At 43.9% G+C, this 528,595-nt stretch overlaps 2 protein-coding genes and 1 pseudogene across 3 annotated transcripts; 1 reads left to right on the top strand and 2 right to left on the bottom strand.

The window, feature by feature from the left end:
- The first annotated feature begins 43,973 nt into the window (after positions 1-43,973).
- trappc8 (trafficking protein particle complex subunit 8) lies at positions 43,974-148,402 on the top strand. Of its 2 annotated transcripts, none has more exons than XM_056276306.1 (29): positions 43,974-44,193; positions 47,851-48,060; positions 48,528-48,617; positions 53,503-53,677; positions 57,046-57,199; positions 73,351-73,450; positions 76,371-76,624; positions 79,500-79,615; positions 83,821-83,971; positions 87,793-87,893; positions 90,469-90,574; positions 92,407-92,538; positions 104,275-104,499; positions 106,823-106,928; positions 109,263-109,457; positions 110,011-110,186; positions 111,313-111,387; positions 117,096-117,201; positions 119,691-119,848; positions 125,612-126,051; positions 129,091-129,244; positions 130,216-130,312; positions 135,464-135,532; positions 135,623-135,681; positions 139,845-140,051; positions 140,438-140,539; positions 144,486-144,628; positions 146,797-146,886; positions 147,171-148,402. In XM_056276306.1, the coding sequence occupies exons 1-29, from the start codon at positions 44,037-44,039 to the stop codon at positions 147,409-147,411; spliced, it is 4,389 nt and encodes a 1,462-aa protein (XP_056132281.1). In that variant the 5' UTR covers positions 43,974-44,036; the 3' UTR covers positions 147,412-148,402. The 2 variants fall into 2 exon arrangements, with proteins under 2 accessions (XP_056132281.1, XP_056132280.1); XM_056276305.1 differs by having other exon boundaries at positions 76,368-76,624.
- Positions 148,403-172,625: 24,223 nt separating this feature from the next.
- Positions 172,626-177,173, bottom strand: LOC130109769 (uncharacterized protein K02A2.6-like; annotated as a pseudogene).
- Positions 177,174-219,323: 42,150 nt separating this feature from the next.
- LOC130109768 (cadherin-2-like) lies at positions 219,324-450,471 on the bottom strand. Its single transcript, XM_056276750.1, has 16 exons — positions 450,454-450,471; positions 449,979-450,117; positions 268,780-269,009; positions 265,286-265,459; positions 263,092-263,247; positions 259,348-259,492; positions 258,956-259,128; positions 257,415-257,552; positions 257,072-257,257; positions 254,637-254,890; positions 251,865-252,007; positions 236,951-237,184; positions 235,675-235,908; positions 230,365-230,504; positions 222,604-222,759; positions 219,324-219,530 (listed from the first exon to the last, which is right to left on the bottom strand). Exons 1-16 carry the CDS (start codon positions 450,469-450,471, stop codon positions 219,324-219,326), a joined length of 2,727 nt encoding a protein of 908 aa, XP_056132725.1.
- Between the last annotated feature and the right edge of the window lie 78,124 nt (positions 450,472-528,595).

The raw sequence follows: 528,595 nt of genomic DNA, 5'->3' as shown, positions 1-528,595 counted from the left end.
CGGGTGAAAAGTTTCAAGTTGTACAAATTATGAGGGTGAGGATCCTCATCCTCATAACTGTGGACGTAACTTGATATGTACAACTGGAAACTTTTCACCCGTTTGCTTAAAAATTCTATAAGCCACATAATCTTAAAAGTATTATTCAATAAATTAAAATCCAAGACTTCAAGGCCAATTTGTTCTTTATGTGGCGGGGGATTAAGACGAAGAAAAGGGCCAACAATGCCACCTGGGGAATTGCACCCCAGGAAATACTATCTCTTTAAAACCAGAATTAAGGATTTGGAGTTTAGCCAGGTGAACAGATTCGCTACTGAAGAAGGACAGAGACGTGGTTCAAAAATATAAATAACTTTGTTTAATTAATCAAAACAAGGACCGACCGGAACTGGATCTGCTAAGGAAATCAACAAAAAAACCGATTAAAACCAACATGAAGCCATTGAATCTTTATTACAAATAATTTATAAAAAGAATCTTTTAATACAATTGAGAAAATTTAAAAAAAAGCCACTTTAAAATACCAAAAAATGCCCAGCCTAAACAAATAATGGTAACCAAACAAGAAAGCTAGTCTGAGGCCAACTGTGGAAGGCAGACTAACTGAGGAGTGCCCAGGGGTGCTACCAATACTCACCTTCCGTGCAGCGCAGCAAACCCACAGCAAACTGCTGAACTCTCCACACGTGTCCCGGTGCTCCTACTCACGTGTGCGCGCACGCACACACACACACACGTGAAGGGACCTCGCCACAAGTGCCTAGCCTCCCACAAGGTGACACTCAGGCCGCTGAGGGAAATAACAAAATAAATCAAATAGGTCAACAACAAAAAAACAAACTAAAGAAGGGAAAACCCAGTTAGTAATGAAATAAACTAAAGCAAAAAGGAACCAAGGCAAAACAGCAGCAGGTGAACCACCTCTAGCAGGGGACCTTGACACCAGGAAATACTGCTGATAAGCATCACAACAGTGGCAGCAAACACTAGGGGTTCCATGCTAGAAGTTCAGGAACTGCAGCACCAACTACCAGATACATCCGAGGAAGAGAGAAGGCAAAAAAGGACTGCACAGGTGGCTTAGATAACCTGGCCCTGATGAGGAGATTGGCTGAGGGAGGAGTCGGGCGTGGAGCTGCATTCACAACCACTCAACCTACCAGTGAAGCATTCCCCACCACAATCTACCCCCGGTTCTTAAATCGTCGTCCCGACGATTGACACTTATTGCCAGGGTCTAAAAATAGCAGAGTATATAGGCACAGATACCTGAGAGTTTGTAGCCCCTATTGCTCTACTCCCTGCTGCCTGGGGTAGATGATGGAGATTTGGGTGCCTCCCAGCATTAATACGGGTGGTTCTTCCTCGGGCTGCATCGCTGGTGCCTGGAGAATCAGTAGTATCAGTCAGTGGGCTTGTATGCGAAGGGGGCACAGTCATCTTGGGCTGGGTTAACAGAGGGGTGGCATGAGCCGGCAAACGTTGTTGCCTGTCCACTGGCACAGGAGTTGGTTCCTGGGCCACCACAAACCATTCACCATCCTGTGAAGAGTCCTCCACCGAAGGGGGTTCCATCTCTTGCGATGGCTCACTAGAGGGGCAGACAGTCACTTGATCCAGTTTACTTTTTAATAATGAACGATGGACATGCTTTACCTGCTGAAGATTGTCCACAGGGGCAATAGTGTACACTGATCCTCCCACTGCTGGGGCCTTCACCACCTTGTACACTATAGAGCTCCAGATGTCCTGGATCTTGTGACGGCCCTTAACACCAACATTCCTAAGGTATACCAACTGACATTCCTGCAGGTGGACATGTCGCACATGTTGGTCATAGTGCTTCTTACGTTGATCAGCTGTGGCCTCCAAGTGTTTGGTGGCACCCTCAAATGCATGGCATAGCCTGGTCTGATGTTCCACGATCCAGTCATGGGTGCTGCCGGCCACAGGTTCCTGCACTCTGCCCAAAAGGAAATCAACAGGCAACTGTGGCTCTTGCCCAAACATCAAAAAGAATGGTGACTCACCGGGGACTGATGCACTGTGGTATTGTATGAGAAAGTCACTTGGGGCAGGTAACACAACCAATCTCTCCTTTTGGTGACAGGCAGGGTGCGAAGGAGGTTGTGTAGGGTGCGGTTGAACCGCTCACATTGGCCGTTACCAGCTGGATGGTAGGGAGTGGTGTGACTTTTCTCGATGCCATACATACTGCAGAGCTGTTGGATGAGATGGCTCGCAAAATTCCTGCCTTGGTCAGAGTGGAGACAGCCAGCCTGGCACTCCAAACTTGCAGAACCACTCATTGACCAGCACCTTGGCCACCGTAGAAGCCCGTTGGTCATGAATTGGGACTGCCTGAGTGTACTTTGAAAAAAACATCTGTCATGACAAGGACATTCTCCATTCCATTTTTGATGGCTCTAGCACAGTGAAATCAACAGCTAGTATTTGATTTGGGCGGGAGGCAAGCAAATGGCCCATGTAAGCACAGGCAGCAGGTTGAGTGTCTTTAGCTACCTGACAACGTTCACACTCCAGGCACCACTGCTTGATGTCATGGTGAATTCCAGGCCAATAGCACTGCCGGTGGACCAGATCAGTTGTTCGTTCAACCCCTTGATGTCCATGTTCATTATACAGCTGATGCAGGACCTGGCTCTTAAGTGACGGGCAGCAGGGCTGAAGAACTTCTCCTTCCTCTGGGTGGCAAACTTGACGATATAGCACCCTGTGTTGTTCCACTATCCGGTCCCACTGCCTGACCAGCGTAAGAGTTTCCTTGGAGACCTGGCGACGCTCATCTACATCAGGACCCTTTCTCCTGGTCCAGAATCTCCTAAATTCCTTGATGGTGGGGTCAGCGTCCTGTAAAACAAGCAAGTCAGATTTGGTGTGACAAGGGAGAGCTGAAATGGTGGCCTGGGTAGCCAGAATTGCCTGCTTAGTCACAAAAGCCTGCTGCAGTGGCTCTGGGATGAGGATGCCAGAGGCTACATAGTCTCTTATATTTGTACTGGCGGGGTGCTGCCGAGAAAGAGCGTCTGCATTCCGATTACTTCGGCCAGGCCTGTACTTCATGGTAAAATCAAAGGCAGCAAGTTGTGCAGCCCAGCGTTGTTCTGTAGCCCCTAGCTTAGCTGTGGCTAAATGACTGAGAAGGTTGTTATCGGTGTACACCACACATTTCTGTCCCAGTAGGTAGTCTCTGAATTTTTCAGTCATGGCCCATTTAAGCGCCAGAAGCTCCAATTTCATAGAGGTATAGTTGTTCATGTTACGCTCTCTAAGCCGAAGGCCACAGCTAGCATACACTACAGGTCTAACCTTACTGTCCTGTTCTTGGGAGAGCACAGCACCCAGTCCATTGTAGCTGGCATCAACCTTCTAGAATGAAGGGTAATGTGAAGTTGGCATAGGCCAAGACGGGAGCAGCCACCAACCTACTTTTAAAGCCCTCAAAGCTAAGCTCACACTGCAGCAGGTAGGCTCTTCTCCGCTGGTTTCCAGGACTTTGTGCCAGTCAGTTCAGCTACTAGGCCATGCAGAGGGGCGGCTAGATTTGCAAACCCTTCAATGAAACGTCGGTAGTAGCTTGCAAATCCTAGAAAGGAGCGCAACTCAGACACATGGTTAGGTCGTGGCCACTTTGAAACCACTTTAATCTTGCTAGGATCTGTGGACACACCATCCCGTGATATAACATAGCCCAAATAGCTTACCTCTGGCTTGAAGGAGCGTTTCTCCAGCTTAGCTTTGAGACCTTCTCGCTGCAAGCGGCCCAGCACAGCATCCAAACGCTCCACGTGTTCTGCTACAGTGGAAGAGAAGACAACACATCATCCAAGTACAGTAACCATGACTGACAGTGCTGGTCTCCAAAGATCCTCTCCATTAGTCTCTGGAAAGTACTTGGGGCGTTGCACAACCCAAAGGGCATACAATTCCACTCAAACAGCCCAAAGGGAGTGCAAAATACAGTCTTTATCTTGTCTTTTTCTGTAACTGGTACCTGGTTGTAGCCTGCAGCAAGGTCCAGGGTGGGGAACCAGCGGGTCCGATAGGGCATCGAGGGACTCTTCAATACGGGGCAAGGAAAATGCATCCTTGCGGGTCTTGCTGTTCAAGAGCCGGTAGTCGACACACAAACGAAGGCTACCGTCTTTTTTCTTTACCAGCACAATGGGAGAGGCAAAGGGGCTACTACTTTCTCTGATAATCTGTGCCTTAAGGAGCTGGTGGATGTGGGCCTTGGCTGCCTCATACTCTGAAGGAGGGATCCGCCTATATCTCTGACGTACAGGTACCTCATCTACTAGAGGAATATCAAGAGAAATGAGATTAGTGCAGCCTATGTCTCCATCATGAGCAGAAAAGATGCCACTATACTTTTGCAGCAAGGACCTGACACGACACTGCTCCAGCTCTGTGAGAGCTGTTAAGTCAACTGCAGCAATCTTTTCCTGCACCGAAGTGGAAACAGTCTGAGCGGAAACTGTGGCTGCTACTACCGCTTCCTCAAGACCTGTAGGTAGGCTCACCAGGTGAGCACGAGTCAGTGTACCTAGCACAATGCGTGGGTACAGCAAAACATCCTGGGTCCCTACATTGACAATGGGGATGTAAACAGTACCCCTAGTCATGCTGACCAGTACTGGGGATGCTAACAACCCTGCAGACAGACCTTGACTAAGGGGCTCAAAAAAAGCATCGCCTGATAGGTAATGTTGGGAGCAGGTAGCTGCCACAATCTTCATAGTACCCCCTGGGACTCTACATACCCTCCGTCCTTTCACCTTTACACAACCTGAGCGATCGGGCGGGGGGGGCATTCGCCTGGGCCTGATAACATTGCTGGAGGGCCTGCTGAATTGTGGTGGGAGCCTGCAACACAGAGGGTAAGTTAAAGAGGGCAGGGCCATGCTGTACAAACAACTCCTTGTAACATTCCTTAATAATGTTCATCCCAAACACACCTGGTACTGAGGGTACACTGTGTGGGGGATCCTTAACCACCAACACTCCCCCGGTTGGCAATCACTTTACCACATAGCTGTACACCCAACTCAAAGTAGCCTATTGCTAGCCTCTTAGCAGCATTTAGCCTTAATCAGTTGCAAGAATGGAGTTTTTCTGGGCCCCAAGGTTCAAAATGCTGTACAAAGAAACTCTCAGTCACGGTTGATACCATTGACCCCGTGTCAACCAGACATGGAACGGAAACCCCACACATTAGTGTGGTAATAGTTGGGCAAGCTGACACCAAATTTTCTGAACCATCTGCTACGGACTCTGAGCCGCCCCCACCTGAACTTTGGCTCAACAGTTCAGGGAGTGAAAGTTTCCCTGGTTTGAAGGACAGTCCCTATCACAGCTGGCGTGCGCTGCTACAGGGGCTGGCTGGGGCTGCGCAGCTACATACTCTCTACGACACTCCCTGGATAAGTGACCAGGCTGTTGGCACCTCCAACAAATGGCAGTTCTCTTGCAATGATTCAACTGAATTTTGGGGGCATTATTAAGGGCTGCAAGACTTCTGGTAAGCTGGTTCAACTGCTCTTGCTGATTTCTGAGAATTTCTTTCAGTTCATTTAGCTCAGAACTGACTAAAGTATTACTTGTCTTGCTATAGCTGGCATGGTCGCCCTGGACTATGTGCTGGAAACCAATTACAGAGGGGACAGAATGACTTCTACCTCTCCACCCCCTGGCATCCTTTCTTGCTCCCACCTAATGGCCTCACTGCGGACATCTATCAAAGTGTCGATAGGGTGACCCCGGACAAATTGTTTAAGTTCCCTGCGTAGGGAGCAGTCAAACACATGCTCGACAAACTGGTCTCTGAGTAACACATCTTTGTTTACAAGACCATTAGGAGCCTTTTTGACCACTTTATCCATTAGACACATTAAAGCATGAGAAAATTCTTGCAGTGTTTCCCCCTCCTGCTGCTTTCTGGAAAAGAAGTCTTCCTGCGAGGACACATATGATTTACTACACCCATACAGTTCTTGTAATATAGCCAAAATTTTAGCTGGATCTTCCCTCTCCTCCTGTGACCGGTACTTAATCTCTTCCCTTGCCTCTCCTTCTAAATGATCATACATGAAGAGTGCTTGCTGAGATGAGAATAAGTGTCAAGCCCGTATACAACCCTGGACCTCTTCAATCCACCAACAATGCTCAGGCCAGTCCTACCCCTGAACAACACTTCCTGTCTCTGGGAAGATAAATCAGTCTCTCTGCTACTGGGACCTGGACTGAAGACTGCCCAGAGGCTGAAGCACTTGATGTGGTGGTGGACCCAGGCTGGTTGGTTTCCCGTTCCTGCCGCATCCTTCGATTCTCAGCTTGCAGCTGTGTGACCAAGTCTTTTAGCTGGGCAAGTTCCTCCTCCATGGTGGGACACAGAGCAGAAGAGATCAGAGCACGGGCCTGCAATTCAGGGATCCGTCCAGGACTCGCTGCTGTTTTACCCACACAAAACTCAATACAAGTAACTGAATAAACCAACTGGGTTGGAAGAAAGAAAAAAATCTACACGTCTCTGCCTTATCAGTATCCTGCCGACAACGCCAAAATGTGGTGAAGGACTAAGACGAAGAGAAGGGCCAACAACGCCACCTGGGGAATTGCACCCCAGAAAATACTATTTCTCTTTAAAACCAGAATTAAAGATTTGGAGCTTAGCCAGGCGAACAGATTCGCTACTGAAGGACAGAGACGTGGTTCAAAAATATAAATGCTTTGTTTAATTAATCAAAACAAGAAACGACCGGAACTGCTAAGAAAAAAAAAATCAAGAAAAAAACGATTAAAACCAACATGAAACAATTTAATATTTATTACAATAATTTATAAAACGAATCTTAATAAAATTGAGAAAAAAAGCCACTTTAAAATACCAAAAAATGCCCAGCCTAAGCAAATAATGGTAACCAAACTAGAAAGCTAGGCTGAGGCCAACTGTGGAAGGCAGACTAACTGAGGAGTGCCCAGGGATGCTACCAATACTCACCTTCCCTGCAGCACAGCAAACCCACAGCAAACCTCACAGCAGACTGGTGAACTCTCCACACATGTCCCGGTGCTCCGACTCACGCACACACACCCACACACATGCAGGGACCTCACCACAAGCGCCTAGCCTCCCACAAGATGACACTCAGGCCGCTGAGGAAAATAACTAAAAGAATAAATCAAATAGGTCAACAAAAAAACCAAACTAAAGAAGGGCCAACCCAGTTAGTCATGAAATAAACTAAAGCAAACAAAAGGAACGAAGGCAAAACAGCAGCAGGTGAACCACCTCTAGCAGGGGACCTTGACACCAGGAAATACTGCTGATAAGCATCACAACAGTGGCAGCAAACACTAGGGGTTCCATGCTAGAAGTTCAGGAACTGCAGCACCAACTACCAGACACATCAGAGGCCGAGGAAGAAAGAATGCAACAAAAAAAGAGGACTGCACAGGTGGTCACAGGTGGCTTAGATAACCTGGCCCTGATGAGGAGATTGGCTGAGGGAGGAGTCAGGCCTGGAGCGGCATTCACAACCACTCAACCTACCAGTGAAGCATTCCCCACGACATTTACTACCTCTGATAACTTCTTTTTTAAGATAATGGGTTTTTTCCCCTCCAAATGAAGTCATATAGCAACTTATCCAATTCCTTAGTAACATCTGTTGGGACACTCAACGACAATGATAAATATACTGATATAGAGATTCCTTCTGCGTTGGATAGCAGAACCCCTACCAAATATGAAAATATCTCATTAACCACGAATTGGGTTTCAATTTCGTTTTGTTTTGTTTTTTTTGTCAATAATAGGATCAAAATTGAATTTAGATCGTCGTTCCAAATTCTTACAAATAACAATACCCAAGTAAGTCGCTTTTTCTTTCATTGGGATCCCATAACAATCTGACAGAACACAGGGTTTAATTGGGAATAAGACAGATTTATCCAAGTTCACCTTTAAAACTGCAACAGTAGTAATGTTATGTTTCACTCCCAGAACCCAAATGCACAACTCGGGAGGCAGGGAGCAAGCTGAAGCCCAGTGGGCGATTTAATGAATGAGAGAGCGTAGCGCAGAGGAATGGAGATGCGCGGCGAGTCGTGGCTTGCTTGAGCTGGCTTCCGGAATCCCAACACAGTCCTTAGGGCAGAAGGAGCAAATAACGAGGTTGGAGGTAACAGGCAAACAGCACAAAAGTAACTCCTTGAAACTTGAACGCGAACTTGAGACGAGAACAAATGAACTAGAGCCATGAAACAAGAACACGAGAGACGAGCTACGTTACCACGGAGATCATAGCTCGAACTCGCGCTGTTAGAAGTGCAGACCAGGTTCTTATGAATGAGTTGATGGGAGATGGAAGACAGGTGGGGTGATTGGAGATTGGGACCAGGTGTGGGACGAGGACGAGCCTCGCTCGTTACCGCTGGCTCTTGAGGCGGGAGCGCAGTGTTATGTCTGCACACACCGACAGTGCTGCATTTGATTTGGTGCTGTTCTATTGTGCTGGGATCGATTGGTGATGCCTGCAGGCTCTGGGTTGTTTGATCGGGTCTGCCTTTGATACTGTGTCAGTCTAAATAAAGAATGCCACGGAGAGGTTGTGTCGAGCGACAGCGCTGTGTCCTGACGTGATTTAAAAATGCAATATTGGCGACGAGGATGGCTGATATCTCTCTCCCACCACCTGCCCTCTTCCTGGCATTACCTGGCGAGCCTCCGGTACCATGGACTCGCTGGCTACATAGTTTTGAAAATTACATCATCGCCTCAGGGCTCGACGACGTGAGCCAGGCTAGGAAGACGGCTCTGTTGCTACACTGCTTGGGAGCAGAGGGTCATCGTGTGCTCGGGACTCTGGGGAACGTCACAAGCTTTGCCGAAGCTGTGGGACTTATGAGCACCCATTTCGCTGCTCCACAGAGTGCCCTCCTTCGGCGATTTATATTCCGTCAGCGACACCAACTGCCTGGTGAGTCTGTGCGGCAGTACGTAGCTAATTTGCGAGGGCTAGCTAGCTCATGCAAGTTTGGCGCGCTTCAGGACGAGATGGTTCGCGACCAGCTAATCGAACACACCAACAACGCAAAGGTGCGTGAGACTCTCCTGCTGGAAAAAGACGATCTGCTGCTGTCCAGAGCAATTACCATCGCACTACAGGTCCCTCTACTCACGGCCGCCCCTCGGGACGCAACCCAACCAGAGCGAGGCGGGCGCCGACTCCACTGGGGACGTCTTGCAACTGCAACGACGGCGTTCTCGGCCCCGCCCTCAACAGTCCTGTGGTAACTGTGGGTCTCGGTCTCATGTTTCAAGGGCTCAGAACAGCCATGCCCGTGGCCAGACATGCCGTAGCTGCGGTAAGCACAATCACTTTGCCAACGTCTGTCGATCTTCCCCGGCTGGGTCAGAGGGCCACACCCCCCAGTCTTCAACCGCCGTCATTCACAAGGTGAGCTCTGGGCCAGTGTCATTCAAATCATGCACAGTCAACATTAATGATGTGTGCATCCCCCTGCTGTTGGACACCGGTGCAAGTGTGTCTCTCCTGAATGTTGATACCTACAGTCAATTTTTCGGTTCACTGCCACTGTCCGCACCCTCAGCTGTCCTCTGTGGGTATGGTGACTCCAAGATCGATCTGGTTGGCTCTCTCCAAGTGACTGTCCGCTATGGAACCAAGCTGGTGCCCAATGCGGTTTTTCATGTGGCACGCCGTGGGGCCAACCTGATGGGCCCGGACCTGTTCTCCGCTCTGGGGTTCTCCCTCTTAGACACAAGGGGGGCAGCAATCCTGACTGTCGCCACACCTTGGCAGCAGAAGTGGCCATCGCTGTTTATGGGGCTGGGCTGCCTCTCCACCTTCACCCATCAACCTCTCCTCAACCCTGCTGTGAAATCTGTCATCCAACCACTGCGCCGCATCCCGTTGGCTCTCCGTGATGGGGTCTCCGCCGAGCTGCAACAACTGCTGGAAGCTGGCATCATTGAACCGGTGGACGCGTCACCTTGGGTCTCAAACCTCGTGGTGGCTAAGAAGAAGTCGGGGGGCCTGCGTGTCTGCGTCGATCTACGTGCAGTAAATAAGGCAGTGGTCCCTGATAAGTATCCACTGCCCACCTCAGAAGAACTCACTGCTCAGTTCTATGGCTCTGAGGTGTTCTCCAAGCTCGACCTCAGACAGGGGTACTTACAGGTGCCCCTCCACCCCAGCAGCCGAAACCTCACAGCCTTTGTGACACATGCAGGAGTGTTTCGCTACACCAGGATGCCTTTCGGTCTCAGCTCCGCCCCTAGCTGCTTCCAGAAAATCATGGTCTCCGTGCTGGCTGGCATACTGGGCGTGGCCATTTATCTGGACGATATAGTGGTACACGGGCCCACCAGTGAAATCCACGACAAGCGCCTCAACATGGTCTTCGCAGCCCTGTCCAAACACAAGCTAACTCTCAATGCTGAGAAATGTGTCCTCTCTGTGCCAGCCATCGACTTCGTGGGGTTCCGGCTGTCAGCGAGCGGTGTAACTCCACTACAATCCAACGTGGACGCCATTCAGGCCATCCCTGAGCCCAGCTCGGCCGCCCAGGTCGCCTCCTTCCTGGGTATGACAAGTTACTACCTGAGGTTTCTTCCCCAGTACTCTGCGACCACAGCCCCCCTGCGCCAGCTGCTGCGTAAGGACGAGCCATGGGTGTGGTCAAAGGCATGCAGTGACGCTATGCGTGATCTCAAGACTCAACTGACTTCACCACCAGTGTTGGCTCACTTCGACATCTCCAGCTCCACCTTTGTGACCTGTGACGCATCAGCCACAGCGATAGGGGCTGTGCTGTCTCAAACCCAGAACGGTGTGGAGAAGCCCATTGCCTTCGCCTCCCATGCCCTCAACCTGACCGAGCAGCGGTACTCCGTGGGTGAGCGTGAGGCGTTAGCCTGTATCTGGGCTTGTGAAAGGTGGCACCTCTACCTCTATGGCCGCTCCTTCACCCTCAGGACAGATCACCAGGCCCTGACAGCGCTGCTGTCCACATCTGGGACAGGCCACAAACCCCTGAGGCTGCACCGCTGGTCTGACCGCCTCCGCCAGTACAACTTCAGCCTGCAGTTCACCCCAGGCAGAGACAATGTTGTCGCCGACCTGCTCTCTCGCTATGTCTCCACCCCAGCTCCACAGACGGACACTGACTGTGTGGAAAAGGACATTGTCCAAATGCTACACACACCCCTCCAGGCCACTGTCTCTCTGCAGGAGCTGAGGGCAGCCTCCGAACAGGACCCTGTCCTCTCCCAGCTCCGCACCTACATCCAGAACGGCTGGCCTCACAAGGTCCTAGAGGAGCTGGCTGCGTTCGCCCGAGTCAGACAGGAGCTCTCCTGCTGGAACGACACCTGCGTGGCATGTGGGTTTTGCACAGTGGTCCCAGCTGCTCTCCGTGCACGTGTTTTGAATACGGCGCATGAAGGCCACCTGGGCATTGTGAAACTGAAACAGCACTGCCGAGACCTGGTGTGGTGGCCGGGGATAGACAGAGATATTGAGGCTCTGGTGAAGGACTGTTCTGCCTGCCTTGTGAGTGGCAAGACTGGCCACCAGGCTCCCCCACCCCTGCAACCTCTCGCCTGGCCCTCTCAGCCCTGGGAACACCTGCAGTTGGACATTTGTGGTGAGATCCATGGAGTTCCCCACCACCAACGCTTCATGGTGGTCGCCTACTATCTACACTCAAAATGGCCTGAACTCACCACTTCCGGCACTGTGACCTCACAGATCATCATCGACTTCCTGGACTCTCTTTTCTCTCGCTGGGGCCTCCCAAAGGCCATCACCACTGACAACGGCCCTCAGCCGGTCTCTGCTGAGTTCACTGCTTATCTCGAAAGCAAGGGCATCCGTCATATACGCACTGCGTACTACCACCCCCTGGCCAATGGCGGCGTTGAACGTTTTCACCAGTCACTGAAGAACGGCCTCAGAGCACACATGGCCCAAGGGTGCTCTTTCACGCAGGCCATCCGTCACACTCTGCTGCACTATCGGGCCACACAGCACTCGACCACAGGCGTCTCCCCAGCCTCTCTCATGCTAGGCCGGGAACTGTGCATGCCCCTTGACAGGCTCCGCCCCTCCACACCTCAGGCACCTCCCTCTGGGGTCAGAGCCTCAGTCACTCGTCAGCAGACGCGGATGAAGCAACGGTTTGACCAGTCAAAACGAACCAGGGTGCCAGACATCAATGTGTCAGACTGGGTCAGGGTCCGCAGGCCCCACAGGGACAATAAAATGGCTTCATACTGGTCCTCTCCTCTCCAAGTCACCCGTCAGCTGGGCCCAGCCACTTACCTCCTCAGCGATGGCACTCGGTGGCACTCCAGTCGTCTACGGAAGGTGTCAGCTCCGCCACACACAGCTGGTGACACAACCATAGCCATTCCCTCAGCATGGCGAGACGCCCCGGGGCTTCATGCAGCTCCTACACGGGCCCCAGACATTTCTGGGCCTCAGCTTCCCCTGCCTTCTCCCTCCCCACCTCGGCTTGCCCAGCCTCAGGCCGCCCCGCGACCTGTTCGCACACGTTTACGCCCTGGCCACCTAGAGGACTTTGTGTCAACCTTTCATGTTTGAAATCCTGCCGGGGGGGGGGGGGGGTAAATGTTATGTCTGCACACATCGACAGTGCTGCATTTGATTTGGTGCTGTTCTATTGTGCTGGGATCGATTGGTGATGCCTGCAGGCTCTGGGTTGTTTGATCGGGTCTGCCTTTGATGCTGTATTAGTCTAAATAAAGAATGCCACGGAGAGGTTGTGTCGAGCGACAGCGCTGTGTCCTGACGTGATTTAAAAATACAATACGCAGCTCTCTGGCAGCGCGCGCCGAAGTCCCGGGAATGTCAGAGCCCGGAGAGAGGGAACGCGCAGAGCGCGCCCTAGAGAGGGCTGAGGTGGAGGCGGGGCAACGGAGGGGGCAGTAGAGACTGCCGTAACAAGTAAACTAATTTCTACAAGCCACTGCTTATGAAACCTGGCTTTTGTCTTTCAGAAAAATTGCGGTATCATCTGCTAGTTGACAAAGTATGAAATTCTTCCCCACTGCATTTATTCCTAGGAAGGGTGATTTGTTTTTTGGGGGTTTTTTTTGCTTTTTTTTATATGCATAGCCATTGTTTGGGTAACTAACAAAAATAAAAAATGGAGATACCGGACAGCCTTGTCTAATACCACGATGAATGTTAAATCTTTCTGACGTGCCATACATTAACTTCACAGAGCTGGAAGAGCCATTATAGTGTCTAAATTGCATTTTGAAAATATTTTCCAAAACCAAAAAAGGAATCGCTTTAAAGATAATCTCATGTTCGACTGTATCAAAAGCCTTGTAGAAGTCAATAAACAAAATAAAACTTTCATCAGATATTAGATTATTATAATCCATCATATTCAGTATTAGATTATTATAATCCATCATATCCAGGATCAAATGAATATTATCACTAACACATCTCTTTTGCATAAAACTGGATTGGTCTTCAACTATAATCTGATTTAATCCTTGTTTTAGTCTCTTAGCAAAAACTAAAGCAAATAATTTACCATCACTGTTAAGTAGACTAATAGGTCTCCAATTTTCAATGTGTAGTCTATCTTTGTTTGTCTTGGGAATTAATGTAATGACCCCTTGCTTTAGCGTACTATGCACAGAGCCGAGTTGGAATACTAGCACTAAAGGGCTGCTGAAAAAAACTGAAATTAGCATACAAAATGTGGGCTGGAATAGCCTACATTTTGTATGCTAATTTCAAGCCCATTTACATTAAGTTTCATGACTGTTGGAGTTTGCATTCATGAGACATGACCCAATGTGTCAGATATGTGCCACACCCAAAATATTATTGGCTGCTAGTCACCAAAAAAATTATAAACCAAAATCGACATTTTTTGCACATTTTTCGGTTGGTGACCATGAGATGACAAAAGCCAAAAAATCTAGTCAGATTGAAATTGCCGTGGCCTGTATCGATTGATTCATCTGGTTCCAAAGAACACCAGGAAAAAGATTTGTTTTTTTCTAAACCATACGGTTCAGAAGTTAGAAGTAAAAACATAAATATGTTTATTATAGTCCCAGCATCTGGCTGATTGTTGGATTTCTTTTTGCAGTAGATTTTTGCTTGCTTACTTGCTTATTTATTTATCTATTTATTTATTCATTCATTCATTCATTCATTCATTCAGCAGTGGGTGAGATTTGGAACTTATCTACCAAGCTGGGTTATTGTAGGTCTTACCATTTCTGAGATCAATATAGTTTTGGGGGGGGGGGAATAAACTGCACAATAACAATGGGGTTCAAGCACTGAGTGGACGGACCCCTAAAAAGAATTTCTCTGAGGCAAAGGTGTCAGCTGCTGGAGTTCTAATACTAGAACGACCAAGCTGGTCATTATGACCGTTTTGGATTTTCGAACTTTAATAACTTTGTGGGGGTGGGGGGGGGGGATACAGAACCTGCCGCTCACGGAATGATTCTAAAATTGCATGTATTTGCATTAAAATGAGTTTAGATCAATTGTACAAAAAAAAGTTATGATAGGATCTACCTAAAACAACCATGATCTGTCAAAAAGACAGCGCGTAATTTGCGCGTCCTGTCACTATTTGTGATGTGTGTTGGGGCGTCATTTCCTTCGTGAAGTTCGTTGCTCTGTCCTAAAAACACACTAGCGCCCTCCAGAGCTGACAAATAGTGTAAATTATATTTTTTTATTATTGCCAACATGCCCTGTGATGGCCTGGCGGCCTGTCCAGGGTGTCTCCGCGCCTGCCGCCCAATGACTGCCGGGATAGGCTCCAGCATCCCCGCAACCCTGAGAGCAGGATAAGCGGCTTGGATGGATGGATGGATGGATGTCTGGTTACAGACGCACCATGACTACCACCTGCATTATTTACAGGCGTTGGACAGCAGCTATTTTAAATTGTTTGAAAAATAGTATTACAGTTGTTAAAATGTAAATTTTGGTGTCAGTTAGTTTCATAACAGACATACTGAAATATGTAATGCATTAATATCTCATCAGGGTATTTATCTTGACAGAATATAGAGTTTAAAACCCGTGGTGGTCAGACCCATGGTCGTTCTAGTAGTTTTTAAGTGCCGGTCATTGTTTGGGACTGTTTCAATATTTATTTTCAGTTCTTTTTTTTTTTTTACATTTCACGTTTTATAGGCATTGTTACGTTTGTTAGATTAGCAATATGTGTTGTCCGTCTTGTTTTTCAGGTAATATTTTCATTTTTTCAGTTTTGCTATTCAAGTTTGACCATGTCGCTCTGAAGTTTAAATTGTTTAAAAATAGTATTATAGTATGTCGTTTCCTAACAGGCATACTAACATATGTAATGCATCAATATCTCAAATGGGTATTTATCTTGACAGAATATTGAGTTTAAAAACCGGCCGCCAATTTGACCACCCATGGTCGTTTTAGGGAAATCCCGGTCGTTCTAGTGTTGATAATGTGCCTGAGTGCAATGGCCACTAATGAGCCGATTGAAAAAGGGTTATTTGATACCCAGCTGGCTCTGTGCACTGTAGAGAATTTATTTATAGTTGTACAATAATTGAAATGTAATTTTGATAATTTTACAGTACAATGGAGCGACTCATGGATATTACTGCCAGTTGCTAAAAATCCAAGCACAGGAAGCACTGTAATAGCATGAGATCGCCTTGTTTGCCTTTTGAAATCTGTCTCTAGGATGCTGCAAAGTGTAGATAGCGGGACTTAATGTCACGTATCAGGAAAGAACCCAAAAGCAGACGGGACAACCAGGTAAGGGAAGAATCAAGTCTTTATTGAAGTGACCGATCTCAGGGGTAGAGCAGGAGTTGGCTCAGTTGCAGGTAGACAGGCAGGCAGAAGTCCATGAAAGGTGACGTTCCAGCGAAGACTGGTCCACAGTGGAGGCTTTTTAAGGGTGATGGCGATCGCTTTGATGTCAAGGGAGAGCGGCGATTGCTTTGATGGCCAGCTGGTGTACCGGGGTGAAGGGGGGGTCAGCAGGTGTCAAGGGCGATCGCTTTGATGTCAAGGGCGAGAGGCTGATTGCTTTGATGTCAAGGGAGAGAGGGCGTGACTAGCTGGTGTACCGGGGTGAAGGGGGGGTCAGCAGGTGTCAAGGGCGATCGCTTTGATGTCAAGGGCGAGAGACTGTGACAGTACCCCCCCTCCGAGGGGCGCCACCGGGCGACCTACCAGGCCCGTCACGGTGCGTCCTGTGGAAGTCCCGGATGAGGTTCGCATCCAGGACAAGGCGACGAGGGACCCAACACCTCTCCTCCGGGCCATATCCCTCCCAGTCCACGAGATACTGCAGGCCGCGACCGCGGCGACGAGAGTCCAGGAGACGACGAACGGTGTAAGCCGGATGATCGTTGATTATATGAGGAGGTGGGGGCGATGGGGGCGGAGGAACTAGAGAGAGGCTGGTAGAGACAGGTTTGAGGCAGGACACATGGAAGGAAGGGTGAACCCGGAGAGTGCGGGGCAGCTTCAGACGGACCACAGAGGGGTTAATGACTTTGACAATGGGAAAGGGACCAATATACCTGGGGCACAGTTTTTTAGCGTCCGATTTCGAGGGTAGATCCTTGGTAGAGAGCCATACCTGGTCACCGGGGGAGTAGTCCGGAGCAGGGGTGCGATGACGATCCGCCAAGCGCTGGTAACGGCCGGAGGCCCTGAGCAGTGCAGCACGGGCTCGCCGCCAGGTCCGACGGCACCGACGGACATGGGCCTGGACAGATGGAACCGGAATGTCTACCTCTTGAGAAGGAAAAAGGGGAGGCTGATAGCCGTAAAGGCATTGAAAAGGGGACAACCCAGTAGCAGACGATGGCAAGTTGTTATGGGCATATTCTACCCAGGGAAGTTGTGAGGACCAAGAGGATGGGTTGGCAGACACCAGACAGCGGAGAACAGTCGCCAATGCCTGGTTGGCCCTCTCGGCCTGGCCGTTGGTCTGAGGATGGAACCCCGATGACAGGCTGATGATGGCACCGATGGCAGAGCAGAAAGCCTTCCAGACAGCAGAAGTGAACTGGGGGCCACGGTCAGACACTATATCACGGGGAAGACCGTGGACCCGGAAAACCTCCCTGACCAGCAGATCCGCAGTCTCTCGGGCCGAAGGCAGTTTAGACAAGGGCAAAAAGTGAACAAATTTACTGAAGCGATCAACAACAGTCAGTACAACGGTGTTACCGTCGGAGGCGGGCAGACCAGAGACGAAATTCAAGGACAGATGCGACCAGGGACGGTGTGGAACAGGCAGGGGGTGCAGCAGACCGGCACTGGCCCGAGTGGAGGGCTTATTCTGGGCACAAACAGGACAGGCAGAAACAAAAGACCCAGTATCCTCTGTCATGGAAGGCCACCAGAACCGCCTACAGAGGAAGGCTAGGGTACGGGTTACTCCAGGATGGCAGGTAAGTTTGGAAGAGTGAGCCCACTGCAACACACTGGATTTAACAGCATCTGGAACAAACAAGCGCCCGGGGGGACCGTTACCTGGGTCAGGCTGAGTCTGTTGTGCTGCCATGACCTCCCTTTCAATGTTCCAGGTGACAGCCGCAGCCGCAACCACACAGGTAGAGGAAACGATGGTGTCAGGTTGGAGCTTGGGCTCAGACTCCTCCCCATGCACACGAGACAGAGCATCGGGCTTGGCATTCCTGGAGCCAGGTCTGTAAGTCAAAGAAAAATTAAAACGACCAAAAAAGAGCGCCCACCTGGCTTGGCGCGCGGTGAGTCGCTTTGCTGACTGGATGCATTCCAGGTTCTTATGGTCAGTCCACACTATAAAAGGAAGCTCATACCCCTCCAGAAAATGTCGCCATTCCTCCAGTGCCAGTTTCACCACCAGGAGCTCACGATGCCCCACATCATAGTTCCTTTCAGCTGGGGAGAGACGGCGAGACAGGAAGGCACAGGGGTGTGTCTTGCCATCCTCACTGGAGCGCTGAGAAAGGACCGCCCCCACCCCAATCTCAGAGGCGTCCACTTCTACAACGAACTGCTTGGTTGGGACTGGCTGGATGAGGATAGGAGCCGTGGTGAAGCGGTGCTTGAGGGCTTGGAAAGCTGCCTCTGCTACAGGGGCCCACAGGAACTGTCTGGAGGTGGAGGTAAGAGCGGATAGTGGGGCCGCAACGCGGCTGTAATTGCGGATGAACCGTCTGTAGAAGTTGGCAAACCTGAGGAACCTCTGAAGCTGCTTACGGCTGGTCGGGCTTGGCCACTCAAGAGCCGCTCTGACCTTGGCGGGGTCCATTCTCACCTGCCCATCGGCCACGATGTAGCCCAGGAAGGTGACTGAAGGGGCATGGAATTCGCACTTCTCTGCTTTTACGAAAAGGCGGTTCTCCAGAAGCCGTTGAAGGACTTGGCGGACGTGCATGACATGCTCTGACAGGTCTCTGGAAAAAATCAGGATATCATCCAGGTAAACAAAAACGAAACGATCCAACATGTCACGTAGGAGGTCATTGACCAGACTCTGGAAGACAGCTGGGGCATTAGTGAGACCAAACGGCATCACCAGATATTCAAAATGCCCCAGGGGGGTGCTGAAGGCAGTCTTCCATTCATCTCCGTCTCGAACCCGGACCAGGTGGTAAGCATTGCGGAGGTCTAGTTTAGTGAACACTGTGGCTCCCTGGAGAGAATCAAAAGCAGAAGTCATGAGGGGCAGAGGATACGTATTCTTGACTGTGATGTTATTGAGGCCTCTATAGTCAATACATGGCCGGAGGGTCTTGTCCTTCTTGGCCACAAAAAAGAACCCCGCACCAAGGGGTGACGATGAAGGGCGAATAAGACCAGCAGCCAAGGAGTCCTTGATGTACCTCTCCATGGACTCCCGCTCAGGCTTGGAGAGGCTATATAGGCGGCTGCTGGGGAGGGGAGCGCCCGGCAGCAGGTCAATAGCGCAATCATAGGGGCGATGAGGAGGCAGGGAGAGAGCTTGCTGCTTGTTGAACACGGCTTGGAGGTCATGGTACTCTGGAGGCACCAGTGACAGGTCAGAGGTCTCAGAGCTTGACACCTGACAGGGGACAGACTGAGGCAGAGCAGACTGGAGGCATATGGCATGACAGACGGGACTCCAACTTGAAATTGTGGCCGATGACCGATCAATATGGGGACTTTGCTTAACCAGCCAGGGATGACCAAGTATAATGGGAACAAAGGGAGAATTGATAACAAAAAAACTTAACTCCTCTTGATGGTTTCCCGACAACAGGAGGCACACAGGCTCGGTCTTAGAGGTTATCCGGGCCAGGAGACGTCCATCCAGGGCATTAGCTTCAAGAGGCTGGTCCAGACTCACAGTGGCAAGACCTAGCTGCTTCACAACACTTGCATCCAAAAAGCTTTCATCAGCTCCAGAGTCAATTAAAGCCAAAAGTTTAGTGGACTGACCTTTAAAACTGATGGTAGCTTGCCACTGGGTACGTGGACGAGGAGACAGGGGGCAGACCGTTGGGCTCACGAGGATCCTCCCCCTCCCTCGTGAGCCTGCTAGTTTGACGGAACGGTGAGGGCAGGAGGCGAGAAAGTGACCAGGCTGACCACAATACAAGCAGCTGTTCTCGGTGATGCGGCGTTGACGCTCCTCCGGGTTGAGCCGGAAGCGGTCGAGTTACATCGGCTCCGAAGCTGGGGAAGAGTCACGCCTCGGGCTTTCTCGGAGGACGTCAGCCTCAGTCGAGCGAGCTCGGCCCCCAGAGTTTGGAGGTGTGGCCCGTGGAAAGCTGTTGTGACCAGGAAAGCGGCGCGTCCTCTCTCGCCTCCGCTCCCGGAGACGGTTGTCCACACGAATGGCCAGGGTAACCAATTCCTCCAGCCCTCCAGGCTCGGGGTAGGAAACCAATTCGTCCTTTATGGATTCGCTTAGCCCGTTGGAAAAGCCGGCCTGGAGGGACTCGTTGTTCCATCCGCTCTCCGCTGATAGCGTACGGAACTCAACTGAGTAGTCGGCGACGCTGCGGGAACCCTGGCGGAGAGAGATCAGTCTTTTTGAAGCATCCTTTCCCCGCACGGGATGATCAAAAACCTGGCGAAAAGCAGTGGTGAACTCAGCGTAGGTTGAGGAAGTGGAGGTCCGCATCTCCCACACCGCTGTAGCCCAATCCAGAGCGCTTCCCCGGAGAAGACCCATGATGTAAGCGACTTTGGCCCCATCCGTGGAATATGACTGGGGCTGCTGGTTAAACACAATCTCACACTGCATCAAAAAAGGGCGACAAAGTCCAAAATCTCCATCATACTTATCGGGTGGGGCAACCCATGGTTCCTTAGCCGAAGTTGATGGCGCTGGGGATGGCGGAGCTGGAGGGGCGGATCCCAGGCTAGCGGAGGCACTAAGTTGGGTCTGGATTCCGGAGATCTTTGAGCTGAGCCCACGGAGGGCGTCAGCCATCCCCTGTAGCACCTGGCTGTGCTGGCCGAGGACCGATTCCTGGTTGGCTACAGCCTGGCAGACCATGGCCAGGTCAGTGGTGGAATGGTCTGCTGGGTCCATAGTGGCTGGAACGTACTGTCACGTATCAGGAAAGAACCCAAAAGCAGACGGGACAACCAGGTAAGGGAAGAATCAAGTCTTTATTGAAGTGACCGATCTCAGGGGTAGAGCAGGAGTTGGCTCAGTTGCAGGTAGACAGGCAGGCAGAAGTCCATGAAAGCCGACGTTCCAGCGAAGACTGGTCCACAGTGGAGGCTTTTTAAGGGTGATGGCGATCGCTTTGATGTCAAGGGAGAGCGGCGATTGCTTTGATGGCCAGCTGGTGTACCGGGGTGAAGGGGGGGGGGTCAGCAGGTGCCAAGGGCGATCGCTTTGATGTCAAGGGCGAGAGGCTGATTGCTTTGATGTCAAGGGAGAGAGGGCGTGACTAGCTGGTGTACCGGGGTGAAGGGGGGGTCAGCAGGTGTCAAGGGCGATCGCTTTGATGTCAAGGGCGAGAGACTGTGACACTTAAGGGAATAAAAACCGGCTTAGACATAAATAAACAAGAATATTCCAGTCCCTTAAAATGAGCTCTCTTCAGAACACTCTTGCCACATCCTCTAATAATACAAGGTCATCGATTCAGTGTTCACTTAACTAAATGTTAAACATGTTAGCAATCACATAAGCCTTAAGTCACATAAGGCTTTTAGTCATTCTAAACATTTTACTTTGCTTAATAAGCATTTTAAAAACTTTTTTTCTCACTTAAATAACTTTTTTCTGAAGCCTTTTATTAATCTTTCTCAACGTTTCCGTATTGGAGAACAAAGCGTGCTCATTCATATAAGGCTATTTACTGATCACTTTAATGAAATAAAGCTGCGAGCGGTGATGAGGGGCCAAGCAATCCAAGACCGGAGTGTCCGGGGTCTATGGCCTACGTCACGCATAGTATGCGCGCGCATTTTGGCAGCAAAATCACGTGATCACTGTTTACCAACTGTAAAAGGGTCTATATACCAAGTTTGGTATCAATACACTTGCTGAGCTATGACCTCACTCCCAATTCGATTGGCTGCAACTGTCAAACAGTTTCGAACATCAAACAGCCATATGTTAACTTTTTTTAGACTTAGTCTGAAGATCACCTGAAGTAAATTTGGTGAAAATTGGACAAAATGTGTGGCCTGTAACGTTTTTTACATTATGATTAAAAAAAATCATGGGCCAAGGTCCCCATGGGCCAAGGTCCAGCCACCGGACGCTCGCCGGCGAGCTCCCTTTCCTGGTCTGGCTTCAGGAGGGGGCCCCGTTTTCCCTTTTCTAGGCGAGGTGCCTGCAGCTCTGCTTGTGTTCTTTCATTGGGTTTCTTGGGAATCGCTTTTTGTCTGGCCCCTCCCCTGGGACCAATTTGCCTTGGGAGACCAACACAGCTCCCAGGATTACTGAGATACCCAAACCCCTCCACCACGTTAAGGTGGCGATTCTCGGAGGAGCCAAATCAATCATGAATTTATAAAAAAGGAAATAATATATAAAACGTATCGCTGATCACAAAGAAGGAGGTGTATCTGGTATAACTGCAGACACACAGCTCAGTTCCTGCAGAAGGACACTGTCGCTACATGTCATGAAGTCATGCAACAACTTTATTAATGTAACCTGAAGTAAACCACATAGAAACAACAATATCTCCCACACATCCCAATGATGAGCAGTGAATTACCTTCTTGTAAGCCTGGGCAATAATTCAATATTATCATTAAGTGTCTGTCAATGACATTGGAGCGATATGAAATCTGGAGATTGTCATGTCGTGATACACAATTTTACTGTCTAGATTAATCATGACAAGAATCTTTTACTTAGACTTTCTCTCAAAAGTAGGTTTGATATATTTTAGCGAGCGTTATTAGAAAACTAATTCTGGTAGTATATCGTACTTCACATTACCAAACTGCTCAATGTGATGAACCTCATTTAGATTCTTCAATATGGTGTTTTGCATACGCAAACAGATATCATGATATGTACTGATGTCATATAAAATGTATATGATTATTCTGATAATATTTTCCATAGCAGCAGTATTCCTTTTAGTGTTGTTCATTTTAGTTGGGGCTCATTGTTTTCCTCTACAATTACTCGTTCCTCTGCTGTATTTGCAACAACTGCATGATTCCCTGCCATTTATGCATTTTCAACAAAAAGAAAGGTGTGTCTTTTAAGCTGGGCATTTTGTTAGACCTGCAACTGGTCCCTGCAGGAGCTCTGCTCCTCAGACTGGTACAGTCTCTGCTCTCGCCGTTGTGGATCCTCATACATTTAGCATGTGCACAATTTCTTAACCTGGTCCTGGGCACAAGAGAGCGAGGCGATTTACAACGAGCCCAACTAAACCGGTCTGTGGAAAAAGGAGCAGAGAGACCAATGGTAAAGAAGATTCCTACCCAGACTGCAAGAGGGTCAAGACTCATGGTTAACTCTGCAGGATGTCCTGACACAAATGTTGTTGTCATTGTAAATATTAATAAATCTATTAAACAATTAATATGGGTTCCACTGTATTAGCAGTTTGTAGTTCAGTCACTGATTAATCTTATGTCGAGAGTAAAATGTATGGTTCTTTATGCCGATCCCTCAGAATAATCCCTCACTAATTTTCCACCCCGTGTTTCTTTGACCCTTGTTGTACAAAGGGAACAAACAAAGGGATTAAACTACAAAAATAAAAATGTGTGGTCGTAGGAGGAGGTGAAGTAGTTGAAGGAGAATCAACGTTAACATTAAAGAGCAGAGGCCGCTCATATGGCCGAGCGGAATAAACCGCCGTTCTTGCAATTCGCTCATCAGGTGACGGGGAGATTCGTATCCCAGATTCGTATCCCAGATTCGTATCCCAGATTCGTATCCCAGATTCGTATCCCAGATTCGTATCCCAGATTCGCCCTAACCGGTCACGGCCAGAGCGTCCACGGGGTAATGCTACGTTCAGACCAAGGGCGGCGCGAATTTTTTGGGGCGGCGCGAATGCATGCAAAGTCAATGGGAGGAGGCGAATGGGCGGAATAATTCGCGGAGAAATTACGGGCGGCGTGAATTGGGCGAATCGAGCGACGAACGCGCCTTCGCGGGAGTTCAAAAATGTCCAACTCGGGCGAAGATTTCGCCAGGCGATAGCCAATCACCTTCAAGTAGGGTTAGAACCCGCCTTCATGTTGGGAAAGAATACAGGCCCCTACCCAGAATTCCGGTGAAATTCGCCAAGCTGGGCACGTCTCCGGTTTGCGATATTATGAACCCTACATAGGCCTCGCCAAAATCCCGTTTCTGGCTTTGTCACGTGTGCGCCACCGTAGCAACGCGAAAATATGTTGTTATGGGGTTAGCGCTCATCAAGGAAACGCTGTACACCCACAATTTAACCTGTCTAAGTTATCCACAATCAACATTAATATAATACCAATAACGTATCCAAGGAGCAGAGGCAGACCTTGTAACCTAAAATTGTTAGGTTAGTCAACTTAAGGCTATTCTTTCCCTCACAATCATAATTTCAACCCCATGGTTCACTTTTTAGACGATTCATAAGTTATGTAACTTAATATTTTGATTATTTTTAATCAAAACCAAAAATAATCTAGACTTCCTGCTTAATTTCGTTTTCAGGGCAAACACTTAAATCATAAGACAAACATCCTAGTCATGTCTTTCACTTCATTTACCAGAAAGTTTACATTTTCTACTATTAGCCTAGGCCTATAGTGTATAGTGCACAGTGTTGTATAAAGAAGGCCTGCTGAAAAGCTATAGGCTACTTGGGTAAAAGTAATGAAGTATCAGACATCGAAACTACTCAAGTTTCAATGAGCAATGAGGATCATGAACAGAGGAGAGCACAGCTAACGTTAGCTTTGCTTCGCACCGAGTTGATAGTTGATTGTTTCCTTAGCAACGCAGCGGAAATCCGGCGTCCGTTCGCGAGATTTGGGACAGGGTACGGGATTTTGGCGAGGGCTATGTAGGGTTCATAATATCGCCTCCGGTTTATGCTATGAACCCAAACCGAACGCTGACGCCGGTTTCGGCGGCGCAAGTTGATATAAAGCAGAGCCACCGCAACTGATCTCTGTCGCTCATCCATGATGATCACAAGTAAACACAAACTGCTAGTGTGTGGTATTTGTTGTGTGCGGTCTAGCAAATTTGCTAGCAGCGTTGGTGTAACTAGTCTGCTTGTTGTGACGTCAACACAGCGAATTCGCGTTCTGTTCGAACACACCTGGCGGAGCTGGCGGCCAAACTCTGGCGAACAAAGCGGCGCCAACTCTCGCTGCCTTTGGTCTGAACGTAGCATAAGGCATTCATTAGGCTACCCTTATCCGAGGGATAGTGGGTGTAGATCGGTGTAGTGTTCGGGGGCTCGTTGTTCTCCAGCGACCCCTCTGGCCCATCTGGGTGCCTGCAGCCAAACAACTGAAAGCATTCTCCCTACGCCTCCTTCGCGGCCTGAAGGTAATGTAATCCATGCGAGGCTTCAGCGTGTAAAATAGCGAGAACAGCCGACACGAGTTTGAAGGAAGCTGGTGTTACAACTATCTCCTTCCTGTGTAAACTTGAGCCAGGGGAGTTATTCGACAAGAGTTCCGGCCATATGCCATTGGGTTAATCGGTTGGGATAAGGAGAAAACTAGAAATAGATTTATTTAAAAAAAAACATTGAAGAGCAGAAGTGTAGCAGTAGGGCAGGTACAATAAGGATTTGGTAAAAGAAGCAGTATAAGTAAGAGGAGTAACGTCAGTAGTATTAGTCCTTACATCCATCTTTCCACACTATTCATCCACCTATCAAGCCAGTCAGTCTTCTTACATTACTAAAACTAGCCTACATCCATACATATTACACTCTACATTTCAATCTTACACCTTTCTCTCTCTCTCCCTCCCTCCCTAGTCCCAGAAAGTTGAACCAAACTGATTCTCCCACTAAACGTTGTGTCCAGATGAACTGATTCAACTTTCTGGGATTTCCTGACCTGGATTACTGAGCATGCATCAAGACATCTCCCACCCTAGGTTGTCTATAGCAGTGTTTCTCAACCGGGGGTCCGCGGACCCCTAGTGGTCCGTGGTGTAATTGCAAGGGGTCCGTGAAAATAAAATATCTTTAAAAAAAAGATCCTATGACATTTATAGAAATAGGATTATTTTACTCAAATGTGACTGAGACCTTTATCTACCTAAACTATAAAGGGTAACAAGGACTTTTTTCTCTAATTACATCTGTTTCACAATTGTAATTTATTGTGTTTTAATAAGAGATCTCGCTCCCGTTTGCATTGTTAAAAGTTACTGCATAAAAATTATGTTGTTACATATATCTGAAAGTTACTGAATACATATTCTGTTTTGTTACATATATCTGAAAGTTACTGCATAAGAATTCTGTTTTGTTAACTATATCTAAGTTACAACTGAAAGCTCTTATTTTTGCCCCAAAGAGTGAATAAATGCTATAATGCAATTTAAAATGCAGTTTCTACTGTTTCTACAAATTGCAACCCCCCTCCCCCAAGATCAGGTGGAGGGGTCCTCAGGGTAGATCAAAAATACGCAGGGGGTCCAGGACCCCAAAAAGGTTGAGAACCACTGGTCTATAGTGAGCTGCTACAGAGGCTGCAGTCGAGGTTGCAGGAAGTGTTTCAGCTAGTGGTGTGTAAAAATTAGGTATACTCCAAGTTAACAGTTCATAGGCTTTAGTGTCGAACTGTAAGTATCTACAACTGTAAGTATCTACAACTGTAAGTATCTACTGTTATGTAAGACTGCGTGCCTTACGTAACACTGACTACAGCTAACATCCACTGGGTGGTGCTATAATACCACCCATAACATCTCCCTTTCCTTTAAGTAAACAAAACAATTCTTGAAATAACAACTTGTGAACGTCACCCAAGACATGGTTATAGCTAGATCTCAAAAACAATTAAACAGCCTGTCTATCTTCCCCTTCCCTTCAGCCACTATCCCCAGACTGCCTAAACATTGAACATTTGAACCAGTCCATGTAAGCTTATAGGTTCAGTCTGTTGGGAGGCCGTATCTGAAGGCCATATCAAGAGAGAGCAGGGGAATAGGGTGACGATGGGACAGCAGACGTGTCCAAAGTCTGTGGTGGGCCCGGAGCCCATGGACTGCTGTAGAGCCTGCTGGAAGAGGGTTGAGAAGAGAACATGCATGCCCTCTCACCCACCGTCATTTCACTCTGTGGCTGAGACCCACTGCATTCAGATGAAGGCCCCTCTGCGCCAGCCCTAGTGTTTTGTGATGGCCTTGGCTCTGCCATACGTAGATCGACTCGATTGCGATGATACAAGGAGCCCTCGACCTCTACCAGATATGACCGTGGGGCCACTTTCTGCAGACACACTCCCCGTCGCCAGATGCCAGTCCTGTCCTCTGGTAGTGGTTTCATCCGAACTGCTTCTCCCACTGCGAGTTCAGGAAGTCCTTAGCAGTCCTGTCGTAGATGAGTTTCGAGACTTGTTTCCTGTGCCGCAGTTTGCCTACGACATCCGTAATGACGCGTGGCTCAAGAAGTGCATCAACCACTGGCAGAGCTGACTTCAAATGCTGTGCCATCAGTCGTTGGGCAGGACTGCTGTCCATACCCTCCGTTGGGGTGTTTCTCCATTGTAAGATTGCCTTCCAGGCATCCTCACCATCCAGTAGTGCTTTCTTGTACAGGTTCTTTGTGCTTTTGACCGCTGCTTCCACCTTCCCGTTGGCCTTGGGATGCCTTGGTGAGGAGGTGATATGGTCAAACCCCCACTCCACAGCGAATTGGCAGAACTAAGTACAGGCGAACTGGGGCCCGTTGTCAGAAATGACCCTGTCAGGTTGCCCATAACGAGCAAATTGAGCCTTGCATCCTTTTATTGTTGTCTCCGCGCTAAGGTCTGGCAGAACATCAATCTCCCAGAAATCTGAGTAGTGATCAACTACCATCAAAAAGTCTTTCCCACTGTGTTGGAAAAGATCCAGACTTACGATTTACCAGGGGCGTGTGGGTACTTCATGGCTCAGCATTGTCTCCTTTTGCTGCTCAATCGCATACTCATTGCATGTAGAGCACTTACTGACATAATCCTTGATTTCACTCTGCATTCCAGAACAGTATATGGCCTCCCGTGCTTGTCTGTAGCAGGCCTCGCCACCGATGTGACTGCCATGTACTCTGGCAAGCATCTCAGGACCCAATGATTTTGGGATCACCACTCTTTGCCCCCTAAATAAGACTCCGTTCTGGACACTTAGCTCCTCTTTGATAGGCCAGAACTCTCTGACTGCCTGCTCTGTTTCACCCTTATCAGTGGGCCAACCCTTCAGGATAGTAGACTTCACAACTTGCAGCTGTCTGTCATTGTCTGTGTTTTGCTGTATCTGTAGCAGACTTTTGTCTGTGACATTCAGACAGTCGGCCATATTTATATGCTCAATTGCCAGCTGCTCGTCCACCATACTGAAGGGGCCGTGCCTATAGTCCCCGGGTCCTATATTCCCCGGGTCCTATGTTCCCCGATCGGGGAACAGAGGACCCTTTTGAAAAAAAAGGGTCCCGTATTCCCCGTTTTCCCCTAAAAAGGTCCTATAATCCCGGTTGCAATAGACACCGGGGAACATAGAACCCTCTTTTGGAAAAAGGGTCCTATATTCCCCGCTGTTTCCAGGGGAACATAGGACCTTTTTCCAAATAAGGGGTCCTATATTCCCCGCTATTGCCAATCGAGGAACAAACCGGGGAACTTAGAACCCTTTTTGCAAATTATTTCCTTAACGGGCCCAAAATAATAAAAACTGGGGTCATGGCTGAGTTGTAGGCTATGACAATCTATTCCTCCGCTGATTAAATTAGGCCGTATTACCATTGTTGGCTGTTGTATATCGCAGGCCACCTTGAGTGCGTATCCAAATTCGGCCTAGAGGAGGCTGTAATTTGCTTTATTGTTATTTCTTACCAATATTTACTGCAGTAGGCCTAGTTAGTTGGCTCTCCGGCTCAGCATGGACAGTCGGCAATCAACACAAGTTTGTCTTGCAGTAGGCCCGCCTACCAGTATAACCTAGCCATTTCCACCTTCGCTCAAAGTTCAATTTGCACAGCACTGGAAACTTCAGCCACTTTCTTGTTACTTGTGACTTTAATGATTAACTTTTTAGGCAGAGAACTTAGACCAGGACTTGGAATTTAGGACCAGCACAAAGTATCCATCAACGGGGGCCGCCTACCTTACACAATACGCTAATTGCCTAATAATAATAATATGTGCTTCTCAAAAAACTAAAGGCTTGTGGAGGTGCTAAACCAAAAACATGAATCAAAGACGAACATCAAAGGATGTAAGGTAACACTCACCAAATGGTAAAAAAATAACAGAGGCAGTCCTCTATTTCACCATTTTATTGTTTGGCATCAGTCCTTGAGGTTTCTGAAGAAGACCACCCGGCCAAGTTAATGACTGATGCCAAACAATGAAATGGTAAAATAGAGAATTGTGTCTTTTTTTCATTTGATGAGTGCTACCTTACATCCTTTGATGTTCTTCTTTAATAATAATAATAATAATAATAGTAATAGTAATAATATCAATAATAATAATAATAATAATAATAATAATAGCCTAATTATAAAAGAGTCCTGATAACAAATAACAATTACAGGCATAATACTATCAATAGTAACACTGATAATAGGCTATTAATAACAAAATGCTTCTAGTAAAAGCTTGGCTGAAAAATGGTTGGTCTATGGCAGAAGCCCCCCAGAAAAGGCATGGTCTAAAACAAAAATCTCCAAGGCCTAACTAGCCTAACGTTAAGGCTTTTTTCTTCTTCAAAAAAGCAAAATGAGTAGTCCTACTCCATTAGGCTACTCAACAAAGAGGGGCTAAAACCCTGGATTTGACGTTGCCGACGCTGCAGGACCCTTTGCGCATTATAGATCCTTCTGATTGGGACTGTTGGCTCCTTCGCAACTTCTGCAATCACCCCCTGTCGGAATTCTGCACGGTGCACCATTTCTCCGTCAGGGGGATGCACGTGTTCCCCAACATCGTGCACAATAATGTTAGCATCCACGTCCTCCACTTCAAATCTATTTGTGATCAGTGGCACTCTACAGTTCCACCTCCAGCACCTCCATCTAATGGTGTCTTGATTGGTGCGGTGCTTCTGATATCTGAAGTTCTCATGTACCAACACTTTGCCCCCTCGATCACCATCCATAACCATCGCCATTGTTTGTCTTCTTGTAGGCTAGTAAGCACATGACAGTGAGTCCACGAGTTATCGCCGATAACAACCGATTGTTGTAAATTGTTGCAAGTTGGCGGTCGGTTTAGACATTGGTGAATTTCGATCATGTGGTTTAGAACGCCAGGAAATTTGCGTACCGATGACCACACATCCACAAGTTTTAAATATTTCCAAACTCGAAATCATGTGTGCATTTGGCTATTTATAAATTATTTTTCGAGCAATATGTGTGTTGTGATTCAGCTTTAGCGTTGTTGAATAGCCTTTCAGTCATATTTTGTCAAAAAGGCGTATTCATTAGCCTAGGCCTATGTCCCGTTATTTCTGTAGCATACAGCATCTTAGAATCTTAAGAGACCAGGCAGATATTGTTATTATTTTATTGTTATTACCATGCTATATTAGCCTACTTTATAATTATAAATATTTCAATTATCAAATTTTTAGCATTTCTAATATAAGGCTATATTGTTATTATTATTATCATCATCATCATCATTATCATTATTATTATCATTATTAGGCTATTATCATTATTATTATTATTATGTTATTATTATTATCATTACAATTATGATGCTTAAAGGGCGTTACTGAGCAGATGGTTTCTATCTAATATCTGTCAGATGCTTTTCCCAATAAGCTGGTGTGGTTATGATGGGAACAACGGCTTTCTAGGGAACATAGAAGAAGTGGGTCGGAATTGGCCTATTGTCGATATCAGCCAGCTTTCGCAGGAGTCTATCCCTGGTACAATGCGCTAGACCTCTGGGAGATGGACTGCTGAGGACGGAACACAACACCTATCCTCAGCTCCCAGCACTTCTCGCACAATGTGATACTCATACGCTGAGTTGGCGGCACCCGGGATCGAACTCACGACCTTGCGATCCATAGGCGAGAGCTCTACCGACTGAGCTATGCCCGGGTACAATTGCCCAAGGAGCATAGGCTTACTATATTACATTCAGACACAGACGAGCCAGCTCACCTGCTCGGCGAGGCGCATTTTCCTCGATAAGTGACACATTTCACGCATAAATATCAGAGAACTACCGGGGTGGGTTATGCGCCCAAATATAGGCTATAGCCTAATAAGTTGAAATTGGTTTAGTGTCGAAAGTTTCCACATACTTTAGCCAACCTGGACTTTGTGAATTCGTTTTTGTGATATAAAAATAGAAATCGTATGATTCATTGTCTTCTTAATAATCTGCCCTAAATAATGCATTATTGAAAATGCACTTTTTGCGCCAAACAGCGTCAAACCTGCTGACCGGGGAACATAGGACCTTTCTTTATAAATAGGGTCCTATGTTCCCTGGGTGCCCTAGGGGAACATAGGACCCTTTTTATAAAGAAAGGTCCTATGTTCCCCTGCACATACAAAACGGGGAACATAGGACCCTTTTGGGGAAAAGTGGGGAATATAGGGCCCTCTGTATACAAAAAGGTCCGATATTCCCCGGTCTTATACAAAGCGGGGAACATAGGACCCGGGGACTATAGAACCCGGGGACTATAGGGAGGACCCCATACTGAAGACTGTGTGCTCTGCATGCATAGAGCCAGGGTGTGTTTTGGAAGTGACAGCCCTGCTTAATGTGTCACTCACAAACATGTCCGGTCCTGGTATGTAGCTCACCCTCAGGTTGTAATTCTGAAGAGCCAGTAGCATGCTCTTTAAGCGCTTGGGGGCATTGAGGAGGGGCTTGCTGAAGATTGCTACGAGGGGCTTGTGATCTGTCTCTGCTGTGATATTGGCTCGGCCATACAGATAATGATGGAAACGCTGGCAGGCAAATACTATGCTGAGGCATTCCTTCTCTATCTGCGCATAGTTTTGCTCTGTAGGCGTGAGTGCCCTCGATGCGAAAGCAATAGGCTGTCCCTCCTGCATAAGACAACAGCCCATGCCATGCTGGCTGGAGTCACTCTACTGTGACGGGTTTTGACACATCATAGTATCGCAGCACAGGCGTCTGTGTCACAAGCTGTTTTATCTCCCTGACAGCTTCATCATGCTTCAGCAGCCAGTGCCAGTCTGTGTCCTTGTCTGTGAGTCTCCGCAATGGCCCGCATACTTCTGAGAGCCGCGGGAGAAACTTAGCCAAGTACGTGATGAATCCGATGAGTCTTTGCACACCCTTGACGTCGGATGGGGCTGGCATGTCCAATACCGCTCTGACTTTCTCCAGGTCAGCTTTTAGACCTGCAGCAGACAAGATATGGCCACGGAACCGCACCTCAGACACTCTAAACTGAAGCTTCTTGACACTGAGCCGCAGTTTCACTTGCTGACAGTGGTCCAGAAGGGCTACCTGCTTGTCATCATGGTCCTTGTTTGCCTCTTCCTTGCTGTCGCCACAACCAAAGACAAGGATGTCGTCAGCTATAGGCTCCACTCCCTGAAGCCCTTCCAACAGCTCATGCTGTTTCCTCTGGTAGACCTCTGGGGCTACTTTCAACCATCTCTTCCAGCCCCAGGGGGTCCAAAAGGTGGTCGCGCGGCTGCTAGCCTCATCCAGTTTACACTGAAGAGAAGCATCTCTTGCATAGACCAGTGTGAAGACCTTGGCTTTGGGCAGCTAATAGAGCACATCCTGAAGTGTGGGCATGAGGTAATGCGAGCGCCCGGTTGAGATGGTGCGGCTGTAGACATATACGCAGCTTTTCTGGTCTTTCGACTATGACCATATTGATGATCCAATCCGTGGTCTCACTGACTGATGTGATATGACCCTCTCTTTCGTATCGGTAGAGCTGAGCCTTCACAGTTTCCTTCATAGCCACCAGAACATTGCGTGGTGCACTCTGCACCCGCTGAACGGCTGGAACCAAGTCGAAATGAACCTCTCCAGGGAGTGCCACCACAGTACCAGTGAAGACATCCTGATATGCTCTGATGACTGTACTTCTGGTCAGCAGAGGTGTAAAAACCAGGTCCAGAAAGTAAAAGTCCAAACCATGTATTTGCGCCACTCATGCACTACACCAGCAGATTCTAGTCAACACCACTCCTCAACTAGGTAGGGAAAACTAGCTAATGAAATCAGCTGGTTTAGTAACATGTTGGAGCAAATACATGGTTTGGACATTTACTTTCTGGACCTGGTTTTTACACCTCTGCTGGTCAGAGGCGGGGTGAGGTTGTCGTCCACTGCATTGAGCCCTGCTACTCTGAGCTCCTCTGGGATGGTGGAGTGTATGAGCCCCATCTCCTCTGACGTGGACCCTGACAGTAGTGGCAACTGTCGTGTATTTACGACCTCAAAATCCAGCTTGTATTTGCTGCCCCGTACAACACACTCAGTGCTAAGGACCCCAAATAATGGCAGACCTTGGTCTGAGTACATTTTCAGTGTGGTGCTACTATGCTTTAGTTTCTCTCTGGGAGCCAGCCTCTTCTTGTCTCTGAGATTCATGACGTTGCATGTAGCTCCTGAGTCAAGCTGGCATCTCTGTAGTTTGCCATTTAGGTGAAGATTGACAAACCATTTCTTGCCTTTTGTTCCCACTGCACCAATGCTTTCTGTTGCATACACATCATTTGTGTCCATGACTGTGCTGTCTTTATCCGTGTTCAGACCCTCAACTGCGTGGCGTTTACCATCCTTTTTCTTATTTTTATTGCAAACTCTTGCAATGATTGGCTGTGCCACAAGCATTGCAGGTCTTGCCATACACTGGGCAGTGTTCTCTTCCCCACTCATGTGCTGTGCCACAGTATTTGCATGCGGAGAGGCCCCCACCTTGTGATCTGGGGTGCCCACTCATTTTCTCAGTAGTACTGGCTGATCTTTTGAATGTTTTTTTCCCTACAACATTGACATTGTCCACGAGTGATCTCTCCTGCTCCATGGATCTCAACTGCAAATCACTCAGCTCTATTGCTCTGCATGCTTCAATAGCACTGGCTAGAGTCAAGTGCTTTTCCCTTAACAACCGTCTGCGTGTGCCCTCTTTAGCAATGCCGATGACTATTCTGTCCCTGATTAAGTCATCTCTTAGGGCTCCATATTCACACGTGGAGGCTTTCTCCGACCCTGAGTCGTGTCACAAAACAGTCTATTGTTCCACCTTCCTCTTGTTTACAGCAACCCAAAACGTAGCGCTCATAAATCACATTTTTAGCGGGTTTGAAATACCTTTCCAATGAGTCCAGTATGACGGTCGCGTCTTCTTGCTGTGCGTCGGTCAGATTTAAGGTATGTTTGTAGACATGTCGACATTCAACTCCCATGAGACTCCTCAGAGTCGCCACCTGGACCTTCTTGTCCTAGTCCACCAGCCCTGTGGCTAAAGCATAATCTTCATATTCTGCTCGGAGGATTTCCCAGTTCGCACTCAGGTTGCCACTGAGCTTCATGGGAGCAGGCAGGGGTATGGCGGCGGCCATGGCTGTTCGCTGCTGTTACTGCGGTACGGCTAGCTAGCATTAGCAAACCAAAAAACTTGCAAAACTCGCTTGACGGCTCAATATCCCTTCAGCCACCAAATCGCCAAATCAAAGGTCCACTTCTGACACCATATTTGAGCTAGTGGTGTGTAAAAACGAGGCATACTCCCAGTTAACAGTTAAGGAGCTTTAGTGTCGAACTGTAAGTATCAACAATACAGAGATGAACTCGCGCACGCAATGTTACGTAAGACTGCATGCCTTAAGTAACATTGACTACAGCTAACATCCACTGGGTGGTGCTATAATACCACCCGTAACAAAACCGTCAACTAGTAGCCCGTCATTACCTCCACTTCCTATGCAATAATGAGCTTCACCTCATGCTTTCTTTTGCTGGCGACGTTGACTTCCCGGATGACGTATTGTCAGAATTCTACAGATTACTGGATCTCATTGGGGATAAAGTTGAAACTCAGTAGAATAGATAGATAGATAGATAGATAGATAGATAGATAGATAGATAGATAGATAGATAGATAGATAGATAGATAGATAGATAGATAGATAGATAGATAGATAGATAGATAGATAGATAGATAGATAGATAGATCATTTTATTAGCCACACGACCAAGGCCGGTGGAATTTGTTTTTGGTACACATGTAGCAGTGGAAACAGAGAAAGTTCAGGGAGATAGTGGAGCACCCAAAATCAATATCTCACTGGAGACACTGAAAAGTTTTTCAGATCTGCAGCTGTCCATAGCTTGATCAGCCAAACCACTGTGTGTCTCCCAACGTACAGTGTCAAGGCACATGAGAGAGTCCGGACTATCCATTACAGACCTGTACAGTACCAGAGCTTGATGAGGTAATATTACCTCATCAAGCTCTGGTACTGTAACATTTGCAATAAGGCAGCATCCAAATGCAGGATACATGATGGTTGAAGGGCAGTTGATGGCAGTGGGCAGCCGAGTTCAATGAGAAAGAATAATAGAGTCTATGCTGCAGGTTGATGAAGCAAGAGTCCTCTCCCGTTTAGCATAAACAGGGTGTGTGGTAAGGAGGACATATTCAATGCCAGGTCCCCTCTCTTTGGTCCATGGATTCCTACCACGAACTAACTAGTTTAAGCTGCAAGTTCATTTGTCATATGTGAAAGCATGTTTACCCCTGTTCTCATAATAAAATGCTTGTAAATCAATATCACATGCTAGAATATGTAATGACATCACAGCGCTAGAGGATCTCCACCAAGGTAGAAGACCAACCACGAAGGGAGTTGAACCCTCAATCTTCTGATCCGAAGTCAGATGCCTTATCCTTTAGGCCACGTGCTCTTCTCTACAAACAACATCAAGATTATAAAGACAACCAAATTTAGCTAATTTAATATATGTTGACAAACTGACCCAACAATAATGTTGTTTTGTCTCCTAGGTATAACATCTTGATATTCGGCAGGAGAGATGGATCATCTAGAAAAGTAGGCCTACACACTATCCATGTGTCTGACTTAACATTATGTCATTCACTCCTTGCCACATCAGTCCATCCACGTCCACCCATTTGTCTCAAAGGATTTCATTAGTTATTTCTAGTGTTTCTTTGCGTCGTCACTCAAACTACAAAGCTAATTTACAACTAGGTTATTATTATTATTATTATTCCATGTGTAACCATGCAGTGTTTTATTTTGCAGATGCTGTAATTAATGCTAGCAGCTGGTTACACAGCAGCAGTAGTCAGTGCTAATGATATCACGTGACTTTGTCAGTTAAGCCATCAGATTGGTGCTCAGTTTCACCTGATGGTGCATGCCTGAGAAGCTTTTACACACATCTGGATGTGACAAACAACAACTGTGCAAGGACTGCTTTTAAATTCTTCTATGAGTCCATACCAGTCTGTTGTTTTCCACTGAGGTAGTTTTGTCATCAAATTACATCAAATCAGGGATTTGATGTAATTTGACTCTTTTTAATTTGACTCTGTGTCAGGGATCTTGTCAAAAATGACAAGATCCCTGACACAGAGGTCCTCACTCGCTCAAGACTGCCAAGTATACACACCATCCTCATGCAATCACAGCTTCGTTGGGTGAGCCACATAGTTCGCATGCCAGACCACCGGCTCCCAAAGAAACTGTTATATGGTGAACTCAAGCAAGGCAAACGCTCCCATGGTGGTCAAAAACAAGCATTTCAAAGACACCTTGAAGGTTTCGTTAAAGGCCTTCACCATCAACTACAATACATGGGAACAGAAAGCTCTGGACAGAGGAGAGTGGTGTGCAGCTGTCTGAAATGGTGCAAACACATATGAGGCTGCCAGGACTGCTGCAGCAGAGAGCCGCAGGCAGGCCTGGAAAGAACCTCCCAGCAACCCTCCAGCTACTCCCACTATCCCATGCCCACACTGCCAGAGAACATTCTGGGCACAGATTGGACTAACCAGCCATCTTCACACCTACAGAATTCGGCCCCTACAGGACGACTACATGGTCCTCGTCGCTGCGACGGTTGAACAACTACATCAAATCATACCATGTTTAACATTTCAATTACACATTTAAAAACGTTTTTGCATAAACAATTACAATATTCGCTACATCAAGTCTAATGTATTTACAGAGCACATTTATAAACAGCCCACGCTGACCAACGTGCTGTACAGAAACGCACTGACCTGAGCCCCTGAGCAGCACATCCCATAGGTGGTGGAGCGGTTATTATACCACTACCTGCGCCCGTGCTGCATGTGGTTGCATGCCAGCCGTATTGTCTGTGGAGGAGATTTCCAGTAGGCTGCTCTGGAAGATGGGTAAGTTAAGTGGCAAATGCTTTAACTGGTACTGAATTAATTAACTAGAACGCACACACACACACACACACACACACACACACACACACACACACACACACACACACCTAGGGACAATTAGTACGGTCGGGTCACCTGGCCTATATGTCTTTGAGTCACATGACCTACATGTCTTTGTTTCACCTGACCTACATGTCTTTGAGTCACCTGACCTACATGTCTTTGTTTCATCTGACATACATGTCTTTGAGTCACCTGACCTACATGTCTTTGAGTCACCTGACCTACATGTCTTTAACTCACCTGACCTACATGTCTTTGAGTCACCTGACCAACATGTCTTTGAGTCACCTGACCTACATGTCTTTAACTCATCTGACATACATGTCTTTGAGTCACCTGACCTACATGTCTTTGATTCACATGATCTACATGTCTTTAACTCACCTGACCTACATGTCTTTGAGTCACCTGACCTACATGTCTTTGAGTCACCTGACCTATATGTCTTTGTTTCATCTGACCTATATGTCTTTAACACACCTGACCTACATGTCTTTGAGTCACCTAACCTACATGTCTTTAACTCACCTGACCTACATGTCTCTGAGTCACCTGACCAACATGTCTTTGAGTCACCTGACCTACATGTCTTTAACTCATCTGACATACATGTCTTTGAGTCACCTGGCCTACATGTCTTTGATTCACCTGATCTACATGTCTTTAACTCACCTGACCTACATGTCTTTGAGTCACCTGACCTACATGTCTTTAACTCATCTGATCTACATGTCTTTGAGTCACCTGACCTACATGTCTTTGAGTCACTTGACATACATGTCTTTGAGTCACCTGACCTACATATCTTTGAGTCACCTGACCTACATGTCTTTGTTTCACCTGATCTACATGTCTTTGAGTCACCTGACCTACATGTCTTTGAGTCACTTGACCAACATGTCTTTGTTTCACCTGAGCTACATGTCTTTGATTCACCTGACCTATATGTCTTTGATTCACCTGATCTACATGTCTTTGAGTCACCTGACCTACATGTCGTTGAGTCACCTGACCTACATGTCTTTCATTCACCTGATCTACATGACTTTGAGTCACCTGACCTACAAGTCTTTGTTTCACCTGATCTACATGTCTTTGATTCACCTGACCTACATGTCTTTAACACACCTGACCTACATGTCTTTGAGTCACCTGACCTACATGTCTTTGATTCACCTGACCTATGTCTTTGATTCACCTGATCTACATGTCTTTGAGTCACCTGACCTACATGTCGTTGAGTCACCTGACCTACATGTCTTTCATTCACCTGATCTACATGACTTTGAGTCACCTGACCTACAAGTCTTTGTTTCACCTGATCTACATGTCTTTGATTCACCTGACCTACATGTCTTTAACACACCTGACCTACATGTCTTTGAGTCACCTGACCTACATGTCTTTGATTCACCTGACCTACATGTCTTTGAGTCACCTGACTTACATGTCTGTGAGTCACCTGACCTACATGTCTTTGTTTCACTACATGTCTTTGAGTCACCTGACCTACATGTCTTTGAGTCACCTGACCTACATGTCTTTGTTTCATCTGACATACATGTCTTTGAGTCACCTGACCTACATGTCTTTGAGTCACCTGACCTACATGTCTTTAACTCACCTGACCTACATGTCTTTGAGTCACCTGACCAACATGTCTTTGAGTCACCTGACCTACATGTCTTTAACTCATCTGACATACATGTCTTTGAGTCACCTGACCTACATGTCTTTGATTCACATGATCTACATGTCTTTAACTCACCTGACCTACATGTCTTTGAGTCACCTGACCTACATGTCTTTGAGTCACCTGACCTATATGTCTTTGTTTCATCTGACCTATATGTCTTTAACACACCTGACCTACATGTCTTTGAGTCACCTAACCTACATGTCTTTAACTCACCTGACCTACATGTCTCTGAGTCACCTGACCAACATGTCTTTGAGTCACCTGACCTACATGTCTTTAACTCATCTGACATACATGTCTTTGAGTCACCTGGCCTACATGTCTTTGATTCACCTGATCTACATGTCTTTAACTCACCTGACCTACATGTCTTTGAGTCACCTGACCTACATGTCTTTAACTCATCTGATCTACATGTCTTTGAGTCACCTGACCTACATGTCTTTGAGTCACTTGACATACATGTCTTTGAGTCACCTGACCTACATATCTTTGAGTCACCTGACCTACATGTCTTTGTTTCACCTGATCTACATGTCTTTGAGTCACCTGACCTACATGTCTTTGAGTCACTTGACCAACATGTCTTTGTTTCACCTGAGCTACATGTCTTTGATTCACCTGACCTATATGTCTTTGATTCACCTGATCTACATGTCTTTGAGTCACCTGACCTACATGTCGTTGAGTCACCTGACCTACATGTCTTTCATTCACCTGATCTACATGACTTTGAGTCACCTGACCTACAAGTCTTTGTTTCACCTGATCTACATGTCTTTGATTCACCTGACCTACATGTCTTTAACACACCTGACCTACATGTCTTTGAGTCACCTGACCTACATGTCTTTGATTCACCTGACCTATGTCTTTGATTCACCTGATCTACATGTCTTTGAGTCACCTGACCTACATGTCGTTGAGTCACCTGACCTACATGTCTTTCATTCACCTGATCTACATGACTTTGAGTCACCTGACCTACAAGTCTTTGTTTCACCTGATCTACATGTCTTTGATTCACCTGACCTACATGTCTTTAACACACCTGACCTACATGTCTTTGAGTCACCTGACCTACATGTCTTTGATTCACCTGACCTACATGTCTTTGAGTCACCTGACTTACATGTCTGTGAGTCACCTGACCTACATGTCTTTGTTTCACTACATGTCTTTGAGTCACCTGACCTACATGTCTTTGAGTCACATGACCTACATGTCTTTGAGTCACATGACCTACATGTCTTTAATTCACCTGACCTACATGTCTTTGAGTCGTGTGACCTACATGTCTTTGGACTATGGGGGGTAACCGGAGCCCCCGGACGAAACCCACACAGACACGGGGACAACATGCAAAGTCCACACACGCGACCCAAGGATGAACTACCCCGGGGCTCGAACCCAGGATCTTCGTGCTTTGAGGGGACCGTGCTAACCACTGCGCCACCGTGCCACCTAATCAACATTCAAAACAAAAGTAAATGTACTCAAGTTAGACAAGAGGCCGGTCTCCATCAGCAGTCCCTTTGCCTGATGTTGTTAGGCACCCTAGGATCATAAAATAGTAACAATAAATAATAATAAGAAACATACAACATAGTTAATATACAACACAAGAACAACAAGCGCAAACAAACAAGAGAACATGCATAGAATATACAAATATGTAGAACAAGATAATATAGAAAATAACATCTATAAAAGCAAACACAACACAGCTCCTGTACAACACAGTTAAACAGCATGTTAAAGGTGTGTGTGTGACTAGCATCAGCGTTAACATTGTTGGTTCTTAACAAGCCATGTCTTGACGTTACACTTACATGAAAGCTAGGATGGGACCTCTCTCATTGATTATCTCCAATTGATTAAGTCTCACTGATTATCTCTAATTGATTATCTCCACTTGATTATCTCTAATTGATTATCTCCAGTCGATTATCTCTCATTGATTATCTCTCATTGATTATCTCTCATTGATTATTGTACTGAGTTCCATTGATGTGATGTACTAAAGGAGAAGACGGCTTGGCCAAATGTGTGTGTTTGTGTGTGTGTGTGTGTGTGTGTGTGTGTGTGTGTGTGTGTGTGTGTGTGATACTATATGGTGCATGGATTGTAAAGTGCATATTGAAAGTGATTGCAACATTTCACCACATTTAGCTCCAAACAGTATTTTAAAAGGTGTTGTGAATTTTTCCATTTTTTAAATCACTTTTTATCAGAGTCACAGCAATATTTGTGAACTTTTTATTTAACTTCAAATTTTATTTATATTTCTTGTAAAAGATAATGTAAACCTGAATGTTAACTGTTATACCTAATGTTAAATCTAAATCTAAATGTTAAATTTCCACCTTTTCTTTTTGGCTGCTCCCGTTAGGAGGTTGCCACAGCGGATCATCCGTTTCCATCTCTTCCTGTCTTCTACATCTTCCTCTGTCACACCAGCCACCTGCATGTCCTCCCTCACCACATCCATAAACCTTCTCTTTGGCCTTCCTCTTCTTCTCTTCCCTGGCAGCTCCATATTCAGCATCCTTCTCCCAATATACCCAGCATCTCTCCTCCACACATGTCCAAACCATCTCAATCTTGCCTCTCTTGCTTTGTCTCCAAACCATCCAACCTGAGCTGTCCCTCTAATATACTCGTTCCTAATCCTGTCCTTCTTCATCACTCCCAATGAAAATCTTATCATCTTCACCTCTGCCACCTCCAGCTCCACCTCCTGTCTTTTCATCAGTGCCACTGTCTCCAAACCATATAACATAGCTGGTCTCACAACCATCTTGTAAACCTTCCCTTTAACTCTTGCTGGTCTCCTTCTGTCACAAATCACTCCTGACACTCTTCTCCACCCACTCCACCCTGCCTGCACTCTCTTCTTCACCTCTCTTCTGCACTTCCTGTTACTTTGGACAGTTGACCCCAAGTATTTAAACTCATATGCCTTCGTCACCTCCACTCCTTGCATCCTCACCATTCCACTGTCCTCTCTCTCATTCACGCATAGGTATTCCGTCTTGCTCCTACTGACTTTCATTCCTCTTCTCTCCAGTGCATACCTCCACCTCTCCAGGCTCTCCTCAACCTGTACCCTACTCTCGCTACAGATCACAATGTCATCCCCCAACATCATAGTCCATGAAGACTCCTGCCTGATCTTGTCCTACAACCTGTCCATCACCATTGCAAACAAGAAAGGGCTCAGAGCTGATCCTTGATGTAATCCCACCTCTACCTTGAACCCATCTGTCATTCCTACCGCACACCTCACCGCTGTCACACTGCCCTCATACATATCCTGCACCACTCCTACATACTTCTCTGCAACTCCGACTTCCTCATACAATACCACACCTCCTCTCTCGGCATCCTGACGTATGCTTTCTCTAAATCTACAAAGACTCAACGTAACTCCTTCTGGCCTTCTCTATACTTCTCCATCAACATTCTCAAAGCAAACATCACATCTGTGGTGCTCTTTCATGGCATGAAACCATACTGCTGTTGCTGATCATCACCTCTCCTCTTAACCTAGCTTCTATTACTCCTCCCCATATCTTCATGCTGTGGCTGATCAACTTTATACCTCTGTAGATGCTGCAGTTCTCACATCGGATAATACGATGGTTATCATAATTCTTAAACATTTATTAACTTGGAAAATACTTACATTTGTGGTTTTATTTTGCTGCTTTTGCAGCGTTCGCCACCATCTTCCTGTTGATTTGCAAGGCATTCTGGTATATTTCTCATAACACTCGGTTTAGAGCGTGCCCCTGAAAAATCTCAGTTTTGAAGGCCATGTAGCCCTACCACTTCGCCCTACCCCTCTATCCCCACAAGAATCGGGACACCCTAGTCCTACGCATGAACGCATAAAAAAAAAGAAAAAAGATGGTGGCCATCACCTGGACGCTGCTTGGCCTCCCCCTCATCACATTTGTTTTTGTATGTCTTATAAATCCATGTAATTTTGTTATCCTGTTTCAATGTTGTATCCTTCTCTCACTCTGATGCGTGACTGCTTTTTATGTCTCCATGGTGATGGTGGTGGTGTGGCTCAGGTCCCGGGCTGTTCTGGTGGCATCTGGACGCTGCTTGGCATCCTCCTCATCATATTCTTCATATATCTTATAATTCCATTCTAATTCGGTTCTCCTCTTTCCGTGCTGTATTGTGTAACCTGTGTAAACACAACATCCATTGCATGTTGTCCGTCTTCCCAGATAGTAAAACTGCTGTGGCCTGGACCCGTCCCACACCCGACACTTCATCCGGCCCACATACCACGCGGAATGATGGCACTTGGGTGGTCCGCTCCTGTTTGCCAGAGCTGGGCCAGAACCAAGCCATAGCAATGCCACGTGTGCCACATATTTGCCAAAGGTGGCCATATTTGTTTTTTGATATTTGGGCCATATTCACCATTTACCACACGGGCCACTTCAGGGTCACATCCAGATCACATGTTGCCCAGAGCACCGCATCTTTGCCAGAAAAGGCCCACATGTGATTTGGCATATTTGGGCCATATTTGCTATTATACATGTGGGCCACTTCAGGCTCACATCCTGTTGTCAGGGCCAGAAGAAGACCATCGGTGCTGCATCACTGCCTGAAGTGGCCCACATCCGGATGCTGTCTGGGTTGGGAGGAGACCCTCCTCTGTTGCTCCTCCTGAGGTTTCTTCCTGGTTTTTCTCCCTGTTAAGGGTTTTAGGGAGTTGTTCCTTATCCGACGAGGGGGTCTAAGGCCAGGATGTTGTGTTACTGTAAAGCCCCTTGAGGAAAATTATAATTTGTGATTGACAAATGGAGGGGTTGGGCTAAGTGTGAAAACAAAGAGGACTGAATTCTTTTGATGTTGCTTCACTATTTAGTTCACTTAAAAAGAACTGAGTTCGGTTCCGTTTAAAAGCACCATATGTGAAAACACCTTTAGGGACACAGTACACACAGGATTGATGCTACACATTCTGGTACAGTGGGTGGCGGTATTCATCATAAAACGTTTGACCGCAACTGCCAGAAATCCCGCGAAGAAGAAGAACATCTGTGTCACATGACCGCTTCACTGCTCCGCAGAAGCGGATATATCAGTAGGAAGAGTCAATATGGCTTTTGTCTGCTAAGGATAGTTTGCTTTGTAACAGCCCGTCTTCGTGTCCGTGATGGCTCGGTGTGTCCAGTCTGTGCAGGAGTTCATCCAGGACTCGTTTGTGCCGAAGGTGGCCGTGTTATGCAGCGAAGACGCGGAGAAAGTGACTCGCAAAAACAACCTGAATTTCGCCGAGTTGCTCAGGCCCTTCTGCCGGCTAACATCCGAAGGTAAGGTGTAAGCAGTAGTGCTAGCACGATACTGCGTTAGGGCCGGGGGTCAGGGCTTTTTTAACGATTGACAGGCTGCAGGAAGGGCACGTAACTCCAGCAGCTCTAATGTCCTCGCAGGCTAACACGTTAGGTAACAAGACTACAGCGACTGTCTGACGACAGGGAGACGGGTAAGCAAAGTTCATAGCTAGGCCTGCTCTTCAGTTCCTCGGCAGACTTGTCTGAGAGGGAGGACCGACACCACAGTAGTCAGCATTTGTTATGCGATCCCCCCTTTCTTCAACTGAATGTCTTCTGGCCAGCCAGCCTGTCTAACGTTGACATACAGCCATAGCAGCCAACGTACTGCTAGCTAAACAGCTAAAGGCTAGCTCGACTGTAGAATCAGCCCACGCAGGCCCGAAGTCCAATACATTAGTAGGCAGGTCAAACGTAATCCGGCGCTCTCTGAAAAATACCAGTTAATAAGTGAAGAGTGCTTTCTATTCCTGCCTCTAGTTGCATTTTCGCATATCACACATTGTTTGAAATTTCAAGATTTAATTAGCTCAATATTTTTCCTTTCGCTTACCGTTATCAAAAAAGCAAACTTTGTAGGATGTCGAAGAAGGTTGAATCAGTTCATCTGGACACAACGCTTATTGACAGATACGTGTCATCACTCAACTAAGTGACCTGTTCAGACTGAAGATGATCATCACTTGGTGGCCTGCCTGCACTCTCTTCTCCACCTCTCTGCTGCACTCCCCATTACTTCAAGCAGTTGACCCCAAGTATTTAAACGCAGCCACCTTCATCAGCCGTACTCCTTGCATCCTCACCATTCCACTGTCTTCCATCTCGTTCATGCATAGTATGTATCCCATCTTGCTCCTTCTGAATTTCATTCCTCTTCTCTCCAGTGCATACCTCCACCTCTCCAGGCTCTCCTCAACCTGCACCCTACTCTCGCTACAGATCATAATACAATCCGCAAACATCATGGTCCACGGAGACTCCTGCCTGATCTCGTCTGTCAACCTGTCCATCACCATTGTAAACAAGAAAGGGCTCAAAGCTGATCCTTGATGTAAAGGATCTTGACCTTGAACCCATCCATCATTCCTAGTGCACTGTCACACTGCCCTCATACATATCCTGCACCTCTCCTACATACCTCTCTGCCACTCCTGACTTTCTCATACAATCCCACCCCTCCTCTCTCAGCACCCTGTCATATCAGAACGGACAGCCGCGGTAGTGTTGCTTTTTTTCTTCTTCCACAAACCAATATGAATTTTCACACTCGAATGTCTGTTTTTTCTTTCTTTCACAATTCGGTTATATATTCGAATTTGGAAAATTCATAGACAGCCCTAGCGCCTACCAGAGGGGAGGAGTTAGAACAGGTTATCACCAGGGTGCGATGGGTCTGCAGTGATGTGATGCCTGCCCATTTCCTGACTCTGGAGACGTATAAGTCCTGAATAGAGGGCAGGTTGGCACCAATGATTTTCTCTGCAGACTTAGCTGTCTGTTGTAGTCTGTCCCTGTCCTGTTTGGTGGCCAGACCAAACCAGACAGTGATGTATGTGCAGAGCCTGGATTATTGCAGAGAAGAACTGAATCAGCAGTTCCTGAGGCAGGTTTGAATTTATTGAGCTGGCAGAGAAAGTACATCCTCTGCTGGGCCTTTTGATGATTGTGTCTATTTTGGATGCCTACCCTAGGCCCTGGTGGAACCCAAAAATCTGTAGGTTTCATTGCAGACACTGTTTTGTTGAGTATGGTGGGGGGGCAGTGTTGGGGGGGGGGGCTCTTCCTGAAGTCCAGTCGTCTCCACTATTTTGAGTCTGTTCAGCTCCAGGTTGTTAATGGCTGCACCAGAGGGCCAGCTGAAAAACCTCCCGTCTATATGCAGACTTGTCACCATCCCGGATGAGGCCAATGATGGTTGTGTCGTCCGCAAACTTCAGGAGTTTAGCAGATGGGTCACCTGAGGTGCATTTGTGTAGAGTGGGAAGAGTAGAGGGGAGAGCACACATACCTGGGGGGTACCAGTGCTGATTGTCTGGGAGCTAGATGTGATTTTCCCCAGCCTCACCTGCTGCCTTCTGTCAGGAAATGTTTAATCCACTGGCACATGGGGGTTTGTACACTGAGCTGGGTGAGTTTGGAGTGGAGGATATCTGGGACGATGGTGTTGAACGCTGAGCTGAAGTCCACAAACACAACCCTTGCATGTGTCCCTGGGGAGTTGAAGTGTTGGAAGATGTAGGTGCAATCCCATGTTGACTGTATCCTCCACTGATCTGTTTGCTCAGTGGCCAGACTGCAGGAGGTTGAGCAGGGGGCCTGTGATTTCCTTCAGGTGGGCCAACACCAGTCTCATGAAGGTTTTAATGACCACAGACATTAGGGCAACAGGCCTGGAGTCATTTAATCCTGTGATGGGTTTCTTCATGCCACTGCAACCGGAGGTCTCTAGGCAGATATGTCTATGGCCAATATCTCTAAAACTCTGCAAGTCACACCAAAACGATCTAGTTGGATAAATAGCACTACATGTATGAGAAAAAACATGCATTTTTGATTTTGGGGTGAACTGTCCCTTTAAAAAAAATTGTTTTTGCCCCATATTTCCCATTCAACTGACTTAAGCATTGATAAAAATCTGGCAGGAGAAAAAGTCCTTTCTGTCTGTGTGTGCATTAATTTCCCTTATTCCAGTAGGTGGGAAAATGGGTGGTTTGTCGCCAAGTCTAAGCACCTGAGAAGGGGAGATGCGTACGCCTGGCAGAGATCTGCACTGTACTGAGTGCACTCCTCTAGTCGCAAAAGTAATAAAAGCAAACACACTAGGAAAATGTGAGATGCACCTTCAACAGCTTACGGTCCGTGTTTTGAAGAGCTCTGTAGGACCTCTTATTTTCTTTGTAATATTAGATTTACCAGTCATTTTACTGGTCAGTCTTCGTTCCAACCCTCACCTATGGTCATGCGCTTTGGGTAGTGACAGAAAGGGTGAGATCGCGAATACAAGTGGCTGAAATGAGTTTCCTCTGTAGGGTGTCTGGGCTCAGCCTTAGAGATAGGGTGAGGAGCTCGGACATCTGGAGGGAGGTCGGATAAGAGCCACTGCTCCTTCACGTCAAAAGGAGCCAGTCGAGGTGGTTCAGGCATCTGATCAGGATGCCTCCTGGGCGACTTCCTTTGGAGGTTTTCTGGGCACGGCCAACCGGGAGGAGACCCCGGGGTAGACCCAGAACTCGCTGGAGGGACTACATGTCCAATCTGGTCTGGGAACACCTTTGGATCAGCCAGGAGGAGCTGGAGGGCGTTGCTGGGGAGAGGGACGTCTGGAGTGCCCTACTTAGCTTGCTGCCACGGGGTTGCTTGCTCCTACTCCCAATAAAATAAGAGCGATTGGCAGGTGTGTGGGCATGCGAACGTTTCACACGCACATAGTGTGCAAAACGTGTGCCCTACTTGGTGCCCTACTTAGCTTGCTGCCACCGCCACCCGACCCCGGAGAAGTGGCTGAAGAGTAATGGATGAATATTAGATTGAAGAATTTTTGAACAGTCTCAGTGTCATGCCTTGCATTGAATTCTATTTGTTGAATTGAATTCATAAATCCTGTTTGGTCTGTTCAATTGTTGTTGTGTTTTGCAGGACACCTACGAGACCCCAACAACCAGCTACAGCCAGTGAAGAATATACGCATCAGTATCAACAATATAGTCACGTACCCGTCTCCTGCCTCTGGTACCCTCAGCTCTGCCCAGCGTAGACTGCTTAGCGAAGTGGTGTTATCGTGCCAGCCATCAGAAGGGGGCGGGGCCAACGTGATCACAGCAGGAGACTATGACCTTAGCTTCAATGGTGGGTGAGATATGGGACTGTTCTCCATGCTGTACAAAACAAAATGTGCCACACGTACCAAATGTAAAATACACACCACATGTATTTTTCATGCTCATGAATTTAAGTCCCAGTCATCGGACTGGAATTCATTATCGAACTCTGTTACAGTTTCTTTGGAACAAAAGCCTTTGGGAGTTTTTGTTCAAATATTTTAATTGCAAAGTTACAAGCAAAAGCGGTGACTTTAGTAGTAGCCTTGTATCTCAGATAATTACTGGTGAATTTGGATATAAAATGAATTTTCCATGATCTTAACTTAGTGCTATGGTTTACCAGTTCTTTTGCAAGTCAGACAGATATAGTTTAACTCAGAAACTCTGATCTTTGGCTAATCGTGTCCAGCAAGGTTAAAACTGGATGGAGCCTCTGGTATGGGTGGGTTGCTCTGTGCATTTGTCTTATGTCTCATTTTTGTGTGTCTCCAGCAACCACGCCTTGGTTCGAAGCCTACAGGGAGAGCTTCCTGCAGTCAATGTCTGCGTCCGACCACGAGTTCCTCAATCACTACCTCGCATGTATCCTTCTGAGAGCACGCACTCTGGAGCGTTTTTACCTCTGTTAGTCTGTTACCGCTCCTGTCTTGAGTTTCATACATACTACCACTAGGGCTGTCACGATCATGACATTTTAGTTGACAATTAATTGTCATACAAATGATCGCAATTAATGACTTAATTGGTATTTTTTTTGTCCCCCCCTCCCTTTTTTTTTTCCTCCCCAATTGTACTTAGCCACTTATCCTATTTTCTGAGCCTTCTGTCTTTCCAAGTTCGACGTATTGGGTGGGGTGGTGGATCCGTAGATGTTTTTTTTTTTAAACTTGTGGTATTAGTGCTTTTGACTGCCACCTTTTTGCTGCAAATCTGACAAATGGCCTCCTCCAAGTTCTTGGGCTCTCCTTTTTATTCGGGCTTAAAACCAACGTGTGCCACAGCGCCACTGTGCTGTTTGGCTTTGCAACTACGTCCATAATGTTGATATCAGCACATGCTCGTCTAAATGCAGTCATCGAATATTCTAGACTATTCTAGAATAGTCTAGACTATTCTAGAATAAGCCTCTTAAGATAAACAGTTTGTTGGCGCTAATTCACCACTCGTGTGCCAGGGGCACACAAAATGACATCATTACCAGAGCGCCAGTCAAACAGCAGACAGTGGAAAAGGAGGTGGAAGTAGTGATGAAATATGACATGTCTGTTACTTTCATCCAGCTGTTGTTATACAAATGAATGGAAACGATTCTGCAAAATGCTGGCAGTCAGGTCAAGTAGTCGTGATCAGGAAGTTATGCAGTAATTGTGACAGCCATAGGTACAAGCTGACCTCACCTGTACCGTACTAAGGTCCACCCAGTCTAAACATCAGAAGCGGTCTAGTTGGCTAGAGTACCCTAAAACACCTGTGTGTATGTCCTGGGTCTCTGAAATGTTAAGCTACTGTCTCTGCTTGTATTGTTGTGCCGCCAGAGCTGGTGTTGTGTTGTGGACTCTGTCCGTGATGTTTTTTAGCTGGCTAGCGGCAACATCCTTCTGTCTTCAAATTCAAGTCATTTTTTTCTCCAAACGCACAATACTGTGTTACTGGCAATGAAATGCTAAGGCATCAGTACAAATTCAAAAAATGCTAAATGAAGGGTGTCCAGGTGGTGTAGCAGTGTATTCCGTTACCTACCAACACGGGGTCGGCGGTTCGAATCCCCGTGTTACCTCCGGCTTGGTCAGGCTTCTCTACAGACACAGTTGGCCGTGTCTGCGAGTGGGAAGCTGGATGTGGGTATGTGTCCTGGTCGCTGCACTAGCGCCTCCTCTGGTTGGTCGGGGGCGCCTGTTCAGGGGGGAGGGGGAACTGGGGGAATAGTATGATCCTCCCACGCGCTACGTCCCCCTGGTGAAACTCATCACTGTCAGGTGAAAAGAAGCGGCTGGTGACTCCACATGTATTGGAGGAGGGATGTGGTAGTCTGCAGCCCTCCCCGGATCAGCAGATGGGGTGGAGCAGAGACCGGGACGGCTCAGAAGAGTGGGGTAATTGGCCGGATACAATTGGGAGAAAAAAAAAAAAAAGGTAAAGTATGACTTAAAACAGATTGTTAAATCTACGAATCAAAAAATTAGTAAAAAGAAAATAAACAATTATAGAATTGCAGTATTTACTGTTCAGTATGAAAAATGGGAAATTAAAATTAAAGTAAATTTAAATACTCAGAGAGAATCAGAGCCAAACTAGACAAATAACAAAGACTTGAGGCGTGAGTAAGTTTGTTCCTTGCTTAGTTTCCTTGTTTTTCCAGCTTTCTTTGTCTTGTTTTTTTGTTTGTTTTGATTTTTTTCCACCTTTTTTTCCCCAGTCGTACTTGGCCAATTACCCCACTCTTCCAAGCTGTCCCGGTCTCTGCTCCACCCCCTCTGCTGATCCGGGGAGGGCTGCAGACTACCACATGTCTCCTCCCATACATGTGGAGTCACCAGCCGCTTCTTTTCACCTGATAGTGAGGAGTTTCACCAGGGGGACGTGGCGCGTGGGAGGATCACGCTATTCCCCCCAGTCCCCCCTCCCCCCTGAACAGGTGCCTCAACCGACCAGAGAAGGTGCGAGTGCAGCGACCAGGACACATACCCATATCCGGCTTCCCACCTGCAGATGCCGTGTCTGCAGGTGGGAAGCCACAGTTGTGTCTGTAGGGATGTCTGGCCAAGCCGGAGGTAACACGGGGGTTCGAACTGAAGATCCCTGTGTTGGTAGGCAATGAAATAGACTGCTATGCTACCCGGACGCCCCCTTTCTTTGTCTTGTTGTAAAACTGAAACAACACCATACTACATCTGACTACAGTTAGTTGTCCATTTGTTTATTTGCTTCCATTCATGTTACTAGTACACTATAGAATCAGAACCATGTTTATTGGCGATGTAGGTTTGCACACACATGGAATGTGACTCTAGTTTCGTGGCTCTCTGTGTACTTAACATAGAATAACACTACAACACAACAATCTTCACATATATACACAAGGATTGACTTATACAGATGAAATAAGAGGTGATAAAGTGCAGTGGTGCAGATAATATATCAGAGATGCTGAAATAGATGATATCAGGTTACGTACATACATGTCTGAGGTAGATGAACATGACAGTGTACCAGTTTATGTACAATGTACAATACAGTATATACAACATGTACAGTACAGTATATACAGCATGGTTGGATTTGACAGTGTTAAGTGTTCATTTGAAAGACAGCCCGCGGATAGAAACTGTTTTTATATCTGGTTGTTCTGGGGTACAGTGGTCTGTAGCGCCTACCAGAGGGGTGGAGTTGGAACAGGTTGTGACCAGGGTGTGATGGGTCTGCAGTGATGTTTCCCGAGTTTGGAGGTGTTTAAGTCCTGAATGGAGGGCAGGTTTGCACCAATGGTTTTCTCTGCAGACTTAACTGTCCATTGTAGTCTGTCTCTGTCCTGTTTGGTGGCCAGACCAAACCAGACAGTGATGGATGTGCAGAAGACACACTGGATTATTACAGTGTAGAACTGAATCAGCAGTTCCTGAGGCAGGTTTGAATTTATTGAGCTGGCAGAGAAAGTACATCCTCTGCTGGGCCTTTTTGATGAGTGTCTATTTTGGATGCCTACCTTAGGTCCTGGGAGATTGTGGAACTCAGAAATCTGTAGGTTTTCACCGTAGATACTGTTTTCTTGAGTATGGTATGGGGGGGCAGTGTTGAGGAACTCCTCCTGAAGTCTACTGTCATCTCCACTATTTTGAGCATGTTTAACTCCAGGTTGTTATGGCCGCACCAGAGGGCCAGCTGATCAACCTCCTGTCTATATGCAGACTTGTCACCATCCCGGATGAGGCCAGTGGTGGTTGTGTCGTCTGCAAACTTCAGGAGTTTAACAGACGGGTCACCTGAGGTGCAGTAATTTGTGTAGAGGGAGAAGAGTAGAGGGGACAGCACAGATCCCTGGGGGGCACCAGTGCTGATTGGCTGGGTGCTGGATATGATTTTTCCCCCAAGCCTCACCAGCTGCCTCCTGTCTGTCAGGAAGTTTTTATTCCACTGGCAGTCTTGCAGATGGGGGCTGGTACAGTGAGCTGGGTGAGTTTGGAGTGGAGGATATCTGGGACGATGGTGTTTAACGCTGAGCTTAAGTCCACAAACAGGACCCTTGCATATGTCCCTGGGGAGTCAAGGTGTTGGAAGATGTAGTGCAATCCCATGTTGACTCCATCATTCACTGACCTGTGTGCTTGATAGGCAAACTGCAGGGGGTCTAGCAGGGGGCCTGTGATTTCCTTCAGGTGTGCAAACACCAGTCTCTCGAAGGATTTCATGACCAAAGACATTAGTGCAATGGGCCTGTAGTAATTTAATCCTGTGATACAGGGTTTCTTGGGGACTGGGATGATAGTGGAGCTCTTGAAGCAGGAGGGGACTTCACACAGTTCCAGCGATCTGTTGAAGATCAGTGTGAAAATGGAGGCCAGCTGGTCAGCACAGACTTTAAGACAGGAGGGTGACACGCCACCTGGGCCCGGTGCCTTCCTGATCTTCTGTCTCTGGAAGAGTTGGTGCATGTCTTCAACAGGGATCCTGAGTGTGGGTGGGGGTTCGGTGGGGAGGGGAGAGGGGCTGGCAGGGAGTGCAGTTGGTTGTGTATTGTGGCTAGAGAGGGTGAGGGGTGTGAAAGTTTGCTTTTCAAACCTGCAGTAAAACCCATTTAAGTTGTCAGCCAGTTGCTGGTTCCCTGCAGTGTGAGGGAGTGATTTCCTGTAGTTCGTAATGTCTTTCAAACCTCTCCAGACTGATGCTGGGTCATTGGTAGAAAACCTGTTTTTCAACTTTTCAGAGTAGCACCTTTTTGCCACTCTGATCTCCTTTGTGGGTGTATTTGTGGCTTTCAAAGAAAGTTGAATCAGTTCATCTGGACACAACGTTTATGGAGAGAAATGTTTCATCACCATCTGAGTGACCGCCTCAGTCTAAACTGACTGCAGGTATCCCCACCCTTATAAACTTACTGCAGGTATCCTCACCCTTATAAACTGACTGCAGGTATCCCACCCTTATAAACTGACTGCAGGTGTCCCCACCCTTATAAACAATACAGTGGCATAACGATCCAAACCAAAGACCAGTTTTATATGCAGATAGGCGTGACCATTTACTAGAGTTTCAATGGCCATGTGAACTATTCACAGAGGATTTGGGAATGTTTGCAGTCCACCAATGTTTGCAAAGTCTCCTGAAAGGCCACTGTATTCGTACATGTTTAGAGCAAATGCATGTGTTAATGGGTAAAAACAAAGCCATGAATTTCTCTATGTTCAAAACCCTTTATAAGCACACAATACGTAATTTCTTGTTGACTCCTTGACAGCCACACCCTCTGCAGGTCTGCTGGTGGTGTCTTCTGGTGAGGCGGTGCCAGTAGACCAGTTCCTCAAGTTGTCCCAGGAGCAGCACAGGATTCAGCACAGTGGAGAGTATACAAGCCCTAAGTGGTTCATCCCCAATACGCTCAAATATTATGTCTTACTGCATGATATGAGCGAGGGTGATGAGCAGAGGTACGTCTAATACATTGTGTTTGCATGCAGATAGGGGTAAATATGCAGGTGGGAATGTAATTAGTTTTGAAATGGAACACACACCTAGAGATACACACTCAAACATGTATACTGCTCAAAAAAATAAAGGGAACACCTAAAAACACAATATAGACCTCGATGAATGAAATATTTCAGCTGAAAATCTGTATTTATTAGACAGAGGAATGTGTTTAGAGCAAAATAACCTAAGAATGATCAATGGAAATCAAAATCATTAGCCCATTAAGGTCTGGATTCAGAATCATACTCAAAATCAAAGTGGAAAATGAGAACATAGGCTGATCCAACTTCTGTGGAAATTCTTCAAGACGATTCAAAATGAGGCTCAGTAGTGTGTGTGGCCTCCACGTGCCTGTATGCACTCCCTACAACGTCTGGGCATGCTCCTGATGAGATGACGGATGGTCTCCTGAGGGATCTCCTCCCAGACCTGGATCAGGGCATCGGTCAACTCCTGGACAGTCTGTGGTGCGACATCGTGTTGGCGGATGGTACGAGACATGACGTCCCAGAGGTGCTCGATTGGATTCAGGTCTGGGGAACGTGCAGGCCAGTCCATAGCATCAATGCCCTCGACATACAGGAACTGCTGACACACTCTGGCCACATGAGGACGAGCATTGTCATGCATGAGCAGGAACCCAGGGCCCACTGCACCAGCATATGGTCTGACAATGGGTCTGAGGATCTCATCCCGGTACCTAATGGCAGTCATGGTACCTCTGGCTAGCACGTAGAGGTCTGTGCGGCCCTCCAAGGATATGCCTCCCCAGACCATCACTGACCCACCGCCAAACCGGTCATGCTGGAGGATGTTGCAGGCAGCAGAACGTTCTCCACAGCGTCTCCAGACTCTCTCACGTCTGTCACATGTGTTCACTGTGAACCTGCTCTCATCTGTGAAGAGCACAGGGTGCCAATGGCGAATCTGCCAACCAAGATGTTCTCTGGCAAAGGTCAATCGGGCTGCACGGTGTTGGGCTGTGAGCACAGGCCCCAATTGTGGACGTCGGGCCCTCATACCATCCTCATGCATTCTGTTTCTCACTGTTTGAGCAGAAACCTGCACATTAGTGGCCTGTTGAAGGTCGTTTTGTAGGGCTCCGGCAGTGCTCCTCCTGTTCCTCCTTGCACAAAGGACCAGATAGCGGTCCTGCTGCAGGGTTGTTGTCCTCCTGCGGCCCCCTCCACGTCTCCTGGTGTACTGGCCTGTCTCCTGGTACCTCCTCCATGCTCTGGACACTGTGCTGGGAGACACGTCAAATCTTCTTGCCACAGCACGCATTGATGTGCCATCCTGGATGAGCTGCACTACCTGAGCAACTTCTGTAGGTTGCAGATACCGCCTCATGCCACCTCTAGTGGTAAGGGCACTAGCAAAATGAAAAACTAACCAAAGATCGGCCAGAAAAGATGAGGACAGGCAAATGGTCTGTGGCCACCACCTGCAAATCCATTCCTGTTATAGGGGTTGTCTTGCAAATTGTCTAATTTCCTGGTGGAAATTAGACAATTTACCAACGGGTGAAATTGATTCACAAATCAGTGTTGCTTCCTAACTGGACAGGTTGATATCTCAAAAGTGTGATTGACTTGGAGCTACATGTCATTGCTTATGTGTTCCCTCTATTTTTTTGAGCAGTGTATATTAACAGAAATGGTTATGAAAAGTAACAAATATGGGTGGTCTTTAAACTAGGAATTTTTTGAAAATCAGAAAGTAAACTGAAAATCACAAAGTAAACTTTTAACTTTTTTTTAAAAGTAAAAGATCAGTCAAAGGAGCAGAAAAGTGTAAACTATTTTGTTGTAAATGCCATACTCATTACACCTATGCTTAAAACTATCTTCAGATGTTGTTATTATTATTATTATTATTATTATCATTGTTATTAATAATAAAGAGTAACTAATCCCTAGAACATTTTTGTGATTTTGCTGACATCTATGGGTTAAAAACCACCTAAAGTTTAAAAGGATGCCAGGCTGGTCTTGGCACGCTGTGATGTAAGCATAGCGCAGTAAACACAGCTGCAGCCTGCAGCTAATAACAGAACAACCAAGGCAGTCATTATGAACGTTTTGGATTTTCAAAGTTTAATAACTTTGTGGGGGAAAAAAAAAGATACAGACCTGTTGCTCCCTGAATGCTCCTAAAATTGCATATATTTGCATTAAAATGCGTTTTAGATCAATTGTACAAAAAATTTTTTTTATGAGAAGATCTACCTAAAATGACCATGAGCAGTCAAAATGACTGCCGGTGTTTAAACTCTATATTCTGACAAGATAAATACCCAGTTGCAATATTAATGCATTACATATGTTAGTATGTCTGTTTTGAAACTAACTGACACCAAAATTCACATTTTAACAACTATAATACTATTTTTAAACAGTTTAAACTTCAGAGACATGGTTGAACTTGAATAGCAAAACTGAAAAAGGGAAAATATTACCTGAAAAACAAAATGGACAACACATATTGCTAATAAAGTCCACGAGTGTGTGGTGTATGTGTGTGTATGTGTGTGTATGTTTGTGTTAGCACTCAGCTTTTCACAGTCCATGAGTGTGTGGTGTATGTGTGTGTATGTGTGGGTGCTCTTCATTCAGTACCCCGGTACAACAGCAGGCTGGTATGTGAAGTGCTGCAGTGGAGTCATCCATGCTACAGGAGTAAACCCCTACAGGAAATCAACGTCCACAGTGCTGTTGTTTTTTGTTTTTCTTTCCCTTTTGTATCTCTCTAAGTGGGAGAGTACTGCTGGCGCAACCCTGTATGTCTGTGTTGTGTTTATCTGTTGTCTTGTTTCACCCTGTTTATTGTAAAGCGACTTCGAGTGTTAGAAAAGCGCTATATATGTTTAATTTATTATTATTATTATTATTATTATTATTATTGCCAACATGTCTGGTTACAGACGCACCATGACTACCACCGAGGCATTGCAGTATTTACAGGTGTTGGACAGCGGACATTTTAAATTGTTTGAAAAATAGTATTATAGTTATTAAAATGTTGATTTTGGTGTCAGTTAGCTTCCTAACAGACTTACTAACATATGTAATGCATTGATATCTCAGTTGGGTATTTATCTTGACAGAATATAAAGTTTAAAAACCAGCCGCCATGTTGACCGCCCATGGTCGTTTTAGGTAGGCGTGAAATCCCGGTCATTCTTGTGTTAATAATGGCTCTGTTGGATGTAGGTGTTCTGGCACACCTAACAGTAAAACAAGCAGTAACAGTAGTCAGTAGTACTTTCAGTATGGTTCTTTGGCATACCTACACATGTGTATTTTTCCCGTCCTTCCTCTCACAGGGCAGACACTGTGTATGAGGATATGAAGCAGAGGTATGGTGCTCAGGGCTGCTACCTGCTGAAACTGAACTCTCATACCATCATAGCTGGGGCAGATGAGCAGATCCCAGATCCCTGGAGTCAGTACCTGCAAAAAAACAACCTACACAGCCAGGTAAGCAGCCTAGCACTTACTGGGACGTCTAGATCCCCTCAGTGAGGAGTACCTAGTCAGGAAACCATGGTCCTGTGGGTTGTGTTCAGAAGGTTAGAGGAGGTCTGAAATGTAGTTTCTGACCAAGTCATTTAAGGGTTTGAAAACAAACAACTGAACCTTTAAAGAAAAACTGTTCTGAAGCTCGTGGGGAGCCAGTGGAGAGCAGAAATTGCAGAGGTTATTGTTATATATTTTTACAATTTATTTATTTCTTGTATAGTTTGGGTCTACTTGTCTGGCCCCTTAGAGGGAAGGGTCACTGTAAATCAATGCAAAGTTATTCTCTTTTTTTTTGGACCCCCCCCTTTTCTCCTCAATTGTACTTGGCCACTCTTCCAAGCCGTCACAGTCTCTGCTCCACCCCCTCTGCCGATCCGGGGAGGGCTGCAGACTACCACATGTATCCTCTGATACATGTGGAGTGTGAATTCTTTTGTGTCATGTTCAGTATTATGTGTGGAAATACAAATCTTATCTCTGAGGTGAGGAAATGCATTGTGGTCTCACTGGCGGTTGCACACGGGGGAGCTAGTGTATCTTCTGGTACCTTGTTCAGGAAGGCGTCCACTTTCTTGCTAGCTTCAGCCAGCTGTGTTGGTGGTGAGTCTTTGAGACACAGGCTTCCGAATTTCTCGATTTGAGTGATGATAAGCTATTCTTGTCGGCCACTAAAAACGTGTGTACAAACAGGGGTAATATCTGTGATTTTTATTTTCCGGTGTCAGGTTTCACAAAACAACTCTCTACACCGCCGTCTTTGTTGAGAGCCCAGGTCCGATCCTTTCTCTGTGTTTATTGTCCTCACAAGAGGATATTTGTTTTCAAATTTTGTAGAGCCTCACATACAGTAAATACCTGTACACATACTATACATACAGTACAACATACCAGTACACATACTATACATACAGTACAAGGACAGGGTGGCAACATGGCAACTTGGTTCAGAATGGCAGAAGGAACAAAGCTCCTTTTAAAGCGGTCTCGTCTCCAGGCGAGGGACCTGTACCTGCGACCAAATGGAAGGAGTGTGAAGAATGGATTAAGGGGGTGAGTGGGATCCTGAGTTATGGGTAGTGCTCTACGTATCACGGCTTTGCTATTGAGGTCTTATAGGTTGGGGGTAGGAAGGCCAGTCGTTATGGATGTACTGTGCAAGAGACAGACGAGCTGGTTCATATTGGTAACTGTTAATATGGTGAAGAAACGGGGAGCGCTTGATTGGTATGGGCTGAATTATACTTTTGTACAGTAGAAGAGAATGTGTGTTTCAACAGAAAGTGCCTTTAATTTACAAATGACAGAGTCTTTGTTGACCTGAGGTGGGACATGACACCAGTGACCCCTGTCTCTATCCAGGGGGTCAGTGTGAACACTGTGGAATACTATAATTACCTGGGGGTGTATATAGACAATAAACTGGACTGGGCTAAGAGCATTGATGCCCTCTACAAGAAGGGACAGAGCCGTCTCTACTTTTTGAGGAGGCTGAGGTCCTCAACATCTGCCAGACAATGCTCAGGATGTGGTATGACTCTGTGGTGGCCAGTGCTGTCCTGTTTGCTGTTGTGTGTTGGGGCAGCAGGTTGAGGGTAGCGGATGCAAACCGGCTCAATAAACTGATCCACAAGGCCGGTGACATTGTGGGGGTGGAACTGGATTCTCTGGCGGCGGTTTCTGAGAGGAGGACGCTGTTGAAATTACTTGCCACCATGGACAATGTCTCCCACCCACTCCATGACATGCTGGTTGGACACAGGAGTACTTTTAGTAATAGACTCATTCTGCCGAAAAGCACCACAGAGCGCCACAGGAGGTCATTCCTGCCTGTAGCCATCAAACTTTACAACTCCTCCCTCAGACTCAGACCGTCAGACACTCCTGAGTTAATGGTCATTGGACTGGCCCTGTCGAGTTTTGTTTGTGCTGCTTATTTTGTGCTGCTTGTTGTGTGCTGCGTTAGTGCAGTATAGATAGGGAGTTATGTGCACCACGCTTGTTAATATATTTTGTTCTTATTTCTATTTCTTATTTATCTATCTATTTGTTTCTGTTTCTATTTTCTTATCTTGTATCTTGTTAGTTTTTAGTTATTAGAGCGTGAGTGTCTGTAATAGAACTCAATTTTCCCTCGGGGGTAAATAAAGTATTCTGATTCTGATTCTTTGCTGGCAGTGTTTAGGGATATCAGTGGTGTGTTGGTCGAAACAGTCTATTGTCCAGAGTGAGTCCAAGGTACCTGAAGCAGTCCACCAGTTCCACACTCTCTTTATGGAAGAATGCAGGATTGTGGACTGAAATACAAGAGTTAGGGTTGGTAATGAGTGGCTCTTTTATAGAATACATATGCGTGAATGAGAGGGAGGACAGCGGATTGCTGAGGGAGCAAGGAATAGAGGTGACGAAGGTGTATGAGTTTAAATACTTGGGGTCAACTGGTGAAGAAGAGAGTGCAGGCAGGCTGGAGTGGGTGGAGAAGAGTGTCAGGAGTGATTTGTGACAGAAGGGTCCCAGCAAGAGTTAAAGGGAAGGTTTACAAGATGGTAGTGAGACCACCTATGTTATATGGTTTGGAGACAGTGGAACTGATGAAAAGACAGGAGGTAGAGCTGGAGGTGGCAGAGTTGAAGATGCTAATATTGTCATTGGGAGTGGTGATGAGGGACAGGATTAGGAATGAGTATATTAGAGGGACAGCTCAGGTTGGATGGTTTGGAGACAAAGCAAGAGGCAAGATTGAGATGGTTTGGCAGAGGAAGATGCAGAGGACAGGGAGAGATGGAAACGGATGATCCGCTGTGGCGACCCTTAACGGGAGCAACCGAAAGTAGTAATAGTAATACTCCTGTCTGTGCCCTTGACTGAGGCATGGCAAGATGAACTGGAGTTGGTTCCCAGGTGCTGCGTGGCGGCTGCCCTCTGCTCCTAGCTACACAGCTAGGATGGGTTAAATGCAGCGCGTAATTTCCCCACGGGGTTTAATATAGTATATCAAAATCAAAAATCAAAACGAGCTGCTCTTTTGTCTTAGTGACATTCTGTTGTGGAAAGTTATCGGAGCACTATTGTGTAAAGAGGAAAATGGGAGTGTTGAAAGCAGGGTCCGAAAATAACTTATTGGCTTATTGGCCAAGGGGACTGGTAGATGAAAAAATCTACGGGCCAAGCATATTTTTTACCGGCCAAAATAATTAGTAGCCTTTTTTGTGCCATACATACGTTTTCAGTACATAACAATGAGAGACTAAGATATTGTGTTGAATAAAAGCTTTTAAAAATGTGACAAGAGCAGATCTGAAGCAAAAATATTTTTATGTAAAATTAGTCAATGGTTAAACGATAAAATGTTACAAGTATGATTTCATGTTTTATTTGCAGTATTATTATAACTACTCGAGTGCTCCACATGTCCATCCCTAGTCCCAGACTACTTCTCACTCTACAGCAGCCACTCTCGTTGCACCGTCCATGAAGTCTGGCCTCCTGCTCCTGACAGAGTCTTGGTGCCACAGATCAACAGCACTGGTTGGGTCATACTCCCTGATCTCGGGAGATGACAGCTGCACCATCAGTAGATCCGAGAGTGTGTCTGAGTCGAGGTTGGACCGGCAATCAGTTTTAACCTGTTTCATGGTGTTGAAGCTAGCACACAGCTAACGTTAGTGCAAACAAGGTGTCACATACTAGTGCTAGCTGGCTAACGTTAGCTACAGCCAGCACTTAGTTTACTGTATAAGGATATTTTGAGATGACAACTAAATTCACTTAATCGCACATCCATTCGAAGTTGGAGAGTGGTCTCGCCTTCTTGCCAATGGCATGCACAGTCCTAAACATGTTCTGCATTTTCCTGCTGGTCTGCTCGGACATGGCTATTAGCGCCTTTATGGAGGATGTTGCAAGGAGAGACTCCGATTGAGCCTGAGAGGCATTCATACAGGTAATGTGACATCTGGAGGTCTCATGTTCTTTGATGTTTTCTACCTTCATTATCTTGTTACAGATGACAAATGAATTGCTACGGTTTTTGGCATACTGGCAACAGATGAAGCAACTCATTATCATGGTCTGTGCATTATACTCCAGCTAGCCTCTCGCACACTGCAAAAACATGAGCTTAAATACAAGAAATAAACACTGAATTTGAGGGGAAAAGTACTTAATACTGGGGAAATTATCTGTCCATGCAGCAAGATAATTTTGACAAGAAATCTTAAAATAAGTTGGTTCCAGTCTAGAAATAAGTAGGCTCGGATAGTGTTCAAAGGCTTGAAATAAGAAGGAAATGCTGGTTTTTACATAAAATTACTTAAGATCAGATTTGTTACAGCACAGTAATAAGTGAAATACACTGAATATTAGCGATTTTTTTCCTTCTGATTTTTCCCTTTTTCTCCCAATTTAGTGGCAAATCACTCCCTATTCTAGTTCAAACACCCACCCTCGTACTGTATGCGTTCGCCAACTGCCAGTTATTGCTGCTTCATTGAATCCGGCCATAGTCGGATCTGACGAGGCCGAGGCACGAACCCCGGTCCCCAGTGGACAACTGCATTGACACAAAGCCGACGCTTAGACCGCTACAGCACTGCGTCAGGGAAGTGTGCTCCAGACACAGCCAACACTAAACCATACACGTCAGAGCAGCTGGATGCTGTCAAAAAAATCAAGAGCTGTAAAGATTACTACCAAATTCTTGGAGTTGAAAAAGATGCAAATGAAGCAAATAATTCCTAAGTCATTTTTTGCGTTCTTAATTTTAGCACACTGAAAAAGGAACAAGAAATCAAATCACAAATTTAAGGGAAACTACTTAATACTAGTGGAGTATGATTATTCCGTTACTTGAAAGAAGTTGGCTCATCTTGAAATACGTAGGCCCAAACCTAAAACTAATCCTTAATCCCAGAGCATACATCTTAAAACAGGAAACTTGATTTTACTGAAATCACAACCAGGACAAGTGAAATTTCTATCAACATTATTATTGACAACTCTTTCCAAGTTTGAGCAGTGAAAATCAAAGTGTACTTTCATTTCATGATAGGTGAAGCATGTTGGGCCATTGAATAAAAATGTGTATATATATAAAAGCCTTCCGTCATTCTTAAATCAAGCAATTGAACTTGAGTTTGTGTCACTGAATCTTGAAACAAGTTAGTTTTTGTGAAAGAGAATGGTACAAATTACTACTCTAGCTAATGTAGCTTGTTTTAACAATAAATTACTCAATTGTAAGATTTCCTGACTAATTGAGGCATAAAAGACATATTCATGATCAATTTAAGAATATACCATGAATTCAAAGATACTACTACTACTACTTTCGGCTGCTCCCGTTAGGGGTCGCCACTGCGGGTCATCCGTTTCCATTTCTTCCTGTCTTCTGCATCTTCCTCTGTCACACCAGCCACCTGCATGTCTTCTCTCACCACATCCATAAACCTCCTCTTTGGCCTTCCTCTTCTCCTCTTCCCTGGCAGCTCCATATTCAGCATCCTTCTCCCAATATAACCAGGATCTCTCCTCCGCACATGTCCAAGCCATCTCAATCTTGCCTCTCTTGCTTTGTCTCCAAACCATCCAACCTGAGCGGTCCCTCTAATATAATCGTTACTAATCCTGTCCCTCTCCGTTACTCCCAGTGAAAATCTTAGCATTTTCAGCTCTGCCACCTCCAGCTCCACCTCCTGTCTTTTCGTCAGTGCCACTGTCTCCAAACCATATAACATAGCTGGTCTCACAACCATCTTGTAAACTTTCCCTTTAACTCTTGCTGGTACCCTTCTGTCACAAATCACTCCTGACACACTTCTCCACCCACTCCACCCTGCCTGCACTCTCTTCTTCACCTCTCTACTGCACGCCCCGTTACTTTGGACAGTTGACCCCAAGTATTTAAACTCAAATGCCTTTGTCACCTCCACTCCTTGCATCCTGACCATGCCACTGTCCTCCCTCTCATTCACGCATAGGTATTCCGTCTTGCTCCTACTGACTTTCATTCCTCTTCTCTCCAGTGCATACCTCCACCTCTCCAGGCTCTCCTCAACCTGCCCCCTACTCTCGCTACAGATCACAATGTCATCCGCGAACATCATCGTCCATGGAGACTCCTGCCTGATCTTGTCTGTCAACCTGTCCATCACCATTGCAAACAAGAAAGGGCTCAGAGCCGATCCTTGATGTAATCCGACCTCCACCTTGAACCCATCTGTCATTCCAACTGCACACCTCACCATTATCACACTTCCCTCATACATATCCTGCACCACTCCTACATACTTCTCTGCAACTCCTGACTTCCTCATACAATACCACACCTCCTCTCTCGGCACCCTGTCATATGCTTTCTCTAAATCTACAAAGACACAATGCAACTCTTTCTGGCCTTCTCTATACTTCTCAATCAACATTCTCAAAGCAAACATCGCATCTGTGGTGCTCTTTCGTGGCATGAAACCATACTGCTGCTCGCTGATCATCACCTCTCCTCTTAACCTAGCTTCTATTACTCTTTCCCAAATCTTCATGCTTTGGCTGATCAACTTTATACCTCTGTAGTTGTTACAGTTCTGCACATCGCCCTTGTTCTTGAAAATCGGTACCAGTATGCTTCTTCTCCACTCCTCAGGCATCCTCTCACTTTCCAGGGTTGTGTTAAACAATCTAGTTAAAACCCTACTGCCATCGCTCCTAAACATCTCCATGCCTCCACAGGTATGTCATCAGGACCAACTGCCTTTCCACTCTTCATCCTCTTCATAGCTGCCCTCACTTCCTCCTTGCTAATCCACTGAACTTCCTGATTCACTATCCCTACATCATCCAACCTTCTCTCTCTCTCATTTTCTTCATTCATCAGCCCCTCAAAGTATTCCTTCCACCTTCTTAGCACACTCTCCTCGCTTGTCAGCACATTTCCATCTCTATCCTTGATCGCCCTAACTTGCTGCACATCCTTCCCAGCTTGGTCCCTCTGTCTAGCCAATCGGTACAAGTCCTTTTCCCCTTCCTTAGTGTCTAACCTGTCATACAACTCACCATACGCCTTTTCCTTTGCCTTTGCCACCTCTCTCTTCACTTTACGCTGCGTCTCCTTGTACTCCTGTCTACTTTATTCATCTCTCTTACTATCCCACTTCTTCTTTGCCAACCTTTTCCTCTGTATGATTTGCTGTACTTCCTCATTCCACCACCAAGTCTCCTTGTCTTCCTTCCTCTGTCCTGATGACACACCAAGTACCTTCCTAGCTGTCTCCCTCACTATTTCTGCAGTGGCTGCCCAGCCATCTGGCAACTCTTCACTACCACCCAGTGCCTGTCTTAACTCCTCCCTGAGCTCCACACAACAGTCTTCCTTCTTCAACTTCCACCATTTGATATTCGGCTGTGTCTTCACTCGCTTCCTCTTCTTGGTCTCCAAAGTCATCCTACAGACCACCATCCGATGCTGCTTAGCTACGTTCTCCCCTGTTACCACCTTGTAGTCTCCAATCCCTTTTAGATTGCGCCTTCTACATAAGATATAGTCCACCTGTGTGCACTTTCCTCCACTCTTGTACGTCACCCTGTGTTCCTCCCTCTTCTTGAAATATGTATTCACCACAGCCATTTCCATTCTTTTCGCAAAATCGACCACCATCTGTCCTTCCACATTTCTCTTCTTGACTCCATACCTTCCCATCACCTCCTCATCCCCTCTGTTCCCTTCACCAACATGTCCATTGAAGTCTGCTCCAACACCATTCTCTCCTCCTTGGGTACCCTCTCCACCACGTCATCCAACTCACTCCAGAATTCTTCTTTTTCATCCATCTCACACCCAACTTGCAGGGCATATGTGCTGATAACATTTAGCAATACACCTCTGATTTACAGCTTCATACTCATCACTCTGTCTGACACTCTCTTCACCTCCAGCACGCTCTTGACATACTCTTCCTTCAGAATTACCCCTACCCCATTTCTCCTCCCATTCACACCATGGTAGAAGAGTTTGAACCCACTTCCGATACTCCTGGCCTTACTCCCCTTCCACCTGGTCTCTTGCACACACAGTATGCCTACCTTTCTTCTTTCCATTATATCAGCCAGCTCTCTCCCTTTACCAGTCATAGTGCCAACATTCAAAGTTCCAACTCTCACCTCCACATGCCTACCCTTCCTGCTTTCTAGCTGCCTCTGGACATGCTTTCCCCCTCTCCTTCTCCTTCGCCCAACAGTAGCATAGTTTCCACCGACACCCTGCTGGTTAACAGTACCGGTGGCGGTCGTTGGTAACCCGGGCCTCGACCGATCCGGTATGTAAATCTTATTTATGATCCGCATATTTGATTTGGCAAAGATTTTACGCCAACCCTCCCCATTTGTCCGGGCTTGGGACTGGCACTAAGGATGCACTGGCTTGTGCATCCTCAGTGGCTGGGTTCAAAGATAGAAACCAGTAAATAACTTTTAAAACAAGATAATTAATCGCATATTTCCTGATCTAAGATTTTAAATCTTGGCAAGCACAGAAGAATTTGCAGTGCAGCTCCTTTATCGTCATCCCTCCACTTTTCACTAAACTTTCTTTTTTTCAGTTTGGTGGTGATGGTGGCTTCTTCCTCCTCTTCCGGGCATGGTTGTCTTTTTCATAGTGGTTTTGCGCCTTCTAAATATCGCCACATAACTGGTGTTGCTCGCTAACGTTAGTTAAAAGAATAGAGTAGGCTAGTACCGAGTGTGACGGTGCTGCTGTCATTGTTCCTCTCAAGTGTGTGCGTAATGTTACCCGCCAGTAGCGTGTAGCAACATTCTAATATAGTTTGATTGGTTAATTTCTGTTATTGTTGTTGCTATGTTATTGTTCTAATGCACTTTGGTTGGTTAATTTCTGTTATTGTTGTTGCTATGTTATTGCCGTTGCTAAGGAGAGAGAGCGAGAGAAATGGGGGGGGGGTTAAGTGGTTGGATTTCACTTTTTTTGTTACTTGCCATGTGGCTGGTAGGCTTCTGAGATTTATCGCCAATCAGAAAATCTACTCGCATTTGGCGGGTGGTGAGTGTTAATTTCGGTCCCTGGTTGAAAGGCTGCCACAGAGTTGCTTTTGAGGAGTGCAAGTGTGGTAGTGTCATCTGAGCATTTTAAGTATGTGGCGGTGATGGGTAAGGGTGCAGTCATTGTGTAGAGGGTATACAGGAAAGGGATCAGCACACAACCTCGTGGAGCTCCGGTGTTGGGGATGATGGTGGAAGATGTTACAGAGCCCACTCTGTTTGTGGTCTGTTGCTGAGGTTATTTAAATGGTTTACTCCTTTTTTTATACTTATGACCAATGTCTGTTTCTTCATAACATGTACAGAATTTAACACCGATTCTGTTTAATGGTTAATTAACGCAGTACCCATTAAATTGAATTACCCCAATTGGGCAGTTGGCACATTCCTAGAATCCATCTGTGGACATGGATTTTAAAGTTTAACACTGGTCGATGTGGAAATGGTGGGCAAACTTGTGATCATAAAGAAAAAAAATATATCCTTATGGATTTTGTATTTTGTATTTTTTTTTTCAAAATTTAAGACGCAGTTCACCCCACACACATCGGTGGATCTATGTTGATTGAATGAAATTGAATTTGAGGTTTGTCTCGACTTTAAAGTATGTTCCCCACAGGTAATGGATTAATTACCATGACAGCATTCTGCTTTTCTCTCAGCCCTGTTCTTCATTTACAGTGCATCCGAAAAGTATTCACACCCCTTCACCTTCCCCACATTTTGTTATGTTACAGCCTTATTCCAAAATGGATTAAATTCTTTTTTTTTCCTCATCAATCTACACACAATACTCCATAATGACAAAGTGAAAAAGGTTTTGTAGAAATTTTTGCAAATTTATTAGAAATAAAAACTGAAATATTGCATGTACATAAGTATTCACACCCTTCGCTATGACATTCAAAATTGAGCTCAGGTTCATCCTGTTTCCACTGATCATCCTTGAGATGTTTCTACATCTTGATTGGAGTCCACCTGTAGTAAATTCAATTGATTGGACATGATTTGGAAAGGCAGTCACCTGTCTATATAAGGTCCCACTGTTGACAGTGCATGTCAGAGCAGAAACCAAGCCATGAAGTCAAAGGAATTGTCTGTGGACCTCTGAGACAGGATTGTATCGAGGCACAGATCTGGGGAAGGGTACAATTTTTTTTTTTACAGCTTTGAAGGTCCCAAAGAGCACAGTGGTCTCCATCATTCGTAAATGGAAGAAGTTTGGATCCACCAGGACTCTTCCTAGAGCTGGTCGCCCAGCCAAACAGCAATCGGGGGAGAAGGGCCTTGGTCAGGGAGGTGACCAAGAACCCGATGGTCACTCTGACAGAGCTCCAGTGTTCCTCTGTGGAGATGGGAGAACCTTCCAAAAGGACAACCATCTCTGCAGCACTCCACCAATCAGGCCTTTATGGTAGAGTGGCCAGATGGAAGCCTCTGTTCAGTAAAAGGCACATGACAGCCCGCTTGGAGTTTGCCAGAAAGCACCTAAAGGACTCTCAGACCATGAGAAACAATATTCTCTGGTCTGATGAAACCAAGATTGAACTCTTTGGCCTGAATGCCAAACGTCACGTCTGGAGGAAACCAGGCACCTCTCATCACCTTGCTAATACCATCCCTAAAGTGAAGCATGGTGGTGGCAGCATCATGCTGTGGGGATGTTTTTCAGTAGCAGGAACTGGGAGACTAGTCAGGATAGAGGGAAAGATGAATGTAGCAAAGTACAGAAAGATCCTTGATGAAAACCTGCTCCAGAGCGCTCAGGACCTCAGACTGGGGTGAAGGTTTACCTTTCAACATGACAACGACCCTAAGCACACAGCCAAGACAACAAAGGAGTGGCTTCGGGACAAGTCTGTGAATGTCCTTGAGTGACCCAGCCAGAGCCCAGACTTGAACCCCATTGAACATCTCTGGAAAGACCTGAAAATAGCTGTGCAGCGACGCTCCCCATTTAACCTTACAGAGCTCGAGAGGATCTGCAGAGAGAATGGGAGAAATACCGCAAATATAGGTGTGCCAAGCTTGTAGCTTCATACCCAAGAAGACTTGAGGCTGTAATCGCTGCCAAGGGTGCCTCAACCAAGTACTGAGTAAAGGGTGTGAATACTTATGTACATGCAATATTTCAGTTTTTTATTCTTAATAAATTTGCAAGAATTTCTACAAAACCTTTTTCGTTTTGTCATTATGGGGTATTGTATGTAGATTGATGAGAAAAAAAAGGAATTTAATCCATTTTGGAATAAGGCTGTAACATAACAAAATGTGGGGAAAGTGAAGGGGTGTGAATACTTTCAGGATGCACTGTACCTGCTTGACTGACCCTTAGAGATAGGGTGAGGAGCTCGGACATCCGGAGGGAGTTGGAGTAGAGCCGCTGCTCCTTCGTGTCAAAAAGAGCCAGTTGAGATGGTTCAGGCATCTGATTAGGATGCCTCCTGGGTGCCTTCCTTTGGAGTTTTCCGGGCACAGCCAACTGGGAGAGACCCTGGGGTAGACCCAGAACTCACTGGAGGGACTAAATGTCCAATCTGGTCTGGGAACGCCTTGGGATCCCTCAGGAGGAGCTGGAGGGCGTCACTGGGGAGAGGGATGTCTGGAGTGCCGTACGTAGCTTGCTGCCACCGTGACCCGACCCCACAGAAGCGGCTGAAGATGAATGAATGAATATTTTCATATCTTTCAAGGATTGCTATGTGAATCAAAGACACTGATGAGCTTAAAAAATGCTGTGCCCTCACCATTAGTAAGGATGGGCCTTTTGCCTCCTTTTTATTATACACTTCATATGGTTGAGGTTGATCTGACCAACTATGAGGATATTTTGGCAATATAACTGGATGTCCAGGCCAGATGAAAATAAGGTCGGTCGGTTGGCATCATCAGCTATGATGTTGGCTGCTGAAAAACATGCTCAACAGTCCACCATTGCTCTCTCCTCACATCCTCTGATGGCTTCTGTTTAATCCATTTTCGTCCAGTTTGAGATTTTGTCCACGTACGAGATTGCTGGTCTGCCTCGTCGCCTTTTGCCTTCAACTTTGCCTTGCAGCATATTTTTCATAATACTGCAGGTCTTATGACACATATCATGGCCGAAATATTTTAGTTTTCGTCTCTGAATGGTCGACAGAAGGACCATATTTGTTCCAAGCTGCTGTAGCACACTTTCATTTGTTCACTTTTCTATCCAACCTATTCTCAAACGGTGGCAAAACCACATTTCGTCAGCACTGATTTTCTTTTCATCTATTTTACGCAAAGTCCATCCTTCACTTTCGTAAATCATGACTGGCCATACCACTTGTTTGTAGTGTCTTCATTTTCAGGTTGGTTGAGATGGAGCAATCTTTCCATAAGTTATTTAGTTAGATCATTCGTTGCTTTGCCATCCCGATTCTCGTTTTGTTGTCAGTAGTACACGAACCATTTGCCGTTTTGATCGAGCACAGATACTTGACATTTTCTACGCTTTCTAAAGCCTCGCTTTCAATACACATTTTATTGTCTTGATTTCCGCCAATGTGCATGACTTTGGTTTTCTTTGCATTTAACTTTAGACCAGCTACTGTTCTGGCTTGGTTGACATGATCCAGCAAATTCTGCATATTAGTGTGTGTTTGATGCGAGTGCCGTGTCATCTGCATAGTGAAGATTTGTGATAAGTAAGATAAATCGCTAGCTTTATGCTGTAATGACTCTCTGTTGTAATGTTGTAATGGCTAACTCTGTGTTGTAGCTATCTAATGATGCCGATGGCCAGATATGTGGTCTATTTAACGTTAGCTAGCTAGCAGGCAATGTTGTCTACCCAAGCTGTGCTTTAAATTTGTTAAAACCACCTTCTTTTTAAATAGGTGTCTGAAATTCAAATTTGACCAGAAATGTAAAGCGCTTTGAGTGGCTGTTGCAGCTAGAAAAGCGCAATATAAAAAGCAATTTGATTGATTGATTGAACCTGTCCACCTACTTTGATGCCAAGCTCTTCAATTTCAGCCACTCTCATTATCTGCTCTGTGTACTCACTTTAGAGATGAGGCGATAGAATGCAGCCCTGTCTTACACCCTTTTGGATTGGAAAGAATTCACATTGTTGATTATTCCATTTGATAGGAGCTTGCAGATTTGTGTATAAACTTTTGAGTAATATAATGAGGTGTATTGGGAAACCCATGCTTACCATGGTGTTGAAAAGGTGACTCTGCCTTACACTGTCAAAAGCCTTGCTGTAATCTATGAAGGTCAAAAATACTTTTTCCCCTACTTCTCTTTCTATTAGCACCTGAATTGTGAGTAACATATCAGATGTGCCCCTGTTTTTTTTGTCGCCTTTAAATAGACCTGCACTGGGCAGCAATTGTGTAGTACCTGCAGCTGGCGGATTAGCCAAACTGTCTAGCCAACGGTAGCTTTAGGACAACAGGAGGTATGATGAAAAACTCTAGTATCTGGTATCCTGCGAGCAGAAGGCAATGTTAAACCACTGTCTATTTTATTACCGAAAACCCAAAATATGCTTAACAGCATGAAAATAAAGTCATGGGATGAAAACTCAAATCAAAACATTTCTGCAGAAATTTTCCTATAGCAAAATATTCTCTGTCTGCTCTTGAAGGGGGAAAATTTCAATTTGCTTTAGTTTTGCAATTCCGGACAAGGGAGACCAGTGGCGTACAGTAGTTCTGATTGACTGGCTCCTCGAGCATAAAAGAGCAAATATTTTTATATAGTGAATAGCAGTCTACATAGGATGTAATTTGAATCCACATGGTTATATCAGTTTCATTCACAATAGCATGATAGACTTACTGGTTCCTACAGCAATGTGAAAACAATGTATATGCATTACATGAAATACTGTCGGGTTTGGCCAGGGACATACACTCACCGGCCACTTTATTAGGCACACCTGTCCAACTGCTCGTTAACGCAAATTTCTAATCAGCTAATCACATGGCAGCAACTCAATGCATTTAGGCATGTAGACATGGTCAAGACGATCTGCTGCAGTTAAACCGAGCATCAGAATGGGGAAGAAAGGTGATTTAAGTGACTTTGAACGTGGCATGGTTGTTGGTGCCAGACGGGCTGGTCTGAGTATTTCAGAAACTGCTGATCTACTGGGATTTTCACGCACAACCATCTCTAGGGTTTACAGAGAATGGTCCAAAAAAGAGAAAATATCCAGTGAGCGGCAGTTCTGTGGGCGAAAATGCCTTGTTGATGCCAGAGGTCAGAGGAGAATGGCCAGACTGGTTCGAGCTGATAGAAAGGCAACAGTAACTCAAATAACCACTCATTACAACCGAGGTATGCAGAAGAGCATCTCTGAACGCACAACACGTCGAACCTTGAGGCAGATGGGCTACAGCAGCAGAAGACCACACCGGGTGCCACTCCTGTCAGCTAAGAACAGGAAACTGAGGCTACAATTCGCACAGGCTTACCAAAATTGGACAATAGAAGATTGGAAAAATGTTGCCTGGTCTGATGAGTCTCAATTTCTGCTGTGACATTTGGATGGTAGGGTCAGAATTTGGCGTCAACAACATGAAAGCATGGATCCACCCTGCCTTGTATCAACGGTTCAGGCTGGTGGTGGTGGTGTAATGGTGTGGGGGATATTTTCTTGGCACACTTTGGGCCCCTTAGTACCAATTGAGCATCGTGTCAACGCCACAGCCTACCTGAGTATTGTTGCTGACCATGTCCATCCCTTTATGACCACAGTGTTCCCATCTTCTGATGGCTACTTCCAGCAGGATAACGTGCCATGTCATAATGCTTGAATCATCTCAGACTGGTTTCTTGAACATGACAATGAGTTCACTGTACTCAAATGGCCTCCACAGTCACCAGATCTCAATCCAATAGAGCACCTTTGGGATGTGGTGGACCGGGAGATTCGCATCATGGATGTCCAGCCGACAAATCTGCAGCAACTGCGTGATGCTATCATGTCAATATGGACCAAACTCTCTGAGGAATGTTTCCAGTACCTTGTTGAATCTATGCCACGAAGGATTAAGGCAGTTCTGAAGGCAAAAGGGGGTCCAACCCAGTACTAGCAAGGTGTACCTAATAAAGTGGCTAGTGAGTGTAGACTGGTGTTCTTTGCATAAACAAGAGTAGTTGGCATATAGAAAGGACAATCGTCTCAAGGGTTAGGGCCCAGACACACCAAACTGACATCAGAGAACTAGCGGCGACGAAGGCCAACTGTTGCGTTGCCTCACGTTGCCTTCATCTGGGCCAAAAAGTAGCATTTGAACACACTGCAAAGACTACAGCCAATGGCCAGCTGGCATGTACGTTCTGTGCCTGCGTGAGAAGAAAAGTTCTTGAAATGTTCAGGTGAGATGAAGACAAAAAATGAGAAGAGCCTTCTGTGGGTGGCCTCTTGACTTTGTCATTTGCTTGCTTGTGTAGCTTCTGTTTCTCTTTTCATACACTGATTCACTAAGTTGAACAGCCAATCAGTGATCGCTCTCACCGACGGCCTCTGCCGCCGATTCAACATGCTGAATCAGCCGAAAAGCTGCCGACAGGAGTTCGGCTAGTGCCAACGGTGCAGGACACACTGCAAAAACTAGGGTCATAGACGCTCAGCGACGGACCAACATTGGCTGATGGTCAGTTGGCCTGGTGTGTCACGGCCTTTAGAGGAAGACTCCTATTTGGAGTAATTATCAAGTGGCAGATAACTCAGTAAGGCTGAAATTAAGTAAACCCTTATGTAGAGAGATACTCAGAACTTGGTGCCTTCCTGTCTGAAGGAAAACCTTGACTATAATGCAGATGATAAAAATATACTTCTACACTGCCAACAAAATGTCCTTGCAGTATGTACAGTAGTAAAGAGACAACTATTCCAGCACAGTTAAGTGAGCCCTCACATTGCCATGTGTCACTGCATTAATGATTGTGTGCTTACTAATGGAACACTCCTTACTTTGAAGATGCTTAATGTGAATGAGCAGTTTGTTGCTGATTTTTTATCTATGATAACACTGTTAATATAAATGTGCCATTTAAATTAATGTGATCACTTATTGTTCCAGGACTCGGTTGAGGAGCCTGCTCCAGCAGTGGTGAACAGGGCTGCCATTGAAAATAATGTCGATGCAGTTGAAGTGGTTTGGCACGATTCAGCTGAGAAAGGTCAGTTACAAGCAGGTCTTTGCTGGAATATTTTTCTTTTTCCCTCTTTTGTCCACATCAACATTTTGGGTGCATACTTGATGGAATTTATTTTGAGTCAGGATGGCAATTGGCTGCTCATGGACGTCATCCATGCTGCTTTACGCAGGTTAAGCTCACTCGCTCATTCAGAATGTTTGAAAAGGGTTGGTTGAGGTATCCTCATCAACAACTGCAACATTTTTACCAAGTATTTCTGTCCTCTGCTGGCATAAGGCTGGCTTTACAAAAATTATCCAGAGCGTTTCTTCCGTCTGGCTTGCATCACAGGATGCAACAGACACGGCGGCCTTAATCCCACAGTTACCACACAGTCCATAGCACGAGAACCTTGACTTCTGAGAGAGAGAGAGAGAGAGAGAGAGAGAGAGAGAGAGAGAGAGAGAGAGAGAGAGAGAGAGAGAGAGAGAGAGAGAGAGAGAGAGAGAGAGAGAGAGAGAGAGAGAGAGAGAGAGAGAGAGAGAGAGAGAGAGAGAGAGAGAGAGAGAGAGAGAGAGAGAGAGAGAGAGAGAGAGAGAGAGAGAGAGAGAGAGAGAGAGAGAGAGAGAGAGAGAGAGAGAGAGAGAGAGAGAGAGAGAGAGAGAGAGAGAGAGAGAGAGAGAGAGAGAGAGAGAGAGAGAGAGACAGACAGACAGACAGACAGACAGACAGACAGACAGACAGACAGACAGACAGACAGACAGACAGACAGACAGACAGACAGACAGACAGACAGACAGACAGACAGACAGACAGACAGACAGACAGACAGACAGACAGACAGACAGACAGACAGACAGACAGACAGAAGGGCAGCGAGTTGCAAAGCTTTAAGGAAGGTTTAGGGACTGTTTTCGTTGACAGGACATAAGCACTGAGAGCTGGACCCTTCCAGAAATGGATAATAAGGATTATGATCAAAATAAAGGCAAATTAGCAGTAATAAGTAGTGGAAGATTATGAGAAAAGGTGAGATTTCACTTTGAATTAAAAAAAAAATTTTTTTGTTTGCTTTCCCTTTCTCCCCAATTGTATCCGGCCAATTACCCCGCTCTTCCGAGCCATCCTGGTCACTGCTCCACCCCCTCTGCTGATCCGAGGAAGGCTTCAGACTACCACATGCCTCCTCCAATACATGTGGAGTCACCAGCCGCTTCTTCTCACCTGACAGTGAGGAGTTTCATCAGGGGGAGGATCATGCTATTCCCCCCAGTTCCCCCTCCCCCCTGAACAGGCATCCCGACCAACCAGAGGAGGCACTATTGTAGCGACCAGGACACACACCCACAGCCAGCTTCCCACCCACAAACATGGCCAATTGTGTCTGTAGGGACGCCCGACTAAGCTGGAGGTAACAGGGATTTGAACCGGCGATCCCCATGTTGGTAGGCAACAGAATAGACCGCTACGCCACCTGAACGCCCTCAGTTTGAATTTGAAGGAGCCCAGACTCTCTGTTGACAACAGGGAGACTATTCCAAAGTAATGGGAAACGAGAAGAAAAGGCTTTGCACCCTGCAGAATTTTTCAGCTCTGGGGACAGATGAGGTCTTAATGATATTTAGCATTGGGGCTCCCAGGAGCAGCCATAGTTCTTTGAAATGTTTAGCAAGATAGGGGAAGAAATGTTTTAAGTGAGACAGACTCAACTGGGGGGAACTGGGGGGATAGCGTGATCCTCCCACGTGCTACATTCCCCTGGTGAAACTCCTCATTGTCAGGTGAAAAGAAACGGCTGGTGACTCCACATGTATTGGAGGAGGCATGTGGTAGTCTGCAGCCCTCCCAGGATCAGCAGAGGGGGTGGATCTGAGATTGGCATGGCTCAGAAGAGTGGGGTAATTGGCTGGATATTAGGGATTCGGGAGAAAAACAGGAAAAAATACAGATTCCTTGTAACAAAAAGTGTATTACCTTATAAAATGTATTAATATGATTAACTATTGAACCATTAGTGTACCAATGAGGATCATATTTTACCACCTTTGTTAATACCCGCAAATTGCATGGGACCTGCAAAAAGAGCTATTAGGGATTCATTAACTAAGGTGGAATATTATCACTGAAGTTTATGGTCCAGATGAAAAACACACAACATGCGTGTCTAGTCAGTCTGCTACAGTAGAATTTCCCCAGATGCTCTGGACTAGATATCACTCCTGCAGCAGCAATTGTAACTCAAACAAACAAAACTAAATTGAAACATTTAAAGACACAAGAACAAAAGACTAACGTAGCAATATTGACATTACAAGGAGAACTACTGGTGTCATTTTTTTATATGTATATATATTTAGGCACGGCACGGTGTCGCAGTGGTTAGTGCTGTCGCCTCACAGCAAGAAGGTCCTAGGTTTGAACCCCGGGGTTGTCCAACCTTGGGGGTCGTCCCAGGTCATCCTCTGTGTGGAGTTTGCATGTTCTCCCCCGTGTCTGCGTGGGTTTTCTCCGGGTGCTCCGGTTTTCCCCACCATCAAAAAGACGTTCATGTTAGGGTTAATGCTCCTGTCTGTGCCCCTGACCAAGGCATGGCAAGATGAACTGGAGTTGGTCCCCGGGTGCTGCACGGCAGCTGCCCACTGCTCCTAGCTACACAGCTAGGATGGGTTAAATGCAGGGGAAGAATTTTCCCACGGGGATCAATAAAGTAATAAAATAAAAAACATATATGGATTTGGGCGGAAAACATGTACTATATGGCCAGAATAAATTAACAAGTTGAAAAGGGGGCAAACTGAATTCAAGTGAAAAAGTATATGTTTGGGTAAGTTACTGACATTCAGCATGCTTCTGTGACTGAAGGTGTGGCTGTTGCAGAACAAAAGAAAAACAAGATAAAGTGGCAGGGCATCGTGGGTACTGTTGCAAAGAATGAAAGTAGATTTGGCCCTTTTCCCAGCAGATGGCGTACTCAACTGTCTGGACAGGCATCCCCTTCAGTTGGACACGTCAAGTGATCCAGGGAACCTAGACACCCTCAGGATTATGACATCTGAACAGAAGAAAAGCACCGAGGGTCAAGCTGGAGCAGCAACAACCCATGGCGCCTGTTTGACCCTCAGTGACCATGACCGTATTAGACAGTTCGTCCAGGAGTTCACCTTCAGGGGCCTGCTACCACACATAGAGAAAAACATTCGACAGCTTAATGACCAGGTACACTCCTACAAACACATACGTGCATGATTTTACTGTGATAGACACACACAGGCATGCATACAAGCACACCATATAGAACACCTAAACATACTGTAACATCCATGAGACACTATTGCAGTGTTTTTCTTCCTTATATTAGGATCAATAACAAGAAATTAGAATCAAGTTCCTGTCAGCAAGGTAAAAGTGTAGGAATGTTTTCTGATATCGGGAGGAGTCTGTTGGCCAAGATCCTAGCCAGGGCTTTCCCTGTGGTGGAAAGCAAGGAAATGCCATGGTAGTTTCCGCACTCAGCTTTGTCCCCCTTCTTAAAGATAGAGATAATGAGTGTGTCCCTAAGTTTCACAGGGATTTCTTCTTTTGCCCACATTTTAAGTAGCAGGGTATGGATATGTCTGAGGAGTGTAAGTCCACCTGCCCTCAGTACGTCTACTGGTATTCCATCAGGACCAGCAGTCTTGTTGATTTTAATCTTCCTGATGGAGTTGTGGACTTCTCTTAGACTAGGTGGTGCTGTCATATTCTCCTCTAGGGGTTGTTGAGGGAGTTGTTGGAGGGCATCCATTTCAGGGCTAGAGTCCCGGTTTAAAAGGTCCTGGTAGTGCTCTTTCCACATCTCTGTGATTGACTTGTTGTCTGTTAGCAGTGTGTGCCCATCTTTGGATTGAAGGGGAGTTAGCCGGCGGTGGCTGGGACTGTATATTGCTTTAGTAGCATCGAAGAAGCCTCTGGTATCCCCAGCATCTGCAAGGTGCTGGATCTCAAGGGTCTTTGTCCGCCACTGTTTCTTCGATTCCCTGGCCCAGGTTTGGACAGCTGATTTTGCTGTTGCATGGACAGCTCATTTATTTTGGTAGCAATCACATTTTGGTTGCGATCACAGAATAGTAAGATGGCGACAGATGTACTCTTAGCCCTCCCGCCCCTCGGTTCAGGGATGGTCGTTCCCTTTTCACATAGATGGCCTCTTTGACTCCCTATTCAAACCAGTATTCCTCCTTATCAAGGATATGCACATCCTCATCCTTGAAAGAGTGGCCACTGGCCTGTAGATGGTGTAGACCAGCGTTTCTCAAGCCTCTCCTGGAGGACCACTTGTCCTGCATGTTTTAGATCTCTCCCTGCTCCAACACAGCTGATTTAAATGATCAGTTTTGTTATTAGGCAGCTTTGGGAGCTCATAACGAGTTGATCATTTGAATCAGCTGTGTTGGAGCAGGGAGAGATCTAAAACATGCAGGACAAGTGGTCCTCCAGGAGAGGTTTGAGAAACGCTGGTGTAGACTGTGGAGTCCTGGCCTGACGTGTTAGCTCGTCTGTGTTGTGCCATCCTCTTGGCCAGCGTCTGTTTGGGTTCTCTGATGTACAAGTCACGGCAATCCTCCCGGCACTTAACAGCTACACTATATTGTTCTGTTTGTGGCAGGGGACCCGATCGTTGGGGTGGACCAATTTCTGGCGCATTGTGTTTTGGGGTTTGAAAGCAACTGAGATGTGATGTTTGAAAAATACATATCTCAATTGTTCCGAAACTCTCAGCATATACGGAATCACCACTGGTTTACGCTTGGCCAGCTGTTATCCTTCCCCACTCTTCGACCAGCTGGTGCACTGTTTGAGCATCTTCCTGGCTTTGACAAACGCCCATTTAGGGCTGATCCTAAATGGGTGTTTGAGGGGGGGGGGGTGCAGCAGCCAAGAATCTCCTCTGCCTCGGTCCCAGGGCTTAGCAACTGATCATACAACCACCACCTGTGTGCCAAGTTGTGATTAGGGGCTGCCAGACTTCACTGTCCTGCCCCCGCAACATCTTCCTGATTGCCACAGGGCTTTGAACCAGAATGTTTATGGGTTGATTCCTTTGCGGGAGGATGCCTGTGTGTGACAGCTTTTTATGTGGAGAGGCTGATACGCCTGCAGCCACCACACTGTCCTTGGCCAGGGTTGGCCAGAGTCCAGTGGCATGAAGAGCCAAGATGATTGGGGACCACCTTATGTTGCAGCCTTCATTTGCCTTCACTGCCTCTGTGACCTGGAAACATCTTCCACCAGTTTCACCATTGAGGTCTGTGTTGGATTGTGCTGTCTGGAACCTTCCCATTAACCTATATGCCTTGGGCGACCCTACCAGCAGCCAAGCTACGGATGGCATAGCTGTTGGGATCATTATTACACGCAAGCTTCTCCACCACAGCAAGGTGGCAATCCAGGAGAATACACGCATGTGTATGCACACAGACAGCTGGGAGGGCAAGAGGACAGTTGATTACTCTGACTGCTACAGGGAAGAAACATTTCTTGTGGCATGACCTTTTGGTCTTGATGGACCTCAGCTGCTTGTCAGAGGGCAGAGTCTCAAATAGGTAGTGTACAGGGTGGGACGGGTCAGCAACGATCTTCCCTGCGTGCCTCAGGGTCATATCATCATCATCATCAGTTCTGTAACCTATGGAGGTCGTAGGAGCACAGCTGATGCTTCAACAGGTTGAGTCATCATGGTGTTTCAGTAGGGCGAGCACCTGGTGGTCCCTATCTCCTCTCCAGGTAGGGATGGCCGTTGGTTCACAGAGGAACTCATCCGCCCTTTGACAGGTTTTGTTTTTAGTCCTGCTGGGTGTGCCGGTTTAGTCGCCGACGGTTGCAGTTTAATGTTGTACCCAGGACGTAGGGTCATATACACACAAGCATAAATGTGAATTTCTGTGGAGAATGCTGTTCTCACAAAGTAGACATGCCTTTATTTTGTTGTTTACTAAATTATTTTAGCTGAAACTTTTGTGTTTATTCAACAAAGGTTTTCCTCTTTCCCTTTGACCCTGTTTGTTTCTTGTTTATTTACCCCCTACCTCCATCCACCAAATATGTTCTATAGTTGGTGTCCAGGAAAGGTCTGAGCCGATCTCTGTTCTCGGCTACCAAGAAATGGTTTGGCGGCGGCAAAGTTCCAGAGAAGAGCATCAGTGAATTTAAAGGCACAACTGGCCTTCTGTAAGCTCATTACACTCAATAACACATATAGTCACAGGGAGACTTAGTACTTCCACAAACCTACACAATCTGTAATAACATCTCCTCTCCTCTTTTTAATGAAAGCTCGGGTGTACGGAATGGCTCAAAGTCAATGGTGCCCTTCCTGACAAACATTTGTGCATCACTACTCTTAAGTCATCCATTTAACCCAAAGCCAAGGTGAATGTAAGAATTTCAGTTGAGGGCGTCCGGGTAGAGTGGCGGTCTATTCTGTTGCCTACCAACACGGGGATTACCAATTCGAATCCCCGTGTTACCTCTGGCTTGGTCGGGTGTCCCTACAGACACAATTGGCCGTGTCTGCGGAAAGGAAGCCGGATGTGGGTATGTGTCCTGGTCGCTGCAGTAGCGCCTCTTCTGGTTGGTTGGGGCGCCTGTTCGGGGGGGGCGGACTGGGGGGAATAGCGTGATCCTCCCATGTGCTACGTCCCCACTGTCAGGTGAAAAGAAGTGGCTGGTGACTCCACATGTATGGGAGGAGACATGTGGTAGTCTGAAGCTCTCCCAGGATTGGCAGAGGGGGTGGAGCAGAGACTGGGATGGCTCAGAAGACGGGGGTAATTGGTCAGGTACAGTTGGGCGGAAAAATGGGGGAGCCCCCCCCCAAAAAAAAGAATTTCAGTTGAATGTCTTATATCTTGTGTTTTCTTCTTGTTCTAATAATTATGCTACTACTACTACTACTACTTTCGGCTGCTTCTGTTAGGGGTTGCCACAGCGGATCATCCGTTTCCATTTCTTCCTGTCTTCTGCGTCTTCCTCTGTCACATCAGCCACCTGCATGTCTTCCCTCACCACATCCATAAACCTCCTCTTTGGCCTTCCTCTTTTCCTGTTTCCTGGCAGCTCCATATTCAGCATCCTTCTCCCAATATACCCAGCATCTCTCCTCCACACGTCCAAGCCATCTCAATCTTGCCTCTCTTGCTTTGTCTCCAAACCGTCCAATTTGAGCGGTCCCTCTAATATAATCATTCCTAATCCTGTCCTTCTTCGTCCCTCCCAGTGAAAATCTTAGCATCTTCAACTCTGCCACCTCCACCTCCTGTCTCTTCGTCAGTGCCACTGTCTCCAAACCATATAATATAGCTGGTCTCACAACCATCCTGTAAACCTTCCCTTTAACTCTTGCTGGTACCCTTGTGTCACAAATCACTCCTGAAACTCTTCTCCACCCACTCCACCCTGCCTGCACTCTCTTCTTCACCTCTCTACTGCACTCCCCGTTACTTTGGACAGTTGACCCCAAGTATTTAAACTTATATGCCTTCGTCACCTCCACTCCTTGCATCCTGATCATTCCACTGTCCTCCCTCTCATTCATGCATAGGTATTCCGTCTTGCTCCTACTGACTTTCATTCCTCTTCTCTCCAGTGCATACCTCCACCTCTCCAGGCTCTTCTCAGCCTGCACCCTACTCTTGCTACAGATCACAATGTGATCCGCGAACATCATCGTCCATGGAGACTCCTGTCTGATCTCCTCCGTCAACCTGTCCGTCACCATTGCAAACAAGAAAGGGCTCAGAGCCGATCCTTGATGTAATCCCACCTACACCTTGAACCCATCTGTCATTCCAACCGCACACCTCACCATTGTCACACTTATCACCTGTCACCTACATATCCTGCACCACTCCTACATACTTCTCTGCAACTCACGGCTTCCTCATACAATACCACACCTCTCTCGGCACCCTGTCGTATGCTTTCTCTAAATCTACAAAGACACAATGCAACTCTTTCTGACCTTCTCTATACTTCTCAATCAACATTCTCAAAGCAAACATCGCATCTGTGGTGCTCTTTCGTGGCATGAAACCATACTGCTGCTCGCTAATCGTCACCTCTCCTCTTAACCTAGCTTCTATTACTCTTTCTCATATCTTCATGTTGTGGCTGATCAACTTTATACCTCTGTAATTGCTACAGTTCTGCACATCACCCTTTTTCTTGAAAATCGGTACCAGTATGCTTCTTCTCCACTCCTCAGGCATCCTCTCACTTTCCAAGATTGTGTTAAACAATCTAGTTAAAACCCCACTGCCATCTCTCCCAAACATCACCATGCCTCCACGGGTATGTCATCAGGACCAACTGCCTTTCCACTCTTCATCCTCTTCATAGCTGCCCTCACTTCCTCCTTGCTAATCCACCGAACTTACTGATTCACTATCTCTACATCGTTCATTCATCAGCCCCTCGAAGTACTCCTTCCACCTTCTCAGCACACTCTCCTCGCTTGTCAGCACATTTCCATCTCTATCCTTGATCGCCCTAACTTGCTGCACATCCTTCGCAGCTTGGTCCCTCTGTCTAGCCAATCGGTACAAGTCCTGTTCTCCTTCCTTAGTGTCTAACCTCTCATACAACTCACCATACACCTTTTCCTTTGCCTTTGCCACCTCTCTCTTCGCTTTACGCTGCATCTCCTTGTACTCCTGTCTACTTTTTTCATCTCTCTGACTATCCCACTTCTTCTTTGCCAACCTCTTTCTCTGTATACTTTGCTGTACTTCCTCATTCCACCACCAAGTCTCCTTGTCTTCCTTCCTCTGTCCTGATGACACACCTAGTACCTTCCTAGCTGTCTCCCTCACTATTTCAGCAGTGGTTGCCCAGCCATCTGGCAACTCTTCACTACCACCCAGTGCCTGTCTTACCTCCTCCCTGAGCTCCACACAACAGTCTTCCTTCTTCAACTTCCACTATTTGATCTTCGGCTGTGTCTTCACTCACTTCCTCTTCTTGGTCTCCAAAGTCATCCTACAGACCACCATCTGATGCTGCCTAGCTACGTTCTCCCCTGTCACCACCTTGCAGTCTCCAATCCCTTTTAGATAGCGCCTTCTACATAAGCTATAGTCCACCTGTGTGCACTTTCCTCCACTCTTGTACGTCACCTTGTGTTCCTCCCTCTTCTTGAAATATGTATTCACCACAGCCATTTCCATCCTTTTCGCAAAATCGACCACCATCTGTCCTTCCACATTTTTCTTCTTGACTCCATACCTTCCCATCACCTCCTCATCACCCCTGTTCCCTTCACCAACATGTCCATTGAAGTCCACTCCAATCACCACTCTCTCCTCCTTGGGTACCCTCTCCACCACGTCGTCTAACTCACTCCAGAATTCTTCTTTCTCATCCATCTCACACCCAACTTGTGGGGCATATGCGCTGATAACATTCAGCAATACACCTTCAATTTCCAGCTTCATGCTCATCTCTTTTTCTGACACTCTCTTCACCTCCAGCACGCTCTTGACATACTCTGCCTTCAGAATGACCCCTACCCCATTTCTCCTCCCGTTCGCACCATGGTAGAAGAGTTTGAACCCACCTCCGATACTCCTGGCCTTACTCCCCTTCCACCTGGTCTCTTGCACACACAGTATGCCTACCTTTCTTCTTTCCATCATATCAGCCAGCTCTCTCCCTTTACCAGTCATAGTGCCAACATTCAAAGTTCCGACTCTCACCTACACACGCCTACCCTTCCTCCTCTCCTGCTGCCTCTGGACATGCCTTCCCCCTCTCCTTCACCCAACAGTAGCATAGTTTCCACCAGCACCTTACTGGTTAACAGTACCGGTGGCAGTCGTTGGTAACCTGGGCCTCGACCGATCCAGTATGGAAATCTTATTTATGATCCGCATATTTGATTTGGCAAAGATTTTATGCCGGATGCCCTTCCTGACGCAACCCTCCCCATTTGTCCGGGCTTGGGACCGGCACTAAGAATGCAGTGGCTGGGTTTTTCTAATGATTATGCACATCTGTGTAAATATGTAAAAAAAGAAAGTTGTGTGTTATGCACGTTTTTTTCATGATAGAAGAGGGGAAAGGACAGCTCTGAAGTTTTGCATTCCTAAAGGAACAGAGGCTCTATCAGTGTTTAGAATGTTGACATCATCACAGAAAAAAGTGTTCAGGAAAACTTAAGTATAGCTTTTTGTGATTGACAACTTGAAATAAACTGGTGTGCAGGTCATACTCTTTTGCAAATAGTGTTTTTACAGTCTGGCACCAGCGTAGCACTTGCTTGTGTTCCTTCTTGTCATCTAGGTTTTTGGTTTGTATCTTTAAAACAGAAGTTCACATGAACTAATTTCAGTGTTGTTCTTTTTACTGAATTTGAACATTTGTCATTGTGGTGTTAGCTATCCCCAGGAAGCTCCAGAGCTGCAGATCAGGAAGATGGCAGACCTTTGTTTCCTGGTGCAACATTATGAGCTAGCCTACAGCTGCTACCACACTGCTAAAAAGGACTTCCTGTCTGACCAGGCCATGCTGTATGCTGCAGGAGCACTGGTAAAAGCACCCACACATGCAAGCTGTGTTATGTTATATTTTGCAAGGTTAATTGACCAGGGCACACTAAAGCATAACCTGTGATATTGCCACAGGAGTAGTGGTGAGAATTGGTGATGGCAACAAGTTTCCCGTGCTTCCTTGCCGACCTAGAGCCCAAGTTTTTGAATTCAAGTCACATGCATGTCCCAGTGAAGCCAAATTAATTCAAGGGTTTTATTTCATTAGAAGAAATTGTATAATGTGTTTTCTTAGTTATGTTCCTACTAAGCAAGGCTCTCAATTGCCCCTCAGGAATGACGTGAGACAGAAAACACCCGAGAGTTTTGCCAAAAACTCTCCCTGCAAAACCTTGCTGAACTGGAGTATTTAAACTATTATTAAACATTAGCATTTGTCCCGGTGTCTGCCCCCCCCCCCCCGGCTGATCTGGGGAGGGCTGCAGACTACCACATGCCTCCTCCAATACATGTGGAGTTGCCAGCCGCTTCTTTTCACCTGACAGTGAGGAGTTTCACCAGTGGGACATAGCGCATGGGAGGATCACGCTATTCCCCCCAGTTCCCCCTCCTCCCGGAACAGGCACCCTGACTGACCAGAGGAGGCGCTAGTGCTGCGACCAGGACATATACCCACATCCGGCTTGCCACCCACAGACACGGCCAATTGCGTCTGTAGGGACACCCGACCAAGCCAGAGGTAACACGGGGATTCGAAATGGCGATTCCCGTGTTGGTAGGCAACGGAATAGACCACCACGCTACTTGGACGCCCCCGGCATGTAGTCTTTTATGACAAAGTTGACTGGAACAAATGCACTGAAGTGTGACTAATTGTCAGTGAAGAAAAGGGATACAGCAGACATTGTAGTTAGATAATTTCACACAAGGAAGGAGGACAGTACGGTGAAGCATTTGTTACACAATGGTGTAAACCTGAAACAATGAAAAGGTTTGGATGTCTCTTCCAGACATAATGGCACCCCCGGTTCAGCTAACGCCAGTACCGTTAGCACCTCACCCTCGAATACAACACAAACGGCACCCTTCCAACTTTTATATGGCAAGATAGGGAATGATCTTCACATTCTACACTTCTCTTCATTGTGAGTTGATGAAGCAATATCATCCCTGCTCCATTTTATGTCCAACAAGCTCCTAGTTGGGGAAACTAGTCAACGTTATAATAAATAAGCATGGTGAGATGATGGGAGTCATGGTGGCAAGATTTGTAATTAAGAGGTTACATTCCTTCCCAACATTCCAGACCCCTACATTTAGGTAGGCAGAATGCAAAGTTGATATCCGCCATTTACAGGGTATTTATTTATAGCCTGTTACTATATACAGTATACTGTAGAATTCTGGCTATAACTTAATTTTACAGTCTGTCTATTAGAGGTAAATTGGAAAATAATTGTATGTAGTTATTGGTATAATTAGACAGCAGTTATTGATTAAAAAGCAATGTGAAAATTCATGCATGTTGCAGTACAAATTAGAGGCTTATTGCTAGTCGTTATTGGGCGTTGTTATTATGGAAAGTAAAACAGTAATAGCTATTAATAGAGTTATATAACATTGACACTGCAGTGAAATTACTCTTAATTTGTCATATGTTACAGGTAATTCATACTCTTCATAGCTGCCCTCACTTCCTCCTTGCTAATCTACCACACTTCTTCTCTCTCATTTTCACACTGCACTGTGGCCGCCCACTCTTCCTAGTGTATAGGAATGGTTGAATGCCCACTGCTCCTAATGTAAAGGAAGAGTTAAATGCCCACTGCTGCTAGTGTATAGGAAGGGTTAAATGCCCACTGCTCCTAGTGTAAAGGAAGGGTTAAATGCCCACTGCTGCTAGTGTATAGGAAGGGTTAAATGCCCACTGCTGCTAGTGTATAGGAAGAGTTAAATTCCCACTGCTGCTAGTGTATAGGAAGTGTTAAATGCCCACTGCTGCTAGTGTTAAATGCCCACTGCTGCTAGTGTATAGGAAGGGTTAAATGCGCACTGCTGCTAGTGTATAGGAAGTGTTAAATGCCCACTGCTGCTAGTGTATAGGAAGGGTTAAATGCGCACTGCTGCTAGTGTATAGGAAGTGTTAAATGCCCACTGCTGCTAGTGTATAGGAAGGGTTAAATGCGCACGGCTGCTATTGTATAGGAAGGGTTAAATGCCCACTGCTGCTAGTGTGTAGGAAGGGTTAAATGCAGAGGACAAATTTCATTTCAGTGTATGCGAGTACTGAAATGACAATAAAGAAATTATAAATAAATATAAATCTTATAGATATAAATTCCAAATCTTAAATTTGTCTGAGCTAGTATACTCTTTCTGTTCCTCTGTTCCACAGCACTTTCTTGGGCATTGTCTCAGATTTGGAGCCTATTATAGTGAGCACTTTTGTAGGTCTATAATTCATTTATCCATGATAAATTATATGATATATCAATTATATAAAGTAATAATATAATATTGTATAAATTATATTTATATAATATTAATATATTAAATTATATATTGATATATGAAATTATATATAATAACTTTGTTAAAAGAAATACTCAATGGTAGGGAAAGTGCTCAACAAATAAGGAGCAAAATAATCCAGATTATATATATATATATATATATATATATATATATATATATATATATATATATATATATCCCCCCCCCCCCCTTTTCTTCTCAATTGTACCTGGCCAATCACCCTCCTCTCTGAGCTGTCCCGTTGCTGCTCTACCCCCTCTGCCGATTCGGGGAGGGCTGCAGACTACCACATGCTTCCCCCCGAAACATGGAGTCATCAGCCGCTTCTTTTCACCTGAGGGTGAGGAGTTTCACCAGGGGGACGTAGTGCGGGGAGGATCACTCTAGTCCCCCTGGTTCCCTCTCTTCCCTGAACAGGTGCCCCAACTGACCAGAGGAGGTGCTAGTGCATTGACCAGGACACATGCTCTCATCCGGCTTCCCACCCACAGACACAGCCAATTGTGTCTATAGAGACGCCCAACCAGGCTGGAGGTAACATGGGGATTCGAACCAGCAATTCCTGTATTGGTATGCAATGGAATAGTCCGCTATGCTACCCGGATGCCCAATCCCTGGCGGCTTGTCCAGGGTGTCTCCCCGCCTGCCACCCAATGACTTCTGGGATGGGCTCCAACATCTCCGTGACCCTGCGAGCAGGATAAGCGGTTTGGATAATGGATGGATGGATAATATTGTACGTTAATTATGTGATATATATATATATATATATATATATATATATATATATATATATATATATATACATGATAAATTATATGATGATGGCTGGTGTGACAGAGGAAGATGCAGAGGACAGGAAGAAATGGAAATGGATGAGCCGCTGTGGCGACGCCTAACGGGAGCAGCTGAAAGTAGTAGTAGTAGTATAATTTAGCCATGATAAGAAAACATTTTCACAGGCTTTTATGTCAGAAAAAGTACAAAGAACCTCGTTCAACCAAATACCTCGGAATTACAAACATGCATAAAACACACCAAGCCTTTTGGAAAATGTTTTCTATTAACAAATAACTCAAACAACAATACTTTAGAATTACAGAATCCTTAACAATTAATGCCTTAATTAAACCAGAGGACACGTGTTGCAGTGCTATGCCATCCATCCCAGCGAGAAGGGAGAACTGGGGCTGAGTGCTTCTACCAAGATATGCATACACTTGGTCTTTCAGAGGACTTGGGTACTTTTAAAATTGTCCTATTTGTTTCTTAGCTCCTCCTGTCTGTCTTGATTCCGTTCTCCCTGTCCGCTGTCTTCTGTCCCAGGAAATGGCTGCAGTCTCGTCATTCCTTCAAGCCGGAGCTCCACGGCCATACCCAGCACACTATATGGAGACGGCGATACAGACCTACAGAGATATCTGCAAGTAGGAATAAAGAACATTTCCTTTGTTGCCTTGTTTCAGTTTTTAAGTGAAATGTTTCTCTCGTGCAAGACTGTAAATTGCGTTGTTATTTAGTCTTTTTTTTTTAAACCGTCAGAAAGACACTTTTTTGTTAAAATGATGAGAGGCGTTAAGACAATTATGAAACACCAGTTCAAACTCGTGAGTTCTTTGGAGCATTGCCATTTAAGATTTACTTCTTGGTGGTTGGTGTTATGAAGGGTGGCAGAAATATGTTCCAAGATCATATTAGTTTCCTGTCTGCCATGATTATTGGGTTATTTTGTACTTGCAAAGACTTGGGTAGGCTGTGAAACGTAGGGGTTGTTATGTTTTCTTCTTATCACGTTAAGGAATCTTGAATGTATCTAGTTCTCATCAGCATATGCTTTCCTGGACTTTTAAACAACTTCGAATAGTCTTTTTTTGGCTCATGTCTCTTGAATGTATCCCCAACCACGTCATTTTTGTAAGTTTTTTCTACCCTGTCAGTAAAGTTGCTTCCCAGGCCTTTTTATTTTAAACACCAGAGAAAAGGTCTGCATTGGCAGCCCCAGCACACGTGGACAAATACCTACCTCACATCCTGCTTGCTCAGCAGACCTGAGAAGTTGACCACAATTCATCTTCAGGCGGCGGTTTTGCAGCGAGTGACCGATATTTGTGCCGTAGAAGAGGGACGTTCCAAACTTTTCACTGATAAATCTTCCACGAAGGTCATCAGTGTTGTCATGCTGTCTGCAGCTCCTTCTTTTACGCCATACATTCTTGACATTGTTATGTCACCAGCGCCCCTCTAAATCACTAATTTTAGCCTACATTTGCATATGGAGCCTCACCAGCTCTGACAAAACACCCTCTGATGATTGGGTTTGAGTTGCAGTCGTGTTGATTCGCTCCTTTGCTTCATCCACCTGTTTGTACATTTTATTAATATCTTCTCCTTTTTCATTTAACTGCTGAATGCAGTCCTTTGTGATGTCACGTCGCTCTTTCAGGATCAAGCCCAGGTTAGCATCATGGTTCGGCTGCATGTCGTCCTCTATACTAGCTTGTGAAAGTTTGTCCTCTTCTTCCTTGTGTTCTTTACTTTGTGCGAGACATTTCTTTAGCTGTATCTACACTTGCTTTAACATGTTTTTGAGAAAAACCGAGTTACATCGGGCGACTTTTAAATCTTGCTGTTGGATCCGACTATGGATGGATTTGATGAAGCAGCAATGCTGTCTTCGGGAGGGGGGCGGAGTCGGCTTGTGTTCGTCACATGAATGCGTCTCTGTGCGTCGGAAAAAGCAGTGGTTCGGCCTGGATTCGCCTTGTCACAGAGGTGGCAAGGCGTCTCCTTCGAGACTGCTGGTGTGGGTTCAATTTCTGCTCGGGTACAATGTCGACTCGGGCTGCTTCGACTACATATGACGTCATGGATTATGTTGCTGTGTATACTTATTTAGCTGTGTGTTTTTTACAATCCACATCGACACAGAGTTGGTTAGTAAAGGTGTGAGGGCCGAAGGCCTGAGCTACGTCTAAGGAGCAAGGTTGCAGGCTCAGGACGGGGGTCCTGGACAAGCGAACGCCTGCGAGGGCCGAAGGCCCAAGCTGCGTCTTTACATCAATCTACTGCTTCCCGCTGCTCCGAAACGGAACTAGCTCCTACCCAAGCCCTTACCCTATCAAAATGCGGGAAGTAGTGATGTCATTTGTAGTCGCAGGACCCTGAGCACATCCGGTAGGGCGAGTAGATCAAGTACTCACACCGGCTGGATAGATGCAGTTGGCGAACGTATAGAGTACGAGGGTGGGGGTTTGAACTAGACTGCCTCTAAATTGGGAGCAAAAGGGAAAAATCAGAAATAAATAAAAAATAAAAAATCTTGCTGTCGGGAACCTGTGGCTTTATGCTGCCATCACCTAGCGAGCTAGACCATGCTCAGCAGACCTGTGGCCCGCTTGCTCACATTAAATTGGTACTTTGAACTTTATTTTTTTTCTTTTTGGACCCCCCCCCCCTTTTTTTCTCCCCAGTTGTGTTTGGCCAATTACTCCATTCATCCGAGCTGCCCCAGTCTCTGCTCCAGCCCCTCTGCTGATCCAGGGAGGGCTGCAGACTATCACATGTCTCCTCCGATACATGTGGAGTCACCAGCCGCTTCTTTTCACCCGACAGTAAGGAGTTTCACCAGGGGGACGTAGCACATCGGAGGATCACACTGTTCCCCCCAGTTCCCCCTCCCCCCTGAACAGGCGCCCCGACCGACCAGAGGAGGTGCTAGTGCAGTGACCAGGACACATACTTGCATCTGGCTTCCCACCCACAGACACGGCCAGTTGTGTCTGTAGGGATTTCCGACTAAGCCGGAGGCAACATGGGGATTCGAACCAGCGATCCCTGTGTTGGTAGGCAACAGAATAGACCGCTAGGCTACGCGCTACCTGGACGCCCCTACTTTGAAATTTCTGCCGTCAGAATTGTCACAAGAAAAACATTTAATTTGTGGAAGTAAAATCAGTGTTTATATTTCCAAGCTGCTGACCCCTCCCACTCCGCCCCCTGTAGGAACATGGTGCTGGCAGAGCGCTGTGCTCTGCTTAGTGCAGAGGTGCTGAAGAGTCAGTGCAAATACTCAGATGCTGCAGCTCTCCTCATCAAGATGACCAGTGAGGTGAGTGTGCCAAGATAAGCTCTTAGTGGATTTGCTCTATAGTGTTAGCAACTGGGTGTAACCCTGGTAGTCCTTCAAAAAAACTCATGATTAATAACCTAACTCGTTTAACTGAATTACAAAAAGAGCCTTGGTTTACTCACACATGTCCAAACATACCTGGGAACATAGAACAACCATGTAGGGCAGCAAAGCACTCGGATGATCATTACTGTTTTACGTAGAAAATTTGAGTTGTGAAAATGGAAGAAATTAAAGATGAATGAAAAGAGGGAAACACTATAAAGAGGGAAATATAAAGAGGAAATATAACATGAAGAGGGAAATATAAAGAGGAAATATAACATAAAGAGGGAAATATCTTAATGCAGTGGGCAAGAGGGAGGAAATTGTATAAATTATAGGCCGGAGTGATTCTTACATTACATTGTTACTCTTTAATTGAACACTTGAAAGTGCTTCTTTTTTTTTTTTTCCTTCTCCTCAATTGTACTTGGCCAATTAAATTATTTTCCGAGCCGTCCCGGTCGCTGCTCCACCCCGTCTGCTTATCTGGGGAGGGCTGCAAACTGCCCCATGTCTCCTCCGATGCATGTGGAGTCACCAGCTGCTTCTTTTCACCTGACAGTAAGGAGTTTCACCAGGGGGACATAGCACTCCCCCCCCACCCAGTTCCCCCTCCCCTCTGAACAGGCGCCCCGACCAACCAGAGGAGGCACTAGTGCAGCGACCACGACACATACCCACATCCGGCTTCACACCCGGAGACACAGCCAATTGTGTCTGTAGGGATGCCCGACCAAGCTGGAGGTAAGACGGGGATTCGAACCGGTGATCCCCGTGTTGGTAGACAACAGAATAGACCGCTACTCTACCCGGATGCCCTCCTTGAAAGTGCTTTTTGTTTATCTGATTAACTAAATTATTTGTCAGAATAATCAATAGATTACTCCATTACCAAAACAGTTGTTAGAGACAACTCTAGATAAGAGTATGTGACGGATTAGAGACAATTTTAGATAAGAGTCTATGAGGGATTAGAGACAACTCTAAATGAGTGTATATGAGGGATTAGAGACAACTCTAAATGCGTGTATATGAGGGATTAGAGACAACTCTAGATAAGAGTCTATGAGGGATTGGAGGCAACTCTAAAAAAGAGTATTAGAGATTAGAGACAACTCTAGATAAGAGTCTATGAGGGATTAGAGACAACTCTAAATGAGTGTATATGAGGGATTAGAGACAACTCTAAATGCGTGTATATGAGGGATTAGAGACAACTCTAGATAAGAGTCTATGAGGGATTGGAGGCAACTCTAAAAAAGAGTATTAGAGATTAGAGACAACTCTAGATAAGAGTATATGAGGGATTAGAGACAACTCTAGATACGAGTCTTTGAGGGATTAGAGACAACTCTAGATAAGCGTCTGTGGGGGATTAGAGACAACTCTATGTAAGTGTATATGAGAGCTTAGAGACAACTCTAGATAAGAGTCTATGAGGGATTAGAGGCAACTCTAGATAAATCTATGAGGGGTTAGAGACAACTCCAGGTAACAGTCAGTGGAGGATTAGAGACAACTCTCGGCAAGAGTATATGAGGGATTAGAGACAACTCTCGATAAATGTATATGAGGGATTAGAGACAACTCTAGATAAGAGTCTATGAGGGATTAGAGACAACTCTGTATAAATCTATGAGGGATTAGAGACAACTCTAGCTAAGAGTCTATGAGGGATTAAAGACAACTCTAGATAAGTGTATATGAGGGATGGGGGATTATAAATAATAAGGGAGCCAGTTAAACCAGACCTGTTTCTGTTGCAGGACTCAGACCTTCGCAGTGCTCTGCTGTTGGAGCAGGCAGCCCACTGTTTCATCAACATGCGAAACCCCATGGTGCGCAAGTTTGCTTTCCATATGATACTGGCTGGCCATCGTTTCAGCAAAGCAGGACAGGTGAGCCTTTCAGGTTTACCTATTTGCCCAAAAATGTGACTGTGAAGGGGGAATGGTTGGCACGTACCCAAAAAAAAAAGACGTACCTGCTTCAGGACTACATTATGATTCTGTGATTTTGTGCAACACAGATAAACTTGACTAGAACTTTTTTAACTCCAGACTTCCACCAAAAAATGGACGTCTTGGCGTTTGTGACTTGTCTAAATGAGGCCTGCGGATGTTAAACTCAACAAGACCGCTCGTCATGTTAAATTTGATGTAACTGAGTCACGTGAAGTGGTTGATGAGAATGGCTGCTTGAGGAAGAGCTGTGTCCCGCCCTGCAAATGATTAACTTTGAAAACTGACAAAGAGCCAATTTTCTTTGACGTATTGGGAAAAGGTTGGCAATATAGTGCGATGATGCCACGCTACGAAAAATTCCACGAATCTCTCAAGAACTTGCCCTGGCGGGGTGAAGGCTAACGAAGCTGCTAACACTACCCAAGCTGACCAGAGGGCATCGCCGCCTCGCAACACATCGCAACGCACCCGTTGCTAGCGCCATCTCCAGTGAAGTGGCCAAAGGGTTTCCTAAACTCTGCATTAATCTTGGAAAAGTCTGACGCCCACGACAAGAAGCTAGAGGCTATATGGGTGACAACAAGAGCTACAGATAGCAAGCTGGCTGAATTTACCAACCACATTGCTCAAGTCGAGAGCCGACTATGCTTCCTGGAGGATGCTAACGAAAGGCAGCAAGCTAACCCCCTAGCCACAGCCACAGAAGTGGAGGCTCTGCGACAAAAGCTGGACGACATTGGGAACCGGGAGCGAAGGAATGATTTACGTTTTAACAGATTTCCAGAGGGCAGTGAGGAAGGCCCTGTCATTCCTAGGCAAATTTTTGCCTGAGATTTTGAGCATCAACTTCCCAAGTGGACTGGGAATTAATAGAGCACACAGGATTGGGTCATTACACAAAAACCCATTTCCTAATCAACCCTCGCCAGCAAGACCCATCATCGCCAGGTTCCTGAGATTCCAGGATCGGAACCGCATCGCAAAGGCTGCACGCAAGTTGGGTAATGTTATCTGGTTGGAGCACCGCATCATGGTCTTCGCCGACTACTCCAAGTTGGTTAATGAGAAGCGCATAAAGTTCAACGAGTGCAAGAAGATGCTCCATGAAAAACACATGAGATTTTCTCCCGACTATCCAGCACTACTCACCGTGAGATCAGCGCAGGGTCCTCACCGATTTGATGACCGTAAAAAGGCCCTGGCCTAAATTCGCTCCCTAGGACAACCTGGGGTTCCTTTGCCTTGGGTTAACAGCGTTTTGCGCCTCACCGCTCCAGAATGTGGGCACTGTTTAAATTACCTGCTTTTTGTGGACGTTGATTTTTCTTTTCAGGACAGAGAAACCAGGGTGAGGTCAGTAAAACCTTTATTGAATGACGTAATAACGCTACTGATTCCCATTATGTAATGTTAGATTTTGGAGATGAAGTAGTAAGTTTTATCTATACACATCTATCTTTATATATACATAGTATGTAAGTATACAAAGTATGGTGGTTCCTACTACTGGCGTCTTAGGTTAACAGTTTATTTTATTCATTTATTATTTTTTTAGTATAGACTAGTTCGGTCTAATATTTAAATAATTGCCAAAGTTCAACATGTCAGGCTCTTTGTTACTAATGGTATGGTCCCGCTTGTGTCAGACAGAGAGGCGGATGTATTATCCGCACTCCCAGATGTTGGACACAAGCGCAGAGGCGGGGTGGGCGGGGCGGCAAGGCACTTTACCGCAGCTTCAAGTTAGAGAGTCACGGACCAAACTGACTAGTTCAGGCATCTGGCTTTGCAGATGCATTTTCGTAGCTTTTATTATATGTATGTTTAGAGTTTCTTTGTTTTTTGTCTCTTATTTTTTTGTGATGGCATGCATGAATAGGTCATTATGGAAGTTACAGCAAAACTTGCATAACACTTACTTTACATTATCTCAATCAGTAGTCAAAACGGTTTGAAGTTTATGAGCTGTAACGTCAGAGGCCTCCATAACAGAATTAAGAAGAAGAAAGTATTAACTTTCATTAAATCAAAGAAATGTGACATAGTGTTAATGCAAGAGACCCATTTACTAGCACAAGAATCCCAGAAGCTTTGTACTGACTGGGTGGGCTTTGTGGCGGCTGCTTGTGGCAGTAGCAAGAGCAGAGGGGTAGCAACTTTAATTAATGAGCAAGTACAATTCAAATGCATAAGAAAGAGTGCAGATGAGGTGGGGAGAATTCTGTTGATGCTTTGTGAGATCCAGGGTAATAGTCAGTAGCAGACCGTGCATTTCAGACCTAGGCCTTAAGTGAGACGTCACCTCCTCATAATTACCCAAAGACAGCCGTCATATCGCCATGCTACAATGTTTTAGTCGCAAAAGTGGTAATCATCACAATCATCACAGTCATGAAATTATTTGACACTTTTCACTTTTCACATTGTGTGGTGACATGGTGTAACCTACAGCCTTGCTGGAAGTAATCCTGCTGAGCATATTATGCTATCAAGAAACTCAACAAATATGTCACAGCCAGGCCACTGGGCATAAAAACAATCGAACATTAAGTAAATCAACTAACTGTACAAAAAATACATTTGACTCACCAGTGTTGTCTATTTGAAGACAAAATCCATTCTCCTTTCTTTCTGGATGAAACGATCGATCACACAGTCATAGAGCACTCCTTTGGCTTTTAAATCCATCAGAATGTCCTTTTCAATGGCAATGGAGGCCAAAGCTGTGAGTCGTGTCTGTCCCGTTGTATTCCTGGAATACGTTTTTATTCTTTTAAGTGCTGAAAATGTTCTTTCAACAGATGCCATGAAAACTGGGACTGTCACAGCTAAACAAGTGAAATGCCGCACATACGTCTTCCCCGGTTGGGTCAGAGCTTCTAACTGTGGGGTTGGTCTGTCCATCTCCACAATCTTTGGTTTTCCCCAAACGATCGTCTTGAAAATGGTGTGACTAATAAATCTGCCACCACATCATTCACGAGTTCTCCTTGAGACATTATTCTCATTCACGGCTAGCTAGTTTAGCTAACTAAATCAAAAACACAAACGCTTGCTAACATTAGCCATCAACTACCGCGATGCGCTGCAGAACACAACCACAACGGTTTCAACCACAGACCTAGGTGCTGCTGCTGATTGGCTGAACAATCGCTCACGTAGGCTGTATGCAGCAAAAGCCCTATTACGCTGGGCAAGTATAAAAGAATACGCCCATCCGCTACACATCAAAATCTGATTGGTTGAGTAATCTATCAATCCGGTATTAACACCTAACTTATTTAGACAGCGGAGACCTTCACTCGAGATGCTGAAGGTGCTGGTAGGAGGAGTCTTCTCACACGGTTACAACAGAGGAAAAAAGCTGATTGGATGATTTTTTTTTTTTTGGCCGAGAGACTGCAAGCAGAGCTTCCCGAATTCGTATGTGTAGTCGAAATCGAAATGTAATGCGATATTAACAGATTAATTAGAAGATTGTATTATATTTATGAAAATGTTTTCCTTTTTCTGTGGAGTCTTAGGCCTAAAAGGCCCTGACAGTTCGCTGCTAGTAATGTTCAAACTGATAAACTTTATTGTTTTTTTTTGTTGTTGCAAATATTCACTCATTTTGAATTTGATGCCGCCAACACGTTCCAAAAAAGCTGGGACAGGGGCATGTTCACCACTGTGTTACATCACCTTTCCTTTTAACAACACTCAGTAAGTTTGGGAACTAAGGACACTAATTGTTGAAGCTTTGTAGGTGGAATTCTTTCCCATTCTTGCTTGATGTACGACTTCAGTTGCTCAACAGTCCGAGGTCTCCGTTGTCGCATTTTGCGCTTCATAATGGGCCACACATTTTCAATGGGAGACAGGTCTGGACCGCAGGCAGGCCAGTCTAGCACCTGCATTCTTTTACTACGAAGCCCCGCTGGTGTAACACGTGCAGAATGTGGCTTGGCATTGTCTTGCTGAAATAAGCAGGGACGTCCCTGAAAAAGACATCACTTGGATGGCAGCATATGTTGCTCCAAAACCTGTATGGACCTTTCAGCATTAATTGTGCCTTCACGGATGTGCAAGTTACCCATGATGCCATGGGCACTAACACCCCCCCATACCATCACAGATGCTGGCTTTTGAACTTTGTGCTGATAACAATCTGGATGGTCCTTTTCCTCTTTAGCCTGGAGGACACGACGTCCATGATTTCCAAAAACAATTTGAAATGTGGACTCGTCAGACCACAGCACACTTTTCCACTTTGCGTCAGTCCATCCCAGATGAGCTCGGGCCCAGAGAAGCCGGCGGCGTTTCTGGGTGATGCTGATATATGGCTTTGGCTTTGCATGGTTGAGTTTTAACTTGCACTTGTAGATGTAGCGACGAACTGTGTTAACTGACCATGGTTTTCCCAAGTGTTCCTGAGCCCAGGTGGTAATATCCTTTACAGAATGATGTCGGTTTTTAATGCAGTGCCGCCTGAGGGGTCGAAGGTCACAGGCATTCAATGTTGGTTTTGGGCCTTGCTGCTTACGTGCAGAGATTTCTCCGGATTCTCTGAATCTTTTGATGATATTATGGACTGGAGATGATGAAATCCTTAAATTCCTTGCAATTGACCTTTCGCAAAGTACCGCCCCAGAACGGTGCTTGTCCAATCCTACCTTAGCAACGGTTTCTATGTGAGGGAGGTCCGTCAAGCTTTCAAACAAATCAAATCAAATCAATTTTATTTGTATAGCCCAATATCACAAATTACAAATTTGCGTCAGTGGGCTTAACAGCAACACGACATCCTGTCCTTAGACCCTCTAATCGGATAAGGAACAACTCCCTAAAAAAACCCTTTAACAGGGAGAAACTTCAGGGAGAGCAACAGAGGAGGGATCTCTCTCCCAAGATGGACAGCGTGCAATGGATGTTGTGTTCACTCAGTTTACATAATACAACACTGAAAGAGGATAACAGAATTATAATGGACATAGAATTTATGAAGAACATGATGCACAGGATGCCAAGCAGTGTCCACATGCCAACGGAGCAGTCCAGACCCAAGCCACGCAACCAGCATCATCATGTAATAAAATAAAAACTTATGTGAGGAGTGGAAGGGCAGGCAGCATCCAAATGGCGACCACCATCACCACGGAGACCTGGGAGGAGAACCGACTGCACATGCATGCAAGAGAGACTCACATGACACCATTCAAACACAGAAAAAGAGAAAGGAGAAGACATCATTCAGAGAGAGAGAAAAGACATGTTAGAGAAGAGAACAGTTTGCAATAGTCATTAGCCATAATCAATTAAGTCATCAATTCGTCATAATCTATATATAAACAGACAGCAAAATGATGAAACGGTGTGCATATGGCATCTGCAAATTGGATACTAGATATCAGGGAAAGTTTGGAGGGGGTGTAATTTTCTTTCCCTTCCCAAAACCCAGAAAGCAAGAAGCGCAGTGTCGGCAATTGATTTCGTAGTATAGCAGACCCCATGGCCAGCTTAATCCATCCAAAATTAACAAAAATACCTGTCTACTCCAAGCTAAGCTTGCTACTAGCTATTATTGATAGCTAATATAGCTAACGTATTATTACTGTTACTTTTACCCACACAATGATTATTACCATTATCAACATATCAATGTATTACTGACTAAAAAAATAACATTATTAATGTATCTGATGAACATAACCAGCTTAGTCTGTGGCCAGCGATAATAAAATAAAATTATCTATCTATCTATCTATCTATCTATCTATCTATCTATCTATCTATCTATCTATCTATCTATCTATCTATCTATCTATCTATCTATCTATCTATTTAATGATAGCTAGCTCACTAACATAACTTTGTTATGCTAGTCACAGGTTAGCCAGGTTCCGCCTTTCATTTCAGAGCAAGACCCGCGGGGAGGGTCGGCTGGGATGGTCTCTGGCCAGTCTGACCTCCCCATATCCGGCCTATTTTAAACATTTCTCCCCTCTGTGAGCTCCAGGTGGGGACCGGCCATTTGGAAAAGTCATCCCGCCCGCGGAGGCATCTCGTTTGCCTTATTTTGTTGAAAATACCGGTTCTGGTCCAAAGGTAAAAAAATAATCATGGGGCGGTTCTCCTGGCCCCGGAGCATGTCCCTGCGACCCCCAGGAGCCCATACAGAACCTCTGAAAAAGCCTGGATAAAAGAACGCCATGGGGAACTTTGGCCAAAATCAACACTATAATATGGTGATGTTGACAATTGATTATTAAAAATATACCAATAAAACCTGAAATATTTAACTTACCCTACAGTGCAAGAGTGCAATTGGTCCACAATGAGTTTCAGAATTAGTTGATGGGGTTTCTCATTCTTTGATTGCAACCGGTAAGTGTTACACTCAAATACAATCGCACCCGGCAGCTTGGAGTCCACGCAAGTCAGTTTTACTTTTAATTAATATTCTGAATGTGTCCCTCCTGCATACTGTAACCCCTTCTGCCTTTCACGGGATGATATTAAGGATGAATTACTCCAAAATACATCACTTATTTGCGCTGATTTCTTCCTTCATGTTTTGGTGTTTTCTGGCTACTTCCTGGATGATTCTGAAAAGCTTGATGGGCATAGCAACACTAACTAAGGGGGGCGGGACTTTGCGAAAGGTCAATTGTAAGTTGAGAAACGTTGTTCTTAAACTGTTGGAGTGTTTGCTCACGCAGTTGTTCACAAAGTGGTGAACCTCGCCCCATCCTTGCTTGTGAACGACTGAGCCTTTCGGGGATGCTCCTTTTATACCCAATCATGACAGTCCCCTGTTTCCAGTTAACCTGTTCACCTGTGGAATGTTCCACACAGGTGTTTTTTTGAGCATTCCTCAACTTTCCCAGTCTTTTGTTGCCCCTGTCCTAGCGTCTTTGGAACGTGTTGCAGGCATCAAATTCAAAATGAGTGAATATTTGCAAAAAACAATAAAGTTTATCAGTTTGGACATTAAATATCTTGTCTTTGTAAGGTATGCAATTGAATATAGGTGGAAAAGGATTTGCAAATCTTTGTATTCTGTTTTTATTCACGTTTTACACCACGTCCCAACTTCATTGGAATTGGGGTTTGTATATTAAAAACACTACAATGCATTACTTGATGTTTTACCTTTAATTAAAGGCAATTTAATATAAAAAACTTTAAAAAAAAAACACTCATTTCAAATCTGATGACTGCAACACCTCCAAAAAAGGTGGGACAGTCGAGTGTTTACTGCTGTGTACCATCACCATTTCTTTCAGTGACCCTGATGAAGCTTTTGGCTACTGAAGACACCAGCTGGTTAAGTTTAGCAAGTGGAATTTTCCCACATTCAGCAAGAAGGTCCTGGGTTCAAGACCCGGGGTAGTCAAACCTCAGGGGTTGTCCCGGGTCGTCCTCTGTGTGGAGTTTGCATGGTCTCCCCGTGTCTGCGTGGGTTTCTGGGTGCTCCGGTTTCCTCCCACAGTCCAAAGACATGAATCGGCCATACTAACTTGTCCCTGGGTGTGTGCTTGGAGCCGCCTGTCCAGGCTGTCTTCTCACCTGCTACCCAATGACAGCTGGGATAGGCTCAAGCATCCTGAGAGCAGGATAAGCGGTTTGGATAATGGATGGATGGATGGCTCCATTATGAAAGTCTTCAGCTGGGCAATTGTATGAGGGTGTCATTGACTTTGCACTTCATAATGCACCACACATTCACAGTGGGAGACAGTTTAGGACTGCAGACTGATCCAGCACTCTGGTTTGGTATTGTCCTGCTGGAAAATGCAGGGACATCGCTGGAAAACATGGATTCTGGATGACCGCATATGTTGCGCCAAAATTTGTACATATTTTTCTGCATTAAAGGCGTCCTCACAGATGTGCAAGTTACCCATGCCATGGGCAATGACACAACCCCCATACCATGACAGACGCTGGCTTTTGGACCTGATGTTGATAACAGATTGGAATTCCTTTACCTCTTTGGCCCGGAAAAAACAACGGCTGTTTTTTTCCAAGAACTGTCTGAACGTTTGACCTGTCAGTCCACAAAATGTGGTTCCACTGTTACTTTACATGTCAGATGAGACCGAACCCAGAAAAGTCGGTGGTGCTTCTGGATAGTGTTGATGTATGGCTTATGATTTACATAGTAAAGCCATAACTTGCATTTGTGGATGCAGCGGTGAACAGTGTTGACTGAAAAAGGTTTGCCGAAATATTCCCAACCCAATGTCAGGATTTCCACTACAGATGCATGACAGTTTTCATAACGGTGACGTCTGAGGGGTTGGCGATTACACACATTCAGAAGTGGCTTTCCGCCTTGCCCTTTATTTAGAGATTTGACCAGATTCCTTGAATCTTTTCATGATATTGGGCACTGTAGCTGTAGCAGGTGAAATACCCAAAACCCTACTTCTTTGTCTTCTCTGCTCATTGCCCATAACAGGAGGATTCCAGTTGAAGTCCTTATTATTTATTTGTGAATGAGGGCAGCTTTTTATGTTATCAAGTGATTGCTGAAGTCTTGCTGAAGCCTGTGTTGGCAACGTGACACCAGACGTCTATGGCAAGGACTACAAACAATAACCGACTACAAGAGAAGATCCCCCGCAATTGGGAGTGCCGATGCATCCCTAGCGGATGACCTGAACTCCTTTTATGCACGTTTTGGGGCTAGCAAAAACAGCGATAGCTCGTTGGCTAGCAACAACACTGTTAGCGTAACCGAGATGAGTCCTACAGCTGGGGATGAACATCCACTCTCGGTGACTGAGCATAGCTTGTGGAGGGCTCTGACAAGGGTGAACAAAAGGAAAGCTTCTGGTTTTGACGGCATATCCGGGCGAGTACTGAAGACCTGTGCTAATCAGCTAGCTCCAGTGTTCACCACAATATTCATCATCTCTCTAGCTGAGTCTGTGGTTCCCACCTGCTTCAGGAGATCCACCATTATCCCTGTGCTGAAGAATGCTTCTCCAACATGCCTGAATGACTACCGACCGGTGGCCCTCACCTCGGTGGTCATAAAATGCTTCGAAAAGCTGATAAAAGACTACATCTGCACCTTCCTCCCCTGTTCCATGGACCTGCTGCAGTTTGCTTATCGTCCAAACAGATCCACAGATGACGCTGTCTCCCAGGTACTGCACACAGGGGGGCTACGTGAGACTGCTGTTCATTGACTATAGTTCAGCTTTCAATACCATAGTTCCCACCAGGCTGGCTGGCAAGCTGAGTGAATTGGGACTGAACACCCACCTGTGTGCCTGGATCTTGGACTTCCTAACCACCAGGCCCCAGGTGGTCAGGGTGGGTAGTCACACCTCCAGCTCCCTTACTCGGAATACAGGATCCCCCCAGGGCTGCGTCCTCAGCCCCCTACTGTACTCCCTGTACACACACGACTGTGGCCAGGTTCAGCTCCAACTCCATCATCAAGTTTGCGGACGACACAGTGGTGGTGGGTCAGATTTCCGATAATGACAAGAAAGCCTACCGGGAGGAAGTTGCTGCTCTATCACTCTGGTGCCAAGACAACAGTCTCCTCTTGAATGTCTCCAAAACTAAGAAGATGATTGTGGACTTCAGGAGGGCACAACAACAACAGAGGATGTACTCACCATTGAGGATTAATGGGACTACTGTGGAGAGGGCGAGCAGGTATAAATACCTGGGAGTCCACCTTACAGAAGATCTCGCATAGCACTCACACAGACACTCTGGTGAGCAAGGCAAGGCAGCGCCTCTATCACCTCAGGCAGCTGAGGAAATTCAAAGTCTCCCGGAAGATCCTCCAGTCCTACTCTGGGGCAGTGGAGAGCATCCTGATAGGATGCATCTCTGCCTGGTTTGGAAACAGCTCTGCCCAGGATAGGAAGGCTCTGCATAGGGTAGTGCCTTCAGCTGAGTGCATTATTGGTAACTCGCTCCCTACCCTGCAGGACTGATACACCAAGAGGTGCCGAACCAGAGCCTACAAGATTATGAAGGACCCTCACCACCCCAACAATGGACTGTTCCAGCTGCTGTGGTCAGGCAAGCTCCTCCGTAGTCATGCTGCAAACACAGAGAGACTGAGGCGGAGTTTCTTTCCTCAGGCCATCAGGACTGTGAACTCTGACCTTACCGGGGCCCCCTCGCTGACCCATACTGCCCCCCTCATGCTCAAGCACGCATGCACACACACACACACACACACACACACACACACGCACACACAGTAAGGTAACCGACTACACATAACTCATATTATGTACATACATACTTCATATTTCAGTACATATTCTTCAGATTTCTATTTTTAAGTGCTTTTACTGTATATATTGTGCTGTCTGTTTTCTTTTTACAGAGAGTTCTTAACTGTTGATTGTAAATTGTATATTGCAAATTGGAATGTGTGTGTACCTGTTGTACTGTGTTGTTTGCACATCTCAGAGTTCGTACCTTTTTTCATTTCACTGCACTCAGGACTTGTACTTGTGTGTACGTGACAAATAAAACTGTTGAATCTTGAATCTTGTTGATTTACAACAAGGATGCTGCTACAGACACACGTTTGTTTCTTTTCTTGTTGCTTCTTTGCAATGTTGGGAAATGTGACCTTTCAGTTGACACATCTCTTCTATTAGTTACTGTATTAATAAAAGATAATGGAAGTAAATTAATCTGTTTATTTTAATGATGGATCATAAAAAATATGCTATGTTTTAAAAGTAGCAAGTAGTTACACGGTGTGAAAAAATAAATCATGTATAGAAATCAAAAATGGTGATGCTTCAAGATGCATCAATAATCATTTTATAATCGCATCGTAGCCCTCTGAATCGGAATTGAATTGTGAGGTGCCTGGAGATTCCATCAGGTGTGGAGGTGTTTGTGAAAGAACTGGGTCTTTAGCTCCATCGTAAAGATGGAGAAGGACTCAGCAGATTGAATGGAGTTTGGTAACTCATTCCACCACCGGGGAACTGCAGAATCAAGAGTCAGGAACACTTTATTTGTCAATTCACCTTATGTACTTGCGCCCTTAAATTAAATAAAATGTAATTTCCCCCAGCTCACAGCAGTGCAACATAAAAACAGAAAACACTTCCAAAAGCTACAAGAACACACACATTCAAACTAACATACATATCAAAACTAAACAAAAATTCCACTGTCCAAGAGAACGAACGCCAGCCAGGATGCATGTCGGAACTGCCGGTCTGCATGGGCTAGCATTTAGCCTAGCCCATGAAATGTGGAAATTAGAGTTCAATAAAGAGTTTGTTGGCTGACAGAAGGCTGTTTTTTCTTTCCTGACTTGCTAATTGTGGATAAGGAAGGAAGAAGGTTTTGTGTGTGCTTGTGCGGTCTGTCATTGAGGGCTTTGAGTATGGAATTGGACCTAAATATGGTACAATGTATGGTAGCTGGCAGGCCTTATAGACGTGATACTGTTGAGTCAGTTTTTAGGTTGTAGTAGTGCCCAGTTTAAAACCTTGATAGATGGACCATCTCAGTGATACTTTTAATCAGCATATTTTTTTGTTTTTTGATTATTGTAATTGTTGTCTGTAATCTCTTTACTAATCTTACTCTGTGATCTCTCACTTTGTCTCTTTCCTTCATTTCTGCTCACTCCTACCCTTGCCGCCTGTGGGTCTCCCTCTCTTTCCCCTCAACATATAGAAGAGGCATGCATTGCGGTGTTATTGCCAGGCCTTGCAGGTGTATAAAGGCAAGGGGTGGTCTTTGGCAGAGGACCATATAAATTTTACTATTGGCCGTCAGTCCTTCACACTCATGCAGCCGGAGAATGCTGCATCGGCTTTCAGGGAAATCCTGACCAACAACAGCCAACAGACAGCCACACAACAGGGGGCCTTCCTCAGAGAGTTCCTCTATGTTTATAAGGTAACAACCACCATTATGGTAACCGCTTTCTTATTGTCATTTTGTGGAATAGATAACACATTCAACATGATGAACTGCAAGGGTTTCATATATGTTGATAGTGGAACAGATAAGCTCATATCTGGAAGGTATTGTGTATTTTATGACTAAAGCATGAAACTTTCTCCAGTGTTTCTATACACCATGAAGTTTGTTTTCAGATGTGGAAGCCCTTCAGAATTGACCTCTGGAACTCGCCAGAGGGTGAACACATTTTGGGCTGTCGAATTTCTTTTTTTTCCGCCTTTTTTGCAGGCATAAAGGCAGTATAGATCAATTTTGTTTTATTTATACGCTCCTATTACACATATATCTGTTTTAATAAAGTAAAACATGAACAAATTGTGGAACCCCCCCCCCCACACACACACACACACACACACAAAAACTCAAGAAAGTGGACTTCATACAGGGTATATTTGATGTTGTGACAACCCGATGTAGGGATAGTCACAACCAGATGTCTTGACAGCAGCACACACAGAGGACCAGGAGACAAAGGGCGCCGTTTGGCCGTGGATGGGCCTTTTAATTAACTAAACCCAAAGTTACAACTCAAAAGGTTCAGTAAATCAAACAAACACAGGTAAGTCCACTAACAAACACTCTGAGGAGCCAGGTGGCATCTCCTTAATCTTCTCAGCTCTTCTCCCTGGCTGGGGTTTTTATGGGCATCAGCTTGGCCCTTGCTGATTGCCGATACAGCTCAGCTGTGCCCAATTAGTTTCTGACAGAGTTCCCCTCAGCCCAGGTGTGGCCACTCTGCTCAATTGCTCCTAGCCACAACGTATTACATTTGACTGAGCAGTGTTGCTGTCATGTCGGCATCTCTTGACCCACCCTACAATGATATTATTAGTTCAGTATAGTCATGTGTGTCCTTTCTTTGGAGGAAGTAAGGATGAAGAAGTTGGGTGGATTTGCTAACACTACTCAACAGCTAGCTAGCTAGCTAGTTAGTTAGTTAGCTAGCTAGCTGTTGATGAATGAAATGGCACTGATGATTTCATTTCATTCATCAACAGCTAGCTAGTATAAGATGCACTTTAAATACATAGCCTATAAATAATGTGAACATTCTTTTTCCATAAAATATTGCCATAACGGCACAGAGGTAATGATGCTGAATCAGTATAGTCTGTGATCAGAAGGAACGTGATTAAATTACTCACTTTTCCAGACATCAAAATGTCACTCTTCTCTCATGTGCTCTCCTGTCACTCTTCATGTCCATGGTTATGACATAAACAAGTTAACATAAAAAAATCACACCCATGTGGTGAAGTACAGTAAGTGGTCCAGCGTCTACTGCCCTCTGCTGGTCTGCAAAGGAATTGTCATGCTACAAACTGACACACACATGGACACAAGGCCACGGCTGAGCAAATGAATATCTTTATTAGAACAAAATTGCAATTTTGTCAAAGATATACACTATTGTAACGGAGAGTAATGGGGCAAAAACCTGAAAAATGCAATGCTGAGGTCAGTGACCTCAAGGTCATCAGAGGTCAAATAGAAAGTGCTTCCACGTCTGAAATAAAACCTTGGGGTATGTAGGTTATATGCTGAAAGTTTCATGCTTTAGTCATAAAATGCACAATTGGTTTGCTTATCTGCCCCATTATGAAGCTCATTTCCACATCTGTACACAAGTTACTTACAGGGTGTCCAGGTAGTGTAGCGGTCTATTCTGTTGCCTACCAACACGGGGCTCGCTGAATCGAATCCCCGTGTTACCTCTGGCTTGGTCAGGCGTCCCTATAGACACAATTGGCCGTGTCTGCGGGTGGGAAGCTGGATGTGAGTGTCTGTCCTGGTCGCTGCACTAGCGCCTCCTCTGGTCAGTTGGGGGCACCTGTTCAGGGGGGAGGGGGAACCGGGTGGAATAGCGTGATCCTCCCATGCGCTACGTCCCCCTGGTGAAACTCCTCATTGTCAGGTGAAAAGAAGTGGCTGGTGACTCCACATGTATGGGAGGAGGCATTTGGTAGTCTGCAGCCCTCCCCGGATGCAGCAACCGGGACAGCTCGGAAGAGTGGGGTAATTGGCCAGATGCAATTGGGGAAGGGAGTTGCATACATAAGTTCGTTTGTATCATTACTTTTATTAAATTGCATTGCTGAGTATAAACAATATTAACAGAATTACAGGTGTAACTAAGTAGAAGTAGCATATATAATGTGACACCTGCGGTTAACAGACAGTACAGACATTTTATATATATATATATTTTTTTTTGTGGTCTGCTTGACAATCTGTTGTTTTGTGTTGTGTGTTTCAGAGTGTGATGGCAGGAAGTGAGGTGCAGCTACCTGAGCTACCCCTGCCGTGCATCCACAGCTCAGCCATACGCATCTATTTTGGGCATGAGCGCCGTCTTGCAGAGGGTAAAACCCGCTGATGTTCCTGCACATGCATTCATGTAGTTAGACTTGTTGTGAAACATCACTGGGTGGTGAACATGAGTTTTCTGTCTCCGGTGGCTGTCCACAGCCTCATCGTCAGTACACACCTTCAGTACACACCTTCCGCTTCCATGCTTCTCTTGCATCTATTGTGTGTATCAAGCCACAGCCTCTTTTTCAGATAGGAAAGGGACGAAGTGCAGAGAGAGGTTGACAAGTATTTTCCCAACCAGCCAGACTTCATGTGTGAAATGTGTTGTTTAAGTGTGAAAACCAGTATTCCTGTTGCTATCGGGCCACGATTAGAAAGCAGCTTGGCCCTTAACCTGGGTTGTGTTATGTTATCTTAACCTGGGTTGTGTTGTGTTATCTTAACCTGGGTTGTGTTATTTTATCTTAACCTGGGTTGTGTTATGTTATCTTAACCTGGGTTGTGTTATGTTATCTGAACCTGGGTTGTGTTGTGTTATCTTAACCTGGGTTGTGTTATGTTATCTTAACCTGGGTTGTGTTATGTTATCTTAACCTGGGTTGTGTTGCGTTATCTTAACCTCGGTTGTGTTATGTTATCTGAACCTGGGTTGTGTTATGTTATCTTAACCTGGGTTGTGTTATGTTATCTGAACCTGGGTTGTGTTATGTTATCTTAACCTGGGTTATGTTATCTGAACCTGGGGTGTGTTATGTTATCTTAACCTGGGTTGTGTTATGTTATCTTAACATGGGTTGTGTTATGTTAGCTTGAAAGACAATACAGTGACTGCAGGTACCCTACCCTTATAAACAATACAGTGACTGCAGGTACCTCCACCCTTATAAACAATACAGAGACTGCAGGTACCCCCACCCTTATAAACAATACAGTGACTACAGGTACCCCCACCCTTATAAACAATACAGTGACTGCAGGTACCCCCACCCTTATAAACAATACAGTGACTGCAGGTACCCCCTACCTTATAAACAATACAGTGACTGCAGGTACCCCCACCCTTATAAACAATACAGTGACTGCAGGTGTCCCCACCCGTATAAACAGTACAGTGACTGCAGGTATCCCCACCCTTATAAACAATACCGTGACTGCAGGTACCCCCACCCTTATAAACAATACAGTGACTGCAGGTACCCCCACCCTTATAAACAATACAGTGACTGCAGGTACCCCCACCCTTATAAACAATACAGTGACTGCAGGTGTCCCCACCCGTATAAACAGTACAGTGACTGCAGGTATCCCCACCCTTATAAACAATACGGTGACTGCAGGTACCCCCACCCTTATAAACAATACAGTGACTGCAGGTACCCCCACCCTTATAAACAATACAGTGACTGCAGGTACCCCCACCCTTATAAACAATACAGTGACTGCAGGTACCCCCACCCTTATAAACAATACAGTGACTGCAGGTATCCCCACCCTTATAAACAATACAGTGACTGCAGGTACCCCCACCCTTATAAACAATACAGTGACTGCAGGTGTCCCCACCCTTATAAACAGTACAGTGACTGCAGGTACCCCACCCTTATAAACAATACGGTGACTGCAGGTATCCCCACCCTTATAAACAACACAGTTGCATAATGACCCAAACCAACCACCAGTTTCATATGCAAATTACCATGACCATTAACTAGAGTTACAATGGTCATGTGTACTATTCACAGAGGATTGGGGAATAGTTGCAATCACAGCATTGTAAGGTGGTGACAGATGTACTCTTAGCCCCCCCCCCGCCCCCCCACACACACACAGGAGAGCTAATGCGTCAGGCGAGGACTCCACAGTCTACACCATCTACAGGCCAGTGGCCACTCTTTCAAGGATGAGGTCATGGTAATTCGCATATTTGGTCCTTATGCCGCTGTATTGTTTATAAGGGTGAGGACACCTGCAGTCACTGTATTGTTTATAAGGGTGGGGACACCTGCAGTCAGCTGAGACTGAAGGAGTCAGTCAGATGAGTGATGAAACGTTTCTGTCAGTAACTGTTGTGTCCAGATGAACTGATTCCACTTCCTGTCAGTTGCAGCTTATTCGATTGCTGAAAGCAGTGAAGATTCAGGGAAGTGGTGTAATTGTAATACTGTAGTAATCAGTGAAATTTTGTTGAGTCAGTGAGCTTGGCAAGTGAATGAGAAATTGTCTTCCTTGTCTGGAAGAACGGCTGCTGAGGTTACCCTGTGTGGCTGGAGTTAAACTAGCGGTTGTGAATACCATTCAGTGTTGCTGGAAATGCTACTGTGTTTTTGTCACGTTGCGTAAATGACTTGGAAACTCTCTATTGTGATTGGTTGATTTTTGAGCAGGTGAAAAGCAGGCAGCCACTCATGTGTCACTGGACCAGGAGTATGACCCAGAACTAGCTGCCTTGTGGTGCCACCTGGAAGAGCAAGTCGTCGCTGCGGCCAACGGGGGCGTTGTCCCAGTGACGTTCCAGCCCACCCAGTGCTGCCTGAACAGCCAGACTGACAACCTCTCCTCCCCCTTGGCCGTGGTGGAAGGTAAGAACTTCTTTCATCAGAGACATGGATGGACGGGTTGATGGAAGTGTAGATAGAAAAACGGGTCGGTTGGAGCGTCACCGACCCGAAAGAAAACTCAAGTAGAGGCAGTTGAATTCACGTACAATATTTGACATAATAAAACTGATAGAAGCTCAGAGCATCTGGGAAGACTTGCTTGATGCTATTGTGTAATCCAGATTTGCCTCCATGCAGCACCTTGATTCAGTTGTAGTGGTCATCAACACATAAATGTGCAGAAAATACTGACAAAGGAGAAATCATGAAGGAACCTGAAAGAAAAGAGTGAAAATTATCCGGGGGAAAGGTTGGATGCTAAATCGGGCCACTGGTCCTTCATTCTGAATCCAGTTTCACACCACTTGCATGCTACCAACCTAGTCATCTGGTATTGCATCCAGTATTGTCTGGAAGAGGTTGATGATGTTATTAGTGAAATGAATTCTCAACCACGTAGTTTTTATTGTATGTGTATTTAAACTTCCCAAGCCCGTTATTTATGTAGGTCCTCCGTGTGTTCTTGTTGTGCCAGAGCCAATCATAGTGGAAGTGGTTTTCCGAAACCCTCTGAAAGTTCCTCTGGTTCTTTCTGACCTCTACCTACTCTGGAGATTTACCCCAAAGCACCCCTCCCAGCTGCTGGACAACCCCACAGCGGAGCCTGAAGCAGAAGTTATTACCAATGAGAGGGATATGTTGACTTCAGGTGTAAGTTGTATTTTTAAACCTGTGCTGGGGAATACAGTCTTACACGTGTACTTTTTGTCTCTCTTACTTAGACTGGATGTACTGTGTTTCCCTTATTCTTTCATTATTATTTATGCCTTTGTCCCACTATTAAGTTTCTCTAGCTCCCTTTTCACTTCCATTTAATTGTGTTTCTAGATAAATTGTGAATCTTTTACTTTATTATATTTCATGTAAAATTAATTTGTTTCCCTCAGTTTTCATTCTGATTTTGTGTATTTCAACTTGACTCAGCAGTGTTGTCTGTGACATAAAGGTTTCACAAAAATGAATGAATAAAGACAACACTAGTAGATCTGCCCGATACCACTCTGGAGCCTCCTACACACTGTGATGGGCCGTCTCAGATGAAAGATGACCAAACGTGGCGATATCTGTGGTCGTGGCTCCAACAGGGCGGTCCCACGTGGCACTGTTAGACAGGTTCACTATGAGACAGCTTCACTGTTAGACAGTTTCACTGTTAGACAGTTTCACGGTGAGACAGGTTCACGGTGAGACAGGTTCACTGTGAGACAGGTTCACGGTGAGACAGGTTCAGAGATGCCGTTATCACGGTCTTGTGACTGAAGACAACCTGTGACCAAAGTCTGACAGGGTCAGAAATGTAGGATGACCGTCTCACAGTGTGACTGCTGTATGACCTGCGTCTGCTGACAACCAATAGACATGCAGCATGACATGACACACCGATCAGCGCCACGCACAATCTGTGCTGGCGCTAAACACAAACAAACACACTGTCAGCATCTCTGACCCAAATACGATGGATTCAACAAAACCAGCAACAAAACCAGCTGCAGCGACTACTGAAAGGACTGGATTCCTGCTCGGCGTCATGTTGCTCTGCCAGCGACGTAGAGAGATGATGTGCGCTGATGCGGCACGCATGCTGAACATTTTTATGGACTTGCGTCGTAGCCTGTGATTCAGTAGTGTTGTCATCATACAGTCTACGCACAGCACACCTGATGTCGTACCCAGGTTTATCAGATCACATCACACAGGGTGGCATGCATTAAACTTATAGGACTGCTGAAATCACACAGTCTGTAGGAGGCTCAAGACTTTCTCTTTTTTCTTGTAGGTGACAAAGAAGGATGATGTCATCAGCACTGAAGTGATCCCAGAGTTCTTCATGAGCACAGAGGAGACTAAAGCTGTAAGCTGTGGTCTTCCTTACTTTGCCCCTGTAGAGGATAAGCAGACACCCCCCCCCCCTGTTAAAATGGCAGGTTTTTGTGATGGAAACAAATGAAACCCAGATAAATCACGTTGCAACTTCTTCCACTTTTTTTTTTTTTTTTGAAATTGCAACCCATAAAAATGAAGTGAAGAACATCCATCCATCCATTATCCGAACCACTTATCCTGCTTGCTCTCAGGGTCACAGGGATGCTGGAGCTTATCCCAGCAGTCATTGGGCGGCAGGCGGGGAGACACCCTGGAGAGGCCACCAGGCCATCACAGGGCCGACACACACACACACACACACACACCAGTGTTGTAGTCGAGTCACTAAACCTTGAGGCGATTCGAGGTTCGAGTCCAAGTCCGAGTCCCCAAAGAAGAGTCAGAGTCGAGTCCAAGTCAAGTCCCCATTACCTGAGTCCGGGTCTAAGTCGAGTTCCAAGATGGGCTCCAGTGCTCCACTCTGGCACCGTAAAAAAGCTGACACAAATCAAAAAGGTCGACATGAAACAAATCGAAACAGCTGTCACCACTTCAAAGAGAGTTTATTTACTTTGTGACACAATAGCCAAACAAATGCACTCGCAAGCATGTGCACACACACCAGTGTTGTAGTCGAGTCACTAAATCTCGAGGTCGAGTCCCGAGTCCCCAGTGCTCGAGTCCAAGTCGAGTCACGAGTCCTGAGTCGGACTCAAGTCTGAGTCCTGGACTCGAGTACTACAACACTGACACACACACATGCACACACACACATTCACACCTAGGGACAATGTAGTATGGCCGAGTCACCTGACCTACATGTCTTTGTACTGTGGGAGGAAACCGGAGCCCCTGGAGGAAACCCATACAGACACGGGGAGAACATGCAAACTCCACACAGGATGACCCGGGATGACTGCCAGGTTTGGACTACCGTGGGGCTCGAACCCAGGACCTTTTTGCTGTCAGGCGACCGCTCTAACCACTGCGCCACCGTGCCACCCACATTCAAACAATTTCAGGAAAAAGAAAAATACAAAACTTAGAATAACCTGGTTGCATAAGTGTGCGCACCCTTTTATAACTGGGGATGTGGTTGTGTTCAGAATTAAGCAGTCACTGTCAAACTTATGTTAAATAGTAGTTAATATATAAATGCCATCAATTAAAGTGACTGATTAACCCCAAGTAAAGTTCAGCTGTTCCTATAGGATTTTCCTGACATCTTCTCGTTTGTATTCAACTGCAAAAGCTGTGGTCCACAAAGATCTCACAAAGCATGACGGGGATCTCATTGTTGAAAGGTGTTGATCAGGAGAGGGGTACAAAAGACTTTACAAGGCATCAGATATACCATGGAACAACATGAAGACCATCATCAACAAGTGGAGAACATATGGCACAGCCGTGACTTTACCAAGAACAGGACGTCCCTCCAAAACTGATGAGAAGAAGAGGAGAAAACTGGCCAGGGAGGCTGCCAAGAGGCCTACGGCAACATTCAAGGAGCTGCAGGAACTTCTGGCCAGTCCTGGTCGCTCCCTACATGTGGCAACAATCTCCTGTAGTCTTCATCGGTCTAGGCTGTGGGGTAGGGTGGCAAAATGGAAGCCTTTTCAAATTAAAAAAAAAAATTGAGAAAAGATATATCCAGTCTCAAGTCAAGTCAAATTACAAATGTTCCTCAGGGGGCTTGACAGCAACACAACATCCTGTCCTTAGACCCTCACATCAGATAGGGGACAACTCTAAAAACCTTTAACAGGCAGAAAAAACAGGAAGAAACCTCAGGGAGAGCAACAGAGGAGGAGCTCTCTCCCAAGACGCACAATGTACAATGATGTTGTGTTTACACAATTTACACAATACAGCACTGAAAGAGGATAACACAATTATAATGGAATTATAACATATATGAAGAATGTGACGAGGAGGATGCCAAACAGTGTCCAGATGCCAGCAGAACAGCCCAGGACCTGAGCTACGTGACCACCGTCACCATGTAGACCTGACAGGAAGACAGACTACATATGCACACAGGGAGACTCACATCACACCATACACATACACAGGTGAAGAGACAAGAAAAAAAGCATTAGTTACACAATGTACACATCAGAGTGAGATAAGAATATAACATTGAAACAGGATATGGATTTATTAAATATACAGCGCCTCGCAAAAGTATTCACCCCCCTTGACAGTCTACTACTACTACTACTTTCAGCTGCTCCCGTTAGGGGTCGCCACAGTAGATCATCCGCTGAATTACAAAAGATACTCACACATCTGTTCCTGAACAGTATTATTGTTGTGAACCCATAAGCTCTAACAACATGTTCCCAAAGCCAAATTAAGTTATGTTTCACTGACTTTTTATTAATAAATTTAAACTAAAATATATTGCCTGCATAAGTTTTCAACCCCTTGTGCTCTGAAAGCTCCAAGTTTACACAAATGACAAATTATTCCTAAAACAAACTCAGGTAAACACAATAGACATAATTAGTGTGCACCTGTAAGATATTAAAATAACGGTCTGGATTATGGGTATGAAAGCACTCTGTGTAAAGTTCATTAGCCGGGCGTGAACTCCATCAGAAAATGAAGACAAAGCAGCATAATACTGAAGTAAGAGACAAAGTGATTAAAATGCAGAAGGCAGGAAAGGGACACAAAACAATATCGAAGTGTTTGGCTGTCCCTCCGAACACTGTTGGATCCATTGTCAGAAAGTGGAAGCTGTATCACACCACCCAGACACTTTGTAGGACAGGCCGTCCCTCAAAGCTAAGTGTCCGAGCAAGACGTGGGCTGGTGAGGAAAGCCACAGATGATCCTGCAGTCACTCTGAGGGAGCTGCAGAGGTCAGTGGCTGAAACTGGAGTAAATGTGCACGAGCCAACCATATCACGGCCGCGCCATAAATCTGGTCAAGAAGCTGATGCTCAAAACTATGCATATAAAAGCACGCTTGGAGTTTGCTACCAAGCATGAGAGAGACCCGGTTAGGATGTGGGTAAAGGTTTTGTGGTCAGACGAGATGAAAGTTGAGCTTTTTGGCCAAAACTCAACACTGCTCATGCCCTAATAAACACCCTCACTACAGGCCACATGGCGGTGGCAGCATAATGCTATGGAGTTGCTTTTCATCTGCAGGCACTGGGAACCTTGTTCAAATTGACTCTGTGCATAACTAGTCCACAGACTTCCGGTTTCTACTGCAGCGGTCATGTGGTATGTGCTATTAACAGTGGCATATTTGCCTGCAAGAATTACCATGGATAAATGTCCACAACATGCACAGAATTGTCAACAAACTTTCACCTGCACCTACCAGCGAACGGGTGAAAAGTTTCAAGTTGATAAGCTGATAACGTCACTGCATCTGTGTACTCATCCAGACTGTCAGTGGCGATCTTAAACATCTCCCAATCAGATTTTTGGCCTGTATGTGGGGATCAGGTGAACCAAGACGCGGTCAGAGTTTCCCAGCGCAGCACGAGGAACTGCATTATATGCGTTTTGGGTGGTGGTGTATCAATGGTCCAGAGTGTTGACCTCTTTGGTCAGATAGTTGATAAACTGCCTGTATTTTGGGAGTTTGTGACTTAAGTTCACCTATTTAAAGTCACCGAGGACAGTAAAAAGGGAGTCCGGGTTGTTTTTGCTACATCCCTGCACCAGCCATCATAAGTATAAAAACAGATCCCTCTACCCTTAGCCTTGCCTGTCAGTTCTGTGTCGTGGCTGGCTTGGAAAAGTTGGAAGATGGGCAGCTGCAGCGCAGAGTCTGGTATAATTCCACTTAGCCAGGACTTGGTGAAGCACAAAGCTGAGGACAGAGAAGTCTCTTGTTTTTCTCCACCATCAGCAGCAGTTCATACAATTTATTGCACATTGGAGAGAAGTATCGCCGGCAGTGCTGCATGTAAACCTCTCTTCCGACAACGCACTAGCCCTCTGGGCGTACTTTCCTTTCCTGCAGCTCACTGCTCGTCCAAGAGCCACAGTTCCTTTCACCACAATGTCCAATAATTCTACAGCAGGAGCAAGAAAAGCTGGGAATAAATCCAGAAGAGTAGATTCCCTGTTGAGGATTTCTTCTCCCATGAAAACTGTCTTGTGTATGGTCACCAGAAACAACATTAAAAAAAAAAACACAAAACGGTGTGCACTAACTCACCGAGGCAGCCATACGCGGCACCATCTTAGATCATATAGTAGCCTACTAGTAGTCTATTAACTAGTCCTCTGCATCTCACCACCTCTGCTTTCTCTTCCCAGGGAAATACTTAAATACATCTGAAAAACATTAGATCTGCTCTCATAACTTGACTGTATATACACCACGGAGGCTATCTTAGGCGGTATATTTGTCTGATTTTTTTTTTTTACCTTTTGTTTTTCAGTCATCATCGATCACCATGAATTGGTGACCTGATCTTTGTAACAAACTTTTAGCTTATTTCAAACACAGTTAATTGGTGGCAATTTATCCTGTCTTTTCCTTGCCAATGTTGTCTGCGCTAGTGTGTAAATTGAGCTTCCAGTCCAGCGGTCTCTTCTTGTGCTAATTGTGTTTGTTGTTCCAACATGAAATCAGTTTGTGTAACTTTACTGTGGAGAGGAACTAAACATTCCCTTTCTTTCCCAACCTTTTGCTTGTATATCAGTGTTCTGGGGCGTATCAAGAACCACTAGAAAAAAGTGAAGAATTGTCTTTTTAAATAATTCTGCCATGGGCGGTCCAGTCCTGCTCTGGCGGCTCATGTTGTTACTGTGGCAGACTTCATGGTAGGATGTATGGGTATGTAGGTGAAACACTGCAGGATGGTAATCTCACTCCCCAATTTTTCCACTGCTGATAGCAGACCCAATGACACCGGACCTTAACAGTACACAGAGTTGGTGTCTAGGTTGCATAGCGGTCTATTCCATCACCTACCACCACAGGGATCACCAGTTCGAATCCGAATGTTACCTCCAGCTTGGTCGGCGACCCTACAGACATAATTGGCCGTGTCTGCTGGTGGGAAGCCAGATGTGGGTATGTGTCCTGGTCGCTGTACTAGTGCCTCCTCTGTTCGGTCGGGGCGCCTGTTCAGGAGGGAGGGAGAACTGGGGGGAATAGCATGAAACTCCCACGCACTACGTCCCCTTGGTGAAACTCCTCACTGTGAGGTGAAAAGAAGCGGCTGGTGACTCCACATATGTATATCAAAGGAGGCATGTGGTAGTCTGCAGCCCTCCCCGGATCAGCAGAGGGGGTGGAGCAGCGACCGACTGCGACAGCTCAGAAGAGTGGGGTAACTGGCCAAGTACAATTGGGAAGGGGAAAAAAAAAAACAATACTCAGAGTTTAAGTTTTACTAATTTAGAAACAGTTCCTGTTTAGAATTTCAGGGGGCATCCCTAGACCTGTCTGTGATCCCGCGCACACCACTGCATCTGATGCTGCTACATATCTATGTACATTACTTATTTTTCTTCTTATCTTTTTTTTTTTTAATCTCTACCTCAGATTTACATCTCTGACTGAACGGGTTTTAGAGTTTGTTTCATGTTTCTTGTGTTTAACGATTTTTAGTATTGTAGTATTTTAGACTTGCAATTTAAAGTACTTTGGAACTATGGTAGTGAAAAGGTGCTATACAAATTTAGTTTGAACCCTCACCCTTCTGATCTCTGTCACAGGCTCGCCTGAAGCTGCTGCCTCGTTTGACCGGCCAGCTCAACATCCTGGGTGTGGCTTACAGTCTGGCCGCCTTCCCCTTGACAGAGGTGGCATCTGGCACGGAGGGTAACATACACACATGCATAAAACAAGACAGCATTGTTGCTGGCGGATAATTGGCTAAATTATTCTACTCACTCAATACACGTCAACCCACACTGATATTGTTTCAATGAATTTTGATTTCTCAAAGGAGTTGCTTAGGTTTGTATTAAAAATATTAAGATGATTGTAATTATTCAGTATTGGTAGATGCACAAATGTCTGTCAGTAAATGTTCGGTCACTAAACACAAAGACAAAATCGATTTTCTTAAGACACAAGAACGACCAAGACGGTCATTATGATCATTTTGGATTTTCAAAGTTTAATAACTTTGTGGGGGAAAAAAAGATACAGAGCTGCCACTCCCTGAGTTCTCCTAAAATTACATATATTTGCATTAAAATTAGTTTTAGATCAATTGCACACAAAAAAAAGAAAAAAAAAGTTATGATAAGATCTACCTAAAATCACTATGGGCAGTCAATATGACTGTCTCGTAATTTGCGCGTGATGGTGTGCGTCATGTCAGTATTTATGACGTGTGTTGGTTGCATCATTTTCTTGGTCCTCCAGTGCAGAGAAATAGTCTAAACTGGATGTTTGATTATGTCCAACATGTCTGGTTACTGACGCCATTACAGACGCACCATGACTACCACTGAGGCGCTGCAGTTTTTACAGGCGTTGGATAGCGGCCATTTTAAATTGTTTGAAAAATAGTATTAAAGTTGTTAAAATGTTAATTGTGGTGTCAGTTGGTTTCATAACAGACATAATGACATATGTAATGCATTAATATCTCAACTGGGTATTTATCTTGACACAATATAGAGTTTAAACACTGTGGGTGGTCGTTATAGGTAGATCTTATAACTTTTTTGTGCAAATGATCTAAAACTAATTTTAATGCAAATAGTATATGTAATTTTAGGAGCATTCAGGGAGCGGCAGGTCTGTACCCCCCCCCCCCCACACACACACACACAAAGTTATTAAACTTTGAAAATCCAAAACGGTCAAAATGACTGCCTTGGTGGTTCTCCAATAAGGACGGGTCATTTAGTGACACAAAATTGAAAAATTCATTCATTCATTCGTCAAGTCATGTCGAACTTTATACAGCACATTTCATACACAGGGCAACACAATGTGCTTTACATAAAGTGACAATACAATCACAACACAATCATAAAATTGCAAACGCAGACAATAAATATGCACATCAAATGGTGTTAGTAGAATTATACAGGACTCCGTGAAGAAAATACAAATATTAAAATATACAACACACACACACCAAGGACTTAGCCATTAGCTATTTTAAAAAGTACGTTTTTTAACCTGCTTTTAAAGGTGTCCAGTGTGGGGGCCTCTCTCAGGTCCTCAGGCAGGGCGTTCCATCGAACTCGGGACGCAGCTTCCCCTGTTTTGGAGATGGTATGAGGGATGTTTCTCGCTGGTTTGTATCTAATTAGCATGTCTTTCATATGCTGAGGTGCAAGGCCATTTGAGTTTGGTATAATGCAGAACTTTATAATTGGTTCTAGTGTTGAAGGGGAGCCAATGTAGAGATGTAAGAACAGGTATAATGTGTTCATACCTTTTAGTTATGGTGAGAACACGTGTAGCCACATTTTGAATTAACTGTAGTTGCCACACACCTTATTTTGGGAGGCCGGTGAATAGTCCATTGCAGTAGTCTAGTCTACTTGTTATAAATGCATGGGTTAATTTGTCACAGTCTGATATTGGTAGAAAGCCCCTTAGTTTTGAAATGTTTTTAAGATGGTAGAAGGCTGATCTTGTGAGATGATTGATATGACTCTTAAAATTTAGATCGCCATCTGAGATTACACCAAGATTCCTAGCTTCACTTTTGCCCTCCAGAGACAGAAAACGAACCAAGATGAGCTGCAATTCTCTGTCTGAGTCTTTGCACCAAAAATGAGTATTTCTGTTTTGTCTTGGTTCGTTTGTAACAGCCGTAGATTAGTATCATCGGTACACTGGGTTAGGGCATGTGGGGGAGCAAGGTCATCAGGAGACAGGGATATGTATAGTAGTGAATCATCTGCATAAACATGGTAATTTACTTTGTGTTTCTGTATAACATGTGGGAGCATATAGAGATTAAATGGTAATGATCCAAGAATCAAACCTTGGGGTACCCCCATACATAATAACCACTTTGCAAAAGTCTCCAATGGACACAAAAGAACTGCCTGCCCTGTAGGTAGGTTCTGAACTGGTTCAGAACCAGGCCAGATAGATCGACACATTTTTCTAATCTCTCTACTCTAGTAAATATTATTATTACAGTTTACATTGGAAGATAAGTAATTACTGATAATTTTGCCCATTTAATACGATTATAGAAACAGAATCAAAATTACAAGATACAAACACACTAGACAGACAACCAGCTCACAAGTCTTCTTTATCTTCAGCAAGCCTTTTGTTTTTGAGCATAACTAACATGTCCCTTTTTTGTTTTGTTTTCTCAATTTTAGGGCATCAGACAGTGGAATCATTAATGGTTAGTGGCAAACAGAACCTGGAGATCCGGGGTCCACGGCTTAATCACACCAAAGAAGATAAGACGTTGGTTCGCCATGGCCTTGACAGGCGTCTGAATCCCATCATAACACCAGCTATGCCCTTGATGGAGGTACTCCTCACTCCAAACATGAATTAATTTACATTCAGATCGACCACAGAAATGCATCTGAGGTAATAAACTTCATAAATGTGGACGGTAACAATATTGTTCCAAAAGGACTGATGGAAGAACATTGTAGGTCAGCCTACATACAGTATGTAAGTAGTTGTATGGAAACTTCACCTTCATTTTTCCCCTTGCAAAAAAAAGGGTTTTGATAAATTAGCATTGTTTGAGGTAACTTGAATCTGCATGTTGGGACGCCCTACTGATGCCATTGTAAAGCAGACTGCCTGTCCGGGCTCCTCTTCACAACCTTCACAATGAGGCAAGTCTGTAAGATACTATGACAATCCATAGGATGATGACAGATACAAAAACAAGACACGGGTTGGAAAAAAAAAGTGGAATTAGCCTTTAAGTATCATATTTATGTTGATGGATTTTGACAGAAAGATTTCAAGAAACAGACTCAGAGCAAAAGCACTTGCAGACAAGGCTAGATGTTGGATAAATCAATATTCTCAACTTCTGCGATTTTTTTTTTTTTAATCCGATTTAGTTGAGCTTCACTATGATATTATTAGTAGGTATATTTACATTCTTCTGTAAGTTTTGTGTATATTAGTCAAAAAACAAAGTATTTTAGGGAGAAAATTGTCAGAAATTATACAAATTTGTAGAAAGGGAATTCTGAGCACTGATCACACTAGCACATTTGTAGAACACACTGAAGATGTGTAGCAAGTTTCACATCCAGTCACATTCTTGGTGTGGAATTTCAACCCTATCACATGTTTGAATTTGGGGATAATATCTCTTGAGTAGACAGCCACCCAAAAAGCTCCCAGTGGGCAGGAATATAGGCGGAAAATTATAACTGAAAGAATTTAACCTTCAGCAAAATCATGATTTTTCGTTTTATTTATTTATTTATGTATTTATTTATTTTGGACAGTAACTACTGGAAAACATTAAAACTGACTTCTACTAGCCTAACTTACATCAGGGAGAGACGCAGGACAGAGGTCCAGAAGCAGGAACATTATTATTTATTATCTCAAAATTCATAAATATTGTTTTTTGAACTTTCTTCTTACGAATTTTATTTCTGCTCATTCTATTTCAGTACCAACCAGTGTAGACTACCCCTGCATAAAATAATATGTGCTGACACTCGTATCTGGTGTACTGCTAGATACTTGTAATACCCTAGTCATCTTGTATCTGGTGTACTGCTAGATACTTGTAATACCCTAGTCTTCTCGTATCTGGTGTACTGCTAGATACTTGTAATACCCTAGTCGTCTCATATCTGGTGTACTGCTAGATACTTGTAATACCCTAGTCATCTCGTATCTGGTGTACTGCTAGATACTTGTAATACCCTAGTTGTGGTACAGCACCCGATGCTGTACCACCACCTTTGGGCAGGAACCTCAATTTTGTTGCATGTGACAATGGAATGGGTCCAAGCACAATATGCTAATTGTCCAAAGATGAGAATACTAAAACATTATGATTGGTTTATCATACAGCAATATTAAAGAGCTAGTGAACCTTTTTGAGCTGGAAACAGGTTGTAGTGACAGTTTCCTGTCCTGTGTGCTGTCTCTTGGAGTGCGGATTGGTAAAAGTTTGTGCTGACTTTGCTTTTGAGACTGAGACACTTGCCATGGTGTTGGTGGAAAAGAGGGAATTTCCAGGTGAAGGTTCTGGTTTAAAAATAAAAGTCCAGGTTTATTCCAGGTTTGGTTTACAAAGTTGTTTCAAAAGAAGGAAAAATAAAAGGATTGGTGTTAAACAAACAGACATTAGCTGTAGGTCTGGCTGCAGCCTCTCTGGCCTAACTATAAACAGCTTTTTGCTCCCAGTTATCCAATACCTGAGTGCTGACAGAGCCTCTTCCTGTAACTTCTTCATATGGGTCTGTAGGGGACACTAAAATAGAGATTAAGGGACACAGGTCAAAACAAACAAAACTAAATGATAAAAAAGATGATTTCCAGCTCAAAATATAACATGTTGCTCCTACACGGTTATTTCCCTGGGTTGGTTGCTTCAACGAAAAATGACGCCAGGTCACACAGCCAAATTGAGGAAGAAAATCTCAGTTGTTTTTTTCTTCTTCTTCTGGGGTAAAATGCACCTTACAGTTATGCACATCCACACCATCATCGGCGGTCACTCGGGGTCGAGTATGGCTGTCCTCCTTCTGGGTCCTCACATGGGCATAGAGGCCAATGCTGGAACTGCATAATGGGAGGGGACCTGTGTGTGACAGCTTTTTATGTGGAGAGGCTGATGTACCTGTAGCCACCACACGGTCCTTGGCAGGGGGTGGCCAGAGTCCAATGGCATTGAGAACAAGATGATTGCAGCCTTCATCCGCCTTCACTGGCACTGTCTTCCGTCATTTCCACCACTGAGGTCTTTGTTGAATTTCACTTATTCTAGAACCTCCCCCCTAGACCTATCCGCCTTGGGTGACCCTACTAGGAGCCAAGCTCCGGACGGCATAGTTCTTGGGATCATTAGTACAGGTAGTCCCCAGGTTACGAACGAGTTCCTTTGAGTCTGTTCTTATTTCAAATTTGTATGTACGTTGGAAGAGTTACATACAGTTCACATCTAGCGTCAATTAGCGACGTTTGTCTTAGTATATAGTATACTCCATCAGTGTCCAACCTCACTAATCCTCTGGTAGCTGAATGGGCGTGAATCCCTACAGCCATGTTCCAAAATCAAGTGGAAGGCCTTCCCAAAGGAGTGGAGGCTATCATAGCAGCAAAGAGGGGACCAAGTCCATATTAATGCCCATGGTTGTGGAATGAGATGTTCAACAAGCAGGTGTGATTTTCAGGTGTCCACATACTTTTCAGTTCAATTCAATTTATTGTCATTTAAAACAATGTGAAGGCACATGTTAAAAATGAAATGAGGGCTGCCTGCAGCTTCATCAAACAGTGCAAGACAGATACAGACAAACACAGTATAAGATATACAGAGATGAAGACCAGAAGCTAAAAATAAGTTAAAAAAAAGAGCAAGAGTACAAAGTATTTAAAAATATCCACATACATTCAGTGGGTAGCCAGGTCCAGGTGGGTAACAGCTTGGGGAAAGAAGCTGTTTTTGAGCCTGGTAGTGTGGGCTCTGAGGCCTCTGTAGCGCCTCCCAGAGCGCAGGAGGAGAACAGTCCATGCTTGGGGTGAGTGGGATCTCTGCTGATGCTCAGACCCCTTCGAAGGCAGCGTTTGTGATAAATGTCTTTTATGGCTGGGAGCTTGGTACCGGTGATATGCTGGGCCGCCTTGACAACCCGCTGCAGAGCTTTCTGGTCTACTGAGGTGCAGTTGGTGTACCACACTGAGATGCAGCTGGTCAGGATGCTCTCTATGGTGCAGTGGTAGAAGTTGGTGAGAATTTTGGGTGATAGAGGGGTGCTTCTCATCCTCCTCAGGCCCAACAATGCCTGCATTGTTGGGCCTTTTTAACAAGGGCCTGGGTGTATGATGTCCAGGAGAGGTCCTCACTGATGTGGACTCCAAGGAATTTAAAGCTGGAAACACTCTCCACTTCCACCCCATTGATGCGTATGGGGGAGTGGCTGCAGCTACTAGACCTCATGAAGTGCACAATCAGCTCCTTCGTCTTCTGTACATTGAGGACCAGATTGTTGGTAGTACACCATGATGTCAGGTGCTGAATCTCGTCCCTGTAGGCCGTCTTGTCATTGTTGGTGATACGGCCAATGACTGTGGTGTCATCTGCAAACTTAACTATAACATTTGAAGGGTGAGTTGGCAGGCAGTCGTGGGTAAAGAAGGAGAAAGGGAGGGGGCTCCGAACACAGAGGGGCACCTCTGCTGAGGGTCAGGGTGGAGAAGGTGTGGTCGCCTAACCTGAAAGACTGAAGTCTGTTGGTCAGGAAGTCCAGGGTCCTGTTACAGAGGGAGGGGTTGAGGCCAAGGGAGAGGAGTTTGGTGGTTAGTTTGGCGGGGATGATAGTGTTGAAGGCAGAGCTGTAATCTATAAACAGCATCCGGGTGTATGTGTTGTTAAGTTCAAGGTGGGTCAGAGCAAAGTGCAAGGCAGTGGCAATGGCGTCCTCTGTAGACCTTTTGGGATGGTAGGTGAACTGATGTGGGTCGAATATGTGTGTGTGTGTGTGTGTGTGTGTGGGGGGGTAATGTTTTTGATGTGAGCCAGAACCAGTCTCTCAAAGCACTTCTTGGCAGTGGGGGTGAGTGCTATGGGGTTGGTAGTCATTCAGACATGTGGGTGTTGATTTCTTGGGGACAGGAATGATAGAGGTGGTCTTAAAGCATACCGGGACTATGGATTGGGACAGTGAGAAGTTAAATATAGTTTTGGTCATATGTGTAAGAAAAAAAAAGCCCTCTCTCACCCATGGGGGGATTTTTTACAACACACACACACACACAAATCTCATTTTAACTGGTTTAACCTTTACGTCAAGTAATTACTTCAAAGTTCTTCTTGGAGATATGGCCCCTGGGGCATGCAAAGTGGTAGGTGTATCATGGGTCCTTGATTATTCATCCTAGGACATCAAAACCGTAAAATAAATTAAGTTTTGATACATAAAGGGAAAATGGCCCCCTCGTCCAGCCAGTGAATCTGAGTTTGTCCAACTTCTCACCTAAAATCCTCTCGATTGGTCATAAGTTGCATCATATTATTCAGTACTCACAATACAAAATACAATGCAAGAGTCTGCCGTCATCATGCCAGTGATTTATTCTTGTCCACGTCTTGCCTGGTCGTCATATTGTCTTGTCTGGTTGTCATATTGTCTTGTCTGGTTGTCATATTGTCTTGACTGGTTGTCATATTGTCTTGTCTGGTTGACATGTTGTCTTGTCTGGTCGTCATGTTGTCTTGTCTGGTTGTCATGTTGTCTTGTCTGGTCGTCATGTGGTCTTGTCTGGTCGTCATGTGGTCTTGTCTGGTTGTCATATTGTCTTGTCTGGTCGTCATATTGTCTTGTCTGGTCGTCATATTGTCTTGTCTGGTCGTCATGTTGTCTTGTCTGGTTGTCATGTTGTCTTGTCTGGTTGTCATGTTGTCTTGTCTGGTTGTCATGTTGTCTTGTCTGGTCGTCATGTTGTCTTGTCTGGTTGTCATATTGTCTTGTCTGGTTGTCATGTTGTCTTGTCTGGTTGTCATATTGTCTTGTCTGGTTGACATGTTGTCTTGTCTGGTCGTCATGTGGTCTTGTCTGGTTGTCATATTGTCTTGTCTGGTTGTCATGTTGTCTTGTCTGGTCGTCATGTGGTCTTGTCTGGTCGTCATATTGTCTTGTCTGGTCGTCATGTTGTCTTGTTTGGTTGTCATATTGTCTTGTCTGGTCGTCATATTGTCTTGTCTGGTTGTCATATTGTCTTGTCTGGTCGTCATGTTGTCTTGTCTGGTTGTCATGTTGTCTTGTCTGGTCGTCATGTGGTCTTGTCTGGTGGTCACATTGTCTTGTCTGGTCGTCATGTTGTCTTGTCTGGTTGTCATGTTGTCTTGTCTGGTCGTCATGTTGTCTTGTCTGGTTGTCATATTGTCTTGTCTGGTTGTCATGTTGTCTTGTCTGGTTGTCATATTGTCTTGTCTGGTTGTCATATTGTCTTGTCTGGTCGTCATGTTGTCTTGTCTGGTCGTCATATTGTCTTGTCTGGTCGTCATATTGTCTTGTCTGGTTGTCATATTGTCTTGTCTGGTTGTCATGTTGTCTTGTCTGGTTGTTCTGTTGTCTGCCAGGTCTTCTTCCTGCAGTTCCCCACTGCTCTGCTGTGCGGTGAGATCAGAAAAGCATACGTGGAGTTCAGCAACGTCAGCAGTGTTTCACTGTGTGGCCTGCGGGTGGTTTCCACACACCCAGATTTCTTCACCTTTGGTGGGATGCCGACCACTCCCCACACACCCTTCAGCTCGGCTGTAGCCGAGAACTGCTCCGCTTACAAAACACAAGCCACTTCCCCTCTGACCCAGCCGAGCTCCGCAGCGTCGGTCATGCTGGTGTCCCCACAAGAGTTCTGCCAGACATCTGGTGTGGTGTACATTCCCGTGGAGGGGGGGACACTGCAGCCAGGACAGTCCACACAGCTGCCGCTCTGGCTGAGAGGACCAGACCAGGAAGGAGTACATGAGATCAATTTCCTCTTCTATTACGAGAGCGCCGAAAAAGGAGGCAAAAAAAGGTACAGTCTTCCAAACAACTACACCAGGTAGGGAAGGAGGTGTCTCAAGAGTGCCTGAAAGTTTCGATGTCTAGCATCCTACTTTTCTTCTCATCGATGAGAAAAAAAACGTATATTAGGATTTGTGGGAAAAACATGGAACTTTTGCCCCTGGCCATAAGTCAGCATACACAGCTACTGGAACAGAAGTCAGCATACACAGCTACTGGAACATAAGTCAGCATACACAGCTACTGGAACATAAGTCAGCATACACATACACAGCTACTGGAACATAAGTCAGCATACACAGCTACTGGAACATAAGTTAGCATACACATACACAGCTACTGGAACATAAGTTAGCATACACAGCTACTGGAACATAAGTCAGCATACACAGCTACTGAACATAAGTTAGCATACACAGCTACTGGAACACAAGTCAGCATACACAGCTACTGGAACACAAGTCAGCATACGTAGCTACTGGAACATAAGTTAGCATACACATACACAGCTACTGGAACATAAGTTAGCATACACAGCTACTGGAACATAAGTTAGCATACACATACACAGCTACTGGAACACAAGTTAGCATACACAGCTACTGGAACATAAGTTAGCATACACATACACAGCTACTGGAACATAAGTTAGCATACACAGCTACTGGAACACAAGTTAGCATACACAGCTACTGGAGCATATGTTAGCATACACATACACAGCTACTGGAACACAAGTTAGCATACACAGCTACTGGAACACAAGTTAGCATACACATACACAGCTACTGGAATAACTTGGTTTCAAAGTCAAATCAGGAACAATTTATTGTCATCACATTCATGTACTTGTGTACACTAAAGAGACGACATTTCGTTTCTCCCAGCCCACAGCAGTGCAACACAAAAGACAAAACATCCAAAAACAACACCATCAAAAACATACAAAACCAGAGAGAACAAAGCAAAAAAAAAAAAAAACCACACACACACAGTCAACAACACAGTCCATTCAGTAATTTGCAGCACAATTCAAAAATGTCACTGTCCAGGAGAACCAACGCCAGCCAGGATGACTGTCAGAACTTCTGGTCTGCATGGGCTAGCAGTTAGTTTAGCCTGCCCCGCGTCCTGTCAGACCACCCTCAGCATTCCCTCTCAGGCGCAGCTCCGGTCAGGGCCCACAGGACGCAGCAGACCAGACTCCCTCAGCTGATCCAGCACCAGCTCTCCCAGCCAGACACCTTTGACACACCTCCTCGCACTCCGCATGATGACACACAGATGCAGGCAACAACACTGCACAGCTGACACTAGGCGAGGCCGCCGCCAGACCACCATGGTGTCATCTTGGTGTTATCTTGTTTATATAAAAATATTTAGAAAATTAAATAGATAAAAATAAATAAAAAACAAAGCACGGCTATCGGAGCGATCAGGGTTTATTGTGTCATTCCTGTGGCCTGAGTGAGGTGTGGCAAGATTAACTGGAGTTGGTCCCCGGGCGCTGCACGGCAGCTGCCCTCTGCTCCTGGCTCACAGCTAGGATGCGTTAAATGCAGAGAACAATTTCCCCACAGGGATTAATAAAGTAATACAATAAAAATAAATGAATCGCTGATGAGATAACGATGCCACAGAGATGCAACACACAAGGAAGACACACCGACTTCATTCCTCCATGTAAGATGGCGTTGTTGCTTGGCATCAAGATTTCCCCTGCTGCTTGTATCGGCCATGTGGTGGAGGTAGGTGTGCACACCGTTCCCACCGCCTGAATTGAGCAGCTCATCTGGCGTATGTGCCGGCCGAGACGCTTTTTAAATGTGTACTAACTCCGCCTACCTGGTGCACCACAGGTGTAGTGGTCCGCATCATCGGTGTGGTAACAGTGTGGACCCACACACTGCCATGGAGCAAAGGACAATCAGTGTAGTCTAGCCCTCTATGTCTGATGCAGAATCACAGGACGAAGCAGAAGCCTACATGGATGTCTTTATGACTCATGTGCAGAATTAGTTGTGTAATTTTCATAATAAATGTCTGAACACAACCAGTAACCACGGCAACCTCCAACCCGCTGTTGGTAGCTTTTACCATATCTATAGTGACAGTTACTGTTTTTTTTTTTTTTTTTGTGGATTCCCCCCCCCCTCCCTCTTTTCTCCCCAATTGTATCCGGCCAATTACCCCACTCTTCCAAGCCATCCAGGTCTCTGCTCCACCCCCTCTGCTGATCCGGGGAGGGCTGCAGACTACCACATGTCTCCTTCCACGCATGTGGAGTCACCATCCGCTTCTTTTCACCTCACAGTGAGGAGTTTCACCAGGGGAACGTAGTGCATGGGAGTTTCACGCTATTACCCCAAGTTCCCCCTCCCCCCTGAACAGGCGCCCCGACCGACCAGAGGAGGCACTAGTGCAGCGATCAGGACACATACCCACATCCGGCTTCCCACCAGCAGACACGGCCAATTATGTCTGTAGGGTCGCCGACTAAGCTGGAGCTAACATGGGGATTCGAACCGGCGATCCCCATGTTGGTAGGCAACAGAATAGACCGCTACACTATCCAGACGCCTAAATGACAGTGTTTAGAATTTGGATTGAAAGTAATTTCTAATACTTTTTAGATAGCTACTGTTACGTACATAAGACCCCAAGTTACATAGTTAGACGGCCATTGTGGGTTTGGGTCTCTAGTGGCTTTACTGTAGCATATTCCAGTTGAATTTGATACCACATTGTTCATGTTTTGGGAAAACAAGTCCTTCCCACTCATGCTCATTTAAAAAAAAATGGCACAAACCACACACCAGCCACTGCAGATAAGTGAAATGCTTAGAATGAATTTCAGTGATTTTTGTTTCATATTTTTCATAATAATGAACATTATGTGCTGGCGTTCAAACTTTTAAGAAGTTAACTAATTTGAAGCACATTCCTCTTTTCTCCTCATCCTTCTCTTGTCTTGACATCTCTGCCTCTCTCTCCATCTCCCTCTCGCTCTCTGCCTCTCTCTCTCTCTCTCCATATCTCTGTCTCTTAGTCACAGGGTGTTGCGTCACACTGTGTTCATCTGTGCAAGTCGGTCACTGAGTGTGTGTGCGACAGCATGCCGTAGCAATATCCCACCAGCGGAGAGCAGGGAAGAGGAAACGAACAACATGCTGGTCTTTCTCGATGTGGAGAACATCAACACAGTGAGCTGCACCACAACACTGCTGTGGCTGACATCACGAGTCCTGTTAAACATGCCTGATTTCTGGAAATACACACTTAGTCACTCTAGTGCTCTCTCTCTCTCTCTCTCTCTCTCTCTCTCTCTCTCTCTCTCTCTCTCTCTCTCTCTCTCTCTCTGGCATTCAGTTTCACTGCTACGTGGATGACACCCAGCTTTATCTATCCACCAAGCCTACCTCCACTCTGCCGCCCACTCCCTTTTCTGACTGCTTACTAGAAACTAAATCCTCGTTTTCATACCATGTCCTCAAACTTAATAGTGATAAAACTGAGGTCCTCCTAGTAGGTGCTAAATCTACTTTGGCTAAACCTGATAGTTTTTCTCTGACTATTGACAATCCTATAGTTCCTCCATCGCCTCAGATTAAGAGTCTGGGTGTCATCCTGGACAGCGCATTATCTTTTGAAGCTCACATCAACAATGTTACTCGGTCTGCATACTTATTATTATTATCATTATATCATATAAGCTTAGATAGCCATGAAAACATACACGCTTTCATGTTTTTAATCATCTCTTCTTTCAGATAGAAATCATAATTGACGGCCATTCTACATACAGGGCTGCAAAATTATCACTCTTATCAAGCAGTACCTGTGGACATCACAAGTATTCTGAAAGCATGTTCTTGGCACTGTCCTCAGATGGAGGATGTGTCACTTTGCCCAGAAAGTATTCCACACTCTGTTACCAAATAACCATCAGTTCTACACAGTAATGATACCTGCTCCCACTGCACATACTTGTGTGCAGCAGCAGCATTTGAGAGTGTTTGCATGCACAGATATGCATGCATGCAGACATACACACACCAGTCCCGTGCAGTGGTTTATACACGCAGCTTTCTGATTATGAATGATACACAGTTATGTAACAAAATGTTGTCTTTGTCTGCCTCTTTCTCCTCCTCCTCTTTATGTCTCTGCTCAGAGTGAAGCTGGTGTGCGTGAGTTCCACATCGTTCAGGTGTCCAGCATGAGTAGACACTGGCAGCTCCAGAAGTGTATCAACCCAGCCAAAGATAAAGGTTTGACACACACAGAACCTCATGCTATAGGCTTTTTTACATTGCTCATGAGCAGAGCATGCCAACTGACCAATCCTAAGCTCTGCCCCTTTTTCACATGCTCTAATCACAATTGCCCTATCCTAATCTCCGCCCCTTTTTCACATGATCTAATCAAAACTGACCAGTCCTAGGCTCCGCCCCTTTCCCACATGCTCTAATCACAATTGACCAATCCTAAGCTCCGCCCCTTTTTCATGTGCACTAAACATAACTGACCAATCCTAAGCTGCGCCCCCTTTTCACATGCTCTAATCAGAACTGACCAATCTTAAGCACAGCCCCTTTTTCATGTGCTCTAATCACAACTGAGCAGCTGCTGCTGGCGACCATGACCTCAGTCAGCGCTCCTCAGCCCTGTGTGGCTGAGCCGTACGTGTCTGACATGGGGCAGGGCTGGTGTTCAGCCAGGGAACCAGCGACTTTTTTCTTTAAGGAACTGGTCTGCATCTCCACTCATATAACCAGATGACTGTGTTAACCTGGTGTTGTTTGTACAACACAAATACAAAGCCTTACCGCAAGACAAAGCCCTGTATTAAAAACAACGTGGATACTGAAATGTTGCCGTCATCTCTCAGTAACTCTGGGGTGTTGGTGTACAGGAGTTGGTCCCGGGTCAGCTGTCAACCTAGGTGCCCAAAGTGCTTTGTTTTCAGTCATTTTTCTTTTGGTCAAAATTTAAAACTGTACTCACTGCTCATCCTTCGGGCTAGTCTGTAGTTATTTGTGATTGTTGCCAGGGGTGATGATCACAATGGTAGGTTTGGTGATTGCCTGATCAACGTCACAACGTTTCTAACATCTCACGACCGCTTTACTTTGATTTTGGATGCTGTCGCTGATCGAAAGTACAATGAGTCACAACACACCATGTCACCTACATTTAGTCGTCTGCTGTCAACACATGGAGGAAGAACACCAAGAGATAAATGCACCCGAGTATACGTTGTGTAGGCTACACAACGTATACTTAGTCAAAAATGTCATGACTAAACTCTGCTGTCGCGGTCTATTATTCCTCACATGTTTATACATTTTATCAGGGACATTGTCCTACATCAGAATCCAGTGGTGATGGGGTATTGGTGAGTGTGGTGGTGTTGATACAGGTGGTGACAATATGACCCCTGGCCTCAACATTACTGGTTCTTGGATTTTAGACTGGCAGGTAAACAGCCGGAATGGAGCAGTCCCTGCTGGCTGAGAACCAGCTTTTTGTGGTGGAAATGATTCAAGATGAGGTTCAGGAGTTTTTATATGTGCACATGATATCTTTATTAATGTGTTGATATATTTGCTACTCTGACACAGCAATCGATTTCCACTACCAGGTCAGAGATAGGCACTTGTTAACCTTAAGTGGCAGCATAAGATTTGAGTAGCTAAAAGAAAAAAATAAGTCGAGCTTGGACAACCTTGACCTCTCTTGAGGTCAAACCTTGGAGAATTACCATTTCTGAGTTTAATAGAACAATTAGAGTCACTGTATAATGTTTTGAGCATGGTGGTGCAGTGGTTAGTATGGTCGCCTCACAGCAAGAATGTCCTGGGTTCGAGCCCCGGGGCAGTCCAACCTCAGGGGTCGTCCCAGGTCGTCCTCTGTGTGGAGTTTGCATGTTCTCCCCGTGTCTGTGTGGGTTTCCTCCGGGGGCTCCGGTTTCCTCCCACAGTCCAAAGACATGTAGATCAGATGAATCGGCCATACTGAATTGTCCCTAGGTGTGTGTGTGTGTGTGTGTGTGTGTGTGTGTGTGTGTGTTTGTGTTTGCGTGCGTGCGCACGCACGTGTGCGCCCTGTGTTGGCCTTGCGGCCTGTCCAGGGTGTCTCCCCGTCTGCCGCCCAATAACTGCTGGGATAGGTTCCAGCATGGTCGTCTTGGGCTCCCCTTGCCACCAGATCCCACCTTCTCACAGTGAAGAAGTGCTGCTGGGACATGCGCACCCCCAACAACACTCTAAATAATCTCTTTGTGCAGGTATCCACCTCTGCCTCGGTGAGACCAGCAACCTGAATATGGATCAAAGTCTGGCGGCGATGGGGTGTCTGGTGACGGGAGCAGGTATGAATGCACTGGAAGCTCCTATTCAGACCCCTGCACGCCAGCGGCACAGGGCTATTCATGGTCACCAGCAACTGGGTTTGAGTTGCAGCTGCTCTCGGCAGGCCCCTGTGTGTCTGAGCAGCCCTATTTAGGAGCCACACTGCTCACCCCAACTGGGGAGGGACCTAGAAAAGGTGGCCTAAACATTGCCCACTCAAAACATCCTGGATAGGCTACCGCACCTGTCGGGACATTCCACTCTGCGGTCGAAATAAACAAAAAGAAAATAATTCCCTTTAAACTGGCAACATGGAACATCAGAACTCTGCTGGACGTTAATGCCGAAAGACCTCAGCGAAGAACTGCACTCATTGCAGCGGAACTCAACCGCTACAATGTTGACATCGCTAAACTCAGTGACACCAGGTTCCTGGATGAAGGCTCCCTGAAGGAGGACACCTACACCTTCTTCTGGAAGGGATACCCTGCAGGAGGAAAACATCAGCATGGTGTGGGATTTGCATTAAAAAACATCCTCCTACCAAGACTCACTGAAACAAAGCAAAGTAAGCAAAGTAAGTGTGTGGGCCCTGTGTTGGCCTGGTGGCCTGTCCAGGGTGTCTCCCCGTCTGCCACCCAATGACTGCTGGGATAGGCTCCAGCATCCCTGAGAGCAGGATAAGCGGTTTGGATAATGGACAGATGGCAGCATAAGAGCAATACTGATTATCTTCACTTCCAGTGACGACTGATAGAGCTTTTCCCTTTTCTGTTGAGTGACTTAGCTGAATTTGTTTTCTTAGTTTAGTTGAATTTGTTTTCTTAGTTTTGTTGTAGTATTGGCAACACTAACACAGGGTGGGTGGAATCAATGTGGATCGGTGCTTTTTGCAGCCAGTTATGCACTCGTTGGCAAGATGGGAAGACATGACTGATTTGCTTATCATTAAATTTGGGGATAGGATGGTGAAACGGTAGCTCCTATTGCAAATAGCCACACATACATATACACTACCGTTCAAAAGTTTGGGATCACATTGAAATGTCCATATTTTTGAAGGAAAAGCACTGTACTTTTCAATGAAGATAACTTTAAACTAGTCTTAACTTTAAAGAAATACACTCTATACATTGCTAATGTGGTAAATGACTATTCTAGCTGCAAATGTCTGGTTTTTGGTGCAATATCTACATAGGTGTATAGAGGCCCATTTCAAGCAACTATCACTCCAGTGTTCTAATGGTACAATGTGTTTGCTCATTGGCTCAGAAGGCTAATTGATGATTAGAAAACCCTTGTGCAATCATGTTCACACATCTGAAAACAGTTTAGCTCGTTACAGAAGCTACAAAACTGACCTTCCTTTGAGCAGATTGAGTTTCTGGAGCATCACATTTGTGGGGTCAATTAAACGCTCAAAATGGCCAGAAAAAGAGAACTTTCATCTGAAACTTGACAGTCTATTCTTGTTCTTAGAAATGAAGGCTATTCCATGCGAGAAATTGCTAAGAAATTGAAGATTTCCTACACCGGTGTGTACTACTCCCTTCAGAGGACAGCACAAACAGGCTCTAACCAGAGTAGAAAAAGAAGTGGGAGGCCGCGTTGCACAACTGAGCAAGAAGATAAGTACATTAGAGTCTCTAGTTTGAGAAACAGACGCCTCACAAGTCCCCAACTGGCATCTTCATTAAATAGTACCCGCAAAACACCAGTGTCAACATCTACAGTGAAGAGGCGGCTGCGGGATTCTGGGCTTCAGGGCAGAGTGGCAAAGAAAAAGCCATATCTGAGACTGACCAATAAAAGAAAAAGATTAAGATGGGCAAAAGAACACAGACATTGGACAGAGGAAGACTGGAAAAAAGTGTTGTGGACGGATGAATCCAAGTTTGAGGTGTTTGGATCACAAAGAAGAACGTTTGTGAGACGCAGAACAAATGAAAAGATGCTGGAAGAATGCCTGACGCCATCTGTTAAGCATGGTGGAGGTAATGTGATGGTCTGGGGTTGCTTTGGTGCTGGTAAGGTGGGAGATTTGTACAGGGTAAAAGGGATTCTGAATAAGGAAGGCTATCACTCCATTTTGCAACGCCATGCCATACCCAGTGGACAGCGCTTGATTGGAGCCAATTTCATCCTACAACAGGACAATGACCCTAAACACACCTCCAAATTGTGCAAGAACTATTTAGAGCAGAAGCAGGCAGCTGGTATTCTATCGGTAATGGAGTGGCCAGCGCAGTCACCAGTCTGAACCCCATTGAGCTGTTGTGGGAGCAGCTTGACCGTATGGTACGCAAGAAGTGCCCATCCAACCAATCCAACTTGTGGGAGCTGCTTCTGGAAGCGTGGGGTGCAATTTCTCCAGATTACCTCAACAAATTAACAGCTAGAATGCCAAAGGTCTGCAATGCTGTAATTGCTGCAAATGGAGGATTCTTTGACAAAAGCAAAGTTTGATGTAAAAAAAATCTTATTTCAAATACAAATCATTATTTCTAACCTTGTCAATGTCTTGACTCTATTTTCTATTCATTTCACAACATATGGTGGTGAATAAGTGTGACTTTTCATGGAAAACACAAAATTGTTTGGGTGATCCCAAACTTTTGAACGGTAGTGTATAAGTGTTGAATTTATGACCAGAGATGATTAGGTTGATCAGTACAGTAACACAAAATATTTAATTACCCTTTTCGAGCTGCAATTAATGATTAATTTTAGCTCTGAAAGGATTATTTAATATTTTTTTGTCATTTCCATGATGTGCTTGGGTTTTATTTCGCCAGCTTCTGCTTTTATTTTATAGCTCATAAAAGGTACTCAAATATGTTGTGTCATTTAACAACATGTTTGGGTTTTGTTTTGCCAGCATTTACCTGCGTGCAGCTTTAAGGACTTAAGCAGCTGGTCTTCATGTGCACATGGTCGGCAGGAAAACCGCTGCACCGAAAAGCCAGCCAGGCTATTTAAAAGCAAAATGGAAATGTTTCTTCATTTAAATTAAAACTCCTATTTAATGAAGAGTTTGCCTTCAATTTAATTTGTTCTGTCCTTCACCAGAGTACAAACTCACGAGCAGAGAAAGAACCAAGCTGTGCTTCAGAGCCACGCGGTGTAAACCCAGCCAAGGTACCGTCACACTCGCAGACCATGTAGGACAACTTTAATCAGCCTCATGTCTGTAAACCAGGACTGATCTGTGTGTCTGTTGTTCCCCAGCCCCCTCTCATGCTGTAGAGAAATACATTTTTGCAGACCTTAACCTGGGTAATGAACGGGTAAGTTAAACATTACTTTCCTTAGTACAAAGAGATGCCATTTGTGTTACTTTCCATTTCTTACACAATCCTGACAGTACTACTTTGCACATAATTTCTGTTTAATGTGGTGAAGGCATGGAGCACGCAATTTCATGTGGAGGGTTGGAGGTATAGGGGATTGTATTGCAGCGTTCCATGTAATAACATAGGTTTGATTCCTGGCAAATGAACATGCCACTGTAAAATCATCATCCTGTGCATGGGCCACGATTAGCATAATTTAAAAGTTAGATTTGTTACGGGTCTATTGGGTGATCATTTTAATCTGTCCAATATATCCACAGAGACTGAAATCTGTTTTTTTTTAACTGTGTAGATCATTTTATGAGTTCAAAAATGCAAAACAATGAATTTGTTTAAAAAAAGTGACTTTAAGTGACTTTTTAATTATCGCGAGCCCCTTTCAAAGATAATCATCAATAATGATGTTCTGGTGACAGTCGAGGTTCATGGGACAAAATTTGACACCACTAAAGCTACAAAAAAAATACTAAATTTGTAGCATTATTGGAAGAAACCCCATGTTTAAATCAAAGGTCTTTTTAAAAAATAGTACTGTTTCCTTAAGGACTGTGATTTGTGAGTATGATTTTGGTAAAGCCTAATCATTGAGATTTCTGTGTAAACTCTGGTAAAGAATGAGCCTGTGGTGGAGGTTGGAGGAGGCGCTAGCCAAACAGTCCTGATCTACCACCCACCAACACCACCAGTTTGTGCACGAGGAATGGACGTGGTCACTCTGAAAGTAACCAGCTAATTAGAAAACCAGCTAATTGGCTTTGAAACAATGGATATTTTACTGTTGGCGGGATAAACAGGTGCCCAGAGAAACATTGATTTTTTTTCACTGATGCCCGCTTGTGTTGCATTCAGTTAGGATACATGTCTGTGAATGTTCTCATTCATCCAGGTCATGGTTATCCAAAGGAGTTGAATCGAGTGCAACTGGACTTGGTATATATCCGTGAAGACGTTTCGCCTCTAATCCAAGAGGCTTCCTCAGTTCGTGCCTTTCTGACTAGACCAAGCTAGTCTGACTGGCTGGTGATGAGACTCAGAATTTATCCTCTAGGAGTCGTTGTCAGAGCTATAGATGTCCATGCCTCTTTGTGTCCCGATGTTTACCAACGCCTGTCGCTAACAGAGCCATAGATATGCGTGGCTCTCCTGTGCTCCAATGTCCAGCCGCACCCGTCGCCATCGGAGTTATTGATTTGCATTTGTTTAGCAGCGACGGTCGTTGGGGGTGTTAGTTTCGACTTCATTATTCAGTGGACATGAGAGTCGTTGGAGCCGTTAGTGACCAACTGTTGTTCTTGGAGGCTAGGCTTCTTGAGTCTCCTGGGTAGAGATGAAAGGACGGCATTGTAAGTGGGAGATAGGTGGTGTCGCAGACCTGGTTTTTCCAGTTTCACATAGATGGCTTCCTTCACCCCTCTTTCAAACCATCTATCTTCTCTGTCCAAAATGTGTGCGTTGCTGTCCTCAAAGGAGTGTGTCTTCTCCTTTAGGTGTAGATAGACTGCTGAGTCTTGTCCTGAGGAGTTTGGCCTTCTGTGTTGGGCCATCCGTTTGTGTAATGGTTGTTTGGTTTCTCCTATGTATAGGTCAGTGCAATCCTCATTGCATTGTACAGCATACACCAGATTGCTTTTTTGGGTGTGTGGTACACGGTCTTTGGGATGAACCAGTCTTTGTCGGAGTGTGTTGCTGGGTTTGAAGTATACCGGGATGCGGTGTTTGTTGAAAATTCTCCTGAGTTTTTTGGAGACCCCAGAAACATACGGGATGACTGTGCTATTCCTTCTGTTCCTTTTCTCCTCATTGCTCACCTGGTTGGTCTTTTTGGAACATGTTGCAGTTTTCACAGAGGTCCAACTGGGGTAGCCGCAGGTTTTTAAAGCTCCCCTCAGGTGTTTGTGTTCTTGTCGTTGGGCCTGAGTGCTGCTGGGCTCATTGTCAGCTCTGTTTTGCAAAGTTCTGATGACGCTCAGTTTGTGTTCCAGAGGGTGGTGTGAGTCAAAAAGTAGATATTGGTCTGTGTGTGTAGGTTTCCTGTAAACCCCAATGTGGAGGCTCCTGTCTTCCCCAATGTGGACGTCACAGTCCAAGAAGGGCAAACTGTTGTTCTTTACGTCTTCCCTTGTGAACTTAATGTTCTTGTCCACTGAGTTGATGTGTTGGTAAACGCTTGCACCTCTTGTGTTAGGATTTTGACCCATGTGTCGTCCACATATCTGGACCAGTGGCTCGGAGGTGTTACTCTGAAGGACTTCAGGGCCCTGAACTCCTTTTCAACAAACACCGCATCCCGGTATACTTCAAACCCAGCAACACACTCCGACAAAGACTGGTTCATCCCAAAGACCGTGTACCACACACCCAAAAAAGCAATCTGGTGTATGCTGTACAATGCAATGAGGTTTGCACTGACCTATACATAGGAGAAACCAAACAACCACTACACAAACGGATGGCCCAACACTGAAGGCCAAACTCCTCAAGACAAGACTCAGCAGTCTATCTACACCTAAAGGAGAAGACACCCTCCTTTGAGGACAGCAACGTACACATTTTGGACAGAGAAGATAGATGGTTTGAAAGAGGGGAGATATGCGAAACTGGAAAAACCATCCCTCAACAGAGGAGGAGGTCTGCCACACCACCTATCTCCCACTTACAATGCCGTCCTTTCATCTCTACCCAGGAGACTCAAGAAGCCTAGCCTCCAAGAGCAACAGTCGGTCACTAACGGCTGCAACGACTCTCATGACCACTGAATAATGAAGTCGAAACTAACACCGCCAACGACAGTTGCTGCTAAACAAATGCAAATCAATAGCTCCGATGGCGACCGGCGTGGCTGGACATCGGAGCACAGGAGAGCCACGCATATCAATAGCTCCGATAACGACGGGCGCGGCCAAACATCGGTACACAAAAGAGCCACTCATATCTATGGCTCTGTTAGTGACGGGCGTTGGTAAACATCGGGACACAAAGAGCCATGGACATCTATAGCTCTGACAACGACTCCAAGAGGATAAATTCTGAGTCTCATCACCAGCCAGTCAGACTAGCTTGGTCTAGTCAGAAAGGCACGAACTGAGGAAGCCTCTTGGATGAGAGGCGAAACATCTTCATGGATATATACCAAGTCCAGTTGCACTTGATTCAACTCCTTTGGACAGTTAGGATACAGTGTAACATTCAGTTAGGTCAGTGTAACATTCAGTTAGGACACAGTTTAACATTCAGTTAGGACATAGTGTAACATCCAGTTAGGACACAGTGTAACATTCAGTTAGGACAGTGTACCATTCACTTAGGATACAGTGTAACATTCAGTTAGGATACAGTGTAACATTCAGTTAGGACACTGTAACATTCAGTTAGGACACGGTGTAACATTCACTTAGGATACAGTGTAACACTTACGATTTTGTCGTTTGTCCTTTTGTGTTATTTGAACATCGTCTGGACGATGTGTCCCCAGTCTCTTCACTTCCAAATATTCCCCCAAAGACATTGAAGAAAATGAATGATAAGTAAATATTCCACCTCGTTCATACTAACGCCCGTGCTCACCTTCCCCTCCCCCACCTCACTGTACCGTCACTCTCTACGTCCGCTGTCACTGGTCAGAAGTCAGCGGCCCGAGGACTGAATGAATGTAGCCCAAATGATCAGCAAATTAAGGGAGCATGTCAACGACTGTCACTCACTCACTACAAAGATGAATGGAAGCTGATGCTGCTGTGTTTGAAAAATAAACCCATTCAGATATGTCCCATTTGTCTTGTGACTGTTTGGTGCTGTTGCTGCTCCGGGCTACAACAGTCTGTTCAGAGTCGTTTTTAACAATAACTTTCTCATCTGTATTGTAAAAGCTAGGGAGGGCTTAGCCCTGTTAGCCCAGCTATACCAGCTGCTCCTGGTTAGGATGGTTGGTTATGTGTGATGCCTGTCTTGTCTGTGGCCAGTGATGACTGGATATAAACGCTGTCCGTGTACAATCCCATGTGTTGAGTTCTGCATCACATCTACCTTTTTTAGGTCATTGAATAACAAAAATATCGTTGAATAAACATTTACCATCACCTCTTTCTCCTCTCCCCCAGATCATCAGTTCCACAACTCCATGTGGAGACTTTTTCTTGCGTTGTTGTCAAACCCCAGAGTCATCGCGAGACAGCGTGGCGGCAGCTGGGACCTTACCACAGTCCAGGAGTCATGGACACCTCCCAGCTACAGACCGGACCAGTGACATTGCAAACATAATTAAGAAATGTAATGAAGTGGACCTTGACATCGTTGTGCTTTGGAAGGTATGGGGAGTTGGATGGCTGTGCTAAAAATCTGTATCATACACATGACACATGTCCGTTGTGAATTATGATAAGTCTTATTTTGAGGCTGAAATAATTTGCAGTACTTCTTATTGTAGATGTCAATATTGTTTTTGCCTACTGCAACTGTAGATCTAAAAGGGCTATCTTATCACTGTATTCTGACTGATGTGCCAGTTTATTATCTTTTAACTGTCTCATTGGCTGCAGGTAGGCATCACTCTAGCAGATTTCCCGTTTCAGCTAACTGTCTAATAATGCTACCAGGTTTACCATTTCTTATCTGAGTCACACAGAAGACAGTTCAGAGTCAGTGTTGCAAGCGTCATAACAGGCTAGATGGTGCTATCTCTCTGACTCAACAGGCCTTTGTTGTTGAGGACAACAAGCAATTGATTTTAGAGGGCCAGTTCCATGTGGCACTGCAGACCATTGGCAAGGAGACCTACTCCCTAACTCACAGAGAGGTATGTGTACGAGTCATACACTAACTCACAGAGAGGTCTGTATACAAGTCATACACTAACTGACAGAGAGGTCTGTATACAAGTTATACACTAACTCACAGAGAGTTCTGTATACAAGTCATACACTAACTCAGAGAGAGGTATGTACAGGTGCATCTCAAAAAATTGGAATATTGTGGAAAAGTTCATTATTTTCCATAATTTAATTCAACAAGTTAAACTTTCATATATTCTAGATTCATTACACATAAAGTGAAATATGTCAAGCCTTTTTTTTGTTTGCTTTAATCTTGATGATTACGACTTACAGCTCATGAAAATCAAAAATCCAGTATCTTAAAATATTAGAATATTACAGAAGACCAATCAAAAAAGGGATTTATAATACAGAAATGTCGACCTTCTGAAAAGTATGTTCATTTATGCACTCAATACTTGGTCGGGGCTCCTTTTGCACGTATTACTGCATCAATGCGGTGTGGCATGGAGGCGATCAGCCTGTGGTACTGCTGAGGTGTTATGGAAGCCCAGGTTGCTTTGATAGCGGCCTTCAGCTCGTCTGCATTGTTGGGTCTGGTGTCTCTTATCTTCCTCTCGACAATACCCCATAAGCCACAGTAGGTCATTGCTGAAAGGGCTGGGCGTTCGCAGAGTATTGTATCAAAGCATATCCATGGAAAGTTGACTGGAAGGGAAAAGTGTTGTAGGAAAAGGTGCACAAGCAACAGGGATGACCACAACCTTGAGACGATTGTCAAGCAAGGCCGATTCAAGAACTTGGGGGAGCTTCACAAGGAGTGGACTGAGGTTGGAGTCAGTGTATCAAGAGTCACCACGCTCAGAAATGCCCAGGAACTGGGCTACAAGTGTCGCATTCCTAGTGTCAAGCCACTCCTGAACCAGAGACAACGTCAGAAGCGTCTTACCTGGGCTAAGGAGAAAAAGAACTGGACTGTTGGTCATTTGTCCAAAATCCTCTTTTCAGATGAAAGTAAATGTTGCATTTCATTTGGAAATCAAGGTCCCAGAGCCTGGAGGAAGAGTGGAGAGGCACAGAATCCAAGTTGCTTGAAGTCCAGTATGAAGTTTCCACAGTCAGTGATGATTTGGGTTGCCATGTCATCTGCTGGTGTTGGTTCACTGTGTTTCATCAAGCCCAGGGTCAACGCAGCCATCTGCCAGGAGATTTTAGAGCACTTCATGCTTCCGTCTGCTGACAGGCTTTATAGAGATGCTGATTTCATTTTCCAGCAGGCCTTGGCACCTGCCCACAGTGCCACAACTAACATGGTATTACTGTGCTTGATTGGCCAGTCAACTCACCTGACCCGAACTCCATAGAGAATCTATAGGGTATTGTCAAGAGGAAGACGAGAGACACCAGACCCAACAATGCAGACAAGCTGAAGGCCACTATCAAAGCAACCTGGGCTTCCATAACACCTCAGCAGTGCCACAGGCTGACTGCTTCCATGCCACGCCGCATTGATGCTGTAATCGTGCAAAAGGGGCCCCGACCAAGTATTGAGCGCATACATGAACACACTTTTCAGAAGTTCGACATTTCTATATTATAAATCCTTTTTTTGATTGGTCTTCTGTAATGTTCTAATATTTTGAGATACTGGATTTTTGATTTTCATGAGCTGTAAGCCGTAATCATCAAGATTAAAACAAACAAGGCTTGACATATTTTACTTTATGTGTAATGAATCTAGAATATATGAAAGTTTCACTTTTTGAATTAAATTACGAAATATAATGAACTTTTCCACAATGTCCTAATTTTTTGAGATGCACCTGTATACAAGTCATACACTAACTCACAGAGAGGCATGTGTACAAGTCACACTGACTCACAGAGGTATGTATACAAGTCATACACTAACTCACAGAGAGGTATATATACAAGTCATACACTGACTCACAGAGACGTCTGTATACAAGTCATACACTAACTCAAAGAGAAGTATGTATACAAGTCATACACTAACTCACAGAGAAGTCTGTATACAAGTCATACACTAACTCACAGAGAGGCATGTGTACAAGTCATACACTAAGTCACAGAGAGAGGTATGTATACAAGTCATACACTAACAGAGAGGAATGTGTACAAGTCATACACTAAGTCACAGAGAGTTCTGTGTACAAGTCACACTAACTCACAGAGAGGTATGTATACAAGTAATACACTAACTCACAGAGAGGCGTGTGTACAAGTCATACACTAACTCACAGAGAGGTGAGTTAGTGTATGACTGTGACTTAGTGTATACAAGTAATACACTAACTCACAGAGAGGTGTATATATACAAGTCATACACTAAGTCACAGAGAGATCTGTATACAAGTCGTACACTAACTCACAGAGAGGTCTGTATACAAGTCATACACTAAGTCACAGAAAGGTCTGTATACAAGTCATATGCTAAGTCATACACTAAGTCACAGAGAGGTCTGTATACAAGTCATATACTAAATCACAGAGAGGGCTGTATACAATTCATACACTAACTTACAGAGAGGTCTGTATACAAGTCATACACTAAGTCACAGAGAGGTCTGTATACAAGTCATATACTCAGTCACAGAGAGGTCTGTATACAAGTCATACACTAAGTCATACACTAAATCACAAAGAGGTCGGTATACAAGTCCTACACTAAGTCACAGAAAGGTCTGTATACAAGTCATGCACTAAGTCACAGAAAGGTCTATACAAGTCCTACATAAGTTACAGAAAGGTGTGTATACAAGTCATACACTAAATCAAAGAGAGGTCTGTATACAAGTCATATACTAAGTCACAGAGAGGGCTGTATACAATTCATACACTAACTTACAGAGAGGTCTGTATACAAGTCATACACTAAGTCACAGAGAGGTCTGTATACAAGTCATACACTAAGTCACAGAGAGGTCTATACAAGTCATACACTAAGTCACAGAGAGGTCTATACAAGTCATACACTAAGTCACAGAGCGGTCTATACAAGTCATACACTAAGTCACAGAGAGGTCTATACAAGTCATACACTAAGTCACAGAGCGGTCTATACAAGTCATACACTAAGTCACAGAGAGGTCTATACAAGTCATACACTAAGTCACAGAGCGGTCTATACAAGTCATACACTAAGTCACAGAGAGGTCTATACAAGTCATACACTAAGTCACAGAGCGGTCTATACAAGTCATACACTAAGTCACAGAGCGGTCTGTATATAAGTCATACACTAACTTACAGAGAGGTCTGTATACAAGTCATACACTAAGTCACAGAAAGGTCTATATACAAGTCCTACGCTAAGTCCTACACTGGGGTGGGAGTTTGCTACAAACCCTTGTTGAAGGAAGCATGATATAAATGTGCAGGCTGGAGTATGTGTGTAGTCAAACATTTGGTTGGGGTGCGTTGTTAGTGCGTGTTTAAAACAACATACGTAAAAATGGTTTAAGGAAGAAGGTTAAAGGTTTAAAGTAGAAGGTATCATTTTCTCAAGCAGGGAGAGTAAATCTGACTCGTGCAGGAGTGGGATAGGACGAGAGAGAGAGTCCACGGGAACAAGAGGTACGGGAATAATAATTCAACAGGGCTCATTAAAAGCCTTGAACAGTCAGTAAGTTTGAAAATATAAGTTCGAGGCCCTGGAAAAGTTTGGGAATATAACAACTGTGGAAAAGTCATGGAAATCCAACTAAAGCAGCATCAACTATGTTAAAGACTGGTTGACCAGTTAAACAGATAACAGCGGGTGGAGCCATTGCAACAGGGCTCTAGGATTTGTGTGTTGTGCATGCAGCAGTTGTCAGTATGTTACATGTGCGTCTCCAGGCTGGTTCTTGTAGGCTTGTTCCTGGTTAAAAAAAAAAATTGGATCCATTTGCCAGTACAACCATTTAATGGCTGTTGCTTTGTCCCATATGTTGTGTTGTTGTGAAGGAGGCCCAAGAAATGGTACTGCTCAAGTTCAAGTCGGAGTTGACCCCTCCAGTGATCCAACCATCTGTAGACCAACTGTCCAACCTCGTGACAACCAACCTTCACTATCCTGAAACGTACAGTCACCCATTTATGCTGGAAAGGTAAGGCACACGCACACGCACACACACACACACACACAAACTACACTGTTCAGCAACATTTCTTTCTCTGATATTAAACAACTGCAGCACAAACACACATACACACTTTGGCATCATGCTGCCATTCACTGTGTCTGCTCATACCAACTGACCCAAATGTCTTTGCCACTTGACAGTAAAAATAAGAGTTCTGTCCCCCGTACAGATCACTCTAGCTGCCTGCAGGCTTCCTGTACAGACTGCTCTAGCCGCCTGCAGGCTTCCTGTACAGACCGCTCTAGCCGCCTGCAGGCTTCCTGTACAGACCGCTCTAGCCGCATGCAGGCTTCCTGTACAGACCGCTCTAGCCGCCTGCAGGCTTCCTGTACAGACCGCTCTAGCCGCCTGCAGGCTTCCTGTACAGACCGCTCTAGCCGCCTGCAGGCTTCCTGTACAGACCGCTCTAGCCGCCTGCAGGCTTCCTGTACAGACCGCTCTAGCCGCCTGCAGGCTTCCTGTACAGACCGCTCTAGCCGTCCATTAGAAATAAAGGCAGATAGGCCTTTGGCCGGTTAGATGAGGTCTGGAAATGACCAGATAAGATGTACATTTTACATTTCTCCACAAATATAACAGCAGACTAAAATTTAAAGATAATTTTAACCCCCTCCATGATGGTCCCAAATGATGGTAAATTATACTTGTCTTATCATAGTTTTATTTATTTATTGTTGGTTTTGGCTTGATATGCAGAGCTGTAGCAACAACAGAGGTATAAAGTTGATCAACCACAGCATGAAGATATGGGGAAGAGTATAGAAGCTAGGTTAAGAGGAGAGATGACGACCAGCGAGCAGCAGTATGGTTTCATGTCATGAAAGAGCACCACAGATGAGATGTTTTCTTTGAGAATGTTGATGGAGAAGTATAGAGAAGGACAGAAGGAGTTACATTGTGTCTTTGTGGATTCAGAGAAAGCACATGACAGAGTGCCGAGAGAGGAGGTGTGGTATTGTATGAGGAAGTTGGGAGTTGCAGAGAAGTATGTAGGAGTGGTGCAGGATATGTATGAGGGCAGTGTGACAGTGGTGAGGTGTGTGGTTGGAGTGACAGATGGGTTCAAGGTGGAGGTGGGATTACATCAAGGATCGGCTCTGAGCCCTTTCTTGTTTGCAATGGTGATGGACAGGTTGACGGACGAGATCAGGCAGGAGTCTCCGTGGACTATCCTGTTTGCAGATGACATTGTGATCTGTAGCGAGAGTAGGGTGCAGGTTGAGGAGAGCCTGGAGTGGTGGAGGTATGCACTGGAGAGAAGAGAAATGAAAGTCAGTAGGAGTAAGATGGAATACATATGTGTGAATGAGAGGGAGGACAGCAGAATGGTGAGGATGCAAGGAGTGGAGGTGACGAAGGTGTATGAGTTTAAATACTTGGGGTCAACTGTCCAAAGAGACGGGGAGTGCAGAAGAGAGGTGAAGAAGAGAGTGCAGGCAGGGTGGAGTGGGTGGAGAAGAGTGTCAGGAGTGATGTGTGACAGAAGGGTACCAGCAAAAGTTAAAGGGAAGGTTTACAAGATGGTTGTGAGACCAGCTATGTTATATGGTTTGGAAACAGTGACACTGATGAAAAGACAGGAGGCGGAGCTGGAGGTGGCAGAGTTGAAGATGATAAGATTTTAACTGGGAGTGACGAAGAAGGACAGGGTTAGGTACGAGTGTATTAGAGGGACAGCTCAGGTTGGACGGTTTGGAGACAAAGCGAGAGAGGCAAGATTGAGATGGTGTGGACATGTGTGGAGGAGAGATGCTGGGTATATTGGGAGAAGGATGCTGAATATGGAGCTGCCAGGAAAGAGGAGAAGAGGAAGGCCAAAGAGGAGGTTTATGGATGTGGTGAAAGAGGACATGCAGGTGGCTGGTGTGACAGAGGAAGATGCAGAGGACAGGAAGAGATGGAAACGGATAATCCACTGTGGCGCCCCCTAACAGGAGTAGCTGAAAGGAGAAAAAGATTGTCATTTGTGATTCATTCTCGGAAAAGTTGAAAACTGTTAGCGATGTCTGGCTTTTTCAGTAAACCAAGCATTTCTAGCCCAGATAAGCTTAGGTAAACGTAGTACATGCTTGGAAAAGCTGGTAAGTGTGCTAAGTAATGTAAGACCTGTCTCTCATACTCTTTTTGTCAAGACTCTGCGTGGTGCCCGTCACTCTTACTCTGTCCAACTGCTCCTTGGCTCAAGTTGATGTCATCATTGACCTAGGACACAAAATCATTAGGTATGTCCTCTCATATTCTACGTATGTATGTAGACTTGATGTAATTTTTCTCTCTTATCAGTATCATGGCCAAAGTGGAGTGGATCTCCTCGTCTTCGTTTCAGTGATCTAATTGAATGTTGTGCTCTCAAAATCAGTGTGGACAAATGTTTACTACAGCTGCATCTCAAATTTATTTTTCTCTCTCTATCCCATCTTCCTTAACTTTACCTTTATCTCTGTCCTATATCTCTCCCCAACAACTATCTGTCTACCCATTTCCTCTGTTGCCCCTGTCCCCCCAGTTCTGAGTCTGTTGTGGTCCACAGCTCGTTCACTTGGCTAGGCCAGAGCCAGTACAAGCTGCAGCTTAAGGTTCAGGAAGTGTTGCACCTGCCGCTGCAAGCCTGCTTTCTGCACACGGGGGTGTTCAACCTGAGCATACCCTGCATCTTGGCCAAGCCAACTCACCAAGGCACCATATATGAGACGAGTCAACAGACGGCCAGTCCAGCGCTCATTATCATCAACAACATCTCAGCCTGAGAAGCCTCTCGTCCTGAACATCAGGACCACATGAAGACCCACAGCAATTAAACATCCGACAGACATGAGAACTCATGAGGACATTATAGCCACTGTGTATGAACCAGGTTTGCACCTTTAATGGATGGCTGTTGACTGGGCCTTGCTGCACATTTCCTTATACTGGAACTCTGCTCTTCTCACTATAAACACCCCACACCACAAGGCAGGGAAGCCAGCAGCTTTGTACCTGATAATGAGGTGGAAAGAGACCAATGTAAAGACTTGCATTTGGAAAAAACAAAACTTGACTCTTGAAGAAGGTCACTTGAGGTAGTAGATGTAGTGGTATGATGATGATGATGATTAACGGACATCTAGTATTAGGCCTCTGCAGCTAAACATCGTTTCATTGGAGCAGCATTTTTTCTATACATGGCTCTGATAGTGGAGGTCTCCACGTCACCAGCCTCCAACCTGCTCTTCTCATCTCCTATCTAAATGTTATCTCACCCACACCTTCTGGACCTCACATTTCCTCCTGTGGTGGTGTTTACCACACGACAGACTGTATTTTCCTTTTCTAGTGCCGGGATAAACATGAACAGTTTATTTCCTGCCACACTTCACTTTCAGATAGGACTTCACCTCCAGCCCTTGCCAGTCGGGCCCTTCGCAGGTGGACTGGTGAAGCCTGACTGACTCTGTCCAACTGATCCTTGATACTTCCCACTGACGTGTCTGTTGTTGTCTTTCTGCCTCACTGTTGGCATGTCCAGTAGACTACGGTGTCCTGACATGCACTCATCCAATTTTCTACAAACTGAGCACAATGGTCTCTCTGGACTCCACCCCCACAAACTACTACCCACCCACGTTTGATCTCTATCTTGTGATGAAGCTGTTCTATGTATTACTAAATGGATTTTCTCAAAACCACGTGTTATATTCCTATCACTAATTGAGTGTAAATAGTAAATAAATATGTAACCAATGACATGCTTTAAGATGTCCTCCAGATGATGTCCATTGTAGAGAATTCTTTGTGGACAGGATTTGAAAGGTACAGAAAGTTATTTGAAGAAACACTCACAGTGTTCACTTTATCAGGTACACCTGCCCATTAACGCAAATACCCAAACGTTGAATCCCACGGCTGCAGACACATGAAGCATGCAGACCTGCTCACAAGCCGAACTGGTTCCAGCAAACATTAGAATGGACGCAGGACCTCAGAGACTTGGACCATGGCATGACTGTGGGTGCCAGACATGGTGGCTGCAGCAACTCAGAAACTGTTGATCTGCTGGGATTTTCACACACACCAGTCTCTGAAGTTTACAGAGACTGGTGTGTGAAAATCCAGTGAGCAGCAATTCTGCAGGCAAAAACCCTTTTTAAAGAGAGAAGTTGGCTTGAACAATTCTGGTCATTCTCATCAATCAGACAAGAAGGTCTCAAACATATTTAAATAACCGCTATTTATTTAAACATATTTAAATAAATAGTGGTTATAAATATGTTTAAATAACCACTATTTATTTAAATATGTTTAAATACTGTTATTTATATAAATATGTTAAAATAACCAGTATTTATTTAAATATGTTTAAATACTGCTATTTAATTAGTGGTTATTTAAACATTTAAACAAATAGCGGTTATTTAAATAACCACTATTTAAATATATTCAAATAAATAGTGGTTATGTAAACATATTTATAACCACTCTTTATTTAAATATGTTTAAATACGCTGTTTATTTAGTGGTTATTTAAATATATTTAAATGGCTACTGAACCGCTGTTTATTTAAATATGTTTAAATTCTGGCCGCTCTGGTGGCCGAGCGGAATAAACCGCCGTTCTTGCAATCCGCTCGTCATGTGGCTGGGAGGTTCGTATCCCAGACTCGCCGTAATCGGTCACGGCCAGAGCGTCCACGGGGTAAGGCATTCATTAGGCCACCCTTACCCGAGGGATAGTGGGTGTAGATCGGTGTAGTGTTCGGGGACTTGTCGTTCTCCAGCGACCCCTCTGGCCCACCCGGGCGCCTGCAGCCAAGCAACTGAAAGCATTCTCCCTACGCCTCCTTCGCGGCCTGAAGGTGATGCAATCCATGCGAGGCTTCAGTGTGTAAAATAGCGAGAGCAGCCGACACGAGTTTGAAGGAAGCTGGTGTTACAACTAATCCCCTTCCTGTGGAAACGTGAGCCAGGGGAGTTATTCGACAATAGTTCCGACCATATGCCATTGGGTTAATCGGGTGGGATAAGGGGAAAAAAACTAGAAATAAATTTAAGAAAAAAAGTTTTTATTCGTTTGAATTAGCAGTATTTATTACAGTACTATTGGCAGGAGTGGGATGAACCCCCAAACTTGTCTTGCCCACCCAGTGAAAGGCAGGAAAAGCTACTATGTAGTTTTATTCGTGAATTTTCGGGCCTTTCTCAGGTTTGGGGTGTTCTGTACATCCGCTGAATTAAATTAATTGGCCAATAAAAAGAAATCAGAGCCCAACACACGGCGGCTTACGAATGCAGTCACAAAAATATTTGTTCTCTTTTAATAATGTTAATTAAAAAGTAAAATGACAACATTTAACAGAATGGGAACAGAAAAGCCTAAAATGGAGGTGGTGGGGGGTAAAATTACAGCAGCCATAAAAAAAGGTTTGGCAAATCCGTCCCCTTCTGATTTTGCCCTTGTTGCAGAAAGAGTCAAGCGCTTCACAACATAATTCACAGCGTTATTCACAGTACTGGAGCAGCATCTGCTACCAGACTAAGATGTCCGTCGCACAGCTGTCTCAGTTATGTGCACACTCTAAAATGAAGCCAGATTTCCTTATGAAGATAAAGTAGTCATGTCATCATTTATAATTAGCAAATGAACAGAGTACTTAAGAAAACTTTATTTCAACACAAGTGAGGAACAGCTTAGGACTGAACCATGAAAAAGAGGGCCACGAGGGTTCGAGCACCTCATGACCCATGAGACCTGCATGATCTGGCAGCATGCAGCAACTCTGTGCAACGCCTGTCACGTGTTTCAGGTGAGGCGAAGGATGGAGTTCAGCACAGTGGTGGTGACGGGGCCTCCGCGCAGTCCGGTACACTTTATAATCACCCCTGTCTGTGCACGTGTGTCGGCATGACGAGCTTTCGAGGGTTATGGATCAGTAATCAGTACTGTGCATTTTGAAATGTGTTTGGACTTTATCCTGTGTACTATGACTGAGATAAATACTGTGGACGTCTATGAAGGTTTGAAGTTATGATTTTGTTATGCTGCCACCGATGGCAAAATAACGCCATATTTTGCGTCGTATCCCAGAGGTGATTTCTGCACTCACGCTTCTGCACACACTTTGGTTAGGCTTGCACAATGTCTTAGCTACGACAATTATTATTGTTAACACAATAGGCTTTGGCAACAGGATTTGAAAGCCCAGTAAACCAAAATGGAGTCCAATATAAAAAAGTCATGGATCACGTTTGTGCGCAACAGTCCAGTAAGACCTTGTGACAAATTTGGTGAAAAGTAGAGTAGCCAAAAAAATGAAAAGAAAAAAAAAAGCTTTTGTTAATTTCCAAAATGGCAGTCTTCCGCCGGAAGTGGGCGTGTCATATGATATACGTGTCATCTTACCAGGGGAACTCGGAAATACGCAGTGAGTCTTGTAGGTTACACATGCACTGATTTACAGTGACCAAGTTGCGGTTGTTTTAAATTTTAGAAAGTTTATACAGTGCCCTCTAGCGGCGAAATGGCACCAAATATATTTGTATCAGTTTAGAGTCCAGAGGCCGCATTCATGAAACAGTTTAAGGCTTAAATCGGCTCCTAACTGGCTGATTTAGGAGGGGATCCTAAAGAAATGGGCGTGTCAGTGATGAGTTTAAGACTCTAAGGTTTATAAGTGACTCTCGAAGCATTTCAGCTCCTGAATCTGCAGAACGTCAGGCGTGGTGAGGACTCCTCAGCCTCCAACACCAGATCCCGACAGAGGCTCCTGCATGGATGCTGGTCACAGGTCCGAACTTACGTGTGATGACTTCTTCCCCTCCACAGACGACCGGTCAGAGGGGTATGAGCCTTGCTTCTAGTTTGGTTTGTGTTGGTTGCGCGGACACGTGTCCGGCTTGTCCCCGTCAGCAGGGTCTTTGTAAAGTACTTTACAATATGGAATAATGCATTTAAAAGCTCATATCACATTATTAAGTTATTTTGGCTGGTGCAGTATGTTTATGTTGTCAGAGTTGAATTGTTCAGCGATCCTGGCGTGTATACCCAGTGCTAGACCCAAATATATGCTAACTTTACGGAGGACTAAATACACAGTGGGGCGTCAGTTCTGCTCTTACCGGAATCAACGTAGAAAGAGGGACTTTATTGACAGATGCGCTGTTATATATGCACAGACCACGTGTCAATCTCTGCGCATTTCATTGGTTGTTATCATTGTCCGTCATACAGTACCTGTATGTACTCACAAAGTTTGCCTGTGTTAATACAAAAATAAAGATTTACTTCTACAATTGAGAGCACATATTTCATATATGTCAGCACCCCCACTTGCTCTCATGTTGTTCATCTTCTTAACTCAACACATCATAAGGTTTTCTACCTTGCATCATGTAACCTTTCACTTACATGGTTACTCTCCAAACATAAACTTTGCAACTTAACCAACTTAAATTTTGTTGCAGGTTTTGTTACCACATCTGCTACCATCTGGTCTGTTGGGCAGTACTCCAGACTTATTTTCCATCATTCACAGTTGACCTTACAAAGTGATACTTCATGTCAACGTGCTTACATCTCTGTCTGCTTACAGGATTTTTGCCAACGCTACTGCACCTGGGTTATCCTCGTATACCTTAGGTGGTGCGTACTGACATCTGTCAATACCTTCTAGTAGTTGTACTAGATACATACACTCTTGTGTAGTTGCGGCTAACGCCATATACGCTGCCTCACAAGTGGACAGTGCAACAGTGGGCTCCTTTTTGGTTTTCCAAGAAACCAAAGGACCATTTTCATTTAGGTTTATACAATAACCAGTTGTGCTGCGTCTGTCAGTTACGTCAGCTGCCCAATCTGCATCACTGTGCGCTTGTAGCCACAGTTTCTCGTCGTCACATTCCCTTTAACACAACTCTTTGTCAATTGTGCCTTTCAGATATCTCAGTATATGTTTTACAGTAACCCATTGCTCTTCTGGTGGCTCAGTAAAGTACTGTGACAGTTTACTTACTACAAAACTTAGATCGGGTCTCGTACATGTAGTCAGATAGATTAGGCTACCTACTACCTCTCTGTATTTTCTGGCATCACTCACCATTTCTGCAACATTAGTGTACTTCAATTTTTTTTCACAGGGTGTTGCTCTAGGTTTACAATCTTGCATGTCAAACCTTTTTAGCATTTTCTCCACATACCTCTTCTGTGACATTCTCGCACATTTATCACACTGGTCAAAATCCATACCAAGAAAATGTTTCGGTTTACCCAAGTCTTACATCTTGAATTTTGCTGTGAGCATCTCCTTTACAACCTTCAGTGCATTTTCATCACTGGCAGCAGTCATCAACCCATATTATAATTATCACTTTCTCATTTTCTGTTTCCCTTGTGTAAACACAATGATCAGCTGGATTTTGAAAAAACTCATTTTCGCTCAGACACTCATGCAACATTTTGTTCCAGTTCCTGCCAGACTGTTTTAACCAATATAATTACTTTTCTAGCTTATACACCAACTTTTCATTTGTACTGGATTTCACCTCGTAACCCTTTGGTTGTTCTATGAAAATCTGGCAATCTATCGGTGCATGTAGGTAGGCAGTTTTGACATCCATCTGAGTGCATCAGCACTCTGATACTGGTCAAGTTAGCAGTAGGAGAAAATGTCTCCTCATAGTCTACACCCATCTTTTGACTGTATTCCTTAGCTACATACCGTGCCTTGTATTTGTCAGACCCATCAATATCGTTCTTAACCGCATATACCCATCTACCCCCCACTGCATTCTTACTCTCAGGTAAGTTGGTCAGGGTAAATGTGTCATTTTCTCTGAGCGATTGCATTTCGTCATCCATTGCATTAATCTATTCCTTTGAATTAGTTGAGGTTACTGCTTCCCTAAATGGTAGGGGTACATTACACATCAGTCTGTAACAGTAATCTATGTTCGTCAGTACCTGATCGTCACTCTCCTCACCAGGTACATATTCACTTAAATAACCTGGTTTCTTCCTCACTCTAGAAGGGTATCATGTAGGCTCATGGCTGGGCTCGCCCATCTGTGTTTGGCTGTTCACTTCAGGCCTAGTTACTGGGACCTGGCTCTGAGTACATCCTGGACTCGCATCAGTATTTTGCCTGGTCTTGCTAGCCCTATTCTGCACCTCAAAGTCATCGTCATCAGGCATCATGTCAGTCTTTCTGCTGCTCTGCAATCGTTTTTGTCACAAAATTAACCAGTCTGTGCTTCTGCACTTTCCCATTGTCAGGATAATAGACCATGTAGGCTGACCTATTCTTATCGTACCCGACAAAGATTCCTTTCTCACACCTCGAGTCTAGTTTTCTCTAGTCATGCTTATAGGCATAACACACTGACCCAAACTGTTGCATCCTAGAAATGTTAGGCTGTTTTCCTGTCAACATTAAGTAAGGCGTCTGTTTTGTGTGATTGTAAAAGCATCTGTTCCTCACTGCAGCTGCTGTCTGCACTGCATAGGTCCATAACACTTTTGGCAACTTGCTCTCTATTAGCATACACCTTGCCATGTCAAACAGGGCTCGCCAGTTTCGCTCAGCTGTACCATTCTGGTGTGGTGAGTATGGTGCTGAGGTCTCATGCCTAACTGCATTCCTGCTGAGTACTGCCTGGTAATTCTTTCCCATGAATTCTGTACCATTGTCAGATCTGATACATTTAATTTTCCCGTATGGGGCTGTGTCAGCAAGAAACTTCTCTGTTGCTTGCACCATGTCACTCTTATTTTTTAGAAAGTACACGAACACTGCACTGGAATAATCATCAGTGAATGATAACGCAAACCTACACCCGCCTCTGGACTCTGTCTATTGGTCCCTCTAGATCTGTGTGTACCAACTCTAGAGCTGCTTTGGCTCTCACATCATATTCCTAGTTTGATACATTTTCTCTGAGCGCACACTTCGCAATGTAGGGTAGGTTTGTCTGCTTTGCCCTTGATTGTCATACCATCAACAACATTTAGTAATTTCTGAACATCATCGTGATTACAGTGCCCTATAATCTCATGCCATGTCTGCATATCTAAAACGCTTTACATTGGTCATCACATTCATTTACTGTGTGCAAGTAGTATAGTCTGTTATGCTCATGAATGTGGAATTGTGTACCGTCTCTGCGTCGTAGAACGTCCTTTCCTCCCCTGAAGATTACGGTCGCTCCGCTGGCAGTAGCTGCTTTCACAGAAAAGATGTCCTGCGGGTATGAGGGGATGTGCAACGCCTGTCTCAGCGTCGTGTGGTGGCGTCGCTCTCTGCTGTCGATCAAGCACACCTCCGCGTCTCCTCTGCGCTTTGCGATTCCGTTGCTCCTTGTGCCATCAGCCAACTCCACGCAGTGTGTCTCGGCCTGGAACCGGTCGTCGAATTTCTTGAACTTTGCTATATCCGTGATGATATGTGAAGTTGCTCCCGTGTCCCCCATCAGACCTCTCGTCTCGACACCGCGCCCTGGCGGGATCTCCGCGTCCCCGTCGCTGGTCAGGAATGCATCCGCCTTGTTGATCGCCTCCTCGGACACTTGTCGCGCGTCGTACCGCCGCTGTCTCCGTCTGCGGGTTGCGTTCCGATGTGTGGCGCTTTTGCACTTGTTGTGTTTACGTCTTAATACTTGAAATTAGACCATCACAATATTCACTGGATTGAATTGTAGCCGGGTGGTAAATCTGTTAAATATGTTAAATGATTTTCCACTTAAATTTAGTATAGTTTAACTGTTAATATATGTAATTGTTACACTGTCAAGCCATGTAAAATGTCATTTGATGTATTTAAATTGTGAGGCAGATTGTGAGTGTATTTTTATAGTTTTGGTTGTCATTGCATGTTTTGACCAGTAAGTGGCAGTGGCGGACTTTTATTGTAACTCCGTGCAAGTTATCCAAGTGCATCTTGGGTATTCTTTCTTTTTTTCTTGTGTGGAGCGCCTGAAGATTGCGGTGTGACGAGGCTCTGACTCCGTAGTAAGTAAGGGTAAATATCTTGTGAAATATACCTGTAACATTATTCCAAACAATATTGTATGTCGGTAATTTGACAAGATGGTTTGATTTAGACGCTACTGGAGTTGATGTTCGGTGATTTTGGGCGCGAGCCGTCGACCGCTGTTCGCCATTGCAGGCATGACAAGGTAATGTTGGCGTGAATAAAGCCACACCATGCCATTGTATTTGGGTAGTAAAGGTTTTATATGCATTTTAATTCTGTTTAAAGGTAACTGACAGAGTGAGAAGTTGCGCGATCTTCAGGAAGTTCCACATGTCTTTGTTAAACCCTGTTTAACGTACATAGTCCACTGCCGTATTTTGCACCTTATTTTGTATTTATTATTTCCCTTTTTTTAAAATCTTTTCTGTTAAACTTGCCACATCTGTGAACATTTATGAGCTGTTTGCTCGAAAGACACAGGAATGTATGCACTCAGTAAAACGATCTGCATTCGAAGGTTCAAACAATAAAATTAAAGCTACAAGAACCCCGGAAGTAATTGTGTCCTGTGTGGTATCTAATTCCACGGGCTACATAATTTTGGTACCAGGAGTGGGGTGTAGCTAAAACATTTTTTTTTTAAATTGGCAACAGAGTGGCTTATTTTTACTTAAAAAAAAATACGGCAGTGGTGAAGATTGCTGGTGACGTCCGTTGGTGTTGAGTCTGAAGCCATCCTGCTGTGGAGGTGGTGACCAGCGAGAGACGACGTGAGGGCCTCTAAGAGGTTCTGGTGCTTCCTGTTTCACACGACTCAGCCGTACCAGCGCAGAGGACTCCAGCGCTAACTTCAGCTACAAAGACCAAGATCCAGCAAGGCTCCAAGTTAAAGACTGTCCTTGTAGTATCCTTGAACCAGGTTTTGAACTAAATATCCTCATTTATACTGGACTGAGTAAAGATTAATATATCATTATGTCTAGTGATTCTGGTGATGAAGGGAGTTGACGTAATGATAATGGCCACACCTCAGGTGGCATAATGGGTATAGGTGAAGGTGCTACAAAAGAAATGCAGACCACCATGCAAGAGCTTGCCAGACTGCGAGATGAGCTCACCAGGTTAAATGGTGAAGCAAGGGCTCAGAGAGCAAGTGATAACAGTGCACCCACACGTTCATACATCTACTTTCCAAGAGAACGCCAGATCCAAGCATTTAGTGGGGAGTGTGGTACAGACAGGAGATCTGTCGAAGAGTTTATTGAAGAGGTTGAAAGGGTTTTAAGATACAGAGAGCAAACAACAGAAGAACAATGTGACTATATACTATCTCTATTGCATGGCCCTGCATTGGAAGAGGTGCGACTATGCATGAGGGGTCAGTCAATGGGGCCCAGTGATTTATACTCTTACCTGAGCAATGCATTTGGGGAAAAGCGCAGTTCCACACAGCTTTTGCAGACCTTTTACAACCGTAACCAAACTGATGGAGAAGACCTCCGTGACTACTCCCATGCACTATCCCAGATTTTGAGCTCTGTAGTGAAACAGTCCACAGATGTAATACCTAATGAGAAAACTGTGCTCAGAGACCGGTTTATCGAGGGTTTAAGAGAAGCAGCACTCAGGCGTGAACTCAGGTAAATGGTTAGGGACAAACCAGAGAGCAGTCTTCTAGATGTGAGGAACGAGGCCCTCCTGTGGGAGATGGAGGACAGCAGGTCTCATCGTCCCAGGGTCATAAAGAGCAACCAAGTTACATCAGAGGTTCCGGAAACCCAGTGCTCTATTATTAAAACAAACAATGACCAAGGTATTGCATTAAATGATGTTCGGAGAGCAGTAGCCCATCAAGAAAAACAGCTAGCAGAGTTAGGCAAAACACTCGCTGATCTAGCCTTTGCTGTAGGTGAACTGAGTAAGCGCAGCACTCAACAGACATTCCTAGAGCCCAAGCCACGACCTAGACCCCAGCCAAAGTTCACACCAGATGGTCAGCCTATCTGTTTCAAGTGTAGAGGCATAGGTCACATTGCAAGAAAATGCTCACAGGCCAGAGGGGGTCAAGGGGACGCAACACCTAGTTCTTATGTAGTGCAGGAAAACTCGCACCCTCAGTTGTCATGAGCCACACAACTCGAGGGGAGGAAGCTGGCTCACCAAAAGAGACTCCAGACAGAAGCAGGATCTTAGAGCGTGCAGTCGTAGAATGTAAAACTGTTGAGGTGAAACTACGAGGTGTTACAGTGTCCTGCTTACTTGACACTGGTAGCCAGGTCAGTACAATTTCTGAGAGTTTTTTCAGGGAACACCTGTCAGTGAAAGGTGAAGACATTCACCCGGCATTTGAGTGGTTAAAGATCACTGCAGCTAATGGATTAGACATACCCTATATGGGCTATGTGGAGCTTGATGTAGAAGCCATGGGTCTGACTATCCCAGAGCGAGGTTTTCTGATAGTTAAAGATTCTGAACACTCTTCCTCTGTTCCAGGTCTAATAGGGATGAACATTGTCAAAAAATGCAGAGAGCTAGTACACACTGAGTTTGGCACCACACTGCAGGAGAGGTTTGACTCAAACTGGAGAGAGGCTTTTAATCATCTTCATGCAGTACATGCAACAGACAGACTCTCTTTCGCTAGGGTAGCTGGTAAGGATGTAGTCCATATACCTGCTTCATCTGCTGCTACAGTTATGGCTAGGGGACTCAGGACCGTGAGTGAGGATGGTTCTTTTTTGTTGCTGGAGTCTGTGGGTGTCCCCGTTCCTGGAGGTTTGGTTGTTGTGCCTACTTTGGTTTCATCGGGCAATCACATTTTTCCAGTCCGAGTCATGAACATGTCTGATGAAGATATCTGGCTAGGGCCACGGACTAGGCTAGGGGTTTTGACTCAGGTAGACTGTGTGAAAAGTGATGAGCTTTGTGAGGTACAGTTCCAGAGAATCTCAGCAGACACTGAACAAGTGAGTATCAGTGAACACCCCGAAACACCGACAGATGTGCAGGAAATTCTCGGCAAGCTCAATTTTTGTGGTAGCCCAGAACAGCAAGCACAGCTGACTTTGTTACTGGAGAAGTACTCTTTTGTGTTTGCAACAGAAGATGAAGATCTAGGCCACACTGACAAAGTACAACATGAGATCCATCTGACAGATGACATACCTGTAACACAGCCATACAGACGAATCCCACCCACACAGTACAGTGAAGTCAGGGAACATATTGGCAAGCTGCTTAAAAAAGGGGTCATTCAAGAAAGCTCTAGTGCTTATGCTTCGCCCATAGTACTAGTGAGAAAGGCAGATGGTAGTCTGAGGCTATGTGTTGATAACAGGAAACTCAACTCAAAGACAAGACGTGATGCATTCCCGCTCCCGAGAATTGATGAGAGTTTTGATGCGCTGAGAGGGGCAAAGTTCTTTTCGACCATAGATCTGGCGAGCGGATACCACCAGGTAGCTATGCATGAGAGAGATCGGACTAAGACTGCATTTACTACACCGTTTGGTCTGTATGAGTACGTGAGAATGCCTTTTGGTGTTTGTAACGGTCCAGCTACATTTCAGAGACTTATGCAAGTTACTATGAATGATCTCATTTTTCAGATACTCCTGGTCTACCTAGATGACATCTTGGTTTTTTCAGAGACATTTGAGCAGCATTTGGAGAGACTTGAGACTGTGTTTAAGAGACTGGCAGAGACGGGACTTAAGGTGAAGTTGCAGAAGTGTGCTTTTCTACAACAGTCAGTAAAGTTTTTGGGTCATCAGGTGTCAGCAGAAGGTATAGGAACTGACCCCTCCAAGGTCTCTGCTGTTAAGAACTGGAAGGTCCCAACCACTGCCAAAGAGCTGCAGTCGTTCTTGGGTTTCTGTAGTTACTACAGGAGATTCATTCGAGGCTTCTCACAGATTACCGGGCCACTGCATGACCTAGTCAACAAATGTTCAGGTGTGAAAAAAACAGGGAAAGTAGGTCACCAGTTTTGTGATATGTGGACACCAGAGTGTGACTCTTCCTTTGAGCAGTTAAAGGAAAAACTTACCTCTGCTCCCATTTTGGGTTTTGCCGATTTCACACAACCATTTGTAGTTGAGACAGATGCTAGTCAGCATGGATTAGGCGCTGTATTGTGTCAGCAGCAAGGTGACACCAGACGTGTCCTAGCATATGCTAGCCGCAGACTACGCCAGGCTGAGAAGAATGACCGAAATTATAGTAGCATGAAGTTGGAGTTGCTTGCCTTAAAATGGGCAGTTGCTGAAAAATTCAGGGGTTACTTGCTATGTTCAAAGTTTGTTGTCCTGACTGATAACAATCCCCTCTGCCACCTCAAGACAGCCAAGTTAGGTGCTATAGAGCAGAGGTGGGTAGCGCAACTGTCTGTTTTTGATTTCGAGGTTAAGTACCGTCCTGGTTGCAGTAATGCCGCCGCAGATGCTCTCTCTAGGCAGGAGTTTGCAGGGGAGCCTGAAACAGACCCTGACTCGGATTTTGACGACTGTATCACTGTGTGTAACCTGATTGAGCGAGGAACAGTTCTGGATCCTGGTCTTGTCTCTAGAGGTCTGGAGTGTTACAAAGTGAGACAGATCCGTGCTGGGGAGTCGAGGTCTGGTGAGACAGGTACTAAACAGGGCAACACCCCCACACTGCCAGGTTATACCAGAGAGGAGCTGGTAGGTTTTCAGGCCGGTGACCCCACCCTAAAAGAGTTTAGGGCATTTTGGGATCGGGGGAGGAGGCCATGTCCCAGAGAGAGAGCAGCCCTGTCTAGTCAAGTGAAAAGATTGTTGAAACAATGGAGATGCATACAACAACGAGAAGGGTTGTTGTACAGGGTTATCACAGACCCACGTCATGGAGAAGTGTGGCAGTTACTCGTGCCTAGTTGTTTGAGGGACCAAGTTCTAGAAAATGTACATAACAACATGGGACATCAGGGCATAGAGCGCACTGTAAACTTGCTAAGAGGGAGGTGTTTTTGGGTAGGGCTATGCGAGGATGTGGAAAGCTGGGTTAAAAACTGCGAGCGGTGCATTTTGACCAAGATGCCTCAGCCAAAAATCCATGCTCCAGTTCAGGCATTCCTGGCCTCCCGACCTCTAGAGGTGGTGGCTGTTGATTTTACAGTGTTGGAGGCAGCTTCAGATGGCCGTGAAAATGTCCTTGTTGTGACCGATGTGTTTACAAAGTTCACACAAGCATATGCTTCCAAAGACCAGAAGGCTGACACTACAGCTAAAGTTTTGCTCAGGGAGTGGTTCATGAAATATGGGGTCCCAGAGAGACTGCACTCAGACCAAGGTCGAAATTTCGAGAGTGAAATTATAGCAGAGCTGTGCAAACTCTATGGGGTTAAAAAGACACGGACAACTCCCTACAGGCCACAGGGAAACGGTCAGTGTGAAAGATATAATCGCACACTCCATGACTTGTTAAGGACACTCCCACCAGAGAAAAAAAAGCGTTGGCCAGAGCATCTGTCTGAAGTAGTATATGCCTATAATGTCACTCCTCATTCCACCACAGGGTACTCGCCTTATTATTTGCTTTTCGGGGTACAGCCACATCTCCCAGTAGATGCTTTATTAGGGCGTGAGTGTGTGTCAGACAGGAAACAGGATTGGTTGTCTGTTCATCAGGAGAGACTCCGACAGGCACATGAGAGAGCCAGAGAGTACTCAGAGCAGAAGGCAGCTGAGAGGATCTCACTGCAAAATGAGAAGGTGTATTGTCCTCCTGTGGACATTGGTCAGTTGGTTTTCCTACGTCACAGACCCCCAGGTAGACATAAGATTCAGGACACATGGACCTCAACAGTCTACAAGGTAGTTGACATCCAGGGTACCACACACACTGTTGAACCTTTTGAGGGAGGTCCCATTAAAAGAGTTCATAGGTCAGAGTTGCGACCTTGTGCGAAACCAGTTCCCAAACCAAGAACTAGAACTAGGTTACAGACCACTACACAGCCTGTAGCTGAGGATGAGCCTGAGTCACCTGAGGCTGATTTTGTTATTGTTGAGGAAGTCATCCCTCGCCGGCTTGTGCAAGTACCTAACCTGCCTCTTGCAGCAGAAAGTGTTAGTTTACCTGTGACAGCACCCACAGATGAGAGTGACGGTGAAGGACCTGAGGAAGGTTATTCAGATATGAGAAATTGTGGCACAGAAACAGAATGTGTTAATGATGTGCATCCAAACGTTAGCGACAGTGACTTGCCCATTATTGAAAACAGGGACAGGCCCGCACTAACAGAGGATGCTGTTGGAGCAGGACGTAGAACCTATGCACCTAAACCTGCCATTAGGAAAAGCAAGCGGGAAATGGCTGGATCTCATTCAAACCCATTTCATCTGCCAAAGTCAGCCTGTAATGCAGTCTCAGTCAGCACAGACATGGTCTCTAAGGTTTTGACAAGCCTGGGTGCTGCTCTCTTTGAAAAGGCCTTGCAGGGAGTATTTGAGTCAGTTCATGTTTCGTAGTCACCGAGGACGTTGACTATATTTGCAGGGGAGTATGTAGCCGGGTGGTAAATCTGTTAAATATGTTAAATGATTTTCCACTTAAATTTAGTATAGTTTAACTGTTAATATATGTAATTGTTACACTGTCAAGCCATGTAAAATGTCATTTGATGTATTTAAATTGTGAGGCAGATTGTGAGTGTATTTTTATAGTTTTGGTTGTCATTGCATGTTTTGACCAGTAAGTGGCAGTGGCGGACTTTTATTGTAACTCCGTGCAAGTTATCCAAGTGCATCTTGGGTATTGTCGCGGGACTGGGTTTAGATGTTCTTATATTAAGTAGTTGGAGGCTGGGAATTATGGTGCGACAACACAGTCTCTGGCGTTAATTAGCCGGGCTAGGCTACGGGTTTAGCGACCCACCTTGCACTGCTCCTGCAGTCTGCAGACGATGACGGACGCTGGCTAGCCTGGCTGGGATGGTCTCACTCTGCAGACACTCGCACTGTCACTGGCTGCACACTCTGATCTCTCTCTGGGGGCTGGTAATCACTCTTACTGGTTCTATTATGGTCGTCGCTGGTTAGTCACTGTCTAGCGTCAGCTCAGTCGAGGTGTAGGAGTCAGGAATGTTACGTCTGATCGCTAACACGTTATGCTAAGCTAACACTGTGTGACAGTCTGTAAACCACTATAACAACTAACCCACGCTGTGCTGTGCAATGGATAACAATAGGCAGCACGCACGCATTCCTAAGTCTCTTCTCATTGGCTAACAGGGTCTCGCGTTACTTTAGTCAGACTGTCTGTCTGTCACTATCCGTCAGGGAGCTGTCCCGCAACACTACCCCCCCTTTAGATTGTTGAGTCCCTTCAACATAAAGATAAAATAACTCTGGGAACTAGAGTCGGAATTACACCCGGGACAAAACACCCGGCACACAACTAGGCCCGGAACTAAGGGCGTCAAAATAAACTGGTTGGGTGGTCACTATTAAAGTAGGACTCCTGTGACTAGCCTAGTAACCCCCTAAGTCAACTAGTCACGTCCGTCAAGATCAGTCTCGAACAGAGTCCCGGAGCCAGGCAGGCGGCCGGACTGGTCTGCCCCGTCTAGTGGTGGGGAGGGGCAGGGGCTCAGCAACGTCTGCTTCGGCTCCCTCTGGGTCAGGGGCGGAAGACTGCCCGCCTGGAACACGGGCTGCGGCCTCTCGGCGTCGAGTAGTGGTCAGCTCCCCTGGAGAACTGCTGGCAGCCAAGGGCGGAGACAAGGAGGGAGACACCTGGGCGCTCGTGGGGCTTTCATGGGGCTTTCGTGGGGCTTTCGTGGGGCTTTCATGGGGCTTTCGTGAGGCTTCCGTGGGGGGGCCCGATGTGTCATCTTCCTCATCGGGGAACACGTCTTCCAGACGTAGGTCGAGGTCGTCATCGCTCTCGAACCCCTGATCCTCCGCCAGTCCACCGATATCCTCCTGTCGCTCAATCTCTTTGTCGTCCGCTGCCTCTGTTTCCGGATCCTCGAGGTCTTCTCCTGGTGTACTCGGCAGGTTCTCTCCTGACGCCGGAATCTGCAGCAGTGCGTGCCGCCTCCGCTGAATCCAGATGGGTACTTCCTCGGCGAGGTAGGGCAACAGTCGGTCATGGTGGAGGACTCTCTCCTTCCTGCCCTCTTGGACACGGTACAGGACGTTTCCCATCTTCTCTGTTATGAGTGCGGGGCCTCTCCACCGTGGCTTCAACTTTGGCGATTGGCCCTTCTTTCGCGCGTCGTCCCTGACATACACCAGATCTCCGGGGTGGAATGTGCGTTGACGGGCCCGCAGATCGTGGTCTTTCTTGCTCCGGAGTTGAGATGTACGGAGACGCTCACGTGCCAGTTCGTGGATGTCTAGCATGTTGGCTTCCAGGTCAGCAATATATTCGGCTGGGGGACTACGATGGGCGTTGGCCTCCTGCACCCGTAGAGTGAGTCCTTGGGGCTGGTGGACTTCACGGCCAAGCATCATCCGGTTCGGCGTATACCCTGTAAGGGCATGGGGTGAGCTGCGGTATGCGCTGGCGAGGAGGTGGAGGTTCTTGTCCCACTCACGCTGGTTTTTCTCTACGTAGCAGCGGATCATTTGGAGAAGCGTCCGATTAAACCTCTCAACTTGGCCATTCGACGCAGGATGGTAAGGAGTCGTTCTGGTTTTGGCTATTTGGAGAAGCTCACAGAGGTCACGGAACAGGCTGCTTTCAAAGTTGCGTCCCTGATCTGTGTGGATTTCTAGGGGCGACCCGAACCGGGAGATGAACTCCTGTAGAAGCTTCGTCGCAGTCACTTCCGCGGTTTGTTCAGGGATAGCTGCGACCTCCACCCACCGGGTGAACTGGTCCACCATGACAAGGACGTACTTGTTCCCGGATGCCGAGATAGGGAACGGCCCGACGACATCTATGTGGACCCTGTCCATGGGAGCACCGGCCTGGAACAGTTGCATCTGAGCTCTGCCGACCCTCCCGGAAGACTTGCAGGCTTGGCACTGTGGGCACCGGCGGACAAATTGTTGGACGCTGTCCGCCAGTCCCACCCAGAAGAACTCCCGCTTGACTCGGTGGCACGTCTTTTCTCTTCCCAGGTGGCCTGACTGCGGAGGGCAGTGGCAAGAACGCAGGACTTCTTGTTGGAGGGCTGCTGGAACTATCAGGCGGTAGACAGGGACTTGGCCGGTTCCCTCATCCCAGCGGTAATAGAGAACGTCTCCACGGCGTTCCACATGGTCCCAGCACAACCAGAACTTGCGCACGGCCGGACCCTCCAGGGCTACTTCATCTTGAGACGGTAGCTGGCCTCCATCCTTCCAGGCGTGAAGCTTCCTCAGCAAAGGGTCACTGCGCTGGTACTCTGCCAGCTCCTTCTCGGTATACTGGGGCAGCCAGTTAACAGTGGGTGGCGATGACTGGATCCCAGTGTTTGAGTTCTCGTCCACTGGTGGCTCGGCAGTGTCCACCGGGTTCTGGTCGGGTGTCGAAGGTCTTGACGCCGGATCCGTAGTCGCCGGGGTCCTCGTCGTCCTACGGATCGCCAGGGGGACCACGTCGTCGACATCCTCGTCGAACCTTGCCCATCTCTGGTGTTCACGTCGGCAGTACGGGCAGCCTTGGCAGGGCAGTGAGTCGGGGCTTTCTCCTGCCCGGTAGCAGTCACAAGTTGGCGCTGGCGCCCTTGAAAGTGCATCCGCGTTGCCATGCTTGACTCCTGCTCGATGCTCTATTTTGAAGTGGAACTGGCTAAGCTCCTCAATCCACCTTGCTAGTTGGCCTTCGGGACTTTTAAAGCGGAAGAGCCAGGTCAGGCTGTTGTGATCAGTTCTCAAGGTGAAGTGCCGTCCGAGCAGGTAGTGCCGGAACTGTCTGGCGAACCGGACTACGGCCAGCAACTCCCGGCGAGTTACGCAGTACCGTTGTTGGACTTTTTGGAGGTGGGCGCTGGCATAGGAGACAACCCTTTCCTCCCCCTCTTGGACCTGCGAGAGCACCGCGCCTATACAGGTGTTTGAGGCGTCAGTGTCGAGGATGAACTCGCCATCTTTGGTGGGGTAGGCTAGCACCGGAGTGGATGTGAGTCTCTTCTTCATCTCCTCGAACGCCTCCTGCTGGCGATCGGTCCAGTGGAACTCTGTTCCTTTACTCTGAAGCTCGTACAGCGGGTTGCAGATGAGAGAGAAGTTGCGGACGAAGCGTCGGTAGTAGTTGCACAGCCCAAGAAAGGCCTGGAGCTCCGTGATGTTGGAGGGTGGACTCCAGTCTTCCACTGCCTTCACCAGCTCGGGGTTGGGAGCGATCCCCTGTCCGCTCACTATGTGGCCCAGGAAAAGCACTTCGCTGCGCAGGAGATGACACTTTGAGGGCTTGAGCTTGAGCCCGCTGGCTTGGACCCGCTCGAGGACGATGGCCAGGTTCTTCAACCCATCTTCAACACTGCGGCCAATGACGATGACGTCATCTAGGTACACGAGGAGGCTCTTCCACTGCAACCCGCGCAGGACAACCTCCATGGCCCTCTGGAAGGTGCCTGGCGCGTTGCAGAGTCCGAAAGGCATTCGGGCGTACTCGTACAGGCCATAGCGAGTAATGAAGGCCGTCTTGCATCGGTCAGCAGGATGGACTCCAATTTGCCAGTATCCACTCTGCATGTCTAACGTGGAGAACACGGTTGCGCCTTCCAGGGTGTCCAGACACTCTTCAATCCTTGGAAGCGGGTACGCGTCCTTCAGCGTCAGTTCATTGAGTCTTCGGTAGTCGATACACCATCGAACGCCTCCATCTTTCTTCCTCACCAGGACCACAGGTGAAGCCCACTCAGACGTCGATGGCGTTATCACTCCAGCCTTCAGCATTTCCTGGAGGTGCTGTTCCTCCTCTTGCTGGAACCCCAGCGGTGTGCGGCGGGCTGCCTGGCGTACTGGGCGTCCCTCTCCGGTGTCGATGCGGTGCTGGACAGCATCAAAACAGCCCAGGTCGTCGTTTGCTGCTGCAAAGACCTCCTTGTGCTTGACCAGAAGCTGCAGTAGGGCTCTCTGCTGCCCCTCTTCGAGCTCCTTACTGGCGGCTGCATACAGGGATGACAGATGGTCTGGTAGATCCAAGGCTGTTGCGGACTCCAGCCGTCGCACTGACACTTGTTCCTTCTCCGCCGGGTTCGTGGGGTTCGGCTCTAGGGACGGGGTTTCCTCTGCCTCAACCAACACGCCCAAGCAAACACCTCTCCTTAGGGTCACTTCGCGGGGCGACAAGTTGCATAGTCGCACAGGGACTCTCTTGGCAACGTCGACTACTACACTGCCTGAAGAGACTCCTTCTGCAAGGCCAGTGGGCTCCAGGACGGCAGAAATTCCTGGCTTTGGGCCTTCCACTAGACCCCAGACGTCGCGTTCGCTCTCCGCTGGTAAAGTCGAGGGGCACTCCAGCAGTACTCTGGAAACCGTGTACTCTCCTAGCGACCTGCCTATGACGACAGTGCCGATCGGTTCTCCATCAACGTGTACTTGTCCTCCGACCGAAACTGTGACTCTGGCGGCTAGCATAAAGTCCAGACCCAGGAGAAAGGGGTCGCGGATGGGTGCGACGTAGACGTCCCAGTCCTTGGTCTTACGGCCCAAGCGGATGGTGACTCTATACTTCGGAGTCTCGGTCATTTCTTTCCCCTCCTCCGCGTTCCTCAGGACGGCAGTCCCCACACTTGGCTGACCAGCTAGCTCCAGCTGACGGAAGGTGTCTTCAGACATGACGGTCGCCTGCGCGCCGGTGTCCACAACGCACTTGAGTTCCAGTTTGTTGACCGTGATGGGCACTACCAGACTAGGACCATCTCCTGCTGCTCGGTTTATGCGGGGTGCTGGCTGGCTATCGGCCTTTTCCTTGACGTGAGGGCTCGGTGAGCGGGAGGTGCAGTCTCGTTTGAAGTGGCCCTGGCCTCCACACTGGTAACAGGAGCCTCTAGGGGTGGCGCCCGGACTCGGTGATTGGTAACGCCGCTGCCCATTAGTGCTGCTCGCCGGCCGCTCTAGAGTTCTGCCCCGTTCCTCCTTCTTCTGTTCGGCTGTGTCGGATGTCAGCTGCGGGGGGGACGGTTTCCAGGAACGCCGCATTTCCTGCAGCAGCGCCGCTACCTCGGCTTTCAACTCCTTGATGTCAGCATTTAGGTCGGACTGCGTCGCGCCGGTGGCCGTCGATGTCGGGTTTGGCGCTCCCCCTTTACACTCATCATCCCATGACACTCGGCGAATCCGCCCCTTAGCTTCGCTCTCCCTTCCAAGCGTTGCTCGATAGTCGTATTCTCGGGCTTCTACCTTCTTGAGGGCGTCTGCCAGGGTCTTAGGTTCGGAGCCCAGGACTTCGTAGGCGATGTTTTGGTTGCGAAGGCCTCGCAGGAACGCCTCGGCCGCGAACTCCTCCTGCAGTCCGACGTCGACCCCTGGATAGGCTAGCGTAACCAGCTTCCGTACTTCCTCTCCAAATTCAGACAGGCTAGTCTCCTTCCCCTGCCGAACCTCGCTCAGTTTACGGCGGGCAGTACTTTCGGGTATTTCTCGTCCGAAACGGCGCCGTAGCTGCTCCACCAGCTTGTCGTAGTCCTCGCGGATAGGAGTCAGTTGCGCCATAACGAATGACATAGCGCCTTCTCGCAGTCGCAGGTAGAGCATGTCCAGGCAGACTTCCTTGCTCCAATTCCGCTTTCGGGCCATCCTCTCAAACGGGCCAATAAAGGAGTCCCAGTCGCCCTTCCCATCGTAGGTAGCTAGCAGCTTCACTTCACTTTCGTGTCCTACTTCTCTCCTGTAGCTACTACTCCGGTCCCGACCGTTCCCTACCACTGGACTATTTGTTATGACGGATGGCGGCCCTCCGGTACCACCAGTAGGCGGCGCCGCGTCACCCCGGCTGGGCGTGCTCAGGAAATGGTGACTCCCTTCCGGAAATGCGTTCCGGGCTCTGGCGCTCCTACCACCCCGCTCCGCTGGAGTACTGGTGACAAGGGGTTTGGGATGGTGACTTCTGTTGCGGCCATCCGCTACTGGGCCGACATTCTCCATTCCCGGGGGCAAAGCATATTCACGGGGTCTCACATCCGGTCCGTCTGGACGGGGGACCAGTGGAGTAGTTAACTCCATGTCCTGCACCTCCAATGTTGTAATGCTATGACTGGCTCCATGGCCACTATCAAAGCCCTCCTGATAGCCATTGAATGGCTGCGGGGAACTAGGGAGCGGGTGGAGTCCCGTGCTCAATTGCTGCACAGCGGGAGGTTGGGGATGTGGCACAACTCGCCCGACAAGTACCCCTTTAAGCATGCACTTCACCTCCTCCATTGATTGTTCCTGCTTTTCTTGGTTAAGGAGGGACCGCTCAAACATTTGGGCTAGACGACACATCTGCTTTTCCATTTCGCTTTCCACAGCGCTATCCTCTCCCCCCCCTACAGCACCGTGCTCCACGTGCTCGATCTCCTCAGTAGGTTCCAACATCATCTAGATCACATGCAACGATGGCCTTGATAAAGTGCTACTGCACGTAATTAGCCGGTTGCTAGTTAGCAAGGACGCTAACGTAAATAGCAATAGCACCGCTATTCTGTATGGAGACAGAATGCAATCCAATTTCACCACTTCTGAACACCACTTGTCGCGGGACTGGGTTTAGATGTTCTTATATTAAGTAGTTGGAGGCTGGGAATTATGGTGCGACAACACAGTCTCTGGCGTTAATTAGCCGGGCTAGGCTACGGGTTTAGCGACCCACCTTGCACTGCTCCTGCAGTCTGCAAACGATGACGGACGCTGGCTAGCCTGGCTGGGATGGTCTCACTCTGCAGACACTCGCACTGTCACTGGCTGCACACTCTGATCTCTCTCTGGGGGCTGGTAATCACTCTTACTGGTTCTATTATGGTCGTCGCTGGTTAGTCACTGTCTAGCGTCAGCTCAGTCGAGGTGTAGGAGTCAGGAATGTTACGTCTGATCGCTAACACGTTATGCTAAGCTAACACTGTGTGACAGTCTGTAAACCACTATAAGAACTAACCCACGCTGTGCTGTGCAATGGATAACAATAGGCAGCACGCACGCATTCCTAAGTCTCTTCTCATTGGCTAACAGGGTCTCGCGTTACTTTAGTCAGACTGTCTGTCTGTCACTATCCGTCAGGGAGCTGTCCCGCAACAGTATTCTTTCTTTTTTTCTTGTGTGGAGCGCCTGAAGATTGCGGTGTGACGAGGCTCTGACTCCGTAGTAAGTAAGGGTAAATATCTTGTGAAATATACCTGTAACATTATTCCAAACAATATTGTATGTCGGTAATTTGACAAGATGGTTTGATTTAGACGCTCCTGGAGTTGATGTTCGGTGATTTTGGGCGCGAGCCGTCGACCGCTGTTCGCCATTGCAGGCATGACAAGGTAATGTTGGCGTGCATAAAGCCACACCATGCCATTGTATTTGGGTAGTAAAGGTTTTATATGCATTTTAATTCTGTTTAAAGGTAACTGACAGAGTGAGAAACCCTGTTTAACGTACATAGTCCACTGCCGTATTTTGCACCGTATTTTGTATTTATTATTTCCCTTTTTTTAAAATCTTTTCTGTTAAACTTGCCACATCTGTGAACATTTATGAGCTGTTTGCTCGAAAGACACAGGAATGTATGCACTCAGTAAAACGATCTGCATTCGAAGGTTCAAACAATAAAATTAAAGCTACAAGAACCCCGGAAGTAATTGTGTCCTGTGTGGTATCTAATTCCACGGGCTACAGAATCAAAACGAACGACAAACGCATACTCGCATTTCAACACTTACTGAGTAAATTCTGTTACAACATTTCCGGGTATGACATCACTCCTTACGGGTACCCACAGGTGTCAGGTCCAAACGCAGTTCATGACAGCACCGACTACACCACTGCTTGCGTTGACGTGCTCTGGCTTTGTGTCCTTTCAGGCCACATCTGAAGCACACTATGTCCGCACTCGTGGCTCTCCGATCACCAGCACTCGCCAGAGCGGGTCTCGCACTCGGCTGCACTCGCGCCTTCCTGACATTGTCGTCGGATGCTGTTGCGCGCATGTTCTGTGTCCTCGTGGCTCCGTAGTTTGGTCTTGAATTGGGCAAAAGGCATCGGCACATCACTTTGCGTGACATGAATAGCGAACGGTTTGAATGATTCTGTTAGTCCCTTCAAAATCATTGCTACTAGCAGCCCATCACTCAGTGTCTCACCAGCGTTTCTCAATGCGGTGCTGGCTGTCTCTGCGCCACACTCTCACTGCTCCACTTCTGAAGTGACGTCAGTTCCGTATACAGGCTAATTATACGCGGCTTCCCTTTACCTGCATAATAGTCTCTCAGCATTTTCAGTGCTTCCCGCATTACCAGCGACACACTTCTATCATCCAGAAACTGGATTAACTCCGCATGGACCTCGGCATTTTCCGCTCCGTCTACTGCCCGTCTATCATCGTCGGTAGGCTCATTTAAAAGTGTCCTTTAGCCATTGTAACCCGAGATAGCCCAAAAAATTCGTCTCCCACAGTTCATAGTTATTTTCATCTCCAGGACCAACGGCTGCGCGATCTTCCCATCCTGGGTCTTTCGCCCCTGCTATTTGACTCGGCGACCCTTCTACTCGTGGTGCTAGCATGCTAACCCACACACGCGGTACATTGCGGTATTTCTCTCGGGGGCAAATCGCTTGATAACTACCTCTGGGTAACTCTGGGCCCAGAACCTGCTGTCAGAGTTGAACTGTTCAGCGATTCTGGCGTGTATACCCAGTGCTTGACCCACATAAATGCTAACTTTACAGAGAAATAAATACACAGTGAGGCGTCAGTTCCTCGCTTACCGGGATCAACGTAGAAAGAGGAACTTTATTGACCGCTGCACACTATTATACACGCACAGACCACTTGTCAATCTCAGCGCATTTCATTGGCTGTTACCATTGTCCGTCACACAGTACCCGTATGTACTCATGAAGTTTGCTTGCGTTAATACAAAAATACAGATTTACTTCTACAATTGAGAGCACACTTATTTCATATATGTCAATGGTGTATTAAGTTTAATTACTTGTCAGAAAATAAAGCCGACTTGATCAATCAGTATTCTATTTTTGAGTTCATGTATGTAACTGCGTGCGCGGGCGTAATGAGCGGCACTTACGTTTTCATTAATAATTATTTATTTGACTATGACCAGATGATCTATGCCTCCCACCGTTTCCTTGTTGATCTTGTGTATGTTGTTCACGTCTTGACAAACACGTGTTGTGGTCGAAAGGTCAAAGGGCAACAGAATAAACGTAATCGGGAGCACTATGCACGTGTGTGGACCGTCTTGTTTTCGTTGTGCTGTTTGTGTTCGGAAACTACAGATGTTTGTAGATGCAGCTGATCAATCACGTGCGTGTTAACAACGGGGCAGCGTCCGGGTGATGTCACGGCATCGCTGTCGCTATGGGCACCGTGATAACGTGTTCTTTATGGAAAGATTTTTTTACCGGATTCGGGTTTACCGATTTTATTCAGTCTCACGGAACAGCGTACAGATTCACATGTGGTCATTTCAGTTATCACTACTTCTTCTGCGTATGTCTCAACTCATCAATTTGATAAGCCTAGGGGTCAACTGTACCTCCTTAGGGTGTGGGGTGGTACTGCAGATAAGTATAATATGAATAGGTAGTCAGTATAACACAGCTCTCCCCCCTTAAGAGTAAACTACTCGGGTGAGCTTTAACCTCAAGTTACCTTTCTTTTCTTTTTTTTAACTGCTCACACATTGTACTGTAACAGTAATTCAAAACTAAATAAAAATTTTAATTTAATCAAATGTTCAAAGTTAATTTCAACATTTCATATTATGACAATGTTTACCCGTGTGTGTGTGTTTTTTTTTTTACATATCATGCTTGAACATAGCACCATAATGAACTAGGAAGGTGGGTAGACTACCAGCCTTCCAGTGGTTTCCAGAGCGCATTCTTGCTCTTGCTTGAGGGATCTCACTACTAACTTACAAAGTCTTTCAGGTAAGTAGGAGCCTGTCTTGTGCGCTCAGAGCGGCGCAGTACTGGTGGTGGGTCTGCTCTCACGTCTGGCGGGTCTGGAGGGTGAACCTCAGCTATCTCAGCAGGCTCAGAGACTTCCCTTTCCACTGAAGCAGGAACCGTCGAGTCTGTAGGCAAGGCCTCCGCTGCTTGCTCCGGCTCCTGAAGAGTGGTAGGCTTCTCTGTCACCTCCGGCATGGACGTCTCGGTCATTGTTGCATGCCGTCTCCGTATTTGGTCAACATGACGTCTCATGACGCGTCCATCTCCTGTCTGTACCGTGTAGGATACAGGTCCTGTGTTCTGCTCGACCACCGCTGGTACCCACTTGGGCCCGTAGCTGTAGTTACGGATGTACACATCATCACCAGGGGAAAAACTTCTCCACTTACTGTGTGTCATGTTGTTCCTTTTGTTTAAGTTGTTTCTTACGTATCTTGGACTTCACATCAGGCAGTAGAAGATCTAGTGTTGAACGTAGTCTCCTGGACATCAGCATTTCCGCTGGTGACAAGCCAATAGTGGTTTGCGGTGTGATTCTGTAATTGAATAGAAATCTGGCTATTTTTGTTTCTAAAGTGTCTCCTTTTATTTTCTTTATACCTTGTTTGAATGTCTGCACGGCTCTTTCAGCCAGGCCGTTTGATGCCGGGTGGAAGGGCGCAGATGTCACGTGCTGTATGCCATTCTGTTTCAGGAACGTCTCAAACTCTTGGCTTGTGAAGCAAGTTCCGTTGTCAGATACAATTGTCTGGGGCAGCCCGTGCGTGCTAAAGCACTGTCTGAGCTTTTCGATAGTTGCTTGGCTTGTTGCGGTATTCGTTGGATACACGTCAATCCATTTGGAGTGTGCGTCTACGATGATAAGAAACATCTTACCTAGATGAGGGCCGGCATAATCAATGTGAAGTCTGTTCCAGGGTGTCTCAGGCCACTCCCAGGGGTGGAGAGGCGCTGCGGCTGGAGACTTCCTGTTTTCCTGACATGTGTGGCAGGACTGTACTTCCCTTTCAATGTTGGAGTCCATCCCTGGCCACCATATGTACGAAAGTGCTAAGTCCTTCATTCTAGATATACCTGGGTGTGTGTGGTGTAGTTGTTTCAAGATGGCTTCCCTTCTCCTCTTCGGAACAACCACTCTTGCGCCCCAGAGCACACATCCATCTTTCACACTCAGTTCCAGTCTTCTCTGACTGTAGGGTTTGTATGCCGTTTCCACCTCTTTTGACCATCCTTTCAGACACCAAAGGAGCACTTGAGAGAGTGTCTCATCTTTCGCTGTCCACTGCTTTACCTGTGCTGTTGTGATAGGTGGATCTTCCATCACCTCCAGCATCAGGACTTGTTCTGTGTCGTCTTCCTCCTCTGTTTGTGGCAGCGGCAACCTGCTCAGTGCATCTGCATTTGCGTGTTCCTTGCCGGGTTTGTATATGATTTTGTACTTGTAAAATCTCAGCAGTGTTGCCCACCTTTGCACTCATGGTGACCCCATCTGTGGCACTGGCTTCTTCTCATGAAAAAGCAATATTAGCGGTTTGTGGTCAGTGCTGATTGTGAATGTACGTCCATAGATGTATTTCTGGAACCGCTTGAGTCCGAACATGATGGCTAACCCCTCCTTATCGAGCTGCGAGTAGCGCTTCTCGGCTGGTGTCAGTGTGCGTGACATGAAGCCTAATGGCTTTTCACTTCAATCTCCCATGACATGTGACATCACGGCACCAACTCCGTATGGTGAGGCGTTGCATGCCAGCACCAAGTCCTTGTCTGCTGTGTAGTGACCCAGGACTTTGGCTGATTTAAGCGGCTGTTTGGACACACGGAAAGCGTCCTCCTGTTCCTTTTTCCAGGCCCATGGAGCGTATTTTCTTAACAGCTGCAGTAATGGAGCTAAACGTGTGGCAAGATTGGGGAGAAATTTGTTATAGTAATTTAACAGGCCTAGGTACGCCTTGAGCTCAGTCACTGTGGTTGGCGGTGGGGCCTCCTCAATGGCTCTCACCTTACTATGTACTGGGTGCAGACCATCAGCATTGATCCTGTGACCTAAGTATTCCACTTCGGCCTGTAAGAATGCACACTTGCATCTGTGAAGTCACAGACCGGCTTCTTTGAGTCACCTGAGCACCTCGTCCAACGTGCTCAGGTGTTCGGATTCATCTCTCCCCGTCAATAATACGTCATCTAAATAAACAGCTACCCTAGGCAGGCCTTGTAACAGACTTTCCATCGTTCTCTGAAAAATCGCAGGTGCTGACGATACTCTGAACGCAAGCCTACTGTAGGTGAACAGGCCTCTGTGTGTGTTTATTGTTAGGTATTTCTTGGACTCGTCATCCATGACGATCTGTTGATAGGCGTGGCTTAAATCGAGCTTGGAGAACTGTTCCCCTCCTGCTAGTGTATTGAACAGGTCTTCGACGCGGGGAATAGGGTATTGCTCTAGAGAAGAGGCGCCATTTACTGTTAGTTTGTAATCGCCACATATCCTGACTGAACCATCTGGCTTCAGGACAGGTACAATGGGCGCCGCCCACTCAGCATACTTAACAGGCGCTATAATGCCCTCCTTCAGTAGTCTCTCTAGCTCCTCTTCTACTTTCGCCCTCATGGCATACGGAACTGAGCGGGGCCTGTGAAACTTGGGACAGGCTTTCATGCCTTTTAACATGCCAAGTTCTTGCTTGAAAACATCCTCATGCTTCATGAGCACTTCCGGTAATCTCTGTCTCTGTGTCCTCATATGCTTTATCTCATCCCACTTCAGCTTCAGGGCCTCCAGCCATCCTCTTCCTAACAAGCTAGGTCCAGTTCCTTTCACCACCACTAGGGACAACGTCTTCCCCTGTTGCACGTAGTTTACATCCACTTCAGCCACTCCTACTACTTTAATTTTCTCTCCTGTGTATGATTTGAGTGAGAGTTTGGTTTGTTTTATTGACGGGCGTTGTTTTTCTTCCCACGTCTTATTAAACTTCATTTCATTCATGACGCTCACACTACACCCTGTGTCAATTTCAACATTTATTTTCTTCTTATTCGCTTCCACATTTACTTCAAATGGCTTTATTCTCTGTATGGAGGTTTCTGTTTTCAGGCAAGTTAATGTAAATGCCTCTTCTTCTTGTTCCGAACTATCACTATCCTGCCTCCCACACTCACAGCCTACATTGTGTGATGGATGTGGCCGCGCGCGTCGCTCTGCTCTGTGTGATTTCTCAGTGGGGCGCGGTGCACCTCCTCTGTTTCTGTTTCTACAAGCCTTGGCAATATGCCCAACTTTTCCGCAACAGTGACTGCTTTAAACTTGCACTCCGCTGCACTGTGTTGCTTTCCATGACATCGGTAGCATCCTTCTCTCTCGTTTTCCAATCTCCTCCCTTTCTCTCTTTTCATACTGTGACATGCTAACGGTGGCTTTGCTTGCAGGTCTTGTGCATTTTCACTGGCGGCCTCTGCAGCTACGGCATCTTGAATGCCCTCTCAAACGTGAGGTCTGTTTCAGATAGTAAACGTCTTTGAATCCGATCATCATTAATACCGCACACTAGACGGTCTCTTAACATCTTGTTAGGGTTTGTGGAAGACCCCAAGCGCACGACACCAGGCAGAGATGGAGTTAGCCGAAACTGGGGTGCTTTATTACTAGCTCATACAACGGTCAACACAGGAGGGCAATGAGCAACTTAGAAAACAGGAAGTCCAAAAAAACCGAAGTTGTCCTTTAACTTGAAAACGAACCGAAACGCCCCTCTACGGTCCAACGAGAAAACACACCCGGTAACGAAGAGTCCAGTAATCCACTTTGCAGGTAATGCACAACAAACAGAGAAAGTCCAAGAAAAAACTCACTGGTAATCCAAACTGGGAACACGGCAGGATACTTCCACAGGGAAACTTCACAGAGAAAACAGTAAACCAAGGGCTGAGATAAACTCGGAGAGAAATGCACCGGGAGGGAAGAGTAACCACTCCTGCGAGGAGGTTACGGCACGAACTGAAAACGGGCGCTGGGAGACCAGCAAACTTAAGCCCAGCCCTGACGACTAAGCCCGGCCCTGACGAGCTGATTGGCTGCCGGCGCGGGGTGGGCGAGCGAGCCACGGCGCGGGGTGGGCGAACCGTAACACATCTGTTCCAGTGTAGTTCCAAAGTTACAATCATGAGCTAATCGTCTCAGCTCTGCTACATATGCATGACGGTCTCGTTAGGCTGACGGAAACGGGAATCAAATGTATATCTCTGTACGATCTCCCTCGGTTTAGGATTGAAGTGCTCTCTCATTAGAGTTGTTATCTCATTGTACGTTTTCGAGCTAGGCTTTGCTAGACTCACCAGGTTTCTTATGAGCTTGTATGTTGCTGGTCCCACCACGCTGAGGATAGCTCTCTGCTTCTCTCCGCCATCAATTTCATTTGCTTCAAAAAACTGGTCGAGAATCTCGCAGTACTCTTCCCAAGTCTGCTCCTTTGCAGCAAATGCCGACAGGGTGCCTATCCTTGCATTCATCTTTACGTTTCTGCTCGTTAATCCTCCGGTCCAATTTAGCCCTGGCTAGTTCTCCGTACTTAGCACGTCTTCCTACCGTCCGCCACCTGAACTCATCCAGTCGCATCCGTCTTCAATCAGGAACTTCCCCCATCCATCCAGTATCCTCGTCGCCAATATGTGATAACGTTCTTTATGGAAAGATGGAGTTTGACCGGATTCGGGTTTACCGATTTTATTCAGTCTCACGGAACAGCGTACAGATTCACATGTGGTCATTTCAGTTATCATTACTTCTTCTGCGTATGTCTCAACTCATCAACTTGATAAGCCTAGGGGTCAACTGTACCTCCTTAGGGTATGGGGTGGTACTGCAGGTAAGTATAATATGAACATGTAGTCAGTATACCACAGGCACGTCACAGGAAGTCAGACATGCGGAGCACGTTAGACAGTACAGCATGGCCGCGTTTACAACACCAAGTCACGTATATGCTGCTATAAATCCGATAATATTAACCCCGAATGATGTCCCCGGTGCAAAGGTCACATCGGAGATTGAGGTGCACAGTAACCTGCAGATAAAAAGATGGTTGCAGTGTGGTGGACTGCCGAGGACAGGAAACAAACAGCAGTTGACTGACCGGTTAGCTAAGGGGGGGGGGGGTGTCAGCTGTCACACAGCATTCTCTCTTCATCTGGTTATGTAGCTACTACATACATTCAGATTTGAAATCAAACAGCTTCATATGAGGTTACAGTGCCGCTTTTCAGCCTTTAGCTTCTATTACTGACCGTGTCAGTAGCGGACTGGCCAGGGAGCACCGGGACAAAGCACTGACTGCACCCCACCCCCGCTCATGGTTTTATGAACACTTGATTACAGTGAAATTAGTGGACTTGTTTTATTAGCTTTTATTAACTGTTTAATTTTTTATTTTATTGTATAATGTTAACTTGTCCCGGTAATTTAAGTGGTCTGAAATACTGGGACTATATTAAAATAAGTGTTCGTTTCCAAATGGTGAAGCCGACATTTATTTATTTTTTAAAATTCTGTTTATTCATTTTCCATGTTTACAGTATAACAAGAGAGACAAACATACCAACTCACACCCAGTGCCACAATAAGATACACATCTTACATATATCATTCACTGTACACACAAACACACACCACTACACCCTCCCACACAGAGACAGGACTCCCACACCCCGAAATATGGACACAGAGATAGAGAATGATGGATATGTAAAATAGTTAGTATATTACATAGACTCCATGTAATTCATCCATGGATGTGACTCCGATATTTATACAAACACCCTCTAATAAAAGCTGAAAATTGGGACTTCCGGTTTGGGGAACATGTGAGAGGAAGCATAACCTCAGGCTCTCCCACCAATTTCTTTCAAGTCTTACTTTTTCACCATCCCACATAGTTCTGAAGTAGAGTCGTGGGCGGCTAACCGTCTTTTAACACTCCAGCACGATGCCAAAACATCATAAAGGATCAAAACAAGATGAGCTTGTTTGCTATCGCTATTGAACCACTATCAATCGCCCTGAAGGTGGAGAAAGGACTGAAGGCAGGCACGTAGCCAGGTAGGTGGTTTTCGTGTCTGAACCCCCCCCCCCCCCGATACCCCACGGCCCGTCTGAAATGGCACCGATAATTATTTAGTTATCGTTTTGATTATTTGTCACCGCCCCTCTAGCCTACTCATACACTGTATCTATCGTGACTGACAGGCGTTAAACCTGTCAGTTAATTTGTTTCCAAACATGATGTATCTTATTGGTCTGTTTCGTAAAACAAATAAAATCACACGCTTTTGATTGGCTCAGGGGTCTGACGAGTCAGCTAAGCAACCTGCCACTGGTTATGCTAGCTAAATGGTCGATCTATAGTTTGCTTTTCAAAAGCAATGGAGCCGCCGAAAGCTGCCTGTAAATCAGGCAAGAGCAGTAAAGTTAATATTCGTAAAATCAGTGATTTTTTTGTTTCAACGTGTCCCGACTCAAAAAAGAAAAACAAGAACATTACAGATGATCTGGTCACTAACATTACCGACTTTCCCGGAGCAAGTGTTAGCAGACCCTGTAATGTCCGTAGACGCCTTGTCTTACTGACATAAGAATAATTCAAGAACGAGCCGACTTCGTAGGTTCTTAACTGTGTAGCTTTTACTAGCGTTCATCCGACATACAACCTTCATAACATGCGCTTCTAACTTCCTGTATACGTCACGCGCACTGCACGTACACCCGTGAGTAGGTCAAGTTAAACACGTGACCTTTCATTCATTACATCTCCCCCTCTAAGATGATTTTCTAACCTGTATATCACCCCCCTTTTCACAAAAAAAAATAAAAAATCCCCCACAGTACACAAGTCCATACGCCTCACAAATCCAGCCGGATTGCAGGCTTGCTCACCCTGCCAGAGCGAGTAACATGTGGTGTGGAAGTTGGCCTTTCTGCTGCTCGGGACTCATCCATGTTTCCATTCTCCCCTGGAGTGACATGGTCAGGATCCCTAATGACAAAGGTGAGTGTTTTAGGTGTGGCCAACAGGTGGCGCCTGTTCCTTCTGTAATGTTCACCTTGAGCTGTCTCCACTATGTAGGATCTGGGAGTGGAGCTCTGACTGTGAACAACTGCTGGCATTGTCCATGTTTTCTGTCCATCAGGTTTGGTGAGTACTGCGTCACCCGAGTTCAGTGGGCGCAGTGTCCGCACGCCGTTCCTGCGGTTGTAGTAGAAAGCCTGCCTCGATTTGTCTGCGGCGTCAGCGGTTTTGATCAGTTCCTCTTTAGGCCAGGCCGGTTTCAGGTTATGCTGCAATGTGGGTAAGGTGGTTCTGAGTCTCCTACCCATGAGCAATTCCGCTGGACTGGCTCCAGTGGAAGAAGAGGGTGTAGCTCTGTATGTCAACAGGGCGAGGAGAGGGTCTTCCTGCCTTAATATGCTTTTGGCTATCTGAACAGCCCTCTCTGCCTGTCCATTACTCTGGGGGTAGTGTGGGCTTGAAGTCACATGGATGAAATCATAATCCTCACTGAACCTCCTCATCTCTTCTGAAACTAGCTGTGGCCCATTATCACTAACTACAATTTCAGGGATACCAAAACGTGCAAATGTAGCCTTCAGCCTAGCTACAACCTGACTGCTAGTAGTTGTTGGTAGATTTAGGATCTCCAAAAACCTGGAATAATAGTCAGACACTATCAAGTAGTTTTGCTTTTTGTACTCACACAGGTCTATGCCAACTTTCTGCCATGGTCTGGATGGGAGCTCACTTGACATTAAAGGCTCTTTTCTCTGTGTGTTCTTGTGTTCTCTGCAGAATTGACATTGCTGTATCTTTGTTGTAATGTGCTCTGTCATTTTGGGCCACCACACTGACTGGCTAGCTCTCTCTCTGCACTTAACTATCCCCTGGTGCCCGTCGTGTATTCTGTCTAAGATCACCTCCCTCATCTCTGTGGGAATGACGATACGACTGCCTCTGATGACTAAACCATCTACCTCAGATAACTCCCCTCTCACCTGATAAAAGTCTCTGACTGTCTCCGGCACTTTATCGACATACTCAGGCCAGCCGTGTCTGATGAAGCCCAACACTGTCTGGAGCTGCAGATCCCCATCCGTGCTCTGTTTTATCTCCTGCATCCTTTGAGGTGTGGCAGGCACCTGGCACACGATGGCATCAATGTGCGCTGCAACATCATCATGAGAAGCACCATCTCCGTAGCACTGCTCTGGGCCTCTGGAGAGTGCATCAGCCACAGCTAAAGTTTTGCCTGGTGCGTATTCAGCCACTGCGTTGAAACGCATCAGCCTCATTAACAGTCTCTGGCACCTAATGGGCACATTATCCAAGTCTTTGCTGTTCATGAGAGGCACTAGTGGTTTATGATCGGTGACAAGTCTGAAATTGTCAAGCCCAAACAAGTACTTCTCGAACCTTTCACATGCCCAGACGCTGGCTAAGCACTCTTTCTCGATCTGTGCGTACCTTGTCTCTGCGTCACTCAGCCGTCGGGAGCAGTAGGCCACGGGCTTCCAGTGTTCCCCGTGCTGCTGGAGCAGAACGCCTCCCAGCCCGTAGCTGCTGGCATCTGCTGACACCACCGTAGCCTTAGTGACGTCATAAAAGGTGAGTACCGGGGCGGTGGCGAGTGCTGCTTTAAGGTCTTGGAATGCTGTGTTCTGTGCAGGTCCCCACAGCCACTCTGTCGTTGCTTTAAGCAGTCCATAAAGCGGCTGACCTACAGTGGACAGCTCTGGGACGTATTTTGCCAAATAGTTCACCATCCCGAGGAACCTCTTGAGTTCCGTCACGTTCTGGGGCTGAGGAAAGTTCTCTATTCCGGCCACTTTGTCCGGGTCAGGTCTGATGCCTGCCTCGTTGATGATATGACCAAGGAAGCGGACTTGTTTCTGTTTGAACTTGCATTTCGCTTGGTTCAGTTTGAGACCTGCTGTTTCAATGACCCCCAGCGCCTCTGCTAGGCGCCGGTCATGGATTTCCTCAGTCTCTCCATGTATAAGGATGTCATCCATGTACACCTCTGTGCCCTCTAGCCCGGTCAGAGTTTCCGCCATCTTTCTCTGGAAAATCTCTGGAGCACTCGTTATACCAAATGGAAGGCGGCAGAAAGCATACCTCCCAAATGGGGTGATGAAAGTGGTGAGCCCCCTGCTGTCTTCATGCAAGGGGATCTGGTAAAACCCACTTGCTGCATCCAACGTTGTGAAGAACTTTGACCCTGCGAGCCTTGGCATTATTTCCTCCATAGTGGGCAGCACGTATTTCTCACGTTTCACCGCTCGATTCAGCCTCCTGAGGTCAGCGCAGCAGCAAACCTCTTTCTTGTTCGGTTTCAGCACCGGCACCATAGCGGCGCACCATTCTGTGGGCTGAGTCACTTTTTCAATAATGCCCTCATTTTCCATGCGCTGCAGTTCTTTCTTAACCGGTGGTACAAGTGGCAGCGGTATCCGTCTGGCTGTATGCACCGCGTATGGCTGGGCACCCTCCACCAGAGCTATTTTCACTGGGTCTGTTTTCAGCAGTCCACTTGAACCGAAAACTCCACTGACCTCATTCATCCGCTTCACTAGACCCATCTCCACTGCCTCTGGACGACTCAGCAGACAGCTGCCTCTCCCCTTGATCACATACACTGGAAAGGAGTATTGTTTCTCCTTGTATTTGGTTGTGGCTTGAAACTGTCCTATGCAGCTGATGTTTCCACCTGGGCTTATGAAGCATGTGTCAGGAGGTCCCAGTTTTATGTTTGGCTTCAGCTTTTTAAATGTCCCTTGGTTGATAACAGTAGCGTCAGCCCCCGTGTCAATTTTAAAGGTTATTGGTACATCACTTATTGTTAAACTAACAGTCCAATCTTCCTGACTGCTCTCTTTGCCAACTTCTCCCAGAAAGTACAGCTGTTTAACCTCTTCAGTGACTTCTCTCACCGCTTTAGAGTGACATACACGCTCCCAATGTCCCTTTTTACGACACTTGTTGCACTTACTGTTCGTTGCAGGACACTTCCGCTCATCGGTGTGCTGCGTCTTGCCGCACCTCCCGCATTCATCTACTTTGTTGGTTGCCGGACTGCCGCCACCATGACGCTGTCCGCCCTTTTTGTTTTGGCGTTCGTCCCGCCATCGGACAACATTGACGTTAGCCAGCAGGGCCTCTGGTTGGTTAGCTTGGAGGCTGAGCTGCTTTGTTATTGCCTCCGCCTGGCGCACTTGTTCAATGACTTTCACCAGAGTAAGGTCCGCTGTGAGCTGGAACTGACGGGAGAGCACCTTATCTTTTATGCCCACTACCAGACGGTCTCTGATATGTTCATCCCTCTTGTCCCCAAACTCACAGTGTTCAGACAGCTCATACAATGCCCGGATGTACATCTCCGCTGTTTCTCCTGGCTGCTGGCTATGTTGATAGAAGCACGCCCTCTCATGTATGATGTTACGGCGGGGAATAAAGTAGTCGTCGAACTTTTTCAGTACGATATCATAGTCCACTTTATCACCCTCCGCCGCGAAGTCAAACGAGCTGAATATCTTTTCAGCCTCGCCGCCCATTGCATAAATCAGCGAACTCACTTGAATCTCCCCGTCGTCTTTATCCAGCTTTGTCGCGAGCCTGAATCGCGAGAACCGTTGTTTCCACTGCGGCCATTCAACGGGGCAGTCAAACTTGAATTCACTCGGCGGATTAAACTTCGGCATGACCGCTCGTGTTCCGATACACAGACTATTCTGACACCATGTAATGTCCGTAGACGCCTTGTCTTACTGACATAAGAATAATTCAAGAACGAGCCGACTTCGTAGGTTCTTAACTGTGTAGCTTTTACTAGCGTTCATCCGACATACAACCTTCATAACATGCGCTTCTAACTTCCTGTATACGTCACGCGCACTGCACGTACACCCGTGAGTAGGTCAAGTTAAACACGTGACCTTTCATTCATTACAGACCCACTGCCCTCCTCCTCGGAAACGGAGCCAGAGTTAGCAGACCCGCCGTCCTCTACCTCGGAAACGTTTTCACACGACTTTGTGGATTATATTGGTGGGAAAATATCAGACGAACAGAGAAGAGAAATATACTCACTGGACTGGACGGCCAATATCGGACAAACATTCCCTACAAAACTAGGAGGTAAACTACGTTTCCAACGTCATTGGATTGACCAGTTTAGCTGGCTAGTGTACTCAACAAGGTCGGACGGTTGTTTTTGTAAGCACTGTGTTGCATTTGCAGTCGAGCATGTGGGCAAGGGAGGGCACAGAAAAGCTGGCAAGCTAATTAATGTCCACTTCTCAGACTGGAGACATGCTTTAGAGACGTTCAAAGACCATGCACAAAAGGCATATTGTAGAGCCGAAGTAACGGAGAAGACCGTAGGTTCACACTTTAGCCGTGTAGGCAACTTTCTTTAATCCACGGTAAATCAGCGAGACAAACAAAACCCACAGCTCGACTGAGCGGAGGTGGCAAGAATAACCAGAAAACTGCCTGGACAACCATAACTTAACCCTGCGTTAACCTGCCAGGGCAACCATGACTTAACCCTTAGTTCCTGGGTTGAATTCTGTCCCCAATACGTGTCCACCACATGAGCCCCCCCAGAATTCGCCCTAGTAATCGAAGTCAGGCAGGCGCGGGTGGACGACAGGCCGTCCGCGGCGGCTCCGGATAACAGGGGCCGGAGTGTCTCTGGGAGGCATTCGGCTCTTAAGCACGACGTCACGACGCGACGTCACGTGTGGGCGGAGTTATACTTCCGGTGCCTTGGGGAATCTCACTGCATTATTTTCCACTCAAAACAATATGTCTGAACCCGTAAATATATTTACATTAACGTCTTTTTTTAAAGACGAACCTCTCAGGGTGAAAAAGGGTCTCAATGCTTTCAATTCAGATAGAGTTGTGAACGTAAATGTTTCAGGGGGAATTATAAAAGGCACGGTACAGGCTTCCATGAAACAGAAAGTTTATCAGGTTGAGGTGAGTGAGCTAACAGGGTTAGCTAGCGTTAGCTTGGTAATGTTGGGTATTCTGGCTTCTGATGTTATATCCCACGTTTACTGGCGATTCATAAGCCTTGGATAAAGACTGCCAGTGCTTTATTTTGTCGGTAGATAATTGTTTTCCGACGTTTGACTTGTTAAAATAACTCTGACGTTCTTGGATCCAAGGCTAGCTTTTTATGTGTCTAGCTCTATGATCGTACATACTGTAACGCTGTAAAGGTTTAATGAATTTAAAATATACATATTAGGAATTAATGAAATATAGACTTACATGTAAGATCACAGCCATTTTAGGGCTACCATGTGTGCTACGATCTGTTTCTTATTAACGTTATAGGCCACGTTGGATACAGGTCAGCTGGGCACCAGGAAATCTCTGGGCACCTTGATGTAACATGTTCTATTTTGTCCAAAATGTTTGGAAACATGTAATATTAGAAGAATGGTCTTAACCACATGAACCCCAGCATTCATTTAGTCATCCTCAGACGAGTTTGCCAAGGGTTTTAATTAAATTTAATTAATCAAATTAATCAAATTTAAACCTTTGTGCGTATTTAAGGACTGTGGGGCACAACTCCTCACAGCTCTTGAACCATTCTTAGTCTGTTCCCTCCTAGACCAGTTTGCCATGTGTGACCCTACAGTAGCGCAAGGCTACAGACAACATAGCTCTCGGGATTCATGGGGTCACTCAAACCTCTCCACCACGTTAAGGTGATGGTTCGAGGAGAGCATAACATAATAACATAAAACACAAGACACTTAGTTAGAGCTCTGAAGGACTCTGTCCAACCATATGGGTTGGATAAGTGGTTAAGTAATGTAAAGTATACATGATGTGAACATGCACGGTACATCATTATCATTTAAATATGCAAATTTGCATATTTAAATGTTGTATTCATCATATGGTGATCCTCTTCTTTACGTTGACAGTAGTTTTTGCACTATGCATTTTGTTACCAATGTTGATGTTTTGCACTTTATACATTTTACAGTGACATTAGTTTTTGCACTATGCATTTTGTTACAAATGTGTTTTGATTAAAAAAATCAAGCAGTGTTCTTAAGTCAGTATTACTTTATTAAAAGTATAAATACATGAATCTGATTCTGCTTACATTTATTCAAGTCATTTCATGCTATTTCCCGAAGAATTGGTGTTTGTAGGTTGGTAAGACACACGCACACTTTCAGTATTTTGTTTATGTTTTTAGTGAACTGATATGGGATATTGTCCAAAATGTTGAACAATTTCAACCTCTGAATGGAGCGCTCCACATGGATCCTAGCACTGGATATGAGTTTGTTTTTCTTAACTTCTTCTTGTGTGAACTGTCCATTAACAAGGAAAGACGGGATGTTGAGTGAAACCCCTTCTGGCAAGATGTCCCGGATTGTGAAGCCTTTATCTGCCATCACCATGTCTCCTGGGCGTAGATGATTGAGAACTCCAGAATCTAATGTAATAGCCTTGTCTGAGGCACTTCCACCATAATAGTCACTGACAAATGTTATCACTCCATTAGGAGCCGCACCTATTAAGGCTTTGTGTGTGGTCCGTTTTTTGTACTGGCTCCATAAATGATTCTGTTTGTCAAGCCTCTCTGTCCTGGAGACTGCTAACTCTGTGCAATCGAGCACAATCCTACAGTTAGGAAACGGACGGAAACACTCTGGCAACGATGCCTGGTTCTTCTCTATGGAGGGGATGTTGTTCTCAAGCATACCAACATATAAAATGTCATACAGGGCACTGACAATGGTGATAAAAATGTTGGTAACTGTGGGTGTACTGCAATTAAACCTGGCTGCAAGGTCTTCATGACCAGAATTAAGTTTGAGCTTCATCAAAGTCAGTAGCAACTGATCGACTAGTGGCATAGACTGGACTGTCCAATTCGAATGATATTGTAGCTCAAACTTAGATAAGAGTGCTTCCAAAACCAGGACGGTAGCAACATCTGGTAAGCCAGTGAAATATTTTACTTTGACACGATTGGAAGATATTTGGCTGAAGGAAAAGGTCTGTTTTTGTTTCTCCAATTCTCTTTTCAATTTTTCATTCTCTCTTCTCAACATGTCAACCTCTATCTCTAGCAGCGCAACACTGTTAAAAGGGTTGTCTGAAGTACCAGGGGTGTCTGCGGTTGGGTTGTCTGAAGTACTAGGGGTGTCTGCGGTTGGGTTGTCTGAAGTACCAGGGGTGTCTGTGGTTGGGTTGTCTGAAGTATTAGGGGTGTCTGCGGTTGGGTTGTCTGAAGTACTAGGGGTGTCTGCGGTTGGGTTGTCTGAAGTACTAGGGGTGTCTGCGGTTGGGTTGTCTGAAGTACTAGGGGTCTCTGCGGTTGGGTTGTCTGAAGTACTAGGGGGCTCTGCGGTTGCAATGTCTGAATTTTGTAATTCAAGTTCATTTGTCCCTTCTTCACCACTGGGAGGGAGTGGTACTGTTTTTCTCTTCTTGTGTGGAAGGCTGAGGTGGCCTGGGAAAGTCTTCCCCTCGTTCCAAGCAAAACGTGATGGGCCAGCAGCTTTGCCATTTGGAAAATGCCAACTGCACACCCTTGAGCAGGGGCTTGGTGTAAAGCCATCACGCCTGTAAAAAAAAAAAAAGAATGAGAGATTTAGAAATGATTGGCAATGAAAACTTGAAGCTGTATTGTAACTTATCGTCTGCCCTGGATTTGAACAATTAAAGTGGCATTCTTTAACTTTTTTCGATAAAAAATAAAGTTGATTTTGGTCAAGATTTACCACTATCTTTCACTGAAGGAGGTAACACTACTAATTCAGCCTATTTCCCATTCATGAAATCTTCAGCATCTGCTACAATGCCCATTTTTGTGTCTGTGTCTGGTTAGACAGTCACAAACATGGGCATTGTAACAGATGGTGAAGGATTTGTGAATGGGAAATAGGCTAAATCAGTCCTCTGTTACCTCCTTCAGTGAAAGATAGTGGTAAATTGTGACCAAAATCAACTTTATTTTTTATCAAAAAAAGTTAAAGAATGCCACTTTAACCATCAATTCTTTAAAACACAATTTCTATTGTGTTAACATACTCTACTGTAAAGATTGTATAATGATATTATACAAACAGTCTACCATACAGATTGGGCAAGTTATATTGTATTCACATACTATACAATACAGATTTTTTTTGGGGGGGGGGGGCAAATATTATAGCCTTTTCATAGCCTTTTCATAAAGGAAAGGTTACATAGTAAGGCTTTAGAATTAGATGTCAGTCTCCCTACAGAAACATTATTTTTTGTAGATATGAAGTTTCATTGTTTGATTTATATGGGAAAAGTTAGAAGTGAAACTACTGTAACAAAACAGGCAGAAACAGCACATTCACCTGGACTATCTAACGTACTGTACCCCTGCTTATTCATGCATTTACTCCAAGTCTCTTTAATGATAATCCCCTTGAGATGCATCATCTCGTTTTAGATAATCATGGGCTAACAATGCATAGAATAATGCAGTTTTCCGAGTGTGTAGCTGACATAATGCTTGCTTACAGTAACTGTATGTCTTCACAGACAGGGTCGTAGTAGTAACAACATAAGTGGCTAACCGATGCTTGTTTACCCTCCACTAAACTCTGATTAAAGCCTTATTGAGCAGAAAAACATATGGAAAAGCACATATATTGATCCTCGCTTGTTGAATTAGCTAAAAATCTAAATACCTGTCTAGTATGTAACGTGGATTTCGGTAACAAGAGGGTAGCTACCGGTAGTAGCTAGTCTGCAGTGCAGGGTAGCTAGTCTGCACTTAGCACAAAAGTCGGCGCCAAACTTCGATTTTCAATGCATTTCTTCAATAGCAACTTACCGTATTAACTGCAGCCACCTCTTCTTATCTTTGTCTTTCGGAGGAAAGCGATAGAAAGACAGTTTGGTCTCAGTTTTACTCTCTGATCGATTTAAACAAAGGGGGACACAGCAGTGAGGCATATTGTCAACAAGTCAATGGAGCCGGAAGCAAATTCGCGCGCGCGCGCCTACGCAACAGGGACGTGCCTACGTCATAGCTTAAGACGCGAATTGACGCGGGCCTGTGGAGGTCGGCCTGAGGAGCAGAAGAGGCAGCTCGGGCCTCCACGGGGGGAGGAGGCGGAGCCGGGGGACGACCGCGACGAGGAGGTTGGGCTAACTCCAACGGCTGCGTCAAGTCCAGGTGTGCGGGTTTAACTCGGTCCACTGAAACATGCTCGGCCGTGCCCCCAAAATCCACCACCAGGTGTTTAGTTCCCCGTTCCAGGACGCGGAAGGGGCCGTCATAAGGGGGTTGCAGAGGGGGGCGGTGTGCGTCGTGACGGATGAACACGTAGTCCGCTGACTGCAGACCTGGGGGCACCTGGGACACCGGAGCGCCGTGTTGGGCGGTAGGGACGGGTGTGAAAGCTCTGACCCCGTCCAGCAAGGAGGCTCGTTGGTCCACAGCTGACCAGGGACGCGTTGCATTGGGCATGAAATCGCCTGGGACTCGCAGCGGCGTGCCGTACACCAGCTCCGCAGAGGAGGCTTGTAGGTCTTCCTTCGGGGCGGTCCGCAGGCCCAGCATGACCCATGGGAGCTTGTCAACCCAGTTGCAGTCCTTGAGAGTAGCCCGAAGCGCAGCCTTCATGGACCGGTGGAAGCGCTCACATAGGCCGTTCGCCTGAGGGTGGTAGGCGGTAGTGCGATGAAGCTTGACGCCCAGAGCCTCACCCACAGCATTCCATAGCTCTGAGGTAAACTGTGGCCCACGGTCAGATGAAAGGTCGGAAGGCGTACCGAAACGTGAGACCCACGACCCAATAAAAGCCCGGGCCACATCAGCAGACGTCGTGGATGCCAGGGGAACAGCTTCAGGCCAGCGCGTAGTCCTGTCCACCACAGTGAAGAGGTAGGTGAACCCATGGGAGGGGGGTAGGGGACCAACCAGGTCGACGTGGACATGGTCAAATCGTCTCTCCGGCACTGCGAAGCGTTCCAGGGGCGCCTTAATGTGGCGGTGTATCTTAGCCCGCTGACAGGCAACACACGAGTCGGCCCACGCTTTCACGTCTCTCTTAAGTCCCTCCCACACAAACTTAGCAGAGGTCAGGCGCACGGATGGCTTACCGCCTGGATGAGAGAGGCCGTGCACAGCTTCAAATACGGGGCGTCTCCAGCTGTGCGGGACGATGGGCCTGGGCTGTCCTGTGGAGACGTCACACAGGAGGGTGACACCTGTGTCGCTGAAAGGAACGTCCTGCAGGCGGAGCCCCGTGTCGGAGGCCCGGAGACGGAGGATGCTCGGGTCCGTGGCCTGGTCAGCAGCCATCTGTGCATAGTCAAGGCCTAGGTGGACCGCTCCAATCACTGCCCTAGACAGGCAGTCAGCTACCTGGTTAGACTTACCAGCGACGTGCTGGATGTCGGTAGCGAATTCCGAAATGTAGGAGAGTTGTCGCTGCTGGCGAGCGGACCATGGCTCGGCCGTCTTGGACATGGCAAACGTGAGGGGCTTGTGGTCCACGTACGCAGTAAACTCGCGGCCCTCTAGCAGGAAACGGAAATGCCGGACGGCGAGCCAGAGACCGAGGAGTTCCCTGTCAAAAGTACTATACTTGCGCTCTCGGGGTGTAAGCTGGCGACTGAAAAAGGCCAAAGGCTGCCAAGCCCCCCCCACCCACTGTTCGTGAACCGCACCAACAGCATAGTCCGATGCATCCGTGGTTATGGAAATAGGCGCTGTAGGTGAAGGATGCGCTAGCAGGGTAGCCTGGGAGAGCGCAGCTTTAGTCTCGGTGAACGCACGGTCCCGCTCTGCTGTCCAGTCGACCGCCTGGTTGGGGGACATGCCTTTCAGCGCCTCGTACAGTGGCCGGATGATAAAGGCGGCTCGAGGAATGAAGCGGTGGTAGAATGTCACCATCCCGATGAACTCCCTGAGCGCACGAGCTGTTTGGGGGCGCGGAAAGGCCGCCACCGCTTCCACCTTTGAGGGCAGGGGGACTGCCCCGTCCCCAGTGATGCGGTGCCCGAGGAAATCCATGGCTGTCAGCCCGAACCGGCACTTCGCCGGGTTGACGATCAGCCCATGCTGGCTGAGGCGTGTGAAGAGGGCATGAAGATGGGACAGGTGTTCTTCCTCGGAGGCGCTGGCGATGAGTATGTCGTCCAAATAGACGAAGATGAAAGGAAGGCCACGGAGCACTGAATCCATCAGCCGCTGAAAGGACTGGGCCGCGTTTTTGAGTCCAAATGGCATTCGTAGGAATTCAAATAGGCCGAATGGGGTTGTCACTGCTGTCTTGGGGATGTCTGAGGGGTGCACGGGAACTTGATGATAACCACGGACCAGGTCGACTTTTGAGAAGACGCATTTGCCAGACAGGTTTGCAGAAAAGTCCTGGATATGCGGGACAGGATAGCGGTCAGGCGTGGTGGCGTCATTTAGTCGGCGGTAGTCCCCGCATGGGCGCCAACCTCCATCAGGCTTAGCGACGATGTGGAGTGGGGACGCCCACGGGCTGTCAGAGCGGCGGATGATCCCCATGCGTTCCAGGTGCTCGAACTCAGACTTGGCAATGGCGAGTTTGGCGGGGTCGAGACGCCTGGCTCTGGCGTAGACCGGGGGCCCCTTCGTAGCAATGTGATGCTCCACCCCATGCTTAGCGGTGGGTGCAGAGAAGGTAGGCTGGGTGAGGTCAGGGAACTCAGCGAGGAGGCGGGTGAACTTGTCTGCCTCTGAGAGAGAGTTGGCTAGACCTGCATAGGCCGCTTCCCTCCGCGTACATGCGAAGGAGGAGAAGGTTAAGGCATCGACCAGACGGCTGTTCTGAATGTCCACTAGTAAACCGTAAGCGCACAAAAAATCAGCTCCGAGGAGGGGAAGCGTTACATTGGCCATGACGAACTCCCACGTGAAACGTTGTCCACCAAAACACAGTTCTACAGACCGCACGCCGTAGGTGTGGATAGGGCTGCCGTCAGCCGTCGCCAACTGGGGGCCCCGCTCCCCGCCCATGATGTCGACGTCAGTAGCAGGGAGCACGCTTCTCTGTGCGCCCGTGTCACAAAGAAATCGCCGACCGGAGATGGTGTCGAGGATGAAGAGTAGCCTGCTCGTATCGCCAACACTCATGGCCACTACTGAGTGTTGGCCCTCTCGTTTCCCGTCGGCCTGTAGTTGCAGGGGGAACGGCACCGTTTAGCTTTCGCACCAAATCGAGCGTGGTACATACAGAGTCCAGAGGGCTTGTAGCGGTCTGATGCTGTGGCGCCACCGTCGGGCCACGCCCGCGATGTCGGCGGGGGGCCAGTGAAGGTAGGAGCCAGCACCCCGGCATGGGAGGAACGTTGTGTAGCGACGAAGAATCGGTCAGCCTCCTTTGCCAGCTCACGGGGATCAGTGATGGTGGAGTTAGCGAGCGCAGTCTGGACGTGGGGCGGCATGTTGCGCAGAAACAGCTCCATAAACAGGAAACATGGCTTTTCTTGACCCAGTAGGTTTAACATCCTGCTCATTAGCTCCGATGGTTTGCCATCTCCCAAGCCCTGAATTGCGAAGAGGCGACGTGCTCTCTCCGTTGCAGACAGTTCAAAAGTTTCAAGGAGGAGATGTTTAAGTGCGGCGTATTTACCATCGGCCGGTGGGTTGGTTATGAAACCGCTTATCCTGGAAGCCGTAGCGCACCCCAGCGCTGCCAATACGTAGTAGTACCTGGTCTCGTCTGCTGTTATGTCTCTGAGCGCGAACTGTGCCTCAGCCTGCGCGAACCATGTAGCCGCGGAAGACTCCCAAAACTCCGGCAGTTTAATTGCAACGGCGTTCGTAGCCATAATGTGTGTGGTTTCAGAAAACTTATCCGAAAATCACGTCGGGGTCACCAGTGTAGAGCCGAAGTAACGGAGAAGACCGTAGGTTCACACTTTAGCCGTGTAGGCAACTTTCTTTAATCCACGGTAAATCAGCGAGACAAACAAAACCCACAGCTCGACTGAGCGGAGGTGGCAAAATAACCAGAAAACTGGCTGGACAACCATAACTTAACCCTGCGTTAACCTGCCAGGGCAACCATGACTTAACCCTTAGTTCCTGGGTTGAATTCTGTCCCCAATACGTGTCCACCACAATATCACAAGGATGCATGTTTGAAAGCGGACAATTTCCAAATGGTTCTCAACAATAAAATGATGCAATTTCACTGAGGCTAGATTCTGAGAGAAAAAAGCGAGTCCAAGAAAATAGAGAAAAACTCAAAAGCTTCATTGCAACGTTGATTTTTTGCGGTCGCCAAGAACTCGCCCTGAGAGGTGATATTGATTCAGGACCAGTGACATTGAATGAGCCAACTCACAATGACGGACATTTCAGGGCTTTACTCAGGTTTAGGGCTACATCTGGCGACACAGTACTGTTACAACACTTGAGTAAATGTGCAGCAAACGCTAGCTACTGCAGTCCTGATGTACAAAATGAAATAATCAGCATAATTGGAGATGTGATAACAAACAAACTGGTGCAGAAAGTAAACTCCGCGCAGTGTTTCGCTGTGTTGGCAGATGAAATGAAAGATGTTTCAGGGCGGGAGCAGCTTTCTGTCTGTGTCAGATACGTGAACCAGCATGACAGCCAATATAGCATCAGAGAGGATTTTTTTGTCCTTTGTTGATATCGAGAAGTTAACCGGGGAGGCAATCGCCAATTCAATCGAAAGTCAGTTGACAAATGCAGGCGTTGATTTACAGTTTTTACGTGGCCAGGGATACGACGGCGCATCTGCCATGAGTGTCCGTTTAAATGGTGCCCAAGCTAAAATCAAAGAGAAGCACAAGCAAGCAGTTTATGTGCACTGTGCCAGCCACAGTTTGAATTTGGTCCTAAACAAGTGCTGCACTGTACAAATGGTGCGAAATTGCTTTGGAATTGTCTCGGAAATCTGCACTTTTTTCCATGATTCGGCTTTGCGGTCTGCCAGTCTGCGACACGAGACGGAGCGTCTTTTACCCGACTGCAAGAAAACGCGACTGACGAAGTTGTGTGAAACGAGATGGGTCGAACGCCACGACGCAATATTTACATTCAACGAGCTTTTAGACCCTGTGCGATCCAGCCTGCAGAAAATCAGTGAAACCTTCACAGGAGACACATCTGTCAAAGCCACTCAGCTCTTTAATTCAATTGACAATGCAGATTTCATGCTGTCCATGAATGTGAGTGAGAAGATGCTTGCAAAAACCTACCACCTGTCCACCTTCCTTCAGAAGGAAAATTGTGACTTGGTGAGTTGCGTTTCAGCTGCTGATGCTGTTATTAAGCAGGTAGATGAGATGAGGGCTAACTCTGAGATGGAGTTCAGGCAGATTTCCCAAAAGACCTCTTCCCAAGCAGCCAAGTATGGGGTTGAATTTCGACCACCAAGAGGCATGGACTGCAATGAGGATCCATTGAAGGCATGTGAAAATCACTACTGGCAAAAGCTTTTCATAGTAATGCTTGACTTTTATTCATCACAGATGAAGGAACGCTTCGGCAAACACAGAAATGTGATCTCCAACCTCTGCTCCTTACTACCATCTAAGGTCAGCATGCTGAACGACAGCTCAGCTCACGCGCTCTCCAACCTGTATGTATCCTGACGAAGTGTCACCACATCTGGAAGTTGTAAAGTCAGAAATTGACACCTGACGGGATAAATGGAAAGATACAACTTATGTTCCACAAAATGCCATTGAGGCATTAAATGCCTGTAACAGTGAGTTGTTTCCAAGCATCTTCAAGCTTCTCCGCGTTTTGACCACGCTTCCTGTCACCAGTGCCCATGTCGAGAGAAGTTTTTCCCGTCTGGGAAGGATCAAGGACAAAATGCACAGTACAATGACGGAAAGACGGCTTAATGGACTGACATTGCTCTCGGAGCACAGAGACATTTAGTCCATGGGCCAGAGCCCAAAATTTCCTATTTCGGTACACTCAAGGTGGCAAAACTTACTTATAATTTTTGAAAGGATCCATGTCTGTAGATGATATTTTGGTATGATAACCATTCCTGAGTGGCAGCTGTATCACAGTTATCAGCTCATGAAGTTAACCACCCCCTAAAGTAAATTGCATTTTAGACGCTGGTGCATATCCTGGTTTAGCCTCATGGTCAGGACATTTTTCAATGTTCTATAATACTGTCTTTGGTATCATTTTAAAGGGGACCTTCTTAGCTTTCATTCAAGCCCTGTTGTGGATATTTCTCACAAATATAGAGGTCACATGAGCTCTTCAACCCGTCAATAACACACATCTTTCTGCAATGTTCGCCTAAACTATATACTTTCTTTTAGCCCTGTGGCATCTAGGAATATCAGGGACACAAAACACAAAAACTGGAATACTCACAGGACTGTAAAGATTCAGGAAATGTATAATATACCCATACTATTTAATTGTGTGAGGTGATTGTGAACCTTAAATTAGAAGGGCATTATTACTAAGAAACTAACTAGACCAAAGCCAGTTAGTCCATGGGTCAGACCAGATATCGATATCACCCAAGGTGACACAACTTCACTGGTGCCATTTTATTTGGTACACTAACAGAAGTAAAATAATACATGATAACCTTTCCAAATGAGCAGCTATTTCATTTTTCTTTCAGGAAACCTGTTTCTGTGCCTCTCACGATTGTGTATTTGCCCAGATTTTTACAAATATAGCATTTCAACACCCCTGGTACCGATTAGCCTAGCTTAAACTCTGGGACAGTTCTTAGTTGGCCAACAACCAAGGATAACCAGTACTGTGTACTTCCATTCATTGTGCTAAGCTAGGCTAACGTGCAGCCAGATAGCTTTCTACTAAACACATATAGAGGAAACTGGTATCTATCTTCTTGTCTCACTCTGGAGAAGATTGTAAGCTAATTTCCCATAATGTTAGCATGTTCTTTTAATGTATATGTTAATATGATTAGTTAAAGTGGCTACGAGGAACTTTCATCTTGTGTTGATTTTAGCGGCCTCATGTGGACAAAATACAGCTGTTGCATAGCAACTAGGTAATGTATCTATTTGTGGCTATGTAAGATAAATAATGGTAATATGACGCTGGTGAAGCAAAGTAAACTTTGTTTTAGTAGTGTTCATACACCTAAGTTACATGTATTTGTTTGTATGTGGCAGGTGAAAACTGACTGAATATGGCCACTGGTGAACAAGCAAGTTTTTACCCAATACCCAAGCGCCCACGGGTGGAGTGCATTATCCACTGTTCTGATGATACAGATAAGCTGGTTTCACTACAAAGTGTCGACTCATGGAGAGCTCTGCTCAGGGCAGCTCAGATACGAAATCATGCACCAGTTTTGAAACTGGCAAAAGACATTCCTGAGGGACAGATTCCAGCAATCTACTACCACAGAAAGTGTCGCAGTATCTTCACTATGAAGCAAATTCTTGATGGCCTCCTTACAAAAGAAAAGAAAAGTTGTGTCTCTGCTGAAGAGAAACAATCTAAGAGAGTAGCTCGACATGCTCCAAGTACATCTAGGACTTATGATGCAGAGTGCATATTTTGTCAGAAAAACAGCAAATATTCCAAGAGACAGAATACGAGAGAAGTACTGGTGCAGTGTCGAGAACTGCGAGCTGATGCAAAGATCAGGAGTGCAGCCACAAAGAAAAGGGACAGCAGAATCCTTGCCATTGTGAGTAGAGACCTTGTAGCAGCTGAAGGGCACTACCACAGGTCATGCTATAGACTTTACACCAAAGAAGAGGTTTCCAAAGGAGAGGTTGCCAGCAATGAAGATGATGATGCTGCAGCCCAGTATGAAGCTGCTGTGAATAAGGCATACAATGAGCTGTTCCTCTTCATCAGGATGGAGCTTTTTGGCAATCCTCAAGTGATGACAATGACTGATCTCTCTTCTAGACTGGTAGCTTCAATGAACTCCCAAGGCATTGCCCAAGTCAAGGAATCAACCAAGAAGCACATAAGGCGAAACCTGGAGAGTGAGTTTGCTGGAGCCTTGCAGATATTCCCTGATGAGAAAGGAAAATTCCTCCTCTATCCCAATAACTTGTCCATGAGGGAACTTGCCAAAGAAAATTAGTCTCTCAAAAGGGAGCTGCAGACCCTGAAAAGTGTCAGTGCACAAGATGGTATAGCCAAAGCAGCCATCAAATTGAGAGCAGACATTAAAAGTCAAGATGTTCCTCAAACCTGGCCGCCTGAAGTCAAACCAGAAGCAGAATGTCCTACCATTCCAGAGTCGCTCATTATCTTCCTGTACTCTCTACTCACAGGCTCAAATGATCCTGATCATGCATCCCAGAGAGTGCAGTGCCTTCTGCAGTCATTTGGCCATGACATAGTATATGCAGTGACATGTGGAAATACCAAGCCTTCCAAGCACATTGTTCTGCCATTCAGTGTCAAATCGTTGACAGGAAATGTAGAGTTGATAAACATCCTCAACCGACTTGGTCACAGTGTGTCCTATTCACAGATGGAAGAGATCAACACTGCCCTGTGTCTCCAGAAACTCTCATCATCAGGGAGTGGCATTGCCCTTCCAGCTAACATCCATCCTGGCATATTCACAACTTTAGCCTGGGACAATATCGACCGTCTTGAAGAAACTGTCAGTGGTGAGGGGACATCTCACAGAGTCAATGGGATTGCTGTGCAAGCAAAGCCAGTCAACCCACTTCCTGTCCAACCCATGCCCACTGTTCCCAAAACAAAGAAGAGAAGCATTGATGGACCCCCACCAATGTTACCAACTTACAATGCTGGACAACGGGTAGGGCCACCACAAAGCAAAAAGTCAGATGCCGATACTGCAGCCAATACTAAGCTTGCCAGAGAGAAAAACCTTCTTTGGGTCCTAGCACGCACGTCACAACAAGAAGAACAGTCAGTCAGCAGCTGGACAGGCTTCAACATCCTGACTCGAGGAGAGATGACGGTCATCCCCGACAATATAGGCTATCTGCCTACCATCAATGCTCCAGCGACACAAATGTCTACTGTCAACGAGGTGCTTAACCAGTCACTGAGCATCATGCAGTGCTTAGGCCTGAGGAAGATTGTCTGTGTCTTTGACCAAGCCCTGTATGCGAAGGCTGTCGAGATCACATGGAAACACCATGACAAGTTCCATGATATCATCGTTAGGCTTGGGGTATTCCGCACCATCTGCACACTGCTGGCAATAATAGGAAAGCGTTTCCAAGATGCTGGACTCAAAGACCTCTGCATTGAGTCTGGCATGATTGCAGAAGGCTCAATTGCTGGTGTTATGGATGGCCGCAAGTACAACAGGGCAGTGCGACTACACAAGCTCCTGTATGAGGCTCTCATGCGACTGACCTTGAATGGTTTCCTGTCCTGGTTGGAAGAAACTCACAGGAATGACATGGTTCACCTGAATGAGACACTGAAGACCATTGACAGCCTTGGGAAAGAAGTCTCACAACATGCTTTGAAGGAGGTCCTCGAGAACAGCTCTTGTACACGCATCATGGATCTATTTGAAGTCTACCGTGAGTTCCTTATAGGTGGAAACGGCAGCCTCTCGAACTTCTGGATGTCCTATTTGGACATGGTTGAAATCTTGTTGGGGCTCATCCGAGCATCCAGAGAGGGAGACTGGATGCTACACTTGGCTAGCATTCGAGCAATGATCCCATGGTGCTTTGCTTATGACAGGATGAATTATGCACGCTACCACCCCTACTACTACGCCCAGATGTCTGAGCTGCCCATCACACACCCAGATGTGTACACAGAATTCATGGAAGGAGGCTTCTCAGTCCAACTGGGCTCCACCAATCCCTTTGGCCGAATCCCTGTTGACCAAGCTATAGAAGAAACGGTGAACAAAGACACCCAAACAGCTGGAGGGACAAAGGGATTCAGCTTGAAGCCAGGAGCTGTGACCAAATATTATCTCACAGCTGAGTATAGAAGCATGTACCTCAGACAGCTGAGAGACCTGACAGGTCAAGGCAGGTGCAAATGGTCTCATCCAGATCTACAGAGTCCAAGGATCAAGAGAGATGAAGCAGATGTCCAGTCTCTCATGGACCTTATGGAGAATAACTGGCTCAATCCTATGTCCCCTGATGAGATTGATTTGGTTAGCCTCTCCACTGGCAACATGGCTCCACCTGATGTGACCATAGATCTCTTGAGAGCTCTTGAGAAAGGAGAAGAGGCCTACCAAGCATTCCAGCAAACAAGGTTAGATGCAGACCCACCACCTGTGAAATTCCACGACAAGATGACCAAGCAAAGTCTGAAAACATTCTCCAATGTCAGCACAAAACAAGCTCATGGAAAGAAAGCACAGGATGTGGTTCTGAAGGCAGATAGAAACCTTTTCAGTCACATGATCCTGGTGGCTGAAAGCAGGAAGGTGAATCTGAAGGATGTCCTTGCCTACCCATTGGGCCCACTACCATGGGCACTGGCAAATGCTGATGGGTCCTTACGAAAAACAAACAAGGCTGCACTTGCCAGAGAGCTTGAAAAGAATGTATCTCCTGCAGAAGACATCCCAATCCCATCTACTTCCATCATTGATGGGATGAGCCTGGTCCAAAAAATGAATGGCAACAACAAAACCTTTGCACAGGTGGCAGAGTCAGCCTTCACCCAGGTCCTCCATGAGGGAGCACAGAGTGGGAGGATTGATGTTGTTTTTGATGTCTATCACCAGACTTCGATCAAAGATGCTGAACGACTGAACCGGGGTGGAGACATCACTCTCCAGTACAAGAATCTTGCAGGGGGACACCACGTCCAGCAGTGGAGAAAATTTCTGTGCAGTTCCTCCAACAAGACCAGTCTCATCAAGTTTCTGGTGGAAGAGTGGAAACTCCCACGATACAGAGCTATGCTGCATGGCAAGGTGTTGTACATGACCTGTGAGGAAACCTGCTACAAGTTGACAGAAGATGGGTGTGAGGAAGCAGCAGAACTGCACTCCACACATGAAGAAGCTGACACCCGTCTGCAAATGCGGGCTCAAAGTCAGTTATCATCACAGCTGAGGACACTGATGTCATGGTGCTTTGTCTTGGCTTCCAGAAGGACATCACCTGTCCCATCTACCAGAAGTGTGGGACTCAGAACCGCACACGGTTTGTCGACATCACCAAACTGGCAAGTTCACTTGGAGACAGCATCTGTGACAGCCTAATTGGCTTACATGCCTTCACAGGCTGCGACACTGTCAGTGCATTCGCTGGTCGAGGGAAGCTGAATGCCCTGAAGATAGTGAGAAAGCACACTTCCTGCCAAGAGACTTTTAGTCAACTGGGACAGACATGGAATGTGAGTGATGAGCTGTTCCAGAAAATTGAGCAGTTCACCTGTCGGATGTATGTTGCTAATAGCAGCACTGCTGAGGTGAACAAACTGCGTTACCAGCTCTTCTGCACCAAAAGGGGAGAGGTTGAGTCCAGCCAGCTGCCACCATGTAGAGACTGTCTCTTTATGCATGTTCAACGAGACAACTATCAGGCAGCAATATGGAAGTGCTGTCTGCAGGCTAACCCTGTGGTGCCAAGCCCTACTGAGTATGGATGGACAGACGATGAAGGCAAGCTGGCCATTTACTGGATGCGCTCCCCACCTGCACCAGATGTGGTCTTGGAAATGCTAACATGCAAGTGTGTGCATTCATGCAAAATGCCAAGCTGCATGTGCCTGTCAAATGGACTTCCATGCACAGACATGTGCAGGTTACAGACCTGCAGTAACCAAAAACAGCAGGATGGTCCAGAACTGGACTTTGAACTTGGGGAGTCAGATGATGAGAGAAACGAGCAGTTTGATGAATGACAGTGTGATGATTCTGATGGTATTACTGTGGTAGTAGTCTATTGATGCACAGGATGTTGATTCTGGACTTGGTTACCCAGAGCTTGATAACAATAATGTAACCATATTCACATATACCCATTACCCTACCCATTACCATTACATATACCCACTAATGATATGGGATTACATGTATCATTGACTAAGTATATGTAAATGTCAATGTTGTTTAAAATATTAAAATAGTTCATTACCTCACTATGGTATTCCTTTTTATCATGTATTTTGATTGTGTATTTAAACAAATGTATAGAGACCAGTTTGTGACCTAACTGGCTTTGGTCTAGTTCTCATTTAAGGCTCACAATCACCTCACACAATGAAATAGTATGGGTATATTATACATTTCCTGAATCTTTATCGTCCTGTGAGTATTCCAGTTTTTGTGTTTTGTGTCCCTGATATTCCTAGATGCCACAGGGCTAAAAGAAAGTATATAGTTTAGGCGAACATTGCAGAAAGATGTGTGTTATTGACGGGTTGAAGAGCTCAAGTGACCTCTATATTTGTGAGAAATATCCACAACAGGGCTTGAATGAAAGCTAAGAAGGTCCCCTTTAAAATGATACCAAAGACAATATTATAGAACATTGAAAAATGTCCGGACCATGAGGCTAAACCAGGATATGCACCAGCGTCTAAAATGCAATTTAGTTTAGCGGGTGGTTAACTTCATGAGCTGATAACTGTGATACAGCTGCCACTCAGGAATGGTTATCATACCAAAATATCATCTACAGACATGGATCCTTTCAAAAATTATAAGTAAGTTTTGCCACCTTGAGTGTACCGAAATATCGTCTGGCCCATGGACTAATTGTGGTGACGCCGGAAGAGGTGCTGGACATCTTTTGCAGACAAAAAAGACGATTGGACCTGCTTTTATAAGGTAAGACCCACTTTTATTTATTAATGCATTGATGATTATCTATGGGCCATTAATACGTTGCCATTTACCGTACGGTTGGGTATTAGGCTATAGTATACAGTGTGGAAATTTTATTTACCGATAGCTTTCGGCAGTGTTGCCCGACCCCCCCCAAAATATGTTTCTGGCTACGGGCCTGACTGAAGGGGATTCGGAGGTGGGGCGCTGAGCACAGAGTTTCACTATATGCTGACGATCTCCTTTTGTATGTGAGTGATCCTTTAGTTAGTATCCCTCATATTATTTCAATTTTGAAATCTTTTGGTGTGATTTCAGGATACAAATTAAATATCCACAAAAGTAAGAGTTTTCCTGTCAACCAACTGGCTACAGAGATATCATTATCGTCCCTACCTTTCAGGCTATCTAATGCAGGATTCAATTATCTAGGTATCCAAATCACACGATCCATTCGCACATTACGGAAGAGAAACTTCACTACCCTCACGACCAAGGCTGACTTACAGGGGTGGAGTCGCTTACCACTCTCCCTGGTGGGAAGAGTACAGACAGTAAAAATGAACATATTACTTAGATATCTATACATGTTCCAGTGTCTACCTATCTTCTTGCCCAGATCTTCTTCTCTTTTTTTTTACCACAATTAACAGTATAATTTCTTCATTCATCTGGGCTGGTAAACATCTAAGAGCTGGAAGAACATTACTGCAGAGGAACAGGTCCCTGGGGGTACTTGGATTTCCCAGCATCATAGGCTTCTATTGGGCCGCTAATGCCCACAAGATCATGCTCTGGTTCACCTCACCTCAAAGCAGCTGGTGTAAGATTGAGGCAAAGTCATGCTCATCTTCTTCACCCCAAGCTCTTGCGTGAAGCGCCCTACCCCTTTCCCCTTCAAAATTCACCTCTAACTCCATTGTAATGGGCACCTTGAAGATCTAGGCACAGGTCAGGCGCCATTTTGGTTGGTCTTCCCTCCCCCAAGCAACTCCGGTATCTAACAATCACTTGTTTATGCCAGCCAAGATGGATCCTCAGTATTCCTTGCTGGAAAGGAGAGGTCTCCGCCGCCTGGGAGATTTGTATATAGATGGTCTATTTGCCAGACTCGATCAACTGCGTCCGGACTTTCACTTAGACCATCCTGATTTCTTCAGTTACCTTCAGCTACGAAACTTAGGTGGAACTCATACCCCCCTCTTCCCTCAAATCCGCCCTCCTAGGGGCATAGATTTATTACTCAAGATGGGAACTTTATCCAAGGGCCATGTCTCCTATTTCTTTTTATATATACATATATTTCTGATTTTTCCTTTTTTCTCCCAATTTAGCGGCCAATCGATCCCTATTCTATTTCGAATACCCACCCTAGTACTGCATGCGTTCGCCAACTGCATCTCTCCAGCTGGCAGTCTTGAAGGAGACGCCTCACTACTTTTGTGACAAGGCGAATCCAGGCCGAACCGCTGCGTTTTCCAACACACACACAGACGCATTCATGTGATGAACACAAGCCGACTCCGCCCCCTCCCGAAGACAGCGTTGCCAATTATTGCTGCTTCATCGAATCCGGCCATAGTCGGATCTGACGAGACGGAGGCGCCAACCCCCGGTCCCCTATGGGCAACTGCATCGACACAAAGCCGATGCTTAGACCGCTACACCGCCGCGGACACCATGTCTCCTATTTCTACGACCTTTTATCCCCAGCGGATAAGTCAGTCATCAATATTAGAGTTCGTTGGGAAAAAGAACGGCAGACCACTTTTTCAGATGCTTTCTGGAAAAAAGGCTCTGGAAACTGTCAACTCCTCCACTAGTTGTGCTAGGCCCAGTGTCATACAGTTCAAAGTAGTTCATAGACTCTATTATAGGAAGGCTAAGCTCGCCAAACGTTACCCAAGCAAAGTGGATGAAAATTGTGAAAGATGTTCCCTAGCCTCTTGCGATTTGGTTCATATGTTCTGGTCATGTCCCAAACTAACTGGCTTCTGGCATTAATTTTTTAACATGATTTCAGAGATTTTGAAGTTGAAAATCTGTCCGTCCCCTCACATAGCAATCTTTGATAGACCACCAGACGAAATCACTACGACTATCCAATCTAATGTTATTGCCTTTGCCTCTTTAATCGCCCATAGAAAAATCCTCATCCTTTGGAAATCGTCTCAGCCACCCTCTATTAAAGCGTGGCTACGGGACATTTTGTTTCTGCTTAAACTGGAAAAAAATAAAGTTTACACTGAGGGTCTCCTCTGATAGGTTTTGCTCTCACTGGAAGCCATTGATTGAATGTGTTGATTGCCTCCCTCCTGGCGAGGTGGCGCCATAGAAATTGGGCTTGGGCCGGCCTGGGGTGAGTGAGTACCTTGCGGCTTGCCCATCACATACATAGCCAGCAGTTACCCAACCTCATAAAACCCAACAAGGCCATTAAAATGGCTCAGATGCAAGTACAGTAGTTATTCTTTCATTTATTTACTCGCTTCTTTAGTATTTTGTTATTTCTTTTTTTAATCTATTTTTTTTCTTTTGTTTCCTTTTTCATGTTTATATTTAACCTATTGTAATGTGGTTTAATTCTGTTCAGAGAAGGGGCCTGCGGGAAGGGGCAGGAGTATATAGAGGGGGGCAGGATGTGGGTAAATGAGATTTGGGGATGTTAAAATGTAAAAAATATCAGAGTCTTTCAAATGTAATTGTTCAGTTCGATTTGTTTTCGTTGAAATTCTTTTGTATTTTTTTAAAAAAAAGCTGAAAATCTGTACTTTAACCACATATGAAATTGTTTGATTTAAAATCTGAACTTTTGTAGTGTATAGCCAGATGAAGAGAACATTCTCCTTTGTACCAGACACGAAGGAAGACACTGTATATTGGTTTAGAAACAACACAAAAAACATCACAAAGAACAGTGCGTGCGATCAACGTCAAACTCACCTGCTCCTGACAATACCGTGCTGGAACTGGATCACTGGAAGTAAGGGGCCTAGCCCAACCCCTGAAAAACAACCCCCATACCATTATCCGTCCTCCACCAAACTTTATAGTTGGCACAATGCAGTCAGGCAGGTAACGTTCTCCTGGCATCCGCCAAACCCAGACTTGTCCATCCGACTGCCAGACAGAGAAGCGTGATTCGTCACTCCCCAGAACACGTTTCTACTGCTCCAGAGTCCAGTAGCCATGTGCTTTACACCACTCCATCCAATGCTTGGCATTGTGCTTGGTGATGTAAGGCTTGCATGCAGCTGCTCGGCCATGGAAACCCATTCCATGAAGCTCCTGGCACACAGTTTTTGTGCTGATGTTAATGCCAGAGGAAGTTTGGAACTCTGCAGTCATTGAGTCAACAGTGTTGGTGACTTTTACACACTATGCACCTCAGCAGTCGTTGACCCCACTGTGTGACTTTACGTGGTCTGCCACTTCGTGGCTGAGTTGCTGTTGTTCCTAAACGCTTCCACTTTTCAATAATACCAATTACAGTTGACCATGGAATATCTAGCAGGGAAGAAATTTCACGAACTGACTTATGCCACCTTTGCCATTTTTAACTTTAACTGTAATTTTAACACTTTAAGCCATGCTTGAATTCCCTGAGCTGTTCAAAACGACCCATTCTTTCAGAAATGTTTGTAAATACAGACTGCATGTCTAGCTGCTGGATTTTATACACCTGTGGCAATGGGTCTGAATGAAACACCGGAATTCAGTGATTAACAGGTGTGTCCCAATACTTTTGTACATATAGTGTGTGTGTATGTATGTGTGTGTGTGTGTGTGTGTGTGTGTGTGTGTGTGTGTATGTATAACTTTGTTAAAAGGATCACTCAACGGTAGGGAAAGTACTCAACAACTAAGGAGCAAAATAATCCATTGAGTCAAGTAAATTCTTTGTCAGCTGACAGCCGATGATTGCTTATGGCATGAAACAGGCTTGTACTGTCTCATAAAGAATTTATACACACACACACACACACACACACACACACACACACACACACACACACACACACACACACACACACACACACACACACACACACACACACTAAAATGCCAAGTGATGTGCAGGGATGTTGTAGAACATTAAAGCCGATAGCCACTTCATTTGTCATTGTATTCTTACAGTGAATGTGTTCACTGCATGTAATCTATTGTATAGGAGCAGTGGACAGCTGCAGCGCCCGGGGACTAACTCCAGTTCTTCTTTCCATTGCTTTGCTCAGGGGCACAGGCAGGAGTATTAACCCTAACATGCATGTCTTTTTGATGGTGGGAGAAAACAGGAGCACCCGTAGGAAACCCACACAGAAAAGGAGAGAACATTAAAAACTCCACACAGAAAGGACCTGGAATGGCCTGGGGTTCGAACCCAGGACCTTCTTGCTGTGAGGTAACCGTGCCATAAACAAATTAATTGAAAATTATCATGTGAGAATGCTTACAAATATTACTGTTATTGCCTATTTTGTCTGACTTAAAACAGAATTGAAGCTGAGAACTGGTACTTTTCAGCTTCACTTCCATGGTCATTATCTCGGTGTCGAACCCAAATACTTTAAAAAGACAAGTTAGATTAAAGCATATCTTCCTGTGTCCTAGTCTTGTGTTTGCTGTGTGTACTTAAGCACAATTTGGGGTGCAAACCCCCAAGCTTTCCCTTGGGGTTCATTTAAACGTCTTTGGCTTCCAACCTGCCCGAACAACCAGACATCTGATTTTCTGACTGCTTCAGCCAACAGGACCGTATCCCACAGAAGTATCCTGCAGAAGTATCCCGCAGAAGTATCCCGCAGAAGTATCCCGCAGAAGTATGCTGCAGACGTATCCTGCAGAATAGCAGGTCACAGTGAACCTGCACATGTAGTGATATTCTAGTGATAAGATAAGGTATGATAAGCCCACGATAAGGTATAAACACACATTTCATTTCACATTTCCGTGTAGGTGTACTTGTATGTGAGTGTACTTGATGTGTTTATTTGGGACCAACATCTTTGCAAAGGACTTGAAAAATATCTTTTTATCACAATAAAAAGATAAAAACATGCAATTTTGTTTAATTTATAATTCAAAGTATATATACACAAGCTCAGAATATCAGCATGTCACTTTCAGAGATCACAGCAAAATGAACAAGAGAGAAAATACAATCTGTACACATTTCATTTACAGTAAACAGCCAACTAGCCAGCCAGAGAGCACCAAGGCAGGTCGTCCACGCATGGGTTTGCATTTGTTAATTCAGACAAGTAACAAAATGTTCACTGTAAAAACCCGAGGACTCACGACTTTATTTATTTATAATGAGCTGCATGAATTACACTGTGATGAAAATACAAATCAAATACAAAAACAGAAAGATCTAGCTCACATGTTCACGTCAGCTCACAAGCTGTGGAAAAACCAGGCTTGTAAAATAAAAATAAATAAGCAGCTCTTTGTTCCACCAGAGTCTCAATGGTTCCTCTCTCCTAAGCTCAGTGAACAGCTGAGAACTGATATTCACCTGGGATCAGTCGATCACTGCAGCCCACAATGTGATGAAGGTCATAATCCCATGAAGGTGAGAGGATGACTAACATGTCTACATGTGATTGCATCACTTATTCTCTTCTGAGCCCAGTCTGAGCTTACAAGACTTGTTAGACAATGGAGTTCTGGATTGGAAGTAACGCTGTGTGCAGCGCTGCTTCCAACATGGTATCCAACATGGTATCCAACATGGTATCCAACATGGTATTCAACATGGTATTCAACATGTTTCAGAAAATGTTTTAATCTGTTTTCTCACCCATCCAAAAACTGCACAGTACTGTGCTCCTTCATTTTACATAGAATACATATTTGTTGTTGTCCCTCGGTTGTTTACTGCCGCTCAGCATGGTAGCCTTGGCTATTGTTTCCGGGTCAGATGCCAGGGGTGGGAATTCTGGGAATTCCCTACCATTTTGTCTTTATGCATGCTCAATAATGCACGTAAGGAGATCCCAGAAAGGTGAATCAGTTCATCTGGACACAACGTTTAGTGGGAGAAACTTGCCATCATTATCTAAGTGACCTCTTCAGTCTATCAAGGATGTGCAAATCCTCATCCTTGAAGGAGTGGCCACTGGCCTGTAGATGGTGTAGATGATGTAGATGGTGTAGATGATTTAGATGGGTGTAGATGGTGTAGATGGTTGTAGATGATGTAAATGGTGTAGATGGTGTAGAGGGTGTAGATGGTGTAGAACGTGTAGATGATGTAGCTGGTGCAGAAGGTGTAGATGATGTAGATGGTGTAGGATGTGTAGATGATGTCGATGGTGTAGAAGGTGTAGATGGTTGTAGATTATGTAGATGGTGTGGATGGTGTAGATGGTTGTAGATGGTGTAGATGCCACATGGGGAATCCCTGCTAGTTTACCATTTTGTTGGCAGCACAAATCAGTTCTCAGAAGAGCAGTGATTAGGGTGCATACAGAGCTCTCTGTTAATCACACAACACTGGTGTCGTTTTAGACTTTGATTTAATTAAGATGGCGGTCTACATGGACTTTGATTTAATTAAGATGGGTGTCTACAAGGACTTTGATTTAATTAAGATGGCGGTCTACATGGTCTTTGATTTAATTAAGATGGGTGTCTACATGGAATTTGACTTAATTAAGATGGGTGTCTACATGAACTTTGCAACAATAAAATTATTGCCTTAATCTGATTGAAATAAAATGTTTAACCTGCATGTAAACACACTGCGATGGGACTGTGAACTGGATCTACTGGTACTTATGTTTCGGGATACTGGAGTAAAAAATGTATGGTGAAAACCAAGACACGCCATAAAAAAGAAGAAAAGACCCACTTAAATCCATATACATTTGTTTGTCGGGCAAATCAAGTGTGGTTCATGAGAAATGTCTCTTACTTTCGTTTCCTATTAGACAACAAATGAAGTGGGGGCGTAACATCAGTGAGGAATCAGCTCATGTCAGATCTGCACACACACCACTCGTGCACCTCCGTCATCTCTGAGACTGTGGATGTGTCACTTCATGTGACGCTAAACTGCAGCTGTAGATAAACACACAGATCAGCCAGGCCCTCCCCTGGGCCCTCAAACTTCACTTTTCATGCATTTCACTAATTCACTTTTCAAGCGGGGACAGTAAAGAACACATGTCTTCTCTCAGGATTAACACAGGATGACACCCAGTTCACACTGAGCATGGAGACATCTGCTGAACAGCTTGTGTTGTCAACCACCCGGTAAGACTTCAAAGTATTTGTGGTGAAAAATGCCAACTCTTCAGAACGAGCAGTAAACAAATACACAGGAGATTAATTTATTTTGCATGCTGTGGGCCAATTTAGGCTCAGTTTGTCTTTCCAGAGTGCACAGTACCAGTACCACGAGAAAACCTCCAGAACCCCAGAACAAGGACATCTTGTAGTTTATGAATACAAATATAACACGTTATCTCAGGAAAATCCCACCTCTGGGAAAAGATGAGCTCTGTAACATGTAATTATCTGCTTTACGTGATACATGTATGTAACTCATGTGTGACAAGTCTTCCAGTAGACAATTCTCAACAGTATTGTAGCAACAGTGGAAAAGAAGCAGTTCTGGATAGGATGACTGGGCAGAATGGATAGGATACTGGGCAGGATACTGGGCAGAATGGATAGGATACTGGGCAGAATGGATAGGATACTGGGCAGGATACTGGGCAGAATGAAAAGTGTAAAGGTGACATGGGAATCACCGTTTAGGGCAGTAAATAATGTGGCAGTAACAGAAACATGCCAGTTACTTAAGCATTACAGGGTCATAGTCTGGGTACTCCTGGTTTGGTGGGGCTGGTTGCCTTTATCAGGACCCTAGATGCAGCCTGTGGCAGTGCAGTTCAGCCCCGCTGCGCCAGGTGGCGCTGTGGTGTTGCTGATGCGGTGCAGCTGCTGGTGTGGCTACATTTTCTGAAGGCGGAAACACCGGAAGGCTGCCACGTGTCTGCTGGAAAAGCAGCATGTTTCAGCAGCAGCAGCATGGAATCAAGATTCTGCTTGAAAGTTGATTCAGATAATTTGGTTGAATTAATTAGTCTTAACTTTGTACCACGCCATGAGTCATTAGTTTCTATCATCATTGCCTCCCTGATTCAACCCTGGGTTTACTCTCCATTTCAAGCTGCACGAGGGAATGTTTATGGTGAAATAGCCAAGACAGCGAAATGAAACTGGGCCGGATCCGTGCCGGATGTATCACAGCATCTGGCGCCATGACGCCGGTACAAAAATGCTTGGCGGCATATTTAGTCCATGGGCCAGACGATATTTCGGTACACTCAAGGTGGCAAAACTTACTTATAATTTTTGAAAGGATCCATGTCTGTAGATGATATTTTGGTATGATAACCATTCCTGAGTGGCAGCTGTATCACAGTTATCAGCTCATGAAGTTAACCACCCGCTAAACTAAATTGCATTTTAGACGCTGGTGCATATCCTGGTTTAGCCTCATGGTCAGGACATTTTTCAATGTTCTATAATATTGTCTTTGGTATCATTTTAAAGGGGACCTTCTTAGCTTTCATTCAAGACCTGTTGTGGATATTTCTCACAAATATAGAGGTCACTTGAGCTCTTCAACCCGTCAATATCACACATCTTTCTGCAATTTTCGCCTAAACTATATACTTTCTTTTAGCCCTGTGGCATCTAGGAATATCAGGGACACAAAACACAAAAACTGGAATACTCACAGGACGATAAAGATTCAGGAAATGTATAATATACCCATACTATTTCATTGTGTGAGGTGATTGTGAGCCTTAAATGAGAACTAGACCAAAGCCAGTTAGGTCACAAACTGGTCTCTATACATTTGTTTAAATACACAATCAAAATACATGATAAAAAGGAATACCATAGTGAGGTAATGAACTATTTTAATATTTTAAACAACATTGACATTTACATATACTTAGTCAATGATACATGTAATCCCATATCATTAGTGGGTATATGTAATGGTAATGGGTAGGGTAATGGGTATATGTGAATATGGTTACATTATTGTTATCAAGCTCTGGATAACCAAGTCCAGAATCAACATCCTGTGCATCAATAGACTACTACCACAGTAATACCATCAGAATCATCACACTGTCATTCATCAAACTGCTCGTTTCTCTCATCATCTGACTCCCCAAGTTCAAAGTCCAGTTCTGGACCATCCTGCTGTTTTTGGTTACTGCAGGTCTGTAGCCTGCACATGTCTGTGCATGGAAGTCCATTTGACAGGCACATGCAGCTTGGCATTTTGCATGAATGCACACACTTGCATGTTAGCATTTCCAAGACCACATCTGGTGCAGGTGGGGAGCGCATCCAGTAAATGGCCAGCTTGCCTTCATCGTCTGTCCATCCATACTCAGTAGGGCTTGGCACCACAGGGTTAGCCTGCAGACAGCACTTCCATATTGCTGCCTGATAGTTGGCTCGTTGAACATGCATAAAGAGACAGTCTCTACATGGTGGCAGCTGGCTGGACTCAACCTCTCCCCTTTTGGTGCAGAAGAGCTGGTAACGCAGTTTGTTCACCTCAGCAGTGCTGCTATTAGCAACATACATCCGACAGGTGAACTGCTCAATTTTCTGGAACAGCTCATCACTCACATTCCATGTCTGTCCCAGTTGACTAAAAGTCTCTTGGCAGGAAGTGTGCTTTCTCACTATCTTCAGGGCATTCAGCTTCCCTCGACCAGCGAATGCACTGACAGTGTCGTAGCCTGTGAAGGCATGTAAGCCAATTAGGCTGTCACAGATGCTGTCTCCAAGTGAACTTGCCAGTTTGGTGATGTCGACAAACCGTGTGCGGTTCTGAGTCCCACACTTCTGGTAGATGGGACAGGTGATGTCCTTCTGGAAGCCAAGACAAAGCACCATGACATCAGTGTCCTCAGCTGTGATGATAACTGACTTTGAGCCCGCATTTGCTGCATGCAATGCATGCAGGAGCAGACGGGTGTCAGCTTCTTCATGTGTGGAGTGCAGTTCTGCTGCTTCCTCACACCCATCTTCTGTCAACTTGTAGCAGGTTTCCTCACAGGTCATGTACAACACCTTGCCATGCAGCATAGCTCTGTATCGTGGGAGTTTCCACTCTTCCACCAGAAACTTGATGAGACTGGTCTTGTTGGAGGAACTGCACAGAAATTTTCTCCACTGCTGGACGTGGTGTCCCCCTGCAAGATTCTTGTACTGGAGAGTGATGTCTCCACCCCGGTTCAGTCGTTCAGCATCTTTGATCGAAGTCTGGTGATAGACATCAAAAACAACATCAATCCTCCCACTCTGTGCTCCCTCATGGAGGACCTGGGTCAAGGCTGACTCTGCCACCTGTGCAAAGGTTTTGTTGTTGCCATTCATTTTTTGGACCAGGCTCATCCCATCAATGATGGAAGTAGATGGGATTGGGATGTCTTCTGCAGGAGATACATTCTTTTCAAGCTCTCTGGCAAGCGCAGCCTTGTTTGTTTTTCGCAAGGACCCATCAGCATTTGCCAGTGCCCATGGTAGTGGGCCCCATGGGTAGGCAAGGACATCCTTCAGATTCACCTTCCTGCTTTCAGCCACCAGGATCATGTGACTGAAAAGGTTTCTATCTGCCTTCAGAACCACATCCTGTGCTTTCTTTCCATGAGCTTGTTTTGTGCTGACATTGGAGAATGTTTTCAGACTTTGCTTGGTCATCTTGTCGTGGAATTTCACAGGTGGTGGGTCTGCATCTAACCTTGTTTGCTGGAATGCTTGGTAGGCCTCTTCTCCTTTCTCAAGAGCTCTCAAGAGATCTATGGTCACATCAGGTGGAGCCATGTTGCCAGTGGAGAGGCTAACCAAATCAATCTCATCAGGGGACATAGGATTGAGCCAGTTATTCTCCACAAGGTCCATGAGAGACTGGACATCTGCTTCATCTCTCTTGATCCTTGGACTCTGTAGATCTGGATGAGACCATTTGCACCTGCCTTGACCTGTCAGGTCTCTCAGCTGTCTGAGGTACATGCTTCTATACTCAGCTGTGAGATAATATTTGGTCACAGCTCCTGGCTTCAAGCTGAATCCCTTTGTCCCTCCAGCTGTTTGGGTGTCTTTGTTCACCGTTTCTTCTATAGCTTGGTCAACAGGGATTCGGCCAAAGGGATTGGTGGAGCCCAGTTGGACTGAGAAGCCTCCTTCCATGAATTCTGTGTACACATCTGGGTGTGTGATGGGCAGCTCAGACATCTGGGCGTAGTAGTAGGGGTGGTAGCGTGCATAATTCATCCTGTCATAAGCAAAGCACCATGGGATCATTGCTCGAATGCTAGCCAAGTGTAGCATCCAGTCTCCCTCTCTGGATGCTCGGATGAGCCCCAACAAGATTTCAACCATGTCCAAATAGGACATCCAGAAGTTCGAGAGGCTGCCGTTTCCACCTATAAGGAACTCACGGTAGACTTCAAATAGATCCATGATGCGTGTACAAGAGCTGTTCTCGAGGACCTCCTTCAAAGCATGTTGTGAGACTTCTTTCCCAAGGCTGTCAATGGTCTTCAGTGTCTCATTCAGGTGAACCATGTCATTCCTGTGAGTTTCTTCCAACCAGGACAGGAAACCATTCAAGGTCAGTCGCATGAGAGCCTCATACAGGAGCTTGTGTAGTCGCACTGCCCTGTTGTACTTGCGGCCATCCATAACACCAGCAATTGAGCCTTCTGCAATCATGCCAGACTCAATGCAGAGGTCTTTGAGTCCAGCATCTTGGAAACGCTTTCCTATTATTGCCAGCAGTGTGCAGATGGTGCGGAATACCCCAAGCCTAACGATGATATCATGGAACTTGTCATGGTGTTTCCATGTGATCTCGACAGCCTTCGCATACAGGGCTTGGTCAAAGACACAGACAATCTTCCTCAGGCCTAAGCACTGCATGATGCTCAGTGACTGGTTAAGCACCTCGTTGACAGTAGACATTTGTGTCGCTGGAGCATTGATGGTAGGCAGATAGCCTATATTGTCGGGGATGACCGTCATCTCTCCTCGAGTCAGGATGTTGAAGCCTGTCCAGCTGCTGACTGACTGTTCTTCTTGTTGTGACGTGCGTGCTAGGACCCAAAGAAGGTTTTTCTCTCTGGCAAGCTTAGTATTGGCTGCAGTATCGGCATCTGACTTTTTGCTTTGTGGTGGCCCTACCCGTTGTCCAGCATTGTAAGTTGGTAACATTGGTGGGGGTCCATCAATGCTTCTCTTCTTTGTTTTGGGAACAGTGGGCATGGGTTGGACAGGAAGTGGGTTGACTGGCTTTGCTTGCACAGCAATCCCATTGACTCTGTGAGATGTCCCCTCACCACTGACAGTTTCTTCAAGACGGTCGATATTGTCCCAGGCTAAAGTTGTGAATATGCCAGGATGGATGTTAGCTGGAAGGGCAATGCCACTCCCTGATGATGAGAGTTTCTGGAGACACAGGGCAGTGTTGATCTCTTCCATCTGTGAATAGGACACACTGTGACCAAGTCGGTTGAGGATGTTTATCAACTCTACATTTCCTGTCAACGATTTGACACTGAATGGCAGAACAATGTGCTTGGAAGGCTTGGTATTTCCACATGTCACTGCATATACTATGTCATGGCCAAATGACTGCAGAAGGCACTGCACTCTCTGGGATGCATGATCAGGATCATTTGAGCCTGTGAGTAGAGAGTACAGGAAGATAATGAGCGACTCTGGAATGGTAGGACATTCTGCTTCTGGTTTGACTTCAGGCGGCCAGGTTTGAGGAACATCTTGACTTTTAATGTCTGCTCTCAATTTGATGGCTGCTTTGGCTATACCATCTTGTGCACTGACACTTTTCAGGGTCTGCAGCTCCCTTTTGAGAGACTAATTTTCTTTGGCAAGTTCCCTCATGGACAAGTTATTGGGATAGAGGAGGAATTTTCCTTTCTCATCAGGGAATATCTGCAAGGCTCCAGCAAACTCACTCTCCAGGTTTCGCCTTATGTGCTTCTTGGTTGATTCCTTGACTTGGGCAATGCCTTGGGAGTTCATTGAAGCTACCAGTCTAGAAGAGAGATCAGTCATTGTCATCACTTGAGGATTGCCAAAAAGCTCCATCCTGATGAAGAGGAACAGCTCATTGTATGCCTTATTCACAGCAGCTTCATACTGGGCTGCAGCATCATCATCTTCATTGCTGGCAACCTCTCCTTTGGAAACCTCTTCTTTGGTGTAAAGTCTATAGCATGACCTGTGGTAGTGCCCTTCAGCTGCTACAAGGTCTCTACTCACAATGGCAAGGATTCTGCTGTCCCTTTTCTTTGTGGCTGCACTCCTGATCTTTGCATCAGCTCGCAGTTCTCGACACTGCACCAGTACTTCTCTCGTATTCTGTCTCTTGGAATATTTGCTGTTTTTCTGACAAAATATGCACTCTGCATCATAAGTCCTAGATGTACTTGGAGCATGTCGAGCTACTCTCTTAGATTGTTTCTCTTCAGCAGAGACACAACTTTTCTTTTCTTTTGCAAGGAGGCCATCAAGAATTTGCTTCATAGTGAAGATACTGCGACACTTTCTGTGGTAGTAGATTGCTGGAATCTGTCCCTCAGGAATGTCTTTTGCCAGTTTCAAAACTGGTGCATGATTTCGTATCTGAGCTGCCCTGAGCAGAGCTCTCCATGAGTCGACACTTTGTAGTGAAACCAGCTTATCTGTATCATCAGAACAGTGGATAATGCACTCCACCCGTGGGCGCTTGGGTATTGGGTAAAAACTTGCTTGTTCACCAGTGGCCATATTCAGTCAGTTTTCACCTGCCACATACAAACAAATACATGTAACTTAGGTGTATGAACACTACTAAAACAAAGTTTACTTTGCTTCACCAGCGTCATATTACCATTATTTATCTTACATAGCCACAAATAGATACATTACCTAGTTGCTATGCAACAGCTGTATTTTGTCCACATGAGGCCGCTAAAATCAACACAAGATGAAAGTTCCTCGTAGCCACTTTAACTAATCATATTAACATATACATTAAAAGAACATGCTAACATTATGGGAAATTAGCTTACAATCTTCTCCAGAGTGAGACAAGAAGATAGATACCAGTTTCCTCTATATGTGTTTAGTAGAAAGCTATCTGGCTGCACGTTAGCCTAGCATAGCACAATGAATGGAAGTACACAGTACTGGTTATCCTTGGTTGTTGGCCAACTAAGAACTGTCCCAGAGTTTAAGCTAGGCTAATCAGTACCATGGGTGTTGAAATGCTATATTTGTAAAAATCTGGGCAAATACACAATCGTGAGAGGCACAGAAACAGGTTTCCTGAAAGAAAAATGAAATAGCTGCTCATTTGGAAAGGTTATCATGTATTATTTTACTTCTGTTAGTGTACCAAATAAAATGGCACCAGTGAAGTTGTGTCACCTTGGGTGATATCGATATCTGGTCTGAACCATGGACTAACTGGCTTTGGTCTAGTTAGTTTCTTAGTAATAATGCCCTTCTAATTTAAGGTTCACAATCACCTCACACAATTAAATAGTATGGGTATATTATACATTTCCTGAATCTTTACAGTCCTGTGAGTATTCCAGTTTTTGTGTTTTGTGTCCCTGATATTCCTAGATGCCACAGGGCTAAAAGAAAGTATATAGTTTAGGCAAACATTGCAGAAAGATGTGTGTTATTGACGGGTTGAAGAGCTCATGTGACCTCTATATTTGTGAGAAATATCCACAACAGGGCTTGAATGAAAGCTAAGAAGGTCCCCTTTAAAATGATACCAAAGACAGTATTATAGAACATTGAAAAATGTCCTGACCATGAGGCTAAACCAGGATATGCACCAGCGTCTAAAATGCAATTTACTCTAGGGGGTGGTTAACTTCATGAGCTGATAACTGTGATACAGCTGCCACTCAGGAATGGTTATCATACCAAAATATCATCTACAGACATGGATCCTTTCAAAAATTATAAGTAAGTTTTGCCACCTTGAGTGCACCGAAATAGGAAATTTTGGGCTCTGGCCCATGGACTAATTCCAGGATCCCAGGATTCCAGAATCGTAAACATTCTTGCTGTGAAACAGCCCACTGAAATCTGTTTCTAAAACAAAAAACAAAAACAAAAAAACTGATGGAGAAATAGGGAATTCAGGTGCTGACTCTTGACCCATCTAAGATCCACAAGGCCTAATTTAAAATGGGTTCTGACTTTCGTAAGAAGGCCACACACTGGCAGAGGCGCGGGGCAGTCTAGGGTGTATGTGATTCCTATGCGGATCTGCCGGACTGTGGGCAGATCCAGCCCACGCCCAAAACTTTGTTCACGGGTGGTGGTTTGTGGAGCTGTGTGGACGGCGTTCAGCGTGGTAGCCCGCCGTGCAGACGTCGGTCCCTGCACAGCCACACCGCTGCTTCTACGGACGCTTCAAGTCCTGAAGCTCCCCTGTTCACCAAGGCCTGTGTCTCCAGTCACTTCTGTCTTCCCCGCCAACCTGCCATTTTGATTTCCTCTTCTTGTAGGACTTGTTTTGTCTGCTCCACTATGTGTACAGAGCGTCCTTGGGTACCTTGAAATGCGCTATATACAGTAACGACCACGGATGACTAGACTCACCGGCCAACAGGTTGGACCCTTTAGCGGATTGGTTAACGTAGTCGCCCGTGGTGCGGGACACCCGGGTTCGCGTCCCGGCTGCCCCCTGAATTCACTACAGTTCATTTAAGTTGTTGTTGTCTATTTGTCCAACTGCTGAGCACGTTGCGATCTTTTCTGTGAACGCTTTACTGGCACACAGGAAGTGACGTAGCTTATGTATTCATAGACTAGCATTTATGTAATGTGTATGATACATTTACACTATTGAAACTGAGTTCTGTGATTTTGCTCGTTACACGCAATGGAAACATAAAAGTCACTGTCAGAAATCGCGACCCACGATTGTTTTCTTATGTCATTCAAGCCACACGAAACGGATGTTTGGGAATCACCGTCAACTAGAGCAGTGCGCCATCACTGCGCCATCACTGCTCCGTCGCTGCATCGTCACTGCTCCGTCGCTGCTCCATCACTGCGTGGAAATTCCCTGATGCAGCTTTAATTGTCCAACATGGTGGCGTCCTCGAGAGAGACGTTAAGCTTGCTCTGTGTGTGTGTGTGTGTGTGTGTGTGTGTGTGGGGGGGATCTTCGGTTCGAATCCCCGTGTTACCTCCGGCTTGGTCGGGCGTCCCTACAGACACAATTGGCCGTGTCTGCGGGTGGGAAGCCAGATGTGGGTATGTGTCCTGGTCGCTGCACTAGCGCCTCCTCTGGTCGGTCTGGAGGGGGAAATGGGGGGAATAGCGTGATCCTCCCACGTGCTACGCCCCCCCTGGTGAAACTCCTCACTGTCAGGTGAAAAGAAGCGGCTGGCGACTCCACATGTATTGGAGGAGGCATGTGGCAGTCTGCAGCCCTCCCCGGATCAGCAGAGTGGGTGGAGCAGCGACCAATGGGGTAATTGGCCAAGTACAATTAGGGACAAAAAAAGGGGGGGGGGCAATTAAATAAATAAATAAATAGATAGATAGATAAAAGGCAGAAAGTAGACACGGGTAAGATACATAGATATACTGCTGTCTTCTACGCTGTATAACGTACACAGGAAGGAACCATGTTTCAGGGGTGTAGATGTATAACGTACACAGGAAGGAACCACGTTTCAGGGGTGTAGGTGTATAACGTAGACAGGAAGGAACCACGTTTCAGGGGTGTAGGTGTATAACGTACACAGGAAGGAACCACATTTCAGGGGTGTAGATGTATAACGTACACAAGAAGGAACCACATTTCAGGGGTGTAGGTGTATAATGTACACAGGAAGGAACCACGTTTCAGGGGTGTAGATGTATAACGTACACAGGAAGGAACCACGTTTCAGGGGTGTAGGTGTATAACGTACACAGGAAGGAACCGTGTTTCGGGGGTGTAGATGGGAGTGGTGACGTGGTCAGAAGGAAACGCCGGTGGCACACAGAGCTGCACAGCAAACTCAAGAACTGTTGCTGGTATGATCTTCCAAGGCTGTCTGTCTTCCCACAATGCTTTGTTCTGTGACTGTCCAGCGCTTCTCAGTGGAAATGACTCACTCACTCTGTCTTAAACACACGCTTCTCTTTAACCAGCAAGGTGGAATCCCCCCCCCCCTTCACACCCCCCACACCCCCCCACCCACCACACACACACACACACACAAGCACATGGCAAAGCACTCCTCCATGTAGAGTCAGCTGGTTGCGGAACAGAAACCAACACAATCAAAAGTGGACAAAAGGCACGTTTGACCCCCGTGCTTCTGTACTGCGAGAGTCAAGTGCAGATGAGCATCTTCTGCATGGCTAGCTGCTACACACTCCTGGCTGTCTTATTTGTTACCAATCAACCCTTAGCCAGTGAGATGGCATCTCTCCTGGGACCACTGCTCAGGCCCCGGCATCCATCCATCATGAGGGCTTCTATGAGGGCCTGTGGTGGCCACTAGCTGCAGAATCAGGGGACTCTCCCTCACCGTCCAGCAGAGCATCAGCGTGCCGCTCTGCTTCCTGTGTGTCGTTCACATCAGACGCAGCCCTCCACAAGTCTGTTTACCAGCCATGTCACAGTAGTAAAGAAGAGCCTCCATGTTCCTTCCTCTCCCTCCCGGTTTATCCCCCACACTTCATACCCAGGTTGTTGTTCCTCATGTCATGTCCCAGAGGCACCTCCTGCTGTAGGGACAGTGGCTGATGGGGGTGGGGGGAGACCACTAATCATCCCCTCCGCCATACAGGTCAGCCAGCTTGCGGAAGCGTGGCCCCCAGTCTCTGAGGTAGTCGTAGTCCTGGTCCCCGCCGCTGGAGGAGGAGTGTAAGGAGCTGAGGGAGCCAGCTGTGGAGCCACCGCCCTCGTAGTCAAACACCAGCAATGAGTCGTAAGGGGGCGCCGTGGGGTCGTTATCAGCCGCGTTCAGGCCCTGGAGGGGAGTGGGTGAGGGGGTTGGCAGTGGTGGTGTAAATACAGAAGAAAAAGGGGGATAATTAGAAGAAAGAAATGAAGAAGGTTGAATTTGAAGGAGGTTCAAGCAAGATGAAATAAGGAAGGAGAGAGCATAGCAACAGAAGGAGGGAGAAAGAAAGGGAGAGTATAAGGAGGTAAAACAGCAAAGCTCATAGGAAGAAGTGAAGAGGAAAGATAGTGAAGCATGAGGGAGAGGAGGCGAGGGAGACGAGGAGATGGTGAGGAGGAGAAGGATGGGGCGAGGGAGAGGAGGAGAGGGAGAGGACATATGGAGAGGAGGAGTTGGAGAGGAGAAGAGGGGGAGGAGGAGATGGAGAGGAGGTGAGGGAGAGGAGGAGAAGGAGAGGAGGTGAGGGAGACAAGGAGAAGGAGATGGAGAAGAGCAGAGGGAGAAGAGGAGAGGGAGAGGAGGAGAGGGAGAGGACATATGGAGAGGAGGAGAGGGATGGTTGGACAGCAGGGAATAAGGGAGAGAGAGAAGGAGGGATTATGGAGGAGCGTAGAGGCGAGGAGGATTTGGGTCAGACAGGACATGCTGGCTATCTCTTGGAGGAGATTCAGCAGATTACCCTGCGTAGCTCACATATTTACGACTGCATGTTACCCAGCATGTGTCCTGCAGCACCTCCTGCACCACTTCATGTGACAACCTAAACATGTGACACCCTAAACATGTGACAACCTAAACATGTGACACCCTAAACATGTGACAACCTAAACATGTGACAAAGTAACACATGTGACAAAGTAAAACAGGCCACAGCGCTGTGCTTACTGGCTGTTCTCCCTGCTGAGTGCCGCTAAAATTATACATCAAATCTGATACGCTAAGGAAGTGTTTCTGAGCCATGTCTGCGAGAGACAGCCGCCTGTTAAGGAGAGAGAGAGAAAGGCAGGGCGAGAGACAGCCGCCTGTTAAGGAGGGAGAGAGAGAGCCAGGGTGAGAGACAGCCGCCTGTAACGTCTGCTGGATTAAGCTGTCTAGAGCTTCCCTGCCCTGTCTGACAGCCTCCTCTCATTATTCACAGCCCTGCTGGCAGATGTCTTCCTGCAGTCCAATTAAGACACACACACACACACACACACACACACACACACACACACACACACACACACACACACACACACACACACTGTGAAAAGCAGTGCTACTTCACAGAAAATGATGTGACTCAAATCTGAACGATGCTGCAGCGTTACACACTAGATAACCAGCATACAGTGTGTTGTAGTTATCTACTGATAATTATTACTAATAATTACTAATAATTATCACTGGTGTCCACGAGAGTCCTAAAATTATTAAATAGTCACTGTAGTGCTTCCAGGAAGTGCATGCTTTAGAGTTATGATTTGGAAATGATTTCAATATGCTGGGATCAGAAAGTGTTGTGTTAATATGAAACCAGTTATTAATATGATTTCTTTGACTTTGATCTTGACTAGCATCTTGGAAGTAGTTTTCAATTTTATAGGACTCGCAAAAAAAACCAAAAACACAGCAGTCCATAACACTACTGATGTCTCAACAAAATCCCTCGAAGAGGTTCATGAAGAAACCACAGCAACCTGACTCATGAAACAGGTGAACTGTCCCTTTAAGAAGAAACCAGAGCAACCTGACTCATGAAATAGGTGGACTGTCCCTTTAAGAAGAAACCACCGCAACCTGACTCATGAAACAGGTGGACTGTCCCTTTAAGAAGAAACCACAGCAAACTGACTCATGAAACAGGTGGACTGTCCCATTAAGAAGAAACCACAGCAACCTAACTCGTGAAACAGGTGGACTGTCCCTTTAAGAAGAACCCACAGCAACCTGACTCTTGAAACAGGTGGACTGTCCCTCTAAGAAGAAACCACCGCTACCTGACCCATGAAACAGGAGAACTGTCCCTTTAAGAAGAAACCAGAGCAACCTGACTCATGAAACAGGTGGACTGTCCCTTTAAGAAGAAACCACCGCAACCTGACTCATGAAACAGGTGGACTGTCCCTTTAAGAAGAAACCACAGCAACCTGACTCATGAAACAGATGGACTGTCTCTTTAAGAAGAAACCACAGCAACCTGACTCATGAAACAGATGGACTATCCCTTTAAGAAGAACCCACAGCAACCTGACTCATGAAACAGGTGGACTGTCCCTTTAAGAAGAAACCACAGCAACCTGACTCATGAAACAGGTGGACTGTCCCTTTAAGAAGAAACCAGAGCAACCTGACTCATGAAACAGGTGGACTGTCCCTTTAAGAAGAAACCACAGCAACCTGACTCATGAAACAGGTGGACTGTCCCATTAAGAAGAAACCAGAGCAACCTGACTCGTGAAACAGGTGGACTGTCCCTTTAAGGAAACCACAGCAACCTGACTCATGAAACAGGTGGACTGTCCCTTTAAGAAGAAACCAGAGCAACCTGACTCATGAAACAGGTGGACTGTCCCTTTAAGGACAGAACAGGCTGCAGCTCTAAGCCAGACCCAGGATGGACCAGATTCAGTGGGTTTATCTTCAGTCAGGCTGTGGCTGTCTGATGCAGGCTAATCCTGACCACCAGCAGACCCAAACACAGAGTAGAAACCCTCTTCTTCTCTTTCTTTTTCTCTTTCTTTTCTCTCTCTTTTTCTTTCTTTTCTCTCTCTTTCTCTTTCTTTTCTCTCTTTTTCTCTTTCTTTTCTCTCTCTCTCTTTCTTTTCTCTTTTCTCTCTTCTCTCTTTTCTCTCTTCTACTCTTTCTTTTCTCTCTTTGTTTTTCTTTTCTCTTTCTTTTCTCTCTTCTACTCTTTCTTTTTCTCTTTCTCTTTCTTTTCTCTCTTTTTCTCTTTTTCTTTTTCTCTCTTCTCTTTCTCTTCTCTCTTTTTCTCTTTCTTTTCTCTCTTCTCTTTCTTTTTCTCTTTCTTCTCTTTGTTTTTCTCTTTCTTTTCTCTCTATTTCTCTTTCTTTCATGTTGTTGTACACAAATGCACACCTAATAGCGAGGCTAACATCCCCACCCCTCTTCCTCTTCCTCACATGGAGGACATCAGTACCTCGTGGATGAAGTCTCCTATGTCTCCTGGGTGGGGGGCAGAGGAGCGCAGGGGGTACTGGTGGTCATGGTGGAGGGGTCTCTCATCCAGACGTCTGACACCCACCTTCACACACTCTGGTTCATCAGGCTGCTGTAGCTGACTCAGATCATAGTCCTACACACACACACACACACACACACACACACACACACACACACACACACAGAGAAATGTAACCATTAGCTATGCATTAGTACGTTATTGCAGAGAAAGCTGCCAAGTCAGTGTTGTGACTGTGTGATGTGTGTGTGATACGTGATGTGTGTGTCTATGATGTGTGTGATGTGTGTGATGTGTGTGTGTGTGTGTGATGTGTGTGATGTATGTGTATGATGTGTCTGATGTGTGTGTGTGTGTGTGTGTGTGTGTGTGTGTGTGTGTGTGTGTGTATGATGGAAGGAACCTCAGGGAGAGCACCAGAGGAGGATCTCTCTCCCAAGACGCACAATGTGACATGATGTTGTGTTTACACATATTAAACAATACAACATTGAAAGAGGATAACACAATTATAATGGAATTATAAAATTAATGAAGAACATGATGCGCAGGATGCCAAGCAGTGTCCAGACACTACCGGAACAGTCCGGGACCCGAGCCACGTGACCGCCACCACCATGTAAAAAAATAAAATAAAAAATATATATATGGATTAATAAAAAGAAAATGTGATGAGGGGAATGGCAGGCAGCGTCCAAGTGGCGACCACCATCACCACAGAGACCTGGGAGGAGAACCAGCTGCACGTGCAAACAAGGGAGACTCACGTGACACCAGTCACACACAGAAAAAGAGAAAGGAGAGGACATCATTCAGAGAGAGAGAAAACGTGAGAGAAGAGAACAGTTTGCAATTGTCATTAGTCATAATCTATAATCTATACTCTATAATCTATACGCTATAATATAGACTCTATAGTCGATACTATACAATCTATACTTTATAATGTATACAGTATAATCTATAATATATACTATACAATCTATATTTTTAATCTATAATCTATATGCTATAATCTATACACTATAACCTATACAATACAATATATACTCTATAATCTATACACTACAATCTATACTCTATAATCTATACTTTATAATCTATACTCTATAATCTATACACTATAATCTATACTCTATAATCTATACACTATAATCTATACTCTATAATATATACTTTATAACCTATACACTACAATCTATACTCTATAATCTATACCCTATAATCTATACTCTATAATCTATACTCTATACTCTATAATCTCGTCCGCAGAACAGAGACATCAGACCCACACACACATCACACATGATGTGTGTATGATGTGTGTATGTGTGTGTGTGTGTGTGTGTGTGTGTGTGATGTGTGCGTGTGTCTGATGTCTGACAGCATCCTGTGTTTCTTCAGCATTGTCTACTGCAGTGTGAAGACCGCTGAAACTCTGCTGTGTAGTGGAAGGCGAGAAGACGGTAGAACAAGAGAGAACAAGGATGAGGAGGAGGGATGAGGGCAGGAGAGAGAAGAGTGAAGATAAAAGTAAAAATTAAATAATAGAAAATTATGTGACCTCTGATCCTTTTTTGTTATGGTTGAGGATTGAGGAAATTGAGGAAACTGAAACTGACTCAAGAGGCCTTTTCAGGGCAACACCTGCAGCTGCACCATGAATGTGGACTTTGGTCCATACAGGAGATGGTCCATGCAGAAGATGGTCCATACAGAAGATGGTCCATACAGGAGATGGCCCATACAGGAGATGGTCCATACAGAAGCTGGTCCATACAGGAGATGGCCCATACAGAAGATGGTCCATACAGGAGATGGTCCATACAGAAAAGGGTCCATACAGGAGATGGTCCATACAGAAGCTGGTCCATACAGCAGATGGCCCATACAGAAGATAGTCCATACAGGAGATGGTCCATACAGGAGGTGGTCCATACAGGAGATGGCCCATACAGGAGATGGTCCATACAGAAGATGGTCCATACTGAAGATGGTCCATACAGGAGATGGTCCATACTGAAGATGGTCCATACAGGAGATGGTCCATACAGGAGATAGCCCATACAGGAAATGGCCCATACAGAAGATGGTCCACAAAGAAGATGGTCCACAAAGAAGATGGTCCATACAGAAGATGGTCCATACAGGAGATGGCCAATGGAATACTGGAAAACTGCTCACAATGCATCAACATGGCAGGCATGTGTACACGTGTGTATGTGTGTACATCACACATGTGTACATGTGTGTATGTGTGTATGTGTCTACATCACACTAGGGAAAAGAGGATGCAGGGCAGCAGACTGATAGATATAGAAGGATTAGTGGTTGCAGTTTTTCATGTTAGTTCCACAGGTTGCGGCCTTCTGGTGGATGTTGTGTAACTAGTGATTTGCTGCAGTATGAGAGACATGTCTTTGTGGTGTTACTTTGAAAGTCATTATTACAGCTTTGCTCCCAATTCTTTATTGTCACTTGCTTAGCCTTAACAAAAGAGCAGGAGTTAGAGTAGAAGAGCTGAACATGGGAACCCACATGCCTACACACGCACGAAAAACCCTACACCAAACTATAGCTGATCCACACACTTACTTTTATAAGTAATACAAGTCTACCTGAGTGATTCTCAATGTTCCACAACATTTCCCAGAGAACTATGACAGTGCCAATCAATATCTAATTAAAGAGTACCACACCTCAATATCAAAACAATCAGCAAATGTTAATTAGCCCTGTCAGAACCCCATAAACAGACAGTAGCTATTTACACACTCGCTTCTTCCTGCCCCCATTATTGCGTCACTATTTCTTTAAAAGATCTTTAAAATATTTCTTTCAAAGTAATGGGGGGTTACAGAAGAGAGGTGAAGAAGAGAGTGCAGGCAGGGTGGAGTAGGTGGAGAAGAGTGTCAGGAGTGATTTGTGACAGAAGGGTACCAGCAAGAGTTAAAGGGAAGGTTTACAAGATGGTAGTGAGACCAGCTATGTTATATGGTTTGGAGACAGTGGCACTGATGAAAAGACAGGAGGTGGAGCTGGAGGTGGCAGAGATGAAGATGATAAGATTTTCATTGGGAGTGATGAAGAAGGACAGGATTAGGAACGAGTATATTAGAGGGACAGCTCAGGTTGGACGGTTTGGAGACAAAGCAAGAGAGACAAGATTGAGATGGTTTGGACATGTGTGGAGGAGAGATGCTGGGTATCTTGGGAGAAGGATGCTGAATATGGAGCTGCCAGGGAAGAGGAGAAGAGGAAGGCCAAAGAGGAGGTTTATGGATGTGGTGAGGGAGGACATGCAGGTGGCTGGTGTGACAGAGGAAGATGCAGAGGACAGGAAGAGATGGAAACAGATGATCTGCTGTGGCGACCCCTAATGGGAGCAGCCAAAAGTAGTAGTAGTAGTAGTAGTAGTAGTAGTAGTATTTCTTTAAAAGATCAAGCACTCAGTCGCCTTGTCTGAGAGAGTAATCAATTGTTTTCATCTCTGAAGACCTGCACAGAGCAATTTCAGTTGGGTCGGTGTCACAAATTTTTTCTCCCCAGTTGTACTTGGCCAATTACCCCACTCTTCTGAGCTGTTCTGGTCTCTGCTCCGCCCCCTCTACCGATCCGGGGAGGGCTGCAGACTACCACATGCCTCCTCCGATACATGTGGAGTCACCAGCCGCTTCTTTTCACCTGACAGTGAGGAGTTTCACCAGGGGGACGTAGCACGTGGGAGGATCACGCTATTCCCCCCAGTTCCCCCTCCCCCCAAACAGGTGCCCCAACCGACCAGAAGAGGTGCTAGTGCAGCGACCAGGACCAGGACACATACCCACATCTGGCTTCCCATCCGCAGACACGGCCAGTTGTGTCTGTAGGGACACTCGACCAAGCCGGAGGTAGATTCGAAACGCCGATCCCCATGTTGGTAGGCAACAGAATAGACCACTACGCTACCCGGACGCCTCAAATGTCACATGTTTGAAGGGCAGACAAATGTTTTGTGTTGTATAGTAGTACAAGAAATGCTTGATACATTGATTTTATGTAAACTGCATGAAATCCAGTGTCCTGCACTTTACTGATGTCTGGGTTTGGAACATAATCACACATGTAAACCATGTCGCTAATGTTGCCTGTCCACTTTTTTCCTGCACCAAAGCCAGCCAGCGGTGCCACTGTAATTTTTGAGAAGCCATGCTCGTTGTTAGTGACCCGCAACACACTGCACAGTAAGAAATGCAATAATCAAGAAAGAAATAATGTACTGCACATCACGGCAGTCCATAAACACGCATTTCACAACAGGGTCAGCCGGAAGCTGCACAACTTGGAGAAAGCGGGACATTAGTGTCTTTTGAGGACACTTTAACGGGGGTAGATACATACAGCCAGCTTTCCTCAATATTTAACAAAGCAATCTAATTTAAATCAAATTTGAACTCGGGACCATTAAAGTTAATTAATTTTTTAAAATTAAAATTAAAGTAATTAAAATTAATTAAAATTAATTAAAAAACTGAATTTAATTTAAAATTAAAATTAAAACAATATTCGGGATCAAATTAAATTTGAACTCAGGGAGCACTTGGGGTCAGTGGTTGGAGCAGATTTTGGTATAGCACAAACTGTTAAAGACTATGGGCCTTTTTGACGGGTGAGAGCAGGATAAGCGGTTTGGATAGTGGATGGATGGATGGATGGATGAGTGAGGGGCAGACATTGATTTCCAAACATGTTTGATTTTGAATTTGGGTTGCCTCTGGCTGTGTTAATTGATGCAACAGTGGACAGGACTGAAATGTCCCAGTAATGACAGCAATGGGCAATGGCACTTCATCTCAAGGGCAAATATGGAGGATGGACCTTCAGCAACATCAGTAAGAAAGGAACTGCTACTGTAGTAGTAGTTCTACTGTCTATGCATGCATTAGATGTCAGGAATAAGAGCGAGAATTAGTTCTTTAGCTATCTGTAATCCACTTACGTTACTATACATTATTTTATACAATACCCTTGTTAAAATATTTGAATACACACATTATTCAGCAAAAAAGAGGCTTATAAAATATCATTCTAAATACTTGGGTTACAGTCTACATTCTAGTGCTTGCAGGGTCATTTTTAAATAATAAAAAAAGGACATCCATCTCATCAGATGCATAATCTCATTACCTCCTTAATTTCCTTGAACAACAGTGGAAAGCCTGTAGAAATGTTTGTTGATGATACTCTGTTATATGTTAGAGAAAAACAGACCACAAAGCATCATCTTAAACATAATTAATGGTGTCGGCGCATGGAAGGTATCTTTCCCAACTCTATCCCCCATGGGGACGTGTGCTATCACTGGTCTTAACATCTATGACTCCAAATCTTTGCCCTGTAGTCTTGTGTGCACACGTTTCCGAAACCAAGAGGCAATAACTAATTACACTCATTTAGTCCAACCACTCAAGGCTTTAAATCAACATTTTAGCACTTCAGGAGCTGCTGCTGTGCTAGGTATAAGATTGAGGAATAAGATTTTTGATTCAGAACCAAATTAACCTACTCAGCTCCGTGCAGTATTTGTGCCCATCATTAACAAGTCATCACTTGTTTAGTTCTAACACTTCATCAGCAACCTCCTCCCTCGCTGTAGCTGTACAGACAGAGCAGTTACTGTCTGATGATTCTGACTAAATACGGGCTAAAAGAATGAACTGTGTATTGGCAGTGGCATCTTTTATGCTTGGAGCCAAGCCAGTAAATCTGGAGGGTTGGTTGGAGAGAAATAACACATTTTTTGTCAAGGAGAATGCAATTAAGCTCCTTTGAAGATCCTTTGTTACACCCTTAATCTCAGCTAGAGGACAGATGATTGAAAAAAACAAAGGAAATGTGTGTATACAGTATGTGAGTAGTGGAGGGTGTATGTATGGGTATAATTAGCTCTTGCATACATAAGCAAAGCCTGAAGCAAACCGTCATGGTTAATTATGTGTTTTGCAGCCATCCAACTGGAGCCTGTTACTTTCACTTTGGATTGGCTGTGCTTCAAAAGCCTGCAGCGATGACAAGCAACACTATTGTCAAGCATGCTGCTAGCTATGCTAATGTTAGAAGTGAGGGGGGTTATTATATTTGTCTTTTCCCTTCTTCCTTTTCGTACATACTTGGACTGGTTTTCGTGGTTAAGCAGTGTTTCTAAGAGGACGTCACTGTGAGATGCTGGCACATCCCCTGGAGTTAATTAATGGCGGCAGTTTGCATACATACACCTCAGAATACGCCATTTTGAACACGCTGTCCAGGACACTTCAAGTTCACACCTTTCCAGCTCAACACCATCAACCTAAACTGAGCTAACCTACCAAGACGGAGTCCACCGCTTACGGGAGCTGAGACCCTTAAGGCCTATGCCTTGTCGAAGGGACCTGCTAACTGCTAGCCTGCTACCTCGGTAAGCTAGCCCACCTCCCTGCTATTTCTCTAGTCTTGGAAGTCAGACCTTCTTCCTGTTTCTCCCCTTGTTTTTCATCTTTTCCACACACTCCAGGTTAGGACTAGTATCGCATGCTTGACCCCTAACCCCTACACCCGACTAGTCCGTAACAGCTAATCATTAGTAATGTCTTGACAAAAGACTTGTTCCAAGATACAGTCCAACACTGCAGCGTACAAATTAACATTTAATTTATTGTTTGTTCCCCCATTTTGAACCTAGTTACTTAAAGCTGGGGTAGGCAGTTTTCTTTCAGGGATATTTGTGAAGAAGTTCATATGGCTCTTACAGCTGTGAGCAATTCACGAGATGAAATCAAGCCTCTGTGTTGAACCCTTTGTCTCTATTCAGGATCTCAACATCTCACTGCTCCCCGTAGACCTCAACCAATCAGGAAGCTCTCTGTGATGAGGCGGTCCTACTGCCTGTCAATCATTTGCGAGCACAGCTCTTCTGCCATGTTTCTTCTTGTTGTCACTATGGATCTCGCAAAGGTTGATAGACTACATAGCATTCACCTTAAAGAGGTGCTAAACACGTCTTCTTTGAGCTGTAAACTGGATGATATGACTGTACGGTGATTACATTACATTAACGCTGGTGTTAATATTGACATTTCTTAAAAATCAGCATTTCATGGTTTGAAAATGGCTCAACACACCACCTACTGTTTTAAAGCACACCTGAACCTTGCAAAGCCAATGCTGACGTAGAGTTGAGTGGTTGGGACTTACCTCCATAATGAAATTTAAAAAAAAACAATGTTAATGACCTCTAATCAGACACACACAACCACGAGCAGGACACACACAACCATGAGCCGGACACACACAACCATGAGCCGGACACACAACCACGAGCCGGACACACACAACCACGAGCCGGACACACACAACCATGAGCCGGACACACACAACCACGAGCCGGACACACACAACCACGAGCCGGACACACAGCCACGAGCTGGACACACAACCACGAGCTGGACACACAGCCACGAGCTGGACACACAGCCATGAGCCGGACACACAACCACGCGCCGGACAAAACACACATGTGTGATGCACCTGCCAGACACTATGGCGGTAGAAAGGTGGTTGTGTGTGAGAGGAAGAGGGAGGGAAAAGATGTGAGAAGAAACAAGAGAACACGATGGAAGGAGAAAGGGTTCAGTAGAGAAAAGAAGAGAACAGGAGAAGAAAAACATCTCCCCTCGTGTGTGTGTGTGTGTGTCTGGATACCTGGTCCTCCTCTCCACCGCCCTCCTCATCATATTTCAGGATGTTGTCACGGACATCGTCCTCTGGATCGATGAGGAGCTGCTTGGCTTGACGCTCTTTGTCTCTCCTCTTGACCCACATCGTAAACAACAGCAGCAAGACTACCGTCGGAGAGAGGTCATGGTTGATGTGGGGGTTTGGTGGAGGGGTGAGTGTGGGTAGGGGGACAGAGAGAGAAAGACAGGTGCAAGAGAAAGAAAATTGTGAGATTACGTGGAAAGCTAAACAAAACATAAAAGCAGGATGAAGTCATTCTAGCAGTCTTCATCCATCCATCCTTCATCCAAACCGCTCATCCTGCTCTCAGGGTTGCGGGGATGCTGGAGCCTATCCCAGCAGTCATTGAGTGGCAGGCGGGGAGACACCCTGGACAGGCCGCCAATCCATCACAGGGCCCACACACACACACACACACACACACACACACACACACACACCTAGGGACAAGTTAGTACATGTCTTTGGACTGTGGGAGGAAACCGGAGCCCCCGGAGGAAACCCACACAGACACGGGGAGAACATGCAAACTCCACACAGAGGACGACCCGGGACCACCCCAAGGTTGGACTACCCCGGGGCTCGAAGCCAGGACCTTCTTGCTGTGAGGCGACTGCGTTAACCCCTGTGCAGCAGCAGTCTTCATGTGAGCCATAAAATACGTTAGTTTTTCTTCAGACCTTTGCTTTCCTGCGTTTTAAGAGGATCAGCAGGTTTTTGAATTCAGCAGGGATCTTGACTGGGTATTCACCACTTTGATCTTCATTATGTGGGTGGGTTTTGAAGGTGGATGACTATAGGGTGTGTGCATGTGGATGTGTGTGGTTGTCAGAGTGTGAGAGGGAGCACAGGGGCTAATGGAGGAACTGGGGGGGAGATTATCTGTCTAGCAAGTAGAACAGTGTGCTGTCTGAGCATGTACTGCACCTGATATGGCCTGTGGTACTGAAGCTGAGAGGAGCACGGGCAGGATCACAAGGGCCGTGGGTTAGCATGCATGTGATGTGATGTGATGTAATGTAATGTAATGTAATGTGATGTGATGTGATGTGATGTGATGTGATGTGATGTGATGTGATGTGATGTGATGTGATGTGATGTGATGTGATGTGATGTGATGTGATGTGATGTGATGTGATGTGATGTGATGTGATGTGATGTGATGTGATGTGATGTGATGTGATGTGATGTGTGTGTGTGTGTGTGTGTGTGTGTGTGTGTGTGTGTGTGTGAACATGTTAAGAAGAAAGAAAATCATGATGTTACAATGTTACAGTTTCATTCAGCAGACGCTTTTATGCAAAGTGACGTACATCTGCGAGTTAACACAATACAAGCAAGGATCTAGCCAGGAGACGGCAACACAAGTAAGGGCCAAAAAACTAGGTTCAAGTCCCATAGAACATATGTGTCAACAGGCAGTGCACAAAGGCAATGTGTAGGGAGCAAAGAAGCTTTTTTGTTTTTTTGTATTTTTATTAATGCCATCAGGTGTGGAGGTTTGGAGAAAGAGCTGGGTCTTTAGCTTCTTCTTAAAGACGGAGAAGGACTCAGCGGATCGAATGGAGTTCGGTAACTCGTTCCACCACCGGGGAACTCCAGAAGAGAAGAGTCTGGCTAGTGACTGAGGACCCCATTGTGGCGGAAGTGCCAGGTGCCTTTCATTGGCAGAGCGCAGTGAGCGGGACTGAGTGTAGACCTGAATGAGGGAGTTTGGGTAGGGGGAGCCATTGTAGTTGCTGTTTTGTAAGCGAGCATTAAGGTTTAGAATTTGATGTGGGCAGCAACTGGGAGCCAGTGGAGGGATATGAACAGCGGAGTGACATGTGCTGTTTTGGGTTGGTTGAAGACCAGACGCACTGCCGCGTTCTGGATCATTTGCAGAGGTGTGAAAGTGCATGCAGGGAGACCTGCCAGTAAGGAGTTGCAGTGAAAAATGCATGATATTACAAGAGACAGAACCAGGAGTTGTGCTGCATGCTCAGAAAAGTTGGGTCTAATTTTCCTGATGTTATACAGGACAAATTGGCATGCCCGAGCAATCGAGGCTATGTGAATCCTAAAGGTTAGTTGGTCATCAATCATGACACCCAGGTTTCAGGCAGACTTTATGGGCATGAGTTGGGTTCATCTGAGCTGGATATTGATCTGTTATTGTATGGATTGACTAGCTGGGATGACAAGGAGCTCGGTCTTAGATAGGTTAGGCTGACGGTGGTATTCTTTCATTCATGCAGAGGTATCAGCATGTCATGACGATATCCGTGCCGAGACTGTGAGGTCATCTGGCGGGATGATAGGAAGAGCTGGGTATCATCAGCATAGCAATGGTATGAGAAACCATGGGAGCGGATTATTGCACCAAGTGAGGTGGTGTACATTGAGAAGAGAAGGGGACTGAGCACTGACCCTTGAGGCACCCCTGTGGATAAGCCGTGTGAATTGGAAACATCTCCCCACCAAGATACTCTAAAAGAGCTCCTTGAGAGGTAGGACATGAACCAGTGGAGGACAGATCCTGAGATACCAAGCTCAGTGAGTGTGGAGAGGAGTATATGGTGGTTAACCATGTCAAAGGAAGCTGACAGATCTAGCATCAATAAAGCTGAGGACTGACCAGCAGCTCTAGCCAAACGCACTGATTCCGTTACTAACAGGAGTGCAGTTTCGGTAGACTGACCCCTCGCTTAAAGCCAGACTGATTCGGATCATACAGAGTGTTCTCAGAAAGGAATTCAGAGACTTGGTTAAAGACTGTGCGCTCAAGTATTTTTTAATAGAAAGGGTAGGAGTGAAACTGGTGTGTAGTAGTCAACCTGGGCTGGGTTGAGTATAGGTTTTTTGAGCAGCGGGGTGACCCGAGCTTGCTTAAATGGGAACACACCCATTGTAAGCGAGGAATTAATGATGTGTGTGACTGTGGGGTTAAGTGTGGGGGAAATGGTCTGTAAGAGGTTGGATGGTATCGGGCCCAGTGGACAGGTAGTGGGATGAGAGTCCAGCAGAAGATTTCTCTTCGGTCAGGGGGAAGAATAAGGTGAGTGAGATACTGTTAAATGGCAGTGGCAGACAGAGGTGGTCAGGCTCAGAGAACTGGTTACTGATGGCAGAAACCTTATCAGTAAAGTATGAGGTGAACATGTCTGGAATGAGCAGAGTGGAGATCAGAGGAGGAGACGGATTGAGGAGTGACTTAAAAGCAGAACAAAATTTTCAAGCATAAGTGGTGGCACAGATCTTGTTCTGATAGTAAGTGGTCTAGCTGTTTTCAAGATAGAGGGGAATGATGCTAGGAGACACTGATAGTCACTGAGTTCAGTGAACTCTCTGGTTTTACACCATTTTCTCTCTGCCGCTTTGAGCCCCGCCCTTTGTTCTCTGAAGACCTCAGTGAGCCATGGACTAGGGTGGGGGGTGGGGGGTGTTACAAGCGGGCTTAGATGCTAGAAAGCGGAGATTGTTAAGACAGGAGGCTAGTGAGGAACAGAATGTGTCCTAGGCTCATTGACAGGGAGTGAAGAGAATTCATTATGAGGAGGCATGGAAGCATCAGCGCGGTCGCCTCACAGCAAGAAGGTCCTGGGTTCAAACCCCAGGGTTGTCCAACCTTGGGAGTCATCCCAGGTCATCCTCTGTGCGGAGTTTGCATGTTCTCCCCGTGTCTGTGGTGGGTTTTCTCTGGTTGCTCCAGTTTCCCCCACCATCAAGAAAACGTGCATGTTAGGGTTAATAGTCCTACAGAGCTAGGATGGGTTAAATGCAGAGAAGAATTTAGCCATGGGGATTAATAAAATACACTACCGTTCAAAAGTTTGGGATCACCCAAACAATTTCGTGTTTTCCATGAAAAGTCACACTTATTCACCACCATATGTTGTGAAATGAATAGAAAATAGAGTCAAGACATTGACAAGGTTAGAAATAATGATTTTTATTTGAAATAAGATTTTTTTTACATCAAACTTTGCTTTCGTTAAAGAATCCTCCATTTGCAGCAATTACAGCATTGCAGACCTTTGGCATTCTAGCTGTTAATTTGTTGAGGTAATCTGGAGAAATTGCACCCCACGCTTCCAGAAGCAGCTCCCACAAGTTGGATTGGTTGGATGGGCACTTCTTTGAGCAGATTGAGTTTCTGGAGCATCACATTTGTGGGGTCAATTAAACGCTCAAAATGGCCAGAAAAAGAGAACTTTCATCTGAAACTCGACAGTCTATTCTTGTTCTTAGAAATGAAGGCTATTCCATGCGAGAAATTGCTAAGAAATTGAAGATTTCCTACACCGGTGTGTACTACTCCCTTCAGAGGACAGCACAAACAGGCTCTAACAGGTACTATTTAATGAAGATGCCAGTTGGGGACCTGTGAGGCGTCTGTTTCTCAAACTAGAGACTCTAATGTACTTATCTTCTTGCTCAGTTGTGCAACGCGGCCTCCCACTTCTTTTTCTACTCTGGTTAGAGCCTGTTTGTGCTGTCCTCTGAAGGGAGTAGTAAACACCGGTGTAGGAAATCTTCAATTTCTTAGCAATTTCTCGCATGGAATAGCCTTCATTTCTAAGAACAAGAATAGACTGTCGAGTTTCAGATGAAAGTTCTCTTTTTCTGGCCATTTTGAGCGTTTAATTGACCCCACAAATGTGATGCTCCAGAAACTCAATCTGCTCAAAGAAGTGCCCATCCAACCAATCCAACTTGTGGGAGCTGCTTCTGGAAGCGTGGGGTGCAATTTCTCCAGATTACCTCAACAAATTAACAGCTAGAATGCCAAAGGTCTGCAATGCTGTAATTGCTGCAAATGGAGGATTCTTTGACGAAAGCAAAGTTTGATGTAAAAAAAATCTTATTTCAAATACAAATCATTATTTCTAACCTTGTCAATGTCTTGACTCTATTTTCTATTCATTTCACAACATATGGTGGTGAATAAGTGTGACTTTTCATGGCAAACACAAAATTGTTTGGGTGATCCCAAACTTTTGAACGGTAGTGTATCTCAAAATCAAAAATCAAAATAAGCCAGGACCTCATTGGACAGTTGGGTCGGTGTAAGGGACCAGATGTTTTGACAGAAGGAGACCATTTGTGGAGGAAAGGGAGGATGTTCCAGTAAGTAGAGGGTTAATGTTAGGTTCAGGGACTGAGGGCCAAATGTAGGTCAATGTTAAGGTCCTCACAAGAGAAGTTGTAACAAATGTTTGTGTTATGAGTGCACAAGTACATGTGTGTATGTGTGTGTGTGTGTGTGTGTGTGTGTTTGTGAGGCAGGCTCACCAAGTAGTATAATAATACAGATGAGAATAGCAATTATAGCTCCAGTGCCCAGTCCAGCTGCCATGATGCGATCCAGGTCTACACAGTCCCCATGGTGATCACACTGACAGACCTTGACCCGCAGATAGGATGTGCTGGACATGGGCAGATTGCCTGAGTCTGTAATGATGATGGGCAATTCATAGATGCCATGCTCCAGAAAGCCAATACGCAGACGCACCCGGGCATACTCTCCTAACAAGAAGAGCGAGAGGGATAGAAAAATAAAGTGAAATGGATGGATAAATTCATAAATAGAGATTTTAACAGAGGCTAGATGGCTGGGTTGACAGATGGACACACAGGGCCTCATAGTTATAGTGATGTTACTGAGTAGCTTCCAATGACTAAGTGAATTTATTTGAAGTCAGGCCTCATCTATACAGTCGTACAAACATTGAAAAGCACATGTGGTCAAAGTCTTGATTTCCACAGTTTTTACACTGTAATTCTGCAATAACTTGTTTTCTTTTTTCATTTTTCCCCCTTTTCTCCCCAATTGTATCTGGCCAATCACCCCACTCTTCCACACCCCCTCTGCTGATCCAGGGAGGGCTGCAGACTTCTAAATCCCTCCCTCAGCCATGCAGGGTGAAAGGCAGGTTAGATGACAGCAGAGCTGGGGGCTGAGAGAGTCGGCAGTCTGTCTCTGAAACCTCTGGAGTGGAGCACCAGGTGCAAACTGCCTAGCCCACAGTGTGACTTCATGTCTCTGGTGGTGTCATTACTGGGGAGGACTGCCAAGTCACATTCTCAGCAAGCAGTACAAATGACACCACTTGAAAATGTCATGTGCAAAAGTACATTTTCACACAGAGGCGATGGCAACCACAGGTACAGTTGTTAAGTTTAGAGGTAAGGTCATGTAATGGTTACTAAGGGCTTCCGCATCCGGGTAGTGTAGCGTTCTATTCAATTGCACACACCAACACGGGGATCACCGGCTCGAATCCCCGTGTTACCTCTGGCTTGGTTGGGCGTCCCTACAGACACGATTGAGCTCCTCACTGTGAAATTGAGGCTGGTTGGAAACAATTATTGACACTTTTTCTGAGAAAAAAATCATATAACGACTTAAGATACCAGGGATGTGCTGAAAATGAATTTAAGACGGCTGCAAGTACTCTTCATATACTCTCACACCCCCAGCATGCACTCAGTCTTGTGTGCTAACGCTAAAACTGGTCGAGTAAAACAGACAAACATGAAACTTGACAAAATGCAACAGCATACTGACCACTGAGGCGTGTCAGCGTCCAGTTGCGGCGTGCGCCTGCAGGATGACTGGCCAGCTCAAAGGCGAAAGGGCCGGCGTTAGGTGCCAGGTCCGGGTCGTTGGCTGTGATGTTGATGCCGTTCGGGTCTGGCTTCTCACACATTTCAACCTCGGGCGGGAAGACATGCGGCGCATTGTCATTTATGTCCAGCAGGTACATCTGAAGGGTGCCTGTTCCACTGGCGGGGATGTTACCTGCGCAAACATACATGTATGCACACACAAATGCAAGCATGTACAAATGCATTAAAATCATCAAAACACAATGCATTAAATTAACAGCAAGCTACAACGGGATGAAAACACTTCAGCTTCACATTGTTTTTATAGGATGCTTCAAAACCAAATCAACAAAGTCCTGAAGGTGACACCACCTGACCTACCTGGTCGTGGATACACACTACGTCTGAAGATAGACACAGGTGCGTCAGGCAACACACTCCCATTACGTACCTTCAAGCAGATGTACGGTGAAAATGCATGCACCCAGAAACGACTGAAGAAAACCAACAGGAGGCTATCTGCATACAGTGGTCACGCCATCCCCTGCCTAGGCACCATTGACATTCCATGCCAGTACAAAGAATCCAAATGGATCAATGCAAAGTTCTACGTTGTAGACGTACTAGGGCCAGCCATAGTTGGGCTGCCAACATGTGAACTGTTAAACCTAGTGACTGTCAATGTAGATGCAGTGAATGAGAAAGGAAATGCAAACCAGAAAAAAGTCAACACAAGACAGACAAACCCCAAAATGACCATATGTAATGTAACAGTGCAGACCTAAAGAGAGCATACCCAGACCAGTTTGACAAAATTGGCAACTTCAGTGGAAAGGCCAAGCTCTTCCTGAAAAAGGATGCTGAACCATTCATAGACCCACCACGTAAGTGCAGCATTCACATGAAAGACAAACTGAAAGATGAACTGAATAACCTAGTCGAACAAGATGTGTTAAGAAAAGTAGAACAGCACACAGACTGGTGCTCGAGTCTGGCATACAGCACAAAGAAAGACGGTTCCCTTCGTATATGCTTAGACCCCCAAAAGCTTAATGCCAGCCTTAGGAGATGCCCACACAAAAATTCCTACTGTGGAGGAACTGAACATGAAGTTTGCAAATGCAAAAATATTCAGCAAACTTGATGCAAAAGCTGGATATTGGTCAATACACCTAGAGGAAGAGTCACAACTGCTAACCACATTCCGAACTCCATTTGGTAGATACTGCTGGAAACGTTTGCCATTTGGTCTCAGTGTCTCTCAAGATCTCTTCCAGGCAAAGATGGACCAAATCCTGGAGGGGCTCGATGGTGTCGTCAGCATAGCTGATGAGCTCGCAGTTGAAGCAGGAGTCATATTCAAAGGCAGACAGGTGCTCATCCCAGACTCCATGACTGATTCTATACTCGAACAGCTGCATGTAGGACACCAGGGCATCGAAAAGACACGGCGACTGGCGAGAGAAAGTGTCTACTGGATCAGAATGAACGATGACATCGAAAGAGTCTGCAGGTCATGTAGCGTAAGCGTGGAACATCAGGATGCAAATCCAAAGCAACCTCTCAACCCACACAACACACCGTCAAAACCATGGCAATCCCTAGCTTCTGATCTATTCGAGATCGATGGACATCAGTATTTACTGATTGTGGACAGATATTCTAAGTTCCCTCTAGTGGATGAAATGCCCATGCCTGTGTCCAGCCGGGCAGTTGCACAAAAAATGGAAATGTACATGTCTCTTTTTGGAAGGCCTGATGAGATACTTACAGATAATGGACCCCAGTACACAGGGCACGTGTTCCAGAAATTCACGGCTGACTGGGGAATCAGGCACGTGACGAGCTCACCCCACCATCCAAAAAGCAATGGATTCATTGAGAGGCATGTGCGACACATCAAATCCATTGTGAAGAAAACCATGAGACAAGGAGGTAACATACAAGTGGCCTTACTACAGGTCAGAGCAACACCCATCGACAGTAAACTACCATCACCAGCAGAACTGATCTTCGGAAGGCCAGTCACCACCCTGCTGCCGAGTCGAGGGGACCCAGGCAAGGAGGAAAACCGACTCCACCTGGAGCAGAGAACAGCAAACATGAGGGAACATCATGACCGCAGCAGCGGCAGAGAACTACCTCCACTCGGTCCCGGACAGCACGTATCTGTCCTAAACAAGGAAAAAGGGACTTGGTATCCAGCCACCGTCGTACAAAAGTGCAATGAGCCAAGGAGCTACATTGTGCAAACATCAAATGGGAACAAACTCAGACGTGGCAGGAGCCACCTGCGGGAAATTCACTACCCCCATGCACTGAGGAGTGCAAGAACCCGCTTCACAGAACCTCAACGGGACACTCATGCAGCTGGAACTTCTTCCAGCCAAACCTGTGAAACACACAAGACAGTACACACAAGATATGGAAGAGCTGTTTCCAAACCAGCTCACTACAAGGACTATGAGTAGAGACAATCACACACAAAAGAAGGGCTCTGAATATGTTTATTGTTTTTTGAGATGGACAATTCTGAGTGTGTTGTCTATAAAAAAAAGAAGAAGAAAAGGCAATCTCTGTGTAATGACTGTACAATGCTGATCAATGGTTGTACCACATTGGAATTGTGTGATATGTTGGTTTATATAACCGAATGTTCTAGAGTATATTGATACTTTAAAAATTTAAAACTAAACAGGGGGGATGTAGTGATATAATGCTATGTATATCCACTGGAACTACACTAGGTGTTATGTACTACCCGGACTGTTATTATGGTTACACCACTACCATGTATGGTTATTACGTCTGCCTACTGAGCCACGATTAAACCTGAGTTCTATAACCCGGTGTGATCATTGATCCTCGACCATTACTACCCCAAGTATTACTTCAGCCATGAAGGGGTGTACCTGGTCTGCGGGGATGTTTAGCTAGGTGGTACATGTCAAAGTAACATCCACATGAATGCCAGGACCCAAGGTTTCCCAGCAGAATACTGTCCAGAGCATCACACTGCCTCTGCCAGCTTGCCTTCTTCCCATAGTGCATCCTGGTGCCATCTCTTCCCCAGGTAAACGGCACACACGCACCCAGCCATCCACATGATATAAAATAAAACGGGATTCATCAGACCAGGCCACCTTCTTCCACCTTGCTCCATGGTCCAGTTCTGATGCTTATGTGCCCATTGTAGGCGCTTCAGCGGTGGACAGGGGTCATCATTGAACTCTGCAGCTGAGGAGTCTCTGATGAACAACAGCTTGCAGTCACGGCCGGCGCCCATAGCCGTTAACGAGCGCCGGCCTTGGCGTTTCCCTGAACCCTGTAACTGCAGGGTTTGCGACACTGTTTTGCTTTTGCCCCAAACCTGGCATGGTAATAACAGAGCCCGTCGTCAGGTTGGCGGCGGGCTGTCACCGCAGCCGCGGTGTCCATATAGTCGTACACAGGTGGTGGTGGGGTGGTCTGATGGGGTAGCAGGGCATGCACAAACTGTTGCCGGTTGGCCAGGAAAACCCTGTCTGCTTCAGCAGCCAGAGAACGGTAGTCCTTGGAGGCGGCGAGAGGAGAACTGGCCAGTGCTGTGCGTACAGGTGCGGGGAGCTGCCTGAGAAAAATGTGTGTGAAAAGAAAGGCCGGATCAGCCGATCCCAGCACAGACAGCATTTTTTCCATTAACTCAGACGGTTTGCCGTCGCCGAGGCCATTCAGGGACAGTCTGCCTTCTCCAGCTCCGACAGTTCAAATAGTTTCAGGAGGAATGTCTTTATAGCATCGTACTTGCCAGCAGCTGGCGGAGCTTCCAACAGTGTCATTGCCCGCGCCGTTGTCGATGCGTCTAACGCCGCCACTACGTGGAAGTACTGCGTTGCATCCTGCGTTATCCCTCTCAGCTGAAACTGGGCTTCCACATGTTGAAACCACGGCCGTGGATTATGCTGCCAAAAGTCGGGTAGCTTCACAGTAGCGGCGTAAATGCTAGCGTTAGCAATAGCCATGTTGTTAGCACCGGCGTCGGGAGCGGGTACCGTAGTTCGATCACGTCGGGGTCACCAATGTGGAGTTAGAAAACAACGAGACAGGAGACGTGAGAGTAGACGTAGTCGAGGTAGTTTACTAGCTCCAACTTTGCATGTCATACATTCGACAACGACACTGAACTGTGTACCGGAAGCGGAAGTGCATTATCTGACCCCTCACCTCTTCCCTTAAAGGTACACCGTCCTCTTAGGTGAATGTCTCTAGTTATATAGATGTGGGTCACCACACAGTAACATTATTCCAAACAATATTGTATGTAGATAATTTGACAAGATGGTTTGATTTAGACGCTACTGGAGTATCTGATGTTCGGTGATTTTGGGCGCGAGCCGTCGACCACTGTTCGCCATTGCAGGCATGACAAGGTAATGATGGCGTGCATAAAGCCACACCATGCCATTGTATTTGGGTAGTAAGGGAAATGTAAAGGTTTTATATGCATTTTAATTCTGTTTAAAGGTAACTGACAGAGTGAGAAGTTGCGCGATCTTCAGGACGTTCCACATGTCTTTGTTAAACCCTGTTTAACATACATAGTCCACTGCCGTATTTTGCACCGTATGTTGTATTTTGTATTTATTATTTTCCTTTTAAAATCTTTTCTGTTAAACTTGCCACATCTGTGAACATTTATGAGCTGTTTGCTCGAAAGACACAGGAATGTATGCACTCAGTAAAACGATCTGCATTCGAAGGTTCAAACAATAAAATTAAAGCTACAAGAACCCCGCAAGTAATTGTGTCCTGTGTGGTATCTAATTCCACGGGCTACATATATATAAATAATCCAGTGAGTCAAGTAAATTCTTTATGAGACCGTACAAGCCTGTTTCATGCCACGAGCGATCATCAGCTGTCAATATATACATAGTACATACCTACATCAGGTTATTCATTCCTTGTTTTGTTGTTTTTTTATCACTTTAGTTTTTATTGAAGTTTTTTTTTATTTTTTTTTTTAACCCAGCCGCTGAGGATGCACAAGCCAGTGCATCCTTAGTGCCGGTCCCAAGCCCGGACAAATGGGGAGGGTTGCGTCAGGAAGGGCATCCGGCGTAAAATCTTTGCCAAATCAAATATGCGGATCATAAATAAGACTTACATACCGGATCGGTCGAGGCCCGGGTTAACAACGACCGCCACCGGTACTGATAACCAGCAGGGTGTCGGTGGAAACTATGCTACTGTTGGGCGAAGGAGAAGGAGAGGGGGAAAGCATGTCCAGAGGCAACTAGAGAGGAGGAAGGGTAGGCATGTGGAGGTGAGAGTTGGAACTTTGAATGTTGGCACTATGACTGGTAAAGGGAGAGAGCTGGCTGACATGATGGAAAGAAGAAAGGTAGGCATACTGTGTGTGCAAGAGACCAGGTGGAAGGGGAGTAAGGCCAGGAGTATCGGAGGTGGCTTCAAACTCTTCTACCATGGTGTGAATGGGAGGAGTAAAGGGGTAGGGGTAATTCTGAAGGAAGAGTATGTCAAGAGCGTGCTGGAGGTGAAGAGAGTGTCAGACAGAGTGATGAGTATGAAGCTGGAAATTGAAGGTTTATTGCTGAATGTTATCAGCGCATATGCCCCGCAAGTTGGGTGTGAGATGGATGAAAAAGAAGAATTCTGGAATGAGTTGGACGACATGGTGGAGAGGGTACCCAAGGAGGAGAGAGTGGTGATTGGAGCCGACTTCAATGGACATGTTGGTGAAGGGAACAGAGGTGATGAGGAGGTGATGGGAAGGTATGGAGTCAAGAAGAGAAATGTGGAAGGACAGATGGTGGTGGATTTTGCGAAAAGGATGGAAATGGCTGTGGTGAATACATATTTCAAGAAGAGGGAGGAACACAGGGTGACGTACAAGAGTGGAGGAAAGTGCACACAGGTGGACTATATCTTATGTAGAAGGCGCCATCTAAAAGGGATTGGAGACTGCAAGGTGGTGACAGGGGAGAACGTAGCTAGGCAGCATCGGATGGTGGTCTGTAGGATGACTTTAGAGACCAAGAAGAGGAAGCGAGTGAAGACACAGCCGAAGATAAAATGGTGGAAGTTGAAGAAGGAAGACTGTTGTGTGGAGTTCAGGCAGGAGTTAAGACAGGCACTGGGTGGTAGTGAAGAGTTGCCAGATGGCTTGAAAACCACTGCAGAAATAGTGAGGGAGACAGCTAGGAAGGTACTTGGTGTGTCATCAGGACAGAGGAAGGAAGACAAGGAGACTTGGTGGTGGAATGAGGAAGTACAGCAAATTATACAGAGGAAAAGGTTGGCAAAGAAGACGTGGGATAGTAAGAGAGATGAAGAAAGTAGACAGGAGTACAAGGAGATGCAGCGTAAAGCAAAGAGAGAGGTGGCAAAGGCAAAGGAAAAGGCGTATGGTGAGTTGTATGACAGATTAGACACTAAGGAAGGAGAAAAGGACTTGTACCGATTGGCTAGACAGAGGGACCAAGCTGCAAAGGATGTGCAGCAAGTTAGGGCGATCAAGGATAGAGATGGAAATGTGCTGACAAGCGAGGAGAGTGTGCTAAGAAGGTGGAAGGAATACTTTGAGGGGCTGATGAATGAAGAAAATGAGAGAGAGAGAAGGTTGGATGATGTAGGGATAGTGAATCAGGAAGTTCAGCGGATTAGCAAGGAGGAAGTGAGGGCAGCTATGAAGAAGATGAAGAGTGGAAAGGCAGTTGGTCCTGATGACATACCTGTGGAGGCATGGTGATGTTTAGGAGAGATGGCAGTGGAGTTTTTAACTAGATTGTTTAACACAATCCTGGAAAGTGAGAGGATGCCTGAGGAGTGGAGAAGAAGCATACTGGTACCGATTTTCAAGAACAAGGGCGATGTGCAGAACTGTAACAACTACAGAGGTATAAAGTTGATCAGCCACAGCATGAAGATTTGGGAAAGAGTAATAGAAGCTAGGTTAAGAGGAGAGGTGACGATCAGCGAGCAGCAGTATGGTTTCATGCCACGAAAGAGCACCACAGATGCGATGTTTGCTTTGAGAATGTTGATTGAGAAGTATAGAGAAGGACAGAAGGAGTTGCATTGTGTCTTTGTAGATTTAGAGAAAGCTTATGACAGAGTGCCGAGAGAGGAGGTGTGGTATTGTATGAGGAAGTCAGGAGTTGCAGAGAAGTATGTAGGAGTGGTGCAGGATACGTATGAGGGAAGTGTGACAATGGTGAGGTGTGCGGTTGGAATGACAGATGGGTTCAAGGTGGAGGTGGGATTACATCAAGGATCGGCTCTGAGCCCTTTCTTGTTTGCAATGGTGATGGACAGGTTGACGGACAAGATCAGGCAGGAGTCTCCATGGACGATGATGTTCGCGGATGACATTGTGATCTGTAGCGAGAGTAGGGTGCAGGTTGAGGAGAGCCTGGAGAGGTGGAGGTATGCACTGGAGAGAAGAGGAATGAAAGTCAGTAGGAGCAAGACGGAATACCTATGCGTGAATGAGAGAGAGGACAGTGGAATGGTCAGGATGCAAGGAGTGGAGGTGACAAAGACATCTGAGTTTAAATACTTGGGGTCAACTGTCCAAAGTAACGGGGAGTGCAGTAGAGAGGTGAAAAAGAGAGTGCAGGCAGGTTGGAGTGGGTGGAGAAGAGTGTCAGGAGTGATTTGCGACAGAAGGGTATCAGCAAGAGTTAAAGGGAAAGTTTACAAGATGGTTGTGAGACCAGCTATGTTATATGGTTTGGAGACAGTGGCACTGACGAAAAGACAGGAGGCGGAGCTGGAGGTGGCAGAGTTGAAGATGCTAAGATTTTCACTGGGAGTAACGAAGAAGGACAGGATTAGGAACGATTATATTAGAGGGACCGCTCAGGTTGGACGGTTTGGAGACAAAGCAAGAGAGGCAAGATTGAGATGGCTTGGACATGCGTGGAGGAGAGATGCTGAGTATATTGGGAGAAGGATGCTGAATATGGAGCTGCCAGGGAAGAGGAGAAGAGGAAGGCCAAAGAGGAGGTTTATGGATGTAGTGAGGGAAGACATGCAGGTGGCTGGTGTGACAGAGGAAGACGCAGAAGACAGGAAGAAATGGAAAGGGATGATCCGCTGTGGCGACCCCTAACGGGAGCAGCCGAAAGTAGTAGTAGTAGTAGTTTTTATTGAAGTTTTTAGGTCAATACAAACATGGCATCCGTATTCAGAAGTAAACATTGAATTATCTACATTTACTTGCACACAAGCCCAACAGGGCAACTCAAAGCAAACAAACAAAAAAACACACAAAAAATGAACTACATGAGCTTCCTGTGGGTCTAACTTTCCAGTCTTAAGTGTTGTCATGAATTATGTTGTCGCGTGTTTGCTCCTTAAACCATGTCCATTTCTTCCACTGGTCTTCCATCCGAGGTACTGTAAGTCTCAATCGATGAGTCAGTTTTTCCATTGTATGAATGTCTTCCACTATTTCCATCCATTGTCCTTGTGTGGGGGCGGCCACCTGGCACCATTTTCTTGTGATTGCCTTCTTAGCCGCAATCAGCAGTATCTTAACCAAACATCTATCACTTGGCCCTATATAGTCATTTTTAAAATTACAGAAATAGAGGGTCATATAGCTCTTAGGGAAGTCATATCCAAGTACCTTTTGTATTACATCATGAACCATCTCCCAAAACATCGCTAGCTTATTACATTTCCAAAATATATGTGAGTGGTCTACATCCTCTGTTCCACATTTCCTCCAGCATGACAGTTTGGTGCTGGAGTATCTATTTTTGATTTTTGGTGTAATAAAAAAACGTATCAGATTTTTCCAGGAGAATTCCCTCCATATCCGCGAACTAGTGGAGGATTGATGAACTTTCCACATATTCTGCCAGTCCTCCTCTGTAATTTCTGTGCCAAATTCTAATTCCCATTTTTCTTTTATATATGTAGTTGAGTGTTTATTAGTTGTGAGAGCTTGATATAGTACAGATATAGTCCTAGATTTTCTCCCTTTATATGCGTTGATTATAATTTGAATCACACTGTTCACCTCCATGGAGGGTCCTCTCCTGATACGTTTGTTGTAATAATCCCTTAATTGTAAATATCTAAAGAAGTCATGATTCTCCAAATCAAACTTGTCTTTCATACCCTGAAAACTCTCCATCTCCCCTTTTTCCTCTAGAGTGCACCATGCTGTGATTCCCCAGTTAACCCACAGTTTAAAAACTGTGTCATGCCTCGCTGGAGTAAAGTCTCTATCATATGCTACCCATCTCAATAACTGTATCTCATCTTGTAATTTGTTGATTTTAATCAATTTAAACCATAACTCCAGTGTAAATAATGTGACTGAATCCATGTGGGTTTTTGTTTTCTTGTATACTTCTTTATCCCCTAACATATTCTGGATAGGGTACCCACCATATTCCCTTTCCATGACTTTCCACTTGGCCATGTAATCTTGCCTACACCAGTCAACAGCATATCTCAGTTGGGCAGCTTTGAAATATTCTTTTAGATTTGGTAAACCCATACCTCCCTTTTCCTTTGAGAGTTGGAGAGTTTCATACCTTACTCTGGGCTTCTTCCCTCCCCAAATAAATCTAGATATTGTCCTATCCCACCTATCAAATTGAGCTTGAGTCACCTCTACAGGCAACGATTGGAATAGATAAAGAAGCCTTGGTAGAACATTCATTCTAACTGTCTCAATTCTTGAGCTGAAGTCAAGTGGCAGAGTGGGCCATCTATCAATATCCTTTTGCATCACATCGTTGATCTTGCCGTAATTTGCTTTATGTAATTTAGACAATTCCTTGGTAATGTAAATTCCCAAATATTTGATTTTGTTTAGATTCCAATTAAAGTAAAATTTTCCCTTGAATTCTGTGGTTGGAGTATAATTGAGAACTAGCACCTGTGTTTTTGAGATGTTAATTTTATATCCAGATAAATGACCATATAGTTCTAGTAGCTTCATTAGTTGAGGGAGTGATGTATGTGGTTGCTCAAGATAGGCTATGACATCATCAGCAAATAACCCCACCTTGTGGACAGTGCCATTCACTGTCACTCCATTAATTCCTTCATTTTGGCGAATGGCCTCCGCTAAAGGCTCAATGAATAACGCGAACAGTGTTGGAGACAAACAGCATCCTTGTCTTGTCGACCTTTGCAAACTGAACTTGTTCGTTAAACTCCCGTTTATTTTAATCCGAGCATTAGCATTATAATGTTTTAATGCACTGTATTGACTTATTGCTGAACCCTAGTCGTTCCAATACTGCATTCAAAAAATTCCAAGACACCCGATCGAATGCTTTTTCTGCATCTAAACTTACTAATAGTGTAGCTTGTTTTCTCTTACTCGCTTGATCAACAATATGCAATGTCCTTCTGATATTATCATGCGTTTGTCTTTCTCTCATGAATCCTGTTTGATCTTCATCTATCAAATCACCTATGAATGAGTTTAACCTTTTGGAGATAATTGTCGTATATATTTTATAATCTACATTTAATAATGAAATAGGTCTGTAGTTCCCACAATATTCTTTATCCTTTCCCGGTTTTGGAATGACTGTGATTATTGCCTCTGACCATGATGGTGGTATCTTATTATTGTGAAGTGTCCAATTGAAGGATCTCAGAAGTATCGGTGCCAGCTCTTCCCTAAACACTTTGTACCATTCTGCAGGGTATCCATTACTGCCCGGGCTTCTATTGTTTTTTAAAGAATTTATTGCATCTATCACCTCTTCCATCTTGATGTCAGCTGTTAATTTGTCATTTTGGAGCCGTCCAATTGAGGGTAAATCTAATGAATTCAAAAAGGTATTAATTTCCGCTTCGGGTGCAGGTGTGGGTTGTGAATATAGCTCTTTATAATATCCCAAAAATATGTCCTCTATGCTTTCTGGTATATTCGTTAACTCATTTGAATGGGGGTCTCTGATCTTATGTATATGGCCAACTGCTTGCTGTTTGCGAATACGTTTTGCCAACAGTTTAGTTGCGCGCGGGTCTGTTTCATAATATCTTTGTTTGAGAAACAAGCTTTTTTTCTCAACTTCATCTAACAGTTCTTTATTAATGTCTGACTTAGCCGATTTGATTTGCTCCAACACCACGGGGTTTCCTGCAGTCTGGTATTCCCTCTCCATTTCTCTTAACCTGTCCGTATTCTTTCTGGATATAATTGATCTTGCCTTTTTGATCAATGCTTAATGCGCTATTAACTTTCCCCTGATGACCGCCTTCATGGCATCCCAAAGTATTGTTGGGTCTACTTCCCCATTGCTGTTTTCTTCTAGATATGTCCGAATATCCGTCTTTAACATAATCTTACTCTGCTCACTATTCAGTAGACCCACATTAAACCTCCAAACCGTATTTCGCTTTCTACAATTCAAATTAATTTCTAAATATACTGGATTGTGATCTGAGATATCCGCCCCTCCAATCCCACACTCCTTTACTCTGTAAATATCGTCTTTGCTCATAAGGAAATAGTCTATCCTTGAATGAACTTTATGTACAGCTGAGTAATGTGTATAGTCTTTTTCCTGAGGGTGTAATTGTCTCCACACATCATCCATCCCCATCTCTTCCAGTGATATATTTACAAATCGAGTGACCTGTGTTTTAGTCCTTTTGATACTGGTCGTATTGTAGAGCCGAAGTAACGGAGAAAACCGTAGGTTCACACTTTAGCCGTGTAGGCAACTTTCTTTAATCCACGGTAAATCAGCGAGACAAACAAAACCCACAGCTCGACTGAGCGGAGGTGGCAAGAATAACCAGAAAACTGGCTGGACAACCATAACTTAACCCTGCGTTAACCTGCCAGGGCAACCATGACTTAACCCTTAGTTCCTGGGTTGAATTCTGTCCCCAATACGTGTCCACCACATGAGCCCCCCCAGAATTCGCCCTAGTAATCGAAGTCAGGCAGGCGCGGGTGGACGACAGGCCGTCCGCGGCGGCTCCGGATAACAGGGGCCGGAGTGTCTGTGGGAGGCATTGACGCGGGCCTGTGGAGGTCGGCCTGAGGAGCAGAAGAGGCAGCTCGGGCCTCCACGGGGGGAGGAGGCGGAGCCGGGGGACGACCGCGACGAGGAGGTTGGGCTAACTCCAACGGCTGCGTCAAGTCCAGGTGTGCGGGTTTAACTCGGTCCACTGAAACATGCTCGGCCGTGCCCCCAAAATCCACCACCAGGTGCTTAGTTCCCCGTTCCAGGACGCGGAAGGGGCCGTCATAAGGGGGTTGCAGAGGGGGGCGGTGTGCGTCGTGACGGATGAACACGTAGTCCGCTGACTGCAGACCTGGGGGCACCTGGGACACCGGAGCGCCGTGTTGGGCGGTAGGGACGGGTGTGAAAGCTCTGACCCCGTCCAGCAAGGAGGCTCGTTGGTCCACAGCTGACCAGGGACGCGTTGCATTGGGCATGAAATCGCCTGGGACTCGCAGCGGCGTGCCGTACACCAGCTCCGCAGAGGAGGCTTGTAGGTCTTCCTTCGGGGCGGTCCGCAGGCCCAGCATGACCCATGGGAGCTTGTCAACCCAGTTGCAGTCCTTGAGAGTAGCCCGAAGCGCAGCCTTCATGGACCGGTGGAAGCGCTCACATAGGCCGTTCGCCTGAGGGTGGTAGGCGGTAGTGCGATGAAGCTTGACGCCCAGAGCCTCACCCACAGCATTCCATAGCTCTGAGGTAAACTGTGGCCCGCGGTCAGATGAAAGGTCGGAAGGCGTACCGAAACGTGAGACCCACGACCCAATAAAAGCCCGGGCCACATCAGCAGACGTCGTGGATGCCAGGGGAACAGCTTCAGGCCAGCGCGTAGTCCTGTCCACCACAGTATCCATTTTGTGATTCAAAACGACATTCAAATCTCCCCCACAAATTAAGAGCCCCTCTGACTCGTTTGCTATCTCATCAAACAAAGATTTAAAAAATCTTTTATCACTTTCAGGAGGGGCGTATATATTTACCAATGTCACTGGTTTGTTCTCTAACCTCCCCTTCACTATAATATATCTCCCCTCCCCTTGCAGTGAGCAAGGTCTTCAGAGAAGGACCAGCATTTTACTCCTACCTAAAACTATCTAAACGACGGTTTTTAAATATATTGTGTCAAGATAAATACTCAACTGAGATATTAATGCATTACATATGTTAGTATGTCTGTTATGAAACTAACTGACACCAAAATTAACATTTAAACAACTATAATACTATTTTTAAACTATTTAAACTTCAGAGAGACATGGTGGGACTTGAATAGCAAAACTGAAAAACAAAACGGAAACGCATATTGCTAATCTAACAAACGTAACAAGGCCAGAACATGTGACATGTAAAAAAGAACTGAAAATAAATATTGAAACAGTCCCAAATAACGACCGGGACTTACAAACTACTAGAACGACCATGAGCGGCCATTTTGACCGCCGCGGTTTTTAAACTCTATATTGTGTCGAGATAAATACCGAATCGAGATATTAATGCATTACATATGTTAGTATGTCTGTTATGAAACTAACTGACACCAAAATTAACATTTTAACAACTTTAATACTATTTCCAAACAATTTAAAATGGCGGCTGTCCAACGCCTGTAAATACTGCAGCGCCTCGATGGTGGTCATGGTGCGTCTGTAACCAAATATGTTGGACATAATCACACATCAAGTGTAGACTATTTCTCTCCACTGGAGGACGCTAGTGTGTTTTTAGGACACAGCAACGAACTTCACCAAGGAAATGACGCGACCAACACACTTCATAAATACTGACATGACGCACACCATCACGCGCAAATTACGAGACGGTCATGTTGACCGCTCATGGTCGTTTTAGGTAAATCTTATCATAACTTGCGCAATTGATCTAAAAATCATTTTAATGCAAATATATGTAATTTTAGGGGTATTCAGGGAGCGGCAGGTCTGTATCTCCCCCCCCCCCCACAAAGTTATTAAACTTTGAAAATCCAAAACAGTCAAAAGCACCGTCTTGGTGGTTCTAGGCGAGGCGATGTGGACCTCACAGACCTCTTTTAGAGAAACAGTGCAGTGGACAGCACCGAGCAAGAAACAGGTTGGGGCGATATTGTTTCTTAATAAAATAAATATTCCTCCATGCTGCTTTGTCTCGTCTTCCACCCTGTGATGGATGCAGCAGGTGTACATCAGCTCTGCCTCTCTAATGTGAGCCACAGTACCTGGTGGCTCCTGGACGGAGGGCACTGCATCCAGCCTTGCTCTTTTTCCCCTGGGTTTTACTAGTGAATATTTAACAGTGTCTAAACACTGACTGCTTTAAAGAGTCAGACGACAAGTGAAAAAAAAGTAGCACACAAAAACACACACCCAGGCATACACCAGAGGGTTTGTGTCAAGTTTTCTGTGAATTGTTTGTGTGTGCAGCAGGGTCTCTGTGGGAAGACAGGAGAGGGAAAGAGGCCTGGATCCACTGCTGATATCTGACAATCCTCTAACAATGTCCCAGTTTGAAAACAAAGGATTCTGTTTTCATGGCTAGAACCCACAGTGGAGATCAGGACAACACCACCCGGAATAATGGCCTGAACAGGCAGAATAAGGATGTCTCCACTAGAGATGAATGGTGGCGCTGCGTTAGGAACAGCACATCTGATCCTTCTCAGTTCATTTAATAAGGAAACAGATGCATGAATGTGACACAGATAAGCTTGGACAGTGGAACCACTGTCAACAGAGAAAAGGTTTAATTTTCTCATCTGGAATATCATCTTAACTGAAGGGCAACTCGTGCCATTCAGATGGACTTGGCAAACACAACACATCTGAGTGGGATGTTGCTGATGGACGCTGGCTACGAGGAGATCGGAGAAGTCCAGAGTCTCACCATTATCGGAGGCCATGAAGGTCACATTGTAGAGGTTGTTGCTGACGTAGGGGGATTCTCTGTCCAGGATGGCGATGGTGGAAATACGGCCATTAACAGGGTCAATCTCTAGCCAGTTGGCGGGGTCATAGAGCTTGGAGTACCTGCATTCAGTCAATGAGAGACTGTGAGAAACAAACACAACATGCGCTCCTCCTCAAACAACTGGCAGGTTCTTATGAAGGCCAGAAGATTCAAGGTAAGCTCCAAATTACTGGAGCTACTAGTAACAGATGACTATTTGTTTTCATGTTTTGCATTACAGTAAGTCTTTGGTTGACAAAATGTCCTTAATGATATATAAATAAGAAGTGTGATCCCAGCCCATTCTAATTCACATAGATTATTAATTAAAAAGTCTGAGCTGCTGTGATGGTAACGGAACACAAAATAATGAGTAGGATCAGATGGAGCACATAGCTAAGAAAAGAACTTCACAGCCAAATAAACACAATACTCCTTTTTTTTACAGAACAGATAAATTATGAGTTGTTTCACTGTTCTTCAGCACGTGGGATAAACACTGGAGAAGTACAGCTATATTACCTCAGTTTTACCACAGAAACGACAGAATGGAACAACAACTCAGTGAAGGGGAAGAGGAGGTACGATCCGGGTGGCAGTGAGGAGAGGGGGGTAATGTACTATAATGCAATATTTTTGTGGACGTTGTGTCTACGGACACTTGGCTAGGCTTAGTGACAAATACCGTGGCACTAAATTATAAATTGGAAAAACATTCAACAGATAGAGATTAAAAAAGATGAGGAGAAAATCTTCACTCGCTTTGGCTCTGTCCCAGTGAGGCATGACGGGCTTTACATGTCCGTTTCAGTGACAGACTTTGTACCAGGGTCACAAATTGGCTGTTTTCACAGCGGGGATTTTAAATGATTCAATGAATTCCCCACTGTTAAACCCTCTTAATAGTACCAGCATTTGATCTGAATGAAGTGAATTTGACAACCCTTTGAATTCTGTAAGCACATAATTTGGTGATGCAATATTTGACTGTGGTTTTAGTGTCGTCGTGTGGAGTGTGGGGAGGTGTGTCGAAGGTGCCTGGCTGGGAGAGCTGGCATTGGATCGGCTGAAGGAGCTTGGTTTGCTGTGTCCTGTGGTCCTAGGAACCATGGCCCTGACCGGTGCTGTGCCCGACGAGGAAACACCGTGGGCGGTCTGACAGGACGCAGAAGCGGGACAGGCTAAGCTAACTGCTAGCCCATGCAGACCGGAAGTTCCAACAGTCATCCTGGCTGGCGTTCCTTCCCTTGGACAGTGATTTTTTGTTTAGTTTGGATATGTGTGTTCTTGTAGTTCTTGTAGTTTTTGGATGTGTGTTTTTGTCTTTGTGTTACACTGCTGTGGGCTGGGGGAAAGGATGTTGTAAAGGGTTCCTGATTCCTGGTTTCTGATGCGGACTGAGCAGCTACTCTCATTCAGTGCAAAAACAACTTGACCCATGTCAAAAAACTGAAACCCTCAACCCCAACTATGGGAACACACAAACTACCATCCACGTCAAACAGCTGAATGACTGAGCATGCATAGTGTTCTGTGTTTTACAGAATCCCGGTTCAATTTGGGCCATAGGTGCTGGACAGAATACAGCACCTACTGTTTGTGAAGATCCCATACCTCTTGTTGTAAGCAGTTATTGTCTGTACAGTATGTTAAGATTCCAGAGGAAAACAATAGATGACTTTTTCTTTCCATTTCCCTCCCTCCAAAACCTTTAATGGCTCGTCTCTCTATGAGGACAGACAAACTTATTGATATGACAACTGATCTACCATCTAACTGCTACCATCCAGATGAAGTCAGCTGACATTTACTGTGGCTGCTGGGACGACCAAAAGACAAATATGACTGACCTTTTTATTGTCTGAATATGTATGGATTTATTTTGTGGTCCATTCTGTTAATGTGAGATTGGCATCACATCCGAATGTTTTATGTGGGCCTACAGCAGCCTGTGTGACATGTCTGGGCATTTGTGTTGCACTTGATTGACTTTGGCTGTTTGAGTTTCATGTGTTTGAAGACTACAGTACAGCTTTGTAATAAAGGTTGTATGATTTCAACTGGCCTTGAGTATAAGTCATTTAATATACATGTGTCATAACAATTTAACGCCACTGTGGTGTCTGATGGTTGTATCAGTGTCACAACACACATGGGACCTCTTGTTGTAGAGTCAACCAGATGGAGCACTGTGGGCTTGGAGTTCTAGGACCTCAGGATTTACAAATCAAGGTCTCTATCTGATCTGTTGTGAGAATCTGTGTCTCTAGCAAATTCTAAACAAGAGAGTGAGCTACTGGGATCCTTCCTTCCTCCCCTGTGTGAGTGAAAACATACACTACTTTAAAATACTCGATTTTGAATGACCATTAAGGTGTCTGGTTCATGTCTCTGACCAGACCTGGACTGTCGGATTGAAAACCAATGTCTTGGGATATGTAGGGTTTGGCTACTGAGCAGTGAATAAAAATGTGCAATCCCTCCCAGTGACCATAATCGAACATACCGACATAGGCAGAACACACACAACTGATGCACTGCTTGACAGTTTACAGAGGTGCAGCTTCACTAAGAACAACCACTGGGTAGTCCCTTAAACAGTGCCCCCCACATCTGGTGCTTTTAAAGCCAGCAAACACTAGGAAGCCTGCTCAGCCAGTCCTTAAACAGTCCACCTCTCAAAACTTCCAGTCTAGATTGGTGCCTTACCGAATGCCTTGGCTCAGGTATTTGTCAGGGTCCTGGGCGGTGAAGGTGGTGAGCAGAGCACCTGCAGACAAACCCTCATCCAGTTTGATGGCCTTCGGGTTGGGAGAAAACTCAGGGCTCTCGTTGACATCCATGACATGTACAGAAACTGTTGCTGTTGACTGCTGTGGCAGGTGGATACCACGGGCCAGCGGCACCTCGTTCTCCGTCACCACAGTCAGCAAGAAGGACCGGCTCAGCTCAAAATCAATGGGCTGGATGAAAAAGAAAGGCCATTTATGTTTACACTCGACATTTACTCAGGCTCAGTAATAGTTTCTAAATGGGACAGCACTTTAAAATATGTTACTCAGACTGCATGAATAAAAGCATGTGTGAAATGTGTAAATACTTTTCTTGTCACCTTGCCAACATATTTCCTGCCCAAGGACCTGTTTGTTCATTACTTGCCAACTTTGACATAGGCTATGAGGATGTCATCTGCATAGAATAGCCTACACTACCACCATGGTTACACAGGAACTGAATAAACTAATATTATGCTGTAAACAAATTCTAGCTAGTTTGATTCCATAGCAATCCACTATCGCTGGTTGGAATATGCAACCCAAACAACTTCACTTGGCATAGCCTACATGAGCACGACGCAGGCCCTGCTGTGTAGCTCTATAAACCTGCTGCCGTCTGGATTTAGGACATTTCAATCAGTCAACAATACACAAGCAAATACATTTTCTTAATAGGTCAATTTGGAAACAAAATACTATGAGCGAGACAATTTGAAATAGTAGAAGAGACATGAGGATGTTTCAGTGGTGCACATTTTTGCCAATGGCTTAAGTTTAAGTCCCCCCCCCCACACACACACATATAAGTGGTAAACTGAACACTTCACTGATTCTAATTATCATCAGATTTATCTGTGGTAAACAGACAAGACAATAGCTTATAACGTAGGCTACTCAATTCAATCTTGAGAAATGTAACTAACCCAAAAAAATCCAGTTGTATTATTGGCAGGGATGGAGCAATTTCAGAGTGACAGAGAATGCTGACACTCCGACTTTCAAAAAATTCCGCTCCTCCATCCGAGCAAAATCAGGCTGCTTGGCTTGCACTTTGTTCCGCTCACATACTCTGGTGGCATCTAAATTATATTAAGTTTCTTTATTAATCCCCTTAGGAAAATCCAGTTACTGCAAGTTAACCCATCCCAGTTGTGATCTGTGTAGCTAGGAGCAGTGGGCTGCCACCTTCATGCTGGGCCCGGGGACCAACTCCGGTTCTTCTCCCATTGCCTTGCTCAGGGGCACAGACAGGAGTATTAACCCTAACATGCATGTTTCTTTTTGATGGTGGGGGAAACCGGAGCACCCGGAGAAAACCCACCGCAGACACGGGGAGAACACACAAACCTAACACAAAGGGCGACTTGGCATGACCCCCGAGGTTGGACAACCCCAGGGTTCAAACCCAGGACCTTCCTGCTTTGAGGTGACCTCGCTAACCACTGCACCACCATGCCGCCATCTGACCACAACTCTACAAGGTACTGAGTCTCTGCAGCACCCCAAAATTTGTTTTCCACCTATGCATTTGTGGGGGCCGAGGCAGGAAACTAATAGGAAATACATCAGCAGGGGTATGGTAAATTAATGACGTGGTTTGCAATATGCAGATTGTGGCCAGACTTATGTCCACACATAACTGTGATGTGATAGCAAAGCGAGCCAGGCCACTTCAATATGTGGCTTTTCTGATTGTATTCCGATGTGAACAAGATCCGTGTGTTCCGGCGTGACCAGGTGTGCCAGGTTGGAGTGAAACAACAGGTATGACCCTGGCCTAAGACACCAGTATGACCAGTTTCTACTATTATTGCACCATTCTACTACCTGCACTTGACATGATATACAGGTGTGTGTATATAATGTGTCCATCTGCTTTGTAATCTGACTCTCCTATAGCTCTCTCTTGACGATCTAAGCTGCACTTACACTAAGTACACGTGACATGACATGCATTCTTGACAATGACATGGTTATTGTCCAGCACTCTACTGGTAATACACATTTATCTGATAATTGCTGGCTCTTGTGAGTTGCTCTATGGATGAACGAATAAATGTAAATGTGTAGGTGTGTATGGCATGCTTGTTTTCTCAGGTTAAAGAGACACAGGAAGAGAGACTGGGAGACTCAGAATAAGTGGACATGAGAAACGTAACACGTTTGTGTCCTGTCTGCATGTGAATATGTAGTGTTTGCAGGAATTTCGCGAACGATCAATCAATCAATCAATCAATCAATCAATCAATCAATCAATCAATCAATCAATCAATCAATCAATCAATCAATCAATCAATCAAACATATGCGTGTGTGTGTGTGTGTGTGTGTAGGGGGACCAGGGTGTATTGTGGTGGACAAATCAGACCTTGACTACTGTGAGCAGGCCCTCGTTTGTGGTGGGGTCAGTGGGGATGGAGAAGCGTCCAGTGGGGTCTCCGGAGGTGATCCTGTAGACTGCATTCCAGGCGGAGGTGTGAGGCTGGTCCTTGTCCGTCACTGTCAGGTTGGCTACAATCATGTTTGCCCTGTTCTCCTGAACCTCTCCAAAGAACTGGTGGGAGAGATAGAGATGTTTGGATGTTTGCAGAGGGGAGGGGGAGTCATGAGGAGCAGAAAGGGAGGACGGCTTATGCACCGCTAGCCACCGTGGCAGTACGTGCTGAAGGCGTTCGTCTGGATGTCTGCATGTGGGAGCAAGTGAAACCTACTGCATCTGTGGTGAACTCGGGGGGGTTGTCGTTGACGTCTGTGACCCTGATGACCGCAGTGGCCGTGTTGGACAGGCCGTAGGTGGGGTTTCCCTCCATGTCTGTAGCCTGGATGATCAGAGTATACTGGGGAACTTTCTGGAATCATTGGGGAAAAAAGAAGAGAAAAAAAACAGAAACCTATGAAGCCATTCCCTGACTGAACAAAACACATGACAGATGCAGTCAGCTTTCTATTGTGGCTGTTTGCACACACAGTGTACAGGAAGACAGACAGACACGGCAGACACGAGACAGGAAACTAGTGGGGATTTATCCAGCAACACTTCCTGCAGTGAGAGAAAGCCCTACTCCATCCCACACCACCATCCCCTGGCTGATTCTACGTATGAACAGTGATTTAACTAAGCTGAAGCAGTGCCTGCATCGTAGATGGACTTGCTGAATGCCCTGCATGAGGACTGACGGCGGTGGCAGCTGAGCTTGTTGCTTTGCAGGACCAGCAACAGACAACACTCTGCACCAAGCGGCAGTCAAATGTATCATTTAGGTTACACTTCAAAGAGCATTTTATTCTGTCCATAAACAGTTATTTAAGTTCCTTTGTACAGACTGGCAGACATCTTTTTGAATGATTAAGGCAGGCTGAGCCTGGTTAGACAGGATTTTGCTGCCACAGAACATTGCAGGAATTGATAAATCACAACTGCAGACTTATAAACATCAGCTGCTGACTGCTGATTGGACCACAGGCTGCTGTGGAGCTGGAGCGGTGTCAGGCTGGAAGGGGCTCTGCTGCTGTGAGATGCTGTAAAACAACTTAACTAAGCTGTTTGGAGACCCAAAGAGCAACGCATACGCCGACCTCCAGCGCGTTTAACCTGGTCTTTGTGTTCAATGTATTACTACAGAAACAAAGTTGTCATGTTGTTGAACACTGCAAACGTGTCTGCAGACTCAATTCACAATAATGTCACACACAAAGCACATAGCCTGGTTAGTGACCAGCTTGCCGATTCAACTGTCAACTTCATGTCCTTTATTCAGCTAATGAGGCCTTATGAGAAAGAAGGATGCAACATTTAGATTTTTTTTTTAATGGCTGGGAGCGCTGGCGTTGGATCGGCTGGGGGAATCTGGTCTGCTGCATCCTGTGGACCCAGGGACCACAGCCCTGCCCGGAGCTATGGCTAAGCTAGGCTAGGCTAACTGCTAGCCCATGCAGACCGACCGTTCCGGCAGTCCTCCTGGCTGGCGCTCGGTCTCTGGACGGTGGAGTTTTTGGACTGTGTTGTTAACTGTTTGTGTTTTGTTCCTTTGTTCTGTTGTTTTGTATGTTTTTAATGGTGTTGTTTCTGGAAATCTTGGAAATGTGTTTTTATCTTTTGTGTTGCGGGCTGTGGGCCGGGGAAGCAACATTTTGTTTCTTTTGTGTACATGAAAAGAAATGACAATAAGTTGTTCCTGACCCTGAAAAGCAGTGTTGTGTGCCTCATTGGGTTAAAGCAGTGCAGCAAGAGACACAAAACACAGCCACACACCTCTCGGTCAAGACCTGCTGCAACAGTTATGATGTCCCCAGTCTTGTTGTTGATGGTGAACATGCCAGGGGAGGGACTCTCAGGACTCTGGGACAGGATTTTGTATCGGAGAATCCCATTGGCTGTGTTGGGGTTGTCTTTATCCACCGCTGTCACAACCATCACCAGGGTACCTGAGTACACACACACACACACACACACACACAACAGGTGTAAGTGTCTGGGCATGTAAGGATGGACAGAAGAGAAGGAGATGATGGGGAAATGTAGGTTACACTAAGTTTATGTGGGTGATGAGAGGGTGTCTATGAGGGAGGGCGTGAAAGGCAGTAATAGAGGTGTGTGTGTGTGTGTGTGTGTGTGTGTGTGTGTGTGTGTGTGTGTGTGTGTACCAGGTTTGGTGCCCTCTGGCACGGTTTCGTTGAAGACAGTGTTTGTGAATTCTGGTCTGTTGTCGTTCATGTCGATCACATTGATGACGATGTCTATGGGGTTCTCCACCTGGTTACCGTTCAGATCCACAGCATGTGCCCGCAGCTAGACACACACACACACACACACACACACACACACACACACACACACACACACACACACACACACACACGCTGGGTCAGACAGGGTAATACATGCCCTCTAAGTTATGATACTTTGGCCACTTATTCACTTTTTTTCTCTTTTGTATTCTTTTCTATTTTTGATTTCTGTTTTCTATTTTATTTCTATTCTTCTGTATTTTGTTTTATTTTGTAAAATTGAATTCAGCACAGACATGCCAATAAGTTGTAAAGGAAACATGAGCGAAAAGAACAGTGGTTCTACATAATAATAATAATAATAATAATAATATAATGTAATAATAATTAATATATATATAATATAATAATAATAACTATTCATTTTACACTTTTCTACAATGATGTTACAAAGTGCTTTACAAAGAAATAAAACCAGACGAGGCAAAAATAAGAGTAAGACCAAATAAGCAGCAGTTAAAATAAAACACTATAAACAAATAAAAACAAATATGAAACATTTGTAAAACCTTTCATAAAAAGAAAAGTTTTAAGATGAGATTTAAAAGAAGCTAGCGACTTGTTGTGTCTTAGTTCAACAGGAAGAGAGGTCCATAGTGTGGGGGCTCTAACAGCAAAAGCCCGACCACCCTTTGTAACAAACCGAGACCTGGGAATAACCAGCAGGGCCTCCATCTGCAGGTCTTAATGGTGGAGACCTGGGAATAACCAGCAGAGCTCCATCTGGAGGTCTTAATGATGAGGACCTGGGAATAACCAGCAGAGCTCCATCTGCAGGTCTTAATGATGAGGACCTGGGACTAACCAGCAGGCCTCCATCTGCAGGTCTTAATGATGAGGACCTGGGAATAACCAGCAGGGCTCCATCTGCAGGTCTTAATGATGAGGACCTGGGAATAACCAGCAGGGCTCCATCTGCAGATCTTAATGATGAGGACCTGGAAAATAACCACCAGTGCTCCATCTGCAGGTGTTAATGGTGGAGATCTGGGAATAACCAGCAGGGCTCCATCTGCAGGTGTTAATGGTGGAGACCTGGAATAACCAGCAGGGCTCCATCTGCAGGTCTTAATGGTGGAGACCTGGGAATAACCAGCAGGGCTCCATCTTCAGATCTTAATGGTGGAGACCTGGGAATAACCAGCAGGGCTCCATCTTCAGATCTTAATGGTGGAGACCTGGGAATAACCAGTCGGGCTCCATCTGCAGGTCTTAATGCTGGAGACCTGTGAATAACCAGCAGGGCTCCATCTGCAGGTCTTAATGGCGGAGACATGGGATCAACCAGCAAGCTCCTTCTGCTGGTCTTAATGGTGGAGATCTGGGAATAACCAGCAGGGCTCCATCTGCAGGTCTTAATGGTGGAGACCTGGGAATAACCAGCAGGGCTCCATCTGCAGGTCTTAATGGTGGAGACCTGGAAAATAACCAGCAGAGCTCCATCTGCAGGTCTTAATGATGAGGACCTGGGAATAACCAGCAGGCCTCCATCTGCAGATCTTAATGATGAGGACCTGGAAAATAACCACCAGTGCTCCATCTGTAGGTCTTAATGGTGGAGACCTGGGAATAATCAGCAGGGCTCCATCTGCAGGTCTTAATGGCGGGGACCTGGAAAATAACCACCAGTGCTCCATCTGCAGGTCTTAATGGTGGAGACCTGGGAATAACCAGCAGGGCTCCATCTGCAGGTCTTAATGGTGGAGACCTGGGAATAACCAGCAGGGCTCCATCTGCAGGTCTTAATGGCGGGGACCTGGAAAATAACCAGCAGGGCTCCATCTGCAGGTCTTAATGGTGGAGACCTGGGGAATAACCAGCAGGGCTTCATCTGCAGGTCTTAACAGTGGAGACCCGGGAATAACCAGCAGGGCTGCATCTGTAGACGTTAATGGTGGAGACCTGGGAATAACCAGCAGGGCTCCATCTGCAGGTGTTAATGGTGGAGATCTGGGAATAACCAGCAGGGCTCCATCTGCAGGTGTTAATGGTGGAGATCTGGGAATAACCAGTCGGGCTCCATCTGCAGGTCTTAATGGTTGAGAGGGCGTGTACCAGGTCAATAAATCACAAATGTATGTAGGAGCAAGACCATTTAAAGCCTTAAAAGTGAGCAATAAAATGTTAAAACCTATTGGGGAGCCCATGCAGCATGGGGTAACGTGGGTGTGCAGTGAAAGTGAGGCTGCATGCAACAGAGACAGACTGCAGTTTGTTCCTGGTGTGAACATATAAAGAATGAAACACATCGCCTGCAGACCTACTTGTGACTGCAGCTGCTGACATGGTTTAAAATCCCCTTCTGTTCTGGCAGCCGTTTCTTCAGATTCAAACCACCAACGTTTTTATTTGTTATTTGTTATTCATCATAGCACATGGTCTTAGTGCAGTGGGAGGGTGATGCTATAAGTGCTGTGTCACCGTGGAAACAACCAATGACTTCACTTAACAAGGACTACAGCACAACGTCGTATGACTGACAGAGGCACACAGGCCTGAAATCATTGCCAACAATACACGTGTCAGTCCCACCTTCTGACCAGCGGAGGTCCATGTGGCTTAAGAGATGGATTAATAAGTGCAACATGATCCTGCTGCGGATGTGAGTTTCCTCCAGTGACATCATCAGTTCATGTTTTCATTTTGTATCTTGGCAAAAATAAAAAGGTCTACACCTGTAACACAGTCATAGTCTCCTGCAATAGCAAATACCGGAGCAGAACCTTCATCAGCGGCTCTAATGAAACTCATCCTGCTAAATTACAACATTCAATCTCCATGTGTGATCTATGTGTGTATTTCTCAAGACCTAGTGTGACTATTTTATATAAAGTGTGTAAACGCAGGCTTAAAGCCATTTTTTAACACATCCTTGATTTGTGTATGCATATGAGAATGACAGGAAAGATGAGAAGAAAGGTGGTGAGCTGTATTAGCACTGGTACACTTCCAAGTCCGGCGAGTCCAGGACTATGCATTTTGGCGGCAGAAAAGTTGGCTATCATGATAAAGAACTGCGAGAACATGAAAAAATTAATGTATTTGGTCCAGAACATGTTATAAGTCAGTTTGCAGATGACACAACCCTGCTTCTCAAGGACAAACATCAGATTCCTGTTGCCACACAGAACACTGGACTCTTCCAAACATGTGAACTGTCTAGTCATGAATGTGCACAAAATGTCATGTATGAAATACCTGTTAAAAGTGTCGTAGAACACCTTGGTATTTATGAAACAGAAGGGCATGTGAAAAGTTAATTTGACAAACACATAGATGAATGTAAACGTAACATTAATGTTTGGTGGCAAAGGGATCATTTATTGTTTTAATAGAAAAAATAAAAACTTGGAAGTACAGCAGGATGCACACGACCCAGGTGACCTGCCTGACTGATACTCACTGTTCCCTGTGAACAGTCAAGAGTTCTGAATTAAACCCGGTGATAAAAAAGAAATTGACTAACTGAGACTCTTGTGTCCCCAGGAATGACTTGGCAGTAGGGACCAATGCAGAGGCCCTCTGGACCAGCCTACATGCTGTTTCAGACACTGGCGTTCAGCATCACCATGTGAGCTGGCATGGCGCTGTGAGTCTTACATGGAAGGTGGAGATGTGCTCTCTGTCCAGGGGCTTGGTGACTGACAGCTGGCCTGAGATGGGACTGATGATGAAGATACCAGTAGGAGGCTGGTCCGCCCCGGGACCCGTCACACTGTAGCGCAGGAATCGGTTCTTTTCCCGGTCTGAGCGGATCTACACCAGAGAAGGAGAGATGGTAGAAAGCAGTGTGGTGGAGGGAGGGAGGGCAAATAGGATGGAGGCGGAGGTTTGTGGAGAGAAAATAGGAGTGCAGGACAACAACAACATGGGAAGGTGAGAAAAACACTGGAATAAATTACAGACTCAACTCTCTCTTCAGAAAAGATCAGAAACAACAGCAGCTGGTGTGCACAGGCCGGAGTCAGAGTAACGATGCAGAGAAGGTTCTGCTGAGCATGATCGCTGTTATCTGAGTCGCCCATATGTCACCGATGATTTTGTTTGCTTGTTTATTTATTATTATTGCTTATCTTACACATAAACCCACACAGCATATCTACCCTCACGTTCACACACCAGGGCTGCAGACGGAAAAGAGATTCAGCTACATCTGCCATAAATCATCTCTTCTCATCTTTCCCCCTTTTTCTCCCCAATTGTACTTGGCCAATTACCACACTCTTCCGCTGCTCCACCCCCCCTGCTGATCCGGGAGGGCTGCAGACTACCACATGCCTCCTCCCATACATGTGGAGTCACCAGCCACTTCTTTTCACCTGACAGTGAGGAGTTTCACCAGGGGGACGTAGTGCGTGGGAGGATCACACTATTCCCCCAGGTTCCCCCTCCCCCCCGAACAGGCACCCCAACTGACCAGAGAAGGCGCTAGTGCAGCGACCAGGACACACACCCATATCCGGCTTCCCACCTGCAGATATGGCCAATTGTGTCTGTAGGGACGCCCGACCAAGCTGGAGGTAACAAGGGGATTCGAACTGGTGATCCCCGTGGTAGTAGGCAACGGAATAGACTGCTACAGTATCCTGGATGCCCCATCCCCTCTCAGTATGTGATGAACGTGTCTGTGTATGGTCCTTGTTTAATGAATTTAAAACAAAAAAATACTAAATCTTCAACAGATGCTGAGAAACAGCTCAATGCAAACACATCCAGAGTAGAAAAACATCCCCAGAGTAGAAAAACACCCCCAGAGTAAAAAAAAACCCCCAGTAGAAAAACACATCCAGAGTAGAACAACAGCCCCTGTAGAAAAACACACCCAGAGTAGAAAAACACACCCAGAGTAGAAAAACACATCCAGAGTAGAAAAACACACCCAGAGTAGAAAAACACCCCCAGAGTAGAAAAATACCCCCAGAGTAGAAAAACACACCCAGAGTAGAAAAACACACCCAGAGTAGAAAAACACCCGCAGAGTAGAAAAACACACCCAGAGTAGAAAAACACCCGCAGAGTAGAAAAACATACCCAGAGTAGAAAAACACACCCAGAGTAGAACAACACACCCAGAGTAGAAAAACACACCCAGAGTAGAAAAACACATCCAGAGTAGAAAAACACACCCAGAGTAGAAAAACACCCCCAGAGTAGAAAAACATACCCAGAGTAGAAAAACACATCCAGAGTAGAAAAACACACCCCAGAGTAGAAAAACATACCCAGAGTAGAAAAACACACCCAGAGTAGAAAAACACATCCAGAGTAGAAAAACACCCCAGAGTAGAAAAACACCCCAGAGTAGAAAAACACATCCAGAGTAGAAAAACATACCCAGAGTAGAAAAACACCCCAGAGTAGAAAAACACCCCAGAGTAGAAAAACACCCCAGAGTAGAAAAACACATCCAGAGTAGAAAAACATACCCAGAGTAGAACAAAACTTTGGCTAATCTGATAATTAGAATAAGTTTGGTCAGTATGTCAGGCAAGAGCCACCACCATGATGGATGGATGGATGGATGGATGGATGGATGGATGGATGGATGGATGGTTGTATAGATGGATGGATGGATGACCTCGTCTGCAGTGTGTATGTCACACTCCATGAAGCTACATATTGTGTGCTATTGTAGTGTGAAGCAGGTGGTCCATGTATCAGGCTCAGTGTGTGTGTGTGTGTGTGTGTGTGTGTGTGTGTGTGTGTGTGTGTGTGTGTGTGTGTGTGTGTGTGTGTGTGTGTGTGTGTGTGTGTGTTCATATGAGAATGTGGCATCTGTGTCACTGTGACTTACTCTGACCAGCTCCTCGGGGAACTGTCCTCGAGAGTTCTCAGGGACATTAATGGGTGGGATCACCCAGTCTCTCTTCACACGCCTCAGAGAGCCGTTGCCCCCGACAACCACACTGAGCCATGGAAACACAATTTCTGGCACCTGGGTCACTGTTGCATCACTGGGTTTTAACTGCTGAATAGGCAAGGGCACACACACACACGCACGCACGCACGCACGCACGCACGCACGCACGCACGCACGCACGCACGCAGGCACACACACACACACACACACACACACACACACACACACACACACACACACACACACACACACACACACAAGGGTTGCTGAGCTTGGTTTGGAAGAACTTGACAGGCCTCAACAGCTTTAGGATGAGCTGGACCACTGGCTGTGAGTCAGGCCTTCTCGCCCAGTCAGTCCCCCACCTCACTGATGCTCTGGTGGCTGAATGGGAGTGAATCCCTGCAGCCATGTTCCAAAACCCAGTGGGAAGTTCCCCCAGGAGAGTGGAGGCCGCCGTAGCAGCAGAGACAGGACCAGCTCCGTATTAATGCCCCGGGTTCAGAGGATGCTCAACCAGCACATATGGGTGAGATGTATGTGTGTCCACCTACTCTTGGTAGTGTATCAAGCAAACCAACTTGGGCAAACAAGTAGAAAAAAATCTAATGCATGCAACACGGACAATTCAACGCAATGCAAAGATGATGCGATGATGCAGAGATAATGCAACCGCACATGAACATGACTGAGCTTCTATCTGGGAGTTACACATGGATATGATCTGGCCCTTAAGAGTCTTTACTTCCCCTAACACATATCTTTGGACTGAGGGGGGAAACAAGAGAGCAATAGAAACCCAGGCAAACACAGGGAGAACATGCAAACTCCACACGGGAAGAACATGCAAACACAAGGAGAACATGCAAACTCCACACGGGGAGAACATGCAAACTCCACACAGGGAGAACATGCAAACTCCACACAGGGAGAACATGCAAACACAGGGAGAACATGCAAACTCCACACGGGGAGAACATGCAAACTCCACACAGGGAGAACATGCAAACTCCACACAGGGAGAACATGCAAACACAGGGAGAACATGCAAACTCCACACAGGGAGAACATGCAAACTCCACACGGGGAGAACATGCAAACACAGGGAGAACATGCAAACTCCACACGGGGAGAACATGCAAACACAGGGAGAACATGCAAACTCCACACGGGGAGAACATGCAAACACAGGGAGAACATGCAAACACAGGGAGAACATGCAAACTCCACACGGGGAGAACATGCAAACACAGGGAGAACATACAAACTCCACACAGGGAGAACATGCAAACACAGGGAGAACATGCAAACTCCACACGGGGAGAACATGCAAACACAGGGAGAACATACAAAAACAGGGAGAACATGCAAGCTCCACACAGGGAGAACATGCAAAGACAGGGAGAACATACAAAAACAGGGAGAAAATGCAAACTCCACACAGGGAGAACATGCAAACTCCACACAGGGAGAACATGCAAACACAGGGAGAACATGCAAACACTGGGAGAACATGCAAACCCCACACAGAGAGAACATGTAAACACAGGGAGAACATGCAAACTCCACACAGGGAGAACATGCAAACTCCACACAGGGAGAACATGCAAACACAGGGAGAACATGCAAACACAGGGAGAACATGCAAACTCCACACAGGGAGGCTTGGATCAAACTAAGGAACCTCCTGCTGTCAGGTGACAGTGCTAACAACTAGCAACCATACGGCTGTGTAGTTTCATTAGCAATGTTTCCTCAACTTTCCAGATAAGCGATAGTTCTACATTAATATGAGGGACTATCACTGGTTGCTTGTGTCTGAAAGCCACTTTATTTAATGACAGCCATTTTATTTTGTATTGTTACAACTAATTGTATTGTTACAATGACTGTCTTCTGCATGTAACCCATCCTATTGTATAGGAGCAGTGGGCAGCTGCAGCACCCGGGGACCAACTCCAGTTCTTCTTTCAATTGCCTTGCTCAGGGTCACAGACAGGAGTATTAACACTACATGTATGTCTTTTGATGGTGGGAGGAAACTGTAGCACCTGGAAGAACATGGGGAGAACATGCAAATGCCACAGAGAAAGGACCTGGGACAGCCTGGGGTTCGAACCCGGGATCTTCTTGCTGTGAGGCAACAGTGCTGACCACTGGGCCACCATGCCGTCCATGTTACTAGGTGTTTAACAGTGGCTTCTAGGTGGTTTCTAAGTGGTTGCTCAGTGTTTACTAGCAGTTGCTAGATGGTCACTGTGTGGTTGCTAGGGCATAACTACATGGGTGCTAAGGGTTTGCTAAGGGGTTACTAGTTGTGTGTAGATGTTAAATAGCAGTTTATAGATGGCAGCTAAGAGCATTCCACCTGGTGGCTATGTGCTAAGTGGTGATGCTATACGGTTCCCATCTATCGAGTATTGGCCTGGAGAATCATGGATTAGACCAGCATCTCCTGGAATGCAAGAAGAAGAAAACAAAACGCTTTTGGTAATCTAAGAGTGAATGGTGAGTGGAGGGTGGTGAATTCATGCTGCTCTCTCCCAGTATCCATGTACAATGTGGTGCACTTATGCAGCTATGCTATGGCCGAGTGCCTTCCATTAATGGCAAATTGCTGTTAATGAATCCATTAGCTGTTGGTTTTGCTGACCATGGCACTGCATTGCTATGATAGCAATGAAGCCGATGATTTTTTTTCCTTTATGAATTGGGTTACGGTTGAATGCCAAAATACAGGTAGTCACCCATCTTTCTCTCTCTCATGAAGGCATTCAGCATTTACTCCGGCTTTAGTAATGCATGGTTCTGTATAACCCTCCGCCACAAACAAACCTCTCTGATCAGAACTGCAGTGTGCTGCAACACACCAGCTTGCTAAGGACAGAGACAAACACAGCATCAAAGACACCGGTAGGTGCACTAAAGATGGTTCTCTTAGGCCATGTTCTTTCAAAGCTAAATGACTAAAAAGTCTAAATATATATAACCTGAGTGACGATAAAAACCCCACACGTATACTACTCCAGGCTTAAGGGTAACATAAAAACCGGGTTAGAGGTTGGAACAGAATGTGTCGATGTGGACCAAAAGAACATCCAGGACAACTGCTATTTAACATCTACACATAACTAGGACCCCTTTGCAGCCACCTAGCAACCCCATACGTAAACCCTGAGCAAGCATGTAGTTATACCCTAGCAACCACATAGTGACCATCTATTTCTATTGGGCCTATGGGGGATAGAAGCACAAAGTGAAAGGGTCACCCCAGGGGCACGCTATAAAAAGTGTAATGGTGTATATTAAGGTAAGACACAAACATCTATTTTGGGAGCTAAAAGCTGGCCCACTAATATAAATAAAGAGAAACGCAAGCTTCAACAACACATCACGCTAACTGCCAGCAGACACGCTGGCTGTTTTACCTGTTTTAGCATCGCTCCTGGCCCCCTGGGACGCAGGACGAGATGGACAAGCATCTTCCACACTCGCTTGGACTGCAGATCCCGGGCATAGACCACCACAAACAGTTTCTTCTTCTCGGGCAGGCGGAGCTTGCGCAGAGTATAGATCATGCCATCTGCACCCACATGGAAATCAGACGCTTCGCGCACGTCAAATGAAACCTTGTCATGACCACAGTCCATGAACCTCACTGGAAAAAGAAATGGAGAGAAAAGGAGAGATAGAGCTCATCAAAAACACATTTAAAAATAATACAACATGAGATTACACATTGATAACATGAGCAATACATACTGCCGAAGAATAAATTGACTAACAAGTATTATCATATAGGAAAGGGAGTTTCCTGGTTTATATAGAGTACTACTACTACTACTACTAGTAGGACTACTAGTACTACTACTACTACTACTTTTGGCTACTCCTGCTAGGGGTCGCCACAGCAGACCATCTGCATCTTCCTCTGTCACACCAGCCACCTGCATGTCCTCCCTCACCACATCCATAAACCTCCTCTTTGGCCTTCCTCTTCTCCTCTTCCCTGGCAGCTCCATATTCAGCATCCTTCTCCCAATATACCCAGCATCTCTCCTCCACACATGTCCAAACCATCTCAATCTTGCCTCTCTTGCTTTGTCTCCAAACCGTCCAGCCTGAGCTGTCCCTCTAATATACTCGTTCCTAATCCTGTCCTTCTTCATCACTCCCAGTGAAAATTTTATCATCTTCACCTCTGCCACCTCCAGCTGCACCTCCTGTCTTTTCATCAGTGCCACTGTCTCCAAACCATATAACATTGCTGGTCTCACAACCATCCTGTAAACCTTCCCTTTAACTCTTGCTGGTACCCTTCTGTCACACATCACTCCTGACACTCTTCTCCACCCCCTCCACCCTGCCTGCACTCTCTTCGTCACCTCTCTTCTGCACTCCCCGTTACTTCGGACAGTTGACCCCAAGTATTTAAACTCATATGTCTTCGTCACCTCTACTCCTTGCATCCTCACCATTCCACTGTCCTCCTTCTCATTCACACATATTCCTTCTTGCTCCTACTGACTTTCATTCCTCTTCTCTCCAGTGCATACCTCCACCTCTCCAGGCTCTCCTCCACCTGCACCCTACTCTCACTACAGATCACAATGTCATCCGCAAACATCATAGTCCACGGAGACTCCTGCCTGATCTCGTCCATCAACCTGTCCATCACCACTGCAAACAAGAAAGGGCTCAGAGCTCTTTCTTGTTTGTAAGAAAGGGCTGGTTTATATAGAGTACAGAGAATTATATTAAAGAAATATGAACTGCCATATAGGGTGTAACTCAAACTTGTTCAATTTAACATATGATACACACATATGCATGAAATACTTGCACTAACACCTGTACTGTCAAATACTCACACTGACGTATGAGACACGTGTACACGAGATACACGAACATGCAGTTATGAAACACTCACACTTACACTTTGTGTTTGTACTTATGTGAGAGAGTTTCACATATGTTAGCAACACTTTTTCATAGGTGTTAGCATAACTGTCTCAGTGTATCTGGAAGGCATTAAAAAAATCAGTGATTTCCGATAATGGCAAAGAGGTCATGCTTTAACACCAACACGCGTTGCTAGTACTCGTTTCCTTCATTGGTTGGTCGTTGATTGGTTGCATGAGGAGTGAGAATGGTTAGAGTGAGAATATCAGGGTAAGCCAATCAGAGGCAGAGTAGGGCAGGTCATACCTTCACCATCCTAGGGAAAAAAAATCAAGTCAAAGTCAAGTCAATTTTATTTGTATAGCCCAATACCACAAATTTAAAAATTTGCTTCGGGGCTTTACAGCAACACAACAGCCAGTCCTTAGACCGTCACATCAGACAAAAACAACTTCCTAAAAAAACCCTTTAACAGGGAGAAAATATAAGAAGAAACCTCAGGGAGAGCAACAGAGGAGGGATCTCTCTCCCAAGATTAGACGTTCCTAACAGCTGGAAGCCACAGGACTTGCCGAGAGAGATTACCTACAACAAAGGGGTACCACCATGGAGTAATGGCTGCAGACAGTGCTGCCAGAGATGAGGTAAATGAAGTGGCGCCCTGGTGAGGCTACAACTGCATCCTAACCAGCATACTGGTGTTTAACGTGCATTCCCTAGAAAATAAGCCGAACGAACTTCCTTGCTTAATCGGCAATCAAAGGGACATGAAGAACTGTTGTGTGTTCTGCTTTACAGAGACTTGGTTGGGACCTAATACACCTGATAAGGCTGTACACCTGGAGGGTTTTTCTGTGCACCACATGGACCGTTCCATGACAACTAATGGCAAGGTAAAGGGAGGCGACGTATGCTTCTTTGTTAACAATTCATGGTGCACTGACATGGAAATAGTCTCTCAGTCCTCTTCACCAGTGTTGAAACAACAATAAGGTGCAGCTCATTCCCAAGGGAATTCACCTGCAAGTTAACTGCTGTCAACATACCATCACAAGCTTCTGCCACAGGGGCGCTGGACGGACTGTATGGAGCCATTAGCAGGTAGGAGAACTTGCACCCTGAGGCCATTTCAACTTTGGTGGGGGACTGAAACCCCTGTAAAATTTGTGCTACCAAAATTTTACAAGATGTCCCCTGCCCAACCAGAGACAACAAGACTCTCGACCTTTGTTACTCCATGGTCAAGGCAGTTTACAGTTTATCCCTTGACCTCACTTTAGGAAATCTAACCACCTGTCAGTGCACTTGCTTCCTGCCTACAAGCCGAAAGTGAAGTGCGCGCAGCCCACTATGATGACGGTACAGTGCTGGACTACAGAACACGAATCCAAACTTCAGGGATTTTTTGACAGACTGGTCAGTCTTTAAGGATTCAGCCTTGAGTTTGGATGAGTATGCTGAAATGGTCACCGGCTATATTAGATTCTGTGTGGATGACTGTATCCCAGTACAGACTTTTTGATCCTACCCCAACCAGAAGCCCTGGATTAAAAGCGACATTTGCCTGAGGTTGAGGGAATGTACCACTGCTTTTAAATCGAGGGGACAAGGAATGCTACCCCAAAAAAAAAAAAACAAAAAAAAAACAAACAAAAAATCCACGTATGACTTAAGGAGAGCCATCAAAGCCACTAAAAGACAATATAGGGACTAACTGGAAAATATCTACAGTGGCTGTGACTCAAGACGCACGTGGAGGTGGTAGCAGGTGATTACGGACTATACATCTAAACCCAGTGTGGCTATCAACACCTCTGCCTCTCTCCTGAATGAGCTGAACAACTTTTATGCTCACTTTGAAGCTCACAACTTGGACCCAGTGACAGCAGCACAGTGCCCACCTGACGATGTCAATCTACAGGTGACAGAAGGCTGGTGTGAGTAAAACTTTTAAAAGGGTTAAAGCTCAGAAAGCTGCTGGCCCAGATGACATCTCTCCCTATGTCATCAAAGTATGTTATCAGAATCAGAATCAGAATACTTTATTTATCCCCGAGGGGAAATTGGGTTCTATTACAGACACTCACGCTCGAATAACTAAAAACTAACAAGATACAAGATAATAAAATAGAAACAGAAACAAACAGAAATAAAAGATAAATAAGAAATAGAAATAAGAACAAAATATATCAACAAGTGTGGTGCACATAACACCCTATCTATACTGCACTACCGCAGCACACAACAAGCAGCACAAACAAAACTCGACAGGGCCAGTCCAGTGACCATTAACTCAGAGTGTCTGACAGTCTGAGTCTGAGGGAGGAGTAGCAAAGTTTGATGGCTACAGGCAGGAATGACCTCCTGTGGTGCTCTGTGGTGCTTTTCGGCAGAATGAGTCTATTACTAAAAGTACTCCTGTGCCCAACCAGCATGTCATGGAGTGGGTGGGAGACATTGTCCATGATGGCACGCAATTTCTTCCTTCTTTTCTTTCTGATTTTTCCCTTTTTCTCCCAAATTAGTGGCCAATGGATCCTTATTTTAGTTCAAACACCCGCCCTCGTACTGTATGCGTTCGCCAACTGCAACTCTCCGGCCGGCAGTCTGGAAGGAGACGCCTCGCCACTGTTCGTGACAAGGCGAATCCAGGCCGAACCACTGCTATTCCGATACACACAGAGACGCATTCACGTGACGAACACAAGCCGACTCCACCCCCCCTCCTGAAGACAGCGCTGCCAATTATTGCTGCTTCATCGAATCCGGCCATAGTCGGATCTGACGAGACCGGGGCGTGAACCCCGGTCCCCAGTGGGCAACTGCATCGACACAAAGCCGATGCTTAGACCGCTACACCACCGCGGACCCGTGATGGCACGTAAGTTCAACAGCGTCCTCCTCTCAGAAACTGCCGCCAGATAATCCAGTTCCACCCCCATAACATCACCGGCCTTGCGGATCAGTTTATTGAGCCTGTTTGCATCTGCTAACTTTACACTCAACTATCTCAGGTTTTTACTGACATTTTTAACCTGTCCCTATCATTGTGTGTGGTTCCACTGTGTTTTAAGAAAACCATCATTGTGCCTGTATGTAAGGAAACGCCTGTCTCTTGCCTTAATGGTTACCAATCTGTTGCTTTGACCTCTGTTATTATGAAGTGCCTTGAAAGATTGATTATATCATATATAAAAAGTAAGACTCCTGCTACCCTTGACCCATTAGGGTTTGCCTACTGTTCCAATAGATCTGTGGATGAGGCTATCTCATTTGCACTGCATACTGTTTTAGTACACCTTGAAAAGAAAAATACCTATGTTAGAATGTTGTTTATTGATTACAGCTTTGCATTTAGTACAAGTGTACCATCCAAACTGGTGTTGAAACTCAGAGGTCTTGGTCTGGGCAACTCTATCCATAACTGGTTATTTGATTTCCTAACAGATAGGCCGCAGACTGTAGAATAGGTAAAACATACTCATCCACATTAGTTTACGGACCGGCGCACCCCAGGGCTACTGTCTAGGTCCCCTATTTTACAGTCTGTTTACACAAAACTGTGTTGTCAAATATGACAACAGCATCATTAAATTCGCAGATTCGCAATAAGTGACAGTGATGACAGGTCCTAGTGGAGGGGAGTGGACGATTAAACCACATGGTGCCAGGACAACAACCTCTCTGTAAATGTCAATAGGACAAAAGAAATAAGTATTGAATTTAGAAAGATCAGATAAAATCACATTCCTATTTCCATCTATCAGTGGACATCTATATGTGGACATTTGGGGGCGTCTGGGTAGTGTGGCGATATATTCCATTGCGTACCAATATGGGGATTGCCAGTTCGAATAACGGTGTTACCTCCAGCTTGGTTGGGTGTCCCTACAGACACAATTGGCCGTGTCTGTGAGTGGGAAGCCGGATGTGGCTATGAATCATGGTTGCTGCACTAGCGCCTCCTCTGGTCGGTTGGGGCGCCTGTTCAGGGGGGAAGGGGAACTGGGGGTAAAAGCGTGATACCCCACGTGCTACGTTCCCTGGTGAAACTCCTTACTGTCAGGTGAAAAGAAGTGGCTGGCGACTCCACATGTATCGGAGGAGATGTGGTAGCCTGCAGCCCTCCCCGGATCGGCAGAGGGGGTGGAGCAGTGACCGGGATAGCTTGGAAGAGTGGGGTAATTGGCCAAATACAACTGGGGAGAAAGAGGGGGCAAAATCCCCCCCCCCCCAAAAAATTGTGGACAGTGTTAGATTTCTCAGTTTACACATCAGACACCCTCACATGGTCTCTCAACACCAATTGCAACCTCAAGAAGGCCCAGCAGAGACTCTACTTTCTGAGGCATCTCAAGAGTTTTGGTATGAGTACCAAAACTCTTATGAACTTTTATCTGAGTACCATGGAGAGGGTCTTGACAGGCTGTATCACAGTGTGGTTTGGTGACCTGACTGCTCAGGACTGCAGACTGATTCAAAGGACTGTAAAGATGGCAGCAAAAATCATTGGCATGGAACTACCACGACTTCATAATATTTACACCACTCGCTGCAAAAGTAAGCCCAAACATCATCAAGGACACCAGCCACCCTGCTCATGTTCTGTTCTCAGTCCTTCCATCTAAAAAAACGCTACCGGAGCATCAAATCACACACCACCCATCTCAGTAGTAGTTTCTTTCCACAGGTAGGCAGGTTGCTGAACAGCTGACGCATCCATGTGCACCTTATTATTTCCTTTTTCCTTGTGTCTCTTGTGTTAAGGCAGAGCCAGAGCACAAACACTTCATTCAAAATACATATGACAAAGTTGAACTTGAACCAACGGATACCAGGGATTTGGATTACTCAAACTCAAATGTAACTACCAGTAACACTATATGTGTGAGTAAGTTTACCAAAAACAACAATCTGTAGAAGAATTTAAACACAACCGCCCACATCTAACTTAAGCCCAGCGCACACTGTGCACTTTTGACCATCTTCCTCCATCTTTGTGTTCACGGCATGGCAGACTGTGCTAAACCAGACATCAGCACTGTTGGACTGTTGGACAGGCAGCCTGCTCCATCATCAAACTCTGCACTGGGAATTGTTGGACTGGAGCTCACTCTATCAACTCATCTTCATCTATGTGAGAGCGTAGTCCTGTGTGTTTGTTGATAAAGCAATAGGAGAAGATGTTCGGTCCCAAAACCATCCGTTTTATTTAGCAGTAAATGGATAAAGCATACAGAGCTCTGGGTCTAGATCTTCCTATCCCTGACAAACAACAGATTGTGTCAGTTCACGAAGTCTGACTGTCTCTCCTTTCCCTGACCCAGTCTTTATACTATACAAAGGGTTGACTGAACATGAATGTGTGGTCTTCTTTGTGATTGGTCCGTTCATATGACTCCATTTCCGCCTCCCTGATATCCGGACTCCAGGTAATCTTCTTCTACATCTGCTGTGACCTCCTTGTTGCAGCTGCCGTCGTAAAATCCTGTTCCTATTTCTGAAACCACAAATCAAAGCACATCTTGTCTCTACTCCCCCTTGACCACAACACCCTTATTGTTCCCTTTCCTATTCAGAGCCGCTAACCTTATCTAAGGTCAGCGACCCTCACTTCTTCCATGGAGATAGACACACTCTCCTTCTTGGGACATCTTATCCTTTTATTGCCCCCCACTTCTCTTCCTATAATTTACTCTGCATTCCTCTGTCTGCTAACATACTCAGTACTTTTCCACTGCCACTATAGCCCCTCATGTCCTTGTAACAAGCCCTGTTTCTCATGCATATGCTTTCCCAACGATTAATATATCCTTATATCCCTCATTCCAATTAATACATTGTAATCATCATTATTAAACATCACACCATTACATTTATCTACAGAATGGTCCGTGTTTTGGACTCTAAATGACAATATAACACCATCCACCATCTACCATCTACCATCCACCGTCTACCAGCTACCAGCTACCATCCACCATCTACCATCTACCATCCACCATCTAACATCCACCAGCTACCATCTACCAGCTACCATCCACCATCTACCAGCTACCACCTACCATCTAACATCCACCAGCTACCATCTACCAGCTACCATCCACCATCTACCAGCTACCAGCTACCATCCACCAGCTACCATCTACCAGCACCCATCCACCAGCTACCAGCTACCAGCTACCATCTACCAGCTTCCAGCTACCATCCACCAGCTACCATCCATCAGCTACCATCTACCATCTACCATCCACCAGCTACCATCCACCATCTACCATCTACCAGCTACCATCTACCATCTACCAGCTACCATCTACAATCCACCATCCACCAGCTACCATCTACCAGCTACCAACCACCATCTACCAGCTACCAGCTACCATCTAACATCCACCAGCTACCATCTACCAGCTACCATCCACCATCTACCAGCTACCATCTACCAGCTACCATCTACCAGCTACCAGCTACCATCCACCAGCTACCATCTACCAGCTACCATCCACCAGCTACCAGCTACATCTACCAGCTACCATCCACCATCCACCAGCTACCATTTACCATCCACCATCTACCATCTACCAGCTTCCAGCTACCATCCACCAGCTACCATCTACCAGCTACCATCTACCATCTACCATCTACCATCCACCAGCTACCATCCACCATCTACCATCTACCAGCTACCATCTACCATCTACCAGCTACCATCTACCATCCACCATATACCAGCTACCATCTACCATCTACCATCTACCAGCTACCGTCAACCGTCTACCAGATACCATCTACCAGCTACCATCTACCAGCTACCATCTACCATCTACCAGCTACCATCTACCATCTACCAGCTACCGTTTACCAGCTACCAGCTACCATCTACCATCTACCATCTACCAGCTACCATCTACCATCCACCATCCACCAGCTACCAGCTACCATCTACCATCTACCGTCTACCAGCTACCATCTACCGTCTACCAGCTACCAGCTACCATCCACCAGCTACCATCTACCAGCTACCATCTACCATCTACCATCTACCATCTACCATCCACCAGCTACCATCCACCATCTACCATCTACCATCTACCATCTACATCTACCTATTGATTCTGTCGATGCACCACTTCTCCTACATCTACTTATTAATTCTGTCAACAAACCACCTCTCCTATATCTACTTATTATTTCTGTCAACCAACCAACTCTCCTACATCTACTTATTGGTTCTGTCAACAAACCACCTCTCCTACATCTACTTATTAATTCTGTCAACACACCACCTCTCCTACATCTACCTATTGATTCTGTCGATGCACCACTTCTCCTACATCTACTTATTAATTATGTCAACAAACCACCTCTCCTACATCTACTTATTATTTCTGTCAACCAACCAACCAACCAACCAACCAACTCTCCTACATCTACTTATTGGTTCTGTCAACAAACCACCTCTCCTACATCTACTTATTAATTCTGTCAACAAACCACCTCTCCCACATCTACTTATTAATTCTGTCAACAAACCACCTCTCCTACGTCTACTTATTAATTCTGTCAACAAACCACCTCTCCCACATCTACTTATTAATTCTGTCAACAAACCACATCTCCTACATCTACTTATTAATTCTGTCAACACACCACCTCTCCTACATCCACCTATTAATTCTGTCAACAAACCCTCTCCTACATCTACTTATTAATTCTGTCAACAAACCACCTCTCCTACATCTACTTATTAGTTCTGTCAACACACCACCTCTCCTACATATACTTATTGGTTCTGTCAACAAACTACTTCTCCTACAACTACTTATTATTTCTGCCAACAAACCACTTCTCCTACATCTACTTATTATTTCTGTCAACAAACCACTTCTCCTACATCTACTTATTAGTTCTGTCAACACACTACCTCTCGTACATCTACTTATTAATTCTCTCAACAAACCACCTCTCCTACATCTACTTATTAATTCTGTCAACAAACCACCTCTCCTACATCTACTTATTAATTCTATCAACACACCACCTCTCCTACATCTACTTATTAATTCTGTCAACACACCACCTCTCCAACATCTACTTATTAATTCTGTCAACACACCACTTCTCCTACATCTACTTATTAATTCTGTCAACACACCACCTCTCCTACATCTACTTATTAATTCTATCAACACACCACCTCTCCTACATCTACTTATTAATTCTGTCAACACACCACCTCTCCTACATCTACTTATTAATTCTGTCAACAAACCACCTGTCCCACATCTACTTATTAATTCTGTCGATGCACCACTTCTCCTACATCTACTTATTATTTCTGTCTACAAACCAACTCTCCTACATCTACCTATTATTTCTGTCAACAAACCACCTCTCCTACATCTACTTATTAATTCTGTCAACAAACCACCTCTCCCACATCGACTTATTAATTCTGTCAACAGACCACCTCTCCTACATCTACTTATTAATTCTGTCAACACACCACCTCTCCTATATCTACCTATTAATTCTGTCGATGCACCACTTCTCCTACATCTACTTATTAATTCTGTCAACAAACCACCTCTCCAACATCTACTTAGTTGTTCTGTCAACACACCACCTCTCCTCCATCTACTTATTAGTTCTGTCAACACACCACCTCTCCTACATCTACCTATTGACTCTGTCGACGCACCACTTCTCCTACATCTGCTTATTAATTCTGTCAACAAATCACCTCTCCAACATCTACTTATTAGTTCTGTCAACACACCACCTCTCCTACATCTACTTGTTAGTTCTGTCAACAAACCACCTCTCCTACGTCTACTTATTAATTCTGTCAACAAACCACCTCTCCCACATCTACTTATTAATTCTGTCAACAAACCACCTCTCCTACATCTACTTATTAATTCTGTCAACACACCACCTCTCCTACATCTACCTATTAATTCTGTCAACAAACCACCTCTCCTACATCTCCTTATTAATTCTGTCAACAAACCACCTCTCCTACATCTACTTATTAGTTCTGTCAACAAACCACCTCTCCTACATCTATTTATTAATTCTGTCAACAAGCCACCTCTGTTACATCTACTTATTAATTCTATCAACACACCACCTCTCCTACATCTACTTATTAATTCTGTCAACACACCACCTCTCCAACATCTACTTAGTAGTTCTGTCAACACACCACCCCTCCTACATCTACTTATTATCTCTGTCAAAAAACCACTTCTCCAACATCTAATTAGTAGTTCTGTCAACACACCACCCCTCCTACATCTACTTATTATCTCTGTCAAAAAACCACTTCTCCTACATCTACTTATTAGTTCTGCCAACACACCACCTCTCCAACATCTACTTATTAATTCTGTAAACAAACCACCTCTCCAACATCTACTTATTAGTTCTGTCAACACACCGCATCTCCTACATCTACATATTAGTTCTGTCAACACACCACCCCTCCTACATCTACTTACTATTTCTGTCAACAAACCACCTCTCCTACATCTACTTTTTATTTCTGTCAACAAACCACCTCTCCTACATCTACTTATTAATTATGTCAACACACCACCTCTCCTATATCTACTTATTAGTTCTGTCAACACACCGCATCTCCTACATCTACATATTAGTTCTGTCAACACACCACCCCTCCTACATCTACTTACTATTTCTGTCAACAAACCACCTCTCCTACATCTACTTTTTATTTCTGTCAACAAACCACCTCTCCTACATCTACTTATTAATTCTGTCAACAAACCACCTCTCCTACATCTCCTTATTAATTCTGTCAACAAACCACCTCTCCTACATCTACTTATTAGTTCTGTCAACAAACCACCTCTCCTACATCTATTTATTAATTCTGTCAACAAGCCACCTCTGTTACATCTACTTATTAATTCTATCAACACACCACCTCTCCTACATCTACTTATTAATTCTGTCAACACACCACCTCTCCAACATCTACTTAGTAGTTCTGTCAACACACCACCCCTCCTACATCTACTTATTATCTCTGTCAAAAAACCACTTCTCCAACATCTAATTAGTAGTTCTGTCAACACACCACCCCTCCTACATCTACTTATTATCTCTGTCAAAAAACCACTTCTCCTACATCTACTTATTAGTTCTGCCAACACACCACCTCTCCAACATCTACTTATTAATTCTGTAAACAAACCACCTCTCCAACATCTACTTATTAGTTCTGTCAACACACCGCATCTCCTACATCTACATATTAGTTCTGTCAACACACCACCCCTCCTACATCTACTTACTATTTCTGTCAACAAACCACCTCTCCTACATCTACTTTTTATTTCTGTCAACAAACCACCTCTCCTACATCTACTTATTAATTATGTCAACACACCACCTCTCCTATATCTACTTATTAGTTCTGTCAACACACCACATCTTCTTCATTTACTTATTAATTCTATCAACACACCACCTCTCCTACATCTACTTATTAGTTCTGTCAACACACCACCTCTCCAACATCTACTTATTAATACTGTCAACAAACCACCTCTTCCACATCTACTTATTAGCTCTGTCAACACACCACCTCTCCCACATCTACTTTTTAATTATGTCAACACAACACCTCTCCTACATCTACTTATTAGTTCTGTCAACACACCACCTCTCCTTCATTTACTTATTGATTCTATCAACACACCACCTCTCCTAAATCTACTTATTAATTCTGTCAACACACCACCTCTCCTACATCTACTTATTAACTCTGTCAAAAAACCACCTCTCCTACATCTACTTATTAATTCTATCAACACACCACCTCTCCTACATCTACTTATTAATTCTGTCAACACACCACCTCCCCAACATCTACTTATTAATTCTGTCAACACACCACTTCTCCTACATCTACTTATTAATTCTGTCAACACACCACCTCTCCAACATCTACTTATTAATTATGTCAACAAACCACCTCTCCTACATCTACTTATTATTTCTGTCAACCAACCAACTCTCCTACATCTACTTATTGGTTCTGTCAACAAACCACCTCTCCTACATCTACTTATTAATTCTGTCAACAAACCACCTCTCCTACATCTACTTTTTATTTCTCTCAACAAACCACCTCTCCTACATCTACTTATTAATTATGTCAACACACCACCTCTCCTACATCTACTTATTAGTTCTGTCAACACACCACATCTTCTTCATTTACTTATTAATTCTATCAACACACCACCTCTCCTACATCTACTTATTAGTTCTGTCAACACACCACCTCTCCAACATCTACTTATTAATACTGTCAACAAACCACCTCTTCCACATCTACTTATTAGTTCTGTCAACACACAACCTCTCCCACATCTACTTTTTAATTATGTCAACACAACACCTCTCCTACATCTACTTATTAGTTCTGTCAACACACCACCTCTCCTTCATTTACTTATTGATTCTATCAACACACCACCTCTCCTAAATCTACTTATTAATTCTGTCAACACACCACCTCTCCTAAATCTACTTATTAATTCTAACAACACACCACCTCTCCTACATCTACTTATTAATTCTGTCAACACACCACCTCCCCAACATCTACTTATTAATTCTGTCAACACACCACTTCTCCTACATCTACTTATTAATTCTGTCAACACACCACCTCTCCAACATCTACTTATTAATTATGTCAACACACCACCTCTCCTACATCCACCTATTAATTCTGTCAACAAACCTTCTCATACATCTACTTATTGGTTCTGTCAACAAACCACCTCTCCTACATCTACTTATTAATTCTGTCAACAAACCACCTCTCCCACATCTACTTATTAATTCTGTCAACAAACCACCTCTCCTACGTCTACTTATTAATTCTGTCAACAAACCACCTCTCCCACATCTACTTATTAATTCTGTCAACAAACCACTTCTCCTACATCTACTTATTAGTTCTGTCAACACACCACCTCTCCAACATCTACTTATTAATTCTGTCTACAAACCAACTCTCCTACATCTACTTATTATTTCTGTCAACAAACCACCTCTCCTACTTCTACTTATTAATTCTGTCAACAAACCACCTCTCCCACATCGACTTATTAATTCTGTCAACAAACCACCTCTACTACATCTACTTATTAATTCTGTCAACACACCCCCTCTCCTATATCTACCTATTAATTCTGTCGATGCACCACTTCTCCTACATCTACTTATTAATTCTGTCAACAAACAACCACTCCAACATCTACTTATTAGTTCTGCCAACACACCACCTCTCCTCCATCTACATATTAGTTCTGTCAACACACCAACTCTCCTACATCTACTTATTAGTTCTGTCAACAAACCACCTCCCCTACATCTACTTATTAATTCTGTCAACAAACCACCTCTCCCACATCTATTTATTAATTCTGTCAACAAGCCACCTCTCCTACATCTACTTATTAATTCTGTCAACACACCACCTCTCCTACATCTACCTATTAATTCTCTCAACAAACCACCTCTCCCACATCTTCTTTTTAATTCTATCAACAAACCACCTCTCCTACATCTACTTATTAATTCTGTCAACACACCACCTCTCCTATATCTACCTATTAATTCTGTCGATGCACCACTTCTCCTACATCTACTTATTAATTCTGTCAACAAACCACCTCTCCAACATCTACTTATTAGTTCTGTCAACACACCACCTCTCCTCCATCTACTTATTAGTTCTGTCAACACACCACCTCTCCTACATCTACTTATTAGTTCTGTCAACAAACCACCTCTCCTACATCTACTTATTAATTCTGTCAACAAACCACCTCTCCTACATCTACTTATTAGTTCTGTCAACACACCACCTCTCCTACATCTACTTATTGGTTCTGTCAACAAACTACTTCTCCTACATCTACCTATTAATTCTGTCAACAAACCACCTCTCCCACATCTTCTTATTAATTCTATCGACAAACCACCTCTCCTACATCTACTTATTAATTCTGTCAACACACCACCTCTCCTACATCTACCTATTGACTCTGTCGACGCACCACTTCTCCTACATCTGCTTATTAATTCTGTCAACAAACCACCTCTCCAACATCTACTTATTAGTTCTGTCAACACACCACCTCTCCTACATCTACTTGTTAGTTCTGTCAACAAACCACCTCTCCTACGTCTACTTATTAATTCTGTCAACAAACCACCTCTCCCACATCTACTTATTAATTCTGTCAACAAACCACCTCTCCTACATCTACTTATTAATTCTGTCAACACACCACCTCTCCTACATCTACCTATTAATTCTGTCAACAAACCACCTCTCCTACATCTCCTTATTAATTCTGTCAACAAACCACCTCTCCTACATCTACTTATTAGTTCTGTCAACAAACCACCTCTCCTACATCTATTTATTAATTCTGTCAACAAGCCACCTCTGTTACATCTACTTATTAATTCTATCAACACACCACCTCTCCTACATCTACTTATTAATTCTGTCAACACACCACCTCTCCAACATCTACTTAGTAGTTCTGTCAACACACCACCCCTCCTACATCTACTTATTATCTCTGTCAAAAAACCACTTCTCTAACATCTAATTAGTAGTTCTGTCAACACACCACCCCTCCTACATCTACTTATTATCTCTGTCAAAAAACCACTTCTCCTACATCTACTTATTAGTTCTGCCAACACACCACCTCTCCAACATCTACTTATTAATTCTGTAAACAAACCACCTCTCCAACATCTACTTATTAGTTCTGTCAACACACCGCATCTCCTACATCTACTTATTAGTTCTGTCAACACACCACCCCTCCTACATCTACTTACTATTTCTGTCAACAAACCACCTCTCCTACATCTACTTTTTATTTCTGTCAACAAACCACCTCTCCTACATCTACTTATTAATTATGTCAACACACCACCTCTCCTACATCTACTTATTAGTTCTGTCAACACACCACATCTTCTTCATTTACTTATTAATTCTATCAACACACCACCTCTCCTACATCTACTTATTAGTTCTGTCAACACACCACCTCTCCAACATCTACTTATTAATACTGTCAACAAACCACCTCTTCCACATCTACTTATTAGCTCTGTCAACACACCACCTCTCCCACATCTACTTTTTAATTATGTCAACACAACACCTCTCCTACATCTACTTATTAGTTCTGTCAACACACCACCTCTCCTTCATTTACTTATTGATTCTATCAACACACCACCTCTCCTAAATCTACTTATTAATTCTGTCAACACACCACCTCTCCTACATCTACTTATTAACTCTGTCAAAAAACCACCTCTCCTACATCTACTTATTAATTCTATCAACACACCACCTCTCCTACATCTACTTATTAATTCTGTCAACACACCACCTCCCCAACATCTACTTATTAATTCTGTCAACACACCACTTCTCCTACATCTACTTATTAATTCTGTCAACACACCACCTCTCCAACATCTACTTATTAATTATGTCAACAAACCACCTCTCCTACATCTACTTATTATTTCTGTCAACCAACCAACTCTCCTACATCTACTTATTGGTTCTGTCAACAAACCACCTCTCCTACATCTACTTATTAATTCTGTCAACAAACCACCTCTCCTACATCTACTTTTTATTTCTGTCAACAAACCACCTCTCCTACATCTACTTATTAATTATGTCAACACACCACCTCTCCTACATCTACTTATTAGTTCTGTCAACACACCATATCTTCTTCATTTACTTATTAATTCTATCAACACACCACCTCTCCTACATCTACTTATTAGTTCTGTCAACACACCACCTCTCCAACATCTACTTATTAATACTGTCAACAAACCACCTCTTCCACTTCTACTTATTAGTTCTGTCAACACACAACCTCTCCCACATCTACTTTTTAATTATGTCAACACAACACCTCTCCTACATCTACTTATTAGTTCTGTCAACACACCACCTCTCCTTCATTTACTTATTGATTCTATCAACACACCACCTCTCCTAAATCTACTTATTAATTCTGTCAACACACCACCTCTCCTAAATCTACTTATTAATTCTAACAACACACCACCTCTCCTACATCTACTTATTAATTCTGTCAACACACCACCTCCCCAACATCTACTTATTAATTCTGTCAACACACCACTTCTCCTACATCTACTTATTAATTCTGTCAACACACCACCTCTCCAACATCTACTTATTAATTATGTCAACACACCACCTCTCCTACATCCACCTATTAATTCTGTCAACAAACCCTCTCATACATCTACTTATTGGTTCTGTCAACAAACCACCTCTCCTACATCTACTTATTAATTCTGTCAACAAACCACCTCTCCCACATCTACTTATTAATTCTGTCAACAAACCACCTCTCCTACGTCTACTTATTAATTCTGTCAACAAACCACCTCTCCCACATCTACTTATTAATTCTGTCAACAAACCACTTCTCCTACATCTACTTATTAGTTCTGTCAACACACCACCTCTCCAACATCTACTTATTAATTCTGTCTACAAACCAACTCTCCTACATCTACTTATTATTTCTGTCAACAAACCACCTCTCCTACATCTACTTATTAATTCTGTCAACAAACCACCTCTCCCACATCGACTTATTAATTCTGTCAACAAACCACCTCTACTACATCTACTTATTAATTCTGTCAACACACCCCCTCTCCTATATCTACCTATTAATTCTGTCGATGCACCACTCCTCCTACATCTACTTATTAATTCTGTCAACAAACAAACACTCCAACATCTACTTATTAGTTCTGCCAACACACCACCTCTCCTCCATCTACATATTAGTTCTGTCAACACAACAACTCTCCTACATCTACTTATTAGTTCTGTCAACAAACCACCTCCCCTATATCTACTTATTAATTCTGTCAACAAACCACCTCTCCCACATCTATTTATTAATTCTGTCAACAAGCCACCTCTCCTACATCTACTTATTAATTCTGTCAACACACCACCTCTCCTACATCTACCTATTAATTCTCTCAACAAACCACCTCTCCCACATCTTCTTATTAATTCTATCAACAAACCACCTCTCCTACATCTACTTATTAATTCTGTCAACACACCACCTCTCCTACATCTACCTATTGATTCTGTCGATGCACCACTTCTCCTACATCTGCTTATTAATTCTGTCAACAAACCACCTCTCCTACATCTACTTATTAGTTTTGTCAACACACCACCTCTCCTACATCTACTTATTAATTCTGTCAACACACCACCTCTCCAACATCTACTTATTAATTATGTCAACAAACCACCTCTCCTACATCTACTTATTATTTCTGTCAACCAACCAACTCTCCTACATCTACTTATTGGTTCTGTCAACAAACCACCTCTCCTACATCTACTTATTAATTCTGTCAACAAACCACCTCTCCTACATCTACTTTTTATTTCTGTCAACAAACCACCTCTCCTACATCTACTTATTAATTATGTCAACACACCACCTCTCCTACATCTACTTATTAGTTCTGTCAACACACCACATCTTCTTCATTTACTTATTAATTCTATCAACACACCACCTCTCCTACATCTACTTATTAGTTCTGTCAACACACCACCTCTCCAACATCTACTTATTAATACTGTCAACAAACCACCTCTTCCACATCTACTTATTAGTTCTGTCAACACACAACCTCTCCCACATCTACTTTTTAATTATGTCAACACAACACCTCTCCTACATCTACTTATTAGTTCTGTCAACACACCACCTCTCCTTCATTTACTTATTGATTCTATCAACACACCACCTCTCCTAAATCTACTTATTAATTCTGTCAACACACCACCTCTCCTAAATCTACTTATTAATTCTAACAACACACCACCTCTCCTACATCTACTTATTAATTCTGTCAACACACCACCTCCCCAACATCTACTTATTAATTCTGTCAACACACCACTTCTCCTACATCTACTTATTAATTCTGTCAACACACCACCTCTCCAACATCTACTTATTAATTATGTCAACACACCACCTCTCCTACATCCACCTATTAATTCTGTCAACAAACCCTCTCATACATCTACTTATTGGTTCTGTCAACAAACCACCTCTCCTACATCTACTTATTAATTCTGTCAACAAACCACCTCTCCCACATCTACTTATTAATTCTGTCAACAAACCACCTCTCCTACGTCTACTTATTAATTCTGTCAACAAACCACCTCTCCCACATCTACTTATTAATTCTGTCAACAAACCACTTCTCCTACATCTACTTATTAGTTCTGTCAACACACCACCTCTCCAACATCTACTTATTAATTCTGTCTACAAACCAACTCTCCTACATCTACTTATTATTTCTGTCAACAAACCACCTCTCCTACATCTACTTATTAATTCTGTCAACAAACCACCTCTCCCACATCGACTTATTAATTCTGTCAACAAACCACCTCTACTACATCTACTTATTAATTCTGTCAACACACCCCCTCTCCTATATCTACCTATTAATTCTGTCGATGCACCACTCCTCCTACATCTACTTATTAATTCTGTCAACAAACAACCACTCCAACATCTACTTATTAGTTCTGCCAACACACCACCTCTCCTCCATCTACATATTAGTTCTGTCAACACAACAACTCTCCTACATCTACTTATTAGTTCTGTCAACAAACCACCTCCCCTACATCTACTTATTAATTCTGTCAACAAACCACCTCTCCCACATCTATTTATTAATTCTGTCAGCAAGCCACCTCTCCTACATCTACTTATTAATTCTGTCAACACACCACCTCTCCTACATCTACCTATTAATTCTCTCAACAAACCACCTCTCCCACATCTTCTTATTAATTCTATCAACAAACCACCTCTCCTACATCTACTTATTAATTCTGTCAACACACCACCTCTCCTACATCTACCTATTGATTCTGTCGATGCACCACTTCTCCTACATCTGCTTATTAATTCTGTCAACAAACCACCTCTCCTACATCTACTTATTAGTTTTGTCAACACACCACCTCTCCTACATCTACTTATTAATTCTGTCAACAAACAACCACTCCAACATCTACTTATTAGTTCTGCCAACACACCACCTCTCCTCCATCTACATATTAGTTCTGTCAACACACCAACTCTCCTACATCTACTTATTAGTTCTGTCAACAAACCACCTCCCCTATATCTACTTATTAATTCTGTCAACAAACCACCTCTCCCACATCTATTTATTAATTCTGTCAACAAGCCACCTCTCCTACATCTACTTATTAATTCTATCAACACACCACCTCTCCTACATCTACTTATTAATTCTGTCAACAAACCACCTCTCCTACATCTACTTATTAATTCTATCAACACACCACCTCTCCTACATCTACTTATTAATTCTGTCAACACACCACCTCTCCAACATCTACTTATTAATTCTGTCAACACACCACTTCTCCTACATCTACTTATTAATTCTGTCAACACACCACCTCTCCTACATCTACTTATTAATTCTATCAACACACCACCTCTCCTACATCTACTTATTAATTCTGTCAACACACCACCTCTCCTACATCTACTTATTAATTCTGTCAACAAGCCACCTGTCCCACATCTACTTATTAATTCTGTCGATGCACCACTTCTCCTACATCTACTTATTATTTCTGTCTACAAACCAACTCTCCTACATCTACTTATTATTTCTGTCAACAAACCACCTCTCCTACATCTACTTATTAATTCTGTCAACAAACCACCTCTCCTACATCTACTTATTAATTATGTCAACACACCACCTCTCCTACATCTACTTATTAGTTCTGTCAACACACCATATCTTCTTCATTTACTTATTAATTCTATCAACACACCACCTCTCCTACATCTACTTATTAGTTCTGTCAACACACCACCTCTCCAACATCTACTTATTAATACTGTCAACAAACCACCTCTTCCACTTCTACTTATTAGTTCTGTCAACACACAACCTCTCCCACATCTACTTTTTAATTATGTCAACACAACACCTCTCCTACATCTACTTATTAGTTCTGTCAACACACCACCTCTCCTTCATTTACTTATTGATTCTATCAACACACCACCTCTCCTAAATCTACTTATTAATTCTGTCAACACACCACCTCTCCTAAATCTACTTATTAATTCTAACAACACACCACCTCTCCTACATCTACTTATTAATTCTGTCAACACACCACCTCCCCAACATCTACTTATTAATTCTGTCAACACACCACTTCTCCTACATCTACTTATTAATTCTGTCAACACACCACCTCTCCAACATCTACTTATTAATTATGTCAACACACCACCTCTCCTACATCCACCTATTAATTCTGTCAACAAACCCTCTCATACATCTACTTATTGGTTCTGTCAACAAACCACCTCTCCTACATCTACTTATTAATTCTGTCAACAAACCACCTCTCCCACATCTACTTATTAATTCTGTCAACAAACCACCTCTCCTACGTCTACTTATTAATTCTGTCAACAAACCACCTCTCCCACATCTACTTATTAATTCTGTCAACAAACCACTTCTCCTACATCTACTTATTAGTTCTGTCAACACACCACCTCTCCAACATCTACTTATTAATTCTGTCTACAAACCAACTCTCCTACATCTACTTATTATTTCTGTCAACAAACCACCTCTCCTACATATACTTATTAATTCTGTCAACAAACCACCTCTCCCACATCGACTTATTAATTCTGTCAACAAACCACCTCTACTACATCTACTTATTAATTCTGTCAACACACCCCCTCTCCTATATCTACCTATTAATTCTGTCGATGCACCACTCCTCCTACATCTACTTATTAATTCTGTCAACAAACAACCACTCCAACATCTACTTATTAGTTCTGCCAACACACCACCTCTCCTCCATCTACATATTAGTTCTGTCAACACACCAACTCTCCTACATCTACTTATTAGTTCTGTCAACAAACCACCTCCCCTATATCTACTTATTAATTCTGTCAACAAACCACCTCTCCCACATCTATTTATTAATTCTGTCAACAAGCCACCTCTCCTACATCTACTTATTAATTCTGTCAACACACCACCTCTCCTACATCTACCTATTAATTCTCTCAACAAACCACCTCTCCCACATCTTCTTATTAATTCTATCAACAAACCACCTCTCCTACATCTACTTATTAATTCTGTCAACACACCACCTCTCCTACATCTACCTATTGATTCTGTCGATGCACCACTTCTCCTACATCTGCTTATTAATTCTGTCAACAAACCACCTCTCCTACATCTACTTATTAGTTTTGTCAACACACCACCTCTCCTACATCTACTTATTAATTCTGTCAACACACCACCTCTCCAACATCTACTTATTAATTATGTCAACAAACCACCTCTCCTACATCTACTTATTATTTCTGTCAACCAACCAACTCTCCTACATCTACTTATTGGTTCTGTCAACAAACCACCTCTCCTACATCTACTTATTAATTCTGTCAACAAACCACCTCTCCTACATCTACTTTTTATTTCTGTCAACAAACCACCTCTCCTACATCTACTTATTAATTATGTCAACACACCACCTCTCCTACATCTACTTATTAGTTCTGTCAACACACCACATCTTCTTCATTTACTTATTAATTCTATCAACACACCACCTCTCCTACATCTACTTATTAGTTCTGTCAACACACCACCTCTCCAACATCTACTTATTAATACTGTCAACAAACCACCTCTTCCACATCTACTTATTAGTTCTGTCAACACACAACCTCTCCCACATCTACTTTTTAATTATGTCAACACAACACCTCTCCTACATCTACTTATTAGTTCTGTCAACACACCACCTCTCCTTCATTTACTTATTGATTCTATCAACACACCACCTCTCCTAAATCTACTTATTAATTCTGTCAACACACCACCTCTCCTAAATCTACTTATTAATTCTAACAACACACCACCTCTCCTACATCTACTTATTAATTCTGTCAACACACCACCTCCCCAACATCTACTTATTAATTCTGTCAACACACCACTTCTCCTACATCTACTTATTAATTCTGTCAACACACCACCTCTCCAACATCTACTTATTAATTATGTCAACACACCACCTCTCCTACATCCACCTATTAATTCTGTCAACAAACCCTCTCATACATCTACTTATTGGTTCTGTCAACAAACCACCTCTCCTACATCTACTTATTAATTCTGTCAACAAACCACCTCTCCCACATCTACTTATTAATTCTGTCAACAAACCACCTCTCCTACGTCTACTTATTAATTCTGTCAACAAACCACCTCTCCCACATCTACTTATTAATTCTGTCAACAAACCACTTCTCCTACATCTACTTATTAGTTCTGTCAACACACCACCTCTCCAACATCTACTTATTAATTCTGTCTACAAACCAACTCTCCTACATCTACTTATTATTTCTGTCAACAAACCACCTCTCCTACATCTACTTATTAATTCTGTCAACAAACCACCTCTCCCACATCGACTTATTAATTCTGTCAACAAACCACCTCTACTACATCTACTTATTAATTCTGTCAACACACCCCCTCTCCTATATCTACCTATTAATTCTGTCGATGCACCACTCCTCCTACATCTACTTATTAATTCTGTCAACAAACAACCACTCCAACATCTACTTATTAGTTCTGCCAACACACCACCTCTCCTCCATCTACATATTAGTTCTGTCAACACAACAACTCTCCTACATCTACTTATTAGTTCTGTCAACAAACCACCTCCCCTACATCTACTTATTAATTCTGTCAACAAACCACCTCTCCCACATCTATTTATTAATTCTGTCAACAAGCCACCTCTCCTACATCTACTTATTAATTCTGTCAACACACCACCTCTCCTACATCTACCTATTAATTCTCTCAACAAACCACCTCTCCCACATCTTCTTATTAATTCTATCAACAAACCACCTCTCCTACATCTACTTATTAATTCTGTCAACACACCACCTCTCCTACATCTACCTATTGATTCTGTCGATGCACCACTTCTCCTACATCTGCTTATTAATTCTGTCAACAAACCACCTCTCCTACATCTACTTATTAGTTTTGTCAACACACCACCTCTCCTACATCTACTTATTGGTTCTGTCAACAAACTACTTCTTCTACATCTACTTATTATTTCTGTCAACAAACCACTTCTTCTACATCTAATTATTATTTCTGTCAACAAACCACTTCTCCTACATCTACTTATTAGTTCTGTCAACACACTACCTCTCGTACATCTACTTATTAATTCTGTCAACAAACCACCTCTCCTATAACTATTTATTAATTCTGTCAACAAACCACCTCTCCTACATCTACTTATTAATTCTATCAACACACCACCTCTCCTACATCTACTTATTAATTCTGTCAACAAACCACCTCTCCTACATCTACTTATTAATTCTATCAACACACCACCTCTCCTACATCTACTTATTAATTCTGTCAACACACCACCTCTCCAACATCTACTTATTAATTCTGTCAACACACCACTTCTCCTACATCTACTTATTAATTCTGTCAACACACCACCTCTCCTACATCTACTTATTAATTCTATCAACACACCACCTCTCCTACATCTACTTATTAATTCTGTCAACACACCACCTCTCCTACATCTACTTATTAATTCTGTCAACAAGCCACCTGTCCCACATCTACTTATTAATTCTGTCGATGCACCACTTCTCCTACATCTACTTATTATTTCTGTCTACAAACCAACTCTCCTACATCTACTTATTATTTCTGTCAACAAACCACCTCTCCTACATCTACTTATTAATTCTGTCAACAAACCACCTCTCCCACATCGACTTATTAATTCTGTCAACAGACCACCTCTCCTACATCTACTTATTAATTCTGTCAACACACCACCTCTCCTATATCTACCTATTAATTCTGTCGATGCACCACTTCTCCTACATCTACTTATTAATTCTGTCAACAAACCACCTCTTCCACTTCTACTTATTAGTTCTGTCAACACACAACCTCTCCCACATCTACTTTTTAATTATGTCAACACAACACCTCTCCTACATCTACTTATTAGATCTGTCAACACACCACCTCTCCTTCATTTACTTATTGATTCTATCAACACACCACCTCTCCTAAATCTACTTATTAATTCTGTCAACACACCACCTCTCCTAAATCTACTTATTAATTCTAACAACACACCACCTCTCCTACATCTACTTATTAATTCTGTCAACACACCACCTCCCCAACATCTACTTATTAATTCTGTCAACACACCACTTCTCCTACATCTACTTATTAATTCTGTCAACACACCACCTCTCCAACATCTACTTATTAATTATGTCAACACACCACCTCTCCTACATCCACCTATTAATTCTGTCAACAAACCCTCTCATACATCTACTTATTGGTTCTGTCAACAAACCACCTCTCCTACATCTACTTATTAATTCTGTCAACAAACCACCTCTCCCACATCTACTTATTAATTCTGTCAACAAACCACCTCTCCTACGTCTACTTATTAATTCTGTCAACAAACCACCTCTCCCACATCTACTTATTAATTCTGTCAACAAACCACTTCTCCTACATCTACTTATTAGTTCTGTCAACACACCACCTCTCCAACATCTACTTATTAATTCTGTCTACAAACCAACTCTCCTACATCTACTTATTATTTCTGTCAACAAACCACCTCTCCTACATCTACTTATTAATTCTGTCAACAAACCACCTCTCCCACATCGACTTATTAATTCTGTCAACAAACCACCTCTACTACATCTACTTATTAATTCTGTCAACACACCCCCTCTCCTATATCCACCTATTAATTCTGTCGATGCACCACTCCTCCTACATCTACTTATTAATTCTGTCAACAAACAACCACTCCAACATCTACTTATTAGTTCTGCCAACACACCACCTCTCCTCCATCTACATATTAGTTCTGTCAACACACCAACTCTCCTACATCTACTTATTAGTTCTGTCAACAAACCACCTCCCCTATATCTACTTATTAATTCTGTCAACAAACCACCTCTCCCACATCTATTTATTAATTCTGTCAACAAGCCACCTCTCCTACATCTACTTATTAATTCTGTCAACACACCACCTCTCCTACATCTACCTATTAATTCTCTCAACAAACCACCTCTCCCACATCTTCTTATTAATTCTATCAACAAACCACCTCTCCTACATCTACTTATTAATTCTGTCAACACACCACCTCTCCTACATCTACCTATTGATTCTGTCGATGCACCACTTCTCCTACATCTGCTTATTAATTCTGTCAACAAACCACCTCTCCTACATCTACTTATTAGTTTTGTCAACACACCACCTCTCCTACATCTACTTATTAATTCTGTCAACACACCACCTCTCCAACATCTACTTATTAATTATGTCAACAAACCACCTCTCCTACATCTACTTATTATTTCTGTCAACCAACCAACTCTCCTACATCTACTTATTGGTTCTGTCAACAAACCACCTCTCCTACATCTACTTATTAATTCTGTCAACAAACCACCTCTCCTACATCTACTTTTTATTTCTGTCAACAAACCACCTCTCCTACATCTACTTATTAATTATGTCAACACACCACCTCTCCTACATCTACTTATTAGTTCTGTCAACACACCACATCTTCTTCATTTACTTATTAATTCTATCAACACACCACCTCTCCTACATCTACTTATTAGTTCTGTCAACACACCACCTCTCCAACATCTACTTATTAATACTGTCAACAAACCACCTCTTCCACATCTACTTATTAGTTCTGTCAACACACAACCTCTCCCACATCTACTTTTTAATTATGTCAACACAACACCTCTCCTACATCTACTTATTAGTTCTGTCAACACACCACCTCTCCTTCATTTACTTATTGATTCTATCAACACACCACCTCTCCTAAATCTACTTATTAATTCTGTCAACACACCACCTCTCCTAAATCTACTTATTAATTCTAACAACACACCACCTCTCCTACATCTACTTATTAATTCTGTCAACACACCACCTCCCCAACATCTACTTATTAATTCTGTCAACACACCACTTCTCCTACATCTACTTATTAATTCTGTCAACACACCACCTCTCCAACATCTACTTATTAATTATGTCAACACACCACCTCTCCTACATCCACCTATTAATTCTGTCAACAAACCCTCTCATACATCTACTTATTGGTTCTGTCAACAAACCACCTCTCCTACATCTACTTATTAATTCTGTCAACAAACCACCTCTCCCACATCTACTTATTAATTCTGTCAACAAACCACCTCTCCTACGTCTACTTATTAATTCTGTCAACAAACCACCTCTCCCACATCTACTTATTAATTCTGTCAACAAACCACTTCTCCTACATCTACTTATTAGTTCTGTCAACACACCACCTCTCCAACATCTACTTATTAATTCTGTCTACAAACCAACTCTCCTACATCTACTTATTATTTCTGTCAACAAACCACCTCTCCTACATCTACTTATTAATTCTGTCAACAAACCACCTCTCCCACATCGACTTATTAATTCTGTCAACAAACCACCTCTACTACATCTACTTATTAATTCTGTCAACACACCCCCTCTCCTATATCTACCTATTAATTCTGTCGATGCACCACTCCTCCTACATCTACTTATTAATTCTGTCAACAAACAACCACTCCAACATCTACTTATTAGTTCTGCCAACACACCACCTCTCCTCCATCTACATATTAGTTCTGTCAACACAACAACTCTCCTACATCTACTTATTAGTTCTGTCAACAAACCACCTCCCCTACATCTACTTATTAATTCTGTCAACAAACCACCTCTCCCACATCTATTTATTAATTCTGTCAACAAGCCACCTCTCCTACATCTACTTATTAATTCTGTCAACACACCACCTCTCCTACATCTACCTATTAATTCTCTCAACAAACCACCTCTCCCACATCTTCTTATTAATTCTATCAACAAACCACCTCTCCTACATCTACTTATTAATTCTGTCAACACACCACCTCTCCTACATCTACCTATTGATTCTGTCGATGCACCACTTCTCCTACATCTGCTTATTAATTCTGTCAACAAACCACCTCTCCTACATCTACTTATTAGTTTTGTCAACACACCACCTCTCCTACATCTACTTATTGGTTCTGTCAACAAACTACTTCTTCTACATCTACTTATTATTTCTGTCAACAAACCACTTCTTCTACATCTAATTATTATTTCTGTCAACAAACCACTTCTCCTACATCTACTTATTAGTTCTGTCAACACACTACCTCTCGTACATCTACTTATTAATTCTGTCAACAAACCACCTCTCCTATAACTATTTATTAATTCTGTCAACAAACCACCTCTCCTACATCTACTTATTAATTCTATCAACACACCACCTCTCCTACATCTACTTATTAATTCTGTCAACAAACCACCTCTCCTACATCTACTTATTAATTCTATCAACACACCACCTCTCCTACATCTACTTATTAATTCTGTCAACACACCACCTCTCCAACATCTACTTATTAATTCTGTCAACACACCACTTCTCCTACATCTACTTATTAATTCTGTCAACACACCACCTCTCCTACATCTACTTATTAATTCTATCAACACACCACCTCTCCTACATCTACTTATTAATTCTGTCAACACACCACCTCTCCTACATCTACTTATTAATTCTGTCAACAAGCCACCTGTCCCACATCTACTTATTAATTCTGTCGATGCACCACTTCTCCTACATCTACTTATTATTTCTGTCTACAAACCAACTCTCCTACATCTACTTATTATTTCTGTCAACAAACCACCTCTCCTACATCTACTTATTAATTCTGTCAACACACCACCTCTCCTACATCTACTTATTAATTATGTCAACACACCACCTCTCCTACATCTACTTATTAGTTCTGTCAACACACCATATCTTCTTCATTTACTTATTAATTCTATCAACACACCACCTCTCCTACATCTACTTATTAGTTCTGTCAACACACCACCTCTCCAACATCTACTTATTAGTACTGTCAACAAACCACCTCTTCCACTTCTACTTATTAGTTCTGTCAACACACAACCTCTCCCACATCTACTTTTTAATTATGTCAACACAACACCTCTCCTACATCTACTTATTAGTTCTGTCAACACACCACCTCTCCTTCATTTACTTATTGATTCTATCAACACACCACCTCTCCTAAATCTACTTATTAATTCTGTCAACACACCACCTCTCCTAAATCTACTTATTAATTCTAACAACACACCACCTCTCCTACATCTACTTATTAATTCTGTCAACACACCACCTCCCCAACATCTACTTATTAATTCTGTCAACAAACCACCTCTCCTACATCTACTTATTAATTCTGTCAACACACCACCTCTCCTACATCTACCTATTGATTCTGTCGATGCACCACTTCTCCTACATCTGCTTATTAATTCTGTCAACAAACCACCTCTCCTACATCTACTTATTAGTTTTGTCAACACACCACCTCTCCTACATCTACTTATTAATTCTGTCAACACACCACCTCTCCAACATCTACTTATTAATTATGTCAACAAACCACCTCTCCTACATCTACTTATTATTTCTGTCAACCAACCAACTCTCCTACATCTACTTATTGGTTCTGTCAACAAACCACCTCTCCTACATCTACTTATTAATTCTGTCAACAAACCACCTCTCCTACATCTACTTTTTATTTCTGTCAACAAACCACCTCTCCTACATCTACTTATTAATTATGTCAACACACCACCTCTCCTACATCTACTTATTAGTTCTGTCAACACACCACATCTTCTTCATTTACTTATTAATTCTATCAACACACCACCTCTCCTACATCTACTTATTAGTTCTGTCAACACACCACCTCTCCAACATCTACTTATTAATACTGTCAACAAACCACCTCTTCCACATCTACTTATTAGTTCTGTCAACACACAACCTCTCCCACATCTACTTTTTAATTATGTCAACACAACACCTCTCCTACATCTACTTATTAGTTCTGTCAACACACCACCTCTCCTTCATTTACTTATTGATTCTATCAACACACCACCTCTCCTAAATCTACTTATTAATTCTGTCAACACACCACCTCTCCTAAATCTACTTATTAATTCTAACAACACACCACCTCTCCTACATCTACTTATTAATTCTGTCAACACACCACCTCCCCAACATCTACTTATTAATTCTGTCAACACACCACTTCTCCTACATCTACTTATTAATTCTGTCAACACACCACCTCTCCAACATCTACTTATTAATTATGTCAACACACCACCTCTCCTACATCCACCTATTAATTCTGTCAACAAACCCTCTCATACATCTACTTATTGGTTCTGTCAACAAACCACCTCTCCTACATCTACTTATTAATTCTGTCAACAAACCACCTCTCCCACATCTACTTATTAATTCTGTCAACAAACCACCTCTCCTACGTCTACTTATTAATTCTGTCAACAAACCACCTCTCCCACATCTACTTATTAATTCTGTCAACAAACCACTTCTCCTACATCTACTTATTAGTTCTGTCAACACACCACCTCTCCAACATCTACTTATTAATTCTGTCTACAAACCAACTCTCCTACATCTACTTATTATTTCTGTCAACAAACCACCTCTCCTACATCTACTTATTAATTCTGTCAACAAACCACCTCTCCCACATCGACTTATTAATTCTGTCAACAAACCACCTCTACTACATCTACTTATTAATTCTGTCAACACACCCCCTCTCCTATATCTACCTATTAATTCTGTCGATGCACCACTCCTCCTACATCTACTTATTAATTCTGTCAACAAACAACCACTCCAACATCTACTTATTAGTTCTGCCAACACACCACCTCTCCTCCATCTACATATTAGTTCTGTCAACACAACAACTCTCCTACATCTACTTATTAGTTCTGTCAACAAACCACCTCCCCTACATCTACTTATTAATTCTGTCAACAAACCACCTCTCCCACATCTATTTATTAATTCTGTCAACAAGCCACCTCTCCTACATCTACTTATTAATTCTGTCAACACACCACCTCTCCTACATCTACCTATTAATTCTCTCAACAAACCACCTCTCCCACATCTTCTTATTAATTCTATCAACAAACCACCTCTCCTACATCTACTTATTAATTCTGTCAACACACCACCTCTCCTACATCTACCTATTGATTCTGTCGATGCACCACTTCTCCTACATCTGCTTATTAATTCTGTCAACAAACCACCTCTCCTACATCTACTTATTAGTTTTGTCAACACACCACCTCTCCTACATCTACTTATTGGTTCTGTCAACAAACTACTTCTTCTACATCTACTTATTATTTCTGTCAACAAACCACTTCTTCTACATCTAATTATTATTTCTGTCAACAAACCACTTCTCCTACATCTACTTATTAGTTCTGTCAACACACTACCTCTCGTACATCTACTTATTAATTCTGTCAACAAACCACCTCTCCTATAACTATTTATTAATTCTGTCAACAAACCACCTCTCCTACATCTACTTATTAATTCTATCAACACACCACCTCTCCTACATCTACTTATTAATTCTGTCAACAAACCACCTCTCCTACATCTACTTATTAATTCTATCAACACACCACCTCTCCTACATCTACTTATTAATTCTGTCAACACACCACCTCTCCAACATCTACTTATTAATTCTGTCAACACACCACTTCTCCTACATCTACTTATTAATTCTGTCAACACACCACCTCTCCTACATCTACTTATTAATTCTATCAACACACCACCTCTCCTACATCTACTTATTAATTCTGTCAACACACCACCTCTCCTACATCTACTTATTAATTCTGTCAACAAGCCACCTGTCCCACATCTACTTATTAATTCTGTCGATGCACCACTTCTCCTACATCTACTTATTATTTCTGTCTACAAACCAACTCTCCTACATCTACTTATTATTTCTGTCAACAAACCACCTCTCCTACATCTACTTATTAATTCTGTCAACACACCACCTCTCCTACATCTACTTATTAATTATGTCAACACACCACCTCTCCTACATCTACTTATTAGTTCTGTCAACACACCATATCTTCTTCATTTACTTATTAATTCTATCAACACACCACCTCTCCTACATCTACTTATTAGTTCTGTCAACACACCACCTCTCCAACATCTACTTATTAGTACTGTCAACAAACCACCTCTTCCACTTCTACTTATTAGTTCTGTCAACACACAACCTCTCCCACATCTACTTTTTAATTATGTCAACACAACACCTCTCCTACATCTACTTATTAGTTCTGTCAACACACCACCTCTCCTTCATTTACTTATTGATTCTATCAACACACCACCTCTCCTAAATCTACTTATTAATTCTGTCAACACACCACCTCTCCTAAATCTACTTATTAATTCTAACAACACACCACCTCTCCTACATCTACTTATTAATTCTGTCAACACACCACCTCCCCAACATCTACTTATTAATTCTGTCAACACACCACTTCTCCTACATCTACTTATTAATTCTGTCAACACACCACCTCTCCAACATCTACTTATTAATTATGTCAACACACCACCTCTCCTACATCCACCTATTAATTCTGTCAACAAACCCTCTCATACATCTACTTATTGGTTCTGTCAACAAACCACCTCTCCTACATCTACTTATTAATTCTGTCAACAAACCACCTCTCCCACATCTACTTATTAATTCTGTCAACAAACCACCTCTCCTACGTCTACTTATTAATTCTGTCAACAAACCACCTCTCCCACATCTACTTATTAATTCTGTCAACAAACCACTTCTCCTACATCTACTTATTAGTTCTGTCAACACACCACCTCTCCAACATCTACTTATTAATTCTGTCTACAAACCAACTCTCCTACATCTACTTATTATTTCTGTCAACAAACCACCTCTCCTACATCTACTTATTAATTCTGTCAACAAACCACCTCTCCCACATCGACTTATTAATTCTGTCAACAAACCACCTCTACTACATCTACTTATTAATTCTGTCAACACACCCCCTCTCCTATATCTACCTATTAATTCTGTCGATGCACCACTCCTCCTACATCTACTTATTAATTCTGTCAACAAACAACCACTCCAACATCTACTTATTAGTTCTGCCAACACACCACCTCTCCTCCATCTACATATTAGTTCTGTCAACACACCAACTCTCCTACATCTACTTATTAGTTCTGTCAACAAACCACCTCCCCTATATCTACTTATTAATTCTGTCAACAAACCACCTCTCCCACATCTATTTATTAATTCTGTCAACAAGCCACCTCTCCTACATCTACTTATTAATTCTATCAACACACCACCTCTCCTACATCTACTTATTAATTCTGTCAACAAACCACCTCTCCTACATCTACTTATTAATTCTATCAACACACCACCTCTCCTACATCTACTTATTAATTCTGTCAACACACCACCTCTCCAACATCTACTTATTAATTCTGTCAACACACCACTTCTCCTACATCTACTTATTAATTCTGTCAACACACCACCTCTCCTACATCTACTTATTAATTCTATCAACACACCACCTCTCCTACATCTACTTATTAATTCTGTCAACACACCACCTCTCCTACATCTACTTATTAATTCTGTCAACAAGCCACCTGTCCCACATCTACTTATTAATTCTGTCGATGCACCACTTCTCCTACATCTACTTATTATTTCTGTCTACAAACCAACTCTCCTACATCTACTTATTATTTCTGTCAACAAACCACCTCTCCTACATCTACTTATTAATTCTGTCAACAAACCACCTCTCCTACATCTACTTATTAATTATGTCAACACACCACCTCTCCTACATGTACTTATTAGTTCTGTCAACACACCATATCTTCTTCATTTACTTATTAATTCTATCAACACACCACCTCTCCTACATCTACTTATTAGTTCTGTCAACACACCACCTCTCCAACATCTACTTATTAATACTGTCAACAAACCACCTCTTCCACTTCTACTTATTAGTTCTGTCAACACACAACCTCTCCCACATCTACTTTTTAATTATGTCATCAAACCACCTCTCCTACATCTACATATTACTTCTGTCAACAAACCACCTCTCCAACATCTACTTATTAATTCTGTCAACAATCCACCTCTCCAGCATCTATATATTAGTTCTGTCAACAAATCACCTCTCCTACATCTACTTATTAATTCTGTCAACAAACCACCTCTCCAACATCTACTTATTAGTTCTGTCAACAAACCACTTCTCCTACATCTACTTATTAGTTCTGTCAACAAACCACCTCTCCTACATCTACTTATTAATTCTGTCAACAAACCACCTCTGCTATATCTACTCATTAGTTCTGTCAACAAACCACCTCTCCTACATCTACTTATTAATTCTGTCAACACACCACCTCTCCTATATCTACCTATTAATTCTGTCGATGCACCACTTCTCCTACATCTACTTATTAATTCTGTCAACAAACCACCTCTTCCACTTCTACTTATTAGTTCTGTCAACACACAACCTCTCCCACATCTACTTTTTAATTATGTCAACACAACACCTCTCCTACATCTACTTATTAGATCTGTCAACACACCACCTCTCCTTCATTTACTTATTGATTCTATCAACACACCACCTCTCCTAAATCTACTTATTAATTCTGTCAACACACCACCTCTCCTAAATCTACTTATTAATTCTAACAACACACCACCTCTCCTACATCTACTTATTAATTCTGTCAACACACCACCTCCCCAACATCTACTTATTAATTCTGTCAACACACCACTTCTCCTACATCTACTTATTAATTCTGTCAACACACCACCTCTCCAACATCTACTTATTAATTATGTCAACACACCACCTCTCCTACATCCACCTATTAATTCTGTCAACAAACCCTCTCATACATCTACTTATTGGTTCTGTCAACAAACCACCTCTCCTACATCTACTTATTAATTCTGTCAACAAACCACCTCTCCCACATCTACTTATTAATTCTGTCAACAAACCACCTCTCCTACGTCTACTTATTAATTCTGTCAACAAACCACCTCTCCCACATCTACTTATTAATTCTGTCAACAAACCACTTCTCCTACATCTACTTATTAGTTCTGTCAACACACCACCTCTCCAACATCTACTTATTAATTCTGTCTACAAACCAACTCTCCTACATCTACTTATTATTTCTGTCAACAAACCACCTCTCCTACATCTACTTATTAATTCTGTCAACAAACCACCTCTCCCACATCGACTTATTAATTCTGTCAACAAACCACCTCTACTACATCTACTTATTAATTCTGTCAACACACCCCCTCTCCTATATCCACCTATTAATTCTGTCGATGCACCACTCCTCCTACATCTACTTATTAATTCTGTCAACAAACAACCACTCCAACATCTACTTATTAGTTCTGCCAACACACCACCTCTCCTCCATCTACATATTAGTTCTGTCAACACACCAACTCTCCTACATCTACTTATTAGTTCTGTCAACAAACCACCTCCCCTATATCTACTTATTAATTCTGTCAACAAACCACCTCTCCCACATCTATTTATTAATTCTGTCAACAAGCCACCTCTCCTACATCTACTTATTAATTCTGTCAACACACCACCTCTCCTACATCTACCTATTAATTCTCTCAACAAACCACCTCTCCCACATCTTCTTATTAATTCTATCAACAAACCACCTCTCCTACATCTACTTATTAATTCTGTCAACACACCACCTCTCCTACATCTACCTATTGATTCTGTCGATGCACCACTTCTCCTACATCTGCTTATTAATTCTGTCAACAAACCACCTCTCCTACATCTACTTATTAGTTTTGTCAACACACCACCTCTCCTACATCTACTTATTAATTCTGTCAACACACCACCTCTCCAACATCTACTTATTAATTATGTCAACAAACCACCTCTCCTACATCTACTTATTATTTCTGTCAACCAACCAACTCTCCTACATCTACTTATTGGTTCTGTCAACAAACCACCTCTCCTACATCTACTTATTAATTCTGTCAACAAACCACCTCTCCTACATCTACTTTTTATTTCTGTCAACAAACCACCTCTCCTACATCTACTTATTAATTATGTCAACACACCACCTCTCCTACATCTACTTATTAGTTCTGTCAACACACCACATCTTCTTCATTTACTTATTAATTCTATCAACACACCACCTCTCCTACATCTACTTATTAGTTCTGTCAACACACCACCTCTCCAACATCTACTTATTAATACTGTCAACAAACCACCTCTTCCACATCTACTTATTAGTTCTGTCAACACACAACCTCTCCCACATCTACTTTTTAATTATGTCAACACAACACCTCTCCTACATCTACTTATTAGTTCTGTCAACACACCACCTCTCCTTCATTTACTTATTGATTCTATCAACACACCACCTCTCCTAAATCTACTTATTAATTCTGTCAACACACCACCTCTCCTAAATCTACTTATTAATTCTAACAACACACCACCTCTCCTACATCTACTTATTAATTCTGTCAACACACCACCTCCCCAACATCTACTTATTAATTCTGTCAACACACCACTTCTCCTACATCTACTTATTAATTCTGTCAACACACCACCTCTCCAACATCTACTTATTAATTATGTCAACACACCACCTCTCCTACATCCACCTATTAATTCTGTCAACAAACCCTCTCATACATCTACTTATTGGTTCTGTCAACAAACCACCTCTCCTACATCTACTTATTAATTCTGTCAACAAACCACCTCTCCCACATCTACTTATTAATTCTGTCAACAAACCACCTCTCCTACGTCTACTTATTAATTCTGTCAACAAACCACCTCTCCCACATCTACTTATTAATTCTGTCAACAAACCACTTCTCCTACATCTACTTATTAGTTCTGTCAACACACCACCTCTCCAACATCTACTTATTAATTCTGTCTACAAACCAACTCTCCTACATCTACTTATTATTTCTGTCAACAAACCACCTCTCCTACATCTACTTATTAATTCTGTCAACAAACCACCTCTCCCACATCGACTTATTAATTCTGTCAACAAACCACCTCTACTACATCTACTTATTAATTCTGTCAACACACCCCCTCTCCTATATCTACCTATTAATTCTGTCGATGCACCACTCCTCCTACATCTACTTATTAATTCTGTCAACAAACAACCACTCCAACATCTACTTATTAGTTCTGCCAACACACCACCTCTCCTCCATCTACATATTAGTTCTGTCAACACAACAACTCTCCTACATCTACTTATTAGTTCTGTCAACAAACCACCTCCCCTACATCTACTTATTAATTCTGTCAACAAACCACCTCTCCCACATCTATTTATTAATTCTGTCAACAAGCCACCTCTCCTACATCTACTTATTAATTCTGTCAACACACCACCTCTCCTACATCTACCTATTAATTCTCTCAACAAACCACCTCTCCCACATCTTCTTATTAATTCTATCAACAAACCACCTCTCCTACATCTACTTATTAATTCTGTCAACACACCACCTCTCCTACATCTACCTATTGATTCTGTCGATGCACCACTTCTCCTACATCTGCTTATTAATTCTGTCAACAAACCACCTCTCCTACATCTACTTATTAGTTTTGTCAACACACCACCTCTCCTACATCTACTTATTGGTTCTGTCAACAAACTACTTCTTCTACATCTACTTATTATTTCTGTCAACAAACCACTTCTTCTACATCTAATTATTATTTCTGTCAACAAACCACTTCTCCTACATCTACTTATTAGTTCTGTCAACACACTACCTCTCGTACATCTACTTATTAATTCTGTCAACAAACCACCTCTCCTATAACTATTTATTAATTCTGTCAACAAACCACCTCTCCTACATCTACTTATTAATTCTATCAACACACCACCTCTCCTACATCTACTTATTAATTCTGTCAACAAACCACCTCTCCTACATCTACTTATTAATTCTATCAACACACCACCTCTCCTACATCTACTTATTAATTCTGTCAACACACCACCTCTCCAACATCTACTTATTAATTCTGTCAACACACCACTTCTCCTACATCTACTTATTAATTCTGTCAACACACCACCTCTCCTACATCTACTTATTAATTCTATCAACACACCACCTCTCCTACATCTACTTATTAATTCTGTCAACACACCACCTCTCCTACATCTACTTATTAATTCTGTCAACAAGCCACCTGTCCCACATCTACTTATTAATTCTGTCGATGCACCACTTCTCCTACATCTACTTATTATTTCTGTCTACAAACCAACTCTCCTACATCTACTTATTATTTCTGTCAACAAACCACCTCTCCTACATCTACTTATTAATTCTGTCAACACACCACCTCTCCTACATCTACTTATTAATTATGTCAACACACCACCTCTCCTACATCTACTTATTAGTTCTGTCAACACACCATATCTTCTTCATTTACTTATTAATTCTATCAACACACCACCTCTCCTACATCTACTTATTAGTTCTGTCAACACACCACCTCTCCAACATCTACTTATTAGTACTGTCAACAAACCACCTCTTCCACTTCTACTTATTAGTTCTGTCAACACACAACCTCTCCCACATCTACTTTTTAATTATGTCAACACAACACCTCTCCTACATCTACTTATTAGTTCTGTCAACACACCACCTCTCCTTCATTTACTTATTGATTCTATCAACACACCACCTCTCCTAAATCTACTTATTAATTCTGTCAACACACCACCTCTCCTAAATCTACTTATTAATTCTAACAACACACCACCTCTCCTACATCTACTTATTAATTCTGTCAACACACCACCTCCCCAACATCTACTTATTAATTCTGTCAACACACCACTTCTCCTACATCTACTTATTAATTCTGTCAACACACCACCTCTCCAACATCTACTTATTAATTATGTCAACACACCACCTCTCCTACATCCACCTATTAATTCTGTCAACAAACCCTCTCATACATCTACTTATTGGTTCTGTCAACAAACCACCTCTCCTACATCTACTTATTAATTCTGTCAACAAACCACCTCTCCCACATCTACTTATTAATTCTGTCAACAAACCACCTCTCCTACGTCTACTTATTAATTCTGTCAACAAACCACCTCTCCCACATCTACTTATTAATTCTGTCAACAAACCACTTCTCCTACATCTACTTATTAGTTCTGTCAACACACCACCTCTCCAACATCTACTTATTAATTCTGTCTACAAACCAACTCTCCTACATCTACTTATTATTTCTGTCAACAAACCACCTCTCCTACATCTACTTATTAATTCTGTCAACAAACCACCTCTCCCACATCGACTTATTAATTCTGTCAACAAACCACCTCTACTACATCTACTTATTAATTCTGTCAACACACCCCCTCTCCTATATCTACCTATTAATTCTGTCGATGCACCACTCCTCCTACATCTACTTATTAATTCTGTCAACAAACAACCACTCCAACATCTACTTATTAGTTCTGCCAACACACCACCTCTCCTCCATCTACATATTAGTTCTGTCAACACACCAACTCTCCTACATCTACTTATTAGTTCTGTCAACAAACCACCTCCCCTATATCTACTTATTAATTCTGTCAACAAACCACCTCTCCCACATCTATTTATTAATTCTGTCAACAAGCCACCTCTCCTACATCTACTTATTAATTCTATCAACACACCACCTCTCCTACATCTACTTATTAATTCTGTCAACAAACCACCTCTCCTACATCTACTTATTAATTCTATCAACACACCACCTCTCCTACATCTACTTATTAATTCTGTCAACACACCACCTCTCCAACATCTACTTATTAATTCTGTCAACACACCACTTCTCCTACATCTACTTATTAATTCTGTCAACACACCACCTCTCCTACATCTACTTATTAATTCTATCAACACACCACCTCTCCTACATCTACTTATTAATTCTGTCAACACACCACCTCTCCTACATCTACTTATTAATTCTGTCAACAAGCCACCTGTCCCACATCTACTTATTAATTCTGTCGATGCACCACTTCTCCTACATCTACTTATTATTTCTGTCTACAAACCAACTCTCCTACATCTACTTATTATTTCTGTCAACAAACCACCTCTCCTACATCTACTTATTAATTCTGTCAACAAACCACCTCTCCTACATCTACTTATTAATTATGTCAACACACCACCTCTCCTACATGTACTTATTAGTTCTGTCAACACACCATATCTTCTTCATTTACTTATTAATTCTATCAACACACCACCTCTCCTACATCTACTTATTAGTTCTGTCAACACACCACCTCTCCAACATCTACTTATTAATACTGTCAACAAACCACCTCTTCCACTTCTACTTATTAGTTCTGTCAACACACAACCTCTCCCACATCTACTTTTTAATTATGTCAACACAACACCTCTCCTACATCTACTTATTAGTTCTGTCAACACACCACCTCTCCTTCATTTACTTATTGATTCTATCAACACACCACCTCTCCTAAATCTACTTATTAATTCTGTCAACACACCACCTCTCCTAAATCTACTTATTAATTCTAACAACACACCACCTCTCCTACATCTACTTATTAATTCTGTCAACACACCACCTCCCCAACATCTACTTATTAATTCTGTCAACACACCACTTCTCCTACATCTACTTATTAATTCTGTCAACACACCACCTCTCCAACATCTACTTATTAATTATGTCAACACACCACCTCTCCTACATCCACCTATTAATTCTGTCAACAAACCCTCTCATACATCTACTTATTGGTTCTGTCAACAAACCACCTCTCCTACATCTACTTACTAATTCTGTCAACAAACCACCTCTCCCACATCTACTTATTAATTCTGTCAACAAACCACCTCTCCTACGTCTACTTATTAATTCTGTCAACAAACCACCTCTCCCACATCTACTTATTAATTCTGTCAACAAACCACTTCTCCTACATCTACTTATTAGTTCTGTCAACACACCACCTCTCCAACATCTACTTATTAATTCTGTCTACAAACCAACTCTCCTACATCTACTTATTATTTCTGTCAACAAACCACCTCTCCTACATCTACTTATTAATTCTGTCAACAAACCACCTCTCCCACATCGACTTATTAATTCTGTCAACAAACCACCTCTACTACATCTACTTATTAATTCTGTCAACACACCCCCTCTCCTATATCTACCTATTAATTCTGTCGATGCACCACTCCTCCTACATCTACTTATTAATTCTGTCAACAAACAACCACTCCAACATCTACTTATTAGTTCTGCCAACACACCACCTCTCCTCCATCTACATATTAGTTCTGTCAACACACCAACTCTCCTACATCTACTTATTAGTTCTGTCAACAAACCACCTCCCCTATATCTACTTATTAATTCTGTCAACAAACCACCTCTCCCACATCTATTTATTAATTCTGTCAACAAGCCACCTCTCCTACATCTACTTATTAATTCTGTCAACACACCACCTCTCCTACATCTACCTATTAATTCTCTCAACAAACCACCTCTCCCACATCTTCTTATTAATTCTATCAACAAACCACCTCTCCTACATCTACTTATTAATTCTGTCAACACACCACCTCTCCTACATCTACCTATTGATTCTGTCGATGCACCACTTCTCCTACATCTGCTTATTAATTCTGTCAACAAACCACCTCTCCTACATCTACTTATTAGTTTTGTCAACACACCACCTCTCCTACATCTACTTATTGGTTCTGTCAACAAACTACTTCTTCTACATCTACTTATTATTTCTGTCAACAAACCACTTCTTCTACATCTAATTATTATTTCTGTCAACAAACCACTTCTCCTACATCTACTTATTAGTTCTGTCAACACACTACCTCTCGTACATCTACTTATTAATTCTGTCAACAAACCACCTCTCCTATAACTATTTATTAATTCTGTCAACAAACCACCTCTCCTACATCTACTTATTAATTCTATCAACACACCACCTCTCCTACATCTACTTATTAATTCTGTCAACAAACCACCTCTCCTACATCTACTTATTAATTCTATCAACACACCACCTCTCCTACATCTACTTATTAATTCTGTCAACACACCACCTCTCCAACATCTACTTATTAATTCTGTCAACACACCACTTCTCCTACATCTACTTATTAATTCTGTCAACACACCACCTCTCCTACATCTACTTATTAATTCTATCAACACACCACCTCTCCTACATCTACTTATTAATTCTGTCAACACACCACCTCTCCTACATCTACTTATTAATTCTGTCAACAAGCCACCTGTCCCACATCTACTTATTAATTCTGTCGATGCACCACTTCTCCTACATCTACTTATTATTTCTGTCTACAAACCAACTCTCCTACATCTACTTATTATTTCTGTCAACAAACCACCTCTCCTACATCTACTTATTAATTCTGTCAACAAACCACCTCTCCCACATCGACTTATTAATTCTGTCAACAGACCACCTCTCCTACATCTACTTATTAATTCTGTCAACACACCACCTCTCCTATATCTACCTATTAATTCTGTCGATGCACCACTTCTCCTACATCTACTTATTAATTCTGTCAACAAACCACCTCTCCAACATCTACTTATTAGTTCTGTCAACACACCACCTCTCCTCCATCTACTTATTAGTTCTGTCAACACACCACCTCTCCTACATCTACTTATTAGTTCTGTCAACAAACCACCTCTCCTACATCTACTTATTAATTCTGTCAACAAACCACCTCTCCCACATCTACTTATTAATTCTGTCAACAAACCACCCCTCCTACATCTACTTATTAATTCTGTCAACACACCACCTCTCCTACATCTACCTATTAATTCTGTCAACAAACCACCTCTCCCACATCTTCTTATTAATTCTATCAACAAACCACCTCTCCTACATCTACTTATTAATTCTGTCAACACACCACCTCTCCTACATCTACCTATTGACTCTGTCGACGCACCACTTCTCCTACATCTGCTTATTAATTCTGTCAACAAACCACCTCTCCAACATCTACTTATTAGTTCTGTCAACACACCACCTCTCCTACATCTACTTGTTAGTTCTGTCAACAAACCACCTCTCCTACGTCTACTTATTAATTCTGTCAAGAAACCACCTCTCCCACATCTACTTATTAATTCTGTCAACAAACCACCTCTCCTACATCTACTTATTAATTCTGTCAACACACCACCTCTCCTACATCTACCTATTAATTCTGTCAACAAACCACCTCACCTACATCTCCTTATTAATTCTGTCAACAAACCACCTCTCCTACATCTACTTATTAGTTCTGTCAACAAACCACCTCTCCTACATCTATTTATTAATTCTGTCAACAAACCACCTCTGTTACATCTACTTATTAATTCTATCAACACACCACCTCTCCTACATCTACTTATTAATTCTGTCAACACACCACCTCTCCAACATCTACTTAGTAGTTCTGTCAACACACCACCCCTCCTACATCTACTTATTATCTCTGTCAAAAAACCACTTCTCCAACATCTAATTAGTAGTTCTGTCAACACACCACCCCTCCTACATCTACTTATTATCTCTGTCAAAAAACCACTTCTCCTACATCTACTTATTAGTTCTGCCAACACACCACCTCTCCAACATCTACTTATTAATTCTGTCAACAAACCACCTCTCCAACATCTACTTATTAGTTCTGTCAGCACACCGCATCTCCTACATCTACTTATTAGTTCTGTCAACACACCACCCCTCCTACATCTACTTACTATTTCTGTCAACAAACCACCTCTCCTACATCTACTTTTTATTTCTGTCAACAAACCACCTCTCCTACATCTACTTATTAATTATGTCAACACACCACCTCTCCTACATCTACTTATTAGTTCTGTCAACACACCACATCTTCTTCATTTACTTATTAATTCTATCAACACACCACCTCTCCTACATCTACTTATTAGTTCTGTCAACACACCACCTCTCCAACATCTACTTATTAATACTGTCAACAAACCACCTCTTCCACATCTACTTATTAGCTCTGTCAACACACCACCTCTCCCACATCTACTTTTTAATTATGTCAACACAACACCTCTCCTACATCTACTTATTAGTTCTGTCAACACACCACCTCTCCTTCATTTACTTATTGATTCTATCAACACACCACCTCTCCTAAATCTACTTATTAATTCTGTCAACACACCACCTCTCCTACATCTACTTATTAACTCTGTCAAAAAACCACCTCTCCTACATCTACTTATTAATTCTATCAACACACCACCTCTCCTACATCTACTTATTAATTCTGTCAACACACCACCTCCCCAACATCTACTTATTAATTCTGTCAACACACCACTTCTCCTACATCTACTTATTAATTCTGTCAACACACCACCTCTCCAACATCTACTTATTAATTATGTCAACAAACCACCTCTCCTACATCTACTTATTATTTCTGTCAACCAACCAACTCTCCTACATCTACTTATTGGTTCTGTCAACAAACCACCTCTCCTACATCTACTTATTAATTCTGTCACCAAACCACCTCTCCTACATCTACTTTTTATTTCTGTCAACAAACCACCTCTCCTACATCTACTTATTAATTATGTCAACACACCACCTCTCCTACATCTACTTATTAGTTCTGTCAACACACCACATCTTCTTCATTTACTTATTAATTCTATCAACACACCACCTCACCTACATCTACTTATTAGTTCTGTCAACACACCACCTCTCCAACATCTACTTATTAATACTGTCAACAAACCACCTCTTCCACATCTACTTATTAGCTCTGTCAACACACCACCTCTCCCACATCTACTTTTTAATTATGTCAATACAACACCTCTCCTACATCTACTTATTAGTTCTGTCAACACACCACCTCTCCTTCATTTACTTATTGATTCTATCAACACACCACCTCTCCTAAATCTACTTATTAATTCTGTCAACACACCACCTCTCCTACATCTACTTATTAACTCTGTCAACAAACCACCTCTCCTACATCTACTTATTAATTCTGTCAACAAACCACCTCTCCCACATCTACTTATTAATTCTGTCAACACACCACCTCCCCAACATCTACTTATTAATTCTGTCAACACACCACTTCTCCTACATCTACTTATTAATTCTGTCAACACACCACCTCTCCAACATCTACTTATTAATTATGTCAACAAACCACCTCTCCTACATCTACTTATTATTTCTGTCAACCAACCAACTCTCCTACATCTACTTATTGGTTCTGTCAACAAACCACCTCTCCTACATCTACTTATTAATTCTGTCAACAAACCACCTCTCCTACATCTACTTTTTATTTCTGTAAACAAACCACCTCTCCTACATCTACTTATTAATTATGTCAACACACCACCTCTCCTACATCTACTTATTAGTTCTGTCAACACACCACCTCTCCTTCATTTACTTATTGATTCTATCAACACACCACCTCTCCTAAATCTACTTATTAATTCTGTCAACACACCACCTCTCCTAAATCTACTTATTAATTCTAACAACACACCACCTCTCCTACATCTACTTATTAATTCTGTCAACACACCACCTCCCCAACATCTACTTATTAAGTCTGTCAACACACCACTTCTCCTACATCTACTTATTAATTCTGTCAACACACCACCTCTCCAACATCTACTTATTAATTATGTCAACACACCACCTCTCCTACATCCACCTATTAATTCTGTCAACAAACCCTCTCATACATCTACTTATTGGTTCTGTCAACAAACCACCTCTCCTACATCTACTTATTAATTCTGTCAACAAACCACCTCTCCCACATCTACTTATTAATTCTGTCAACAAACCACCTCTCCTACGTCTACTTATTAATTCTGTCAACAAACCACCTCTCCCACATCTACTTATTAATTCTGTCAACAAACCACTTCTCCTACATCTACTTATTAATTCTGTCAACACACCACCTCTCCAACATCTACTTATTAATTCTGTCTACAAACCAACTCTCCTACATCTACTTATTATTTCTGTCAACAAACCACCTCTCCTACATCTACTTATTAATTCTGTCAACAAACCACCTCTCCCACATCGACTTATTAATTCTGTCAACAAACCACCTCTATTAAATCTACTTATTAATTCTGTCAACACACCCCCTCTCCTATATCTACCTATTAATTCTGTCGATGCACCACTTCTCCTACATCTACTTATTAATTCTGTCAACAAACAACCACTCCAACATCTACTTATTAGTTCTGCCAACACACCACCTCTCCTCCATCTACATATTAGTTCTGTCAACACACCAACTCTCCTACATCTACTTATTAATTCTGTCAACAAACCACCTCTCCCACATCTACTTATTAATTCTGTCAACAAACCACCCCTCCTACATCTACTTATTAATTCTGTCAACACACCACCTCTCCTACATCTACCTATTAATTCTGTCAACAAACCACCTCTCCCACATCTTCTTATTAATTCTATCAACAAACCACCTCTCCTACATCTACTTATTAATTCTGTCAACACACCACCTCTCCTACATCTACCTATTGACTCTGTCGACGCACCACTTCTCCTACATCTGCTTATTAATTCTGTCAACAAACCACCTCTCCAACATCTACTTATTAGTTCTGTCAACACACCACCTCTCCTACATCTACTTGTTAGTTCTGTCAACAAACCACCTCTCCTACGTCTACTTATTAATTCTGTCAAGAAACCACCTCTCCCACATCTACTTATTAATTCTGTCAACAAACCACCTCTCCTACATCTACTTATTAATTCTGTCAACACACCACCTCTCCTACATCTACCTATTAATTCTGTCAACAAACCACCTCACCTACATCTCCTTATTAATTCTGTCAACAAACCACCTCTCCTACATCTACTTATTAGTTCTGTCAACAAACCACCTCTCCTACATCTATTTATTAATTCTGTCAACAAACCACCTCTGTTACATCTACTTATTAATTCTATCAACACACCACCTCTCCTACATCTACTTATTAATTCTGTCAACACACCACCTCTCCAACATCTACTTAGTAGTTCTGTCAACACACCACCCCTCCTACATCTACTTATTATCTCTGTCAAAAAACCACTTCTCCAACATCTAATTAGTAGTTCTGTCAACACACCACCCCTCCTACATCTACTTATTATCTCTGTCAAAAAACCACTTCTCCTACATCTACTTATTAGTTCTGCCAACACACCACCTCTCCAACATCTACTTATTAATTCTGTCAACAAACCACCTCTCCAACATCTACTTATTAGTTCTGTCAGCACACCGCATCTCCTACATCTACTTATTAGTTCTGTCAACACACCACCCCTCCTACATCTACTTACTATTTCTGTCAACAAACCACCTCTCCTACATCTACTTTTTATTTCTGTCAACAAACCACCTCTCCTACATCTACTTATTAATTATGTCAACACACCACCTCTCCTACATCTACTTATTAGTTCTGTCAACACACCACATCTTCTTCATTTACTTATTAATTCTATCAACACACCACCTCTCCTACATCTACTTATTAGTTCTGTCAACACACCACCTCTCCAACATCTACTTATTAATACTGTCAACAAACCACCTCTTCCACATCTACTTATTAGCTCTGTCAACACACCACCTCTCCCACATCTACTTTTTAATTATGTCAACACAACACCTCTCCTACATCTACTTATTAGTTCTGTCAACACACCACCTCTCCTTCATTTACTTATTGATTCTATCAACACACCACCTCTCCTAAATCTACTTATTAATTCTGTCAACACACCACCTCTCCTACATCTACTTATTAACTCTGTCAAAAAACCACCTCTCCTACATCTACTTATTAATTCTATCAACACACCACCTCTCCTACATCTACTTATTAATTCTGTCAACACACCACCTCCCCAACATCTACTTATTAATTCTGTCAACACACCACTTCTCCTACATCTACTTATTAATTCTGTCAACACACCACCTCTCCAACATCTACTTATTAATTATGTCAACAAACCACCTCTCCTACATCTACTTATTATTTCTGTCAACCAACCAACTCTCCTACATCTACTTATTGGTTCTGTCAACAAACCACCTCTCCTACATCTACTTATTAATTCTGTCAACAAACCACCTCTCCTACATCTACTTTTTATTTCTGTAAACAAACCACCTCTCCTACATCTACTTATTAATTATGTCAACACACCACCTCTCCTACATCTACTTATTAGTTCTGTCAACACACCACATCTTCTTCATTTACTTATTAATTCTATCAACACACCACCTCACCTACATCTACTTATTAGTTCTGTCAACACACCACCTCTCCAACATCTACTTATTAATACTGTCAACAAACCACCTCTTCCACATCTACTTATTAGTTCTGTCAACACACCACCTCCCCAACATCTACTTATTAATTCTGTCAACACACCACTTCTCCTACATCTACTTATTAATTCTGTCAAAACACCACCTCTCCAACATCTACTTATTAATTATGTCAACACACCACCTCTCCTACATCCACCTATTAATTCTGTCAACAAACCCTCTCATACATCTACTTATTGGTTCTGTCAACAAACCACCTCTCCTACTTCTACTTATTAATTCTGTCAACAAACCACCTCTCCCACATCTACTTATTAATTCTGTCAACAAACCACCTCTCCTACGTCTACTTATTAATTCTGTCAACAAACCACCTCTCCCACATCTACTTATTAATTCTGTCAACAAACCACTTCTCCTACATCTACTTATTAGTTCTGTCAACACACCACCTCTCCAACATCTACTTATTAATTCTGTCTACAAACCAACTCTCCTACATCTACTTATTATTTCTGTCAACAAACCACCTCTCCTACATCTACTTATTAATTCTGTCAACAAACCACCTCTCCCACATCGACTTATTAATTCTGTCAACAAACCACCTCTATTAAATCTACTTATTAATTCTGTCAACACACCCCCTCTCCTATATCTACCTATTAATTCTGTCGATGCACCACTTCTCCTACATCTACTTATTAATTCTGTCAACAAACAACCACTCCAACATCTACTTATTAGTTCTGCCAACACACCACCTCTCCTCCATCTACATATTAGTTCTGTCAACACACCAACTCTCCTACATCTACTTATTAATTCTGTCAACAAACCACCTCTCCCACATCTACTTATTAATTCTGTCAACAAACCACCCCTCCTACATCTACTTATTAATTCTGTCAACACACCACCTCTCCTACATCTACCTATTAATTCTGTCAACAAACCACCTCTCCCACATCTTCTTATTAATTCTATCAACAAACCACCTCTCCTACATCTACTTATTAATTCTGTCAACACACCACCTCTCCTACATCTACCTATTGACTCTGTCGACGCACCACTTCTCCTACATCTGCTCATTAATTCTGTCAACAAACCACCTCTCCAACATCTACTTATTAGTTCTGTCAACACACCACCTCTCCTACATCTACTTGTTAGTTCTGTCAACAAACCACCTCTCCTACGTCTACTTATTAATTCTGTCAAGAAACCACCTCTCCCACATCTACTTATTAATTCTGTCAACAAACCACCTCTCCTACATCTACTTATTAATTCTGTCAACACACCACCTCTCCTACATCTACCTATTAATTCTGTCAACAAACCACCTCACCTACATCTCCTTATTAATTCTGTCAACAAACCACCTCTCCTACATCTACTTATTAGTTCTGTCAACAAACCACCTCTCCTACATCTATTTATTAATTCTGTCAACAAACCACCTCTGTTACATCTACTTATTAATTCTATCAACACACCACCTCTCCTACATCTACTTATTAATTCTGTCAACACACCACCTCTCCAACATCTACTTAGTAGTTCTGTCAACACACCACCCCTCCTACATCTACTTATTATCTCTGTCAAAAAACCACTTCTCCAACATCTAATTAGTAGTTCTGTCAACACACCACCCCTCCTACATCTACTTATTATCTCTGTCAAAAAACCACTTCTCCTACATCTACTTATTAGTTCTGCCAACACACCACCTCTCCAACATCTACTTATTAATTCTGTCAACAAACCACCTCTCCAACATCTACTTATTAGTTCTGTCAGCACACCGCATCTCCTACATCTACTTATTAGTTCTGTCAACACACCACCCCTCCTACATCTACTTACTATTTCTGTCAACAAACCACCTCTCCTACATCTACTTTTTATTTCTGTCAACAAACCACCTCTCCTACATCTACTTATTAATTATGTCAACACACCACCTCTCCTACATCTACTTATTAGTTCTGTCAACACACCACATCTTCTTCATTTACTTATTAATTCTATCAACACACCACCTCTCCTACATCTACTTATTAGTTCTGTCAACACACCACCTCTCCAACATCTACTTATTAATACTGTCAACAAACCACCTCTTCCACATCTACTTATTAGCTCTGTCAACACACCACCTCTCCCACATCTACTTTTTAATTATGTCAATACAACACCTCTCCTACATCTACTTATTAGTTCTGTCAACACACCACCTCTCCTTCATTTACTTATTGATTCTATCAACACACCACCTCTCCTAAATCTACTTATTAATTCTGTCAACACACCACCTCTCCTACATCTACTTATTAACTCTGTCAAAAAACCACCTCTCCTACATCTACTTATTAATTCTATCAACACACCACCTCTCCTACATCTACTTATTAATTCTGTCAACACACCACCTCCCCAACATCTACTTATTAATTCTGTCAACACACCACTTCTCCTACATCTACTTATTAATTCTGTCAACACACCACCTCTCCAACATCTACTTATTAATTATGTCAACAAACCACCTCTCCTACATCTACTTATTATTTCTGTCAACCAACCAACTCTCCTACATCTACTTATTGGTTCTGTCAACAAACCACCTCTCCTACATCTACTTATTAATTCTGTCAACAAACCACCTCTCCTACATCTACTTTTTATTTCTGTAAACAAACCACCTCTCCTACATCTACTTATTAATTATGTCAACACACCACCTCTCCTACATCTACTTATTAGTTCTGTCAACACACCACATCTTCTTCATTTACTTATTAATTCTATCAACACACCACCTCACCTACATCTACTTATTAGTTCTGTCAACACACCACCTCTCCAACATCTACTTATTAATACTGTCAACAAACCACCTCTTCCACATCTACTTATTAGTTCTGTCAACACACCACCTCCCCAACATCTACTTATTAATTCTGTCAACACACCACTTCTCCTACATCTACTTATTAATTCTGTCAAAACACCACCTCTCCAACATCTACTTATTAATTATGTCAACACACCACCTCTCCTACATCCACCTATTAATTCTGTCAACAAACCCTCTCATACATCTACTTATTGGTTCTGTCAACAAACCACCTCTCCTACTTCTACTTATTAATTCTGTCAACAAACCACCTCTCCCACATCTACTTATTAATTCTGTCAACAAACCACCTCTCCTACGTCTACTTATTAATTCTGTCAACAAACCACCTCTCCCACATCTACTTATTAATTCTGTCAACAAACCACTTCTCCTACATCTACTTATTAGTTCTGTCAACACACCACCTCTCCAACATCTACTTATTAATTCTGTCAACACACCACTTCTCCTACATCTACTTATTAATTCTGTCAACACACCACCTCTCCTACATCTACTTATTAATTCTATAAACACACCCCCTCTCTCCTACATCTACTTATTAGTTCTGTCAACACACCACCTCTCCAACATCTACTTATTAATACTGTCAACAAACCACCTCTTCCACATCTACTTATTAGTTCTGTCAACACACAACCTCTCCCACATCTACTTTTTAATTATGTCAACACAACACCTCTCCTACATCTACTTATTAGTTCTGTCAACACACCACCTCTCCTTCATTTACTTATTGATTCTATCAACACACCACCTCTCCTAAATCTACTTATTAATTCTGTCAACACACCACCTCTCCTAAATCTACTTATTAATTCTAACAACACACCACCTCTCCTACATCTACTTATTAATTCTGTCAACACACCACCTCCCCAACATCTACTTATTAAGTCTGTCAACACACCACTTCTCCTACATCTACTTATTAATTCTGTCAACACACCACCTCTCCAACATCTACTTATTAATTATGTCAACACACCACCTCTCCTACATCCACCTATTAATTCTGTCAACAAACCCTCTCATACATCTACTTATTGGTTCTGTCAACAAACCACCTCTCCTACATCTACTTATTAATTCTGTCAACAAACCACCTCTCCCACATCTACTTATTAATTCTGTCAACAAACCACCTCTCCTACGTCTACTTATTAATTCTGTCAACAAACCACCTCTCCCACATCTACTTATTAATTCTGTCAACAAACCACTTCTCCTACATCTACTTATTAGTTCTGTCAACACACCACCTCTCCAACATCTACTTATTAATTCTGTCTACAAACCAACTCTCCTACATCTACTTATTATTTCTGTCAACAAACCACCTCTCCTACATCTACTTATTAATTCTGTCAACAAACCACCTCTCCCACATCGACTTATTAATTCTGTCAACAAACCACCTCTATTACATCTACTTATTAATTCTGTCAACACACCCCCTCTCCTATATCTACCTATTAATTCTGTCGATGCACCACTTCTCCTACATCTACTTATTAATTCTGTCAACAAACAACCACTCCAACATCTACTTATTAGTTCTGCCAACACACCACCTCTCCTCCATCTACATATTAGTTCTGTCAACACACCAACTCTCCTACATCTACTTATTAGTTCTGTCAACAAACCACCTCCCCTACATCTACTTATTAATTCTGTCAACAAACCACCTCTCCCACATCTATTTATTAATTCTGTCAACAAGCCACCTCTCCTACATCTACTTATTAATTCTGTCAACACACCACCTCTCCTACATCTACCTATTAATTCTCTCAACAAACCACCTCTCCCACATCTGCTTATTAATTCTGTCAACAAACCACCTCTCCAACATCTACTTATTAGTTCTGTCAACACACCACCTCTCTTACATCTACTTATTAGTTCTGTCAACAAACCACCTCTCCTACGTCTAGTTATTAATTCTGTCAACAAACCACCTCTCCCACATCTACTTATTAATTCTGTCAACACACCACCTCTCCAACATCTACTTATTAATTCTGTCAACACACCACTTCTCCTACATCTACTTATTAATTCTGTCAACACACCACCTCTCCTACATCTACTTATTAATTCTATAAACACACCCCCTCTCTCCTACATCTACTTATTAGTTCTGTCAACACACCACCTCTCCAACATCTACTTATTAATACTGTCAACAAACCACCTCTTCCACATCTACTTATTAGTTCTGTCAACACACAACCTCTCCCACATCTACTTTTTAATTATGTCAACACAACACCTCTCCTACATCTACTTATTAGTTCTGTCAACACACCACCTCTCCTTCATTTACTTATTGATTCTATCAACACACCACCTCTCCTAAATCTACTTATTAATTCTGTCAACACACCACCTCTCCTAAATCTACTTATTAATTCTAACAACACACCACCTCTCCTACATCTACTTATTAATTCTGTCAACACACCACCTCCCCAACATCTACTTATTAAGTCTGTCAACACACCACTTCTCCTACATCTACTTATTAATTCTGTCAACACACCACCTCTCCAACATCTACTTATTAATTATGTCAACACACCACCTCTCCTACATCCACCTATTAATTCTGTCAACAAACCCTCTCATACATCTACTTATTGGTTCTGTCAACAAACCACCTCTCCTACATCTACTTATTAATTCTGTCAACAAACCACCTCTCCCACATCTACTTATTAATTCTGTCAACAAACCACCTCTCCTACGTCTACTTATTAATTCTGTCAACAAACCACCTCTCCCACATCTACTTATTAATTCTGTCAACAAACCACTTCTCCTACATCTACTTATTAGTTCTGTCAACACACCACCTCTCCAACATCTACTTATTAATTCTGTCTACAAACCAACTCTCCTACATCTACTTATTATTTCTGTCAACAAACCACCTCTCCTACATCTACTTATTAATTCTGTCAACAAACCACCTCTCCCACATCGACTTATTAATTCTGTCAACAAACCACCTCTATTACATCTACTTATTAATTCTGTCAACACACCCCCTCTCCTATATCTACCTATTAATTCTGTCGATGCACCACTTCTCCTACATCTACTTATTAATTCTGTCAACAAACAACCACTCCAACATCTACTTATTAGTTCTGCCAACACACCACCTCTCCTCCATCTACATATTAGTTCTGTCAACACACCAACTCTCCTACATCTACTTATTAGTTCTGTCAACAAACCACCTCCCCTACATCTACTTATTAATTCTGTCAACAAACCACCTCTCCCACATCTATTTATTAATTCTGTCAACAAGCCACCTCTCCTACATCTACTTATTAATTCTGTCAACACACCACCTCTCCTACATCTACCTATTAATTCTCTCAACAAACCACCTCTCCCACATCTGCTTATTAATTCTGTCAACAAACCACCTCTCCAACATCTACTTATTAGTTCTGTCAACACACCACCTCTCTTACATCTACTTATTAGTTCTGTCAACAAACCACCTCTCCTACGTCTAGTTATTAATTCTGTCAACAAACCACCTCTCCCACATCTACTTATTAATTCTGTCAACAAACCACCTCTCCTACATCTACTTATTAGTTCTGTCAACACACCACCTCTCCTACATCTACTTATTGGTTCTGTCAACAAACTACTTCTCCTACATCTACTTATTATTTCTGTCAACAAACCACTTCTTCTACATCTATTTATTAATTCTGTCAACAAACCACCTCTCCTACATCTACTTATTAATTCTATCAGCACACCACCTCTCCTACATCTACTTATTAATTCTGTCAACACACCACCTCTCCAACATCTACTTATTAATTCTGTCAACAAACCACCTCTCCTACATCTACTTATTAATTCTAACAACACACCACCTCTTCCACATCTACTTATTAGTTCTGTCAACACACAACCTCTCCCACATCTACTTTTTAATTATTTCAACACAACAACTCTCCTACATCTACTTATTAATTCTGTCAACACACCACCTCTCCTTCATTTACTTATTGATTCTATCAACACACCACCTCTCCTAAATCTACTTATTAATTCTGTCAACACACCACCTCTCCTACATGTACTTATTAATTCTGTCAAAAAACCACCTCTCCTACATCTACTTATTAATTCTATCAACACACCACCTCTCCTACATCTACTTATTAATTCTGTCAACACACCACCTCCCCAACATCTACTTATTAATTCTGTCAACACACCACTTCTCCTACATCTACTTATTAATTCTGTCAACACACCACCTCTCCAACATCTACTTATTAATTATGTCAACAAACCACCTCTCCTACATCTACTTATTAATTCTGTCAACAAACCACCTCTCCTACATCTACTTTTTATTTCTGTCAACAAACCACCTCTCCTACATCTACTAATTAATTATGTCAACACACCACCTCTCCTACATCTACTTATTAGTTCTGTCAACACACCACATCTTCTTCATTTACTTATTAATTCTATCAACAAACCACCTCACCTACATCTACTTATTAGTTCTGTCAACACACCACCTCTCCAACATCTACTTATTAATACTGTCAACAAACCACCTCTTCCACATCTACTTATTAGTTCTGTCAACACACCACCTCCCCAACATCTACTTATTAATTCTGTCAACACACCACTTCTCCTACATCTACTTATTAATTCTGTCAACACACCACCTCTCCAACATCTACTTATTAATTATGTCAACACACCACCTCTCCTACCTCCACCTATTAATTCTGTCAACAAACCCTCTCATACATCTACTTATTGGTTCTGTGAACAAACCACCTCTCCTACATCTACTTATTAATTCTGTCAACAAACCACCTCTCACACATCTACTTATTAATTCTGTCAACAAACCACCTCTCCTACGTCTACTTATTAATTCTGTCAACAAACCACCTCTCCCACATCTACTTATTAATTCTGTCAACAAACCACTTCTCCTACATCTACTTATTAGTTCTGTCAACACACCACCTCTCCAACATCTACTTATTAATTCTGTCTACAAACCAACTCTCCTACATCTACTTATTATTTCTGTCAACAAACCACCTCTCCTACATCTACTTATTAATTCTGTCAACAAACCACCTCTCCCACATCGACTTATTAATTCTGTCAACAAACCACCTCTACTACATCTACTTATTAATTCTGTCAACACACCCCCTCTCCTATATCTACCTATTAATTCTGTCGATGCACCACTTCTCCTACATCTACTTATTAATTCTGTCAACAAACAACCACTCCAACATCTACTTATTAGTTCTGCCAACACACCACCTCTCCTCCATCTACATATTAGTTCTGTCAACACACCAACTCTCCTACATCTACTTATTAGTTCTGTCAACAAACCACCTCCCCTACATCTACTTATTAATTCTGTCAACAAACCACCTCTCCCACATCTATTTATTAATTCTGTCAACAAGCCACCTCTCCTACATCTACTTATTAATTCTGTCAACACACCACCTCTCCTACATCTACCTATTAATTCTCTCAACAAACCACCTCTCCCACATCTTCTTATTAATTCTATCAACAAACCACCTCTCCTACATCTACTTATTAATTCTGTCAACACACCACCTCTCCTACATCTACCTATTGATTCTGTCGATGCACCACTTCTCCTACATCTGCTTATTAATTCTGTCAACAAACCACCTCTCCAACATCTACTTATTAGTTCTGTCAACACACCACCTCTCTTACATCTACTTATTAGTTCTGTCAACAAACCACCTCTCCTACGTCTAGTTATTAATTCTGTCAACAAACCACCTCTCCCACATCTACTTATTAATTCTGTCAACAAACCACCTCTCCTACATCTACTTATTAGTTCTGTCAACACACCACCTCTCCTACATCTACTTATTGGTTCTGTCAACAAACTACTTCTCCTACATCTACTTATTATTTCTGTCAACAAACCACTTCTTCTACATCTAATTATTATTTCTGTCAACAAACCACTTCTCCTACATCTACTTATTAGTTCTGTCAACACACTACCTCTCGTACATCTACTTATTAATTCTGTCAACAAACCACCTCTCCTATATCTATTTATTAATTCTGTCAACAAACCACCTCTCCTACATCTACTTATTAATTCTATCAACACACCACCTCTCCTACATCTACTTATTAATTCTGTCAACACACCACCTCTCCAACATCTACTTATTAATTCTGTCAACAAACCACCTCTCCTACATCTACTTATTAATTCTAACAACACACCACCTCTTCCACATCTACTTATTAGTTCTGTCAACACACAACCTCTCCCACATCTACTTTTTAATTATTTCAACACAACAACTCTCCTACATCTACTTATTAATTCTGTCAACACACCACCTCTCCTTCATTTACTTATTGATTCTATCAACACACCACCTCTCCTAAATCTACTTATTAATTCTGTCAACACACCACCTCTCCTACATGTACTTATTAATTCTGTCAACAAACCACCTCTCCTACATCTACTTATTAATTCTATCAACACACCACCTCTCCTACATCTACTTATTAATTCTGTCAACACACCACCTCCCCAACATCTACTTATTAATTCTGTCAACACACCACTTCTCCTACATCTACTTATTAATTCTGTCAACACACCACCTCTCCAACATCTACTTATTAATTATGTCAACAAACCACCTCTCCTACATCTACTTATTATTTCTGTCAACCAACCAACTCTCCTACATCTACTTCTTGGTTCTGTCAACAAACCACCTCTCCTACATCTACTTATTAATTCTGTCAACAAACCACCTCTCCTACATCTACTTTTAATTTCTGTCAACAAACCACCTCTCCTACATCTACTTATTAATTATATCAACACACCACCTCTCCTACATCTACTTATTAGTTCTGTCAACACACCACATCTTCTTCATTTACTTATTAATTCTATCAACAAACCACCTCACCTACATCTACTTATTAGTTCTGTCAACACACCACCTCTCCAACATCTACTTATTAATACTGTCAACAAACCACCTCTTCCACAACTACTTATTAGTTCTGTCAACACACCACCTCCCCAACATCTACTTATTAATTCTGTCAACACACCATTTCTCCTACATCTACTTATTAATTCTGTCAACACACCACCTCTCCAACATCTACTTATTAATTATGTCAACACACCACCTCTCCTACCTCCACCTACTAATTCTGTCAACAAACCCTCTCATACATCTACTTATTGGTTCTGTGAACAAACCACCTCTCCTACATCTACTTATTAATTCTGTCAACAAACCACCTCTCACACATCTACTTATTAATTCTGTCAACAAACCACCTCTCCTACGTCTACTTATTAATTCTGTCAACAAACCACCTCTCCCACATCTACTTATTAATTCTGTCAACAAACCACTTCTCCTACATCTACTTATTAGTTCTGTCAACACACCACCTCTCCTACATCTACTTATTATTTCTGTCTACAAACCAACTCTCCTACATCTACTTATTATTTCTGTCAACAAACCACCTCTCCTACATCTACTTATTAATTCTGTCAACAAACCACCTCTCCCACATCGACTTATTAATTCTGTCAACAAACCACCTCTCCTACATCTACTTATTAATTCTGTCAACACACCACCTCTCCTATATCTACCTATTAATTCTGTCGATGCACCACTTCTCCTACATCTACTTATTAATTCTGTCAACAAACAACCACTCCAACATCTACTTATTAGTTCTGCCAACACACCACCTCTCCCCCATCTACTTATTAGTTCTGTCAACACACCAACTCTCCTACATGTACTTATTAGTTCTGTCAACAAACCACCTCTCCTACATCTACTTATTAATTCTGTCAACAAACCACCTCTCCCACATCTATTTATTAATTCTGTCAACAAACCACCTCTCCTACATCTACTTATTAATTCTGTCAACACACCACCTCTCCTACATCTACTTATTAATTATGTCAACACACCACCCCTCCTACATCTACTTATTAGTTCTGCCAACACACCACCTCTCCAACATCTACTTATTAATTCTGTCAACAAACCACCTCTCCAACATCTACTTATTAGTTCTGTCAACACACCGCATCTCCTACATCTACTTATTAGTTCTGTCAACACACCACCCCTCCTACATCTACTTACTATTTCTGTCAACAAACCACCTCTCCTACATCTACTTTTTATTTCTGTCAACAAACCACCTCTCCTACATCTACTTATTAATTATGTCAACACACCACCTCTCCAACATCTACTTATTAGCTCTGTCAACACACCACATCTTCTTCATTTACTTATTAATTCTATAAACACACCACCTCTCCTACATCTACTTATTAGTTCTGTCAACACACCACCTCTCCAACATCTACTTATTAATACTCTCAACAAACCACCTCTTCCACATCTACTTATTAGTTCTGTCAACACACAACCTCTCCCACATCTACTTTTTAATTATGTCAACACAACACCTCTCCTACATCTACTTATTAGTTCTGTCAACACACCACCTCTCCTTCATTTACTTATTGATTCTATCAACACACCACCTCTCCTAAATCTACTTATTAATTCTGTCAACACACCACCTCTCCTACATCTACTTATTAATTCTGTCAACAAACGACCTCTCCTACATCTACTTATTAATTCTATCAACACACCACCTCTCCTACATCTACTTATTAATTCTGTCAACACACCACCTCCCCAACATCTACTTATTAATTCTGTCAACACACCACTTCTCCTACATCTACTTATTAATTCTGTCAACACACCACCTCTCCAACATCTACTTATTAATTATGTCAACAAACCACCTCTCCTACATCTACTTATTATTTCTGTCAACCAACCAACTCTCCTACATCTACTTATTGGTTCTGTCAACAAACCACCTCTCCTACATCTACTTATTAATTCTGTCAACAAACCACCTCTCCCACATCTACTTATTAATTCTGTCAACAAACCACCTCTCCTACGTCTACTTATTAATTCTGTCAACAAACCACCTCTCCCACATCTACTTATTAATTCTGTCAACAAACCACCTCTCCTACATCTACTTATTAATTCTGTCAACACACCACCTCTCCTACATCCACCTATTAATTCTGTCAACAAACCCTCTCCTACATCTACTTATTAATTCTGTCAACAAACCACCCCTCCAACATCTACTTATTAGTTCTGTCAACACACAACCTCTCCCACATCTACTTTTTAATTATTTCAACACAACAACTCTCCTACATCTACTTATTAATTCTGTCAACACACCACCTCTCCTTCATTTACTTATTGATTCTATCAACACACCACCTCTCCTAAATCTACTTATTAATTCTGTCAACACACCACCTCTCCTACATGTACTTATTAATTCTGTCAACAAACCACCTCTCCTACATCTACTTATTAATTCTATCAACACACCACCTCTCCTACATCTACTTATTAATTCTGTCAACACACCACCTGCCCAACATCTACTTATTAATTCTGTCAACACACCACTTCTCCTACATCTACTTATTAATTCTGTCAACACACCACCTCTCCAACATCTACTTATTAATTATGTCAACAAACCACCTCTCCTACATCTACTTATTATTTCTGTCAACCAACCAACTCTCCTACATCTACTTATTGGTTCTGTCAACAAACCACCTCTCCTACATCTACTTATTAATTCTGTCAACAAACCACCTCTCCTACATCTACTTTTTATTTCTGTCAACAAACCACCTGTCCTACATCTACTTATTAATTATGTCAACACACCACCTCTCCTACATCTACTTATTAGTTCTGTCAACACACCACATCTTCTTCATTTACTTATTAATTCTATTAAAACACCACCTCACCTACATCTACTTATTAGTTCTGTCAACACACCACCTCTCCAACATCTACTTATTAATACTGTCAACAAACCACCTCTTCCACATCTACTTATTAGTTCTGTCAACACACCACCTCCCCAACATCTACTTATTAATTCTGTCAACACACCACTTCTCCTACATCTACTTATTAATTCTGTCAACACACCACCTCTCCAACATCTACTTATTAATTATGTCAACACACCACCTCTCCTACATCCACCTATTAATTCTGTCAACAAACCCTCTCATACATCTACTTATTGGTTCTGTCAACAAAACACCTCTCCTACATCTACTTATTAATTCTGTCAACAAACCACCTCTCCCACATCTACTTATTAATTCTGTCAACAAACCACCTCTCCTACGTCTACTTATTAATTCTGTCAACAAACCACCTCTCCCACATCTACTTATTAATTCTGTCAACAAACCACTTCTCCTACATCTACTTATTAGTTCTGTCAACACACCACCTCTCCAACATCTACTTATTAATTCTGTCAACACACCACTTCTCCTACATCTACTTATTAATTCTGTCAACACACCACCTCTCCTACATCTACTTATTAATTCTATAAACACACCACCTCTCCTACATCTACTTATTAATTCTGTCAACACACCACCTCTCCTACATCTACTTATTAATTCTGTTAACAAACCACCTGTCCCACATCTACTTATTAATTCTGTCGATGCACCACTTCTCCTACATCTACTTATTATTTCTGTCTACAAACCAACTCTCCTACATCTACTTATTATTTCTGTCAACAAACCACCTCTCCTACATCTACTTATTAATTCTGTCAACAAACCACCTCTCCCACATCGACTTATTAATTCTGTCAACAAACCACCTCTCCTACATCTACTTATTAATTCTGTCAACACACCACCTCTCCTATATCTACCTATTAATTCTGTCGATGCACCACTTCTCCTACATCTACTTATTAATTCTGTCAACAAACAACCACTCCAACATCTACTTATTAGTTCTGCCAACACACCACCTCTCCTCCATCTACTTATTAGTTCTGTCAACACACCAACTCTCCTACATGTACTTATTAGTTCTGTCAACAAACCACCTCTCCTACATCTACTTATTAATTCTGTCAACAAACCACCTCTCCCACATCTATTTATTAATTCTGTCAACAAACCACCTCTCCTACATCTACTTATTAATTCTGTCAACACACCACCTCTCCTACATCTACCTATTAATTCTCTCAACAAACCACCTCTCCCACATCTTCTTATTAATTCTATCAACAAACCACCTCTCCTACATCTACTTATTAATTCTGTCAACACACCACCTCTCCTACATCTACCTATTGATTCTGTCGATGCACCACTTCTCCTACATCTGCTTATTAGTTCTGTCAACACACCACCTCTCTTACATCTACTTATTAGTTCTGTCAACAAACCACCTCTCCTACGTCTACTTATTAATTCTGTCAACAAACCACCTCTCCCACATCTACTTATTAATTCTGTCAACAAACCACCTCTCCTACATCTACTTATTAATTCTGTCAACACACCACCTCTCCTACATCTACCTATTAATTCTGTCAACAAACCACCTCTCCTACATCTACTTATTATTTCTGTCAACCAACCAACTCTCCTACATCTACTTATTGGTTCTGTCAACAAACCACCTCTCCTACATCTACTTATTAATTCTGTCAACAAACCACCTCTCCTACATCTACTTTTTATTTCTGTCAACAAACCACCTCTCCTACATCTACTTATTAATTATGTCAACACACCACCTCTCCTGCATCTACTTATTAGTTCTGTCAACACACCACATCTTCTTCATTTACTTATTAATTCTATCAACACACCACCTCACCTACATCTACTTATTAGTTCTGTCAACACACCACCTCTCCAACATCTACTTATTAATACTGTCAACAAACCACCTCTTCCACATCTACTTATTAGTTCTGTCAACACACCACCTCCCCAACATCTACTTATTAATTCTGTCAACACACCACTTCTCCTACATCTACTTATTAATTCTGTCAAAACACCACCTCTCCAACATCTACTTATTAATTATGTCAACACATCACCTCTCCTACATCCACCTATTAATTCTGTCAACAAACCCTCTCATACATCTACTTATTGGTTCTGTCAACAAACCACCTCTCCTACTTCTACTTATTAATTCTGTCAACAAACCACCTCTCCCACATCTACTTATTAATTCTGTCAACAAACCACCTCTCCTACGTCTACTTATTAATTCTGTCAACAAACCACCTCTCCCACATCTACTTATTAATTCTGTCAACAAACCACTTCTCCTACATCTACTTATTAGTTCTGTCAACACACCACCTCTCCAACATCTACTTATTAATTCTGTCAACACACCACTTCTCCTACATCTACTTATTAATTCTGTCAACACACCACCTCTCCTACATCTACTTATTAATTCTATAAACACACCCCTCTCTCCTACATCTACTTATTAATTCTGTCAACACACCACCTCTCCTACATCTACTTATTAATTCTGTCAACAAACCACCTGTCCCACATCTACTTATTAATTCTGTCGATGCACCACTTCTCCTACATCTACTTATTATTTCTGTCTACAAACCAACTCTCCTACATCTACTTATTATTTCTGTCAACAAACCACCTCTCCTACATCTACTTATTAATTCTGTCAACAAACCACCTCTCCCACATCGACTTATTAATTCTGTCAACAAACCACCTCTCCTACATCTACTTATTAATTCTGTCAACACACCACCTCTCCTATATCTACCTATTAATTCTGTCGATGCACCACTTCTCCTACATCTACTTATTAATTCTGTCAACAAACAACCACTCCAACATCTACTTATTAGTTCTGCCAACACACCACCTCTCCTCCATCTACTTATTAGTTCTGTCAACACACCAACTCTCCTACATGTACTTATTAGTTCTGTCAACAAACCACCTCTCCTACATCTACTTATTAATTCTGTCAACAAACCACCTCTCCCACATTTATTTATTAATTCTGTCAACAAACCACCTCTCCTACATCTACTTATTAATTCTGTCAACACACCACCTCTCCTACATCTACCTATTAATTCTCTCAACAAACCACCTCTCCCACATCTTCTTATTAATTCTATCAACAAACCACCTCTCCTACATCTACTTATTAATTCTGTCAACACACCACCTCTCCTACATCTACCTATTGATTCTGTCGATGCACCACTTCTCCTACATCTGCTTATTAGTTCTGTCAACACACCACCTCTCTTACATCTACTTATTAGTTCTGTCAACAAACCACCTCTCCTACGTCTACTTATTAATTCTGTCAACAAACCACCTCTCCCACATCTACTTATTAATTCTGTCAACAAACCACCTCTCCTACATCTACTTATTAATTCTGTCAACACACCACCTCTCCTACATCTACCTATTAATTCTGTCAACAAACCACCTCTCCTACATCTACTTATTATTTTTGTCAACCAACCAACTCTCCTACATCTACTTATTGGTTCTGTCAACAAACCACCTCTCCTACATCTACTTATTAATTCTGTCAACAAACCACCTCTCCTACATCTACTTTTTATTTCTGTCAACAAACCACCTCTCCTACATCTACTTATTAATTATGTCAACACACCACCTCTCCTACATCTACTTATTAGTTCTGTCAACACACCACATCTTCTTCATTTACTTATTAATTCTATCAACACACCACCTCACCTACATCTACTTATTAGTTCTGTCAACACACCACCTCTCCAACATCTACTTATTAATACTGTCAACAAACCACCTCTTCCACATCTACTTATTAGTTCTGTCAACACACCACCTCCCCAACATCTACTTATTAATTCTGTCAACACACCACTTCTCCTACATCTACTTATTAATTCTGTCAAAACACCACCTCTCCAACATCTACTTATTAATTATGTCAACACACCACCTCTCCTACATCCACCTATTAATTCTGTCAACAAACCCTCTCATACATCTACTTATTGGTTCTGTCAACAAACCACCTCTCCTACTTCTACTTATTAATTCTGTCAACAAACCACCTCTCCCACATCTACTTATTAATTCTGTCAACAAACCACCTCTCCTACGTCTACTTATTAATTCTGTCAACAAACCACCTCTCCCACATCTACTTATTAATTCTGTCAACAAACCACTTCTCCTACATCTACTTATTAGTTCTGTCAACACACCACCTCTCCAACATCTACTTATTAATTCTGTCAACACACCACTTCTCCTACATCTACTTATTAATTCTGTCAACACACCACCTCTCCTACATCTACTTATTAATTCTATAAACACACCACCTCTCCTACATCTACTTATTAATTCTGTCAACACACCACCTCTCCTACATCTACTTATTAATTCTGTCAACACACCACCTCTCCTATATCTACCTATTAATTCTGTCGATGCACCACTTCTCCTACATCTACTTATTAATTCTGTCAACAAACAACCACTCCAACATCTACTTATTAGTTCTGCCAACACACCACCTCTCCTCCATCTACTTATTAGTTCTGTCAACACACCAACTCTCCTACATGTACTTATTAGTTCTGTCAACAAACCACCTCTCCTACATCTACTTATTAATTCTGTCAACAAACCACCTCTCCCACATCTATTTATTAATTCTGTCAACAAACCACCTCTCCTACATCTACTTATTAATTCTGTCAACACACCACCTCTCCTACATCTACCTATTAATTCTCTCAACAAACCACCTCTCCCACATCTTCTTATTAATTCTATCAACAAACCACCTCTCCTACATCTACTTATTAATTCTGTCAACACACCACCTCTCCTACATCTACCTATTGATTCTGTCGATGCACCACTTCTCCTACATCTGCTTATTAATTCTGTCAACAAACCACCTCTCCAACATCTACTTATTAGTTCTGTCAACACACCACCTCTCTTACATCTACTTATTAGTTCTGTCAACAAACCACCTCTCCTACGTCTACTTATTAATTCTGTCAACAAACCACCTCTCCCACATCTACTTATTAATTCTGTCAACAAACCACTTCTCCTACATCTACTTATTAATTCTGTCAACACACCACCTCTCCTACATCTACCTATTAATTCTGTCAACAAACCACCTCTCCTACATCTCCTTATTAATTCTGTCAACAAACCACCTCTCCTACATCTACTTATTAGTTCTGTCAACACACCACCTCTCCTACATCTACTTACTGGTTCTGTCAACAAACTACTTCTCCTACATCTACTTATTATTTCTGTCAAGAAACCACTTCTTCTACATCTATTTATTATTTCTGTCAACAAACCACTTCTCCTACATCTACTTATTAGTTCTGTCAACACACTACCTCTCCAACATCTACTTATTAATTCTGTCAACAAACCACCTCTCCAACATCTACTTATTAGTTCTGTCAACACACCGCATCTCCTACATCTACTTATTAGTTCTGTCAACACACCACCCCTCCTACATCTACTTACTATTTCTGTCAACAAACCACCTCTCCTACATCTACTTTTTATTTCTGTCAACAAACCACCTCTCCTACATCTACTTATTAATTATGTCAACACACCACCTCTCCAACATCTACTTATTAGCTCTGTCAACACACCATATCTTCTTCATTTACTTATTAATTCTATAAACACACCACCTCTCCTACATCTACTTATTAGTTCTGTCAACACACCACCTCTCCAACATCTACTTATTAATACTGTCAACAAACCACCTCTTCCACATCTACTTATTAGTTCTGTCAACACAACCTCTCCCACATCTACTTTTTAATTATGTCAACACAACACCTCTCCTACATCTACTTATTAGTTCTGTCAACACACCACCTCTCCTTCATTTACTTATTGATTCTATCAACACACCACCTCTCCTAAATCTACTTATTAATTCTGTCAACACACCACCTCTCCTACATCTACTTATTAATTCTGTCAACAAACCACCTCTCCTACATCTACTTATTAATTCTATCAACACACCACCTCTCCTACATCTACTTATTAATTCTGTTAACACACCACCTCCCCAACATCTACTTATTAATTCTGTCAACACACCACTTCTCCTACATCTACTTATTAATTCTGTCAACACACCACCTCTCCAACATCTACTTATTAATTATGTCAACAAACCACCTCTCCTACATCTACTTATTATTTCTGTCAACCAACCAACTCTCCTACATCTACTTATTGGTTCTGTCAACAAACCACCTCTCCTACATCTACTTATTAATTCGGTCAACAAACCACCTCTCCCACATCTACTTATTAATTCTGTCAACAAACCACCTCTCCTACGTCTCCTTATTAATTCTGTCAACAAACCACCTCTCCCACATCTACTTATTAATTCTGTCAACAAACCACCTCTCCTACATCTACTTATTAATTCTGTCAGCACACCACCTCTCCTACATCCACCTATTAATTCTGTCAACAAACCCTCTCCTACATCTACTTATTAATTCTGTCAACAAACCACCTCTCCTACATCTACTTATTAGTTCTGTCAACACACCACCTCTCCTACATCTACTTATTGGTTCTGTCAACAAACTACTTCTCCTACACTACCGTTCAAAAGTTTGGGATCACCCAAACAATTTTGTGTTTTCCATGAAAAGTCACACTTATTCACCACCATATGTTGTGAAATGAATAGAAAATAGAGTCAAGACATTGACAAGGTTAGAAATAATGATTTGTATTTGAAATAAGATTTTTTTTACATCAAACTTTGCTTTCGTCAAAGAATCCTCCATTTGCAGCAATTACAGCATTGCAGACCTTTGGCATTCTAGCTGTTAATTTGTTGAGGTAATCTGGAGAAATTGCACCCCACGCTTCCAGAAGCAGCTCCCACAAGTTGGATTGGTTGGATGGGCACTTCTTTGAGCAGATTGAGTTTCTGGAGCATCACATTTGTGGGGTCAATTAAACGCTCAAAATGGCCAGAAAAAGAGAACTTTCATCTGAAACTCGACAGTCTATTCTTGTTCTTAGAAATGAAGGCTATTCCATGCGAGAAATTGCTAAGAAATTGAAGATTTCCTACACCGGTGTGTACTACTCCCTTCAGAGGACAGCACAAACAGGCTCTAACCAGAGTAGAAAAAGAAGTGGGAGGCCGCGTTGCACAACTGAGCAAGAAGATAAGTACAATAGAGTCTCTAGTTTGAGAAACAAACGCCTCACAGGTCCCCAACTGGCATCTTCATTAAATAGTACCTGTTAGAGCCTGTTTGTGCTGTCCTCTGAAGGGAGTAGTACACACCGGTGTAGGAAATCTTCAATTTCTTAGCAATTTCTCGCATGGAATAGCCTTCATTTCTAAGAACAAGAATAGACTGTCGAGTTTCAGATGAAAGTTCTCTTTTTCTGGCCATTTTGAGCATTTAATTGACCCCACAAATGTGATGCTCCAGAAACTCAATCTGCTCAAAGAAGTGCCCATCCAACCAATCCAACTTGTGGGAGCTGCTTCTGGAAGCGTGGGGTGCAATTTCTCCAGATTACCTCAACAAATTAACAGCTAGAATGCCAAAGGTCTGCAATGCTGTAATTGCTGCAAATGGAGGATTCTTTGACGAAAGCAAAGTTTGATGTAAAAAAATCTTATTTCAAATACAAATCATTATTTCTAACCTTGTCAATGTCTTGACTCTATTTTCTATTCATTTCACAACATATGGTGGTGAATAAGTGTGACTTTTCATGGAAAACACGAAATTGTTTGGGTGATCCCAAACTTTTGAACGGTAGTGTACATCTACTTATTATTTCTGTCAACAAACCACTTCTCCTACATCTACTTATTATTTCTGTCAACAAACCACTTCTCCTACATCTACTTAATAGTTCTGTCAAAACACTACCTCTCCTAAATCTACTTATTAATTATGTCAACACACCACCTCTCCTACATCTACTTATTAATTCTGTCAACAAACCACCTTTCCTACATCTACTTATTAATTCTATCAACACACCACCTCTCCTACATCTACTTATTAATTCTGTCAACACACCACCTCCCCAACATCTACTTATTAGTTCTGTCAACACACCACTTCTCCTACATCTACTTATTAATTCTGTCAACACACCACCTCTCCAACATCTACTTATTAATTATGTCAACAAACCACCTCTCCTACATCTACTTATTTTTTCTGTCAACCAACCAACTCTCCTACATCTACTTATTGGTTCTGTCAACAAACCACCTCTCCTACATCTACTTATTAATTCTGTCAACAAACCACCTCTCCCACATCTACTTATTAATTCTGTCAACAAACCACCTCTCCTACGTCTACTTATTAATTCTGTCAACAAACCACCTCTCCCACATCTACTTATTAATTCTGTCAACAAACCACCTCTCCTACATCTACTTATTAATTCTGTCAACACACCACCTCTCCTACATCCACCTATTAATTCTGTCAACAAACCCTCTCCTACATCTACTTATTAATTCTGTCAACAAACCACCTCTCCTACATCTACTTATTAGTTCTGTCAACACACCACCTCTCCTACATCTACTTATTGGTTCTGTCAACAAACTACTTCTCCTACATCTACTTATTATTTCTGTCAACAAACCACTTCTCCTACATCTACTTATTATTTCTGTCAACAAACCACTTCTCCTACATCTACTTATTAGTTCTGTCAACACACCACCTCTCCAACATCTACTTATTAATACTGTCAACAAACCACTTCTCCTACATCTACTTATTATTTCTGTCAACAAACCACTTCTCCTACATCTACTTATTAGTTCTGTCAACACACCACCTCTCCAACATCTACTTATTAATACTGTCAACAAACCACCTCTTCTACATCTACTTATTAGTTCTGTCAACACACCACCTCTCCCACATCTACTTTTTAATTATGTCAACACAACACCTCTCCTACGTCTACTTATTAATTCTGTCAACAAACCACCTCTCCTACATCTACTTATTAATTCTGTCAACAAACCACCTCTCCTACATCTACTTATTAATTCTATCAACACACCACCTCTCCTACATCTACTTATTAATTCTGTCAACACACCACCTCTCCAACATCTACTTATTAATTCTGTCAACACACCACTTCTCCTACATCTACTTATTAATTCTGTCAACACACCACCTCTCCTACATCTACTTATTAATTCTATCAACACACCACCTCTCCTACATCTACTATTAGTTCTGTCAACACACCACCTCTCCTACATCTACTTATTAGTTCTGTCAACAAACCACCTCTCCTACGTCTACTTATTAATTCTGTCAACAAACCACCTCTCCCACATCTACTTATTAATTCTGTCAACAAACCACCTCTCCTACATCTACTTATTAATTCTGTCAACACACCACCTCTCCTACATCTACCTATTAATTCTGTCAACAAACCACCTCTCCTGCATCTCCTTATTAATTCTGTCAACAAACCACCTCTCCTACATCTACTTATTAGTTCTGTCAACACAACACCTCTCCTACATCTACTTATTGGTTCTGTCAACAAACTACTTCTCCTACATCTACTTATTATTTCTGTCAACAAACCACTTCTTCTACATCTAATTATTATTTCTGTCAACAAACCACTTCTCCTACATCTACTTATTAGTTCTGTCAACAAACCACCTCTCCTACATCTACTTATTAATTCTGTCAACAAACCACCTCTCCTATATCTATTTATTAATTATGTCAACAAACCACCTCTCCTACATCTACTTATTAATTCTATCAACACACCACCTCTCCTACATCTACTTATTAATTCTATCAACACACCACCTCTCCCACATCTACTTATTAATTCTGTCAACAAACCACCTCTCCTACGTCTACTTATTAATTCTGTCAACAAACCACCTCTCCCACATCTACTTATTAATTCTGTCAACAAACCACCTCTCCTACATCTACTTATTAATTCTGTCAGCACACCACCTCTCCTACATCCACCTATTAATTCTGTCAACAAACCCTCTCCTATATCTACTTATTAATTCTGTCAACAAACCACCTCTCCTACATCTACTTATTAGTTCTGTCAACACACCACCTCTCCTACATCTACTTATTGGTTCTGTCAACAAACTACTTCTCCTACATCTACTTATTTTTTCTGTCAACCAACCAACTCTCCTACATCTACTTATTGGTTCTGTCAACAAACCACCTCTCCTACATCTACTTATTAATTCTGTCAACAAACCACCTCTCCCACATCTACTTATTAATTCTGTCAACAAACCACCTCTCCTACGTCTACTTATTAATTCTGTCAACAAACCACCTCTCCCACATCTACTTATTAATTCTGTCAACAAACCACCTCTCCTACATCTACTTATTAATTCTGTCAACACACCACCTCTCCTACATCCACCTATTAATTCTGTCAACAAACCCTCTCCTACATCTACTTATTAATTCTGTCAACAAACCACCTCTCCTACATCTACTTATTAGTTCTGTCAACACACCACCTCTCCTACATCTACTTATTGGTTCTGTCAACAAACTACTTCTCCTACATCTACTTATTATTTCTGTCAACAAACCACTTCTCCTACATCTACTTATTATTTCTGTCAACAAACCACTTCTCCTACATCTACTTATTAGTTCTGTCAACACACCACCTCTCCAACATCTACTTATTAATACTGTCAACAAACCACCTCTTCTACATCTACTTATTAGTTCTGTCAACACACCACCTCTCCCACATCTACTTTTTAATTATGTCAACACAACACCTCTCCTACGTCTACTTATTAATTCTGTCAACAAACCACCTCTCCTACATCTACTTATTAATTCTGTCAACAAACCACCTCTCCTACATCTACTTATTAATTCTATCAACACACCACCTCTCCTACATCTACTTATTAATTCTGTCAACACACCACCTCTCCAACATCTACTTATTAATTCTGTCAACACACCACTTCTCCTACATCTACTTATTAATTCTGTCAACACACCACCTCTCCTACATCTACTTATTAATTCTATCAACACACCACCTCTCCTACATCTACTATTAGTTCTGTCAACACACCACCTCTCCTACATCTACTTATTAGTTCTGTCAACAAACCACCTCTCCTACGTCTACTTATTAATTCTGTCAACAAACCACCTCTCCCACATCTACTTATTAATTCTGTCAACAAACCACCTCTCCTACATCTACTTATTAATTCTGTCAACACACCACCTCTCCTACATCTACCTATTAATTCTGTCAACAAACCACCTCTCCTGCATCTCCTTATTAATTCTGTCAACAAACCACCTCTCCTACATCTACTTATTAGTTCTGTCAACACAACACCTCTCCTACATCTACTTATTGGTTCTGTCAACAAACTACTTCTCCTACATCTACTTATTATTTCTGTCAACAAACCACTTCTTCTACATCTAATTATTATTTCTGTCAACAAACCACTTCTCCTACATCTACTTATTAGTTCTGTCAACAAACCACCTCTCCTACATCTACTTATTAATTCTGTCAACAAACCACCTCTCCTATATCTATTTATTAATTATGTCAACAAACCACCTCTCCTACATCTACTTATTAATTCTATCAACACACCACCTCTCCTACATCTACTTATTAATTCTATCAACACACCACCTCTCCCACATCTACTTATTAATTCTGTCAACAAACCACCTCTCCTACGTCTACTTATTAATTCTGTCAACAAACCACCTCTCCCACATCTACTTATTAATTCTGTCAACAAACCACCTCTCCTACATCTACTTATTAATTCTGTCAGCACACCACCTCTCCTACATCCACCTATTAATTCTGTCAACAAACCCTCTCCTATATCTACTTATTAATTCTGTCAACAAACCACCTCTCCTACATCTACTTATTAGTTCTGTCAACACACCACCTCTCCTACATCTACTTATTGGTTCTGTCAACAAACTACTTCTCCTACATCTACTTATTTTTTCTGTCAACCAACCAACTCTCCTACATCTACTTATTGGTTCTGTCAACAAACCACCTCTCCTACATCTATTTATTAATTCTGTCAACAAACCACCTCTCCCACATCTACTTATTAATTCTGTCAACAAACCACCTCTCCTACGTCTACTTATTAATTCTGTCAACAAACCACCTCTCCCACATCTACTTATTAATTCTGTCAACAAACCACCTCTCCTACATCTACTTATTAATTCTGTCAACACACCACCTCTCCTACATCCACCTATTAATTCTGTCAACAAACCCTCTCCTACATCTACTTATTAATTCTGTCAACAAACCACCTCTCCTACATCTACTTATTAGTTCTGTCAACACACCACCTCTCCTACATCTACTTATTGGTTCTGTCAACAAACTACTTCTCCTACATCTACTTATTATTTCTGTCAACAAACCACTTCTCCTACATCTACTTATTATTTCTGTCAACAAACCACTTCTCCTACATCTACTTATTAGTTCTGTCAACACACCACCTCTCCAACATCTACTTATTAATACTGTCAACAAACCACCTCTTCTACATCTACTTATTAGTTCTGTCAACACACAACCTCTCCCACATCTACTTTTTAATTATGTCAACACAACACCTCTCCTACGTCTACTTATTAATTCTGTCAACAAACCACCTCTCCTACATCTACTTATTAATTCTGTCAACAAACCACCTCTCCTACATCTACTTATTAATTCTATCAACACACCACCTCTCCTACATCTACTTATTAATTCTGTCAACACACCACCTCTCCAACATCTACTTATTAATTCTGTCAACACACCACTTCTCCTACATCTACTTATTAATTCTGTCAACACACCACCTCTCCTACATCTACTTATTAATTCTATCAACACACCACCTCTCCTACATCTACTATTAGTTCTGTCAACACACCACCTCTCCTACATCTACTTATTAGTTCTGTCAACAAACCACCTCTCCTACGTCTACTTATTAATTCTGTCAACAAACCACCTCTCCCACATCTACTTATTAATTCTGTCAACAAACCACCTCTCCTACATCTACTTATTAATTCTGTCAACACACCACCTCTCCTAAATCTACCTATTAATTCTGTCAACAAACCACCTCTCCTACATCTCCTTATTAATTCTGTCAACAAACCACCTCTCCTACATCTACTTATTAGTTCTGTCAACACAACACCTCTCCTACATCTACTTATTGGTTCTGTCAACAAACTACTTCTCCTACATCTACTTATTATTTCTGTCAACAAACCACTTCTTCTACATCTAATTATTATTTCTGTCAACAAACCACTTCTCCTACATCTACTTATTAGTTCTGTCAACAAACCACCTCTCCTACATCTACTTATTAATTCTGTCAACAAACCACCTCTCCTATATCTATTTATTAATTATGTCAACAAACCACCTCTCCTACATCTACTTATTAATTCTATCAACACACCACCTCTCCTACATCTGCTTATTAATTCTGTCAACAGACCACCTCTCCAACATCTACTTATTAATTCTGTCAACACACCACTTCTCCTACATCTACTTATTAATTCTGTCAACACACCACATCTCCTACATCTACTTATTAATTATGTCAACACACCACCCCTCCTACATCTACTTATTAGTTCTGCCAACACACCACCTCTCCAACATCTACTTATTAATTCTGTCAACAAACCACCTCTCCAACATCTACTTATTAGTTCTGTCAACACACCGCATCTCCTACATCTACTTATTAGTTCTGTCAACACACCACCCCTCCTACATCTACTTACTATTTCTGTCAACAAACCACCTCTCCTACATCTACTTTTTATTTCTGTCAACAAACCACCTCTCCTACATCTACTTATTAATTATGTCAACACACCACCTCTCGAACATCTACTTATTAGCTCTGTCAACACACCACATCTTCTTCATTTACTTATTAATTCTATAAACACACCACCTCTCCTACATCTACTTATTAGTTCTGTCAACACACCACCTCTCCAACATCTACTTATTAATACTGTCAACAAACCACCTCTTCCACATCTACTTATTAGTTCTGTCAACACACAACCTCTCCCACATCTAATTTTTAATTATGTCAACACAACACCTCTCCTACATCTACTTATTAGTTCTGTCAACACACCACCTCTCCTTCATTTACTTATTGATTCTATCAACACACCACCTCTCCAACATCTACTTATTAATTCTGTCAACACACCACCTCTCCTACATCTACTTATTAATTCTGTCAACAAACCACCTCTCCTACATCTACTTATTAATTCTATCAACAAACCACCTCTTCTACATCTACTTATTAATTCTGTCAACACACTACCTCCCCAACATCTACTTATTAATTCTGTCAACACACCACTTCTCCTACATCTACTTATTAATTCTGTCAACACACCACCTCTCCAACATCTACTTATTAATTATATCAACAAACCACCTCTCCTACATCTACTTATTAATTCTGTCAACAAACCACCTCTCCTACATCTACTTATTAATTCTATCAACACACCACCTCTCCTACATCTACTTATTAATTCTGTCAACACACCACCTCTCCAACATCTACTTATTAATTCTGTCAACACACCACTTCTCCTACATCTACTTATTAATTCTGTCAACACACCACCTCTCCTACATCTACTTATTAATTCTATCAACACACCACCTCTCCTACATCTACTATTAGTTCTGTCAACACACCACCTCTCCTACATCTACTTATTAGTTCTGTCAACAAACCACCTCTCCTACGTCTACTTATTAATTCTGTCAACAAACCACCTCTCCCACATCTACTTATTAATTCTGTCAACAAACCACCTCTCCTACATCTACTTATTAATTCTGTCAACACACCACCTCTCCTACATCTACCTATTAATTCTGTCAACAAACCACCTCTCCTGCATCTCCTTATTAATTCTGTCAACAAACCACCTCTCCTACATCTACTTATTAGTTCTGTCAACACAACACCTCTCCTACATCTACTTATTGGTTCTGTCAACAAACTACTTCTCCTACATCTACTTATTATTTCTGTCAACAAACCACTTCTTCTACATCTAATTATTATTTCTGTCAACAAACCACTTCTCCTACATCTACTTATTAGTTCTGTCAACAAACCACCTCTCCTACATCTACTTATTAATTCTGTCAACAAACCACCTCTCCTATATCTATTTATTAATTATGTCAACAAACCACCTCTCCTACATCTACTTATTAATTCTATCAACACACCACCTCTCCTACATCTACTTATTAATTCTATCAACACACCACCTCTCCCACATCTACTTATTAATTCTGTCAACAAACCACCTCTCCTACGTCTACTTATTAATTCTGTCAACAAACCACCTCTCCCACATCTACTTATTAATTCTGTCAACAAACCACCTCTCCTACATCTACTTATTAATTCTGTCAGCACACCACCTCTCCTACATCCACCTATTAATTCTGTCAACAAACCCTCTCCTATATCTACTTATTAATTCTGTCAACAAACCACCTCTCCTACATCTACTTATTAGTTCTGTCAACACACCACCTCTCCTACATCTACTTATTGGTTCTGTCAACAAACTACTTCTCCTACATCTACTTATTTTTTCTGTCAACCAACCAACTCTCCTACATCTACTTATTGGTTCTGTCAACAAACCACCTCTCCTACATCTATTTATTAATTCTGTCAACAAACCACCTCTCCCACATCTACTTATTAATTCTGTCAACAAACCACCTCTCCTACGTCTACTTATTAATTCTGTCAACAAACCACCTCTCCCACATCTACTTATTAATTCTGTCAACAAACCACCTCTCCTACATCTACTTATTAATTCTGTCAACACACCACCTCTCCTACATCCACCTATTAATTCTGTCAACAAACCCTCTCCTACATCTACTTATTAATTCTGTCAACAAACCACCTCTCCTACATCTACTTATTAGTTCTGTCAACACACCACCTCTCCTACATCTACTTATTGGTTCTGTCAACAAACTACTTCTCCTACATCTACTTATTATTTCTGTCAACAAACCACTTCTCCTACATCTACTTATTATTTCTGTCAACAAACCACTTCTCCTACATCTACTTATTAGTTCTGTCAACACACCACCTCTCCAACATCTACTTATTAATACTGTCAACAAACCACCTCTTCTACATCTACTTATTAGTTCTGTCAACACACAACCTCTCCCACATCTACTTTTTAATTATGTCAACACAACACCTCTCCTACGTCTACTTATTAATTCTGTCAACAAACCACCTCTCCTACATCTACTTATTAATTCTGTCAACAAACCACCTCTCCTACATCTACTTATTAATTCTATCAACACACCACCTCTCCTACATCTACTTATTAATTCTGTCAACACACCACCTCTCCAACATCTACTTATTAATTCTGTCAACACACCACTTCTCCTACATCTACTTATTAATTCTGTCAACACACCACCTCTCCTACATCTACTTATTAATTCTATCAACACACCACCTCTCCTACATCTACTATTAGTTCTGTCAACACACCACCTCTCCTACATCTACTTATTAGTTCTGTCAACAAACCACCTCTCCTACGTCTACTTATTAATTCTGTCAACAAACCACCTCTCCCACATCTACTTATTAATTCTGTCAACAAACCACCTCTCCTACATCTACTTATTAATTCTGTCAACACACCACCTCTCCTAAATCTACCTATTAATTCTGTCAACAAACCACCTCTCCTACATCTCCTTATTAATTCTGTCAACAAACCACCTCTCCTACATCTACTTATTAGTTCTGTCAACACAACACCTCTCCTACATCTACTTATTGGTTCTGTCAACAAACTACTTCTCCTACATCTACTTATTATTTCTGTCAACAAACCACTTCTTCTACATCTAATTATTATTTCTGTCAACAAACCACTTCTCCTACATCTACTTATTAGTTCTGTCAACAAACCACCTCTCCTACATCTACTTATTAATTCTGTCAACAAACCACCTCTCCTATATCTATTTATTAATTATGTCAACAAACCACCTCTCCTACATCTACTTATTAATTCTATCAACACACCACCTCTCCTACATCTGCTTATTAATTCTGTCAACAGACCACCTCTCCAACATCTACTTATTAATTCTGTCAACACACCACTTCTCCTACATCTACTTATTAATTCTGTCAACACACCACATCTCCTACATCTACTTATTAATTATGTCAACACACCACCCCTCCTACATCTACTTATTAGTTCTGCCAACACACCACCTCTCCAACATCTACTTATTAATTCTGTCAACAAACCACCTCTCCAACATCTACTTATTAGTTCTGTCAACACACCGCATCTCCTACATCTACTTATTAGTTCTGTCAACACACCACCCCTCCTACATCTACTTACTATTTCTGTCAACAAACCACCTCTCCTACATCTACTTTTTATTTCTGTCAACAAACCACCTCTCCTACATCTACTTATTAATTATGTCAACACACCACCTCTCGAACATCTACTTATTAGCTCTGTCAACACACCACATCTTCTTCATTTACTTATTAATTCTATAAACACACCACCTCTCCTACATCTACTTATTAGTTCTGTCAACACACCACCTCTCCAACATCTACTTATTAATACTGTCAACAAACCACCTCTTCCACATCTACTTATTAGTTCTGTCAACACACAACCTCTCCCACATCTAATTTTTAATTATGTCAACACAACACCTCTCCTACATCTACTTATTAGTTCTGTCAACACACCACCTCTCCTTCATTTACTTATTGATTCTATCAACACACCACCTCTCCAACATCTACTTATTAATTCTGTCAACACACCACCTCTCCTACATCTACTTATTAATTCTGTCAACAAACCACCTCTCCTACATCTACTTATTAATTCTATCAACAAACCACCTCTTCTACATCTACTTATTAATTCTGTCAACACACTACCTCCCCAACATCTACTTATTAATTCTGTCAACACACCACTTCTCCTACATCTACTTATTAATTCTGTCAACACACCACCTCTCCAACATCTACTTATTAATTATATCAACAAACCACCTCTCCTACATCTACTTATTAATTCTGTCAACAAACCACCTCTCCCACATCTACTTATTAATTCTGTCAACAAACCACCTCTCCTACGTCTACTTATTAATTCTGTCAACAAACCACCTCTCCCACATCTACTTATTAATTCTGTCAACAAACCACCTCTCCTACGTCTACTTATTAATTCTGTCAACAAACCACCTCTCCCACATCTACTTATTAATTCTGTCAACAAACCACCTCTCCTACATCTACTTATTAATTCTGTCAACACACCACCTCTCCTACATCAACCTATTAATTCTGTCAACAAACCCTCTCCTACATCTACTTATTAATTCTGTCAACAAACCACCTCTCCTACATCTACTTATTAATTCTGTCAACAAACCACCTCTCCCACATCTACTTATTAATTCTGTCAACAAACCACCTCTCCTACATCTACTTATTAATTCTGTCAACAAACCACCTCTCCTACATCAACCTATTAATTCTGTCAACAAACCCTCTCCTACATCTACTTATTAATTCTGTCAACAAACCACCTCTCCTACATCTACTTATTAATTCTGTCAACACACCACCTCTCCTACATCTACTTATTGGTTCTGTCAACAAACTACTTCTCCTACATCTACTTATTATTTCTGTCAACAAACCACTTCTCCTACATCTACTTATTATTTCTGTCAACAAACCACTTCTCCTACATCTATTTATTAGTTCTGTCAAAACACTACCTCTCCTAAATCTACTTATTAATTCTGTCAACACACCACCTCCCCAACATCTACTTATTAATTCTGTCAACACACCACTTCTCCTACATCTACTTATTAATTCTGTCAACACACCACCTCTCCAACATCTACTTATTAATTATGTCAACAAACCACCTCTCCTACATCTACTTATTATTTCTGTCAACCAACCAACTCTCCTACATCTACTTATTGGTTCTGTCAACAAACCACCTCTCCTACATCTACTTATTAATTCTGTCAACAAACCACCTCTCCCACATCTACTTATTAATTCTGTCAACAAACCACCTCTCCTACGTCTACTTATTAATTCTGTCAACAAACCACCTCTCCCACATCTACTTATTAATTCTGTCAACAAACCACCTCTCCTACATCTACTTATTAATTCTGTCAACACACCACCTCTCCTACATCTACTTATTGGTTCTGTCAACAAACTACTTCTCCTACATCTACTTATTATTTCTGTCAACAAACCACTTCTCCTACATCTACTTATCATTTCTGTCAACAAACCACTTCTCCTACATCTACTTATTAGTTCTGTCAACACACCACCTCTCCAACATCTACTTATTAATACTGTCAACAAACCACCTCTTCCACATCTACTTATTAGTTCTGTGAACACACAACCTCTCCCACATCTACTTTTTAATTATGTCAACACAACACCTCTCCTACGTCTACTTATTAATTCTGTCAACAAACCACCTCTCCTACATCTACTTATTAATTCTGTCAACAAACCACCTCTCCTACATCTACTTATTAATTCTATCAACACACCACCTCTCCTACATCTACTTATTAATTCTGTCAACACACCACCTCTCCAACATCTACTTATTAATTCTGTCAACACACCACTTCTCCTACATCTACTTATTAATTCTGTCAACACACCACCTCTCCTACATCTACTTATTAATTCTATCAACACACCACCTCTCCTACATCTACTTATTAGTTCTGTCAACACACCACGTCTCCTACATCTACTTATTGGTTCTGTCAACAAACTACTTCTCCTACATCTACTTATTATTTCTGTCAACAAACCACTTCTCCTACATCTACTTATTATTTCTGTCAACAAATCACTTCTCCTACATCTACTTATTAGTTCTGTCAACACACTACCTCTCGTACATCTACTTATTAATTCTGTCAACAAACCACCTCTCCTACATCTACTTATTAATTCTGTCAACAAACCACCTCTCCTACATCTACTTATTAATACTGTCAACAAACCACCTCTTCCACATCTACTTATTAATTCTGTCAAAAAACCACCTCTCCTACATCTACTTATTAATTCTATCACACACCACCTCTCCTACATCTACTTATTAATTCTGTCAACACACCACCTCCCCAACATGTACTTATTAATTCTGTCAACACACCACTTCTCCTACATCTACTTATTAATTCTGTCAACACACCACCTCTCCAACATCTACTTATTAATTATGTCAACAAACCACCTCTCCTACATCTACTTATTATTTCTGTCAACCAACCAACTCTCCTACATCTACTTATTGGTTCTGTCAACAAACCACCTCTCCTACATCTACTTATTAATTATGTCAACAAACCACCTCTCCTACATCTACTTTTTATTTCTGTCAACAAACCACCTCTCCTACATCTACTTATTAATTATGTCAACACACCACCTCTCCTACATCTACTTATTAGTTCTGTCAACACACCACATCTTCTTCATTTACTTATTAATTCTATCAACACACCACCTCTCCTACATCTACTTATTATTTCTGTCAACACACCACCTCTCCAACAATTACTTATTAATACTGTCAACAAACCACCTCTTCCACATCTACTTATTAGTTCTGTCAACACACAACCTCTCCCACATCTACATTTTAATTATGTCAACACAACACCTCTCCTACATCTACTTATTAGTTCTGTCAACACACCACCTCTCCTTCATTTACTTATTGATTCTATCAACACACCACCTCTCCTAAATCTACTTTTTAATTTTGTCAACACACCACCTCTCCTACATCTACTTATTAATTCTGTCAACAAACCACCTCTCCTACATCTACTTATTAATTCTAACAACACACCACCTCTCCTACATCTACTTATTAATTCTGTCAACACACCACCTCCCCAACATCTAATTATTAATTCTGTCAACACACCACTTTTCCTACATCTACTTATTAATTCTGTCAACACACCACCTCTCCAACATCTACTTATTAATTATGTCAACAAACCACCTCTCCTACATCTACTTATTATTTCTGTCAACCAACCAACTCTCCTACATCTACTTATTGGTTCTGTCAACAAACCACCTCTCCTACATCTACTTATTAATTCTGTCAACAAACCACCTCTCCCACATCTACTTATTAATTCTGTCAACAAACAACCTCTCCTACGTCTACTTATTAATTCTGTCAACAAACCACCTCCCCAACATCTACTTATTAATTCTGTCAACACACCACCTCCCCAACATCTACTTATTAATTCTGTCAACACACCACTTCTCCTACATCTACTTATTAATTATGTCAACACACCACCTCTCCAACATCTACTTATTAATTATGTCAACAAACCGCCTCTCCTACATCTACTTATTAATTCTGTCAACACACCACCTCCCCAACATCTACTTATTAATTCTGTCAACACACCACCTCCCCAACATCTACTTATTAATTCTGTCAACACACCACTTCTCCTACATCTACTTATTAATTCTGTCAACAAACCACCTCTCCTACATCTACTTATTAATTCTGTCAACACACCACCTCCCCAACATCTACTTATTAATTCTGTCAACACACCACTTCTCCTACATCTACTTATTAATTCTGTCAACACACCACTTCTCCTACATCTACTTATTAATTATGTCAACAAACCACCTCTCCTACATCTACTTATTAATTCTGTCAACACACCACCTCCCCAACATCTACTTATTAATTCTGTCAACACACCACCTCTCCTACATCTACTTATTAGTTCTGTCAACACACCACCTCTCCTTCATTTACTTATTGATTCTATCAACACACCACCTCTCCTAAATCTACTTTTTAATTTTGTCAACACACCACCTCTCCTACATCTACTTATTAATTCTGTCAACAAACCACCTCTCCTACATCTACTTATTAATTCTAACAACACACCACCTCTCCTACATCTACTTATTAATTCTGTCAACACACCACCTCCCCAACATCTAATTATTAATTCTGTCAACACACCACTTTTCCTACATCTACTTATTAATTCTGTCAACACACCACCTCTCCAACATCTACTTATTAATTATGTCAACAAACCACCTCTCCTACATCTACTTATTATTTCTGTCAACCAACCAACTCTCCTACATCTACTTATTGGTTCTGTCAACAAACCACCTCTCCTACATCTACTTATTAATTCTGTCAACAAACCACCTCTCCCACATCTACTTATTAATTCTGTCAACAAACAACCTCTCCTACGTCTACTTATTAATTCTGTCAACAAACCACCTCCCCAACATCTACTTATTAATTCTGTCAACACACCACCTCCCCAACATCTACTTATTAATTCTGTCAACACACCACTTCTCCTACATCTACTTATTAATTCTGTCAACACACCACCTCTCCAACATCTACTTATTAATTATGTCAACAAACCGCCTCTCCTACATCTACTTATTAATTCTGTCAACACACCACCTCCCCAACATCTACTTATTAATTCTGTCAACACACCACCTCCCCAACATCTACTTATTAATTCTGTCAACACACCACTTCTCCTACATCTACTTATTAATTCTGTCAACAAACCACCTCTCCTACATCTACTTATTAATTCTGTCAACACACCACCTCCCCAACATCTACTTATTAATTCTGTCAACACACCACTTCTCCTACATCTACTTATTAATTCTGTCAACACACCACCTCTTCAACATCTACTTATTAATTATGTCAACAAACCACCTCTCCTACATCTACTTATTATTTCTGTCAACCAACCAACTCTCCTACATCTACTTATTGGTTCTGTCAACAAACTACCTCTCCTACATCTACTTATTAATTCTGTCAACAAACCACCTCTCCCACATCTACTTATTAATTCTGTCAACAAACCACCTCTCCTACGTCTACTTATTAATTCTGTCAACAAACCACCTCTCCCACATCTACTTATTAATTCTGTCAACAAACCACCTCTCCTACATCTACTTATTAGTTCTGTCAACACACCACCTCTCCTACATCTACTTATTGGTTCTGTCAACAAACTACTTCTCCTACATCTACTTATTATTTCTGTCAACAAACCACTTCTCCTACATCTACTTATCATTTCTGTCAACAAACCACTTCTCCTACATCTACTTATTAGTTCTGTCAACACACCACCTCTCCAACATCTACTTATTAATACTGTCAACAAACCACCTCTTCCACATCTACTTATTAGTTCTGTCAACACACAACCTCTCCCACATCTACTTTTTAATTATGTCAACACAACACCTCTCCTACGTCTACTTATTAATTCTGTCAACAAACCACCTCTCCTACATCTACTTATTAATTCTGTCAACAAACCACCTCTCCTACATGTACTTATTAATTCTATCAACACACCACCTCTCCTACATCTACTTATTAGTTCTGTCAACACACCGCATCTCCTACATCTACTTATTAGTTCTGTCAACACACCACCCCTCCTACATCTACTTACTATTTCTGTCAACAAACCACCTCTCCTACATCTACTTATTAATTCTGTCAACAAACCACCTCTCCTACATCAACCTATTAATTCTGTCAACAAACCCTCTCCTACATCTACTTATTAATTCTGTCAACAAACCACCTCTCCTACATCTACTTATTAATTCTGTCAACAAACCACTTCTCCTACATCAACCTATTAATTCTGTCAACAAACCCTCTCCTACATCTACTTATTAATTCTGTCAACAAACCACCTCTCCTACATCTACTTATTAATTCTGTCAACACACCACCTCTCCTACATCTACTTATTGGTTCTGTCAACAAACTACTTCTCCTACATCTACTTATTATTTCTGTCAACAAACCACTTCTCCTACATCTACTTATTATTTTGTCAACAAACCACTTCTCCTACATCTATTTATTAGCTCTGTCAAAACACTACCTCTCCTACGTCTACTTATTAATTCTGTCAACAAACCACCTCTCCCACATCTACTTATTAATTCTGTCAACAAACCACCTCTCCTACGTCTACTTATTAATTCTGTCAACAAACCACCTCTCCTACATCTACTTATTAATTCTGTCAACAAACCACCTCTCCCACATCTACTTATTAATTCTGTCAACAAACCACCTCTCCTACATCTACTTATTAATTCTGTCAACAAACCACCTCTCCTACATCAACCTATTAATTCTGTCAACAAACCCTCTCCTACATCTACTTATTAATTCTGTCAACAAACCACCTCTCCTACATCTACTTATTAATTCTGTCAACACACCACCTCTCCTACATCTACTTATTGGTTCTGTCAACAAACTACTTCTCCTACATCTACTTATTATTTCTGTCAACAAACCACTTCTCCTACATCTACTTATTATTTCTGTCAACAAACCACTTCTCCTACATCTATTTATTAGTTCTGTCAAAACACTACCTCTCCTAAATCTACTTATTAATTCTGTCAACACACCACCTCTCCTACATCTACTTATTAATTCTGTCAACAAACCACCTCTCCTACATCTACTTATTAATTCTATCAACACACCACCTCTCCTACATCTACTTATTAATTCTGTCAACACACCACCTCCCCAACATCTACTTATTAATTCTGTCAACACACCACTTCTCCTACATCTACTTATTAATTCTGTCAACACACCACCTCTCCAACATCTACTTATTAATTATGTCAACAAACCACCTCTCCTACATCTACTTATTATTTCTGTCAACCAACCAACTCTCCTACATCTACTTATTGGTTCTGTCAACAAACCACCTCTCCTACATCTACTTATTAATTCTGTCAACAAACCACCTCTCCCACATCTACTTATTAATTCTGTCAACAAACCACCTCTCCTACGTCTACTTATTAATTCTGTCAACAAACCACCTCTCCCACATCTACTTATTAATTCTGTCAACAAACCACCTCTCCTACATCTACTTATTAGTTCTGTCAACACACCACCTCTCCTACATCTACTTATTGGTTCTGTCAACAAACTACTTCTCCTACATCTACTTATTATTTCTGTCAACAAACCACTTCTCCTACATCTACTTATCATTTCTGTCAACAAACCACTTCTCCTACATCTACTTATTAGTTCTGTCAACACACCACCTCTCCAACATCTACTTATTAATACTGTCAACAAACCACCTCTTCCACATCTACTTATTAGTTCTGTCAACACACAACCTCTCCCACATCTACTTTTTAATTATGTCAACACAACACCTCTCCTACATCTACTTATTAATTCTGTCAACAAACCACCTCTCCTACATCTACTTATTAATTCTGTCAACAAACCACCTCTCCTACATCTACTTATTAATTCTATCAACACACCACCTCTCCTACATCTACTTATTAATTCTGTCAACACACCACCTCTCCAACATCTACTTATTAATTCTGTCAACACACCACTTCTCCTACATCTACTTATTAATTCTGTCAACACACCACCTCTCCTACATCTACTTATTAATTCTATCAACACACCACCTCTCCTACATCTACTTATTAGTTCTGTCAACACACCACGTCTCCTACATCTACTTATTGGTTCTGTCAACAAACTACTTCTCCTACATCTACTTATTATTTCTGTCAACAAACCACTTCTCCTACATCTACTTATTATTTCTGTCAACAAATCACTTCTCCTACATCTACTTATTAGTTCTGTCAACACACTACCTCTCGTACATCTACTTATTAATTCTGTCAACAAACCACCTCTCCTACATCTACTTATTAATTCTGTCAACAAACCACCTCTCCTACATCTACTTATTAATACTGTCAACAAACCACTTCTCCTACATCTACTTATTAATTCTATCAACACACCACCTCTCCTACATCTACTTATTAATTCTGTCAACACACCACCTCTCCAACATCTACTTATTAATTCTGTCAACACACCACTTCTCCTACATCTACTTATTAATTCTGTCAACACACCACCTCTCCTACATCTACTTATTAATTCTATCAACACACCACCTCTCCTACATCTACTTATTAGTTCTGTCAACACACCACGTCTCCTACATCTACTTATTGGTTCTGTCAACAAACTACTTCTCCTACATCTACTTATTATTTCTGTCAACAAACCACTTCTCCTACATCTACTTATTATTTCTGTCAACAAATCACTTCTCCTACATCTACTTATTAGTTCTGTCAACACACTACCTCTCGTACATCTACTTATTAATTCTGTCAACAAACCACCTCTCCTACATCTACTTATTAATTCTGTCAACAAACCACCTCTCCTACATCTACTTATTAATACTGTCAACAAACCACCTCTTCCACATCTACTTATTAATTCTGTCAAAAAACCACCTCTCCTACATCTACTTATTAATTCTATCAACACACCACCTCTCCTACATCTACTTATTAATTCTGTCAACACACCACCTCCCCAACATGTACTTATTAATTCTGTCAACACACCACTTCTCCTACATCTACTTATTAATTCTGTCAACACACCACCTCTCCAACATCTACTTATTAATTATGTCAACAAACCACCTCTCCTACATCTACTTATTATTTCTGTCAACCAACCAACTCTCCTACATCTACTTATTGGTTCTGTCAACAAACCACCTCTCCTACATCTACTTATTAATTATGTCAACAAACCACCTCTCCTACATCTACTTTTTATTTCTGTCAACAAACCACCTCTCCTACATCTACTTATTAATTATGTCAACACACCACCTCTCCTACATCTACTTATTAGTTCTGTCAACACACCACATCTTCTTCATTTACTTATTAATTCTATCAACACACCACCTCTCCTACATCTACTTATTATTTCTGTCAACACACCACCTCTCCAACATCTACTTATTAATACTGTCAACAAACCACCTCTTCCACATCTACTTATTAGTTCTGTCAACACACAACCTCTCCCACATCTACTTTTTAATTATGTCAACACAACACCTCTCCTACATCTACTTATTAGTTCTGTCAACACACCACCTCTCCTTCATTTACTTATTGATTCTATCAACACACCACCTCTCCTAAATCTACTTTTTAATTTTGTCAACACACCACCTCTCCTACATCTACTTATTAATTCTGTCAACAAACTACCTCTCCTACATCTACTTATTAATTCTAACAACACACCACCTCTCCTACATCTACTTATTAATTCTGTCAACACACCACCTCCCCAACATCTAATTATTAATTCTGTCAACACACCACTTTTCCTACATCTACTTATTAATTCTGTCAACACACCACCTCTCCAACATCTACTTATTAATTATGTCAACAAACCACCTCTCCTACATCTACTTATTATTTCTGTCAACCAACCAACTCTCCTACATCTACTTATTGGTTCTGTCAACAAACCACCTCTCCTACATCTACTTATTAATTCTGTCAACAAACCACCTCTCCCACATCTACTTATTAATTCTGTCAACAAAACAACCTCTCCTACGTCTACTTATTAATTCTGTCAACAAACCACCTCCCCAACATCTGCTTATTAATTCTGTCAACACACCACCTCCCCAACATCTACTTATTAATTCTGTCAACACACCACTTCTCCTACATCTACTTATTAATTCTGTCAACACACCACCTCTCCAACATCTACTTATTAATTATGTCAACAAACCGCCTCTCCTACATCTACTTATTAATTCTGTCAACACACCACCTCCCCAACATCTACTTATTAATTCTGTCAACACACCACCTCCCCGACATCTACTTATTAATTCTGTCAACACACCACTTCTCCTACATCTACTTATTAATTCTGTCAACAAACCACCTCTCCTACATCTACTTATTAATTCTGTCAACACACCACCTCCCCAACATCTACTTATTAATTCTGTCAACACACCACTTCTCCTACATCTACTTATTAATTCTGTCAACACACCACCTCTCCAACATCTACTTATTAATTATGTCAACAAACCACCTCTCCTACATCTACTTATTATTTCTGTCAACCAACCAACTCTCCTACATCTACTTATTGGTTCTGTCAACAAACTACCTCTCCTACATCTACTTATTAATTCTGTCAACAAACCACCTCTCCCACATCTACTTATTAATTCTGTCAACAAACCACCTCTCCTACGTCTACTTATTAATTCTGTCAACAAACCACCTCTCCCACATCTACTTGTTAATTCTGTCAACAAACCACCTCTCCTACATCTACTTATTAGTTCTGTCAACACACCTACTCTCCTACATCTACTTATTGGTTCTGTCAACAAACTACTTCTCCTACATCTACTTATTATTTCTGTCAACAAACCACTTCTCCTACATCTACTTATCATTTCTGTCAACAAACCACTTCTCCTACATCTACTTATTAGTTCTGTCAACACACCACCTCTCCAACATCTACTTATTAATACTGTCAACAAACCACCTCTTCCACATCTACTTATTAATTCTGTCAACACACAACCTCTCCCACATCTACTTTTTAATTATGTCAACACAACACCTCTCCTACGTCTACTTATTAATTCTGTCAACAAACCACCTCTCCTACATCTACTTATTAATTCTGTCAACAAACCACCTCTCCTACATGTACTTATTATTTCTATCAACACACCACCTCTCCTACATCTACTTATTAATTCTGTCAACACACCACCTCTCCAACATCTACTTATTAATTCTGTCAACACACCACTTCTCCTCCATCTACTTATTAATTCTGTCAACACACCACCTCTCCTACATCTACTTATTAATTCTATCAACACACCACCTCTCCTACATCTACTTATTAGTTCTGTCAACACACCACCTCTCCTACATCTACTTATTGGTTCTGTCAACAAACTACTTCTCCTACATCTACTTATTATTTCTGTCAACAAACCACTTCTCCTACATCTACTTATTATTTCTGTCAACAAACCACTTCTCCTACATCTACTTATTAGTTCTGTCAACACACTACCTCTCGTACATCTACTTATTAATTCTGTCAACAAACCACCTCTCCTACATCTACTTATTAATTCTGTCAACAAACCACCTCTCCTACATCTACTTATTAATTCTATCAACACACCACCTCTCCTACATCTACTTATTAATTCTGTCAACACACCACCTCTCCAACATCTACTTATTAATTCTGTCAACACACCACTTCTCCTACATCTACTTATTAATTCTGTCAACACACCACCTCTCCTAAATCTACTTATTAATTTTGTCAACACACCACCTCTCCTACATCTACTTGTTAATACTGTCAACAAACCACCTCTTCCACATCTACTTATTAATTCTGTCAAAAAACCACCTCTCCTACATCTACTTATTAATTCTATCAACACACCACCTCTCCTACATCTACTTATTAATTCTGTCAACACACCACCTCCCCAACATGTACTTATTAATTCTGTCAACACACCACTTCTCCTACATCTACTTATTAATTCTGTCAACACACCACCTCTCCAACATCTACTTATTAATTATGTCAACAAACCACCTCTCCTACATCTACTTATTATTTCTGTCAACCAACCAACTCTCCTACATCTACTTATTGGTTCTGTCAACAAACCACCTCTCCTACATCTACTTATTAATTATGTCAACAAACCACCTCTCCTACATCTACTTTTTATTTCTGTCAACAAACCACCTCTCCTACATCTACTTATTAATTATGTCAACACACCACCTCTCCTACATCTACTTATTAGTTCTGTCAACACACCACATCTTCTTCATTTACTTATTAATTCTATCAACACACCACCTCTCCTACATCTACTTATTATTTCTGTCAACAAACCACCTCTCCTACATCTACTTATTAATTCTGTCAACAAACCACCTCTCCCACATCTACTTATTAATTCTGTCAACACACCACTTCTCCTACATCTACTTATTAATTCTGTCAACACACCACCTCTCCTACATCTACTTATTAATTCTGTCAACAAACCACCTCTCCTACATGTACTTATTAATTCTATCAACACACCACCTCTCCTACATCTACTTATTAATTCTGTCAACACACCACCTCTCCAACATCTACTTATTAATTCTGTCAACACACCACTTCTCCTCCATCTACTTATTAATTCTGTCAACACACCACCTCTCCTACATCTACTTATTAATTCTATCAACACACCACCTCTCCTACATCTACTTATTAGTTCTGTCAACACACCACCTCTCCTACATCTACTTATTGGTTCTGTCAACAAACTACTTCTCCTACATCTACTTATTATTTCTGTCAACAAACCACTTCTCCTACATCTACTTATTATTTCTGTCAACAAACCACTTCTCCTACATCTACTTATTAGTTCTGTCAACACACTACCTCTCGTACATCTACTTATTAATTCTGTCAACAAACCACCTCTCCTACATCTACTTATTAATTCTGTCAACAAACCACCTCTCCTACATCTACTTATTAATTCTATCAACACACCACCTCTCCTACATCTACTTATTAATTCTGTCAACACACCACCTCTCCAACATCTACTTATTAATTCTGTCAACACACCACTTCTCCTACATCTACTTATTAATTCTGTCAACACACCACCTCTCCTAAATCTACTTATTAATTTTGTCAACACACCACCTCTCCTACATCTACTTGTTAATACTGTCAACAAACCACCTCTTCCACATCTACTTATTAATTCTGTCAAAAAACCACCTCTCCTACATCTACTTATTAATTCTATCAACACACCACCTCTCCTACATCTACTTATTAATTCTGTCAACACACCACCTCCCCAACATGTACTTATTAATTCTGTCAACACACCACTTCTCCTACATCTACTTATTAATTCTGTCAACACACCACCTCTCCAACATCTACTTATTAATTATGTCAACAAACCACCTCTCCTACATCTACTTATTATTTCTGTCAACCAACCAACTCTCCTACATCTACTTATTGGTTCTGTCAACAAACCACCTCTCCTACATCTACTTATTAATTATGTCAACAAACCACCTCTCCTACATCTACTTTTTATTTCTGTCAACAAACCACCTCTCCTACATCTACTTATTAATTATGTCAACACACCACCTCTCCTACATCTACTTATTAGTTCTGTCAACACACCACATCTTCTTCATTTACTTATTAATTCTGTCAACACACCACCTCCCCAACATCTACTTATTAATTCTGTCAACACACCACTTCTCCTACATCTACTTATTAATTCTGTCAACACACCACCTCTCCAACATCTACTTATTAATTATGTCAACAAACCACCTCTCCTACATCTACTTATTATTTCTGTCAACCAACCAACTCTCCTACATCTACTTATTGGTTCTGTCAACAAACTACCTCTCCTACATCTACTTATTAATTCTGTCAACAAACCACCTCTCCCACATCTACTTATTAATTCTGTCAACAAACCACCTCTCCTACGTCTACTTATTAATTCTGTCAACAAACCACCTCTCCCACATCTACTTATTAATTCTGTCAACAAACCACCTCTCCTACATCTACTTATTAGTTCTGTCAACACACCACCTCTCCTACATCTACTTATTGGTTCTGTCAACAAACTACTTCTCCTACATCTACTTATTATTTCTGTCAACAAACCACTTCTCCTACATCTACTTATCATTTCTGTCAACAAACCACTTCTCCTACATCTACTTATTAGTTCTGTCAACACACCACCTCTCCAACATCTACTTATTAATACTGTCAACAAACCACCTCTTCCACATCTACTTATTAATTCTGTCAACACACAACCTCTCCCACATCTACTTTTTAATTATGTCAACACAACACCTCTCCTACGTCTACTTATTAATTCTGTCAACAAACCACCTCTCCTACATCTACTTATTAATTCTGTCAACAAACCACCTCTCCTACATGTACTTATTAATTCTATCAACACACCACCTCTCCTACATCTACTTATTAATTCTGTCAACACACCACCTCTCCAACATCTACTTATTAATTCTGTCAACACACCACTTCTCCTCCATCTACTTATTAATTCTGTCAACACACCACCTCTCCTACATCTACTTATTAATTCTATCAACACACCACCTCTCCTACATCTACTTATTAGTTCTGTCAACACACCACCTCTCCTACATCTACTTATTGGTTCTGTCAACAAACTACTTCTCCTACATCTACTTATTATTTCTGTCAACAAACCACTTCTCCTACATCTACTTATTATTTCTGTCAACAAACCACTTCTCCTACATCTACTTATTAGTTCTGTCAACACACTACCTCTCGTACATCTACTTATTAATTCTGTCAACAAACCACCTCTCCTACATCTACTTATTAATTCTGTCAACAAACCACCTCTCCTACATCTACTTATTAATTCTATCAACACACCACCTCTCCTACATCTACTTATTAATTCTGTCAACACACCACCTCTCCAACATCTACTTATTAATTCTGTCAACACACCACTTCTCCTACATCTACTTATTAATTCTGTCAACACACCACCTCTCCTAAATCTACTTATTAATTTTGTCAACACACCACCTCTCCTACATCTACTTGTTAATACTGTCAACAAACCACCTCTTCCACATCTACTTATTAATTCTGTCAAAAAACCACCTCTCCTACATCTACTTATTAATTCTATCAACACACCACCTCTCCTACATCTACTTATTAATTCTGTCAACACACCACCTCCCCAACATGTACTTATTAATTCTGTCAACACACCACTTCTCCTACATCTACTTATTAATTCTGTCAACACACCACCTCTCCAACATCTACTTATTAATTATGTCAACAAACCACCTCTCCTACATCTACTTATTATTTCTGTCAACCAACCAACTCTCCTACATCTACTTATTGGTTCTGTCAACAAACCACCTCTCCTACATCTACTTATTAATTATGTCAACAAACCACCTCTCCTACATCTACTTTTTATTTCTGTCAACAAACCACCTCTCCTACATCTACTTATTAATTATGTCAACACACCACCTCTCCTACATCTACTTATTAGTTCTGTCAACACACCACATCTTCTTCATTTACTTATTAATTCTATCAACACACCACCTCTCCTACATCTACTTATTATTTCTGTCAACAAACCACCTCTCCTACATCTACTTATTAATTCTGTCAACAAACCACCTCTCCCACATCTACTTATTAATTCTGTCAACACACCACTTCTCCTACATCTACTTATTAATTCTGTCAACACACCACCTCTCCTACATCTACTTATTAATTCTGTCAACAAACCACCTCTCCTACATGTACTTATTAATTCTATCAACACACCACCTCTCCTACATCTACTTATTAATTCTGTCAACACACCACCTCTCCAACATCTACTTATTAATTCTGTCAACACACCACTTCTCCTCCATCTACTTATTAATTCTGTCAACACACCACCTCTCCTACATCTACTTATTAATTCTATCAACACACCACCTCTCCTACATCTACTTATTAGTTCTGTCAACACACCACCTCTCCTACATCTACTTATTGGTTCTGTCAACAAACTACTTCTCCTACATCTACTTATTATTTCTGTCAACAAACCACTTCTCCTACATCTACTTATTATTTCTGTCAACAAACCACTTCTCCTACATCTACTTATTAGTTCTGTCAACACACTACCTCTCGTACATCTACTTATTAATTCTGTCAACAAACCACCTCTCCTACATCTACTTATTAATTCTGTCAACAAACCACCTCTCCTACATCTACTTATTAATTCTATCAACACACCACCTCTCCTACATCTACTTATTAATTCTGTCAACACACCACCTCTCCAACATCTACTTATTAATTCTGTCAACACACCACTTCTCCTACATCTACTTATTAATTCTGTCAACACACCACCTCTCCTAAATCTACTTATTAATTTTGTCAACACACCACCTCTCCTACATCTACTTGTTAATACTGTCAACAAACCACCTCTTCCACATCTACTTATTAATTCTGTCAAAAAACCACCTCTCCTACATCTACTTATTAATTCTATCAACACACCACCTCTCCTACATCTACTTATTAATTCTGTCAACACACCACCTCCCCAACATGTACTTATTAATTCTGTCAACACACCACTTCTCCTACATCTACTTATTAATTCTGTCAACACACCACCTCTCCAACATCTACTTATTAATTATGTCAACAAACCACCTCTCCTACATCTACTTATTATTTCTGTCAACCAACCAACTCTCCTACATCTACTTATTGGTTCTGTCAACAAACCACCTCTCCTACATCTACTTATTAATTATGTCAACAAACCACCTCTCCTACATCTACTTTTTATTTCTGTCAACAAACCACCTCTCCTACATCTACTTATTAATTATGTCAACACACCACCTCTCCTACATCTACTTATTAGTTCTGTCAACACACCACATCTTCTTCATTTACTTATTAATTCTATCAACACACCACCTCTCCTACATCTACTTATTATTTCTGTCAACAAACCACCTCTCCTACATCTACTTATTAATTCTGTCAACAAACCACCTCTCCCACATCTACTTATTAATTCTGTCAACACACCACTTCTCCTACATCTACTTATTAATTCTGTCAACACACCACCTCTCCTACATCTACTTATTAATTATGTCAACACACCACCTCTCCTACATCTACTTATTAATTCTGTCAACACACCACCTCTCCTACATCTAATTATTATTTCTGTGAACAAATCAACTCTCCTACATCAACTTATTGATTCTATCAACACACCACCTCTCCTAAATCTACTTATTAATTTTGTCAACACACCACCTCTCCTACATCTACTTGTTAATACTGTCAACAAACCACCTCTTCCACATCTACTTATTAATTCTGTCAAAAAACCACCTCTCCTACATCTACTTATTAATTCTATCAACACACCACCTCTCCTACATCTACTTATTAATTCTGTCAACACACCACCTCCCCAACATGTACTTATTAATTCTGTCAACACACCACTTCTCCTACATCTACTTATTAATTCTGTCAACACACCACCTCTCCAACATCTACTTATTAATTATGTCAACAAACCACCTCTCCTACATCTACTTATTATTTCTGTCAACCAACCAACTCTCCTACATCTACTTATTGGTTCTGTCAACAAACCACCTCTCCTACATCTACTTATTAATTATGTCAACAAACCACCTCTCCTACATCTACTTTTTATTTCTGTCAACAAACCACCTCTCCTACATCTACTTATTAATTATGTCAACACACCACCTCTCCTACATCTACTTATTAGTTCTGTCAACACACCACATCTTCTTCATTTACTTATTAATTCTATCAACACACCACCTCTCCTACATCTACTTATTATTTCTGTCAACAAACCACCTCTCCTACATCTACTTATTAATTCTGTCAACAAACCACCTCTCCCACATCTACTTATTAATTCTGTCAACAAACCACCTCTCCTACGTCTACTTATTAATTCTGTCAACAAACCACCTCTCCCACATCTACTTATTAATTCTGTCAACAAACCACCTCTCCTACATCTACTTATTAATTCTGTCAACACACCACCTCTCCTACATCCACCTATTAATTCTCTCAACAAACCCTCTCCTACATCTACTTATTAATTCTGTCAACAAACCACCTCTCCTACATCTAATTATTAGTTCTGTCAACACACCACCTCTCCTACATCTACTTATTGGTTCTGTCAACAAACTACTTCTCCTACATCTACTTATTATTTCTGTCAACAAACCACTTCTCCTACATCTACTTATTTTTTCTGTCAACAAACCACTTCTCCTACATCTACTTATTAGTTCTGTCAAAACACTACCTCTCGTACATCTACTTATTAATTCTGTCAACAAACCACCTCTCCTACATCTACTTATTAATTCTGTCAACAAACGACCTCTCCTACATCTACTTATTAATTCTATCAACACACCACCTCTCCTACATCTACTTATTAATTCTGTCAACACACCACCTCTCCAACATCTACTTATTAATTCTGTCAACACACCACTTCTCCTACATCTACTTATTAATTCTGTCAACACACCAGCTCTCCTACATCTACTTATTAATTATGTCAACACACCACCTCTCCTACATCTACTTATTAATTCTGTCAACACACCACCTCTCCTTCATTTACTTATTAATTCTATCAACACACCACCTCTCCTACATCTACTTATTAATTCTGTCAACACACCACCTCTCCTACATCTACTTATTATTTCTGTGAACAAATCAACTCTCCTACATCTACTTATTAGTTCTGTCAACAAACCACCTCTGCTACATCTACTTATTGGTTCTGTCAACAAACTACTTCTCCTACATCTACCTATTATTTCTGTCAACAAACCACTTCTACTAAATCTAATTATTATTTCTGTCAACAAACCACTTCTCCTACATCTACTTATTAGTTCTGTCAACACACTACCTCTCGTACATCTACTTATTAATTCTGTCAACAAACCACCTCTCCTATATCTATTTATTAATTCTGTCAACAAACCACCTCTCCTACATCTACTTATTAATTCTATCAACACACCACCTCTCCTACATCTACTTATTAATTCTGTCAACACACCACCTCTCCAACATCTACTTATTAATTCTGTCAACACACCACTTCTCCTACATCTACTTATTTATTCTGTCAACACATCACATCTCCTACATCTACTTATTAATTATGTCAACAAACCACCTCTCCAACATCTACTTATTAGTTCTGTCAACAAACCGCATCTCCTACATCTACTTATTAGTTCTGTCAACACACCACCCCTCCTACATCTACTTACTATTTCTGTCAACAAACCACCTCTCCTACATCTACTTTTTATTTCTGTCAACAAACCACCTCTCCTACATCTACTTATTAATTATGTCCACACACCATCTCTCCTACATCTACTTATTAGCTCTGTCAACACACCACATCTTCTTCATTTACTTATTAATTCTATCAACACACCACCTCTCCTACATCTACTTATTAGTTCTGTCAACACACCACCTCTCCAACATCTACTTATTAATACTGTCAACAAACCACCTCTTCCACATATACTTATTAGTTCTGTCAACACACAACCTCTCCCACATCTACTTTTTAATTATGTCAACACAACACCTCTCCTACATCTACTTATTAGTTCTGTCAACACACCACCTCTCCTTCATTTACTTATTGATTCTATCAACACACCACCTCTCCTAAATCTACTCATTAATTCTGTCAACACACCACCTCTCCTACATCTACTTATTAATTCTGTCAACAAACCACCTCTCCTACATCTACTTATTAATTCTATCAACACACCACCTCTCCTACATCTACTTATTAATTCTGTCAACACACCACCTCCCCAACATCTACTTATTAATTCTGTCAACACACCACTTCTCCTACATCTACTTATTGATTCTGTCAACACACCACCTCTCCAACATCTACTTATTAATTATGTCAACAAACCACCTCTCCTACATCTACTTATTATTTCTGTCAACCAACCAACTCTCCTACATCTACTTATTGGTTCTGTAAACAAACCACCTCTCCTACATCTACTTATTAATTCTGTCAACAAACCACCTCTCCCACATCTACTTATTAATTCTGTCAACAAACCACCTCTCCTACGTCTACTTATTAATTCTGTCAACAAACCACCTCTCCCACATCTACTTATTAATTCTGTCAACAAACCACCTCTCCTACATCTACTTATTAATTCTGTCAACACACCACCTCTCCTACATCCACCTATTAATTCTGTCAACAAACCCTCTCCTACAACTACTTATTAATTCTGTCAACAAACCACCTCTCCTACATCTACTTATTAGTTCTGTCAACACACCACCTCTCCTACATCTACTTATTGGTTCTGTCAACAAACTACTTCTCCTACATCTACTTATTGGTTCTGTCGACAAACTACTTCTCCTACATCTACTTATTATTTCTGTTAACAAACCACTTCTCCTACATCTACTTATTAATTCTGTCAACAAACCACCTCTCCTACATCTACTTATTAATTCTGTCAACAAACCACCTCTCCTACATCTACTTATTAATTCTATCAACACACCACCTCTCCTACATCTACTTATTAATTCTGTCAACACACCACCTCTCCAACATCTACTTATTAATTCTGTCAACACACCACTTCTCCTACATCTACTTATTAATTCTGTCAACACACCACCTCTCCTACATCTACTTATTAATTATGTCAACACACCACCTCTCCTACATCTACTTATTAATTCTGTCAACACACCACCTCTCCTTCATTTACTTATTAATTCTATCAACACACCACCTCTCCTACATCAACTTATTAATTCTGTCAACACACCACCTCTCCTACATCTACTTATTATTTCTGTGAACAAATCAACTCTCCTACATCTACTTATTAGTTCTGTCAACAAACCACCTCTGCTACATCTACTTATTAATTCTGTCAACAAGCCACCTCTCCCACATCTACTTATTAGTTCAGTCAACAAACCACCTCTCCTACATCTGCTTATTAATTCTGTCAACACACCACCTCTCCAACATCTACTTATTAATTATGTCAACAAACCACCTCTCCTACATCTACTTATTATTTATGTCAACCAACCAACTCTCCTACATCTACTTATTGGTTCTGTAAACAAACCACCTCTCCTACATCTACTTATTAATTCTGTCAACAAACCACCTCTCCCACATCTACTTATTAATTCTGTCAACAAACCACCTCTCCTACGTCTACTTATTAATTCTGTCAACAAACCACCTCTCCCACATCTACTTATTAATTCTGTCAACAAACCACCTCTCCTACATCTACTTATTAATTCTGTCAACACACCACCTCTCCTACATCCACCTATTAATTCTGTCAACAAACCCTCTCCTACAACTACTTATTAATTCTGTCAACAAACCACCTCTCCTACATCTACTTATTAGTTCTGTCAACACACCACCTCTCCTACATCTACTTATTGGTTCTGTCAACAAACTACTTCTCCTACATCTACTTATTATTTCTGTCAACAAACCACTTCTCCTACATCTACTTATCATTTCTGTCAACAAACCACTTCTCCTACATCTACTTATTAGTTCTGTCAACACACCACCTCTCCAACATCTACTTATTAATACTGTCAACAAACCACCTCTTCCACATTGACTTATTAGTTCTGTCAACACACAACCTCTCCCACATCTACTTTTTAATTATGTCAACACAACACCTCTCCTACGTCTACTTATTAATTCTGTCAACAAACCACCTCTCCTACATCTACTTATTAATTATGTCAACAAACCACCTCTCCTACATCTACTTATTATTTCTGTCAACCAACCAACTCTCCTACATCTACTTATTGGTTCTGTAAACAAACCACCTCTCCTACATCTACTTATTAATTCTGTCAACAATCCACCTCTCCCACATCTACTTATTAATTCTGTCAACAAACCACCTCTCCTCGGCTACTTATTAATTCTGTCAACAAACCACCTCTCCCACATCTACTTATTAATTCTGTCAACAAACCACCTCTCCTACATCTACTTATTAATTCTGTCAACACACCACCTCTCCTACATCCACCTATTAATTCTGTCAACAAACCCTCTCCTACAACTACTTATTAATTCTGTCAACAAACCACCTCTCCTACATCTACTTATTAGTTCTGTCAACACACCACCTCTCCTACATCTACTTATTGGTTCTGTCAACAAACTACTTCTCCTACATCTACTTATTATTTCTGTTAACAAACCACTTCTCCTACATCTACTTATTATTTCTGTCAACAAACCACTTCTCCTACATCTACTTATTAGTTCTGTCAAAACACTACCTCTCGTACATCTACTTATTAATTCTGTCAACAAACCACCTCTCCTACATCTACTTATTAATTCTGTCAACAAACCACCTCTCCTACATCTACTTATTAATTCTATCAACACACCACCTCTCCTACATCTACTTATTAATTCTGTCAACACACCACCTCTCCAACATCTACTTATTAATTCTGTCAACACACCACTTCTCCTACATCTACTTATTAATTCTGTCAACACACCACTTCTCCTACATGTACTTATTAATTATGTCAACACACCACCTCTCCTACATCTACTTATTAATTCTGTCAACACACCACCTCTCCTACATCTACTTATTAATTATGTCAACACACCACCTCTCCTACATCTACTTATTAATTCTGTCAACACACCACCTCTCCTTCATTTACTTATTAATTCTATCAACACACCACCTCTCCTACATCTACTTATTAATTCTGTCAACACACCACCTCTCCTACATCTACTTATTATTTCTGTGAACAAATCAACTCTCCTACATCTACTTATTAGTTCTGTCAACAAACCACCTCTGCTACATCTACTTATTAATTCTGTCAACAAACCACCTCTCCCACATCTACTTATTAGTTCAGTCAACAAACCACCTCTCCTACATCTGCTTATTAATTCTGTCAACACACCACCTCTCCAACATCTACTTATTAATTATGTCAACAAACCACCTCTCCTACATCTACTTATTATTTCTGTCAACCAACCAACTCTCCTACATCTACTTATTGGTTCTGTAAACAAACCACCTCTCCTACATCTACTTATTAATTCTGTCAACAAACCACCTCTCCCACATCTACTTATTAATTCTGTCAACAAACCACCTCTCCTACGTCTACTTATTAATTCTGTCAACAAACCACCTCTCCCACATCTACTTATTAATTCTGTCAACAAACCACCTCTCCAACATCTACTTATTAATTCTGTCAACACACCACCTCTCCTACATCCACCTATTAATTCTGTCAACAAACCCTCTCCTACAACTACTTATTAATTCTGTCAACAAACCACCTCTCCTACATCTACTTATTAGTTCTGTCAACACACCACCTCTCCTACATCTACTTATTGGTTCTGTCAACAAACTACTTCTTCTACATCTACTTATTATTTCTGTTAACAAACCACTTCTCCTACATCTACTTATTATTTCTGTCAACAAACCACGTCTCCTACATCTACTTATTAGTTCTGTCAAAACACCACCTCTCCAACATCTACTTATTAATTATGTCAACAAACCACCTCTCCTACATCTATTTATTATTTCTGTCAACCAACCAACTCTCCTACATCTACTTATTGGTTCTGTCAACAAACTACCTCTCCTACATCTACTTATTAATTCTGTCAACAAACCACCTCTCCCACATCTACTTATTAATTCTGTCAACAAACCACCTCTCCTACGTCTACTTATTAATTCTGTCAACAAACCACCTCTCCCACATCTACTTATTAATTCTGTCAACAAACCACCTCTCCTACATCTACTTATTAGTTCTGTCAACACACCACCTCTCCTACATCTACTTATTGGTTCTGTCAACAAACTACTTCTCCTACATCTACTTATTATTTCTGTCAACAAACCACTTCTCCTACATCTACTTATCATTTCTGTCAACAAACCACTTCTCCTACATCTACTTATTAGTTCTGTCAACACACCACCTCTCCAACATCTACTTATTAATACTGTCAACAAACCACCTCTTCCACATCTACTTATTAGTTCTGTCAACACACAACCTCTCCCACATCTACTTTTTAATTATGTCAACACAACACCTCTCCTACGTCTACTTATTAATTCTGTCAACAAACCACCTCTCCTACATCTACTTATTAATTCTGTCAACAAACCACCTCTCCTACATGTACTTATTAATTCTATCAACACACCACCTCTCCTACATCTACTTATTAATTCTGTCAACACACCACCTCTCCAACATCTACTTATTAATTCTGTCAACACACCACTTCTCCTCCATCTACTTATTAATTCTGTCAACACACCACCTCTCCTACATCTACTTATTAATTCTATCAACACAGCACCTCTCCTACATCTACTTATTAGTTCTGTCAACACACCACCTCTCCTACATCTACTTATTGGTTCTGTCAACAAACTACTTCTCCTACATCTACTTATTATTTCTGTCAACAAACCACTTCTCCTACATCTACTTATTATTTCTGTCAACAAACCACTTCTCCTACATCTACTTATTAGTTCTGTCAACACACTACCTCTCGTACATCTACTTATTAATTCTGTCAACAAACCACCTCTCCTACATCTACTTATTAATTCTGTCAACAAACCACCTCTCCTACATCTACTTATTAATTCTATCAACACACCACCTCTCCTACATCTACTTATTAATTCTGTCAACACACCACCTCTCCAACATCTACTTATTAATTCTGTCAACACACCACTTCTCCTACATCTACTTATTAATTCTGTCAACACACCACCTCACCTACATCTACTTATTAATTATGTCAACACACCACCTCTCCTACATCTACTTATTAGTTCTGTCAACACACCACCTCTCCTACATCTACTTATTAATTCTATCAACACACCACCTCTCCTACATCTACTTATTAATTCTGTCAACACACCACCTCCCCAACATGTACTTATTAATTCTGTCAACACACCACTTCTCCTACATCTACTTATTAATTCTGTCAACACACCACCTCTCCAACATCTACTTATTAATTATGTCAACAAACCACCTCTCCTACATCTACTTATTATTTCTGTCAACCAACCAACTCTCCTACATCTACTTATTGGTTCTGTCAACAAACCACCTCTCCTACATCTACTTATTAATTATGTCAACAAACCACCTCTCCTACATCTACTTTTTATTTCTGTCAACAAACCACCTCTCCTACATCTACTTATTAATTATGTCAACACACCACCTCTCCTACATCTACTTATTAGTTCTGTCAACACACCACATCTTCTTCATTTACTTATTAATTCTATCAACACACCACCTCTCCTACATCTACTTATTATTTCTGTCAACAAACCACCTCTCCTACATCTACTTATTAATTCTGTCAACAAACCACCTCTCCCACATCTACTTATTAATTCTGTCAACAAACCACCTCTCCTACGTCTACTTATTAATTCTGTCAACAAACCACCTCTCCCACATCTACTTATTAATTCTGTCAACAAACCACCTCTCCTACATCTACTTATTAATTCTGTCAACACACCACCTCTCCTACATCCACCTATTAATTCTCTCAACAACCCCTCTCCTACATCTACTTATTAATTCTGTCAACAAACCACCTCTCCTACATCTAATTATTAGTTCTGTCAACACACCACCTCTCCTACATCTACTTATTGGTTCTGTCAACAAACTACTTCTCCTACATCTACTTATTATTTCTGTCAACAAACCACTTCTACTAAATCTAATTATTATTTCTGTCAACAAACCACTTCTCCTACATCTACTTATTAGTTCTGTCAACACACTACCTCTCGTACATCTACTTATTAATTCTGTCAACAAACCACCTCTCCTATATCTATTTATTAATTCTGTCAACAAACCACCTCTCCTACATCTACTTATTAATTCTATCAACACACCACCTCTCCTACATCTACTTATTAATTCTGTCAACACACCACCTCTCCAACATCTACTTATTAATTCTGTCAACACACCACTTCTCCTACATCTACTTATTTATTCTGTCAACACATCACATCTCCTACATCTACTTATTAATTATGTCAACAAACCACCTCTCCAACATCTACTTATTAGTTCTGTCAACACACCGCATCTCCTACATCTACTTATTAGTTCTGTCAACACACCACCCCTCCTACATCTACTTACTATTTCTGTCAACAAACCACCTCTCCTACATCTACTTTTTATTTCTGTCAACAAACCACCTCTCCTACATCTACTTATTAATTATGTCCACACACCATCTCTCCTACATCTACTTATTAGCTCTGTCAACACACCACATCTTCTTCATTTACTTATTAATTCTATCAACACACCACCTCTCCTACATCTACTTATTAGTTCTGTCAACACACCACCTCTCCAACATCTACTTATTAATACTGTCAACAAACCACCTCTTCCACATATACTTATTAGTTCTGTCAACACACAACCTCTCCCACATCTACTTTTTAATTATGTCAACACAACACCTCTCCTACATCTACTTATTAGTTCTGTCAACACACCACCTCTCCTTCATTTACTTATTGATTCTATCAACACACCACCTCTCCTAAATCTACTCATTAATTCTGTCAACACACCACCTCTCCTACATCTACTTATTAATTCTGTCAACAAACCACCTCTCCTACATCTACTTATTAATTCTATCAACACACCACCTCTCCTACATCTACTTATTAATTCTGTCAACACACCACCTCCCCAACATCTACTTATTAATTCTGTCAACACACCACTTCTCCTACATCTACTTATTGATTCTGTCAACACACCACCTCTCCAACATCTACTTATTAATTATGTCAACAAACCACCTCTCCTACATCTACTTATTATTTCTGTCAACCAACCAACTCTCCTACATCTACTTATTGGTTCTGTAAACAAACCACCTCTCCTACATCTACTTATTAATTCTGTCAACAAACCACCTCTCCCACATCTACTTATTAATTCTGTCAACAAACCACCTCTCCTACGTCTACTTATTAATTCTGTCAACAAACCACCTCTCCCACATCTACTTATTAATTCTGTCAACAAACCACCTCTCCTACATCTACTTATTAATTCTGTCAACACACCACCTCTCCTACATCCACCTATTAATTCTGTCAACAAACCCTCTCCTACAACTACTTATTAATTCTGTCAACAAACCACCTCTCCTACATCTACTTATTAGTTCTGTCAACACACCACCTCTCCTACATCTACTTATTGGTTCTGTCAACAAACTACTTCTCCTACATCTACTTATTGGTTCTGTCGACAAACTACTTCTCCTACATCTACTTATTATTTCTGTTAACAAACCACTTCTCCTACATCTACTTATTAATTCTGTCAACAAACCACCTCTCCTACATCTACTTATTAATTCTGTCAACAAACCACCTCTCCTACATCTACTTATTAATTCTATCAACACACCACCTCTCCTACATCTACTTATTAATTCTGTCAACACACCACCTCTCCAACATCTACTTATTAATTCTGTCAACACACCACTTCTCCTACATCTACTTATTAATTCTGTCAACACACCACCTCTCCTACATCTACTTATTAATTATGTCAACACACCACCTCTCCTACATCTACTTATTAATTCTGTCAACACACCACCTCTCCTTCATTTACTTATTAATTCTATCAACACACCACCTCTCCTACATCAACTTATTAATTCTGTCAACACACCACCTCTCCTACATCTACTTATTATTTCTGTGAACAAATCAACTCTCCTACATCTACTTATTAGTTCTGTCAACAAACCACCTCTGCTACATCTACTTATTAATTCTGTCAACAAGCCACCTCTCCCACATCTACTTATTAGTTCAGTCAACAAACCACCTCTCCTACATCTGCTTATTAATTCTGTCAACACACCACCTCTCCAACATCTACTTATTAATTATGTCAACAAACCACCTCTCCTACATCTACTTATTATTTATGTCAACCAACCAACTCTCCTACATCTACTTATTGGTTCTGTAAACAAACCACCTCTCCTACATCTACTTATTAATTCTGTCAACAAACCACCTCTCCCACATCTACTTATTAATTCTGTCAACAAACCACCTCTCCTACGTCTACTTATTAATTCTGTCAACAAACCACCTCTCCCACATCTACTTATTAATTCTGTCAACAAACCACCTCTCCTACATCTACTTATTAATTCTGTCAACACACCACCTCTCCTACATCCACCTATTAATTCTGTCAACAAACCCTCTCCTACAACTACTTATTAATTCTGTCAACAAACCACCTCTCCTACATCTACTTATTAGTTCTGTCAACACACCACCTCTCCTACATCTACTTATTGGTTCTGTCAACAAACTACTTCTCCTACATCTACTTATTATTTCTGTCAACAAACCACTTCTCCTACATCTACTTATCATTTCTGTCAACAAACCACTTCTCCTACATCTACTTATTAGTTCTGTCAACACACCACCTCTCCAACATCTACTTATTAATACTGTCAACAAACCACCTCTTCCACATTGACTTATTAGTTCTGTCAACACACAACCTCTCCCACATCTACTTTTTAATTATGTCAACACAACACCTCTCCTACGTCTACTTATTAATTCTGTCAACAAACCACCTCTCCTACATCTACTTATTAATTATGTCAACAAACCACCTCTCCTACATCTACTTATTATTTCTGTCAACCAACCAACTCTCCTACATCTACTTATTGGTTCTGTAAACAAACCACCTCTCCTACATCTACTTATTAATTCTGTCAACAATCCACCTCTCCCACATCTACTTATTAATTCTGTCAACAAACCACCTCTCCTCGGCTACTTATTAATTCTGTCAACAAACCACCTCTCCCACATCTACTTATTAATTCTGTCAACAAACCACCTCTCCTACATCTACTTATTAATTCTGTCAACACACCACCTCTCCTACATCCACCTATTAATTCTGTCAACAAACCCTCTCCTACAACTACTTATTAATTCTGTCAACAAACCACCTCTCCTACATCTACTTATTAGTTCTGTCAACACACCACCTCTCCTACATCTACTTATTGGTTCTGTCAACAAACTACTTCTCCTACATCTACTTATTATTTCTGTTAACAAACCACTTCTCCTACATCTACTTATTATTTCTGTCAACAAACCACTTCTCCTACATCTACTTATTAGTTCTGTCAAAACACTACCTCTCGTACATCTACTTATTAATTCTGTCAACAAACCACCTCTCCTACATCTACTTATTAATTCTGTCAACAAACCACCTCTCCTACATCTACTTATTAATTCTATCAACACACCACCTCTCCTACATCTACTTATTAATTCTGTCAACACACCACCTCTCCAACATCTACTTATTAATTCTGTCAACACACCACTTCTCCTACATCTACTTATTAATTCTGTCAACACACCACTTCTCCTACATGTACTTATTAATTATGTCAACACACCACCTCTCCTACATCTACTTATTAATTCTGTCAACACACCACCTCTCCTACATCTACTTATTAATTATGTCAACACACCACCTCTCCTACATCTACTTATTAATTCTGTCAACACACCACCTCTCCTTCATTTACTTATTAATTCTATCAACACACCACCTCTCCTACATCTACTTATTAATTCTGTCAACACACCACCTCTCCTACATCTACTTATTATTTCTGTGAACAAATCAACTCTCCTACATCTACTTATTAGTTCTGTCAACAAACCACCTCTGCTACATCTACTTATTAATTCTGTCAACAAACCACCTCTCCCACATCTACTTATTAGTTCAGTCAACAAACCACCTCTCCTACATCTGCTTATTAATTCTGTCAACACACCACCTCTCCAACATCTACTTATTAATTATGTCAACAAACCACCTCTCCTACATCTACTTATTATTTCTGTCAACCAACCAACTCTCCTACATCTACTTATTGGTTCTGTAAACAAACCACCTCTCCTACATCTACTTATTAATTCTGTCAACAAACCACCTCTCCCACATCTACTTATTAATTCTGTCAACAAACCACCTCTCCTACGTCTACTTATTAATTCTGTCAACAAACCACCTCTCCCACATCTACTTATTAATTCTGTCAACAAACCACCTCTCCAACATCTACTTATTAATTCTGTCAACACACCACCTCTCCTACATCCACCTATTAATTCTGTCAACAAACCCTCTCCTACAACTACTTATTAATTCTGTCAACAAACCACCTCTCCTACATCTACTTATTAGTTCTGTCAACACACCACCTCTCCTACATCTACTTATTGGTTCTGTCAACAAACTACTTCTTCTACATCTACTTATTATTTCTGTTAACAAACCACTTCTCCTACATCTACTTATTATTTCTGTCAACAAACCACGTCTCCTACATCTACTTATTAGTTCTGTCAAAACACCACCTCTCCAACATCTACTTATTAATTATGTCAACAAACCACCTCTCCTACATCTATTTATTATTTCTGTCAACCAACCAACTCTCCTACATCTACTTATTGGTTCTGTCAACAAACTACCTCTCCTACATCTACTTATTAATTCTGTCAACAAACCACCTCTCCCACATCTACTTATTAATTCTGTCAACAAACCACCTCTCCTACGTCTACTTATTAATTCTGTCAACAAACCACCTCTCCCACATCTACTTATTAATTCTGTCAACAAACCACCTCTCCTACATCTACTTATTAGTTCTGTCAACACACCACCTCTCCTACATCTACTTATTGGTTCTGTCAACAAACTACTTCTCCTACATCTACTTATTATTTCTGTCAACAAACCACTTCTCCTACATCTACTTATCATTTCTGTCAACAAACCACTTCTCCTACATCTACTTATTAGTTCTGTCAACACACCACCTCTCCAACATCTACTTATTAATACTGTCAACAAACCACCTCTTCCACATCTACTTATTAGTTCTGTCAACACACAACCTCTCCCACATCTACTTTTTAATTATGTCAACACAACACCTCTCCTACGTCTACTTATTAATTCTGTCAACAAACCACCTCTCCTACATCTACTTATTAATTCTGTCAACAAACCACCTCTCCTACATGTACTTATTAATTCTATCAACACACCACCTCTCCTACATCTACTTATTAATTCTGTCAACACACCACCTCTCCAACATCTACTTATTAATTCTGTCAACACACCACTTCTCCTCCATCTACTTATTAATTCTGTCAACACACCACCTCTCCTACATCTACTTATTAATTCTATCAACACAGCACCTCTCCTACATCTACTTATTAGTTCTGTCAACACACCACCTCTCCTACATCTACTTATTGGTTCTGTCAACAAACTACTTCTCCTACATCTACTTATTATTTCTGTCAACAAACCACTTCTCCTACATCTACTTATTATTTCTGTCAACAAACCACTTCTCCTACATCTACTTATTAGTTCTGTCAACACACTACCTCTCGTACATCTACTTATTAATTCTGTCAACAAACCACCTCTCCTACATCTACTTATTAATTCTGTCAACAAACCACCTCTCCTACATCTACTTATTAATTCTATCAACACACCACCTCTCCTACATCTACTTATTAATTCTGTCAACACACCACCTCTCCAACATCTACTTATTAATTCTGTCAACACACCACTTCTCCTACATCTACTTATTAATTCTGTCAACACACCACCTCACCTACATCTACTTATTAATTATGTCAACACACCACCTCTCCTACATCTACTTATTAGTTCTGTCAACACACCACCTCTCCTACATCTACTTATTAATTCTATCAACACACCACCTCTCCTACATCTACTTATTAATTCTGTCAACACACCACCTCCCCAACATGTACTTATTAATTCTGTCAACACACCACTTCTCCTACATCTACTTATTAATTCTGTCAACACACCACCTCTCCAACATCTACTTATTAATTATGTCAACAAACCACCTCTCCTACATCTACTTATTATTTCTGTCAACCAACCAACTCTCCTACATCTACTTATTGGTTCTGTCAACAAACCACCTCTCCTACATCTACTTATTAATTATGTCAACAAACCACCTCTCCTACATCTACTTTTTATTTCTGTCAACAAACCACCTCTCCTACATCTACTTATTAATTATGTCAACACACCACCTCTCCTACATCTACTTATTAGTTCTGTCAACACACCACATCTTCTTCATTTACTTATTAATTCTATCAACACACCACCTCTCCTACATCTACTTATTATTTCTGTCAACAAACCACCTCTCCTACATCTACTTATTAATTCTGTCAACAAACCACCTCTCCCACATCTACTTATTAATTCTGTCAACAAACCACCTCTCCTACGTCTACTTATTAATTCTGTCAACAAACCACCTCTCCCACATCTACTTATTAATTCTGTCAACAAACCACCTCTCCTACATCTACTTATTAATTCTGTCAACACACCACCTCTCCTACATCCACCTATTAATTCTCTCAACAACCCCTCTCCTACATCTACTTATTAATTCTGTCAACAAACCACCTCTCCTACATCTAATTATTAGTTCTGTCAACACACCACCTCTCCTACATCTACTTATTGGTTCTGTCAACAAACTACTTCTCCTACATCTACTTATTATTTCTGTCAACAAACCACTTCTACTAAATCTAATTATTATTTCTGTCAACAAACCACTTCTCCTACATCTACTTATTAGTTCTGTCAACACACTACCTCTCGTACATCTACTTATTAATTCTGTCAACAAACCACCTCTCCTATATCTATTTATTAATTCTGTCAACAAACCACCTCTCCTACATCTACTTATTAATTCTATCAACACACCACCTCTCCTACATCTACTTATTAATTCTGTCAACACACCACCTCTCCAACATCTACTTATTAATTCTGTCAACACACCACTTCTCCTACATCTACTTATTTATTCTGTCAACACATCACATCTCCTACATCTACTTATTAATTATGTCAACAAACCACCTCTCCAACATCTACTTATTAGTTCTGTCAACACACCGCATCTCCTACATCTACTTATTAGTTCTGTCAACACACCACCCCTCCTACATCTACTTACTATTTCTGTCAACAAACCACCTCTCCTACATCTACTTTTTATTTCTGTCAACAAACCACCTCTCCTACATCTACTTATTAATTATGTCCACACACCATCTCTCCTACATCTACTTATTAGTTCTGTCAACACACAACCTCTCCCACATCTACTTTTTAATTATGTCAACACAACACCTCTCCTACATCTACTTATTAGTTCTGTCAACACACCACCTCTCCTTCATTTACTTATTGATTCTATCAACACACCAACTCTCCTACATCTACTTATTAGTTCTGTCAACAAACCACCTCTCCTACATCTACTTATTAATTCTGTCAACAAACCACCTCTCCTACATCTACTTATTAATTCTATCAACACACCACCTCTCCTACATCTACTTATTAATTCTGTCAACACACCACCTCTCCAACATCTACTTATTAATTATGTCAACAAACCACCTCTCCTACATCTACTTATTATTTCTGTCAACCAACCAACTCTCCTACATCTACTTATTGGTTCTGTAAACAAACCACCTCTCCTACATCTACTTATTAATTCTGTCAACAAACCACCTCTCCCACATCTACTTATTAATTTTGTCAACAAACCACCTCTCCTACGTCTACTTATTAATTCTGTCAACAAACCACCTCTCCCACATCTACTTATTAATTCTGTCAACAAACCACCTCTCCTACATCTACTTATTAATTCTGTCAACAAACCACCTCTCCTACAACTACTTATTAATTCTGTCAACAAACCACCTCTCCTACATCTACTTATTAGTTCTGTCAACACACCACCTCTCCTACATCTACTTATTGGTTCTGTAAACAAACCACCTCTCCTACATCTACTTATTAATTCAGTCAACAAACCACCTCTCCCACATCTACTTATTAATTCTGTCAACAAACCACCTCTCCTACGTCTACTTATTAATTCTGTCAACAAACCACCTCTCCCACATCTACTTATTAATTCTGTCAACAAACCACCTCTCCTACATCTACTTATTAGTTCTGTCAACCAACCAACTCTCCTACATCTACTTATTGGTTCTGTCAACAAACCACCTCTCCTACATCTACTTATTAATTATGTCAACAAACCACCTCTCCTACGTCTACTTATTAATTCTGTCAACAAACCACCTCTCCCACATCTACTTATTAATTCTGTCAACAAACCACCTCTCCTACATCTACTTATTATTTCTGTCAACCAACCAACTCTCCTACATCTACTTTTTATTTCTGTCAACAAACCACCTCTCCTACATCTACTTATTAATTATGTCAACACACCACCTCTCCTACATCTACTTATTAGTTCTGTCAACACACCACATCTTCTTCATTTACTTATTAATTCTATCAACACACCACCTCTCCTACATCTACTTATTATTTCTGTCAACAAACCACCTCTCCTACATCTACTTATTAATTCTGTCAACAAACCACCTCTCCCACATCTACTTATTAATTCTGTCAACAAACCACCTCTCCTACGTCTACTTATTAATTCTGTCAACAAACCACCTCTCCCACATCTACTTATTAATTCTGTCAACAAACCACCTCTCCTACATCTACTTATTAATTCTGTCAACACACCACCTCTCCTACATCCACCTATTAATTCTCTCAACAACCCCTCTCCTACATCTACTTATTAATTCTGTCAACAAACCACCTCTCCTACATCTAATTATTAGTTCTGTCAACACACCACCTCTCCTACATCTACTTATTGGCTCTGTCAACAAACTACTTCTCCTACATCTACTTATTATTTCTGTCAACAAACCACTTCTACTAAATCTAATTATTATTTCTGTCAACAAACCACTTCTCCTACATCTACTTATTAGTTCTGTCAACACACTACCTCTCGTACATCTACTTATTAATTCTGTCAACAAACCACCTCTCCTATATCTATTTATTAATTCTGTCAACAAACCACCTCTCCTACATCTACTTATTAATTCTATCAACACACCACCTCTCCTACATCTACTTATTAATTCTGTCAACACACCACCTCTCCAACATCTACTTATTAATTCTGTCAACACACCACTTCTCCTACATCTACTTATTTATTCTGTCAACACATCACATCTCCTACATCTACTTATTAATTATGTCAACAAACCACCTCTCCAACATCTACTTATTAGTTCTGTCAACACACCGCATCTCCTACATCTACTTATTAGTTCTGTCAACACACCACCCCTCCTACATCTACTTACTATTTCTGTCAACAAACCACCTCTCCTACATCTACTTTTTATTTCTGTCAACAAACCACCTCTCCTACATCTACTTATTAATTATGTCCACACACCATCTCTCCTACATATACTTATTAGCTCTGTCAACACACCACATCTTCTTCATTTACTTATTAATTCTATCAACACACCACCTCTCCTACATCTACTTATTAGTTCTGTCAACACACCACCTCTCCAACATCTACTTATTAATACTGTCAACAAACCACCTCTTCCACATATACTTATTAGTTCTGTCAACACACAACCTCTCCCACATCTACTTTTTAATTATGTCAACACAACACCTCTCCTACATCTACTTATTAGTTCTGTCAACACACCACCTCTCCTTCATTTACTTATTGATTCTATCAACACACCAACTCTCCTACATCTACTTATTAGTTCTGTCAACAAACCACCTCTCCTACATCTACTTATTAATTCTGTCAACAAACCACCTCTCCTACATCTACTTATTAATTCTATCAACACACCACCTCTCCTACATCTACTTATTAATTCTGTCAACACACCACCTCTCCAACATCTACTTATTAATTATGTCAACAAACCACCTCTCCTACATCTACTTATTATTTCTGTCAACCAACCAACTCTCCTACATCTACTTATTGGTTCTGTAAACAAACCACCTCTCCTACATCTACTTATTAATTCTGTCAACAAACCACCTCTCCCACATCTACTTATTAATTCTGTCAACAAACCACCTCTCCTACGTCTACTTATTAATTCTGTCAACAAACCACCTCTCCCACATCTACTTATTAATTCTGTCAACAAACCACCTCTCCTACATCTACTTATTAATTCTGTCAACACACCACCTCTCCTACAACTACTTATTAATTCTGTCAACAAACCACCTCTCCTACATCTACTTATTAGTTCTGTCAACACACCACCTCTCCTACATCTACTTATTGGTTCTGTAAACAAACCACCTCTCCTACATCTACTTATTAATTCTGTCAACAAACCACCTCTCCCACATCTACTTATTAATTCTGTCAACAAACCACCTCTCCTACGTCTACTTATTAATTCTGTCAACAAACCACCTCTCCCACATCTACTTATTAATTCTGTCAACAAACCACCTCTCCTACATCTACTTATTAGTTCTGTCAACACACCACCTCTCCTACATCTACTTATTGGTTCTGTAAACAAACCACCTCTCCTACATCTACTTATTAATTCTGTCAACAAACCACCTCTCCCACATCTACTTATTAATTCTGTCAACAAACCACCTCTCCTACGTCTACTTATTAATTCTGTCAACAAACCACCTCTCCCACATCTACTTATTAATTCTGTCAACAAACCACCTCTCCTACATCTACTTATTAATTCTGTCAACACACCACCTCTCCTACATCCACCTATTAATTCTGTCAACAAACCCTCTCCTACAACTACTTATTAATTCTGTCAACAAACCACCTCTCCTACATCTACTTATCAGTTCTGTCAACACACCACCTCTCCTACATCTACTTATTGGTTCTGTCAACAAACTACTTCTCCTACATCTACTTATTATTTCTGTTAACAAACCACTTCTCCTACATCTACTTATTATTTCTGTCAACAAACCACTTCTCCTACATCTACTTATTAGTTCTGTCAAAACACTACCTCTCGTACATCTACTTATTAATTCTGTCAACAAACCACCTCTCCTACATCTACTTATTAATTCTGTCAACAAACCACCTCTCCTACATCTACTTATTAATTCTATCAACACACCACCTCTCCTACATCTACTTATTAATTCTGTCAACACACCACCTCTCCAACATCTACTTATTAATTCTGTCAACACACCACTTCTCCTACATCTACTTATTAATTCTGTCAACACACCACCTCTCCTACATCTACTTATTAATTATGTCAACACACCACCTCTCCTACATCTACTTATTAATTCTGTCAACACACCACCTCTCCTTCATTTACTTATTAATTCCATCAACACACCACCTCTCCTACATCTACTTATTAATTCTGTCAACACACCACCTCTCCTACATCTACTTATTATTTCTGTGAACAAATCAACTCTCCTACATCTACTTATTAGTTCTGTCAACAAACCACCTCTGCTACATCTACTTATTAATTCTGTCAACAAACCACCTCTCCCACATCTACTTATTAGTTCAGTCAACAAACCACCTCTCCTACATCTGCTTATTAATTCTGTCAACACACCACCTCTCCAACATCTACTTATTAATTATGTCAACAAACCACCTCTCCTACATCTACTTATTATTTCTGTCAACCAACCAACTCTCCTACATCTACTTATTGGTTCTGTAAACAAACCACCTCTCCTACATCTACTTGTTAATTCTGTCAACAAACCACCTCTCCCACATCTACTTATTAATTCTCTCAACAAACCACCTCTCCTACGTCTACTTATTAATTCTGTCAACAAACCACCTCTCCCACATCTACTTATTAATTCTGTCAACAAACCACCTCTCCTACATCTACTTATTAATTCTGTCAACACACCACCTCTCCTACAACTACTTATTAATTCTGTCAACAAACCACCTCTCCTACATCTACTTATTAGTTCTGTCAACACACCACCTCTCCTACATCTACTTATTGGTTCTGTCAACAAACTACTTCTCCTACATCTACTTATTATTTCTGTTAACAAACCACTTCTCCTACATCTACTTATTATTTCTGTCAACAAACCACGTCTCCTACATCTACTTATTAGTTCTGTCAAAACACTACCTCTCGTACATCTACTTATTAATTCTGTCAACAAACCACCTCTCCTACATCTACTTATTAATTCTGTCAACAAACCACCTCTCCTACATCTACTTATTAATTCTATCAACACACCACCTCTCCTACATCTACTTATTAATTCTGTCAACACACCACCTCTCCAACATCTACTTATTAATTCTGTCAACACACCACTTCTCCTACATCTACTTATTAATTCTGTCAACACACCACCTCTCCTACATCTACTTATTAATTATGTCAACACACCACCTCTCCTACATCTACTTATTAATTCTGTCAACACACCACCTCTCCTTCATTTACTTATTAATTCTATCAACACACCACCTCTCCTACATCTACTTATTAATTCTGTCAACACACCACCTCTCCTACATCTACTTATTATTTCTGTGAACAAATCAACTCTCCTACATCTACTTATTAGTTCTGTCAACAAACCATCTCTGCTACATCTACTTATTAATTCTGTCAACAAACCACCTCTCCCACATCTACTTATTAGTTCAGTCAACAAACCACCTCTCCTACATCTGCTTATTAATTCTGTCAACACACTACGTCTCCTACATCTACCTATTAATTCTGTTGATGCACCACTTCTACTACATCTACTTATTAATTCTGTCAACATAGCACCTCTCCAACATCTACTTAGTAGTTCTGTCAACACAACACCCCTCCTACATCTACTTATTATCTCTGTCAACAAACCACTTCTCCTAGATCTACTTATTAGTTCTGCCAACACACCACCTCTCCAACATCTACTTATTAATTCTGTCAAAAAACCACCTCTCCAACATGTACTTAATAATTCTGTCAACAAACCACCTCTCCCACATCTACTTATTAATTCTGTCAACAAACCACCTCTCCTACATCTACTTATTAATTCTGTCAACACACCACCTCTCCTACATCCACCTATTAATTCTGTCAACAAACCCTCTCCTACAACTACTTATTAATTCTGTCAACAAACCACCTCTCCTACATCTACTTATTAGTTCTGTCAACACACCACCTCTCCTACATCTACTTATTGGTTCTGTAAACAAACCACCTCTCCTACATCTACTTATTAATTCTGTCAACAAACCACCTCTCCCACATCTACTTATTAATTCTGTCAACAAACCACCTCTCCTACGTCTACTTATTAATTCTGTCAACAAACCACCTCTCCCACATCTACTTATTAATTCTGTCAACAAACCACCTCTCCTACATCTACTTATTAGTTCTGTCAACACACCACCTCTCCTACATCTACTTATTGGTTCTGTAAACAAACCACCTCTCCTACATCTACTTATTAATTCTGTCAACAAACCACCTCTCCCACATCTACTTATTAATTCTGTCAACAAACCACCTCTCCTACGTCTACTTATTAATTCTGTCAACAAACCACCTCTCCCACATCTACTTATTAATTCTGTCAACAAACCACCTCTCCTACATCTACTTATTAATTCTGTCAACACACCACCTCTCCTACATCCACCTATTAATTCTGTCAACAAACCCTCTCCTACATCTACTTATTAATTCTGTCAACAAACCACCTCTCCTACATCTACTTATTAGTTCTGTCAACACACCACCTCTCCTACATCTACTTATTGGTTCTGTCAACAAACTACTTCTCCTACATCTACTTATTATTTCTGTTAACAAACCACTTCTCCTACATCTACTTATTATTTCTGTCAACAAACCACTTCTCCTACATCTACTTATTAGTTCTGTCAAAACACTACCTCTCGTACATCTACTTATTAATTCTGTCAACAAACCACCTCTCCTACATCTACTTATTAATTCTGTCAACAAACCACCTCTCCTACATCTACTTATTAATTCTATCAACACACCACCTCTCCTACATCTACTTATTAATTCTGTCAACACACCACCTCTCCAACATCTACTTATTAATTCTGTCAACACACCACTTCTCCTACATCTACTTATTAATTCTGTCAACACACCACCTCTCCTACATCTACTTATTAATTATGTCAACACACCACCTCTCCTACATCTACTTATTAATTCTGTCAACACACCACCTCTCCTTCATTTACTTATTAATTCTATCAACACACCACCTCTCCTACATCTACTTATTAATTCTGTCAACACACCACCTCTCCTACATCTACTTATTATTTCTGTGAACAAATCAACTCTCCTACATCTACTTATTAGTTCTGTCAACAAACCACCTCTGCTACATCTACTTATTAATTCTGTCAACAAACCACCTCTCCCACATCTACTTATTAGTTCAGTCAACAAACCACCTCTCCTACATCTGCTTATTAATTCTGTCAACACACCACCTCTCCAACATCTACTTATTAATTATGTCAACAAACCACCTCTCCTACATCTACTTATTATTTCTGTCAACCAACCAACTCTCCTACATCTACTTATTGGTTCTGTAAACAAACCACCTCTCCTACATCTACTTGTTAATTCTGTCAACAAACCACCTCTCCCACATCTACTTATTAATTCTGTCAACAAACCACCTCTCCTACGTCTACTTATTAATTCTGTCAACAAACCACCTCTCCCACATCTACTTATTAATTCTGTCAACAAACCACCTCTCCTACATCTACTTATTAATTCTGTCAACACACCACCTCTCCTACAACTACTTATTAATTCTGTCAACAAACCACCTCTCCTACATCTACTTATTAGTTCTGTCAACACACCACCTCTCCTACATCTACTTATTGGTTCTGTCAACAAACTACTTCTCCTACATCTACTTATTATTTCTGTTAACAAACCACTTCTCCTACATCTACTTATTATTTCTGTCAACAAACCACGTCTCCTACATCTACTTATTAGTTCTGTCAAAACACTACCTCTCGTACATCTACTTATTAATTCTGTCAACAAACCACCTCTCCTACATCTACTTATTAATTCTGTCAACAAACCACCTCTCCTACATCTACTTATTAATTCTATCAACACACCACCTCTCCTACATCTACTTATTAATTCTGTCAACACACCACCTCTCCAACATCTACTTATTAATTCTGTCAACACACCACTTCTCCTACATCTACTTATTAATTCTGTCAACACACCACCTCTCCTACATCTACTTATTAATTCTGTCAACACACCACCTCTCCTACATCTACTTATTAATTCTGTCAACACACCACCTCTCCTTCATTTACTTATTAATTCTATCAACACACCACCTCTCCTACATCTACTTATTAATTCTGTCAACACACCACCTCTCCTACATCTACTTATTATTTCTGTGAACAAATCAACTCTCCTACATCTACTTATTAGTTCTGTCAACAAACCATCTCTGCTACATCTACTTATTAATTCTGTCAACAAACCACCTCTCCCACATCTACTTATTAGTTCAGTCAACAAACCACCTCTCCTACATCTGCTTATTAATTCTGTCAACACACTACGTCTCCTACATCTACCTATTAATTCTGTTGATGCACCACTTCTACTACATCTACTTATTAATTCTGTCAACATAGCACCTCTCCAACATCTACTTAGTAGTTCTGTCAACACAACACCCCTCCTACATCTACTTATTATCTCTGTCAACAAACCACTTCTCCTAGATCTACTTATTAGTTCTGCCAACACACCACCTCTCCAACATCTACTTATTAATTCTGTCAAAAAACCACCTCTCCAACATGTACTTAATAATTCTGTCAACAAACCACCTCTCCCACATCTACTTATTAATTCTGTCAACAAACCACCTCTCCTACATCTACTTATTAATTCTGTCAACACACCACCTCTCCTACATCCACCTATTAATTCTGTCAACAAACCCTCTCCTACAACTACTTATTAATTCTGTCAACAAACCACCTCTCCTACATCTACTTATTAGTTCTGTCAACCAACCAACTCTCCTACATCTACTTATTGGTTCTGTCAACACACCACCTCTCCTACATCTACTTATTAGTTCTGTCAACACACCACATCTTCTTCATTTACTTATTAATTCTATCAACACACCACCTCTCCTACATCTACTTATTATTTCTGTCAACACACCACCTCTCCTACATCCACCTATTAATTCTCTCAACAAACCCTCTCCTACATCTACTTATTAATTCTGTCAACAAACCACCTCTCCTACATCTAATTATTAGTTCTGTCAACACACCACCTCTCCTACATCTACTTATTGGTTCTGTCAACAAACTACTTCTCCTACATCTACTTATTATTTCTGTCAACAAACCACTTCTCCTACATCTACTTATTTTTTCTGTCAACAAACCACTTCTCCTACATCTACTTATTAGTTCTGTCAAAACACTACCTCTCGTACATCTACTTATTAATTCTGTCAACAAACCACCTCTCCTACATCTACTTATTAATTCTGTCAACAAACGACCTCTCCTACATCTACTTATTAATTCTATCAACACACCACCTCTCCTACATCTACTTATTAATTCTGTCAACACACCACCTCTCCAACATCTACTTATTAATTCTGTCAACACACCACTTCTCCTACATCTACTTATTAATTCTGTCAACACACCAGCTCTCCTACATCTACTTATTAATTATGTCAACACACCACCTCTCCTACATCTACTTATTAATTCTGTCAACACACCACCTCTCCTTCATTTACTTATTAATTCTATCAACACACCACCTCTCCTACATCTACTTATTAATTCTGTCAACACACCACCTCTCCTACATCTACTTATTATTTCTGTGAACAAATCAACTCTCCTACATCTACTTATTAGTTCTGTCAACAAACCACCTCTGCTACATCTACTTATTGGTTCTGTCAACAAACTACTTCTCCTACATCTACTTATTATTTCTGTCAACAAACCACTTCTACTAAATCTAATTATTATTTCTGTCAACAAACCACTTCTCCTACATCTACTTATTAGTTCTGTCAACACACTACCTCTCGTACATCTACTTATTAATTCTGTCAACAAACCACCTCTCCTATATCTATTTATTAATTCTGTCAACAAACCACCTCTCCTACATCTACTTATTAATTCTATCAACACACCACCTCTCCTACATCTACTTATTAATTCTGTCAACACACCACCTCTCCAACATCTACTTATTAATTCTGTCAACACACCACTTCTCCTACATCTACTTATTTATTCTGTCAACACATCACATCTCCTACATCTACTTATTAATTATGTCAACAAACCACCTCTCCAACATCTACTTATTAGTTCTGTCAACACACCGCATCTCCTACATCTACTTATTAGTTCTGTCAACACACCACCCCTCCTACATCTACTTACTATTTCTGTCAACAAACCACCTCTCCTACATCTACTTTTTATTTCTGTCAACAAACCACCTCTCCTACATCTACTTATTAATTATGTCCACACACCATCTCTCCTACATCTACTTATTAGCTCTGTCAACACACCACATCTTCTTCATTTACTTATTAATTCTATCAACACACCACCTCTCCTACATCTACTTATTAGTTCTGTCAACACACCACCTCTCCAACATCTACTTATTAATACTGTCAACAAACCACCTCTTCCACATATACTTATTAGTTCTGTCAACACACAACCTCTCCCACATCTACTTTTTAATTATGTCAACACAACACCTCTCCTACATCTACTTATTAGTTCTGTCAACACACCACCTCTCCTTCATTTACTTATTGATTCTATCAACACACCACCTCTCCTAAATCTACTCATTAATTCTGTCAACACACCACCTCTCCTACATCTACTTATTAATTCTGTCAACAAACCACCTCTCCTACATCTACTTATTAATTCTATCAACACACCACCTCTCCTACATCTACTTATTAATTCTGTCAACACACCACCTCCCCAACATCTACTTATTAATTCTGTCAACACACCACTTCTCCTACATCTACTTATTGATTCTGTCAACACACCACCTCTCCAACATCTACTTATTAATTATGTCAACAAACCACCTCTCCTACATCTACTTATTATTTCTGTCAACCAACCAACTCTCCTACATCTACTTATTGGTTCTGTAAACAAACAACCTCTCCTACATCTACTTATTAATTCTGTCAACAAACCACCTCTCCCACATCTACTTATTAATTCTGTCAACAAACCACCTCTCCTACGTCTACTTATTAATTCTGTCAACAAACCACCTCTCCCACATCTACTTATTAATTCTGTCAACAAACCACCTCTCCTACATCTATTTATTAATTCTGTCAACACACCACCTCTCGTACATCCACCTATTAATTCTGTCAACAAACCCTCTCCTACAACTACTTATTAATTCTGTCAACAAACCACCTCTCCTACATCTACTTATTAGTTCTGTCAACACACCACCTCTCCTACATCTACTTATTGGTTCTGTCAACAAACTACTTCTCCTACATCTACTTATTATTTCTGTTAACAAACCACTTCTCCTACATCTACTTATTATTTCTGTCAACAAACCACTTCTCCTACATCTACTTATTAGTTCTGTCAAAACACTACCTCTCCTACATCTACTTATTAATTCTATCAACACACCACCTCTCCTACATCTACTTATTAATTCTGTCAACACACCACCTCTCCAACATCTACTTATTAATTCTGTCAACACACCACTTCTCCTACATCTACTTATTAATTCTGTCAACACACCACCTCTCCTACATCTACTTATTAATTATGTCAACACACCACCTCTCCTACATCTACTTATTAATTCTGTCAACACACCACCTCTCCTTCATTTACTTATTAATTCTATCAACACACCACCTCTCCTACATCTACTTATTAATTCTGTCAACACACCACCTCTCCTACATCTACTTATTATTTCTGTGAACAAATCAACTCTCCTACATCTACTTATTAGTTCTGTCAACAAACCACCTCTGCTACATCTACTTATTAATTCTGTCAACAAACCACCTCTCCCACATCTACTTATTAGTTCAGTCAACAAACCACCTCTCCTACATCTGCTTATTAATTCTGTCAACACACCACCTCTCCAACATCTACTTATTAATTATGTCAACAAACCACCTCTCCTACATCTACTTATTATTTCTGTCAACCAACCAACTCTCCTACATCTACTTATTGGTTCTGTAAACAAACCACCTCTCCTACATCTACTTATTAATTCTGTCAACAAACCACCTCTCCCACATCTACTTATTAATTCTGTCAACAAACCACCTCTCCTACGTCTACTTATTAATTCTGTCAACAAACCACCTCTCCCACATCTACTTATTAATTCTGTCAACAAACCACCTCTCCTACATCTACTTATTAATTCTGTCAACACACCACCTCTCCTACAACTACTTATTAATTCTGTCAACAAACCACCTCTCCTACATCTACTTATTAGTTCTGTCAACACACCACCTCTCCTACATCTACTTATTGGTTCTGTCAACAAACTACTTCTCCTACATCTACTTATTATTTCTGTTAACAAACCACTTCTCCTACATCTACTTATTATTTCTGTCAACAAACCACGTCTCCTACATCTACTTATTAGTTCTGTCAAAACACTACCTCTCGTACATCTACTTATTAATTCTGTCAACAAACCACCTCTCCTACATCTACTTATTAATTCTGTCAACAAACCACCTCTCCTACATCTACTTATTAATTCTATCAACACACCACCTCTCCTACATCTACTTATTAATTCTGTCAACACACCACCTCTCCAACATCTACTTATTAATTCTGTCAACACACCACTTCTCCTACATCTACTTATTAATTCTGTCAACACACCACCTCTCCTACATCTACTTATTAATTATGTCAACACACCACCTCTCCTACATCTACTTATTAATTTTGTCAACACACCACCTCTCCTTCATTTACTTATTAATTCTATCAACACACCACCTCTCCTACATCTACTTATTAATTCTGTCAACACACCACCTCTCCTACATCTACTTATTATTTCTGTGAACAAATCAACTCTCCTACATCTACTTATTAGTTCTGTCAACAAACCACCTCTGCTACATCTACTTATTAATTCTGTCAACAAACCACCTCTCCCACATCTACTTATTAGTTCAGTCAACAAACCACCTCTCCTACATCTGCTTATTAATTCTGTCAACACACTACGTCTCCTACATCTACCTATTAATTCTGTTGATGCACCACTTCTACTACATCTACTTATTAATTCTGTCAACATAGCACCTCTCCAACATCTACTTAGTAGTTCTGTCAACACAACACCCCTCCTACATCTACTTATTATCTCTGTCAACAAACCACTTCTCCTACATCTACTTATTAGTTCTGCCAACACACCACCTCTCTAACATCTACTTATTAATTCTGTCAAAAAACCACCTCTCCAACATGTACTTAATAATTCTGTCAACAAACCACCTCTCCCACATCTACTTATTAATTCTGTCAACAAACCACCTCTCCTACATCTACTTATTAATTCTGTCAACACACCACCTCTCCTACATCCACCTATTAATTCTGTCAACAAACCCTCTCCTACAACTACTTATTAATTCTGTCAACAAACCACCTCTCCTACATCTACTTATTAGTTCTGTCAACCAACCAACTCTCCTACATCTACTTATTGGTTCTGTCAACAAACCACCTCTCCTAGTACATCTACTTATTAATTCTGTCAACAAACCACCTCTCCCACATCTACTTATTAATTCTGTCAACAAACCACCTCTCCTACGTCTACTTATTAATTCTGTCAACAAACCACCTCTCCCACATCTACTTATTAATTCTGTCAACACACCACCTCTCCTACATCCACCTATTAATTCTGTCAACAAACCCTCTCCTACATCTACTTATTAATTCTGTCAGCAAACCACCTCTCCTACATCTACTTATTAGTTCTGTCAACACACCACCTCTCCTACATCTACTTATTGGTTCTGTCAACAAACTACTTCTCCTACATCTACTTATTATTTCTGTCAACAAACCACTTCTCCTACATCTACTTATTATTTCTGTCAACAAACCACTTCTCCTACATCTACTTATTAGTTCTGTCAACAAACCACTTCTCCTACATCTACTTATTAGTTCTGTCAAAACACTACCTCTCGTACATCTACTTATTAATTCTGTCAACAAACCACCTCTCCTACATCTACTTATTAATTCTGTCAACAAACCACCTCTCCTACATCTACTTATTAATTCTATCAACACACCACCTCTCCTACATCTACTTATTAATTCTGTCAACACACCACCTCTCCAACATCTACTTATTAATTCTGTCAACACACCACTTCTCCTACATCTACTTATTAATTCTGTCAACACACCACCTCTCCTACATCTACTTATTAATTATGTCAACACACCACCTCTCCTACATCTACTTATTAATTCTGTCAACACACCACCTCTCCTTCATTTACTTATTAATTCTATCAACACACCACCTCTCCTACATCTACTTATTAATTCTGTCAACACACCACCTCTCCTACATCTACTTATTATTTCTGTGAACAAATCAACTCTCCTACATCTACTTATTAGTTCTGTCAACAAACCACCTCTGCTACATCTACTTATTAATTCTGTCAACAAACCACCTCTCCCACATCTACTTATTAGTTCAGTCAACAAACCACCTCTCCTACATCTGCTTATTAATTCTGTCAACACACTACCTCTCCTACATCTACCTATTAATTCTGTTGATGCACCACTTCTACTACATCTACTTATTAATTCTGTCAACATAGCACCTCTCCAACATCTACTTAGTAGTTCTGTCAACACACCACCCCTCCTACATCTACTTATTATCTCTGTCAACAAACCACTTCTCCTACATCTACTTATTAGTTCTGCCAACACACCACCTCTCCAACATCTACTTATTAATTCTGTCAAAAAACCACCTCTCCAACATGTACTTAATAATTCTGTCAACAAACCACCTCTCCTACATCTACTTATTAATTCTGTCAACACACCACCTCTCCTACATCCACCTATTAATTCTGTCAACAAACCCTCTCCTACAACTACTTATTAATTCTGTCAACAAACCACCTCTCCTACATCTACTTATTAGTTCTGTCAACACACCACCTCTCCTACATCTACTTATTGGTTCTGTCAACAAACTACTTCTCCTACATCTACTTATTATTTCTGTTAACAAACCACTTCTCCTACATCTACTTATTAATTCTGTCAACAAACCACCCCTCCAACATCTACCTATTAGTTCTGTCAACACACCATCTCTCCTACATCTACTTATTGGTTCTGTCAACAAACTACTTCTCCTATATCTACTTATTATTTCTGTCAACAAACCATTTCTCCTACATCTACTTATTATTTCTGTCAACAAACCACTTCTCCTACATCTACTTATTAGTTCTGTGAACACACTACCTCGCCTATATCTACTTATTAATTCTGTCAACAAACCACCTCTCCTACATCTACTTATTAGTTCTGTCAACACACCACCTCTCCTACATCTACTTATTAGTTCTGTCAACACACCACCTCTCCTACATCTACTTATTAGTTCTGTCAACAAACCACCTCTCCTACGTCTACTTATTAATTCTGTCAACAAACCACCTCTCCCACATCTACTTATTAATTCTGTCAACAAACCACCTCTCCTACATCTACTTATTAATTCTGTCAACACACCACCTCTCCTACATCTATATATTAATTCTGTCGATGCACCACTTCTCCTACATCTACTTATTAATTCTGTCAACAAACCACCTCTCCAACATCTACTTATTAGTTCTGTCAACACACCACCTCTCCTACATCTACTTATTAGTTCGGTCAACACACCACCTCTCCTACATGTACTTATTAGTTCTGTCAACAAACCACCTCTCCTATGTCTACTTATTAATTCTGTCAACAAACCACCTCTCCTACATCTACTTATTAATTCTGTCAACAAACCACCTCTCCAACATCTACTTAGTAGTTCTGTCAACACACCACCTCTCCTACATCTACTTATTAGTTCTGTCAACACACCACCTCTCCTACATCTACTTATTAATTCTGTCAACAAACCACCTCTCCTACATCTACCTATTAATTCTGTCAACAAAACACCTCTCCTACATCTACTTATTAATTCTGTCAACAAACCACCTCTCCTACATCTACTCATTAATTCTGTCAAAACACCACCTCTCCTACATCTACTTATTAGTTCTGTCAACACACCACCCCTCCTACATCTACTTACTATTTCTGTCAACAAACCGCCTCTCCTACATCTACTTACTAGTTCTGTCAACAAACCACTTCTCCTTCATCTATTTATTATTTCTGTCAACAAACCACATAGCCCACATCTACTTATTAATTCTGTCAACAAACCACCTCTCTAACATCTACTTATTAATTCTGTCAACAAACCACCTCTCCAACATCTACTTATTAGTTTTGTCAACACACCACCTGTCCTACATCTACTTATTAGTTCTGTCAACACACCACCCCTCCTACATCTACTTATTAATTCTGTCAACAAACCACCTCTCCAACATCTACTTATTAGTTCTGTCAACAAACCACCTCTCTTACATGTACTTATTAATTCTGTCAACACACCACCTCTCCTACATCTACTTATTGGTTCTGTCAACAAACTACTTCTCCTACATCTACTTATTATTTCTGTTAACAAACCACTTCTCTTACATCTACTTATTAATTCTGTCAACAAACCACCCCTCCAACATCTACCTATTAGTTCTGTCAACACACCACCTCTCCTACATCTACTTATTGGTTCTGTCAACAAACTACTTCTCCTACATCTACTTATTATTTCTGTCAACAAACCATTTCTCCTACATCTACTTATTATTTCTGTCAACAAACCACTTCTCCTACATCTACTTATTAGTTCTGTGAACACACAACCTCGCCTATATCTACTTATTAATTCTGTCAACAAACCACCTCTCCTACATCTACCTATTAATTCTGTCAACAAAACACCTCTCCTACATCTACTTATTAATTCTGTCAACAAACCACCTCTCCTACATCTACTCATTAATTCTGTCAAAACATCACCTCTCCTACATCTACTTATTAGTTCTGTCAACAAACCACCTCTCCTACATCTACCTATTAATTCTGTCAACAAAACACCTCTCCTACATCTACTTATTAATTCTGTCAACAAACCACCTCTCCTACATCTACTCATTAATTCTGTCAAAACATCACCTCTCCTACATCTACTTATTAGTTCTGTCAACACACCACCCCTCCTACATCTACTTACTATTTCTGTCAACAAACCGCCTCTCCTACATCTACTTACTAGTTCTGTCAACAAACCACTTCTCCTTCATCTATTTATTATTTCTGTCAACAAACCACATAGCCCACATCTACTTATTAATTCTGTCAACAAACCACCTCTCTAACATCTACTTATTAATTCTGTCAACAAACCACCTCTCCAACATCTACTTATTAGTTTTGTCAACACACCACCTGTCCTACATCTACTTATTAGTTCTGTCAACACACCACCCCTCCTACATCTACTTATTAATTCTGTCAACAAACCACCTCTCCAACATCTACTTATTAGTTCTGTCAACAAACCACCTCTCCTACATGTACTTATTAATTCTGTCAACAAACCACCTCTCCCACATCTACTTATTAATTCTGTCAACAAACCACCTCTCCTACATCTACTTACTAGTTCTGTCAACAAACCACTTCTCCTTCATCTATTTATTATTTCTGTCAACAAAACACTTCTCCTACATCTACTTAGTAGTTCTGTCAACACACCACCTCTCCTACATCTACTTATTAGTTCTGTCAACACACCACCTTTCCTACATGTACTTATTAGTTCTGTCAACAAACCACCTCTCCTACGTCTACTTATTAATTCTGTCAACAAACCACCTCTCCCACATCTACTTATTAATTCTGTCAACAAACCACCTCTCCTACATCTACTTATTAATTCTGTCAAAACACCACCTCTCATACATCTACCTATTAATTCTGTCAACAAACCACCTCTCCTACATCTACTTATTAATTCTGTCAACAAACCACCCCTCCAACATCTACCTATTAGTTCTGTCAACACACCACCTCTCCTACATCTACTTATTGGTTCTGTCAACAAACTACTTCTCCTACATCTACTTATTATTTCTGTCAACAAACCATTTCTCCTACATCTACTTATTATTTCTGTCAACAAACCACTTCTCCTACATCTACTTATTAGTTCTGTGAACACACTACCTCGCCTATATCTACTTATTAAATCTGTCAACAAACCACCTCTCCAACATCTACTTATTAGTTCTGTCAACACACCACCTCTCCTACATCTACTTATTAGTTCTTTCAACACACCACCTCTCCTACATCTACTTATTAGTTCTGTCAACAAACCACCTCTCCTACGTCTACTTATTAATTCTGTCAACAAACCACCTCTCCCACATCTACTTATTAATTCTGTCAACAAACCACCTCTCCTACATCTACTTATTAATTCTGTCAACACACCACCTCTCCTACATCTATATATTAATTCTGTCGATGCACCACTTCTCCTACATCTACTTATTAATTCTGTCAACAAACCACCTCTCCAACATCTACTTATTAGTTCTGTCAACACACCACCTCTCCTACATCTACTTATTAGTTCGGTCAACACACCACCTCTCCTACATGTACTTATTAGTTCTGTCAACAAACCACCTCTCCTATGTCTACTTATTAATTCTGTCAACAAACCACCTCTCCTACATCTACTTATTAATTCTGTCAACAAACCACCTCTCCAACATCTACTTAGTAGTTCTGTCAACACACCACCTCTCCTACATCTACTTATTAGTTCTGTCAACACACCACCTCTCCTACATCTACTTATTAATTCTGTCAACAAACCACCTCTCCTACATCTACCTATTAATTCTGTCAACAAAACACCTCTCCTACATCTACTTATTAATTCTGTCAACAAACCACCTCTCCTACATCTACTCATTAATTCTGTCAAAACACCACCTCTCCTACATCTACCTATTAATTCTGTCAACAAACCACCTCTCCTACATCTACTTATTAATTCTGTCAACAAACCACCTCTCCAACATCTACTTATTAGTTCTGTCAACACACCACCTCTCCTACATGTACTTATTAGTTCTGTCAACACAACGCCCCTCCTACATCTACTTATTATCTCTGTCAACAAACCACTTCTCCTACATCTACTTATTAGTTTTGTCAACACACCACCTCTCCTACATCTACTTATTAGTTCTGTCAACACACCACCCCTCCTACATCTACTTATTATCTCTGTCAACAAATCATTTCCCCTACATCTACTTATTAGTTCTGCCAACACACCACCTCTCCAACATCTACTTATTAATTCTGTCAACAAACCACCTCTCCAACATCTACTTATTAGTTCTGTCAACACACCAACTCTCCTACATCTACTTTATAGTTCTGTCAACACACCACCGCTCCTACATCTACTTACTATTTCTGTCAACAAACCACCTCTTCTACTTCTACTTATTATTTCTTTCAACAAACCACCTCTCCTACACCTACTTATTAATTATGTCAACACACCACCTCTCCTACATCTACTTATAAGTTCTGTCAACACACCACCTCTCCTTCATTTACTTATTATTTCTATCAACACACCACCTCTCCTACATCTACTTATTAGTTCTGTCAACACACCACCTCTCCAACATCTACTTATTAATTCTATCAACACAACATCTCTCCAACATCTACTTATTAATTCTATCAACACACCACCTCTCCTACATCTACTTATTAGTTCTGTCAACAAACCACCTCTCCTACATCTACTTACTAGTTCTGTCAACAAACCACTTCTCCTACATCTACTTATTAGTTCTGTCAACAAAACACTTCTCCTACATCTACTTATTAGCTCTGTCAACAAACCACCTCTCCTACATCTACTTATTAGTTCTGTCAACAAACCACTTCTCCTTCATCTACTTATTATTTCTGTCAACAAAACACTTCTCCTACATCTACTTAGTAGTTCTGTCAACACACCACCTCTCCTACATCTACTTATTAGTTCTGTCAACACACCACCTCTCCTACATGTACTTATTAGTTCTGTCAACAAACCACCTCTCCTACATCTACTTATTAATTCTGTCATAAAACCACCTCTCCCACATCTACTTATTAATTCTGTCAACAAAACACTTCTCCTACATCTACTTAGTAGTTCTGTCAACACACCACCTCTCCTACATCTACTTATTAGTTCTGTCAACACACCACCTCTCCTACATGTACTTATTAGTTCTGTCAACAAACCACCTCTCCTACGTCTACTTATTAAGTCTGTCATAAAACCACCTCTCCCACATCTACTTATTAATTCTGTCAACAAACCACCTCTCCTACATCTACTTATTAATTCTGTCAACACACCACCTCTCCTACATCTATCTATTCATTCTGTCGATGCACCACTTCTCCTGCATCTACTTATTAATTCTGTCAACAAACCACCTCTCCAACATCTACTTATTAGTTCTGTCAACACACCACCTCTCCTACATCTACTTATTAGTTCTGTCAACACACCACCTCTCCTACATGTACTTATTAGTTTTGTCAACAAACAACCTCTCCTACGTCTACTTATTAATTCTGTCAACAAACCACCTCTCCTACATCTACTTATTAATTCTGTCAACAAACCACCTCTCCAACATCTACTTAGTAGTTCTGTCAACACACCACCTCTCCTACATCTACTTATTAGTTCTGTCAACACACCACCTCTCCTACATGTACTTATTAGTTCTGTCAACAAACCACCTCTCCTACGTCTACTTATTAATTCTGTCAACAAACCACCTCTCCCACATCTACTTATTAATTCTGTCAACAAACCACCTCTCCTACATCTACTTATTAGTTCTGTCAACAAACCACCTCTCCTACATCTACCTATTAATTCTGTCAACAAAACACCTCTCCTACATCTACTTATTAAATCTGTCAACAAACCACCCCTCCAACATCTACCTATTAGTTCTGTCAACACACCACCTCTCCTACATGTACTTATTAGTTCTGTCAACACACCGCCCCTCCTACATCTACTTATTATCTCTGTCAACACACCACTTCTCCTACATCTACTTATTAGTTCTGTCAACACACCACCTCTCCTACATCTACTTATTAATTCTGTCAACAAACCACCTCTCCAACATCTACTTATTATTTCTGTCAACACACCACCTCTCCTACATGTACTTATTAGTTCTGTCAACACACCGCCCCTCCTACATCTACTTATTATCTCTGTCAACACACCACTTCTCCTACATCTACTTATTAGTTCTGTCAACAAACCACCTCTCCAACATCTACTTATTATTTCTGTCAACACACCACCTCTCCTACATCTACTTATTAATTCTGTCAACAAACCACCTCTCCCACATCTACTTATTAGTTCTGTCAACACACCACTTCTCCTACATCTACTTATTAATGATGTCAACACACCACCTCTCCTATATGTACTTATTAGTTCTGTCAACACACCACCTCTCCTACATCTACTTATTAGTTCTGACAACACACCACCTCTCCTACATCTACTTACTAGTTCTGTCAACAAACCACCACTCCTACGTCTACTTATTAATTCTGTCAACAAACCACCTCTCACACATCTACTTATTAATTCTGTCAACAAACCACCTCTCCTACATCTACTCATTAATTCTGTCAAAACACCACCTCTCCTACATCTACCTATTAATTCTGTCAACAAACCACATCTCCTACATCTACTTATTAATTCTGTCAACAAACCACCTCTCCAACATCTACTTATTAGTTCTGTCAACACACCACCTCTCCTACTTGTACTTAATAGTTCTGTCAACACACCGCCCCTCCTACATCTACTTATTATCTCTGTCAACAAACCACTTCTCCTACATCTACTTATTAGTTTTGTCAACACACCACCTCTCCTACATCTACATATTAGTTCTGTCAACACACCACCTCTCCTACATCTACTTATTCGTTCTGTCAACACACCACCCCTCCTACATCTACTTGTTATCTCTGTCAACAAATCACTTCCCCTACATCTACTTATTAGTTCTGCCAGCAAACCACCTCTCCAACATCTACTTATTAATTCTGTCAACAAACCACCTCTCCAACATCTACTTATTAGTTCTGTCAACACACCAACTCTCCTACATCTACTTTATAGTTCTGTCAACACACCACCCCTCCTACATCTACTTACTATTTTTGTCAACAAACCACCTCTTCTACATCTACTTATTATTTCTTTCAACAAACCACCTCTCCTACATCTACTTATTAATTATGTCAACACACCACCTCTCCTACATCTACTTATAAGTTCTGTCAACACACCACCTCTCCTTCATTTACTTATTATTTCTATCAACACACTACCTCTCCTACATCTACTTATTAGTTCTGTCAACACACCACCTCTCCAACATCTACTTATTAATTCTATCAACACAACATCTCTCCAACATCTACTTATTAATTATATCAACACACCACCTCTCCTACATCTACTTATTAGTTCTGTCAACACACCGCCCCTCCTAAATCTACTTATTATCTCTGTCAACAAACCACTTCTCCTACATCTACTTATTAGTTTTGTCAACAAACCACTTCTCCTACATCTACTTATTAGTTCTGTCAACACACCACCTCTCCAACATCTACTTATTAATTCTGTCAACAAACCACCTCTCCAACATCTACTTATTAGTTCTGTCAACACACCACCTCTGCTACATGTACTTATTAGTTCTGTCAACACACCGCCCCTCCTACATCTACTTATTATCTCTGTCAACAAACCACTTCTCCTACATCTACTTATTAGTTCTGTCAACAAACCACCTCTCCTATGTCTACTTATTAATTATGTCAACACACCACCTCTCCTACATCTACTTATTAATTATGTCAACAAACCACCTCTCCTACATCTAATTATTAATTCTGTCAAAACACCACCTCTCCTACATCTACCTAATAATTCTGTCAACAAACCGCCCCTCCTACATCTACTTATTATCTCTGTCAACACACCACTTCTCCTACATCTACTTATTAGTTCTGTCAACAAACCACCTCTCCAACATCTACTTATTATTTCTGTCAACACACCACCTCTCCTACATCTACTTATTAATTCTGTCAACAAACCACCTCTCCCACATCTACTTATTAGTTCTGTCAACACACCACTTCTCCTACATCTACTTATTAATGATGTCAACACACCACCTCTCCTATATCTACTTATTAGTTCTGTCAACACACCACCTCTCCTACATCTACTTATTAGTTCTGACAACACACCACCTCTCCTACATCTACTTACTAGTTCTGTCAACAAACCACCACTCCTACGTCTACTTATTAATTCTGTCAACAAACCACCTCTCACACATCTACTTATTAATTCTGTCAACAAACCACCTCTCCTACATCTACTCATTAATTCTGTCAAAACACCACCTCTCCTACATCTACCTATTAATTCTGTCAACAAACCACATCTCCTACATCTACTTATTAATTCTGTCAACAAACCACCTCTCCAACATCTACTTATTAGTTCTGTCAACACACCACCTCTCCTACTTGTACTTAATAGTTCTGTCAACACACCGCCCCTCCTACATCTACTTATTATCTCTGTCAACAAACCACTTCTCCTACATCTACTTATTAGTTTTGTCAACACACCACCTCTCCTACATCTACATATTAGTTCTGTCAACACACCACCTCTCCTACATCTACTTATTCGTTCTGTCAACACACCACCCCTCCTACATCTACTTGTTATCTCTGTCAACAAATCACTTCCCCTACATCTACTTATTAGTTCTGCCAGCAAACCACCTCTCCAACATCTACTTATTAATTCTGTCAACAAACCACCTCTCCAACATCTACTTATTAGTTCTGTCAACACACCAACTCTCCTACATCTACTTTATAGTTCTGTCAACACACCACCCCTCCTACATCTACTTACTATTTTTGTCAACAAACCACCTCTTCTACATCTACTTATTATTTCTTTCAACAAACCACCTCTCCTACATCTACTTATTAATTATGTCAACACACCACCTCTCCTACATCTACTTATAAGTTCTGTCAACACACCACCTCTCCTTCATTTACTTATTATTTCTATCAACACACCACTTCTCCTACATCTACTTATTAGTTTTGTCAACAAACCACTTCTCCTACATCTACTTATTAGTTCTGTCAACACACCACCTCTCCAACATCTACTTATTAATTCTGTCAACAAACCACCTCTCCAACATCTACTTATTAGTTCTGTCAACACACCACCTCTGCTACATGTACTTATTAGTTCTGTCAACACACCGCCCCTCCTACATCTACTTATTATCTCTGTCAACAAACCACTTCTCCTACATCTACTTATTAGTTCTGTCAACAAACCACCTCTCCTATGTCTACTTATTAATTATGTCAACACACCACCTCTCCTACATCTACTTATTAATTCTGTCAACAAACCACCTCTCCTACATCTAATTATTAATTCTGTCAAAACACCACCTCTCCTACATCTACCTAATAATTCTGTCAACAAACCACCTCTCCTACATCTACTTATTAGTTCTGTCAACACACCACCTCTCCAACATCTACTTATTAGTTCTGTCAACACACCACCTCTCCTACATGTACTTATTAGTTCTGTCAACACACCGCCCCTCCTACATCTACTTATTATATCTGTCAACAAACCACTTCTCCTACATCTACTTATTAGTTCTGTCAACACACCACCTCTCCAACATCTACTTATTAATTATGTCAACACACCACCTCTCCTACATCTACTTTTTAGTTCTGTCAACACACCACCTCTCCTACATCTACTTATTAGTTCTGTCAACACACCACCTCTCCTACATCTACTTATTAGTTCTGTCAACACACCCCCTCTCCTACATCTACTTATTAGTTCTGTCAACACACCACCTCTCCTACATCTACTTATTAGTTCTGTCAACACACCACCTCTCCTATATCTACTTATTAATTCTATCAACACACCACCTCTCCTACATCTACTTATTAATTCTGTCAACAAACCACCTCTCCCACATCTACTTATTAGTTCTGTCAACACACCACCTCTCCTACATCTACTTATTAATTATGTCAGCACACCACCTCTCCCACATCTACTTATTAGTTCTGTCAACACACCACCTCTCCTACATCTACTTATTAATTATGTCAACACACCACCTCTCCTACATCTACTTATTAGTTCTGTCAACACACCACCTCTCCTACATCTACTTATTAGTTCTGTCAACACACCACCTCTCCTACATCTACTTATTAGTTCTGTCAACACACCACCTCTCCTACATCTACTTATTGGGTCTGTCAACAAACCACCTCTCCTACGTCTACTTATTAATTCTGTCAACAAACCACCTCTCCCACATCTACTTATTAATTCTGTCAACAAACCACCTCTCCTACATCTACTTATTAATTCTGTCAAAACACCACCTCTCCTACATCTACCTATTAATTCTGTCAACAAACCACCTCTCCTACATCTACTTATTAATTCTGTCAACAAACCACCTCTCCAACATCTACTTATTAGTTCTGTCAACACACCACCTCTCCTACATGTACTTATTAGTTCTGTCAACACACCGCCCCTCCTACATCTACTTATTATCTCTGTCAACAAACCACTTCTCCTACATCTACTTATTAGTTCTGTCAACACACCACCTCTCCAACATCTACTTATTAATTCTGTCAACAAACCACCTCTCCAACATCTACTTATTAGTTCTGTCAACACACCACCTCTCCTACATGTACTTATTAGTTCTGTCAACACACCGCCCCTCCTACATCTACTTATTATCTCTGTCAACAAACCACTTCTCCTACATCTACTTATTAGTTCTGTCAACACACCACCTCTCCAACATCTACTTATTAATTCTGTCAACAAACCACTTCTCCTACATCTACTTATTAGTTCTGTCAACACACCACCTCTCCAACATCTACTTATTAATTCTGTCAACAAACCACCTCTCCAACATCTACTTATTATTTCTGTCAACACACCACCTCTCCTACATCTACTTATTAATTCTATCAACAAACCACCTCTCCTACATCTACTTATTAATTCTGTCAACAAACCACCTCTCCCACATCTACTTATTAGTTCTGTCAACACACCACCTCTCCTACATCTACTTATTAGTTCTATCAACACACCACCTCTCCTACATCTACTTATTAGTTCTGTCAACACACCACCTCTCCTACATCTACTTATTAGTTCTGTCAACACACCACCTCTCCTACATCTACTTATTAATTCTGTCAACAAACCACCTCTCCCACATCTACTTATTAGTTCGTTCAACACACCACCTCTCCTACATCTACTTATTAATTATGTCAACACACCACCTCTCCTCCATCTACTTATTAGTTCTATCAACACACCACCTCTCCTACATCTACTTATTAATTCTGTCAACAAACCACCTCTCCCACATCTACTTATTAATTCTGTCAACACACCACCTCTCCTACATCTACTTATTAATTATGTCAACACACCACCTCTCCTACATCTACTTATTAGTTCTGTCAACACACCACCTCTCCTACATCTACTTATAAGTTCTGTCAACACACCACCTCTCCTACATCTACTTATTAGTTCTGTCAACACACCACCTCTCCTACATCTACTTATTAGTTCTGTCAACAAACCACCTCTCCTACGTCTACTTATTAATTCTGTCAACAAACCACCTCTCCCACATCTACTTATTAATTCTGCCAACAAACCACCTCTCCTACATCTACTTATTAATTCTGTCAAAACACCACCTCTCCTACATCTACCTATTAATTCTGTCAACAAACCACCTCTCCTACATCTACTTATTAATTCTGTCAACAAACCACCTCTCCAACATCTACTTATTAGTTCTGTCAACACACCACCTCTCCTACATCTACTTATTAGTTCTGTCAACAAACCACCTCTCCTACATCTAATTATTAATTCTGTCAAAACACCACCTCTCCTACATCTACCTAATAATTCTGTCAACAAACCACCTCTTCTACATCTACTTATTAGTTCTGTCAACACACCTCCTCTCCAACATCTACTTATTAGTTCTGTCAACACACCACCTCTCCTACATGTACTTATTAGTTCTGTCAACACACCGCCCCTCCTACATCTACTTATTATATCTGTCAACAAACCACTTCTCCTACATCTACTTATTAGTTCTGTCAACACACCACCTCTCCAACATCTACTTATTAATTATGTCAACACACCACCTCTCCTACATCTACTTTTTAGTTCTGTCAACACACCACCTCTCCTACATCTACTTATTAGTTCTGTCAACACACCACCTCTCCTACATCTACTTATTAGTTCTGTCAACACACCCCCTCTCCTACATCTACTTATTAGTTCTGTCAACACACCACCTCTCCTACATCTACTTATTAGTTCTGTCAACACACCACCTCTCCTATATCTACTTATTAATTCTATCAACACACCACCTCTCCTACATCTACTTATTAATTCTGTCAACAAACCACCTCTCCCACATCTACTTATTAGTTCTGTCAACACACCACCTCTCCTACATCTACTTATTAATTATGTCAGCACACCACCTCTCCTACATCTACTTATTAGTTCTATCAACACACCACCTCTCCTACATCTACTTATTAATTCTGTCAACAAACCACCTCTCCCACATCTACTTATTAGTTCTGTCAACACACCACCTCTCCTACATCTACTTATTAATTATGTCAACACACCACCTCTCCTACATCTACTTATTAGTTCTGTCAACACACCACCTCTCCTACATCTACTTATTAGTTCTGTCAACACACCACCTCTCCTACATCTACTTATTAGTTCTGTCAACACACCACCTCTCCTACATCTACTTATTGGGTCTGTCAACAAACCACCTCTCCTACGTCTACTTATTAATTCTGTCAACAAACCACCTCTCCCACATCTACTTATTAATTCTGTCAACAAACCACCTCTCCTACATCTACTTATTAATTCTGTCAAAACACCACCTCTCCTACATCTACCTATTAATTCTGTCAACAAACCACCTCTCCTACATCTACTTATTAATTCTGTCAACAAACCACCTCTCCAACATCTACTTATTAGTTCTGTCAACACACCACCTCTCCTACATGTACTTATTAGTTCTGTCAACACACCGCCCCTCCTACATCTACTTATTATCTCTGTCAACAAACCACTTCTCCTACATCTACTTATTAGTTCTGTCAACACACCACCTCTCCAACATCTACTTATTAATTCTGTCAACAAACCACCTCTCCAACATCTACTTATTAGTTCTGTCAACACACCACCTCTCCTACATGTACTTATTAGTTCTGTCAACACACCGCCCCTCCTACATCTACTTATTATCTCTGTCAACAAACCACTTCTCCTACATCTACTTATTAGTTCTGTCAACACACCACCTCTCCAACATCTACTTATTAATTCTGTCAACAAACCACTTCTCCTACATCTACTTATTAGTTCTGTCAACACACCACCTCTCCAACATCTACTTATTAATTCTGTCAACAAACCACCTCTCCAACATCTACTTATTATTTCTGTCAACACACCACCTCTCCTACATCTACTTATTAATTCTATCAACAAACCACCTCTCCTACATCTACTTATTAATTCTGTCAACAAACCACCTCTCCCACATCTACTTATTAGTTCTGTCAACACACCACCTCTCCTACATCTACTTATTAGTTCTATCAACACACCACCTCTCCTACATCTACTTATTAGTTCTGTCAACACACCACCTCTCCTACATCTACTTATTAGTTCTGTCAACACACCACCTCTCCTACATCTACTTATTAATTCTGTCAACAAACCACCTCTCCCACATCTACTTATTAGTTCGTTCAACAGACCACCTCTCCTACATCTACTTATTAATTCTGTCAACACACCACCTCTCCTCCATCTACTTATTAGTTCTATCAACACACCACCTCTCCTACATCTACTTATTAATTCTGTCAACAAACCACCTCTCCCACATCTACTTATTAATTCTGTCAACACACCACCTCTCCTACATCTACTTATTAATTATGTCAACACACCACCTCTCCTACATCTACTTATTAGTTCTGTCAACACACCACCTCTCCTACATCTACTTATTAGTTCTGTCAACACACCACCTCTCCTACATCTACTTATTAGTTCTGTCAACACACCACCTCTCCTACATCTACTTATTAGTTCTGTCAACAAACCACCTCTCCTACGTCTACTTATTAATTCTGTCAACAAACCACCTCTCCCACATCTACTTATTAATTCTGCCAACAAACCACCTCTCCTACATCTACTTATTAATTCTGTCAAAACACCACCTCTCCTACATCTACCTATTAATTCTGTCAACAAACCACCTCTCCTACATCTACTTATTAATTCTGTCAACAAACCACCTCTCCAACATCTACTTATTAGTTCTGTCAACACACCACCTCTCCTACATCTACTTATTAGTTCTGTCAACACACCGCCCCTCCTACATCTACTTATTATCTCTGTCAACAAACCACTTCTCCTACATCTACTTATTAGTTCTGTCAACACACCACCTCTCCAACATCTACTTATTAATTCTGTCAACAAACCACCTCTCCCACATCTACTTATTAGTTCTGTCAACACACCACCTCTCCAACATCTACTTATTAATTCTGTCAACAAACCACCTCTCCAACATCTACTTATTATTTCTGTCAACACACCACCTCTCCTACATCTACTTATTAATTCTATCAACAAACCACCTCTCCCACATCTACTTATTAGTTCTGTCAACACACCACCTCTCCTACATCTACTTATTATCTCTGTCAACAAACCACTTCCCCTACATCTACTTATTAGTTCTGTCAACACACCACCTCTCCAACATCTACTTATTAATTCTGTCAACAAACCACCTCTCCAACATCTACTTATTAGTTCTGTCAACACACCACCTCTCCTACATGTACTTATTAGTTCTGTCAACACACCGCCCCTCCTACATCTACTTATTATTTCTGTCAACAAACCACTTCTCCTACATCTACTTATTAGTTCTGTCAACACACCACCTCTCCAACATCTACTTATTAATTCTGTCAACAAACCACTTCTCCTACATCTACTTATTAGTTCTGTCAACACACCACCTCTCCAACATCTACTTATTAATTCTGTCAACAAACCACCTCTCCAACATCTACTTATTAGTTCTGTCAACACACCACCTCTCCAACATCTACTTATTAATTCTGTCAACAAACCACCTCTCCAACATCTACTTATTATTTCTGTCAACACACCACCTCTCCTACATCTACTTATTAATTCTATCAACAAACCACCTCTCCTACATCTACTTATTAATTCTGTCAACAAACCACCTCTCCCACATCTACTTATTAGTTCTGTCAACACACCACCTCTCCTACATCTACTTATTAGTTCTATCAACACACCACCTCTCCTACATCTACTTATTAGTTCTGTCAACACACCACCTCTCCTACATCTACTTATTAGTTCTGTCAACACACCACCTCTCCTACATCTACTTATTAATTCTGTCAACAAACCACCTCTCCCACATCTACTTATTAGTTCGTTCAACACACCACCTCTCCTACATCTACTTATTAATTATGTCAACACACCACCTCTCCTACATCTACTTATTAGTTCTATCAACACACCACCTCTCCTACATCTACTTATTAATTCTGTCAACAAACCACCTCTCCCACATCTACTTATTAATTCTGTCAACACACCACCTCTCCTACATCTACTTATTAATTATGTCAACACACCACCTCTCCTACATCTACTTATTAGTTCTGTCAACACACCACCTCTCCTACATCTACTTATTAGTTCTGTCAACACACCACCTCTCCTACATCTACTTATTAGTTCTGTCAACACACCACCTCTCCTACATCTACTTATTAGTTCTGTCAACAAACCACCTCTCCTACGTCTACTTATTAATTCTGTCAACAAACCACCTCTCCCACATCTACTTATTAATTCTGCCAACAAACCACCTCTCCTACATCTACTTATTAATTCTGTCAAAACACCACCTCTCCTACATCTACCTATTAATTCTGTCAACAAACCACCTCTCCTACATCTACTTATTAATTCTGTCAACAAACCACCTCTCCAACATCTACTTATTAGTTCTGTCAACACACCACCTCTCCTACATCTACTTATTAGTTCTGTCAACACACCGCCCCTCCTACATCTACTTATTATCTCTGTCAACAAACCACTTCTCCTACATCTACTTATTAGTTCTGTCAACACACCACCTCTCCAACATCTACTTATTAATTCTGTCAACAAACCACCTCTCCAACATCTACTTATTAGTTCTGTCAACACACCACCTCTCCAACATCTACTTATTAATTCTGTCAACAAACCACCTCTCCAACATCTACTTATTATTTCTGTCAACACACCACCTCTCCTACATCTACTTATTAATTCTATCAACACACCACCTCTCCTACATCTACTTATTAATTCTGTCAACAAACCACCTCTCCCACATCTACTTATTAGTTCTGTCAACACACCACCTCTCCTACATCTACTTATTAATTATGTCAACACACCAACTCTCCTACATCTACTTATTAGTTCTATCAACACACCACCTCTCCTACATCTACTTATTAGTTCTGTCAACAAACCACCTCTCCAACATCTACTTATTATTTCTGTCAACACACCACCTCTCCTACATCTACTTATTAATTCTATCAACACACCACCTCTCCTACATCTACTTATTAATTCTGTCAACAAACCACCTCTCCCACATCTACTTATTAGTTCTGTCAACACACCACCTGTCAACACACCACCTCTCCAACATCTACTTATTAATTCTGTCAACAAACCACCTCTCCAACATCTACTTATTATTTCTGTCAACACACCACCTCTCCTACATCTACTTATTAATTCTATCAACAAACCACCTCTCCTACATCTACTTATTAATTCTGTCAACAAACCACCTCTCCCACATCTACTTATTAGTTCTGTCAACACACCACCTCTCCTACATCTACTTATTAGTTCTATCAACACACCACCTCTCCTACATCTACTTATTAGTTCTGTCAACACACCACCTCTCCTACATCTACTTATTAGTTCTGTCAACACACCACCTCTCCTACATCTACTTATTAATTCTGTCAACAAACCACCTCTCCCACATCTACTTATTAGTTCGTTCAACACACCACCTCTCCTACATCTACTTATTAATTATGTCAACACACCACCTCTCCTACATCTACTTATTAGTTCTATCAACACACCACCTCTCCTACATCTACTTATTAATTCTGTCAACAAACCACCTCTCCCACATCTACTTATTAATTCTGTCAACACACCACCTCTCCTACATCTACTTATTAATTATGTCAACACACCACCTCTCCTACATCTACTTATTAGTTCTGTCAACACACCACCTCTCCTACATCTACTTATTAGTTCTGTCAACACACCACCTCTCCTACATCTACTTATTAGTTCTGTCAACACACCACCTCTCCTACATCTACTTATTAGTTCTGTCAACAAACCACCTCTCCTACGTCTACTTATTAATTCTGTCAACAAACCACCTCTCCCACATCTACTTATTAATTCTGCCAACAAACCACCTCTCCTACATCTACTTATTAATTCTGTCAAAACACCACCTCTCCTACATCTACCTATTAATTCTGTCAACAAACCACCTCTCCTACATCTACTTATTAATTCTGTCAACAAACCACCTCTCCAACATCTACTTATTAGTTCTGTCAACACACCACCTCTCCTACATCTACTTATTAGTTCTGTCAACACACCGCCCCTCCTACATCTACTTATTATCTCTGTCAACAAACCACTTCTCCTACATCTACTTATTAGTTCTGTCAACACACCACCTCTCCAACATCTACTTATTAATTCTGTCAACAAACCACCTCTCCAACATCTACTTATTAGTTCTGTCAACACACCACCTCTCCAACATCTACTTATTAATTCTGTCAACAAACCACCTCTCCAACATCTACTTATTATTTCTGTCAACACACCACCTCTCCTACATCTACTTATTAATTCTATCAACACACCACCTCTCCTACATCTACTTATTAATTCTGTCAACAAACCACCTCTCCCACATCTACTTATTAGTTCTGTCAACACACCACCTCTCCTACATCTACTTATTAATTATGTCAACACACCAACTCTCCTACATCTACTTATTAGTTCTATCAACACACCACCTCTCCTACATCTACTTATTAGTTCTGTCAACAAACCACCTCTCCAACATCTACTTATTATTTCTGTCAACACACCACCTCTCCTACATCTACTTATTAATTCTATCAACACACCACCTCTCCTACATCTACTTATTAATTCTGTCAACAAACCACCTCTCCCACATCTACTTATTAGTTCTGTCAACACACCACCTGTCAACACACCACCTCTCCAACATCTACTTATTAATTCTGTCAACAAACCACCTCTCCAACATCTACTTATTATTTCTGTCAACACACCACCTCTCCTACATCTACTTATTAATTCTATCAACACACCACCTCTCCTACATATACTTATTAATTCTGTCAACAAACCACCTCTCCCACATCTACTTATTAGTTCTGTCAACACACCACCTGTCAACACACCACCCCTCCAACATCTACTTATCAATTCTGTCAACAAACCACCTCTCCTACATCTACTTATTATTTCTGTCAACACACCACCTCTCCTACATCTACTTATTAATTCTATCAACACACCACCTCTCCTACATCTACTTATTAATTCTGTCAACAAACCACCTCTCCCACATCTACTTATTAGTTCTGTCAACACACCACCTCTCCTACATCTACTTATTAGTTCTGTCAACACACCACCTCTCCTTCATTTACTTATTAATTCTATCAACACACCACCTCTCCTACATCTACTTATTAATTCTGTCAACAAACCAACTCTCCAACATCTACTTATTAATTCTATCAACACACCATCTGAGTGTACACTGCAGAAGCAGTGTTGTGAGGACCTACCAAACGTTGAGAAACTGCTGCGTGGACACTGCAGAAGCAGTGCTGTGAGGACCTACCAAGCGATGAGAACCTGCTGAGTGGACACTGCAGAAGCACTGTTGTGAGGACCTACCAAAAGATGAGAACCTGCTGAGTGGACACTGGAGAAGCAGTGTTGTGAGTACCTACCAAACGTTGAGAACCTGCTGCGTGGACAATGCAGAAGCAGTGCTGTGAGGACCTGCCAAAAGTTGAGAACCTGCTGCGTGGACACTGCAGAAGCACTGTTGTGAGGACCTACTGTGAACAGCGTGATCTTGTTGCCAGGTCTTCGCTTGTGTATTCTTTCAGCCATCATACGCAGTAGCAGTATTTGGTAAAGAACTAAAGTGAAGTAATGAGAGTAACTTGAACTTTGAAGCTGTTGTGACCTATTCAGCTGCCTTCATCCTTCATGTGTTCCAGGTTCTTATGAGAGGCTAAGTTAAAGTTATGGTTACGGAAATAAATAAAATGTCTGGTAACATTGAGACGTATCAAACTCCACACAGAGGACGACCTGGTTTGAGCCCCAAGGTTGGACAACCCTGGGGGTTTGAACGCAGTACCTTCTTGCTGTGCGGCAACGGCGCTAACCACTGGGCCACCATGCTGCCTGGGGGTTTAATTAGCCCCTAATTAAATTAACATTAGGCTAAACTGTATCACTGGTGTACTGTATATAACCCTGATGCCAGTAAGTGTAACCACATGTCAGGTAGGACAACAGCCCCTGCTAAAACAAAAACAATGAAAACACAAAAAGCTGGTGTGTGTTATTCCTGTTCTGGAAAGTCTGAGCCAGCAGTGTTGTGTACTACCCGCAGGACCCCATTGTTCCGGCAGCGCTTGATTTACACATTCAGGATTGGCTGCAATTATGAGAAATATAAACTACATAGATGGCCCACGCCAACTGATCACACAGTACTGCTCCCCCTCCGTACCCGAACCTCAGGAACTGAGACGGTCAGTCAAGCCACACGGTGCTGTGTACTTGTTCTTCTTGGCAGCAGCTGTCACTGTCTCCTGCCTCTCACATCCCCCGCCTCCTCCTCCTCCTCACAAAGTGCCCATCTGTAGCCCTGTTTCCTCTTTCTTCTCCCCTCATTTTTCTTCTTACAGAACTGTGGTGGCTTCTTCGCCGTCACAAGGGTTCTGCATTAGCCAGCGTAGTCTCACCAAAGTCTCTGTCCAGGAGACCACGGCACGCCACTCACAGGACTGCAATGGGGGAGTCTGCACACTTATCTGCCTGCAGGTATGAAACTCTCTTAATGATAAGTGTGCAGGGCGGCACGGTGGCCCGGTGGTTAGCACGGTCGCCTCACGGCAAGAAGGCCCTGGGTTGGAGCCCTGGGGTAGTCCAACCTTGGGGGTGGTCCCGGGTCGTCCTCTGTGTGGAGTTTGCATGTTCTCCCCGTGTCTGTGTGGGTTTCCTCTGGGTGCTCCGGTTTCCTCCCACAGCCCAAAGACATGTAGGTCAGGTGACTCACCGTATTAAATTGTCCCTAGGTGTGTGTGTGTGTGTGTGTGTGTGTGTGTGTGTGTGTGTGTGTGTGTGTGTGTGTGTGTGTGTGTGTGTGTTCGTGTGTGTGTTCGTGTGTTCGTGTGTGCGTGTGCTCTCTATAAATGTGACAAAGACTGAAGTAGTGTGCTAGTGGGCATCTACTCCTCCATCCCATTCACCAACCTTCACCATCTCCGACAAACCACTTGCAACTGTGGAATCCTTCAAATACCTGGGCAACTTCCTCTCTGATGACTGCTGCATTGACAGGGAGACACAAAACTGAATAAACAAGCATCATCCTCTTTTGGCAGACTTAGGAGAAGGGTCTTTCAAAACAAAGACCTCAACCTCCACACCAAAATATCTGTCTACTTGGCAGTCGTCATCACGACTCTCCTCTACAGCTTTGAGGCATGGACCCTGTACAGCCACCACCTCAGGATGCTTGAGGCCTTCCACATCAGATGCCTACAATGCATCCTGAGGATAACCTGGCGTGACCGAGTGCCCCATACTGAAATACTCCGCAAGACCAACTGCATCAGCATGGAGGCTACCGTCACCCAGCACCAACTTCGATGGCTCGGTCACGTCATCAGGATGCCAAAGGAGTGCTTACTATGTAAAGTGCTGTATGGCCAGCGACAGCTTGGCTGCTGCTTGGCAGGGGGCCAGAAAAACGGTACAAAAACCAAATGAAGACCATCATAAAAAAGGGTGGCCTGAACCCGAGGCCAGCTGGAAGACACTGCCACCCAACGCTCCATCTGGCGGCAGCTGTATCAACAAGGGGTGCAAAAGCTCGAGAAGAGCCGAGGTGATCGACGGACCAGGAGACGACTAAAGAGACATGAAGCCAGTGCCACACCTACACCCCCAGTCAGTACACCTACACCCCCAGTCAGTACACCTACACCCCCAGTCAGTACACCTTCACCCCCAGTCAGTGATTTCACCGGTTCTGTCTGTGACAGACATTGTGGATGGCGGATTGGGCTTTACAGCCATAAGAAGACTCACAAGTGACAGAGGCAGGATTGTCATCATCGGACACAACGGACAACCTAAAGAAGAAGAAGAAGTGTGTGTGTGGTGGTGGGTGGGCCCTGTGGTGGCCTGACAGCCTGTCCAGGGTGTCTCCCCGCCTGCCGCCCAGTGACTGCTGGGATAGACTCCAGCGACCCTGAGAGCAGGATAAGTGGTTCATGGATGGATGGAATAAGTGTGCAATGATTGTGGGCTTTTCTATGTTCTAGTCGTCACCTTTCCCTACTTAACGGTAAGTGGGTACCCCTTGGACCTGGCTGAACTACAAGGGACTCGGAGGAGGTCTGGCCCCTAGACGTGCGGTGCCCAGGGAGAGTACTGCTGGTGTCGTGTGTGGCTGCTGCTTCTCCCTCCCGTAACCCCCCTTCCCATCCACCCCTGTATGTCTTCTCACTCCCTCCCCCCTTCCCATCCGCCCCTGTATGTCTTCTCCCTCCCCCCCTTCCCATCCACTCCTGTATGTTGTGTTATATTGCTCTGTTGTCTTGTTTCACCCCGTTTACTGTAAAGCCACTTTGAGTGTTAGAAAAGTGCTATATAAGTTTGATGTATTATTATTATTATTATCAATATCATCATTATTATTATTATCATCATTATTATTATTATTATTATCATCATCATCATTATTATTATTACCATTATTATTATTATTATTATTATTATTATCATTGTCATCATCATTATTATTATCATCATCATCATCATCATTATTAATATTATTATTATTATCATCATCATTATAATTATTATAATTACTATTATTATCAACATCATTATCATTATTATCATCATCATCATTATTACTCAGTTGTGTTACTGGTGGTGATTGGACAGTATGGGCATCAACACAGCGCAGCTGGCCGGCAGACACGGGGGACGGCTTTGAGTCGGTGTGTTGAGGCCGTGGGTGATGATGATGATGCAGGTTTGTTGTCTTGTCTGTGAACATGGCCTGTACATATTGACATGCTGCCCAGCCCTGGAGGGACGTCTGTGCTTAGAAACCCAGCAAAGATACCGAGCAGCAGGTCTTCCTGCACTTCCCTGCGCTCTGTCTCTGCTGCATGGCGGACGATGCAGAGCCAGCCGCTGGCTGAGGACTGGACCCACACCATGATGACCACATCCCTACCTGCCCTACACATCACCTACACATGACACACACATCACCCCCACATGACACACACATCACCTACACACACATGCAACAAACAAACAAACATGCAACAAACAAACAAACACACAACAACCTGCCATGGATGGGTGACTCTTACAGCCTCGACAAAATAGAAAATAATCACAGAGAAAAAGAGAAAACAGCCCTAAAAAGGCAACAGAACGCTGCTCACCCCCACACCTCACCCCCACACACGTCACCCCCCCACACCTCACCCCCACACCTCATCCCCCCACACCTCACCCCCCACACCTCACCCCCACAACTCATCCCCCCACACCTCATCCCCCATCTCACCCCCCACACCTCACCCCCCCACACACCTCATCCCCCCATACCTCATCGCCCACACCTCATCCCCCCACACCTCATCCCCCCACCCCTCATCCCCCCCCCACATCTCACCCCCACACCTCACCCCCCACATCTCATCCCCCACACCTCACCCCCCACACCTCATCCCCCCACAACATTTTACAAAGACCTCTCCAAGCCAGCCTGGCAAATGCTTGGAAACTGTGATCATCAGTTGGAAACAGAAGACGGGTGGCTTTCTCTTTTTCCTGAAAGAGGCATTTCATCCCACAGTGACTCCATTCATCGGCTGTAGGAAATGTGTATAGTTCACATACATAACGAGCTCTCACATTAATGTGGGCTCCGTTCCAGCTTGCTCAAAATCCCTCCATTTTGACATCCTGTACGGGTGTAATGCCCCAGTTATTCGACTCCTCCATAAACTGGCAGTAATTTGACATCATTGGTTGTGCTACTCCTTCAGGGTATATGCTTAGAGGGAGCCCTGATGAGGGGGGGGGGGCGTCTAGAACTGCGCTGGAGGCGCCGGCTGACTCCGGCTGCTTAACATCATCCTCACGCTGCATGAAGGGGTGGTTATGGTTACCTTGGTTTCCCAAGGTACGATAGTATTATGACATCTGTCTTCAGGAAAAAACCTCCAGAGATCACACTCCAGGGTTTCTGTGAAACCACGACACGAGTAAAGACCAGATCAAGGTCCACGAGCTCCATGCACACACTTTGTTCAGCCAGCCATTATCCAAGCCGCTTTTCTGATGCTGGAGCCTATCCCAGCAGTCATTGGGTTGCAGGCTGGGAGACAACCTGGACAGGCCACTTCGTCTACGCTTTTTTGTTTATACTTTGTCTAGGTAGTTAAATTCCCGTACAACCAGACTTAGTGTTCTATCTCCATGTAGCTTGGGGTGGTGACCTCTAGTGCAGCAGTGAAGGCAGATTGAGGATAACCTGAAGCAAGCCTTCTCCAGGGAACACACCCAAAGCTGCATGTGAGGTTCCAGATGCGAGAGCTGAAGGGTCGGCTGTTTTTAGAGGTTTGTTGGATGGTGTGCAGTAGAGGTTTGTTGGATGCTGTGCAGGTTGGTTGGATGGTGTGTAGTAGAGGTGGGTTGGATGGTGTGTAGTAGAGGTTGGTTGGATAGTGTGTAGTAGAGGTTGGTTGGATAGTGTGCAGTAGGGGGTGGTTGGATGGTGTGCAGTAGAGGTTGGTTGAATGGTGTGTAGTAGAGGTTGGTTGGTTGGATGGTGTGTAGTAGAGTTTGGTTGGATGGTGTGCAGGTTGGTTGGATCGTGTGCAGTCGAGGTTGGTTGGATGGTGTGCAGTAGAGGTTGGTTGGATGGTGTAAAGTAGAGGTTGGTTGGATGGTGTGCAGTAGAGGTTGTTTGGATGGTGTGTAGTAGAGGTTGGTTGGATGGTGTGCAGGTTGGTTGGATGGTGTGCAGTAGAGGTTGGTTGGATGGTGTGCAGTAGAGTTTGGTTGGCTGGTGTGCAGTAGAGGTTGGTTGGATGGTGTGCAGTAGAGGTTGGTTGGATGGTGTGCAGTAGAGGTTGTTGGATAGTGTGCAGTAGAGGTTGGTTGGATGGTGTGCAGTAGAGGTTGGTTGGATGGTGTGTATTAGAGGCTGGTCTGATAGTGTGCAGAAGAGGTTGGTTGGATGGTGTGCAGTAGAGGTTGCTTGGATGGATGGTGTGTAGTAGAGGCTGGTCTGATAGTGTGTAGTAGAGGTTGGTTGGATGGTGTGCAGTAGAGGTTGGTTGGATGGTGTGTAGTAGAGGTTGGTTGGATGGTGTGCAGTAGAGGTTGGTTGGATGGTGTGCAGTAGAGGTTGGTTGGATGGTGTGTAGTAGAGGTTGGTTGGATAGTGTGCAGTAGAGGTTGGTTGGATGGTGTGTATTAGAGGCTGGTCTAATAGTGTGCAGAAGAGGTTGGTTGGATGGTGTGCAGTAGAGGTTGGTTGGATGGATGGTGTGTAGTAGAGGCTGGTCTGATAGTGTGTAGTAGAGGTTGGTTGGATGGTGTGCAGTAGAGGTTGGTTGGATGGTGTGCAGTAGAGGTTGGTTGGATGGTGTGCAGTAGAGGTTGGTTGGGTGGTGTGCAGTAGAGGTTGGTTGGATGGTGTGCAGTAGAGGTTGGTTGGATGGTGTGCGGTAGAGGTTGGTTGGATGGTGTGCAGTAGAGGTTGGTTGGGTGGTGTGCAGTAAAGGTTGGTTGGATGGTATGCAGTAGAGGTTGGTTGGATGGTGTGCAGTAGAGGTTGGTTGGATGGTCTACTGACTGGAATGATGTTGATAGGACCATAGCTAAGGAAGTAATGGAATGTATTGCTCAACCACTAACCCACATCTCCAACATGCCCTTTCAACCTGGTAAAGGTGCAAGCAGAATGACGTCATACCCTCTATACAATCCCAGAGACAGGCACCAATTTACAAACTACAGACCAATTTCATTATTGTCACAATTCTCCAAAATACTCGAAAAATACTTGCTGTTCGACTGATTTTGCATATTTTCATATTCCCAGGCGCTCTGGAGGAGGGGCCGCCCTCGCTGTTTTTGGTTTTGTTTTTTATAATATAAGTTAGGTCTTAAGTACCATCCTGTTATTTTTGGTAAGTTTATCGTCTTTAAAGTTTAATATTTTTCAATCACTGTCTCCCCTCCCCCTTTACTCTGGATCTTAATTTATAGCCCCCCCCCCCCATTTCAGTTAGTTTTATCTCTGAGTTTTCTGACCTATCTGTTGTCATGCCAAAACATGACAGGGTGCTAAATACTCCTGGTGACTTTAATATCCATGTGTTGTTCTTCCCATTTCCACATCTCGCATTTTTGCATCTTATAGGCGTTTCGTTTCACAAGTGCATGAAGGGAAATGACAAATAAATTGTTATGATTCCTGATTCCTACATACATTTCTGATTTATTGACCTGGTATATACCCTCTCAGCCATTAAGATCTGCAGATGGAGCCCTGCTGGTTATTCCCAGGTCTCCACCATTAACACCTGCAGATGGAGCCCTGCTGGTTATTCCCAGGTCTCCAGCATTAAGACCTGCAGATGTCCTGCTGGTTATTCCCAGTCTCCACCATCAAGACCTGCAGATGGAGCTCTGCTGGTTATTCCGAGGTCTCCACAATTAAGACCTGCAGATGGAGTCCTGCTGGTTATTCCCAGGTCTCCACCATCAAGACCTGCAGATGGAGCTCTGCTGGTTATTCCGAGGTCTCCACAATTAAGACCTGCAGATGGAGTCCTGCTGGTTATTCCCAGGTCCCCAGCATTAAGACCTGCTGATGGAGCTCTGCTGGTTATTCCCAGGTCTCCACCATTAAGACCTGCAGATGGAGCCCTGCTGGTTATTCGCAGGTCTCCAGCATTAAGACCTGCAGATGGAGCCCTGCTGGTTATTCCCAGGTCCCCAGCATTAAGACCTGCAGATGGAGTCCTGCTGGTTATTCCCAGGTCTCCACAATTAATGCCTGCAGATGGAGCCCTGCTGGTTATTCGCAGGTCTCCAGCATTAAGACCTGCAGATGGAGCCCTGCTGGTTATTCCCAGGTCCCCAGCATTAAGACCTGCAGATGGAGTCCTGCTGGTTATTCCCAGGTCTCCACAATTAATACCTGCAGATGGAGCCCTGCTGGTTATTCCCAGGTCTCCTCCATTAAGACCTGCAGATGGAGCTCCGCTGGTTATTCCCAGGTCTCCACCATCAAGACCTGCAGATGGAGCTCTGCTGGTTATTCCGAGGTCTCCACAATTAAGACCTGCAGATGGAGTCCTGCTGGTTATTCCCAGGTCTCCACCATCAAGACCTGCAGATGGAGCTCTGCTGGTTATTCCGAGGTCTCCACAATTAAGACCTGCAGATGGAGTCCTGCTGGTTATTCCCAGGTCCCCAGCATTAAGACCTGCAGATGGAGCTCTGCTGGTTATTCCCAGGTCTCCCCAATTAAGACCTGCAGATGGAGCCCTGCTGGTTATTTGCAGGTCTCCAGCATTAAGACCTGCAGATGGAGCCATGCTGGTTATTCCCATTCCCACATCTCGCATTTTTGCATCTTATAGGCGTTTCGTTTCACAAGTGCATGAAGGGAAATGACAAATAAATTGTTATGATTCCTGATTCCTACATACATTTCTGATTTATTGACCTGGTATATACCCTCTCAACCATTAAGATCTGCAGATGGAGCCCTGCTGGTTATTCCCAGGTCTCCTCCATTAAGATCTGCAGATGGAGCCCTGCTGGTTATTCCCAGGTCTCCACCATCAAGACCTGCAGATGGAGCTCTGCTGGTTATTCCGAGGTCTCCACAATTAAGACCTGCAGATGGAGTCCTGCTGGTTATTCCCAGGTCTCCACCATCAAGACCTGCAGATGGAGCTCTGCTGGTTATTCCGAGGTCTCCACAATTAAGACCTGCAGATGGAGTCCTGCTGGATATTCCCAGGTCCCCAGCATTAAGACCTGCAGATGGAGCTCTGCTGGTTATTCCCAGGTCTCCACCATTAAGACCTGCAGATGGAGCCCTGCTGGTTATTCGCAGGTCTCCAGCATTAAGACCTGCAGATGGAGCCCTGCTGGTTATTCCCAGGTCCCCAGCATTAAGACCTGCAGATGGAGTCCTGCTGGTTATTCCCAGGTCTCCACAATTAAGACCTGCAGATGGAGCCCTGCTGGTTATTCCCAGGTCTCCTCCATTAAGACCTGCAGATGGAGCTCCGCTGGTTATTCCCAGGTCTCCACCATCAAGACCTGCAGATGGAGCTCTGCTGGTTATTCCGAGGTCTCCACAATTAAGACCTGCAGATGGAGTCCTGCTGGTTATTCCCAGGTCTCCACCATCAAGACCTGCAGATGGAGCTCTGCTGGTTATTCCGAGGTCTCCACAATTAAGACCTGCAGATGGAGTCCTACTGGTTATTCCCAGGTCCCCAGCATTAAGACCTGCAGATGGAGCTCTGCTGGTTATTCCCAGGTCTCCACCATTAAGACCTGCAGATGGAGCCCTGCTGGTTATTCGCAGGTCTCCAGCATTAAGACCTGCAGATGGAGCCCTGCTGGTTATTCCCAGGTCTCCACCATTAAGACCTGCAGATGGAGGCCTGCTGGTTATTCCCAGGTCTCAGTTTGTTACAAAGGGTGCTCGGGCTTTTGCTGTTAGAGCCCCCACACTATGGACCTCTCTTCCTGTTGAAGTAAGACACACCAAGTCTCTAGCTTATTTTAAACCTCGTCTTAAAACTTTCGTTTTTGTGAAAGCAAGCTTTTACAAATGTTTGATATTTGTTTTCATTTCTTCATACCGTTTTTATTTTTACTCTTACTTATTTGGTCTTATTCAAATTTTTGCTTTGTCCCTTTTTTATTTCTTTGTAAATTACTTTGTAACATTATTTTAGAAAAGTGCTATAGAAATAAAGCTATTATTATCATCATTATAATAATAATAATAATTATTATTATTACCAGGTGACTAAAGAGGCCTACACCCTGGTTTAATGATGAGACACGCGCTCTTAAGCTGGTCTGCAGGAGACTGGAACGTAAATGGCGAAAATCAAAATTCAACTTTTTTTACCTGTCGTGGCACGAGTGTTTACTGAAATACAAGCGTGCTTTATCTGCTGCAAAAACAGCGTATCTCTCTCACTTAATAAATATTAATAAACATAACCCCAGATTTCTCTTTGACACTGCATCTAAACTTACTAAAAAGCAGTCGTCTATTAGCTGCTCACCATTCACAGCCCATGAATTTCTAGATTTTTTCTGCAATAAGGTTGATGAGATCTTAAACAAAATTAGTTCTTCAACTCCATCTACTCCTGCAGATCCTGTCTTACTAAATTCATATCTACACAATGAGTCACTGACAGTTCCAGTTATTACAGCTTTTGAGACTATCTCACTTGATACTTTGACTAAGTTCATGTCAGCTTCTAAACCAACTGCTTGCCTACTTGATCCCTTACGAGCAAAACGTTTTAAAGACCTCTGGCCTTTTCTTGGACCTACAATGCTAGACATCGTTAATTTATCTCTTACTACTGGCATTGTTCCCAGCAGTTTTAAGACAGCTGTGGTTAAACCTCTACTTAAAAAACCGCACCTTGATCCAGGGTCTCTTATTAACTATCGACCAGTCTCTGATCTTCCATTCTTCTCTAAAGTACTAGAGAGAGTTGTGTATCAACAACTTTTGACCCATATAAAAGAAAACCATCTATATGAACCTTTTTCATTTGGCTTTCAGGCCCTGTCACTCCATTGAAACTGCTCTGATCAGAGTGGTGAATGATCTTCTACTGGCTATGGACTTTGATTCCACTTCTGTGCTTCTACTACTGGACCTCAGTGCAGCCTTTGACACAGCTGATCACTGTACAACATTATACAGACTAAATTGTAATTTTGGTGTCTCTGGTTTATCTCTCTCTTGGCTTAAGTCCTACTTATCTGCAAGAATGCATTGTCTGTTTTGATCATATTAAATCAGAATTCTCTGACGTTAAATATGGTGTATCTCAGGGCTAAGTTCGTGGCCCTCTACTTTTCTCTCTTTAGATTCTACCTCTTGGCCAAATTATACACAGCCATGGAATAAAGTTCCCTTACTATGTGGATGATACTCAGCTGTGTGTGCCTATAAGGGCCGATAATTATATTCAAATGACTAACTTAGAAGCCTGCTTGGCTGCTGTGAAAAATTGAATGTCAGATTATAGAGTATTGATTATTGACTACTGCAAACAGTTCTCTTCGCTCACGTTTGTTCTCTCTCTGAATGATGTCTTCTCCTTTTTCTTCTGTGTGTGAATGGTGTGATGTGTGTCTCCCTGTGTGCATGTGTATTATGTCCTCTTCCCAGGTTTGCATGGTGATGGTGGTCGCGTGGCTCGGGTCCTAGGTTTTTCGGGGGGCATCAGAACACTGCTTGGCATCCTCATCATCATAGTCTTCATATATCTTATAAGTCCATTATAATTGTGTTATTTTTCACTGTTTTGTTGTGTAAGTTGTCTAAACACAACACCATTGCACGTTGTCCGTCTTGGGAGAGAGATCATCGTCTGTTGCTCTCCCTGAGGTTCCTTCCTGTTTTTTCTCCCTGTTAAAGATTTTTAGGGAGTTGTTCCTCTTCAGATAAGAGGGTCTACGGACAGGATGTTGTGTTGATGTAAAGTCCCATGAGGCCCATTTGTAATGTGTGATGCTGGGCGATACAAATAACACTGACCTGACAGAGAGGGAGATAGTTATGCATGAGGCCAGCATTAACAGGGGCAAGCCCCTGAATGAGGAGAGAGAATAGAAAGAAAGAAGGAAGTCAGATAAATTCAGAAAGAAAGACAGAAAGAAAGTCAGATAGATTCAGAAAGAAAGAAAGAAAGACAGTCAGATAGATTCAGAAAGAAAGACAGAAAGAAAGAGGCGAGAGAGAGGGAGCAGAAAGAAAAGTAAGAGTTCAAAAGGAAGGATGGAAGGGAGATGAATGCACTCTTGTCTTTGCAGGCCAAAGACTGAGTTGTGAGTGGAATTTCTATGCATGTTTAGCGTCCTCCTGCCCAGACCGGCGGTCAGAGTAAGGCAGACCCACGGAATCACAACTCACCACCTCAACAGGTCGGATGGGGACGAAAGGTCAACCAGCCAGCCAACCCTGTTTTCTCACAGTCACATACTGAAGACAGGACAGCCTGTTTGTTACTTCAGCCTGACGTTCTCTCTCTCTCTCTCTCTCTCTCTCTCTCTCTCTCTCTCTCTCTCTCTCTCTCTCTCTCTCTCTCTCTCTCTCTCTCTCTCTCTCTCTCTCTCTCTCGCTCGCTCTCTCTCTCTCTCTCTCTCTCTCTCTCTCTCTCTCTCTCTCTCTCTCTCTCTCTCTCTCTCTCTCTCTCTCTCTCTCTCTCATTCTCTCTGTCTCTCTCTCTCTCTGTGTCTCTTGCTCTCTTTATGTCTATGATTCTCTCTGTCCCTGTCCCTGCCTGTCTGTCTGTCTCTCTCTCTTGTTTTTACTGTGTATGGCGATTGTTGCGTTTTTCACTATGCACATGAGTATTTGTGTTAAAATTGTTATCTTGATGTGAATGAAAAATTGGACCATTAAAGGCTTGGTTAAAGGTCAAAGGTCTCTCTCTGTCTCTCTCTCTCTCTCTGTCTCTCTCTCTCTCTCTCTCTCTCTCTCTCTCTCTCTCTCTCTCTCTCTCTCTCTCTCTCTATCTCACAAACACTCACACACACACACACACACACACACAAACACACACACACACAAACAGAGACATGAAAAATACAAGAAACCGCTCAATAAAATAGCCACAGTGAAGTTGCTTTTAGATTGTGTATAGTAGAGGTTTGTTGGATGGTGTGTAGTATAGGTTGGTTGGATGGTGTGCAGAACAGGTTGGTTGCATAGTGTGTAGTAGAGGTTTGTTGGATGGTGTGCAGGTTGGTTGGATGGTGTGTAGTAGAGGTTGATTGGATGGTGTGCAGTAGAGGTTTGTTGGATGGTGTGCAGTAGAGGTTGGTTGGATTGTGTGCAGTAGATTTGGTTGGAAGGTGTGCAGTAGAGAGTAATTGGATGGTGTGCAGTAGAAGTTGGTTGGAAGATGTGCAGTAGAAGTTGGTTGGAAGGTGTGCAGTAGAAGTTGGTTGGAAGGTGTGCAGTAGAAGTTGGTTGGAAGGTGTGCAGTAGAAGTTGGTTGGATGGTGTGCAGTAGAGGTTGGTTGGATGGTGTGCAGTAGAAGTTGGTTGGATGGTGTGCAGTAGAGGGTGGTTGGATGGTGTGCAGTAGAGAGTAATTGGATGGTGTGCAATAGAAGTTGGTTGGAAGGTGTGCAGTAGAGGGTGGTTGGATGGTGTGCAGTAGAGGGTGGTTGGATGGTGTGTAGTAGAGGTTGGTTGGATGGTGTGCAGTAGAGAGTAATTGGATGGTGTGCAGTAGAAGTTGGTTGGATGGTGTGCAGTAGAGGTTGGTTTGATGGTGTGCAGTAGAGGTTGGTTGGATGGTGTGCAGTAGAGGGTGGTTGGATGGTGTGCAGTAGAGGGTGGTTGGATGGTGTGTAGTAGAGGTTGGTTGGATGGTGTGCAGTAGATTTGGTTGGAAGGTGTGCAGTAGAGAGTAATTGGATGGTGTGCAGTAGAAGTTGGTTGGAAGGTGTGCAGTAGAAGTTGGTTGGAAGGTGTGCAGTAGAAGTTGGTTGGAAGGTGTGCAGTAGAAGTTGGTTGGAAGGTGTGCAGTAGAAGTTGGTTGGATGGTGTGCAGTAGAGGTTGGTTGGATGGTGTGCAGTAGAGGGTGGTTGGATGGTGTGCAGTAGAGAGTAATTGGATGGTGTGCAGTAGAAGTTGGTTGGAAGGTGTGCAATAGAGGGTGGTTGGATGGTGTGCAGTAGAGTGTGGTTGGATGGTGTGCAGTAGAGGTTGGTTGGATGGTGTGCAGTAGAAGTTGGTTGGATGGTGTGCAGTAGAAGTTGGTTGGATGGTGTGCAGTAGAGGTTGGTTGGATGGTGTGCAGTAGAGGGTGGTTGGATGGTGTGCAGTAGAGAGTAATTGGATGGTGTGCAGTAGAAGTTGGTTGGAAGGTGTGCAGTAGAGGGTGGTTGGATGGTGTGCAGTAGAGGGTGGTTGGATGGTGTGTAGTAGAGGTTGGTTGGATGGTGTGCAGTAGATTTGGTTGGAAGGTGTGCAGTAGAGAGTAATTGGATGGTGTGCAGTAGAAGTTGGTTGGAAGGTGTGCAGTAGAAGTTGGTTGGAAGGTGTGCAGTAGAAGTTGGTTGGAAGGTGTGCAGTAGAAGTTGGTTGGAAGGTGTGCAGTAGAAGTTGGTTGGATGGTGTGCAGTAGAGGTTGGTTGGATGGTGTGCAGTAGAGGGTGGTTGGATGGTGTGCAGTAGAGAGTAATTGGATGGTGTGCAGTAGAAGTTGGTTGGAAGGTGTGCAGTAGAGGGTGGTTGGATGGTGTGCAGTAGAGTGTGGTTGGATGGTGTGCAGTAGAGGTTGGTTGGATGGTGTGCAGTAGAAGTTGGTTGGATGGTGTGCAGTAGAAGTTGGTTGGATGGTGTGCAGTAGAGGTTGGTTGGATGGTGTGCAGTAGAGGGTGGTTGGATGGTGTGCAGTAGAGAGTAATTGGATGGTGTGCAGTAGAAGTTGGTTGGAAGGTGTGCAGTAGAGGGTGGTTGGATGGTGTGCAGTAGAGGGTGGTTGGATGGTGTGTAGTAGAGGTTGGTTGGATGGTGTGCAGTAGAGAGTAATTGGATGGTGTGCAGTAGAAGTTGGTTGGATGGTGTGCAGTAGAGGTTGGTTTGATGGTGTGCAGTAGAGGTTGGTTGGATGGTGTGCAGTAGAGGGTGGTTGGATGGTGTGCAGTAGAGGGTGGTTGGATGGTGTGTAGTAGAGGTTGGTTGGATGGTGTGCAGTAGATTTGGTTGGAAGGTGTGCAGTAGAGAGTAATTGGATGGTGTGCAGTAGAAGTTGGTTGGAAGGTGTGCAGTAGAAGTTGGTTGGAAGGTGTGCAGTAGAAGTTGGTTGGAAGGTGTGCAGTAGAAGTTGGTTGGATGGTGTGCAGTAGAAGTTGGTTGGATGGTGTGCAGTAGAGGTTGGTTGGATGGTGTGCAGTAGAGGGTGGTTGGATGGTGTGCAGTAGAGAGTAATTGGATGGTGTGCAGTAGAAGTTGGTTGGAAGGTGTGCAGTAGAGGGTGGTTGGATGGTGTGCAGTAGAGTGTGGTTGGATGGTGTGTAGTAGAGGTTGGTTGGATGGTGTGCAGTAGAGAGTAATTGGATGGTGTGCAGTAGAAGTTGGTTGGATGGTGGGCAGTACAGGTTGGTTGGATGGTGTGCAGTAGAGGTTGGTTGGATGGTGTGCAGTAGAGGGTGGTTGGATGGTGTGCAGTAGAGGGTGGTTGGATGGTGTGTAGTAGAGGTTGGTTGGATGGTGTGCAGTAGAGGTTGGTTGGGTGGTGTGCAGTAGAGGGTGGTTGGATGGTGTGCAGGAGAGGGTGGTTGGATGGTGTGCAGTAGAGGGTAGTTGGATGGTGTGCAGTAGAGGGTGGTTGGATGGTGTGCAGTAGAGGTTGGATGGATGGCGGCAGTAGAGGTTGGTTGGATGGTGTGCAGTAGAGGGTGGTTGGATGGTGTGTAGTAGAGGTTGGTCTTAGTAGAGGTTGGCTATGCTGTTCTCAGACAGTAGACAAAGTAAAGAGCAGAGGAGACAAAATAGAACACTAAGAAATACATGTAGAAGCCTAAAAATAAAAACAAACGTTGTTGCTCATCTGTCTGTTGTCTGTCTGTTGTTGAAAGCAGTGTTTGTCCGTGTTTTATCAAGTTCTCACTCATCACATATTCTTCTACTTCAGTGTCCCTCCGTCTCCATTACTTCATCATTGTGTCTGAGTCCAAGCCTCGTTATTGAGCTCATATCATTCCCCCCTGCTTCTCTGTCTCCTCCTCACCTCCTCCTCTTCATCATTCTCTCCCCAACTCTTCCTCTCAGTCTTTCTATCCGTGTCTCCTCTCTCCACCCCTGATGAATAATTCAGGGCCCTCCTTGCCTACGCTGAGTGTGTGACGGTGCGCAGCTGTCTTCCTTGTGAACTTGGTCGTGTTGTGTCCTAACCATGCTGTCTTCCTTGTAAACTTGGTCGTGTTGTGTCCTCCCCATGCTGTCTTCCTTGTAAACTTGGTCTTGTTGTGTCCTCTCCATGCTATCTTCCTTGTAAACTTGGTCGTGTTGTGTCCTCCCCATGTTGTCTTCCTTGTAAACTTGGTCGTGTTGGGTCCTCTCCATGCTGTCTTCCTTGTAAACTTGGTGATGTTGTGTCCTCTCCATGCTGTTTTCCTTGTAAACTTGGTGGTGTTGTGTCCTCTCCATGCTGTCTTCCTTGTAAACTTGGTCGTGTTGTGTGCTCTCCATGCTGTCTTCCTTGTAAACTTGGTCGTGTTGTGTCCTCTCCATGCTGTCTTCCTTGTAAACTTGGTCATGTTGTGTCCTCTCCATGCTGTCTTCCTTGTAAACTTGGTGGTATTGTGTCCTCTCCATGCTGTCTTCCTTGTAAACTTGGTGGTGTTTTGTCCTCTCCATGCTGTTTTCCTTGTAAACTTGGTGGTGTTGTGTCCTCTCCATGCTGTCTTCCTTGTAAACTTGGTGGTGTTGTGTCCTCTCCATGCTGTCTTCCTTGTAAACTTGGTCGTGTTGTGTGCTCTCCATGCTGTCTTCCTTGTAAACTTGGTCGTGTTGTGTCCTCTCCATGCTGTCTTCCTTGTAAACTTGGTCATGTTGTGTCCTCTCCATGCTGTCTTCCTTGTAAACTTGGTGGTGTTGTGTCCTCTCCATGCTGTCTTCCTTGTAAACTTGGTCGTGTTGTGTGCTCTCCATGCTGTCTTCCTTGTAAACTTGGTCGTGTTGTGTCCTCTCCATGCTGTCTACCTTGTAAACTTGGTCATGTTGTGTCCTCTCCATGCTGTCTTCCTTGTAAACTTGGTGGTGTTGTGTCCTCTCCATGCTGTCTTCCTTGTAAACTTGGTGGTGTTGTGTCCTCTCCATGCTGTCTTCCTTGTAAACATGGTCGTGTGGTGTCCTCTCCATGCTGTCTTCCTTGTAAACTTGGTCGTGTTGTGTCCTCTCCATGCTGTCTTCCTTGTAAACTTGGTCATGTTGTGTGCTCACTATGTGAGACCATATAGATGTAGACTACTGTGAAACCATGTAGATATAGACCATTGTGAGACCACTGTGAGACCATGTAGATATAAACCACTGTCAGACCACTGCGAGACCATGTACATAGATATAGACCACTGTGAGACCACTGTGAGACCACTGTGAGACCATGTAGATATAGACCACTGTGAGATCACTGTGAGATCACTCTGAGACCATGTAGATATAGACCACTGTGAGACCACTGTGAGACCATGTAGATATAAACCACTGTCAGACCACTGTCAGACCACTGCGAGACCATGTACATAGATATAGACCACTGTGACACCACTGTGAGACCATGTAGATATAGACCACTGTGAGACCATGTAGCTATAGAGCACTGTGAGACCATGTAGATATAGAGCACTGGGAGACCACTGTGAGACCATGTAGATATAGACCACTGTGAGACCATGTAGATGTAGACCATTGTGAGACCATGTAGGTATAGAGCACTGGGAGACCACTGTGAGACCACTGTGTGTGGATGCCCGGTCAGCTTCTGCCAGCACGGCCTGTTTAAGCTCATACATGAGCAACAGGACGACAGCAGGACTGAGTTAAGCGACACTGTTGTTGCTCTGCAGCTGCTGCAGACTGAAGAGTTACCATGCACTGGCAAAACACCTGCCTCAGGACCCGTAGACACCGTCAGCACCCGTAGATACTGTCAGGACCCGTGGGCACCGCGAACTGTTTTTTATAAAACAGAAGCTCCTACTGCACCAGCATCTGAGACACTTCACCACCACCATCAGCTGAAGGTTAGCTAGCTTAGCAAACAAGGCTATGCTCAGTCAACACAAACCTGTGACACAATATGTGATTATTATGCTGAAGAGACAGCGCCCCCAGCAGACAGCAGTGATGAATAATGTGGGCAGACTTCAGCTTTTAGATTTGGTGACGGTCACACATGAGAACGGAGGACCAGCCTAACTCCCTGTGGAGCACAACCATCAGCATATGGTGTGTGTGTAGTTTCACATGCAACACACCAAAAACAACTTGGCATTCAATCAGTGATGCGTATTAACGCACAAGCCACCAGATGGCGCAGTCTATTTCTCCTTTATAAAATGAAAATGGACTTCATTCAACAGAGTGACGGGCAAACAGGATCAAAACCATTCCAAAAGTTTTCATTTTTCCCACGACAAATATGAAACGGAGCTAATCTGCTCCGTGGACACAAACTGGTGTCTCCACAAGTTAGGAGCATAAACTTAAAACTAAGAACTGTGAAGAAGCTCAGCAGACATGAACAAGGGTCATGGAGTACATCTGGACGAAAGAACAAGGGTCATGGAGTACTTCTGGATGAAAGAACAAGGGTCATGGAGTACTTCTGGATGAAAGAACAAGGGTCATGGAGTACTTCTGGATGAAAGAACAAGGGTCATGGAGTACTTCTGGATGAAAGAACAAGGGTCATGGAGTACTTCTGGACGAAAGAACAAGGGTCATGGAGTACTTCTGGATGAAAGAACAAGGGTCATGGAGTACTTCTGGACGAAAGAACAAGGGTCATGGAGTACTTCTGGACGAAAGAACAAGGGTCATGGAGTACTTCTGGATGAAAGAACAAGGGTCATGGAGTACTTCTGGATGAAAGAACAAGGGTAATGGAGTACTTCTGGACGAAAGAACAAGGGTCATGGAGTACTTCTGGATGAAAGAACAAGGGTCCTGGAGTACTTCTGGACGAAAGAACAAGCGTCGTGGAGTACTTCTGGACGAAATAACAAGGGTCATGGAGTACTTCTGGATGAAAAAACAAGGGTCATGGAGTACTTCTGGACGAAAGAACAAGGGTCATGGAGTACTTTTGGATGAAAGAACAAGGGTCATGGAGTACTTCTGGATGAAAGAATTAGGGTCATGGAGTACTTCTGGATGAAAGAACAAGGGTCATGGAGTACTTCTGGATGAAAGAACAAGGGTTATGGAGTACTTCTGGACGAAAGAACAAGGGTTATGGAGTACTTCTGGACGAAAGAACAAGGGTCATGGAGTACTTCTGGATGAAAGAACAAGGGTCATGGAGTACTTCTGGATGAAAGAACAAGGGTCATGGAGTACTTCTGGATGAAAGAACAAGGAGCCCAGCATCTGCACGGCCTTCTAACGTGGGTCTGATCACGTCGGCTGCAAACCCACACCAGTATGAGCCTGATCCCTCACGTGTAGGAGTACAGCCTCCTCCTAATATTAAAACCCATACTCTTCATCCTCACACACCCATACTCTTCATCCTCACACATCCATACTCCTCATCCTCACATACCCTTACTCTTCATCTTCATACACCCATACTCTTCATCCTCACACACCCATACTCTTCATCCTCACACACCCATACTCTTCCTCCTCACACACCCATACTCTTCATCCTCACACACCCATACTCCTCATCCTCACACACCCATACTCTTCATCCTCACACACCCATACCCTTCATCCTCACACACCCATACTCTTCATCCTCACACACCCACACTCTTCCTCCTCACACACCCATACTCTTCATCCTCATACACCCATACTCTTCATCCTCACACACCCATACACTTCATCATCATACACCCATACCCTTCATCCTCACACACCCATACTCTTCGTCCTTATACACCCATACTCTTCATCCTCACACACCCATACTCTTCATTCTCACACACCCGTACGCTTCATCCTCATACACCCATACTCTTCATCCTCATACATCCATACTCTTCATCCTCACACACCCATACTCTTCATCATCGTACACCCATACCCTTCCTCCTCACACACCCATACTCTTCATCCTCATACACTCAACTCTTCATCTTCATACACTCATACACCTCATCCTCATACTCTTCATATTCATACATTCATACTCTTCATCCTCATACATTCATACGCCTCATCTTCATACACTCATACACTTCATCTTCATACACTCATACACTTCATTTTTACATTATATTACTTTACATTACATTACAGTCATTTAGCTGACACTTTTATCCAAAGCGACTTACAATAAGTGCATTTAACGTAGGAAATCAGGAGAACTACTAGTCATCAGAGGTCATAAGTGCATCTAAACAAGCACCTAAGGGCAAAACCAGTGCTAAAGTAAAAGTGCAAGAAAGATTTTTTTTCTTTTTTTTAAATGAGTGAATACAATAAGTGCTAAGAGCAAGTAACAGGGTGGCAGTTATTAAAGAGGTGAGTTTTCAACCTGTGTCGAAAGATGGGCAGCGACTCTGCTGTCCTGACATCAGTGGGGAGTTCATTCCACCACTCTGGGGCCAGGACAGAAAAGAGCCGTGACCGGGTCGATCAGCAGCAAGGGCCTCTGAGCGACGAGACAACCAAGGCGTCCCAAGGTGGCAGAGCGAAAGTGGTCGGGCGGGGGTGTAGGGCTTGACCATGGCCTGGAGATAGGAAGGTGCTGTTCCTTTCACTGCCCTGTAGGCTAGCAGCAGAGTCTTAAACTGGATGCGAGCAGCTACTGGGAGCCAGTGTAGGGACATGAGAAGGGGAGTTGTGTGGGAAAACTTAGGGCGGTTGAACACCAGACAAGCTGCAGCTTTCTGAACAAGCTCCAGAGGTCTGATGACCAACGCCGGGGCACCAGCAAGGAGGAAGTTGCCGTAGTCCAGCCGGGAGATGACCAGAGCCGGGATGAGCACCTGTGCCGTCTCATTGGTGAGGAATTGGTGAATCCTCCTGATGTTATAGAGGAGAAATCTGCAGGAGCGAGCAACCAATGCAACGTTTTCAGCAAACGATAATTGGCGTCCAGGATCACACTCAGATTCCTCACAGTCCGATTTGGCGTCACCACGGTGTTGTCAATGGTGATGGCCAGGTCTCGGTGTGGGCAACCTTTCCCCGAGAGGAACATCAGCTCTGTCTTGTCCAGATTGAGCTTCAGGTGGTGTGTCGCCATCCACTCCGATATGTCAGTCAAGCATGCAGCAATGCGTGTCTCTACTTGTGTGTCAGAGGGAGGAAAGGACAAGATCAGCTGGGTGTCATCAGCATGACAATGGTAAGAGACGTCATGCGAGTGAATAAGAGAACCCAGGGATGTTGTGTACAGGGAGAAAAGGAGAGGACCCAGAACCGAACCCTGTGGAACGGCTGTAGTCAGTCTGCAAGGCTCCGACACAGATCCCCTCCATGTCACCTGGTAGGAGCGACCAGTCAGGTAGGTTGCAAACATTGAGAGTGCAGCATGACACCCAGCCCCTTGAGGGTAGAGAGGTGGAACTGGTGGTTCACTGTGTCGAATGCAGCTGACAGGTCCAGGAGTATCAGGACAGAGGTGAGAGAGTTTGCTCTCGCAGAGTGCAGCGATTCTGTCACTGCAAGGAGGGCCGTCTCTGTCGAGTGACCCACCCTGAACCCAGACTGGTTGGGGTCCAGGAGGTTGTTCTGGTGGAGGTACAAAGAAAGTTGGTTAAAGACAACACGTTCGAAAGTTTTGGATAGAAAGGGTAGAAGAGAAACTGGTCTGTAGTTTTTGACATCAGAGGGGTTAAGTGATGGTTTCTTGAGAAGGGGGTGACTCTAGCAGTCTTGAAAGCAAATGGAAAGCATCCTGCCTGGAGGGAGGTGTTGATGAGTTGGGTTAGATAGGGAAGGAGTTCAGGTGCTATAGACTGAAGAAGAGGGGAGGGGACCGGGTCAAGGAAGCATGTGGTCGGGCGACTGGTTGTGATGAGCTTTAGAACCTCGTCGGGGGAGAGGGGAGTGAGGTGGGATAGGGTGGGATGTGGCGAGGTGAAGGAGGGTGCAGAGGGTGGGATAGTGCAAGCAGCACTAACCGGGTGGTGAAAAAAGGAGGATCTGATTCCATTTACCTACTTGTCAAAGAAGTTAGCAAAGTCATCAGGGAGAAGAGAGGAAGTAGGAGGAGGAGGTGGAGGTTGAAGAAGTCTAGAGAAGGTTTCAAAGAGATTCTTAGGATTAGAGGCAGAGGATAGGATTTTAGAGCGATAGAAGGCAGCCTTAGCAGCAGAAAGGGAGGAGGAGAAAGTGGAAAAAAGAGACTGGAAGTTGAGAAGGTCCTCTGGGAGTTTGCCTTTTCTCCATTTGCGCTCTGCCACTCTAAGGGTCCATCTGTCAGTACGTACTGAGTCAGACAGCCAAGGGGCAGGTGGAGTTGGGCGTGCAGGCCTGGAGGTGAGGGGACAGAGAGTGTCCAGAGAAGAGGAGAAGGTAGAGAGAAGAAGATCAGTAGCAGTGTCAGGGGATAGGAGAGAGAAAGATTCAGGTGTAGAGATGATAGAGGTAACAGAGGAAGAAAGATCAGTGGCAGGGAGAGAGCGAAGGTGTCTATGGGTGGAAACCATGTGTGTAGGAGGAGGGGCTGAGGGGGGAGAAGCGAGGGAGAGAGAGTAGGACATGAAATAGCGGTCAGAGAGCTGGAGGGGAGTAACAGAGAGATTGGAAATAGGATAGTGTCTATTAAAGATAAGGTCCAGCTAGTTGCCGGTCTTGTGGGTAGGAGGAGAGGGTGAGAGGTGAAGCTCAAAGGAGGGGAGGAGCGAGAGAAGAGGATCTAGCTTGTTAGTGTGGATGTTGAAGTCACCGAGAAGGATAAGTGCAGAGTCATCAACAGGAAAGTGCGAGACAAGTGTGTCAAGCTCCTCCAGAAACTCACCAAGGGGGCCTGGTGGGCAGTACACAACCACGATGGTGAGATTGACTGGATAAGAGACAGTAACAGCATGAAATTGAAAAGAGGGCGGAGAAAACTGTTGAATGGAAACAAGAGAATATTTCCATTTCAGGGAGATTAGCAGGCCAGTACCACCACCCCGCCTCCCAGCTCTGGGAGTGTGAGAAATAGAGTACACATCAGACAGAGCTGCGGGGGTGGTAGTGTATGATCCAGGTCTCAGTTAGAGCAAGAAAGTTGAGGGAGAGCAAGGATGTGTAGCCTGCATAGCAAGGATGCGTAGCCATCTTCATACACTCATACTCTACATCTTCATACACTCATACGCTTCATCTTCATACACTCATACGCCTCATCTTCATACATTCATACGCCTCATCTTCATACGCTCATACTCTTCATCTTCATACACTCATACTCTACATCTTCATACACTCATACGCTTCATCTTCATACACTCATATGCCTCATCTTCATACATTCATACGCCTCATCTTCATGCACTCATACTCTTCATCTTCATACACTCATACTCTTCATCTTCATACACTCATACGCCTCATCTTCATACACTCATACTCTTCATCCTCATACACTCATACTGTTAATCTTCATACACATACACTTCATCTTCATCTTCATACACTCATGCGCCTCATCTTCATCTTCATACACTCATATTCTTCATCTTCATACACTCATACTCTTCATCTTCATACACTCATACACTTTCACGCAAAAGCAGAGCAGGCACATCAAGGTATGGTCAGACACGGTTTCCATGCAGTTCACTGTATAAATGCCTTATGCCCTGCAACATTACCTGCAGAACATTAGCTGAACAACATTACCTTCAGAACATTAGCTGAACAACATTACCTGCAGAACATTAGCTGAACAAGCCCGTGTTCAACATGGCAGGTGGCATGACACGCCACACATCTCACCTCACAAGCTGCATTTTTTTCTCAATTGTTTTCTCCCCTTTTTCTCCCCAATTGTATCCGGCCAATTACCCCACTCTTCCGAGCCGTGCCGGTCGCTGCTCCACCCCCTCTGCCAATCCGGGGAGGGCTGCAGACTACCACTTGTCTCCTCCCATACATGTGGAGTCGCCAGCCGCTTCTTTTCACCTGACAGTGAGAAGTTTCACCAAGGGGACGTGGGAGTTCCCCCTCCCCCAAACGGGCGCCCCGACCGACCAGAAGAGGCGTTAGTGCAGCGACAAGGACACATACCCACATCCCGCTTCCCACCCGCAGACACGGCCAATTTTGTCTGTAGAGACGCCCGACCAAGCCGGAGGTAACACTGGGATTCGAACCAGCGAACCTCGTGTTGGTAGGCAACGGAATAGACCGCTACACTACCCGGGGGCCCCCTCAAGCAGGATTTTATTTGCTGAAGTAAAATGCAGCTTGTAGAGTGCACCACACGCACTGGCGAGGAGGCATGACCCCACAACACGTGTTGGCACTGAATGTAATAAATGTGCCTCCTGTGGTGACCCACATCTATATAACTAGAGACATTCACCTAAGAGGACGGTGTTTTAAGGGAAGAGGCGAGGGGTCAGATAATGCACTTCCGCTTCCGGTACACAGTTCAGTGTCGTTGTCGAATGTATGACATGCAAAGTTGGAGCTAGTAAACTACCTCGACTACGTCTACTCTCACGTCTCCTGTCTCGTTGCTTTCTAACTCCACATTGGTGACCCCGACGTGATCGAACTACTAATACGAGTATGTCTGACAACGACGACGCCGGTGCTAACAACATGGCTATTGCTAACGCTAGCATTTACACCGCTACTGTGAAGCTACCCGACTTTTGGCAGCATAATCCACGGCCGTGGTTTCAACATGTGGAAGCCCAGTTCCAGCTGAGAGGGATAACGCAGGATGCAGCGCAGTACTTCCACGTAGTGGCGGCGTTAGACGCATCGACAACGGCGCGAGCAATGACACTGTTGGAAGCTCCGCCAGCTGCTGGCAAGTACGATGCTATAAAGACATTCCTCCTGAAACTATTTGAACTGTCGGAGCTGGAGAAGGCAGACCGTTCACTGTCCCTGAATGGCCTCGGCGACGGCAAACCGTCTGAGTTAATGGAAAAAATGCTGTCTGTGCTGGGATCGGCTGATCCGGCCTTTCTTTTCACACACATTTTTCTGAGGCAGCTCCCCGCACCTGTACGCACAGCACTGGCCAGTTCTCCTCTCGCCGCCTCCAAGGACTACCGTTCTCTGGCTGCTGAAGCAGACAGGGTTTTCCTGGCCAGTTTGTGCATGCCCTGCTACCCCACAAGACCGCCCCACCACCACCTGTGTACGACTATATGGACACCGCGGCTGCGGTGACAGCCCGCCGCCAACCTGACGACGGGCTCTGTTATTACCATGCCAAGTTTGGGGCAAAAGCAAAACAGTGTCGCAAACCCTGCAGTTACGGGGTTCAGGGAAACGCCAAGGCCGGCGCTCGTTAACGGATATGGGCGCCGGCCGTGACTGCAAGCTGTTGTTCATCAGAGACTCCTTGTCGGGCCGGCGGCTGCTGGTTGACTCTGGCGCTCAACGCAGCACACTACCAGCACAAGCTGTGGACACGATGACCGACAGTCACGGCCCCCAGATGAACGCCGCCAACGGCACGTCCATTCGGACGTACGGTATCAGACATGTGGACGTGTGTTTTGGCGGCCGACGTTTCGGCTGGGACTTTGTGATGGCTGCTGTATCCACCCCGCCCCTAGGTGCGGATTTCCTGTGTGCTTTCAACCTGCTGGTGGATGTTAAAAACTGTCGCGTGATTGATGCCGTCTCTTTTGCGTCATACCCCTGCACGCTTGGCGGGGCTGGAGCGCTGTGCCTCGCTAACACACTCTCCACCGGGGATCCATACCAACGCCTGCTCGCAAATTTCCCCGAGCTCACCACACCCACCTTCTCCTCGGCGGTGGCCAAGCACGGCGTAGAACATCATACCACCACAGTGGGCCCCGCAGTTTACGCCCGGGCCCGACGCCTCGACTCGGCCAAGCTCGCAATAGCCAGGGAGGAGTTTTCGACCATGGAGCGCCTCGGCATTGTCCGCCGTTCTGACAGCCCGTGGGCTTCCCCTCTTCACATGGTTACTAAGGCCGACGGGGGTTGGCGCCCGTGCGGGGACTACCGTCGCCTAAACAATGCCACGACCCCCGACCGGTACCCCATACCGCACATACAAGATTTCTCTAACCACCTGGCGGGCGCTGCCATCTATTCCAAAATCGACTTAGTGCGGGGGTATCACCAAGTGCCGGTCCACCCACTGGATGTCCCAAAAACGGCTGTCATCACACCCTTTGGGCTCTTTGAGTTTTTACGTATGCCTTTCGGCCTTAAAGGGGCGGCGCAGACGTTTCAGCGCCTTATGGATTCTGTGCTCCACGACATGCCATTTTTGTTTGTGTACTTAGACGACATCCTCGTGGCCAGCGCGTCGGCGGAGGAACACATGACGCACCTCAGACAGCTGTTCGACAGGCTCAGCGAACACGGCCTCATCATTGAAGTAATACTTGGGGTAGTATTGGTCGCGGATCAATGACCACACTGGTTTATAGAACTCAGGTTTAATCGTGGTTCAGTAGGCAGACGTAATAACCATACATGGTAGTGGTGTAACCATAATAACAGTCCGGGTAGTACATAACACCTAGTGTAGTTCCAGTGTATATACATGGCATTATATCACTACATCCCCCCTGTTTAGTTTTCAATTTTTACAGTATCAAAATACAAACATATTCAGAGCCCTCCTTTTGTGTGTGATTGTCTCTACTCGTAGTCCTTGTAGTGAGCTGGTTTGGAAACAGCTCTTCCATATCTTGTGCGTACTGTCTTGTGTGTTTCACAGGTTTGGCTGGAAGAAGTTCCAGCTGCATGAGTGTCCCGTTGAGGTTCTGTGAAGCGAGTTCTTGCGCTCCTCAGTGCATGGGGGTGGTGAATTTCCCGCAGGTGGCTCCTGCCACGTCTGAGTTTGTTCCCATTTGATGTTTGCACAATGTAGCTCCTTGGCTCATCGCACTTTTGTACGACAGTGGGTGGATACCAAGTCCCTTTTTCCTTGTTTAGGACAGATACATGCTGTCCGGGACCGAGTGGAGGTAGTTCTCTGCCGCTGCTGCGGTCATGATGTTCCTTCATGTTTGCTGTTCTCTGCTCCAGGTGGAGTCGGTTTTCCTCCTTGCCTGGGTCCCCTCGACTCGGCAGCAGGGTGGTGACTGGCCTTCCGAAGATCAGTTCTGCTGGTGATGGTAGTTTACTGTCGATGGGTGTTGCTCTGACCTGTAGTAAGGCAACTTGTATGTTACCTCCTTGTCTCATGGTTTTCTTCACAATGGATTTGATGTGTCGCACATGCCTCTCAATGAATCCATTGCTTTTTGGATAGTGGGGTGAGCTTGTCATGTGCCTGATTCCCCAGTCAGCCGTGAATTTGTGGAACACGTGCCCTGTGTACTGGGGTCCATTATCTGTAAGTATCTCGTCAGGCCTTCCAAAAAGAGACATGTACATTTCCATTTTTTGTGCAACTGCCCGGCTGGACACAGGCATGGGCATTTCATTCACTAGAGGGAACTTAGAATATCTGTCCACAATCAGTAAATACTGATGTCCATCGATCTCGAATAGATCAGAAGCTAGGGATTGCCATGGTTTTGACGGTGTGTTGTGTGGGTTGAGAGGTAGCTTTGGATTTGCATCCTGATGTTCCACGCATACGCTACATGACCTGCAGACTCTTTCGATGTCATCGTTCATTCTGATCCAGAAGACACTTTCTCTCGCCAGTCGCCGGGTCTTTTCGATGCCCTGGTGTCCTACATGTTGCTGTTCGAGTATAGAATCAGTCATGGAGTCTGGGATGAGCACCTGTCTGCCTTTGAATATGACTCCTGCTTCAACTGCGAGCTCATCTCTGAATGACCAGTACTCACGTAGTTGTCTTGGTAGAGCTTTGATGTTGTCTGGCCATCCCTGGTGGATCAGCTCTTTCAGTGCATTGAGTCTGGGGTCGCTGGTGGTTTCCGTGCGGAGTGCGTCCTGTTTCTCGGGAGAGAAGTTTATCATTACAACAGTGAGCATCTCTGGATCCTCGACTTCTGCCTCTATTCCGTCAATGCGCTCGTCCAGCTCGATGTTGCTGTTGTTCTCAGGGTTGGGTAGTCGGCTGAGTGTGTCTGCCAGGACCATCTGGTTTCCTGGTCGATACATGACCTCGTAGTTGTATCCTTGTGTTTTTATCAGCATTCGCTGAAGCCGTGGTGGGGCGGCATGCAGTGGCTTTGTGCATATGGTAACGAGGGGTTTGTGGTCTGTAACTACAATGAATGACTTTCCATACAGGTAGGTATGGTATCGCTGCATTCCATAGACTATGGCCAGCGTTTCTCGCTCTATGTTGCTGTACCTGGATTGGCAGTCGTCCAGTGTCTTTGAGCCAAACGCTATGGGTCTTTTGTTCTGCACTAATGCCACGCCCAGTCCTTTCTGTGATGCATCGACCTCAAGTGTCAGAGGTGTGCTTGGATCATAGTACTTCAGGCAGTCATGTTCGTTGATAACTGATTTCAGGTCCTCAAAGCTCTTTTGGTGGTCAGTGTCCCATGTCCAAGGCACGTCACTTTTCAGCAGCACCCTCAGTGTGTGTATTTTGTCTGCGAACGTTGGGATGTAGGGTGACAGGTAGGTCAGCATCCCCAAGAATCTGCTCAGTTCATCTTTGTTCTGGGGTGTTGGCATTTTCTGGATGTCCCTGATTTTGGCTGGGTCAGGTTTGATACCTTTGTCTGTGTACAGGTTGCCAAAGAATGAGATGCTTGTCTGTTTGATTGTGCACTTGTCACTGTTGAACACAATACCTGTCTTGGCTGCTCTCTCCATCAGGTCGGTCAGGTTCCTGTCATGCTCCTCTTCGCTTGCTCCGTAGACTGCGATATCATCGGCTATGCTGACGACACCATTGAGCCCCTCCAGGATTTGGTCCATCTTTAGCTGGAAGAGATCTTGAGAGACACTGAGACCAAATGGCAAACGTTTCCAGCAGTATCTACCAAATGGAGTTCGGAATGTGGTTAGCAGTTGTGACTCTTCCTCTAGGTGTATTGACCAATATCCAGCTTTTGCGTCAAGTTTGCTGAATATTTTTGCATTTGCAAACTTCGGGTTCAGTTCCTCCACAGTAGGAATCTTGTGTGGGCATCTCCTAAGGCTGGCATTAAGCTTTTGGGGGTCTAAGCATATGCGAAGGGAACCGTCTTTCTTTGTGCTGTATGCCAGACTCGAGCACCAGTCTGTGTGCTGTTCTACTTTTCTTAACACATCTTGTTCGACTAGGTTATTCAGTTCATCTTTCAGTTTGTCTTTGATGTGAATGCTGCACTTACGTGGTGGGTCTATGAATGGTTCAGCATCCTTTTTCAGGAAGAGCTTGGCCTTTCCACTGAAGTTGCCAATTTTGTCAAACTGGTCTGGGTATGCTCTCTTTAGGTCTGCACTGTTAGATATGGTCATTTTGGGTTTTGTCTGTCTTGTGTTGACTTTTTTCTGGTTTGCATGTCCTTTCTCGGTCACTGCATCTACATTGACAGTCACTAGGTTTAACAGTTCACATGTTGGCAGCCCAACTATGGCTGGCCCTGGTACGTCTACAACATAGAACTTTGCATTGATCCATTTGGATTCTTTGTACTGGCATGGAATGTCAATGGTGCCTAGGCAGGGGATGGCGTGACCACTGTATGCAGATAGCCTCCTGTTGGTTTTTTTCAGTCGTTTCTGGGTGCATGCATTTTCACCGTACATCTGCTTGAAGGTACGCAATGGGAGTGTGTTGCCTGACGCACCTGTGTCTATGTTCAGACGTAGTGTGTATCCACGACCAGGTAGGTCAGGTGGTGTCACCTTCAGGACTGTGTACGCCTCCTCTCTGGCCGGCTTGCTGTCTATGCTATGCATGCACTTTTCACTGATAGTTCTGGAGTGGAACTGTTTCTGGTAAGTACTTTCGTTCTCACTGTCTGTTTCACTGCTACTCTCTACAGCATGTATGCGAGTCCTGCTCTGTTGCTTTTTGTCTATATAGGTTTTGCGCTTGTGCTGTTTGTCTTGTGGTGTGTGTGACTTACTTCCCCCGCTCCTGCTCTGGCTGGAGTGTTCCTGGCGCTCTCGTTTGGCCTTCCTGCAGGACCGCTCCCAGTGACCTTTTGCACCACACGCATTGCATTCATCATCATATGCAGGACATCGACGTGGTTTGTGGCTTCTCCCACAGTTACGACATATGCGGTCCCTGTCCACAGCGTGGATTCTCTCATTGTGTGACAGGCTAAGTTTGTCTAACTGTTCATTGCCTGCTGTCAGGGCTTCATATTTTCGTCCCTCGGCCAGAACCTCTGCTAAGGAATATCCTTTTGGTTTGCCGTATAGATCATTCCTCAGGGCATCATGGGGAGTGCTCGCAATAATAAGCTCAATCATACGCTCGTTAAGCTCTTCGTCTGAAAACTGACATTTCTGTGCTAGTGTTCTGGCTCTGGTCACAAAATCATTAATATTCTCATCTGGTTTCTGTCTGTGTTGCATCCGTTGCAGTCTATGGATTCTGATATTTACGTTCAACTTCAGCTGTTTTTCAAAGAAGTCCCATAGTTTGGCAGGCTTTTTCTTTTTATCATCGGTGAGACCACTGGCGTTCAGTCTTTTTAATCCTTCATCTCCGATTCCACGACCTATTTTCCTAGCTTGTTTAGCTGCGCCATTTATTTCTTCATCTTCTAAATACAGAGTAATTTTCTGTTTATACAGTGAAATTGCCTCACCCAGGTCCGGTTCTGACCAATTCATCGTCGGTAGATGCGATGCCATGACGTCTCCTGTTGCTAGCTAGTTAGCTTTGCGGCTAGCTCAGCTCCGGCGCACTGTTGCTTGAATGATGACAGAAATTATCCACGGACAATTTTATCAGTCTATCTTCATTCTTCATAGAGAGTACTTTACCGCTGCCACCATGAAGTAATACTTGGGGTAGTATTGGTCGAGGATCAATGACCACACCGGTTTATAGAACTCAGGTTTAATCGTGGCTCAGTAGGCAGATGTAATAACCATACATGGTAGTGGTGTAACCATAATAACAGTCCGGGTAGTACATAACACCTAATGTAGTTCCAGTGTATATACATGGCGTTATATCACTACAATCATCAACCCAGCTAAGTGTCAGTTCGGGGAGTCGTCCATCACCTTCCTCGGGCACCACATCACTCCACAGGGGGCCGTTCCCCTCCCTGCCAGGGTTGAGGCTGTCACCATGTTCCCCCGCCCCCGCACTGTACAGTCGCTGCAGGAATTCCTGGGCATGGTGAACATTTATAACCGTTTCCTGCCCCGTGCCGCCCACATCATGCGTCCCCTGTATGAGGCCCTGCGGGGTAAGAAGTCTAAGGACGAGCTGAACTGGTCTTCGGGGATGGACGAGGCTTTTGTGGCCGCCAAGACCGCGCTGGCCAACGCTGCGCTACTAGCTCCCCCGTCGCCTACCGCCCCCATAGCCCTTACAACGGATGCCTCCGACTACGCCGTGGGGGCCGTGTGTGAGCATTGGGCGGGGGGGGGGGCTGGCAGCCGTTGGCGTTTTTCAGTAAACAACTCCGTGAGAGCGAGCGCAAATACAGCACCTTTGATAGGGAACTACTGGGTCTCTTCCTCGCAACCAGACACTTTAGTTTCCTATTGGAGGGCCGACAGTTCACCGCTTTCGTGGACCACAAACCGCTGACGTTCTGTATGGCCAAAACCTCAGAACCGTGGTCTGGGCGTCAGCAGCGCCATCTCGCGGAGGTTTCCGAGTTTACCACGGACATACAACACGTGTCGGGCAAGGATAACTTCGTCGCCGACTGCCTTTCACGGGCGGTTGTTAACGCCGTTCACTTGGGTCTCGACTACGCCGCTATGGCAGCGGACCAAGCCAAGGACGCGACCGTTCAAGACTACCGGTCGACCCCTACGGCGCTACGGCTGGAGGACGTGACGTTCGACGCGGCCAACACCACCCTCCTCTGTGACATCTCCACCGGTCAACCGCGACCCCTGGTGCCTACTTCCTGGCGGCGCCGAGTTTTCGACACCGTCCACGGCCTTTCCCACCCGGGAATGAAGGCCTCGACCAAGCTGGTGAGCGTCAAGTTCGTTTGGCCTGGGCTCCGTAAGGATGTTAGAGCCTGGGCCGGCTCGTGTGTGGCGTGCCAACGCGCCAAGGTGCACCGCCATACCAAGGCCCCTTTGGCGCCGTTTGTGGTTCCAGAGAGGCGGTTTGACCACGTCAATGTTGACCTGGTGGGTCCCCTGCCCCCCTCCCGTGGTTATACGTTCCTCCTCACTATTGTGGACAGGGCCACCAGGTGGCCAGAGGCTATTCCCTTGTCCTCCACGACGGCAGCAGAGGTAGCACGGGCGTTCATCGGCTGCTGGGTGGCCCGTTTCGGCACGCCGGGTGACATCACGAGCGACCGGGGCTCCCAGTTTACCTCGGAGCTCTGGACGGCGGTCGCTGAGCACCTGGGGGTGAAGATCCACCGCACTACGGCGTACAACCCGCAGAGCAACGGACTTTGTGAGCGGTTCCATCGGGACATGAAAGCCGCTCTGCGGGCAAGCCTCACTGGCTGCGACTGGATGGACCGGCTCCCGTGGGTCATGCTCGGCCTGCGTTCGGCCCCGAAGGAAGACCTCCAGACCTCCTCCGCTGAGCTGGTGTATGGCCAGCCCCTGCGGGTTCCGGGGGAGTTTCTTCCGGATGCTACGGCTCCCTGGTCGGCCGCCTCTCACCTCAGTGCGTCCCGGAGCGCTGCCGGTGCCTTCGCTCCCGTTCCGATGTCTCAACACTGCCTCCCCCGGTCCTACGTCCCCAAGGATCTGCCATCGGCGAGGTACGTCTTCATTAGGCACGACAGCCATCGGTCCCCGCTGCAGCCCCCATACGACGGGCCCTTCCGCGTCCTGGAGGCGGGGGATAAGAACTTTGTGGTGGACATGGGGGTCAGGCCGGAGCGGGTCGCTATAGACCGTCTCAAGCCCGCTCACTTGGACATTGGGAAGCCAATGCAACTGGCCCTACCCCCGCGGCGGGGACGCCCTCCTAGGTCGGCCCCGGCACCTGCCTCTGTTCCTGCTTCGGCCCCACCTATGGCCCGGGTTTCGGCCCCATCTGTTTCCCCTCCTGTGAAGCGCAGCCGTTATGGCCGCGGGGTCCGCCCCCCGACTCGTCACCTGTTTTCCCCGTGACTTTGCACTATGTCATTGACTGTTCTGTTGTAGAGTCTATTTTTATGTTCATGACTTGTGCTTTTGCTGTTTTGCATTGTTTTGTGTAGGTGAATTCTGGGGGGGGGGGGCTGTGTGGTGACCCACATCTATATAACTAGAGACATTCACCTAAGAGGACGGTGTACCTTTAAGGGAAGGGGCGAGGGGTCAGATAATGCACTTCCGCTTCCGGTACACAGTTCAGTGTCGTTGTCGAATGTATGACATGCAAAGTTGGAGCTAGTAAACTACCTTGACTACGTCTACTCTCACGTCTCCTGTCTCGTTGTTTTCTAACTCCACACTCCTTCATTATGAGGAGGCAGCGCATCACATTTGTATCAGCCCTCATATGACGTCATATCTACATGTCACCTACACCATCATGTTGTTATAACGTGTTTCATCAACGGCTAGACCTCTTTTCCTGAACCCAGTCCTGTTATGTTCAACCACTCCTGGCCCGGATACACAACACAAGAGCACAGCCATCCTTCACATGCGGGAGAATATTCATTATCAGCCCCATACCATTGAGAAGAGCCTGTCCCTTCTTCAGCTCTTCATCCACAACGATGCTGTACTCCTCATCCACGAAGCCCTGTGTACACGGCATCAACCCCTGCCTGCTGGACAGTGGTATTTCATCCTCTCCACCCATCACGAGAACCTAGAAACAGCACATGGTGATTAAAGGAGTTTAAAATAGTCAGCAAAGACAAGTCACGGCGCTTTCCATCATGTTGCACGTCCACGATACCACTTCTTTTGTCGAGTGTGTTGAATATGGCTTCTCAGCCCCTTTTAAACTGCACTGAGTACGAGCAGAACTGATCTCAGATGAGGCCGTTTATTCTATAGCCTTCACTGACAGCAGAGTGTAAGTCACCGCACAGGAAACAGGGAATGAGATGAGGGGATGATGTCATAAAGGTTCTGAATCCACGTCAAACTCCAAGCAGGGACATGGCTTTAAGGCCTGAGCCCCACATCTCTCCACTTCTACCACTTCAGCAAGTTCCATGTTTGATCTGACTGATGTAACACACACACACACACACACACATACACACACATACACACACACACACATATATGTATATATGTAGAGCCGAAGGAACGGAGAAGACCGTAGGTTCACACTTTAGCCGTGTAGGCAACTTTCTTTAATCCACGGTAAATCAGCGAGACAAACAAAACCCACAGCTCGACTGAGCGGAGGTGGCAAGAATAACCAGAAAACTGGCTGGACAACCATAACTTAACCCTGCGTTAACCTGCCAGGGCAACCATGACTTAACCCTTAGTTCCTGGGTTGAATTCTGTCCCCAATACGTGTCCACCACATGAGCCCCCCCAGAATTCGCCCTAGTAATCGAAGTCAGGCAGGCGCGGGTGGACGACAGGCCGTCCGCGGCGGCTCCGGATAACAGGGGCCGGAGTGTCTCTGGGAGGCATTGACGCGGGCCTGTGGAGGTCGGCCTGAGGAGCAGAAGAGGCAGCTCGGGCCTCCACGGGGGGAGGAGGCGGAGCCGGGGGACGACCGCGACGAGGAGGTTGGGCTAACTCCAACGGCTGCATCAAGTCCAGGTGTGCGGGTTTAACTCGGTCCACTGAAACATGCACGGCCGTGCCCCCAAAATCCACCACCAGGTGCTTAGTTCCCCGTTCCAGGACGCGGAAGGGGCCGTCATAAGGGGGTTGCAGAGGGGGGCGGTGTGCGTCGTGACGGATGAACACGTAGTCCGCTGACTGCAGACCTGGGGGCACCTGGGACACCGGAGCGCCGTGTTGGGCGGTAGGGACGGGTGTGAAAGCTCTGACCCCGTCCAGCAAGGAGGCTCGTTGGTCCACAGCTGACCAGGGACGCGTTGCATTGGGCATGAAATCGCCTGGGACTCGCAGCGGCGTGCCGTACACCAGCTCCGCAGAGGAGGCTTGTAGGTCTTCCTTCGGGGCGGTCCGCAGGCCCAGCATGACCCATGGGAGCTTGTCAACCCAGTTGCAGTCCTTGAGAGTAGCCCGAAGCGCAGCCTTCATGGACCGGTGGAAGCGCTCACATAGGCCGTTCGCCTGAGGGTGGTAGGCGGTAGTGCGATGAAGCTTGACGCCCAGAGCCTCACCCACAGCATTCCATAGCTCTGAGGTAAACTGTGGCCCACGGTCAGATGAAAGGTCGGAAGGCGTACCGAAACGTGAGACCCACGACCCAATAAAAGCCCGGGCCACATCAGCAGACGTCGTGGATGCCAGGGGAACAGCTTCAGGCCAGCGCGTAGTCCTGTCCACCACAGTGAAGAGGTAGGTGAACCCATGGGAGGGGGGTAGGGGACCAACCAGGTCGACGTGGACATGCTCAAATCGTCTCTCCGGCACTGCGAAGCGTTCCAGGGGCGCCTTAATGTGGCGGTGTATCTTAGCCCGCTGACAGGCAACACACGAGTCGGCCCACGCTTTCACGTCTCTCTTAAGTCCCTCCCACACAAACTTAGCAGAGGTCAGGCACACGGATGGCTTACCGCCTGGATGAGAGAGGCCGTGCACAGCTTCAAATATGGGGCGTCTCCAGCTGTGCGGGACGATGGGCCTGGGCTGTCCTGTGGAGACGTCACACAGGAGGGTGACACCTGTGTCGCTGAAAGGAACGTCCTGCAGGCGGAGCCCCGTGTCGGAGGCCCGAAAACGGAGGATGCTCGGGTCCGTGGCCTGGTCAGCAGCCATCTGTGCATAGTCAAGGCCTAGGTGGACCGCTCCAATCACTGCCCTAGACAGGCAGTCAGCTACCTGGTTAGACTTACCAGCGACGTGCTGGATGTCGGTAGTGAATTCCGAAATGTAGGAGAGTTGTCGCTGCTGGCGAGCGGACCATGGCTCGGCCGTCTTGGACATGGCAAACGTGAGGGGCTTGTGGTCCACGTACGCAGTAAACTCGCGGCCCTCTAGCAGGAAACGGAAATGCCGGACGGCGAGCCAGAGACCGAGGAGTTCCCTGTCAAAAGTACTATACTTGCGCTCTCGGGGTGTAAGCTGGCGACTGAAAAAGGCCAAAGGCTGCCAAGCCCCCCCCACCCACTGTTCGTGAACCGCACCAACAGCATAGTCCGATGCATCCGTGGTTATGGAAATAGGCGCTGTAGGTGAAGGATGCGCTAGCAGGGTAGCCTGGGAGAGCGCAGCTTTAGTCTCGGTGAACGCACGGTCCCGCTCTGCTGTCCAGTCGACCGCCTGGTTGGGGGACATGCCTTTCAGCGCCTCGTACAGTGGCCGGATGATAAAGGCGGCTCGAGGAATGAAGCGGTGGTAGAATGTCACCATCCCGATGAACTCCCTGAGCGCACGAGCTGTTTGGGGGCGCGGAAAGGCCGCCACCGCTTCCACCTTTGAGGGCAGGGGGACTGCCCCGTCCCCAGTGATGCGGTGCCCGAGGAAATCCATGGCTGTCAGCCCGAACCGGCACTTCGCCGGGTTGACGATCAGCCCATGCTGGCTGAGGCGTGTGAAGAGGGCATGAAGATGGGACAGGTGTTCTTCCTCGGAGGCGCTGGCGATGAGTATGTCGTCCAAATAGACGAAGATGAAAGGAAGGCCACGGAGCACTGAATCCATCAGCCGCTGAAAGGACTGGGCCGCGTTTTTGAGTCCAAATGGCATTCGTAGGAATTCAAATAGGCCGAATGGGGTTGTCACCGCTGTCTTGGGGATGTCTGAGGGGTGCACGGGAACTTGATGATAACCACGGACCAGGTCGACTTTTGAGAAGATGCATTTGCCAGACAGGTTTGCAGAAAAGTCCTGGATATGCGGGACAGGATAGCGGTCAGGCGTGGTGGCGTCATTTAGTCGGCGGTAGTCCCCGCATGGGCGCCAACCTCCATCAGGCTTAGCGACGATGTGGAGTGGGGACGCCCACGGGCTGTCAGAGCGGCGGATGATCCCCATGCGTTCCAGGTGCTCGAACTCAGACTTGGCAATGGCGAGTTTGGCGGGGTCGAGACGCCTGGCTCTGGCGTAGACCGGGGGCCCCTTCGTAGCAATGTGATGCTCCACCCCATGCTTAGCGGTGGGTGCAGAGAAGGTAGGCTGGGTGAGGTCAGGGAACTCAGCGAGGAGGCGGGTGAACTTGTCTGCCTCTGAGAGAGAGTTGGCTAGACCTGCATAGGCCGCTTCCCTCCGCGTACATGCGAAGGAGGAGAAGGTTAAGGCATCGACCAGACGGCTGTTCTGAATGTCCACTAGTAAACCGTAAGCGCACAAAAAATCAGCTCCGAGGAGGGGAAGCGTTACATTGGCCATGACGAACTCCCACGTGAAACGTTGTCCACCAAAACACAGTTCTACAGACCGCACGCCGTAGGTGTGGATAGGGCTGCCGTCAGCCGTCGCCAACTGGGGGCCCCGCTCCCCGCCCATGATGTCGACGTCAGTAGCAGGGAGCACGCTTCTCTGTGCGCCCGTGTCACAAAGAAATCGCCGACCGGAGATGGTGTCGAGGATGAAGAGTAGCCTGCTCGTATCGCCAACACTCATGGCCACTACTGAGTGTTGGCCCTCTCGTTTCCCGTCGGCCTGTAGTTGCAGGGGGAACGGCACCGTTTAGCTTTCGCACCAAATCGAGCGTGGTACATACAGAGTCCAGAGGGCTTGTAGCGGTCTGATGCTGTGGCGCCACCGTCGGGCCACGCCCGCGATGTCGGCGGGGGGCCAGTGAAGGTAGGAGCCAGCACCCCGGCATGGGAGGAACGTTGTGTAGCGACGAAGAATCGGTCAGCCTCCTTTGCCAGCTCACGGGGATCAGTGATGGTGGAGTTAGCGAGCGCAGTCTGGACGTGGGGCGGCATGTTGCGCAGAAACAGCTCCATAAACAGGAAACATGGCTTTTCTTGACCCAGTAGGTTTAACATCCTGCTCATTAGCTCCGATGGTTTGCCATCTCCCAAGCCCTGAATTGCGAAGAGGCGACGTGCTCTCTCCGTTGCAGACAGTTCAAAAGTTTCAAGGAGGAGATGTTTAAGTGCGGCGTATTTACCATCGGCCGGTGGGTTGGTTATGAAACCGCTTATCCTGGAAGCCGTAGCGCACCCCAGCGCTGCCACTACGTAGTAGTACCTGGTCTCGTCTGCTGTTATGTCTCTGAGCGCGAACTGTGCCTCAGCCTGCGCGAACCATGTAGCCGCGGAAGACTCCCAAAACTCCGGCAGTTTAATTGCAACGGCGTTCGTAGCCATAATGTGTGTGGTTTCAGAAAACTTATCCGAAAACCGACGTCGGGGTCACCAGTGTAGAGCCGAAGGAACGGAGAAGACCGTAGGTTCACACTTTAGCCGTGTAGGCAACTTTCTTTAATCCACGGTAAATCAGCGAGACAAACAAAACCCACAGCTCGACTGAGCGGAGGTGGCAAGAATAACCAGAAAACTGGCTGGACAACCATAACTTAACCCTGCGTTAACCTGCCAGGGCAACCATGACTTAACCCTTAGTTCCTGGGTTGAATTCTGTCCCCAATACGTGTCCACCACATATATATGTATATATGTATATATGTATATATATATATATATATATATATATATATATATATATATATATGTATATGTAGCCGGGTGGTAAATCTGTTAAATATGTTAAATGATTTTCCACTTAAATTTAGTATAGTTTAACTGTTAATATATGTAATTGTTACACTGTCAAGCCATATAAAATGTCATTTGATGTATTTAAATTGTGAGGCAGATTGTGAGTGTATTTTTATAGTTTTGGTTGTCATTGCATGTTTTGACCAGTAAGTGGCAGTGGCGGACTTTTATTGTAACTCCGTGCAAGTTATCCAAGTGCATCTTGGGTATTCTTTCTTTTTTTTCTTGTGTGGAGCGCCTGAAGATTGCGGTGTGACGAGGCTCTGACTCCGTAGTAAGTAAGGGTAAATATCTTGTGAAATATACCTGTAACATATATATATATATGTATATATATATATATACACTACCGTTCAAAAGTTTGGGATCACCCAAACAATTTCGTGTTTTCCATGAAAAGTCACACTTATTCACCACCATATGTTGTGAAATGAATAGAAAATAGAGTCAAGACATTGACAAGGTTAGAAATAATGATTTTTATTTGAAATAAGATTTTTTTTACATCAAACTTTGCTTTCGTTAAAGAATCCTCCATTTGCAGCAATTACAGCATTGCAGACCTTTGGCATTCTAGCTGTTAATTTGTTGAGGTAATCTGGAGAAATTGCACCCCACGCTTCCAGAAGCAGCTCCCACAAGTTGGATTGGTTGGATGGGCACTTCTTTGAGCAGATTGAGTTTCTGGAGCATCACATTTGTGGGGTCAATTAAACGCTCAAAATGGCCAGAAAAAGAGAACTTTCATCTGAAACTCGACAGTCTATTCTTGTTCTTAGAAATGAAGGCTATTCCATGCGAGAAATTGCTAAGAAATTGAAGATTTCCTACACCGGTGTGTACTACTCCCTTCAGAGGACAGCACAAACAGGCTCTAACAGGTACTATTTAATGAAGATGCCAGTTGGGGACCTGTGAGGCGTCTGTTTCTCAAACTAGAGACTCTAATGTACTTATCTTCTTGCTCAGTTGTGCAACGCGGCCTCCCACTTCTTTTTCTACTCTGGTTAGAGCCTGTTTGTGCTGTCCTCTGAAGGGAGTAGTACACACCGGTGTAGGAAATCTTCAATTTCTTAGCAATTTCTCGCATGGAATAGCCTTCATTTCTAAGAACAAGAATAGACTGTCGAGTTTCAGATGAAAGTTCTCTTTTTCTGGCCATTTTGAGCGTTTAATTGACCCCACAAATGTGATGCTCCAGAAACTCAATCTGCTCAAAGAAGTGCCCATCCAACCAATCCAACTTGTGGGAGCTGCTTCTGGAAGCGTGGGGTGCAATTTCTCCAGATTACCTCAACAAATTAACAGCTAGAATGCCAAAGGTCTGCAATGCTGTAATTGCTGCAAATGGAGGATTCTTTGACGAAAGCAAAGTTTGATGTAAAAAAAATCTTATTTCAAATAAAAATCATTATTTCTAACCTTGTCAATGTCTTGACTCTATTTTCTCTTCATTTCACAACATATGGTGGTGAATAAGTGTGACTTTTCATGGAAAACACAAATTTGTTTGGGTGATCCCAAACTTTTGAACGGTAGTGTATATATATATATATATATATATATATATATATATATATATATATATATATATATATATATATATATATATCCGAGTGCGAGACGCATGAAACAGGCCTGTACTGCTATGCATTAAAATCTTTTTTCCTGTGTCCGTGTTGATATTCCGCTCCTCATTAGGTGAGCACTCAACACCATTGACGGTTTCGGAAAAAAACGCTATATATATCCGCTTCCGGTGTGGGAAGATGGCGGCGCGAATTCACGTTTCCGGCGGTCTCAACCAGTGCCGTCCATGCTGTGTCTTTGTCTTCGTTTGATGGCTGCGGAGCTTGATCTGTTTCGTCCTGTGGGCCCAGGACCACGGCCCTGCCTGGAGCCGCGCCCGAAGAGGAAACACCGAGGGCGGTCTGACAGCACGCGGAAGAAGGGCATGCTAAGCTAACTGCTAGCCCATGCAGACTGGCACTTCCGACAGTCATCCTAGCTGGCGTTCACTCTCCTGGACAGTGATTTATTTATTTATTTATTGTTTAGATATATGTGTTAGTTTGTATATATGGGTTAGTTTACATATATGTGTTAGTTTGTATATATGTGTTAGTTTAGATATATGTGTTAGTTTGGACATATGTGTTAGTTTACATATATGTGTTAGTTTGTATATATGTGGTAGTTTGTATATATGTGTTAGTTTAGATATATGTGGTAGTTTGGATATATGTGTTAGTTTAGATATACATATGTGTTAGTTTGGATATATGTGTTAGTTTGGATATATGTGTTTGGATGTATATTAGTTTAGTTTAGATATATGTGTTAGTTATGTCCTGGGTAAGATGCTAAACTGCAACCGCAGGCTGTAGAAGGGTAGCACCTCAGCAAAGGCCCTTTGGCTAAGGACGACGTCCCTACTGATAGATCTGGTCCTCCTACATGCCTGTATGGTACTTCCCATGGTGCCCAGTCCAGCCAACACATTGGGATAGGAGAAGGGAACTCTGATTTCAAATCCATGTGCTGCCTTGTGGGTTGATGCCTCTTTAAGCAAAGGCTAGGAGAAGGAAACTCTGAATTAAAATCCTCGGGCACAGTCTACCCGGCTGTCAGTACCCGGGAGGGTAAAGCACGATGGCTCCGCTCAGTCAATTCAGTAGCAGTTCTGGCAAAAAGCAACAGGATTCTTCTGCGGCCGTCTCAGCTATGCTGTGCCATCAAACAACAGAACATCTTGCTAAGGGACACTATAGAGCACCAAACAGTGTCGTCATCTAGGGACACTATAGAGAACCAAATAGTGTCGTCATCTAGGGACACTATAGAGCACCAAATAGTGCCGTCATCTAGGAACACTATAGAGCACCAATCAGTGTCGTCATCTAGGGACACTATAGAGCAACAAATAGTGTCGTCATCTAGGGACACTATAGAGCTCTAAATAGTGTCGTCATCTGTCGTCATCTGTCGTCATCTGACACTGTACCCCAAAAGGGTACAGTATCAGAGCGTTGGCTTATTGGTCTTGGCAATGCTGATTAATTGATTAATTGTGGCTTTTAAATCTCAGATTGTCTGTGACTAGCAACAGTCGTAAATGAACCATCAGCACACAACTATGTCAATTAATTTTCAAAATATTAAGCGTCTAGACACTAGCTGCAGACATACTTTAAAGCTGCCCCTTCCCCTTTGCAACAGAAGCACTCATACCCCTGTTATGATGTTATGGACATACCCCTGTTATGTTATGGTGTTATGATGTTATGGACATACCCCTGTTATGTTATGTTATGGTGTTACGATGTTATGGACATACACCTGTTAAGTTATGGTGTTATGATGTTATGGACATACACCTGTTAAGTTATGGTGTTACGATGTTATGGACATACACCTGTTATTTTATGGTGTTATGATGTTATGGACATACCCCTGTTATGTTATGGTGTTATGATGTTATGGACATACCCCTGTTATGTTATGGTGTTACGACGTTATGGACATACACCTGTTATGTTATGGTGTTATGATGTTATGGACATACCCCTATTATGCTATGATATGCTATGTTATGTTATGTTATGTTATGTTATGTTATGTTATGAGAATGTAACCCACATGATTACATGTACCCTGTGACGTATGTAAGTTCCACGAGTAGCCTCTAGGAGGCACACGAGCTACAGAGTTTAAACCATACAAACAACCGTCGACAATAGAAGAGAAATACGGATATTTAGAAATACGGACAACTTTGACTATGGATACTTGAATTATTGATATTTGAACTACGGATATTTGAGCTACAGGACATTTGAACTGTGACAAAAAAGATCCCTCCCACGAAGCTTCCTTGGTGAGCCGCTAGCCAAAGCTAAAAAGTAAACAGCTTTCTGTGTTCCATGTAATCATAGCCATTTACGTAGGATATCTTGATTTTATCCAAAGACAGATGATCTCCTGTTGAAGGAAGAAGGAAGACTATTTTCTCTTGTGTTTTGTACGCTGCTGGAATCCTGGTGAGATAAGAGTTTAAAATCTTGAAATCTAAAGACTTGACAATTTTCCATTGGTTGCTAAGCTAAGCTAACCCAGCTAAAACGTATATCTATGATCCTTAGCAGTTCCCATATGATTCAGAGCTTTAAAACCAGTCAGGACACCCGGTCCATAGGGTTTATTTGATGTAGGAATGTTAGACATTTTAATATAATAATATGCTTGTTGTTAAAAAAAAACTGTAAGCTCCAGTTGCCACTAGCCACCGAGCCAACTCGGGCTACATGGCATCCATGGACCCCATAGCAGCCAGCTAGACGTGAATTCACGTTGATAGTGCCGCAGCCTGGCTGCGATGACATTGTTTTTAACTGTTCTTACAGCAATAAGCTGTTGTCATTCAGCCGCATATTAGTTATATGTAGGAAATGATTTAATTCTGAGAATTGACTCTAGATTTGGGTATTTTTATTTTGTTTGTAATTGTTTGATAGAGATTGCAATTAATAAGGAATCTGTACAATTTTGTGCAGACTGGTTTTTTTAGTACTCCGAACAACCCCCCTTGCTAAACCTTTTGGAACCCTTGGATACCCCCTTTGGATTGCCCCCATCATCGCCCTGGATTTGGATTCATCATCATCGCCTCTACATTAACTTGCCCCTGTGATTGTGGTAGGATCGGGACATTGCACCTTGCACAGATTAGAAGACTGAATCATTCCCCCTTTTCTTTTCTTTATTATTTTCTTTGAGTGCACTCATACTTTATTTTGGATTATTTTCTTTAATTTGTTAGTGTAGAATATGGCTGCATAAGTAATATATTAGAAGGGTATAAAATAGAATATAGATAGATATAGACAATAAATAGAATATTAGGAAGAACTTTTAAAAAGTATAATAGAGTAATATATACACTACCGTTCAAAAGTTTGGGATCACCCAAACAATTTTGTGTTTTCCATGAAAAGTCACACTTATTCACCACCATATGTTGTGAAATGAATAGAAAATAGAGTCAAGACATTGACAAGGTTAGAAATAATGATTTGTATTTGAAATGAGATTTTTTTTACATCAAACTTTGCTTTCGTCAAAGAATCCTCCATTTGCAGCAATTACAGCATTGCAGACCTTTGGCATTCTAGCTGTTAATTTGTTGAGGTAATCTGGAGAAATTGCACCCCACACTTCCAGAAGCAGCTCCCACAAGTTGGATTGGTTGGATGGGCACTTCTTTGAGCAGATTGAGTTTCTGGAGCATCACATTTGTGGGGTCAATTAAACGCTCAAAATGGCCAGAAAAAGAGAACTTTCATCTGAAACTCGACAGTCTATTCTTGTTCTTAGAAATGAAGGCTATTCCATGCGAGAAATTGCTAAGAAATTGAAGATTTCCTACACCGGTGTGTACTACTCCCTTCAGAGGACAGCACAAACAGGCTCTAACCAGAGTAGAAAAAGAAGTGGGAGGCCGCGTTGCACAACTGAGCAAGAAGATAAGTACATTAGAGTCTCTAGTTTGAGAAACAGACGCCTCACAGGTCCCCAACTGGCATCTTCATTAAATAGTACCTGTTAGAGCCTGTTTGTGCTGTCCTCTGAAGGGAGTAGTACACACCGGTGTAGGAAATCTTCAATTTCTTAGCAATTTCTCGCATGGAATAGCCTTCATTTCTAAGAACAAGAATAGACTGTCGAGTTTCAGATGAAAGTTCTCTTTTTCTGGCCATTTTGAGCGTTTAATTGACCCCACAAATGTGATGCTCCAGAAACTCAATCTGCTCAAAGAAGTGCCCATCCAACCAATCCAACTTGTGGGAGCTGCTTCTGGAAGTGTGGGGTGCAATTTCTCCAGATTACCTCAACAAATTAACAGCTAGAATGCCAAAGGTCTGCAATGCTGTAATTGCTGCAAATGGAGGATTCTTTGACGAAAGCAAAGTTTGATGTAAAAAAAATCTTATTTCAAATACAAATCATTATTTCTAACCTTGTCAATGTCTTGACTCTGTTTTCTATTCATTTCACAACATATGGTGGTGAATAAGTGTGACTTTTCATGGAAAACACGAAATTGTTTGGGTGATCCCAAACTTTTGAACGGTAGTGTATATATAACACATCTAATTTAGTATTGATATTGAAATAACTTTACTTTGAACTGTTGAAATAAATTGGTTTTTTTTTTATTGTAAACTATACCCACGAGTGTGTGTGTTGTCTTTGGGGTGAGTACTAGAATCTGGTCTAGAAAAAAACCTACACCAATCTCCACTGAACTTAGACATTAGACTGTAAACTGTCCCTGCGCAAGCATAGGCCCATTCCCCTGTCGTGCAGGTTACATTATGTTATGTTATGTTATGTTATGTTATGTTATGGTGTTATGGACATACACCTGTTATGCTATGGTGGGGTCCTGTGGTGTAGGCACTGAAACCAATACAGGTACCCCTACTGTCCACCACTCAGATCAAAACATCAAATCCTCAATGAACCAATTTTGTCTTCACACTGAGGAAAGTAGTTTCACTGCTTTTCAGTTGTTCCCAGACAGTATGGCCTGGAAGCAGGCACCAACACATATGCTGGGGTTGGACTGTTTATTTAAACCACCTAAATGGCATCTGATCTGAACAGCATAGAAAGCCTGGCATTACTCAATGAGATAAGTATGCAAGTGAAAGGGCACTGCCCTGCTTCTAGGTTACTGTTACTTTATTAGTATTTTATTATTTATTTTTATTTTATTTTGTTATTTTCTATGTGACTGAATGGGCTGAGCATGGCACCAAGGCTGCCAGGTTAGGTTTCCAGTCCCGTCCTGGTGATCCTCATCTCATAACAGCACTATACTAAAACTACCAAGGTTAGGGTTCCCATTCTGTGTGTTTCTCGTGATGTGGTAATGGATGGTGTTACCACAGCCAAGATTACAGGGTCCAGGCTAGAGAATGTCACTCTACCTGCTATGGTTAGAAATCAAATTCCCATATTTAAAATGCATTTAATACTGTACTGTAACACGTGAGATACACTACATGGCCAAAGGTATCTGGACTCCTGAACATCACACCCATATGTGCTGGCTGAACATCCCATCCCAAAACCACGGGCATTAATATGGAGTTGGCCCCCATGTGCTGCTGTAACAGCCTCCATGCTTCTGGGGAGGCTTTCCACTAGAATTTGGAACATGGCTGTGGGAATTCACTCCCGTTCAGCCACAAGATAATTAATGAGGTCGGGGATGGATATTGGTGGGAAGGGCTGGACCACAGGTGTTCCAATTCGTCCTAAAGGTGTTGCATGGGGCTGAGGTCCGGGCACTTTGCAAGACAGTCAAGTTCTTCCACACCACACTTGGGGAAACCATGTCGTTATGGACCCTGCTTTGTGCACGGCGGCACTGTCATGCTGAAACAGGAAAGGGTTCTTGCCCACACTGCTGCCTTTCATTTGTAAGAGCACAATTCTCTAGCATGTTGTTGCATATGCTGTAGCATTAAGATTTCCCTTCCCACTGGACCTAAGGAGCCTTGCCCAAACCATGAAAAACAGCCCAGTCCTTTATTCCTCCTCTACAAGACTTTAGAGTTGGCATCATGCACTCTCCTGGCATCTGCCAAACCCAGATTGGTCTGTCAGATTGAAGCGCACTCCATCACTCAAGAGAAGGTGTTTCCACCGCTCCAGAGTCCAGTGGTGGTGGGCTTTGCATCACTCCAGCTCACGCTTGGCATTGCGCATGCTGACTTTAGGCTTGGGTGCAGCTGCTTGGCAATTAAAACCCATTTCATGAACCTCCTGGCGAATAGATGTTGTGCTTCCAGAGGCAGTTTGGAACTCGGTAGTGAGTGTCACAACTGAGGATGGACGATTTTTAAGCGGTACGCGCTTCAGCACTCGGCGGTCCCATTCTGTGGTCCCGGGTCTTGTGTGGCCTACTGCTTCGCAGCTGAGCTGATGTTGCTCCGAGATGTTCCCGCTTCACAATAACAGACTCTCAGCTGACCGGGGCAGAAATTTGATAAACTGACTTTTTGGAAAGGTGGAATCCCATAACAGAGCCACGCTGAAGGTCACTGAGCTCTTTGGTATGACTGAGGCTACTGCCAACGTTTGTCTGTCGAGACTGCATGGCTGTATGCTTGATTTGATCCATCTACCAGCAGTGGATGTGGCTTAAATAGCCAAATCCTCTCATCAGAAGGGGTGTCCACATACTTTTGGCCATGTCCCAAGTGGCCTAACGCCAGTTCATATGACGTATTGTCAGAATCAAGGGAATAAACTGGGACACGTGCACGGATCAGAACCGAGAGGAGGGGCCAAGGTGGGTTTAACACCTGTGTTTCGATCACCAAGTATCAGGCCACACATATCATAACCGAACTAAAGCGATCTGGCTACACTGGAATGGCCTCATTCACCCCGTTCTGCCGGCGCCATGGCCGGATTATCATCCATAACCCAAATCTGCACTGGCCATCAACCGGACCGCCCCATGCCGCTGCCGCTCGTCTAGAAGCAGGCCTTTCCCGCCACACTGGACAGCAAATTAGATTAGTAACGAGGTGGAGGACCATGCACATTTTCCCGGACGTGTTCTATTTGAAGTGGTGAGACCAGTTGTCTCAGCTTTACCGTATTTACCACAGAACTCTGCGTGTGTAGAAGTGGTTCTGCTTCTTAGTTTCAGTATAGAGGCTCCAGCACCAGCGCCACCCTCACAGCAGGCTCGTGGATGGATGGATGAATAACAGAGTCAAATAGTATGCTGTGATGAATAATTCAGTATAACTGCATGCCCCACGACTCGTTTTCCTGTTCTGAACACCAAAGCGGAGAGAAGGATGAAACTGGCCTACATTCGGTCCGGATCGTGGTGTGAGCGCGGGTCTCCGCCACGCTGCAGGACAGACGCTGTTGTTGTTGTTGCTCTCGGCCCAGTGGTTTCCTCACAACACGGAGGACACGCCGCAGGGGAGCAAGCGCATCCCGACACTATTCCATACCGTCCATGTAAACCAGCTCAGCAAAGCGCGTCTTGCTCGCGCGTGCAAGACTTTCACGGAGGCGCTTATTTGTGTGACTGTAGCGGTAACTCCGCCTCCAGAGGATAATGACCTGCTCCTCCTAAACAAGCCGCGTCCTACTCACCTGAGCAGCTGCCAGGAGCAGCAGCGTGGTCGTGAGGAGATGCATGCTACCGTCCCTCCGTCGGAAAGGCAGGATGCCGTCCCGCAGTCCGGCTCCGGCGCTTTGTGCCCGCTGACTGACGGGCGGGCGGCTCGAGCCGAGCAGCCTCCCTCTGACGCGGTTCGTGCGTGTCTAATCGGGTTAGCGGTCTGCTGCTGAGGCTGTGCACACCGACCCACTACCAGCCCCGTGTCTGCGCTTAGCGGAGCGACTCGGGGGGGGGGGGTGTCGACAAATCAAACCGTTAAAACCAGGAGGCGGGCCTCCTTACGGCAGCAGCGTATTTCCTGAATTTACAGACCACCTCACAACCGAGGGAGCAATGCTTATGTTTGGAAATTACGCTGAAAACTAGTCCGTCTTGCAGGGTTTGGGTGCACCGGGTTCAGGATCTACGCTGCAGCACGGGGTCTTGGAAGTTATTGTGTTTGTGTGCAATGACGTGCAGTCATGCTGGATTGCTGCGGGAATCAGAGACCACATCACACCCCTGACAGCATTAACCTGCAGTTAAATCACTGTATGCAAGGTTTCATGATGACAAAGACACACAATATCAACAACTACACACGCGACAAACACACCACACCGTGTTTACCGCACGCGCAGCAGCCGATGGTGATGTAGTCCACATTCAGCAGCGTAAACTATGCTTCAAGTTGTGCAGTGTGTGTGTGTGTGTGTGTGTGTGTGTGTGTGTGTGTGTGTGTGTGTGTGTGTGTGTGTGTGTGTGTGTGTGTGTGTCCTCGCTGGAGACGTCTCTGCAGGGAGGCTGTGTCCTGCAGCATGCCACGGGAGTGGAAAACCCTCGGCAGCGTCACTAAGTGGGGTCCCCACACAGCGCTGACCCCTGACCACCTGCAGCACAGCTCAGAGCTTCCTACTTCTTCACCTCCTCCTCCTCCATCCTCCCTCTCTTGCCTTCCATTTACTCTCGTCCGTTTTCCATTTATTGTTTCTTTTTTTCATCCATCACCATCCATTCTCTTATTTTCCAACCATCTTTTGGTACTCCCTCTTTTGCTGTCCGTCCCCCACCCCACACTCCTGTCCGTTCTAGTCCTTCACAATTCTCTCAGCAAACACCTTGTTCTTTTCATTTCCGTCTCCCTCCTCATCTCTACTTCATACCATATCTCTGTAACCTTGTGGTTAAATTATAGGCCTTAGATATATTATATTGCACTATTAGATAAGAGTTTGACCTATGTTTGTTATTTTGTATACCTTTTGAATATGAATATATTATATTGTTGATATTGTTCTGCAAAACAGTTGTTTACCAATGTGAAATGCATTTATTTTAGTGTTGAAACTTACCATTGTTGTGATTGGTTGGCTGTGGAGAGAATACCTTACCTTGAATGTGATTGGTTGAGAGGGCAGCGGAAAACGTCAGCACGAGCAGACTGGACGGAGAGAAGGAGGGCTCTCGTCCCTTGTGTGAGCAAAACGGAGCAGTTTGATGTCGAGTTGTTATATGCTATTTTGCGGTGAGAGAAATGTAATTGAAGTTTAGTGAACAGTGATGTGTGAGGGTGTCTGACCGAGACCCATCCCGGGAACTGTTTGTGTGGATTTGGGAGACAAACTGACTACTCGTCAGTCCCATATGTGGACCCAGCGACGTTACGGAGCGAGCTAGCTAGTCGGTGTTCGTTGCTAGCACAGCAAGACGCGCGAATGGACTGGATGCGGTAAGGGGCTCTCCCCACAGTGAGTCGGGCCGTCTTCTAGTTTAGCGAAGTAACGTTATCAGTACAGTGTAGTGGTGGGTTCATGCGACCATCGAGGAACGCAGAAGGAGTCGTTTGTTGCCGTGTTGGTCTGCCGAGGCGAGCGCACGGTTCGACCGTGAGATGGTGCTAACGGCTAACTAGCCAGTTAGCTAGGATGGCTGCCTGCCTGCCTGACGTTCGCTGCTGTGCTGCGGTGAGAAGCGCGAGACGAAGAGGAGCATTCTTTGTGAGTACAAGTTGGATGTGCGGGCTTCCAAGGGGAGCGAAGAGGGCTGTTTAGGGTCCCAACGTACCCGATAAAGAAACAGGCCTGCAACTGGGGGTTGACTTTCTTTTATTTTATTGCCGGCTTAGTTATAGGGTTATTGAGCTGTATGCTAATGTATTAGTCTGATTAATTTGTGTATATCTGAATGCAGACGCTTGTTAGCCATTGAGGCTTATCACTTTCATTCATTCTAATAATTATTACTCATAATACATTTGTATATATAATTCTATGTACCTGTGTGAGTGTGGATTATTCATGTGTGTTTATTCCTGTGGTGTCTAGGCTATGGTAAGTGACATGTTGAGACAACCTTAAAGGGCTAGTCCACCATTTTAATATAAGTTACTCGGTGACACATTGAGGTGTCTAGACCATGTTAGATTGCCTTAAAGGGGTAGTCAACCTTTTTAGTTGGAGTTACCAGATGACACTGTAAGACATTTAGAGCCTTTAGAACATACTTTAAACACATAAAAAGCGAAGTTAACATACTTTAATAGTTTATTGGATACCGAGTTGTATAGAGAACTCAGGAGCGTTGTCCTTGACAGTTAAAAAGGATAGATAGTGCTACATCTCTATCTCTACCTCCTACCACATCTCTATCTCTACCTCCTACCACATCTCTATCTCTACTTCCTACCACATCCCCATCTCTACTTCATACCGTATCTCTATCTCTATCTCTACCACCTACCACATCTCTATCTCTACCTCCTTCCACATCTCTATTTCTACTTCCTACCACATCTCTATCTCTACCTCCTACCACATCCCCATCTCTACTTCCTACCATATCTCTATCTCTATCTCTACCACCTACCACATCTCTATCTCTACCTCCTTCCACATCTCTATTTCTACTTCCTACCACATCTCTATCTCTACCTCCTACCACATCTCTATCTCTACCTCCTACCACATCTCTATCTCTACTTCCTTCCACATCTCTATCTCTACTTCCTACCACATCTCTATCTCTACCTCCTACCACATCTCTATCTCTACCTCCTACCACATCTCTATCTCTACTTCCTACTACATCTCTATCTCTATCTCTACCCCCTACCACATCTCTATCTCTACCTCCGACCACATCTCTATCTCTACCTCCTACCACATCTCTATCTCGACTTCCTACCACATCTCTATCTCTACCTCCTACCACATCTCTATCTCTACTTTCTACCACATCTCTATCTCTACCTCCTACCACATCTCTATCTCTACTTCCTACCACATCTCTACCTCCTACCACAACTCTATCTCTACCGCCTACCACATCTCTATATCTCTACTTCCTACTACATCTTTATCTCTACCTCCTACCACATCTCTATCTCTACCTCCTACCACATCTCTATCTCTACTTCCTACCACATCTCTATCTCTACCTCCTACCACATCTCTATCTCTACTTCCTACCACATCTCTATCTCTACCTCCTACCAAATCTCTATCTTTACTTCCTACCACGTCTCTACCTCCTACCACATCTCTATCTCTACCGCCTACCACATCTCGACTTCCTACCACATCTCTATCTCTACCTCCTACCACATCTCTATCTCTACCTCCGACCACATCTCTATCTCTACTTCCTACCACATCTCTATCTCTACCTCCTACCACATCTTTATCTCTACCTCCTACCACATCTCTATATCTCTACTTCCTAATACATCTTTATCTCTACCTCCTACCACATCTCTATCTCTACTTCCTACCACATCTCTATCTCTACTTCCTACCACATCTCCATCTCTACCTCCTACCACATCTCTATCTCTATTTCCTACCACATCTCTATCTCAACTTCCTACCACATCTCTATCTCTACCTCCTACCACATCTCTATCTCTACCTCCTACCACATATGTATATCTACTTCCTACCAATCTCTATCTCTACCTCCTACCACATATGTATCTCTACCTCCTACCACATCTCTATCTCTATCTCTACCACCTACCACATCTCTATCTCTACTTCCTACCACATCTCTATCTCTACCTCCTACCACATCTCTACCTCCTACCACATCTCTATATCTCTACTTCCTACTACATCTTTATCTCTACCTCCTACCAGATCTCTATCTCTACCTCCTACCACATCTTTATCTCTACCTCCTACCATATCTCTATCTCTACTTCCTACCACATCTCTATCTGTCAGGGTTCCTAGTGTTTTCTCCATTTTCCTCCTTGTTGTCTGTGCTGCTGGTCTCTCCCCCTTCTGTCTGTGTGGAGGTTGGCCCGGAGCAGGGCTGGAGCTAATCATCTGCACACCTGTCTTCCACCAAGCCTCATCAGCCACCTACTCTCCTGGTCCATAAAACCTAGTTCATTCTCCCACTCGTCGCCAGATCGTCTGCTTACCTTTGTGGTATAGTTGCATTGCCTCCTTGGTTGCGTTTATCTCTGTGCCAGCCGTGTGCTCTTCGTTCTCCCTTTCTGTGTTGTGACCATCAGCTCCAGCTTCCAGCCCTGCTCTGTCTCCAGCCGTCCTGACCCAAGACCCAGCTCTGCCCTGCTTGACCAGCCTCCCGTCCCCCTGCCTCGTCCTACCTGGTGTCTCTCCAACTCCCAGCCTCCATCTTGGATTTCCACATGCCAGTGAGACCATTCAGACCGGCAAGACCAGTGTTCTCTATTAAACCTTTTTCTTCTCACTATCTGGGAGTTCCTTGTCTGTGTCTGTATCAGTGGGTGCCCAGAGAACACATTGGTTATTATGACAGAACGATCTGGCCACAAAATGGACACCTCAGACACTGACAATGAATCTGTTTTTCTCCGTCAGGCAGTTTCTCAGCAAGGGACCCTGCTTTGTCAACATGAACTTTGTATTAGGACTCTTTTTGACCACAACCAAAACCTAAGCCAACAATTATCTCAACTTGTCTCTCAAATTTCATCTCTACTCTCCATACAGACAGCCGCCCTCTCTGTAGCCCCTGCTGCCTCAGCTTCAGTGGACCCTGAGCTCAAAGACTCCAGAGCCCCGGACCCAGAACCGTACTCAGGCCAGCCTAATCAGTGTAGAGGTTTTCTTTTTCAATGCTCCACTGTCTTCCAGTTAAAACCTGTCTCATTTGCATCTGGTGACTCCAAGATTCAGTATATTTGTGGCTTATTGAGAGTAAAGGCTTTAGCCGAGGCCCGGTTCTCCAGTCGTTTGTTCCAGGACACAGGTTATGACGAGTTCTTAAAAGAATTTAAGGGGTTTTTTGATCAACCTGATTATAAGTATAATGCTTCCATTAGGTTAATGGCCTTGTCTCAGGGCTCCAGGCAAGTATCTGATTACACCATTGAATTTTGGACACTGGCTTCAGGGGTGAATTGGTCAGAGGATGCTTTAACAGCAGCGTTTATGAAGGGACTCTGTGAACAAATGAAGGATGAACTCGTTTTAAGAGATGAGCCTGTGGAATTGGATTCTCTGATTTCATTAGATAACAGGCTTTGTTCTCGCCTTCAGGAGAAGACTTCTGCTTCCAGACCCAGGAGCCCCATGCCTCCGCCAACCTTCAATCCTGCCCATGCTGCTGTTCCGGCCCCTCCTCCGTTTCCTCCTGAGGAACCTATGCAGTTGGACCGGGCCCGCCTTTCTACTTTGGAGGCGTCGGGCTGGTGAGTGCATTTACTGTGGGAAGAGTGGACACTTTATCGCCGCCTGCCCGGTGCGGCCAAAAGCCCAGGCCCACCAGTAACTATGGGGGTTCTGGTGGGCCAGACCAAACCCTCCCCTAAGGCTCAAAACCGGTTTCAACTGCCTGCCTCCTTTTGTTGTAACTCTTTCTCCCTGTCCTTGCTGGCTTTGGTGACTCCGGGGCCGAAGAGAATTTCCTCAATCAGCAGGTGGCAGAACAACCTCGTACTGCTCTGGCTATTGATGGGAGAGTATTGGCACAGGTTACACACCGCACTCTGCCCCTCACTGTTATTCTTTCCGGTAACCATAGAGAATCCATTTGTCTACACAATTTCCGCTCCAAGCACACCTCATTCTTGGTCACCCGTGGTTAAGACTTCATAACCCCAATATCGATTGGTCTAATGGAAAAGTCTTGGGTTGGAGCCCCTTTTGTCATCAAAACTGCTTGCAGCCTGCCGTATGCCCAACAGGTGGTGTAGCTTCTCCCCTGGAATCTCGACCTTTCTGGGGTCCCAGTGGTGTACCATGATCTGCAACAGGTTTTTAGCAAATCCAATGCCCTCTTTACCTCCCCATCGACCCTATGATTGTTCTATTGACCTGCTCCCTGGTGCACCTCTCCCCTCCACCCGCCTCTACAGACTCTCCAAACATGAAGCTATGGAGAGGTACATTCAGGACTCCTTGGCTGCCGGCATTCTCCGGCCCTCCTCTTCCCCCTTGGGAGCCGGATTCTTTTTTGTGCCCAAGAAGGATTTAACATTAAGGCCGTGCATTGATTTCAGGGGCTTAAACAACATCACCGTAAGAAATAAATACCCTTTCATTGATTCGGCCTTTACACCACTCCACGGAGCTAGTTTTCTCCAAGCTAGACCTAAGTAATGCATACTTCCTGAACAAATTGTCTTTGTCTACCTGGATGACATTCTCATCTTTTCCCAGACCTTAGAGCACCAGGATCATGTGAGACAGGTTCTCCAACGCTTGCTGGAAAACAAGCTTTACGTCAAGGCTGAGAAATGCCAGTTCCACGCAGACCGGGTCAGTTTTTTGGCATTTATTATTGTGAAAGGTCAAGTGAAGACCGATCCAGAAAAGGTGAGAGCGGTAGCAGAGTGGCCTGTCCCTGCGCATCGAAAACAGCTGCAAAGATTCCTTGGTTTCGCTAACTTCTATCAAAGGTTCATTAGGAATTTCAGTACTATGGTTCCACCTCTCACACGTCTTACCTCCCCTGCAGTCTTGTTCCGGTGGTCCCCAGAGGCTGACTCCGCTTTCCTCCGTTTGAAGCATCTTTTCACCACAGCCCTGGTCCTCCTTCACCCCGACCCGTCTCTGCAGTTCATCGTGGAGGTGGATGCATCTGAAGTTGGAGTGGGAGCTGTCCTCTTTCAACGCCGTGGTCCAGATAACAAGCTTCATCCCTGCGCATTCTTCTCCAAGCGATTTTGACCAGCTGAGCAGAACTATGATGTAGGCAACAGGGAATTGTTGGCTGTTAAGATGGCTCTTGAGGAGTGGTGACACTGGCTGGAGGGCTCTGAACAGCCATTTATAGTATGGACCGACCATAAGAACTTGGCATACATTCAATCTGTTAAAAGGTTGAACTCTCGACAAGCCAGATGAGCTTTATTCTTTAGCAGATTCAACTTCACACTAACCTATCGTCCTGGATCTTACAACATTAAACCAGATGCCCTGTCTCGCCAGTTTAACCAGAAGGAGGCCCCCACCGAACCTGATCACATCGTCCCTGCCTCCTGTGTAATGCTAACCCTCATGGGAAATTGAGTCATGCATCATGAAGGCTCCCCGCTCTCAACCCGACCCAGGTACAGGCTCTCCTGATCGACAGTTTGTCCCCAAGGCAGCTCAGTCTCGTGTATTGCAGTGGATTCACTGTAACAAATTCTCCTGCCACCCTGGAGTTAATAGAACCCTGTCCCTCCTCAAACGTTACTTCTGGTGGCCCTCCATGGACCAAGACACCCGCTCTTATGTGCTGGCATGCCCTGTCTGTGCTCGAGGGAAGTCCTCTTGTTCACCCTCCGGTCTCCTTCAGCTCCTGGCCGGCCATGGTCCCGCATAACTTTGGATTTCGTCACCGGACTTCTGCCATCTCTAGGTAACACTACCATCCTTACCACAGTAGACCGCTTCTCGAAAGCAGCTCATTTCATTACCATACCCAAACTACCGTCTGCCAAGGAGATTGTTGATTTACTTACCAATCATGTCATTCGCCTACACGGCATTCCAGTGGATATTGTATCGGACAGGGGACCGCAGTTTGTGTCACAGGTTTGGCAAGCCTTCTGTCTTGGAATCTGGGCCACAGCCAGTCTATCGTCAGTGTGATGGCCACACCTGTGGCCTCACAACTGATCTAAATTGCAGAGGGTGCTGTTGCTGCCGAGGGGCTTCCCGTGAGGCTTGGGCAAAAGGATCCGCCCCTGGAAGCACAGCCCTTTTATGGAGGAAGTGGCCAATTGGGCCAAACCAAGTGCCGGCCACATCATGGGGGGATTTGGGGATTTAGTTCAGAGTTTTGGGTTGTATTAGTTTATTGATTTATTTTGTTAGGTTAGAAGTTGAATGTATTTATACTGGTTATCTGATTGCCCTGTTTTCTTTTGTTTGTAATTTAGTCAGTAGTGTTTGTATGTCGCCCCTCCTTGGGTGTAGTTGGTCTGATCAGCCACTATATATGTCATTTTGTGTCTAGTTAGGGAGGCCTGTTTTGTCTTGTGTTGGGCAGTCATTCTGTTAGTTTGTTTCAGTTAACTCACTCAGTGCTGGCCTGAGGTTGGTTGGTCTCTGTATTTGTTAAAGGGTTAGTGAGTCTCCCAGCCAGCTGCTTCAGGGGACTCTTCAGGGTTCAGTTCTTGGGTTTTCAGAGCTTTAGAGTGCAGTGTATTTGTTGGGCTTGTATTTAAGTGCATCCAGAAATTTAGAGATCTTTTTTGTACTTTTATCAATAATGGAAACTGGCCTAATTCTGCCCTACATGCGTTGTTTGGTGTTTTCCTTTGTATTTTCAGAATCATTCTACAGAATTCAACATGTAGGGTTTCTGCTTGATGCTTGTCCCATCTAGTGTAGCTGGAAAGACTGAGTGGACCCCATACCTCACTTCCATATAGCGCAATGGGCAGAATTACACTATCAAACAGTTTGCACCAGATGGAGATTGGTATATCAATGTTTAAGAATTTATTTTTAATTGCATATAGAGCTCTGCCAGCTTTTTGTTTTAGGTTATTCACTGCCCTACTGAAACTCCCCGATGCTGTAATAATTAGACCAAGGTAAGTATACTGCATCGTATGCTCTAAGGTGATGCTACCTAGAGTCAACTGGTATCTATTTTCCTGACATCTGGCCTTCTTCTGGAAGATCATTACTTTTGTCTTTTTTGGATTTATTGCCAGGGCCCAGTACTGGCAATAGTCCTCAAGCAGGTCTAGTAGTTGTTGCAGCCCATCTGCGGTTGGTGACAGTAAAACTAGATCATCTGCATAAAGCAAAAATTTCACTTCCATGTCATACACGGGGAGACCTGGGGTTACACACTGTTCCAGCTGCACCGCCAGTTCATTAATATATATATATATATATATATATATATATATATATATATATATATATATATATATATATATATATATATATATTGTCTCTGGCTCTCTCCGTCTGTGTCTCTCTTCTGTCTGTCTCTCTGTTTCTCTGTCTGTCTGTCTCTGTCTGTCTGCCTCGCTCTAATTCTATTTCATACGCATGTTCAAGTTTAATTCTCGTTGTCTGGGTGAAATTCCTGCATCACTGACCTGATGTTAATGTCATGTCTTTGTGTTGTAATTTTCTTGTGATTTTTATTAAAGTTTTGTTGAAATTCTCTCTGTATGTGCTGACGTCTTCGTCTCTCTCCTTCCTTTTACTTATCTCTCTCTCTCTCATCCTGGTTGTCATCTGTCTGCTTCTTCATCTCTGGTAGAAACATGAAGGGACTCTGGTGCATTTAGTCCTGTGAGGAAGCGGTTCTCCCTCTGGGGTCTGTGGGGGGGGGGTGACATCAGCACATACATCCACATGGGGGGGGGGTGTTCACTTAAAGGTTGGATGACCGTAAACCATTAAACACAACTGTTCCAGTCATCAGAAATCAGGGCAATTGGGTATTTATGGTAGATTATAATCTAGATTACGGAGAGGTGCCTCAGAAATTATCTTCCACCACCACCATCATCATCAAAACAAGAAAATAGATTTCTTTTTACAGAATTGTGTTGCCTGCCTCCATCATGGCTAAAGTTATTAAGATGATCAAGTACAAACAATAATCGCACTCATACGATGTATCAGACATGTCGCAGTGGGAGCAGCTCAGAAGTCAGCAGGGTAGTTCACCTTTAGTGACGTATTAGACATCGATGACATAAGTGGACCATACATGAAAAAATGATTTGTTAATGTTTAATCACTTTTTAAGCACTGACTAGTGAACCGTGAGGTTCAGTTTTACCATCTAAAGCATCTGACAGCCTGGTAGGGCTGCAGAGCTAAATGGCAGCCTGGTCTGGAGCGATGAGAAGGCTGTGCCTAATCCCCCCCTTCCTCCTCCCCCTCCCCCAGGCCAGGGTACTTATCCGTTTGAAGGAGCATAATTCTCTCCATTTAAATAATCTCCACAGTCAGGATTAGTATATTTGTGCTAACTGAGCAGTCATGTAAATAAAGCCAGCACTTCATAGACTCTATTAGCTCACACGAGCTCAGGAAAACGTGTGTTTGTTTGTTTATTTTTAATTGAGCAGTTGCTTGCTGTGTTTTGATTGACAGCATCATAATACCTTTGGCCTCCGTGCAGCATTCAGTCATGTTTGTGCAGCCAAAGCTTCAAGTCTATTTCATTTATAGCACTTCTAAAACAAAAACTAGATTTGCACTAAAGTGCACAAACACAACAAATAAACAGAAAAACTAAGGACAATAAAATAAACAGGTGCCAACGACATCTAGCTATCGTACAGGCAGTACAAATAGATAAGGTGAAACCAGAGTTTAAAGGGGTAAATAAAATAAAACACAGTGGAATCAATTAAAAGAGGAAAGCAAAACGTATCTAACCATAATGCACAACGTGGTCCAAGCACTTAAGCTGGAGCTGACCCTGAATGCACTGTAATCGAGTCTATCCACGAGTTTCCGGGGGAGGTGGGGGGGTCCACAGCGGAAACGAGTATGGGTATACTTCCGGTGTTCGGCGGAAGCAGTATCACAGACCGGCGGCAGATTTGGCTGAAGAATTGTTAGCTATTGCTGTTCGTGTTTAAAAAAAAAGCTGCTATGTTCCGTACAGAAGTTCGGGGCACGTCCAAAGAGTCCTTACAAGCTGCACTCTTCTCTTCTGCATGAGCAGCCGCAAGGCGGTCAGGACTGAAGGTCTGACTCCCATCGTCCACCGGAGCACACACTAGGAGTCATCAGGACGCTGCACCACCGAGCTGACAACGTCCCCGCCGACACAACGGCCAGGGAAGGGGAGGAACCCCACGTTAAACAGGCCCTGGTTAGGTGTGGTGATCCTAACTGGGCGTGGGTCAAAGCCAGGAAGATGCCTAACAGTGCACCATCCGATGGAGGAGAGGGGAAGGAGCACAGCTGCCTGAGAGCAAACCAGTGGGGATTCCGTATGTGGCGGGACAACACAACTTGGCAGCACGTGGCCTAGTGGTTAACACTGTTGCCTCACAGCAAGAAGGTCCTGAGTTCGAACCCCAGGCCATCCCAGTCCTTTCTCTGTGGAGTTCACATGTTCTCCCCGCGTCTTATCACCCCCCCGTGGAAATATTAGGTTTTATTATTACCAGCAGTGTTGATTTCACGACCATATCCATCATTAGACAGAAAGCACATCTTAGTATACTGCATGTATACGCTGTCTATAGGGTACATGGTACATATACTGGTACGCTCGGTCATGTGCATCTGCCTCAGCCATGTATGCAACCTGCTAACATCTATTTCAGCATCTCCTTTCTTCTTTTTACAATATTGTTATTGGGATTTTCAATAGTACTGTACAGTACAGAAAACAGAGGCCCATATGAAGAAAAGAAAAATAGAAACAAAGGACAAAAAAGAAACTGTGTGTTTAAGGAAAATAAGGAATTACACCGGCACACTGTGTATTTTGTTGCTGGTCAGGTTCAGTAGCGCACTGAGCAAGGTGATCTAGAAATGGCTGCCCCATATCAGAAAATCTATGAAGCTTGGCCACCGTGCCTTCACCAACTTTCTCCATATGTAATTACCAGTGAGCTCAGTTAACCAGGTCTTAAACTCCGGCACAACACTGTCCATCCCAGCTGTCACCAGTGTTCACAGACATTTCTAATACCTCCCTCAAGGACGGCAGGGTGCCAGCCTGCCTAAAAGCCTCCACCATTATCCCTGTCTGCAAAAAGCCAAGGATCACAGGCCTAAATGACTACAAACCTGTCGTTTTGACCTCTTTACTGATAAAGAATGTGGAACACCTTGTGCTGTCCCACCTCAAGTACATCTCCAACCCCCTCCTGGATCCACTAAAGTTCGCATACATTGCTAACAGGTCAACAGACAACATAGTCAACATGGCTCTCCACTCCATCCTCCTCCACCTGGACTGTCCAGGTATCTACGCCAGGATCCTGTTTGTGGACTTCGGCTCTGCATTTAATACAATCAGCCCTGCTCTCCTCCAGGACAAACTCTCCCTGCTTCATGTGCCTCACTCCACCTGCAGTGGCACCAACAGGAGTCAGAACGTGAAGATGAGGAAGCATGTCTTGGACCCTCGGCCCATAAGTACCGGTGGCCCCCGGTACCCTTGATGACCCAGACCATGGATACACATATCTGTCATGGTTGTGTCATGGAACAGCTGCTCATGCTACCATGAGGACGCACACTAGTTACTGGCCCCGTATTCTACGTTTGGGACTCTCCGTGGTACTGCAGTAGCCCCGGTCCTATTAATAACCAATTTCCTTCTTGTTTTGTAATCCATTATTTATATACTTATTTTTTGAATATCATTATCATAGTTGATTATGATTATTGTCTTCATCCCTATTGTCATACTTAATTTCATCGCTATTTTATTTTATTAATTCGTTTTTATTTACTTCCACTTCCATCTGTTAGCTGTACCATCATTGTACGCCTTGCGGGAGAGGCCTGCGGGGTGGTGTGTCAGCAGGGGGGTCCCGGGTTGAGGAGAAACACTGTAGAAACTGAAAATACCTTGTGTACTATTTTTCTATTTGTGCGCAACATATAGTCCATGGGCCAGATGATATTTCGGTACACTCAAGGTGGCAAAACTTACTTATAATTTCTGAAAGGATCCATGTCTGTAGATGATATTTTGGTATGATAACCATTCCTGAGTGGCAGCTGTATCACAGTTATCAGCTCATGAAGTTAACCACCCGCTAAACTAAATTGCATTTTAGACGCTGGTGCATATCCTGGTTTAGCCTCATGGTCAGGACATTTTTCAATGTTCTATAATATTGTCTTTGGTATCATTTTAAAGGGGACCTTCTTAGCTTTCATTCAAGCCCTGTTGTGGATATTTCTCACAAATATAGAGGTCACTTGAGCTCTTCAACCCGTCAATAACACACATCTTTCTGCAATTTTCGCCTAAACTATATACTTTCTTTTAGCCCTGTGGCATCTAGGAATATCAGGGACACAAAACACAAAAACTGGAATACTCACAGGACTGTAAAGATTCAGGAAATGTATAATATACCCATACTATTTCATTGTGTGAGGTGATTGTGAGCCTTAAATGAGAACTAGACCAAAGCCAGTTAGGTCACAAACTGGTCTCTATACATTTGTTTAAATACACAATCAAAATGCATGATAAAAAGGAATACCATAGTGAGGTAATGAACTATTTTAATATTTTAAACAACATTGACATATACTTAGTCAATGATACATGTAATCCCATATCATTAGTGGGTATATGTAATGGTAATGGGTAGGGTAATGGGTATATGTGAATATGGTTACATTATTGTTATCAAGCTCTGGGTAACCAAGTCCAGAATCAACATCCTGTGCATCAATAGACTACTACCACAGTAATACCATCAGAATCATCACACTGTCATTCATCAAACTGCTCGTTTCTCTCATCATCTGACTCCCCAAATTCAAAGTCCAGTTCTGGACCATCCTGCTGTTTTTGGTTACTGCAGGTCTGTAACCTGCACATGTCTGTGCATGGAAGTCCATTTGACAGGCACATGCAGCTTGGCATTTTGCATGAATGCACACACTTGCATGTTAGCATTTCCAAGACCACATCTGGTGCAGGTGGGGAGCGCATCCAGTAAATGGCCAGCTTGCCTTCATCGTCTGTCCATCCATACTCAGTGGGGCTTGGCACCACAGGGTTAGCCTGCAGACAGCACTTCCATATTGCTGCCTGATAGCTGGCTCGTTGAACATGCATAAAGAGACAGTCTCTACATGGTGGCAGCTGGCTGGACTCAACCTCTCCCCTTTTGGTGCAGAAGAGCTGGTAACGCAGTTTGTTCACCTCAGCAGTGCTGCTATTAGCAACATACATCCGACAGGTGAACTGCTCAATTTTCTGGAACAGCTCATCACTCACATTCCATGTCTGTCCCAGTTGACTAAAAGTCTCTTGGCAGGAAGTGTGCTTTCTCACTATCTTCAGGGCATTCAGCTTCCCTCGACCAGCGAATGCACTGACAGTGTCGCAGCCTGTGAAGGCATGTAAGCCAATTAGGCGGTCACAGATGCTGTCTCCAAGTGAACTTGCCAGTCTGGTGATGTCGACAAACCGTGTGCGGTTCTGAGTCCCACACTTCTGGTAGATGGGACAGGTGATGTCCTTCTGGAAGCCAAGACAAAGCACCATGACATCAGTGTCCTCAGCTGTGATGATAACTGACTTTGAGCCCGCATTTGCTGCATGCAATGCATGCAGGAGCAGACGGGTGTCAGCTTCTTCATGTGTGGAGTGCAGTTCAGCTGCTTCCTCACACCCATCTTCTGTCAACTTGTAGCAGGTTTCCTCACAGGTCATGTACAACACCTTGCCATGCAGCATAGCTCTGTATCGTGGGAGTTTCCACTCTTCCACCAGAAACTTGATGAGACTGGTCTTGTTGGAGGAACTGCACAGAAATGTTCTCCACTGCTGGACGTGGTGTCCCCCTGCAAGATTCTTGTACTGGAGAGTGATGTCTCCACCCCGGTTAAGTCGTTCAGCATCTTTGATCGAAGTCTGGTGATAGACATCAAAAACAACATCAATCCTCCCACTCTGTGCTCCCTCATGGAGGACCTGGGTCAAGGCTGACTCTGCCACCTGTGCAAAGGTTTTGTTGTTGCCATTCATTTTTTGGACCAGGCTCATCCCATCAATGATGGAAGTAGATGGGATTGGGATGTCTTCTGCAGGAGATACATTCTTTTCAAGCTCTCTGGCAAGTGCAGCCTTGTTTGTTTTTCGTAAGGACCCATCAGCATTTGCCAGTGCCCATGGTAGTGGGCCCAATGGGTAGGCAAGGACATCCTTCAGATTCACCTTCCTGCTTTCAGCCACCAGGATCATGTGACTGAAAAGGTTTCTATCTGCCTTCAGAACCACATCCTGTGCTTTCTTTCCATGAGCTTGTTTTGTGCTGACATTGGAGAATGTTTTCAGACTTTGCTTGGTCATCTTGTCGTGGAATTTCACAGGTGGTGGGTCTGCATCTAACCTCGTTTGCTGGAATGCTTGGTAGGCCTCTTCTCCTTTCTCAAGAGATCTATGGTCACATCAGGTGGAGCCATGTTGCCAGTGGAGAGGCTAACCAAATCAATCTCATCAGGGGACATAGGATTGAGCCAGTTATTCTCCATAAGGTCCATGAGAGACTGGACATCTGCTTCATCTCTCTTGATCCTTGGACTCTGTAGATCTGGATGAGACCATTTGCACCTGCCTTGACCTGTCAGGTCTCTCAGCTGTCTGAGGTACATGCTTCTATACTCAGCTGTGAGATAATATTTGGTCACAGCTCCTGGCTTCAAGCTGAATCCCTTTGTCCCTCCAGCTGTTTGGGTGTCTTTGTTCACCGTTTCTTCTATAGCTTGGTCAACAGGGATTCGGCCAAAGGGATTGGTGGAGCCCAGTTGGACTGAGAAGCCTCCTTCCATGAATTCTGTGTACACATCTGGGTGTGTGATGGGCAGCTCAGACATCTGGGCGTAGTAGTAGGGGAGGTAGCGTGCATAATTCATCCTGTCATAAGCAAAGCACCATGGGATCATTGCTCGAATGCTAGCCAAGTGTAGCATCCAGTCTCCCTCTCTGGATGCTCGGATGAGCCCCAACAAGATTTCAACCATGTCCAAATAGGACATCCAGAAGTTCGAGAGGCTGCCGTTTCCACCTCTAAGGAACTCACGGTAGACTTCAAATAGATCCATGATGCGTGTACAAGAGCTGTTCTCGAGGACCTCCTTCAAAGCATGTTGTGAGACTTCTTTCCCAAGGCTGTCAATGGTCTTCAGTGTCTCATTCAGGTGAACCATGTCATTCCTGTGAGTTTCTTCCAACCAGGACAGGAAACCATTCAAGGTCAGTCGCATGAGAGCCTCATACAGGAGCTTGTGTAGTCGCACTGCCCTGTTGTACTTGCGGCCATCCATAACACCAGCAATTGAGCCTTCTGCAATCATACCAGACTCAATGCAGAGGTCTTTGAGTCCAGCATCTTGGAAACGCTTTCCTATTATTGCCAGCAGTGTGCAGATGGTGTGGAATACCCCAAGCCTAACGATGATATCATGGAACTTGTCATGGTGTTTCCATGTGATCTCGACAGCCTTCGCATACAGGGCTTGGTCAAAGACACAGACAATCTTCCTCAGGCCTAAGCACTGCATGATGCTCAGTGACTGGTTAAGCACCTCGTTGACAGTAGACATTTGTGTCGCTGGAGCATTGATGGTAGGCAGATAGCCTATATTGTCGGGGATGACCGTCATCTCTCCTCGAGTCAGGATGTTGAAGCCTGTCCAGCTGCTGACTGACTGTTCTTCTTGTTGCGACATGCGTGCTAGGATCCAAAGAAGGTTTTTCTCTCTGGCAAGCTTAGTATTGGCTGCAGTATCGGCATCTGACTTTTTGCTTTGTGGTGGCCCTACCCGTTGTCTAGCATTGTAAGTTGGTAACATTGGTGGGGGTCCATCAATGCTTCTCTTCTTTGTTTTGGGAACAGTGGGCATGGGTTGGACAGGAAGTGGGTTGACTGGCTTTGCTTGCACAGCAATCCCATTGACTCTGTGAGATGTTCCCTCACCACTGACAGTTTCTTCAAGACGGTCGATATTGTCCCAGGCTAAAGTTGTGAATATGCCAGGATGGATGTTAGCTGGAAGGGCAATGCCACTCCCTGATGATGAGTGTTTCTGGAGACACAGGGCAGTGTTGATCTCTTCCATCTGTGAATAGGACACACTGACCAAGTCGGTTGAGGATGTTTATCAACTCTACATTTCCTGTCAACGATTTGACACTGAATGGCAGAACAATGTGCTTGGAAGGCTTGGTATTTCCACATGTCACTGCATAAAATATATGTCATGGCCAAATGACTGCAGAAGGCACTGCACTCTCTGGGATGCATGATCAGGATCATTTGAGCCTGTGAGTAGAGAGTACAGGAAGATAATGAGCGACTCTGGAATGGTTGGACATTCTGCTTCTGGTTTGACTTCAGGCGGCCAGGTTTGAGGAACATCTCGACTTTTAATGTCTGCTCTCAATTTGATGGCTGCTTTGGCTATAACATCTTGTGCACTGACACTTTTCAGGGTCTGCGGCTCCCTTTTGAGAGACTGATTTTCTTTGGCAAGTTCCCTCATGGACAAGTTATCGGGATAGAGGAGGAATTTTCCTTTCTCATCAGGGAATATCTGCAAGGCTCCAGCAAACTCACTCTCCAGGTTTCGCCTTATGTGCTTCTTGGTTGATTCCTTGACTTGGGCAATGCCTTGGGAGTTCATTGAAGCTACCAGTCTAGAAGAGAGATCAGTCATTGTCATCACTTGAGGATTGCCAAAAAGCTCCATCCTGATGAAGAGGAACAGCTCATTGTATGCCTTATTCACAGCAGCTTCATACTGGGCTGCAGCATCATCTTCATTGCTGGCAACCTCTCCTTTGGAAACCTCTTCTTTGGTGTAAAGTCTATAGCATGACCTGTGGTAGTGCCCTTCAGCTGCTACAAGGTCTCTACTCACAATGGCAAGGATTCTGCTGTCCCTTTTCTTTGTGGCTGCACTCCTCTTTGCATCAGCTCGCAGTTCTCGACACTGCACCAGCACTTCTCTCGTATTCTGTCTCTTGGAATATTTGCTGTTTTTCTGACAAAATATGCACTCTGCATCATAAGTCCTAGATGTACTTGGAGCATGTCGAGCTACTCTCTTAGATTGTTTCTCTTCAGCAGAAACACAACTTTTCTTTTCTTTTGCAAGGAGGCCATCAAGAATTTGCTTCATAGTGAAGATACTGCGACACTTTCTGTGGTAGTAGATTGCTGGAATCTGTCCCTCAGGAATGTCTTTTGCCAGTTTCAAAACTGGTGCATGATTTCGTATCTGAGCTGCCCTGAGCAGAGTTCTCCATGAGTCGACACTTTGTAGTGAAACCAGCTTATCTGTATCATCAGAACAGTGGATAATGAAATCCACCCGTGGGCGCTTTGGTATTGGGTAAAAACTTGCTTGTTCACCAGTGGCCATATTCAGTCAGTTTTCACCTGCCACATACAAATACATGAAACTTAGGTGTATGAACACTACAAAAACAAAGTTTACTTTGCTTCACCAACGTCATATTACCATTATTTGTCTTACATAGCCACAAATAGATACATTACCTAGTTGCTATGCAACAGCTGTATTTTGTCCACATGAGGCCGCTAAAATCAACACAAGATGAAAGTTCCTCGTAGCCACTTTAATCATATTAACATATACATTAAAAGAACATGCTAACATTATGGGAAATCAGCTTACAATCTTCTCCAGAGTGAGACAAGAAGATAGATACCAGTTTCCTCTATATGTGTTTAGTAGAAAGCTATCTGGCTGCACGTTAGCCTAGCTTAGCACAATGAATGGAAGTACACAGTACTGGTTATCCTTGGTTGTTGGCCAACTAAGAACTGTCCCAGAGTTTAAGCTAGGCTACTCAGTACCAGGGGTGTTGAAATGCTATATTTGTAAAAAATCTGGGCAAATACACAATCGTGAGAGGCACAGAAACAGGTTTCCTGAAAGAAAAATGAAATAGCTGCTCATTTGGAAAGGTTATCATGTATTATTTTACTTCTGTTAGTGTACCAAATAAAATGGCACCAGTGAAGTTGTGTCACCTTGGGTGATATCGATATCTGGTCTGACCCATGGACTAACTGGCTTTGGTGTAGTTAGTTTCTTAGTAATAATGCCCTTCTAATTTAAGGTTCACAATCACCTCACACAATGAAATAGTATGGGTATATTATACATTTCCTGAATCTTTACAGTCCTGTGAGTATTCCAGTTTTTGTGTTTTGTGTCCCTGATATTCCTAGATGCCACAGGGCTAAAAGAAAGTATATAGTTTAGGCGAACATTGCATAAAGATGTGCGTTATTGACGGGTTGAAGAGCTCAAGTGACCTCTATATTTGTGAGAAATATCCACAACAGGGCTTGAATGAAAGCTAAGAAGGTCCCCTTTAAAATGATACCAAAGACAATATTATAGAACATTGAAAAATGTCCTGACCATGAGGCTAAACCAGGATATGCACCAGCGTCTAAAATGCAATTTACTTTAGGGGGTGGTTAACTTCATGAGCTGATAACTGTGACACAGCTGCCACTCAGGAATGGTTATCATACCAAAATATCATCTACAGACATGGATCCTTTCAAAAATTATAAGTAAGTTTTGCCACCTTGAGTGTACCGAAATAGGAAATTTTGGGCTCTGGCCCATGGACTAATACTGCTGCATTTCCTTCAATAAAGAATGATGAAGAGTAAGGGCTACGGGGCAGAGGAACAGCACGCGTCCTTCTTGGCCACAAAAAAGAACCCCGCACCAAGGGGTGATGATGACGGGCGAATAAGACCAGCAGCCAAGGAGTCCTTGACGTACCTCTCCATGGACTCCCGCTCAGGCTTGGAGAGGCTATATAAGCGGCTGCTGGGGAGGGGAGCGCCCGGCAGCAGGTCAATAGCGCAATCATAGGGGCGATGAGGAGGCAGGGAGAGAGCTTGCTGAACACGGCTTGGAGGTCATGGTACTCTGGAGGCACCAGTGACAGGTCAGAGGTCTCAGAGCTTGACACCTGACAGGGGACAGACTGGAGGCACATGGCATGACAGACGGGACTCCAACTTGAAATTCTGGCCAATGACCAATCAATATGGGGACTATGCTTAACCAGCCAGGGATGACCAAGTATAATGGGAACAAAGGGAGAATTGATAACGAAAAAAACTTAACTCCTCTTGATGGTTTCCCGACAACAGGAGGCGCACAGGCTCGGTCTTAGAGGTTATCCGGGCCAGGAGACGTCCATCCAGGGCATTAGCTTCAAGAGGCTGGTCCAGACTCACAGTGGCAAGACCTAGCTGCTTCACAACACTTGCATCCAAAAAGCTTTCATCAGCTCCAGAGTCAATTAAAGCCAAAAGTTTAGTGGACTGACCTTTAAAACTGATGGTAGCTTGCAACTGGGTACGTGGACGAGGAGACAGAGGGCAGACAGTTGGGCTCACGAGGATCCTCCCCCTCCCTCGTGAGCCTGCTAGTTTGACGGAACGGTGAGGGCAGGAGGCGAGAAAGTGACCAGGCTGACCACAACACAAGCAGCTGTTCTCGGTGATGCGGCGTTGACGCTCCTCCGGGTTGAGCCGGAAGCGGCCGACTTGCATCGGCTCCGAAGCTGGGGAAGAGTCACGCCTCGGGCTTTCTCGGAGGACGGCAACCTCAGTCGAGCGAGCTCGGCCCCCAGAGTTTGGAGGTGTGGCCCGTGGTAAATTGTTGTGACCAGGAAAGCGGCGCGTCCTCTCTCGCCTCCGCTCCCGGAGACGGTTGTCCACACGAATGGCCAGGGTAACCAATTCCTCCAACCCTCCAGGCTCGGGGTAGGAAACCAATTCGTCCTTTATGGATTCGCTTAGCCCGTTGGAAAAGCCGGCCTGGAGGGACTCGTTGTTCCATCCGCTCTCCGCTGATAGCGTACGGAACTGAGTAGTCAGCGACGCTGCGGGAACCCTGGCGGAGAGAGATCAGTCTTTTTGACGCATCCTTTCCCCACACGGAATGATCAAAAACCTGGTAAAAAGCTGTGGTGAACTCAGCGTAGGATGAGGAAGTGGAGGCCCGCATCTCCCACACCGCTGTAGCCCAATCCAGGGCGCTTCCCCGGAGAAGACCCATGATGTAAGCGACTTTGGCTCCATCCGTGGAATATGACTGGGGCTGCTGGTTAAACACAATCTCACACTGCATCAAAAAAGGGCAACGAAGTCCAAAATATCCATCATACTTATCGGGCGGGGCAACCCATGGTTCCTTAGCCGAAGTTGATGGCGCTGGAGGTGGCGGAGCGGATCCCGGGCTAGCGGAGGCACTAAATTGGGTCTGGATTCCGGAGATCTTTAAGCTGAGCCCACGGAGGGCGTCAGCCATCCCCTGTAGCACCTGGCTGTGCTGGCCGAGGACCGATTCCTGGTTGGCTACAGCCTGGCAGACCATGGCCAGGTCTGTGGTGGAATGGTCTGCTGGGTCCATAGTGGCTGGAATGTACTGTCACGTATCGGGGAAAGAACCCAAAAGCAGACGGGACAACCAGGTAAGGGAATAATCCAGTCTTTATTGAAGTGGCTCTATGGCAGGTAGGCAGAAGTCCATAAATGGCGACATTCCAGCGAAGACTGGTCCATAGTGGAGGCCTTTTAAGGGTGAGAGCGATAGCCGGGGTGAAGGGGGGGTCAGCAGGCGTGGCAGGTGTCAAGGGCGAGAGGCTGTGACAAGTAGAGCAATGGGCCCAAACAACTTCCCTGAGGAACACCACACTGTACTGTCCTTACAGTAGAAAAACTACCGTTAAACAGCCTGTGTTCTGTTTGATAAGTAGGTCCTCATCCAATTAAGGGTCAAATTATTAAAGCCATAAGCAGCAAGTTTCATTAAAAGCATATGTCAGGGCCAGTGTGGCCGGGTAAAGACTGCGGACCCAAAAGAAGACTCGGGGACAAAAAAAAAATAATAGGTGTTTATAATCAGGAGAGCGGATAACTTAGAAGCCAAACATGGAATTAAGGAACCGATGAGGTAGTAAAAAGACAAACTCAAAAATATCAAAAATCCTAGCAATGGTACAGGCAGCGATCAGGCAGATATCCAAAAGGTAAAAAAAAAAAACAGGCAGAGCTCGGTACACAGGTGAGCAAGGAAACACCGCAAAGGTACAGGCAGGGATCAGGCAGATTCCCAAAAGGTCAAAAACAGGCAGAGTTCGGTACACAGGTGAGCATGGAAACACAGCAAAGGTACCGGCAGGGATCAGGCAGACTCACGTGGCTAAACAGGCAGAGATTGGCAACAAGAGACAAGGCAGAGCAAAGTGTCCAAGCCAATAGACGCAAACACAATCCAGAGACAGGCGTGGGTCAAAAATCAGGAGTCCAAAAGTAGTAAGCATGAGCAAGATCTCCCTCCGAGCGACGCAACAATCTAGCAAGGAGTGTAGCTCCTGGCATGGCTTTAAAAGCCATGGCTGACGAGGAGAGTGGCAGCAGGTGTGGTAGAGCAGGAGCTGATTGTTGGTTGTCTCACATGTCCATCAAGGAGACAGGGCAGAAGGGAAAACCTGGCCTGGAGTGCACGGAACAGCACATGCACGCCATGTTGCAGGCTAGTTCGGCCGGACTGTGACAATATCGCGGTCTATTAAATCAAACGCAGCGCTAAAATCAAGTTGCACAGCACCCACTATCCTTCTCTTGTCTATATCCCTAAGCCACTGATCAGGCATGTGCATCAAAGCAGTACTTGTGGAGAGATCCTTTTTGTAGGCATGCATAAATTCAGAGTTAAGTTCGTTAACAGAAAATTAAGATAAAACCTGGTCAAACACAACTCTTTGTTAGGGCTCGGTCTGTTGACCAACCTGGCAACCAGCAATGAGAGCGGGGGAAGGGCGCGTCTGAAACACCTGCAGCCTACCCTACTCGTTAACCACTCTAGTATAAGTTTGTTTGCTTTCCAGAACTCGTCGCGAGTTCGTCCTGAACAGTCCCGTGAGTAAATTCTTCGTCTCGAGTTTTGTGACATTTCTGTGTCTCCCGGTGGAGTACAGATTGTAATATTCTCCGTGTTTTTGCTTGTTTGATTATCCCCTTGTGTCAGTTCTCCTTGAGAGCTTGTTCGGAGAAGAACTCTCTTTGTGTTTTCCCCATTGGATTTTCCCATCGTGATTTTCTAGTTGAGATCAAGTTTTTGATATTCTAATTTCTCCTCTCTCACTGTGGATCTTATTACTCGGTTGGACTTCGGACTTTTAAGGATCAGTTTGTGTTTTTTTTTTTCCCTTTCGGACTTTAAAGGAGCAGTTTACGTTTTTTCCCTTTCGGACTTTAAAGGAGCAGTTTACGTTTTTTCCCTTTCGGACTTTAAAGGAGCAGTTTACGTTTTTTCCTTTTCGGATTAAGGGGGCAGTTTACGTTTTCCCATTTTTAAGAAGCTATTCTCAAGTTCCGCCTGAAGCGCCTCCCCCTTCTGTCCAGGCCCGGCCGGCTCTCCTCTACGAGTCCTGCCAGGTTGGTGCTTTACCTTGTCTTGTGTTGTCGCTATTGGGTTCGTTCTACAAACCTTAACACTCTTTCCATAAGCTTGCTTAGCACCGGAAGAATGCTGATAGGATGGCTATTAGCACCTGTGAACATATCCTTCTTGTTTTTGGATAAAGGAATAACTTTTGCAGCTTTTCATGCCAATGGATATACACCCATCTGTAAACTTAGGTTCAAAATATGGCATATGGGTAATGCAATAGGGCCAGAAACCATTCCTAAGGGTTTCCCATCAAGGTTGTCTAATCCTGAGGGTTTTCCACTATTTACACTACTAAGAAGTGTTTCTACTGTATTCACTTGAACAGCTCGAAAGTCAAATCTCTATTTTTCATAAAATGGTCATTAATCAATTGTTTTGAAAGTTTGTTATCTGTAGTTGTTGTTTCATTTTTTAGTTTCTCAGTCTTTCCAACAAAATATTCATTAAAATAGTTAGCAATATCTTGAGGTTGAGTAAGGAAGGTACTGTCTACCTCTAGGAAGGAGGGTGTATTTTACCCCGATCTACTCATTAGCTCATTTAAAGTTTTCCACTGTGTCTTTCCATCATATTTAATTTCATTTATCCTATTTTGATAATACCTTCTTTTCCTTTTCCTACTTATTTTTGTCACTTGGTTTCTTAGTGCACAATATGACATCCAATCAGTTGCATTACCAGACTTCATTGACTCAGTTTTCATTTTATCCCTCTGGGCCATCAAGGCTTTCAGTTCCTCATTAATCCAAGCTGCTTTTGTTTTCCTTACTGTGAATTTCCTAATGGGAGCATGTTTGTCAGCCACTTCTAAAAACATATTTGTAAAAAGTTCAAGTGCTGCATCCACATCATTTATTTTACATACATTATCCCATTGCACCCTATTTATGTCCCTAATGAAATCATTCTAACGGAAAGATGTAAAAGATCTTTGAACAAAAATTTTAGGTCCAACTTTTGGAACTTTGGCTTTCATAACAGTTGCCACCAAATTGTGATCACTAAAGTCAACTGGAGTTGATATAGCCCTTGAGCACATTTCTTTAGCATTAGTGAACATGTGGTCAATACAGGTTGCTGATTTCTGTCCTGCACAGTTTCTATACACCCGAGTAGGTACATTCACCACCTGAAATAAATTACACACCTTTGCAATATCACTCAGCTTCCTTTTCAATGAAAATTTTGCAGAGAGCCAGTCTATATATTAAAATCCCCTTGAAAATACATCTCTCTATCACAGTCTGTAGCTTTCTGCAACATGTAACCTATATCTTCTAAGTACTGAACATTTGCAGTTGGTGGTCTATAACAACACCCAAAGAGAAATGGTTTGGTGTGAGGTAAATTTATTTGAATCCATAGGGCCTCAATAGCTGAAGTCAAAAGATCCCCTCTTATCCTGACAGGTATATGGTTCTGGATGTATATCGCCATGCCACCACCGTAGCTATCCAAAGGAGTTGAATCAAGTGAAACTAGACTTGGTATATATCTCTCATCCAAGAGGCTTCCCAGTTCGTGCCTTTCTGACTAGACCAAGCTAGTCTGACTGGCTGGTGATGAAACTCAGAATTTATCCTCTATGGGTCGTTGTCAGAGCTATTGATATGCGTGGCTCTTTGTGATCAGATGTTTACCAACGCCCGTCGCTAACAGAGCCATAGATATGAGTGGCTCTTTTGTGTACCGATGTTTGGCCGCGCCCGTCGTTATCGGAGCTATTGATATGCGTGGCTCTCCTGTGCTCCAATGTCCAGCCGGGCCCGTCGCCATCGGAGCTATTGATTTGCATTTGTTTAGCAGCGACGGTCGTTGGGGGTGTTAGTTTCGACTTCATTATTCAGTGGTCATGAGAGTCGTTGGAGCCGTTAGTGACCGACTGTTGTTCTTGGAGGCTAGGCTTCTTCAGTCTCCTGGGTAGAGATGAAAGGACGGCATTGTAAGTGGGAGATAGGTGGTGTCGCAGACCTCCTCCTCTGTTGAGGGATGGTTTTTCCAGTTTTGCATAGATGGCTTCCTTCACCCCTCTTTCAAACCATCTATCTTCCCTGTCCAAAATGTGTACGTTGCTGTCCTCGAAGGAGTGTGTCTTCTCCTTTAGGTGTAGATGGACTGCTGAGTCTTGTCCTGAGGAGTTTGGCCTTCTGTGTTGGGCCATCCGTTTGTGTAATGGTTGTTTGGTTTCTCCTATGTATAGGTCAGTGCAATCCTCATTGCATTGTACAGCATACACCAGATGGCTTTTTTGGGTGTGTGGTACACGGTCTTTGGGATGAACCAGTCTTTGTCGGAGTGTGTTGCTGGGTTTGAAGTATACTGGGATGTGGTGTTTGTTGAAAATTCTCCTGAGTTTCTCGGAGACCCCAGAAACATACGGGATGACTGTGCTAATCCTTCTGTTCCTTTTCATTTTCTCCTCATCGCTCAAGTCCAGTTGCACATGATTAGACTCCTTTGGATAACCATGACCTGGATGAATGAGAACATTCACAGACACCACCATATCTGTTTCTATCATTTATAAAAACACTATATGCTGACACAGCAATTTCATTTACATCTACCGATGGATCTACGTGAGTTTCTGAAATGCCAAGTATGTGTAAATGCTCATTTTCAATTAAGGAAGTCACCTCATGAACGTTATATTTAAGACTGCATATATTAAGATGTGCTATTTTAAACCCTTCTTTGGTAATTTAAAAGACATAGTGAATAATTCATCTAATCTTCCATTTGAGAAACACACATCAGAACATTCAACTCTTGTACTGTTTTTAGTGGTCTCAATCCTCCTTTCCTACCTCCTTGGTTTCACAATAAGGCGATCATAACTAATAACTGCATAGTCCCCTCTAGCTCTTGCCTCCTTCATCGCTGGCAGCAGCTCAGCATGCTTATTGCACAGTTGATCTGAAAAGTCTTCGTTTATATACACTGAAGTGTTCCTGAGGTTAACCCTTGCCCTTGTCATGATGAGTTGTTTGTCTTTAAAGCGTAAAAACTTAACCACAACTGACCTTGGCTTCTCAGGATCACCCCTAAACTTTCCACTCCTGTGTGCACACTCTATCTCTATAGTGTCCGGGTCCAGTTTGAGCTTTGAGGTGAAAAGCTCTTGGACCTTGGTCTCAGTCTCAGCCCAAGTCTTGTCTGCTTTATCGGTCTTGATGCCTTCAATGATGAGATTGTTCCTCCGGGTTTGGTTCCCCAGATAATCCAGTCTCTCAGAATTGTCATTTGAATCCAATGGCTTTGATTTGATTAGTAGGACCTGCTTTGCAAGATCCTTAGCCTCAGCTGAATACTTTGTCTGGTCAGCCTTTATTTCATCAATGTCTTTTTCAGATTATTTCAGACTAATCTTTAGCTGTTGAATCTCAGCCATCAGAGAATCAGTTCTCTTATTTGCTGACTCAAGGATCAATTGAGTAAAAGTACTAAAAGAGGCTTCTTGTCTTTTCAGTAATTCTTCATAAAAGTGTTTCTGTTGCTCCAACATGTCCTTGAGTATATCCATAGTTACAAAATCAGACTCCTCACCTTGAGTCTTGTTTGTGTTCCTGCGAGACATCTTCAGATGTAACAGTATTTTCACTCCAAAGCAGCAATTACTTTCAGATATATTTAAAATTGAGGTCTTACCAGGATGTACCAGCTACTATAAGCAGGAGTCACTCCGGATATACAAGATCTTCTTGAATATATGTGAATAAAGGGAAATTTCTTTTTTCTGAACTAAAATCCTCAGTAACTTGTTTGGTAATGATGCCTAATAAAATAATAAAATAAAAATAAAAATGTTGCAGAACGTTAATAATAAAAAAATGTTGCAGAATACTAAAAGTAAACCCCATCCACTGAGAGTTCGTACATCAGGTACAACCAGGAACCATTTATTTTATCTTATGTACTACGTACACAAAAGAAACAAAACTCAGTTTCCCCCAGCCCACAGCAATGCAACACAAAAGACAAAAACACATATCCAAAAACAACACCCTGTACCACCAAAAACATACAAAACACAGAGAAAAAAGCAAAAAAAGCACAAAAAAAACAACAAACAAGCCAACAACAGTCCACTCAGTGCAACACAGTGCAGAAATTCCACTGTAAAGAGAACGAACGCCAGCCAGGATGACTGTCGGAACTGCCGGTCTGCATGGGCTAGCATTTAGCTTAGCCTGCCCCGCTTCCGCGCCCCGCCAGACCACCCTCGGTGCTTCCTCTTCATGCGCAGCTCCAGGCAGGGCCATGGTCCTTGGGTCCATCAAATCTTTAAAAGATCACAATATTGCTCAAAACGTGGGGTCTACAGATGCGATCTTACCGTCATCAGCAGTCATTTGATGCTGCATAAATTCGAGAAGGGTAAGAAAGGGCTATTGGGTCTACTAAAGAGTTGAGGGAGACTGCCCCCAAGACCAAGAAGAGAAGCAATATTCACAGTTCTTGAAATGAAATCTATTCAGGTAGACATGTTCCATGTTACAGCAGATATGTTCCCACCAGGGCCAGCGTGAGGGCAAACATATGCTGCACAGCAGGGTCATCTGGGAGCTCCAGACTCCAGCTTGGTTTCAGGCATCATTACCATCGTGCCTCAGAGAGGATGCAGCGCTAGGATGAAAACAGCTCAGTGTCAAGGATGAGCGTCTATAAAGTGCTCTCAGTCAAATCTTTTACTTCAAACAAGGAATTACCCTGTTTTCTGACCACAAACAGCTAGCCAGCCTGAAAAATTAGATGTCTTTGACAAGTCTGACATTTGAGCCGTCTGTGGTGGTTGAATATTGGGAGGAGGTTTCAAGAGATTGATATGCTAGAAAGAACTGGGTTAATATCACTTACCCAACGATTCTCTCTGGACACTACTAGAATTATTAAGCAGTTTTAAAACCAGACGTTCAGTTTCTAATATAATGGGAAGGGATGGAAACTGAGCTATGAGTTTTCTCCCGTCACAGAGCCCCATGATTGCTTTTTTCAACAGTGTTTACTAGTTTTTCCTTTCTTAAGCAGCAACACAATTACCAAGCAACACAGATCATACAACAAAAGTATAAACAACAAAAACACAGACACGAAAAAGCAAATATAAGTTAAATGGAAAGAAAAAAAAGTTGACAGGTGCAACATTCTCGATGTGGTTTGGTTGACTTCATCAGAACGTGACCTCCAGCATGCACTGGGGCAGTTTACAGCTGAGTGTGAAATGGCTGGGATGAGAGTCAGCACCTCCAAGTCTGAGGCCATGGTTCTCTACCGGAAAATGGTGGATTGCTCCCTCCGGGTTGGGGATGAGTTGTTGCCTCAAGTGAAGGAGTTCAAGTGTCTCGGGGTCTTGTTCATGAGTGAGGGTAGGATGGAGCGGGAGATTGACAGGCGGATTGGTGCAGCATCAGCAGTAATGCGGACGTTGTACCGGACCGTTGTGGCGAAGGAGCTGAGCCGGAAGGCAAAGCTCTCAATTGACAATAACAATACTTCACTTTGTATTTAACATAAAGATTGGTCTAATAATCACTATACAATGTCTGTTCCAAAAAAGGAAAATAAAAAAATCTGTTAATAATCTGTTTCTCTTGCCATATCAGAAAAAAGGTAAGTAAGGTAAGTACTTCATTTTGAACCATCTAGACCTCTCAGGTCATCTGGCACAGGTTTGCTTTCTGTCTCCAGAGTCAGAAGTAAACATGGAGCAGCGTTCAGATTTTACACTCCACATGTCTGGAATAAACTGCCAGAAAACTGCAGGTCTGTCGAAACCCTTAGTTTGTTCAAATTAAAGACCTTCCTATTTGCTGCTGCCTTTCATTAAATTAGAAAACTATGCAACTTTACTTTCATATTTTAATGTGCTTTTAAATGTACTCTTTTAAATGTTGTCCTTCTCACTGTCCTTTGTTTTGATGTATCATAAATGTTTCATGTGAAGCACTTTGAATTGCCTTTTGGTTGTGCTTTATAAATAAACTTGCCTTACCTAAGTGTTTTGTCCTATTTATACCACCAGAGGGCGATAGTATGCAATTCTACTCACTCACTAATACAACCCTCTAAAATGCCCCAAAGACTTTTCTGCGTCTGTCATGTAGGGAGATGAATTCTTGACAGATTTTCTTTCGACCCACACAGTCGAGTTTTGCCTTGTGGACGTGACATACAGCCATGTGGTTGAGGCGATTGTCCCCCATTGTGGGCCGAAGCCATGCTTTGAGCCTCCTCAGGGCACTGAAGCTTCGTTCAGCTTCAGAGGATGATGCAGGGATTACAAGTAGCAACCTGATGAGAGCTTCTACTTCTTTGAACGAACTACGAACCTCAACAGGCGCCTGCCGTAGAATATTGGCAGCCTCTTCGCAGGGCCTATACGTGTGTTTGGCTCGAAACATAGACAGCTCAACTTTTAGGCTTTGGCTGTTAAACTCTGGATTTGGCCCACTACTGTGTCATCAATTGTCATAGTCTACCATTTAATATCATCATCATCACTACAGCTGATAGTGACCTCAAGGTGATCATTATGGGTCCAGCAGCATGAAATAACTTATAGTAACTAAATCTAAATAGTTCACCATTTGAACAAATCCAAACATTCACAATTTGAACAATTAAAGTTATCTTAGCTTGTGTGACACCCACAGAAAGTAGCGTAACAGGAAACATAATCTGTAAACTTAAACTAGTAACCGTTAGCTGTTAGCAGAACTAGCTAGGTTCTTCTAGGCAATTCTCTCATCTTACTCTCTTTTTTGCACCAAAAAAGCACCGGATATCTTCTGTTACTTTCCTCTTGCTCATGTTGACTCTGTGAATGAAAGTAGTAGATGCATTTGAACTAGTACAATACCCTTGGCACAAATTGGTTTGTAGATGTACCTATTATGTTATCTCATGTGCCCGAAATGATCAGTTCAAGTTCATTTAAGCTAACATAAATGTCTAGGGGCTACTGTTAGCAAGCGCTAGCTAGCTAGCTAGCTAGCTAGTGCGCGGGGGGGGGGGGTCTGAACTGATAACCCCAAACACAAGTTATAAACTAGATAAGGCTATAATTCATCCGGAAATACGTAAGAAAATCTAACTCAGAAACCCCAAAGGTAAGAAAGGGTGGTGTACTGGGCTAGACAAGCAAGCTGGCTAGCTACGTTACTTACTGTAAACTACTAATAAGACACGTTAGTCCCTAGCTAACGGGTCTGACCCTTTAGCCGAGCGGTTAGTGATGTCGCCTTGTGGTGCAGTACACCTCATATCGAATCCCGCACCGGGCAAGAAAATAACCGGTTACATTGGTGACAGCGGTGGGATACGGAAGTGTGCAGATCCTCAGAAGTCTCTTCGGAGCGCGGGAATAACAAAGCGCGAGGGCGCGCTTACGGGGAGGGTGACGACTGTAAACTACTAATAAGACACGTTAGTCCCTCGATACGGGGTGTACTGCACCTCAAGGCGACATCACTAACCGCTCGGCTAAAGGGTCAGACCCGTTAGCTAGGGACTAACGTGTCTCATTAGTAGTTTACATTACACTTGCTTACACGATCATTCATGCTCCGGTCTCCTGGTTGTCAGGAGCGACTGCAAGACAGCAACGAGGTCGGCAATCCCAGTGGCAAGGTTAAAATGGTATAGTCCAAGCATAGGGCTGTATGAAATCGTTGGAAACAAGTAGGAATTACATTTTAAATAGTTCAACTGTCTGTGCTGTTATTTTACCTTTTTTGGCGAGGGAGTTAACATTATCATTCATGATATATTTTTGGGGGGGACAAATTCACCTCTTCTAAATATTGAGGGGGACATGTCCCCCCTGACCCCCCCCCCCATAAGTTACGCCTGTATTTGAGAGGCACCAGTTTTGGACGTATGCAATGCAAGAACCGATGCACATTGACAAATTTGTCACAGAGCTAAAAAACAGGAGCAAAGACTGTGAGTTCGGTATAACCGAAAATGACATGCTGAGAGACAAAATCGTTTTCAGTGTTACAGGTGTAACCTATTTTTCTGGACTTAGCCTGTTAGTGATTTTAAGTTCCTGTTATAAGCTGTTTGTTATGTATGCACACATCGACAGTGCTGCATTTGATTTGGTGCTGTTCTATTGTGCTGGGATCGATTGGTGATGCCTGCGGGCTCTGGGTTGTTTGATCGGGTCTGCCTTTGATGCTGTGTCAGTCTAAATAAAGAATGCCACGGAGAGGTTGTGTCGAGCGACAGCGCTGTGTCCTGACGTGATTTCTAAACTTAATATTGGCGACGAGGATGGCTGATATCTCCCTCCCACCACCTGCCCCCTTCCTGGCATTACCTGGCGAGCCTCCGGTACCATGGACTCGCTGGCTACATAGTTTTGAAAATTACATCATCGCCTCAGGGCTCGACGACGTGAGCCAGGCTAGGAAGACGGCTCTGTTGATACACTGGGAGCAGAGGGTCATCGTGTGCTCGGGTCTCTGGGGAACGTCACAAGCTTTGCCGACGCTGTGGGACTTATGAGCACCCATTTCGCTGCTCCACAGAGTGCCCTCCTTCGGCGATTTATATTCCGTCAGCGACACCAACTGCCTGGTGAGTCTGTGCAGCAGTACGTAGCTAATTTGCGAGGGCTAGCTAGCTCATGCAAGTTTGGCGCGCTTCAGGACGAGATGGTTCGCGACCAGCTAATCGAACACACCAACAACGCAAAGGTGCGTGAGACTCTCCTGCTGGAAAAAGACGGTCTGCTGCTGTCCACAGCAATTACCATCGCACTACAGGTTGAGGTAGCAGCTGAGTGTGCTGCTATGCTAAATACACAGCAAGTGGCCACCTCCAGTCAAGCTGCCAACGACTCCTCCCTCTACTCACGGCTGCCCCTCGGGACGCAACCCAGCCAGAGCGAGGCGGGCGCCGACTCCACTGGAGACGTCTTGCAACTGCAACGACGGCGTTCTCGGCCCCGCCCTCAACAGTCCTGTGGTAACTGTGGATCTCGGTCTCATGTTTCAAGGGCTCAGAACTGTCCTGCCCGTGGCCAGACATGCCGTAGCTGCGGTAAGCACAAACACTTTGCCAACGTCTGTCGATCTTCCCCGGCTGGGTCAGAGGGCCACACCCCCCAGTCTTCAACCGCCGTCATTCACAAGGTGAGCTGTGCGCCAGTGTCATTCAAATCATGCACAGTCAACATTAATGATGTGTGCATTCCCCTGCTGTTGGACACCGGTGCAAGTGTGTCTCTCCTGAATGTTGATACCTACAGTCAATTTTTTGGTTCACTGCCACTGTCCGCACCCTCAGCTGTCCTCTGTGGGTATGGTGACTCCAAAATCGATCTGGTTGGCTCTCTCCAACTGACTGTCCGCTATGGAACCAAGCTGGTGCCTAATGCAGTTTTTCATGTGGCACGCCGTGGGGCCAACCTGATGGGCCTGGACCTGTTCTCCGCTCTGGGGTTCTCCCTCTTAGACACAAGGCGGGCAGCAATCCTGACTGTCGCCACACCTTGGCAGCAGAAGTGGCCATCGCTGTTTATGGGGCAGGGCTGCCTCTCCGCCTTCACCCATCAACCTCTCCTCAACCCTGCTGTGAAATCTGTCATCCAACCACTGCGCCGCATCCCGTTGGCTCTCCGTGATGGGGTCTCCGCCGAGCTGCAACAACTGCTGGAAGCTGGCATCATTGAGCCGGTGGACGCGTCACCTTGGGTCTCAAACCTCGTGGTGGCTAAGAAGAAGTCGGGGGGCCTGCGTGTCTGCGTCGATCTACGTGCAGTAAATAAGGCAGTGGTCCCTGAAAAGTATCCACTGCCCACCTCAGAAGAACTCACTGCTCAGTTCTATGGCTCTGAGGTGTTCTCCAAGCTCGACCTCAGACAGGGGTACTTACAGGTGCCCCTCCACCCCAGCAGCCGAAACCTCACAGCCTTTGTGACACATGCAGGAGTGTTTCGCTACACCAGGATGCCTTTCGGTCTCAGCTCCGCCCCTAGCTGCTTCCAGAAAATCATGGTCTCCGTGCTGGCTGGCATACTGGGCGTGGCCATTTATCTGGACGATATAGTGGTACACGGGCCCACCAGTGAAATCCACAACAAGCGCCTTAACATGGTCTTCGCAGCCCTGTCCAAGCACAAGCTAACTCTCAATGCTGAGAAATGTGTCCTCTCTGTGCCAGCCATCGACTTCGTGGGGTTCCGGCTGTCAGCGAGCGGTGTAACTCCACTACAATCCAACGTGGACGCCATTCAGGCCATCCCTGAGCCCAGCTCGGCCGCCCAGGTCGCCTCCTTCCTGGGTATGACAAGTTACTACCTGAGGTTTCTTCCCCAGTACTCTGCAACCACAGCCCCCCTGCGCCAGCTGCTGCGTAAGGACGAGCCATGGGTGTGGTCAAAGGCATGCAGTGACGCTGTGCGTGATCTCAAGACTCAACTGACTTCACCACCAGTGTTGGCTCACTTCAACATCTCCAGCTCCACCTTTGTGACCTGTGACGCATCAGCCACAGCGATAGGGGCCGTGCTGTCTCAAACCCAGAACGGTGTGGAGAAGCCCATTGCCTTCGCCTCCCGTGCCCTCAACCTGACCGAGCAGCGGTACTCCGTGGGTGAGCGTGAGGCGTTAGCCTGTATCTGGGCTTGTGAAAGGTGGCACCTCTACCTCTATGGCCGCTCCTTCACCCTCAGGACAGATCACCAGGCCCTGACAGCGCTGCTGTCCACATCTGGGACAGGCCACAAACCCCTGAGGCTGCACCGCTGGTCTGACCGCCTCCGCCAGTACAACTTCAGCCTGCAGTTCACCCCAGGCAGAGACAATGTTGTCGCCGACCTGCTCTCTCGCTCTGTCTCCACCCCAGCTCCACAGACGGACACTGACTGTGTGGAAAAGGACATTGTCCAAATGCTACACACACCCCTCCAGGCCACTGTCTCTCTGCAGGAGCTGAGGGCAGCCTCCGAACAGGACCCTGTCCTCTCCCAGCTCCGCACCTACATCCAGAACGGCTGGCCTCACAAGGTCCCAGAGGAGCTGGCTGCGTTCGCCCGAGTCAGACAGGAGCTCTCCTGCTGGAACGACACCTGCGTGGCACGTGGGTTTTGCACAGTGGTCCCAGCTGCTCTCCGTGCACGTGTTTTGAATACGGCGCATGAAGGCCACCTGGGCATTGTGAAACTGAAACAGCGCTGCCGAGACCTGGTGTGGTGGCCGGGGATAGACAGAGATATTGAGGCTCTGGTGAAGGACTGTTCTGCCTGCCTTGTGAGTGGCAAGACCGGCCACCAGGCTCCCCCACCCCTGCAACCTCTCGCCTGGCCCTCTCAGCCCTGGGAACACCTGCAGTTGGACATTTGTGGTGAGATCCATGGAGTTCCCCACCACCAACGCTTCATGGTGGTCGCCTACGATCTACACTCAAAATGGCCTGAACTCACCACTTCCGGCACTGTGACCTCACAGATCATCATCGACTTCCTGGACTCTCTTTTCTCTCGCTGGGGCCTCCCAAAGGCCATCACCACTGACAACGGCCCTCAGCTGGTCTCTGCTGAGTTCACTGCTTATCTCGAAAGCAAGGGCATCCGTCATATACGCACTGCGTACTACCACCCCCAGGCCAATGGCGGCGTTGAACGTTTTCACCAGTCACTGAAGAATGGCCTCAGAGCACACATGGCCCAAGGGTGCTCTTTCACGCTGGCCATCCGTCACACTCTGCTACACTATCGGGCCACACAGCACTCAACCACAGGCGTCTCCCCAGCCTCTCTCATGCTAGGCCGGGAACTGTGCATGCCCCTTGACAGGCTCCGCCCCTCCACACCTCAGGCACCTCCCTCTGGGGTCAGAGCCTCAGTTACTCGTCAGCAGACGCGGATGAAGCAACGGTTTGACCAGTCAAAACGAACCAGGGTGCCAGACATCAATGTGTCAGACTGGGTCAGGGTCCGCAGGCCCCACAGGGACAATAAAATGGCTTCATACTGGTCCTCTCCTCTCCAAGTCACCCGTCAGCTGGGCCCAGCCACTTACCTCCTCAGCGATGGCACTCGGTGGCACTCCAGTCGTCTACGGAAGGTGTCAGCTCCGCCACACACAGCTGGTGACACAACCATAGCCATTCCCTCAGCATGGCGAGACGCCCCGGGGCTTCATGCAGCTCCTACACGGGCCCCAGACATTCCTGGGCCTCAGCTCCCCCTGCCATCTCCCTCCCCACCTCGGCCTGCCCAGCCTCAGGCCGCCCCGCGACCTGTTCGCACACGTTTACGCCCTGGCCACCTAGAGGACTTTGTGTCAACCTTTCATGTTTGAAATCCTGCCGGGGGGGGGGGTGTTATGTCTGCACACATCGACAGTGCTGCATTTGATTTGGTGCTGTTCTATTGTGCTGGGATCGATTGGTGATGCCTGCGGGCTCTGGGTTGTTTGATCGGGTCTGCCTTTGATGCTGTGTCAGTCTAAATAAAGAATGCCACGGAGAGGTTGTGTCGAGCGACAGCACTGTGTCCTGACGTGATTTCTAAACTTAATACTGTTGCCACAGTATATGCCTTGAGCTCTTATTTTGAAGGCTGAAGAGAGAACGGAAGTGCTGTACGCAGGGTTGTTGCTGTGGAGTTCTGTTGGGGGAAGAATCCAAATAAAGTGGTCCTCGTGTGAAAGTGGAACCTCCGTATTTGTTATTTTATAGTTTCATACAGTATAGGCGACATCTACAAACCCTCGGTTACATTGGTGGCAGCGGTGGGATGCTTGTGCCAACGTCCCGCAAAAGAAAGACGTTTAAATTACCAAAAAGAAAGGTTCGGAGAGTCAGTTAGCTTCTCTGTTAGCCTCAGCTAGCAACGGCGGAGCTTCGTCGTGTCGGAACCCCGGCGCGGTGTGTGCACGAAGACTTCACTCATCTTGCTGCTGTCTTCTGAGATAATTGAGGAGCAACATGTGGAAATACGAGGATCCGCTGGACTATAATGACAGAGAGCGACGTGGAGAAAAGCCGTTCGCCAGCAACGTGAGGATTGAACGCCCGCCGCCATTTTCCGGGGAGGAAAAACAAAGTTTCCCCTGCTGGGCCAGACAATACGAAGTGGCGGTGAAGGCGCTGGTTGGAGGCACTGGCGATGACTTTGACTATGACCTGGTGAGGATTTTACCAACGCGTCTAACAAAGGCTGCTTTTCTGCTATGGGATAGCTTGCCAGCTGCCGTTCAGGCGGATTACGCTAAGGTAAAGGAGAAATTGCAGGAGGCTTTCGGACAAAGACATTTTCTTGACTGTTTCAGAGCAAACCTCTCTTGCACGCCTCCGTGCTCCCAGAGAGAGTCTGGAAGTATATGCAGCAGAAATAAGCAAGCTAGTTCAAGAGGCATTCCCAGGCTATGGTGATATAGCTCAGAAAGAGGAGAAATTTCGCAGATTTCTGGCTCTACTTGACCCGGCGCTGAGAACTAAATGTCACGAGCAGGGAGCTACTGATTTGGCTGAGGCCCTGACCATTGCTGGCTGGTGTGAGATGGCCCGAGAGGCCCTAAAGATGGACTATGTCAACACCCACGTACGCCAGCCTCCCACTGAAAGCAGTGCAGTGGCTATGGTGCACTCCATATCTGATGGGAGTGGTTTGTACAGAGCTATGGATAGACTTACTGCAGATATGAGGGAAATTAGGATGGAAATTAAACAAATGGCAGAGGAAAACAACCGACTGCGATCCAGCCGCTAGAGAGATGAACGGAAAGCCCCTCACCCAGTATGTGGAGGTCAGTGTCAGTGTACTTGTGGGGAGCAGGCCTGTCGGTCTCGCACATGGGGTGAACAGAGAGGGCGTTCACCTGACCATGGCTGGCGCGAGCGGCAAGCAGAAGGAGGCCCCAGGGAGAAACAGGACTACTGGACCCCCTGCAACAACCGAGCCAACTCCACAAGTTGGCGGGGTCCCAGACCTGCTAGGAGCCCCTCTAATGAGGAAACACAGAGACGGCGAGGCATGCATTTTCTCTCCCCCAAGAGGGAAGACTCAGCAAACCAGTCGGGAAAAGAGATGTAGCTGATGTTGCGACCCAAACACCAGCTACAGAGCCTATGGGTCCTCTGGAGGGAGGAATGCTTATCTCCTCCCCGAGTAATGCCATGACATCAGACAAGACAGAGCAGCGAACCTCATACGTGAGGGGAAGCATTGAAGGGACTGAAATTAACATATTGGTCGATTCAGGGGCAACCGAGTCGTTTATCAGTGACAATTTCCGCATGTCTGTTCCAGCCCTGCACAAGTGGCCCCTAACAGCGGACTTTATTGCTGCGCGGGCAGTGAATGGACAGATGCTTGACACACTGGGTACCATAACAGTCACACTGCGTCTGGGGAAGACCTCCCGGCAGCATGTTTTCCACGTCATTAGGGAGTCCACACAAACAGCGCTGCTGGACCTGGACTTTCTTGTCCCAAATCACGCCCTGCTGGATTATGCCCATGGCAAACTGCAGCTATGGGACACTGTACTTCCACTTCTGAGTGGCAAAGACCTGATTCCTGAGTGTTGTAATGTTTCCATCGCCACTGTCATGACACTGCCCCCCCTCACCGAGATGCTGGTGCCTGTGAGTGTGTCCCCACCTGGGCCCGTTGACCAGCTCCCTGACTTTGTGGGCTACTTATCACCCAACCTCAAAGGCAAAAGTGAGTGTGTCATAGCTCACACAGTGACATCTGTGAAAGATGGGGTCACCATAGCCCGTGTGTTGAACCCTACAAATCAGGACATTATACTGAGGGAAGGTGTGCACCTGGGGGAGTTTTTCTCTGTGGATGAGTCCGAAATCGTGTCACTCCCACAGGTTCCGATGGAGACTGTCTCTGCCATTTCATCCAGTGATGTGCCTTTTGTGTCACTGGAGGAGTCTCCCGCTAGTCAGCAACAGAAAGCACAACTGGCTGCACTGCTGGCAGAGCATCAGGAGATATTCAGCACATCAAAAGGAGGGACTGGCAAATGCACAGTTATCCAACATCACATCAAGACCGGTGATCATCCTCCTCTACGGCAGCGCGCCTACTGGACTTCACCTGAAAAGAGAGAGGAAACAGACAGGCAGGTGGCCGCCCTGCTGGCTGACGGGGTAATTGAGCAAAGCTGCAGCCCCTGGGCCTCGCCTGTTGTCCTTGTAAAGAAGAAGAATGGTGAGTGGAGGTTCTGCATTGATTATCGTCGCCTGAACAGTATAACCGTGAAAGACTCTCATCCTCTCCCCAGGGTGGACGAGACCCTGGATGCACTGGCGGGCTCCCTGAAGTTCAGCACGTTGGAGTTCTCTAATGGATACTGGCAGGTCGAGGTCGCTGAGGGAGACAGGGAGAAAACTGCCTTCACAACGGGCCGGGGCCTCTATCAGTGGCGGTCAATGCCAATGGGCCTTACTAACTCACCTGCAACATTCCAGCGCATGATGGAGCTGGTGCTCAGAGGACTCTCATGGCAGGTGTGTATGGTGTACCTCGATGACATTCTAATATACGGCCCCACCTTTGAGGACCATCTCTCCAGTTTGCGCGAAGTTTTCTTCAGGATTCAGGCAGCCGGCCTCAGGCTGAATTCTAAGAAGTGTCACCTGGCTCGAGATCATGTAGTGTTCCTGGGACATGTTGTTTCTCGCCACGGCTTACAGCCCGACCCTCAAAACAGATAAAGTCAGAACCTGGCCCACACCACAGAATCCAACCGAAGTGAGAGCATTTGTGGGCCTTTGCTCTTACTACAGACGCTTTGTTAAGGACTTTGCCCAGCGCGCAGCTCTCTGCATCGCCTCACCTGCAAAGACACACCTTTCAGATGGACAACTGAGTGTAACACAGCCTTTGAGTACCTGAAAGGGGTGCTTTCATCTGCTCCGGTTGTCACCATGCCTGACTTTAACATCCCCTTTAAAGTGTACACGGATGCCTCCATGGAAGCAGTTGGGGCTGTATTGGCTCGGGACAGGGACGGACTGGAGCGAGTGGTGGCATATGCTAGCCAATCGCTCACTTCCCCGGAACGGCGTTAGTCTACATTTGACAGAGAACTGTGGGCTGTAGTGTGGGCTATACGCCAATTCAGACATTACTTTGGATCAGCTGCCTTTACCATCGTAACTGATCACAAGCCTCTGCTGGGCCTGCGCGGCATTTCTATTGACAAGGATCCCACGGGACGCAGAGCGAGATGGGTATTGGAACTAGACCCTTATAACTGGATTATACAGCACAAGGACGGGCAACGGCATACTAATGCTGATGCACTCTCACGGCGTCCTCAGGACCCCGAGCTCAGGGTGGTAAATGTCACCACACGGCAGCCAAAACAAGTGAATGTCATAGGCTCGGAGGAAGGGCCAAGTGTTCCCCAAACAGACACTCAGCTGCTTCAAGCACCCGCTGGGAACCCCCAGACCTCTGACTTCGACGCAGGGGAACAGCGTGTGGAGAGGAGCAGTGAGACGCAGGATTTGTCTTTCATGCATGCACTGTCACATGATGGAACAGAAATGAGGGAGCTACAATGGGCTGACCCAGATATTAGGCAGGTATTGAACTGGATGGAGAGGAGTGGTTCTCGGCCACCTAGGGGGTGGATGAGAGGTAGCTCCTGGTGGCTTAGAAAATTATGGACTGAATATCCCCGCCTCTCTGTTGTTAATGGACTACTCTGCAGGGCGGTGAACTCTCCCCTCACTGGAGATGCTCTGTGTCAGGTTGTCATGCCCTCCTCGGTGGTCCCTGATGTGCTGCAGCATCTGCATGGGGGCTTTACATCGGCACATTTCTCAGTGGAACGTGTGTGGGAACGTGCGAGGAAAACTTGCTACTGGCCTTCCATGTTCAAAGATATTCAACAGTGGTGTGAGCAGTGCATCCCATGTCAAACCCGCAAGGCCCTGGTGCCTAAGCATCATGCACCGATGGGGAGCATCCGAGCAACTCGGCCATTCCAGAGAGTGGCAACTGACATCCTTGAACTGCCAGTGACTTCTAAGGGAAACAGGTATGTGTTAGTAGTGGAAGACTACTTTACCAAGTATGTGAATCTGTATGCTCTCCCTAACCAAATGGCCCAGTCAGTAGCACAGTGTTTGTTTGAAGACTATGTGCTGGTGCATGGCGTTCCTGAAGTGGTCCACAGTGATCAGCGCTGGCAATTTGAAGCTGAGATTGTTCAAAGACTGTGTCAGCTCCTGGGAATTAAGAAAACACGCACCACACCTTATAATCCCAAGTCGGATGGAATGGTTGAACGCTTTAATCGCACCCTCATTGACCAGCTGGCCAAATCATTGCTCGCCTGTGGTGGTGAGTGGGACGATTTTCTGAAACAGGTGGCTTTCGCCTATAACACATCTGTTCATGCCTGCACCAACTACACTCCGTATTATCTAACTCACGGACGGGAGGCTCGTGTTCCAGTGGATGTGTTGGTGCCATCTCAGTTGGTGCGTTCGGACTTACCTCTTTCTCATGCTGACTTTGTGGCCTCTCTAGCAGAGAGGCTGGAAACTGCTTTTGCTGGTGCCAGGCAGGGTGGCGCTGACGCTCACGAGAAGCAGAAGTTGTACTATGATGGAACGGTCCATCACCAGCCGTATGCAGAAGGGGATCTGGTATGGCTGCATAATCCGACAGAGGACCGTATGAAACTTGCTCCCCACTGGAAGGGGCCCTACAGGGTCCTGTCTGTGTTGGGCTCTGAGGATAAACCTGGACTCACCTATCATATTGGCAGCCCTTTGGACTTTGATGGACAGGGGCAGGTCGTCCATTATGATAGACTGAAACCATACACACTACCGGTGGCTGCTGGTTTTTCAGATAGCCTGCCGGCTTCTCCTCTTCATGCTCCCTCGCTGCTGGACGAGAGGTCGCCAAAGAGGGACTTTGTGGCTGAGGAGCCACTGGCCTCTGGTGACACAGAGACTGTTCGGATTACAGGCACCAGTGAGCCACTACAGACTGTTGCTCGTTTTGGGAGGATTGTGAGAAAACCACTTCGTTTCAAGGACTTTGTCACGTTTGGTTAGCTGTTTAAAAAACAAAAAACAAGAAACATCACAGACAAGTCAATATGACTGTTGGAATTTCTTTTGAATATTTGTCGGGGTCACTTGACATGTTTTTTTTACTGTGATGGAACATTTTTTTTCTTCTCATATGTATATAGTATGTCTGGATGCTATGGTGTATCAGAACTTTCCGGTGAACGTGGGGCATAGTGTGGCATACTTTATTGAGACTGTGCAGTGACGTGAGGGATAACTTGCATAATGTTATTGTTAAGATTTTGTTTTATGGTGTTGGGTTCCTTCTGGGGTTCGCAGATTGATATGCACTTTTTTTGGTTTCAGGGTGTGTTTTCTGCTTTATATATGTATATTTAGGAGGACAGGTTGATAATGTTTTGGACAAGCCTGTGTTTTTTGCACGTATAGTGTTACTGTTTTGAAACGAGGACGTTTCTTTTTGTAGGAGGGGAGGTATGTAACCTACTTTTCTGGACTTAGCCTGTTAGTGATTGTAAGTTCCTGTTATAAGCTGTTGCCACAGTATATGCCTTGAGCTCTTATTTTGAAGGCTGAAGAGAGAACGGAAGTGCTGTATGCAGTGTTGTTGCTGTGGAGTTCTGTTGGGGGAAGAATCCAAATAAAGTGGTCCTCGTGTGAAAGTGGAACCTCCGTATTTGTTATTTTATAGTTTCATACAGTATAGGGGACATCTACAAACCCTCAGTTACACAGGTAAGTATCTTGAAAGAGAAACTGCTGAGAGAGCCTAATTTTAACTAAAGCCATTGATATTTGCAGGGCATCAGAGATAGCCAAGGAGCAAATCAGCATAATGGTGTGCGCAAAGAATCAAATCAAATCGAATCAAATCAATTTTATTTGTATAGCCCAATATCACAAATTACAAATTTGCCTCAGTGGGCTTAACAGCAACACAACATCGTGTCCTTAGACCCTCTCGTCGGATAAGGAACAACTCCCTAAAAAACCCCTTTAACAGGGAGAAACAACAGGAAGAAAGCTCAGGGAGAGCAACAGAGGAGGGATCTCTCTCCCAAGACGGACAGCGTGCAATGGATGTTGTGTTCACGCAATTTACATAATACAACATTGAAAGAGGATAACAGAATTATAATGGACATAAAATTTATGAAGAACATGATGCACAGGATGCCAAGCAGTGTCCACATGCCAACGGAACAGTCCAGGACCCAAGCCACGCGACCAGCATCACCATGTAAAAAAAGAAAAACTTATGTGAGGAGAGGAAGGGCAGGCAGCATCCAAAATGGCGAAGAAGGAAAATGAGGTGCATGCAATAACGGAGGCAACAAGACCAATAAGGCAAAAATAAAGCTAATGTCAACAAAACAGCGTTCAATGCTCATCATAAAAAGGAGAAATATGTCAACCAAACAAAAGTATGCAACAGATGCAGAAAGACACATGGCCGAAAAGCATGTCCAGCGTATGGAATGAAGTGCAGAGCTTGTGGGAAGGGCAATCACTTTGCCAAGATGTGCAGAATGAAAGGAGTGCAAGCAGTGCAGACAGTGGATTCACTATTTGTGGGCAGTCTGGAGTGCACCCAGGTAAATGCACTGAGTAAAGCTAGTGATATGCCGTGGCGAGCTACTTTGTCAATTAGAGGAGTGCCCATCATCTTTAAACTAGACACGGGTGCAGACGCTAGTGTTCTCCCTCTAGAACAGGTCAGAAAACTTCCAGGCAAACTTGCCTTAGTCCCACAAACAGTATTAAGAGCTTATGGAGGTAACTGTATAGTAGGTTGCAGTATCACGAGGAGGAAAGATATAAGTTTACTGGTTTAATAGAGAACGACTGGTACATGGGTACACTACAATCAGATGCGCTGTCACTACACTGAATGCCCTCTAGCGGCAACGTAGCATTTATAGGCCACTGTATTAATGCGAACAATAAAGTAGTCCCACAACACATCTCCTTTCCTTTGAGTCTTTGAAACAGTGCTTTCTATATGAACATATTATAAGGAAACCTTTTGTTAAAGTTAACTTAGGAAACATTTCAAAATGATTGCATTTCCAAACTGAACATCAACAAGTCATTAAACAAGAATTAGTCCTACTCTAAGATGATCTGGGTAGACTGCCAGTCACCAGCACAGTTGCAGTGGATTCTGCCACTCAATGCATATTGTGTACTATTCTGGAAGAAAGTCTTTAAATCATTCTGGGGGTCTAACAACTCGGCCACGAGATGTCATTTTCTCTTGAGCTTGTGGTACCTCTGCTGCAGCAGGCAGATCCTCGTGGGAAGCAGGTAGGTCTGGCATGTTGTCGTTGGCAGCAGGTGGGTGTGGTACATCGCTTTCAGGTTGTCCTTCTTCAGGTGGAAGCGCGGCAGTGCTAGTGATTGGTTTCAGGTGACATCGGTTTCGGTGAAGGACCCCTCTCTCCGTCTGTACAAGGTAAGACCTAGGTGTGTCACCTTGTCGTATGACTGTTGCATTTCTCACCCATCCCTGCTCATTGTCCAGCTTTACAGCCACTCTGGCACCCGGATGGAGTATTGGTAAGTCTCTGACATGGTTTCTCCTATTGTAGTTACGTCTGTAGCTTTGTTTTGCCCTTTCCTCAGCTTGTCTCACCTGCTCGAAGTCTGGCCATGCCGGCTGTAGGTTTGACTTGAGTGTGGGGACCATTGTCTTGATTTGCCTGCCCAGCATGAGTTGTGCTGGGCTCACTCCAGTGGCTTGAAGTGGTGTTGCTCTGTAGCTCATCAGAGCTGTGAAGGGGTCAGGCTGTTTCAGGATCTTTTTCGCTGTCTGCACCGCCCTTTCTGCATCTCCATTGGATTGAGCATAGTGGGGACTCGGGGTGATGTGCTGGAAATCAAAGTCAGTAGCAAACTGGTCAAAGGCTTGTCCAGTGAACTGTGGGCCGTTATCTGTTACAAGAACATCAGGTCATCCCCAGCGTGAAAACATGTTCTTTAAGCGTGCTCTGGTAGTCTCTCCTGACAGGTTCTGTAGGTAGGCTATTTCTATATATCTGGAAAAGTAATCTACAACTACCAAGTAATGTTTCTTGTCTACCTCACAGATGTCCGCAGCTACCCTCTCCCAGGGGCGGTTTGGTAATGGAGTTGTCATGAGAGGTTCTCTCCTTTGACTTGGCCTTGACTCTTGACAGTGTCTGCAACTGCTGACCATGTTCTCAATATCTTTCCCTATCCCAGGCCACCAGACACTTTGTCGGGCACGCTCCCTGCATTTAATGATGCCCTGGTGGCCATCATGAATGCGCTGCAGTATTTCTCTGCGCATAGCTCGCGGTACGACTATTCTTTCTACATGTAACAACAGGTCTTGGGAGTAAGAGAGGTGCTGTTGTGCGGTGTAGTATGGCTTTACCTGGTGGATGTCCGCTGCGTGTCTGGGCCACCCAGCACACACGTACTGCTTCACCATCTGTAGTTCCTCATCTTGCCCGGTCTGCTCTTTGACCATGTCTAGCTTTGTGGGTGATATGGGCCACGTAGTGTGGACTGCCTCCTCAAGTGCCCCGATGTCGCTGATGAGCTCTGCGATCTCTTGGGTGACTGCCTGTCTTGGATGTCTGGAGAGAGTGTCAGCAACAACCAGCAGCTTGCCTGGAACATACTCTGCCATTGGATTGAACCGCATCATCCTCCTAAGTAGCCTCTGACAGCGTAACGGCACTGAATCAAGGTCTTTGTTGTTGAACAGTGGTACGAGTGGTTTATGGTCTGTGTGAAGGGTAAAGCTATCTAAACCATAGAGGAACCTAGAGAACTTTTCACATGCCCACACAGCTGCCAAACATTCTTTTTCTATTTGTGCATAGCGCACCTCTGTGTCCATGAGGGTTCATGAGCAATATGCCACTGGCTTTAACTGTCCATCGTGGTCCTGTAGTAAACCCCCCCCCCTAGGCCGTGGCTACTAGCATCAGCACTGACTACTGAGGACTTGGTGGTATCATAGAAGGCTAACACTGGTGCTTCTGGGATGAGCAGCTTCACCTTTCTGAAGGCCTCGTCTTGTACTGCACTCCAGACCCATGCCGTGTCTCCTCTCAGTAGGTCGTTGAGTGGTTTTGTCACTTCCGATAGATGTGGAAGGTACCTGCCCAGGTAGTGGACCATCCCTAGCACCCGTCTGAGTTCTGTGGTGTTCCTTGGTGGCCCCAGCTGTGTGATGGCCTCGACCTTCGCTGTATCTGGGCGGACCCCATCCTTGTCTATGATGTGTCCTAGATAGCGGAGCTGTGTCTGGCGCAGGAGACATTTCTCGTTTTTGAGCTGTTATCCTGCCTCTTCGAGCGTCTGGAGCGTGTTCTGAAGTCTTTGCTCGTGTTCCTCTGGCGTGTTTGCATATACCAGGATGTCATCCATGAAGACGACGATGCCTTCCTGGTGCTGCAGGACCTTTGACATTTCTCGTTGGAATATTTCTGGAGCACTAGTAATACCGAATGGGACCCGATGGAAAAAGTATCTTCCAAACGGTGTGATGAAAGTAGGGAGCTTGGCGCTTTCTTCATCTAGTGGCAGTTGCCAGAAGCCACTGGCTGCATCTAAGAGTGAGAACACCTGTGCATTGGCTAGCTCTGGAAGAATGTCGTCCATGGTAGGTAGACGAACTTCTCTCTTTGACCGCCTTGTTAAGTTGCTTGAGGTCAACACAGATTCTCACCTCTCCATTCTTCTTTGGGACAGGAACCATGGCTGCACACCAAGGTGTTGGCTCTTGGATCTCCTCTATCACGCCACTTTTAACCATCCTGTCCAGCTCCTTTTTCACTTTAGGAAGCATGTGTACCGAGACACGCTGAGACGTATTGACGCCATACAGCTCAGCATCTTCTTTCAGGCTTATCTTGATTGGCTCTATCTTTAAGAGACCTATCTGGAGTGGGCAAGCACTACTGAGCTCCTCTACTCTTTTCACTAAGCCCATGGTGACTGCTACGTTCCTGCCTAGCAGATTGTTAACATTTGACCCTGTTATCACATATACTGTAAACAAACTGGCGGCCTTTTACTCTGGTTGTGACTATGAACGGCCCTACTCACATCAGTTTGCCTCCTGGGCTCACTAGGTGGGTCGTAGCATTCTGCAGTTGGGGTTTGTATTTTAGGCTTTGAAACGTGCTTTCAGATATGACAGTCGCGTCAGCTCCCATGTCTATTTTAAAGTTTACATTAGTCCCTTTTATTGGCAGCTTCACAGTCCACGCTTTGTCTGAGTCAGTTGTTTGGTTTATCGCTCCTAGAAAATGTCTCACTTCTACTTCCTCTTGCGGTGTAGTTACTTCATTGACCACACGGGTGAGACATACTGCAGTATAATGGCCTATCTTTCTACAGTTTCTACATTCTACATTTCTGGCAGGACAAAAGTCTGCTTTTCCATGAGGTCTGCCACATCTGTTACACTTGTATCCATTTGTGTTACCTCTTGTTTCTTGTGCATTTGTGGCTCTTCTTTGTCCAGTCCTGTCGTAGCCTCCTGTTCTCCCTCTCTCACCACCACGGGGTGTGTATCTGTTGCTAGCCACTTCGTCTAGCTGTGTGCTACAGTTAGCTGCAGCTCCTTGCTCGCTAACATGACCCTTCACTTGCTCTGACTGCCTCACTAGCTCGACTGCTTTGTTTAGAGTCAAATCCGGCATCAACTGTAATTTCTCTGACAGCTCTCTGTCTAATATCCCTACGACCAGTCTGCCTCAGATATTCTCCTCCTTTACAGCCGCGAATGAACATGTGGATGCCAGCTCATGCAAACTCCTAATATACTCTTCTGCAGACTCACCCTGCCTTTGCATCCGCTGGTGAAACTTGGCGCGTTGGTGAATAACATTGACTTTGGGCACAAAATAATTTTCTAGTTTCTGTAACACCGTTTCATAATCATCTTCCTTTTCATCCGCTCCGAACGTGAACGTCTTGTAGACTTGTTCAGCCTCTTTGCCCAACGAATATAGCAACGCACTGACTTGTACTTCTCCGTCTTTCTTATGGAGCTCCGTTGCAGTCCTGTAACGTTGGAAGCGTTAGCGCCACTCCGGCCATTGTTCTGGGTGAGTGAAATCAAAGTTTTCTGGCGGTGAGAATTTCGCCATTTCGTCCGATTGTCTTCTGTGGCTATGGGTACGTAGACTTCTGACACCATGTATAGTAGGTTGCAGTATCACGAGGAGGCAAGATATAAGTTTACTGGTTTAATAGAGAACGACTGGTACATGGGTACACTACAATCAGATGCGCTGTCACTACACTGAATGCCCTTTAGCGGCAACGTAGCATTTATAGGCCACTGTATTAATGCGAACAATAAAGTAGTCCCACAACACAGTAACCAGATAAAGCCAGCTGGTAAGACCTACCTGAAATGCAGTACTGAGCGAGCAGAGCCCAGGCTCCATTTCTATGTCATTAGGCAGTCAGCATCTCCAGTTCTTGGAAGAGCAGCATGTGAGGAGTTGAACTTGGTCAGACGTGTTGATGAAATCAAGGAGGGCTCACCTGCAGCCAAAGAAGAGCTGGCGAGGCAGTATCCAGAGGTGTTCTAGGGGCTTGGGGAGTTCTCTGGTGAGCATCTTATTCACATTGACCCAGAAGTGACCCCTGTGATCCATGGCTGCAGAAAAATCCCGTTTGCCATCATGGACAAACTGAAAAATCAGTTGTCAGCTGGAAAAAGCTGGTGTCATCACTCCAGTAACAGAACCGACACAGTGGGTGAACAGTTTGGTAATAACTGAAAAGAAAAATGGCTCACTCAGACTTTGCCTTGATCCTCGAGAGCTGAACAAAGCCGTCAGACGACAGCAATACTCCATACCGATACCTACAGATGTCCAAAGCAGACTGTCTGGCAAGAGAATATTTACAATACTCGATGAAAAAGACTGATACTGGCAAATTGTTATGCACCTTCAACATGCCATGGGGGCATTCCGGGTTCAAGCGTCTCCCATTCGGTATAAAATCAGCCAGCGAAGTCTTCCAACAGAAGAACAGTGAAACATTTGGTGACATTGACGGTGTACAGGTGATAGCCGACGATATGATCATCACTGCAGCTGATGAGAAGGAACATGCCGAGATACTGCACAAGGTAATACAGAGAGTCAAAGAGATGAATGTTAAGTTCAATGCAGACAAAGTGCAGTACAAAGTGACGGAGGTGAAGTACATGGGACACGTGATAAATCCTAAGGGAGTACAGCCAGACAATGACAAGGTGAACGCTATTGTACACATGCCAGCACCAGAAGATAGAAAGGGTCTACAAAGGCTACTAGGTATGACGAAGTACCTGTCCCAATACATACCTAATGAAGCAGCAGTGACAGCACCTTTACGGCAGCTCCTGAGGAAAGCTATGCAGTGGCTGTGGTCACATGAACACCATGCTTCCCTGACCAAACTCAAGACAGCACTAACTGAGGCTCCAGTGCTGAAATTCTTCGACCCAAAACAGCAGATAGTCCTCCAAGCTGATGCATCAAAAGATGGGCTAGGTGCGTGCCTGCTGCAGCAAGGACAGCCAGTGGCATATGCATCCAGAGCCCTAACACAGGCTGAGCGCAACTATGAGCAGATTAAAAAAGAACTGCTTGCAGTCGTGTTTGCGACACGAAAATTCCACCAATATGTGTTTGGTGCACATGTGGCAGTGCAGTCAGATCACAAGCCTCTGGAGGCTATATTCACAAAGCCATTAGGACAGGCACCTGCCAGACTACAACAAATGCTGCTACAGCTTCAGCGTTATGATCTCCACATCAAGTACACGCCTGGAAAGGAAATGCTAATAGCAGACACTTTATCCAGAGCGTTTGGTGCTGTGGAAACACAAGAGGAGTCCATAACTACAGACGAAAAGGTAGTCTATGCCATGGAAGCAACTGAGGCTCTGGGAAGAGACATGCACGAGAGGCTTAAGATGGCAACTGAGGAGGACCTGACCTCGCAAAACCTACTAGACATTCACCAGAGACGGCAGCCAAAGCACAAAAAACAGACAGATGCTGAGCTCAAAGTTTACTGGCCAATCAGAGACACAATCACAGTAGATGGGGGGGGGGGTCCTGATGACAAGAGACAGATTCATTATCCCTAAAAAGTTGAGATCAGACATGCTACAGCGGCTGCACATAGCCCACCAAGGAGTACAACGGACCGAAGAACAGGCATGCAAGTATCTATATTGGCCAGGCATATCGGCTGATATAGAGCAAATGGTTGGGAACTGCCCCACCTGTCAACAACACCTACCGAAGAATCAGAAGGAGGCACTAAAATGCCATGAGCTGCCACAGCTACCATGGTACAAAGTAGGTGTGGACATTTTTGAGCTACAAGGCAAATCTTTCCTCCTCACAGTAGATTATTTCTCAAAATATCCTGAGGTTCAACAAATGCGTGACAAAACAGCAAGCACAGTAATAGCAAAGCTGAAGGCTGTGTTTTCCAGACATGGTGTTCCGAAGGAAGTGATGATTAACCACATGCCATTGGCTAGTGCTGAGATGAGTCGGTTTGCAAGTGACAGGGGCATACATGGACATTCTCAAGCCCAGGCTATCCACAGTCTAACGGGATGGCAGAATGCACAATAAAGACCGCTAAACCCATGCTAAAGAAGGCGGAGCAGACTAAGACAGACCTCCACCTGGCTCAGTTGACTTTAATGAACACTCTTATGACTGGACTTGGTCTCTCTCCTGCAGAAATGCTGATGGGTCGGGTCCTAAGAAGCACATTGCCAGTAGCCAGTGCTGTGCTCAAACCGAGGCATCCGACAAGAGTCAAGCAGAGGCTACTTAACCTGCAACAAAGACAAGGAGAGTACTACAACCAACATGCAAGACCTCTCTCTGTGCTCGAACCAGGAATGGCTGTCAGTATAGAGACTCCACAAGGCTGGAAACCTGCCCTCTTAGGACAAAAGAGACAGGAGCCGAGGTCATATAATGTTGTGATGGCTGCAAGACAAAGGTACAGGAGGAATATGAGGCACTTGAGAACAATTCGGAATGACACACATACTGAAATCGAGGACAGTAATGTCAGTGTCACTGAGCAGCCACTTTCAAGCGAGCCTGCAGAACCACATGTACATGACGCGACAAGAAATGTGGACCAACCAGTCAACTGTTCAGACACACAGGTCCAACACACCAGAAGTGGCAGGCTGGTAAAGCAGCCTACTAATTTCAATGATTTTCAAATGGGCTAACAGTAAAAGTTATACTCCTAAGGAGGGTCATGTGCTAGAAACCTCTGACCCCGGTGACAGTGTACAAAGACTGGGTACAAGGAATGTACAGAGTTCTTAAGAAAAAAAAAAAAGAAAATGTAATGAATGTCTATTATGAACAATGACTGTATGAGGAATGTAACAGAGAAACCAGGAACAAGTTGATCCTGAACCAGCAGAGCGAGGTGGGTCAGGAGGCTCTGCTGACATCTGACCTGCTGGGCTTCAGCCATGTCTGCCAGTCAATATATCACCTCGGCTTTTACCATACACCAGTCATTATATCACCCCTGCTTTTACCATACACCAGTCATTATATCACCCCTGCTTTTACCATACACCAGTCATTATATCACCCCTGCTTTTACCATACACCAGTCATTATATTACCCCTGCTTTTACCATACACTAGTCATTATATCACCCCTGCCTTTACCATACACCAGTCATTATATCACCCCTGCCTTTACCATACACCAGTCATTATATGACCCCTGCTTTTACCATACACCAGTCAATATATGACCCCTGCTTTTACCATACACCAGTCATTATATCACCCCTGCCTTTACCATACACCAGTCATTATATGACCCCTGCTTTTACCATACACCAGTCATTATATGACCCCTGCTTTTACCATACACCAGTTATTATATGACCCCTGCCTTTACCATACACCAGTCATTATATGACCCCTGCTTTTACCATACACAAGTCATTATATGACCCCTGCTTTTACCATACACCAGTCATTATATGACCCCTGCTTTTACCATACACCAGTCATTATATCACCCCTGCTTTTACCATACACCAGTCATTATATCACCCCTGCTTTTACCATACACCAGTCATTACATTACCCCTGCTTTTAACCATATACCAGTCATTATATCACCCCTGCTTTTACCATACACCAGTCATTATATTACCCCTGCTTTTAACATACACCAGTCATTATATGACCCCTGCTTTTACCATACACTAGTCATTATACCACCCCTGCTTTTACCATACACCAGTCATTATATCACCCCTGCTTTTACCATACCCCAGTCATTATATTACCCCTGCTTTTACCATACCCCAGTCATTATATTACCCCTGCTTTTACCATACACCAGTCATTATATTACCCCTGCTTTTACCATATACCAGTCATTATATGACCCCTGCTTTTACCATACACCAGTCATTATATTACCCCTGCTTTTACCATATACCAGTCATTATATGACCCCTGCTTTTACCATACACCAGTCATTATATCACCCCTGCTTTTACCATACACCAGTCATTATATCACCCCTGCTTTTACCATATACCAGTCATTATATCACCCATGCTTTTACCATATACCAGTCATTATATCACCCCTGCTTTTACCATACACCAGTCATTATATTACCCCTGCTTTTACCATACACTAGTCATTATATCACCCCTGCCTTTACCATACACCAGTCATTATATCACCCCTGCCTTTACCATACACCAGTCATTATATGACCCCTGCTTTTACCATACACCAGTCAATATATGACCCCTGCTTTTACCATACACCAGTCATTATATCACCCCTGCCTTTACCATACACCAGTCATTATATGACCCCTGCTTTTACCATACACCAGTCATTATATGACCCCTGCTTTTACCATACACCAGTTATTATATGACCCCTGCCTTTACCATACACCAGTCATTATATGACCCCTGCTTTTACCATACACAAGTCATTATATGACCCCTGCTTTTACCATACACCAGTCATTATATGACCCCTGCTTTTACCATACACCAGTCATTATATCACCCCTGCTTTTACCATACACCAGTCATTATATCACCCCTGCTTTTACCATACACCAGTCATTACATTACCCCTGCTTTTAACCATATACCAGTCATTATATCACCCCTGCTTTTACCATACACCAGTCATTATATTACCCCTGCTTTTAACATACACCAGTCATTATATGACCCCTGCTTTTACCATACACTAGTCATTATACCACCCCTGCTTTTACCATACACCAGTCATTATATCACCCCTGCTTTTACCATACACCAGTCATTATATTACCCCTGCTTTTACCATACCCCAGTCATTATATCACCCCTGCTTTTACCATACCCCAGTCATTATATTACCCCTGCTTTTACCATACACCAGTCATTATATTACCCCTGCTTTTACCATATACCAGTCATTATATGACCCCTGCTTTTACCATAAACCAGTCATTATATTACCCCTGCTTTTACCATATACCAGTCATTATATGACCCCTGCTTTTACCATACACCAGTCATTATATCACCCCTGCTTTTACCATACACCAGTCATTATATCACCCCTGCTTTTACCATATACCAGTCATTATATCACCCATGCTTGTACCATATACCAGTCATTATATCACCCCTGCTTTTACCAGAAAAACCATCGGCTGGTACTGCTCATTGTTTTGCTAATCTGCTTGTGTGAATGCAATCCATTACTTTATTTGATAGATGGAATTTGTTTCTTGGAATCACTGTTGATAATGATTATTTTACTAATTCTAATATTGGGGAGATGTGTAGTGCCAGAGCTGTTGTAGCTTGTCGTCAGCTGGAGATGTAATGAGATGTAATGAGATGTAATGCCGGGGTCAGTGTTGAGGCATATCTTCTCTCATCACTTCTGACATGTTTTCCTGTGCTAATGTGTTCCTGTGCTATGTAAGATCTACTTTTTATTTGGTTTGATTTAACCCTCTGTGTGCTTCCCTCTCTTCAACCCTCTCCTCATATGTGACCTTCACGTCATCATGGTGGTCTCTACTGACTCTCATCATGGTGGTCTCTACTGACTGTCATCATGGTGGTCTCTACTGACTCTCATCATGGTGGTCTCTACTGACTGTCATCATGGTGGTCTCTACTGACTTTCATCATGGTGGTCTCTACTGACTTCCTGTTCCCCGTGTCTTGATGCTGGATCATCCCTTTCCAAAGCATGTTTTATGTATCTGTTGGTGTTTTTGCTCTTTCCATCTGTTTTCCTTCACTCTTTCTCTCTTCCCCCCCCCCCCGTCTTGCTCTCTCGCCCCCCCCTCCTTCTCTCCGTCTCACTCTCTGCCCCCCCCCCGCCCCCTGCCTTTATGCCTCAAAATGTGTGATTGGACAAGGAGAAAATATATTCTCTTCATTTCTGATTTGTGCTGGTGCACTCAAAAATCTGTGTGTGTGTGTGTGTGTGTGTGTGTGCGTGCGTGCGTGCGTGCGTGCGTGCGTGCGTGCGTGCGTGCGTGCGTGTGTGTGTATCCTGTAACACGAGATATAGCAATCATGAGTCAAGGGCTTTTATTAACACCAGACAAGTCAGACAAGTAGAAATACATGATTGGGTTATTGGATATGAGCGTGCTGTCTCAATCACATTTCCTCATCACATATTAATCATATATGAGGATGGATGTTATGAAGGGCATGCTAACATTTTGAAATGCCAGTCATAAGCCTTAATAGTGGTCCTTCTGTCTGCATCAGTGAAGAGTCATGGCTGAAATACACCACACCGAACTCTGGGCTGAAAATGCCAACAAGTGATGTTGTGATGTTACACCTGTAAGTGACTGTTTCTAACCAAGCCACACCAGGCTTCTGTGCTGTCATTTATTCAGTCTGGGGGAAACATGTGCATACATTGAACACACACCCACACACACATACCCACACACATACCCACATACTCTTGCCGGTTGTCCATTATATCCGATGATGCCCATCTTCTCCTATATCTGTGAGTTCTTTGGTGGCTGAATAGTCTGATCCTGGGTGCACTGTTGCAGTTGCAGACAGGGCATGTAAAAGTGGTGCTGGGGGGGTTAGCTTTGCGAGCATACCTCTTCGCATGCTTTGCTACACGGTGTTGTGTGCGCTGGCTTTCCATATACTTCACTCCCTGTGAGACGTGAGAGTGCCAGATGGTGTGGCAGGAAGCAAGTTCCTCCAAAGAAGAGGGGTTGATCTACCATCTTTTCAGTGTGGTCTTCATTTGGTCTTTCAACCACTTCTTCTGCCCACCAGCAGTGCGTTGACCAAGGTGTAGTTGGCTGTAGAGGACTTTACGTGGGAGTCGTTGGCTGGGCATGCGGATGACATGCCCAAGTCACCTGAGTTGATGGTGGTTTAGGATAGACTCCACGCTGCAGCTGCCTGCCCACCCCAACACCTGTGTGTGGCACTCTGTTCTCCCAAGTAATGCCGAGGATCCTCTGGAGACGTCTCACATGGAAGGCCTCCAGGCTTCTGAGATGGTGGCTGTAGATGGTCCATGCCTCACATCCATAGAGTAGTGTGGAGATGCACACTGCTCTGTAAACAAGCACTTTGGTGTAGAGACTGAGGTTGCTGTTTTGGAAAACCCTTCTCCTTAGACAACCAAAAGATGTTGAGGCTTGTTTGAGGCGGTGCTGAATCTCATCATCCACTGTGCAGGTGTCAGATAGTATGCTTCCCAGATATTTGAAGGCAGGAACGGTGGCCAGCTGTTGCCCTTCTGCTGTGAAGGTTGTTGGCCGGCACTCAGCTGACAGATTACTTCTGTCTTTTGGGTGTTGATGATCAGTCGTCCCGTTCTCCTGTATGCAGTTACAACTATCGACAGAGTGTTTTGTAGGGCTTCTGGTGTGTGGGCTACCAGGGCACAATCATCGGCATACTGTAGCTCAATTATATTCTCAGAGGTCAACTTGATGGTTGCCTGTAGTCAATGGTGACTCCAGCCTGCTTTTCCATCCTCCTTTGTAACAGTGTTGTAACACAGACTAAGAAGATATTGAACAGGACTGGGCTAGCACACAGCCTTCTCTGACTCCAGTCTGCACACCAAAGGAGCTCAGAGCTGTGGTTCCCCACTACCACTTGGGCCGTCATTTCAAAATAAAACTGTCCAAGGATGGTGAGAAACTTGGGTGGACATCCAGCTTTCTTCAGGACTTGCCACAGCAGGTACCTTTTGACTGTATCAAATGCCTTTGAGAGGTCTATGAATGCTATGAATAAATTATTGTGCTGTTCCTGGCATTTCTCTTGGAGCTAGCGTGTGATAAAGATCATGTCAACTGTCCCTCTATCCTTTCAGAAGCCGCATTGTGACTCTGGTATGACCCGTTTGGCTTTTGTTAGTGTTAGTCTGAGGAGCATGATCTTGGCTAGAACCTTTCCGGCAATGGCCAGTAATGACATATCCCTACTGTTGGAGCAGATTGATTTGTCTCTTTTGTTTTTATAAATGGAATAAGCAAAACCCATCTCCAAAGACCAGAGCACTCGGGAGGCCTGGCTTTGCCTAATTTCCTTTTTTATTATTGGGCATGCAATATTCAGCAGATAATTCACTTTTCTAAAGACAAACCAATTGCAGGAAAGGCAGACTGGGTACAATTAGAGTTCTCATCATGCCAACACCATTTGGGCTCAGTGGTTGGTGCAGCCTTGCCCCTTCTTAGCAATAACCTGAGTTCAAATATAATAGTCAATCACCCAATAAGAATATGGACTCAGTCTAGAAGGCATTTTGGGCTGCAAGGAACTTCTATGCTCTGCCACATTAAGTCAAATCACATGTTCATTCCCTCCTGCACAGACACTGCATTTACTTTATGGTTTAACCGTATAGATCATTCCTCAGGGCATCATGGGGAGTGCTCGCAATAATAAGCTCAATCATACGCTCGTTAAGCTCTTCGTCTGAAAACTGACATTTCTGTGCTAGTGTTCTGGCTCTGGTCACAAAATCATCAATATTTTCATCTGGTTTCTGTCTGTGTTGCATCAGCTGCAGTCTATGGATTCTGAAATTTACGTTCAACTTTAGCTGTTTTTCAAAGAAGTCCCATAATTTGGCAGGCTTTTTCTTTTCATCATCGGTGAGACCACTGGCGTTCAGTCTTTTTAATCCTTCATCTCCGATTCCACGACATATTTTCCTAGCTTGTTTAGCTGCGCCATTTATTTCTTCATCTTCTAAATACAGAGTCATTTTCTGTTTATACAGTGAAATTGCCTCACCCAGGTCCGGGTCTGACCAATTCATCGTCGGTAGACGCGATGCCATGACGTCTCCTGTTGCAAGCTAGCTAGCTTTGCGGCTAGCTCAGCTCCTGCGCACTCTTGCTTGAATGATGACAGAAATTATCCACGGACAATTTTATCTGTCTATCTTCATTTCTTCATAGAGAGTACTTTACCGTTGCCACCATGAAGTAATACTTGGGGTAGTATTGGTAGAGGATCAATGACCACACCGGGTTATAGAACTCAGATTTAATCGTGGCTCAGTAGGCAGACGTAATAGCGATACATGGTAGTGGTGTAACCATAATAACAGTCCGGGTAGTACATAATACCTAGTGTAGTTCCAGTGGATATACATGACATTATATCACTACACAAACAAACGCATAAAATCACATGTCGACCATATCCTGGACTTGAATTCAGACCACAGAGGTACGACATCCCAGATTTATGAGTTCATTAACAACATCAATCCACATTGCATGGAAATTAAAAACTGGCCTGGAACTCTGCTCTTGGAATACCTTTAACAGATAACCAATGGCTCTATTTTAGACCTGATACACACATTGTCTACGTCTGTTAAACGTGGCTTAATACAACTGAAAGTTGCATAGAGAGTACATTTTGCTAATGCTAGACTGGTAAAGATTTATCCAAACATTGAGCCTTTATGCCTTCGATGTAGAGGCCAGCCGGCAGATTTAATGCACAGGTTTTGGCTGCATCCGAATCTCTCCACGTTTTGGATAAGAATTTTCAAAGCCTTTAGGTTTAGTGAGATGTTTGAAAACCAGTTTGACCCTGACCCAATCTGTGCTCTCCTTGGTTTAACATCACAGCAATCTGGTGCTCTCTTACCAAATGAAACCCATGTGATCAGAGCTTTCACCACACTGCTTGCGAGGCATTTGATCCTCTTACAATGGAAACAACACACTCGTCCATCCTTTTCTTATTGGGTCAAAACTGTTATGCATTTCTTAAATCTAGAGAAAATTAAATACACACTCAAAGGGTCATCTGGAACCTTTGCTAAGATATGGAAGCCTTTTCTGGATTTCTATGACTCTCTACAGGAACCCCTTGAAAGAGTAGGGTAGAAGCCATAAATGTCATATTACAGTAATGAGCACTCCCCTCTCCATTTTTTTCTTCTTTTTTGTTTTTTGTTCCCCCTTCATCTTTTCTTCCTTTTGTTTGAATAATTAATACCATTACTTGATTATCTTATGTTTTCCCTTCTTTAACTAAATGTATTCTGTAACCTGTGACCTATGAGCGGGTGGTAGGGATGGGAATAGGGTTTTCAATTTGTTAATACATGTGATGAATAATACTCTGTATCTGGGGGCTGAGTAGTTGATTTGAAGTCATATATGTTTTCTCAATTCTTGGCGGATAAAAAATTTGAAAATCAATCAAATATATTTACAAAAAAATTCCATAAACAAAATGTGAGCCAGTCCACGCACGAGTCACTGTACACAAATACAGATTCAAAACGTGTATTACTGTTACGGCTCGCCCATCCCGCGCCTGCAGCCAATCAGCTCGTTAGGGCTGGGCTTAATTTTGCTGGTCTCCCGGAGCTCATTGCCAGTTCGTGCCGTAACCTCCTCGTTGAAGCGGTCACTCTTCCCTCCCTGTGTGTTCCCTCCGAGTCTACCTCAGCCCGTGGATTCACTATTTTCTTTCTCTGTGGAGTTTTTCCCTGTGGAATCATCCTGCCGCGTCCCCAAAGTGGATTACCCGTGAGTTTTTCTCCTACTTTCTCTGTTTGTTGGGGACTACCCGCGAACTGGATTACCGGGCTCCTTTCGTTGCGTGCATGTTTTCCGTGTTGACCGTTGTATGAACTACTAATAAAATACGCCAGTTGCGGCGAACCCTTTCTCTGCCTGGTGTCGTGCGCTTGGGGTCTTCCACAAACCCTAACAGTTACAAACGTAAAGAATTCTATAAATGAAATGTAGAAATAGATACGAATATACAAATTGATAGGCATTTGTGTGTAGGAAAAGACCTTTACTGTGCTTGTTTGTAAAACATGACGGGACACATGTAAGTCATGCTCCCTGCATTTATTCAAAAGGTCATTCTGCAAACCAATTAACATGTTTCTGTTATTAAAGTTAAATGAAGACAAAGGTATAATAAGGCATAAAAAGGTTTATTTCTGAGTCACTTTTCCAAGCGAAATGGGCCAAAAGAAAGACGCAAGCTGTACAGACCAGGGTGAGGAGAATCTCTCAACTTCTTGTTGACCGAGATGGTAACAGTCATTGCTCAACAAAAGAGAATCTTAGAGCTGATCAGGAATCAGGAACATTTATTTGTCGTTTCATTCCATGCACCTGCACACATGAAATGAAACGAACAGCAGCGCAACACAAAGACAAAAACACATCCAAAAACTACAAGAACACATATATCCAAACTGCAAAAGAAAACAAAAAAACTACAAGAACACATATATCCAAACTGCAAAAAAACTACAAGAACACATATATCCAAACTGCAAGAACACATATATCCAAACTACAAAAAAATAACTACAAGAACACATCTATCCAAACTGCAAGAACACATATATCCAAACTACAAAAAAATAACTACAAGAACACATATCCAAACTACAAGAACACATATATCCAAACTACAAAAAAATAACTACAAGAACACATATATCCAAACTACAAAAAAATAACTACAAGAACGCATATATCTGTAGCCCGTGGAATTAGATACCACACAGGACACAATTACTTCCGGGGTTCTTGTAGCTTTAATTTTATTGTTTGAACCTTCGATTGCAGATCGTTTTACTGAGTGCATAAATTCCTGTGTCTTTCGAGCAAACAGCTCATAAATGTTCACAGATGTGGCAAGTTTAACAGAAAAGATTTTAAAAGGAAAATAAATACAACATACAACATACGGTGCAAAATACGGCAGTGGACTATGTATGTTAAACAGAGTTTAACAAAGACATGTGGAACTTCCTGAAGATCGCGCAACTTCTCACTCTGTCAGTTACCTTTAAACAGAATTAAAATGCATATAAAACCTTTACATTTCCCTTACTGCCCAAACACAATGGCATGGTGTGGCTTTATGCACGCCAACATTACCTTGTCATGCCTGCAATGGCGAACAGTGGTCGACGGCTTGCGCCCAAAATCACCGAACATCAACTCCAGTAGCGTCTAAATCAAACCATCTTGTCAAATTACCGACATACAATATTGTTTGGAATAATGTTACAGGTATATTTCACAAGATATTTACCCTTACTTACTGCGGAGTCAGAGCACCGTCACACCGCAATCTTCAGGTGCTCCACACAAGAAAAAAAGAAAGAATACCCAAGATGCACTTGGATAACTTGCAGAAAGAGTACCCAAGATGCACTTGGATGACTTGCACGGAGTTACAATAAAAGTCCGCAACACTGCCACTTACTGGTCAAAACATGCAATGACAACCAAAACTATAAAAATACACTCACAATCTGCTTCACAATTTAAATACATCAAAGGACATTTTACATGGCTTGACAGTGTAACAATTACATATATTAACAGTTAAACTATACTAAATTTAAGTGGAAAATCATTTAACATATTTAACAGATTTACCACCCGGCTACATATCCAAACTACAAGAACACATATATCCAAACTACAAAAAAATAACTACAAGAACACATATATCCAAACTACAAAAAACTACAAGAAACACATATATCCTAACTACAAAAAACTACAAGAACGCATATATCCAAACTGCAAAAAAAAAAATACAAGAACACATATATCCAAACTGCAAAAGAAACAACAAAAACTACAAGAACACATATATCCAGACTACAAAAAACTACAAGAACGCATATATCCAAACTACAAAAAAAAAAAAACTACAAGAACACATATATCCAAACTGCAAAAAAACAACAAAAAAACTGCAAGAACACATATATCCAAACTGCAAGAACACATGTATCCAAACTACAAAAAAATAACTACAAGAACACATATATCCAAACTACAAGAAGACATATATCCAAACTACAAAAAAATAACTACAAGAACACATATATCCAAACTACAAGAAGACATATATCCAAACTACAAAAAAATAACCACAAGAACACATATATCCAAACTGCAAGAACACATATATCCAAACTACAAAAAAATAACTACAAGAACACATATATCCAAACTACAAGAACACATATATCCAAACTACAAAAAAATAACTACAAGAACACATATATCCAAACTGCAAGAACACATATATCCAAACTACAAAAAATAACTACAAGAACACATATATCCAAACTACAAGAACACATATATCCAAACTACAAAAAAACAACTACAAGAACACATATATCCAAACTACAAAAAACTACAAGAACGCATATATCCAAACTGCAAAAAAAAACTACAAGAACACATATATCCAAACTGCAAAAAAACAACAAAAACTACAAGAACACATATATCCAAACTACAAAAAACTACAAGAACGCATATATCCAAACTGCAAGAACACATATATCCAAACTACAAAAAAATAACCACAAGAACACATATATCCAAACTGCAAGAACACATATATCCAAACTACAAAAAAATAACTACAAGAACACATATATCCAAACTACAAGAACACATATATCCAAACTACAAAAAAAATAACTACAAGAACACATATATCCAAACTGCAAGAACACATATATCCAAACTACAAAAAATAACTACAAGAACACATATATCCAAACTACAAGAACACATATATCCAAACTACAAAAAAACAACTACAAGAACACATATATCCAAACTACAAAAAACTACAAGAACACATATATCCAAACTACAAAAAACTACAAGAACGCATATATCCAAACTGCAAAAAAAAAACTACAAGAACACATATATCCAAACTGCAAAAAAACAACAAAAACTACAAGAACACATATATCCAAACTACAAGAACGCATATATCCAAACTGCAAAAAAACAACAACAAAAAAACTACAAGAACACATATATCCAAACTGCAAAAAACAACAAAAAAACTACAAGAACACATATATCCAAACTGCAAGAACACATACATTCAAACTACAAAAAAACTACAAGAACACATATATCCAAACTACAAGAACACATATATCCTAACTACAAGAACACATATATCCAAACTACAAAAAACTACAAGAACGCATATATCCAAACTGCAAAAAAAAACTACAAGAACACATATATCCAAACTGCAAAATAAAACAACTACAAGAACACATATATCCAAACTGCAAGAACACATATATCCAAACTACAAAAAATAACCACAAGAACACATATATCCAAACTACAAGAACACATATATCCAAACTACAAAAAAACAACTACAAGAACACATATATCCAAACTACAAAAAACTACAAGAACACATATATCCAAACTACAAAAAACTACAAGAACGCATATATCCAAACTGCAAAAAAAAACTACAAGAACACATATATCCAAACTGCAAAAAAACAACAAAAACTACAAGAACACATATATCCAAACTACAAAAAACTACAAGAACGCATATATCCAAACTGCAAAAAAACAACAACAAAAAAACTACAAGAACACATATATCCAAACTGCAAAAAACAACAAAAAAACTACAAGAACACATATATCCAAACTGCAAAAACAACTACAAGAACACATATATCCAAACTGCAAAAACAACTACAAGAACACATATATCCAAACTGCAAAAAAACTACAAGAACACATATATCCAAACTGCAAGAACACATACATTCAAACTACAAAAAAACTACAAGAACACATATATCCAAACTGCAAGAACACATATATCCAAGCTACAAAAAACTACAAGAACGCATATATCCAAACTGCAAAAAAAAAACTACAAGAACACATATATCCAAACTGCAAAAAAAAAACAACAAAAACTACAGGAACACATATATCAAAACTACAAGAACACATATATCCAAACTACAAAAATAAAACAACTACAAGAACACATATATCCAAACTACAAGAACACATATATCCAAACTACAAAAATAAAACTACAAGAACACATACGTATATCCAAACTACAAAAATAAAACAACTACAAGAACACATATATGTTATGTCTGCACACATCGACAGTGCTGCATTTGATTTGGTGCTGTTCTATTGTGCTGGGATCGATTGGTGATGCCTGCGGGCTCTGGGTTGTTTGATCGGGTCTGCCTGTGATGCTGTGTCAGTCTAAATAAAGAATGCAACGCAGCGGTTGTGTCGAGCGACAGCGCTGTGTCCTGACGTGATTTCTAAATACAATATTGGCGACGAGGATGGCTGATATCTCTCTCCCACCACCTGCCCCCTCCCTGGCATTACCTGGCGAGCCTTCGGTACCATGGACTCGCTGGCTACATAGTTTTGAAAATTACATCATCGCCTCAGGGCTCGACGACGTGAGCCAGGCTAGGAAGACGGCTCTGTTGCTACACTGCTTGGGAGCAGAGGGTCATCGTGTGCTCGGGACTCTGGGGAACGTCACAAACTTTGACGAAGCTGTGGGACTTATGAGCACCCATTTCGCTGCTCCATAGAGTGCCCTCCTTCGGCGATTTATATTCCGTCAGCGACACCAACTGCCTGGTGAGTCTGTGCAGCAGTATGTAGCTAATTTGCGAGGGCTAGCTAGCTCATGCAAGTTTGGCGCGCTTCAGGACGAGATGGTTCGCGACCAGCTAATCGAACACACCAACAACGCAAAGGTGCGTGAGACTCTCCTGCTGGAAAAAGACGATCTGCTGCTGTCTAGAGCAATTACCATCGCACTACAGGTTGAGGGAGCAGCTGAGTGTGCTGCTATGCTAAATACACAGCAAGTGGCCACCTCCAGTCAAGCTGCCAACGACTCCTCCCTTTACTCACGGCTGCCCCTCGGGACGCAACCCAGCCAGAGCGAGGCGGGCGCCGACTCCACTGGGGACGTCTTGCAACTGCAACGACGGCGTTCTCGGCCCCGCCCTCAACAGTCCTGTGGTAACTGTGGATCTCGGTCTCATGTTTCAAGGGCTCAGAACTGCCCTGCCCGTGGCCAGACATGCCGTAGCTGCGGTAAGCAAAATCACTTTGCCAACGTCTGTCGATCTTCCCCGGCTGGGTCAGAGGGCCACACCCCCCAGTCTTCAACCGCCGTCATTCACAAGGTGAGCTCTGGGCCAGTGTCATTCAAATCGTACACAG

Source organism: Lampris incognitus, chromosome 3, assembly GCF_029633865.1.
Source record: "Lampris incognitus isolate fLamInc1 chromosome 3, fLamInc1.hap2, whole genome shotgun sequence".
Classification (NCBI taxonomy): domain Eukaryota; kingdom Metazoa; phylum Chordata; class Actinopteri; order Lampriformes; family Lampridae; genus Lampris; species Lampris incognitus.
This window is presented reverse-complemented; position numbering and strand designations above follow the sequence as displayed.

Excerpts from the sequence above, each read along its gene's own strand:
- trappc8 (XM_056276305.1), top strand. The coding sequence starts at position 44,037 with ATGGCTCGGTGTGTCCAGTCTGTGCAGGAGTTCATCCAGGACTCGTTT. Across the intron at positions 87,894-90,468 it reads ACCTACAGAGATATCTGCAA|GAACATGGTGCTGGCAGAGC; the intron begins GTAGGAATAAAG and ends CGCCCCCTGTAG. Across the intron at positions 106,929-109,262 it reads TGAGCGCCGTCTTGCAGAGG|GTGAAAAGCAGGCAGCCACT; the intron begins GTAAAACCCGCT and ends ATTTTTGAGCAG.
- LOC130109768 (XM_056276750.1), bottom strand. Across the intron at positions 259,129-259,347 it reads GCCAGAGGGCACCAAACCTG|GTACCCTGGTGATGGTTGTG; the intron begins GTACACACACAC and ends GTGTGTACTCAG. Across the intron at positions 219,531-222,603 it reads TAGGAGACTTCATCCACGAG|GGCCTGAACGCGGCTGATAA; the intron begins GTACTGATGTCC and ends ACTCCCCTCCAG.